This window comes from Mya arenaria, chromosome 4, assembly GCF_026914265.1.
Source record: "Mya arenaria isolate MELC-2E11 chromosome 4, ASM2691426v1".
Taxonomy (NCBI): Eukaryota; Metazoa; Mollusca; class Bivalvia; order Myida; family Myidae; genus Mya; species Mya arenaria.
The window spans coordinates 61,018,035-61,584,479 of record NC_069125.1 but is presented as its reverse complement, the minus strand read 5'-3'; the positions used below and the strand labels follow the sequence as shown (position 1 = coordinate 61,584,479).

The following is a 566,445-nucleotide window of genomic DNA, read 5'->3' as shown; positions in this document are numbered from 1 at the left end:
CCGCATTTTCACGACGCAAAATTTCCCAAAATGTCTAGGGTCTTTTTCCCAAAATGGGCAGAAAAAGCCCTGGCCATGATCTTGCACGGTTTAGACTGTGGAGCATGGGACAGGCTAATAAACAATTTTGCTGTGAAACCAAATCCAGAGCATTTGGTTGAAAAGGTGGTGATCATAAACGTAACATTTACTTCAATGGATACCCTGTGCACCTAGGCTATAATTATAGTGTACATTTCATCGAATGAATACAATATTTATAAATTGCCACAATATTTGATTTATTTGACAATTGTCATTACAACGCATCAAACTTCGTTATTTTTCTCTTTATTTTAATATATACAGCAAATACCAACAGCTTATATGATGCCAATCTGAAAGAAAAGAAACAGAAAAAAATGTACAAGTATGCATCATCAAGTTAACATTAAACAATTCCTATAATCTTCCACAATAACATTTTATCAGCTATTTTCCCTGGAGGTATTCTGTAAATTAATGCCTAATAAGTAAATTGGACAAGGCAACAACTATAGTCTCAGAGAAACATACAAGTTTTAAAAATTATATATGCTGAGATATCAGTTAGAGCTAATATATCACTAATAATTTTTTATTCTGATTACGCAAGATCATCATACATCATAGGCCGTTAGATGTGAAAGTGGATAAAATCAATTACAGAATGTATTATATGTAGATTAATTTTCAAGAGCTTACCTTGTTAGCAACATCAAGGGCATCATAGTCGGGAGCTAGTCGTACATACGCCTTTTTCTCACCGTCTGGCCTTTATTGAGATAGAAAGAACTAATCAATAGGATTATCCATATCAACACAAATCATACATTCAGATCTTTAAAAGAAACTGTAACAAAACCTATATTTGAAAGTCTAGACTACATGCATTATGCAATGAGAACATGAAAACTAATTTAGTACATTTCTTGGTATCAGACCTAAGTAACGACCTTAACGTCAATATCGTCCTGGTCAAGAAGTATGTACTTCAGACTAAAACATTTGTAACGAGAACTACAATAAATGTCCTGCTAGTGTTGATAGTATTGATAAGTGACTTCAGTTAGAAGTAATACATTTATTCAACACTAAATTCAGTGTAGGTAAGGTTTAATCATGTCACAAATCTGAACTACAATAAATGTTCTGCTAGTTCAGAAATGATTTATCAAGTGACTTCAGTTAGAAGTAATACATTTATTCAACACTAAATTCAGTGTAGGTAAGGTATAATCATCATGTGTCACTGGTACTCAAATTCTTTATCCGAGTTATTTTGTTATTGTGTTACTCAAAGTCAAATTTGTTATGCTACACTTCATGAAACATGACTTTTAATCATTTAAAGAACTTAACAATGAAAATACCAGTGTGCACTGTATACTATGTCCATGTTTTTTTATTTGTACCACCTTTACCACTTCAAAGATTATCTCTGATTATAGTCATCAGCATATTCTAGCAGTTTTGAGCAACTTTTGTTTCATGTGTTCCAACAACTGACATGGTTGTTCTATCAATTAAATGGATGAGCATTTGCACTCAGTTTGATATCAAAAGTCTTAAAACTTTACTAACTGGATTTGAGAAGAGATAACGCAGATACCATTTAATGCTTTAAAAATATTGTACATGTATGAAAAATAACTAATACTGAACAGTTTCACTTTGGAAATGATTCATCAGTGACTTCAGTTAGAATTAATTCACTTCTTCAACACTGTTAACATCAGTGTAGGTAAGGTATAATCATCATGTGTCACTGATACACAACATCTTTACATTACTGTAAAATGTCAATCTGACTCACAAACTAGCAGAGTTAAATCTAGACCATTGATACAGTGCCTCAAAACCTTGAAACATCAGGGCCTTTCTGTTTATTAAAAAGCATCATTTTGAAATCAACTGAGAATTAGAATTTTGCCTAAAAATGAATAAGAATGATTTTAAAAAAAACAGACAGGAAAGAAGAAAGTGTGATTTATGTTGTTAAGAATGCAATAACTTTTCCATACAAAATGGTTTGGGGATTATTTAAAAATTATATAAAAAAAAAATGTGAATCTTGTTTTTACATTTTAAATAAAGGTTGATGTATATGGACTGATTCATTCAAGAGTGTATTTTCAATGACTGACAAAGTACAGAGAAGTACTTGTGCTGGTTTGAAAATGACTGATCAGTGCCTTCAGAGCTCATACATTTCTTCAACACTGTTAAGTCAGTGTAGGTAAGGTACAATCATCATGTGTCACTGATACTTTTTTCTTAATCTAACTGGACATTTGGCCTAATTCAGACAGCCTACCTGTTGAGAGTGTTGACCTTTGCAACATCAATGTCGTACAGCTGTTTGACCGCTGAACATATCTGGGGCTTGTTTGCTCTCTTGTCAACAATGAACACCAGTGTGTTGTTGTCTTCAATCTTCTTCATGGCAGACTCAGTTGTCAGGGGGAACTTCACAATACGGAACTGATCAAGTCTGAAAATAGTATGCTTTAAGTATACTAAATGCCTTGTACCTTTTGAATGACATGTTAACATGAAAAGTAATGGCAATGCTAAACATCAATGGTTATTATTAGTAGTTTATTTTTACTTGTTCTAAATTGTATGACTATTTAAACTAATTCAGTGGTATCACTGTTATAAGATAATGTTTGAACTAAACCGTTTCCAAATGAAAGAGTCATGGATGAATGACAAAAGACGAGTGTTCATTTAAAACATTAAAATCAAGTGTCTGTGTTCACCATTTTTCACTTACTTTGGTGCTCTGGGAACACTTTTCCTTGGGTATCTAGGAGCTCTGGGCAGTTTCAAGGTCTTGGGCCTCTTGAAGTGAACCGATGTGCGAACCTTCCTGCTTCTCTTCTGGTGGATACCACGGAGAACAGCCTTTTTAGCCTTAGTTGCCTTAGCAACAACCTTAGGTTGGTCCCCACCGGGTGCAGCCTTTGCTGCTCCCTTACCAGGCTTCTTAGCCGACTCTATAATAAATAAATAAATGTCTTAAAGACTTGCACCAGGCACTCTTCTCCATGTGTAATTTAAGTGGTGTCTGGATTATGCATAAATGGTTAATATTAAACTGTTTACTAATTACCATTTTAGGGGAGGAGTGTATTGTACGAAAGTTAGAAGCAGCATCTTGTTTTTCAGAGGTAAAGTGTTTGAGACACACAACTTTTCCAAACATGTTTAGTTCAAACAGTGAATCAAACTGAATATAATGCAACTCCGACGAGTCACGACGATTAATATTATATTGTTGAAACGCGTTCGTTTTGTGCCCTTTCCGCTAATGACATTTTACAAGATTTCAACACAGAACAGTTCAATAAGGCTTAATTCATAACATGGTTAATTCACATTGTATTTGAAATTAAACGGCCTTACTGTCAGTTGACTTCTTTTTCGGTGCCATGTTATTTTCAAAAGGAAGTTGAAAGGGGCTTACACGTGCTAAGCAAAGGAGAAAAGTTTGACTGGTTTATTTATATTTTGAATTTTGTTGCGTTCTTCTGGGCAAAAATCTAAACCATTCAAGCACAAACTTTAGCCCGAAAGAAACTCGGGAACCACGAATACCAATGTAAACATTCATCATATCAAACAAATGTAATTACCAGGAGATTTTCATCATATGCAATAATATAGTTGTGCCTTTTGATTAAACCCATCTTAACGATATGTAACAACCAATATTTTTTTTAGAAAGAATCTCATCAGGTATCGTGAAAAGTTGGTAATTGCAAACTTGTATAATATCCGGAATGAAATTGGTTCGGATCGTGTCATTTCTGTGACCGCTAGATCATTATGCAATAAATGGACACTTATAGATGTTTTGAAAGTTTTTTGATAATGTTACACCGGAATACCCTAGTCCACCTGAATGGCCGTCAACGAGTCTTGACGATTTTTTTTTTACTATGGCACACTCGTGACGTCCACCATCCCAACAAAAAGTAGCGAACGGTCCTTGTGCAGAGAATCCGCGCGTCCACAATTTTGAAATTATCTCCGTTATAAAATTCAAATTTCTACGAAAATATTATTGCCTACTATTAAAAACATATTGATTTATGTCATTATGCCAAAAAACATGTTTAGATATCACAAAACACTCACATGTGTCGATCGTTTATCAAGTATCCCGATATCTGTAAATCTGGGACAAATCTGACAGGTTGTGTATATGTATAACGGTATTCTTGACCCAGAATATATTTTTGTGAAAATAACGACTCAAATGACAAATTCAATCCAGTTTTAAATCACTGTCTGGTATATATTTAACAACTTTGTCATTATTATTCAAAATTGATGCATAATAATACTTTTTTTTTTCGCCCAGTGTTGAATGGTAGAGAGTTGTAGCGTTACAGGGATACATAAGAAATGTCAAAATAATAAAAAGTATCCCTGATCGCTCAGTATTGTAGCTACGGAATACCAGTGTATAAAAATGGATTAAATAAGAAAAGAGGGCCAATTAGAAATTTCCAACAAAAAAGATTCGAGATTCAATGGAAATGTTAACATTATAACTTGGAAATATATACAATTATACATAATTATTTACTAACATTGTAGTAATGTAGCTTATAGCAGAAATATAAAACAGCTGAATAAAAGCGCTGAACAGAAATTGCAATTTATATTCCTCATTTACAAGATACAATACTCTTTATATAAATGCAGGTATGTGATAACAAGAAACATTGGCCCAATGAGCTATTTTCTAACATGATTTACAAACATACATAGCATAACTTAAATAGAACTGGTGACCCGGAAATAAAAGCATATAGTTTTAAAAACTGTGACCATGCCTGTAAGTCTATTTCATCATTGACACCTGGGGCATATGTAATATATATCAGGTTGGAAGAGCATGATTAATAAATAGAGCATGATCAAAAAATTAATGCTAATTTGTTACAGGCACGTAGGAGCAATGGGGCCGCGAATATTTGTGAATGATTTTCTTATTATCGTATTTTAAATAAAGCTACGCGCATAATAGATAAATGCCAGTCTGACACGATATTGAATAAACAGGTCACCATGTCATAATTAAACCTGTGAACATCTAGCATATTGGTGTGTGAATGGCGTGAAAACAGGCGGCAGATTATTAAAGACGGGTAGGTGGAAGAAGGGGCAATAAGACAATAATTATTTGTATCGTTTTTGATGTTTCTGCAGTTGATTATGATAATTGCAATTACTTGTTAAAATAGATTTGTCATTAAAAAGCCAGCAATTGTGTTTGTTCAAACGCGTCACATTAAAGTTTAAAATGGACGTTCCAAATCCGCCCAAGGTTTTAAATTTCCAAAAAGATCTTTTGGCACTAAAACACTGAACACGGTGCATTCAACTCGCAATAGTTCCAAAGTCATTCATGGCTTCACCATGAGGAGGTAAACTGTGCTAATTTGTTATTAACATACATTGTGAGACTGCGCAAATATGAGTATTTAAAAGTAAATGATGCTGGCATTTAAAATAATTTAAGATTGCGCAATAATTAAAATGTCGCTGTTGCTCATAATGTTATTTTAACCGAAAAAAGGTTTAGATAAAACATGAAAATAAAACCTGAACTCACTGGAAATCGAGTCTTTCAATGCTTACAGGGATGTGATTTGTCTGCGGATTCGCGGAATTCCGCGGATCTTATGCCCCCCCCCCCCCCAAAAAAAACAAAAAAAAAACGCAATTATTTATTTTTTACCTGGAAAAAATTATTTGGTTGCTTTCAGTTGTTTAAGTTAATATTCCAGTTTGCTTCAAATCTAAAGTCCCTCAAAAGAGCTTCTAAAAAGCCATTTTTTCTTATTCAGCAGTGCGCTTTTGACCCAAAGAGCGCCCCATAAACCCATGGCCGAAAATGTTTCAGCCCTCCGGCTGCCAGGTCAATCACATCCCTGGCTTAAAATTGAGCAAAATTATCTTAAAATTTATCTGCTCCCCAGCCCACCCCTTCTGCGGCCCCAGTGTCAATTTCCTTCCTACATGTCTGTGTTAATATTTAATACCAATAAGAAATAACATTATGATGTTTTAACAATACCCCCTTCATACATGCCATAATTCTGGAGACCCTGCCAGGGGATTTTGACATTTTTGTTCTGAATTCCTTGGGATTTGACGTAAGACATTCTGATCAATCAACACAGTGCTACCATGCAAGAATCTTTTGTACATGCAGAATAATTCTATATAATTCATCATACAGTGATTTCATATGTAAATACTGTATTCTATAAAGCACAGTTGCATAACAAAATATGTCATCGGAAAAAATATATATATATGAGACAATTTAATTGGCTTATCTTCCTCCAAAGTCAATATAATAATCTGCCTTTTCACAAATTGTTAATATGTAGGTGCTGCTTATTTACTACATATGCTTAAACTCTTGATAGTATGTTTCACTACCAAACTGATCTATTGCACATGGTCTATTAAACCTTTTTAAATAAACTGTATTAGAAAATACCATCATAACTACCGGTAGTTTGACCTGATTCAGTACCATTACCAAATGAATACTCTGAAAACCAATTTTGTAAGAGAATTTCTTTATTCCACAAAAATATTTAAATAACATTTTGTCAGCAAGGGGATGCACAATATGTTACACATGCTTATAACCAAATTGAATCTTTATCTAAATTGTATGGTTTTGATGTAATAAATGATAGGAATAACAAATAACGGTTGAACAACGCAAAACAACACGTTCGGTTATACAAGGTTCTCAATACAAATACACTTACATAAACAGTAAGAAACCCAATAACGTTTTATTAAGTAGTGTAAGTATGTTAAGCATCAACAAAATGCGACTGAATTTTAAGACTCCGGATTGCCAACCTAAACACTGTAGAAGTCAAGGGCTAAACTTAGGAGTATTGTACTCCCTGACTCCCTATAGTGTCCAACCCTTATTTCTTCTTAAAACACCTTCATCAATCTTCCACATGTTTGAAAAAAATGTCTTATTTTCAGATTGATTTTCTGGAAAATGCTTCCTCCTAGAGCCCTTTACATGTACTGAATAAAAAGAAATTACTTGGTATGTCAGCAACAAGAAAAATGATGGCTCAAAATGTTCCTAGCAACAGGGTTATTGCAACATTTCCATCTGTAAGTATAAGCCAATTGGCAGACCTTTTTTATAGTCTAATGGACATTTTATGAAAGTTTTAATCATATTTGGACATTTTCTAGAATGCTCCCCTATGACTTTGACCCCCTCACTAATCCTACTCTTTAGTTTGTTAAAATTATTTTAAATAGATATCTGATTCCTATCCAAATATTTGTCAAGATTTTTTATTGGCACAGGTTAATTACTCTGGAGTACATGTAATAATTAGTCTTTCTTTTCTGCAGGCTTACAATGTTGAGACCTCACCTTACAAAAAGAACAATTTTCACCCGAAAGTGAAAACTGCCTGCTCAGAAAATAGGACAGGATGTGTTGGGTATTTGTTTTCCTTTTCTTCTACCTTAATTTTTGGTGATCATTTTAAACAATATAAATTGTTAAAGCAATCATTATCTGTTTTGTTTCCAATGACAGATTATCTGATCCACTGTAACATGTCAAAAACATTATAAGAGTTTTTGTGTTGCCTGCAAATCATGGCTGATACATTGGGGATTATTTTGTCAAATGTTCGTTTTAAATCAATAACTGTTGAACAACTTGGACTAGAGTCGTCAATCTTTGTATGCACATTGGCCATGGTCAGAAGATGACCCATATTGATTTTCTCATCAAAGGTCATTGTAACCTTTACTATAAAAAAACATGACTGGTAATGCATTAGATTTGCAGAATTATAGTTTTAACAAAAACTTAATTGTATATTTTAATCTGTTTTAAATATCTCGGTGTTGCTATAATCCCAACTCAATGATCAAACTTTATTTCAAGTACCCAAGATATACTTAGGTGACTTTATGAGATGGTTATTATTACAGGTTAAAGATCTGTAAGGCAGTTTTAGTTGGAGATGTGGCTGTCGGGAAAACATCCCTTGTCAACAGGTATCACAAGTTTTTGTCTGTGTTTTCCATAACTGCTGGGGTTTTTTGTGAAGTGAGTGTTCTGAGCTCAGACAAACTGAGTGGACTCAAGGGTAAAACTTAATGATTTGTTTGTAGAATAGAACTTTGAACACATACATGAATACAGATAATCTCTTTATGATCTGGACTTTTTACACAAACATTTTTGAGAACAGATTGTATATTTGCTCTTAAAATGAAGTGTATTAATTTACATGTACCATAGTGTCACTTTCACAAAGTTACTGATTGTTTTGTTATGAAGATTATGAATGCAAACCTGACAGAAGATGTGGAATTGACTGTGACAAAACACTGTCAATTCCACATATTCTGTCAGGTTTGCATTGTCCAAAAATCAACATGGAAAACATTTATAGATGTGTGTGTTGTATCTGCTATTACAGGTTTTGTCATGATGTATTTGACAAAGATTACAAGGCGACAATTGGAGTGGACTTTGAAGTGGAAAAGTTCAGCATTCTCAACACACCCTTCACCCTTCAGATGTATGTAATGTAATGGGCTTATGCCACATAAATGCCATTTCTGATTGCCATTTAAGATATTGTTGGCTAGTCCTCAATAATGTTTATGTAAAATATAAGGTATCTGTGATAGGATTCTTTTACTAATAAATAAACTGACGCAAGGTTTGCCTTATATCCACAATAAGAAATGAGAACTTAAGCAATATCTATTACCGTACCTCTTCTCTTAAGCTTAACTATTGGACACATATGAAGCAAATGCAAAATTTCATAAATGCATATAGACAAAAAAGCGTTTCAAACATGTATGTGACCTAGAAGCTGGCAAATATATATAATAAATACATGTACATGACATTGAACCTGCAGTATATCAATATATATAATGTAATATTAACACTAGACCTAAATACATGTACATAACCTAGAAACTGCTGTGCATGTTGACCATTGACCTTTATACATGAATATGACCTAAAACTGTTTTTTTGCATACATGTTTTGACCTTTACCTTTTTAAATTTACATGACATAGAAGCTGTTGTATACTTGTTCATGCTTGTAAATCCATGACCTTAATACATGCAAAGCTGTAACCTTGCATAAATGGAAACCTTTGAACTTTATACATGGTGACCTATGCAATCTATTGATTTGAACCATGACCATCATCATGATAACCGTTCACCTTTATTCTTATTTAACAGTGACCTTTTAACATGTTAACCCATTATTTGTATACATGTTCACCTGTGACCGCTATACATGTTAATCCATGACCTCAATACATTCAATCCCATGATCTGTATCCTTGTTAACCCATGTCCTTTATAGAATTTAATCAATGACCTTTATACATATACAGATGGGATACAGCTGGGCAGGAACGTTTTAAGAGTATTGCCTCATCATACTACAGGGGAGCCCATGGTGAGTTGTCAATATATCTTGGGTACTTGAAATAAAGTTTGAATCTTTGGACCAAAAGCAAACAAATAGTTATAATATTTGAATCTTCATAAAAATTACAGGTAGTACATGGTATTGAAATAGGTTAAGTAAATTTAGTGTCATGCATTCTAGGATATGAAGTATTTTAGTCTTACTTAAATGGTGAAAATTTTGTGCATATTTCAGTTGTAATAGTTGTGTTTGACATGTCGGACGAGGGCTCCATTGCCAGTATTTCCCGCTGGATGGAAGATGCTACAGCCAGTTCAAACAATCCACTCAAGTTTGTGGTTGGAGCCAAGAAAGACCTTGTGGTATAGCAATAAAGCTTTTACAGCAATTTTAATTGGATTCCCCTTTATTTAAACTGGAATAAATAAAAGTATTGCATTTATTTTTTACTTAAGTTAAAATATATCTTTCTTTGTGAGAGAAGATCGTTGGTTCCTACAAGAAATAGATTGAATGCAAGTCTTAAATTATGACTTATTTTTGACCAATCAAAATTGATTACACAAAATGGTCATGTTTTGTTCAAAGGTATTTTAATGAAATTACATGATACTGAACTGTTAACCTTTTGTGTTTTCAAATACTCAGTTAAATGAATAAACTAATTATCCAGATAAGCCATCTCTACCTTCTAAATATTTTTTTTACATCTTATCTCCTCTACACATTGTAAACGTAATGTTTTTGTTTTTGCTTTTAAAGGTCCTGTTTTTGTTTAATGAAATTTTATAACTAACATATACAAAAAATAATTGTACCTCACATTAACACTCAGTTGCTATGGTTTCAGTCGCAGGCGGCATGCAGGGCCGTGGAGGAGAGAGTGTTAGATATTGCTCAAAGTCTTGGGGCTGAATACTGGTCAGTCTCTGCTAAAACTGGTAATTACACTAGTTTTCATTTTAGAGTGACAAAATTATTATGAAAAGTACATGTGTAAGACTTTTTCCTTGTAATGTTTTGAACAGTTAAGTTTTAATATAAAGTTTGAGTCATTACTTTCAAAGTTGTGCACTGTACACCCATCAATGTTTTAATTCAAGGGCTAAATTAAGGCATGCACATGATTTGAGTTGCCTAATCCTTCCTCTGGATGAGAAGTTCTGTCCAATTACCTTAGGTTATTCAAGGCTCATACAGGAATTTCCTGTCAAAATTGCCTATTTCTGAATGGCAATCCCACTAGTATATACTAGTACCATCCTTGGATGGTTAAAACATAACTGGGTGTTTGTATTTAGGGAGAACTTACAATTGGTCCTTTATTTGTCTTTGTCACAAGTTCTTAATTTTCATCCTACAGGTGAGAATGTCCAGTCATTTTCATTTCGCTGTGTGTCTCTAACATTTGATGCGGCAGTGTTAAGAGAGGTTGAGTCATCCGGAAATGCTTCTCAGAAACAGATTGGAGCAATCAGTGAGTGCATTTATGTTATTCTCAACATTTTTTACAGTATAGACCAGCAGATTTTTTAAATAAATTTCTAAGTTTCAGTGAAGGTATGATAAAAAGCTTGCAAGTTTAGGTTGAATTTCATAGTAAAAACTACTTTTGCAATTATTTACCAGGTTTCAACATAGTGAAACCTGGTTATAAACATAAAGTATATTATTGTTTGGGAGGGCGGATGGGTGGGCAGCGTCAAACTCACCTATTAAACTAGATAACTTTTAGTTAAGGTTGACATATATATTGTGACCAAACTTGGTATAAAGGAAGAGTTAATGGAAACCTTTCTTGGGATTGCGTTTGAGGCAACTTAGGTCAAGGTCACTATGAACAGGGCCATTTTACCAGTTATGGGGAATACAATCTAGCGCTTTTTGTGAGGGGAAAAAGTGTTTGTTTTTTTAGTTTTGGGTAATTCTCATAGCGACTTTTCAAACAATTTGGACGATTTAGTTTTACAAATAGAGTAGAGTATCAAGGACACAGTCCATATATATTACTCAAAAAAAAAACTTACCAGTATGAATCATGAGATTTTATAAAATTATGTTTTTGAAAATGGGAAATTTCAGGGGCTATTTTCATGGAAAAAAAAACAGGGTCTGGCCTTTTGGAAAGAAGCTGAGTACCTGCTAGGATAATGAAGGGTACAGAGGCTTGGCTGAAAATAGATGCACAGTTGAAACTTTATAACCTGAGCTAGGATTGACATATTATGACCAAACTCAGTGCTCCTAGGGTCGCTGTTGCTTAAAAATAGAAAAAAGGTTGAAACTGAATATTATTAGTTATGGTTGACATATTGTGACCAAACTTGGTATATACAAATGTAGGAAGAGTTTATGGAGAACTTTCATGGGAATGCATTTGGGGCCCCTAGAGTAAAGGTCAACTTCACTGTTACTAAAAATGAAAATAACAAAAAGAAAGAAAGTTGAAACTGAAGCAGCCTTTCTTGTTTGTAAACATTATACTCTATCAATTATAATATTTATAATATAAATCTATGAATTACAGAAATGGACAGAACAGATTTATATGATTCAAAGTCCAGTAAGAGGAAGCTGAAGGCCGACTGCTGTAAAGCCTAGAACTGGACCCCAGCTGGACGGACTGGGTATTGGACATTAATCAGTGGTCAAGACAGACTGGTCACTTGTCATTCCCCTGTGGTGTTCAAAGCGCTGCCATGTGATAAACTGCGGTTGTGATAAGCAACATTATGTGCATCCAATGGTGTTTATATTCATGTACTTTTACTGTAGTATTTGTTTTAATCAGTTTATGGTTTGGTGTGTGTGACAGTCAGTCATTATTTTTCAAGTCTCATCAGTATATTTGACTAATGAATTAATTAATATGTGTTCTTTAATTGATTTTCTCCCTAATGGATACATGTACCTCAAATTTATATTTGCGACAACCCCATCATTGTTGGATATATATCATTCAGATTCCAGACATATCCAAACCAAATGACTCATTCAAGTTCAACCACATTGCTAGTGCAAGTATATTAAAGATTTGACTTGCCATGGTCAGCCTGTCTCAAGTTCAACATTATCACTAGTACAAGTTTTTAACAGATTTCATTAGCCATGGTCAGTCTGTCTCATGTTCAACCACATTGCTAGTACAAGTTTTAAACGGCTTTCATTAGCCATGGTCAGTCTGTCTCAAATTCAACCACATTGCTAGTACAAGTTTTAAACAGCTTTCATTAGCCATGGTCGGTCAGTCTCGAGTTCAACCATGTTACAAGTACATGTATTCAATAGGTTCAATGAATGGCCTTTCTCCCATTCAAACATATCACTGTTAACAACTTCTTTTTTAATAAATCACATTTTTAACCTCGCCTGAGCACAGTGTGAGCTATTGTGATAAGGTGATTGTCTGTCATCCGTCATCAACATTCTCCATCAAACAACTTCTCCACGTACAACACAGAGACAATTTCAACAAAACTTGGCAGGAGTGTTCCTTGAGTGGTCTTTTCCAAATTCTTCCATGCAGAACTCTTGAAAATCTTTCTCTCCGGAAACCGCTGGCTTGATTTAAAAATAATCCACAAGAATGTTCCTTAGGTGACCCTGTATCAAATTCCTTCACCCCATGTTGCTTCATATAAAAACATAGCCACAAGGGGGCGGGGCTAATTTTATAATATGTCTATAATTAAATACTCTCTTTAAAAACTATCTGCAAAATAATAAATTTTCAAAATAAATTAACAGAAATGTTTCTAAGGTGACCTTCTGTCAAATTCCTTCAACCCATGTTGATTCATAAAAACATGGCTCCCAGGGGTGGGCCTAGTTACCTTTTTTCGTTTATATGGAAAACTTTGAAAATCTTATCTCCGGAAACTATTGACCCAATCTCAAAATAATTCCACAGAAATGTTCCTTAGGTGATCAATATCAAATTCCTTCACCCCATTTTGATTCATAAAAAACCCAAAGCCGCCAGGAGTTGTTGCCCAAGAATTGCCCTTCTATTATAGAAATGTCTAGAGCACCTTTCAAGTTTTACTCATGCGAGCGATATAAGGCCATCATGGCCCTCTTGTTTTTTTTCACATGTATGTTATTAATCCCATTTTAATGAATTTTATGCTTTAGAATGAAAAATTGTCTGTTTATATGCATTTGAGATTAAGCATATTATTTACTTTTGATATTGTGCTTTTTAATATGCATATTTTGTTTTTGTTGTGACAGTCTCCAGGGGAATCAATTAATCCTGCAAGTATTTGATGGGGTTTTGCGGAACATTTATTCCATAGAACTTTAAATGCAGTCTGATATGATAACTATTTAAACATTCCAGTGTGCTGTTTGAAGCACTGTATAGCAAACATTTTGTAGATTATTCATAAGTGATTGATTAATTACTATGCATTTATGGCTCATTGTGAGTGTAATTATTGGTCACCCAGTCAGACTAGATGGTTTCCTTTGTCAACTCAAATTGTGGTCTGGTATTGTGGGGTATACCCCCACAAAAAAAAAGAAAATGCATTGCTTTTATCATTATAATGCATATATGGAATTGGACTGTCAAAATTCCATATTTTAGACAGGGTGCTTCATGCAGGGGTGTGCTTTTGCATTTACGGATGATGTTTTTTAGAGGTATGTTTTCGCATTTATGGATATTCTTTTCCAACAATAACAAGTGTAGAACTTTATTAATAAAAACTTGTTTTTTATGTTTGTGTGCAATGTCTGTTTTTTTGTATTTCATATCATGCTTAATTTAGCTATATAGCTTTATACATTTAGAATTACATTAATTTTTTAAGCCAAAAGTCCTTCTGATTTTATTTAGAGATGTTGCCAGGGGATATAAAATTGCTTATGATCTATATAAGTATAGACTATAGATAAGGATGCTTCTGTATAGATACTTAAATTGTACTTATATGTTATATTTTTCATTGCAAAAAGATCTTTGAAGTGTAATATGTGAGTGTAAAACTTATGAATGTAATACAAATGTTTGTTAATGGAAATTGAGCAGTAAAATTCTTCCAAGCATTGTTACAAGTGGTCTGAAAATGATCTTCCTATTGCTTTTTTCCGCAAGTGCTTTCATGAACAATTATTAATGAGGCCTTTTACAATTTTCAAGCCGTCCATATTTACTGTAAATTTACAAATACATGTTCGTGTATGTATTGTAATGGTACTAAATAAATGTAAAACTATATAATTTCTTTGTTTTATTTTATTGTTATTGTCAACAACAATTTTTAACCAATAATGTGTAAACTGTATGCATACATGTGCATTACCAAGAAAACATGAATCCAAAATTATTTAATATATTATCAAACCACATAAAAACTGAGGAATTCAAAATCTCGAACAAACTAAAAGGAAAACACTAAATATATGTTTAAGTGTTTCTTTGTAGCATTGAAGAAGTGTCACTTTGTAGCATCGAAGAAAGTAACTGTTTGGTTCCCAACAACCTTGGCATTATGCACGGTATTCTTGGGTACCTCGATCATCTCACCAGGCTGCATGACAATTGTCTTCCCATACATGCTGAACTGAAACTGACCAGTTACAATGGAGTCTTTCTTTGATATTTCATGAGTATGGTCTGGGAAGGTAGTTCCAGGTGAAAATTCATACATTGTGCAACTGAAACCTTGCTTTCTTAATTTCTTTTCCATGTTCTCAACGCACAGCTGACCATCTTCCTGCTCGTTCCATTTCTCAACTTTAATTTTACGTTCCATGATAAGTCATTTACTATAGTAGTTCAGAAGTCAAAATGTTTATTTTTAAACCTAAAATGAAAATAAAAGAGTGTATTAAAGGGTAAAATATCATTCACATTTTCATTTTAGTTTAGATAATTACGAAGAACATACAGGCTACTAAATCAGTTTTGATTTAGGTCATAAAACCAGTCTTATTTTTTGCTTGTCAGATTACACATAAAAAATACAGCTGAAGATGAAAAACCTATGGGAAAAAATAAACAAAGTTAATTTAAAATTCCATCCTTGAAAGAGTATTTTCTCTTGATGTTTCAAATATTAAAATTAAAGACAATTTACTGTTACTGTTCTGACACTTGAAGATAAAATAAGTGTTCTGTTGTAAATTCAGGAAGTTAATGAATTTGAAGAGTGGAATTGCTTCAATCTTTGATTACAAAATAATTAAACTATGCAGTTTTTTCTAGCTGCAATTAACCGTCTTCTATAGGCTATTTCCTTTCTAATTTTTTTTTCTCAATATGGAAGGCATGGACATTGGAATCTTTCATGCAAAAATCACAACTTTATGTGATGTTAGCCTGATTCCTCCTTTGAAGAATATAGATCATGCCTTGTCTGCACAATAACTGGCACACATTAGGACCAAGACACTTGTGGTAGATTGAACTTGACCAGTATGACCTCTGTTTTGGTCAAATGTCAAGGTCACAGTCAACCAAGTTATGAAACATTTGTCTTGAGATTCAGAACAGGTTGACTATGAAACTTTAGTGGAAAGTTGATGAGTAGGTCAAAGGTCACCATCAACAATGTTACTTCCATGGAAAAAGAGTCTGGAAAATAAGTCAAGATCAGATTGACATATGCTTTTATAATATTCACCATAAAGCTTTAGTGGTTGGGGTGAGTGTTATTTTGGGGGTCAAAGGTCTGTCACATTGAATGATATAGTGCTATTGGAATCTTTATCAAGAACAGTTGAACCTATAGAACCATGACACTTCAGTGATAGGTTGTACTTGATAAATATTAGACCCCTATTGTTTTGTGGGTCAAAGGTCAGTATGATTGCTAAAAATGATTCATTTCTTTGGAAACACCATAATGCTGTCTTATAAGCACTGCTCATTAAGGGGCACAATGTTCTACAAATACCTCTTGTCAATAAGCAATTGTGGATGAGAGTTGACTAGTGGTGTAGGAGAATGCCTCTCACATAGGAGGTAATTGATTCGATCCCCACAAAAGGTACTATCTCATGGCCTTACAAAAAGGACACCAGTACTGATTTCTACTCTATTTCTTTACTTGAGTGGCCAACTTATGTATATCATGTCAAGGTAATATCATGAACTATATAAAAATCATTTAATGGACACATACCTATAAATCATAGGTTTGTGATGTCTATCAGTAAGTGACGTTGATGAATAATGAATTTCATTGGAACTGCCAAATCAGACAAAACTAGCTAAAGAACTTCAGCGAACATGTTACATATTACCTTTTGGGACGTGTTAATGTGTAGTAAACATAAAAAAAATAATATCAACATTAAACTTTAAAAATCGGTCAATAGCTATTCATAGCTAATGTTTTTCTCTGTTATGTCATACCGACTGAAAATAAAATTTGATTTGATTTGATTGAAAGTTATATGGAAGCCAGAACTAAGACAAAACATGAACAAGGGGAACCATGCATTTACAGGGCCGCAGTAATCTGTTTCAGCTCAACATTCTGTGAACCTTCTTTAAGAGTTAAAAATAACATGACTAAATTTCATTTTATTTTGAATCAGCCAGGCATAGGATTTTTTTATACATTCAAGTGCAATAACTCTGTATTTCCAAATTGATAAAATACACCAGTTACTTCCCTTCTTGAAAACATCGTACTCAATTTAATAAGAGGAGCTCATAAAGAATGTTTTTTGAGCCGAGCAATACTATTTTCTAAACATTCTGTAATTAATTGAACCCCTGATGTCACCGTCTTTAGAAAATAAACTACGGAACCTATGAACATTTTTCAATACCTTTTATGGTGTCCCACTTCCCGACTACTGGTGCCCAGCGTTTTTTTAATAGATATGCAAGAAGGGAACCAACTGTGAGTAATCAACGGCGCATGTGCAATCTTTGTACTGTTCCTGCTTGAAACTTCATAAGAAAAGGAGGGCGTTTTAACTGTTTTACCCTTCCCGACCCTTTCTTTCCTCGGGAGCATAACAAATTATCAAAAGGTAATCTACTGAATTGTTTCCGGTGCGATTTCTTTTCTTGTATTGTCACCAGATCCACAATTTGTATTATTCAATTTTGTTGACATTTCGTCGTTCGCTTCCGCAAACTTCTTTTTCTGAACAGAAATGTAATTTGTGAAAGAGAAGACGTCATTAATGTTTGATTTTAAACTGATATATTTCAAACTTTTTATCGAACTCCTATCAATGCATCAAACACTAATTGTATGGGTATGTATACACTGCCAATGAGGTGTCAGTGATGAGTGTGTCCTAGTCCAAATAATTGTACGTTTACAGATTTTTTACTTTTTTTGATATGGCAAATCCTTCACGTACAAATTGTTTAGTATCAAAAGTGGGTAGTTATTCCGATCGGGATTCCGGTTTAAAGCATTTAACATCTAAAAAATATCATAAAAACAAGAAATATTACCAGATTATGTTATGTTATATCAGTTGTTCCATCCATAAAAATGTCATATCCTACGAAGAATTATGAGTTTGACATTTTTTTTTCATTTCTTGCTGTCAAAACATAGCGATATACACATGAAGGGCACCTGCAAGGCTTCAGGGCACAATTTTTAAACAATTGGAATATTTCGGCCATGGCCGAGTTGTTACGATTGTATTTACGAGGTCTATCTTGAAGCTTGTCGGAGATGGCCGAGTTATTACGATTGGGTCCGCTTGGCATAATTGTTGTCTGTGTCAGTCAACTTTCGTTTTATTGGAAAGGTAAATAATGTGTTTTAATGCATTAAATGCTTGTTTTGTGAAAAATAACTTTTTACTTACATGGGAAAATATGTATATATAAACCTTTATGATCAATTTAAACCATAAAATACTTCACTAAATACAATTTCAATATTTTTCAAAACACCCCCGGTTTTTGCACAAACACGTTTAGACGTTAGGGATTGGAAGAATCCTGTATAACACGCCTATAATTTTAGACTAAGTGTGTCTCAGCTGTGGGATTGAACACATGACATTTAGTTTGGCTGGCTGACACAGCAGCAGCATGGGTTAACTTCTATCCAAACAACAAGGCTTTTAAGCAAATGGCACTCGCCAACATAAGATCACACAAACTCCTTAAACGAGACTGTTATAGCCTATCCAGGTTTCTAGAACTGTACCATTGGGTGTTATCAAATTTCTCATCACACCATTAAAGTGAGGTTGAAAGTCTTTCTGAGGACAGATTATTGATTCTTGTAACTCTTGTTCCATAGGTGGACAGTGTTATTAAAAAGCTAGCCGAACAGCAACCATGTTCAAGGCAGACATGACAATTTCATGATATACCTAAATAGGGTTCAGCTGTAAAGGACGTCCTAAATTTTAGCCCAGTTTCCAGCTTTTAGGGCTTGGGAAGATATAAACCTCCCATTTCATGCAAAGAGAAGAAATAGTAATCAATGCTATTTTTAATACATTTGCTATCTTTCCTCAACTTTGCTCTCGTTTTTGCCGCTTTGTATAAATATATATTTATCATTTCCTGTCCCAGACTCCTTGTTTATGTGGCAATTTAAAAAAAAGTGTATATAAGTCTGATGGATTCCTGTGCAAAAAGACCTGGTATGGGCAACATAAATGGCTAGATTGTGTAGCAGATATTTAAGTTATCATTGCTGTTGTGTGTTGAGGCGTAGTCACAACTCACAGGTCATCAGTCTGATACCTATTACATGTACCTACTTGAAGTAGATTATTTAAATGCATTGGTGCTGACAATCTTTAAAATTGTTTAAACTCTTAAAATCCAATTAAGGAAGAGACTAAGATTCAAACGGAATATGAATCAGATATGATAGCGAGGAGGTGAAAAGTTAGTCCAACTGTTTTCCATTGGCATTATGTTCATATTCCATTACAATTTACCGTAAATGAATTACCAAATATGTAACATGCACTGTCTGTATTTTGTTTGCAGATGGCGTTTAAAATGAGACAGAGTAAATTTCGGCATGTGTTTGGTCAGCCATTGAAAAGGGACCAATGCTTTGACAATATAAGGATTTCAAAAAGCTCCATAGAGTCCCTGTTCTGTGCAGTGAATCCTAAATATGTTGGTATAGTAACAGAAGCTGCAGGAGGAGGAGCATTTCTTGTGCTTCCAATAGAGAGGGTGAGTTAATTTACAGTTGAATAACTTAATAAATTAACACAAGGTTCGTTGTTTGATAATTAATTTATCTTCATAGCTCTTCTTTTTCTTTTCTCAAAGAGTTAGATAATTGTCACTATAATCATGATGCTTGGTATCCTCATCAGCTGACTGGTGGGCAGAATGGTGTAAAAACAACATTAAGGTATTAACAGATAGAAACCTGGTACCCATGCTAAAAATTAACGAAAACAATTGGCATGTATGCATTGTAAGTCTTAAAATCTTACAAAAATAAGGAAATAGGAACTTTTTTGGGGAACTACCATATTCAACTCAGTTGATATTGACAAGTCTAAGGAATGCCTGAAGGGGTCAAAAAATATTGTACTGGAATTCTTTGGACTGGACATATATGATGGTAACTGTTTCATGTATCGAATAATAAATATCCATCAATACCATGTCTGTTTAATATCTTTTGCATTCATGTACTACAGTTCATTTGAATTTCATTCATCAAACAATAGCAAGTCCCACAGTTATTTCTTTTAACTTCCCCTTTGATTTCTAAAGTCCAAACTAAAGTGATTATATCAGCCATAACTATAATTTCCCCTTAAATGTAAATCCTGGTCTTATTTCCTCTAATTTTCGAGATGATGAAGGAGATAAAAGTTATCTGATATACCAGTTAAATAATCTCAGTTTAAGTGTAGTTTACTCAAGTAAATAACAGTGATAATAATTTTTATCAGTAAACAAAACACTCATTTTATTTATATGAATTAGTGGATTAAGTTGTGCATGTTTCAGTTTTTATTTCTGTTTTAAAAAACTGATTTCTTCTGATCATAATAGTACTTCATTCTCTTAATATGGTACATGTACCGGTATACTTGTAGTTACATTGTAAAGTATCTGACCTTTGACTTTTCTCATTAATACAATGAAACAACCCTTTATAAGTGTTGTCGTTTTTCTGTCTTAGATGTTTAGAGTCACTTAAGACCACTTGAAATAGGTTATTACAAACTAACTACAGTTATTGAAAAGTTAAACATAATAGAAGTCAGTCTTACACACTTATATATATTTCATGATGAGGTGTATTAAGATTTTTTAAGGATGCAGGTCTTTTCAAAATGTTTAAGCTGTGTATTGTGATTTTCATAAGGAGTTTTAAAGGTTTTTTAGGGCATAAAAAATGTACAAGTATGCCATGCCATGTTTTGAATTATTTCCAGTCTCTATATATTTCAATGCATTGACATTTGTGGTATTATGTATGTTTGTTATGATATCTGCAAAAATGAAATTCATAATGCAAAATCACAAGACCTCAGAAGGGTTGGTGATTATTGTGTTATGATCATGAATTATGTATATTTCCTAATGCTGCCTATCTGTGCAAGAATGGTACAGTCAGAAATGGAAATTATTAGCAGATTATTTCTGAGGCTAAACTTGACATTTATTGTACATTTAATTCTCAAATAGAACAAAATATTCTCCACATTGGATATAATAGGCTTGGTCAAAATATAAAATATGCATACATGTGCCAGGTATTTAATGCAGTTCAATTTTTTTATGATAACAGACAGGTCGTGTAGAGCGCGACCACCCAATGGTCGTTGGCCACAAGGGGCCAGTTCTAGACATTAAGTGGTGCCCACACAATGATGATGTAATTGCCAGCGCCTCAGATGATGCCACAATCAAGGTGTGGCAGATTCCAGATGAAGGAGTCCTTGAAAACCTGACAGAGCCTATTGTTGACCTGGAGGCCCATATACGCAGAGTGACGAGGATAGAGTGGCACCCAACTGCGCTCAACCTCCTCCTCTCGGCTGGTAAGTTCAGGGATTGAAACTACTCAATTAAACAATAAAAATTTAGTTCAAATTTGCACAAGTTTGCAATGAAGGCACTGGTAAATTTTTACAGGGCTTGTTAAAGTATAGTTTTTGGCCTGTTGCAATTTTTAAAGCCAAACATTAGGGATACACTCACAGGCTTGTAGTTTAAATTTCATTGTCTGATGACTGGTTCTGACCCCTGAATAATTGTAGGTAATAACCATGTTCACATCCGTCAAAATGACAAAAATCCATCTTGTAATCCAGCAGCCGCTTATTTTTATCGTTTTAAATTGAACTCCTTTACTAAATCTGATACAAAATAACCCCTGATTTGAGATCCTCTATACCATGAGTGAGAGTTATTTCTTTCATGCTTTACGATGAAATATGGGGGTTTAACAGTGAAATAACAACAGTGAAAATATCAATTTGATATTTTCACTGCAAAATAATGAGTGAAAATATCAATTTTCAGAACTACTTTTAAAATCCTTTGTTATTACATGTACTTGCCTTGGTCAAAACAGAACACTGGACTTCAGTAAATTATGTCAAAAAATGTTAAAAAAATAAAGAAATATTTTATAAATTTAAATAAATATATAATTGGAAACTAACAACTTACCGTTTATTACCTGTTATCCCGTTTATCAAACATTTTACTGATCTTTGAAGCTGAATGTTCGAACATTTGCTTTCATTCCAACCAAATTACAGACAAAAGCAACTGTTCGAACATAAATAAAATTTTATAGCATCGTTCAAATGTATTTTGAACTGTTAACCGTTGTAGTACGTAAAATGAGCTTCCTGGAGAATTCACACAACAATATACAGATAGATCCGATATTTTTTACCCCACCCACATCTCAAAATGTGTCAACAAACTAGTGTGGCATTTACTCTTGTGGAAAACAAACATTTTAAAGCGAAACAGACTGGTCTGTAAGATGACTGAATATTAACTTACTATAAAAACACGCGTATATGCAGTCTTAAACTAAGAAGAATAGTTAAAATCCAATGAGTATCCACATTTGTTTTGCTAACATATTTGACCTTCCAAATTTTCATTCCATAAATAGCGGCGTAGTAATTTGGTTAAAATAAAGTGTTTTCATTATTTTTTGGAACATTTGTGCACTAATAATACTTCATTTTTTTACTGTTCATAAAGCTTTGCAATAAAAAACGAGCGAATATTAAGCTATAAGAATGAATAGCAGAGAACTATTTCTCAGCAAACCGAAAGTAGAAAAGTTGACAGCTATAATTATGCATGAGGGGCGCCCCACGGGTAGCGGCATAAAGCCCACCCTTTTCAAAAAGGGGGTAATTCAGAAATAAATAAAACTCCGAAAATAAGCATAAAAGAAACAGAAAATTTGTTTATTTCAGTGTAAGATCGTATTTAATTTCACTCGTGAAAATATGTTTTTCTATGACACTCGTGAAATAAAATACGATCTTACACTGAAATAAACAAATATCCTCTATATCTTTCTAGAAAACATCCTTCTTGGAATTTAGTGTACCGTATGCACTTAATTGTAGACCTATGAGAATTGAGGATTATTTAATTTTTCACACGTTTATATCCTTAAGAAGGCTTCGTTGATGACTTGTTTTTGTAAAACAAATTGATTGATAAAGTTTGATTGATAAAGTTTCAGTTTTATCTCTCTCTTTTTACATTAAATGTAATTGAAATGAAATGTTCTCTGTAATCAGGAAGCCAGACTTACCGGGTAGCTATTAGGAATCAAAAAATCTATTATTGAAAATTATCTTTCTGAGTTGTTGGCCCAGAAGCATGCATTGACACAGACATTTGAATAAAATTTCAAACTTAATGGTCCACATTTAATTGCATCCAATAAACATGATAGTATATAGTTAAAACTACAGAAAATTAAAGGTCTCGTTTGGACTGTGTCCTCACTTCAGAAACTTTCATTTTTCTGTTGCATGTGGAGAATATACACTATTATATACATACATGTATGTTTGATCATGTGATCTCACCTTGAATAACAACAGGTGCTGACAACAAGATGTTCCTGTGGAACTGTGGGACAGGAGAAGCGATTCTGGAGATTGAGACTCCGGACGTTGTCCTCAGTATGTCCTTTAACTATGATGGCACTCGGTTTGCTACCACCTGTAAGGACAAAATGTTGCGAGTATTTGAGACCAGGAGTGGAGACACCATTGTGGTTAGTGAAACATTTTCAACTATTATTTAATTTTAGACAATATTGATTTGTTTGTACTATATAACACATCATATGGAAGTTACAATTTCTAGTCTTAGTATATATTACTACTATTCTGCTGAAATAATTTGAAATACCACACCTCAATACAGATGTCTGGGATAAGATGGTTTGTGAAACTGTGAACATTGCAGGAGCACAAAGTTCATGATGGGTCGAAGCCTGCACAGTGTGCATACCTTAAGGATGAGAAAATCTTCACAACTGGCTTCTCTAGGATGAGTGAGAGACAGTATGCCTGCTGGGATGTCGTAAGTACTCAATCAGACACATCCTGTTTTCCCACAGGAGTTTATCAAACCACTCACTGTTTTGAAGGCGGAGTTATAATCAAGAAGTTAATTTTGAGGATAAGTTCTTATTCATACAGAAAAAAACCCATATTTAATCAAATTTCTTTAAGTAATACTTAAAAATTAGATATAGATTTGACACTGACAAAAAGGTTACCTTATTGATGTAAAATAGTATTCATTACCGTTAATACAGTCTGATTATGCATAATTCCATAAACTAAGTGTTGCACTAAATGTTTTTATACTGCTTCATGTAGAACAACATGTCCTCTCCGATGACGATAGAGATGATAGACAACAGTAACGGGGTTATATTCCCTTTCTATGATTCAGACACAGGGATGGTCTTCCTCTGTGGAAAGGTATGCTTGCAAAGGTTGCCTCCCTTTAACTGTTATTTAAGCTAACTGCTTTTTATATGTCTTAATAGAACAGTTTTAGCAAAACGATTCTTAATACCAACACTGGTTACTGATTTGGATTCTATGATAGCTATAGGTCGGATTGTTAAGAACTTTGTTTCAGTTTACAGTGTGATTACAACTTTTTTGTAACTTTTAAATGTGAAATATTTGAGATTGATGTTTTCACATGTCATATTAAATATGGTACAGCCAAAACAGTTGTCTCAAATATTGGTAAAACTACAGCAGATCACAAGTGTATCCTCTAAACGCCAAGATCAGTTAAGATTAACAATGGCCTATGTTCTGAACAGTTGGCCCATTAATTGATAAAAATTACAGAGATGCGTGGATGGTATCTGGATGAATTTTATAATGGTAATTTATTGTATCTTTAATTGATTGAAAGGCAATGACTCATTATTTTGTTAGCATTTGATTACATAGCAATAGCCTATATGAATAAATACAACATTCTTTACATGGTTGCTAGGGAGACAGTATAATCCGTTACTATGAGGTGACGGATGAGGCCCCATTCGTCCACTACTTGAACCTGTTCCAGTCAAAGGATGCCCAGAGAGGCATTGGCTACATGCCCAAGCGTGGCCTCAATGTCAACAGCTGTGAAATTGCCAGGTAGGTTCACTGTCATCATTTATCAACTTTGGACTTTGAGCCTGAATCTTGAAACATATTCAGGTTCTGAACAAGCAGCAATCCTGGTCAGTCCGCTCCCATAGTTGTGCATAATGTTCATATACATTCATATACCTATAGTAATGTATCAGTTGTTTAAAGTTTGTTCATTTGTTTGGTGTAATTTTATGTAATAAAACAAGGGATATCATGATAGTGAGATGTATTAAACAATATTGGACCAATATATAATGGTATGTTCCCGGTATTAGCCATAATTGCAAAGTTAAAAAATTGAATTTCAATGTGTAAAAGACCCAATATCTAGACACCATATTGAAGCATCAATACACATTATGTCTTAATGTTATAATTGATAATGCTGATTTCACCTCTTTCAGATTTTACAAGTTGTTAAACAATGGTGTGTGTGAAGTCATTCCAATGACAGTGCCAAGAAAGGTAACCTTTTTTTCCCATTCAGCATTCTACATTCTAGTAGTAGAAATGAAGTGCAAGTTTTTAGGTTAACCTGATTTGAAAGAATGTTTCAGCTAAAAAAAACTTTTCAAAAAGTGGAATTAATGAACTAAAATTCCAGAATTTATTGCTAATAGTAAGAACAAGGTCATTGTTCACTTATCAGTACAATAATGTTGTCTAGCAATAATCGTTGTTGCCGATGTGTTTAGCGCAAAAAAATGTTAAAAGATGCTTAAAGGATGTTAAGAATAGTAAGTAGAACTGATTGATAAATCGCTAATTACAATATCATGTCTTTGTCATTTGTCAATGAATGCTGACTTTCAGCCTAACAAGAACATACAGACTGTACACATTAACACTGTGAACTCATTTCTTTTTTGTGGAGTTTCTATACTTCCCTTGTTTCATTTCCTAGTGAATGACTAGTTTTTTACCAAAGCTAAGCAAAAGGTTAGGAAAATATTTATTATTAACAATTCTGGTATTCAGCAAATAGCCAGTCTTAAGCTCACCTGGGCATGAAGTGCTCAAGGTGAGCTATGTTGATCAGTCTATGTCCGGTGTCCAGCGTCGACAATGTTCCTAGGGTGGTACCCTTTTAATTTGTTCAAAGAAATTAATTTCATGCAGAACTCAGGTTGTCATGGCAACCAAAAGGAAAAACTTAGCAAATACTGTGTGGCCTAGAGCTTAAATACATGATTTGTTAAATTGTCTAGTGGTCACCTATCAAGTAAGTTCAAATTATGCCCCTTGGGTAAAAACTGGTCCGGCCCCATGAATCACAAGTTTCAAATAACATACCTATATATAGGGAAATCATGTTTTTCAATTACCTTGAATGTTGTAATTTATAGATGTTAGATAAAAATAATATACATGGAAACCCCTGCTAATTTTTTTAATCAATGTTTATTTCCACTAAGACTACTCTTCTCACTTAAAATTATTTGAATCTTCAACTATAGCTGTATGTTCAAGCCGTGTCAATTGGTAAAATCAAAATATAATAACAACACAGCCACTACAGCATTTGACAATACTTATTCATTATTGATAGTTTAATCCAAAATTGCATTGCCATAAACAAACCATCAAACTCATTCTTTGTCATAAAAAAACAGTTTTAAAAATTTCACTCAGGTGAGCCATTTAGGGTCATCAAGGCCCTCTTGTTAAGTTTTCCCCCATTTATGTGATCAGCAAAAATGTATGCATATGAAATTAGTGGTCTTAATAAGCACAGGCCTGCAATCCCTGCATTTGTAAAATGCTTTCCCTGCATACTCAAATTCTCAATTTTATAAAGCACGGTGTGATGATTTTTCTTTTTATGGCACGCACTTTGAAATGAATCAGACTTGTTTATCCAAAAGACTTATTTTGTGGAGTGGAAAAGACATTGTAAGTGAGCATGTGTTTTTCAGTCTGACTTGTTCCAAGACGACCTGTACCCAGACACACCATCAGACACTGCAACTCTCACTTGTGAAGAGTTCATGGAGGGAAATAAGGATTCCAGTCCCTTACTGGTATGCATATATAACACTTATACATCCTGTCACCTTAACACGCTCACTTCTCATCAGCGTGTTCATTTATGTATTGTTTGCATTTTTATTCATTTTGAAATATTTTGTCTGATTTCCTGCTAAACTAGAGAAATTAATGTATAACTCCTTCAGTTTTGTGCTGTTTACTTATATTTCAGATTTCATTGAGGTCAGGTTACATTTCTTCTAAAAAGGAAAAGATTTTAGTGAAAAAGAATGTATTGGATCCCAATGTTCCAAAAGCCAAACCTAAACTGGGCGGCAAAGCAGCTCCGCAATCCCAGCCTGCAAAACCTGCACCGTCAGTCGCGGCAAACGGAGCTGTTGAGACGCCCAAGGCAACTGCCCCTGCCCATGTCCCCGCTGCTGCCTCGGCACCGGCACCAGCACCAGTACAGCAGCCAGCCACACCCCCACAGCCAGCAGGCCCCACCCTCCCAGCGGTATGTTTACATGAATGGTCTTTGTTTAATTGAAAGATTTAAGTTGTAACTTAATAAATCATTTTCCTTAATCTGGGCATCTAGAAAAGGTCTTTACAAAATTGTTTTCTAAATTTTATTTAAATTTACTTAAGTTTAAACTCCTTTACAGTGCATGGATATGTATACATTTTTACCTATAGCTAACAGAAAATATACCTTGTGGTTTTTGTTCTTAAAACAATATCAAATAAATGAATTTATAAGTTATTTGAAAGTAAGATTTTTTTAAGTTGCAGCTTAAATCAATAAATCGGAACAGTCCAATGAAATACATGTAGCTGTGAAACTCATTAGTATAGTTTGTTGATAAAATGTGTTCTGGTTTTATCTGTAATCTTTTTCAATAATCCATAGATCTTAATGTAAATATGTATTTATTTCTCAGTATTTCTTTTATTCTCAATATAAATTTAGTGAAAGCTCATTAATGTCAGTTCTGTGGTTATTATTTTATTGTGTAAAAACATATATTCTCAAAATGTGGTTTCTAGTGTAACATTAAATGTATATGTCTGATAATAGCATCGTTGGATACCCTTAATACACACTACGCTATGCTTCATTGTGTACCGTGGGCAATTTGGCTAGGAAAATCTTGTAATCATGAATAATTAGTGAGGCAGTTTCATTGGTTCCGCAAAGTACCAGATGCTTTATGGTTAAAAAATGTTGTGGCGAATTCCACAGTTGAACCGGGTTCCCCATCTCAGTACAATATTTGGTCGTAGTCAAAACCACACGCCCACGGAGGCTACGACGCAGTACAGTAATCGAACAATATTTGAGTGTAACATGCGAATTCATTGGAAGAAGAGTTGTCTCTCCTGCCTCATGTATATTCATTAAAACGAGATTTTGTCAGTCAATTGTCCCATTGTATGTATGAAGTGTAACGGAAGAAAGTACCTTGGTTGCCAATGATGGATATTAGTAACTGTTTAACAATATTATAAACAATGATGTACACAACACCGTCACAATTTTCTAAATTGATCCTAATAGTACTTCAAAAATACTTATTTACTAGTGTTTTTTTTTTTTTTTTTTTTTAAATTAAAAGTTTACTATATAACATGTAAACCACAGTAAGGAGTTGTGTGTATTATTCTGTTGAATGTTAATCTCTAAAAGGCTGGTTTAACAAACGGTTTCTGTTCAGTGTGAATAATCATTATTTTCTGTTTTTGATTTTGTTCTGTAAAGATGTGCATTTGTTCAACAATAATTTGGTTCTCCCGTGTATTCTCCAAGTCAGTATCACACTAGCTTTCAATGTGTTTATTTGTAGCTCAGGTGTTTTAATAAAAAATCTACATATTGTCATAATTTTGGTGTCTAGTATGTCCTGATGTAAGTGGCAATAATTTAAAAGTTGATTTAAAAATGAACATGAAACTTTGAACATATGTTCACTATGACAAAACTTCCAATTTATAACTCTTCCTCATTGTTTTTCATTTATTTACTTTTTACCAGTAATGACTTTGAATAACCAACAAGCTTTGCATCCATTTGCTATAGGATTTTTTTATTCAGTTGCGAAAGCGAAGTCACGTTGTTGTTTAACAATGAAGGCATCATAAGTCCATGAACAGTAAAGCATTCCTGCTCTATCGCTAAACCAATGTTTGTTAACCTATGTTTTATGGAATGCAATGCATCTCATGCTATCAAGTTGAACCAGCCTTTTGAATGCATATATCTCCAAGTACTATAGCCATGTACTGCCAAACTGTTCAACCCACTGAAACACTCAACCTCCTGTGTTTTCTATGTAGGATTTTGATGCTCAGGCTCTGCAGGATGATATTCGAAAGCTGAAGCTTATAGTGAAAGCTCATGAGCGCCGTATCAAAACTTTAGAGGATAAAGTTGCCGGGTTTGAGGCAAATACGTCTGAGGAGGAAGACGGAGAAGCAGCCTAAAATGTATTACACACCTCCCACCTTTGTAGTTTTGGTGGCGTTTTTGTTATTTTGTTTTGGTTTCCTAACCCACTCTTTTGAGAAGTTTCTAAATATTTGTCTATAAATCTAGGGAATCTGCTTTTTATTTTCTAATAATTAATATCTTATCCATTGCTTTAGTTTCTGTTCCATGTTTAGAAACTTCTTGTAGATGTTCAAAGAATCAGCTTCTTGCATAGTTTGCTACTTACACGGGGTTACTTTAGTATCACTGTAGATTGGCTCTTGCTTGAAAGAGTTTAGTGATATCTTAATAAAGTTCATTCATAATGATGTTATGATGTAATGGCTTATTATATTTACATGTAAGTATTTCCAGTTGAGACTTTCCTGGGTCTTATTTACAGTAAATCTTTCATTAATTTTTTAAAAAACCTAATTGTTCAATTAACCATAATCGATTGATTTCCATCAAGATTAAAAGATGATTGTTCCGAAGTATTATTTTCAGTGCGGCAGAATGTCTAGTATCCACCATGGAAGAATTTGAAACGCTTACTTGCAATAATTTTTAAGCACATCTTCATATAAGTTTTCTTTATGACAATCTGGATTGTAGCAAGGAACAGAGGATTAAGATCACTATTTCTTTTAAAGTACCAGATACCATACCGTATATACACCTGCTACTTTTTCAAAGGATTCCCATGTATAGATTAAAAAATGAAACAAATGATAAAAACAGGCATTTTGCTGAAGTTCAAAGGTATATAAAGGTGACCAAGAGCTTTGTTTGATTATTGCCATTAAACACTAATTGGTCTGGGATATTAGTTGAATTTTCTCTTTTTAATTCAGTTATTAAGTTATGTTTCAAATTTACACTGCTTTTTTTTACCTGCGTTTTTATTCTTTAATGTATACCCCATTGACATTACAGTAACTTCCAGGAAGGGCTGAAACTAATGTTGTTATCACTTGTAGCCCAACCCACTTGTTCTGTTGGTGTGATTTATTTGTAAGAGTATGTATAATTTATATGTTGTGATGTTAACTCATGACAACTTCTTTGTTATTTTATAGAAGTGTCACACTATGACTTTTATTTGAACTGCTGGTGTAGCTTCATGTTTGTGGTTGCATGCTTTCATTGTTAAAGTGGTGGTGCTGTCAACTAGTCACACAGTAGTGTCTGCGAGTATTATATACTAACAAAGGTTTTATCATGTTACTAACAGGGAGCTTTATACATTGACTAGCTTCTGATATTTCTGCAGTAGGTTCTTCATTAGACGTACAGTATATCTCCAGTACTTTAGTACTGTATCTTCCCAGTAATTTAATGCAGTATCTCTCAAGTACTTTAGTATGGTATCTCACCAGTACTTTAGTACAGTATCTCTTCAGTTATTCAATAGGGTATCTCTTAAGTAATTAAATACAATATCTCTCCAGTGCTTAAGTACAGTGTCTCTTCAGTAATTAAATACAGTATCTCTCCAGTACTTTAGTACTGTATCACTCTAGTAATTTGGTGTAGTTTCTCTCCAGTACTTATTTACTGTATTTAATCAGTACCTCAGTACAGTATATGGTATCTCCAGTATTTTAGTACTGTATCCATCTAGTTTGTAAGTACAGTATTTTGGTACAGTATCTCGAAGTACTTTATTGCATAATTTCTACAGTACTTTGGTATAGTATCTGTCCAGTTCTCCTGTACAGTATCTCTTCAGTACAGTATCTCTGTAGTATTTTTTTTTCCTTCTCAGCCCTAAGCTAAATGCAGGATGACAAAATAACAAAAGTACCGGTAGTCATTAAATTTACTTGAGAGGGGGTATTCTAATATAGTTAATTTGCAGTATATAATGTGTTTTTGAAACCGTTTCCATGGTGATAGTAGAGAACAAACGTATGGTGTGGTTATAAATTCATGTGTATAAAGAAATATGATTCTGATCACACATTCAGAGAAAAGAAATCTACAATAACCACAGGCGCTAGTCACATAATCAAATATTGTACAAAATCGGCCTGTATATTAAAATATGTGACAATAACGATACAATAGCTCCCATCTGATACCGTTCTGTATAGGTATTGCATTCATCAGTTAGTTGTAAGAAAAGTTTTCAGCAACAAAACATTCAGCATACGATTTGCTGTGCTTCATTTTTGTTTCTAATTTAACCACTAAAGCATGTTTGTTCAAATGTTGGCCTTTTGAAATAAGTTGGTTATAGAGTATAGATAGGCCCATCAATGATTGGTTAAATTGACAACAACTGCGCAATCATTTTACTAAGTATTTTGATTCATTTGTACTCTACAATAGTGGCAGAATACCAATATTATTCACAACTTTTTAATAACTATTTGTACTTTCTGATTACTTCAATAGATTGATCATGTCTCCAATATTGCTGATTCGAGTTCAATATTAATGTCAATATCCTATCTAGACAATATGTGTGTTAATCTTATTCATCTTGGATGGCCAGTCTTCAAGCAATTATTACACTTTGAATAGTCAAACAAACGCCTTATATATCAACAGAATTTAAATACCTTGTTCCTTTGTTGTTTGTTTCAGCGGTGATGTAGATACCTGCTAAGCACTTGATTTAACACCTTAGATAGTTAAATGATCAAAAATACAAGTTCAAAATATATTGTCACTGTTACAGAAGTTTGTAAATTGATTGATTAGAAACTAAGTTTAGGGCATGTTATCAATTTTACATCAGAGTTACAGTCATTTAGTAATCATAATTATATGCAAAACAGTGTATTATTAATATCCCGTAAATAGTAAACATCTAGCTCACTGCTTGTAATTTGCAGGATTTTGATGCCGCCAAGTTGATGCAGGATGTTGTTGCCCTGAAGAAAGTGATCAAACAGCAGGACAAGAAGATTGAGGCCCTGGAAGAGAGGCTGGTTCAGAGCGAGGCTGGGAAACACACACCTGGCAACAATGACACGCCCCTTGAGAACAACGAACAATCCCCTGATGAACAGGTCAACAACTAGGAGGACAAAGAAGCTTAAGTGGGGGCAACTCTGCTGCCTTGTCTTTTTAAACTCACTCATAAACAATTATAAACTAATGATAGCTATGAATGATTGAATTTTCCAGTGGTTTTTATTTTGTAAACACTTTCTTTGAGGTACTTACTGTTAGGTAAAGGTAAAATATTGTTTTACTATTTGTTAAGTGAGATTGTGAAATGTAGGCCATATACTACTTAAGAGTGTAAGAAATATTTGCATTTTATACTATTCTGACATTAATGGCACTTCATGATATGTTTTTGTTTGCTATAAGATGATGTTTACTCTGCTGATTAAGGGATTAACGTATTTCAATTAATTGCCTTTTATTTCATTGAAATGACCTTTATTTCGATTCACTGCCCTTTAATGATGAGTGCATTGGTGCATTTTGTGTGATGTTTAAATGAAGCATGATCACAGTAAGAGTAATAGTATATTTTTGATAGAAATTTGTTTTTGTAGATATTTCATTTCAGTTGCTGTATATGCTACAATTTGTAAGTAGGTATTGTTCTTACAATATTGGCTTTAATTCGAGACACGGTGTGATTCAACTTTTTTTAACAAAGTTTAATGTATATTAGGACAGAATATTATGTATATATAGGCGAGTTGAAACAAGAACATGTACATAATTCAAATAGTGTTGGGCATATTGTCCTTTAGGTTTTGTTTTGTGAAATATTTGATGAGAAATCAGAATGATTACATGAATCATCTTCGTGAATTTTACTGAATTTGGAATACTTGAAAGGTTAATCACATCAGTGTCATATTGATTATGGTAGTGCAAGTAGTAAGTTAATTGAACACACCAATGTTTCAGATGGGTACACTACATATCTCAAGATGCCATGTAAAGGGACCACGCTTGGAAATAAATGGCCCTTGGTTATTGCGTGTGCTCTATCAGGTCTTGCTTTTGTTCAGGAAATTTTGACATAGTGGAGATTTTATGCACGTATATTTTTTTTTAAAGAAAAATTGCATTACAATTGACTGGGTACTATACATATTTGCTTAGATTAAACTAGTACTGTTTGGAAACTTCTGATTGGTACACACAGCTAAAACGTTTTTAAGTACTTGTTTTTACCTTTGTAGTTATCTGTCATATTTGTAGTAGTTACATTACAAGCTTTCAATATTTGCTCCTAATTAATTTAAATTGCAAAGCCACCTTGTTGCCAAAATCCCCATTTTAACAGAAGAACCCTTCCTAGTGCTGCCTCGTCGTCTACTTATTGAAAAAAAATACTCCTTTTTTTGTTTGTACTGAAAATACTTTTCATCTTGGCATTCATTATATGTGTTCATTGCTGTTGGTTATTTTGAGAATGGTATTTACTCCTGTCTCACAGAATCAAAGCTGTATATTTGCAATTGTGTGCTTGCTTTTGCCTCCGTATATATGAACACAATGAGGACATTGTGCCAGTGTATTACCAGTGCTTGTTACTATACAGAATGTGTCATGTCTTCCCATTGGGCTCATCTTTGTTGTAATATATTTGTGTGTTTTTTTTGTTATTTCCGTTAAAACAAGTTTGGCTATGTTTAGATTTCTTTAGAAACTTAAGTAACTGATTGCAATTTGTTATCCTTGTAAATGAAAACAGAAATATCAGGTGGTTTTATTCTTTGAAAAAAATGTTAGAGTTTGATACTTTTGGCTAACAACACCAACTTTGAATCTTCATGTTCGTCTTCTTGCATCATTGGTTGCTCTCTGGGTTTCTAACTCACTGTTTAGATATAAGAAGGAGCCATATTTATTTTTTGATTATTAAGTGCTTATGCTAACTTTTTGAGAGTGAGAATTTTTGTATTGTGCTGTTAATTTTGGTATTTTTTTACTTTGTTTTGTTATATTTATTTCATAGATGCTATTTTTTTAATTTTAATGATAAAGAACTTGAGTGTGTTTGATTTTTGTATTACTTCTTAAGTGTACCAGTCAGTTTGATTCAGACACATTTGTGTACTTACATATTGTATTTTGTCAGTGGTACTTGTGGAATGTGGATGATATAGCTATGAGTTGCCTTAGAAATATGATTAGGAAAATAAAGTAAATAGAGCCTACTAATATAAGGATATTACATTTAAACATTACCACCCAAGGAAGGCATAATTCTCTAGGGGGAGGGGCCTGTTCTCTAGGGGCGGGCCAGTTCTATATGGGGAGGGGCCTGTTCCTTTTTTGATTCAAGTTTAAAAAAAAAATGCTCTTTATGGGAACAGTCTAATTTGAAAGAGTCTTCCTTGGGCTGGATGAATGATTAAATGGAATAGCCCTAAGCATGGTCTGATTATAGTGGAGGTATTATTATGTAACATTGTATACTGTCTTAATGAAATCAATCAAGTGTTTATGAACATTCCATTATGTTCAGAACAATGTGATACATTTGTATTTATATACATTTTTACTTCATTAATAATTTGCAAAGTTTTTTAGTTTGTAGTTTTTTAATTGGTACTTCACCAAAACTATGTTTTGTTCATTCGAATTATCACACCTTAATTTTGGAAATTACCAAAAAACAATGATGATTCAATACTATAAAAAGGAGCCTTGTGAGGTAATGTTGCAATATATGAGGGTATTACATTTTAACAACATTGCTTTGAAAACCAGTTTGAAATTGAACTCAGAGGATATTGTTTAACAATTAATCACTAAATACTAATGTTATATAGAAATTAATGTATTTTTGGTTTGGCCCATTCCTGTTAAAAAACTTTATGAGAAAAATGATGTTTCATTATGCCAGCCTACAAATCTATTGGTATCCAAAACTGATGAACAAAAATAATTTGGGGCGGCCTTTAAACTTGGCTTTTCCTTGTAAAAACTGTACTTTGTGTATGTGTTATGTGTGCTTGTGCAATGCAATGTCCATTTGTACTAACTTATAGCCAATGTTTTATTTTGCCTATTGATATTTAAGTTTGAGTTCATACTGCCTACTGCCGACGGCTGAATTAAATACATCTACATGAATCACCAAGCTACATTACTTGAAATCACGTTACATGTATACATGTATATCATCACGGTGGTGTATTCAACCTGCTCATGTTACCATGACTTCTACAGATTTGGGTTACATGTTACTGTGTAACATGCATATAACTGTTATGATCACTTTTAAGAAAGAACAGACTTAGACTTTAATATAGAATAATGTGTAGCAGATAATATTATTTTTCTTTAATTGTATATTCAACTTATCTTTTGATTACTTACATGAATGTACAATATCTATCATTATAAGTACTCATAGTTTATTGGTTTTCTTATTTTATATCAATATAATAATTATGCAAAAATATTTTCCTTGATTGTAATTCATCCTCACTTTGCAGCATACACTTGTACATGTATACACTGAATGAATGACACATTGGAACAGTAGCCTTCTGTAATTTAAAGTATTTTCCAGTCTATCATGCTATTGCAATAAATCATAAATAACTATCTGTTCTCAGTTGTTGTCAAGCACCAGTATTCGTTAATCACCAGGGTTGATTTATTAAATAGAGCCCTTAATGGAAAGTACTCTTGTCATTTAGCAGTTTTGCCTTTTCTCAGCCTTATACTGGCGAAGAACAATACCCTTATATCGGCATTCACCGCAAACAAGTGCAGATATGTTTAATACAGAGCACGAATCTGCCAATGATAGAACAGAACATAACAGATTTATTTCAGTTCAAAATTCAACTTGGTATAATAGACTAAAAAAGGGCATCCAATAGTGTGGGAACCAGCTTGTGTCCCATTTGTTCAGTATAAAGCGCTTATAGCCATGGGGAAAATGGTCAGTTTCCTAGTTCCAACAACCAATGATACCCGAAGGACGCCATCACTTTCCGTGAAAGTGGTATGAACATAGTCTGATATATTCAAACATCATTTATAGTAAATAAAGAATAGCAAAATGAAATTGAATTAAGAATTGTTTAAGATATATGCAAAATTTAACATTGAAATCTAATTAAATTTTGAATATATGTAATTTTTAAAACGGACTTTTGTATTGAACTCTATGAAACATGGCGACTCTATTGTTTCCGGGCGGATTTGAGAGAGTTTTTATGGAAGCCGCATTTGTTTGAATTGCCTAACCTTTTGTAATCGAAGCAAAGTGAACGTGAGACGTATCAGAATCATTCATGTATCATGGCGCGGCGATTGCCAATTCAACAGAGTTGAATACACTGTCACTATACAGTCTCAATGTCACTCCCTTTAATTACCGTGTTATATACCCGTTTCTTCATGTTTACTAACATAATGTTTACACTATAAAACTAACATGTGGCGAGTTCCAACGAATGTAAAATCATTTGTTTTGAAAGTGTTTCTTGGAAAGTTAATGTTCTGAAATAACTTTAAGTAGCGAAATAATGAGGTATTTTACATATTTGCCAAACGTTAAGAAGTACATGTACATGTATTTTGATATGTGAAATCATTGACGACACGAATGTTCCTTTTTTGGAGAGAAATGAAAGGGAAACGACAGCACAAATATGATATCCTCACCTCAAGGAATACCAATAGCCACACCTGTGGTGAAATTAGATTTCTATAAATCACCATTAGTTCTGTTTCCATGGGGATAGCATCACGTCTGTCGTTCTGCCACCTCAGTCTTTCATCTTGGAGCGCGATAAATAGATGGTCGGGCATTCCGTTAACTATTTTAACAAATAATTCTAACAATACCTTCAACACTGCGAGCATGGCACAATGTAAGTAATTATTACATTTATTTTTAATTCACTTATTTATTTATTTATTTCTAGTGGGTTTTTTTCGCCATTAAATTAACAACACAAAATATAGGGATGTTGAATGTACATATGGGTTTTATTTTACATCAGTTTTTATTTTATTTTTTATGTTCGTGTTTTTACCTTCACAGTTTTAGATTTGAGATGTCGGTAAAACAACAAGCATCATGGATTTGTACGAATGGATTAGACTGTTTATATTTCACGCACTCATTCTCCAACTAGCTAATCCTCAGAACGCACAGAACATATTAACAGAGACTTTAATAGAAGTTTTAACAGATAAATGCCCCGGGTATAACGTTTGTACATTTGAAAACGATGTCCGAACGAATGCCCCTTCTGATCGGAACAACAGCAGTGTCGCTGATGAGGGGACATCCTGCTGTCAACCCGGATGCCACTGTGACTCCGGAACCGGTGTCTGCATAGGAACGGGAAACTGCTGCCTCGAGTCGACTGAACCGGAAGAAGAACGCCTGGTCAGCGCCGACCAGATGCGCTGCGTGTCACCAAGTTTTAACCTAGACTATGAACACATATTGAAACGCCTTTCTACCGAGAGTTGGAGCGGATCGCAAGCGAGGCTTGGTGTTGTCATGGTGTCAAACTGTCCTGTCGAAACGAACGATACCCGCCGATGTAGCCAACCAAACCAACAAAATATATCTGAAAATCAACCCGTTACCTCTACCATTTCCAAAATATCGTACCGGAACAAATACTGTGCCTTCTGTCATGAAGTGAACGAGACGGAGGTTGTTCCCTGGAGGGCCTATGTTACCTGCTCGGCCGTGAATATACTCAAAGGCGACAGTCTTCTGTTTCCAAATTCCCCGGAGAAAATGTTTAGTTCAATTTTGGCTACGAAGAATGGCGAATGCGGGTTCGAATTCATTCCACCGAAGGAGAAAATAGATTCGCTCAATATAGAAACGTGTTTCATAAACAGAAGCATCGTCTATCAGTGTGCGGACGAAGATACAAATATAACAGAAGAAAACAAAAATGCGTGCAGCAGCTTGTACCTTCCATACACCTATTCAGATGAATACTCCACGACAGTTTACGCAAATTACTTTTGTTACCTTTGTAACTCCAATGCTACTAACACCAGCGTCACCGTTGACACAAGGGAAACAAACAGTTCGGGTCCTGGAGACCGTTGTTTGACAGAAGTCAGCCTGGGTCTGCACGTGCAACTGGACTTTGTTGTGGAGCTAAATACCATGCACATGAACGAGAGCAACTTCCTGCCGCACTGGGAACAGACGGACCTGACGCCCGCCAGATATGTGCCCGGAGGCGTCAAATGCAAAGGAACAACTACATATGACCTGTTTACGGTATAGCATTTTCATTCACGGATTTTAAGTTTTGAATGCACATGTATGATTTGTGTTTGCTACATTTTGTTTTCTTCATTTTTTTCGGGAAGCTGGCAAGAAACATACATGTGAACTAAAACATCTTACAATAGTTTTTGATTTTTACGAAATAAAACAAATCTGTTAATATAAACCCGAATACGTGGACATTACAGTGCTCATAAAGATGGATAAGACCCAATACTGGTGTTAATGTTTCAGGAGAAGTGTCGGGAATGGTTCTGCCCGAGTGGATGGTACTTATCACCGGAAGGGGCGTGTTTGCCGCTCTACCTGGACGCTGTAAAGGCTTCATTTAGCGTGACGTTGCAGTTTCGCACGGAGCACCACCATCGAGAAGCCCTGCGAGGGGCGGACATGATGGAGGTGACGACGGCCGTGCTGGACCGTATGTACGGGGATGGACCAGGCCTTCGGAAGGAAGTCGTCATCGTCGCCACCATGGACGACTACTCGTACCTATTCGTCTTCGCCGTCATTCACGTTACAAAAGACTCCATATATCAGCAGCGCATATATGATCCAAGTACTTACGGTAGCGAGATATCTATTGAGACTCATAATGCATCTGTACCTCTTCAAATTCAGTTTTCTGTAGGTGTTAAAATGGAACTCAATACTTATCCTTTAAATGATATTATTTTGGTAGATATGATTGAATATAAGGCATTGATGACACGTTACCGAGCTAACATAAGCGATATAGAAACTGCATTTATGTATACCTTCGTAACACCGTTGTCTTTTTGTACTCAGATTTCTTTAGATAGAACAGAAGTTAGGGATTACATAGACGTTGCGGATATTCGAATTTCTGACACGCGAATATATACGGGTGAATTTTCCCGAACATCGCGTTATGACACCATGCGCATATGCTTGTCCAGTTATTTGCGTAAAGCGGAGGAATATTACCAAGAGAAACTGAGGGCAAACATGTACACCCCTCAGGCCATTATATCCGTCGTCTGTAACATAATGTCTATGGCCGGCCTGCTGGTCACAATAATAACTTACATTATATTCGAGGAGCTTCGCACCATCCCGGGCAAAAACAACATGATGCTGGCCGTGCACCTGCTGATTGCCCAAAGTCTTTACCAGTTCGGGATGGACAAAACCGAATTCCACAACCTTTGCATCGTTTTCGGCATACTCATACATCTTTTCTGGCTGACGGCCATTTTCTGGATGAACGTTTGCACGCTGCACATGTTCCGCACGTTCGTGACGGGCCAAAGTTACCGGTCGGTGCGCGCCCTCGACCCCCAGGTTCTCTGTTATGGTGGCTACTGCTATGGGGTCGCTATGGCAATGGTGGCCGTCAACATTTCTGTATCCATGTACAAGTCAGACGGTGCTGAGGTCGGGTATGGGGGAAGGGTCTGCTACATTACTAATCCCGTCATGGTCGGATGGGTGTTCGCGTTACCCGTAGGTATAATCATTATATTAAACATGGGGTTCTTTTTCGCTGTCGTTTACCAGATATCAGCCTCAACAATGCGCCGTCGGGGCAAACAGACGGATAGGACAAACACCGTCATTTACATGAAACTTTCCTCTTTGACCGGCGTTACATGGATATTTGGCTACCTGTACCTTTGGACCAATTTCGAACCGCTCGAGTACATATTTATAGTATTAAATGCAGGACAAGGCGTTTTTATTTTTATTTCGTTTATCTGCACTAAGCGCATCTTGAAGCTTTACTGGAACATGTCACGTAACAACTGCCTCATGGTCCGTGCACGTTGCTGCTCATGCCTCTGTTTCACCCGATTTGATCCGGAGACGGCGGTTGAAATGAACACACAGAAGGTGTCGTTGACTGCGGGATCCACGTCTAAGGGGTTTCTGTCTCAGACGACCAGCGTGAAACGATTCTTTACCCACCGCTATGACAGTTCACGCTCGTTATCAGAAGTTGACAAATCGAAAAAGCAGGTATTTAATAACCCGAAGGGTGAAGAAAATTCCTCTGCGTTTGGAGCCGCTGACTTGATAAAGATCAAACGTGACGTAGAAGTGTCTGACGCAAACGGCTACATTACTTTCAGCGATCCAGCAAACGGTATGATGAAGAACACGGCTGTTGCCGCCATTGGTCGACACAATATCGACTTTATTTCCTCTGAAGGCAACAAGAAGCCACCTGAAACTGGGGACGAAAATGGTCACATGTAAATGCCATTTGTCTGGCATTCTGCTTTCCATTACCGCTGAAAAATGATGTTATTACGAGCTGTATTATTGTAATTACCAAGGGCGGTTCCAGCATTTCGCTTTAGAGTGGGCGTTACTTAAGGCACTTCTTGGACGTGTTGTCCCTCACACAAACAAACATAATTGGTTTAATTGTGGTAAGGTAGGTTTTGGGGTCCTGCCCCATAAACAATTTGGTTCCCTTTAGTCTGAAATGGTACAAATCGTACTTTCTGTTGCATTTAATGTAATTGATCCTTTTCCTCAATATTGACAAAATGAAGTTCATTCAGCCGATTTTAGGGTGGGGTAGAGGGCGCCCCATTAATCCGATGTTGATTGCTTAACGACATTTTTTTGTTGTGTTTTGCCGTAAGAGATTTTCTGAAAGCACCACATTATTCGCGACTCACGAAGAGAACTAGGATAAAAGCATTTATTTATTATATGTGTCTGTTCGATAAAATATCACAATAACTTCTTCAATACGTGCGATTTAAACATCAGTTGCGATCAGGAGTGAAAGTGTGTTCAGGCAAATGTGAGATTTTAATTAAAAAAAACTCCTTTCACTAGTATTTAAATTCGAAATTTTGATGCTCGGTTGTTTTGTATAAAGTTGATGCATTCGTCAATTTTATACACTGATGAAATTAATAATTGGATTTATGTTTGACAAAATGGAAATTCCCATAAGGTTATTTTCAACGTGTTAAAGTTGCTGACAGGCATTATTCACGGCTTTCTTAATTGTATGTTAGTGTCGAATGATTTTTCTGGTTCTGAATATGATTTATGTGGGTTATACATGACATCATTGAGTAATGGTTTGTTAACCTGCTGTTTGTGAGCAAATGCATAACAATTTTATATTCTTGTGAAAAGTGGTTTAATCAGTTCTTTCATTTTGATGAAACACATCATTTTTGACCTAAATAAAATTTAGATTTAAATTTTGCAGCTTATATCTCTTTTGTATCTCGTGATAATATAGTTATATATTTCTTCATTGTGTTTCAAAGTATTAACTTATTAATGACTATTATTATTAAACATAAGATCTGAATGTATACTTCAAAAATAAATAATTTATGTGTTATGTTTTGTTTTCGATATACATGAATGTCAATTGCAATATACATCCGTCTAAGGCTTTGTTAAGTTCAGCAACATTTGACACGATACAATGGACATGTTAGCTGTACGCTATTGAGATGGGAACTACTGACACAAGCCGACCAGCCAAACTCGTTGTCTTCTTTCTTATGGAACACGCAGGCAAACAGAAAACTAGCGGGAGACGCACAAGAGACATGCACAGTTTGCTTAGATACCACAAATATTGTGAAGAATAATGATTAAAAATAGAATTGATTTTGAAGTCAAGGTCAATACCAAATGCGTCTAATATTCGCCATTTGAATAAAAACACGCAGAAAAGAGTTTAACCTATTTTAATATGATAGCTTAATACCAATGTCATATTAATATATTCTTATCGTTATCTCCCGTGGTTATTATAAATTCATTCTTAACTCGCTCTTGTATTCTGAGGTAACAATAGGAGGATATGAGGCCGCAAGAGCATGCGAGTCACTCATTCTACGATTAATGGTCACGTTGAGATCTTCTATAGTCGTTATCTGTGTCGGTTCCTCACAGTCGGATGACGAGAGCTGAGTGTCCAGAGCCGATACGTCCGTTGGTAGCTCAGAGGACATGACGTATTTGCCGTTGCACCAACGGTAAAAGCGGTAGCCTAGGCAGTATAAAGCCAGCTCGACCATTAGAATAATACTATGAAGTTCTGGAAACACGAGATACCGGATATAGTCACTAGACTGAAACGACACAGCAATAATTGTCAGGCACAGTGCCATACTCTTGGCGCTTGTGGTAATCCCCATTGTTCGGCGTGTGTCTGCGGGCAGGCGCATCAGGAGCGAAAGTAAGTAGCCGGTGATGAAGGCGAGAGGGGCGAAGGCGGCGGCGATGAACCATGTCTTCCATGATGAGAGGTACATCTGTGGGTACATGTAGCTACTCAGCCCCACCGTCCCCACGATCATCACCGTCGCCGTGATGCTTCCCAGCTGAAATACAAGGGGAGTTTAATTATATAATATTTTACACAGTAATGCAACTGCTGGCTTGTTAATTAAACTTAAATTAATGTAGTCAGTCTCGAAAAATGAAACACTCCAATATGTTGCCTGCGGAGATGAATATTATTTCCTGGTCGATAAATTCAGCTGAGAAAAAGTTTCAAAAGAGTATTCTTACAAATTAACTTAAGATTTTTATGAATAGTCCAAGGTCAAAGTTAGATATATACAGGCAAGTCGAGATAGTATTGATTGAAGGAAAACAAACACCGGTTCAATAAAAAACGAAATTTATTAAAATGCCATAAATGTTTAAAAGTTACTAACAAGGTATTTTTGAAATGTTTTCCGAAAAAACATATCTTGGTGGACAAAACCGCGAAAGGGAACCGCCGCCCATGTACATGTATTTACTTCACGTACTTTACCTAAAAACTGCGTCCAACACAACAATATGACCACATAATTATTTTTTTAATTTTTAAGTATCAGTTTTAAAGAAAAAAAAGCTTCTTACTATGGACACCCACTTAGCAGCGCTCTGTGAGAACCTTAGCACGATCATGCCGGTGGCCACGGGGACCAGAATGGTTACCAGGGAGATGAATGTCTGGATGTAGGGGAGGACGGGGCCGCCATCCCACGCGCGCGAGAACAACCACATGTTGAGCGGCATGAAGGCCAGCCCAAGCACCGTGGACGCCGCCGTTACAATCACCCTGTATTAACCAAGCAGGGGATATTGTTTATAAATCATATAGTTAAAAGGTAACTAGTTTAAGTAAATTTCAGATAGATCTGTACATGACATGACGCCGAACCACCCTGATATAAATATTCATAACGGTTAAATCAGTGGAGAGAATTATTAGTCACAAAGGTGGAATTTGATTCGTACTCATCAAGGGTGGTTGTAATCAAATTTAAGCATCATATCATTTGTTATGTTTTTCTTCTACGTCTATTAGAATATCAATATATATTTGTGATTATCATATGGTTAGTTAAATGATTGTTTTGAAGAATCATGCCAAGAATAACAGAGGGAACCGTTGTGTTGCTATGCGTTTCTGTAACGGAAGCAGAAAAGAAAACGGCAAGCGAAAAGGAAACAGAAATGGTGGTATTATGAACAGAAGTACATTTAAAAAACTTATGTTTTATATCATCTAATTGTCATTACAGATGCAAGTAAATGTCAATCTAATCCAATTACCTATGCGCGATAACACCTATGGACGGCTGGTGCCAACACTCAAGTTTCATGATTCGATATATGTTAACGACTGAAAGAACTTTATGACTTGAACATATTATGTATGTATCATAGCCACTTTATTTGCTGAATATGTTTGCAGGTTATTTGCATCATCTGAACCTTGACATGAGTTCTTTTTTTGGTCAATGTGCACACATCCATTTCAATAAAACAATTTCGTTTGTGATCAGGGTGGGCACGTGATGTTTGGATAGATACTTACATTCTTATATTTCACAAATGCAATGACAATTATACGCTTTAGTTCTCCACAAAATACTAACGGGTTAAAATAAACAAAAGGTCAATGCAGGTAATTGCTTGATATGGACAATTCATTGTGCAGCAGAAGCTGACCGTCAAACATATTTTTGAGATGGGTGTATTATCACTTGAACTGGATGTTCTGAAACTGAATGGTAATAATATTTTTTGCATAAAAGCGAGCAATCGTTATGGTATTTTATTGCCTGAGTCTCAAGAAGAAATTGATAGTTAATTGAATATATAACATACAATTATAAATCATAAGACGTAGGACTTATAGATCTAAATTGATTTATGTTTAAGTTGTGATTGTATTTTACATTAGCATCATGGACAGACAGAGGTTGTCCATTAAAAGTAAAGCAAGATAAACATTTGGTTAAAAGAGGCAGTGTTGAAGAAGGAAGGACCGCAAAGTTTAACTAATCGACTCACCCGAGTGCCAGATCACCATCGGCGTAGTAGACGTAGAGATTAGAGACGCCACCGGCGGGGCAGGTGGCGAGGACGGTAAGACTCATCTCGTCGTAGCGATCCAACATCATCACCTGGTCCAGGGCGTAAAACATGTATGGCAGCACAATGAAGTGCAGAAGAACACCTAGGACCACACCGATGGGCCGGCTGAAGATTTCAATATTTCGAGATATATTTTACTCAAGTCGCACATGAGCATAATTAATATGAGATACATATTTAACGTCAAATGTAACACGGGCTCTTCATACTATAGGGACTTACGTAAACCGCTGATCAAGAAATTTGCATTCCGCTTCAATACCTGAAGTGATCCTTTATGTGTTTGATGTGCAGGGAGCAGCCGAACGACAACATGAGAAGCACGGTGAGCGTTATGAGGAGAGCGTCCATGATGACCTGCAGCTTTGTCATGGTAGAGTCAGCTAAAGGACCTTCGGCGTTGTTGGATGGATGTGGTGTGGTAGCTGTTGATGTTGCATTCATCCTGCTGGTATCCTCTAAAACTTATTTCAAGGAACACAACTGATAATATATACTCAAAGAGTACATGTAATATGTTCCGTTTTGTATTAAGACAACTCTTTCTTTTCACAAACTGACAGCAATGATTATGTTACATTCATATTTGGTATATTGCAACTATTTGACAAAAAAAGAACGGTACTTACTTACACTGCGACGAAAGTCATGTGAACTCATTTCGTTAGTGATGTAACTACTTCATCCAGCACACCTGTTCCGATTGAAGGTTTTGCAACCATCGGCAATTGATTTCAAGAATAAATAGGTTTAATTGCGGGCTTGATATTGCACGAGCATGACATTATGAATGATATACGCGGATTAAGCCTTTCCACAAAACTTGTACTTATTAACTCATATCACTTCCCATGATTAATATTAATTTCCAAATAATTATTTATAAGTAACGGAAACGCAACCATTTAACTGTTGTTTCTAGTCTGTCTAAGAATGTAAATGGGTGCATTTCGATGAGGGGAATACGTTTTGCTTTTATATTATGCAAATAGCACCTGGTTTCATTGCAGTTTATTCATTAAAACATGAGTCATCGTATATATGTTCTGAAATTCGTCACATATTTATATACTACTGACAATCTACGCTATCTTAATCTTGGTTTAATGGTATAGTATTAACTAGCAATATTTAAATCAGTTTTAAGTTTTAGTGGTGAATCCATTTAAGCATACTGTAAACCTTGTCTTTTAAAACCACCCTTCAGTTAAATGGATGTGTTTCAAAGAGTGTCCAATGAACAAGAGGCAAATTCTATACTATACAAATAGTGTGTCTCTTTTCACCTCGCAGTTTAATCTGATGTAAGATTATTGATACTTCGAGACACGAACATTTTCAACTTGCGCCGGACAACAAACAAACATCCACATACGCACACACATCAATATAGTAAGTTTATCATCTCAAAAACAGTTACCACTCGTTCGAGAGATCACACTTGTACGCGAACTCTTGACCATTCCGTAGAACCCATTGGTTGGCTATCCATTTATCCCCGTACAGAACAGGACAGGACGCATGCTTAGTAAAGTTATTGGATGTGCCGTTGCGAAACAGGTTAAAGAACATCAGAGCACTGCCCTTCTGTGGACGAACACGTAATCCTAAATCAGGAAACACGGTGGCCCCGCCGTTCTCGACGTCAGTAAGATATGTAACCATCGTGGTCAAGCGATTATTCGTTGTGTCTGTAAAGTTGTGTTTTACGCCCGGAAAAAGCAAGTCAAGATGAATGTTATAGCCGCCACCAAGGCCGTAGTTCCCGACTTGTATGCTCTCAAAGCTTCCTGAAGCAAGTTTAGTCACACCTACAAGGCGCTGACGGAAACGAGGAAAATATTTATTTACAATTGCATTTTTGACAAGCATTGTTTGGCTGATTTTGTTTGGACTCGGCACCTGACCTTTCTTTGTTGTCACTGTTGCTCTCTTCAAAAAGTCTAGTGCATGTAATCGAAGATCCGTGCGCTCCCTCCGGGACACAACATCATGCAAAATGGCCACTGTAGGTCGATTTTCATTCAGATACTCTATCTTCACAGGTTGAAGAATAATATAAGGATGGTTATTGTGGACATATTTGCAGACAAGATGTCTTTGTTGGGAAAGGTAGGGCGCCACAGCAGCGATTGGCTTAACCGCTTCATTCCGACACAGCTTGTAAAAGGTTTCAAAAATTCGATCCAATGCAAATTCCTCCCGATGATATTGGCAGCCGGGTGTACGCGTTAAAGAAATACAGTTTGTATTTGAAGGATCGTCTACTTTAGGGTCCAGCAGCATCAAACTTGAGAGTAAGTGCTTATATTCATGAGTACAGATACAGCCTCCAAAGGACAATATCTTTAATTGTAACGTTAAAATATCCACCATTTCTTTTTCTGTTAACTGTGTCCATGTTCTGTCTAAATAATATAACATATCTAGACCAAATTTAAGGATGTTTCCGCCTTTTACCTCTACGAAATTGATATATGTGTACTGTATCATATCTAAAATTTCTGGCAATGTCAACGGACGGGATGGTCGGTTTGCGATAACACCATTTGCGATATCAGAAACGTTTATTTTATAGGTAGCCTTCAATCTTGTGATCCCTAAAACAGAAATGAATCATGAAGGAACATACCAGCACCGACAACAGATACGGCGATTAAGACTGTTAATGTTTGCACTAATGGTGTAAATTTCATTTTAAACTTATTTTGATCAATAAAAACGTTCCCTACCTAAAGCAGTTCCGTTCAGATCCTCTTCCGTTGGTAGTTCGGCAACAAAATCACGCAGCTCTTTGGAATCGAACTGCATATTATTTCTTTCCTCGTCCAAGAACACATCTACCTTATTCTTAAGTCTGTGTATAACGTTCATGTCGTGGAAGTACCTGAATGCAACAGCGGGATGTTCCGGACTCAGGTCCTTCGATAAGAGCTGGTCAATGTTTTCAGCGACCTCCAGAATTTGGCTGAGATATTCAAGATACTGCTCCTGAGCTCTTATGTAGTTGTCGAAGAATTCCACTTTAACGTCATAGTCCTGAACAAGTTCCAGCACATCCTTTACTTTTGCCATGGACGAAAATATTTCAGAAGAAAGTGGCATAAAAAAGCTGAATAACAATAGTAGTTGAAACATTTTGCGTTGATTTTCTACTGAAACGCTACTATTAAAGGTGGTATATTATTATTTTATAATATGATCAACTCCTACTCGATGCATTTCTACAGTATATTGCCGATCATAAGACTATTATAGATCATTATTGTATCGATATGTGTAATTTAAAATAAAACAGATGTTACTTCAACCTCATTATCAGTTTTGTCACTGTAATTAACATAAGTAGTGTTTCTTATTCGTATTTAAAAAGTTAGCATCTAATAATAAAATTAAAACGCTACCTTTTGCTGTTATTTTTTTCTTATGTAATTTTAAAACTTCCGTGTACTTTTCTTTACAGGAAGGACCAAGACCAATCAAAACGCATCCTTTTGTCTATGCTTTTAGCTGGTTTATAGAGATATTTATCAGTGAAATAAAAATGATTTTTTTTTTACTGTTTAAAACAGAAAATAACCATTTGTTAAGTTCACTATCTTGAAATTTTAGCCAGATCTCATTTTAAAAACAAACGTCAGCGCGCACAGGGCTGAGACACATTTTTAACGACGATCTTTCCGAAATGATGTTCTGTTCGAATACAATTTTGCGCGTTCTATCCCTGAAAAACTACAGATAACTTTCATTTATATCCTTGTTCGGCATTCAATACACAATACCCCCAATTATCCTCTATATGCCACAAGGTTCGTACATTTGTGTAAATTAACCCTTTGACAATAAACGGACACGGTAAATCTAAAATTTAGTGAATTTATTTATATGAAATACAGCTCGAAAAAAATCCCCTGAACACAAGCGAACTCCTTGAGTGGATATCTGATTAGGCAGAGTAGATGGAATGGAAATCGAGTGTTGGTGAAATATTCCAACTGAAACATGCAATCCGTTAATGGACTCTTATAAGACTATATAATTTTAGATCTCACGTGACCAACTTTTTCAAGGGTCGAGACTTGCGGTCAAGTTTGAACACAATCTGAGCAATCCCTACCAATATATGGTCCCAGATAGAAAAAAGGACGGACCTCCATAGATCGGTTCTGCGGGGGATGATAAATGTAAATACAATTTAAATACCTGTAGAAAAGCTTATTCATGTTGATAATAGTCTTGACCACTGTACATGCATATGTTTTTGTTTCTATAAATTTAAAAAAAAAGAGACGTTCTTGGATGGACACAAAACTATTGTATTAATAGTATACTTCACTGTTCCATTTTATTTTGCACACATGGATAAGTGGATGTTGTGCAAATCACTCATTCAATATTTACTCAAATCTATCAAGGGTGCAAGGGTATCTGGTATAGTGATAACTTCTCCTGGCCCATTGGACAGCTATCCACTTGTTGCCATACACGACAGGACACGACGCATGTCTAGATAGAAAATTACCGGTTCCGTTTCTGAACAGACTGTAAAACATGACGGCTGTTCCCTTTCTTGGGTTCACTTTGATTCCAAGTTCCGGAAATACTGTGGCACCACCGTCTTCAACGTCATTCAGATATGTAACAACTGAAACCAGACGTTGATCAAACATGTCTGGGTCGAAATCTTTGTCGGAGGATGCCTCTGCGAACACGAAGTCAACATGCACGTCATATTGTCCGCCTACACCGTAGTTTGCTACATGCAAAGGTTCAAGCCCGTAACTGTTCAGTTGGGTCAAGGCTGCTATACGACGTTGGAAAGATGACAGTAGTTGTTTTACTTGTTTGTCTCGAATTTTCATTTGCTGGCTTATCTTGTTATCGGAAGGTACTAATCCTGCTCTAGTTGTGACAGTTGAACGTTGCACTTGTGTCCTGCTGAAATTTTTGAGACCTCTAATTTGTTTGTCACTAATGGCATCATGAATTAATGCTATTTGTGGTCGACTATCATGCAATATTTCCATTTTAACAGGTGCCAGCAATAGAATTGGGTCATTGTTGTGTAATAAAAAACAACCACACGTTCGCGAAGGTTTTGTATGTTTCTTTGTGTTGATATTTGTATATGTATTTTCGCTCCTACATAGCTTTCTGTAATTTTTGAGTAGGTCATACAGCTCTCCTTTTGGGTGCTTGCTAAGAATAGGACAAACATTATCAAGACCTTTCCACTGTTTCAATATATAGGAATAATGAGAAAGTTCATCAAGATTAGAATGCATTGAACTCAAACTCTTAATAATTTTCAAATATTGTTCTGTGTAATTACAAGGGAGGCTTTTGAGAAATCCTAAAGCCCTTTGAAGAAGTGCTTGTCTTTTCTGTTCGTCTATATCAAACTCCTCGTGCATGACTGATGTGATCCAGTTCCACGTAAGGTTGTAAACGTTTATACCCATCGTAGCGATGCTACGGTGTCGTATGTGTCTTACAAGGTACAGGGTCTCATCAAATGTAAGGGATCTGCTCATATGGCCTTTGATATCTCCGTGCAGAATGTCCGATGAAGAAAGGCCATACATCACATGTAGTCGTAGGATGCCTAAACAAACACAGATAATATTCACTATGTAAGTTGAAATGCTTAAATTGGTATCAAATAAAGACGCATGACCGATATAAAATCTCTAGTGACTGAGATTGGTTTTTGCATGTGTTAAGTAAAATCTCATACCTAATGCTGCGCCAACTGCGTCGGTTTCATTAGGCATTGCTTGGAGGAAACTTTCGAAATCTGATAAGTCCCATGCAGATGTTTCTTGTACAGTGTCCATTGACATTTCACTTTCTCGGTTCATCATTAAATTGAAATATCTCAGTAGTGTAGTGGCAAGATATCCAGAGTTGATATTATCTGTCACTAAATCCGCGGCTTGTTCCAAGCTGGAAACGATTTCACTTGCTTGTTTAATCAAATCATCTTCCTGGTTGATTGCTGGAAAGAGCATGTCGTTAATGATTGTTGACCTAGCGAGCTCCAGAGTGTCTTCCAGTCTTGCAACGGAAGAAAAGATATCGCATGATATTCTACAGAGGCAAAGTATTAATATGAAAACGCCAGCAAAATACGTAAGCTTATAGAGCATCATTTTATCATACAAACAACACAGCTAACTAACGTTTTATTCAATCAAATAATAACTTATCGTTCGCAATAAATGACAACTTCCGTCGCCTATTTCACTAGTTTTACCGATGACAGCTTTAGGCATTGATAAAATTGTTTTCCTGAGATGTTGCTGGTTAAATATGTAAAGGATATCATGATTAATATTATTATTAAAAAAGACGGGTTTAAAAGGAACAGAAAGAAACAAACGTGCCCGAGAAAAATGGAATATTGATTACATGACCATTTCATTATTTAACAGACTTGAGATAAAAGGCGCAGCCCTTGTTATCATAGGCAGGTTAATTAAAGTCGCATGTGCCTTTAAGATTAACGTTAAAAAATTATTCATTATTCATATCAATATATCTAGATCAGACTGATCTATAGATAGCTTCTTTTCTTTTGTAAAAGCTCTGCAGTGTATTTCGATATTTTCAAAAGAATATGTCGTCTTGAGAGAAAAGGATTGATTGGATCTAGGTATAGGATCGGTGTTCCACTTCCTTCTCTCTTTTTTGTCAAAATGACGGAAATCCCAAAAATTTATTTATGAATAACTATACCTCATCTCGGCTTCGACAAAGCATGAACTTTGCGTTTTGAAAGCTCTACCCAATAAAAAGGATATCGTTTGATAGGCTGGGAACCACGAACTATTATTTTGGTTATTAATCTGGTTTATTTACGTACAATTATTATCGGAATTGAGTATTTGTTGAATTAAGCTCTTTAATTTTAGTTACATCAATACTTTGAATTAGTATATTGTCCTGTGGAGTCCTGTGGAGTGTTTTCAGCAGAACAAAGTACAATGGGGAACACATTCTCTGAAAAGGTAAAATATTTGTTTAATGTATGAATTAGAGTGTGTTTATAAGCATTACTCTTTCATTTAAAAGGGATTCGTTCACAGAATTTATATTGGTAACATTTGATTTTTTTTTTTGTTGAAATTGAGGTATTTCACAAAATATAAAATAGAGCATCTTTTGCAATATATTCTAGAATTATTAAAACTAGAGCTGATTTGAACTAAGTACAAAAAATGTTTATCACTGCTACAAAAAATTATCACATTTCAAACGAAATAAAATTAAACGATGACTGACCCTACAAAACATGAATAGGTGCCTTTTACACTTCTGAAATGCCCTTAAGATATTGATAAACAATTCAGTCGTTGTAGCAGGGCGCATTTCAAAACGTGTATACACATATAGGAAGTTCTGAAGTTATTTCTTACACCATACACAATCAGTGTTTGGAATGTACTATTAAGCAGACCTACTTTTTATCATTTTATACTTAATACATTTTTTCATGCTACATGTATCTGGCAATAACTGTTCACGCATCGTGTCGTTTTACTTAGTCCTTTTGTACGACATGCGTTGAGTTCAGATATGTCAAGTCGAACATTTTGCATAATGTCGGAAAGCATTACAAAATGATAAACTGTGTCAACTTTCGCTATCAAATGTATTCTGCAACACATATTGTAATTCATCCATTCACCCGGAACATTGCTCGTGCATATGATCTTATAGTCTCTCTAGTTATTCCGCCAAATTACGGCGCAATGCGTGTTATTCGACATTTGCTCGTGTTGGTTCAACAAACATAAGAATGTACATAAGGTTAGCAGCCTAGCGTCGAGTCAGTGTGATATTGTTGGCCTGGTGGCGCAAAGATGGTGGACGAACGGTCTTGCGATTTAGCATCCTAGCGGCCTGGTGGTATAAAATTGGCGGTGTGGTAGCCTAGCGGCGTGAAGTTAGCGGTCTGGCGCCCAAGCGACATAATATTTTATTTCAGTTACTGTGGCAGAAACATTTACATTAATTTTGTACGTGAAGTTAGCGGCCTGGCAGCCGAGCGGCATAAAGTTAGCGGCCTAGCGGCATGGCGGCGTGAAGTTGGCGGCCTAGCGGCCTAACGAACTAAAACTGTTCTCTATTTCAAAGCAATTGTTCATGCAAAGTCGATCAAGCAATTCAGCGGAAAAGTTTGACATAAACAATTTTAGTCGGCGAGGCCGCCAGGCCGCTAACTTCACGCGCTAGGCCGCTGAACTACTTGATCGACTTTTTAAAAATTGTTGATAATGGCTGCAGGATGTTAATTTATAAATAAAAAAACATTGATTTATCATTGTTTCAAAGAAAACGCATGAACAAGTGCTTTGAAAAGGAGAACAATTTTAAGCCGCTGGGTCGCAAGGCCGCCAACTTCAGGCCGACAGGCCGCTTTCTTCACGCCGCTGTCGAAAACAAAATTGACTATCAGTGAGAGTGTATTATTTTCCACTTTGTTTAATTAGGCTGCCCGTTGGGCGATCAGGCCGATTAACTGAAGGCAGCGCTAAAAAGGTCATACAGACGTTCCCAATTATTTCGCTGTTGCAAAGTTTTTCGTTGTGCTCTTGGTTAGATTGTTACGGCAAGCAGGCAATTCCGGCGGCAGACCCGATTGGTGGGTAAACGTGCCAGTTTGGGTATCGTCTTACCGTCACATTTTCACCTCGTTTAGTTTTTCACATGACCCGTTCGGTAAAAAGACGTCGAAAATCATCATGTTGCTCTATATTCAATAAAACTATCAATATTATTGATACAATGTATGGAATCGTTTTTCGGCAATCAGGCCGCTAACTTCACACACAAACGCATTTTCTGAAAAAAATATTGTTCAACTTATTATGAAACTTGTTTTCCCTTCCCATTCTCAACATGAATTCTAGATCATTATCATGTTAACACGGTCGACTTGAGTATCTATGAAGGCAGACATTAAGCTATTGTCATCGGATTTATATACTCCAAAAAGACTCGCGAAGAGGAAGTATTAAATTACTTGAAATTACCATGGTTGAAATAGGATGTAATTTAACGAAACGTGAATAGAACTTGTGAAATATTTTGACATTTGACACGTGCTTTCAAAGATTCGTCATTTAGCGCATTTCAAGAACGCCGTTTTATTGAGAAACAATGTTTTGTGCCGCGGCCCATAAATAGGCGCTTTCTGCTTCATTTTAACCTTAGTCAATATAAAACAAACGAACGAACGAACGAACGAACAGACGAACCGACGGACGAACGGACGGACGGACGCACCGAAGGACGAACGAACGAACGAATTAAAAAACGAACGAATGAATGAACGCATGTGTGAAGTGAAGTGTGGACTAGACGCTCGTAGCCACCAGAGGGCATTCACTCACACATGCGTTCATTCATTCGTTCGTATTTTAATTCGTTCGTATCTTACTGTAAATGTCAAGCTAATCTCGCTATTTTGAAATGTCATAAACTGTGTGTGTTTTTATCGTCTTCACAGTAAAAGAAGTGGCTGGACGATGCGCATGACGCATCTGGCATGGGCGCCATACGGAATTTTCCAGCACTTCCAAATTCACTAGAAATGCCTGTCCGATGGGCCGGCACAATTTTTATATACTAGTATTGAAGTCTCTTCAACCCACGAATCATTTTTAGGTATCACAAGCCGCATAGCTGGAATAACATTGTGAGTGGTTTGATATTCGGTTACTAGTATATCTTTTTCTTTCAGAAAAGGGGCTTTCGTCTAGGCTCCAGACGAACCGCTTCATCGTTACCGGTAATAGCATAATCTTTCAATACTTACAATATATATAAGATTATAAGTAAATTTCATGGCCGAGAGTGTAACAAAAGTTTAGCCCAACCCGAGCCTAAGGTGTTTTACGGAAACGAGGTTTACACGAGCGGCCATGGTGGATGTTTTTTCTCCCACCTCATTCAACCAAACAATATAGTAAGACTGCTGTTCTTTTTTTACAAACGGGTACATTTTATATTTGCCCGTGGGCATTATAAGAATCTCAAGCATTGCGAAATATTTTGGTTTACTTATCTGGGGTGGGAGAAAAAACGATAGCAAGTCTTATCATACAGACCTACATCCATGATTTCTTTCCATTCAACACGTGGATAAAAGATTTACGTCGCACCTAAATCTGAGTATACAAATGTATTTGCTGTAAACATGTTGTTTCAAATTATGAGTCTTCTTTGATTGCATCTTCATTTTTTCGATTCAGACACCCTGTAGTAACAAAATTGCAACAACAGGCTCGTCCTCGCTGTCAACGCCAATCCCATGCATTTCCGAGCTCGAGGAGACTCCGAATGCCCCCAGAACATCGCGACAGGCATCAGTTCCCCGCATTTCGGCTCCGCAGAGTTCCGCCATATGTATTTCCGAAGTCGATGTAGGCGTATATCCCTCAACAGCAGCCCCGCTCCACGTAGGTTTTATAAGTTGTTCGCAAGACTCGCATTTGTGGCGTATGGTTCTAAACGTGTCCGATAAATCAATGTATGAGACAAATATTATTTTACTATTTTTATTCTGAATTTCAATAATTACTTGTAAAGATATTGACCCCTATCTTAAGTCGGATTTCCTTACTTAATTATTAAAAATAAAAATTGCAGGTGGATGCTGTGGACGGCGAGATCAGGGATGAAGACGAGGGTTATATCAACGTAAGTTTTTCACCTTATGAGTCTATTATTAAAATCTTTTCACAACCATTCATTATTATACATGTAATAATATCCGCCAGCGAATATATAATCTGAATTACTCTTTTAGATTCCTGTCTTTTCTAACGACGAGCAAAGGTCATTTCAAGAGGATCAAAGTTCCATCGAAGAAGAAACACCGATTGAAAGTCTACAGGTTTTGGTTTATTGCTGCAATTGCTTGAAGACCCTGATTTTATTTACGCTGATAAGCGCGAATATATTTGCATGTGGAGTTTAAAGACACAATTTACATAATATAAGCTCCAAAATGGGACATCAGCGTCAAAAACAATCAACAACACAGGGCAGACAGTATTAAATCAAACATATTAAAGTATGGCTAAGTCACAATCATTTTAATACCAGATAAAAATACTTTTTGTCGTTTTGCTGCCTGGCGCACAATGACCTCATTAATCTAATATTTTGAAATTTCATAGAGAGGTGAAACTGCTAGATCGAGCAAAACAAGTTCCTCTTCAAAGACTTCGGATTCGGGAAATTCGTCACAACCAAGCGATGACTATCTTACACTGTTGGATAGTAACGTGAGAAGGAAATGCCCTGTCCACTGTCTGCAACATAAGATTCGCAGAAAAATGAAGGATCCAAGCGATATCAAGTTTATGGTAGACGTGTACAAAGAGCTGATTGTGAAAACTGTGCAAGTTAAAGATGTCCTTGTATCCCTTCACCATGTTATAGGTAGGCTAAATGACACTGTATATAAGACCATTAGATCCACACATTTGATATTCAAAACAAAATCTTCCATGATTTAATTTTCATTTCCTCATTTTTTTTGAAAATTATTTTTGACAAATGTGATATGGGAATAATGATTCCCTGGTGATGGTTTACATGGTCGATAATACTATTTTGTACTTTTCATAAATATCGCATTTATCATGTAGACAATCAATTCAAATTTAGATATACACGTTTTGAATATTTTATCACTCAGATGATGCATGTTACTCGGAGATCGAAGAGTTGCAAGAAAAGAAGTCTAACAAGGAGTTGATGGAATCGCTTCTGAAATATATTGAAGATTCATCTGCGCCGGGAAAATGGCAATCATTTATTGACGCTCTGAACGAACATGGTAAGTGGGCTGTAGAATACATCCCTTTAAAATCAATAAATGATGCCACATTTCAATTACGACCAAGGCGATGCACATATTCCTGTCTTTTATGTCATTTTTTTTAAACAATTTTGTGAATCATTTGGCCTCAAATAAGTAGAAGTATTACTTTTTTTCAGAATATCTTTTCCTTGTACAACTACTGCTACACAAAACGGAAGATGATCACCACGAACACAGAGCATTGCTCAAGGTTTTATCACCAACCTTGCTTAAGAATATCTCAATCAACGAATGCCTAGATACATTGTATTCGAAAGGAATAATACCAGAAAACGAAAGAGATCGCATTGAGCGATTTGACAAAAACTTCGGCCCGATAGAAGCTACCAGAGAAATCATCAAGGTAGTGCCGCGCAGATCTCCACTTTGGATAAAAGAGTTTGCGGGCGTTTTGAAAGACAACTTTATGACAAATATTGCAGAATTGTTCTACATTCCAGAAGAAGAAATGGAAGGCGATTGTTCTAATGGTGAGTTACTCAGACGTATTGTTGTGAGGTTGGGTGTCCAAAAGCCTTCTTCAGGCTCCGGTGTTTTTGCTTAACCGGATACATGTTGGTATAAGAATGTGCCGGTTGTATGTTGTCTTAAGTAGTATTTAGGTTCTTATAGGGTACTATGTCGGAATATGTATTATTCTTTTTGCTTCAATAAACGTATGCTGCTGTTGAGAGTGAGTTCAAACATCAGAAACTTCTTTAACACCTTCACCATGAGCGAATCATTACGATTGGCGTTTAAATATTGCTTTCGTGTTTTCCTGTATAGGTCTTGTGGGTATTATCCTTTTCCTATAGTCACATCATCCAGGTAAAGAAATCAAGACCTTGGTAGTATTTAGCTACTGGGCTTGTACCTTTGGTTAAGTTGATAAGTTATGAACCAGTCAATTGTAACCACGGCCTCACGGTCCGTGGAAATAATAGGGACTTTGTCTTTCGGTAAAAACCCCGTTCTGTGGGAACATCCTAGGTAAGACCGATTTTCGGCGCGAAAACAAAACCATTGCTATCGCTTGGCACTGCGGGGCCACCTGGAAGGTAAAAACACGACCCATTTCCCCCGCTATCCCCCCAGACCTGGGGTAGGGAGGCCTGGGTACAATTGACTGGTGCATTATATGATTGTTTTCGTTAGCAATTTACCTTGTTATTCTCGATGCTTTAATGGATATAACCATGTTGTTTCTTATAGATTGTCAAGCTTATTTACCAACTGTGGACGTTCCCTCTGTGACGATTAAAAGTGAACTGCGTCCATGCTGGCAACCGGACGATACTTATAGTAGTCATGAAATCTTCGGCAATTCTTGCGGCAATGGCTATAACGAGATTAGGGAAAGTCTTCGAACGATCCAAAACCACATTGAAATACAAACCGAGATGATTAAAAGGATGGACTGTACTGTAGAAAGGCATTCTTTGGAAATCCATGAAATGCGCGATAGTCAGGCTAAATTGTCCCCGAATTCAAGATTAGATACCATTGAAAGTGAAATGAAAGATATCAAATCTACACAGACATATACAAAGAATAAAGTACACAATATGAAACGCTATGTGAAAGATATTCATCAGATAATGTTGCCAACTTCGAGCCTACCTCCAGTCTGCGGGCGGATGACCGGAAGTGACAGTGGAATTGTGTTTGACGGTTCAGGAAGTGGGGTCGCGTTAAGGCCACATTATCTCAGTGATAGAAACCTGAGTAGCACCCATCTCTGATACGATGAGTAACACAACCGGACTTACCCATCTCTGATACGATGGTTCATTCCAAATAAGTGACACATCGCAACATCTGGCTCTGGATGTACAATGTTTGATCATATCTCAGATGAAACTAGCATTTGAATCCTTGTTTGATATGACTACCTTGTCCAGTCTACAACAAAATCACATTTTGACATTTAGAAAGGTGTATAATTGCACGTAGTGTGTTTACGTTTGCTTAAGATACATATGAACGCGGTATGATACTATGGGACGTAAGTGGCAGGTCTGAATTGCAATGTAACACATATTACAAAGTACAGTGTTTATATTCGACTCTCTTATCGAATTTGTATAATGTATTCATATGTTTATAGCCTAAAGGCATTATGTACAAAACTCGTTTAACCGAAATCAGCGTTATGAAGCTTTATGTGTGACTATTAATACAACATGTTTAAAAATTATTTTAGTTTTTAATATTAAACATGTTTTGACAAATCACTGACATTGATTAAATTATCATTGTGTACCATTAAGAAGGAGAAACCCCCAAATATCAAATTTGTTTTCAAAAGCTATACCTTGAGGGCCATGTTTTAATAAGCCTTTCTTTATACAATTGTAATCGTTAAACTCAAATAATACAATATGTTATATCATCGTTCGGTGTTTTCAACTAATCATTAGATAATGACTATTATTGTATATCATAGCCCACTCTATCTGGGCACGAGGTGGTTCACTTCCATTCTACAGTTAACTAGTTTTGTATATTCACTATCATATATAGCCTCAAAACCTTTGTGTTGTTATCAACTGTCTCTTGACTATACTTGACTATATGACTTAAGATTCATCAATAGGTTATTACATGTCAGCCTCTACTTTTATATACGAATGTTAGTATAACAGTGAGAGTAAAACCATACTTAACCCCCGTTTATACATAAACCAGTAGTGTTGTCACTGTCCTCACACTTGCTGTAACCAATGTATAAAGTGTTTAAACCAATGCCCCTTTAAATTCTTGTTTATTTTGTATCATCATTTCAGGTTATATGGTCCTTGTAGTTCCAGTTCGTTTAAACTAATTACGGTCAGTTAGATTGTGGCGAATGCTTATAAAGTCTCTCACGCGTCCGTTTTCTGGGTTAGGAAATGGTATACTGGTGTCCTTTTTGAGAGGCCGTGATAAAGTACTCCTGGCGGGGATCGAACCAACAACCTTCTGGATGAGAGGCAAACACATACCACGAGATCAGTCCCTCCCTTTTGGGGATTGAACCAACAACCTCTTGGGTGGGAGGCAGACACATATAACACGAGATCACTTCCTCCCTTTTGGGGATCGAAGCAACAACCTCTTGGGTGAGAGCCAGACACATATACCACGAGATCACTTCCTCACTTTCGGGGATCAAACCAACAACCTCTTGGGTGAGAGGCGTACACATACCACGAGATCAGTCCCTCCCTTTTGGGGATTGAACCAACAACCTCTTGGGTGAGAGGCGTACACATATACCACGAGATCACTCCTCCCTTTTGGGGATCGATCCAACAACCTCTTGGGTGAGAGGCGTACACGTAAACCACTAAATCACTGTCATCCCTTCGAGTTCCAGAAAGTGGCTTGATATAGCATTGATACTACTGGGTTTATCCCTGTAGTTTTCATTATACAATTGATGCTTACTTGGATAACTAGATGCACGTTTATTTATAGCATGTTATATTTGTATAAGTAGAAAGTGTAATCTGTTAAACATTCGACAACATTGTATGTGTCTCCTTCGTTTGTATCCTGCATTGCCTTTCAGGCGTATGGAAACGGTTACACAATGACGTCAGAGATGCGCTGATGGTGGCGTAACGTAAGAAATCGAGAGTGCTAAATTTCAAGACCAGAACCAACCTCATAGCCCTTTTGGTACCGGAGATATCTCCGGATTTGTATTCCCGTACCGGGTATGGTTCGGGAACGTTGAAAAGTACGAAATGTCGTAAATTTGGTAATACTTTGACGCGTTTGAAACCGTTCACCAGATATCATCCCGGGCACACCGACAGGCGCATCTTGTAGGTTTGAGTATCCCCTAAATGAAAAAAAAATGGTCCCAGCCGCGGCAAGTGCAGGGATCCTGAGATATCTTGGACCTTGCCCACCCCAGTTTTAGGCATTTTTCGCTGCATTTTAGAGTGTAAATTAGCCTTGTAGGCGTATGGAAACGGTGACGCAATGACGTCAAAGATGCGCCGACGGTGGTGTAACGTAGGAAATCGAGAGTGCTAAATTTCAAGACCAGAACCAACTTCCTAGCCCTGTTGGTATCGGAGATATCTCCGGATTTGTATTCCCGTACCGGGTAGGGTTCGGGAACGTTGAAAAGTACGAAATGTCGCAAATTTGGTAATACTTTAACGCGTTGGAAACCAGTGACCAGATATCATCTCGGGCATCCCGATAGGCGCATCGTGTAGGTTAGAGCGTCCCCTTAATGGAAAAACTGGTCCCAGCCGCGGCAAGTGCAGGGATACTAAGTTATCTTGGACACCGCCCACCCCAGTTTTAGGCATTTTTCGCTGCATTTTAGAGTGTAAAATAGCCTTTAACTCTAACATCGACCGTTGTCCATATAATGGTCTGGCATAACATCATCCCATAAAATAAGTCATTGTTTAAGATCGTGTTTTTATCGATGCCATTTAAAGGAAAACATAATGATGGTAAGAAGTAAAGGAAAGGGAAATTTCACACTCTATTCAAATCCATACCCCTTAGGGATTTACCACCCTGTCACGGAAAACGACGGACGCTATCCGAGCTGAAAAGTCGTTCGTCCAATCAAATGCAGGCAGATAATCATGTAAAAAATGCCCAAAATATACCTATGACTCGAACCGACCGCTGCTAAATAAACTTAATTCGAGGTAGCCAAGCGAAGAACGTTTGCAGTTTGTCCCCATATTTGGCCTTACAAGTTGTTATCATTATCATTCGCGCTTTACATAGACACAGATACCGACAGATCAACATCGTGATGAAATGTATCGACCTTTGAAAGATGTTAACTTTGCTGAAAATGACAGCGAGTTTTAAAAACTCTTATTGACAGTTAAGTGAATGAAACAATCACATGATTTACAAGGTGTTCGGAAAAACCATTCCGCGCGTTTTTAATTTGGAAACCATTATACGCTATTTGAAAACGGGGAAACTCATCTAAGACAGCAACATAATTGCTGCGTTTATTCTTTTAATCACGTAAGCCTCTTACTATCTCGCATTGAAAATTATAGGCTTTTTTGGGGAAACACTATTTCCAGATTTTGGGAACATCTGGTGTGTAGTCCCTTTAACTAGCAGGTACTTTCCAAGCATTTGATTGGCAAACACAGTCATGTGATTATTCGCAGAAGTTTGACGGAACCATAAAGCAAGGGGCTATTTTTTTCTTAACCTCATAAAATGTAATTAATTCTCATAGCTCATAGTTTACCCGTATCACCTCATCGACCAAACTCGCTGACTCCACAAAGTCAGCCACTACAATGTTCATATCTCCGTGCCGGATGTTCTTGTTACGAATCCAGTTACATAAGGCCCGTGTGGCGGGCCGGGAAAGGGAATCCCTTAGCGTGCTGTGTATTTGGCCAGGTACTCGTTAGTAGTAGTCATGACGCCGTCCCAGGAGAAGAATACGTGCGGTGGGCGGCCATGTTGGTTGCTAGTTTTCAGGCGGTGTATGATGTCGCGCGTGGACTGGGCTTGCGGATGCAAATAGCCAATATACTCGTTTGGCCAAACGCAAGTGTGCTGTTAATCGCACTGAAAACACCGTATCTTAATATTTGAGCGTATAGTACATCACATCGTGCGCTGATCTTGACTACACGCAAACATACGCGTTGTCTTCTTATCCATTTCAGAACATATACATGCCAGGTAACCAACCTTAAACACGTACATTGCCATTTACGTATGTAGCCTCGATACGAACGTATACACTTGAATAGTAGCAATGTTAAGAGAAATATATAATGAGTGCACTAAAGGACAATTTAAAATAAAAATAAAGTACGTTACACAACACTGATATTGCATAGTACAAAAAGAACAATGTATGGTGTCGTCGAAACGTTTAAGTAAATATGAATTATTTTGCTTACAAGTTTTTGAAACCTTAGGAAATAAATGACGGTAAGGTGTGAAGGTAGTTGGTAGCTAGTAGGTAGTTGAATATTTATTTCCCAAACTACCAACTACCAACTTCTTTCCAACTTTACCGTCATCAAAAATAAACTATTCACACCTCCTTAGGGTAAACGACAATGATCTGCGCATTGAGCGCCCACATATCCCTGAGTGTGACGGCCTGCACGTCAACCGTGCACTCCAACAGGCGCCCTCGGAACACGCCGTCAGCCATGTTTGCCAGAAGGTACCGGTGGTGCGCCTGGCTCATCTTGTGAACTACCCTGGAAGCACATTGCTCATTTATTTACCATTTAACCAATTAGAGAAACACACGAGATATATGGGCGCAACGATTCTGTGTCGACCATTTTGACTCATCTGAGTAGTCTTGCTAACATGTGGTGTGGACGTCCCTTTAATGGTATTTTTAATACAGAATCATAGGGTCCTGTGGGAACTTTGGGCGCGGCGTTGACACATATGCACACAGGCGGAGTGGGATTAGTTTCTTTTACAGGCGGAAAGAGATTCCGTATACAGCAGTTTTCAAACACAAAAATAGTGTGCACTTTAGATTTACTTCCCAACATTTTGTTAGAAATAATAAAAAGAATACCTACATGTTCAAGGTACCCCATGTAAATTCCGGTTGCTTAAATAATCCAACGGAAGTCATAATTTCAAATGAAACAGTCGGGAAAAAGTCATAATTGTGGTAAACTATAATGAAATTAAAACACAAAAACACAACAACACAACAACAACACAACAATGTATCTCAGCAACCCCCTCTTATACTTTGATACCGGCATCTCACCGGGAATTGCGAGGGCAGTACAGTGGAACATCCCAAGAGCGCTCCGGAAGACCGGACATACAATCGGCACCAAGAACCACGCGGTCCCTGTATGCCCCTTCCACTTGCTTTCCGCCGCCCTTTCGCCGCCGCATCCGACCTTTTGACATAGAAACGATCAGTTACTTAAGCAGATATGTCTATGGATATGAACCTAACAGGAAATATAAAATATTTCATATTGTTAGTCATAATTTATATCTTAAACGCTAAAGAAAGTACGTACAGTGTAACAGTTAAATAAAGAAGTTAATCAAGTGTTTTACTGACTTGGGATTGAAAAGTATATCTAAAAAGACTGCGAATGTATATGCATTTGTATACATGTATATCCATATATTGTATTTTCAAACCGAATCTTTACCTGAAAATCAAGAAAGTAATTGTTGACGTATACCAGTAACTAGTAATCAGTTATAAAGCAAACACCAAGACGTGTTGGCAGTCGTTACAAAATAAATGTATGGATCAGATATCATTGAAACCGAAGTGGGTCTACAATCTTATTCTTATTCAAAGGAAAATGAGGATTCATTAGAAGTTCAATTGTTTCTTCATTATGGTGGAAGGAGGGTTGGGCTTAACGGAGTTACGTGACGCTCTACTCCCACACGAACGGATGTTCACGTCAGAAAAGGGGCAGAAATACAGTCTCTCTGACGACGTCAATTTCAAGTATGTTCATTGCATATTTTTTCAGCGACTCGGAAAAAAAGAGAAAGGCCATTTACTGCTTGGATTGTAAAATTGGACTTTGCCAGCAGTGCGCAACTGAACACGTAGAAAATTGAATATAAATCGTCACAGCTTGTCGCTCATAAGCATGACGTTCCAGGTGTCGCCTAACCAAGGGCCGTTCCCTGAACTCACGGAGATTGGTACTTAAAGTTTGACGTCGAGTGTTGTATACGATGGTCAACCTTCCTGCCCGATGGGGAACTAGTGCTCACGGACTTCACGAATTCGCGTTTAAAGCACGGATTACACGAGGAAGCAGGTCACAAGTCTGCTTTTTCCCAAACAGAACAAATGGGATGAGCAACGTCCTAAACCTATAGACATAACAGATTTAGGAAATAAAAGTGTTGTTTTTACTTCAAATAACGGATGTATCTATATTGCTAAGATAAGCTCTACCATGGTCATGAAGTTGGATAGAATGACATCTGTTATCAGCTTTGAATCAAATCACGGTGAGTGTCTTAGGCTGGCATTCAACGATGCTGACGAGGGTATGTACGACAGCTGTTCCTCAGACAAGAAGAGTGTATATTAAAATGTACGATCTGGATGAAAAGCTTGCGAATACATCATCGAAACGCCAAATTTTCTGGCATTTGGACTGAATAAATCGCGAGTTTATGTCGCCGACAAAGACAGCGCGACGGTTTACAACGTTCGTCAATTTAACGTTGCGGAGGAGTATACAGAGTTGCAGGGCCAGACGGAGGACATCGTGAAAGACAAGTTGGACTACCTGTACACTCTTGCCCTCGAGCGCTACCACTTTAAAACGCCAGGTTCCATCTACCGCCTCAGCCCGAACTCCGGGGTCACCAAGGTGATCTCGCTTTCTTAGGCCCCAACTTCGATAGCCTATGCCGTCACATTTCAAAGTCGCGCTACGTCTTCTTATTCAAGCTTAAGTTGAGGACGTTTCATAAACACTTTGGAAATGATTTGAAACCATATCGTTGACATATTATGCAAAGGCTTATTCGTAATGACTATCCCTGGCTTAAACCTACATACAACCGTTACGAGCACTGGGTGAGGCGGGTGGATGCCGCAAAATACGCGATTCTACACAAATATATGTTGATTTAAATATTAGAAACTCGAGAAAAGATTTTTTCGGCATTTTTAGCAAACGTTCCAATCGCACCAACATGATAATGTATAGGACACAGCCCGCTGGTGTAGGGGCGATTTCTTCATCGCGAAACCAGGAGATCTATTTCTTGGTTACATTCTCTGCGGACTTATGAGCGCCAACACATGGTGGGTGCTCCGTACGTGACTACAATGATGACGACAGGGTCAGGCTACTTAACGGTACGTGAACTCACGTACGAACGCCGCGACGTGGTGCACTTGATAAAATTCTGTGAGCTGAGCCCGTACTTACGTAACATCCGGGGCTCAAGGTGGCATCAAATGGACGTGAACGTACGTACGAACGCCGCGATATATAATTTTGCAGCTTATATCTGGTGATAATATAGTTATATATTTCTTCTTTGTGTTTCAGAGTATTAACTCATTAATGAATATTATTATTAAACATAAGATCTGAATGAATACTTCAAAAATAAATACTTTATATGTTATGTTTTGTTTTCTATATACATAAATGTCAATATACATCCGTCTAAGGCTTTGTTAAGTTCATCAACATTTTACACGATACAATGGACATGCTAGCTGTATGCTATTGAGATGGGAACTTCTCACACAAGCCCATCAGCCAAAATCGTTGTCTTCTTTCTTATGGAGCACGCAGGCATCCAGAAAACCACCGGGAGACGAACAAGAGACGTGCACAGTTTGTTTAGATATCCAAACTATTGTAAAGAATAATGATAAAAAATATAATTGATTTTGAAGTCAAGGTCAATATCTACCAAATGCGTCTAATATTCGCTATTTGAATAAAAAAAGAGTTTAACCTATTTTAATATGATAGCTTAAAGTGACACTCTTTTTCAAAATCAATACAAGCATACACATGTATAAGCCTAACAAATATATTTTGGGGGTATTAATTCTTTAACTTATAACTAAATAATGCATTAATGGAAAATATCAATTACTGATAGCAAGGTTGTAACCGTGTTTTAATAGCTGAAAACGCAAAAATATTAAATGATTGGTGAATGCTATAAGATTTACTGTGATCTGCTATAGTCTCATAAGGTAGAAATACTATGTTTTATACAAATTTCTTTCAAATTTATCTCGGTATCCTACATAAGAACCATTGTTTTGGACATGTATTTATCCTTTTTGGAAAATTGATACAAAAGTATTACTGGTGGTAAATGTTACTTGGGAGTAAGAGGTCACCTTTAATACCAATGTCATATTAATATATTCTTATCGTTATCTCCCGTGGTTATTAGAAACTCATTCTTAACTCGCTCTTGTATTCTGAGGTTACAAACCGCCAAAACGAATCGCCGCCAATGTACATGTATTTACTTCATAAACTGCGTCCAACACATCAATATGACCACATAAATATTTTTTAAAGATAAGTATCAGTTTAAAGAAAAAAAAGCTTCTTACTCTGGACACCCACTTAACAGCGCTCTGTTAGAACCTTAGCACGATCATGCCGGTGGCTACGGGGACCGGGATGGTTACCAGGAAGATAAATGTCAGGAGGTAGGGGAGGACGGGGCCGCCATCACACGCGCGCGAGAACAACCACATGTTGAGCGGCATGAAGGCCAGCCCCAGAACCGTGGACGCTGCCGTTAAAATTACCCTGTATTAACCAAGCAGGGGGTACTGTTTTATAAATCATATAGTAAAAAGGGTACTAGTTTTAGTATATTTCAGATAGATCTGTACATGACATTACGCCGAACCACCCTGATATAAATATTCATAACTGTTAAACCAGTGGAGAGAATTATTAGTCACAAACGAATTCGATTCGGTCTTACTCAAATTTAAGCATCATATCATTTGTTCTGTTTTTTTTCTACAACTATTTGAATATCAATATATATTTTTGATTATCATATGGTTAGTATAATGATTATTTTGAAGAATCATGACACGAATAACAGAGGGCGACGTTGTGTTGCTATGCGTTTCTGTAACAGAAGCGGCAAGCAAAAGGACACAAATGGTGATATTATGAACATAAGTACATTTAAAAACTTATCTTTAACATCATCTAATTGTCATTACAGAAGCAAGTAAATGCCAATTCGATCAAATTACCTATCCGCGACCACACCTATGGACAGCTGTGCCAACACTCAAGTTTCATGATTCGATATTTGTAAACGATTGAAAGAACTTTTTGACTTTAACATATTATGTATGTATGCACTTTAATTGCATAATATGTGTGCAGGTAATTTGCATCATGCTTCAACTCCTTGACATGAGTTCTGTTTTTTGTCAATGCTCACACATCCATTTCAATAAAACAAATTTGTTTGTGAACAGGTGATGTTTGAATACTTACATACTTATATACTTATATTTCACAAATGCAATGACAATACTACGCTTTAATTCTCCACAAAATACCAACGGGCTAAAAAAAACAAAAGGTCAATGCAGGTAATTGCTTGATATGGGCAAGTCATTGTGTAGCAAAAGCTGACCGTTAAACATATTTTTGAGATAGGTGCACTATCACTTGAACTAGATGTTCTCAAACTGAATGGTAATAAAAATATTTTGCATAAAAGCGAGCAATAGTTATGCTATTTTATTGCCTAAGTCTCATGAAGAAACTGATAGTTAATAAATAGCATACAATTATAAACTATAAGACGTAGGCCAAATAAATCCTAAATTTATTTATGTTTAAGGTGTGTTTGTATTTGACATTAGCATCATAGACAGACAGAGTGGCAAGTCCTTCCATAATAGTTTAATGTAAGTCACACAATTTTCTAAGCCAACGCAATATGCGGGCAAAACCTGTTGCAGCTTTTTCCTCGTCCCACCATCCTAATTGTTTTACATTCCGTTTTAAAGCTAATTACTAGTATACTATAGAATAATTACAATTTAAATCATAATAATATAGGTGAATTAACATCCTTTTCCATCCAGTACCCATTATGGTGTTTTGTTCCATTCATGAACTTCGAAGTCGAAAAGCGCAAATATAAAGGTGACTTGTATGCAGATCTGGAAAGTCTAAAGGTATATATGTCACAGTCATAAAGCCATCAAAAGACCATAAAAGTACTCGATGTAAAGGCGGCGAATAAAACTTGTTTTATAATGTGCAGATCTCCAGTGCAGACTAAACATAAACGTTTTGAGTACTTTCCAAAAAAGGACAGAGTATAATATAGCTTGTGGAAATGAAGTTTTGATATTCATATCAATACTTTCCTGACGGTTTTGTGAAAGTTTCACCAATCATGCAGAATACGTGGAGCCGCGAAAATAGCGTTTAGTGCACGCGGCTAAATTAAAAGAGTAATACACAGTCAGTTAAAATGACGTCACACGACATAACTCAATAAGTAGGCGACGAATTGAATTCACATTTTAGGGTTCGCATATGCCCTTCACAACAACATGTCCCTGAACACTTCGTATCACGGACTAATGGACAAAATCGACAAACCATAAGTATTTTCAGTCTAAAGACGGACGTACATACTTGTATAGACATCATATCTATGATAACAGAACGTTGGTTGTCCATTAAAAGTAAAACGAGATAAACATTTGGTTAAAACAGGCAGTGTTGGTGGAGGAAGGATCGCACAGTTTTACTTATCGATTCACCCGAGTGCCAGATCACCATCGGCATAGAAGACATAGAGATTAGAGACGCCACCGGCGGGGCAGGTGGCAAGGACGGTAAGACTCATCTCGTCGTAGCGATCCCACATCATCACCTGGTCTAGGGCGTAAAACAAGTATGGCAGCACGATCAAGTGCAGAAGAACTTCTAGGACCACACCGATGGGCCTGCTGAAGATTTCAATATTTCGGGATCTATTTCACTCAAGTCACACATGAGAATAATTAGGAGATAATAATTCAACGTTAAAAGTAACACTCATGAAACACGGGCTCTACATACAATAGGATTGTAAAACGCTGATCAAGCCGTTTGCATTCCATTTTATTACCTGAAGTAATCCTTTATGTGTTTCACGTGCATGGAGCAGCCGAACGACAACATGAGAAGCACGGTGGGCGTTATGAGGAGAGCGTCCATGATGACCTGCAACTTCGTCAGAGTGGAGTCTGCCGTGGGAGCTTCAGCGTTTTTGGACGGATATGGTGTGGAAGCCGTTGATGATGCGGTTATCCTGCTGGTATCCCCTGAAACTTATTTCAAGGAACACAACTAATTATATATACTAAAGAGAGTACATGTAATATGCTCCCATTTTTTTTTAAAGATAACTGTTTCTTTTCACAAACTGACAGCAATGATTATGTTACATTCATATTTGGCATATAGCCTTTATACATTTTTATATTAACTATTTGACAATAAAAGAAAGGTACTTACTTACACGAAAGTCATGTGAACTTATTTCGTTAGTGATGTAACTACTTCATCCAGCACACCTGTTCCGATTGAAGGTATTGCAACCATCGGCAATTGATTTCAGGAATAAATAGGTTTAATTGCGGGCTAGATATTGCACGAGCATGACATTATGAATGATATTCGCGGAATAAGACTTTACACAAAACTTGTACTTATTAACTCATAGCATTTCCAATGATTCATATTAATTTCCAAATAATTGCTAATAAGTAACGGAAACGGAACCATTTAACTGTTGATTCTAGTCTGTCTAAGAATGTAAATGGGTGCATTTCGATGAGGGGAGTAATATTTGCTTCTATATTATGCAAATACACCTGATTTTATTGCATTTTATTGATTAAAACATGATTCATCGTATAGATGTTCTGAGATTCGTCATTTATTGATATACTATCTACGCTATATCAATCTTGGTTTAATGGTAAAGTTATGTTTAAAATGTTAAAAAAAGTTTTAATTCTTAGTCGTGAATTCCTTAAGTTCATGTAAACCTAAGTGTCTTCTGAAACCGCCTTTCGGTAAAATGGACGTGATTTAAAGAGTGTCCAAATAACAAGACGCAATCAAATGCTATACAAAAAGTGTGTCTCTTTTCACCTCGCAGTTTAATCTGATGTAAGATTATTGATACTTCGAGACAAGAACATTCTCAACTTGCGCCGGACAATAAACATACATTCACATACGCAGACACACCAATACAGTAAGTTCATCATCTCTAAAACAGCTACCACTCGTTCGAGAGATCACACTTGTACGCGAACTCCTGACCATTCCGTAGAACCCATTGGTTGGCAATCCATTTTTCCCCGTACAGAACAGGACAGGACGCATGCTTAGTAAAGTTATTCGATGTGCCGTTACGAAACAGGTTAAAGAACATCAGAGCACTGCCCTTCTGTGGACGAACACGTAATCCTAAATCAGGAAACACGGTGGCTCCACCGTTCTCGACGTCAGTAAGATATGTAACCATCGTGGTCAAGCGGTTATTCGTTGTGTCTGTAAAGTTGTGTTTTACTGCCGGAAAAAGCAAGTCAAGATGAATGGTATAGCCGCCACCAAGACCGTAGTTGCTGACTTTTAAGCTCTCAAAGCTTCGTGAAGCAAGTTTTGTCACACCTAGAAGGCGCTGACGGAAACTAGGAAAATATTTATTTACAATTGCATTTTCGACAATCATTGTTTGGCTGATTTTGTTTGGACTCGGCACCCGACCTTTTATTGTTGTTACTGTTGATCTCTTCAAAAAGTCTAGTGCATGTAATCGAAGATCCGTGCGCTCCCTCCGTGACACAACATCATGCAAAATGGCCACTGTAGGTCGATCTTCATTCAGATACTCTATTTGTACAGGTTGAAGAATAATATATGGATGGTTATTGTGGACATATTTGCAGACAAGATGTCTTTGTTTGGAAAGGTAGGGCACCACAGCAGCGATTGGATTAACCGGTTCATTCCGACACAGCTTGTAAAATGTTTCCAAAATTCGATCTAATGCAAATTCTTCCCGATGATATTGACAGTCGGGTGAACGCGTAAAAGAAATACAGTGTGTATTTGAAGGAACAGATGCATTAGGGTCAAGCAGAATCAAACTTGAGAGTAAGTGCTTATATTCATGAGTACAGATACAGCCTCCAAAGGACAATATCTTTAATTGTAACGTTAAAATTTCAGCCACTTCTTTTTCTGTTAACTGTGTCCATGTTCTGTCTAAATAATATAATATATCTAGACCAAATTTAAGAATGTTTCCGCCTTTCACTTCTTCAAAATTGATATATGTGTACTGTATCATATCTAAAATTTCTGGCAATGTCAAAGGACGGGATGGTCGGTTTGCGATAACACCGTTTGCGATATCCGAAACGTTTAATTTATAGGAAGCCTTCAGTCTTGTGATCCCTAAAACAGAAATGAATCATGAAGGAATATACCAGCACCGACAACATATATGGCAATTAAGACATTAAATGTTTGTACTTATGATGTAAATGTCATTTAAATTTATTATTATCAATAAAAACGTTCCCTACCTAAAGCAGTTCCGTTCAGATCCTCTTCTGTTGGTAGTTCGGCAACAAAATCACGCAGCTCTTCGGAATCGAACTGCATATTATTTCTTTCCTCGTCCAAGAACACATCTACCTTATTCTTAAGTCTGTGTATAACGTTCAAGTCGTTGAAGTACCTGAATGCAATAGCGGGATGTTCCGGACTCAGGTCCTTTGATAAGAGCTGGTCAACGTTTTCAGCGACCTCCAGAATTTCGCTGAGATATTCAAGATACTGCTCCTGAGCTCTTATGTAGTTGTCGAAGAATTCCACTTTAACGTCATAGTCCTGAACAAGTTCCAACACATCCTTTATTTTTGCCATGGACGAAAATATTTCAGCAAAAAGTGGCATAAAAAAGCTGAATAACAATAGTAGTTGTAACATTTTGCGTTTATTCTCTACTGAAACGCTATTATTTAAGGTGTTATATTATTCTTTTATAATATAATCAACTCCTACTACTGCATTTTTACAGTATGTTGCCAATCATGAAATTATTATAGATTATTATTGTATCGATATGTGAAATGAAACAGATGTTACTTCAACCGCATGATCTTTTTTTGTCTCTAGAGATTACACAAGCAATGTTTCTTTTTTGTATTTGAAAAGGCAGCACCTAACAACAAAATTAAATCACTGCCTTTTGCTGTTATATTCCTGCTGTTTCTAAATTATCTAAAACATCTTTAACTTTAAATTTCCGTGTACTTTTCTTAACAGGACCAATCTATATGCATACTTTTGTCTATGCTTTCAGGAGGTTCATACAGAAAATAACCGTTTTGTCTGGGCTCCATGGCAGAAAAATGTGAAAAATTAGGAAATTTACTTCACCCCTCTTCTATACAAACATATTTTGTTATGTTCACTATCTTGAAATTTTGGCCACATCTCATTTTTAAAAACAAACGTCAGCGCGCACAGGGCTAAGACACATTTTGACGACGTTTTTATTCCGAAATGATGTTACGATGAAGATGAATGATGAAGATTGGACCCGAAATATAGACACTAGAGTGTTTTACAAGGTTTTTTTCAAAGAGCGTTTTAATGGTAAAGTTATGTTTAAAATGTGACCATGTTTTTGACCGCATGTGATCTAGTTTTATACTTATTCAAAATATCACCGTTTGCATCGTTGGCACTGGTATGTTCCCAAGATTTGACCTAATGACCTTGTTTTTGACCCCATGTGACAAACATAATATGCGATAAAAGTTCATCAACTGTACCACTGTACAAATTTATAAATAATGTAATCAATCTATATCATATAGTTCCAGACAAAAAAAATGGGACCGAGTGACCTAATTTTTAAACGCATGTATTCCCGTTTTAAGTTGTTCTAAGAAACAATCCAGGAGAACATTATGTTAGTTTGAGGTTAAATGGACCAAATATAGTGTCTTTAGTGTGTTTCAAAGATTGTTTAAATATTTGACCGAGTGACCTAATTTTGGACCTCACATGACCAACATTTAAGGGGATCGAGACTTGCGGTCAATGGATACATTCTGACCTAGTTTGAACAAAATCTGAGTAATCCCTATAAATATATCGTTTCAGATAGAAAAAAGGACGGACGGGCGAAACGACAGACGGGCGGACTACGGTTTATCGGTTCGACGGGGAATGATGAACGTAAATACAATTTAAATTTATGCAGAAACGCTTTTTCATGTTGACAATAGTCTTGATCAGTGTACATGCATATGGTTTTGCTTATTTATATTAAAAAATGAGACGTTCATCCATTGTATTTGTATGGACACAAATTTATTATATCATTGATATTTTATAATAGAATACTTTACTGTTCCATTTTATTTTGCACTCATGGATAAGTGGATGTTTGCAAATCACGCATTCAATATTAACTCGAGTCTATCAAAGGGTGCAAGGGTATCTGGTAAAGTGATAAAGTGAGTCCTGGCACATTGGACAGCTATCCACTTGTTGTCATACACGACAGGACACGATGCATGTCTAGATAGAAAATTACAGGTTCCGTTTCTGAACATATTGTAAAACATGACGGCTGCACTTAGATATGTAACAACTGAACCCAGACGTTGATCAAACATGTCTGGGTCGAAATCCTTGTCGGGGTATGCCTCTGCGAACACGAAGTCAACATGCACGTCATAATGTCCAACTACGCCGTAGTTGGCTACATGCAAAGGTTCAAGCCCTCATCTGTTGAGTTGGGTCAATGCTGCCATACGACGTTGGAAAGATGACAGTAGTTGTTCTACTTGTTTGTCTTGAATTTTCATTTGCTGGCTTATCTTGTTATCGGAAGGTACTAGTCCTGCACGAATTGTAACATTTGAACGTTGCACTTGTGTCCTGCTGAAATTTTTGAGACCTCTAATTTGTTTGTCACTAATGGCGTCATGAATAAATGCTATTTGTGGTCGACTATTATGCAATATTACCATTTTAACAGGTGCCAGCAGTAGGATTGGGTCATTGTTGTGTAATAAAAAACAACCACACGTTCGCGAAGGTCTTGTGTGTTTCTTAGTGTTGATATTTGTATATGTATATTCGCTTCTACATAGCCTCCTGCATTTTTTGAGTAGGTCATACAGCTCTCATTTTGCATGCATGCTAAGAATAGGACAAACCTTAGCAAGACATTTCCACTGTTTCAATATTTAGGAATGATGAGGAAGTTTATCAAGATTAGAATGCATTTTACTCAAACTCTTAATAATTTTCAAATATTGTTCTGTGTAATTACAAGGTAGGCTTTTGAGAAATCCTAAAGCCCCTTAAAAATGCTTGTCTTTTCTGTTCGTATATCAAACTCCTCGTGCATGACTGCTGTGATCCAGTTCCACGTAAGATTGTGAACGTTTATAGCCTTTGTAGCGATGCTGCGGTGTCGTATGTGTCTTACAAGGTAAAGGGTCTCATCATATGTAAGTTCTCTGCTCATATGGCCTTTGATATCTCCGTGCAGATTGTCCGATAAAGAAAGTCCATACATCACATGAAGTCGAAGGATGCCTAAACAAATAAAGATAATACTTTTAGTATGTAAGTTGAAATGCTGAAATTGGTATCAAATAAAGACGTTTGATCGTTATAAAATCACCAGGAATTAAAGTGACTGAGATTGGACTTAGTAGATGTGCCAACTGTGTCAATTTCTTTGGGCATTGCTTGGAGGAAACTTTCGAAATCTGATAAGTCCCATGCAGACGTTTCTTGTACAGTGTCCATTGTTACTAAATTCGCGGCTTGTTCCAAGCAGGAAACGATTTCACTTGCTTGTTCAAGCAAATCATGTTCCTGGTTCATTGCTGCAAACAGCATGTCGTCAATGATTGTCGATCTAGCGAGCTCTAGAGTGTCTTCCAGTCTTGTAACGGAGGAAAATATATCACATGATATTCTACAGAGGCAAAGTATAAATATGAAAAGCCAGCTAGATACGTAAGCCTATAGAGCATCATTTTATGTATACAAACGACACAGCTAACTAACGTTTTATTCAATCAAAAAATTACTTTTTTATCTTCTATCGCAATAAATGACAACTTCCGTCGCTTAGTTCACTAGTTTTACGGATAACAGCTTTAGGCATCGATAAAAATGTTCCTGAGTTGTTGCTGGTTAAATATGCAAATGATCTTATAATAAATATTATTTAATGAACGGGTTTCAAAGTAACAGAAAGAAACAGACGTGCCCGAGAAAATTGATTACATGACCATAGGATTATTTAACAGACATGAGATAAAAGGCGCAGCCCTTGTTTCCATAGTCAGGTTAATTAAGGTCGCTTTTGCCTTTAAGATTAACGTTAAAAATCAATCATTATTCATATCATGGGGAGAAGGCCATATAGTGCCTATACATAAGAAAGGAAATGTTAGCGAAGTAGGTAATTTTAGAGGAGTAACCTTATTATGTGTAATAGGAAAACTGTTCACCAAAATTATTAATAATCGCTTAACAAGATGGGCTGAGAATCATCCCAACCCGAGCGAACGAGGTTTACACGAGCGGCAATGGTGAATGTTTTTTCTCCCACCTCAGTCAACCAAAGAGTATAGTAAGACAGCTGTTCTCTTTTTTACAAACGGGTACCTTTTATATTTGCTCATGGACAATATAAGGATTTCAAGCATTGCGAATTATTTTTATCTACTTATCTGGGGTGGGAGAAAAAACAATAACAATTCATACAGACCTACATCCATGATTTCTTTCTATTCAACACGTGGACAATGGATTTACGTCGCATCCAAAAATGAGCATACAATTGTAATCGCTGTAAACATATTTTAAATTATGAGTCTGCTTTGACTGTATCTTCATTTCTTCGATTCAGACACCCTGTAGTAACAAAATTGCAACAACAGGCTCGTCCTCGCTATCAACGCCAATCCCATGCATTTCCGAGCTCGAAGAGACTTCGAATGCCCCCAGAACATCGCGGCAGGCACCAGTTCCCTGCATTTCGGCTCCGCAGAGTTTCGCCATATGTATTTCCGAAGTTGATGTAGGCGTATATCCCTCAACAGCAGCCCCGCTCCACATAGGTTTCCAAGTTGTTCGCAAGACAAGTATTTGTGGCGTATGGTTCTAAACGTGTACATTCGATCAATGTATGAGACAAATATTATTTTACTATTTTTATTCTGAATTTCACTTATTACTTGTAAAGAGAATGACCCCTATCTTTAGTCGGATTTCCTTACTTAATAATTACCAATTAAAATTGCACGTGGATGCTGTGGACGGCGAAATCATAGATGAAGACGAGGGTTATATCAACGTAAGTTTCTTCACCTTATGAGTCTATTATTAAAGCTTTAAACAACCATTCATTATTATACATGAAATAATATCCGCCAGCGGTATATTATCTGAATTACTCTTTTAGGTTCCTGTCTTTTCTAACGACGAGCAAAGGTCATTTCGAAAGGATCAAATGTCCATCGAAGATGAAACACCGATTGAAAGTCTACAGGTTTTGGTGTATTGCTTCAATTGCTTGAAGACCCTGATTTTATTTACGCTGATAAGCGCGAATATATTTGCATGTGGAGTTTAAAGACACATTTTAAATAATATAAACTCCAAAATGGGACATCCGCGTCAAAAACAAACAACAACACAGGGAACACAGTATTAAATTAAATATATTTAAACAAGTTCCTCTTTAAAGACTTCGGATTCGGGAAATTCGTCACAACCCAGCGATGATTATCTTACACTGTTGGATAGTAACGTGAAAAGGAAATGCCCTGTCCACTGTCTGCAACATAAGATTCGCAGAAAAATGAAGGATCCAAGCGATATCAAGTTTATGGTAGACGTGTACAAAGAGCTGATTGTGAAAACGGTGCAAGTTAAAGATGTCCTTGTATCTCTTCACCATGTCATAGGTAGGCTATATGACACTGTATATAAGACCATTAGATGCACACATTTGTTACTAAAAACAAAACCTTTCATGATTTAATTTTCATTTCCTCTTTTTTGAAAATCATTTTTGACAAAGGTGATGGGAATAATGATTTCCTGGTGATGTTTTACATCGTCGATAATATTATTTCCTACTTTTTCTAAATATCGCATTTATCAAAAACAATCAATTCAAATTTAATATCAATGATAATCAACTTTTGAATATTTTATCACTCAGATGATGCATGTTACTCGGAGATCGAAGAGTTGCAAGAACAAAAGTCTAACAAGGAGTTGATGGAATCGCTTCTGAAATATATTGAAGATTCATCTGCGCCGGGAAAATGGCAATCATTTATTGACGCTCTGAACGAACATGGTAAGTGGGCTATATATAATCCATCCCTTTAAAATCAATAAATGATGTCACATTTCAATTACGACCAAGGTGATCCACATATTCCTTCGCTTTACTAGTATGTCTTTTTTAAACAGTGTTGGCCTCAAATAAGAAGAAAGTATTTCTCTCTTTTTTTCAGAATATATTTGAGATGATCACCACCAACACAGAGCATTGCTCAAAGTCTTATCACCAACCTTGCTTAACAATATCTCAATCAACGAATGCCTAGATACATTGTATTCGAAAGGAATAATACCAGAAGATGAAAGAGACCGCGAATTGACAAAAACTTCGGCTCGATAGAAGCTACCAGAGAAATCATCAAGGTAGTGCCGCGCAGATCTCCAGTTTGGATAAAAGAGTTTTCGGGCGTTTTGAAGGACAACTTTATGACAAATATTGCAGAATTGTTCTACGTTCCAGAAGAAGAAATGAAAGGCGATTGTTCTAATGGTGAGTTACACAGACGTAATGTTGTGAGGTTGGGTGTCCAAAAGCCTTCTTTAGGCCCGTGTGTTTTTGCTGAATCGTAGGTAATCCCAATACATGTTGGTATAAGAATGTGCCGTTTGTATGTTGTCTTAAGTAGTATTTAGGTTCTTATAGGGTACTATGTCGCTATATGTATCATACTTTTTGCGTCAATAAACGGATGCTGCTGTTGAGAGTGAGTTCAGACATCAGAAAAACTTCTTTAACACCTTCACCATGAGCGAATCATTACGATTGGCGTTTTAATATTGCCGTCGTGTTGTCCTGTATAAGTCTTGTTTGTAGTATCCTTTTCCTATAATCACATCATCCAGGTGCAGAAATCAAGACCTTGATAGTATTCAGCAACTGGGCTTGTCCCTTTGGTTAAATTGATAAGTTATGCTTCAGTCAATTGTAACCACAGCTCCAAGGTCCGGGAAATAACTGGGACTTTGACTTTCGGTCCAGACAATCCCAGGTAAAAACCCCGTTCTGCGGGGACATCCTAGGTAAGACCCATTTTCGGTGCGAAAACATAACCATCGCTTTCGCTTAGCACTGCGGGGCCACTAAGAAGGTAAAAACACGACTCATTTCCCCGCTATCCCCCTGGACCTGGCGTAGGGAGGCGTGGTTACAACTGACTGGTGCATTATATGATTGTTTTCGTTGGCAATTCACCTTGTTATTCTAGATGCTTTAATTGCCCTAACCACGTTGTTTCTTATAGATTGTCAAGCTTATTTACCAACAGTGGACGTTCCCTCTGCGGCAATAAAAAGTGAGCATCCATGCTGGCAACCGGACGATACTTACAGTTGTCATGAAATCTTCGGCAATTCTTGCGGCAATGGCTATAATGAGATGAGGGAAAGTCTTCGAACGATCCAAACCCACAATGAAATACAAACCGAGATGATAAAAAAGGATGGACTGTACTGTAAAAAGGCATTCTTTGGAAATCCATGAAATGCGCGATAGTCAGGCGAAAATGTTCTCAGGTTCCAGATTAGATACCATTGAAAGTGAAATGAAACATATTAAATCTGCACATACATTTACAAAGAATGAAGTACACAATATGAAACGTTATGTAAAAGAAATTCATCAGATAATGTTGCCAACTTCGAGCCTACCTCCAGTCTGCGGACGGATGACCGGAAGTGACAGTGGAATTGTGTTTGACGGTTCAGGAAGTGGGGTCGCGTTAAGGCCACATTATCTCAGTGATAGAAACCTGAGTAGCACAACCGGAATTACCCATGTCTGATACGATGAGTAGCACAACCGGACATTTCTGATACCATGGCTCATTCCAAATAAGTGACACAAGAACATCGCAACATCTGGCTCAGAATGAACAATGTTTGGTCATATCTCAGATGAAACTAGCATTTGAATCCTATTCATATATTTATAGCCTAACGACATTATGTAAATAACTTGTTTTAAACGAAATCAGCGTTATGAAGCTTTATGTGTGACTATTAATACACCATTTTTAAAAATTATTTAAGTGTTTAAAAACATGTTTTGACAAATCACTGACATTGATTAAATTATCATTGTGTACCATTAAGAACGAGAAACGCCCAAATATCAAATTCATGTTCGAAAGCTATACCTTGAGGGCCATGTTTTAATAAGCCATTCTTTATACAATTGTAATCGTTAAACTCAAATAATACAATATGTTATATCATCGATCTGTGTTTTCAACTAATCATTAGATAATGACCATTATTGTATATCATAGCCTGCTCTATCTGGGCACGAGGTGGTTCACTTCCATTCTACAGTTAACTAGTTTTGTATATTCACTATCATATATAGCCTCAAAATCTTTGTGTTGTTATTTATTGTCTCGTGACTATACTTGATTATATGATTTGAAACTCATCAATAGAATATTACAGCCATCTCCTACGTTTATATACGAATGTTAATATAACAGTAAGAGTAAAACCGTACTTAACCCCCGTTGTTACATCGATCAGTAGTGTTGTCACTGTCCATACATTTGCTGTAACCAATGTATATTTTTTAACCAATGCCCCTTCAAATTCTTGTTTGTTTTGTACCAGCATCATTTCAGTATATATGGTCCTTGTAGTTCCAGTTCGTTTTAACTAATTACGGTCATTTAGATTGTGGCGAATGCTTATAAAATTTCTCTCGTGTCCGTTTTCTGGGTTAGGAACTGATATACTGGTGTCCTTTTTGAAAGGCCGTGATAAAGTACCCCACAACCTTCTGGATGAGAAGCAGACACATAAACCACGAGATCACTCACTCCCTTTTGGGGATTGAACCAACAACCTCTTGGGTGAGAGGCGTACACATATACCACTAAACCACTGTCATCACTTCGAGTTTCAGTAAGTGGCTTGATAATTGATGCTTACTTGGATAACTAGGTAAACGTTAACTATCATGTTACATTTGTATAATATAAAGTGGTATCTGTTCAACATTCGACAATATTGTATGTGTCTCCTGCGTATGTATCCTGCATTGCTGTGCTTTGTGTTTACATAAATTTTTAAATCCGAAAAGCAAATCCCAGCCCTCGAACGTACGCATGCACACTCACACATACAGCCTTTACGATGGCAACTATGTAGCAGTCAAAGCATTAACTCTTCCATCGACAGTTGTCCATATAATGGTCTGGCATAACGTCATCCAATAAAATAAGTCATGGTTTAGGATCGTGTTTTTTATCGATGTCATTTAAAGGAAAACATAATGATGGTAAGAAGGAAGTAAAAGAAAGGGAAATTCCACATTCATCTGATTATACATATATTTAGAAACATTGGAGGATTCCTATCCAAAGCCCCATAAGGTTTCGATATCAATAATTCGCCAATGTTCAAATATGGTATTTTGAAGAGAGTCTATTCAAATGCATTCCCCTTAGAGATTTACCAACCTGTCACGGAAAACGACGGACGCTATCCGAGCTGAAAAGTCGTCTGGCCAATCAAGTGCAGGCAGATAATCAAGAACAAAACGCCCAAAATATACCAATGACTCGAACCGACCGCTGCTTAATAAACTTAATTCAAGCGAGCCACGCGAAGAAAGTTTGCAGTTCGTCCCCATATTGGGCCTTACACATTGTTATTATTACGCTTTCGCGCTTTGCACATTTATTCATCGGAAATTTCTGCGGACGTGCGTTCAGTAACGTCGTGAATCTATATGTATTCATAAGTTCCTGATTTAAATAATGGCTTTGTCCAGCAGCTGCAACAGACATGTTTGTTAAAGGGACTAGACACCAGAGGATAAAATTCCATGAAAAAAGAAGGTTTCAAAAACTTTACATACAATTGATATCGTTGTGTACAACACATTGGACATGTTTTCAATTCCAAATGTACTCGGGTTGTCTACCGTTAAATCCAGTAAGTTTAAAAAGTGTGTCGGTATATTTATATGTACTCATTAACTTACTGTCACATGCTTAAATATACACTATTTGTGGCTCCCAGAAGAACGGATATAACAAGGAAGCGGGAAACTGCTGCTAAACAACATAGACAGATCAGCATAAATTGTATCGATGTAACCTTTGAAAGATGATAACTCTGCTGAAAACTCTTATTGACAGTTTAGTGAATGAAACAATCACATGATTTACAAGGTGTTCGGAAAAACCATTCCGCGCGTTTTCAACTTGCAAACCATTATACGCTATTTGAAACGGGGAAACTCATCTGAGACAGAAACATAATTGTTGCGTTTATTCTTTTAATCACGTAAGCTTTATACTACCTCGCACTGAAAATTCTAGGCTTTTTTGAGGAAACACTATTTCCCGATTATGGGAACACCTGGTGTCTAGTCCCTTTAACTAGCAGGTGCTTTCCAAGCATTAGATTGGCAAACACAGTCATGTGATTATTCGCAGAAGTTTGACGGAACCATAAAGCAAGGAGCTATTTTTTCTTAACCTCATAAAATATTACATACACCTCTCTCAAAGTCATACTTCCGTAATTCTCGTAGCTCATACTTAACCCGTATCACCTCATCGACAAAACTCGCAGTCTCAACAAAGTCAGCCTCTACAATGTTCATATCTCCGTGCCGGATGTCCTTGTTACGAGCCCGTGTGGCGGGCCGGGAAAGGAAATCCCTGTAAGCTATTGGCCGGGTACTCATTTGTGGTAGTCATGACGCCGTCCCAGGAGAGGAATACGTGCGGTGGGCGGCCATGTTGGTAGCGAGTATTTAGACGGTCTATCATGTCGCGCGTGGACTGGGCTTGCGGATGCAAATAGCCAATATACTCGTTTGGCCAAAGGCAAGTGTGCTGTTGCTCGCACTGAAACATCGTATTTTAATATTCGAACATAGAGTACATCACATCGAGCGCTGATCTTGACTACATGCAAACATACGCGTTGCCTTGTTATCCAACTCAGAACATATACATGCCAAGTAACCAACCTTAAACACATACATTGCCAAAACGGAAAAAAATACGAGAGAGCATATATTATGGGTGCACTAAACGACAATTTTAATCAAAAATTAAGTACGCCACGCAATACTTATATTGCATATATAGAGTACAAAAAGAACAATGTATGGTGTCGTCGAAACGTTTAAATAAATATTAATTATTTTACTAACAAATATTTGAAAATCTTCGAAAATAAATGACGGTAAAATGTGAAGATAGTTGGTAGCTAGTAGTTGGGGAATCCCCAACTGGCATCTAGTAGGTAGTTGAATATTCGATTCCCAAACTACCAACTACCAACTACCTTCTAACTTCACTGTCATCGAAAATAAACTATTAACACCTCCTTAGGGTAGAAGACAATGATCTGCGCATCGAGCGCCCACATATTCCTGAGTGTGGCGGCCTGCACGACACCCGTGCACTCCAACAGGCGCCCTCGGAACACTTCGTCAGTAATGTTTGCCAGCAAGTACCGGTGGTGCGCCTAGCTCATCATGTGAACTACCCTGGAAACACATTGCTCATTAATTTACCAATTTACCAATTAGAGAAACACCCGGGGGGCGCAACGATTCCCTGTCGACTCATCTGCGAATTCTTGCTAACATGCGGTGAAGACGTCCCTTTAATGGTATTTTTAATACAGAATCATAGGGTCCTGTGGGAACTTTGGGCGCGGCGTTGACACAGATGCACACAAGCGGACTGGGATTAGGTTCTTTTACAGGCGAAAAGAGATTCCGTATACAGCAAAACGACCGTCGCACGTTGGTGTATCGTGTTGCCTTCGATAGGTCATTAAAGAGGTTTACGCCTGTACAAAGACGGTACGCCGGCTCACACAGCTAGAACAACACTCACGTATCTTTATGCTGACAATGTGAACGTTATTGACATACCACTAAAACAGGTCTGAATATCATAGAAAAATATTTGGGATGAGATTAATCGTCGAGTGACGAAAAAGGGATACACGCCTCAAACTATAGGCCAGTTAAGAGCAAAGGTTATTGCTGAGTGGGTTAACCTTCCCAAGAGGTATGTGCAACGCTATGTTATGTCCATGCGACGACGCTGTCTTGCAATTATTAACAGCCAAGGCGGGCACATCCGTTACAAGAATATTTATGGTCTACGATATTAGCATTGACTATTATCTGCAACATCGCATTTTACGCATTTTTTACTCTTGATGATTCCTGTTGTTAAATATGTAATAGTATAAACGAAATTGTGTGAAATATCTTGCGAAATATCTAATATTTATGTCCTGAATATTTCAGCAAGATCGATCCAATATTAACCGGGATATGGCCATTTAAATATCAAAAATTAAGCGGGATATGGCCATTCATATATAAAGATGGACCCAATATTAACCGGAATATAGCCATCATATATAAAGATTGATCCAAAATTTACCGGGATATGGCCATTCATTGTAAAGATCGACCCAGTATTAACCGGAATATTGCCGTCATATATCATGATCAACACAAATTTAACCGGGATATGACCATTCATATATCAAGATCGACCCAATATGAACCGGGATTGGGCCATTCATATATCGAGATCGACCCAATATTAACTTGGATGTGGCCATTCGTATAGCAAGATCGAACCAATATTAACCGGGATATGGCCATTCATATAACAAGATCGACCCAATATTAACCCGAATATAGCCATCATATATCAAGATCTACCCAAAATTAGCAGGAATATGGCCATTCGTATATCAAAATCGACTCAATATTAACCAGAATATGGCAATTCGTATATCAAGATCGATCCAATATTAACTGGGATATGGCTATTCATATAGCAAGATCGACACAATATTAACCGGAATATAGCCATCATATATCAAAATCGACCCAATATTAACCGGAATATAGCCATCATATATCAAGATCAACCCAAAATTAACCGGGATATGGCCATTCATATACATTTGTATCAAGATCGACCCAATATTAACCGGGATATGGCCATTCATATCCCAATATCGAGCTAATATAAATATGGATATGGTCATTCTTATAGCAAGATCGACCCAATATTAACCGGGATATGGCAATTCATATAGCAAGGTCGACCCAATATTAACCAGAATATAGCCATCATATATCAAGATCAACCCAAAAATAACCGGGATGTGGCCATTCATATATCAAGATCGACCCAATATTAACCGGAATATAGCCATCATATATCAAGATCAACCCAAAATTAACCGGGATAGGACCTTTCATATATTAAGATCGACCCAATATTAACCGAGATATGACATTTATATAGCAATATCGACCCAATATTAACCGGGATATGGCCATTCGTATATCTGCTTAGTTATTAATTTGTCTAAGTGCCCATGATTAACCTGAAATCGAGAAGAATCACTTCCTTCGGGTAAAGGTCCATCCATCGGCGGATCTCTTTGAGGATGATGATGAATGTCCAGATAACGAACACCGGCATCCAACCGCTCCGTTATAGACAGAGATTGTGTCCATCTGGTGCAAGGTTTGTCCAAATGTTAAAGGATTGAATATAACCGTTTACACATGAGTAAAGGAGTATAGAAATAAATTATACATAAATATAACAGCACCATATCCTGAGTTCAACTAACCCTAGCGGGACTATTACTAATATTTCAAGTTATAAGTTATCTTAGGTTTAGTTGCGGATTCAGATATTCCTAATTGGGGGTGGGGTGGGGGAGGGGGCACATTTGGCATATCCGCTCAATACCTTTATTATACTAAGGTATTAAATTGACACGCATACAATCTTTCATGCATTTCAACCCTTCATCCAATAATGTTTTAAAACATTTTATTAAGTGAACCTACGAGCGGGATATTCAGTCATTTCAACCCATATTCCTTTTGACATGTCTATACACTTTAGTTGTGTTGGGATACACGGCGTGGTCAAATCATAATTCAGCCAGTGGGCGCGGACGGCAGATCTATATAAACTCTAAAACAACAACAACATATAGTACTAGTATATGTTTCGCTTTTCAACGAAAATTATGTTTAGGTTTTAGGGACACGGCTAACAGTGACGTAGATTAACAGGTGAGGTAGCGCAAGAACCAAAATGGGGCACCGCTGGTTACATGACTTACAATACAATTTAATTCGCGGTAAGCATTTTACAGCATCAAGTGCATTATCAATATACATGTATGACGATACCTGTGTGAGATCTTGTTAGCAAGCTCCCCCATGTGGTCCACATATTGTCGGTATATGGGGTCGCTACGCTGGTCAACGTTAGACTCCTCGTCCCGGTACACGCTGCACGAGTTGCGACTTCCTGTACGGAATAATTATACATGATAATTTGCCCTGTTCGTTAAATAAATAACGCAATCTGATACATCACTACTCCTTGGTTAAAATCTTTTGGTTTTTAAACACATAAATGATTGCACTTTATATTTACTTTTCAACATTTTGAAATAATAAAATAATACATACATGTGCAAGCAATCCCAATTTTCATTCCGGCCCGGTTGCTTAAATAATCCAACGGAAGTCATCATTTCAAATGAAACAATCGGTGAAAAGTTATAGTTGTGGAAAAACTATAATGAAATTAAAACAACAACAACAACAACAACAACAACAACAATATATCTCAGCAACCCCCTTTCCTACTCTGATACCGGCAACTCGCCGGGAATTGCAAGGCAGTACAGTAGAACATCCCGATAGCGCTCCGGAAGACCGGACTTCCAATCGGCACCAAGAACCACGCGGTCCCTCAATCGTAATAACTCGGCCATCTCCGGCAAGCTTTGAGATAGACCTCGTAAATAGTAGTAAGGATATACGAAAGTGCGATGCGGCCGCCGGCGATTAACACCGTTTTCAATCCGCGTAAAGAAGGCCCATAGTAACAACAAGAAAATGGATTGTGTTAAATTAAATGTGCTTGTTTAAGAGAAAATATTTATTGTTACATCAAAGAATGCTCGTTTTTGAATATTTAGATGTTTTCTTATACCTGGAGCACTCTGTTTCCTCTAGAAAAATCGTGAGCATACAGAAAATGTACTTGACAGTAATTGAAATGATCATACGGTTCATGGCATGCATAAATCATTACATCGGATTAAATGCATGCATGGACTAAATGTCAGCAATTTCTCAGTCGTACGATTACCCTATGAAATGTAAATTTTAAGTCATACTTTGCTTGAGTTATTATTCACACATAATTCAGCTTTCCTTGCCATTAAAACAACATTACTATTCTGTAAAATCATTGATTGCATCGTGCAGAGTTTTGTTGGTTGTGGTAGGGTGGGTGTGAGCTTTTAAATATTTGAATATAGCTTGGCACCCAGTCAGCTTTATCAGTTGATAGCCATGCATGGCTTTACTTCAGCATTATTGGGTTTGAGCTGCAAACTGAATGTTTAGTTAGCTAAGTTGGCAGAACTTGTCTTCAAATAGGATTTGTTCACGGCAGATCATGCTTCACTTTTCCTCCTAGGCTGTGAATAAACCCACTCATTAAAAGTTTCCATACACATTATAGTTGTCTTAATCAATAATTATTAGTCTTAATATCATTGAGTAAATTGTCATTTTTATTGAAAACAACACCAAAACAGTAACTGATAAGATACTCAATTGAACAATTTCTTTTGTAAAGAAAGGCCTAAAACAAAATATTTAGCCAGGTTACTAAGCTTTTCAGCAATGTATACCAGAACATTTTTCAATAATACTTAACGAGAGACCTATTTTGAATAATAAGCCTTTTCATCACTGTTCACACATAATGACTCTTTTAATGTCTGACTCCATAAAATGCAAACAAGTATAATTCCAGTCACCTTCAGTTTTGATCAACATGTCCCTTAATTTTATATTAAATATTTGTCCAGCAATAACAGAGGCATCTGTATGCAATGCAATGTTATATTGAGTATAATTTAGGTTTTGCTCCCATTTTTAAATTTCACTTTTGTGCTAAGCCCTTCTAAGTGGATTGAGTATTTTGGGAGACTTCACAATCTTTCTGTTTTTTCCCCCTTATTCATGGCTTTAAGTTGTCAATACAAAATGAAACCTTCATTATAGAAAATACTGAATGTCTCAGTCTTAACCAGAAACTCACAATAAGAGAACTTAAGCATAACTATGCGTCAGAGTTATAGATCTTTCTATGCATTTTATTTGTCTAAAAAATTACCAGTCTCTATGGCAAAACCTTGTGCCTCTTGAGTGCTTGGCTGGACCTTATGTTTTTATTACATTGTTTGAATGTTTTTTATTTGCACACAACAAGGATGATGACACTATGCTATGCCAAAACCTCAAAACATTTTCTTCAAACAAAAACAATGAAATTCAAAATAACTTTTATTACATCTTTTCAGAAAATACACCCAAACAATCAATGAAATTTTAATGTATCTGTAAAATCGCAATTCATGTTATGTATTTATTAAATTCAACTTAATAAATAAAATAAATATTAGTTACACATATTTTATCACTGTATATATATATATATGCATTTCCGTTGTTAAAAAAGTTCCACAGTGATAAAATATGTGTCCAGATATTTTAAAAAGTTGACTGCAAGAGGGTTACCACTGAGTAGCACTACCAAGCATTATTAAGGAGTCTGGCTCTATCTAGGTTGTAAAGTAAATGTCCAGCTTCGGATTGTATTGCTTCAGGCATTCAAGGTTTAATGTTACTTTTTGTATTTAATAATCACGGGCCAACAGTTGACTATTATCTGCAACTTCACATCTGTATGTAAGTCATCAACTATTTGAGATGAACAGTTGTTCCTCTGAACAGTTAACACGTTGTTCCACGTTGTTTCCATTTTGCACTTATTTTCCCTTCCAGGTTGGCTTTGCAGTTGTGTTACATGTTTTCCATGTATTGCAGGTCAATCCTCAGTACAATGGCATTTTTGATTACACTCCAGTGCCTGAAATAAAAAAACATAAAATACAACAGAAATAATAGGAATGAGATTTTCAAATAAATTCTTTTAAAAGCATGTACAACACATAGAAAAGTATTCACAAAATATTTAGTGCCACACCAGTTTAAAGCTGCATCCTCACAGATTTACTGTTCCGACACCTTTTTCATTTTTGTCTTTTAATGAGTCAAAAGGCAATTATAGTGCAAATGTCTAGAAACCAGTGATACTGACATAATATCAGATCACAGTCTTTTATATTTAAGTTCGAAAATTTGGTATAAATCCCTCAATTTAGTAATATAAGGTCATGCATAATAGAACAGATTTCAATTGTTCGGAAAACTGACGAAAAACTGACGCTATTGCTTTAAGCCATATATTTGTGTACATTTAATTTAAATAATCACCTCCCTAACTCCTTTGATATCAACTAGGAGTAAGATTACATTATTGGTCCCAGATATCAATTGAAAAGCTTTTTAAAAATGACCAAGAAGAACTGTCAATCTGTGAGAGAGCAGCTTTAAGCTTTGGAACAAATTTAAGAATTGATGAAAAATGAAATTGTTACCATGTTGAAATTCCACTACAATGTTAATTTTTTTTAATAATGTCATTTGTTGTTGATAAATTGTTCAAACATGCAGGTACATTTTGGCTGAAACCAGTAGGGTAATTGATTATTGAATTATTGTCCAAAATTTTGAAAATAGCACAACCATTACCTCATCTGCCATTTTTAATTAGAACAAGCCAGGAAGTTAGAGCCAGTACTGCCCTCTGAAAATATCAATAAGATTACTATTTCAAATGTCTGCAATTCATGGACACAGCAAAAATGTCAGCATTGTTCAATGTTTCTGCATCACCACCATCGGTTGATATTATAGAATCAAACCTTGAAAGAAATGTGTGCTGGTTTATGTGTTCAAACCCATTTTGCTAGACCACTAGCATGAAGATCTAATTTATTTAGAGAGCTATATTAGTGAACAGGCATCCAATAGTGCCATTACATTGAGCTGTTTGTTACCATCACTCACATATATTTATTGATGAATAAATATATTTAAATATGTCACTGACAGTCAAAGATTATATTTGGAGAAGAGGTATGTTTTAGCACGGACATATAAACCAAACGTCCTTAGTTAAACTTAAAGAAATGTAAATTTTAGCTATAAAAAGAAGTTGGTAAATACACTGAGTTAAGAAAGTCTAACCTTTTATCAATCTAAGTAAAGTCAGATTCAGACTTATTTGTATTTCAAAGAAATCAAATAAAGTATTTGTGTTCTTAATTTTTGCCACTGATCACAGTTACTAGTTACAGTCACAGTTACTATCTCAGCAGACTTAACCCCACCCACTAAAAATAAATGACATTTCCACTTAGTTTCTCATTAGGGGACTCTTTACACCATCTTTATATTTTAATAAAATATATCATGTATAAAAATAACACTTACACACAAATAAGTGGTAATAGTTCGACCCTCATTATGTCTTTGGTCTAACATATTGCTTGGTTGTTTGAACATCTCCTTGGTCGGCCATGATGGACTATTTTCTTATAACCCGTATTGTTTCCGAGGCCATATCTGTTTGATACTAGCCGAGGATTTCCGATTGGCGGTCCCTGTGTGCCTCTTCCACATGCTTTCCACCGCCGCCCTTCCGCCGCCGTATCCGACCTTTTGACATAGGAGCGATCAGTCCCTTTAGCAAACCGAAAACGCAGATATGTCTATGAAAATGAACCTGACAGGAAATATAAAATATTTCATATTGTATGTCATAATTTATTTCTTAAACGCATGAAAGAACGTAGAGTGTAACAGTTAATCAAGCATTTTATTGACTTGGGATTCAAAAGTATATCTAAAAAAACTGCGAATGGATATTCTAAAATATTTTCTTTTGGGTGCATTTATAATTTTGTATACATGTATATCCATATATTCATATATTCGTTACTATTTTCGAACAGATTCTTTACCTGAAAATCAAGAAAGTAACTAGTCACCAGTTATACAGCAAACACCAAGATATGGGCGTGTTGGCAACCGTTACGAAATAAATTGATGGATCAGATATCATTGAAATCGAATCTCAATCACATTCTAATTCAAAATGAGGACTCATTAGAAGTCCAATTGTTTCTTCATTATGGCGGAAGGAGGGTTAGACTTAACGGAGTTACGTGACGCTCTACTCCCACACGAACTGATGCTGACGTCAGTAAAGGGGCAATATACGGTCTCTCTGACGTTTTCACTTTTAAGGATGTTCATTGCAAATTTTGTCAGCGGCTCGGAAAAAAGAGAACGGCCATTTACCACTGCCAGGATTGTAAAATTGGACTTTGCGAGCAGTGCGCAACTGAACACGTAGACAAAGTGAAGACATACCGTCACAGCGTGTCGCTCATAAGCAAGACGTTCCAGGTGTCTGAAACGTCAGATTCGTGTCTGTTTTTATCACAAATATATACACATCGAACAAATTATCAAATGCGTATTTTTAAAACAAAATGAGATACTAGAAGCTATCGCCGAATAGAGTTTTGTAAACGGAAATTTACTAAGTATAGTGTTTCATAATTTCCTACTTTCACTTCTTTATAAGATAGTTTAAAATTGGTGCATTTAGATAGCTGTTCATGTCAATCGGTCGTAAAAAAGCTTCTCAGCATTGATTAACACTTGTTTATTCTGGTATATACATATATACCCTCGACCCCCTGCAAAACTCTGCAGAATAATTCTCTTTCGGACACTTATCTATACATTTATTCCAGATTCAGGCACTAACAGGTGATCTAGTTAATATGACCTGCGAATTCCACTTAGTAAGTAACATACTACCTGGTTAGTTTTAATAACTAGATAAGATTCTTTTTACCATAAACCTTTACTAGTCAACCAGTTATTATGTTACTTATAAAGTAGAATTCGCAAACCAAAACTTGATAACCTGTTGTACGAGCTAAAAATGTAACAGAGGCTGGTGCGTGACAGTTCTGGGCACTTTCAAGTCTGCTTTTAGTTTTATGCGATTTATGTTACCGAAAAAGTTTCCCGAATATTTACTAGATAGCTAGGTAATATGTCGCCAATATTTCGAAACAGTTCGCACCTTAACAATGCATGGTTGGTCATGTGATCAAGTTGGTCAATGTCATGGTGAGAACGTTATTATAAAATATTTGTTTTCTTTAAGTTTCTTGGTTTCCCGCTCCATTGGTTCAATCCGGGTAGTCATTACGGGCAAATCAATAGCGACGTGATGTGCTGTTCAAACATTTAACACATTTTGAGAAAATTTAATAATTATCATGGGAGGGAACTCTTTCTCAGCGCCGAATGTTAAATTTTCCGCCCTTCTTTATTTTGGCGCCTTTCTCACTTGTTCTCTAGTTTTAATCCGGTTCGGACGTGTGGTTTCAGAAAGCAAGCACGATCATATGTAAAAATCTACATAAAACCGTTGAAAATAAGCTTTAAATAGAAGAATTCGCCGTTATGCATTGCGTCCGTCACAGTGCAACAGTAACGTGTTCCAAATAGACATTGACGAGGCATGACCTATCGCCACAGGAAGTGTTGTTGTATATTTTGTCTAATACTTATTACAACTATCGCTGTAATATTCAGCGTATTTTTTGTCAACACATTGCGGCTGTGGGTGGTGGAATCAATGTGTCATACACAGGAGGACACAGGTGTAAATTTCACAAAAGTTGAATTTCCAAGGCGAATTCACCAGTGTTTCTTTGGCGCTGATTCGCTACAAATGACGGAACGCTTTGAGTGTGCAAAACGTGTTTGGAGCAAAGAATATTCTGTGAAATTTGGTTACAATTACACTCTTTGGAATGCCAGTATGGTCGAACAGCTTATTCGTAATGACTATCCCTGGCTTGAGCCCACATCCAGCCGTTTCGGGCACTGGGTGAGGCGGGTAGATGCCGCCAAATACGCGATTCTACAAACATCAATATTTACAGCAGCTAGTTACACCAACCTGTCTTAATATACGTTATATCAAATTTCAAACGATTAAATTTAAACCATATGCATTAGGACAACAACTAGTGGTTGCAGATGGATCACATAAAGCTTACTATGAACCATCAATGTTTCAAACGAATTATAATAATATAAACTATTATTATTGCTTAATATTATGAAACGTCTCTATAAAAAGAATTTCCACTTATTTTCAATTTGATGAAACACATCATTTTTACCTAAATAAATATAATTTTGCAGCTGATATCTCTTTTGTATCTTGTGATAATATAGTTATATATTTTTTCATTGTGTTTCAAAGTATGAACTCATTAATGAATATTATTATTAAACATAAAATCTGAATGTATACTTAAAAAATAAATACTTTATATGCTATGTTTTGTTTTCTATATACATGAATGTCAATATACAACCGTCCATGGCTTAGTTAAGTTCAGCAACATTTGACACAATACAATGGACATGTTAGCTGTACGCTATTGAGATGGGAACTACTGACACAAGCCTATCAGTCAAACTCGTGTCTTCTTTCTTATGGAACACGCAGGCAAACAGAAAACCACCGGGAGACGCACAAGAGACATGCACAGTTTGTTTAGATATGACAAATATTGTGAAGAATAATGATAAAAAATAGAATCGATTTTGAAGTCAAGGTCAATATCCACCAAATGCGTCTAATAATCGCCATTTGAATAAAAAAAACGCAGAAAAGACTTTAACCTATTTTAATATGATAGCTTAATACCAATGTCATATTAATATATCGTTATCGTTATCTCCCGTAGTTATAAGAAACTCATTCTTAACTCGCTCTTGTATTCTGAGGTAACAATAGGAGGATATGAGGCCGCAAGAGAATGCGAGTCACTCATTCTACGATTAATGGTCACGTTGAGATCTTCTATAGTCGTTATCTGTGTCGGTCCCTCACAGTCGGATGACGAGAGCTGAGTGTCCAGAGACGGTACGTCAGAGGACATCACGTATTAGAATTATACTATGAAGTTCTGGAAACACGAGATACCGGATATAGTCACTAGACTGAAACGACACAGCAATAATTGTCAGACACAGCGCCATACTCTTGGCGCTTGTGGTAATCCCCATTGTTCGGCGGGTGTCTGCGGGCAGGCGCATCAGGAGCGAAAGTAAGTAGCCGGTGATGAAGGCAGGATGGGCGAAGGTGGCGGCGATGAACCATGTCTTCCATGATGAGAGGTACATCTGTGGGTACATGTAGCTACTCAGCCCCACCGTCCCCACGATCATCAGCGTCGCCGTGATGCTTTTCAGATAGATATGTACATGACATGACACCGAACCACCCTGATATAAATATTCATAACTGTTAAACCAGTGGAGAGAATTATTAGTCACAAAGGTGGAATTTGATTCGTACTCATCAAGGGTGGTTGTAATCAAATTTAAGCATCATATCATTTGTTATGTTTTTCTTCTACGTCTATTAGAATATCAATATATATTTTTGATTATCATATGGTTACTTAAATGATTGTTTTGAAGAATCATGACAAGAATAACAGAGGCAACCGTTGTGTTGCTATGCGTTACTGTAACGGAAGCAGAAAAGGAAACAGAAAGCAAAAGGAAACAGAAAGCAAAAGCAAACAGAAATGGTGGTATTATGAACGGAAGTACATTTAAAAACCTATCTTTAATATGATCTAATTGTCATTACAGATGTAAGTAAATGCCAATCCGATCAAATTACCTATCCGCGATCACACCTATGGACAGCTGTGCCAACACTCAAGTTTCATGATTCGATATTTGTTAACGATTGAAAGATCTTTATGACTTGAACATATCATGTGTGTATGCACTTTAATTGCTGAATATCTTTGCAGGTTATTTGCATAATCTGAACCTTGACATGAGTTCTGTTTTTGGTCAATGTTAACACATCCATTTGAATAAAACAATTTTGTTTGTGAACACGGGATGTTTGGATAAATACTTACATACTTATATTTCACAAATGCAATGACTATAATACGCTTTTATTCTCCACAAAATACTAACGGGCTAAAATAAACAAAAGGTCAATGCAGGTAATTGCTTGATATGGACAATTCATTGTGTAGCAAAAGCTGACCGTTAAACATATTTTTGAGATAGGTGCACTATCACTTGAACTAGATGTTCTCAAACTGAATGGTAATAAAATTATTTTGCATAAAAGCGAACAATAGTTATGCTATTTTATTGCCTGAGTCTCGTGAAGAAACTGATAGTTATTTGAATAAATAGCATGCAATTATAAACCATAAGACGTAGGACATATAGATCTAAATTGATTTATGTTTAAGGTGTGACTGTATTTTACATTAGCATCATGGACAGACAGAGGGGCAAGTCCTTCCATAATAGTTTAATGTAACCTCGTCCCACCATCCTAAATGTTTTACATTCTGTTTTAAAGCTAATTACTAGTATACTATTGAATGATTACAGTTTAAATCATATTAATATAATCAACATAAATAAACATCCTTTTCCATCCAGTACCGATAATGGTGTTTTTGTTTCATTCATGAACTTAGAAGTCGAACAGCGCAAATATAAAGGAGACTTGTATGCAGTTCTGGAAAGTAAAAGTGTTTATACATAAATATTTTTCTGGATTTAACAAAGTTTTAAAATGTGTCACATCGTGTTGAGTATCCCACATTTTCGAACCAGTTTTGTCTTTTACAATCAACTAACCTTTGTTAAAATGATATTAAAAAATCGCCAACATTTCCAACTTCCTGACTTAGCCAAACAAAACCAAAACCATATTTGAATAATAATTCTTTACAGATGTAACCCAATTTTTTCTTCCAATACCATCATGTCGTTTAAGCATTATATAGCAGTTTCTTGGATAACGTTCATTGGACATGTATAACAGTTTGCACCAGTACTTAATACATTTTACATGATGATCATTACATAGAGGAAACCTCCCGCCTTCCCCCAATGCAACACAATCGTTAACATAATTATTTACCCCAAGGAATTCCTTACAATATTGAATTTGTACCCGTTCAAGAATATCAGATATTTCCGTACCATATATTTCAGCACCGTAAATAATTATAGGCTTAACCATTGAATCAAATATTTTAAAGTATTCAGTGTGAGAAAAGTTTCCAAAAGCCCTCTGGTAGGCCTTTATAGCATAAATTGACTTCCGGGCTTGCGCAGCTAATTTTGATTTTGCCTTTGTTCAGGATAATTTTGGCGTGAATATGAGTCCCATGTACTTGTATACCGATGTAACATTTCCCGGGGTGCGATTAAAATACCAATGCTCGTATGACCGCAGAGGCCCGCCATTTCTAAACACGATTATTTCTGTTTTCCTCTGATTAATAGTCATACCAGTATTTTCTCAGAAATTCGAAATTGAATTTAGTTGTAATTGTAATTCAATGGCAGTGTCAGCGCAGTTCGCAACGTCATCTGCAAAAATTATGCATATTATATCCGCGATTTGCTCAGTAATAAAAATACCAGTATGTCCCTTTGATCGTAGGAAGGAAGACAACTCATTAATATACAGATTAAAATTATTGTACTGGTTACGTCCCCTTGTCGCGTGCCAACGTTACAAATGAAGGGTTGCGTAACTGTGCCGCCGCCAACTCGTACACAACCGCGTAGATTTGAATACATAGACGTTAATATACGGAAGAGCTTTCCCTGAACTACTATTTTATGCAAACTGGTGAAAAAGTTACAGTGTATCAATCCATCAAACGCCTTTTTAAAATCGACGTATAATACATAGAATCTCCCCCCGGCTTACTGGTATATTTCTGAACCATACTTTGCAAAGTAAATATATTATCTGTTGTCGAATAACCAGTCTGAAATCCAGCTTGTGCCTCATCAATTTTGTTAAACTGTTCCGACCATGTACATAATCTGTCATGTATTATATTTGAAAATATTTTATACATAACGTTTATAAGAGAAATACCCCTGTAATTTGATGGGTCTTCTTTAGAGCCCGACTTGTGCACTGGGACAATAATACTATCTCTCCAAATATCCGGAAATACACCCGTATTTAAAACCCTATTAAATAATTGACGCAACACTGGAGTTATGGTTTGTTTTGTACTTTGGTAAAATTCAGCCCCAAATCCATCAGGTCCCTGAGATTTCCCCTATTTCAATTTTGAAATGCTTGCAATAACCTTCCCGTTAGTTATATCACAATTTAAAATGGAATCATATTCTTCATTAAATCTATTCGTGTCAAAAGCTATATCGTTCAGGTTTGGTTGATCTTCATTAAACAATAATCCTCGAAATAGTTCCGCCATGTAACAGGGTCTAAGCGCAGAAGCTCTTGTTTTCTATTACGTTGGGATATTTTTAACAATTTCCAAAAGGATTTTGGATTACAACTAGATAACACTAGCTCATTCCTTTTAGCTTGCTGGTACAATTGCCTTTTAGTGAAACACGTAATTTTGAAATGTCTACGCAGTGAAATATAGTTCTGAAAATCTAACAACCCACTTGTCCATCTAAATGTTTGTAATGCAACGTACTTTAATTGTTTAGCTAAAACACAGTCTCTATCCCACCAGGGTTGATTATTTGAAATTACATCGCGATTTGTTGGATCACGGTTATTTACGCGCATCATATAAGCAGAATCCCGATAAAGTCCAAGTATTTTCTCAACCGCGTCATTTATATTTATCTTAATTTCAAGTGCGATTTGAGCGACGAGCGTATTACATTTATTTGCAAATAACGTTAAAAATTCATCTTTACATGCGAATTTCCATTTAAACTTTTCTACACGTACAAAACCATCGCCGTTTGGTGGTCCCGCTAAGTTTTCATCGGTATGCTCTATTCTATCTAGGAAGAATGACAATTTAGAACAAACTGGTAAATGATCCGACTCATCACGCATTGTGACACTGAAAGAACTTATATGAGAAAAAAGCTCAGTAGACATAATATGATAATCAACAACACTTGCACCATTATATGTTATACATGTAAAATTGCCAACAATGTTGTCATAAATACGTCCATTTAAAATATGTATGTTATGAGTACAACATAGCTCAATAAGAGATTTCCCAAAGTTATTATATCCTATTTTATCTTTGTTATTGCGTGTTAACTCAAAACTGTCTGAATTATATTCAACATCAGTATTAAAAATGTTTTGCAGATTATCATCTGGAATGTAATCTAACATTTCTTTCGTGCGGGCATTAAAGTCCCCAGCTTGATAAAAATATGAACCGGGATACTTATTTCGTAAAATTGATTCATCGTATAGATGTTCTGAGATTCGTCACATATTTATATACTACTGACAATCTACGCTATATTAATATTGGTTTAATGGTAAAGTAATGTTTAAAATGTTTAAAAAAGTTTTCTTAATGGTGAATCCCTAAAGTTCATGTAAACCTAAATGTCTTTTGAAACCGCCTTTCGGTTAAATGAGAGTGTTTTAAAGAGTTTCCAAAGAACAAGAGAACATACACCAACATACGCATCCTCACCAATATAGAAAGTTTATCATTTCAAAAACAGCTACCACTCGTTCGAGAGATCACACTTGTACGCGAACTCCTGACCATTCCGTAGAACCCATTGGTTGGCAATCCATTTTTCACCGTACAGAACAGGACAGGACGCATGCTTAGTAAAGTTATTCGATGTGCCGTTACGAAACAGGTTAAAGAACATCAGAGCACTGCCCTTCTGTGGACGAACACGTAATCCTAAATCAGGAAACACGGTGGCCCCGCCGTTCTCGACGTCAGTAAGATATGTAACCATCGTGGTCAAGCGGTTATTCGTTGTGTCTGTAAAGTTGTGTTTTACTGCCGGAAAAAGCAAGTCAAGATGAATGGTATAGCCGCCACCAAGGCCGTAGTTTCCGACTTGTAAGCTCTCAAAGCTTCGTGAAGCAAGTTTAGTCACACCTAGAAGGCGCTGACGGAAACTAGGAAAATATTTATTTACAACTGCATTTTTGACAATCATTGTTTGGCTGATTTTGCTTGGACTCGGCACCTGACCTTTCTTTGTTGTCACTGTTGCTCTCTTCAAAAAGTCTAGTGCATGTAATCGAAGAACCCTGCGCTCCCTCCGGGACACAACATCATGCAAAATGGCCACTGTAGGTCGATTTTCATTCAGGTACTCTATCTTCACAGGTTGAAGAATAATATAAGGATGGTTATTGTGGACATATTTGCAGACAAGATGTCTTTGTTGGGAAAGGTAGGGCACCACAGCAGCGATTGGATTAACCGGTTCATTCCGACACAGCTTGTAAAAGGTTTCATGAATTCGATCCAATGCAAATTCCTCCCGATGATATTGACAGTCGGGTGAACGCGTAAAAGAAATACAGTGTGCATTTGAAGGAACGTCTGCATTAGGGTCCAACAGCATCAAACTTGAGAGTAAGTGTTTATATTCATGAGTACAGATACAGCCTCCAAAGGACAATATCTTTAATTGTAACGTTAAAATATCCGCCATTTCTTTTTCTGTTAACTGTGTCCATCTTCTGTCTAAATAATATATCATATCTAGACCAAATTTAAGGATGTTTCCGCCTTTCACTTCTACGAAATTGATATATGTGTACTGTATCATATCTAAAATTTCTGGCAATGTCAACGGACGGGATGGTCGGTTTGCGATAACACCATTTGCGATATCAGAAACGTTTAATTTATAGGTAGCCTTCAGTCTTGTGATCCCTAAAACAGAAATGAATCATGAAGGAACATACCAGCACCGACAACAGATACGGCAATTAAGACTGTTAATGTTTGCACTTATGATGTAAATGTCATTTAAATTTATTTTTATCAATAACAACGTCCCTACCTAAAGCAGTTCCGTTCAGATCCTCTTCTGTTGGTAGTTCGGCAACAAAATCACGCAGATCTTCGGAATCGAACTGCATATTATTTCTTTCCTCGTCCAAGAACACATCTACCTTATTCTTAAGTCTGTGTATAACGTTCGTGTCGTGGAAGTACCTGAATACAACAGCGGGATGTTCCGGACTCAGGTCCTTCGATAAGAGCTGGTCAGCGTTTTCAGCGACCTCCAAAATTTGGCTGAGATATTCAAGATATTGCTCCTGAGCTCTTATGTAGTTGTCGAAGAATTCCACTTTAACATCATAGTCCTGAACAAGTTCCAACACATCCTTTACTTTTGCCATGGACGAAAATATTTCAGAAGAAAGTGGCATAAAAAAGCTGAATAACAATAGTAGTTGAAACATTTTGCGTTGATTTTCTACTGAAACGCTACTATTAAAGGCGGTATATTATTCTTTTATAATATGATCAACTCCTACTACTGCATTTTTACAGCATGTTGCCAATCATAAGATCATCATAGATAATTATTGTATCGATATGTGAAATGCAAAATGAAACAGATGTTACTTCAACCTCATGATCAGTTTTGTCACTAGGATTAACATAAGTTTTGTTTCAATTTCGTATTTGAAAAGGCAGAACCTAATAATAAAATTAAATCACTGCCTTTTTCTGTCATGTTCCTGATGTTTTTCAATATAAATATAAATGTAAAACATCTTTAATTTTAAAACTTCCGTGTACTTTTCTTAACAGGACGGACCAAAACCAATCAAAAGGCATACTTTTGTCTATGCTTTCAGGTGGTACATAGAGATTTAACAGTGAAATAAAAATGATTTTTACTGTTTAAAACAGGAAATGACCGTTTGTTATGAGTATCTTGAAATTTTGGCCACCTCTCATTTTTAAAAACAAACGTCAGCGCGCACAGCGCTGAGACACATTTTAACGACGTCCTCCGAAATGATGTTACAATGAAGCTGAATGATGATGGACCCGAAATATCGACACTCAAGCGTTTAACAAGGTTTTTTCAAAAACCGTTTTAATCTAGTGACCCTGTTTTTGACCCAATGTGACCTAGTTTTATACTTATTTAAAATATCACCGTTTGCATCATTAGCACTGGTATGAAGAAGAAGAAGAAGAAGAAGAAGAAGAAGAAGAAGAAGAAGAAGAAGAAGATTTTATTAACTATAAGCTTACAGCCCATCAGTTACATATAATATAAACATGTACAGTATATAAACATTTCCGATAGAACAACTTTCAAAATCAATCATAATGTATAAACAAAGTAAAGTTATATCACATTTGCTTTAAATACTGAAAAATAGTTAGTGGAGAAAAGTGTCTAATGTCTAAACTGACGCATTTCAAAGCCCTTATAGACAAAACAACATAGTTTTCTAATAGTACATTTTCGCTCGAAATCAGTTCGATCAATTTAGGAATATTTGGATTGCGCCAATAATATCGCTTAATGTATAAGATTCTTAATTCATGATATAAAGGACATTCTAAGAGAAAATGGAATTCATCTTCAAGTGTATTACAAAGTTGGCATTTTCGTTCATTTCGTGGAATTATTTTCGGCTTGTGCCATCTGCCCATTTCTATTTCTAATCTGTGTGATGCTACTCTTAGTCGTGTTAAAGCTGTTCTGAATTTATTGTTTTGTATGGTGTCTAAATATGACTGATAATTAAATTTAATTAATTTGCAAATAGTATGTATGTTGACGCTCTTGATGACTCTCGTAATTCTTCATTCCATTTTTGCATGAAACAGTCTCTAGCCCTCATCTTAAAGGTGTGTATAAAATATTTTGTATTTACAACCCCTTGGTTAAGCCAAATTCAGCGAATCCCATAGATTCTAACAGATTTTTAACTTTAATTGCCCAATTTATTTCCGTTGCGTTGTTTTGTATATCAGTTAACATCGAGTTATATGTAAGTCGGATGAATTTTTCTTTCATCCGTCATTGTTATTTTCAACCAAAAGCGGATGATTGATGTCAATCTATGGACATACAATGGGACTCTACCTAATTCTCCATATATAAAGTTGTTTTGCGTTGAAAGTTTAACGCCTAATAGTGTTTTTAAAAAATGGAGGTGGATTTTTTCAAGTCCATCTGCTTTCGAAAAACCCCATACTTCTGAACCATAATTAAGTATTGGAGTTATTAATTTATCGAATAATGATAAGACGTGGCTTACTTTCAAATTTGTAAATGTTGATAAGTATTTTTTAAGTTTAAATATGGCTTTGAGTGCTTGACCTCCAAGGGCTTCAAACGTTTTATTAAATGAGCCCCCAGTGGAAAAAGTTATTCCAAGGTATGTAAACTGATTTACTATTTCTATTTCTTTATTATCATAAAAGAATTTTAAATTATTTCTTAATCTGCCCCCTTTCCGAAACACCATAATCTTTGTTTTTTCAATATTATCAACTAATTTCCATTTCTGACAATAATTTTGTAAAATATTCAAGCCATTTTGTAGGTCTTCCTCTGAATTGGAAAATATAACGATATCATCGGCATACAATAATAACAGTAGTTTTAGTGTGTTAACATTAAGACCTTGGAACCCTTTTAGTAAGAATTCTTCTTCTAAGTCATTAATATACATAGAAAATATAAATGGAGACAAGCAGTCCCCCTGACGTGTCCCTATTGAACATTTAAATGTCTCACTTAGCTCATTTTGAAATTTTATGCTTGATTTTACATTGCAATATAACGACTGTATAGTATTCATCATGTTGCCACGTATGCCGTATTTAATTAGTTTGTAAAATATATTACCCCTTAATAATAAATCAAATGCTTTGGTAAAGTCAACAAAACATACATACAGTTTGTTGTTTTGTTTAAGAATACTTTCAATGATATTACTAAAGACATATATATTGTCAATCGTACCCATATTTTTTCTGAAACCGGCTTGTGACTCGGTGTAAACATAGTAATTTTCTGCCCATGTATTCAATCTATTATTAATTATACGGGTAAATAATTTGCCTAATGTGCTTAGAAGAGTTATACCCCTATAGTTTTCAGGCAGATTTGGGTCCCCCTTTTTAAATAATGGTACAATATAGCCCTCTGTCCATTGCGATGGGAAATAACCAAGTTTTAGGACACTATTAAATAAAGCATTAAAATATCCCGATAAATGAGGAAATCCATGTTTAAGAATTTCGTTTAAGATAAGATCAGGCCAACCAGAGCGACCGCTGGTTAGTTTGGAGCGTGCTGTCTTTATTTCTTTAGTTGAGATATCGATGTCTAGTTCTGAGAACATGACTTGTAGTTCCCCATTTAAGAATCTGTTGTTAAAAAATTCGGTTTCTTCATCTTCCTGATAGAAAACCGAATCTGGATTATTGATGGATTTAAAATATTGCTCAAACTGCGAGATTGAGTATGTTCCCAATATTTGACCTAATGACCTTCTTTTGACCCCCATATAACAAACTTAAAATGCGGTGAAAGTTCATCAAGGGTACCACTGTACAAGTTTAAAATAATATATCCAATCTATACTATATAGTTCAAGACCAAAAACTTAAATGTGACCGAGTGACCTAATTTTTGAACACATGTATTCCCGTTTTAAATTGTTCTAAGAAGTCATCAGGGAGAACATTATGTGAGTTTGAAGAAAAGTGGACCAAATATATTGTCTCTAGTGTGTTCCAAAGATTGTTTAAATATTTGACTTAGTGACCTAATTTTGGACCTCACGTAACCAACTTTTTTAGGGGGTCGAGACTTGCGGTCAATTGATACATTCTGACCAAGTCTGATTACAATCTGAGCAATCCCTACCAACATATCGTTCCAGATAGAAACAAGGACGGATGGGCGAAACGACGGACGGACTACGCCAAAAATATATTTCCCACCCGAGACTATCGGTTCGACGGGGGAGGATAAACATAAATATAATTCTAAATACATGTAGAAAAGCTTATTCATGTTGATAATAGTCTTGATCAGTGTACATGCATATGTTTTTGCTTATTTAATTTAAAAATGAGACGTTTATCCATTGTAATTGTATGGAAATTTATTATATCATTCATATTTATAATAGAATACTTCACTGTTTCATTTTATTTTGCACACATGGATAAGTGGATGTTTTGCAAATCACTCATTTAATATTTACTCGAGTCTATCAAGGGTGCAAGGGTATCTGGTATAGTGATAACTTCTCCTTGCCCATTGGACAGCTATCCACTTGTTGCCATACACGACAGGACACGACGCATGTCTAGATAGAAAATTACCGGTTCCGTTTCTGAACAAACTGTAAAACATGACGGCTGTTCCCGTTCTTGGCTTCACTTTGATTCCAAGTTCCGGAAATACTGTGGCACCACCGTCTTCAACGTCATTCAGATATGTAACAACTGAAAACAGGTCGAAATCCTTGTCGGGGGATGCCTCTGCGAACACGTCAACATCCACGTCATATTGTCCACCTACACCGTAGTTGGCTACGTGTAAATGTTCAAGCCCGTAACTGTTGAGTTGGGTCAAGGCTGATATACGACTTGGAAAGATGACAGTAGTTGTTCTACTTGTTTGTCTCGAGTTTTCATTTGCTGGCTTATCTTGTTATCGGAAGGTACTAGTCCTGCTCGAGTTGTAACAGTTGAACGTTGCACTTGTGTCCTGTTGAAATTTGTTGAGACCTCTAATTTGTTCGTCACTAATGGCGTCATGAATTAATGGTATTTGTGGTCGACTATTATGCAATATTTCCATTTTAAAGTCATAAAATTAGCGGCCTAGCGGCATAGTTTCGTGAAGTTGGCCGCCTAGCGGCCTAACGGACTAAAACTGTTCTTTATTTCAAAGCAATTGTTCAGCGGAAAAGTTTGAAATAGAAAACAATTTTAGGCGGCTAGGCCGCCAGGCCGCTAAATTCATTCCGCTAGGCCGCTGAACTACTTGATCGACTTTTTAAATATTGTTGATAATAGCTTCAGGGTGTTAATTTATAAATAAAAAACATTAATTTATCATTGTTTCCAAGAAAACGCATGAACAATTGCTTTGAAATAAAGAACAATTTTAGGCTGCTGTGCCACCAGGCCGCCAACTTCTGGCCGACAGGCCGCTTACTTCACGCCGCTGGCGAAAACAAAGTTGACTATGAGTGAGAGTGTACTATTTCCACTGTGTTGAATAACGCGGCCCGTTGGGCGATCAGGCCGATTAACTGAAGGCAGCGCTAAAAAGGTCATAAAGACGCACCCAATTATGTCGCTTTTGCAAAGTTTCCCGTTGTGATCTTGGTTGGATGCTGTGGACGGCGAGATCAGGGATGAACAGAACAGAACAGAACAGAACAGAACAGAATGTTTATTTAACTTAAGCATATACAGCTCATCGTTATAAACACAAAAAATAAATATACCTAATCAATTCAATATTCACGAGGGTTATTTCAACGAAAGTTTCTAAAGCGAATATATAATCTTAATTACTCTTTTACTCTTTTATATTCCAGTCTTTTCTAACGACAAGCGAAGGTCATTTCAAGAGGATCAAAGTTCCATCGAAGAAGAAACACCGATTGAAAGTCTACAGGTTTTGGTTTATTGCTGCAATTGCTTGAAGACCCTGATTTTATTTACGCTAATAAGCGCGAATATATTTGCATGTGGAGTTTAAAGACACAATTTACATAATCTAAGCTCCAAAATGGGACATCAGGGTCAAACACAAACAACTACACAGAGTAGACAGTATCAAATCAAGCATATTAAAGTATGGCTTAGTCACAATCATTTTATTACAGATCAAAATACTCGTTTTGGTGCTTGGCGCGCAATTACCTCATTGACCTCATATTTTGATATTTCATAGAGAGGTGAAACTGCTAGATCGAGCAAAACAAGCTCCTCTTCAAAGACTTCGGATTCGGGAAATTCGTCACATCCCAGCGATGATTATCTTACACTGTTGGATAGTAACGTGAAAAGGAAATGCCCTGTCCACTCTCTGCAATATAAAATCAGCAGAAAAAATGAAGGATCCAAGCGATATCAAGTTGATGGTAGACGTGAACAAAGAGCTGATTGTGAAAACGGTGCAAGTTAAGGAAGTTCTTGTATCTCTTCACCATGTCATAGGTAGGCTATATGTCACTGTATATAAGACCATTAGATTCACACCTTTGGTATTCTAAACAAAATCTTACATGACTTATTTTTCATTCATTTCCTCTTTTATGAGAATCATTTTTGACAAAGGTGATGGGAATAATGATTTCCTGGTGATGGTTTACATCGTCGATAACACTATTTTCTACTTCTTCTAAATATCGCATGTATCATGTAGACAATCAATTCAAATTTAGATATACAAGTTTTATCACTCAGATGATGCATGTTACTCGGAGATCGAAGAGTTGCAAGAAAAGAAGTCTAAAAAGGAGTTGATGGAATCGCTTCTGATATATATTGAAGGTTCATCTGCGCCGGGAAAATGGCAATCATTTATTGACGCTCTGAACGAACATGGTAAGTGGGCTATAGAATCCATCCCTTTAAAACTGACAAAAACTTCGGCCCGATAGAAGCTACCAGAGTAATGATCAAGTTAGTACCGCGCAGATCTCCATTTTGGATAAAAGAGTTTTCGGGCGTTTTGAAAGACAACTTTATGACAAATATTGTAGAATTGTTCTACATTCCAGAAGAAGAAATGGAAGGCAATTGTGCTAATCGTGAGTTACTCAGACGTATTGTTGTGAGGTTGGGTGTCCAAAAGCCTTCTTCAGGCCCCGATGTTTTTGCTGAACCGGCGGTAATCCCGATACATGTTGGTATAAGAATGTGCCGGTTGTATGCTGTCGTAAGTAGTATTAAAGTTCTAAAAGGTTACTATGTCACCTGATGTATCATATTTACTGCTTCTATAAACGGATGACTGAGTTCAGACATCAGAAACTTGTTTAACACATTCCCACGAGCGAATCATTACGATTGGCGTTTAAATATTGCTGTCGTGTTGTCCTGTATAAGTCTTGTTTGTATTTTCCTTTTCCTATAATCACATCCACCAGGTGCCGAATTAAGACCTATGTAGTATTTAGCTACTTGGCTGGTACCTTTGGTTAAGTTGATAAGTTATGCACCAGTCAATTGTAACCACGGCACCTAGGTCCGGGGAATAACTGGGACTATGGTTTTCGGTTCAGCCATCCCCAGGTAAAAAAAACCGTTCTGCGGGGACATCCAAGGTAAGACCCATTTTCGGCGCGAAAACAAAACCATTGCTTTCGCTTGGCACTGCGGCACCACCTGGAAGGTAAAAACACGACCTATTTCCCCCGATATCCCCCCGGACGTGGGGGTAGGGAAGCGTGGTGACAATTGGCTGGTGCATTATATGATTGTTTTCGTTGGCAATTTACCTTGTTATTCCCGATGCTTTAATGTCTCTAACCATGTTGTTTCTTATGGATTGTCAAGCTTATTTACCGACAGTGGACGTTTCCTCTGTAACATTAAAAAGTGAACTGCGCCCAAGCCGGCAACTGGACGATACTTAAAATAGTCATGAAATCTTCGGCAATTCTTGCGGCAATGGCTATAACGAGATGAGGGAAAGTCTTCAAACGATCCACATTGAAATACAAACCGAGATGATTAAAAGGTTGGACTGTACTGTAGAAAGGCATTCTTTGGAAATCCATGAAATGCGCGGTAGTTCAGGCGAAATTGTCCCCGAATTCTAGATTAGATACCATTGAAAGTGAAATGAAATATATTAATTCTGTACAGACATTTACAAAGAATAAAGTACAAAATATGAAACGCTATGTGAAAGAAATTCATCAGATAATGTTGCCAACTTCGAGCCTACCTCCAGTCTGCGGGCGGATGACCGGAAGCGACAGTGGAATTGTGTTTGACGGTTCAGGAAGTGGGATCGCATTTAGGCCACATTATCTCAGTGATAGAAACCTGAGTAGCACAACCGGACTTACCATTCTCTGATGGGATAGCTCATTCCAAACAATTGACACAAAAACATCGCAACATCTGGCTCAGAATGTACAATGTTTATTCATATCTCAGATGAAGCTAGCATTTTAATCCCTGTTTGATTTGACTTCATTGTCCTGTCTACAACGAAATCACATTTTGACATTTAGAAAGGTGTATAATTGCACGTAGTGTGTTGACGTTTGCTTGAGATACATATGAACGCGGTATGATACTATGGGACGTAAGTGGCAGGTCTGATTGCAATGTAACACATATTACAAAGTATAGTGTTTATATTCGGCTCTCTTGTCGAATTTGTATAGTATATTCATATATGTCTAGCCTAATGACATATGTGCATAACTCGATTTGACCGAAATCAGCTATATTAAGCTCCATGTGTGACTATTAATACAACCTTTTTACAAAGAGTTTAATAACATGTTTTAAAAATCATTGACATTAAATTATCATAATGTACCATTAAGAACGAAAACTCCCCAAAGATCAAGTTTGTTTTCAAATGCTTCAACCTGACGGCCATGTTTAAACATGTCTTCATTATATTATATTTTTCGTTAATCTCAAATAATACAATATGTTTTATCATCGTTCTATGTTTTCAACCAATCATTACATAATGACCATTCCTGTATATTATAGCCTCCTTTCTCTCTGGGCATGAGGGATTTCAGTTCCATTCTACAGTCAGCTAGTTTTGCATATAAAATAACATATATAACCTCAAAACCTGTGTGCAGTTATTAATTGCCTCTTGACTATACTTGACTGTATGACTTCAGACTCATCAATAGGTTATTACAATCAATTCCTACTTTTACGAATGTTAGTATAACAGTGAGAGTAAAACCGTACTTATACCCCGTGATTACATAGATCAGTATTGTTGTCACTGTCCATACCCTTGCTGTAACCAATGTATAAATGTTTTTAACCAATGCCCCTTTAAATTCTTGTTTGTTTTGTATCATCATCATTTCAGGTTATATGGTCCTTGTAGTTCCAGTTCTTTTAAACTAATTAAGGTCAGTTAGATTGTTGCGAATGCTTATAAAATCTCTCTCGTGTCCGTTTTCTGGGTTAGGAACTGGTATACTGGTGTCCTTTTTGAGAGGCCGTGATAAAGTACTCCTGTTGGGGATCAAACCCACAACCTTCTGGATGAGAAGCAGACACATAAACCACGAGATCACTCCCTCCCTTTTGGGGATCGATCCAACAACCTCTTGGGTGAGAGGCGTACACATATACCACTAAACCACTGTCATCCCTTCGAGTTTCAGTAAGTGGCTTGATATAGCATTGATACTACTGGGTTTATCCCTGTAGTTTTCATTATATAATTGATGCTTACTTGGATAACTAGGTTAACGTTAACTATCATGTTACATTTGTATAAATATGGTGGTATCTGTTAAACATTCGACAACATTGTATGTGTCTCCTGCGTATGTAACCTGCATTGCTGTGCTTTGTGTTTACAAAAAATACAGTTAACAAATTTGGACAAACTCTAAATCCGAAAAAGCAAATTCCAGCGCTCTTACATACGCATGCAAACACACACATACAGCCTTTACGATGACAACTTTGTAGCAGTTAAAGCATTAACTCTTCCATCGACAGTTGTCCATATAATGGTCTGGCATAACGTCCTCCAATAAAATAAGTCATGGTATAAGATCGTGTTTTTTATCGATGCCATTTAAAGGAAAACATAATGATGGTAAGAAGTAAAAGAAAGGGAAATTCCACATTCATCTGATTATACATATATTTAGGAACATTGGAGTATTCCTATCCAAAGCCCCATAAGGTTTCTAGATCAATAGTTCTCGCCAATGTTCAATTATGGTATCACGGAAAACGACGGACACTATCCGAGCTGAAAAGTCGTCTGGCCAATCAAATGCCCAAAATATACCTACGACTCGAATTGAACATTGTTAAATGAACTTAATTCGAGCGAGCCAGGCAAAGAGCGTTTGCAGTTCGTCCCCATATTGGGCCTTACATGTTGTTATTATTACGTATTCGCGCTTTGCAAATTTATTCATCGGAAATCTTTGCGGACGTGCAGTCAGTAACTTCGTGAATCATAATATATTCATAATTTCCTAATTTAAATGATGGCTTTGTCTAGCAGCTGCAACAGACATGTTTGTTAAAGGCACAAGCCACCAGACGAAAAAATTGCGTACAACACATTGAACGTATCACATCGCTTATGCACATGCATCTTTCGCAGTTTTTGCACATTTTTTTCAATTCAAAATTTACTCGGGTTGTCTACCGCGTAAAATCCAGAAAGTTTAAAAATGTGTGTCGGTATATTTATTTGTACTCGTTATGTGACTGTCACATGCTAAATATACACTATTTGTGGCTCCCAGAAGAACTGATATAACAAGGAAGCGTGAAACTGCTGCTAAACAACATAGACACAGAGCCCGACAGATCAGCATCCGTGATGAAATGTATCGATGTAACCTTTGAAAGATGTTATATCTGCTGAAAATAACAGCCAGTTTTAAAAACTCTTATTGACAGTTAAGTGAATGAAACAATCACATGATTTACAAGGTGTTCGGAAAAACCATTCCGCGCTTTTTTAAACTTGAAAACATTATACGCTATTTGAAAACGGGGAAACTCATCTGAGACAGCAACATAAAAGTTGCGTTTATTCTTTTAATCAAGTAAGCCTCATACTATCTCGCATTGAAAATTCTAGGCTTTTTTGAGGAAACAATATTTCCCGATTTTGGGAACATCTGGTGTCTATTCTCTTTAACTAGCAGGTACTTTCCAAGCATTTGATTGGCAAACACAGTCATGTGATTATTCGCAGAAGTTTTACGGAACCATAAAGCAAGGGGCTATCTTTTCTTAACTTCATAAAATGTTACATACACAACTCTCAAAGTCATACTTCCGTAATTCTCGTAGCTCATAGTTAACCCGTATCACCTCATCGACAAAACTCGAGGTCTCCACAAAGTCAGCCACTACAATATTCATATCTCCGTGCCGGATGTCCTTGTTACGAACCCAGTTACATAAGGCCCGTGTGGCGGGCCGGGAAAGGGAATCCCTTAGTGTGCTGTGTAAGTTATTGGCCAGGTACTCGTTAGTGGTAGTCAAGACGCCGTCCCAGGAGAAGAATACGTGCGGTGGGCGGCCATGTTGGTAGCGAGTATTTAGACGGTCTATCATGTCGCGCGTGGACTGGGCTTGCGGATGCAAATAGCCAATATACTCGTTTGGCCAAACGCAAGTGTGCTGTTGCTCGCACTGAAAACATCGTATTTTAATATTTGAGCACAGAGAAAATCACATCATGCGCTGATCTTGACTACATGCAAACATACACGTTGTCTTGTTATCCATTTCAGAACATATGCATGCCAGGTAACTAACCTTAAACACGTACATTGCCATTTAAGTGTATAGTCTCGATACGAACGTATACACTTAAATAGTAGCAATGTTAAGAGAATACAAGATAAAACGGGGAAAAAAGATACAAGAGAGCATATATTATGGGTGCACTAAACGACAATTTTAATCAAAAATTAAGTACGTTACGCAATACTTATATTGCATATATAGAGTACAAAAAGAACAATGTATGGCGTCGTCGAAACGTTTAAGTAAATATTAATGATTATGCTAACAAATATTGGAAAATAAATGACAGTAAAGTGTGAAGGTAGTTGGTAGCAAGTAGTTGGGGAATCAACAATTGGCAACTTGTAGGTAGTTGAATATTCGATTCCCAAATACCAACTACATGTACCAACTACCTTCCAACATTACCGTCATCGAAACTTAACTATTCACACCTCCTTAGGGTAGAAGACAATGATCTGCGCATCGATCGCCGACATATTCCTGAGTGTGACGGCCTGGACGACACCCGTGCACTCCAACAGGCGCCCTCGGAACACGTCGTCAGTCATGTTTGCCAGCAAATACCGGTGGTGCGCCTGGCTCATCTTGTGAACTACCCTGGAAACACAATGCTCTTAAATTACCAATTTACCAATCAGAGAAACACGCGGGATATATGGGCGCAACAATTCTATGTCGACCATTTTGACTGTTCGAGAACTCTTGATAGCATGCGGTGTTGACGTCCCTTTTATGGTACTTATAATACAGAATCTTAGGGTCCTATGGGAACTTTGGGCGTGGCCTCGACACAGATGCACACAAGCGGACTGTGATTAGGTTCTTTTACAGGCGAAAAGAGATTCCGTATACAGAAAAACGACCGTCGCACGTGGGTGTATCGTGAGCGCGGGGAAAGCTGGACGGTCAGTTATAATCAGGGTGGGTGCTTCATTACACCATTAGACGAACGTTATTTCTGTTGATGGTAATTTCAATGCCGCGCGTAGTCAACACGATGTTCTTCAAACCGAGGTATTGCATTCGCGATATGACATAAAAGAAGTTTACGCTTGTTCCAAGACGGTACACCGGCTCACACAGCTAGAACTACTACATAACGTATATTTATGTTGTTAATGTGACCGTGTAGCATTAAAACAGGTCTGAATATCATAGAAAAATATTTGGGATGAGATTAATCTTCGAGTGACGAAAAAGGGATACAAGCCTCAAACTATAGGCCAGATAAGAGCAAAGGTTATTGCTGGGTGGGTTAACCTACCCAAGAGGTATTTGCCACGCTATGTTATGTCGATGCGACGACGCTGTCTTGCCATTATTAACAGCCATGGCGGGCACGTCCGTTATAAGACTATTTATGGTCTACCATATTAACATTGACTATTATCTGCAACATCGCATTTTTACGCATTTTTACTCTAGACTTGATGATTTTGTTTGTTAAATATGTCATTGTATGAACGAAATTATTTGAAATATCTTGCGAAATATCTAATATTTATGTCTTGAATATTTCAGCAAGATCGACCAAATATTAACCAGGATATGGCCATTCATAAATAAAAAATTAAGCGGGATATGGCCATTCATGTATAAAGATCAACCCAATATTAACCGTAATATAGCCATTATAGATAAAGATCGATTCAAAATTAACCGGGATATGGCCATTCATTGTAAAGATCGACCCAATATTAACCGGAATATAGCCATTAAATATCAAGTCCAACCCCAAATTAACCGGGATATGGCCATTCATATATCAAGATCGACCCAATATTAACCGGGATATGGCCATTCATATAGCAAGGTCGACCCAATATTAACCGAAATATAGCCATCATATATCAAGATCAACCCAATATTAACCGAGATATGCCCATTCATATATCAAGATCGACCCAATATTAACCGGGATATGACATTCATATAGCAATATCGACCCAATATAAACCGGGATATGGCCATTCATATAGCAATGTCGACCCAATATCAACCGGAATATGGCCATTCGTATATAGAGATCGACCAAATATTAAACAGGATATGTCCATTCATATATCTGCTTAGTTATTAATTTGTCTAAGTGTCCATGATTAACCTGAAATCGAGAAGAATCACTTCCTTCGGGTGAAGGTCCATCCACCGGCGGATCTCTTTGAGGATAATGATGATGTTTGGGCCGTTCCGGAAGTAGACGTTCAGGTCCTCCCGGTCTCCCTGCCGCGCAGTCACCCGAATGTCCAGATAACGCACACCGGCATCCAACTGCTCCGTTATAGACAGAGATTGTGTCACCGTCCATCTGGAGCAAGGTTTGTCCAAATGTTAAAACATTGAATATAACCGTTTACACGTGAGTATTAAAGGGAGTAAAGAAATAAATTATACATAAACATACCAGCACCATATCCAGAGTTCAATTAACCCTTAGGGTTAATTGAACTCTGGATATGGTGCTGGTATGTTTATGTATAATTTATTTCTATTACTAAAATTTCAAATTTTATCTTAAGTTTAGTGGCGGATTCAGGTATTCCTAATTGGAGGTGGGGGGGGGGGGGGGCACAGCTGGCATATCCGCTCAATACCTTTATTTTACTAAGGTATGAAATTGACACGCATACACTCGTTCATGCATTTCAACCCTTCATCCAATTATATTTTAAAACATTTTATTAAGTGGACTTTCAGTCATTTCAACCCATGTTCCTTTTGACATGTCTATACACTTTAGTTGCGATTGTATACACGGACTTGTGAAATCATAATTCAGCCAGTGGGCGCGGATTTCAGACCTAAATAAACTCTCAAACAACAACAAAATATAGTATATGTTTCGCTTTTCAACGAGAATTATGTTTAGATTTTAAGGACACGGCTAACAGTGACGTAGATTAACAGGTGAAGTAGCGCAAGAACCAAAATGGGACACCGCTGGTTACATGACTTACACTACAATTTAATCCACGGTAAGCATTTTACAGCATCAAGTGTATTATCAATATACATGTATGACGATACCTGTGTGAGATCTTGTTAGCAAGCTCCCCCATGTGGTCCACATATTGTCGGTATATGGGGTCGCTACGCTGGTCAACGTTAGACTCCTCGTCCCGGTACACGCTGCACGAGTTGTGACTTCCTGTACGGAATAATTATACATGATGGTTTGCCCTCTTCGTTAAATCAATAACGCAATCTGATACATCACTACTCCTTGGTTAAAATCTTTCAGCGGTTTTCAAACACATAAATAGATTGCACTTTACATTTTGGTAGAAATAATAAAATAATACATACATTTGGAAGGAATCCCAATTTTCATTCCGTTTGCTTAAATAATCCAACGGAAGTCATCATTTCAAATGAAACAATCGGGGAAAAGTTATAGTTGTGGAAAAACTGTAATGAAATTAAAAACACCACCACCACCACCAACAACAACAACAACAACAACAACAACAATATATCTCAGCAACACCCTCTCCTTCTCTGATGCCGGCAACTCACCGGGAATTGCGAGGCAGCACAGTGGAACATCCCGATAGCGCTCTGGAAGACCGGTCATCCAATCGGCACCAAGAACCACGCGGTCCCTGTGTGCATCTTCCACTTGCTTTCCACCGCCGCCCTTCCGCCGCCTTATCCGACCTTTTGACATAGAAGTGATCAGTGACTTTAGCAAACCGAAAACGCAGATGTGTCTATGAATATGAACCTGACAGGAAATATAAAATATTTCATATTGTATGTCATAATTTATTTCTTAAACGCTAAAGAAAGTACGTAGAGTGTAACAGTTAAACAAAGAAGTTAATCAAGCATTTTATTGACTTGGGATTGAAAGTTTATCTAAAAAGACTGCGAATGGATATTCTAAAATATTTTCTTTTGGGTGCATTTGTATACATGTTTATCCATAATTATATTGATATATTTGTTACTTTTTTCGAACAGATTCTTTACCTGAAAATCAAGAAAGTGACTAGTAACTAGTTATACAGCAAACACCAAGATATTGGCGTGTTGGCAGTCGTTACGAAATACATTTATGGATCAGATATCATTGAAACCGAATCTCAATCTCATTCTAATTCAATGTAAAATGAGGACTCATTAGAAGTCCAATTGTTTCTTCATTATGGCGGAAGGAGGGATAAACTTAACGGAATTACGTGACGCTCTACTCCCACACGAACGGATGCTGACGTCAGAAAAGGGGCAGAAATACGGTCTTTCTGACGACGTCACTTTTAAGGATGTTCATTGCATATTTTGTCAGCGACTCGGAAAAAAGAGAAAGGCCATTTACTACTGCCAGGATTGTAAAATTGGACTGTGCCAGCAGTGCGCAACTGAACACGTAGACAAAGTTAAGATAAACCGTCACAGCGTGTCGCTTATAAGCAAGACGTTTCGGGTGTCGCCTAACCAAGGGCCGTTCCCTGAACTCACGGAGATTGGTACTATAAAGTTTGACGTCGAGTGTTGTATACGAGGGTCAACCTTCCTGCCCGATGGGGAACTCGTGCTCACGGACTTCACGAACTCCCGGATTCGCGTTTATAGCGCGGATTACACGAGGAAGCAGGTAACAAGTCTGCGTATTCCCAAACAGAACAAATGGGACGAGCAACGTCCTAAACCTATAGACATAACAGATGTAGGAAATAAAAGTGTCGCCTTTACTACGAACAACGGATGTATCTATATTGCTAAGATAGGCTCTACCATGGTCATGAAGTTGGAAAGAGTGATACCTGTTATCAGCTTTGAATCAAATCACGGTGAGTGTCTTGGGCTAGCGTTCAATGACGCTGACGAGGGTCTGTACGTCGGCTGTTCCTCAGACAAGGAGGGAGTCTATATTAAAATCTACGACCTGGATGGAACGCTGCGGCGAATAGCTCGCGAACACATCACCGAAACGCCAAATTTTCTTGCATTTGGCTTGAATAAATCGCGCGTTTATGCCGCCGACAAAGACAGCGTGACGGTTTACAACGTGCGTCAGTTTGACGTTGCGGAGGAGTATACAGAGTTGCAGGGCCAGACGGAGGACATCGTGGTAGACAAGTGGGGCTACCTGTATACGCTCGCCCTCGAGCGCCGCCTCTTTAAAACGCCTGGTTCCATCTACCGCCTCAGCCCAAACTCCGGGGTCACCAAGGTGATCTCTCTTTCAGAGGCCCCAACTTCGATAGCCTACAGCATGAAAACGGACGACGTTGCCGTCACATTTGCAAAGTCGCGTTACGTCTTCTTATTCAAGCTTAAGTTGAGGACGTTTCAGAAACACTTTGGAAATGAATTGAAACCATACCGCTGACATATTCTACAAAATATTATATACTTATTATTTCTTATCGAATGTGTTCGATATCGGTATCACTGATGTATAATAAACAACGTTTATAAAAAGCAAAATCACTAGTTTACCCATAATGTTTTTTTTTCATTAAATGTACATCATATATTTCCGCCCATCGAATTGGAGATAGAGAAGTTCAACTTAAACGAGTGTTTGGTTTATTTACATTTATTTAAGCTCGATTGTGACGAAAGCTGATAGCTTATAAGAGCACACTCGAGTCCGTTTCCAGGACAGAAACCAGTACTGTGTCCTTTTTGAGAAGCTATGAGAAAGTACCCGTGGTGGGGATCGAACCCACAACCTCTTGGTTGAGAGGCGGATACCTATACCACTAGATCACTCTACCCCCTAGCGGTTGTTTACAGGTCATTCATATGTTTTGGTTAAAAGCATAAGAATGAAAACCACTATTGCACCAACGATACATGCTCAAATAATACCATAGACTCATGTTCAAGTACGAACGAAATATCGCGCGTGACAGCCCGTCAGATAAGAGTTAACAGATTGAAGAACACTGCTGCTATTTTCATGATTTTTCAGCAGTTGCGTCGCTTCTCTGTGGATATGAGTACATTGGGATGCCTGTTACTTAAATTGATAACGTGATATACAACAAAATATGTATATCGACTAAATCACATAAGATAAGATAAGATTCGTGTTACCACTTACGTATGAATATCCTTGGACAATACATAAATATATTACTACAACTGGTTATCTACTTAATATGACTAGGTAAACATGAATCTTATCCAGTCGTATCCATATTATAACCAGTTATTATGTTACTTATTAAGTTGAATTCGCAAACCATATAAACTAGATAACTTGTTACTGTTCTACAGCTTAAAAGGAAATAGGTGGCAGTTGCGGGCACTTTCAAACCAGTTTTTTGTCTTATGATATTCATCTTACTAAAACTGAAGTAACGCGAATATCAGTAACTAAATAGCTAGATAATTATCGCGAAAATTAAGTGGTTAACACTAGGGATAAAACGATGATCGAGTATTGTCGAAAGTCGATTATTTGTGTTCGAGGTCGGCGATAATCGATTTCATTATTCCATAATCGATTATCGCTAATGTACGGCAAAGGGAAGTAACCGTGTTGTGTATGTACTGATTTTCTTTAAAACGGGAAACGGTACGGACTTATACGGGGTTATACGGCAATTTATTCTCAACTATTTTAGAATTAAATTATCTCTTAAAAACATTTTACTAAATTATCAATTGTAACCTGGAATGTATAACAAAACAGCATATAAAACATAACTGATTGTAATATGTTTATTCATTTAAAGACATGTATGTACAAACCAATATAGTTTGGGATATATTTGTAATATATTCACTTGTTCGTTTCGATTATATAATCGATAATTGATCGAAATGGCTCGTCCGATTATTTTCGATGATCGATTATGACTTTGGTCCGATTTTCAATCCCTAGTTAACACGAAACAATTCGCAAACGTTAACAGGTCATATTACGGCAGTTATATGGCACCACAATAATCTGTTTACCTGCAGTAATTTATTTTGACATCCCATAATTGTTATTCAAATTATAAGCATTTAAACACGACACTCTTCATTAAATCATGTTATATATATATATATATATATATATATATATATATATATATTTATATGTATATACATGTATGTACTTTTTGCTATTTTTATGCGCTTTTTAACGTTCTGTTTTCCTTTATGACTAAACAATCATTGCCTTTAGGCCACACCAAATTTATGTTTCGTTCCTCGGATTTTTGCCAAAACAAATTAGGGCGAGCGAGCGAAAAAAATTTTTTTGTCAGTTTTCATAAAAACCGAAGCGAGCGAAGTACGAAAAAAAATATTTTTCCTTATAATATTCAATATAAATAAGAATGATTGTTCAATATAATTGCCCTTAAACCCATTTTAATGCCATCTTGAACTGAACCTTTTATGGACATTGGGAAAATGTCGGAATACATACTATTTATTCATCTGTGCTTAGTACAAACATCATATGGATAAATCTAATTTCTTATATAATTAAAACGTACTTTAATATGATGATCATTCATAATAAGAAATAACCCTGCTTTTAGTAAAGGGTGAAACGACTGATATAAATCTACCTGAATCATTTTAACATCATATGCAACTGTATTTAGACATACTTTTGATTGATTTTGGATTTGTAAAAAATGATCACTTACACAGGCATCATCAAACATCAGACTCCAAATAACATAGACTAAATTTTGTTTTTATTATCACAGGAAATGCAATGACATATGCTTATTAAAACAAAAAGAACAAGGGTAATTTTCAGAGTACTTTTTTTGGTTATTTAGATGTTTTTATGCACCAGCCAATTGTATATGCCCCCCCCCCCCCAAGTCCGGAATAGCGGGGACTTTGACTTCCGGTCTCTCAAAACCCGGGTAAAATACCCGACCTGCAGGGACACACTGCTGGTAAAATCGCCGCCAAATGGCCCCACAAACCCGGATACCTATGTGAGGCCCATTACCGACTATTTTCAATATGAAGACAAAACCACATTCACTAGGCATTGCGGGGCCACCTGAAAGGTAAAAACACAGCCCGTTGCCTCCGCTGTCCCCGATATACCCCTGGAACGAGGGTGAGGGGTGGGCGGGGCAGTGGTTACAATTGACAAGTGCATTAGTATGATTACAATCCCGGATTATGCTCCAAATAAAAACAAAATATAAGATGATAAACTTAGGCTTACTTATGTTGAGGTATATCCAGACCAGTGTTGATATCGGTATTTGTGAAAAGATATTTGTTCAAAACTGTTGTTTTGTCAGAATTTGATCAAAAATGAGCTTGATACATCATTTGGACCAAACAATGACTCATGTTCCAGTTATGTTGACCTGTCATCTCAGCATCGTCGTAACGAGGTAAAATGTTGGTCCCTTGTATTATGACTTGAATAAAATAGTACTAAGTTGATCATTCCGATTTCCATTCAAAACGAGTCACTAATTACGCAATATAATCGCTACCAATCTCAGATACACATGCTTTATTGCATAATGATTGCTTTAATTAATGATCCTTTAGTGCATAAGACGATCAACAATGACTTCAAGCATGCTTAAAACATATTTATTGTCAAAAATAAGATTTAATTCGGTTAGTTTCGGTTTCCCATAATCCTTTGCGAGCGCATGACTTCCGGTAAATGTCTACCCTAGATATCGATAATGTATGTGTGTGATGTTGACCAGTGAAAAGGAGAGCATAAGTGGCAAAATAGATTGATAGGTGAGTAAAACATGTTAGGAACATCAGTTTGTATATTTTTCTATAAATTTCAACCGTGTTTTGTAAATGTCAATGAAGTTTTCGACGTTTATACCCAACTTCAGTACACATTTAAGTGGGTGGGGTAAAATAACAAATATAATGGTAAATACTTTCATAGCGGTTCTTAAAGGTTCAAATACATATTGATTGTTATGCATAAAATTGTGGTTTGTTGGGTTTGTTATTAAATTAAATGAATAATATTTTGCAATTAGTGTGAAATTGAAGATATGCAGGTTTAAAGCAGTCAAGTAAATGAAGCTTAAAGCATAATGTGATTATGAAGGGCATTTAAATGTTGCCTGCTGTGCTGATATAAACAATAAACAGGTCTTAGAATAACAGCTGATAAATAATGTACTAGTAAATTGTAACTATTTAAATATCTGAATGATTTTAAAGCTGCACTCTCACAGATTAAACATTTTGACAACTGTTTTATTTTTTGTCTTCGAACGAGCCATTTATGCAAACGTGCAATAAAACCAGTGATATAAGGCTGCTGACAAAAAAGATCGGATCACAGATGTTCATATTTAAGTAAAAAAAAATATTTAAAAACATTTTTCTTTAAGCTGCACTCTCACAGAAATACCATTTTTACAACTTTTTTTTATTTTTGTCTTGGAAATAGCAAGACAACAAATAAAAAAAGTTGTCAAAATGGTAAATCTGTGAGAGTGCAGATTTAACAGCCTCTTTAGAGTCTTTTATATCTTATTTTTCTGGTTCACTTGGATGATGATATAACTATTTTATTTAATTTCAGAGATGTTCATTGTGGATGTTTGAGTCTGCCAAGTTGATGCTGAACAGGAGTAGGCAGTTAATACCATTGATCTGATAGCAGCTATATCAGTGGTTTTACAAGATATTTTTGTGCAAAACACAAGAGACTGAATTCGGTTCAAGAGCGGAGATAAAATAAATGAAGTGTGTCAATATGAATGAAAACTTTCCTTGACTGCAAGGACTAAAGAAAAAGATAACAGCCGAACAAGCTAGAGATTTTTCAGAAAGAAGCAAGATGGGGGTTTTTAACCCTTGGCAAATGAACCTTTAAAGGGATTATTTCATACCAAGGACAATTTTTACTGTTATTTAATTATATAATGGTATTATTAAATTGTAAAAAATGCTGTTGTTATCAATATGATTGTCTATGTTCTTTTTATTTCAATGACTGTTTAACTCCCATGGTAAATATTAAAGACATAAAATCGAGTTAACGTTTGTGGGCAATAACTAGCCAACCGGTTCACTTAGTTTGTAGGAGTGCTGTGCTAGTATACCGGCAGCCCTTGGTTCGAGCTTTTTCCTATCATGTTACTTTAGTATTGTTATAGTCAATAAGCCTAGGTGTCGTTAGCGTACTGTAGGCCGAATATTTTCTTGGCCCAAATTCAAACAGCCTTGAGATTTAAATTAAACTTGGTACACGTGCAAATTTCCGTAAACAATATGCTCATGTCCAGCAAGATTCTACATAATATTTAAAGACTTGAATGATTAAATACATCTGCTGCTGCTGTATTAAAATTTTCATAACTAAGATTGTTCATCATTGTAAATACAGTGCTCAAGTTTAAAGCTGCATTCTCACAGACTGACTGTTTTGACAAAAAAAAATGTCTGAAAACCAGTGATATTAGATTGCTGATAGAAAATCAGGGAACATTTTTACATATCTTGACCGTTTTGACTGTAAAGTCTGTAAACCAGTGATGTAAGATAGCTGATAAATCAGTTAATCTGTGAGATTGCAGTTTTAAAGGTGCAGGTCCCTTAAGGTCAGTTGGTAGGAGATCTCATCAAATTCAACGAAGAATCATACATTCAATAATGCAATTCAACTTATTCATTTTCATTAGAATCCGCATATAATGAACACCATGAGCTCTGTTTGTTTTTTGGTTTTTTTGTTGTTGTTGTTTTGTTTTTTTTTGGGGGGGGGGGAGGATTATGACAAATTTATTATTTCTGTAGAAAATGTCTGATACTTTCATACAAATTATAGCAAAACAAAAACAAATGGTTGTATAGAATTAAAATATTAATATTTATTTAATTATCTATATAATAAAACATTATAATGCACATTGTAAAACGTAAATGTTAAACGTAAATAAAGTACAAGGACATAAAAATATTTAATTATATATATATTTATATGATTATTAAATAATAATATCTCTTATGATAATAATAATAATAATAAACATAAAAAAGGTGTTGAATACTTAGCACATAACATATTATATATGTATGAATATCAATAATAACAGTCAAAAAACAGTTCAACCAACAAAAGAGATCCAACAAGTACTAGCATCCAACAAGTACTAGCAATGGGAATCCAACCAATATGACCTGACAACCTACAATAGCGGTTCAATCATCACTTCGTTGCAGTCAATTCAGGCTCAACTAGATATTCATCCATTAAATGCAGTCCAACCAACACTTGTGGTCAAACCAACACTTCTTGTCCATCCATTGAAAGTTGTTCAACCAAAACTTGTAAATCAACTGATTATAGCTGTCTGATAAACAATAGCTGTCTATCCAACAGTGATTCAAACAACACTAGTTGTCATCACACATTCTGTCAAACAAGCAGTCCAACCAACGATGATGGTCCAACCAACACTTCCGGTCCAACCATTTATAATTGTTCAGCCAACACGTATGGTCCATCCAATATAGCGATCCAGTAAGCAACAGATGTCCAACCAACAATAGTGTTTCAACAGGCACTAGCTGTCCATCACGTTGCTACCAATCTAGCAGCCCAACCAATTGTAGTGATGTTCTTCATTAAAAGTAATGATCTCAGAAGATATCATCAGCACATTTGAATCATATCTGTAAAGAAAGGAATGAAACATAAAAAGTATATTTTTTATAAAAAAGGTAAGTTACTCACAGACTTATTTATGGATGGGTTTTAAGACAATCTGGACCCCGATTTAATTCCAGGCCTGGGTGTATGCGACTAGCCCGGTGGCCATCATAATATTTAAACATAACTAACTAGTTATAAATCATTCAGAAGACTACACAGGTGACAGGATAACTTTTATATAAATATTCAATTTCATTTACGTACATTCACAACTCGACATATACGAAATCTGCTCTGCAAATTTACTCCACCCACTTAATAAATCTAGAGTGTGATCGGGTACAATGGGTTAAATCTTTGATATCTTCTACAAATATGAACTATTTATATACATTTTATTCTCACCATATCGAAAGGCGGTACTTTGATTGGATTAACTGCATCTCTGCTGTTGTATTTCTTCAAATTTGCTAGCGTCTTCCTTATTTACATTTTACCGGAAGTCATGCGCGCGCAAGGGATTATGGGAAACCGTAAAGTCGCGAATTTCCAAACTTCGAGCCATATGGTTTATACCGGAAGCCGCCATTTTGATTGAATTTATTGAAACCCATGCTAAACCGATCGATATACAGTATAAAACACAACGCATCGGTAACTTCCCTTTACAAAACACGAAAACTAGCGTAGAAAAATTATACTTGATTATTTTTAGCCTTTTAATAAATTATAACCTGAAAAAAAATCTGCTTTGCGATCAAAATGGAGGTGCGGGCGCACAAAAAAAATAAAAAAATTTTTTTTTACATTTTCAAATAAATAGGAGCGGTAAATCCGCGGAACGAAATATCAATTTGGTGTGGCCTTAATTGCTTTCAAGTTTTCACATGAAAGTTCAATATCTGGGCTTATGTCTTCTCAAAACCGTTCTGAATGCATTGTCTTTATTCCACTTATAGATCATTTTGCTATTCAATTCATCGAACTGTACCGTTAATAACTTAATACTTTATTATCAGAGAACAGTTTTAAATCAAGACTTTGGGCGTTTTGACAATCAAAATTCGAATTTTTAGTTGCTAGATAATCTACCACGCGTTCTCCTTTGGGCGTGGAATATATTACGTTACTCACGTCGGCGTCGTTTCCAAGACGTCCGTTACAAACACGTAAGCCATCTCAACGTTCGCGACATTCACTAAAATAAAGACATTGCCTTCTTGGTAAAGATTTCAAAACAATGCATTTGTATGTAGAAACCTGGGTAACAGCCGAACTTCCTGAAGGCGGGCGTTGAATGCCTTCAATATTGTACTGGTATTAAAGGAAGTTTTTAACATGGCCTACGTCACCTGCATTTGATGAAATAATTATTTTCATATAGTATACCTTACATAAATGTGTCCCTTCTTTGTATATATATAGTCGATCGGTCCGTATATCACTGTAATTTGATACAAATCCAGTTTTATGACGTCAGCGGTCCATATTATACTTTTGGCCGGTCCGGACCTCGCCAAAAATGTAATATGGACCGCTGCCGTCATACAAATGGTAAGTGCGGCTTGCTATTTTCACAACGGCGAACATTTGTCGCAAGTAAACATTATTATCTAAATATACCTTTTCTAGTCAACCAGTTATAATGTTACTCATAAACTGGAATTCGCAAACCAAAACTTGATAACCTGTTGTACGAGCTAAAAACTGTAATGGTCAGGCTGGTGCATGACAGTTCTGGGCACTTTCAAGTCTGTTTTCAGTTTTATTTTATTTATGTTTCCGAAAAAGTTTCCGAAAAAGTTTCCCGAATATTTACTAATATGTCGCCAATATTTCGAAACATTTCGCAACTTAACAATGCATGGTTGGTCATGTGTGATAAAGGTCATGGTGAGATCCTCATTAAATATTTCTTTTCTTAAACTAGCACGGTGTCTCGCTTCATTAATTCACTTGGGGTAGTCATCACAGGCGAATCAATAGAGATGTGATGTGTTGTTCAAACTTTTCATTGAGTGATAGATATACAATAATTACAGTTCCAATCGTATTAAAGTCAGAAACCATGGACGATCAAATGTGATAATCTACATAATACCGTTGAAATTAAGCTTTAAAATTAAATAGCAGGATTCGCCTTTATGCATTGCGTCCGTCACAGTGCAACAGTAACGTGTTCCAAATAGACATTGACAAAGCATGACCTATCGCCACCGGAAGTGTTGTTGTATATTTTGTCTAGTACTTGTTACTAGTATTGCTGTCATACTCAGCGTATGTTTTGTCAACATATGGCGGCTGTGGGTGGGGGAATCAAAGTGTCATACACAGACTGACACAGGTGTAAATTTCACAAAAGTTGAATTTCCAAGGAGAATTCACCAGTGTTTCTTTGGAGCTGATTCGCTACAAATGCCGGAACGCTTTGAGCGTGCAAAACGTGTTTGGAGCAAGGAATATTCTCTGAAATTTGGTTACAACTACACTCTTTGGAATGCCAGTATGGTCGAACAGCTTATTCGTAATGACTATCCCTGGCTTGAGCCCACATACAGCCGTTACGGGCACTGGGTGAGGCGGGTAGATGCCGCCAAATACGCGATTCTACATAAATATGGAGGCATATATGTTGATTTGGATATCAGAACTTCGGGAAAGGATTTGTACAGCATTTTTAGCAAACTCTCTAATCGAACCAACATGATAATGTATAGGACACAGCCCGTTGGTGTAGGGGGCGATTTCTTCATCGCGAAACCAGGAGATCCATTTCTTGGATACATTCTCTGCGGACTTATGAGTGCCAACACATGGTGGCTGCTCCCTTACGTGACTACAATGATGACGACGGGGCCAGGCTACTTAACGGTACGTGAACGCACTTACCAACGACGCGACATGGTGCACTTAATAGAATTCCGTGAGTTAAGCCCATACTTACGTCACATCCGGGGCTCAACGTGGCATCAAATGGACGGACAGCTGATCTGGTGGACCTTTCTTCATATTGACATCGTTATACGTTATACATCTTTCGGATTTATGCTTTTAATATGTTTATTTATTTTGAGACTGCTTTTAAAATACAGTCGAAAACATCACTATTTACAGCAGCTAGTTACACAAACGTGTCTTAATATACGTTATATCAAATTGCAAACGATTAAATTGAAACCATATGCATTAGGACAACAACTAGTGGTGGCAGATGGATCACATAAGGCTAACTATGAACCATAAATGTACTTAATGAATTATAATAATAGATATTATTTTTTTATAATTACTATGAAATGCTCTACAAAAAAGAATTGTCACTTTAATATAATTATAAATACAGTGCTCAACCAATACTCGTTGTCAATATATGAGGTGGTCGGTACAGGAAAGGCGGTGAACTAGTTTAAAATAAAAATATGGTTGAAATATTTCCGTTCGTTATGAATTTATAAACGACTTTTTTAATTTAATCATTTGAGTGGTGTTTTGTCAATCTTAATGAATATGCATTTTAGAAGAAAGTTGTCACAAAATATATTACACAAAAACAAATAGAAAAGATAAAGATTGACAAATCTTTGATTGGCGTTCAATGTTATGCTTTTATTTAATACAACACAAAACAAAATATTTTAAAAATAGCCCTTCACAGGGTCATAATCCGGAACTATTTCCTCTAGGGAATGTCGACATGGCAGGTATACGTGACAATTACACCATATTGACAGAATTCTTTAATGGTTTTCACTTTGCACAATAAACATGATATAACTAGATAATCTATAGAATAAATAAATAGATAAACCCATTTGCAATGAATGAATGGATTAGTCCCGCATTCACGATCACTTTTGTAATGTGTTAAAACTGTGTAGGTATAAAATACATGTATGTCAAAACATGTTTGTGACATCATCCATTGTTCTTTCCGTACTCTATTGTTTATTGGACTGCGTTCTGTACGTTTAATACCAGACAGACAGACAGACAGAAATGTTTATTGTTGTTTATTGTCGTAAACATGTTATGTAACAGTTTCTTGACAAAATATAGAAAATATAAACACACATATAAATATTCAGTATGGTCACAACGATTAATGGCCTAAATACAAAGAAAAGAGAATACTAGTGAGTTAAATTAAAGAGCAAACAAAAATAATATAAAATAAGGTATCAAAAAAGGGAAACAATATACATATCAAAATCAAACTGTGGGGTATATATTAAATACAGTGATGAAGTATTATGGGAGGCTATTCACAAATGTCATAATACTTGAAAGATCTAAACGGTGTTATTAATTAAGGAATTTCTTAACATAAATGCTTGATTTATAAATTTATTTAAGCTACTTAGTATGCTTACGTTTTTTGATAACATTAGTTCGATAAACTTGTACATACTTGAGTTTCTAATATAATATCTTTTAATCAATTTTTTTCAGAAGTCATTATATACCGGACATATTATGATGAAATGATATTCATCTTCTAAATCATTAGAGTTACACACAGTACAATAACGTTGGGCTCTATCTGTTCTATTTCGGCCATATCGGCCGGTTTCTATATGCAGTTTATGAGATGACTTTTGAACAACAATTTGGCCTCTCGGCACGCTTGGTCGAACCACCCGGACTGTTAAAAATGACTATTTCGTGGACGATTTGAGTTATCAACACGGCTATTTTTACGAAATAACGGGTCGGCAACGCCCCTTATTAAACATGTAAAATCATGGACACTATTTTCAATACTTTCGGCACTGTGTAGATCAATATTTTGTAGCACGTTATTAAAGTCAGTCAGCTTGCCAAATAACCCCCGGCGAAAATCATTTTTAAGTGCGTCATCCCAATGAACTCTAATTCGCTCGGATGGAGGCTCTACAAAACATACATCACTATTTGTTTTGATAGCAAATGACAGTAAGCAATGATCAGACCACTCACTAAACTCTTCGACCTTAAATATGTCAATACAATGAAAATCTTCATCTTTTAATAGCAGATAATCTATTACGCTAGAGCCCACGTGACTCATGAACGTGAATGGCCCAGTGTTATGACCTATTCTACCGTTGACTATTCGTAAAGAACTTGATTTACACACGTCAATCAATTTTTGACCGTACTGATTATTAACTTTGTCATCAGTCAATCTAGGTGATGTCAAATCGGGTATATAGTCTTCATGGTCAATGAAATTAATGGTGTTATCGCACACTATAGTGTCGCGTTTATTTCCTACTCGGGCATTCATATCCCCTGTTATTAAAACTTTTCCCTGAGACTGGAAATTATCAATATCTTGCTGTAAAATATCAAAAAGATCGACATTGACATTATTATAAGCAGGAGAATTTTCTGGCCAAATATACAGTCCCGCTACAAAAATATCAGATTCTAACTTAAAAAATAGTTTATCAAGTTTCATCCACAAAATAGTATCATGTCTATTTAGAACAACAGATGCGCCTTTATGAATTGAATCTCTAATATATAATACAATTCCGCCACTACAGCGTTTGGCACGCCTATGTTGAAACTTTCTAAACAAATTTAAACATTTATATCCTTCCACATCATAATTGGAATCTAAGTTACCCCATGATTCATACAAAAATATAATATCATATTTAAACAGCATATTTAAAAAGTCTTGGTCCATAAACTTATCCCGTGTAAGTCCATTAATGTTCCATGACAGGACATTTACTCCGGCCTCCCTGAACCGCTACTCGGTTCCGTTCCTGTTATGATCGACACTTCCGTTGCTCCTCGCTTCGTGTCCCCCTCGTTCCCCACGCCCATTACTCCCGATGCTCCGGTCGCCTGTTCCGACGCGCCCCTGGTTAGGGTCCCCGTTGACGTCTCGTCCCGCTCCGACGCTCCCACTGCGGACGTTCCCGTTTTCACTCCTTCCCGCTCCGCCGCGACCCCTGTTAACGTCCCCATGGCTCTCCATTCTCAATCCAGCACCGTCACGTATTGGGACACCGTCGACGTATAAGGTATCATAGCTGATCCAAGCTCGCTTTCCATTGTCAATAGAAGCCCTTAGTTTGGGCATCAGTGATTTCCGGCGGTCAACAACATCCTTGGGAAATTGTTCATTCACGAAGAACGAGGAACCTTTAAGGGCATCACGTGATCTCCGCACACACTCCCGATCTTTGAAAAAAGAAAACTTAGCCACAATATTTCGCTTACCGCCCCTGTTCGGTTGTCCAGTTCTATGAACGCGTTCGAATTTAAAATTTTGGACTGTTTCGCTGCTGATATCCATTTCCTGCCTCATAAATCCGCGTAAGATGTCCTCAGTCTGAAAAGGTTTCTCGTTATGCCCCTCAGCGATATTACTAAATACCAGATTGTTCCTCATAGATTGGGAGGTGATATAGTTCATAGAATCTTTTAGCTGATCATTCTGTTTTTGTAGCTGGTCAATTTCTGAGCTTGCCTTTCCGAGCGACATTTCAACAGTTCCAATGCGATCATTTGCGCTATTTATTTTCCGTTCACTTGTTTTGGCACTATCTTGTACAAATAACCACAGCTTTGTCATTTCGCCTTCAAAATGCGATACCTTCTGCTCAAGCTTATCAAGAGTTTTTAGCTTATTGTCCATTTGCATTATTTTAGTGTTCATGTTTTTAAGATAATCCAAGATATCAGAATTCGATGGATTGCTACCTGCACTATTTCCAGCGCCAGCCTCTATGCCACCCCCTTCACTGGCGTCGCCCCTGGTAGTTGTTGGCCTTGCTTCCTGTGTGTTATTGACTGAGTTCCCCGTGACCCCCGTGTCATTGGCCGCATCCATCTGGCTATTTTGCAGGTCGAGAGTACTATGCTCGAACACAGAATTGTCTAGAGTATCCACTTCCGGAACTGTATCACTAAACAGTACAAGGTTAGCACCCCTTATTTCGTCGCTGACACTGTCATTTACGCTACTGTCACTTACTCCACTAGATCCACTAGAACTTCACAGGTTACCGGAACCCCTCGAATTTGCCTTGGTTCGTGTTTTCCTTTTCCTCCTGCCTTTACCCCCGTTGCCACTATGCTTCCGTTTGCCCATTTACTAATCCAATAATCTAGTCCAAAAAGACATGTAGTCACATTTAGCAAGAGTGAGGATAACACTAAACTTGCATGGTCCGTAATCAGGTGTTATAATGTCAAAGCTAACATATCTGTTTTAATACCAACTGTCCAATATACAAACAATGGACAGTATTTGGTCAAACAATGGACATCCAGTAGAAATAGAAGTATGGTGTCATTAACATACTGTGCATCAGGACGTGTGTTGACAGACTTGTTTTTTCTTGTAAATGTTATCAAAATTGTGTAAAACTACTTCTTATTTTAAAAAGTTAACTGTAAAAAATTGTTTTCATTTAGGTTTAATAGATGATTGTACTGTTTGTGGTGTTTTAAAAAAAAATCCGATTTTTACGGTGTATCAATTGAATGCCCAATTAAGATGTAACTGAGGATAGGGAAAAGGAAAATGCTTATTTGTTGTAAGTTCCTTAAAGAGTAGAAAAAAGTTAACAAAACTTTCCGTATTATAAAGCGAATAATGCACAATTATAACACATTTTGTCGTAGAAGTTGATTTTTAAAGATGATCATTTTAAATAAGAAGCGAAATAATTACAATGTATTTACAAATTATATGTATATACGCGCAATAATAGTTTGATTTGCCTTAGAGATTCACATGATTAGTATCTTTACAATTGGTGAGACAGTGTCCAATCAGTTGACAATAGAGCCATGAAATTCCATCATCGGACCCCCGAAACACACAACGCTATACATGTAGTATATATGAAGTGTAAAGAGAGTACCGTGGTCGCCGAAGATGTTAAATCCATGATTTAGACCACGTTGTTTACATGTTTTAAGTCACGAAGTGAAACGCGGCATTGATTGTTTATTTATTTTTCTACATATATTTAGAAATGTGTATTTATTATTGTTTGTTATTATCATTCCTCATACACGTTGACAAATTGTATCATATAATACATGTGATGTGACGGTGTACTATGTGCAAGACAATAAATTGTTTGTCATACTGATAATAGTGCTTGTTGTTTGTTGGAAAAGGTTACACACTACATAAATATACTTCTTCATTTTATTTTATTCTTACTCCATACAATATGTGTAATTTTATTCACCACTTGTATATACTAGATGCGAAATGACACATTTTTTATTTATTTTTATTTTTCGGATTGAGGTGGAACGCGACTATGATTTTTTTTTCGAGTTACTGTCTGAAAATTGGTATACGAATAGAAGAACATATGCCCAATTAGGGACTGTTTTTACATTTTCAATATTCGGAACAGTTTTGAAACTATGACTCCTCAAAATATACCACTGACGTCAAAAAAGTAAAAACAGTCCCTAACTGGGCATATGCTCTAACTTCTATTCGTATACCAATTTTCAGACAGTAACTCGAAAAAAAAAATCATAGTCGCGTTCCTGCTTAGTCCGATTAATTAGTCGGTCTGACTGTCAGATTAATCGATAATGAAAATCTAGCCGATTACCCATCACTAGTCTTTCTACTAACTATATAATCACCACGCATCATCCAGTACAACTCAAGCTTTTCCTTTCTATTCAATGTACTGTAAGTTTAATACATATATGTACATACCAACATTTTTGGTTTGAAGTTGGCTGGACATACGATGTTATACATTTTAGCCATATGTATAAACGACATTCGTAAGATTAGACTGTACATAATGCTCTGAGCAGCATGAACGACATTTGCAGCATTCGCTAAATTCACAATATTTTCTCTACGCGGCATTCATGACACTCGCAACATTCACGACTATCGTGACATTCAATCGTCACGCGACATTCATTACGATCGCGACATTCAATCATCACGCGACATTCACTACTATGTTGACATTTAATCGCCATGCAAAATTCACTACATTTAAGACTATCGCGACATTCAATCGCCACGCGAAATTCACTACATTCAAATTTATTGCGACATTCAATCGCCACGCGACATTCACAACTATCGCGACATTCAATCGCCATGCGAAATTCACTACATTCACGACTATCGCGACATTCAATCGCCACGCGACATTCACTACATTCACGAGATTCGCGACATTCAATCGCCACGCGAAATTCACTACATTCACGACTATCGCGACATTCAATCGCCACGCGAAAGTCACTACATTCACGACTATCGCGACATTCAATCGCCACGCGAAATTCACTACATTCACGACTACCGCGACATTCAATCGCCACGCGACATTCACGACTATCGCGACATTCAATCGCCACGCGATATTCACTACATTCACGAATATCGCGAAATTCAATCGCCACGCGACATTCACGACTATCGCGACATTCAATCGCTACGCAAAATTCACTACATTCACTACTATCGCGACATTCAATCGCCAAACGACATTCACGACTATCGCGACATTCAATCGCCACGCAAAATTCACTACATTCAAGACTATCGCGACATTTAATCGCCACGCGACATTCACGACTATCGTAACATTCAATCGCCACGCGATATTCACGACTATCGTAACATTCAATCGCCACGCGAAATTCACTACATTCAAATTTATCGCGACATTCCATCGCCACGCGACATTCACAACTATCGCGACATTCAATCGACATGCGACATTCACTACATTCACGACTATCGCGACATTCAATCGCCATGCGAAATTCACTACATTCACGACTATCGCGACATTCAATCGCCACGCGAAATTCACTACATTCACGACTATCGCGACATTCAATCGCCACGCGACATTCACTACATTCACGACTATCGCGACATTCAATCGCCACGCAAAATTCACTACATTCAAGACTATCGCGACATTTAATCGCCACGCGACATTCACGACTATCGTAACATTCATTCGCCACGCGATATTCACGACTATCGTAACATTCAATCGCCACGCGAAATTCACTACATTCAAATTTATCGCGACATTCCATCGCCACGCGACATTCACAACTATCGCGACATTCAATCGCCATGCGAAATTCACTACATTCACGACTATCGCGACATTCAATCCCCACGCGAAATTCACTACATTCACGACTATCGCGACATTCAATCGCCACGCGACATTCACTACATTCACGACTATCGCGACATTAAATCGCCACGCGACATTCACTATATTCACGACTATCGCGACATTCAATCGCCACGCAGTATTCACTACATTCACGACTATCGCGACATTCAATCGCCAAACGACATTCACGACTATCACGACATTCAATCGCCACGCGAAATTCACTACATTCACGACTATCGCGACATTCAATCGCCACGCGATATTCACTACATTCACTACTATCGCGACATTCAATCGCCACGCGACATCCACGACTATCGTAACATTCAATCGCCACGCGACATTCACGACTATCGCGACATTCTATCGACACGCGACATTCACTACATTCACGACTATCGCGACATTCAATCGCCATGCGACATTCACGACTATCGCGACATTCAATCGCCACGCGAAATTCACTACATTCACGACTATCGCGACATTCAATCGCCACGCGATATTCACTACATTCACTACTATCGCGACATTCAATCGCCACGCGACATCCACGACTATCGTAACATTCAATCGCCACGCGACATTCACGACTATCGCGACATTCAATCGACACGCGACATTCACTACATTCACGACTATCGCGACATTCAATCGCCATGCGACATTCACGACTATCGCGACATTCAATCGCCACGCGACATTCACTACATTCACGAGATTCGCGACATTCAATCGCCAAACGACATTCATTACATACGCGAGATTTGCGACATTCAATCGCCACGCGACTTTCACTACAATCACGACTATCGCGACATTCAATCGCCACGCGAAAGTCACTACATTCACGACTATCGCGACAATCAATCGCCACGCGACATTCACTACATTCACGAGATTCGCGACATTCAATCGCCACGCGGTCTTCACTACATTCACGACTTTCGCGACATTCAATCGCCACGCGATATTCACTACATTCACGACTATCGCGACATTCAATCGCCACGCGATATTCACTACATTCACGACTATTGCGACATTCAATCGCCACGCGACATTCACTACATTCACGAGATTCGCGATATTCAATCGCCACGCGATATTCACTACATTCACGACTATCGCGACATTCAATCGCCACGCGATATTCACTACATTCACGACTATCGCGACATTCAATCGCCACGCGATATTCACTACATTCACGTGATTCGCGACATTCAATCGCCACGCGGTATTCACTACATTCACGACTATCGCGACATTCAATCGCCACGCGGTATTCACTACATTCACGAGATTCGCGACATTCAATCGCCACGCGACATTCACTACATTCACGAGATTCGCGACATTCAATCGCCACGCGATATTCACTACATTCACGACTATCGCGACATTCAATCGCCACGCGATATTCACTACATTCACGACTATCGCGACATTCAATCGCCACGCGATATTCACTACATTCACGTGATTCGCGACATTCAATCGCCACGCGGTATTCACTACATTCACGACTATCGCGACATTCAATCGCCACGCGGTATTCACTACATTCACGACTATCGCGACATTCAATCGCCACGCGGTATTCACTACATTCACGACTATCGCGACATTCAATCGCCACGCGGTATTCACTACATTCACGAGATTCGCGACATTCAATCGCCACGCGGTATTCACTACATTCACGACTATCGCGACATTCAATCGCCACGCGATATTCACTACATTCACGACTATCGCGACATTCAATCGCCACGCGACATTCACTACATTCACGAGATTCGCGACATTCAATCGCCAAACGACATTCATTACATTCACGAGATTCGCGACATTCAATCGCCACGCGACATTCACTACATTCACGACTATCGCGACATTCAATCGCCATGCGACATTCACTACATTCACGAGATTCGCAACATTCGAAACATTCACAATTAATGAGAATCTCACCAACATCATGACATTCACGTGACATTGACTTTTGAATATTACAATCAAAAGGGTTAATCAACTTACCATGACCAAACTTCTTGCGAAATTTGAGGAGTCTTGGGTAACAATTGGTCGAAAACATATGATTCTAAGGTCACCTTGACCTTTGACTCTTTTATATCAATACCAATACGGTAATCTTCGTGTCCTGACCAATCTTCTTGTAGAATTTGTGGAGCCACCAGCGCCACAATTTTAAAATAAAACGCCCCGTTCTGGGGAACGACATGTTCAAAATCTTAATTTGTATTGAAATCAGTTACAAATGTATAGGAGTCGCATCGCTCCGATTTCAGAGCTTCGCATAATGTTTTTGCGTAGTTTGAAATAAATTGCATGATTCTTTTTTTCCAAATATATAGGCCTATATTTTTATCCAATTACAAATTGCATCCAAAACGATTGTAAAGAGCCTTAAATGTATCTCTTAAAATATTTTTTCATAATGTGAACATTATTTTTCCTTGCTGTTACTTGATTCGGAAATGGTAATACAATCAAAGGGCATTAACTCAGTCAGAAAGGTACACACGGTTATAATAACTAATCCATACTCTTAATAATAACATTTCCAGGGAAGAAATTGGCCAAACAAGCCGACCAAACTGCAGGCAAGTAATGAATGTCTGATCTTGTCTTAATTGACGTATTCTATGGTGGCTAATTTCCGCCGTGTCGTAATTTGCCGCTGAATTTCGATTAGACGAATGCCTACCAGAAATCGAAAATTCACCAAGTGGAGGGGCGAACATAAGTCATGTAGCGGTGTAAAAATACGATTGGTTTCCTCCCGCCTTATGACGTATAGTTGTGCGTATTTTCGCCCTAACTTTTGGACAACTCATACCGCTGCATTTTCAGACAAGTTTCCTTGTATTGATCTTTCCTTCATCTAGGGTTTACTCATTGAAACTTGCGCATGCACCATGTGGTGGGACGCAAACCCCCGAAAAACAGCCATGTGGTGGAGCGAAAGAAACGAAAACACGGCATGTTGTGAGGCGAAAATACGAGTAATGGCGTGGCGAAAATACACCGAATTTTATGCTCGTATTTTCCGTACACAATGTGGCGTATTTTCGACCCATCATTTGGCGTATGCTCGTTTTGTCGTTTTTTCGCCCCGACACTTGTATTTTCGTTATGTCGAATTTTGAATTATCGCGGCGAAAAAAAGGAAATGGCAGAAATCAGCCACCATAATATTGGTATCAACTGTAACACAGGTTTTACAAGGACTACATCACATGTATTTGGTGCAGGGATACACTAACACTACGCATTTAAAAAGGTGTATATTATTTCAGTTCCGCGTAACAATAACAATGGAAGACTAGCTAGTTTAAAATGTAATGAACAATGTCAGCTCATTCCCTGCGCGATCGTTGTTGTAGCTGGCTTCTTCTAGTTGATGCATCGGACGGCTAGAAAATTACAGCGATGCGAATCTAGCGACAAGGAACATCGGTAGAAAAGGCGTATATAGTGGGTAGGCGAGGCGTATCCGGTAGCTAGGAGAATCGGAAGAAGAGGCGTATCCGGAAGCTAGGAGAATCAGTAGGAGAGGCGTATCCGGAAGCCAGGAGAATCGGAAGGGGAGGCGTATCGGAAGCTAGGAGAATCGGCAAAAGAGGCGTTTCTGGTAGCTAGGAGAATCGGTAAGAGAGGCGTATCCGGAAGCTAAGAGAATCGGTAGGTGATGCGTACCCGGTAGCTAAAAGAATCGGTAGGTGAGGCGTATCCGGAAGCTAGGATAATCGGTAGGAGAGGCGTAGTCGGTAGCAGGAGAATCAGCTGGACCGGAGTTATAGCTGAACGGCTATGATGGGTAAGGTCAGCTAGTGGCTAGGAAAAGCGGTATGTAAAATTAGATCCTTGCATCCGGCGACGAAACTCGGCGTCAAACATTTCGCTCTGTGCCACCGTGAACCAGTTTTTCCAGTCCCCGACCTGCCCTGTAATATCCATATATACGGAACTCAGACATAGCTTGTATTATGGTGTTATAAACATTGTATGATGTTTGTATAATTCTGTATTTTACCACAGATAAGTACTAGTTACTTAAAATAACCGAAATATTCGAGACCCAATATTTTTTCCATCCAATGTTTATATAGAACAAATCCAACAACTAAGCCATTTTGCACGTGTTCACGATGGCCTCTGTGGATTATACTAAATGCTTCTACTGTCCCTCTCCCGCCCTTATCACCTATGGAGAAGGGAGCAATAAACGACATGCTAGTAAATCAGGCCACACACGTCATGACATGCGGTATTGTAGCAATGGGGTTGATGCCGAAACAGTGTAAGTATTGGAATATGATGTCATCAAAAATGACTTGTACGTTTTTTTCTAATTTGACAAATACACGCTTATTATTACAAATTCGATAAAAGTTAAAACTATTTTACAGCTGATCGACTATTTCCTGTTCACTGTACTGCCACTGTCAGTATTTGATAATTTATACTCCATCGGTGGCTATGACAGTGATTGTTCATGGGTTGAATGTTCAAGATAGATCGACCATACCTTTCCTGTACATGCCAGGCTGGCCACCCTTCCAGTCGGCCGTGTTTTCCAGTGGGTCTTTCTCCCGCTTCATCGACTGGAAGTCACACTTCTCTGCTATCTCTGCTGCTAACGCTTTAGATGTCTTCAGTCCCAGGAACCCGCTAAGCTTTTCAATCTCTTTAACGGGGTCCTACAAACATGAATATGACGAAGGTTTGTATGCAAGTCATGTATTTCATTCCATAATCTCTAGTGTGAAGTTCAGTTTAAAAACTACTGGAGTGAAATGCTAGTGAAAATTTAGTAAAGATTAGATGTAGCAAAAACTATGAATTTTTGTTTACGTTTGTAGAATCAGTGTAAACAATATCACTAGGGATTCTTCCACTGCCTGTTCGAAACATAGAATGGCTATAAAGTATATACATGTTCAAATATAGAAGGAATTTCTCCACCTTCGCCATTTGAAATAATGATACATTTATTGCTATAAGTATACTGTTCTAAAAATGATGACACCAGGCGAGCAACTAGGCTTGACTTACGGCCTTCATGTCCTCATACGCTAGGACGTAGAACGGGTGGTCTGGATTGTCCAAGATCACTTTCTCCCAGCCCAGAGTGTAGTCGAACCACGAACCGTAGTCAACTGCAGGTGGAAATATTGATCAAAAAGTAATGTGCATGAAAATACGCCCCTGAAGCACAGCCCCAGTTGGATTGCACTTAATTAGAACTAACTTTTTCTAATATCTTACTCATGCTGCTGCTGCTGCTGCTGCTGCTGCTGCTGCTGCTGATGGTGGTGGTTGTGGTGCTGATGATGATGACGACGACGACTACGACGATGCTACTGCTGCTGCTGTGATGATGATGATGATGATGATGATGATGATGATGATGATGATGGATGATGATGATGATGATGATGATGATGATGATGATGATGATGGAGGAGGAGGAGGAGGAGGAGGGGGATGAGAACGACATTTTTTTTGAGTGATTTTATGGTGTATGAATTTAACTTAATATAATCCACCAGGCTTCCGTGGGAAAGGGCTTTCATAAGTGCTTGGATATTGTATATACAAATATATGTACTTGTAAACTTGTTTAAACCAATCAACCAGGCTTTATTAATCGAACAGTTTCGCCTTATTTAAAACGAGAACGAATGGAGATATCATAATTAAAACTTACCTAATCCGTTTAGAAATCTATTCACGTAATTTTCAAACTTCCCGTTGTATTCATATTCGACAAGTTTACTATGGTGGTTATAGAATGACACACAGATGTCTTTCGGGTTTCTTTGCACAAATATAATCCTGGTCCTATTTTTTAGTGTGTCCATCGGCATGAGGTTGAGGGGAATGTGGGTGTTAAGAACCCGTGGGGAGAGAATGCCGGAGAAACTCTCTCCTGTGAGCGCCTCCAGCATGGACGTCTCTTTGATGAGCTTCATGCGGTCCGCGGACTGGTTCACAAGCATTGACGTCACCTCCCATAGCCAGTGCGTCCCTGAAACCAGTCAAGAAAATATATTCATATTGTCTCTTGGTGCTTCAGTTTAGCGGATCTCACCCATATGATGCATGTTTGTTTCAGTTTAAAATCGTAATTATTTCACCGAGTGAGCACAAAACGTTATTTTTCACGAATGGCGTTGCCACGGGTAAAATCTTTACTTTTGTTGTTCACAAGGTGAAATATATTACCATCTTACCGTGAAACAAACATTTCTTTTATTATCATGCCTAAAAGTTTATAGTAGTTTTATAACATTTAATTGCAGTTATTAGAATTTAAAAACATTTTTAAACAAATAGGGATATTTATTTCAATGCAAATAATAAACAATTATAATCCGTTTTGTGTCATAATGTTTGCCTATTTTTAAACCTCATTATTGCTATATTTATGTTAATAAATATATATTCCTTATTCGTGTTTTATCTCACACTACTTTGGTCATTTAAGAACGCAATAAGTATCAAAGGTCAAAATAATTCACATAAATGTTCATCATATGTACAATGATGAACTGGGAAACAGTCTCGATTGAGGATGTTGCCAGCGGTTGAAAATATCAGTATAAGGTCATGTAATGATACATGAGCTATTTACCGGCTTTTGGGTAGGCACAGATTAAAATGTCGTCTGGTTTGAGTGGCCAGTTTGGAATGCTTCGGAAGTCTTCTTCTTGATTCTGCAACACCTATGTACATTTACAAGTTGTATATTTGACGGTACAAAGAAAGAAATAATAATGTTTCACACTGTACTACATAATAATAGAGCTAGATTTTATATTAATGTATCAAGTTTTAGACTTCAGCCAAACCTCAAAATATTAAATGTTACAGAGTTCCGTAAGTCTATGTCTAAATTGCGGCTATCCTCACACAGATTAAGCTTTGAAACAGGTAGATGGAAAAGACCGCAATCAAAACCATTAAAAGGACGTATATGTTCCATTTGTAATTTATTAGAAGACGAGTATTATTTTGTTTTACAGCGCATATTGTATACTGAACTCAGAGTTAGATATCTACCTAGGTATTATAGACAACGTTTAATATCGAAAATGAAGCTATTTTGAAAAAGGTGTGTGAATTTTTAAAGCATTTGAATTAAGAAATACTACGTTATATTCCATGTAATGTGTATAAGTTTGTTGTAATTGTCGTCTATTTGTTTGTTAAGAAGTACACAGTGTTAGTGCACCACTCTATACCTGCATAATTAAGTATTTATTATTATGATTTATTTATATCAATTATTTTTCATAAATTGTTTTTATTGTGTTATTGCTGATTCTTGGAAATAAATGTTCTGTTCTGTTCCGTTCCGTTCTGTTCATAATTACTAAAGATACTTAGCGGTGTCTTAATTAAATCGATGTACCCCGTGAACCATGTATGGCCTGCATAAAATGGCAATAAGCCAACTGTCACCGACTTCTTTTAGGATATGCAATAAGCTTGAAATGTAAAAGGGAGCTCTTGGTTGTGACATATAATTCACATGTGCCACTGTAGTAAAACTATATATACATCGGGTGTGACACATCGTCCACATGTTGCAACATTTATTTGTGACATATCGTCCACATGTGCCACTGTACTAACGCAATGTATTGGTTGTGACATATCACCCACACGTGCCACTGTAGTAACGCTATGTCTTGGTTGTGACATATCGCCCACACGTGCCACTGTTGTAACGCTATGTATTGGTTGTGACATATCACCCACACGTGCCACTGTTGTAAAGCTTTATCCTGGTTGTGACATATCGTCCACACGTGCCACTGTTGTAACGCTATGTCCTGGTTGTGACATATCGCCAACACGTGCTACTGTAGTAACGCTATGTCCTGGTTGTGACATATCGTCCTCACGTGTCACTGTTGTAACGCTATGTATTTGTTGTGACATATCGCCCACACGTGCTACTGTAGTAACGCTATGTATTGGTTTTGACATACCGCCCACTTGTGCCAATGCTGTATCGCTATGTCTTAGTTGTTTCATATCGCCCACACGTGCCACTGTAGTAACGCTATGTATTGGTTGTGACATACCGCCCACATGTGCCAACGATGTAACGCTATGTATTGGTTGTGACATATCGCCCACATGTGCCAACGAAGTATCGCTATGTATTGGTTGTGACAAACCGCCCACATGTGCCACTGTAGTAACGCTATGTATTGGTTGTGACATACCGCCCACATGTGCCAACGAAGTATCGCTATGTCTTGGTTGTGACATACCGCCCACATGTGCCACTGTAGTAACGCTATGTATTGGTTGTGACATACCGCCCACATGTGCCAACGAAGTATCGCTATGTATTGGTTGTGACATACCGCCCACATGTGCAACTGTAGTAACGCTATGTATTGGTTGTGACATATCGCCCACATGTGCCAACGAAGTAACGCTATGTATTGGTTGTGACATATCGCCCACATGTGCCAACGATGTAGCGCTATGTATTGGTTGTGACATATCGCCCATATGTGCCACTGTAGTAACGATATGTCTTGGTTGTGACATATCGCCCACACGTGCCAATGTTGTAACGCTATGTCTTGGTTGTGACATACCGCCCACATGTGCCACTGTTGTAACGATATGTATTGGTTGTGACATACCGCCCACATGTGCCACTGTTGTAACGCTATGTATTGGTTGTGACATATCGCCCACACGTGCCACTGTTGTAACGATATGTATTGGTTGTGACATACCGCCCACATGTGCCACTGTAGTAACGATATGTCTTGGTTGTGACATATCGCCCACACGTGCCAATGTTGTAACGCTATGTCTTGGTTGTGACATACCGCCCACATGTGCCACTGTTGTAACGATATGTATTGGTTGTGACATATCGCCCACATGTGCCACTGTTGTAACGCTATGTATTGGTTGTGACATACCGCCCACATGTGCCAATGTTGTAACGATATGTCTTGGTTGTGACATATCGCCCACACGTGCCAATGTTGTAACGCTATGTCTTGGTTGTGACATACCGCCCACACCTGCCAATGTTGTAACGCTATGTATTGGTTGTGACATACCGCCCACACGTGCCACTGTAGTAACGCTATGTATTGGTTGTGACATACCGCCCACACGTGCCACTGTTGTAACGCTATGTATTGGTTGTGACATATCGCCCACACGTGCCAATGTTGTAACGATATGTATTGGTTGTGACATATCGCCAACACGTGCCACTGTAGTAACGCTATGTATTGGTTGTGACATACCGCCCACACGTGCCACTGTTGTAACGCTATGTATTGGTTGTGACATACCGCCCACACGTGCCAATGTTGTAACGCTTTGTATTGGTTGTGACATACCGCCCACATGTGCCACTGTTGTAAATCTGTGTGCGTACATAGTTAAACAAAGCTACATTTTGAACGAAAGTTATGAGCAATTATTTAAATGTCTACAATAACCGGAGTTTATACCTCTAAATGAGTAACCTTGACAATTTAGCAAATTGCAATGGGGCAATGGGTAATGTTTTATTCCCTAGATTGGCCTTGATGTGCAAATTCATTTTCAACTTGCACATAAAGCATAAAAACTGACGTGCGTCACTATAAGGAAACGAGGGCGTAACGCTAATATTTTGTCATCAACTGACCCTGTATATGCGCTAACAATTCTATGATATGCCATTGCGTGCGACACAAAACTATTAAAAAGAATAATACAATAAAGTAAAAGGCCTACCATATCGAAGGTCGGGGCGTAGTATCCGTCCACCTCAAGGACTCGGACGGTCTCCCCGGTCCCGTCGTCCAGCTTCTTCACCGGCATCCTGTCGTCACACAGATCTCAGTAGACAGCCTGATAGCGGTTCCGGATTTCCCCTCTTGTTCAACCCTCTGCTTGTTTTCTGTCAACTCTTCACGGGGTAGAAGTTTATGAGGACATACTCAAGGAAATCATTCCAGGTGGATCATGGTCGGAAATAATGATCTCATTTACCGGAGTGATGTTTTTTTCTGTCTTTCAGGATTAATTTGAAATCTACTCATGCATATAAGTTAAAAATATTTACGAGTTTTTATCTCAGAGGTGATTTTTTTTTCTTTTTATAGTTGTATATGCATCGTGTTTTAAGTCTTAAAACAATTGCTCCAAATAATCTACGAATATTTAAGCTATCCAAACACTTGTGTGCTAACTCTGACAAAGGTCTATAACAGTTAATTTTCTAAAGATAATCTGAGAGTGTCCGTCAAGAAAATTGATATTTCCTGAACGAACCAGACATTTTTTCTCAATAATCTGAGAAACCTCTAATCTCCTGGGGAATCATAGCCGGAGAAAATGAACCGACGATAATATGGTGGAATTCAATTTGTATCTGCGTCATATGTGAGAAACTAAGACTGGCTTTAAAATGTTAGAAACAAAATCGTGTCCGAGTGTAACAACCCGACATTATTTATATAGCCTACTTAGGTACCCTACATGTAGATGACGGTTTACGCTGTTTATATACAGGCTTACTCTGTATACAATGCTTAAACCATACTATATTTGCATTCAATTAGTTGATCAAGATGATACATGTCCGTACAAGAGGTAAAGCGTTTAATGCTTTTTAAAACATATATTTGCTAAAATTATGAAATGAAGCGCAAAAAATAACTAAAATAAGTACCTGTACAAATATCCGACATTCACTTAATGTGTGGAAATACTTAACCTGATATATTGAGATAAATATTTATATGCTACAGTGTAAGCTACACGTACAGTAGCCAGTGTGTTAGTAGCTGTTCATGATAAGATACAGTATAAATCTCTATATGATAAAATGCTGAACTTTCACACAAGGCATTGGAGACGTAAAAAATACTGATTTATCTTCTCTCTTTATTAATTCATCATACTTCATCAAATATATTAGGGCTGTTCGTAAAGTTTGTGCACACTGGCTTTGTATTTCTACATATCAATCAAATCATTTATTGTTGATCTAACTGTTCAGAGATTCACCTGTTTCGGTTGTGTGTATATGACCATATCAAATTCTAATAGATGATGATATTTATGACCTGAATACGGAGCAAAAAATCCCTGTCGTGAAATGTTCATTCTCGTTCACCAGAGTGATGATGCTATGCGTTAGATTTATCATTATCAAACCTCTGATGAGAGAGAATGAAAATGTTATGCGGTTTATTGAGAACATTTACCTCTTGGTCCTAAACATTTTTGGCATACTAGAAAACCCGTGCTGGGCTGCCAATTTAGGCTGTAGGCCGCAGACGAAAATCGGGTATCACCAGACGCAATCAGGTATCGTCATATCGACTTTATGATGATGACATGTTAAAATAATTGATACGCCGGGGATACAAAATGAGTTAAATGCGTCCACAAGATTGCAACGTTAATGTGAATTTGAAAGCAAGCCGAAGAATCATAAATAAATATTTGTGAGAAACCAAGGGGAATATATAATTATAGATAATTACGCAGAAAACGGAAATGTGTTGACTTAAGACCCCGGCTTTTTTTACCCTCTTCGTCAAAATGTCCTCAGTCAACATCGGGTTTTATTAAATTAACTTTACAATAGCAAAACACTCAGTGCGAGATGAGAGCAATGTTCCGATGATAAATCCTAGTACATATAGGTTTATCAATTACTGTTATGAAAGTAGCTCATTATATTTAAAATTCATCGATGTACAGGCACTTATCGGTGACAGTTTGGGGCCACTCAAAATATGTTTTGGATTTGATTTAATTGCCTGTGTACAGAATTGTACAAATAGTAAAATGACGCTTGTCGCCCCTACAGCCTTTCAACGCTTGGATCATGCTTCATTTGATAGGAATGTGCATGTTTTCCAAGATTACAAATGTAGGTATGTATAAATTTTATAAAATTCTGGCTTAAAACGTAAGATTATGGACCTTGAAATTGTTTTTAAATGTGTCTTTGAGGGATTTTAGGAGCATTGCGCAACCACAATTAAACACACATAATATTTGTTTGTTTTTAAAAAAAAATTCGGAGGTCTAAATTACAATCAATTGTTCCGTTAACTTTCATGATAAAAAAAATAAAGAAAACAAACACTACGATAAAGAATAGCATTTTTTTTTCAGTTCAAAGTCTTTGAAATAAATTGCATTTTTACTTCACGACGCTATGACTTTCTAAGTGCTCGGCTATGCGGAAACGGGTGGTTTGTTAATCACTGCACAAAGAATATGGTTCCAATCAATACTTCAAAATAATTATATTGAATGACATGTTATTTGGTTAAATTGATAACTTGCTTCTGATCACAAACGTTAAGAAACAAACCTCGTACTATTTAATACCTCGTATGTGATTCCAGCCCTCATATGTTGCATCTTACCCTCGTATGTTGTTTCCAACCCTTGTATGTTGTTTCCAACCCTCGTATATTGTTTCCAACCCTCGTATGCTGCATCTAAACCTCGTATGTTGTTTCCAACCCTTGTATGTTGTTTCCAACCCTCGTATATTGTTTCCAACCCTCGTATGCTGCATCTAAACCTCGTATGTTGTTTCCAACCCTTGTATGTTGTTTCCAACCCTCGTATATTGTTTCCATCCCTCGTATGCTGCATCTAAACCTCGTATGTTGTTTCCAACCCTCGTATATTGTTTCCATCCCTCGTATGCTGCATCTAAACCTCGTATGTTGTTTCCAACCCTCGTATGTTGTTTCCAACCCTCGTATGTTAACAACCCTCGTATGTTGTTTCCAACCCTCGTATGTTGTGTCCAACCCTCGTATACTGTTTCCAACCCTCGTATGTTGTTTTCAACCCTCGTATGTTGTTTCCAACCCTCGTATACTGTTTCCAACCTTCGTATGTTGTTTCCAACCCTTGTATGTTGTTTCCAACCCTCGTATGCTGTTTCCAACCCTCGTATGTTGTTTCCAACCCTCGTATGTTGTTTCTAGCCCTCGTATGTTGATTCCAACCCTCGTATATTGTTTCCAACCCCTGTATGCTCATTCCAGCCCTCGTATGTTGTTTCCAACCCCTGTATGTTGATTCCAGCCCTCGTATGTTGCATCTAACCCTCGTATGTTGTTTCAAACCCTCGTAATAACTATGTTGTTTCCAACCCTCGTATGTTGCATCTAAAACTCGTTTGTTGTTTCCAACCCTCGTATGTTGATTCCAACCCTCGTATGTTGATTCCAGCCCTTGTATGTTGCATCTTTTCCTCGTATGTTGATTCCAGCCCTTGTATGTTGCATCTTTCCCTCGTATGTTGATTCCAACCCTCGTATGATATTTTAATGTTGTTTCCAGCCCTCGCATGGTGCATCTAACTTTCGTATGTTGCATTTAACTCTCGTATGTTATTTCTAACACCGTATGTTGTTTCCAACCCCCGTATGTTATTTCTAAACCTCGAATGTTGTTTCCAACCCCCGTATGTCTATTCCAACCCTCGTATGTTGCTTCTAGCCCTCGTTTGTTTCCAACCCTCGTATGTTGTTTCAAGCCCTCGTATGTTGATTCCAACCCCCATGTTTTTTTAAGCCCTAGTATGTTGTTTCCGACCCCTGTATGTTGTTTCCAACCCTCGTATGCTGCATCTAAACCCCGTATGTTGTTTCCAACCCTTGTGTGTTGTGTCCAACCTTCGTATGTTGTTTCCAACCTTCGTATGTTGTTTCCAACCCTCGTATGTTGATTCCAACCCTTGTATGTTGTTTCCACCCCCTGTATGTTGTTTCCAGCCCTCGTATATTGTTTCCAACCCTTGTATGTTGTTTCCAACCCTCGTATGTTGTTTCCAACCCTTGTATGTTGTTTCCAACCCTCGTATGTTGATTCCAACCATTGTAGGTTGTTTCAAACCCTCGTAACTATGTTGTTCACAGCCTTTAATGTTTCCAACCATCGTATGTTGTTTACGTATTTTGTTTCCAACACTTATATGTTCTCAACCCTCGTCCGATGTTTCTAACCCTCGTCATCGAGTATTATTTGCAACCATCGTATGTTGCTTCCAACCCTTGTATGGGCACGGCAATACTTTTATTAAAGCCCAAGATATGGACCATGCTACAGTCTACATATGTGGTTATTGTTGCTGAGAACATGTGTATGAAGAATCATTTCATTTTTTTAACAATGTAAGTTTTTGAAAGCTGACCAGAACGCGACAAGGGCTTTCACGAAAACCAGATGAGCTATTAACTGTTACTGTTTAGAAAATCATACCAAGAATGACACATGGTTGAGTTATAGAACTTGTTCAGTTATTCTTTATTTTCAATCTTCTTTTACCAGTTACCTTTGAAAACTAGTTTCCTACCTTTTAATACCTAGTGTTATTTAACTATACATCATATTTTCATTTGTGAGATTTAAAGAATCATTCAGACCATAATTGATTTTCCAGTAAGTCTCAGTAAAACCTGAGACTATTTCCTAGTGCAATATAGCTTGTACAGCAATTAGGACCAATATTTGTGCTACTTCTAGAACATTGAAGAAATGCCTCAATTGTGCAATATTTATTTTTAATTTCTAAATCAACAACAACAACAATCAAAACCTCAGCCATTGGGAAAGGAATGTATACATACAAATTATTTTCCCTGATGCAATCCAGAGTTTTATAGATAAGCCATGCTAAAAACGTACAGCTTAAAGTCAACCAAAATATTAATATCATATAATCAGATCATCATTTCAAAAACCGTTGTAGGTTTATTTTTTGAATGCTTGGACAAGAGTATGTATTGTTAGACTTTAGCATGTTTATATGCTTTGTGAAGCAAAAAGATAAACACAGCAACCACAAAATATTATTTTCATTAGGAGAGTGAATAAAAATTATGTGGAAATGGTCTTAAACAATCAGGTTCATGAAAATAAGTATACTAGTACCGGTAATACATGTACTGCTATCAGACACATACCTGGTTTTGAATACATGCAAGAAAAATCTATAAAGAAAAACACATCATCGGCAGCCACCATTGATTATTCTGTTACACTTTATAAAAACCATAGCACAATTGACTGACATAATCTTGTTAATGAATATGCATGAGGTAGGGGAGATAACTCTTAATCCAATTAATTTGCATGTAACAATTAAATACTCTTCAAATATCTGTATTATCAATAGTTTCATGGGCGATTGGTCTAGACTGCTTGTGGACGGGGTTCAATTCTAGCTTTTACCAGAATACTTTTTCTACGGGAAAACATTAGAATGAGTGTCCGTGCATACGTCTGCATTTGGTACTTTGGGGAACCACTGAAACTGCCTCATTATTTTTTTATGACAATATAATTTTCTTGTCAAATCCCCAGGTTACCCAACAAAGCAAAGCGTTGTAGTGTATAATGGGTGTCTGATGATGAGAATAATCTAGCTAGTGGTGAAACAGGCCACAGAGCTATAAGTGACCATGGTGACAAGCATTTCTGCATGTCCTGCTTAAACAGCACAAACACAAATACCTGCCAGATGGATATTCATATTGTATTCTTTAAGGGACTTATTCACGTTTTATAGGGTGGCACCTTAATAACCCTTAGAAGTTTAAACAAGATCTTAATTGTTAATAACTATTTAAAAATGTGACAAAAAGAGCTCTAATTTGTGTCAGTAATGCTATTATAAATATGAACTATTTTAGTAAAGATTTACAAAAACAAAATTCAAAATTGAGTATATGCCAGTTGCTGTTAGAAATTCGTAAAATAACTCGGCTTCAACGAGTTTAACAAAATCTAGCAAACAAGACATGAACAAATCCCTTTAAAACGATTTTATGGCGTTTAACACATAATTATTATTACAGATAGATATAGTGAGAAAATCTGGTAACTATAAAGTATTTGGACTTCAAGATCCTTCATGTACATTATTGCTAGTTAATTGTCCCGAGTTAAAAAATTCTGAATAATTGTTTTATGTGGTGACTGAAGTGATGTTTATATTGTAAGAATTTTTTTTAGGCATCATTGATGATAGTATAATACAGCACTTTTGAGCAATCGCTAACACAAGAAAACATCTGACAATGGAAGCAAGGGAAATCAACATGACAGGGTCAAGACCAGACTACATAATGTTCTTGACCTTTCTCACATCTAATGTAGTTAACAAAATTTAATTAAAAATGGCACCTCTGTGTACAGTAAATTTACTTTTAAAGAACATAACCTAGCAGTCATTATGGGTAGTGTTTAAGTCTTGTTGTACATGTTCTAACAATATGCCATTTTATAAAACAATAATATAACATACACCAATAACACTGATGTGGCAAAACAGTTACACTTACAAAGCAATAAATACTGCTGATATGTATAATATTAAACAATCTTGGACGGATATTATATTGAGACTGCATAGCAACACTGCGTCAGCTGTTATCCACATTTGACGTAATTGTATCACAATTATGCTGGTCAGTTTGACTTTTTCTCCTCACGAACGACATAAATGAAGTTCTGGCTGCCAATGGCGACCTTGGGGTGGTGTCCCTTGTGGTCATTGTCCAGGCAGTACACACTCTGCTGTAGGTCAAGTAACTGACCAGTCGTCTGAAATACAGAAATAATAGTCAACATTATGGATATAAACTAATGAAAGATTTATATCGGTGGTAATTTGCAATATTGACTACCTACAGTAAATCAAAGCTTGGTTTCAGTTCATAGTCCTGCATGTTTGGTTATGGTCACCCTGCCAATAAAGCTGATAATGCTTTATCTACGTTATATCTCTGTAGTTACTTCTAGTTGCACAATCATTAATATGTGCAGTCCTGGCATCAATAAACAATTTTGAAATAGGATTGATGAGTACTATAAAATATGAAGAACTTTACTCAATGAATCATTTCAGAATATGCTTCATCCAAACATACATTGAGTGTTCCCCTGTCTATAACACGAGCCATGTTGTGGTTGTGTCCGCCACAGATGATGCTGTCATTGCCGAGCCACTGACAGCAGTACACCATGGTGTTGTTCAGGGGCTCCGGGGGAACATCCTTGATCTTTTGCGCTGTGTTAAAATCCCAGATCTGAAAGCAGGAAATGAAGCATATAATGTTAACCCAGGATGTTAATGTCAACCGAGGCATTAGGGAGGGTAACATTAATAATATCACCCAGTGAAAAGCATTAAGTCAGGGTAACAGTACAGTTTGGCTTATGTGGTGTATATGAGAATATAACATAAACTGGTCATGTGAGGTATAATAAAAAGCAACTTTTACCGTCCTCTATAAACTCTATGAACTGTGCTATTTCTTTAATGTGAAAAGTAGAATGACAAACCAATTAACACAATGCTCTCTATTCCTTCTTTCTTGCTGGTAAAAAAAATGTAAAACCTCATAAAAAAGTAACAGTTTAAATCATTTAGTTCCCAACAAGAGCACGAGTGAATGCCAACTATCATCAGTTTTACAGCTGAACAAGGGGCTTAACTCAACAAATGTTACATCCAGAGTTATGGGGCATGATTCAGATGTACATATTCTCACTATCAACAAGTGCTTAAAATTTCATGAGGCTATCTTGAACATTTATCAGCCAAGTAAAAGTTTTTGTGTGATTGTTAAGGCTATATAGTAGCCCAACTGAACAACTATAATTGCCAGGGTTAGAGGCCTTCATACCCATATGGGTATGGTCACAGATAAATGTGTACAAAGTTTCATGGTAATATTTTGACTGTTTTATGAGTTATGAGTCATGAGTCCAAGGTTAAAGTTTTGGCACACTGATAGTGTTGCCAAAACCATACAATAATAATTGACAGACAGTAAAACAAGAGCTGTCAGTAGACAGCACGCTCGACTTTTCTCAGTGATTGACAATATAAAATAATATTCATCCTGGAGGATATTGTTAAAGTGTTGTTAATAACAGGAACTTGTAAATAGAAAAGAGTGAAAATAAAAAAGGCTTGTTGAATGGCCAATAGTAAGAACATTATAACCAGCCAGATGTCAATGGACTTTGAAAATATTTGAGGTGGTACGCAAACTTTAACGTAAATTCTAAGGCCAAAAAGCGGCATAATTCTGTCAAAATGCTTGATACAGTGACCTCCTCCCGTGTACAGGTTGGGGGCATGATGGTGAACAAGTGTGCAAAGTTTCAAAGCCAGATGTCAATCTTTGAAAATATTTGAGGTGGTAAGCAAACTTTAACGTAAATTTTAAGTAAAAAAAGGGCATAATTTTGTCAAAATGCTAAATAGAGTTACCTCCTCCTGTGTACAGGTTGGGGGCATGATGGTGAACAAGTGTGCAAAGTTTCAAAGCCATATGTCAATGGGCTTTGAAAATATTTGAGGTGGTTACGCCGACGCTCGGGTGACTAGGATAGCTCTCCTTAGTCTTCGAATAGACAAGCTAAAAACAAAAACCATCACTGAGACAGGGCACTCGACTCTTTTACAGCTTTTAACCACAAGTGCTTCATCGAATAATAAAGTGCCGTTTTTTGCGTTACATGAATAATTATCTGTCTTGATAAGTTAAGTAGGTTGGATGCTTTGGAGCCCTTGTATTAAGTCTCAATGCAATACATCTAATAGTTGCTGAGATATTAACTGATGAAGGCTTTAATGCAAAACCATAACCAGAATTTCTAAATCAAATAATAATGGGTCATAATTTGCATAATATGCAAGATAGTGTTATCTTTCTTGATTATTTAAGTAGGTCGGATGGTTGAGTTCTGTTGTTTCAAGTTTTAATGCAATAAATGAAGTAGTAGCCAAGATATTTACCTATGTGTGCTTCATGCAAAACCCTAACATGGAACGACAAAGAGATTATTAAAAGCATATTATATGCAAAATAGATCGATCTTAATTGATTTATTATGTAGATTGGATGGTTGAGTACTTGGTTATGAAGCTGGATAGTTGGGACCAAATGTCTGATGTTTCAATGCAATACATGATGTACTTGCTGAGATAATGCCTTAAAGGTGCTTACATGCAAAACCTTAACCAGTGTGTGACACCTACACCATTGCTAATTTTAGGGTGAGTAGTATAGCTCTCCCTATCGTGCAAATAGAGGAGCTAAAGAATTGGAAACGTTTTTGAATGCAGAGAGAGGTACTGGTCCAGTACTGTACTTGTTTTAAAGAGTACCTGAAGCGTGACACCAGTGCACCAGGATCCAGTCAGGATGTGGTTGTGTCGAGGGTCTATGTCCAGGGCATCCCCGCAGATGTGTGGTCCACTGATGTGTCTGAAACATGAACACACACGTTTTGGACTTAGTAGGGGGTATGGGGTATAAATCATAAATTTTCTTTGCCTACATTATATTTTATATTTTTAAATAAATGAAACTCTATGAATCTCTTTTAAACTTGGAGTTTTATTCTCCATCAGTTTGTTGTGCTTTTAAAACTAATGAACCTATATAAGAGATTTGATAATGTGGAATTTGTGACGTGCAAATGTACTTGCTTCAGAAAAAAAAGGAGCTGTAGTGTTTTGGAAATTGTATCTATTCAACAGCAAACATGTAGGATATAAACATTATCATAACCATCAGTATTTTTTCCAAGGTGTTGTTAAGCTTTGCCTTACAATTGATGGGATACAAAAATCACATGTGTACAGTAAGTAAGAATCTTGAAAATAATTAATTGATTTAATGAACACAATTTATAATATGATTTGATCAAGTGACTTCATTCGATCTTTCACTATTCTCACATCCAAATCAAATGTCACCGCACAATGCCAAGGACATCAATTCACATAAAATTTGGCGCATTCATCTGAAAAACTATCATTTTCACTCAAGAGTATGCTTATCATGACATGACACTTTGTGTTAAATATATTGCGACCTTACATTGAAACAAACAATTATCCTCTATCACTGTAACAAACATGAAAGTATTTTAGTGAAGATTTTATGATATTAAACTTTGAATTTAACATGTAACAGGACTGATATATGATCATGAAAGAACTGCTCTTTCCTATTGACTCAGTAAACAGTTATGTATACAGGAAATCATACTAATATCTTGAATGGTGTGAAGATATAGTCAATGTTTTAGCTTAAACACCAAATGGACGACAACATGTCACAGACAATGCCAAGGCATTCACATGTTGTTGTTTTTTGTTAAAAACAGCCCAACTACAAATAAATTCATGGTAGCTAAACACAATTTTTAGGAAGCTTTGGTCATGATATATGAAAACTCAATAAAGTAATAGCTGAATGATGATGTGCTGAGCGGCATAACCAATTCTAGCATACAACACTACCTTGCTGCTTTGGTTCAAACAAGAACACATCACAATCAGAGCTAAAGCACAGTGCAAGCCTCACTTACTTATGTGCATGCCTTTTTCGATCATCCCAGAACTAAAATGTAACATACAAGGAGTACAATACAACAGCATAGGATAGAAAAGCAGTAGTTATCACCCCACTGGTTGTCCAGGAACAAGTCTTCAACAACCAACTGTTTGTGACTTGGAACAACTGGTATCAATTCACTGGGCGAAGAAATGTTCCTGAACAAAAAGGATGGGACTAACAATTTATAAAGATAACTTACTTTTGTGAATGTTTCATTCTGTCATCCCAGTACTGCAAGAGAGAGCACTCAGTGAAAACAATACAGTTTATATACAGGTTTATTCCCTTGAATCAGTAGTATTAACAGTGGGACGTTGACAACATTAGCAATAGGAACTCACTCACCTACTATCCAAAGAATTGCCGATTTTATGGATAATGCCTGAGTGTGTTCAGATTGCTAATGTTGTAACGTAACATTTCGCTTTGCCTCAGATGACACATCCCTGGTTTAACTATCAAAATGACAACACCATCCCACCACTGACAAGAATGTAAGGTATTGATAATATAAACAAACACAATAATTCTTAAAGAACTATCAACATGATCATTGCATCAATTTTAAGTGTGAACTATCATTGGTACTTAAGTCCAAATTTTAAATCAGAGTAAACTTGATATGTTACGTTTTTTAAAGTTTCATTTTCATCCACATTGACATATATATAACAACATAATACATATAAAACATGTAAAACACTCTTTTAAGAAGTTTAAGAGACTGTTACTGACCATGTGATAATTATAATCAGACAATGTTCTTGTAACTGTATATGCATGAACTGAAACAAATCTATATAATCCTTGTTCACTTTTATTGTTGGAAATACTGCCCATTCCCATAATGGAAATATTTACTTTTAAAAGATAAAAAAAGAAAATAATCACATCATGATGTAAACTTGCTATTAATTTTATTTTATTTTGACCCAAAGGAAACAACAACTAAATGATTCAAAATACTGGCACACTGTAAACTAGCCACTACATGATTGTATATGGATATCATTTATGTGTTTAATGCTGACCTTACATATTCTTAAAGAATTAATTATTTGAAAAACATAAAGAGATATCTTCTTTAAATTTTTAAAGTAGCACAACATAGGTATTTTATTTTTCATTTTAATGCATTATTATGTTTAACATGGTTATAGGTAGCCAAAAAAACACATAAAAAATTAAAAACTTATTCATTGATTTCACCCTACTTTCCTATAATCTTAGAACAACCTGTCTCAATAATTAGTTCATTGATTTAAAATTCCCCTTTTGTGTTATTGTTGTTTATATACCTGCACAGTATCGTCCCATCCCCCGGATATAAATACATGAGGTATGGTGGGGTGGTACATGAGGGCAAACACCCGACACTTGTGACCGTCCATTATGTCACGTCCATCACTAAAACACAAACATCACACATTAAAATACATTCAAACTTCATAGCATCACCAATAATCACAGTAACTACACATTGTGTAAAACAACACTTCAGTTGCTAACACGAATATCAACTTCATCCCGATCATTGTATTCTTTTTTCTGTTGATGTAAAAACATATACATAAACTTGAAAACAGAAAATGCTCAATATTCGGGATAATAAAAAAAGAAGATGTTTTGTATGTTAAATCTAAACAAATATATTAGAATATTGCTGCACATGTATGTTATCTTAGACCACTGTTGAAAGGAAACATAAAGAAGTTCACGAATTTTAAAAAAAGGAATTGTTCCGTAGTCTGTACACATTTCAAGATCATCCATTTCTATCTTTCCCATTTTATACTTCAGCTTGTTCTTAGCATTTTATTGTTAAAACAACAAACCAAAAATACCAAATATGTATTTAGTATATTTTCTTCCATTTTCTTTACTTTCTCTCCAAATATTGTGAAAAGATATAATTTTTTTATAAGTATTCGAAAAATCTACATATAATTTTGATAGCACTTGCATATCTTCTGTAGAACCACGTACATTTTTCATGCCAAAATACAAACTGAGACTGAATTATTAATATGTGCTCAAAATATATCCATAAACTTGCATTTACCACACTATTGTGAAAAAGTCAAACAATAGATCTTGATTTTGTATATCACATCTATAATTTGTTAATGAAATGACATTACCTGGGTTCTAGCGTAGAGACCTTTTTCTGTGTTTCAAGGTCATACAAGTGTACCCTGGGGTCATCACCAGTCGTACATAACAGTGTGTTTTCTGGGTTGACAGCGAGAGTTAGCATCTGACTGTGGTCTGGGTCGTTGATGGTGTGCAAACACTTACCCGATGTATAGTGCCAAAACTTTATCATTCCGGAGGCATCTAGAACATAAGAAATATCACTGTAAATATCTAAATTTAGCAAGGAAAAAAAAACAATCAACAGGGAAAACAAGTCAAACTACAACAGTGTATCCAAATTTAAAACTAGAAATGTGCTCATAGGTCACGGATACCCCCAATATGCTGTGTTTGTCACAAAAGCAAGGGCCATTATTTTCTCTATTCTCCATTGATGTGCATCAAAATTATGAGTTCCACAAACTAAAAGCAGTGGGAAACAAAATCGCAGGTGCAAAACGACATTACCTAAATAGCATTCTGCCAACGTTTCTTGACTATTGGTGTAAAAGTTTTGGAGTTTTTAGCGACACAAGTCCAGATTATTTTTTTTTGCTAAATTAAGGGCCATAACAAGTGCAGCAGGAAATAAAACCCCAGGTGCACAACTTCATCACTCAATTAACATTGCCCCAAGGTTTCATGACCCTAGGTAATATAGTTTTGGAATTTTGAGCGACACAAACCCAGAAATGCCAATTTTTACTAATTCAAGGGTCATCGCTCTGCTTTTACTAAATGCAGCGGAAAATCGAAACCCTAGGTGCACAACTGCATCACCACATAAACATTGCCCTAGGGTTTCATGATTCCAAGTAATACATTTTTGGAATTTTGAATGACACAAGTGCAGAAATGCCAATTTTTGCTATTTCAAGGGCCATAACTTTGGTTTTATTAAGAGCAGCATGAAACAAAACTCCAGTTGCACAGCTACATCACCCCATTAAGATTCCCCCAAGGTTTCATGACTCTAGGTCAAATTGTTCAGGAGTTTTAAGCAACGTTTACCCAATTATTACAGACAGAATCGTGTAAGATGTACACATACAGACAGATGGATGCACACACCAACAGTAGGACAATGGCACATCTATATGCCCCCCCATTTTTGTGGAAGCATAAAAACATTTTCACTTACATGAAGCTATGACTATACGTTTGTGTTCTGGCTTGTCAGCTGCTTCAAAATGCTTGAACCTGATCTGTGTGACTGGTAGCTTGGCTTTAATTGTCTCCTCATCCTGCAGACTGTGTAGGCAGTGACACGTCAATGGCTCCATCTCGAATATCTGGAAATATAAGATCATTTTTATGGCTATATAATTATAGATTGGTCATAATCATTATCGATTGGTCATAAAATGATAAAATGTGAGGTTGGCTTGTCCTTAATTAATTCACGTTATCTATAATTATAGTTCCCTGGTCTTTTCTTAGCCAGTAATAGTTGTAGAAATTGACAATCATTATTGACATATCTAAGAAATATTACACACAACTGAGGGTCAGGCCATCCTTAAAAAATTGAATGTTTGCTGTAACGCGACCGACTCACGAAATTACCGCGACTCAACTTTTTTTTAGGCCCTCCAGGACGAAAATTTTTTTTCGCATCTCCGAGCGTACGGAAAATAATCTTTCCGCTCATTATTTTCCTTCGGCTCATTTATATTACGTCATGCGGTTGACTTTTGTTTTTATCGACAAAATGGCCGACGAAGGCGAGCGTGTAACCTTTGCGGTTACAGTTATCGAGAAAAAGGGGCCTGAAACCATATTCCATGCTCGAAACTCCATTAGAAAAATCAGCACAAACGAGTCCTGGTTTGATGTCTTTTCCGCTTTAACTGAAAATGTCGCAATTGACCCTGAAATAGATGAACATTTTGAGAAAATTGCGTCGGTGCAGGTGTCCTCGAATCTGGAAAATACTACACAATTCAGTCCAGATACTTACGATAAAATAAGTGTCTTATATGACTTTGACAAGACTCTGAAGTATGTCACGATCACAATTAAAACTACACCACAACAGGACTAATCATGAGCAATCAAAATGATGTAAGCTTTACTTTAACATGGTATATCATAGGTCAGCCCAAAATCCAGGTTTACAACACATTCATGGGTCATGATTTGTACATGATTTCTACAGCATTTTGGTCCCTCTTGCTGTTCTCAGTTACTGATAGGAGTATGGGAACTTTATAGAACTGGTAAACAACTCAGGATGACTGAGATTGCCCAGGAACATTGTGAGTAGGTTTCTAAAAATGTTACTCAAACAAAGCCAATAAACAAAAATGATGCAATGCATTAGACTTTATTAACAGGAAACTTATTTTGGATGTTCATTATAAATACCAAATTGATTATTATAATGTTCTGTAACTATTTATATTGTAATCCTAAGAGTTTGTTGTACAACTATGTAGACACACTGATGAAGTATCTAAGTCTGTGTCCATGGGATCTGTCCAAATGAGGATGATGGAATGAGACATGTCTGATGATAGTCATCACACTGTACTACATGATAATGGATTAATGGATGAGGTCTGTCCAAAATGAAGTGTCAAGCAATCTGAAATGATAAGAAACTTATTTACTGAGTAATTTCAGGCACACAATGGGAAAAAAAAAAATCCCTACCTACCTACTCACTGTAAAAATGATGGGTAGCGTTACAGCAAACATACAATTTTTTAAGGATGGCCTCATATGACATTATAAGGACTGGCCAGTCAGCCCCTGAAAGTGAACAATTTTTTACCACTTAAGATTTAAAGCGCCTTTGATGTGTTATATTGAACTTGCAAAAAAAAATGTCATTGTGATAAAAGCAAGCAGCAACCACCAGTTTTATGACGTCAGCGATCCATATCATGCGACGTCAGCTGTCCATATTATATTTCTGGCGAGGGTCGTAATGGACAAAAACATGATATGGACTGGGTTTTTATCAAAATACATTGATGTACAGACTGATCAACTTTATACACACAAAGAAGTGACACGATTAGGCCAGAGTTTTTTATCTTTAGATTTACGGGAGATTTTTCAAAAAGTTGGGTAAGGAGGAGGAAATAAAAATAAAAATAGAATGCATAAAATGTCCCAAAGGAGAAATAAATAAAAATAAAACGGATTTTTCTCCGATTTTTTTTATTTTTTAAATCTTCTTATATCATGAAGACAAAACACACCTTACTTGTGTCAGCTATTTCATAGGCTGAAAAAAGGTTGATAGATCACCATTAAGTTTCAAAAGCATAATTAAAAGATCCTTTTATTGACTGAAAATATTGACCTCAACACTGAGTTCAAACGCTCATTGAAATTAATTGTATATATTTGTTCGAATGCATCTATGCATATGAGGTGCATATATTATCAATCCATGGATTTTATGAAACACGTCAGTGTAAAAAAGAAGTTTAAATGGCCAATTCTAACCTTTTGCCCACAATATAAGCATATCCTTTCCATTGTGAAGTAATCAAACATTGAACACAGTTTCAGACACGGTATAATAAGGAGGTCAAATGTGTGGGATCAAGACAAATCGGCCCCTTACCAAATCGGCCTACTACCAAATCGGCCCCTAAGACGTTTCGGCCCTGCCATTTCGTCCCCTTAATTAAAATGACTCGAGACGTTTCGGCCCCTTAGTGATTTTCAACAGAGACATTTCGGCCCCTTAATTTTATTTTATTTTTTATCTTGAGTATAAAGTAAAACATTGTAGGTCGTCTTATAAATGTAGATGAGATCTGTAAATAAGTTGTAAATAAAATCTTTAAATTTACAAATAGACAAATATGCATGAAAAACATTGATAGGACTGATATAAAAATATAATTAAAATCTAAATAACTATTAACCCTGATTTTAATATTAAATGTTAGAAAATCTAAGAACGTTTATATGTTATAAATGTTAATTATTAATTGATCATTAAAGACTTCAAAGAAAATGTATGGCTATGTTTACCGCCGAGTACTCCCATAACTCATATAATTTAGATTAAAATGCACGTGGCGCCAAAGGTATATCAAAGCATTGACACTGGACTGGCATTCGTGGTTTTTATTTTGCTATCATTCCTGATTACACGCGTGTCTGACTTGTGATTCCCTAGTATAAAATGTTTGCTATGTTTCTTTGTTATGTTTATTGTATCATAAACGGTAGTGTTTAAACATAATTCTGTTGATCCTTAGAACATACGCGATGTACATATTCTTGTTCGTTTAGTGTTGTATGTACCACGCAGCATGAACCTTGCGGTATATATAACACCGAAATCATTACCTTTTTATATTAAACCTTAATATCGATAACATTCTCACAATATTTTTTTATCAAACTTATGATACAATAGAACTTATGCTATTGCCACATGCCATACGTACATATATGCGTTTTATGCTTAAGCAAGGTTTTTTTTAAAATGCCTTTATGTTTCAACCATTAGTTTGTTATCTGTGTGGCATACTATTGCTCCAGAATAATTATTAATTATTACTTTTAACAATTAGTGTTTTATCTATACATAATTAGGAAATAATGTTTGTTTTATATAGATATGACTTGCAAACAAGTGACAACTTGATAGTTCTACAGATATTATACAATAAATAAGCATTTTAAAAAGAGTAAAACAATATACTATCCGTAATAAAAAAGTGAAATAATATTCTGTTTGATGTGCGAAGAGATAATTGGTATTAATCTTTAAGTGTGAGAATTAGCGGTTGGGAAAGTCGGAACAAACCTTGTAGACGTATTTATAAGTTTGTAAACACAAAGTGTCATAATTCCAACGCCTGATACCTCTGTGGAATGTGACAATTCGCCATAAGACCATCTGTCTAAAAACACCGTTTAAGCCAGTATGGATTTGCATACGTATTAAATATAAGATAAATAATACAAATAGTTTTTTCATCCTTACCTGATTTGAATATAAATAACTGAATTTCATAAAATGTATAACTTATGTCGAGAGCGTTACAGAGACATCAACGCCAGAATCATGGATGAGTGGGACTCACACGATTCGCATAAGGTCACCTGCGAGGAATTCCTGAAAAATGTTGGTGCCCTCTACGGCGGGCGATAGGTGTTTGGTCAAGACTGATGTTAGACAATGGACTTGTCATTATACATAATATTAGCAACATAGTTATGTATAATAATAATAAGATTATTTGAAAAAAAATGAAGTTTAAACATTTCTTCTTCAACTATATTTCGTTTTATAAAAACATCTCGTGAATAAATCTTTACATGTTTTCAAGTGAACAGATATTTTCATTAAATCTATTTTATCTATACAGTACCTTTGTATACATGTATATAGCTTTGTCTATTAAAATAAAAAAAAATGAAATTACATGTTTTTTACTTATATTTAGAAATAAAAAAAAAAAAAAAAAATAAGGGCCGAAACGTCTCGGTAATCAGGGGCCGAAACGTCTACGGGATGGGGACGATTTGGTAAGGGGCCGAAAAGGTAACCGTTTGAGCTAGGGGCCGATTTGGTAAGGGGCCGATTTGTCTGGTAGCCAAATGTGTTTTTCTGTCTTTAACGAAATAGCACCGTGACAATTTACCGTGATGTAGTTTTTATAAAGAAAATATAACCAAAAAAAGTAGAAGCCCTGATGGAAATTCCTCTTCACTTGAAAGTTTGACAGGGCTTACGGATACACAGACAGTCAAAATCTACATTTATGTACTTCACCAAAGAAAATTCGGGAGCATTAAGATAAATTTTAGTGTTATATGTTTCAAAAAACCAGGTCTAAGAACTGATTTTAGAATCAGTCCTGAAAAATATCCTTCTAATTCCAGCTATGCCCGTTGGCAATAAGCAACGGATAAGTTTGACTTTTTGCACTGACTGCCAGATATCTTATGTTCAGATTTTTTCTGTTTTATCGGAAACACACACTATGTTATTATTACATCATTTTCAGTATTCTATAACGATTTAAATTCTAAATCATTATTAAACTAATTAACAACTACGAATATCACGATACCTTGTGTTTTTCTCTTCAAATATGTGATCGTGAAGCAGTGTGTTCAATGCTCCCCAGAGTCATTTAGACAAAAATATCCATTTTGACTATGATGAACACGATATCATTTTGCAGTTTGTATTTGTCAGAAGCTATACATTTTTTGCGCTGTAATCCAATTCATCCTTGTTAATATACGACGTGCGCCAAAGACTTTTAATAGACAATACAACCCACGAATTTCTGTCTCCTTATTTTGCGGTCCCTTATTTTGACCGGAAGTTTCGCAATCATTCCACGAAACGCGAACAACATACTGAATCTACAAAAAAATCACAATAAACACGCTCTAAGTTCACCACGGTTTGATTTAAATAATGAAACATAAACATCGGAACGTTTTTGTAGTAAAACATTTCTATATAGCTGCAGAAATTGTGAGAAATAAGAGGTATGACAAAAAGTACTTTCACTTTTGACAGGACGTTGTTATGTTAACGGGTACCTGTTCTGTTTCCCCGCGTATTTCCGACTGGTTTACGTGGTTTGTGCAGTAAAAAGACCGATAATAAATGACAATTGGTACACCAGTTGGTTCTGAGATATGGGTTATAGAACACTAATTTTATTTTTTTCTTAACCTTGGAGCAACGTTCGTCGGAAAAAATAAAAATAAAACTACGAAAATGAATTTTATTTTTATTTGGGTTTTGCAATATTTAGGTACGGCGCTCCCGTAAATCTAAAGATATAAAAACTCTGGCCTTATGTGAGGTATAATATTTAGAAATCAAAGATAAAGGGATCCAATGAATTGCATAAAATTTTGATTTTTACAAAGAAAACTAGGACATTGAATCACAATTTTAAGGGATATTGTAGTCCGAACTTAATATGTTTAAGTCTAACATACAAAGCTTAACATTAATTGTAAACATAAACATTTATGAGTTACTACCCATGCAGCTCATGGTCTTCTCACAATGCTTGGTATTAAATAAAAGTGCAAAACTTAAAATACTGGTATATCATTTCAGGTTAAGCTACTCAGAAATTAAACACACCTGTTTAATCCCTTGTTTTTACATGAAACCTGAAAGCTTTTGGTCAGAGTTTTCATTAATAAGATATATGTTTTCTTTTATATGAGAGCATTATTTTGGCGCACAGAAATTTAAGTGAGCTTTCTGGCTTGTTTGGTAACTTAATATATTTAAAGGTTTAAATATTGAGTTGTTCTTAATCATATTTACTTTATTCTTAAGTATCATATATGGTTATAATCTACATAACAGTCAACAAAATAACATTACACTCAAAGTTAATGCAGCATGAGGACAGTTACTGATGGGTAGGATGTTGCATTCCACATTACAGTGAAATACCCACTCAGCTCCAAAAAGCCATTTGTTTCATCAAAATCATTGATTGCCACCAGGTTCCAATCAATGGTAACCTTTAGAATGTCTGTGGAATCGGCCACTGGACGAAGATTGATGTAATCCATTACTTCCAGTAGATCCTCATTGGCATCTTTCATATCTGACCAGGCAATACCCTTGACCAACAACATCTCAACATGAAACACAAAACAACAAATCCAAATAAATGATGTCTGTGCCATGTTTTCCCTGTACCTTTACCAAGACAAATATTCTTAGATGTTCATTAGAGTAATGAACAAAATTACGAAATGAGTATTTGTAGACATTAAACTCAAAGTTAATGAAGCGTAAACAGCTACCAATCACGATTCTTTATATTAGACAAAGGAGAAATCATGTCTTTCAAACAACAATAGAAATGTGCAATACCTTGGGATTGTATTTCAGAAATGTAATCATTATGATTATACTGCCATTACCAATATGAATATAACCACAATACCTGGTAAACACAGCCAAAAGACATGAGAAATCATCATGGAGCTAGACGTCTTGGCTTGTGCCATCTAGCAGTGGAATTGCAAGTTATGTTCTAGGCCGGGCAGCAGCGCAAACAAGACCATTTATTTTTATTCCTGTGTTCTCGTTTAGCAAAAAAATCATAATACTACAGCACTGAGGAACTCATTCTGTTCCATCTCAACAGCGGCTTTGGATGATCAGTTTCAACTCTTCAAAGCATGTTCTAAACTTTTGAGCATACTTTAAAGCTACAATTTATTGGCCAATTTCAGAGAAACCAATTGCAAACCATGAATAGATGCTTTCCAGCGAAGTGAGCCTGCGTATTCAGTAGTAAGTTCCATGTGTTACATAAAAGAATACCGCAAGTCATCAACGGCTGAGCAGGCAGTTTTTTATGTGTAAAGTCGATAGATGTTGCACTCCATTTGAAAATTACATGTGGTGGTTTCGGGCATAAATGCCTTAATCATGCAATACTTCGTACCCATGAAAGTTTATTTGAAAACAGTAGTATCTAAAGAAGTTTGGACTTTGAAATATTTATTCAGTCAGTCTTTAAGACCATATTAAATGATTTACAACTTTTTGGCTATGACTAAACTCATTAAAGGTATGCATTTAGATTTAATTACCAGTGGTTAGAGCCACTTTCAATCAAATTTATTCTGCCAATGTCACAAAGTCAATCTTATTGAAAGTCAATATTATAATCATGTAATTTATTCTAAAAGGTCACTCATGTTTCACATCTATAGACATAAGTATGCAAATAAACTCATAAAACTAATGATATGAGACTTTTCACTCTTCATCATAGCAATTTAGTCCAGGACTGCATTCAACAGTCTGAAGTATTACATTGGATTTGTAAATATTTAATATTTGCTTTTTACCAAAGTCAAGTATTACCATTCCCGTGCTAAAACATTTCTCAAGTACAGCTGATAACAATCAGATTAAGAATTCTAAAGGGTTATCATAGTAAGACACAATATCTTACAGATATTCTTACAGATTTTTTTCCCCCCAAATTAATTACAAGCTATGTGGAATTGTTCTGTAGTTTAATGTTATGCTCAATTTACAACTCAAACTGAAAAAGATCCCCCAAAAGGTGAACATGATGAGATGCATGTGTATCTACGTGAGGGTAATGTCAATTACGACTTTATTAACTAGAACTCTCGCGAGTCGGATGTGTCGCCTGACGAATTATTTACTGTCGACATTATAGCTGTGAGATTGGCATTTTATTCATTTATAGACAATGATGTTGCCATTTAACTTTCAAGTGTAGGTGGCATTTGAACCCTCAATCAGATATACCTACGGAATAAGTTTCAGGTTGAAACCTCCTATAGTTTACGAGATATGCCACGGACAAAATCTAAGCAAGAAAATTAACAAAGAGCAATAACTCTAAAAATATGGCAGCAAGAGTAACGGTTCTTGTGCACTGCACTTGCCCTCAATGAGATCTATCTAGCTATGAAGTTTCAAGTTGATACCTCTTATATTCTTCAAGATATGCCCCGGACAAAACTTTAAGCATGAAAATTAACAAAGGGCAATAACTCTAAAAATATGGCAGCAAGAGTAACGGTTCTTGTGCACTGCACTTGCCCTCAATGAGATCTATCTAGCTATGAAGTTTCAAGTTGATACCTCTTATATTCTGCAAGATATGCCCCGGACAAAACTTTAAGCATGAAAATTAACAAAGGGCAATAACTTTAAAACTAAGAAAGCAAGAGTTACTGTTATTGTGCACTGCACTTGCCCTCAATGAGATATATCTAGCTATGAAGTTTCAAGTTGATACCTCTTATATTCTTCAAGATATGCCCCGGACAAAACTTTAAGCATGAAAATTAACAAAGGGCAATAACTTTAAAACTAAGAAAGTAAGAGTTACTGTTATTGTGCACTGCACTTGCCCTCCATGAGATCTATCTACATATGAAGTTTCAAGTTGATAACTCTTATATTCTACAAGATATGCCCTGGACAAAACTTTAAGCATGAAAAATAACAAAGGGCAATAACTCTAAAAATATGGAAGCAAGAGTAACAGTTCTTGTGCACTGCACTTGCCCTCAATTAGATCTATGTACACATGAAGTTTCAAGTTGATACCACTAATAGTTTAGGAGATATACCCTGGACAAGCGAAAATGGGACGCGGACGCCGCCGCCGCCGCCACCGCCGCCGCCGACAAAAGTAACCCCTATATGTCGTCTTTTCAGGCGACACAAAAACCAAGAAGTTATTAATCAAATAGGCAAAAAAAGCTACTGGGTGCAAAAAGGAGTCAGATAACACATATTTATTTTATTTGGCAATACAAAAAGTCTCAACAACACAACTGATTTGTCACAAAGGAGATAATCCTTATCTAATTACTGATTAATTAGACCATCTGACTTCTGAGCCAGAATATATCTGGTTATTTAATCTCACATAGGTAGAATGACATGTAAAAAATACAATGATAGTATGGCCTTTAATAGTTTATCAGATTTGAAAAAAACATTTGTCATGAAAACTATGTCTTTGCCTTCTAGGTCATAAACAATGACAGGACTGCCATTATAATTAGTTTCAGGAAGAAAACTTCTATAACTATAATAAAATTTACTCCATTCATTATTTAAACAAATCAATGTTCTCCCAAATGGCTCCCAAAATTGGCAAATAAAATTTGGCTGAAATTTTTTGTCTTGGGGTCTGCAGTGCCTGTCAGTAACCAACAACTACCCCCTGTCAACAATTTCAGACAGAGGAGGCAATATTCCCAAATACTTTAGCTGATTATGACCAATGGAGAAAAAATAATTTTGCTATGAAAACTATAATAAAATTTACTCAATTCATTATTTAAACAAATCAATGTTCCCCCAAAATGGCTCAGATAAAATTGGCAGATAAAATTTGGCTGAAAAAAATTGTGTCTTGGGGTCTGCAGTGCCTGTCAGTAACCATTAACTAACCGCTGTCAACAGTTCCAGGCAGAGGAGGCAATATTCCCAAATATTTTGGCTGATTATGACCAATGGGGAAAAAATTATTATAAATTTTGCTATGAAAACCTCTAAATTTTACAAAATTTTACTTTTCCAAAGCATTCTTTTTGAAAAAAGAACCCTGAGTTAAGGCTTAGATTTTCAAATTACATTTGATGTGATCCCTGAAAATGTGTTAAAATATATTTTAAGCAACATGATTTAAAAACAAATCTGTGCAACCAGAATGAGGTCATCTCTTGGACAGACCCCTGTCTCCACAAGACGAAATAACTTCCGGCGCCTCTACATATGTCCCCAAGATGCCCACCCTTGGCAAATTGTATAAAATGTTCTTCTGCTTTCATTAATAAAAAGAAAACACCGATTTCATGAGATTTTACTGCAAAAGTTTCTTGTAGGAACCATCACTTGTAGGAACCATCACTGACACATAATGTATTTATCATTGACTACGAAGTATTTTTGTATGTGTCAATTATTTGGAACATGCACTCAATAGTTCAGAAATATAGGCACAAGGTAAGAAATGGAATAGAAACACTGTCCTCCAAGGAATATAAAGAAGAAGAACCAATCCAGAAAGTTGGCAAATGTCTCCCAGCTCACATTGTTGATCTCATCATCGTCTACTTCGGAGCTGGTTTCAGACCTGATTTCAATGGTTGAGTTATTGCCGTTTTTCAGCTGGCTCACTTTTGTTGTTGTTGGTGATTCCACAAGTTTCTTGCACCACTTGAATGTGAAGAAATTATAGAGAGCTAACTGAAGCCTGGGGAGTTTCTTGCCTTTCCTCTTACCCTGTTTGTGGTAGATGCTGATTGTCAAGATGGTGCTTAGCACCGCTGCCCCACTGAAAACCATCATGACAAAGGTGTAGTAGCTGAGATAGGACATAGGTGTGGCGGAGGTCGGCAAGAATTCCATGACCATGTTCAGGAGGATCATAAAGGACAGGAAACATGTGACTGAGTAACCAATTCTCTCTCCGGAAGCTGAGGGCAGCAGGAAGACGAATGAGTTAAGGACTCCCATTAGAAGCACTGGCGAAACCAGGTTGATAATGTAGTACAGAGGACGCCGACTCAAATTCACTGTGAATATCATCATGGACACATCATCCATTTCAGAAGATGCAACAGATGTTGAATCTAATTCCCACTCTCCATTTTCATCAAAGTGGTTAAATGTCCATTCATTGTTGCTAGCTGTGAGGCTTACCTCGCTTTTGTCATATCCCCACAGGGATACTATTACCTTACATGTCTGTTTGTCATAGGGGTAATATTTCACATTGGGAGAACAAGCACTGCGAGTGATCACCCAAGGCTGCCAGACACATTCCTTTGTCTTAAAGTTATATTTTATACGAGCTTTGGCCTCTCTGCCAACTTCCTGGAAGTAACTTAGTGAGTTCAATATCATGAGCGGTGGAGTCCAAATCTTGTCATATAAAAATGTATCTGCCATGAGGACAGTTACTGATGGGTAGGATGTTGCATTCCACAGTACAGTGAAATACCCACTCAGCTCCAAAAAGCCATTTGTTTCATCAAAATCATTGATTGCCACCAGGTTCCAATCAATGGTAACCTTTAGAATGTCTGCGGAATCGGCCACTGGACGAAGATTAGTGTAATTCATTACTTCCAGTAGATCCTCATTGGCATCTTTCATATCTGACCAGGCAATACCCTTGACCAACAACATCTCAACATGAAACACAAAACAACAAATCCAAATAAATGATGTCTGTGCCATGTTTTCCCTGTACCTTTACCAAGACAAATATTCTTAGATGTTCATTAGAGTAATGAACAAAATTACGAAATGAGTATTTGTAGACATTAAACTCAAAGTTAATGAAGCGTGAACAGCTACCAATCACGATTCTTTATATTAGACAAAGGAGAAATCATGTCTTTCAAACGACAATAGAAATGTGCAATACCTTGGGATTGTATTTCAGAAATGTAATCATTATGATTATACTGCCATTACCAATATGAATATAACCACAATACCTGGTAAACACAGCCAAAAGACATGAGAAATCACCATGGAGCTAGACGTCTTGGCTTGTGCCATCTAGCAGTGGAATTGCAAGTTATGTTCTAGGCCGGGCAGCAGCGCAAACAAGACCATTTATTTTTATTCCTGTGTTCTCATTGTAGCAAAAAAATCATAATATTACAGCACTGAGGAACTCATTCTGTTCCATCTCAACAGCGGCTTTGGATGATCAGTTTCAACTCTTCAAAGCATTTTCTAAACTTTTGAGCATACTTAAAGCTACAATTTATTGGCCAATTTCAGAGAAACCAATTGCAAACCATGAATAGATGCTTTCCAGCGAAGTGAGCCTGCGTATTCAGTAGTAAGTTCCATGTGTTACATAAAAGAATACCGCAAGTCATCAACGGCTGAGCAGGCAGTTTTTTATGTGTGAAGTCGATAGATGTTGCACTTCATTTGAAAATTACATGTGGTGGTTTCGGGCATAAATGCCTTAATCATGCAAAACTTCGATACCATGAAAGTTTATTTGAAAACAGTAGTATCTAAAGAAGTTTGGACTTTGAAATATTTATTCAGTCAGTCTTTAAGACCATATTAAATGATTTACAACTTTTTGGCTATGACTAAACTCATTAAAGGTATGCATTTAGATTTAATTACCAGTGGTTAGAGCCACTTTCAATCAAATTTATTCTGCCAATGTCACAAAGTCAATCTTATTGAAAGTCAATATTATAATCATGTAATTTATTCTGAAAGGTCACTCATGTTTCACATCTATAGACATAAGTATGCAAATAAACTCATAAAACTAATGATATGAGACTTTTCACTCTTTATCATAGAAATTTAGTCCAGGACTGCATTCAACAGTCTGAAGTATTACATTGGATTTGTAAATATTTAATATTTGCTTTTTACCAAAGTCAAGCATTACCATTCCCGTGCTAAAACATTTCTCAAGTACAGCTGATAACAATCAGATTAAGAATTCTAAAGGGTTATCATAGCAGACACAATATCTTACAGATATTCTTACAGATTTTTTTCCCCAAATTACTTACAAGCTATGTGGAATTGTTCTGTAGTTTAATGATATGCCCAATTTACAACTCAAACTGAAAAAGATCCCCCAAAAGGTGAACATGATGAGATGCATGTGTATCTACGTGAGGGTAATGTCAATTACGACTTTATTAAAAACCATAAAGTTATTAATCAAATAAGCAAAAAAAGCTACTGGGTGCAAAAAGGAGTCAGATAACACATATTTATTTTATTTGGCAATACAAAAAGTCTCAACAACACAACTGATCTGTCACAAAGGAGATAATCCTTATCTAATTACTGATTAATAAGATCATCTGACTTCTGAGCCAGAATATATCTGGTTATTGAATCTCACATAGGTAGAATGACATGTAAAAATACAATGATAGTATGGCTTTTAATAGTTTATCAGATTTGAAAAAAACATTTGTCATGAAAACTATGTCTCTGCCTTCTAGGTCATAAACAATGACAGGACTGCCATTATAATTAGTTTCAGGAAGAAAATTTCTATAACTATAATAAAATTTACTCCATTCATTATTTAAACAAATCAATGTTCTCCCAAATGGCTCCCAAAATTGGCAGATAAAATTTGGCTGAAATTTTTTGTCTTGGGGTCTGCAGTGCCTGTCAGTAACCAACAACTACCCCCTGTCAACAATTTCAGACAGAGGAGGCAATATTCCCAAATACTTTAGCTGATTATGACCAATGGAGAAAAATTAATTTTGCTATGAAAACTTCGAAATTTTAATTTACCAAAGCATTCTTTTTGAAAAAAGAGCCCCGAGTTAAGACTTGGTGGTTCAAATTATATTTGATGTGTCATCCCTGAAAATGTTTTAAAATGCATTTTAAGCAACATGATTTAAAAAAAACAACAGAAGGGGGTCATCTCCTCTTGGACCGACCCCAACCTCCACAAGACGAAATAACTTCCGGCGCCTCTACATATGTCCCAAAGATGCCCACCCACAGCAAATTGCATAAAATTTTATTCTGCTTTCATTTATAAAAAAGAGTACACCGAATTCATGAGATATTACTGCAAAAGTTCCTTGTAAGAACCATCACTGACACATAATGTATTTATCATCAACTACGATGTATTTTGTTTGTGTCAAATATTTGGCACATGCACTCAATAGTTCAGAAATATAGGCACAAGGTAAGAAATGGAATAGAAACACTGTCCTCCAAGGAATACAAAGAAGAAGAACCAATCCAGAAAGTTGGCAAAGGTCTCCCAGCTCACATTGTTGTCCTCATCATCATCCACTTCGGAGCTGGTTTCAGACCAGATTTCATCGGTCGAGTTATTGGTTATTTTCCTCTGGCTCACTTTTGTTGTTGTTGGTGATTCCACAAGTTTCTTGCACCACTTAAATGTGAAGAAAATATAGAAACCTAACAAAAGCCTGGGTAGTTTCTTGCCCTTCTTCTCACCCTGTTTGTGGTAGATGCTGATTGTCAAGTTGGTGATTAGCACCGCTGCCCCACTGAAAATCATCATGACAAACGTGTAGTAGCTGAGATAGGACAATGGTGTGGCGGAGGTCGGCAAGAATTCCATGATCATGTTCAGGAGGATCATAAAGGACAGGAAACATGTGACTGAGTAACCAATTCTCTCTCCGGAAGCTGAGGGCAGCAGGAAGACGAATGAGTTAAGGACTCCCATTAGAAGCACTGGCGAAACCAGGTTGATAATGTAGTACAGAGGACGCCGACTCAAATTCACTGTGAATATCATCATGGACACATCATCCATTTCAGAAGATGCAACAGATGTTGAATCTAATTCCCACTCTCCATTTTCATCAAAGTGGTTAAATGTCCATTCATTGTTGCTAGCTGTGAGGCTTACCTCGCTTTTGTCATATCCCCACAGGGATACTATTACCTTACATATCTGTTTGTCATAGGGGTAATATTTCACATTGGGAGAACAAGCAATGCGAGTGATCACCCAAGGCTGCCAGACACATTCCTTTGTCTTAAAGTTATATTTTATACGAGCTTTGGCCTCTCTGCCAACTTCCTGGAAGTAACTTAATGAGTTCAATATCATGAGCGGTGGAGTCCAAATCTTGTCATATAAAAATGTATCTGCCATGAGGACAGTTACTGATGGGTAGGATGATGCATTCCACATTACAGTGAAATACCCACTCAGATCCAAAAAGCCATTTGTTTCATCAAAATCATTGATTGCCACCAGGTTCCAATCAATGGTAACCTTTAGAATGTCTGTGGAATCGGCCACTGGACGAAGATTAGTGTGATCCATTACTTCCAGTAGGTCCCCATTTGCATCTTTCATATCTGACCAGGCAATACCCTTGACCAACAACATCTCAACATGAAACACAAACACTAAACAACAAATCCAAATAAATGATGTCTGTGCCATATTTTCCCTGTACCTTTACCAAGACAAATATTCTTAAATGTTCATTAGAGTAATGAACAAAATTACGAAATGAGTATTTTTAGACAATTATAAAAGATAGGTTTTATTGATATTAAGTATTGTTATCAATTGTCTTCTTTCATGTTTTGGAAGGGATCATTAAAACAGGTTATCTGGGTTAAACCACTTAATATGAAATGATATTGGCAGATTCACAATTTGATATGACGACTATCATCAGACTCCCACAATGGACATTAGTTCAATCATTAAGATATGGGGTGATTTTAATGGGATATTGATTTTCATCAATATAGTTAACTTTAATATATTTAAATAACAAAACATATCTTGCATGGGCTATAACTGATATTGTACAATTCTTTAATAATTGGAAAATACAACCTAGATTTACCCCCCACCCCCAAAAAAAGAAAATAAATAAATAACAACAACAACAAAAAACTATTGGCGCAACAATCAGTATCTAGTATTAGGCTTTTTCTTTAAAAAAAATCAGTAATCCAATCCTTACAAATATGAGAGTCAAAAGGCAATACATCATGTTTTGGTATTATCCACCAACTGTTGATGGTTGATTGATGTAAATAAGTCAAGACATTATAAGATTATAACATTCATTTACAGCCAATCAGCCTGTTTACAGCCTGTTGGACTCTTACAAAAGAAGACAAATTCTTATTTAAGTCGGTTAAACCTACTGTGTAAGATCTTAATGGTTGAGAAGGGGGAAGCAAGAGCTAATGCTCAAACTATTTCTAAGTCAACTTAAAATAAGTATTTTCACTAAGACGGGCTCATAATTACTCTGTTGTTTCCTCAAGTCTCCTTTTAAATGTTAATATTTTGATTTTAGAACATAGACGTATGTTCTAACTACCGGTACATGTATGTAGCACAAACTAAGAGTTAGGCCAACATTGACAACTATTCCAACACACGTATATATTATGCAAATCACTGTAAGTGCCTGTACATGTATTTCACTCTGTTTGCCCAATAAGTACCACTTTTAATCACTAAGAATTGCAATGATGGAACTGAACAGATATGACACCATAATTTGGTTCCAAACCTGATGGGCTGATCATACACTGTGAATCAAGGGAATTGACATGAAATATTTCATAAATATTTTGAAATAGTTGTTTTAATTGACTTCAAAGATGTTGACTTATAAACAATAAAAAAATATAATTATTTTCTTTTTTGTAACTTGGTTTTATCAGGATGTTTGGCTTGGGTTTGTTTTACTGTTGTACAATTGTTTTGCTAATTTTTTTTTAAATGGTTTTAAAAGGTTCACTCAATACATACATAGAAATTCAGTATAATAAACATCATCAAAATGCGAGCTTCATTATTAATACTTTTTCTTTAAAAGTGATCTATTTTGTCATGCAAGTTAAGTTTTTGATACTCAAAATTCTGTGCAAATGATATCTGCTAGTTGCTGTTTGGTATTTGTTTATAAAAGTATTATTAGTTACATATCTCAATTTCGATAAAGTTTGAAAAAATAGTTGCCAACATATAATCTGCGAGCGAATGCTTAAAGGGTTACATCTGGTAGTAACAATGCATAATGTATTTCACATTTAGCCTTTGGAAATGAAATGTTGTTAAAACTTAATTATTATCAATGAAAAATCAATGCACAAAAATGCACCAACTTCTCGGTAAACCAGACTGAACATCTTTCTAATAAATTCAAAGTCTTACTTTTATAGTTCCATTGATGAGTCCAACTGCAAGCAAGGTGCCATCACCACTAAACCGGTTACACATCACATCTGTTGGACATTCTCTACAAGATATGAATACACAATTCTTCTGTTACACTTGTAAATATACTGTTTAACAATTTGCAACGTCTGTGAAAAAATCAGCTGCATGCTACATGTACAAATACAACATTGTAATGGAATTTCAGGCCGTAAGTGTGGAATTGAAAGACAATGTACATATATGATTGTATAAAAATTATGCAACAGTCAACTTTGAGTAACGTAAAGTACTTAAGTTTGTAAAAACAAGCCACCCAGTTTGCTCAGTTTGCTCAGATTGACGGTAGAGTTTGTTACAGTGTTCTGATTTTAGTCCAGCACAAAGCACACTTTTCATCACAAGTTTACTTTTCTGGTGTCAGGACTTTAGGCAAAGTGCATGCATGGATTAGCTAAATAGATTAATGAGAAAGGAAAGTACTGTGCATTGGTAAAAAGCAGCAGCTGTCTGATAAGCTCAACAGGCTGAGTTTTGACCTCCCAGCACCTCTGGTGCACTTCCCATTCTAGATTTATCCTGGTGTCGTATGTTCAACCGTCTCATGTCTTTGACAGTTCTATGAATAACACTTTAAGTGACATTTCTCCGAAGATTTTGTTTCAGGAGGTAAACATTGGTGTAATGATGACCTAGTAATTGTTAACTAAATGGACATCAGGTATAGAATACTTATTTCAAATCAACTTTATGGCAAACTCACTAGTTTTGTTATTTTCTTTTTGCCTATGAAGTTGGGAAGGCCTGAACATCTATTTATTTACAGAAAAAAACTATTAACTTATGTGGATCTGCAAAAGAGCCTCTTTTTAATATATATATATATATATATATATATGTTCAACGCCATTGGTCAAAACAATTTATTATTACAAGGTTTACAATATGTTTCAAATAATTCATGTTGTTATAAGCATTATATCTTTTATCAAATGACGGAAGCCCTACTCCACGTCTAGTTATACACAAAAGACTTAAATAAACAATAGCTTAATATTATTAGGCATAGACTATTTCTTACAAGTTACATGTACAGACTGGATAAAGACAATTTTTACCTTCTGTAAATGCATGTCAACACTGCATGTTTACTGATTGTCTTATAGTCTTGAATGTATAGTACATTTTTCAGAGTTGTATGAAATTTGAAACTTGTTGAAATTGTAATTTCTAAAATATAATTATATTATAACACATTCAGCATATCAAATTGAAGCTTTGCACTGCAGGCACGCTGGAGCCTTAGCCACAACCCCAATATTTTGTGAAGTTGCCTTTTCAGTTCACATTTATTGTTACCATGATACTGTGTAACAATACATGTTATATTGCTTTGTGCCATCAACCAGCTTGCGTGTATCAGTGTTTTCTATATATATTATTATGATGTGCTATTTATATTGAACTGAATTCATTTTATGTTAAGTATGTGCTATTCATATTGAGCTTTATTTATGATGGTTCATACATTGTACTGGTAAAGGACCCCTTTTCGCCCAGAAAAAGAGGTTAATCTTGAATAACTTGAAAAATGCTGCAAACCTATAGGTCCGCGATGTGATGTTGCTTATACCACTTACAGAAAGAACAGTGAGTGTATACATATATATAGTAATAAAATAACACTGACTTACATGTGAATGAAAATGTCATAAATAAATGCACTTAAATACAAAATCCCTTAAAACTACAAAGTGCTGCATATTGTGTGTATAAGTGACAATTTTCCTCATTGTTATTCAAATTGTAGTTCAGGCTAAAGGAGGGTCACGGACATTAGATCATGGACATTACGGACCAGACATAATGGACCATATTTCGGGACATTACGGACCATGTTATATAATTTTGTTTTAACTTTATAACATACCATATATTTTGCAGACAATGATATATAATTGAACTCACAGTTTGTTTTTACTTTATAATGTACCATATTTTGGGACATTACGAACCATGAACTATACATTACTCACAGTTTGTTTCTTTTATCTGTTTGAACCGCCAATCTTTTAAATTTCGTTCATTATTCATGTAATTATTTTACATATTATTGTATTAAAAATAAATCTACCATAGATTTATTTACTTTGGGTACATTGGTCTTTAACAACCTATTGGAATTTCACAAGAATTTACATTCTAACCATTGATCTATTCTATTTGAATTTCACAGGATTTTTCACAGTTAAATGGAAGACAATTGACATGTGTCATATCATACTGAGCACTCATATACAAGTATTAATTAAAGAATGAAAGATGATGGAGTGAATAAATGAAAAAAAAAATGTTAATAACATTATAAATCCATTATGTCCCCTAATCTGGTTTGTTATGTCTGGTCCGTAATGTCCGTGGTCTGTAGTGTCCGTAATTCCAAAAAGATATGCACTGAGCAAAAAAGCAGACATTAGTGATAAAAAAACAAAATTCTGAATTGAACTACATGTATACTCAATGTTTCATCTATCGGTGTATACCGTCTATCGATGTAATCCGAAACATGCCGAATATCGATCACGTGAACGGGTACCTGCACTTCATATTGTTTATATTCATTCGAGAGAACTGTCAGCTACAAACATTTAAAGATCATGTCGTTTCTAAGCGTAAGTATTCCCCCAAAATAAAAAAAATATACGTAATTACATTTTTTCTATATTCTAATTCAACTTTCTAAATGTAAGCCATTGCTATTGCTAGAATCTCGCAAATCCCAGATCGGATTTTCCCGATTTCATCTATTTATATATGCTGATGACGTCACTGACAGGTGCTTCTTAACAATGTGCATATTCGCGGTCACGTTACCTCCATGTTTGGTATTGTTATCTACTGAAAATGTCATATACACCGGTTGATTGTACATACGTCACAAAATAAAATGGCTATGTCAACAAATAGGTCAGGTGTCGGACATATACTATAGAAATACTTTTATGGCCACATAATTTTAAAGGTAATTAAATCCTCAACATATATGTATTAAAAATTATACATTTATATCAACTTCGATTTTACAATAAGCAAAGGAAGTCTTAGTACACCGATAGATGAAACACACAGGCTATACATCATTGTTAGTGTCGATCAAAATGAGAATTTGACATAACTGTTATGTGGTACATTTACATACATGGTAGCTAGCAGTTTCATGTTGCCTTCTAAATATGGTCCTGCATGATTTGCATGTCTGCCAGTTCCTAGTTCCGCTGTAAAATCGCTCAGATTGGATGACGACTGTGAAGAGATGCTTCCGCGCCCGACAACCTCTAAATCATGACCCCCGGGCATCATGCTGTGCTGTTTAGTGTGCTGCAACACATACATGTTGATTTATTATCTAATTTACTTGTTTACAATTGAGTTTGTTGTAAAAATGTTAAAGAGTTGTCAGCAAACCGAATCTCCTATGTAAATATAACAGGAACGCACTGAATACATTGGTAGATAATAATCGGATAAAAATCATTGTTTATCAATACTAAAAAGTATCAACATGAAAAGTATATAATTGAAACAGAAAATGTATCTAAACCCGTGCAAAGTTTAAAGGTATGGTATTTCATTTTCCTTTATTTTAATTATTATCTGCTGAAGTCTGTCATGTCTGCGCCCATGAAATACTTTGAAAAATAAAATACTTTTAAAGGAAGTAGAAGTTTTATTTCACTCCTACGTAAGTTTCGATCCAACTATTTTCTGCGGTTAAGTTGTCTTTTTCTGTCAAGAAGAAGAAAAAGCTTGTGTTCCGGGCTAAGTTTAGATCGCACTAAAAGAGGTTCGTGTCGACTAAAATCCCCCCCCCCCATTAACAACTGTCAACTGGGAAGGTTACAGACAACTATTTTTGCATGTGAAATAGCCCTGCTTTCAAGTGTTTAACAACCTCCAAGAACATATATGGAAGAAAGTTCTGCTTGTGTACATAACATTAAAAAACTTTCAGGCCTTTTTCTGCCCATCTCACTGGTCAGAAAGATTTAAGACCCATTACCTATGCCAAATATGTACAATTTCCTCCCAATTTTAAGAAAGAAATTCCAAAGGAGATGAAAATCACTGTCATGAAAATGTTGATTAAAATCATTTTGGGTACATATAATGAGGTAAACAACACATTTGAAGATATTTAGTGCATTTGATATACAAGAAAGAAACAAGGTATGCAACTCAAACTTACTGGATTTCACGGTAGAGTCCAGTTTTATTCAAATTTCTTAATCAACATTTAAACAATCCATTTTTTATAAATTGTAATAAGTGACATGAAAAGATTAGTCAATAACCTTTAAAATGGTATGCAATATGTTGGTATAATTATATTGTCTTTAGACAAACAAGCATAATTCAATGTCCCATTCTTGTCTTTTTCGGAAACTGTACAGCAAATTCCAATCTTCAATGTGTTCTTAGTCAATCTTAAATAGGCGTAAATTGAATTAACTGTTATTCTATATTTTGTAATGTTGCAACATATTTGTCTGCATTTAGCTTTTAGTCAATATTTAAAATGAACACAGGAAACATAAACATCAACATGATGCCATTTTTGACATTTATACTGAATTTAGATTATTGATGTAACCACTAAGATCTTTTAATTAAAAAGGCCCCAGTTTTGTTTGTCAAAGGTAAATAAGATCAAACTTTCAACGGTCTTTGTTCAAAATCCCTAGATTTTGGGTCTTCGCTTAATTTGAACTTAATTTTATCATTTTCCCCTAACTCCAATACCAAAAAGTATATGCTTTAATTCACAAAATTAGGCTCAAAATAAAACCTAACTTGTTTGTTTCTTTTCTTTCTTTTTTAACTCTGAACAAGATATCCCTAAATTCAGTCTGAATCTCTCACATTCTTCAAATCCAAGATCTAAAAAGCTGCTTTGTACTCTTTTTTTTAAATTTAGTATACTGTGAAATCATTTATATTCGTTGGCATGAAATTTCGTGGTTTTCCGAAAAATAACAATTTCGTGGGTACTTGAATTCGTGGTTTTTCATTTTTGAAAAAAACACTAAAAGAAACTGCGATCATTCTAGATCGTCTGCATTATCTCCACGCGCTGGCCCGTGATTTCCGTCTCCTACGTCACTCGGTTTATGACACTCGCTAAAGTGCAGTACGACATGCCAATTTGTGCATATACCCATGTAAATTATCGATTTAAATGGAAATCAAGGTCATAAAAGAAGATGTACCCTGATCATAAATACAGATAGGCGAAGCCATTGAATGCCAATTAAGAATTTTGCAAACTGTGAAAACACCGAGAAGGTCAGTAATTTTGAGTAGACAATCCCTATAAAGATTGCTGATGTTTACAATTTCAATCACTTTTGAATATCATCTCATTTCAATATTTATTCACATGTTTTTGTTTAAGTATATTGAACGCGTTGTTTTGTACATTGTCACGTAAGGTGCTCAGTAACCTCCAATGTAATCGATTCATTATTTCATTAAAGAAAAACATCGAGAACCGACACTCATCACTCACATCTTTTAAACTTGGAGATTTTCATGGACATCACATGTTTAGGCACGTGCTTCAGTCATTTGGTTCATAAAAACACATTAAAATGATTTGGTTTATTATTTGTTAAAGGCTGATATAATATATTTACGAAACAATATGATAGTAAGATATACAATGAGACGGATATTTAAGCTGTATACTGTGGCTCCTGTAACGAATAAACTAGACTATGTACATAACAAGGCAAATGAAAAAGTGAATAAAGGGTTTATATTTCGTGGGATTTTGAAATCGTGGATAACCCAACCCACGAAAACCACGAACATTAATGCCCCACGAACATTAATGATTTCACAGTAGTAAATTCACAGTTTTAGGCATTTTGTTGCTATTTTTACATTTCCAAAGGCCCTGGCCTCATTCACAAAATGGTTAAAAATATTGCTTGATAGGAAAGCATATAAACTTCATCTGTATTCTTATCAATCACTTATTTCATTCATCCAAACTTTCTCTTGCACAAATGTTGAAAACCTGGTTTTGTTTGCATTGCAGCATATCTGTTATTATAAAATTCATGTTTAGGGGTTGAGAGTTTATTACACTGAGTGTGTGTTAGGAATGCAATTAGGGAAGTATGCTATCATTTTATTATTTTTGTGGAAAAAAACATGCGGTTGGTACATGAATTACAACAGAAATAGTGCAAATTTCTTTTTAACCATCCAGATTTTTTTTATCCTGACTGCAATAAATCAAGAAGTATGCAAGCTCAGTATATGAACTTTGGGTACTAGTGGTTAGAAGCCAATGAGGAAATTAGGCAGAACCAGTAGAGGACTATTGTATTACTAGCATTACTCAATGATTTGTTAATACTGGTTTGTTATCATACCATACCATTTCTGCCTAGGTGAAACAAAATGCTATTTTTTTTTATTTTTTAAAGAAAATATGTTTTTCTTCAGATTGATTTTACTATTTTTTTGTGTTAAAGGGCTAAGTTGGATAAAGTGTCATGACGGGGGAGGTTGGAAGACGTGTAGTGGTGACGGGAATGGGGCTGGTCACATGCCTTGGGGTTGGAGTGAGGCACGTCTGGAGGAGGATACTTGATGGACATTGTGGCATCAGTGGTCTCCATGCTACAGGTACTTGTTCATGAACAATGCAGGTGGGAGTTTTATTGAAATGCATTCTCAGTCCAATTACATACATGTACGAGGTAGGTTCAGAAACTTTTGAGACTGTGTTTATAAGTGAAAAGGCACTCATACAAAGTACAGAAGGAAGAATTAATTGTACAATATTCCTGAAAGTTTAAGACTGATAGTACAAAAAAAACCCCAGGTTTATGAGGAGCAATATTATAAGTTACCAGGTTAGAAGGTGACCCGATATGGGAAATAAGGGCAAGGGAAACCATGTCGGGTGAGAGCGAAGCTCAAGAGTTGGAGTCCACATTGGGTCACCTACTAACCCTGTAACATATATATCACGTCGACAACCTGTTTACATGTTCTAATGTTTCATTTATTCATCAGAATATTAATCTGAATCTGGAAAAGATGTCATTTTGGTACGATATAAATTTGGTGACCCAATATATGGGAAAATAGTCACCATGTGACCAGTACAGGACCAATGGCGTTGCCCTATTTATGTTGGAGGCGTGATATATTATCACAATTTACCAGTTCATGGCACAGTTTGTTTGAAATCTATTATGTTGCTCACATTTGTCAAAATATTCCCCACTTGTGCATGTGATTCAAATATGTACTTTTTACATATATATCAAACATCATAATTAAGCTTATGATATTAAGAGCTTGTGCTTTTAAATTGCTTCAAAGCACAATTTATTGGTTAATAAAATTCCAGAATTATGGTATGATGTCGAATAGTATTCTAAAAGTTATTCTGTTTTTTATCATTCCCTGTTTTATCCTGAGTCTTACGAGAATACAGAGAGCTTTTATACTATTGGTACTCTCTCTGTGTAACGTATTGCATGTAAGCACATTTAAGTCAATATCTTAACAAATACTTCATGTATTGCAAGGTTTCAAACTATCCAACATACTTAATAAATCAAGTTGCTTATCTCTATTATGCATATAAAATGCAAAAAATCATTGCTGTTAATCATTCAACTTAAAATTCTGGTTTAGGTTTTTATGTAACTACATTTAAGTCAATATTTCATCAACTATGTGATGTATTGCAGACTTAATACAATGGTACTTAACCATATTACATACTTAATTAATCAAGTAAGATAACTCGATAACTCTATTTTGCATATAATGCAAATATTGGCCCTTGTAATTTGACTTAGAAATTCTGGTTAAGGTTTTGCATGTAACAACATTTTAGTCTGAGCACATAATGTACTGCAATGTGGTCCAATGTATCCATCCTACTTAATTAATCAATAGTTCAGATAACTCTGTTTTGAATATAATGCAAATTATGGCCCTTTATTGTTAAACATATTGCAAGCGTGCATATGTCAATCTCAGCAACTACTTTATGCCTTGCATTGGAACTTTATACAAGGGTTCTCAACCATCAAACCTACTTATCTAATCAAGTCAGATAATTATCTTGCATGTACTCTAGTGTTATAATGTAATTAATAGAATTAAAAGATTTTCTTTTGAAAGGCATATTTGTATATTCTTAACCACATTTTCATAATGGGAAAACAGGTTATTTGAATGACTTGTGTCATAATGTTGGGGCGGGCTGGTGGGAAGGCAGCATCAAAGTCACCTTACATATCTAATAATTTTAGTTAGGTTTGACATTAAGACACCAAACTTGGTAATATTACATCGTTATTGTATTTACTTCTAAGTCAAAGCGGCGTAGTCGAGCGCGCTGTCTTACAACAGCTCTTCTTTTATATTACTGGACATGAAATTGATTAAAAAATCAGCAATATAATTTGGGAATGATGTCTTTACAAAAGTACACATTCAGTCTCAAAACTATTGGTAAAACCCTTGCATGAATACATCCAGAATTAATATATTGTGAAATACAGTCCAGACTCGCTATGTCGACGTCGGATATGTAGACTTTCCGGTTGTGTCAACTTTTTCTTTCGGTCCCGAATTTATTCCTTCTTAATCTATATAAAATAAATCTGTTTGTGTCGATTTTTTTATCTCGACTTTTTCGCTATGTCAACCTCGTTTTTCAGTCCCTGTGGTCGAATTTCACACATTTCCTATGTTCTTTATGTCGAACTGTAGATCGAATCGTAGGCGTGAAAATATTCATGACGGTTTGCAGCATGTCGCAAAATACTGTGCGTGTCAATATAACAAACTGTCATAATTGGAGGATACAAAAATGTAATTGGTAAGTGCGAATAATTAAAGTTGTTTGTTTATGTTTTTGATTAAAGAGACATTTATTGCTCAAGCTCTTTTTGGTATTGTATAATACATGAAAATTTTATTGATTTGATAACAATCCCGAATGGGCACGGAAAGAATAACTTCAAAATGTCAAATGTTAGTTCCACTGCTCTGGTCGACCAATTCAGAGAAGGACCCGGTATAAAATCCGGGGGCATATCTGGATCGGCCAATGGGAGTAAGGGTTCTAAAAGAAAATTATCATCGAAATCTTATAACGAGAAGTACCAAGCCATCATCGAAGTCGAGAAGGGTATCAAGACAAAGAAGCAGATAGCGGCAGAATACGGCGTCCCCTCAAACACACTATCAACCTATAAACAAATGAATCCTGTATCTTATTCTATGGATAATAGTGCTTGAATGCTTTTTGAGAATGTGCTATATTGCTGTGTATAAACGAAACACGAATGTGATATTTTATAAAAGTTGGTGTCATATGTGCTATACCGTTTTCTTACAATGTACAAGTTAATGCGATTGTTGTTTTATATGTGTTTTGTGTGCTCTATAAACGTAAAAGAAATATATTTGACACAAATGATTCTTCTTTTGTTTCACTTTATTTTTCAATAATAAGTTTGATGTTTTCACGACGGAAATATGTAACAAGACCTTTCAATTCTGGATGTAAACATCGGACATCAATCTAACTCAAACGTGTTGGGATTGGTGATATTTTTTGTAATTCGGATGAGTCGACTTTTCGTTATCTCGACTTTTTTCACTAGGTCCCGAAAAAGTCGACATAACGAGTTTCGACTGTATGTATATATGTATCAATGTTTGATCTAACTGTAACAAGTGGTAGAATAGAAATACCATGAAATGGCCACCTCCATGCAGGCAGATTTGATTCAAAGGTTTCAATTGACACAAACTAAATTGTGCCTCAGTCAGTATGACTTTCAACCAATGAATATCAGCTCTCTAGTCATTCATTGTTTGATTATATGACAAGGCAATTTTCATATCCAATTGCATCATGACCACAAGAGAACAAGCATAAATATTTACTATTAGTATTTAAGACGTAGCTTAACAGCATGCCAATAATGGTCATCTTTAAATGCCGTTTTACCTGATTTATGTCATTTTTGATGTTATATGTTATATACTGGAAATTGGCATCACTGGATTCATCCCAGCTATGTCCATGCTGACATATTTTTGTAACTGAGAAAATGGGTATGAATTGGGCGATATTGAGTATTAATTTAAGTAAGGAAAAAACCCAAACTCATGATATAGGAGATATATTTTAAGTTTTTGATCATGCTCTGGACGAAATTGCCAATTTATATGTCATATATTAAAATAAAAGAACAAGGTCATGTATGGTTCCAAAGATATTTTTATGAGCTACACAATAACACAAACATGCATCGCAGCATGTGCACTGGAGCATAATCATTTTGCTTTTGAAATATTTTGCAACATTAATTTTTTTTTATTTTATGAAATGCGTGGTCGTGATAATTAATTGTAAATTGCATTATTTGGAGTGATTTTATTGTCAACCATTTAAGAATGCCAAAACCTTTATTTACTTACATCTTCTGTCCTTAAGCTCCTCTTTATATTTCAGAGTTCAAAGAGATTCCTTGTCGAGTGGCTGGTTATGTGCCAAGAGGAACTAGTCCAGGGGAGTTAAATCTTGACAGTCATATCCCACCAGCAGACCAGAGAGTGATGTCCCTTGCCAGTGCCTATGCCCTAGTAGCAGCGGAAGAGGCTTTAGTAGACTCAGGCTGGAAACCTCGCACTGAAGATGACAGGCACAGAGCTGGTTTGTTCAATGTGATTGATGTGTCACTGTTACTGTGTTACAAGGAATATAATTAAAGTAACAGTTTTGGTGGGTCCTTTTATCAATCAAATAAGACAAAATTGTCAAATTTCTTAATTTCCATAAATTCAGACAGATTCAATGTAAAAATGACACATATTTGATGGAAAAGTAAATTTCAAATGAACTTTGCCTTAACTGATGAGTGAAACTGACCAGTCAAACATTAAACAATTACTATCAACAATAATAAACTAAAGAAAAATGGTTGTACCATGGCCTCTAAATGGGGATTTTGTGCAAATGAATATCTTCTGTATAGATTTGGTTGAAAAGATAGCCAAGTAATCTCCCTCTTATGATTTACTAGGAATTTGCAGATGTTCAATGTGCATGTTCAATGTAATTATCTCTTTCTTACTCAAACAGTTTAAATCTTTCAGATCAGAATGAATTGAAAAATTTAATCATTTAATATGAAACATACATGTAGGTATTTTTTTTTATCAAACATTCATGTTTATAAACTTAAGGACCTATTCTTACCCAGGATAAAATATACTAAATGGTGAGACTGTCAGAGACAGATGTTTATCGATTCTAAGTAGTGATGTTCCGATGATCGATAATAATCGAAAATCGATTGGTTGGGCCTGAAATTGGCGACAATTGATTGTATTAAGTTATAATCGATTATCGAAAAAAATAATATTAGTAAGTGTTTAGATGTTATCATTAAAGCTGCACTCTCACAGATTGAACATTTTTACAACTTTTTTATTTTTTGTCTTTGAACGAGCCAATTTTTTGTGAAAATCCATGGAAACCAATTATATAAGACTGCTGACAAAGATTAGATCGCAGATATTTTAAAGTTAAGTTCAAAAATTGATGTTTTATGCATTTTTATTAAACCGTTAGCCATAAAACATTAATTTTCGAAAGAAAATATGAAAATCTGTGATCTGATCTTTTGTCAGCAGTCTTATATTATTGGTTGCGGACATTAACGCAAAAATTTGCCCTTTCCAAGGGCTTTCAAAAGTTGTAAAAATGGTCAATCTGTGAGAGTGCAGCTTTAACAAAATGGCTGATGAAAGCTACAATGAGCAAGAAAATGAACTATTCTTTATACAACAACACTTAATAACTTCAATCATAGACATAAGGTATATGCATATAATGATTAAGAGTTTAATACTGTACATGAATAAAACTACAACTCAGGTACTATCTAGTATTTTAAAAACCTATTGTACTATCGATAATCGGTTACTTGAGTGGAACTGATCATCGATAGTAAAATTGCAACCGATTCCCAACACTAATTCTAAGCTAATGTCATAAATGGGAACTAATTTTGCCCCCAGATAGATATAGCTTGGGGCTTGATAGGAGTTGTGTCTTCTTGTGTTATATTTTAAAAATATTACACCTACACACATGAAGCTTCATGGGTAGGTAGGTCAGCAGGGGCTGTTTTAAAGCTGTCATTTCTGATACATTTCACTGGTCTGACAAAAGTTATGACCCTTGACCTAGTATAAATGGGGAAAAAGGTAATATTGCATAGATAACTGAAAATAATTTTCCAACTTCATGAAATTGCATTGTTATATTTTGTCATCATGGGCTGTTATGCAGCTGCCATTTTTGTCACATTTCACTAGGGCTAACAAGAGTAATAGCCCTTGACTAAGTAAAAACTGGTAATAAATATTTCTATGTAGCACCAAAAGTATTGTACATCCACTCATGAAACTTTATAGGTATGTTGGTCAGCATGTACCGTTGTACAACCTGCCATTTCTGTCACATTTCAATAAGGTTAATGAGAGTTATGGCCCTTAACTCAGTAAAAAATGGTGTGAAAAACATTGTGTTGCATTTAGCTTCACCTACACACATGAAATCTGATCTCTGTGATCTGATCTTTTGTCAGCAGTCTTTCATCACTGGTTAGCAGATATTTACGCAAAAAAATTCAAACTGAAAAAGTTGTCAAAACAGTAAATCTGTGAAAGTTTGCAGCTTTAATTCCACAACTGGACATATTAGCATTACTGTTTCAAGGTGATGTCTGGTTGCAATGTCTTTTAATACTATTCTTTGAAGTTACACTAAAATAAATGTTAATTTGATTAATGCTAAATTTTATTTTATTTTAATTTAATACTTACAATTAAATAATTAGAAAAAAGCATTTGGGGATTCTTATATAATTCAATCCTTTTGAAGGTTTTGGATAAAGGCAGTTGTATGGTTTGAAATAAATACTAATTGTATTATTCTAATAACAATAAGAGGGAATCAGGTTTCATTATAATTTGCAGTTGTTTTTAATTATTATAAAGTACATCTTCAAATAAAAAAAATGTGTTTCTCTTACCTGATATTTTTAGCCAAATACGTCTGTATAATAAACACAAATTATTGAATCAAATGTTTTCTTTACAGTTGTATTTAGATACTAACCAAAAGCCAGTATGATTCTATTCACTTTGTAGTTTTAATTCAATATTCACTAGTGAGTGCATTTGAATTGCTGAAATTTATCAATTCATGAAATTATGCTTATTACAACCTCTTAAGCACTTAAACTGATTGATTTTTTCCTCAAAATTGATAGTTTTTTTCCTTAAACTGATTGATTTTTTCTTTAAACTGATTGATTTTTTTCCTGTAATTTGAATGGAGGTCAATAGTAGATCTGATAAAGATAAATAGATTGCATGTCAAGATTATGGTCAGACTATAAAGCACTTAAACTATAAGATTGATAGTTAAGTGTAGACGCCTGCATCTATTGGTATGTCTACCAGGTTTATTTGCCTATGAAAGGCTCATCTCTTGTCTTCATGTTCGACATTCATTACATAGTTCAGTGTTTGCTTAAAGTTTAAGTGATATTTTGGTTGACACATTGATTGAAGTTCATTGTATAAATGAATTGTTTTTGTATGGCATAATAGATTTTATGTTTTATGTTGTTTGTATGGCATCTACACTATACAATGTAATTTACATGTTCAAATTTTATAAATCATCAAAACTGTCTTGTTACAAATGGTAACATGCAGTTGCAGAAGCAGAGATTTATTAATTTTTATATTGACACAAAATGTTATTTTTTATTGGCATAAGCTAGAATAATTTAAATAATATTTTTTGATTTTGAGGAATTAAAAGAGCATGCACACTTACTTACCTTAACAATTTCTGGAAATAATCTGGAAAGTATTTAGTCAAGTCTGTTATTTGTTAATATGATGACTCAAATAAAATGCTCACACACAATATATTAGAGGTTAAATGCACCTTTTGTTGATGGACATTTGAAGTAAAACAATACCCTTATCTATGAATAGGACCTATTTGTATTGTTTTAGTTTGAGACCATATTATTTATAGATTTGTGTACACAAGAAAGTGAAATCAAATATGGTATTTGAAACCATTGACATGCTTTAAGTTACTAATCTAAGGTCCAAGTGTTTGCCAAAGATAGTCGTTTAATCAAGTCAGTGATAGCTTTATGAACCTGCATTTCAATTCTTGCCAACAGTTTATTTGCAATAATGTTGTCTCCTCACTCACACGAAGGTGTGAATTCCTTTGTAGTTTACCTGGCTATTTGGGGGTTGAAGGTCAAAGATAGGTAACAGACTCATGAACCAAACTGCCTATGTTGAGGACCCAATAGAAGTTCAAGTCTATGGAAAAATGGAACAGACAATGTACCAAACTTTGAATGTACAATTTATATTGAAAAATAAGCATAGTCGTCAGAAAATTCTTTTTTAAGAAGAATGAATTGCCCAAACCTTTAAACACAATTTTAGTGTGGAAAGTAGCAATGAAACATTTAAAACAGAATGTAAAAGCCAGTGACATTTCTTCTTTTTTGTCCCCTCAAAGTAAAGGGTGTACCCATTTTCTTATATCTGTCGCATACATACATTTTCAAAGAGAATCCCTATTCCCACTAAAATCATGTCACTAAAGCTGTAAACACCTTTTAGATCTGTTTTATGGCTTTCATAAACATGTTCATTTTGAAAATATCTCTTGAATATTCATTTATGGTTGTTATTTGAAAGGAGAATCAAAAAACATTTATAGTTTGACTTTTATGTGACTTAATTTCATCTTTTAACTCTGAGATTGCTTTTATTGTCCTGTTAAATGCCTCATCTCTTTAAAATAAATTTGTATGTTGGTGATAAAATTGTTCATTCATAAAAGGTTACAGTTCATTGCTCAAATAAATAATATGAAATGACAGGGTTGTCCACATTCATAATGAATTGTTATTCATGTCCTTATTGAGGATTCAGAGCCTTCAATGAAATTTAAATTTAATTTATTTGCTGTATATAAGTTATGTTTGTTTTGAATGGGGCCTTTGCATTGGGAGAAGTTGATTTAAATAACACTCTACTCTGCTTGGGCATTAACCCCTTAAACTCCTGCTTTGGCATAAACCCCTTCTACTTCTGCTTGGGCATTAACCCCTTAAACTCCTGCTTGGGCATTATCTCCTTAAACTCCTGCTTGGGCATTAACCCCTTAAACTCCTGCTTGGGCATTAACCCCTTAAACTCCTGCTTGGGCGTTAACCCCTTAAACTCCTGCTTGCTCATTAACTCCTTAAACTCCTGCTTGGGCATTAACCCCTTAAACTACTGCTTGGGCGTTAATCCCTTCTACTCCTGCTTGGGCATTAACCCCTTAAACTCCTGCTTGGGCATTAACCCCTTAATCGCCTGCTTGGGCATTAACCCCTTAAACTCCTGCTTTGGCATTAACCCCTTCTACTCCTGCTTTGGCATTAACCCCTTAAACTCCTGCATGGGAATAAACCCCTTAAACGCCTGCTTGGGCATTAACCCCGTAAACTCCTGCTTGGGCATTAACCCCTTAAACTCCTGCTTGGGCGTTAAGCCCTCTTACTCCTGCTTGGGCATTCACCCCTTCTACTCCTGCTTGGGCATTAACTCCTTAAACTCCTGCTTGGGCGTTAATCCCTTAATCGCCTGCTTGGGCATTAACCCCTTAAACTCCTGCTTGGGCATTAACCCCTTCTACTCCTGCTTTGGCATTAACCCCTTAAACTCCTGCATGGGCATTAACCCCTTAAACTCCTGCTTGGGCATTAACCCCTTAAACTCCTGCTTGGGCATTAACCCCTTAAACTCCTGCTTGGGCATTAACCCCTTTAACTCCTGCTTGGGCATTTACCCCTTAAACTCCTGCTTGGGCGTTAACCTCTTAATCTTCTGCTTTGGCATTAACCCCTTAAACTCCTGCTTTGGCATTAACCCCTTAAACTCCTGCTTGGTAAGCCCTTAAACTCCTGCTTGGGCATTAAGCCCTTAAACTCCTGCTTGGGCATTAACCCCTTCTACTCCTGCTTGGGCATTAACCCCTTAAACTCCTGCTTGGGCATTAACCCCTTAAACTCCTGCTTGGGCATTAACCCCTTAAACTCCTGCTTGGGCATTAACCCCTTAAACTCCTGATTGGGCGTTAACCCCTTAAACTCCTGCTTGGGCATTAACCCCTTAAACTCCTGCTTGGGCATTAACCCCTTAAACTCCTGCTTGGGCATTAACCCCTTCTACTCCTGCTTGGGCATTCACCCCTTAAACTCCTGCTCGGGCGTTAACCCCTTCTACTCATGCTTGGGCATTAACCCCTTCTACTCCTGCTTGGACGTTAACCACTTACAGTCCTGATAGGACTTTAACCCCTGTAAAGTCCAGCTTGGGTGTGAGCCCCTTATAATCCTGCTTTAGCCTTTACATCTTGTCCTCTTGCTTGGGCTTAACCCTTTGGTGTTTACCCTTTGTAGTCCTGCTTGAATGTTAACCACTTAAAGTCCTGATTAGGTGTTAACCCATTTTAGTCCTGCTTGGGCATTAACCCCTTTTACTGTTGCTCTTGTGTGAACACTTTATACCCCTGCTTTGGCTTTGACCCCTTATACTCCTGCTTGGATGTAAAACCCTTGTAGTCCTGGTTTGGCGTTAACCCCTTATACTCCAGCTTTTGGGTAAACACCTCATACTCCTGTTTGGGCCTAAGCCCCTTATACTCCTGCTTGGATGTTAAACCCTTGTAGTCCTGGTTGGGCGTTAACCCCTTATACTCCAGCTTTTGGGTAAACACCTCATACTCCTGTTTGGGCCTAAGCCCCTTATGCTTCTGCTTTGGCTTTAACCCCTTATACTCCTGCTTTGGCTTTAACCCAATATACTCCTGCTTGTGTGTTAACACCGTATACTCCTGCTTGAAGTTAATGCCTTTTACTCCTAATCAGGATTATAGTCCTGCTTGGGAGTTAATGCCTTAAACTCCTGCTTGGAGTTAATGCCTTATACTCCTGGTTTGGAGAAAATGCCTTTTATTCCTGCTTGGAATTAGACTCCATCTTTGGTGTAAATGCCTAATACTCGATCCTGCTTGGGAGTTTATGCCTTATATTCCTGATTGGGGGTTACTGCCTTATACTCTTGCTTAGTTGTTGATCCCTTATACTCCTGCTTTCGCTCTGTTTTCTGAAGAAAAAGGTTGAGATTTAGTGTTAGCCTTGATATTATTGTCAGAGTCATTGTTATATCCTTGATGTTATTCACAGAGTCATTGTAATAGTCTTGATGGTATTCTCAGTCATTTTGATAGCCTTGATGGTATTGTGATAGCCTTGATGGTATTCTCAGTCATTGTGATAGCCATGCTGGTATTGTGGTAGTGTTGATGGTATTCTTCTCAGATTCATTGTAATAGTCTTGATGGTATTATCAGTCATTGTGATAGCCTTGATGGTATTCTCAGCCATTGTGATAGCCATGATTGTATTCTCAGTCAATGTGATATACTTGATTGTATTCTCAGTCATTGTGATAGCCATGATTGTATTCTCAGTCATTGTGATAGCCATAATGGTATTCCAAGTCATTGTGATAGCCATGATGGTATTCTCAGTCATTGTGATAGCCATGATTGTATTCTCAGTCATTGTGATAGCCATAATGGTATTCCAAGTCATTGTGATAGCCATGATGGTATTCCAAGTCATTGTGATAGCCATGATTGTATTCTCAGTCATTGTGATAGCCATACTGGTATTCCAAGTCATTGTGATAGCCATAATGGTATTCCAAGTCATTGTGATAGCCATGATGGTATTCTTAGTCATTGTGATATACCTGATGGTATTCTCAGACATTGTGATAGCCTAAATAGTATTCTCAGTCATTGTGATAGCCTTGATTGTATTCTCAGTCATTGTGAAAGCCATGATGGTATTCTTAGTCATTGTGATATACTTGATTGTATTCTCAGTCATTGAGAAAGCCATGATGGTATTCTCAGTCATTGTAATAGACTTGATTGTATTCCTAGTCATTGTGATAGTCATGATGGTATCCTCAGTCATTGTGATAGCCATGCTGGTATTGTGGTAGTCTTAATGGTATTCTCAGAGTCATTGTGATAGCCATGATGGTATCCTCAGTCATTGTGATAGCCATGATGGTATTCTCTGTCATTGTGATAGCCTTGATGGTATTCTCTGTCATTGTGATAGCCATGATGGTTTTTCCAGTCATTGTATTCTTAGTCATTGTGATAGTCATGATGGTATCCTCAGTCATTGTGATAGCCATGCAGGTATTGTGGTAGTCTTAATGGTATTCTCAGAGTCATTGTGATAGCCATGATGGTATCCTCAGTCATTGTGATAGCCATGATGGTATTCTCTGTCATTGTGATAGCCATGATGGTATTCTTTGTCATTGTGATAGCCATGATGGTATTCCAGTCAGCCATGATGGTATTCTATGTCATTGTGATAGCCTTCAGGATATTCTCAGTCATTGTAATAGCCTTTATGGTATTCCAGTCATTGTGATAACCATGATTGTATTCTCTGTCATTATGATAGCCATGATGGTATTCCAGTCATTGTGATAGCCATGATGGTATTCTCTGTCATTATGATAGCCATGATGGTATTCTCTGTCATTGTGATAGCCATGATGGTATTCTCTGTCATTGTGATAGCCATGATGGTATTCTCTGTCATTGTGATAGCCATGATGGTATTCTCTGTCATTGTGATAGCCATGATGGTATTCTCTGTCATTGTGATAGCCATGATGATATTGTCAGTCATTGTGATAGCCATGATGGTATTATCTGTCATTGTGATAGCCATAATTGTATTCTCTGTCATTGTGATAACCATGATGGTATTCTCTGTCATTGTGATAGCCATGATGGTATTCTCTGTCATTGTGATAGCCATGATGGTATTCTCTGTCATTGTGATAGCCATGATGGTATTTTCTGTCATTATGATAGCCATGATGGTATTCTCTGTCATTGTGATAGCCATGATGGTATTCTCAGTCATTGTGATAGCCTTGGTGATATTCTTAGTCATTGTAATAGCCTTTATGGTACTCTCAATCATTGTGATAGCCTTGATGGTATTCTCGGGCATTGTGATAGCGTTGATGGTATTCACAGTCATTGTGATAGGCTTGATTGTATTCTTAGAGTCATTGTGTCAAATGTAATTAAAAAGAGTTCAAGATATTAAATGAATCTTATTTTAAACTTTATTTAACATTTGACAACAGAAAAAACTAAGATGTGTTGTCTCGTTGGGCACATTAGTTGGACACTGATCATTGATCAGTGGATAAGTATTTAAGAAATTGTCGAGAGCACAGCTCTTGATGCTAAATGTTTTTAAGATAAAGCACATTTTTCTATAGAATTTAGGCTTATACTTTGATTAGAAAATTAATTCAGTAAAACCAAATATAGATGTAATTAAACAAAAAATACCAACTTGAAGGGGCTTAATCACTCTCTGAGAAGACAATTATATTTTCCAATTACCTCCCTTGACACAGAGGATAGGATTAAGGTCAACATCCTAAATAACACTTGTTTTGGCAAAATTTGAAATATATATGGAAAAGTGTAAATTCAACGACTGATTATATATTTAGATATATTGGAGTGTTTTGTTTAACCATGGCGATGTATCTTCTTTTCAGGAGTGGCTGTAGGTATGGGCCTGTGTTCTCTTCATCAGATCTCAGAGATGGGTCATGTGTTACGGGAGAAGGGATATCGCAGGGTGAGCCCGCATTTCATCCCTTCCATTCTCACAAACATGGCGGCGGGCCAAGTTAGTCTGAAGTTTGGTCTAAAGGTAATATTGTATTGCACTGCTGGTTATAGTGTATGTTTGGCTTTTCTTTAAACATACTTTGTTAAGCCAACTTTTTGCACATTAGGGAAACATAATACATTGGATTTTATAAAGTCTGTCATTTTTGTTAAAAATCGACATGCAATACATAGGAGCATCTATCATGCAATGAAACAAATCTGATAATGAAAGCATTATGTGTGCATATGACTGGATATTACTTTTCATTAAAGCCCAATATATTTTATGTTGGTTTAGGGCAAAGGCAAGAGTAGGGTCAAAGTTTCTTTTAGCCCAGTCAAAACAGCAAAGCAAGTCATGAATGCTTAAAAAGACATTTTTTGATATTGTGTATTAAATAATTATACAAACATAGATGGTCAACAACAACTAAACCTACCTCATTTCCATGTCTCCAATATTCATATATTGTGTCACCTATGAATCATGACAATCACAGTGATTGTGTAGCCCCACTGGTTGTGCCACTTTGGTTTCCTATCACTTGCTTCCAAACTATATCATATGCAATCTAAAAACTTGGTATTCACATAGGTCATGGTGAGTAGATATCCCGTTGTTTGGGTCAGTAGGTCAAAGGTGAAGGTCATGTTGAAGTTCAGAAAAATTACAGGTACTTTCATTTCTTTTTAACTTATTATAGAGTCTTCAAACTCGGTATTCACATTTGTCATGGTCAATTTTATGAGAGGTCATTACCATGAAGACATTAACTAAAAACAATATGGGCTCTTCCAACAGATAACACATTTGATTCACCAAATTCTAGTCATTTTTGATATAAAGTAAATGAAACAAAATAAAGCTGATTATGACAATGTGATTAAAGTAAATACAGTAAAACTAAGATCGCTGAAGGACACCATGGTCCAAGCTAAAACCTAGAGTGATCTGATGTTTGTAACAGATAATTGGCGCCTCTTGTCTATTTCACGGAACTGTTGAATCTTAAGAAGGAAGATTCCAAAGTTGGAATGTTATGTTAAGCGCTTTTTATTCAAATGTTAATAACTCATTTACATTCCTCACAAGCATCATTTACTTCTAACAATTATCTTCTTAAATACCCTTATCAAGTAATAGCGGTCATGCATAGACAGTAATAATCATTTTTCAAATTATCAAATCAAATTTCCTTAAATCTGTCATTGCAATTTTTACAATTGTGAAAATTATAACTGGCAATTATTTGTTTATTTTGGAACATGCTTTTGGAAAATGTGTGAAACTATGACTTCAAGGTAACCATAAGGTTTTGCGCATGTTTTGTGTGTTTGGGACCGACAATGGTGCTCGACTCTTGACTTACTAAGGTTTCAATCCAGCGTCAGTGATTTTTATATGAAAATAGTAGGAATAATGTTCGGGACTAAGCTTCAACCTTAACTGACCATAGATTCTCGAACTACAGCCTGATGAAACGAATGCAGTTTTACTGTCATAGTTTTTAGCTCTACTGGCCAAAGGCCAGAAGAGCTTATGCAATGGTTATGTGTACGTAGTATGTGCATCAGTGCATCCGTGCGTCTGTAAACAATTTCTTGTTAACACGATACAGTCTTCAGTTTTTAGCTCACCTGTCACATATTGACAAGGTGAGCTTTTGTGATCACAATTTGTCCGGCGTCCGTCCGTCGTCCGTCCGTCCGTAAACTTTTACTTTAAACGACATCTCCTCATAAACGGCTTAGCCAATTTCATCCAAACTTCACAGGAATGTTCCTTGGGTGGTCTCCTTTGAAAATTGTTCAAAGAATTGAATTCCATGCAGAACTCTGGTTGCCATGGTAACGGAAAGGACAAACTTTAAAAATCTTCTTCTCCAAAACCACAAGGCCTAGAGCCTTAATATTTGGTATATAGCATCATCTAGTGGTCCTCTACCAAAATTGTTAAAACTATCTCCCTGGGGTCAAAAATGGCCCCGCCTCGGGGGTCACTTGTTTTACATTGACTTATATAGGGAAAACTTTAAAAATCTTCTTCTCAAAAACCACAAGGCCTAGAACCTTGAAAATTGGTATGTGTCATCATGTAGTGGTCCTCTACAAAATTTGTTCAAATTATTCTCCTGGGGTCAAAATTGGCCCCGCCCCAGGGGTCACTAGTTTTATTACATAGTGTTATATAGTAAATCTTTAAAAATCTTCTTCTCCGAAACTGTAAGGCCCAGGGCTTAGATATTTGGTATACAGCATCATCTAGTGGACCTATACCAGATTTGTTCAAGTTATTGCCACAGGGTCAAAATTGACCCCGCTTAGGGGGTCCTTGTTTTTACGTAGTGCTATAGTAAATCTTTAAAAATATTCTTCTCCAGAACCGTAAGGCCAGGAGCTTAGATATTTGGTATACAACATCATCTTGTGAACCTCTATCAAAGTTGTTCAAATTATTGCCACAGGGTCAAAATTGGCCCCGCCCTGAAAGTTATTTGTTTTTATATAGTCTTATATAATAAAACTTTAAAAATCCTCTTCTCCAAAATATAAGACCTAGAGCTTTCATATTTGGTATATAGTGTTACCTAGTGGACCTACACCAAAGGTATTCAAATTATTGTCCCGGGGTCAAATTGGCCTTGCTCAGGGGTCATTTGTTTTTACATTGTCTTGTCACTTAAACATCTTTTCCTCTGAAAGTAAAGGTCAGAATGAATACTTGATATGTAGCATCCTTACATGGTCCTCTCTCAACTTTGTTCAAATGGTTTTGTTTGGCCCCTTTTAGGGGTCACCAGAGCAAAAAATAGAAAAACCTTTAAACAACTTGATCTTATTAACTGCTTGATGGATCTTCAAGTCTGAAGCATCCTAGCATGGGCCTCTGTCAGGTCTTTTCAAATAATTTTGTTTGGCCCCTGTTAAGGGCCACCAGAGCTAAAATTATTAAAAAAAACTTAAAAATTTTCTTCGCATGAACCCCTTGATAGATCTTCAGCAAATTTGGTTTGAAGTGTCCTTGCATGGACCTCTCTTAAATTTGTTCACATAATTTTGTTTGGCCCCTTTTAGCTAAAAAAAGAGTAAAAAACGATTATTCTTGTGAACCTCTTGATGGATATTTACCAAATTTGGTCTGAAGCACCCTTGCATAGACTTCTCTCAAATGTATTAAAATAATTTTGTTTGGTCTCTTTTATTTTCATGTTTCTTATAATATGCATGAATGTTCTCAAAATGTCAAGACTTAAATCATTGTTGTGTACGCTAAATTACTGAAATACGACGATAATTATCGAAATACACAAGACAGTTATCGAATTATGCCTTATATACAATTTTTTGTTTGATTTTTACTTCAATATATGTTGTAAATACTAGTGTTGGGAATCGGTTGCAATTTTACTATCGATGATCGGTTCCACTCAAGTAACCGATTATTAATAGTACAATCGGTTTTTAAAATACTAGATAGTACCTGAGTTGTAGTTTTATTCATGTAGAGTATTAAACTCTTAATCATTATATGCATATACCTTATGTCTATGATTGAAGTTATTAAGTGTTGTTGTATAAAAAATAGTTCATTTCCTTGCTCATTGTGGCTTTCATCAGCCATTTTGTTAAAGATAACATCTTAACACTTACTAAATTTTTTTTTTCGATAATCGATTATAACTAAATACTATCGATTGTCACCGATTTCAGACCCAACCATCGGAACATCACTAGTAAATACTTTACCAACCTCAATTTTTCGGCTCCGATTTTTACATTTTTCCGCTGCGTCCTATCTTATATATTAAGGGTTTTTACCCCGTTTTTTCAACTATTTTTTTGCCTGTGTCATATCTATGCTAGCGTCCTATACATGATATAATACGGTACCTTTCAGCCAAGTCAAAAAAAAGAAAACAACATATGCTGCAAATTTGTTTTTCCATCATTTCCATTCTTTGAATGAATAATCCAGGAATTTGTTCTTTACCAATCACTGATACTCTTTTTTTCATGTCTTGAATTTCACAATTTATTGTTAACACAATGCTCTAGTATCAAGAAGAACAACAAATTGTTCCTAAAATAATCTAATTACAGTGCTCCATCGAGCCCCTTTTTTGAGGACGGTTACCTCTTAGTTGAAGGTCACACTTAGTGTTTATTCACAATGGTATGCTGCATATAAGTACATGGAGGTTAGGCTGTCGTAACCGGGCTGTAACTTTCTCTTGAATGGACAGATTTTAAAATGACTAGCCACATATTTTCGACATACCAAGACGACATGTCGTGTGCAAGACCCATGTCCCTACCTCTAAGGTGAAATATACACTAAGTGTTTATTCACAATGGAATGCTGAATATGAGGACATAAGAGTGTAGGCTGTCAAGTATGGGTGGTATTTCAGAGGCAATTTATAATAACTTGCCATAACAATTTGACACGTAAAGGCAAGATCAACTTTTCATGTACTTGTTCATAGGTCAATGACACATTCGGGGGCATTCGTCTCATACTGTGACAGCTCTTGTTCAATATTCTTTGAGAAACGAGCTATATTGATAACAAAGGTTAAACTCTTTTACTCAGGTGAGCGATTTAGGGCCATCATGGCCCTCTTGTTATTGTATCTCGATGAAACTTGTACAGTATTTAGATATCAATTAGAGCTTGGTTCCTTTTTTATTTTTAGCCAGGTCTGCATGAGCAAATTCTATTTTTAGCAAAGTTTACATGTACATGTAAATTTAAGTCTAGAATTAAGGGAGACAATTTGCAAGTCTAGGATTAAGGGAGACAATTTGCAAGTCTAGGATTAAGGGAGACAATTTGCTTTTTGGTTCTGCAGTTGATTTTGTGAATTACTTTGCATTGTTTTTTTAAAACTCCAAAGGCCATTTTTTAGCTCTAAGTGTCTGTAGTTTGCGCAATCATCTTAACAAAATTGGTTGTGATTGTTTGTTCAAGTTATGCACCTGGGATCATTACTGGCCATGCCCAGGGTTCACAGGTTTGGTAAACTTAAATTGGAAAAGGTTTGAAAATCTTTTTGTGTGTTCGTGCATCCATCTCAGCACAATTGATTGTGAATGTTTGTTCAAATTTATCAATGTTGTCCTCGGATGCCCTTGACTTTGACCTTTTGACTAATCTGCTTACAATACTTTCTGGGCTCAGATGTTGAAAGTGCAACGTTTTCAGGTAACCCAAACACAAAACGTGAACTTTATGTCTGTTGCCTTTTACCCATACATACATGCTCTGGATTAATATGACCACAAAAGCCATGCCAGTAGAGCATAGGCCCTTTTGGGCCTCTTGTTGTTTCTTTATAATATTAAAAAAAGGATGTCATATAAAAAAAGTCACTCCTAATGATCAAGTTGTCATTATGCATTAAATGTGCACTATGTAATACTGTTGTTAAATATTTGTTACTGAGAACAAAATTATAAAAAGCATAACATGCAAATGTATAGTAAATTTCAGACTTCCAAATAATGGCGGCATTGAATCAAGAATCATTGGTGTTTGCTTTGATGTGAATTTGCACATTTGTTGTAGCACAAATATGCAAACATAAGTCCTCTGCGAAAATAAATGAGTTCACAGTATTCCACAAGTTATTTTATTGTTTTAAGTACCAGGTATTTCAAAATCTAATCTACATTTCTAGGGTCCAAACCATGCAGTGTCGACAGCCTGCACCACAGGGCTACACGCAATAGGTGATGCTGCCAGGTTTATCCAGTATGGGGACGCAGACCTGATGGTTGCGGGGGGCACAGAGGCCAACATTGACCCTCTCAGCATTGCAGGCTTTGCTCGCATGAGAGCCTTGAGTACCAGGTTCAATGACACCCCTGAACTGTCCTCTAGGCCTTTTGATAAGGACAGGGATGGGTTTGTGATGTCAGAAGGGTCAGGAGTTGTGATTCTTGAAGAGCTCTCTCATGCACAGAAGAGAGGAGCAAACATATATGGGGAAGTTTTAGGCTATGGACTGTCCGCAGATGCAAACCACATTACTGCCCCTGCGGAGGATGGCTCAGGAGCTTACAACTGTATGAAGTACGCTCTGAAATATGCAAACATAGACAAGAAGCATGTGGGCTATGTCAATGCTCATGCCACCTCAACTCCCTTGGGTGACAAATCTGAAAGCAGTGCTATACACAGATTATTCGGACCAAACTGTGATAACCTACTTGTCTCATCAACCAAAGGTGCCATTGGACACTTGCTCGGTGGGGCTGGCAGTGTGGAAGCCATTTTTACCATTCTTGCATGTCAGTCAGGCAAAGTTCCACCCACAGTGAATCTTAACCAATCAGATACTGACGTTGATTTGAACTATGTTAGTAAAACATCTTCTGATTGGTTGAACATTGTAAATGGTAAAAGATTTGGAATAAGTAACTCTTTTGGTTTTGGTGGTACTAATGCTAGTATCTGTTTTAGTAATTATTTTCCTGATTCTTGTTAATGATCATTTAAATCTGTTTTTTTTATAATCAAATAAGAACATCCATGTTAAACAATTCTTTGTATAAATGGCTCAACCAAAACTCTTTTTTTGGCCTGATTCTGTAGGGCACGAATCTTTATAAGCTTTTTAAAAAAAAAAATCATTGGCTCCTTTGTTTTATTTTCAGTTAAGTAGTTCTCCTAAGTGGAGACACTATTTGAAATTCATAAGACAACCAATAAATACAGTTGTTAGATGAGGAAGAATAAAATGATACTTATAAGCTTACAGCTTTTGATGAAAGTCTTAAGTAATTGCATTGAAATATTTATTGTCATTTAAACCTTTTCATTTTATGGCCTTTATGTAATAAGGGAGGTAACTGAAAGTATTCAATGTTCTAATAAACATGAAGTTTATGCCCTCAGCAAACATTTTCAGCCTATGGCCATCCACATAGTTATAATGGGCACAAGTATTGATCAGATCAATACTTTTTTCTGATGTGTAGATGTGTGTTTAAATTTGCGATTGAACTGTCATTCTATTGTTGGAAGAAACACATAAAATTGTCTGTACACAGTAGTTCATCTTGTTTATTCTGAGTGCATGTATTTGACTAACTGAGGGAAACAGTGGACATGGTTAAATGGCATGCTAACTTGTGGGCTATTGCCACTGGCCATTGTCCATTTTGTGATACCAACATTTTGCTTGTTAATACTCTAGCAGCCATGGTTTCAATATAGTCGTAATTAATCTAAGCCACCACAATATTTGTTTCTATGAAATTTGGTCAAGTTTGATTATTCAGTGATATCCAGTTAAAAAAGGTCAGAAGGTTAAATATTAGGATAAAACAAGTAGTTAACACTAGTTTACATTTTAACTTAATGTTCTTGATACTTTGTCAGACTGATTTTCTTCATGAAATTCAGGTCATGGCTAATTATAGGTCATGTAAGTTCAAAAAGTAGGTCACTGGGTCAAATTTTAAAACACCTTATAAATATTACTGGAAACTTCAAATATTTCTGACCAATCTTTTATTTCTTGGTCAAAATGTCTGTAATCAAAGCACCCTATGGCAAATTAGAATATTGGTCTTGTTTGGTCAAGATAGGTCACAAAGTGACTAGCTGAAATGTTAGAAAATCTGTAACTCTGTGATGGACTTTATGACTGTAATCTGAATGTTTGTTGCAATTTCGAAAAGAGACAAAGCTCGAAATAATATTCATTTTTCTATAGTACATGATTGCAGAAATAATACTAGAATAAAGAAAATGATCTGCTTCAAATGAAGAATTGTATGCCCAGCATCAATGATACATGTACACAGTGAGATCACACTAACAAAGGCTGATTCATAAAAAGTATAAGAAAGAGAAAAATCAAATGTAAACCGAATAAATGTTCCACTACCTTCATCATATCCCAGGCTGACCACATGTACATTTAAAAAAAAATGTTCTTTCAGGGCCAGTAAATAACCATTTGAAATATACAGATATGTTTATAGGGGAAGTTAGTATTTCTTTTTAAATGTTATGATATTTCCTATAACTTAAATGTACACATGTATTAAAAGTGAATGTGCCTTTTCCAAGAACATGTGGTATCTTTAGCACCACAAAGCATCAATTATTTGTTATAGATCTGTACACTGATAAAGGAGAGCTCCACAAACAGGACGAGTTCAGCTATAGACTAGAGCAGGGCCCCAACTATCCCCTGACCAGTGTGGGAGAATCGGACCACCAACATCATGGTGAACTTGTCCACCGGACAAGCCCCGACCCCAGCGGCCATCGCCAGTTGTTCCCCCACACATCCACCTTGAACTTCTTCCCTAGGACATAATATAGCATGAGAACGCCCAGGATACCCAGCAGCGCCATGTTGGTGATGAGCATGATATGTGCAGGTGTTAGGCCTTGGAGGGTGACCTTGAGCGAACCCAGCATGTAGGAGAGGCCCTCCTCCAGACCTTGCTCATGACCAAACTCTATTAGAAAGGACCGGAACTTGTCTTGTAGGTCCGCAACGCGCTCTGGTGGAAGGAAACTTGAGGCAGCGCTTCCGGCTGATACGTACACCTGCAATAAATTAGGGAAGAGAAATTTGATGTAAAGCAAGGTGACACCGGAACAATAGGCTTACATTTTGCTTTGATGGTTGCATTATCTTGACTTCAGATTTCGTAATTTACTATCGTTTGAGAGGCATCTACTACTTTTCAGCTCTTCCAATGTCGCTTGGTTGTATTTAAGGTCATTTGATCAGTATGTCTTATTAAGAAAACATTACCTGATCAAATTGTTGGCAGTATACGACGATAACGTCATTTCCACACGTGCCTATCTTCCAGAGAGCCCTCAGCCCATCTGCAAACACTCGTAAAGTCTCGTCTATTTCCTCCTGGGATTGCTGTCTGCTGCTCACATTTAACGCCGGTTGAAGACGACCGCACTCGTTTGTGCAGCTGAAAAGCAATCTCTAATAGCTTAAATGTGTTCATTTCTCTTACATTATTTGATTCTTGATTGCAATCAAGTGTTGCCCTTGGTCCACTTGTATGCACAGTCATACACGATTCGTCTGATAACAAAACAAAAAGATTTAGATGTTGCACTTTCTTTTTTAAACAACAACAGAAAAGCCAAGTACAAATATACGGAGTTTGTTTGTTATTTCGCTAATATCATTATAAAAATCCATCAACTCTAAACTTTATTATTAAGAAAAGCTATACGGTACAGCTGTGGGCTGTTCAGTTCAGGGATGTACATCCGGTGCACGAGGGCCACGGCAACCCTGAACGTCTCCCGCACCCCAGCGGAGTCCCGGCACATAGTCGACGTCCGGTTCCGGATCTCCGTCAACTTATCCTCCAACTGGCTCGCTGAGTTAATAAATAAAGTATCTATCTGCATATAATTTGTTTATTTTGCATTTACTAGATGTGTTGTCTTAATACCACCGTTGAGTCAGGGCTAAAGGCGCATTCAGGTCGTACAACTAGACCACTCATTTACCATACTGTAGGTCCCTATTCTTTATACATGTCTGATAATTTATATTAATTAGGTTTTCAATTTCAAGTACATTTGTATTATAAAGTAAATCCGAACATACAATATCATGGTCTTCGTTATCAAATCCATGCTTTCTTACCAATGGTCTGGTTCCATATGAGGCGGTCTGGATCACACAGGAAGTACTGTCCGTCTATTTCCGTCCTTCCACAACGGGCGTGGTCGGCCCGGGGGTTTGGAAAGCTGCAATGGGACCATATCCTCTCGCTCGTTCCAGGTGCAAGCGTGTATGTGTACCCGTCGAACCGGAAGTCCGGACCCTTACATTGCGGGTAGGGTCGGGTCTGAGCGGCCAAAACAGGCGTCACAATGACCAGAAGGGTATTTACGACAGCAAGTAGCATATTAACGGAACAGCAGCAATTAATAAAATAATACATTCTGCCTAGGCAGGGCTACTGAAATATTACGCCTTTTTATTGTATTACAAGTGAATGCAACAAAAAAGTTACGCTGTAAACAGAACACAGAAGTGTCACAGCTCAGTCAAAATCGTCACATAGTCGAAACTTTCGCTTGCTTTTTTCCTAAAACATTAACAGTGTACAGAAAATAATTCCTTTTCTTGTCGCCTGTATACGTATATTATTCAAGTTACATTGGAGAGGCATTTGTAATTTGAAAAGTTCAATCAATTACGATAAATCCGCGTCTTATCTGCCCATTCATTTACAGCCATGTTTCTGCATCCACACTGTTGCACATTCTTGTCCGCTGCGTAAATTATCACATACAAAAGGTCATTAGTTCCTATTATCGTGTATTCATTATTCATGTAAAAGAACACTGTAGAAATGAACAAGTTTCCTCTTACAAGGGTTTTAAAAAGAAATATCCATTACTTCATTAAAGTGTCTATTTTCTGATAGTTTTTCTATTTTCACTGATCATTTGCCATCAGTAGGGTCGATGTCATCTTTGCATCCTGGTCAGGGTCATGACATCAAAAGTCGCTGATAATTGGAGGTGACATTATTTTTATGACTTTATTGTCCATTTCCATTAAGACTATAGTTTGCACTCCATGTACAAGAAGAACGATTTGATTTGACAGTATATAATAAGAGGATTTTCTAGTAGGGGCTCTAACGTTATTGTTGTATGTACATACACTATTTTTTCTTTATATTTTGAAACATGGCTTTCCGATATTAAAGTACTTATAGAAGCGATATATTTTCTTGGCCTTACTTTTCACGACCACTCACTGAACGGTTGGTTATCCTGATGTTTGTATTTCGATCCTGGTATCATTTAATCGATGGACATTCCGTTGGGTCTCAGATTTAAGAGGGAACCCCTTGACGGTTAATCCAGCAACTAGATCTGCGTTTTCCGTACAAGCATATATATATACTAGTAGGTTAGATAGTTCAATTATGCTAACTTGAAAACATATATTCAAATAGTAACTTTACTGAAATGGGGCTAGTTCAATTCAATGCAAATAAGTGTATTGACTCCTACTACAGATATACTTTCAAAAAATATGGACTTCCAACGATCTATAAAATAAATACATTGCATTAAAATGTGTGATTTATAAGCGCAAACCTGCACTTTCACTGAAGAGCATTTTGGCGAAAACCGTGTTTATTTTTTCAAATTTTATGTTTTTGAGAAATGCAACTTATTCTATTTGATCGTTTTAGCTAATGTTTTAATGAGTTCATCGGCTCCAATAATTGTGCAGTTGACTGCCTTCTAATTTGCAAAGATATTAAATGTAAATATAAAGAAACAAAGAGACACACGTCTGCTTGTGTACGTGTTACAAATGAAGAAAGAATTTTTCCTTTTTACCCTAAAAATACATTTGGTTCGGGTTATCCCACCCTACTTACGTACCAGGCGCCGATCATACCGTTTTTATTAGTCAGTTTGCAAAAACAACGGTTTTTAAGGTGTGTTTTTATATGTAGTTTTAAGCATTTAAAACACTTAATATAGAATCTAACTTTAACATCATTTTCCAATGATTAAAATTGCGTTCTTATAAAAAACCTTATAATATTATTTGTTTAATATCATACCTGTTTTGAAAAGGATGTAACTCTAGCCAAACCATTTTCTTTTGCCCTAAACATACTCCACATCGACTTGTAGAACTCTTCTTGTCTTGTTGATCATAAAGATTCTCGTTCAAAAACTTAATCTATAGCTCAAATTAAAGTTAAAAGCTTCACCCTCACAGATTGACCATTTTAATAACTTTTTTTTTTATTTTTTGTCTTTGAAAGGGCAATTTTTTGCGTGAATATCTGCAAACCAATGATATAAGATTGCTGACAAATAATCAGATCGTAGATTTTCATATTTCCGTTCGAAAATTAATGTATTATGGCTTAACCCGTTACTACGGTTTAAGGAAAAATAAATAAAACATCAATTTTTTAACTTAAAAAATCCGATCCGATTTTTTGTCAGCAGTCTTATATAAGTGGTTTCATTGGATTTTCACAAAAAATTGGCTCGTTCCAAGACAAAAATTAAAAAAGTTATCAAAACGTTCAATCTGTGAGAGTGCAGCTTTAAGATGTCTTTTAAAGTACAAACATTTTTCACATAATGTACATAATAATATCAATGTTGTGTTCATTATCTCTGACTGGTACTCAAATGACCTCAGGGATCTCATACGAGCCATCGCGACCCCGCCCCTCTCCTTTTTGAAAATGTACAGGACTCAAAAGCGATATTTGTTAACTTAAATGTCGCATCTGTTTTTTTTCAATTTCTTCAGTATTTATGGTCAAACCTCTTGGTAGGCAAAAAAGATGCGCCGATGCAACAATAAATATGGCTTTTTTCTCCAGACAGACTTATTAAAAAGATGCACCGAAGTAAATATATATATCGTATCTGTTTTTATCGAAAATGAAAAACGATAGTTATCAGATATAAAGTACTACACATTTGAAAAAAAAACGATGCGAAAAACAAATATCGCATTTTTTTGCACATTTTCAAAAGGTCTGACAAAAACTTCTATGACAAAATCACATGTCAGTTATGCATGATAACAGGCTAGTTGGACATAGATGTCACAACATAAGACAGTTGTGGCGTTCCATTGAACACTACATTCTTAACACTATTTATAGCCAGCTTCAGGCATCTTGAAAACTAATCAACATGCTTCATTTTCATATCGGCCAATCTTGTAACCACTACAACCTTTAACATTTCTCTTTGGCCTAGCTTTCTTCCAAATTGGCTGTTTTTCAAACTTTGTCTGAGTTAGGCGTGAACCCAACTTCGGAATTGAATACCAAAGTGCGACATCACCATTAAAGCAACGAACTATGGTAACATTTCACCAAAGTGCGTAGATAGTGCTCACTACCAACGCACTTTATTTCTGTTGAAAATTATCATACACTTTTAAAAATAAATAAATGATTTTATTGACGTATGTATAAGTGTTCGTAATCTCCACTGCGCTGACGAGAGTGTCATAACATTGCTCATTAAATCATCATTGCTTTCACAATTACAATCAGCAGTAGCGCTACCACCTTAGCGAAATTTGAATATTATTTCTATATAGGGAAATGTCCATTTGGTAACCTGCGATTACGTTTAAGAAGTCTAAGTGTCTCTTTTATTTCGTGACTACGAAACAATTATGGTGATGATGATGACGACGGCGAGGAGGACGACGACGATGGACGATGATGATGATGATGGATGACATTGATGAATGATGATGATGATAATGATGATGATGATGATGATGATAATGATTTAAATTATCAAAGATCAGGAGCGAATGTTCTATTAAAATATAAATCTTGTGCATTAAATCATGGTAATTTGAGGCAGTAATTCTACCGAAAGCGGACATCATTTCTGTTTCTAGGAATATCGGAAGATATCTAGGTAAACTGAATTGGTCGGAAGTCAGTGACTGATATTGTTTGTGTTATTCTGCAGATTTCTATACGATAATATGGTTAAGGATGTACATGCATGAATACAATAATGCTTATGACATATGATGACTTAAAGAGTTGCTGATAAATGAAGGATCTGAGGATCTTTTAGGTTCTTCATATGATGTGAGTATCTTTGATGCTTCTTAAATGATGCATCATAAATTATGTGAGTATCTTTGATCCTCCTTAAATGATTCTAGTATTTTTGATGTTTCATAAATGATGTGAGTATACTTTATGCTCCTTAAATAAATCGAGTATCTTTGGTGTTTCATAATAATGTGAGTATCTTTGATGTTCCTTAAATGATGTGAGTACCTTTAATGATCTTTAAATGATATGGGTATCGTCGATGTTTCTTAAATGATGTAAGTATCTTTAATGTACCTTAAATGATGTGAGTATTGATGTTTCTTAAATGAGGAGATTATCGTTGATGATCCTTGTATGATGTGAGTGTATTTGATGTTCCTTTTATAATGTGAGTATCTTTGATGTTCCTTATCGTACGTGGATAGTTTGATTTTCTTTATCGTATGAGAGTATCTTTGATACCCCTTTTAGTATGTAGTCATCTTTGATGATTATTATAGTGTGTTGGTATCTTTGATGTTCCTTTTCGTATGTGAGTATGATTGATCTTCATTATGATATATAAGTATCTTTGGTTTTCACTCTGGTATGCGGGTGTTCACTATAGTATATGGGTATTCACTATGGTATATGGGTATTCACTATGGTATATAGGTGTTCACTATGGAATATAGGTGTTCACTATGGTATATGGATATTCACTATGGTATATGGGTGTTCACTATGGAATATGGGTGTTCACTATGGTATATGGGTATTCACTATGATATATGGGTGTTCACTATGGTATTTGGGTATTTTCTATGGTATATGGACGTTCACTATGGTATATGGGTATTCACTATGGTATATAGGTATTCACTATGGTATATGGGTATTCACTATGGTATATGGGTATTCACTATGGTATATGGGTATTCACTATGGTACATGGGTGTTCACTATGGTATATAAGCATTTACTATGGTATATGGGTATTCATTAGGGTATTCACTATGGTATATGGGTATTCACTACGGTATATGGGTATTCAATATGGTATATGGGTATTGACTATGGTGTATGAGCATTCACTATGGTATATGGGTGTTCACTATGGTATATGGGTATTCACTATGGTATATGGGTATTCACTATGGTATTCACTTTGGTAAATGGGTATTCTCTATGGTATGAGGGTATTCACTATGGAATAAGGGTATTCAATTTGGTATATGGGTATTCACTATGGTATATGGGTATTCACTATGGTATACGGGTATTCACTATGGTATATGGGTATTCACTATGGTATTCACTTTGGTATATGGGTATTCTCAATGGTATAGAAGTATTCACTATGGTATATGGGTATTCACTATGGTATATGGGTATTTACTATGGTATATGAGTATTTACTATGGTATATGGTATTTACTTTGGTATATGGGTATTTACTATGGTATATGGGTATTCACTATGGTATATGAGTATTCACTATGGTATATGAGCATTCACTATGGTATATGGGTATTCTCAATGGTATACAAGTATTCACTATGGTATATAGGCGTTCATTATGGTATATGGGTATTCACTATGGTATATGGTATTCACTATGGTATATGGGTATTCACTATGGTATATGGGTATTCACTATGGTATATGGGTATTCACTATGGTACATGGGTGTTCACTATGGTATATAAGCATTTACTATGGTATATGGGTATTCATTAGGGTATTCACTATGGTATATGGGTATTCACTACGGTGTATGGGTATTCAATATGGTATATGGGTATTGACTATGGTGTATGAGCATTCACTATGGTATATGGGTGTTCACTATGGTATATGGGTATTCACTATGGTAGATGGGTATTCACTATGGTATTCACTTTGGTATATGGGTATTCTCTATGGTATAAGGGTATTCACTATGGAATAAGGGTATTCATTTTGGTATATGGGTATTCACTATGGTATATGGGTATTCACTATGGTATACGGGTATTCACTATGGTATATGGGTATTCACTATGGTATTCACTTTGGTATATGGGTATTCTCAATGGTATAGAAGTATTCACTATGGTATATGGGTATTCACTATGGTATATGGGTATTTACTATGGTATATGAGTATTTAGTATGGTATATGGTATTTACTTTGGTATATGGGTATTTACGATGGTATATGGGTATTCACTATGGTATATGAGTATTCACTATGGTATATGAGCATTCACTATGGTAAATGGGTATTCTCAATGGTATATAAGTATTCACTATGGTATATAGGCGTTCATTATGGTATATGGGTATTCACTATGGTATATGGTATTCACTATGGTATATGGGTATTCACTATGGTATATGCGTATTCACTATGGTATATGGGTATTAACTATGGTATACGAGTATTCACTATGGTATTCACTTTGGTATATGGGTATTCTCAATGGTATACAAGTATTCACTATGGTATATGGGTATTTACTATGGTATATGGGTATTTACTATGGTATATGAGTATTCACTATGGTATATGGGTGTTCACTATGGCATATGGGTATTCACTATGGTATATGGGTATTCACTATGGTATATGGGTATTCACTATGGTATATGCGTATTCACTATGGTATATGGGTATTCACTATGGTATACGAGTATTCACTATGGTATTCACTTTGGTATATGGGTATTCTCAATGGTATACAAGTATTCACTATGGTATATGGGTATTCACTATGGTATATGAGTATTCACTATGGTATATAGGTGTTTACTATGGTATATGGATATTCACTATGGTATATGGGTATTCACTATGGTATATGAGTATTCACTATGGTATATGAGCATTCACTATGGTATATGGGTATTCAGTATGGTATATGGGCGTTCACTATGGTATATGGGTATTCACTATGGTATATGGGTATTCACTATGGTATATGAGTATTCACTATGGTTTATGAGCATTCACTATGGTATACAAGTATTCACTATGGTATATGGGCGTTCACTATGGTATATGGGTATTCACTATGGTATATGGTATTCACTATGGTATATGGGTATTCACTATGGTATATGGGTATTCACTATGGTATATGGGTATTCACTATGGTATATTGGTATTTAAAAGTTCTGTTTGAGATACTCGAAAGAATCAGCGACTCCCGCAATCTTACTGGCTAGCTTCTTCACACTCAATGCCGAGCCCGAGTTTGAATCTGTAACTTCCTAGACATAGAAATCCACCCACTTGGTATTTGCAGATATCATAGACATCACTGGTTCTTTCGCAGACATATAATACCAATTTAACATGGCAGGAAACTGGGGGGGGGGGGGCAGTTGGTAGAATGGGGTTCGAATATTTAACTACATAGTAGTTAGATGTCGATGTTGATATTTAGCTACTTATCATTTCCAGATGGTTATTTGCGAGTATCCAACTAGTAAGGAATTTAGATTGTGTCTATGGCAGGGATATGGCCCTCGACTGAGCTAAATCTTTTTGGCATACGTTTCACTAAAAAATACTTTAGTAATTACGTTCCAAAACAAAATGTTTATCGACTGAAATTTGCACCGCATGGTTTTACACCCCTTGCATGTGACTATTGTGGTCAGTTATTTAGGTTGGAAAACGACCCGACAGAAGGGGTGATTTTCAATATTGGTCTTAATTTGATTGGTTTAGCCAATCGGAGTGCGTTCTATACGTAACCAACACATACAAAAATACTTTCCAGACCATAGGATTCACAAAGGTTGAAATTGAAAACAACCATTGATTGCTTTTCAACGAAGATCAACCATTCGAGCAAAAGAATGGTAATTGAACTTCGGTTGGGATCAGTTTTTAAAGATAAATAGTCTGTTAAAATATGATCCCTTTGATTATTTCGAACGGGGTTAAATTTAAATATTACACCGGCTGCTTTAGCGTTTAGAAAACCCAAACTAGCTCAAACATAGTACTGCCAATAAAATACGCTGGTGTATACTTAAGCTACTACAACATTCACCTTTCATAAGATCATTTAAAATGCCGTAACAAAACAATCTGTTGACGTACTCGATCACTTTATTCGAACAACATTCTCAATCTCCGATAATTATTGTACACCATATTTGACAAATATTAATTATATATTTATTATTTAAGTACTATACGATGGTCATATTCGGGTGCCCGGTTACTTCTGTGACTTCTATTTTCTGTAGAGCGTATTACTGTATACACATAACCTTTGCAAGGCGACCACGTGAACATGATGTTGAATGATATAATGTTATCTCGAATGCAGATAAAATATTTAGGGTCGACATTAAGAACAAATTCTACATAGCATGATGAAATAAACAGCATGATTTAGAAAGACAGTTTTATGTCACACTTTCAGATAAGCATGCTATTTAAGGTTTGGTTGGTTGAAATAGTTTGAGAAATACACTGCATTTTCATATGGTATAACATTTATCTATTCATTTCTTATATATTTACACAGATTATCAATATTAAACTGTATTAATTGTGTAGTTATATTAATATGTATATGTAAATTTAGCATTTTAGCTGAGATTGAGTCTATACATAATATTATCGTGCAGAGAAAGTCCTCGGTTTCCAAAAACAATACTACATGATTATTGTTTATTGACACTGGTATTTGCATAGTGTAACGGTCCGCTGTATGCGGCGGATGTGCGTTCATAGTCTCCACTTCTATGCACTTGCTAGGAAGCTCAGCTGTCCTGTGAGGCATAGTAAGTTGGAACTTCAACAATCTTTAAAGCTCTGCTTTCCTGATGGTTGAAGTGTAACGGTCCCCTGTAGGCGGCGGAGGTCTACAGCGGCGGAGGTATTTTCATAATAATATTCCGTATAAAACGGATGTACGTTCATACCGGATGTAAACTTGGTTTGTAATATGCAAATTAGCAAAGCCCGGGTTATATTAGAATAGAGAAGTTAGTGTATATAAAGACCAGTGGACCCCTTCAAGGTCGAGCATGCTTTTCCCTGAAGGGATCTGTTGGTGTTTGTTTCATTACGACCGAAAGCTCGGCCATCTGGTGTTTGTTTGATGGCGTCGCACGTTACAAATGGTGGCAGTGGTGGGATAATGACAACTGCCGGAACGGAGTTGCCTTACCCCCCAGTCTAAGACTCGGAACGGTACTTTCATAATAATATTCCGTATAAAACGGATGTACGTTCATACCGGATGTAAACTTGGTTGGTAATATGCAAATTAGCAAAGCCCGGGTTATGTGAGAATAGAGAAGTTAGTGTATATAAAGACCAGTGGACCCCTTCAAGGTCGAGCATGCTTTTCCCTGAAGGGATCTGTTGGTGTTTGTTTCGATTACACCAGAAAGCTCGGCTACTTGGTGTTTGTTTGATGTCGTCGCACGTTACAATAGTATCTTCCCTTTATATTGAAACTGATACTTAGGCATGTCATAGTTACTCCCCTTTGATGTAAAATGACCATTTGTAATTTAAAAGGAATCATTTAGGAAACACCAACTCTAACTTGTTTCTGGCATATTATTGTTGTAAGTTATCATCGATACTAAGTTCATTATGTTACCTATTGTATTCATTAATGTACTGTGCCAATTATTCTTTAGTATCGTTTCCAATGTTAATTATAGGGACAACATACTATTTGGTAAATATCTGAGGATGTCTCATTCATGTATTTTCAGACTGTGTTCATTGTTGATCTAAATAAAGATATACAAAAAGACTACGTTCTTATAAATACTTCATATATTTTTTTTTTTTTATAAAAATGACACTTTTTTCGGTATATCCTGTGTATCTTATTTTCGTGTGGTTAGTGTCGTAAGGTGCCACTTAATTACACCTTATTAATTATTTATTGCTCCTCATTACAAAGCCCAATTCATCAAATACCCAATAAATGTAAAACAAACAAAAGGTCTTTATCACGTTATACTTATTTGAAAAGATGGATTGGTGCTCATGCAGAAAAAGGTTAGACATTTTGATATTCGTAATCAAACAGACTAAACAAAAAGATAAAATCTTCAACCATAAAAGGAAAAAAGAAGCGTATAGAAACAACGAAAGTGTAGAAAGAAAAATCGTAAATGCAGACTACATTCCCAAAAAAAGATGTTCCATTGTCTCTTTATTAACAGAACAGAATTGACATAAGCTGAATTTGCGAGCTTGCATTGATATAGGTGTCTGTTTGTTGGTATAAGTCTATAAATGCATTTGTACAGAAAGGTTCTTATTGTAGTATCAATGGTACTGGTACATATTAAGGGCAATGTTCTTATTGCAGTATTAATGGTACATATTAATGGCAATGTTCATATTGTAGTATCAATGGTATATTTAATGGCAGTGTTCATATTGTAGTATTAATGGTACATATCAATGGCAATGTTCTTATTGCAGTATCAATGGTACATATTAATGGCAATGTTCATATTGTAGTATCAATGGTACATATTAATGGCAATGTTCTTATTGCAGTATTAATGGTACATATTAATGGCAATGTTCATATTGAAGTATCAATGGTACATATTAATGGCAATGTACATATTGTAGTATCAATGGTACATATTAATGGCAATGTTCATATTGCAGTATTAATGGTACATATTAATGGCAATGTTCTTATTGCAGTATCAATGGTACATATTAATGGCAATGTTTATATTGCAGTATCAATGGTACATATTAAGGGCAATGTTTATATTGTAGTATCAATGGTACATATTAAGGGCAATGTTTATATTGCAGTATCAATGGTACATATTAAGGGCAATGTTTATATTGCAGTATCAATGGTACATATTAATGGCAATGTTCATATTGTAGTATCAATGGTACATATTAATGGCAATGTTCATATTGTAGTATCAATGGTACATATTAATGGCAATGTTCATATTGCAGTATCAATGGTACATATTAATGGCAATGTTCATATTGTAGTATCAATGGTACATATTAATGGCAATGTTCATATTGTAGTATCAATGGTACATATTAATGGCAATGTTCATATTGTAGTATTAATGGTACATATTTAGTATCAATGGTACATATTAATGGCAATGTTCATATTGCAGTATCAATGGTACATATTAATGGCAATGTTCATATTGCAGTATCAATGGTACATATTAATGGCAATGTTCATATTGCAGTATCAATGGTACATATTAATGGCAATGTTCATATTGTAGTATCAATGGTACATATCAATGGCAATGTTCATATTGTAGTATCAATGGTACATATTAATGGCAATGTTCATATTGCAGTATCAATGGTACATATCAATGGCAATGTTCATATTGCAGTATCAATGGTACATATTAATGGCAATGTTCATATTGTAGTATCAATGGTACATATCAATGGCAATGTTCATATTGTAGTATCAATGGTACATATCAATGGCAATGTTCATATTGTAGTATCAATGGTACATATCAATGGCAATGTTCATATTGTAGAATCAATGGTACATATCAATGGCAGTGTTCATATTGTAGTATCAATGGTACATATCAATGGCAGTGTTCATATTGTAGTATCAATGGTACATATCAATGGCAATGTTCATATTGCAGTATCAATGGTACATATTAATGGCAGTGTTCATATTGTAGTATCAATGGTACATATCAATGGCAGTGTTCATATTGCAGTATCAATGGTACATATTAATGGCAGTGTTCATATTGTAGTATCAATGGTACATATCAATGGCAATGTTCATATTGTAGTATCAATGGTACATATCAATGGCAATGTTCATATTGCAGTATCAATGGTACATATCAATGGCAATGTTCATATTGCAGTATCAATGGTACATATCAATGGCAATGTTCATATTGCAGTATCAATGGTACATATCAATGGCAATGTTCATATTGTAGTATCAATGGTACATATCAATGGCAATGTTCATATTGTAGTATCAATGGTACATATCAATGGCAATGTTCATATTGCAGTATCAATGGTACATATCAATGGCAATGTTCATATTGTAGTATCAATGGTACATATCAATGGCAATGTTCATATTGTAGTATCAATGGTACATATCAATGGCAATGTTCATATTGTAGTATCAATGGTACATATTAATGGCAATGTTCATATTGTAGTATCAATGGTACATATCAATGGCAATGTTCATATTGTAGTATCAATGGTACATATCAATGGCAATGTTCATATTGTAGTATCAATGGTACATATTAATGGCAATGTTCATATTGCAGTATCAATGGTACATATTAATGGCAATGTTCATATTGCAGTATCAATGGTACATATTAATGGCAATGTTCATATTGCAGTATCAATGGTACATATCAATGGCAATGTTCATATTGTAGTATCAATGGTACATATTAATGGCAATGTTCATATTGTAGTATCAATGGTACATATTAATGGCAATGTTCATATTGTAGTATCAATGGTACATATTAATGGCAATGTTCATATTGTAGTATCAATGGTACATATTAATGGCAATGTTCATATTGTAGTATTAATGTAGTATTAATGGTATATTTAATGGCAATGTTCATATTGTAGTATCAATGGTACATATTAATGGCAATGTTCATATTGCAGTATCAATGGTACATATTAATGGCAATGTTCATATTGTAGTATTAATGGTACATATCAATGGCAATGTTCATATTGTAGTATCAATGGTACATATTAATGGCAATGTTTATATTGCAGTATCAATGGTACATATTAATGGCAATGTTCATATTGCAGTATCAATGGTACATATCAATGGCAATGTTCATATTGTAGTATCAATGGTACATATCAATGGCAATGTTCATATTGTAGTATCAATGGTACATATCAATGGCAATGTTCATATTGCAGTATCAATGGTACATATTAATGGCAATGTTCATATTGTAGTATCAATGGTACATATCAATGGCAATGTTCATATTGTAGTATCAATGGTACATATCAATGGCAATGTTCATATTGTAGTATCAATGGTACATATCAATGGCAATGTTCATATTGTAGTATCAATGGTACATATCAATGGCAATGTTCATATTGTAGTATCAATGGTACATATTAATGGCAATGTTCATATTGTAGTATCTATGGTACATATCAATGGCAGTGTTCATATTGTAGTATCAATGGTACATATCAATGGTAATGTTCATATTGTAGTATCAATGGTACATATCAATGGCAATGTTCATATTGCAGTATCAATGGTACATATTAATGGCAGTGTTCATATTGTAGTATCAATGGTACATATCAATGGCAATGTTCATATCGTAGTATCAATGGTACATATTAATGGCAATGTTCATATCGTAGTATCAATGGTACATATTAATGGCAATGTTCATATTGTAGTATCAATGGTACATATTAATGGCAATGTTCATATTGTAGTATCAATGGTACATATCAATGGCAATGTTCATATTGCAGTATCAATGGTACATATCAATGGCAATTGTCATATTGTAGTATCAATGGTACATATTAATGGCAATTGTCATATTGTAGTATCAATGGTACATATCAATGGCAATTGTCATATTGTAGTATCAATGGTACATATCAATGGCAATTGTCATATTGTAGTATCAATGGTACATATCAATGGCAATGTTCATATTGTAGTATCAATGGTACATATCAATGGCAATGTTCATATTGTAGTATCAATGGTACATATTAATGGCAATGTTCATATTGTAGTATCAATGGTACATATCAATGGCAATGTTCATATTGTAGTATCAATGGTACATATCAATGGCAATGTTCATATTGTAGTATCAATGGTACATATCAATGGCAATGTTCATATTGCAGTATCAATGGTACATATTAATGGCAATGTTCATATTGTAGTATCAATGGTACATATTAATGGCAATGTTCATATTGTAGTATCAATGGTACATATTAATGGCAATGTTCATATTGCAGTATCAATGGTACATATCAATGGCAATGTTCATATTGTAGTATCAATGGTACATATTAATGGCAATGTTCATATTGTAGTATCAATGGTACATATTAATGGCAATGTTCATATTGTAGTATCAATGGTACATATTAATGGCAATGTTCATATTGTAGTATCAATGGTACATATCAATGGCAATGTTCATATTGCAGTATCAATGGTACATATCAATGGCAATGTTCATATTGTAGTATCAATGGTACATATCAATGGCAATGTTCACATTGTAGTTCATATTGCAGTATCAATGGTACATATCAATGGCAATGTTCATATTGTAGTATCAATGGTACATATTAATGGCAATGTTCATATTGTAGTATCAATGGTACATATTAATGGCAATGTTCATATTGTAGTATCAATGGTACATATTAATGGCAATGTTCATATTGTAGTATTAATGGTACATATCAATGGCAATGTTCATATTGTAGTATCAATGGTACATATCAATGGCAATGTTCATATTGCAGTATCAATGGTACATATCAATGGCAATGTTCATATTGCAGTATCAATGGTACATATCAATGGCAATGTTCATATTGCAGTATCAATGGTACATATCAATGGCAATGTTCATATTGCAGTATCAATGGTACATATCAATGGCAATGTTCATATTGCAGTATCAATGGTACATATCAATGGCAATGTTCATATTGCAGTATCAATGGTACATATTAATGGCAATGTTCATATTGTAGTATCAATGGTACATATCAATGGCAATGTTCATATTGTAGTATCAATGGTACATATCAATGGCAATGTTCATATTGTAGTATCAATGGTACATATCAATGGCAATGTTCATATTGTAGTATCAATGGTACATATCAATGGCAATGTTCATATTGTAGTATCAATGGTACATATCAATGGCAATGTTCATATTGCAGTATCAATGGTACATATCAATGGCAATGTTCATATTGTAGTATCAATGGTACATATCAATGGCAATGTTCATATTGTAGTATCAATGGTACATATCAATGGCAATGTTCATATTGCAGTATCAATGGTACATATCAATGGCAATGTTCATATTGTAGTATCAATGGTACATATTAATGGCAATGTTTTTATTGCAGTATCAATGGTACATATCAATGGCAATGTTCATATTGTAGTATTAATGGTATATTTAATGGCAATGTTCATATTGTAGTATCAATGGTATATTTAATGGCAATGTTCATATTGTAGTATCAATGGTACATATTAATGGCAATGTTCTTATTGCAGTATTAATGGTACATATTAATGGCAATGTTCATATTGTAGTATCAATGGTACATATTAATGGCAATGTTCATATTGCAGTATCAGTGGTACATATTAATGGCAGTGTTCATATTGTAGTATCAATGGTACATATCAATGGCAATGTTCATATTGTAGTATCAATGATACATATCAATGGCAATGTTCATATTGTAGTATCAATGGTACATATCAATGGCAGTGTTCTTATTGCAGTATTAATGGTACATATTAATGGCAGTGTTCATATTGTAGTATCAATGGTACATATCAATGGCAATGTTCATATTGTAGTATCAATGGTACATATTAATGGCAATGTTCATATTGCAGTATCAATGGTACATATTAATGGCAATGTTCATATTGTAGTATCAATGGTACATATTAATGGCAGTGTTCATATTGTAGTATCAATGGTACATATTAATGGCAGTGTTCATATTGTAGTATCAATGGTACATATTAATGGCAGTGTTCATATTGTAGTATCAATGGTACATATTAATGGCAATGTTCATATTGCATTATTAATGGTACATATCAATGGCAGTGTTCATATTGTAGTATCAATGGTACATATCAATGGCAATGTTCATATTGTAGTATCAATGGTACATATCAATGGCAATGTTCATATTGCAGTATTAATGGTACATATTAATGGCAGTGTTCATATTGTAGTATCAATGGTACATATCAATGGCAATGCTCATATTGCAGTATCAATGGTACATATCAATGGCAATGTTCATATTGCAGTATCAATGGTACATATTAATGGCAATGTTCATATTGTAGTATCAATGGTACATATTAATGGCAATGTTCATATTGCAGTATCAATGGTACATATTAATGGCAATGTTCATATTGCAGTATCAATGGTACATATTAATGGCAATGTTCATATTGTAGTATCAATGGTACATATTAATGGCAATGTTCATATTGTAGTATCAATGGTACATATAAATGGCAGTGTTCATATTGTAGTACCAATGGTACATATTAATGGCAGTGTTCATATTGTAGTACCAATGGTACATATTAATGGCAGTGTTCATATTGTAGTATCAATGGTACATATTAATGGCAATGTTCATATTGTAGTATCAATGGTACATATTAATGGCAGTGTTCATATTGTAGTATCAATGGTACATATCAATGGCAATGTTCATATTGCAGTATCAATGGTACATATCAATGGCAATGTTCATATTGCAGTATCAATGGTACATATTAATGGCAATGTTCATATTGTAGTATCAATGGTACATATTAATGGCAATGTTCATATTGTAGTATCAATGGTACATATTAATGGCAGTGTTCATATTGTAGTACCAATGGTACATATTAATGGCAGTGTTCATATTGTAGTATCAATGGTACATATTAATGGCAGTGTTCATATTGTAGTATCAATGGTACATATTAATGGCAATGTTCATATTGTAGTATCAATGGTACATATCAATGGCAATGTTCATATTGCAGTATCAATGGTACATATTAATGGCAGTGTTCATATTGTAGTATTAATGGTACATATTAATGGCAGTGTTCATATTGTAGTATCAATGGTACATATCAATGGCAATGTTCATATTGTAGTATCAATGGTACATATTAATGGCAATGTTCATATTGTAGTATCAATGGTACATATTAATGGCAATGTTCATATTGTAGTATCAATGGTACATATTAATGGCAATGTTCATATTGTAGTATCAATGGTACATATCAATGGCAATGTTCATATTGTAGTATCAATGGTACATATCAATGGCAATGTTCATATTGTAGTATCAATGGTACATATCAATGGCAATGTTCATATTGTAGTATCAATGGTACATATCAATGGCAATGTTCATATTGCAGTATCAATGGTACATATTAATGGCAATGTTCTTATTGCAGTATCAATGGTACATATCAATGGCAATGTTCATATTGTAGTATTAATGGTATATTTAATGGCAATGTTCATATTGTAGTATCAATGGTATATTTAATGGCAATGTTCATATTGTAGTATCAATGGTATATTTAATGGCAATGTTCATATTGTAGTATCAATGGTACATATCAATGGCAATGTTCATATTGTAGTATCAATGGTACATATTAATGGCAATGTTTTTATTGCAGTATCAATGGTACATATCAATGGCAATGTTCATATTGTAGTATTAATGGTATATTTAATGGCAATGTTCATATTGTAGTATCAATGGTATATTTAATTGCAATGTTCATATTGTAGTATCAATGGTATATTTATTGGCAATGTTCATATTGTAGTATCAATGGTACATATTAATGGCAATGTTCTTATTGCAGTATTAATGGTATATTTAATGGCAATGTTCATATTGTAGTATCAATGGTACATATTAATGGCAATGTTCATATTGTAGTATCAATGGTACATATTAATGGCAGTGTTCATATTGCAGTATCAGTGGTACATATTAATGGCAGTGTTCATATTGTAGTATCAATGGTACATATCAATGGCAATGTTCATATTGTAGTATCAATGATACATATCAATGGCAATGTTCATATTGTAGTATCAATGGTACATATCAATGGCAGTGTTCTTATTGCAGTATTAATGGTACATATTAATGGCAGTGTTCATATTGTAGTATCAATGGTACATATCAATGGCAATGTTCATATTGTAGTATCAATGGTACATATTAATGGCAATGTTCATATTGCAGTATCAATGGTACATATTAATGGCAATGTTCATATTGTAGTATCAATGGTACATATTAATGGCAGTGTTCATATTGTAGTATCAATGGTACATATTAATGGCAGTGTTCATATTGTAGTATCAATGGTACATATTAATGGCAATGTTCATATTGCATTATTAATGGTACATATCAATGGCAGTGTTCATATTGTAGTATCAATGGTACATATCAATGGCAATGTTCATATTGTAGTATCAATGGTACATATCAATGGCAATGTTCATATTGCAGTATTAATGGTACATATTAATGGCAGTGTTCATATTGTAGTATCAATGGTACATATCAATGGCAATGTTCATATTGCAGTATCAATGGTACATATCAATGGCAATGTTCATATTGCAGTATCAATGGTACATATTAATGGCAATGTTCATATTGTAGTATCAATGGTACATATTAATGGCAATGTTCATATTGTAGTATCAATGGTACATATTAATGGCAATGTTCATATTGCAGTATCAATGGTACATATTAATGGCAATGTTCATATTGTAGTATCAATGGTACATATTAATGGCAATGTTCATATTGTAGTATCAATGGTACATATAAATGGCAGTGTTCATATTGTAGTACCAATGGTACATATTAATGGCAGTGTTCATATTGTAGTATCAATGGTACATATTAATGGCAATGTTCATATTGTAGTATCAATGGTACATATCAATGGCAATGTTCATATTGCAGTATCAATGGTACATATTAATGGCAGTGTTCATATTGTAGTATCAATGGTACATATTAATGGCAGTGTTCATATTGTAGTATCAATGGTACATATCAATGGCAATGTTCATATTGCAGTATCAATGGTACATATTAATGGCAATGTTCATATTGCAGTATCAATGGTACATATCAATGGCAATGTTCATATTGTAGTATCAATGGTACATATTAATGGCAATGTTCATATTGTAGTATCAATGGTACATATTAATGGCAATGTTCATATTGTAGTATCAATGGTACATATCAAATTGTAGTATTAATGGTACATATCAATGGCAATGTTCATATTGTAGTATCAATGGTACATATCAATGGCAATGTTCATATTGTAGTATCAATGGTACATATTAATGGCAATGTTCATATTGTAGTATCAATGGTACATATTAATGGCAATGTTCATATTGTAGTATTAATGGTACATATTAATGGCAATGTTCATATTGTAGTATCAATGGTACATATCAATGGCAATGTTCATATTGTAGTATCAATGGTACATATCAATGGCAATGTTCATATTGTAGTATCAATGGTACATATCAATGGCAATGTTCATATTGCAGTATTAATGGTACATATTAATGGCAGTGTTCATATTGTAGTATCAATGGTACATATCAATGGCAATGTTCATATTGTAGTATCAATGGTACATATCAATGGCAATGTTCATATTGCAGTATCAATGGTACATATTAATGGCAATGTTCATATTGTAGTATCAATGGTACATATTAATGGCAATGTTCATATTGCAGTATCAATGGTACATATTAATGGCAATGTTCATATTGTAGTATCAATGGTACATATTAATGGCAGTGTTCATATTGTAGTATCAATGGTACATATTAATGGCAATGTTCATATTGTAGTATCAATGGTACATATTAATGGCAGTGTTCATATTGTAGTATCAATGGTACATATTAATGGCAATGCTCATATTGTAGTATCAATGGTACATATCAATGGCAATGTTCATATTGCAGTATCAATGGTACATATTAATGGCAATGCTCATATTGTAGTATCAATGGTACATATTAATGGCAATGTTCATATTGCAGTATCAATGGTACATATTAATGGCAATGTTCATATTGTAGTATCAATGGTACATATTAATGGCAATGTTCATATTGCAGTATCAATGGTACATATTAATGGCAGTGTTCATATTGTAGTATCAATGGTACATATCAATGGCAATGTTCATATTGTAGTATCAATGGTACATATCAATGGCAATGTTCATATTGTAGTATTAATGGTATATTTAATGGCAATGTTCATATTGTAGTATCAATGGTACATATTAATGGCAATGTTCTTATTGCAGTATTAATGGTATATTTAATGGCAATGTTCATATTGTAGTATCAATGGTACATAATTATGGCAATGTTCATATTGCAGTATCAATGGTACATATTAATGGCAGTGTTCATATTGTAGTATCAATGGTACATATTAATGGCAATGTTCATATTGTAGTATCAATGGTACATATCAATGGCAATGTTCATATTGCAGTATCAATGGTACATATTAATGGCAATGTTCTTATTGCAGTATCAATGGTACATATCAATGGCAATGTTCATATTGTAGTATTAATGGTATATTTAATGGCAATGTTCATATTGTAGTATCAATGGTATATTTAATGGCAATGTTCATATTGTAGTATCAATGGTATATTTAATGGCAATGTTCATATTGTAGTATCAATGGTACATATCAATGGCAATGTTCATATTGTAGTATCAATGGTACATATTAATGGCAATGTTTTTATTGCAGTATCAATGGTACATATCAATGGCAATGTTCATATTGTAGTATTAATGGTATATTTAATGGCAATGTTCATATTGTAGTACCAATGGTATATTTAATGGCAATGTTCATATTGTAGTATCAATGGTACATATTAATGGCAATGTTCTTATTGCAGTATTAATGGTATATTTAATGGCAATGTTCATATTGTAGTATCAATGGTACATATTAATGGCAATGTTCATATTGTAGTATCAATGGTACATATTAATGGCAATGTTCATATTGCAGTATCAATGGTACATATCAATGGCAATGTTCATATTGTAGTATCAATGGTACATATTAATGGCAATGTTCATATTGTAGTATCAATAATACATATCAATGGCAATGTTCATATTGTAGTATCAATGGTACATATCAATGGCAGTGTTCTTATTGCAGTATTAATGGTACATATTAATGGCAGTGTTCATATTGTAGTATCAATGGTACATATCAATGGCAATGTTCATATTGTAGTATCAATGGTACATATCAATGGCAATGTTCATATTGCAGTATCAATGGTACATATCAATGGCAATGTTCATATTGTAGTATCAATGGTACATATTAATGGCAGTGTTCATATTGTAGTATCAATGGTACATATTAATGGCAGTGTTCATATTGTAGTATCAATGGTACATATCAATGGCAATGTTCATATTGCAGTATTAATGGTACATATTAATGGCAGTGTTCATATTGTAGTATCAATGGTACATATTAATGGCAATGTTCATATTGTAGTATCAATGGTACATATTAATGGCAATGTTCATATTGCAGTATTAATGGTACATATTAATGGCAGTGTTCATATTGTAGTATCAATGGTACATATCAATGGCAATGTTCATATTGCAGTATCAATGGTACATATCAATGGCAATGTTCATATTGCAGTATCAATGGTACATATTAATGGCAATGTTCATATTGTAGTATCAATGGTACATATTAATGGCAATGTTCATATTGCAGTATCAATGGTACATATTAATGGCAATGTTCATATTGTAGTATCAATGGTACATATTAATGGCAATGTTCATATTGTAGTATCAATGGTACATATTAATGGCAGTGTTCATATTGTAGTATCAATGGTACATATTAATGGCAGTGTTCATATTGTAGTATCAATGGTACATATTAATGGCAATGTTCATATTGTAGTATCAATGGTACATATCAATGGCAATGTTCATATTGCAGTATCAATGGTACATATTAATGGCAGTGTTCATATTGTAGTATTAATGGTACATATTAATGGCAGTGTTCATATTGTAGTATCAATGGTACATATCAATGGCAATGTTCATATTGCAGTATCAATGGTACATATCAATGGCAATGTTCATATTGCAGTATCAATGGTACATATCAATGGCAATGTTCATATTGCAGTATCAATGGTACATATTAATGGCAATGTTCATATTGTAGTATCAATGGTACATATTAATGGCAATGTTCATATTGTAGTATCAATGGTACATATCAATGGCAATGTTCATATTGTAGTATCAATGGTACATATCAATGGCAATGTTCATATTGCAGTATCAATGGTACATATCAATGGCAATGTTCTTATTGCAGTATCAATGGTACATATCAATGGCAATGTTCATATTGTAGTATTAATGGTATATTTAATGGCAATGTTCATATTGTAGTATCAATGGTATATTTAATGGCAATGTTCATATTGTAGTATCAATGGTATATTTAATGGCAATGTTCATATTGTAGTATCAATGGTACATATCAATGGCAATGTTCATATTGTAGTATCAATGGTACATATTAATGGCAATGTTCATATTGCAGTATCAATGGTACATATCAATGGCAATGTTCATATTGTAGTATTAATGGTATATTTAATGGCAATGTTCATATTGTAGTATCAATGGTATATTTAATGGCAATGTTCATATTGTAGTATCAATGGTATATTTAATGGCAATGTTCATATTGTAGTATCAATGGTACATATTAATGGCAATGTTCTTATTGCAGTATTAATGGTATATTTAATGGCAATGTTCATATTGTAGTATCAATGGTACATATTAATGGCAATGTTCATATTGTAGTATCAATGGTACATATTAATGGCAATGTTCATATTGCAGTATCAGTGGTACATATTAATGGCAGTGTTCATATTGTAGTATCAATGGTACATATCAATGGCAATGTTCATATTGTAGTATCAATGATACATATCAATGGCAATGTTCATATTGTAGTATCAATGGTACATATCAATGGCAGTGTTCTTATTGCAGTATTAATGGTACATATTAATGGCAGTGTTCATATTGTAGTATCAATGGTACATATTAATGGCAATGTTCATATTGTAGTATCAATGGTACATATTAATGGCAATGTTCATATTGCAGTATCAATGGTACATATTAATGGCAATGTTCATATTGTAGTATCAATGGTACATATTAATGGCAGTGTTCATATTGTAGTATCAATGGTACATATTAATGGCAGTGTTCATATTGTAGTATCAATGGTACATATTAATGGCAATGTTCATATTGCATTATTAATGGTACATATCAATGGCAGTGTTCATATTGTAGTATCAATGGTACATATCAATGGCAATGTTCATATTGTAGTATCAATGGTACATATCAATGGCAATGTTCATATTGCAGTATTAATGGTACATATTAATGGCAATGTTTATATTGTAGTATCAATGGTACATATCAATGGCAATGTTCATATTGCAGTATTAATGGTACATATTAATGGCAGTGTTTATATTGTAGTATCAATGGTACATATCAATGGCAATGTTCATATTGCAGTATCAATGGTACATATCAATGGCAATGTTCATATTGCAGTATCAATGGTACATATTAATGGCAATGTTCATATTGCAGTATCAATGGTACATATTAATGGCAATGTTCATATTGTAGTATCAATGGTACATATTAATGGCAGTGTTCATATTGTAGTATCAATGGTACATATTAATGGCAGTGTTCATATTGTAGTATCAATGGTACATATTAATGGCAATGTTCATATTGCATTATTAATGGTACATATCAATGGCAGTGTTCATATTGTAGTATCAATGGTACATATCAATGGCAATGTTCATATTGTAGTATCAATGGTACATATCAATGGCAATGTTCATATTGCAGTATTAATGGTACATATTAATGGCAGTGTTCATATTGTAGTATCAATGGTACATATCAATGGCAATGTTCATATTGCAGTATCAATGGTACATATCAATGGCAATGTTCATATTGCAGTATCAATGGTACATATTAATGGCAATGTTCATATTGTAGTATCAATGGTACATATTAATGGCAATGTTCATATTGTAGTATCAATGGTACATATTAATGGCAATGTTCATATTGCAGTATCAATGGTACATATTAATGGCAATGTTCATATTGTAGTATCAATGGTACATATTAATGGCAATGTTCATATTGTAGTATCAATGGTACATATAAATGGCAGTGTTCATATTGTAGTACCAATGGTACATATTAATGGCAGTGTTCATATTGTAGTATCAATGGTACATATTAATGGCAATGTTCATATTGTAGTATCAATGGTACATATTAATGGCAGTGTTCATATTGCAGTATCAATGGTACATATTAATGGCAGTGTTCATATTGTAGTATCAATGGTACATATTAATGGCAGTGTTCATATTGTAGTATCAATGGTACATATCAATGGCAATGTTCATATTGTAGTATCAATGGTACATATTAATGGCAATGTTCATATTGCAGTATCAATGGTACATATCAATGGCAATGTTCATATTGTAGTATCAATGGTACATATTAATGGCAATGTTCATATTGTAGTATCAATGGTACATATTAATGGCAATGTTCATATTGTAGTATCAATGGTACATATCAAATTGTAGTATTAATGGTACATATCAATGGCAATGTTCATATTGTAGTATCAATGGTACATATCAATGGCAATGTTCATATTGTAGTATCAATGGTACATATTAATGGCAATGTTCATATTGTAGTATCAATGGTACATATTAATGGCAATGTTCATATTGTAGTATCAATGGTACATATTAATGGCAATGTTCATATTGTAGTATCAATGGTACATATCAATGGCAATGTTCATATTGTAGTATCAATGGTACATATCAATGGCAATGTTCATATTGTAGTATCAATGGTACATATCAATGGCAATGTTCATATTGCAGTATTAATGGTACATATTAATGGCAGTGTTCATATTGTAGTATCAATGGTACATATCAATGGCAATGTTCATATTGCAGTATCAATGGTACATATCAATGGCAATGTTCATATTGCAGTATCAATGGTACATATTAATGGCAATGTTCATATTGTAGTATCAATGGTACATATTAATGGCAATGTTCATATTGCAGTATCAATGGTACATATTAATGGCAATGTTCATATTGTAGTATCAATGGTACATATTAATGGCAATGTTCATATTGTAGTATCAATGGTACATATTAATGGCAATGTTCATATTGTAGTATCAATGGTACATATTAATGGCAGTGTTCATATTGTAGTATCAATGGTACATATTAATGGCAATGTTCATATTGTAGTATCAATGGTACATATCAATGGCAATGTTCATATTGCAGTATCAATGGTACATATTAATGGCAATGCTCATATTGTAGTATCAATGGTACATATTAATGGCAATGTTCATATTGCAGTATCAATGGTACATATCAATGGCAATGTTCATATTGTAGTATCAATGGTACATATTAATGGCAATGTTCATATTGCAGTATCAATGGTACATATTAATGGCAGTGTTCATATTGTAGTATCAATGGTACATATCAATGGCAATGTTCATATTGTAGTATCAATGGTACATATTAATGGCAATGTTCATATTGCAGTATTAATGGTATATTTAATGGCAATGTTCATATTGTAGTATCAATGGTACATATTAATGGCAATGTTCTTATTGCAGTATTAATGGTATATTTAATGGCAATGTTCATATTGTAGTATCAATGGTACATATTAATGGCAATGTTCATATTGCAGTATCAATGGTACATATTAATGGCAGTGTTCTTATTGTAGTATCAATGGTACATATTAATGGCAATGTTCATATTGTAGTATCAATGGTACATATCAATGGCAATGTTCATATTGCAGTATCAATGGTACATATTAATGGCAATGTTCTTATTGCAGTATCAATGGTACATATCAATGGCAATGTTCATATTGTAGTATTAATGGTATATTTAATGGCAATGTTCATATTGTAGTATCAATGGTATATTTAATGGCAATGTTCATATTGTAGTATCAATGGTATATTTAATGGCAATGTTCATATTGTAGTATCAATGGTACATATCAATGGCAATGTTCATATTGTAGTATCAATGGTACATATTAATGGCAATGTTTTTATTGCAGTATCAATGGTACATATCAATGGCAATGTTCATATTGTAGTATTAATGGTATATTTAATGGCAATGTTCATATTGTAGTACCAATGGTATATTTAATGGCAATGTTCATATTGTAGTATCAATGGTACATATTAATGGCAATGTTCTTATTGCAGTATTAATGGTATATTTAATGGCAATGTTCATATTGTAGTATCAATGGTACATATTAATGGCAATGTTCATATTGTAGTATCAATGGTACATATTAATGGCAATGTTCATATTGCAGTATCAATGGTACATATTAATGGCAGTGTTCATATTGTAGTATCAATGGTACATATTAATGGCAATGTTCATATTGTAGTATCAATGGTACATATCAATGGCAATGTTCATATTGTAGTATCAATGGTACATATCAATGGCAGTGTTCTTATTGCAGTATTAATGGTACATATTAATGGCAGTGTTCATATTGTAGTATCAATGGTACATATCAATGGCAATGTTCATATTGTAGTATCAATGGTACATATTAATGGCAATGTTCATATTGCAGTATCAATGGTACATATTAATGGCAATGTTCATATTGTAGTATCAATGGTACATATTAATGGCAGTGTTCATATTGTAGTATCAATGGTACATATTAATGGCAGTGTTCATATTGTAGTATCAATGGTACATATTAATGGCTATGTTCATATTGCAGTATTAATGGTACATATTAATGGCAGTGTTCATATTGTAGTATCAATGGTACATATCAATGGCAATGTTCATATTGTAGTATCAATGGTACATATTAATGGCAATGTTCATATTGCAGTATTAATGGTACATATTAATGGCAGTGTTCATATTGTAGTATCAATGGTACATATCAATGGCAATGTTCATATTGCAGTATCAATGGTACATATCAATGGCAATGTTCATATTGCAGTATCAATGGTACATATTAATGGCAATGTTCATATTGTAGTATCAATGGTACATATTAATGGCAATGTTCATATTGCAGTATCAATGGTACATATTAATGGCAATGTTCATATTGTAGTATCAATGGTACATATTAATGGCAATGTTCATATTGTAGTATCAATGGTACATATTAATGGCAGTGTTCATATTGTAGTACCAATGGTACATATTAATGGCAGTGTTCATATTGTAGTATCAATGGTACATATTAATGGCAATGTTCATATTGTAGTATCAATGGTACATATCAATGGCAATGTTCATATTGCAGTATCAATGGTACATATTAATGGCAGTGTTCATATTGTAGTATTAATGGTACATATTAATGGCAGTGTTCATATTGTAGTATCAATGGTACATATCAATGGCAATGTTCATATTGCAGTATCAATGGTACATATTAATGGCAATGTTCATATTGCAGTATCAATGGTACATATCAATGGCAATGTTCATATTGTAGTATCAATGGTACATATTAATGGCAATGTTCATATTGTAGTATCAATGGTACATATTAATGGCAATGTTCATATTGTAGTATCAATGGTACATATCAATGGCAATGTTCATATTGTAGTATCAATGGTACATATCAATGGCAATGTTCATATTGTAGTATCAATGGTACATATTAATGGCAATGTTCTTATTGCAGTATCAATGGTACATATCAATGGCAATGTTCATATTGTAGTATTAATGGTATATTTAATGGCAATGTTCATATTGTAGTATCAATGGTATATTTAATGGCAATGTTCATATTGTAGTATCAATGGTATATTTAATGGCAATGTTCATATTGTAGTATCAATGGTACATATCAATGGCAATGTTCATATTGTAGTATCAATGGTACATATTAATGGCAATGTTTTTATTGCAGTATCAATGGTACATATCAATGGCAATGTTCATATTGTAGTATTAATGGTATATTTAATGGCAATGTTCATATTGTAGTATCAATGGTATATTTAATGGCAATGTTCATATTGTAGTATCAATGGTATATTTAATGGCAATGTTCATATTGTAGTATCAATGGTACATATTAATGGCAATGTTCTTATTGCAGTATTAATGGTATATTTAATGGCAATGTTCATATTGTAGTATCAATGGTACATATTAATGGCAATGTTCATATTGTAGTATCAATGGTACATATTAATGGCAATGTTCATATTGTAGTATCAATGGTACATATCAATGGCAGTGTTCATATTGTAGTATCAATGGTACATATCAATGGCAATGTTCATATTGTAGTATCAATGATACATATCAATGGCAATGTTCATATTGTAGTATCAATGGTACATATCAATGGCAGTGTTCTTATTGCAGTATTAATGGTACATATTAATGGCAGTGTTCATATTGTAGTATCAATGGTACATATCAATGGCAATGTTCATATTGTAGTATCAATGGTACATATTAATGGCAATGTTCATATTGCAGTATCAATGGTACATATTAATGGCAATGTTCATATTGTAGTATCAATGGTACATATTAATGGCAATGTTCATATTGTAGTATCAATGGTACATATTAATGGCAGTGTTCATATTGTAGTATCAATGGTACATATTAATGGCAATGTTCATATTGTAGTATTAATGGTACATATCAATGGCAGTGTTCATATTGCAGTATCAATGGTACATATCAATGGCAATGTTCATATTGTAGTATCAATGGTACATATCAATGGCAATGTTCATATTGCAGTATTAATGGTACATATTAATGGCAATGTTTATATTGTAGTATCAATGGTACATATCAATGGCAATGTTCATATTGCAGTATTAATGGTACATATTAATGGCAGTGTTTATATTGTAGTATCAATGGTACATATCAATGGCAATGTTCATATTGCAGTATCAATGGTACATATCAATGGCAATGTTCATATTGCAGTATCAATGGTACATATTAATGGCAATGTTCATATTGTAGTATCAATGGTACATATTAATGGCAATGTTCATATTGCAGTATCAATGGTACATATTAATGGCAATGTTCATATTGCAGTATCAATGGTACATATTAATGGCAATGTTCATATTGTAGTATCAATGGTACATATTAATGGCAATGTTCATATTGTAGTATCAATGGTACATATAAATGGCAGTGTTCATATTGTAGTACCAATGGTACATATTAATGGCAGTGTTCATATTGTAGTATCAATGGTACATATTAATGGCAATGTTCATATTGTAGTATCAATGGTACATATTAATGGCAGTGTTCATATTGTAGTATCAATGGTACATATCAATGGCAATGTTCATATTGCAGTATCAATGGTACATATCAATGGCAATGTTCATATTGCAGTATCAATGGTACATATTAATGGCAATGTTCATATTGTAGTATCAATGGTACATATTAATGGCAATGTTCATATTGCAGTATCAATGGTACATATTAATGGCAATGTTCATATTGTAGTATCAATGGTACATATTAATGGCAATGTTCATATTGTAGTATCAATGGTACATATTAATGGCAGTGTTCATATTGTAGTATCAATGGTACATATTAATGGCAGTGTTCATATTGTAGTATCAATGGTACATATTAATGGCAATGTTCATATTGTAGTATCAATGGTACATATCAATGGCAATGTTCATATTGCAGTATCAATGGTACATATTAATGGCAGTGTTCATATTGTAGTATTAATGGTACATATTAATGGCAGTGTTCATATTGTAGTATCAATGGTACATATCAATGGCAATGTTCATATTGTAGTATCAATGGTACATATCAATGGCAATGTTCATATTGCAGTATCAATGGTACATATTAATGGCAATGTTCTTATTGCAGTATCAATGGTACATATCAATGGCAATGTTCATATTGTAGTATTAATGGTATATTTAATGGCAATGTTCATATTGTAGTATCAATGGTATATTTAATGGCAATGTTCATATTGTAGTATCAATGGTATATTTAATGGCAATGTTCATATTGTAGTATCAATGGTACATATCAATGGCAATGTTCATATTGTAGTATCAATGGTACATATTAATGGCAATGTTTTTATTGCAGTATCAATGGTACATATCAATGGCAATGTTCATATTGTAGTATTAATGGTATATTTAATGGCAATGTTCATATTGTAGTATCAATGGTATATTTAATGGCAATGTTCATATTGTAGTATCAATGGTATATTTAATGGCAATGTTCATATTGTAGTATCAATGGTACATATTAATGGCAATGTTCTTATTGCAGTATTAATGGTATATTTAATGGCAATGTTCATATTGTAGTATCAATGGTACATATTAATGGCAATGTTCATATTGTAGTATCAATGGTACATATTAATGGCAATGTTCATATTGCAGTATCAGTGGTACATATTAATGGCAGTGTTCATATTGTAGTATCAATGGTACATATTAATGGCAATGTTCATATTGTAGTATCAATGGTACATATTAATGGCAATGTTCATATTGCAGTATCAGTGGTACATATTAATGGCAGTGTTCATATTGTAGTATCAATGGTACATATCAATGGCAATGTTCATATTGTAGTATCAATGATACATATCAATGGCAATGTTCATATTGTAGTATCAATGGTACATATCAATGGCAGTGTTCTTATTGCAGTATTAATGGTACATATTAATGGCAGTGTTCATATTGTAGTATCAATGGTACATATCAATGGCAATGTTCATATTGTAGTATCAATGGTACATATTAATGGCAATGTTCATATTGTAGTATCAATGGTACATATTAATGGCAATGTTCATATTGTAGTATCAATGGTACATATTAATGGCAGTGTTCATATTGTAGTATCAATGGTACATATTAATGGCAGTGTTCATATTGTAGTATCAATGGTACATATTAATGGCAATGTTCATATTGCATTATTAATGGTACATATCAATGGCAGTGTTCATATTGTAGTATCAATGGTACATATCAATGGCAATGTTCATATTGTAGTATCAATGGTACATATCAATGGCAATGTTCATATTGCAGTATTAATGGTACATATTAATGGCAGTGTTCATATTGTAGTATCAATGGTACATATCAATGGCAATGTTCATATTGCAGTATCAATGGTACATATCAATGGCAATGTTCATATTGCAGTATCAATGGTACATATTAATGGCAATGTTCATATTGTAGTATCAATGGTACATATTAATGGCAATGTTCATATTGCAGTATCAATGGTACATATTAATGGCAATGTTCATATTGCAGTATCAATGGTACATATTAATGGCAATGTTCATATTGTAGTATCAATGGTACATATTAATGGCAATGTTCATATTGTAGTATCAATGGTACATATAAATGGCAGTGTTCATATTGTAGTATCAATGGTACATATTAATGGCAGTGTTCATATTGTAGTATCAATGGTACATATTAATGGCAATGTTCATATTGTAGTATCAATGGTACATATCAATGGCAATGTTCATATTGCAGTATCAATGGTACATATTAATGGCAGTGTTCATATTGTAGTATCAATGGTACATATTAATGGCAGTGTTCATATTGTAGTATCAATGGTACATATCAATGGCAATGTTCATATTGTAGTATCAATGGTACATATTAATGGCAATGTTCATATTGCAGTATCAATGGTACATATCAATGGCAATGTTCATATTGTAGTATCAATGGTACATATTAATGGCAATGTTCATATTGTAGTATCAATGGTACATATTAATGGCAATGTTCATATTGTAGTATCAATGGTACATATCAAATTGTAGTATTAATGGTACATATCAATGGCAATGTTCATATTGTAGTATCAATGGTACATATCAATGGCAATGTTCATATTGTAGTATCAATGGTACATATTAATGGCAGTGTTCATATTGTAGTATCAATGGTACATATTAATGGCAGTGTTCATATTGTAGTATCAATGGTACATATTAATGGCAGTGTTCATATTGTAGTATCAATGGTACATATTAATGGCAATGTTCATATTGTAGTATTAATGGTACATATTAATGGCAATGTTCATATTGTAGTATCAATGGTACATATCAATGGCAATGTTCATATTGTAGTATCAATGGTACATATCAATGACAATGTTCATATTGTAGTATCAATGGTACATATCAATGGCAATGTTCATATTGCAGTATTAATGGTACATATGAATGGCAGTGTTCATATTGTAGTATCAATGGTACATATCAATGGCAATGTTCATATTGCAGTATCAATGGTACATATCAATGGCAATGTTCATATTGCAGTATCAATGGTACATATTAATGGCAATGTTCATATTGTAGTATCAATGGTACATATCAATGGCAATGTTCATATTGCAGTATCAATGGTACATATTAATGGCAATGTTCATATTGTAGTATCAATGGTACATATTAATGGCAGTGTTCATATTGTAGTATCAATGGTACATATTAATGGCAGTGTTCATATTGTAGTATCAATGGTACATATTAATGGCAGTGTTCATATTGTAGTATCAATGGTACATATTAATGGCAATGCTCATATTGTAGTATCAATGGTACATATCAATGGCAATGTTCATATTGCAGTATCAATGGTACATATTAATGGCAATGCTCATATTGCAGTATCAATGGTACATATCAATGGCAATGTTCATATTGCAGTATCAATGGTACATATCAATGGCAATGTTCATATTGTAGTATCAATGGTACATATTAATGGCAATGTTCATATTGCAGTATCAATGGTACATATCAATGGCAGTGTTCATATTGTAGTATCAATGGTACATATTAATGGCAATGTTCATATTGCAGTATCAATGGTACATATTAATGGCAGTGTTCATATTGTAGTATCAATGGTACATATCAATGGCAATGTTCATATTGTAGTATCAATGGTACATATTAATGGCAATGTTCATATTGCAGTATCAATGGTACATATTAATGGCAATGTTCATATTGCAGTATCAATGGTACATATCAATGGCAATGTTCATATTGTAGTATCAATGGTACATATTAATGGCAATGTTCATATTGCAGTATCAATGGTACATATTAATGGCAATGTTCATATTGCAGTATCAATGGTACATATTAATGGCAATGTTCATATTGTAGTATCAATGGTACATATCAATGGCAATGTTCATATTGTAGTATCAATGGTACATATTAATGGCAATGTTCATATTGTAGTATCAATGGTACATATCAATGGCAATGTTCATATTGTAGTATCAATGGTACATATTAATGGCAATGTTCATATTGTAGTATCAATGGTACATATCAATGGCAATGTTCATATTGTAGTATCAATGGTACATATCAATGGCAATGTTCATATTGCAGTATCAATGGTACATATTAATGGCAGTGTTCATATTGCAGTATCAATGGTACATATTAATGGCAGTGTTCATATTGTAGTATCAATGGTACATATTAATGGCAGTGTTCATATTGTAGTATCAATGGTACATATCAATGGCAGTGTTCATATTGCAGTATCAATGGTACATATTAATGGCAGTGTTCATATTGTAGTATCAATGGTACATATTAATGGCAATGTTCATATTGTAGTATCAATGGTACATATTAATGGCAATGTTCATATTGTAGTATTAATGGTACATATTAATGGCAATGTTCATATTGTAGTATTAATGGTACATATTAATGGCAATGTTCATATTGTAGTATCAATGGTACATATCAATGGCAATGTTCATATTGTAGTATTAATGGTACATATTAATGGCAATGTTCATATTGTAGTATCAATGGTACATATTAATGGCAATGTTCATATTGTAGTATCAATGGTACATATTAATGGCAATGTTCATATTGTAGTATTAATGGTACATATTAATGGCAATGTTCATATTGTAGTATCAATGGTACATATCAATGGCAATGTTCATATTGTAGTATCAATGGTACATATTAATGGCAATGTTCATATTGTAGTATCAATGGTACATATCAATGGCAATGTTCATATTGTAGTATCAATGGTACATATTAATGGCAATGTTCATATTGTAGTATCAATGGTACATATTAATGGCAATGTTCATATTGCAGTATCAATGGTACATATTAATGGCAGTGTTCATATTGTAGTATCAATGGTACATATCAATGGCAATGTTCATATTGCAGTATCAATGGTACATATTAATGGCAATGTTCATATTGTAGTATCAATGGTACATATTAATGGCAATGTTCTTATTGCAGTATTAATGGTACATATTAATGGCAATGTTTATATTGTAGTATCAATGGTACATATTAATGGCAGTGTTCATATTGTAGTATCAATGGTACATATTAATGGCAATGTTCTTATTGCAGTATTAATGGTACATATTAATGACAATGTTTATATTGTAGTATCAATGATACATATTATTGGCAATGTTCATATTGTTTTCCACATATTTATCTCGAAAGTTGTTCCTAGAATTTGGTTCCATTTATCTTCTCTACCATGGTTTGCTTTTAGGGTCTTTATTTGCATTATATACAGTATTCCATTGGATTTTCCTTACTATTTCCAGCCTTCTGAACAAATGAGACTATGTCATGATTTACAACTGATTCCACTTTCAATTTATGTTTATCATATTGGGTATACTTGCCGTTAGCTGGTAGTATTTGAGAAAATCAGAATTACTGGCATAGAGATGTTTTATCTCGTCAAATGTATAGAACTCTTGTGATCTGTAATCAAATATATGTTCCACAAATTTGATTTACCATTCTTTACCTTTTTCATACCATTTATTATATAAAACACTTCTTTCATTGACTTTTATGTCGGAGTTATTCCATGATATTGTTTTACTTGAACTATTATTTCTGATATATTTGCTCAATTTAGACCATGATTAGAGTATGTCTACTAAAACTCTATATTTATGTGCAATTATATTTATTGTTTCTTCGTTGTGATTACTTTCCAGAACCAACCTGCCTCCAATTTATGTAAAGCGTCATTATAAAAGGTTTTGTATTAATACCTACAATGTATTTGTTTCATCCAGTAACCTCTCCGCTTTGATCAATTAATTAACATATACATATTTGGAACTCTGAGGCCACAAGCTTTCAAATCGTTCATTTATATTTTTCATTTTATCTTGTTGTTGTTGTTTTTTTTAAAAATCCAAACGAAAAATTGACGTGGTAATGCTATCAATGAAATACTTAGGTCGAGAATGGCTGTGGTTTTGAAACTTACAACCATCTGAGTTTGCAATACATGATAAATCCCTACTATTACGATTGCAGTCTTTGATGAATTTAATTTTAGGCCTGATATTGTTCCATAGTTTTCTATTGTTTTTATCAAAGTTTCAAAAGAAGTTTTGGAGCCATCATTTATGTATGTAGCATCGTCTGCAAAAAGAGATTGTATTATATTATTTTTATTTAATTGTTACTAATCTGCCAAGTCAACAGATATGAAAAGACTTATAACAACTTTGACAGAGTATCAAAAGCACATTTGAAGCTCCTTAAAGACATGTCCTGTATTGCTAAGTTGCAGAAGCACATATGAAGTATCAGCTGATCTTTTAAACAAAAATATAAAGTGAGAGAAGTAGCATTGAAGTCTCTAGTACAAAATACTATCAAAATGAAGCACATTAGAAGCATTGGTGCTTCAAATGAAGCACACTGACACATATTCAGAAGCTCATTAGAAGTTGGCGGGGGCTTCACCTGCAGTTCAAATAAGTACACATGAAGTCCCTGGTACTTCATTTGGAGCATAGGTCTTGTTTTAAGAAATTCTATTTAAGTACAGAAGAAGCATATTAAAAGTGGGGGACTCCTATGAAGCAGGAGACTGCTTTTGTGGCTGGGTGAACTGTTCTTAAAATGTTCCATATATAAAACAATAAATATTTAAGAACTTTTCAAGGCACTATCAATTCTTGTACTGTGAGTATCCACTAACAAGTTCTTGAAATGTTCTTAATCCATTCATTATTGTTTGTTTAATAAACAATAAAGGAACCTTTCAAATTCTTGAAATGTTCTTAATGTGTTCACGGAACATTTTAAGAACAATTCAAGAACACTTAAGTTCTTGACATGTTCTTAATGTGTTCATGGACATTTTAAGAACAATTCAAGAACTTATTATGTTCTTGACTTGTTCTTAAATTGTTCATAAAATAGTTCAAGAACTGTTCAAGAACTTAATTTCTTGAATTCCTATTAAGATCTGTTCAAGCACAGTTCAAGAACTGTTCCCATCTGTTCAAGAACTGTCAAGAACTGTTCTTGAAAACAGGAACTGCTTTTCACAGGGGAAAACATGTCGATGGCACGCGTATTTTCATCCCACCACGTGTCAAAGGCCTCATTATGGGCTACAGTGAACCAATTCTTCCAATCCCCGACCTCGCCTGAAACGAAAATTAATGTCTTTCCTGAAGTGAAATTTTAAACGAAGCTGACAAGTTTTCATTATATCCCTTTGAAAATTGAAATATGAAATCAAATACATCTATGAAAGCAGATAATTGTACGTTTAGACAATCAAAGTTAATGACGTAAGTGACTCGCACTGGCCTGTCCTTGACCCTGTGATGTTCATTATAGTATGTGGGTATCTGTGATGTTCATTATAGTATGTGGGTATCTGTGATGTTCATTATAGTATGTGGGTATCTGTGATGTTCATTATAGTATGTGGGTATCTGTGATGTTCATTATAGTATGTGGGTATTTTTTGATGTTTATTATAGTATGTGGGTATCCTTGATGTTCATTATAGTATGTAGGTATCCTTGATGTTCATTATAGTATGTGGGTATCTTTGATGTTCTTTATAGTATGTGGGTATCCTTGATGTTCATTATAGTATGTGGGTATCCTTGATGTTCATTATAGTATGTGGGTATCTATGATGTTCTTTATAGTATGTAGGTATCCTTAATCCTCATTATAGTATGTGGTTATCCTTGATATTCATTATAGTATGTGGGTATCTATGATGTTCATTATAGTATGTCGGTATCCTTGATGTTCATTATAGTATGTGGGTATCTATGATGTTCATTATAGTATGTCGGTATCCTTGATGTTCATTATAGTATGTGGGTATCCTTGATGTTCATTATAGTATGTGGATATCTGTGATGTTCATTATAGTATGTGGGTATCTATGATGTTCTTTATAGTATGTGGGTATCCTTAATCTTCATTATAGTATGTGGTTATCCTTGATATTCATTATAGTATGTGGGTATCCTTGATGTTCATTATAGTATGTGGGTATCTTTGATGTTCATTATAGTATGTGGGTATCTATGATGTTCATTATAGTATGTAGGTATCTATGATGTTCTTTATAGTATGTGGGTTTCTTTGATGTTCATTATAGTACATGTATGTGGGTAACCTTGATGTTCATTGTATTATGTGGGTATCTATGAGGTTAATTATAGTATGTGGGTATCTATGATGTTCATTATAGTATGTAGGTATCTTTGATGTTCATTGTAGTATGTGGGTACACCTGATGTTTATTATAGTATGTGGGTTTTTTTGATGTTCATTATAGTATGTGGGTATTCTTGATGTTCATTATAGTATGTGGATATCTGTGATGTTCATTATAGTATGTGGGTATCCTTGATGTTCATTATAGTATGTGGATATCTGTGATGTTCATTATAGTATGTGGGTATCTATGATGTTCTTTATAGTATGTGGGTATCCTTAATCTTCATTATAGTATGTGGTTATCCTTGATATTCATTATAGTATGTGGGTATCTTTGATGTTCATTATAGTATGTGGGTATCTTTGATGTTCATTATAGTATGTGGGTATCTTTGATGTTCATTATAGTATGTGGGTATCTATGATGTTCATTATAGTATGTAGGTATCTATGATGTTCTTTATAGTATGTGGGTTTCTTTGATGTTCATTATAGTACATGTATGTGGGTAACCTTGATGTTCATTGTATTATGTGGGTATCTATGAGGTTAATTATAGTATGTGGGTATCTATGATGTTCATTATAGTATGTAGGTATCTTTGATGTTCATTGTAGTATGTGGGTACCCCTGATGTTTATTATAGTATGTGGGTATTTTTGATGTTCATTATAGTATGTGGGTATTCTTGATGTTCATTATAGTATGTGGGTATCCTTGATGTTCATTATAGTATGTGGGTATCTATGATGTTCATTATAGTATGTGAGTATCTTTGATGTTCATTGTAGTATGTGGGTACCCCTGATGTTTATTATAGTATGTGGGTATATTTGGTGTTCATAATAGAATGTGGGTATCCTTGATCTTTATTATAGTATGTGGGTATTTTTGATGTTCATTATAGTATGTGGGTATTCTTGATGTTCATTATAGTATGTGGGTATCCTTGATGTTCATTATAGTATGTGGGTATCTATGATATACATTATAGTATGTGGGTATCCTTGATATTCATTATAGTATGTGGGTATCTATGATGTTCATTATAGTATGTAGGTATTTATGATGTTCTTTATAGTATGTAGGTATCCTTAATCTTCATTATAGTATGTGGGTATCCTTGATGTTCATTGTAGTATGTGGGTATCCTTGATGTTCATTGTAGTATGTGGGTATCTATGAGGTTAATTATAGTATGTGGGTATCTATGATGTTCATTATAGTATGTAGGTATCTATGATGTTCTTTATAGTATGTGGGTTTCTTTGATGTTCATTATAGTACATGTATGTGGGTAACCTTGATGTTCATTGTATTATGTGGGTATCTATGAGGTTAATTATAGTATGTGGGTATCTATGATGTTCATTATAGTATGTAGGTATCGTTGATGTTCATTGTAGTATGTGGGTACCCCTGATGTTTATTATAGTATGTGGGTATTTTTGATGTTCATTATAGTATGTGGGTATTCTTGATGTTCATTATAGTATGTGGATATCTGTGATGTTCATTATAGTATGTGGGTATCCTTGATGTTCATTATAGTATGTGGATATCTGTGATGTTCATTATAGTATGTGGGTATCTATGATGTTCTTTATAGTATGTGGGTATCCTTAATCTTCATTATAGTATGTGGTTATCCTTGATATTCATTATAGTATGTGGGTATCTTTGATGTTCATTATAGTATGTGGGTATCTTTGATGTTCATTATAGTATGTGGGTATCTTTGATGTTCATTATAGTATGTGGGTATCTATGATGTTCATTATAGTATGTAGGTATCTATGATGTTCTTTATAGTATGTGGGTTTCTTGGATGTTCATTATAGTACATGTATGTGGGTAACCTTGATGTTCATTGTATTATGTGGGTATCTATGAGGTTAATGATAGTATGTGGGTATCTATGATGTTCATTATAGTATGTAGGTATCTTTGATGTTCATTGTAGTATGTGGGTACCCCTGATGTTTATTATAGTATGTGGGTATTTTTGATGTTCATTATAGTATGTGGGTATTCTTGATGTTCATTATAGTATGTGGGTATCCTTGATGTTCATTATAGTATGTGGGTATCTATGATGTTCATTATAGTATGTGAGTATCTTTGATGTTCATTGTAGTATGTGGGTACCCCTGATGTTTATTATAGTATGTGGGTATATTTGGTGTTCATAATAGAATGTGGGTATCCTTGATCTTTATTATAGTATGTGGGTATTTTTGATGTTCATTATAGTATGTGGGTATTCTTGATGTTCATTATAGTATGTGGGTATCCTTGATGTTCATTATAGTATGTGGGTATCTATGATATACATTATAGTTTGTGGGTATCCTTGATATTCATTATAGTATGTGGGTATCTATGATGTTCATTATAGTATGTAGGTATTTATGATGTTCTTTATAGTATGTAGGTATCCTTAATCTTCATTATAGTATGTGGGTATCCTTGATGTTCATTGTAGTATGTGGGTATCCTTGATGTTCATTGTAGTATGTGGGTATCTATGAGGTTAATTATAGTATGTGGGTATCTATGATGTTCATTATAGTATGTGGGTATCTATGATGTTCTTTATAGTATGTGGGTATCTATGATGTTCATTATAGTATGTAGGTATCTATGATGTTCTTTATAGTATGTGGGTTTCTTTGATGTTCATTATAGTACATGTATGTGGGTATCCTTGATGTTCATTGTATTATGTGGGTATCTATGAGGTTAATTATAGTATGTGGGTATCTATGATGTTCATTATAGTATGTAGGTATCTTTGATGTTCATTGTAGTATGTGGGTACCCCTGATGTTTATTATAGTATGTGGGTATTTTTGATGTTCATTATAGTATGTGGGTATTCTTGATGTTCATTATAGTATGTGGGTATCCTTGATGTTCATTATAGTATGTGGATATCTGTGATGTTCATTATAGTATGTGGGTATCTATGATGTTCTTTATAGTATGTGGGTATCCTTAATCTTCATTATAGTATGTGGGTATCCTTGATGTTCATTATAGTATGTGGGTATTTTTGATGTTCATTATAGTATGTGGGTATTCTTGATGTTCATTATAGTATGTGGGTATCCTTGATGTTCATTATAGTATGTGGGTATCTATGATGTACATTATAGTATGTGGGTATCCTTGATATTTATTATAGTATGTGGGTATCTATGATGTTCATTATAGTATGTAGGTATTTATGATGTTCTTTATAGTATGTAGGTATCCTTGATCTTCATTATAGTATGTGGGTATCCTTGATGTTCATTGTAGTATGTGGGTATCCTTGATCAAGTTGATGTTCATTGTAGTATGTGGGTATCTATGAGGTTAATTATAGTATGTGGGTATCTATGATGTTCATTATAGTATGTGGGTATCTATGATGTTCATTATAGTATGTGGGTATCTATGATGTTCATTATAGTATGTGGGTATCCTTGATGTTCATTATAGTATGTGGGAATCCTTGATGTTCATTATAGTATGTGGGTATCCTTGATATTCATTATAGTATGTGGGTATCTATGATGTTCATTATAGTATGTAGGTATCTATGATGTTCATTATAGTATGTGGGTATCTATGATGTTCATTATAGTATGTGGGTATCTATGATGTTCATTATAGTATGTGGGTATCTATGATGTTCATTATAGTATGTGGGTATCCTTGATATTCATTATAGTATGTGGGTATCTATGAGGTTAATTATAGTATGTGGGTATCTATGATGTTCATTATAGTATGTGGGTATCCTTGATGTTCAATATAGTATGTGGGTATCCTTGATATTCATTATAGTATGTGGGTATCTATGATGTTCATTATAGTATGTAGGTATCCTTGGTGTTCATTGTAGTGTGTGGGTATCTATGAGGTTAATTATAGTATGTGGGTATCCTTGATGTTCATTATAGTATGTGGGTATCTATGATGTTCATTATAGTATGTGGGTATCTTTGATGTTCATCATAGCATGCGGGTATCCTTCATCTTCATTGTATTATGTGGGTATCTATGAGGTTAATTATAGTATGTGGGTATCTATGATGTTTATTATAGTATGTGGGTATCCTTGATGTTCATTATAGTATGTGGGTATCCTTGATGTACATTATAGTATGTGGGTATCCTTGATGTTCATTATAGTATGTGGGTATCCTTGATGTTCATTATAGTATGTGGGTATCTATGATGTTCATTATAGTATGTGGGAATCTATGATGTTCATCATAGCATGTGGGTATCCTTTATCTTCATTGTATTATGTGGGTATCTATGAGGTTAATTATAGTATGTGGGTATCTATGATGTTCTTTATAGTATGTGGGTATCTATGATTTCATTATAGTATGTGGGTATCTATGATGTTCATTATAGTATGTGGGTATCCTTCATCTTCATTGTATTATGTGGGTATCTTTGAGGTTGATTATAGTATGTGGGTATCTATGATGTTCTTTATAGTATGTGGGTATCTATGATTTCATTATATTATGTGGGTATCTTTGATGTTCATCATAGCATGTGGGTATCCTTCATCTTCATTGTATTATGTGGGTATCTATGAGGTTAATGTGTGGTCATCTTTGATGTTCATTATAGTATGTGAGTATCTATGATGTTCATTATAGTATGTGGGTATCTTTGATTTTCATTATAGTATGTAAGTAACTCATATAGTATGTAAAATTGCACTTACACTCTTCTTATTCTATATAGTTCATACGTTCGCCAATAACCAGCTTGAAATGTTCGAATAACGAACTGGATTATGTGGAAAAAACACTGAAATAATATAGTGTGTGTAACGAAGAAACATACGTGCACATGGGTATAAAGACAAAATAGTATAGGTTTCCATCCCTACAAAATACGTGATTTATTTTACTTTTGTATTAAGAAAAAGGTTTGATCTGAATCAAGTTATCCAGAATCCAGTTATTCGCGAATCCGCGACTACCAACTGATATAATCAACAGAATTAATCAACTGAAAATGGTCAAATAACCAATTAGTGAATGTTTGAGAGCATTGATATGAGCGGGTGATGAAACGAGCAAGTTCCCAGATTTTTTCTTAATTCGTACCATTGATTCGCTACTGTACAAAAATGAAATAATAGCTACCCTAGCGTATTTACGAAGTATACCTGCTGAACAAATACAAGTATTTCAAAATATATACAAAACTTATTTGTTTTACATTGGCGAGTTTTGGAATCCATTTGCTCTGCGCGCTTGAGGGCGTGCGATTTCTAAAAATACCCTTCGAAATATCACACTAATTGAGTATTGATTCCATGTATGTATTTGGTTTCCTCTACAATGTACCAATTACTGCATTGTTATACCTACCTTGCATGTGACTTTTGTGGTCAGTTTTTAACGTTGGATTCACAAAGTTTGATATTGAAAACCACCCTTCATTACTTTTCAACGAATGTCAACTTTTCGAATGGTCATTGAACTACGATTGGGGTAAGTTTTGAAAGTTAAAAATAAACATGTAATCTCTTAAAATATGACACCTTGGGTCATTTCGAACAGGGTCAAATTTTAGTGGTACACTAGCTGCTAGGGCGTTTAGAAGATCAAAACTAGCTATAACAAAGTACTGCAAATATAATACGTTGGTATACTACAACATATATCTTGCATAAGGTAAATCAAAATGCCGTAACAAAACAAGGCCGTCGGCCACGATCACTATCTTTAAACAAAATTCTAAATCTCCTATAACTATTGTGCACCATGTTTGCATTCTCGTTCACCACAGTGTTCCACATTTAGATTTATCACGATCGAACCTCTGATGAACGAGAATGCATATTTGACAAATATTAATCATATATTGAAGAACTGTACGATGGTCATATTCGGCTGCCCGGTTACTTCTAGGGATTCTATTCTTTACTGAACGTATTATTATATACACATAACCTTTGCAAGGCGACCACGTGTACATGATGTTTAATATGATGTAATGTTATCTCGAATGCAGATAAAATATTTAGGGTCGACATTTAGAACAAATTCTACATAGCATGATGAAATAAACAGCATGATTTAGAAATACAGTTTTATGTGACACTTTCTGATAAGCATGCTATTTAAGGTTTGGTTGTTTGAGGAATAACCGCAAGAGTTTGTGAAATACACTGCATTTTCATCAGGTATTACATTTATATATTCATTTCTTATATATGTACACAGATCATCTATATTAAACTATAATTAATTTTGTAGTATTATTATAATAGTAACTATGGAAGTAAATTCTGCATTTTAATTGAGATGCAGATAACGTCTTTGCTTTCCTAAAACAATACGTCATATATAAAATTTAAACGATTTTTAGTTGAGTTGAGTTGGGTTTATCATATGTATCTTATTTTCATTGGGTTAGTGTCGTAAGGTGCCAGTAATACCTTTTTTATTATCAATTGCTCCACATTACGCAACCCAATTCATAATATACCCAGTAAATGTAAAACAAAGAAAGGGTCTCGTTATGCCTATTTGAGAAGATGGATTGGTGCTCATGTAGAAAAAGGTTAGACATTTTAATATTCGTGATCAAACAGATCAAACAAGACTAAAAAAAATAATCATGAACCATAGAAAGAAAAAATAAGTGTATATAAACTACGAAAATGTAGAAAGAAAAAATATTGTACTTATTAACTAAGACGGTGTTGCTTAAATGTCATTCTTCTTTTAATACATGCCATTTTTGCTCGTGGACTATTAATTTGTCCTTCATAAATGCAGTCTACTTTCCCCAAAAAGGTGTTCCATTGTCTCTTTATTATCAGAACAGAATTGGCATAAGCTGGAGTTTGCGAGCTTGCATTGATACAGGTGTCTGTTTGTTGGTATAAGCCTATAAATGTATTTGTACTGGAAGGTTCTTATTGTAGTTACAATGTTACATAATAATGCAATGTCAATATTTTATTCCACATATTTATTTTGAAAATTGTTCCCCGAATTTGATTCCATTTATCTTCTTTACCATGGATTGCTTTAAGGGTATTTATTTGCTTTGTGTACAGTATTCTATTCGATTTTTTCTTTCCTTTTCCAGCCTTTTGAACGAGACTATGTCATGATTAACAGCTCATTCCTCTTTCAAATTAATGTATTATCTTATTGGGTATACTTGCCGTTAGCTGGTAGTATATAATGGCATAGAGATGTTTTATCTCGTCAAATGTATAGAACTCTTGTGATCTGTAATCAAATATATGTTCCACAAATTTGATATACATTTTTTTACGTCTGATAGAAATATATGATTTATGTGCAATGATGTTTATGGTTTCTTCGCTAAGATTACCTCGAGAACCAACCTATCATAAAAATGTTGTGTAAAGCGTCATTTAAGAAGGTATTGATGCCTATTTGTTTCATACAGTAACCTCTTCACCCATGACGCTTTGATCGATTTATTTAACATATATATTTGGACTTCTGAGGCCACCATCTTTAAAATCTTCCATTAATATTTTTATTTTTATCTTGCCGGGTTCATTATTCCAAATAAAGTTCACTATTGACGTCAATATCGTGAATGTGATCAAGGATATATTTAAGTGGAGAAGGTAGAACTGCCATAGGGTAGGGAAGTTTTGGAAGTGCATATGTTTTACTACGGTAACATTTCCCAAAAGCGTCAGTTTTCTGTGTTGCCAACTCTGAAGACACATCTTCATATTTTGTAGCTTTGGAGAAAACTATTTGGCTTCATGGCTGTCGTTTTGAAACTGATAGGCATATAAGCAAGCAATATATGATGATTTTGAACTTCCCTTCCCCTAAGACTGTAGATTTTGACGTATTAAATTTATAGGCCAGATATTGTTCTATAGTTTTCTATTGTTTTAATCAAAGTTTCGAAATATGTTTTGGAACCATCATTTATGTATGTAGCATCGTCTGCAAAAAGAGATCATGTATTATTTCATTGTTATTTAATTGTATTCCTTTAATTTGTTATTTTTTCTGTATTGAATTTGATAGCAGTTCAATACATATGATAAATTAGAAAGAAGACAGAGGACGGCCTTGTTTGACACCTCGCCCAATTCGAAAATCTTCAGAGAAAAACATAACACTATTGACATTATTATAGAAGAGCTCTACCAGTTTATTAAGCTATCACCAAATTTCAAAACCCCTAAACATTTTAGCATGAATTCGTGGTTTAAAATATCATAACCGTTTTCAAATTGGCAAAATATCAACCCAGGTCTTTGTGTTTATTAAAATAGTTAATACATTCATCTTTAATATTTATATGAAAAACTAAAGAAACACGCTCAGTAGCCATAAGGTTAAACATAAACCCAGTTAAATAGCACAGGGTAAACGACATAGTCCATTTCTATAAGACATTCAATATTGCAACATCTTCACTACATGTAAAATTGCCGCCAGTAATACATACTGTCAACGGAAGTTGACATCCGAATGTTTTGCATACAAACAACTGGCATTTACACCACTTCAGGTTATCCAGATTGAGTGCAAACCGCATCCAATGAGTCGACAAAAGTTCTATGACGTACCAGGCGGTGACACAATTCAATATGATCTCATCGACGAGGAAAGGAACCTCCGCCTGTGCACGTTTGGTAAAGCGACGTTCGAGGAGAATAAGGCGATAGCAGACAACATCCCAGACGTACCTGTCAGAGATGACGATATTTTCATCACATCCTACCCCAAAACAGGTAATTCGAAACGGTGGTTAAGGGTTGTTTTTACGAATAGTTCAATTTGCAATGATATGGACATTATTCCAAGTCTCAGTCTTTAGTTTTAAACTTTAAATTTACTATATAACATAAATTTTCCAAATAAGCCCCTTGACGCTTTCAACTTCGTGTATCTAAAAATGGAATAGAGAATGTTCTATTTGCCGAAAGCGTGGTTAGAAATGATATTGAAAATGGAATTATTTTAGACTTTGATTCATAAAATTCAATTCAAATGAGTAAATGCCAGTTCCAGTGATCGTTCAAGTAATAATGCAGTCACACCGTAACAAGACCAGTATCTTATGCCGACATATGTGAATTTGAATGTGAATGATGTACGTTGACATACGTTAGGGATAGGTTAGGTTTTTATACGTTAAAACACGCTGGTGTAAGCAGGCATACGTTGTTGTACGCAGATGCGAAGATGGCGATGTCCTCTTGAAAGGTTGGCATACGTAAGGCATACGTAAGGGATACTTTAGATATACGTAATACGTTAGAGGTAGGTTTCTCATACGACGAGATACGTTAGCATGACTGGAACGATGAATATTTATGGAAAACTTTCGCTTTCACGCACTCCTTAAACGAAATGGAACATTTTTTTTTATATTTTACTTGCTCGCGCCAAAATCCATAGAAAAAAATTGGAGTGGCCTTACCAGGGTTTAATTAACTCAATGTGAAGAGAAAAGATAAGCACCACTTTTCAAAACCACACTTTTGTAGATGCAAATGTTGTTGTTTGTGACCGCTTCTGTTTTCAAATGAAATGGACAATTGCGGTGTCATCGATAATTTTAGATAAGGGTTATAACTTATAACTTATAATTACGAGACTTTACTGAATAAAACATGTTTAATCAAGTTTGCTAGCTGAAAACTTATAAATGTTTTAAACTGTTAAACATGGTAATAGTATACAACTGAGTCCGACTAAGTAAGAATTGTTGTTTCATATGTGAACTGTTTTATATTATCTGTTTAATACCAGCACCATCCGACGATGCTATCATGCATGTGTAAGGTGTTACTGTTTCCTTGCAGGGACGAACTGGTTCTGGGAGCTGCTTACGATGATTATATCCGGCACCTCTGAGGTATCTGGAAATAACAAGGGCCCGGGGATGCTCGAGGCGTCCTCTGCAGCCGAAGTGGAGAAACAAGCCTCTCCAAGACTTCTCAATTCACACCTTCCAACCAGATATTTGCCCAAGGTGATACTATAAGGTGCTAGAACTGCCATGGTTGATTACTTTTCTGATACAATATAATTTGTATAAAGATTAAGTACATCATTCGGCGTATTTACCTGAACAACTATAAATAACATTCTGGAAGAACCGGTTACAAAAAAGGAAAAAAACAACACTTTCTTTCATCTTCTTAATATGTATAAGGTCTATCTTGATCCCACGCGTCATGCCCAGGTTTTGTAATATGTCTCAATGACCTAACCCGGATTTCCCAGGGGGTGTTGTCGCGGTGTAGGCCAGTGGTGATGATCGCCCGGAACCCCAAGGACGTGGCCGTCTCATTTTATAACCATACACGCGGCATTAAACTCTACGATTATCAGGGCAAGTTTGAAAACTACCTCCAGATGTTCATGAGAGGGGAAGGTATGCACATTGTTACAAACTCTGGAAATATTATATTTGAAACCGAATTAAATGAGCATAATTCGGGTATGTCCAAAGGCGCCGATGATTGTTTTTCCTATCGAGCAGGGTTTAATCCAACTAGGGCAAAACGTTTATCTTTTTTGTGATGTGAACTACAATGTTGGATAGGAATTATGTGGTGACCCCTGCGTGTTCCCTGTACAAGCTTTTTGTGTAATGTATTTAAATCTTCGTTTTTGCGAAGCAATTTGGTGACATGTCCGTTTTGGTTCTTTACACGTGTTTCAATATATTTAATGCGTAATTATTCTATTATCGCAATTTTTGATTCTGCATGTTAACCATAATTTGAATATGATTTTATCTTGACATCAGTTGACTATGGTTCGTACCCTGACTACCTGCGTGACTGGCAGACATTGATCAGAGATCACCCGGAGCTCCCTGTCCTTATACTCTACTACGAGGATCTCAAACAGGTAGGTTCATCACTGAAACCATCCGGAGTTACACTTTAATATACTCTACAATGATATTTCAAACAGGTACTATGATCAGAGACCAACCGGAGCTGCCCATCCATATATTCCACTATGAGAGTTCTAAACAAATTCCTTATAAGTTCGTCATCTTACATGATGTGCAAAAAAGCAGAATGACCGTACTACGTTTTAGCTTTTTGATAAGGGTATGACCCATCCTTCACAATTATCTAGAGAAAATCAAACCAATAATTTGAACAGAGCAGTTATATTTGTTTAGTCTTTATATTATTCTGTTCTGTCCGTCAGAACAACGTTCATGAGCTTCAGCGGGTGTGTGAATTCCTGGGCCTGGAGCGAACGAACGAACTGCTGGAAGCGGTAGTGGCGACCTGCGAGATCAACAAGATGAGAACCGGTAAAGTCGCCAAAATGGACTCCAATACCAGGGACCTTCAGAAGAGGTTCTTCCGGGAAGGCTTCTCGTTGCTCCGGAAAGGTGCGGATGTTATATAAGGGTCAAGGACAGGCCAGCGCGAGTCATTTACGTCATTAACTTTGATTGTCTAAACGTACAATTATCTGCTTTCATAGATATATTTGATTTCATATTTCAATTTTCAAAGGGATTTAATGAAACGTGTCTTCTTCATTTAGAATTTCACTTCAGGAAAGACATTAATTTTCGTTTCAGGCGAGGTCGGGGATTGGAAGAATTGGTTCACTGTAGCCCAGAATGAGGCCTTTGACACGTGGTGGGAGGAAAATACGCGTGACATCGACATGTTTTCATTCAGATACACGTGACAGTAAAACTCACTAAAGATAATTTCACATTTACTTTAAATGATCAAAACTGTTTTTATAAATAATTAGTAACATAGTATAATAAAGATTGAATTATTTGTCTTTGACAGAATATTATTTTACGCAATAAATCGATTTTAAAATCATCATGGCTTACTTTCCGACTTCCGATTATTGATTGCGTACATTTCGTAAATACATAATGTTCGCTGTTTAAACCATCACTTTGAAAACGACGTTTTTACTGTCTTTGAAACTGCATGTGTACGGAATTATACATGGAACTCGCTCGTTATGACATAGCATAGCATCCATAACACAAACATATTTTAAGACATAAAAATGATATGCGAAACTATTATTTTTCTGAATAGTAATTATATCGGGCAAACCTTATCAACATTCGGAACATCTCGGCTATTTTTCCTTAATGGCCTTCAATTTAGCAGTTAAACCTAATGACTTTACTTTTGGAAATCTTAATTAGTTATGTAATGATACACTTCACTGGCAATCATTTTAAACTTAGATATGCAAAGTAGACATTAAAACACCACAATTAATCAAAACTATTTCATTGAAGTATACGAACTACTTCTACTGCCGGTACAACCGAGGTGTACCGAATGCCTTTTCAATAGTGGTCGGGCACCTGTATAATTATGTAAACATGGGTACGTCGTAGATTGGTTATTACACACTGACCTTTGACTAATCATTCTCGTGCACCAGAGTGATGATGTTATGCGTACAACATATTAGATTTTACATTATCAAACAGACGAATTAGAAAGCGACTGATATGGCTAGTAAAACATTTAGCCTTAAATGAACATCTCTAGACGTGGGGTACGAGGAAGTCTAGAGAGTTTATAGCCGATCCGTGCCCTTTCTTCATGTCTAATTGTTAAGGCACAATCGTGGCAAACAGTTCTAGATCGTGGCTTATACATATATGAGAGTAAGTCATCCTTTTCGGTATATTTAAACAATTGTATTAATAATGGTCCATTTTATTTGGGAGTAATTTAGAGTGCATCTTTAAGACAATCTTTAACTGAATATTTTGATCTCACGACATTTGAACGTCCCCTACAGCAAGTCAAACCATCTCATTCCACTCCATACACATGTTCATTCATGTTCTGAAAAAGAGTTCAATTTTTTTTCGGTACGATACAGTTAAATCTATAACACACATTTTCACAAGACTGGACGCAAAGTGAATGATGCGATATGTATACACCTTCATATGGTGAATATGATTCATGAATGAATTATATATTTAATACATCTATTATGTTCATGAAAACAGTTTACACATAACGCTCTTTTCATATACATTTGTATCCGCAATCTTTATACATTCGTTCGTTTTATGCCCTGTCGTTGTCTCAAAGTTTGCAGTGTATGCACTTTTTTCACCGTTTACATTCCATAGAACGCTTGATCGTTCGCCTACATAGTTTGTAGTACGCGTTTTAGGTAATGCGATATTTAGAAGAATGGGTTTAAATGGTGATTATGGGCATTACGTTCTTTAAGCATATCAGACGCCTAGTCTTATTGTCTATGGCATTCTTTTCATAACAAAAAAACTGAAAATAAAAATCAACACACAGGACTTACAGGTCTGGTGTTGGGGATTTAATCAAACATAAAACATGGAAAACTAACCTTAGATACCGGGAACAACATTAAGTCTAAAGGGTAAATCACCCAAGAAATAAAACTCCGCTAGAATCTCTTGCAAAATGTGTTCAATTTATAATAATTAACTTTAGATTAGAAAGACGAGGACAGGCACACTCGCATAGGTTGACGTTCATGTCAGAGCTTCTCTCGGTTGTAAACTGCATTGAGGTGGCATTAAAGATTAGCAAGACGAAGACAGGTAAACTCGCATAGATTGCCGCTTATGTCTGACCTCCTCTCGGCTTTAACTTCATTAAGGTGGCATGGGAGATTAGTAAGACGAGAACAATCACGCTCTCATAGATTTACGCTTATGTCTGACCTCCTCTCGGCTTTAACTGCATTAAGGTGGCATAGAAAGACGAAAACAATCACACTCGCATAGATTGACCTTTATGTCAGAGCTTCTCTCGGTTTTGAACTGCATGGAAGTGGCATGGGAGATAAGCAAGACAAGGACAGGTAAACACACATACATGGACGCTTATGGCAGGTCTTGTCTCGGCTTTGGACTGCATTGAGGTGGCATGGGAGATGGGCAAGACGAGGACAGGCAAACACACATACATGGACGCTTATGGCAGGTCTTGTCTCGGCTTTGGACTGCATTGAGGTGGCATGGGAGATGGGCAAGACGAGGACAGGCAAACACACATACATGGACGCTTATGGCAGGTCTTGTCTCGGCTTTGGACTGCATTGAGGTAGCATGGGAGATGGGCAAGACAAGGACAGGCACACTCGCATGGAATGACGCTTATGCCACGGCTTTTATCGGCTTTGAAATGCATTGAGACGGCTTTGAACTTCTCTCGGTTTTGGAAAGTTACGGATATTATGATTATCAGAGTCAAGTATATTTAAATGAGTGTCAGAGAAGTAATAGCTCTAAACGTATCAAATAACTTACTGCGTTTTTGAAATTTTATTTGATTCATTTATATTGTTTGTTTATTTGAAATTCTATTTTATTAATTAATCGTGTGAAACTCAAAGTTTTATTAATTTCTTTTTGAAATTAATCCAGTATTACTCTAAAAAGTCGAAGTATGCCAACAATTCAAATATTGACGAAAGTTCGAACGAAGAAACCAGTCAAAGGTGAACTTGTTTGGATGAAGGGAAAGAACACACAGACATAGATTGAATGAAAATGGACATTTATTCAAAATGCCATAAACGTGTTATCAAACTATTATACACGTGCTATGTAATTTTAAACCGAGAAATCATATCTTGGTGGATAAAACAGCCAAACGGAGAATAATTTCATTTCATTATATATGATAAGGCACAAACTAATCAAAATGTTCAATGCCTGACCCAAACAACATAATTTTTGTTATGAAATTGACAGTACACGCGCAGCTGACAAAACATGCACAAGGCCTAGGAAAGCTTCGTTTCTAGTATATACATTTTTACAAGATATCGCCAATTTTAATTCTTCTTCATTCAAAAATACAAACGTTGGGTAAACGGTAGAAAATGTTTTCATATCTGCATGAGGTTTATTAAGAAAGTAGATTCTGAGTTCATGTTCTTCCGAAAGCTGATCTTTTATGTATATTCCAAACCCTCTCAAGCACTCTGTTATGTAGCCCGTTGTCGAAGAATTTCCTGATCCAAGAACACTCACAAATACAGCACAATTCTTCCGTCGTTTGCATTTGAACAAAAACTCTAGAAATGGCACAGTCCAGTGAGAGTTTTCAAAAGTAAGATTCGTGCTGATTCCTAATGGTTTGGTGATTCGTGTCCAACAAGTCTCTCTATATGTATGCTGTTGGTTCAATACTTGACTAAAATCGTTGTTAAATTCAAAGATGTTTACTACATTGATACTTATCAAAGTATTTTCAAGAATTTGTAAGCAATCTTGAATTTTCGTAAATTCTTTGTAGATAAAGAAAACAACGTGTTTGCAATAAATTTTCTCTTTGCACATTCGTAATCTGTATACATCCGTTCGTTTTATACCCTGTCTTGGCCTCAAAGTTCTTAGTGTGTGTATGACTGACTCAGACAGCACCATGGCGGCGTCCTTCTGATCAACAACAAGCAGCAGATCCCATGTGTAGCAACCAAGAGGAGCCATGTCACAGTTTTCTGGAGGCCTGGTGATGCAAAATATGGTATGAAAAAAATGCACATGTTCATAATATTAATCGGTCTCGAGCACTGTCAAAGTTTTGTAGAGGCATGGTTATAAATCACATACAAAAAGATGTGTTGTAAATAACGAAACAGCAAGTACATTCGACCTAACACAATTTATCAGAAGTGCATGTATTTATTCGCTTACTTTGGCTTATTTGTTTTCCACAATTTGTACAAGACTAAACCGCCAATGATTGTTGCAACTAAAGGTAATACAGAACCCAATACAATCGTGATCATGTCAATTCCGTGAGCTGGAAATATATGATCATGTTTGTAGATTATACATAAGTACAGAAGTAAACAACATATTTACAACTTATATTTTATAATTGAGTTCAGTAGAAACTGATATTGTTACATTTTAGGCTATTGGGATTGTCATTTTTGTTTCGACTATTTCATCATAAGAACTGAAAATTCATAGTTGAGGTTACAAAGCTCTGTATATACATCATAATTTAGACAATTACTGAATTAACAATTGAATATAATTAAAGTCCAATAACATACGACAGTCTGGTGCCAATATGGGAAAACTGTATTCTATGCCTGCAATGTCCAGGATTGTCTTTATAACGTCCCTCTTTTCAGTTTTGTATAACTCCAAGTGATGTTTTCTGCTCGATGACAACATTTGTAAAGCTAAAGAATTGCTATGGGCATTCGTTTCCAAGGTGAAGATCGTCACACCCTTTTCCTTCAACTTGTATGCCTCATCTAGCGATTCGTGAGTAGATTCACCTTAGAAGATACAATTACGGGTCTTATAAATGGAGAGTTTGAAAAACGCTACTTGTTATGGTACGTGGAAGTGTTGACTTCTTTTTTCTTTGCTGTCTTATCCAGGTATGTGTATTGTTTACTGGTTTAAAACCCATGGTCGATATATAGAAGACACGTGTGTCATTTGTCATCTACATGATACAATTTTGAGTATGCCCAGGCCAGGTCAACCGTAATGTAAATTACAAAATCACGATGAAAACGTTTCAGAAAAAGTTGCAGTGTCGACCGACAGATATACTTGTACAGGTTGCTACACTGTTATTGTTTCGCAACCTCTTTGCATATTTGTTTCCAATACATGTTGGTTGTCAATTTACAACAAAACTCCAATAAGTAATAATAATAATTTCGGCGATAAAGACGATACAAAATCCACTATGTCATTATTTGTAAGTAGTAATTGCTAGTGAAATGTATTTCCGAACATGAATACGTCACTTGTACTTGCACATGTAGCTACCAGGTGCAGTTTGTGTTAAACGTCGTTTAACGAACCTATCTTTCCGCGTGATTGGGTCGGCTGACCGACCTTCGCATAAACAGCTTTTCATCGTGCTTATGCAGATTGCCACCAACCGCAGGATTTTTCTACTACTAACGTAAATCACAATCAAAAGGGTAGATCACACGTACAATTAGCTTTTGCAACATCCCTATAGTTAGATATAACCTAAACATATTTCATATATGGTGAAAATAAAACCATTTTATTTAATTTTATTGACATCATATGCTTACCATCAGAGAGGACAATTATGTTTGTATGAACGTTTAATCGTTTACCACGGCACGGAGTAAGCATATCACTTTGGACATGAAGAAGAGCCGTTGTTAAGTTTTTGCTGCTAGAACAAGGAAACCTGCAAACAAGCATTATATTTATAAGGATACTACATTGAACTTAAGTCAATAATTAGATATTTTGACGCACACAGCAACTGTATAACTCAGATTTTTATAAAACAGTAACTTATAAATTTGTAGTAAACATACCGAAGAGATGCCATGTCATCAGATTTATAATCATTCATAGGGATTGTCTTTATGGTATTGTCAGTATAAATTACAACACCGATTTGATTGGAGTAAGGTCCTGTGGTAATCGAGCCAGCAAACGAACATATGAAATTCAACGACATTCGAAATCCCCCGTAGCCCATACTGGAAGAACCATCAATCAGGAACACAAAATCCTCTCCAGAAACTGGTACTGTGACAACATTAAAAACATACGCTGAACATCAATGTTTTACTACTTCCTTTTTAGCACATGCCCTAAACATTGGTGTTTTTTGTTTTTTCTTAACCTTGCAAACAATTTTCTTTTTTTGATAAATATCTATTTCATTGCTATGCTTCGTCATAGTGGATCTTTTTTCTGGACAAATTCATCAAAATAGAGGATTTATGAATTGTTTCTCTTCTCCAGTAACGTATATTGCTAAATCAATCATCTGTACAAGTTAATTTGTTTAAAATCAAAGATGTCCGTTTTAATTTTTAAAAAAGTTTAAGCAGCCTTTTATTTAAGGTAGCAGACAATTTGTTGGGATGAAGACTTTGACTGAAAACATAACTTATATTTATCGAATTCGAAATTCACCACTTCCCGACAAGTTGAAAATTGAAAATGAATATTTTAAAAAGTAAAAACAATTACATAATTAAAATGCATCCACTTACTACAGTTTGGCGCCGTTATGGGAATAGTGTATTCTATGTCTGCCATGTTCAGGATGGCCTTTATAACGTCAGTCGTATCGTTTTCGTACAACGAAAAGTGGTGTTCGCTGCTAGAGGCGTACGTTTGTGAATATGATGAGTCGCTTTGGCTTGTCACTTGGACACTGAATATCGTCACCCCTTTTGCCTTCAAAACATCTGCCTCATACGTTTCGTTAACAGATCCTCAAAGGAAAATGGAAAATGCCTCATATCAAAATTATGTTTTCAAATAAATGTAAAGGTTTTGCATGATCAAATTACAACAATGTTTTAATTATATAATTTTGAGAACGAAACAAAGACATTATAGTTTGTTTATTGGCCAAAAATTTACTCGTATCAACATATAACAGCATTAGATATTGACATATTCTTACCATCAGAAAGAACAATTATGTTTGCTTCTGTGAGTAAACGTTTCCCGCTGCAGAATGTTAATAAGTTGTTGTCAATGCACCTAAAGGTCGATTGAGAAGTTTTGGCGGAGTAAGCGTAACTTAACCTGCAAACAAATGAAAGCGTAACTTAACCTGCAAACAAATGAAGACTAAGTTCATTTAACTTGATGGCCGAAATCTTGACCGATAAACAACCATAATTTAATATTCTAGTACAGTAATATTGCAAAAAAATATTAATTTGTAGCTAACATACCGACGTGATGATAGTGCTGCAATCAACGTTTCTTCGGATGTATACTCGTTCAAAAGGAAGTAACCTCCGGTAATATTTGTGTACGCTATTAAACCAATTTGATTCGCGAGAGGTCCAATGCTAAGGTAGCCAGCAAACGAACATATAAAATTCCACGACCTTTCAAATCCTTCGTAACCCATACTACTCGAGCCATCCACGAGAAACACGATTTCTTCGCCAGAAACTGGATCCGTGTCTTTAAAACCAATTAGAAATTCATGATTATTCACTATTTTAACAAGAAGCATTACTATTAAAAGCACAAGATAAACTAAAAAAGTATTACTCATTAAATATCTGATTTTGAATCATTGTCAAAAATTAAAAAAAAACACATGATAGTATGTTGTCAACCAATCATTTACACATCGGTTATGAATGAAGAATGTACGAATGCAATCCTATTAAAGATTGTATAAAAATTGATTGTAACAAACGTTATAATGGTGCATAAAGGCTACCGCTAAGCTTTATATTTCTAGCGAAGACAATTTTTATAACAAAAGATCATATGAATTAAAAAATCTTGAAGCTAAGTATTAACATTTAAATTTGGCGTCATGCGGTGATGATTTGAGTTATGTTAACGCCGAATCTTGCAATGTCATTGTGTGTTGTGGCCCGAGCAAGATAATCTTTAGAATCAACGATTGACCTTGACATAAGACGCGTTAAAACATCGCATCACACACAATGGCGTTGACGTATGGAAATTTAAGTTACGTACAACAGTCCGGTTCCGTTACGGGAAGGCTGTATCCTATGCCTGCAATGGCCAGTATGTCCTTTATAACGTCAATATCCTGACGCCCGTACAATGAGAAGTGATGTTTGCTGCTCGATGCCAACGTTTGTAAGAATGAAAGGTTGCTATGAATATTCGTTCCTATCGTAAATATCGTCACACCCTTTTCCTTCAACGTATTTGCCTCAGGTGGCGAATCATAAGTAGATTCACCTAGGATAAGACAGAATCATATCAAACTATAGATGTTATCAAATTACAACAAAGCTGCAATGATTCTTACAGTATGGCTGTTTTAAGTATTTTTGATAATAAGAAGAATAAACTACACCTTTTAGTATTTTGGGCTTAATATTTTTCTACAAAATGAATAGAAATAAAAAATATTTACATACACTTACCATCAGATAGGACAATGATGTTTGTATCTGTATTAAATCGTTTACCATTGTTCAAAGCAAACATATCGTATATGATGAACTGAAATGCCATTTTGGAATTTTCAATGTTAGTGGAACCAAACCTGAAAAAAATGTTAATTAATATAGTCACTTAAATTATAAAGTGCGAGATTTCGTTTTCATTGAATACATCAAGAAAATACAATGGTGTACGACGGAATCGATATTAATAGTTTACATACCCACAGGGTGATATCAATGTATCTAAGTCGTCAGATGTGTACTTGTCCAAATAGAAGTAACCATCGGTAAAATTTGTGTAATATATTAGTCCAATTTGGTTCGACTGAGGACCAATAGAAAGGTAGTTAGCAAACCCACATATGAAATTCCACGAAATTTCAACTACTTCGTTGCTGGAGCCATCCACGAGAAACACGATATCTTCACCTGAAATTCGGTCTATAAATGTGAAAATAAGTTGTATTTCAATCATGCTATGTAGGCCCTTATTATTCCCAGATTATATTTTTCACAGGTCTTGGAACAATAGGTTCATATTCTTCACAGTTTTAAACTGTCACATATACGATAGTCCACCTAAATGGCCGTCAACGAGTCTTTTGACGACTTTGTTTACTCTGACTTGTTACAGGGATACATAAGAAATGTAAAAATAACAAAACTGTATTCCTGATCGCTCATTATTGAAGCTAACATATATGATTGACCAAAATGGAGGAAAACAACAGAATCATATTATTCACAGATTTTGTCGGAGACATTGCTGTTTGTAGTTTTATCCTTTATTTCATGTTTTTCCTCTATTGATTTAACATGAATTTAATTGCATTAAGGTAAACATTGAATTATTGACTTTAATTTGAGTCTTAAAAGTCGACATTCGTATTTTATTTTCCGCCTTAAGGATCGTTTTAATTTTACGAATCAGAAGTGACATGACTGTTCGGTGTGATGTTTTCAGCATCTGTCGTTGTTAGTATTCACAACTTAAAACGTGTTACATGTCTATATGATACGTACCTTGTTGTGTATTGGTTACACTAGCAGCGATGTTCCCGGCAATAACGCTCACTTCAACGGATCTCAGGTCGAAATTAGCCGAAAAAGAGGAAACCTTAAAGTTTCCGTTCCATACACCGTAAAAAATCACTCCTTTTTTACTCATATCGAGGACGTCTTCATTAATGTATTCCTCAATGCCACCTGTATTTGCCAAAACATTTACTTCATTGAAGACGATGTTTTAACATATGTTGATTTCAAGAACATTTTCTAAAAACAACAACGAAGAAACCTTTGCTTGATTTTATGTGGATGGCAATTATGTACTTAGGCTTATTGACCACTTTAAAAAAGAATACGAAATTATCCTTCATAAAATTCGCCAGGCGACTGAACAGTACAATAATTGTCGGGCATGACCATCATTTAAATGTGGCTATTCCTTCGTGCTTCGCATTCGGGTAAACACGTATTACGCGGGCGTCTGCAGATGTTTACGCTCAAGAAGGAAATGTTTTCTTTTCCCTATTATTTCATAAATATAAGAATGGCAAATACAGAGAATAATTCTTTGTTTCTGTTAAAGACCGCAATATATTGTACCGAGTGGACCCTAAAAGCTATATTTTATGGTTGGCGTAGCACCGAGAAAGGTACTTTTCTTTTGATGTTCTCAGGGTAACTATATTGCGACCTGACACTGAAGCAAACAATTGTTCTGGTCATAATGCACCAGTCAGTTGTAACCACGGTCCCCCAAGGTCCGGGGGTATACCGGGGATAGCCGGGGAAATGGGCCGTGTTTTTACCTTTCAGGTGGCCCCGCAGTGCCGGGTGAATGCGGTGGTTTTGTCTTCGCGCCAAATATATCGGGGAATGAGCCTTACCTAGGGTCCCTGGGATGCGGGGGCATTTGTCGGGGATTTAACCAGCAGTTCGTCCACGCAGGGCGGGGATTTTACCCGGGCTTGGCTGGACTGAAAGTCAAAGTCCCCGCTATTCCCCGGACCTGGAAGGGCCGTGGTTACAATTGACTGGTGTATAATATGCTCAAAAATTATAAACTGAAAGTTAATATTTGTTTTTAGAATTGCGCGCCAACTTTGTATGCGAACGCAACGCCATTTCGCAAACGACATCGCTTAAGTTGTCAAACTCCGCGCAGTGTTACTTCCCTTGCAGTACAGTAATCACTGCCTTCACAAATATCACGTGATGATAGAAACGGCACGTGATTGCAATTTACAAAATGGACGGAACACCTTTAAAAGAAATTCCAGCAACATGTTTCATTTGTTTAGAAAATAAACAATTTTATTCCATAAAAGGAAAAAATGCAAAACGTTCGATACATGTCTGAATAGCTAACAACACATCCATATTGATATTGTAATTTGTAAATCCTACTTTCAATTTGAAAAAAGACCGAACATTTCCGAATGTTTTTTTTTAATTGTTATTTTTTTATAAAACATATTATGCCTATCAACTGGCGTAAAGTAATTATTTAAGAAAGGATATAAGAATAAATATATATGATTAAGAAAATGCCATTAAAAGTTTTCATCCAATTTTGGATGAAAATCTTGTGGTGGCAGTGATTACTGTACTGCAAGGGAAGTAACACTGCGCGGAGTTTGTTAAGTTGTGTCCCAGCCCTGCGCGCACTGACTTTTGCTTTAGAACTATTTTTTCTCACAATTTATTAAAGGTAAAATATTCGTACTTAATCGGGGCCGAAATACGCATATTTTAATCACCTTACCGTTTTTGTGCAATATTTTAGAGTATCTGGAGCGAGCGTTAAACAGATTGTATGCAATAATATTGCAAAAATCCAGTTAAAACCTGTATAAACTGTATGATTTGATTTATATATTTGAGTTTCTTTTAACATTTTGGACGTCTGAATGATCTTGAAATCCTTAGGTGTACTTCTATCTTTTTCACCGACGCTTTTGCAATCATGATTTTACAATTATTCATATACATACTGCCGTCTGAAATGAAGATGATGTAAGACGAAACGTTGAACCTCTTCCCGCTATAAGCCCAGAACATTGACCATCTAATATACTCCAAAGCACGCCATACATGTTGTTCAGGTGCTGACGGATAACTGCAAGAACGGGAATTTTGAAAAATGAGCGTTCAACATACAATGCACTTTATGTTGATATCTTTACGTAAGTGTTTAAACAATCCACAAATTAAGTAGAATTTACCTTGTACATTGTATTAATATTATACAGAGTACATGCCGCTACTTTGACATAACTTATACAATTTATGTTGTACATGATACAAAGAAAATGAAGATATCTTTCATATTCCACCTGCGTAATAGAGCAATTTAACCATACATATCATAATACATATAATATACCCTTGACAAAACCGAACAATTCTGTAAGTAAGACAATTGTGCATGTTTCAACAACTGGTGAACATAAACGCAACACAACTGCTAAACGACTTCACAAATTGTTTCAGTCATATTAGTATGACGCATATATATATATATATATATATATATACAGAGTTGACGCCTGGTAAAAACTATGTTTTAATCGATAAACGAACTTAATTTAAGCCATAAGGAGTACGACTTTTTAACAATAAACTGTATGATGGAAGTGGAATGAAGTCAAATTATCAAACTGTGTCTTTTATTGATTTTCAAACGTTTAAATTTTCGGTCATTAAAAAGATGTTGTTTTCAAGGAATATATTAATTATGCTTATTAATTTCATTTCAAAATATTTACACTCTCTAGTACTTTTCTAGTACCCTTCTGCACACATGAAATTACGTTCAATTTCGCATGAATGCTCCCGACGAATAACCGGCGTAATAATTTCGGTGACCTACTTATGCGAATATAAGTTAAGCGCATGCGCATTACACACTGCATATTAACAATTTCAAACGTAACAATAAATTGTTGCGGATCCTTGGTCTAGTGGTAACATACTTGACTATCAATCCAGGGGTTGCAGGTTTGATTCCCCGACGCATCACTAAACAAATAATACTAAAGGGTCGACAGCGGGGCAAAAGTCGATTAAAGTACCAAAATTTTAAATGTTTAAAATGTTCCATTTCTTTTTAGTTTTGAGGTTCAATATATCTTCTGTTGTAAAATTTGTTTTATTCCTAACTAACCCAAAACATGTCACTCCAAAAAAAATATCATTCCTCAAAACTGAATAAAACATGTATTTTTTTAAACGTTTTAGTTTTTGACCTTCCCCACCCGCTGTTGAATCGCTCCCGGCTCTTAAATGGGGGTCCCTTGTGACATTGCTATACACTGGTGCACGTTTAAGAACCAGGTTAGCTCTGACCAGGGTTACATTCTGTCTGTGCACTTTGCTCCAACAACCTAATATAAGTAACAATCTTTACGGGCACTCGCCGAATAGGCAAGGCCCGAGTGCGAGTATAAATAAGCTTACACACCACTACGATAAAATTAGTGTGTACAAAGACAATTAACGCGCTTCACGGGATTTGCCATTTTGAGCGAGGCATTCAAAATCGCATAAATGCCCCCGAAATGATTTTCAATCCTTAAATAAATAAAGATAGTAACAAGCTATAAGTTCGATTGACAATACACTGTCGAAAGCAATTTACTTAAATTGAATGATAAAAATGATAAAATATTAGTGTACCTTATGTTGTTTAATTTTGCTATGACATCGTTACCCGAATTGTAAGTGTTCAAAACGAAATGAAAGAACTCGTTAATATATAGGCCCACTTGTACGTCGCTGGGTCCAATAGTGACAGACTTAACAAACTGTACAATAAGATCTTTCCCCTTGTTGAACATGTCTTCTCCCATGATTCCTGATCCATCTAGCACAAACACTACGTCTGAGCCTCTAGCACCTGAAGTAATGCGGTATTCTAATAGAACATTTTATCAGATAATTATTATGTGTATCCGAAAAGTAAACAATTTCAGAAATATCTAAAAAAAAATGTAATATTATACATATTTTACCTACCCATAATAAAAACATCCCTTACCGATAACATGGTAATAACACACCAAGAGTGTAGCTATAGTCCACATCGGCCTTTTATTCATTTTTGTTTTCAATGTGATCTGAAACGCCTGATCTAGTCACTACCTGCGATTAAAACACGTACATTTAAGTAAAATGCTCATGTAATATTCTGTTCCTAAACATTTACATACGTATCTGTTAACTTCAAGCATGTAAATGAAGAGTATTTATTGGTTTATTGACGTAAAAGGTTTTCTAAATAAGCTCGTATATCTCTTTGCCTCATAATCAATGTTAGAGCATTCTAGTTTTTATCATTGTCGGCAGATATGCCAGTTCATATAATCTTGATCTCTTGTTAAAGCGACACTCTTATTCAAAATCAATACATAAACATGTAGAACAAACATAAATGTTGAATGATAATACTTAAACTACTTCCTAATTAATGCATTTCTGGAAAATATTAATTACTGATAACAGGATTGTAACCGTGTTGTAACCGTAAATAGCTGAAAAGCGCAAAAATATTAAATGATTTTAGTGCTTAAAGAATAACAGCGATCTACTATCATCTCATAAGGTAGAAATACCGTGTTTTCTGCAGCTTTCTTTCAAATAAAAGTCGGTATCCTTCGACTTTTATTCATCCTTTTTGTATATTTAAACAATTGTGTTACTTGTGGTAAATCTTATTCGTGAGTAAGAGTACTAGTACATCTGTACTGGTTTCGGTTATATGGTTTATAACCAACGACTTCAAATTAGGTTTCCAGACGCTAAACTATGAATACTGTAGGAATCAAAACTGTTCGCGTTACGCCACACTTATGTATTAATTATATAAACTTCACACATCACAATATCTTATCGGTCAACTTATAAAATGCGACACTTATGAAAATGATAATGTCTCTATATGAAAATCATTAATCTTAGGTTTTAGCAGAAAAATGCACGGCTTTTTAAGGACAGCGGGTGACGGGGTCGTAACGTGACCATACATGTCATCTCTATCACGAATGTTCCCAAAGTCACGAATGTTAACAAAGTACACAACCGATCATACATATATTTAAACTAAGAATCACCGTCCGCAGCTGACTCTGGTAATCAGCGGAACTGGATTGCGTAAGGTGGTTTTCTAATTATGTACAGTATTTCGTCACATCGAAGCCACCTTATAAAGCCTGTAGGGATCCACCGCCGAAAAGGATCTTGGGCCGTAAATGGATTCCTGAACGCCCACCACAACAATTGGGCGGTCGATATGCCAAAAGAGGCCGTGCATTGAAATATATACATATAATAAGACCTAGCTTAAGTTTAGTGTATCCATAGATGAACTTGGTAATGTTTTAAATACTTCACACACTTAAAAGCAACCAGACGAGCCAAGATGTATGACTTCACACAGAGCAATATCATTTAAAAGCAATGCTGAGTCTAGATTGGTTAGACGGACGCCGTCCTTTAGCGTAAGATAAGTAACTGATCACCTTAGGTTCTGTGTGTTTTAAATAATGGCCATCAGATTCCAACGAAGATTTTGCAGCATAGCCATTCACCCTTTTACAGACGGACTCCATGGCTTTCACGTTATACGAAAACGCCAAAGTTTACGCGGTAGCATTAGAAAACCAACGGACTTAGTTCTGGGAAGCTGCTGTTTCTTGAATTACAACAGTTGATCAAACTCGAAAAGAAAATGGAAAGTTTTATCCCGACCTGAATCATATTTAGCTCCGCAATGTACGAGAAGGAATAGGGTCCCTTTCGTTTAGCCAAAAAGCCAATACATGCTTGATTTGTTTAAAGGACATTCCCCCGTATCCCTGCTAGACGATTTCACCGTTTTTGAAGCCTATATTAGAGCCGCCCTCCTTCAGCTTATTAATGATCGATGGACCGATACACCAGACTGAAGAGTTATAGAGTTAAAGAGAAGCCCTTAACAATAATGATAAAGTTGATTAAGTGGCGATTTCCATGAAACAATGACTTAAATATTGTTTATGTGGACTAGGTTAAAATGAGTATTACTTTGGTAAACATCGACCAGATCCTAAAAGTTCACTTTACTGTATTTATAACATATCGGGGAGGTTAACCAGATTGGGGCGAATGTATCTGCGGTCGTCCTGAGAACACCATCGACCGGCCCTCTGTAACTGCTCAGCAGAGTTGCCCTTAAGAGCGGCTGTGGTGGCCGCACAAATCCTAAAGCTATGAGAAGTGAACCGCGTATAGTCAAGACCTTCGACTCCTAATGCCTTTATGAGCACCGATTTGAAGTTATACCTTGTGATCGGGGAGACATCGAAATAGCAGAATAAGGGTTCCGCAACTCTTGTGTGCACGCGCAGAAACTGCACGAGTGAGCTAACGGGACAAACCGTGTGGTTAGAACTATTATGCTTATTGTTTCCGGAGAACCAAGCTGGTTTGTTTTTGAATGACGCAATGTAACTTTAAGCAGACCTTTCCAAACACGATGTCATAATTATATCGAAATAATGTTGTAAGCCGTATTGCCTTTGGACAGGATGAGCTCCCTTACACGGAAGCAGCGAACAAATGCAATGATATAGAAACAAGGGTGATTCCTATCTATTGGTTTAAACAATGGGTAACTTCAAAAGTGCAATTTTTAAAAAGGTGATGTGATAGGCAGTGCTGTGTCCTTCCCCGCTCGTTGACGGTGGAAGCCTTGCAGGAGTGTTTTTTATCCCTATAAACTTAGTTGACGGATCTGGTGCCCCCATCATTGTACACTTGTAACCGATTGCTGTAACATATTATCCTGCAGTGGCCGGGGCGCATGACTTAAGAGACATAAATGAGATGAAGAGATACATGTTATCGATGGGTGGGGGCTACGATTCTCCTAGGTTGCGAGTCTTACGAAACTAGGAAAACTTGGCGAGACCCTGGGCATACGAAGACATGGTGTTTAGGGCTATAGCCGAGTTTAAGAGTCTTTCAGCTTCGGCGAGGAAATGAGGATGAGGAATTCCCCCGGTAAAACCTCCGGAAATATGTCCGCATCTGGGGCCAACTGGCTTAACCTCTGCCACATCTTGCGTGAAATAGAATCACATTCTTTCTTAAATTGGTATTTAACACGCTAAACATGTCATGGGCAATGAAGCACAGAATTACGGGGCGGAGTAGATGCATCACGCGCTTTGATTTTGATGATTGTATTTCAACTAAGCAAATACTGTCAGACCACATGATCAACTTTATATCGGTGAGAGGATAGTGTATACGGCTATCAAAACTGGAACTAGCTCTCAAAATGCCATATCCTTGAATTTTAAGTATTCTACTAGGCCCTTATTGTCGGATCACATGATCAACCTTTTATCAACACTTGAACAAGCTCTAAAAGTGTCATATTCTTAAAAATCCCCAACTCGACCCCGTGTGCTGGGCATTGAAAGAAGGCCCAACACCGCTGCATGTAGCATGTCGCACCTAAACCGTCGACCTCGACGCTGTCCGTCCACCATTGTTAGATATCATTGGAAATCTACACAGACCTAGGATTGTGAACAATGCGGTTTAAAATTAACTTCATAACTCTTCCTTTAAAGATTGTGTCATGATGGCGTATATGGTTTGTCGATACCTATCATGTCATTGCATCAAACAATCGTCTGCTAAATGCCCCCCCCCCCCATCTCATAGCTTGACAGGCAAAGTTCAATTTACCGGCGAGTGATTGAAACTGCTGCAATCTGATATTGCGTCGATTTATGACGTTACTTATTGACCTTTGTATGTCTAAGACTTTTACCCCAGATACTCGAATTGTCATAGTTAACGTGTCGATCTTGTGACCAAGAACAGTTGTCGGACCGGCGATTATTAGGCTTGAGCTTTAGCTTAAGTCTTTTGTTATAGACTACATGTCAACTGAGTCCATGTGGAGTTCAGCATCATACTCGAAAGAACCAGATTTCGATGAAAATCAGATTGTGAAAAATACCTTGAATAATGTTGTTTTTTACAAAATAAGTTCATGTAAGAGTTTGAAAGATTAAATGTATACTAGCAGTTAAACACACAAATAAAACGCGGATATGAAAGGGAGAACTCCTATAAACTGGAAAATGTATTTGTATGTTATATGGAAGACCATGCACAACACATTTTTGCTGCAGGTAGAAAACAGCATGAGACGGCTACGGCTTGCAGAAGCAGAACTTGAAGACCAGAATAACATTTTAACTTCAGGTTACATAGACATAAATACACATACTCCTTCTCTTGTTGCAAATTTGTACACTCACACTTATAATGATTTCGACACAGAAACATTGCATTTTCACCAAACTTCTGCTTGCTCTTTAAGTGAAGCTGAGTTTGAACTATCTTGTCAGAAGCTTACAGATTGCCAACGCAATGCTTTGCATGCTGTAAAACAGCACTTTTCGGAGCAATCTCATGTACCATTAAGAATGTTTGTTACAGGTGGCGCTGGTGTAGGAAAATCCTTCCTCCTGAAGTTGATTGTTGCATTTCTGCAGCTGAGTACCCCTGTTACATGTGCTGTTTCACCTGTTAAATGTTGTTCACCAACTGGAACTGCTGCACGACTTATAAATGGTCAAACTATTCATTCTTTATTGAGAATTCCAGTTGACAAATATTTAAACTATGCAGGCTTAACTGCTTTCCAACTTCGCTCCATACAAAATCAATTTGTTGGTGTGCATACCATAGTCATTGATGAAGTCAGTATGGTGAGTGACAGAATGTTCACTTTCATAAGTAGACGTCTGTGTGAAATAACAGGCAATAGTTCTCCATTTGGTGGTATGAATATAATTTTATTTGGAGACTTCTTTCAAATCAAGCCTGTTTGTGGGTCATTTGTTTTCCATAACAAAGTCTTATGGGAATTATTTTCACCGGTTTTCTTGCGCCAAAATGTAAGACAAAGTCAAGACATTCAATACATTAACCTATTAAACCGAGCTAGAGTTGGAATGCTCAATAGAGATGATATTGTACTTTTGAAATCAAGGTTAGATATTGCTTTGTCTCATCCATCTAGTCTTTGCATATTTCCAACTCAGCAGTGTTTGCAAAGACTTGGGTTGAATGTGCACAGAGTAACAGCTGAACATTACTTTTCTACTGATGATAGCAATGCAGGAGAACCATGTGATAGTGTTTTCATACCTGAAGATGACAGAGATGCAGGTAACTTACCCCATCATTTGGACATATCTAATCAGTCTAGAGTAATGCTTTTACGAAATTTGGACATTTCTCGTGGGCTTGTCAATGGTGCAACAGGAATTGTACAAAACATTGATTTGGATTCTCTAGGACATGTGCAACAAATCAATGTCATTTTTGATGAACCTGCTAATAACATGGTAGCCATTGAGATGATGGAGCACAAATTTGTTTATGCTGGCAGATCAATTGTTCGAAGAAGTTTTCCTCTCAGTCTGTGTTGGGCATGCACAATACATAAAGTCCAAGGTCTCTCCACTTCCTCATGTTCATTGGATCTTGGGTCTTCTATATTCCAACCAGGCATGGCATATGTTGCTTTAAGTAGAGTTACTCATCTTTCTGGCTTACATTTGCTTTGTTTCAATCCTAATGTTGTAACAGCTAGTGAAACAGTGCTTGAAGAGTATAATAGATTGCGTGACCTTGCTTAAACAATGATATTGAAACTTTGCTTGCTTACGTTTTGACCAATTTCTCCTAACTCTTTACTTTCATAATACATTTTGCCATTAACATCACTGCCTCACTTCACTAGTTTGCTTTCCTACATTTCAATTCACCATTATATGCACTTATACATCTTCCCTATAAAAGTCACTTTTCCCATTTCTATATTTGTTACCAGCTTCATTCAAGTTCTCAAATTTGTATACTTTGGTTCATTCACATTGCTTGGCCTGACAAAATTAGCTCCTTTTGTACAAGTTCATCTCAATTCTTTCATAAATTCTCAGCCTTGCTTCACTTGTTTGCTTTCCTACATTTCAATCAGCCTCTATGCACTTACGTGTCTTTCAATACCATGTCACCTTTTTATTGCTATATTTGTTACTAGCTCCATTCTACCAATTTGTATACATGCACCTTGATTCATGCACTTTACTACTTTTTTTTAAAAATATCTCCCTTGTACACACCCTTTTAACATAACAATTATTTAATGCTGCTCATTGGTTGTTCAAAGCTCTCCTTGTTCTTTGTTTTACATTCACTTTTGTTATTACTCCGAACCGGCCCAAAAAGGATACAACTCTTTTTAGTGTAAGTAGTTTTTTTAGATATCTGTGTATTTTTTCCCTCTTATTATACAATACAGCCGTATTTTGCTTATTCATTCAGATTAAGAATATTCACATTTCCTTTGACAAAATCTCATTTTCCTATAGAAAAAATAAAAGATGGAAACTACAATAATAATTTCAAAAATACCATACAACATTCAACATATTGATTATTAATACCGGTAGATATAATAGTGACAATTCCATTACCATTATGACAACTTCGAGAGGAAATCCCACCTTTAGGTTTTGGAAAATTTATATAAAAATCTAAAAAAAAAACCTGCCACAGTCCATCCAACCTTAGACAAGATAAATACAACTGTACATGTACTCAAATCATGTTATATAAATATTCAAAAAAATAATTGATATGTCATTCACAACATTCCATCTATTTTTCCAGCCATGGATGTGCTGTCATTGGCAGAGGCTGTCGAGAAGCCAGCAGACACTGTTGTTTCTGTGGCTGTACATATCATTAACTTGAATGGACCACAAACCTACAAAACAAAAACAGATACTGAGCGTCGATTCTTTATCGCAACTGTAGCAGACACGACTGCTTCCTGTCAGTTAAGAATCTACAAGACAGTACCCTGCATCAAACCTAATGCCTCTGTCTTCATAAAGGATGCAATTCGTAAAACCGGTGACAATCAGCTGTGGGTTGTCAGCTCTACAAAAGTGTCGGCATGGGCACCTATTGAGTTCCACAAGACATCTTAGCTGCAGCTCTAAACAACAACACGACTAAACCAGATGGCCCAACAAAGCTTTCCAAAGCCATAAAGATGAATTCTTCATGTGACATCATTGCAAAAGTTGTGCAGGTTAGCATTTTCAGAAGTACTTATAAAATAACTTACAGGTAATTATTATTAAACATGTTCATATATTGTTTATTGTCCTGGGGTTCTATACATATGTATGCTGTATATATTGATTAGATATTTTCCAAGAACAAAACACATTACTTTGTTGATTAGGTTGGTTTGTCCTTAGTAACTTTCAGTTTAATATGAACACCTTGCAAACATCTGTCACTAATTCATGAAACTTATTTTACACATTATAAAAGCTTCTTAACATTCCTAAAACAAAAAGTAAAACCATTCAAAATATACCATCAAAACAACTATAATAACTATAAGCTCAATTCAAATTATCTTGCTATTAACCTAACACATATATATATAGTTTTGATTATCAAAATCATCTTATAATTCTTGAGCTCTTCATATGTTGCTTTTTCTAATAAATAATGTATTAATACTTACTCGAGTCTTGCATTCTAATGGCAAACAATGTCTATATTAGAAACTTATTGCAATTCTTTATTTGTCATGTTTCATTCCTTCCAGACTTCGCCTTTGAAATACAGACGAAATGGCGAGCTGCCAATAAAATTTTTGGCACTTCAAGACACACCGAATGAAGGGCCTGTGAAGATAGCATTGTTTGGGGAAGATGCCCAGCGAGACTTTAATGAAGGAGATGTTCTCAGCGTCACACAAACATACAGATGGAAGGATACTCAAACATTGTCCACCAAAAAATCTACCAAAATAGAAGTATGAATCTTTTTAAATGGTCTACAATTATTTTAACATCAACATTTATCCTACAAACTTAAGCATTAACATACTGTAACATAACATTCAGCAATTCAATTAATAGGCCAAACGATTGTTTCACAACTAGAAATTGTTCACGTTTACATTGTGCAAACAATTCATCTACATGGAAAGATCTGCTTCTAATATGATATGTTTCATGTACATTTAGTCTTACTTTAGGCTAACCCAATTCCAAATTGTATACATTTAATTGCAAACCTTTTTTCACAAAATCACTGCTAGATAACCATGACATTTGCGATTTATTCAATCATCTGTGTCAAGCAGAAAAGTAAATAAATTCGCATTTCAGTCTTTATCCTGCAAAAAAATTAGCTTCTACAAAAAAATTGCACAATATAAAAACCATAGCTTGTATATGTCCACCATTTTTAAGTCATATGTCATATCCTTGCTTAACCCACAGAGTCAACAAAACATGTATCTGCACATTTTATATTATTTCCTTACAATTCAGTTTGCATATTCATCATAACACACTGGCAATGCATATTGATAATATTTTGCATATCACTTGCTAATTGACAATTAAAACTGAATTCACCTCTCTAATCCCTTTCTTGTCATATATCTACCATACTCTGACAGTATTAAAACACAACACTAGTTATACCAATACTAGACAATCTGTCAATAATTGAACAATAAATGTGTTCATTCTCTATAAATCATGTGTGTTCATTTTAGTTTGATTTATAAGGACTGTAAACAATATCCTACCATTATATTTATTTCGCAACACATTTTCAAATGTTATCATTTCCCTCAGACTCTAAATTCAATTGAAAACATGCTTCTCACAGAAGCCATACTCACTGTCAGTTTTAACATTCCAGTACCTTCCACAAGACTCATTGATCCTTCAACAGACTGGCCCCTGCTTCAATGATGACGACTTCTCAGCAGACACCACAAACAGTTTGGGCTCTGAGCCGGAAGAGTTCCAAATAATGGGCATCACATCAGCCCACAAATACCAGTGCTGCCCAAACTCAGGTTTGTTTGTAATCTTAGGTCATTGATTACTGATTGCTTTAAAATTAAACAAATCAAATCTTCAGCTCAAGGCTGTCTTAGAGATGCTTTATGCAATTGCTAAACAATTCACAAGTGAAAATTATAATAAAAAAAGTGTCTCAAATCAAATGCAGTTTTAAAGTAACCTATCTTTATAAATACACATATAACATTATAAAACTCATATCACTTTTAATCAACTATAGACCATTCTTAAAACATTGTACACATAATGGTAAATGTTTGTTTAAAATTTTCAGAATGCCGCAACAAAAAGTTAGAAAATGACAGTTGTCCGACATGCAAAGGCAAGTCCTTAACTAGACAAACCTACTTCAGTGCTGCACAAGTAGTGCTAAGAAGAAGTGATGGATCGTATGAAATGAGAAAAATATTCCACACTGACCTAAAGCTGTTATGTGAAATGCCGGACTTAAACACAATGGAAGAAGATCCAGCCCTATACCAATTTTTAACAGGATTGCTACCAATCAATGCCCGTGGCCTCTTTCTCAATGGAAAAATAACCATCATGTCTACAAAACGCCAACACGATCGTTGAACAGATCTACTATACATGGAGCTTTAACCTTTACTAGTGTTCATAGGACAGTTTTTACAAGACAATCATTCTTAAGTCAACCAAGTCACTCTCAAAAACAAACATTTCATGCTTAGGAAATAACAAAACAGTCTCACACTAAATTACAGCTCATTTGTGAATTGCCTGACTTACAAGATAAAAACTCAAAAAACTTACATTTCTCAAATCATTCAGCAACAACCTTTTTCACAAACAATTTGTTTAACTTATGTTTACATTTTAATTACCTACATTTTCCATCAATTCTTTTCCATTTACAACAATTATACATTTAAAGCTTGCCCTTAGTGTTTACTACTCACTTCTTACTTACCTCATAGTTATCAAAACGTTGTTCAATTTCAATTCAATATACTACCATTGTCATTTTAACAGTTAGCTTCTTAATATTCACTCTGTGCTTGGAAACTGTAAATATGTTCAAACTATTATTTTCCTTCCATTTTACTTCTTCACTAAAGTAACCTTTATTTATTGGTGCTTTGCGCCAATCACACTGCGTTTGCATGTTACAACACATTTCTTGAGGTTCCTTTTTTATAGCTTTACATTCTATTACATACACTTTGTTTAGTAACTAGTGCTTAAATAGTTTGTTTTTTTAATCGTTAGTCTTTTATGACTCAGCTACCTGTACATATTTAAACTTACAAATTTTGTCATTTGATGTTTTCCAAAGTGAATACCATTTCTATTACATTGCAACATTATGTAATTACTCTGATAGCACTCAGAATTTTGCACTCTGCATACATATGTTATAAACAACCATTTCATATGTAATATTTTTCCTATATCATTTCAAACAAATCAAACAAAATAATTATATTAATTATCATCATAATCATAATATTTTAGGTTGTCTTTTATGTTTACATCTAAAATTTCATGCGCATTCAAACTCTGTGCTAAAAAGCTGTACATATGTTTAAACTGTTATTTTTCTTTTGTTTTACTTCTTTACTTAAGTACCTTTCATATATTGTTGTTTGCATTCGCATGTAACAACATATTTGTCAATGTTGTTCTTTCGTGTGTTCCTCATTATATTACATGCTCTTTGTTTGCCATTTTCAGTGCTTTAAATGCTTGTCTTTTGACTCATTGGTCTATTATGATTTAGCTGAATGTACATATTTAAACTTACTATATATATATATATCATGTCATTTGATTTTTCTTAGTATGAATATCATTTCTGTTCCATTTGTCATATTATGTACATACTCGTCACTCAAAATTTTGCGCTCTGTGTACATATGCTATAAAAACGTTGCATAAAAAATTGCGCAGCTCGAACAGTCAAAACATTTGACAAAATGACATTTTATAAATACACCATCATAATAACTCTCATAATGCTATAACAGCATTTCTTTACATTACAAAATACAATAACTACTTTGAATATTTCCATTTAAAATGAAAGTCAATAATAGTCAAGTATTTTCATCTCATTAAAATAATGGTAAATCTACTTTTAACTGTTTCAAATGAAGAACAATCTATTTTCAGTTCAATTTCACAATACTTTATAAACAGTCACATAATTAATTTATAACTCTACTTCTTGGTTTCATTTTAATAAGTTCCTTATAGCCTGCTACAATATTCAGCTATGCACTGTCTGCACTTATTTATCAACAATTTTAAACTTCTTTTCCTTCATGTTTAAACACATTCGTGTTCACAATCATTTTACCCCATTAATTCCCTGTATTACTACTTCAGATAATTTACACTCATATTCAAATTTATATTTGTTTTGTTGAAATCAATATTTATCCATTCAGTAGTATGCTTTCTCATTGTTCTTTATTCATCAGTGTGTTTTATTTCATGTCTACTTATGCAATTTGTTTTGTTTATCACAATTCAAACTCTATCAGATGATCATTTCACAATCAATGTTCCCAAAGTCATTACTCAGTGTCCACATACCTTCATGCCACACAAAAAATAAAGTCTTATTACTTATTGTGATCAGACTTCATTTCCTTAAGATAAAACATAAACATTTGTTACATTTTATATGAAATGTTTGCTTTATTTGTGGTCTACCTGTTGCAAAGACCAACACTTATTAATATGCTATGTACTTATTAATATGCTATGTTCTTTACTTTCAAACAATGACTTTGATACACTAGAATATCATCGTACACTTATTTTACAAAGGTAAAAGTTGTTCAAAAGATCTCAATCTCGTCTATTGTTCATTATCAATATGTCAGCAAAGTACTTGACCATAATAATGCAAATTATGCACAATGTTTAACTTTCATTTTGTTCATTTAACATGTCGCTAACCATATCTATCACTCAAAAATATATTAACCGCTATATTCATATTGTTTTATAAATGACGTTTCATACAGTTCAAAAATAAAGTTTCCTAATACAATTTTAGTATCTGTTTTATTTTGCATTCGAATGTACAGTCCACATGGCCAATTATCACTGTCTTTACAATGATTACTATACAGCATTTCATAACAAGAGTCCAATACTATGATCTTTTGAATACCGTCCAACATTACACTGACATATACAAATAATGTTTGACCTTAATTCATCAACTTCGTTCTGACCCTACATATAAACATGCATAACCACTAGATGGTCCGCGCTAACATCCAATTGCTGCATCTTGCAGCAACTTTTGTACTTGTTATCAATTAATTGATACCTCAGATTTTGCAAACTCGTATTGGCGTTCATTCTCCAACTTCTTGGGTAACTGGGTTATTTCCTCCGTATTGTTATGTATTTGCGCAGAAGTTAAAAATACCCACCCCTGCGTATGCAAGTCATAAGATCATGAACATTATAATGAGTCGTATTTCCATATAGTACTGTTACGGGTGATTGGTCTATGTATGTACATTTGTAAATAATTTCTTATACTCTCTTTGTTTAAGCTATGATTGGAATTGAGGGAGTATTTTGTATACCACAATTGTGCGAACATTCCCTTAAAATGTTGATGGGTACACTAAAATAACATACTATTATATAACTTTATTTTCTTGCTTTAATGTACGTTTTATTCTGCTCCTCATGGGTTAAACCGATTCGATATGGTGGGTTGGTTATTATTGTGAGTTGGTGATGAGTGATTGAGTGAGTGAGTCAGTGGGCGGGCGGACAGGTTGTGTCGTAGGTTGAATAAGTAGACGGGCAGGCTTGGGAGTGAGTAAGCGAGTGCCATTCTATTATTCATATGATCTTTGTTTTGAAATCACATAGATGGAACCATCGCTCAAGACATGCAACACTATCAGCGCTTTGATTTTCTCAGCCGATAGAAACTCCCAGACGATTACAAGTATACGTGGCCATCGATAAAATTACTACAAATATCTGAATCCCGGTCCCGCGAACATAAATCATCCAAATAATGATTCAGAGTTTTTAAGTTGCATGAATCCGCTACGAATAAGTGATTTAACGGAAACCACCGCTTGATTTTGGAACCACTCCGATAATGGAAGTTCTAAAAGTTGACATTGGAGGTATTTTAAAGGGGCTGTCCATACGTTACATATATATTTCTTTTTCAATTATGTCTGCGAATACTATGGGGTGTGACCCGGTGGACTTTAAGTTCGTTTCTAGACTGAATGGCGATACGCGGCCCGGCATATTTCAACTTGAAACCGTATGTAAATTCACTTAAAAGTAAACTGGCATCAGTAATATTTGGGTAACGTGACAAACTGTTTAAGGGCGGTTATAACGATTGGAAAATGTGATAGGTCCCAGATGTCGCCTGAATGACGATTGGGTGGGGTTGTGCAGGCGGGAGAACCGGGGAGAAGCGAACATGGTAGACAGCTCTGGGTACGAGGAAAAGACCTGGAAGGGTGAGGATTCTGACAGATCATGCATTCGTGTAAGTATTGACAGTGATCGCGTTTGCAATTGGTGTAGCTGTACGGGTAACAACACCTACGAGGATATTGGCCAGACTCGGGTAATGTTGTCGGCTCGGACGTGACAGATAGCAACCACAGTTCATAAACAATTTATGACCAGGATTTCAATGGCTCTTTTCCAATGGCTTAACATGGTCTTTGTTCTTGAATGGTTTCCCAAATGAGAATATAAGTATAAATCAGCAGGAATTTGACAAATGATTTAGTGCAATAATTTAGTGCAAATTTTAATTATACTATATATTATGAACCTTTTACATTTATAAATGTTCATGAGGTTCGAAATCCCAACGAGGCGTGGTGTGCACATTCAAAGGATTGCCGATGTCAGGCAACGAAAAATAAAAAAAAATAATGATAATTAGCGAACATAGCCTGAGTTTTTCCTGGGGAGTTCCGAAAGACCATTTTAGTGAATTTCAGATTGGAAAATGAAGTTACGTTATCATTTTTTTCGGTACATTATGCGTAGGTCGCACACAACTGTAATAGTCGACGTGAGATTAGTAAATAATGCAGCAATACAGGTTACTGAGGGCCGTAACCCTAATTATCGATTCTTGGTTGTGAACGTATGAAATCATTTTAACAAAGATGAAGGGATATCAATAGGAGTTTAACATTAACATAGTCCTTCAAATATATTGAAAACATCGTCAACTTATTGCAGTCCCACTATTCAGAAAAAAGGTAACACCACAATACAAATATACATATGTCAAAAGTCACAACACTACAAACGTTGTTTTGAACAGTTTTTTTTTTCATTTTAACTTTAATACCTTCGCCGAAAACAATATATTGAGAATTGCATAGAGCTGGTTTTCATAAGAGAATACATTTGTGAATGACGAAGAGTTTTTAAGCAACTCAACAGAGTCTTCACTGGTATTCAACAATACAAAACTCGCTTTGTTTCGTGTGTTCAAATCAGCATGTTCTACTGCTGATTCAAATGTTTCCTTTCTGTCCATCACAAACACTGTTATACTGTGTTGTTCTGTTTGCTGTTCTGTCACGTTTATTCCAAATCCTAAAACAGTTTCCTTTATAATTTGGACTACGATGCTAAAATCGCGACATTTAAATTGTTCGGCCTTCTGCATTTAAAGAAAATTGGAATGAGAAAAGTGTACCATCCAACGTCGACATCTCCAACTTCCAATCTTTCGTACGTCTGTTCAGATGTAAACTCATGTGAGCTCCATTGTCGATAGATATTATATTTCTTCATTAAAACTCTGAACTCCTTTCTGAACTCAAAAACGTGTGCAATAACATTGCCTCTTAGTGCTTTCTCGCAAGTTTTTATACAATGTGTAACTGTTGTTTCGCCTGATGATATTAGTATTATGACTTTTCTACATCTAACACGTCCGGTGCACAACATCAGTCTGTGGAAATTCGTTCGCTTAATGCCCGCGCCTGGGCGGACCTTCCGGAGGCCAACTAGGACGGGCTCCGTGATCCGCATGGCGGCATCTCTCTGCTCTGTCACTATCAGGACGTCCCAGTGGTAGCTTAGCAGCGAGGCAGTGTCACAGTTTTCCGGAACCCTATGGAAAGGAGGTATGTCAATGGTGTGATGAAACTATTTGAGAGTGGAAAATATTTAAGTTGTATTTGTCTTGGTCATTCATATCTACAAAGTTTCAGGCTAAAGTAGCAAAAATATCGTCGTACCTTTCACGGTTGCCAGCATATTTGTAGAAATATATGCCAAAAGAAGTCGATACGGTAAGGACAGCCAATGCCACTAGAGGCACGGCAATTACCAAAGCCAAGTTGATACCGCCGTTATCGAGTGCCTCTGCAAACAAGACAAGAAGTGGATCCAGTAGGACGAGACAAAAAATAGTTTTATTCAATATTGAATCAGAGAAAAGTTAACGTATTGCATCTTGACGTGTGACATAATTGATCTGTTATTTAGGATTGAGAAAAAACAAACTGTAAATTGTCTTTTCCAAATATAATTTATAGTTATAATATCAAATTTACCAATGCCAATCAATTGCAACAGCTGACACACGACGTCTTCGACATCGGCGTCAACCAGGCTAAGGTAATAGTCACGTGACGTCACAAGACACGCGAGTATTTCACTTCCGGTCGCCCTTGCCTGAATTCCTACGATGAAAACGCCACTGGATTTCAGAGATCCGGCTACCGCACTCGCCGTTTCTGCATTGTCACCTTCAAAAATAGAACAGAAGATATTGCAGTTGCAGACTTATACAACAGACATTTTCAGCCAATGAAATTGCAGATAGTCAATTATAAGGTATTAGACTTAATCATAAATTACGATGTCAATTTCCGCGGTTGTTTAAAGGTCATTAAGATTTACTACATGTCATCTTACTATAACATAAATCGCATGCCATTGAGTTTAGAGTATATCTTGTATAACGAAATATCTTAAAATTATGAGGTGTGAGCGACAATAGCCTATCATGATTTAAAATTGGATCTTAAAGATGGTGGCAGCCTGTTATGTTAAACCTTACCATCAGTTATAAAAACAACGGCAGTTTAAGCATTCATTCTCTTGGCATTTGAAAGCTTTAAAACTGTAGTGCCCACTAAGGTCAACGCACGAACATGGTCTGTACTGCCGCCTGGCAAGCTGAAACGAAGGCATCAGCAAGTTTTATCTTATGAATATACACTCATGTATGTCAAATACACTCATTTATGTAATAGGTATGTACATAACATGTACCTTATAGATGACACCGTCTGTTTAAATGTCTCCGAGTCAAAATTCCATGAGAACAGGAGGCACCGGATGATGTAGTCAGTGTATACGATCAGGGCTACTTGTGTGTTGGACGGTCCGACTTTAACCTTGTCGGCGAACGTGGACAAAAACTTCATCGACGCATGGAAACCGTCGGGCTCCATACTGTTGGACCCGTCCACTAGAAACACCACATCAGCTTCAGAGAAACTCTGACCTGAACACAAAAGCGTTAAACATGGGTTTTAAAAACTTGTGCTTTCGAAGTATCCTTTTTTCGAAATGAATTAAAACAAAGGGAACTGTTATCTATACCTTCAGAATAGACAAAAGACATTTCCTTCATTAAACACTGAATAGTTAGAGAGACGTGTTTCCCAAACATGACATGAACACGTGATGTTTCATATTGAGTTACCTGCTAGGACGGTGTTTGTGAGCGCCTGTGCAATGGCCTGTGCATCCTGTATGGCGGGCAGGTATATGTATGATCCGGGGTTCGCCACAGACGACCCAACCACAACCCATGTCACCGAAACACCCTTGTCCATAAACCAAGCTATATCGTTGGTGAATCTACCAGTGTCTTCTGCAAAAACAAATACAAAACAATGATAGCACCATGCATGTTAATTATTTTAATTAGTTAGTTAAATATTAATGTTAACACATATAAACTTGCTTTTAAAGTTGCTAATATAAAGGCAATGTACATGCACGCTGGACATTCATTTTGGTTGTGCTTTAATACATCATTTGTAACAAAAACCTGAAATTATTACATTTGTAAACAGTATTGCACATACTCTTTGTTAAAAGAAAAACATAAGTCGAGGCATCGAACCGCTTTCCCTGGGACAGCGTTAACATCCAGTCTATGGTATTCCGGAACGAATCTTGAGAACTGTATCTTCCAGCTGGGTAACTAACAAAACAAAAATAAGTGTAATATGACTTATAAACAACATATTCAAACAAACCCGATCGTTAAAAATAAAAGGTTAAACAGTCAACCTCTAATGTTTAATGTAAACTTTCACTGAAAGGTTGTTGTTGTTGTTGTTGTTGTTGTTGTTGTTGTTGTTTTTATTTTGAGACATGTCCTTAAAATTATATAAGAAAAAGTAATGCGTGTATTTTTGGTTCCGTGGAGAGTTATATAAAAGTACTTAAGTAGTGTATTTTAAAATCATTTTTCATACCTTAAACTGTTTAAAGCATCGTTAATACCAACGTCCTTTGAATACGTGAAAGGAATCGCAATAAAATTGCTCGAATATACGTAGACTCCTATTTGAACATCACTGCTACTCCCGGAAATAGTATCCGCGAATTTCCCGATCGAGTTTATTCCAAGGTAAAAATTTGAATATCCCATGTTTTCTGGTATATCCAGTACAAACACGACATCTGCCTTCGTGCAATCTGTAAAAGACACTCGCGGTATGTCTTCGTGTATATTTTTCAGCCTAAGTAAATACATTATTTGGGCCTAATTCAATAAGCAACTTAGATTGCACTTAAATTTAAGATTACAAACGTGAACGTAGAAAGTGTTTTGATTGGCCAGTATATTTAGCTGACCACTAGGCTGAATGGAATCACTGAGGCATTTCCAAGGATAAGGATATGATCAATATTGAATACTGGCCAAGACCATATTTTAATCACTTAATAGGCTGAAGGGGTCGGTAAATCTCGTGTTAAACAATGTTGTTATTTTTTTCTGAAAATTATGATAAATTATGATAAATTTGAACTATTTGAAATCATACACGTATTAATAATATATAAATGATAAAATTGATAAAGGAGACCTGTAACTACACCGACTTGTACAGAATACAAATCCTTTCATGAAACAGACACGATAAGCGAAACAAACGAGAATACAGATCAGAAACCACACAAGACAACATGGTAGTTCAATTCATATATACGAGTACAGTTATTCAAATCATCCATGAGAAAACATCAAGGTTAAATCAATGGACCATTCAGCAAGCTTCAATGGTAAAACTTTGCAAAATCGTTCAATTCAAACGGAATCGTCAATGAAGGACCCAGAAGGACAAGATATGAATTAAATTGTACAAAGTTATAACATTGCAAACTTGATTGAGAGAGAGTTTCTTAAAATGACAGATAACATTGCAAACTTGGTTGAGAGAGAGTTTCTTAAAATGACAGATAACATTGCAAACTTGGTTGAGACAGAGTTTCTTAAAATGACCGATAACATTGCAAACTTGATTGAGAGAGAGTTTCTTAAAATGACAGATAACATTGCAAACTTGATTGAGAGAGAGTTTCTTAAAATGACAGATAACATTGCAAACTTGGTTGAGACAGAGTTTCTTAAAATGACAGATAACATTGCAAACTTGATTGAGAGAAAGAGAGTTTCTTAAAATGACAGATAACATTGCAAACTTGATTGAGAGAGAGTTTCTTAAAATGACAGATAACATTGCAAACTTGGTTGAGACAGAGTTTCTTAAAATGATAGAAAACAATGCAAACTTTGTTGAGACTGAGTTTCTTAAAATGATAGAAAACATTTGCAAACTTGGTTGAGACAGAGTTTCTTAAAATTACAGATAAAATTGCAAACTTGGTTGAGACAGAGTCTCTTAAAATGACAGATAACAATTGCACACTTGGTTGAGACAGAGTCTCTTAAAATGACAGATAACTTTCTAAACTTGGTTGAGACAGAGTCTCTTAACATGACAGATAATATTGCAAACTTGGTTGAGACAGAGTTTCTTAAAATGACAGGTACCATCTGCAAACTTGGTTGAGACAGAGTCTCTTAAAATGACAGATAATATTGCAAACTTGGTTGAGACAGAGTTTCTTTTAATGACAGATAACATTTGCAAACTTTATGATGAATTTAAGAAACAAAATCTAATGAAAGATTTTATCTCTTTCAGCATATAAAGAGTGGCTTGTTGAGGCAAAAGCTCTGTTCATTGCTTGCTAACCATTCGCAGAAAAAAACATCAGGAAAGTAGAAAATACCAACAAATACAAAAACATTGGCATGAAAATACACTACAATATAAAAAACACAACCTAATAAAAAGGTCAAATAAAAATACTTGATTCAACATTGGTCTGCTATGAAACATATCACGTGAGGGCACAAAACGATATAAACTACCTAGATTACAAGTATGAAAACAAATGCAGTTAAACATATAAAGCCATTAAAGGCATCAAAGAAACAATCAATGTCCTCCAAGATAAAACTTCGGTTATCACTGAGTAACGAAAGTCAATAACTCTGTAATTAGCTAGAATAGAGTTGTGGTTGTGTACATGCATTTTCTCACACTGCGCTTCACCAATGCACGAAGTTTAATTTAATTAGATGCAGTAGTTTTCAAGTTATGCTCCGGACAAGAAAAGATTAACAAAGGGCAATAACTCTGTAATTATCTTCAACATACTTATGACTATGGTTCATTGCACTTTCTCTAACTGTCCTTTTAACATTATATAAAGTTTCAATAAATTCCATCCTTTTGTTTTTAAGTAATTTTCCGGACACAAGTTCGACAACAAAAAAATCAGTAGTTTCGTAGTAATGCTCCGGACATGAAAAAGGTCACAGACGGGCAATAAGTTTGTAATTAGCTTACAAGAGTTATGGTTTATGTACACTGCACTTCCTTTCAATATGTTATAACATTTTAATTGAATTCCATCAAGTAGTCTTCAAGTTATGCTCGGGACATGGAAAATTAGTTTGTAAAAATGAATTAAATAGTTATATTTCATAAGTATAGTTGTATGCATCAGTAGATCGGTAATTATAGAGTTATGGTATGTTGTATTTTGTTAAGGATTACTTTAATCATGATTCCTATTTAATTCTATAACATATATGAATCCATTTAATACCATTAGAACTATAATATGTACATCAAAGTTTAAACAATCATTTAGTTAAACGACGGGAAAATGATAACCATTTTATGATATATTGAAGTCTAATAAATACAAATAAAGAATGGGAAACATGTACTATATTGATCCACTGAGCTGTTGTCACTTTATTTGAACAGTCGGTGCATAACAACTCTTGTTACTGATTTAATTAAGTTTCTACATTATTTATATATTGTTATTTACATTATACATATTACATAACCCATGAATGAACATTAATTCCCTCTTATTCTACCTACCTCCATTGTTAATCAAGAAAAACTTCAAGAAAAGCATCATAACTAATAAAACATCCATGACGGCATTGTAGCATTTCTAACACAGTTCATAAACTAATGAAACTTTAATATTGATCATGGCGGTAAAACCTGGTTTAAAGGCGGAAGAACTGCTGTATCCAGTTCGTATCAACACACAATACGTTTAATGATTTTAAGTTCGATTTGGCGTTTACAAATACGTGTGTGATTTTGTCATAATGATTTAACTAATTGGAAATAATCGTACTTGGTCCTTTATCTATCCGTAAGTTTGATATTATGATTACTACATTGGATAGGTATTTAAAAAGTTATACAAAAGAACCAATACAACGTCTAGGTCAGCAGTTACGATCTTTCGACGAGTCAGTTACAGTCGCTGGCGTGGGCTCCTCCTTTATTTTAGTTCGAGGGGTGAAAGCGAAAAAGTTATATCTGCTTCTTCATTTAATGTCACTAAGAACCTTTTTGCATTCAGCCCTCGAGTTAAAAACCTCATTGTCCATGTTTCGCAATGTGCTCAAACAATGTCATACAAGAAGGGTATGTAAAAAATAACAGAATCCATCGAATAAAGAAACCGTAGAAAGTATTTAATATGAAGCTTAAAAAACAACAGTTTGACATTGGTTTATCTCTTGAGGATGTCGAACGTACAATCATATGATCTCTTCCACTCACACAGAAACACACGTGCATACATAATGAGACACGACCAAAACACTACTTACAAAAGAGTTTAACAGAAACGCACGAACAAACATAAGGACACGCAACCTAAACACTACTTACAAAAGAGTTATATTTTAATGCATAAATACAAGTAAGGTAACTCCTCCCCTGATGTTTTTCTTGCCTGTATATATTTGTCTTGCTTTTATTTTATATAGACATTTTTATATGATTTTGCCATATTTAGGTGCCTATTGCCATATTTGATCTTGAGTTTTACCATTTAGGAAAAATAATTACATTAGTAAGTGTATTTGAAACAGTATTGTCTTTCCTTTAATTGATAAGGAATCAGTCTAAATTTAGATATTCCAGCAGTGGCCCAGTCCAATTAGAGCTGCGATTAGGAATGACGTCACCATTACGTCATATGTTCTTCCGTTGTGTGGAAAATTCTCAATAAAAAAATGCTCTTATGATTGATAGACATGTTTTCACATGTTCAATACACTGTAAATCAAAACTATCATTATTCCTGAAACTTTTATACCTTAAGTATCTATTCTTGCTTGATTTATCATTTAGAGTAGAGATTAAAGCATAAACCGCTGCCCTATAATTGAAAGGTCATTTTGGAAGAACTGTCATGGCGAACGGTGCAATTTTTAGAGTTTGTTTTTCAAGTGGAGTGATTTTTCTTAGGAATTACTTGACCCCCCCCCCCTTTTATTGGCTTAAAGGGTAATTTAAAGCTTGTACTTTAAGAATATATGTGGTTATCATTGCCTGCATTCGCTCGAAATGCCTTTAAATGTTGTCTAAAAATTATAATTTTACATTGAATTATATAGGGAATAACAATGGTGGTGTGTAATCATTAGAATGGTTTGATCCTATAATTAGGGGCCATTGTTTGTTGTTTTTTCGTTAATTACTCTCCATTTCATAATGAGTGTTGTGTTTGCATTCATGGATGATATTTTCATAATTCAAATGATTGTAACACATATTGAGACTTAGGTGCTGTATATAATACTTTTTGATTATGAGTTGAAAGGGACCAAATACCCATTGGATGATTCCATTGAGGCCTTTGATTACATTCTAGTGTAAGGTCAGAGAAAAGGCTTTACTATTGAGTGAAATTGGACAAGTTGTTCATTTTGACTCCCATTCGGAGTTCATGTTATTAGCATTCAGTCATACATTCTTCAGGCTTGGCTTGCCCTTTATATTTTTGTTCTTCATCGTAATATTACACCCCCTTTTTGGGGTAAGTTTCGTTATCTGCATTGAGCACCCGCATGTTCATACATTTTGTATACCTTTATGATATTTAGGAAAGTTTGCAAAATAAAGTGACTATTTTTGCTGTTATTTCTAGTTTTCTATTTAGTATGACTCTGGCTGGTAATTTTTAAATTCAGTCAGCTTGGTTTAAGTAAACTCATACGGTACCTTTCCCATTAGGCAATACTTAATAACATAGTGAACCATCTAAAGTCTAAGTGCAGCGCTCGCAACAATTGTAAGTAAGATCCACGATAATTAATGTTAGAACTTAATACTGTAATATTTGTTCATCCTCTGATTTAGATAGATGATTTTTTTTTGTATTTATATGTACTTGTTAGTATTACATTGTTTGTTATTATGCATACACGTTGACATTGATAAGTATAAACATATGTGTTGACGGCGATGTACATTGTACAAGTCGAAATAAACTGTCTGTCTGTAATTGTTTAATCGTGTTGTGTATATTTGTTTGAAAACAAATATGCTAATCTCTTATTGATATCTCTTCGGTTAAATCAAGTTAAACCACTTTAATAAAATATAAATATAGATAAGATCGATACCTGCAGAAATGAAGAAATAGTATACGAGCTTCTATTGTAACATGGAAAATGTTATAATATCCCATTGATTCAAAACTGACCTAAATCGTGAGATGTCGTGGATCGAAGTGAAAATGTGCGAGTTACATAAAATAAGTACGGATTATTAAAACCAAACAGTTTGAAATACCGTTAAAATCGCAAACAGTTCAATGTAGTCGTGTTTTTAAACATTTTGTATTTTTAAATACAAAAATGAGTTTAGGGGGGCTTCGGACTCTGTGCAAACTCTTTGTGTGTTTCTACTGTTTTGCTGGTAAGGAATTTTACATTATTATGTATGTAATCAACTTGAAATAAAAGCATTAACTCATAAATCTATTTAAAAATATTAAAGACTTCGCTGCTTACTTGATATATGGCATCATAATATTTAAAAAAAAACTGGTGTCAGTTTGTAGAGGCTCAGACGTGGTGTTCGTTCTAGATGGTTCAGGAAGCATGGGAGAAGACATGTTCAACAAGGGGAAAGATCTTATTGTACAGTTTATAGATTCTGTCACTATTGGGCCCAGCTACGTACAAGTGGGGCTGTATATTGATTCAAGTGCTATTGGTTCCGGTGCCCAATTCCATTTGAAATCATATCACTCAGGGGAAGATCTCAAAGCAGCAGTGAACCACATAAGGTGCATTATTTATTATCATTTTAACAATTATATCATTATGTTCAGGCAAAACGTCACTAGAAAGGCATTTAATGTTTAGCCTTCTTCAAGTTGTCATCAGATTAAACGCTTCCATAACAAGTTAGTGAATAGATTATCTTAAGCAAATACTCGTCAATTACATTCACAGCACCCACCCCCCGTAAGTAGTTTTTGTTAAACAATTCCACATATACATATATATGATCGGTACAAGTTGTTGGCATGTAAAATGTAGCCAATTTAAGATTGTTTTGATAGTTTGCGCAAAAAATAAGTATTTACCCTTAAAGCCCGATTTTCATGGCAGCGTGTACTTCAGACTTGAACATTTCGTTCAAAGATCGAACGACCTGTACTAGAGGTAGAAGGGTCTTCAGATTTGATTTGAGGCCAAAATGATGTTAACTTTCTGGAGTTTTTATGCACTAATATACACAGACTCAAATCCAGCCACTCTACAATGATTCTATGTTTGATAGATCGTGAAATATACTCCTCAAAATAATTTAAGGACCACAAAATTAAAGGGCTTTAATTTCATCAATTTAATTATTACAAACATTTTTTTTACATTATATGAACTACATGATATCTGTAGTTAACAATTGTAAAAGTACGTAATAGCAATGGTAAACACATTTGAGATCAAAAGGTGTGGTCACTACTGAAATTTGAACGTTTGCATATCGGTGGGTGGGGCATGAAATTTTACAAACAGCAATATAACATGTTAAAAGCCACACGTCAAGTAAAGTTAATATCGCGTGTGACCACCTCTAGCGTCAATCACAGCCCTACAACTGGAATTGAAGCTGCGAATCAGTTTCCTGATTGCAGGACGAGCAATTCTTCCCACTCCCCAATGAACGCTTGTGCTAGGTCCTACAGGGTCTGTGGTTGAGCTGGCCGCGCACTGATCCCATACATGCTCTATTGGATTAAGATCAGGAGAGCGGGCAGGGCAGTCCATACTCTCTATTCCTTCGCGTTCCATTTAGTCATTGACAACACGAGCTCGGTGCGAACGGGCGTTATCGTCCATAAAGTCCTGGCCAACAACACCAGAATAAGGTCGCACAAATGCATCAAGGATCTCATCTCGATAGCGAACACCGATCAAAGAACCGTTTTGGATGACGTACAAGTCAGTAGAACCATCATAGGAGACCCCACCCCAAACAGGTACTGACGGGCCACTTTCCTGCCGCCACTCACGTATCCTGCCGTCATTGAAGGTAACACAAAACTTCGACTCATCAGTAAACAGGACTGACCGGTCTCTAGCTAGTGGAATGTTATGGTGGTCTTGAGAAAAAGCCAACCTTAACCTCCTGTGGCCGGGATTCAATGGAGGGCGGACAGTCTGTTTCTTACAGTTTGTTCACAGATTCGAATCCCAGATGCCACATGGAAGTTTGCATTCAACGTTTCAGCGGATTCGAACCACCCACGTTTAGCCATATTAGCAATATAACGGTCATCACGATCTGTTGTTTTCCTCGGACGATCTCTTCCCGCTCGTTCAACAACAGAGCCAGTATCCAGGTACCTCTGTCACACACGACCGACCACAGTATTGCTAACGTTAACCTGACGTCCAACGTGACATCATTCCAACCATTCGTTCCATATCACCAAGCGGTAAATGTCTCCTTAGAGGCATAATTGCCGTATAATTACTGTTCAAGTCTAAAACTATCCAAACTTTACACAAACATGCGTTTAATCAGTAACACTACAAAAACGACTGTTTTAAAGAATGGTAATAAGCACTCAACATCTCAGGGTGACCCTAACAAAAATCAAAATCCTCAATTTACCCGTGCAGTTACGCACGATTAACTGTGTTCTACATGTTCCCTATACACCCATGTTTACTTGTTCATCAATGGATAAATTACCAATACGTGTACTGTTTCAAAATAATGGTATGAAATAGTGGTACTTAAATTATTTTGAGGATTGAAGTACAGGCGACAATATAGAGACATAACCAAGATAGATTGTTTTTGAGAAATTCTAAAAGAAACGTTTGATTGGAGTTTCTGGTTTTCTTCTTTCTAACTTTTTTCTGATATGAATTATTGTTTCAGGTTTCAACACTTTCCTTTTATATTATAGTCGTATGCTCAAAAATTGATAGTCCAAACATTTCAAAAATATTATCATTTTTATAAAAAGTTCTATAGTTTAATGTGGTTCATTTAGCGCAGGTAATTTGATCACTTGAGCGTATTATTAAGTATCTTGCTTTCAGTTTTCCGACAGGATTCGAAACTCCTTCAGATGCTTTGCGGGAAATTAAATATTCAATGCTGACTGCCGATAACGGGGCTAGGTTCAGTGTATCGGCTTACGTCATCTTCATTTCAGACGGTAATTTGTAATCTGAGCTGGTATTCATAAAACGTCATTTCGTAACTTACGTCGATTTCCTTAAATGTTTATGGTAAAGTTAAGAAAAAAACTACAAGTTTTATAACAAAACAAATATGTGTATTACATAAAATTAATGAAAATAAAGTATTTCAGATATTATTAAGTTAAGATATCATATGACCGGTGAAAAACTTAACCTAAGAAAATGACTTAAGTTAGGTAGAATGTTTTATGAATACCAGCCCAGGTTCAAAGTAATGATTATGAAATTGTATACAAATGAGAAGACTTGTACGATCCCCAGGGTTGACTATAAATGAATACTGCCTATAGAAGTGGTGTACATGTACGTGTGAACCTCTTTTAACTGATATGTTATTCAGAAATCGAATTCATAAAGCATCAAAAGAAATTTAATTTTCATACTAACCGTATGTCTATATTAAGTTATGCATCATGTTAACAGACACTTAATGATACGCATGGAGTTGTACTAGATTGCTTATTTAATAAGACATTTTTAAATGAGATTCAACATAAGTAATAAGGTACCATTGAATCAGCTTAATTCGAAATCATTGTTAACTTTGAAATTTAATGATGAGAAAACGCTAAAATGAAGAATGAATTATGGTGGGCATCCTGTGCATGTGATACAAGATACAAGAATCTTTATTTAAAGTCGGGTATGTGTTAACAAGAAACATTAGCTCAATGAGCTATTTTCCGACATGAATAACAAACATACATAAACATATCAAATAACAATAACAATGTGTGTTGCACAGTCTCCTTTAATAACGGATTAAAGCGTTTGCAGCCTTGTGCAAACATTAAAATATCTAGTCTAACTAAAATGGATCGATATCTTTAAAATATTGGTAACAGATATTGGTCCAATATATCGTGAACATAGATATCGTGCGCGATGACCATCCGATATTGTATTGCCAATGCGATACAAGGCGGACCAATATCATTTCGTTCTATATCGAACATGCAAATCATTAGTAAATCCATCATTGGGCCGACATTGTATACAAGGTTTCAATGATTCATTTTTAGCACGGATAATGCCACATCAATTAAGTTTTAGTTTGTCGGATTCTGCAAAAAACACTGTAGCGAGCGGACATAATAAAGATACAATTGTACAAAAATACCAAATGTACCGCGAAAGCAAAGACATAAACGAACACTAAAATGGTGCGGCTTTATGTATCATATTTGAATGGAGAGTATTAGTTTATATCGATCAAACATCGGGCCATCCTAGGACCGATATGCCGACAATCTACAGTATCAAATATGGACTTACCATCTGAAATTTAGAGAAATCATTCCCAATATTTGTTTCCTCGTTCAGGGAAAATATATCTGTTATTTTTTGCTACCAATAGGTGGCGGGTTCGGAGGCAACATTCATGAAGACCTCCGTGATATGAGTGAAAAAGAAGTGATATTTTACGGGGTGTGGACCGGAAATTTACCGATGCAGAACTTCACGGTTAATTACGATCTGACATCTTTAGGAGAGAGTTTCGTTGCGGGAAGCATCGCCGCTCGTATGCTTACAGAACAAGGTACATGATGGTCAAATAATTTGTTATTAGAAAAATCAGGTAGATTTAAATACCTTAAGTGCTCATTGACACTCACTTGCATAATTACATTCGGATACCGGAAACAAATTGCTGAACATTTTCAGATTTTACAAATTGATAACCTCGTTTCATATCGCATTGCAGCATTTCTAGTTTTGTTATAAATCATTAGTCTAAAACAATGGTAAAATTTCTGAAAAACCAGTAGAAGAAAACATAATTCCTCCTCTAATGAAGTCACGAGGGCATCAAAACACGTCTCGATTTCTGTTTTTCTTGTGTCAAATTGACTTTTATTAGGAGATGACTAAGACGTCTTGTTTTGTTAATTATTTGAGTAAATATCGGTCCTGATTGTTTATATTGATATTATAACTATTTTTGAAAAAAAAAATGTTACTTTTATGAAGTGTGTACATAAATATTGAATTATCATTATTGTTTCTATTTCATTTCTATTTAAGCTAATCATAAAACATTTATTATCTTAACATTTAGTAAGTTAAATAAACAAATAAACACAGTGTATGTTTGCCAACTTGCAAGTAGGAAATGTTATCGACAGTAAAAGATCGGGTTCGTGTACAGCAGACAGTATCGTAACACTGAATGTGCCCGTGTTCAAGTTCCAAAAACAATAGCATATTCTTGAAACTAACATATTTTAGAAATTTAGAAACTTAATACAAGCGTATATGATAATCTTATGTCTGGAATGATATACCATATTGTTCTATGAATACTAGCCCAACTACAGACAAATTTGAAGTAGGAATTATACATGTATTGACTAATTAATGTATTCCCTACACCATAATATTTCTACATTATTCGCTCATATTATACGAACTCCATTTACGTTAATATCTAGGGTAAGAATTAATGCACGAGTAACAATAAACCATAAAGTGTACATTTTCGAAAATTACCAAACCGATCTCTTACTCAGAGTACGACTTCGCAAGTAGTTTATACACGCGAAAAGTGTCCAAGAGACTTCACATGTTCACCTTTTTCAATCCCTACACCATACCATTTTTCTACACTATTCGCACAAAGTGTACGAACTCCATTTCAGTTAATACACGGGTATTAATAACCATTAATTATTAAATTTCGAAATTACAATAATTTTCTCCCTCAGAGTACGACTTCGCAAGTATTTGATACAAGCGGGGAAGAAGCCTTCTACCTCAAAAAAGTGTTTCACTATCTATTGCCAGACTTAATTCCTGTTCAAATCAGAATAAGATTTTTTGGTGATAAATATCTTACTTTTTGCAAATGATACACAAAAAGGCTAAATTAATAAAATGTAAATCCCAACCCATTGTGTTAAACATAAGGAATGTTTTAATGTAGTCTTTTTAAGATAACATATATGGAATTCAAAAATCTCATTATTTTCTTTACAAATTTTCCTTTCATTATTAATCTAACGAAGTATATCTCAATGTTTTCTTTCACAGACGTGACGCCAGTGTCTGGCAGAGATATCGTGTTTCTCCTGGACGGCTCTGGTAGTATGGGTGACGCAGGATTTCAAAGATCGTTGAATTTTATATGTTCCTTTGCTGGTTCCATTGCCATTGGACCTCAATCGAATCAAATTGCCATAGGTGTTTACACAGACCATTTCGAGAGCCTGTTTTATTTGGACGCATTTACATCTGCTGACACCTTGAGAGCATCCATGGCTTCGATTGTGTATGTTTATCTAATAACACAGTGGAAACTATAGAGATAAATAAGCATTTCGAACGTTAACTATTGGCCTGTTTAAGGGCAAAACTATACAAGCCTTACAGAGGCCAACAAAATTACAAGACAACACATACAAATTAAAATAATTCTATATTATCATATCAATAACTTTGGGTTTTGAATAATTTCATTTGTTTATGTTTAAGGAATGAATTGCGGGGTTGATGTCATTATCGGGGTATGAACGCAATTGGTTGGTCTAAGTGTTAGCAGTCCGAAGGACTCCATGCGTACTTTGACTAGCCCAATTGCGTTCATATCCCCAATAATGACATCAACCCCGCAATTCATTCCTTATATTTACACCAATAGTTCATTATTTCATTCAAGAATTGATAAAAAAATTGATAAACGCAATTGCCGGTTCATTTTAGGAATGCAGTGCCAATAAACCGGGTTTATGTTTAAACTTTTTGCTACTGAGCTTGTTTCTGTAGCTTTTTGCATAAATATGGAAGTTGAGGTGTAAATATTATGATATGAAGTTATTGCCTTTGTATTAAGTTTTTTATACAAACATTAAGAAATTTGCAGGTTTTCTTCTGCTAGCACTGCGAACCTTGCAATGGCTCTTCAGGGTGTCCTAGACTATATGTTTACAATTGATCATGGTAAACGATATGGTACAGGTGCAAACTTAATTATCCTCTCTGATGGTAAGTGTCCTGATATGATTTTGATTTTGTTTATACCTCAATTTTTTATACTATATTTTCATAATTTGTTTTACATTATCGGTTTTATTTCCCATTTTGTTAACCAAATTGTATAATTATCATTTTAATAAGTTCATCTTAAACGAGGTTCTGGTTGGATACAGAATATTTAATATTTTTTTCGCAGGAGCGCCTGTGTACGAGTCGCAAGATGACGCACAAACTTTGAGAGATAAGGGGGCTACGATTTTTACTGTCGACGCCAGTAGTTATAGCAACACAGTGTCTTTACAGACGTTGGCATCGAGCAGCAAACATCACTTTGCGTTTTACGGAACCGATACTAGTGACATTATAACGGCAATCCTGAACATTGCAGGCATAGGCTACATCCTTCCAATAACGGCGTTAACCTGTGATAATGGTGCTATTTTTCATACTAAGGGTGGGTTGTTTAACCAAGATCTTTACGACCCATTTCAATGAATGTTACATGTCTTATATGTCTTACGGTACTAACATCTATATTTTGGAATTGATTTTTGTAGATGACAGTCCCGGCGGCACAAGTATTATTGTTGCGGCAACGGTGATACCAGTTATAATAATCAGCGGTGTAGTCGTGTACATCTTGTGGAAAAGACTTCAGAAAAAGTAAGTACATTGTTACGTTATCGTATGTAGAATCCACCATATGTAAAACGCTGTATTAGTTTTGACAAATATTTTTCTTCTTGAACATGGTCAGTTTGGTTAATATAGGGGCGATTCGGCACCCTTTATAAATATAAGATAAAAGCAATATAAAACACTATTATTAAGGTGAATCATCATTTTTTTACTGAGGTGCTTTCATACTCAAACAAAATTTCTATTTAGAAGTTTTATTATTTTATTGACGCAAACAGATGTCCTAGAAATGCACGAACGATTAGACAAACACTTCTGTGATAATGATGGAAATGGTGATGATGGTGATGCTGATGCTATGGCTTATTTTTTGCTTCAAGATTTCCACTTACCCGAGCGACCCTATAATTTCCCTTCCGACTGTACATTAATGTGCATTTTTTGAGTGAACGTGTTAAAATTTTATCATTTCATATTTTCAATAGTGATATACCCTGATCTAGTCGGTTTGGTTCAGAATCCCGGTTCTAAAAAATGTTATGCCTACCTACCTACCCTAAAAGTATTATTTCATGTAAAAACTTGCATCACCAGACCTCCAGACAACTGTGACACGGCTCCTCTTAGCTGCTACACGTGGGATCTACTGCTTGTTGCTGATCAGAAGGACGCCGCTATGATGCTCACTGAGTCAATCATGCAAACATTGCGAACTTCGAGACCAAGACATGGCATAAAACGAACGGATCTTTACAGATTACGAATATGCAAAGAAAGTGTTAGGTGCAAACAAGTTGTTTTCTTGATCTGCCATGAAAACACGAAAATTCAAGATTGCTTACAAATTTGTGAAAGTCCTTTGATAATCATCTTGAATAGTATGCACATATTTGAATTTAATCGCGATTTCAGACAAGTACTAAGCCAACGACATAACTATAACTGTTGTTGGACAAGGATCATCAAGCCGTTCAGAATCAGAACAAACGCTGCTGTTGAAAACTCCCCAAGTACTGTGCTATTTATAGAAGCATTATCCAGCTGTATTTGTGATTATTCATGGATCAGGAAGTTCTTCGACAACGCATAACAGAAAGGTTTTTTCTGAAAATGCCTGCCGTTCACCCACCGTTTGTATTTTCGAATGAATAATAATATAAATCATCAATTGCACTTAAGATGGGTAAGGTATTTCTCCCACCTCAGATAAGTAGATCCAATAATTTAACCATGCTAGAAATTCTTATCTTGCCCACGGGTGAAGATAAAATGCCCGTATGGAACTCCTTTTTAATGGTCACCACATTGTAATTACCTCCCGTGTTGAAGACTGTCGTCTGTAGCATCATTTAAACCTTGTCTTTTGGCATTATTTAGAACGCTAATTAATTATTTCTCGCTTCAAATGTCACCATAAAATAGTTTTTACGCACCTTTCAAGAAATAAGGCTTCACTCTCCTTAGAACTCTTTAAAGACCGGTTTGACTATTACCATATTCTGAATCACTGCACGCATATCCATGACATGCTTTCACATGAATTGTCGTATATCCAAACGCAATTATTTTCAATAAGCACAAAAAGAGTCCCAGCAAAAACTAAATTTTTACTTTATTTTGTTAAACTGAGGTGGGAGAAAAGCATCTTTCATGGCCGCTCGTGTAAGATAGGTTCATCCCGACCCTCGCGCAGGGTGTTTTGCGGAAACTCGGTGTGTAAACCTCGTTTCCGCAAAATACCCTACGCTCGGTTCGGAATGAACCAAACTTACACTCTCGGCCATGGAAGATACTAATATTCTTGGTCTTGCGCGTGTTTTGTCACCAGGACATATACCGTCCGTTTAAGGGTTTAAGGAAGAAAGAGTGTTACCAGAAAGGCTATTTCCTAAAGATCGCAATACACGGAGACAAACTTATGTACATGCAGTTGTACGTTCGTGAATGCTCACCGTCATCTCTCTTTGTAACTATTTTCACAACGTAAGTGCTGAAAATGATGCCTAAACTATGAATTGTCAAGGTCAAGTTTTATATCCTTAGTGTTGTTCAGTGTGTGTATACCACGTGATAAATTAGTTCATATATGCTACGTCGGAAGACAACATTTCGCTTAAAGCACTCTCACAGATATACCATTTTTACAACTTTTTTTCCGTTCGAAAACAATGTCTTATGGCGTTACTAACGGTTTAAGAAAAATGCACAAAACATCAATTTTTGAACTTAAATATCAAAATCTGCGATCTGATTTTTTTGTCAGCAGTCTTATATAACTTGTTTCCATGGATTTTCGCAAAAATTGGCTCGATCCAAGACAAAAAATAAAAAAAAGTTGCCAAAACGTTGAATCTATGAGAGTGCAGCTTGAAAATGAAGACTTTAAACAAAGATAACTTCACTATTTCTTCACCATTTTAAAAGAAAATTAGCGTAGTCTAAGTCGCTTTCGGAGCATCACATTCGGTCTTTCTTAAAACACTTCGACAAACCTCATCACTCTACGGCCGTCCGACGGATCTGAGTGTCAAAACATTATTTTGGAAACAGGTTTGTCAAAGTGTTTGATGAAACTAATCACCTTATCAAACTTCGGTAATAAAACGAAGGCGGAGCTCTTTAAGCGGCATAGACTAGACTGCAGTTTGTTTGATTTAAAATGGTGTAATAAAATAAAAGTTATCTTTGATTTAAGTCTCCATTTTAAGCAAAATGTTGCCTTCCGACGTAGCATATATGACGTAATTTATCACGTGGTATACACACACTGGTTGTTGAGAATGCTCTGTTTCCTCTCGAACATTAATCCCATAACTATCTTTATTAATAAATGTTTGGGTCCAATGCACCTTTGCGACTTGCTGTACAATGTTTTTATTTACTTGTTTGATTTTTTTCATTGTAAATTCCTTCGCGGCTATAATATTAAACATGTTGACAAAAAAGATTGTGATTTTTATAAATTTTCATCACTAGATTTGTTCCGTTTTCGATTGAATATCTGTATATCTGTTATGCTTTTCAGTGAAATATAGAGTTTATCAGTGATATAACTATAAAAGTGGTGTACATAAAAGTGGTGGTGTTTAACAACAGTGAAAATAATTGCTGCAAACTAAGGAGTGAAAATATCAACTCTAAGAACCACATTTAAAATCAATTGCCACAGTGTCCTATTCATAATTTTCATTCATAAACTATTGATCCGTTGGTTCTCGTGCTTATTATGTTACGATTCATCTTTTTTTCAAACATTGAGGCCATACAATTTCGGACAATTGTTGCGCTGTATGGAGTTTTAGCATTTGATTTGTTTCATGAATAAATCATCATATATGTCGGTTATAAAAGCTGTAGGATGTCATATCTGTTTTGTTGAATTAAAATAACCATGTCTTATTGTAAACTACTTATGCGCTATATAGTGCAGTCTATTGTTCCAAAGTATAACTATACATCATCTATATCAATAACGAAATGACTCCTGATAATAACACAAATATGTTTCTTTTTCATTTTCAATATATGTAACTCCTAAAATTTAATACTTATAAATAATTATAATTTAGCCTTAATAAAAGTAATTCTCACTATCCCCGTTGGGATTTTACAATACCTCATGTGTTTATGAAATGTAGTTAATAAGTTTATTTATGTCGCATCTGTGTATGTTTGTTTTGATACACTCGGATGATTATTCAAATCGTAGCAATCATTTGCTGTTGTGATATTTTGATCGTCTATGTAATAAAGGTTATTGGTGTTATTGTAGTTACTTCCCTTTGACCAAAACTCGGTACCTCGCGTTTAAACCAGTAAATTATGCCATATTTATTATTTGATATTAAAACAAGCTGTTTAAATTAATATTGTTTTGGAAATAAACACACCTTTACAAAAAGCGGCATGGATATTCATTTTTTCCATTTTTTAAGCTGAATGCTCGAGCATTTGCTTTTCGAAATTGGATGTTATATCATCTAATTAATATATATTTTCAATTGTCTATTTTCATTTATCTGACTTGGCAATAAGAACTTCCCCGAAAAACAACAATGCGTGGTATAGACTATATCTTGGAAAAGACCCATACACAAGCGAATCAGACTGATCTCTGCAGTGAGGATGATTCGTGAAACCGAATATCACGAAACAAACTCAGGCTTAAACTTGGTGTTGTGTATGGTCAGCTGAGATCAGTTGACTAGATGGGTTTAACTACTAAGCTATGGACATCGAATAAATATGATAGAGATGGTAAACTAGAGAGGCCCTGATAGGAGTATCATTTAAATTATATAAAGTATCAACATTAAATACATAACAATTTGGAAAAAAATAAACAAGAGTTTATTCAAATTTATTGATTTTACACTTTCGATCTTCAAATATATATTCATTTTGTAAATGCAGTGAATGGAACTTTTCAATTTGGTCAATGAATCCATGCAATGTTCAATTTAAAAAGAATTCATGTATTTATTCTTATTATACCGAACATTAATGCATAAGTTTATTGGTGAAAGTTTTTAAAATGTTTGCATTGAAACAAGAAAATAATAATATCTTTTTAAAAACAATATTGAAGAACAACTTATTCCCAAAACAGCCTTCGTGAACGGCGATTAAAACTGCGCGTGAGTGGTGAAACATAGCATTGAAACTTTACACACAGGCTCCCAACCATTTAACCTTCTTATTTAATCAAGTAAGATAACTCTATCTTTCATATTATATAATTGTTGCCCCTTTATTATGCGACTTAGAAATTCTGGTAAAGGTCTTGCATGTTAGCACACATAGGATAATATCTCAGCAACTACTTGATGTATTGCATTGAGACTTTATACAATGTTATTCAACCACCCAACCTAATTGAATAATCAAGTTAGATAACTGTGCTTTGCAAATAATTGCCCTTTATTATTACACTTAAAAATTCTGGTTAAAATTTTGCATGTAACGACATATATGTTAATATCTCCGCACATCATGTATTGCATTGAAATCTAATCTAACAGTGATACATGCATGTTTCGCCAAAACTTTTCAATCCTTACACTGAAAAGCGGCAGAATAGTCGAGCGCGCTGTCTCTGTGACAGCTCTTGTTTATTATGCACCCCTTCGAAGAAGAGGGGTATATTGCTTTGCACATGTCGGTCGGTACCGTCTACCGTCTGTAGACCAAAGCTTGTCCGAGTGATAACTCAACAATTCCTGGACGTATGGTCATCAAACTTGACATGAAGGTTGGGCCTGACCAGTAGATGATTTTAGGGCTCATCAGGTCAAAGGTCAAGGTCACAGTGACCTTGAATGGTAAATTAATTTTAAAGCTTGTCCGAGTGATAACTCAACAATGCCAAGACCTTTCGTCATCAAACTTGATATGGAAGTTGGGCCTCACCAGGAGTTGACCCCTATTGGTTTTGGAGATCATCGAGCCAAAGATCAAGGTCACAGTGACCTTGAATGGTAAAAGGTTGTCCAAGTGATAAAGCAACAATGCCTGCCCCCATGGCCCTAAAACTTGACTCGGAGGTCGGGCCTTACCAGTAGATGACCCCTATTTATTTTAGGGGTCAAAGGTCAAGGTCAAAGTGATCTTAAAAGCAAACTCGACACTTTCTGGACCAATCATGCCATTCAGTCTGAATGGTCATCAAACTTGACATAAAGGTTGGGCCTGACCAGTAGATGACCCCTCTTGACTTTGAGGGTCATCAAGCCAAGGTCAAGGTCACAATAACCTTTAATGCAAAAAAGATAACAAATCCTCTCTCAGGGATATCTCAACAATGCCTGAACCTATGATCATCAAACTTGACATGGAAGTTGGTCCTGACAAGGAGATGACGCTTATTGATTTTAGGAGTCAAGTTCACAGTGACCTTGAATGCGAAAATGTTTCGAGTGATATCTTGACAATGCCTGTACCCATGGCCCTCAAACCTGACTTGAAGTTGTGTCTGGCCTGTAGATGAGTCCCTTTCATTTTAGGGGTCATCGGGTCAAACGTCAAGGTCACAGTGATATTGATTGAAAAAAGCTTGTCTGTGTGATAACATGTCAATGCCTGAACCCATGTCCCTCAAACTTGACATTTAGATTTTTGTAGACCAGCTGATGACTCATATGGATTTTGAGGTCATAGAGTCAAAGGTCATGGTCATAACACACTCTATCCTCACGCTTTGAATGGTCATAATCTTAAAACTGCCTCAACGGCATCCAATGTCAGTGACTAATCAGCTGTCATTTCGGTCCATGCTTATTTCATTCAATTGTTCATATAATCCTGACAACATGGCGTTCAGGTGGGGGCATAATGTTTGACAAACATCTCTTGTTGATACTTGGCTCATTTCTTACATGTAGCTGTAACATTTTGGGCAACTTCTCAATTATTTTGTTTAAGACATTTTTCATCCAGCTCATCTAAGCCTAAGTTAGTGTTCATGTTAACTTTTATGACTGCCTGTTTATTGTACTTTTTATAAATTATTTTTAATGACTTTTTCTCAAGAACCATTTGGCTAAGTATGTCTCCTCCTGAAATAGACTAATTTTTTTGGCTCCAGTTGTCTGTCTGTCCGTCTGTAACAAATTGTGTCTGCTCCATGTCTCTTTAACCTTTTAAAGGAGTTGATATAACTTCCCACAAATGTACACCATATTGAGAGGAAGGGTTTATTATTATAACTGTTGAGCAGTTTCTGAACTTGACTGTATTATATCTTATATCTTATTAAAAATAATATTGAAGAACAACTTATTCCCAAAACAGCCTACGTGAACGGCGATTAAAACTGCGCGTGAGTGGCGACCTTGGTAACGGGTTAATATGGAACAAATTTGTATTCACTATGGGATGTATAGTATTCAATAAATGACATTAAATACCCGAAAGTAGGCATAAAATAAACAGATAATTTGTGATTTTAATACGAGAATAACTAAAATTCTTTATTTTGTATGTCACTCGTGGAATATCATTCCTTTTAAATCATTTATTGAGTGCTTCATTTCTCGGTTGAATGTTATTGCGTTGAATGTTATTCGGCTACACGTGAAGAACGTGACACCCGTCCTTATGATTTTACAACCATTGAGTGATCAGTATGTACAACACTTGGATGATATACTGTCCAATCAGCCCAAAATGGAGTATTGCATTATTTTCAACTGTAAATATAAGTGCGAGAAATATAAAGAATAAGACACCGTTTTAGGTTAGCCTCATATCATTTGGAACTTGAGAGAACTTTTATCAGAGAAGAACGTAAGTGGACACATTGTATACAATCAGACTGACTTAGCTTATATCAGTTATTTTTCTAATTTTGCTGTATTGTGAACATGTCAAGGCTATAAACGGTATTAGCATATTCATTATCGGTGCTATTAAGTCCAAAAAAAATAATCTCGACATCAGCTGCTTCCTATTTTTTGTGTACTTGCATTGATTATACAGAACATGGATTTTCAATTATATAATATGATTTGACAATGCTCATTATCATGTTTTAACTATATTCAAACTGAATGTAATTGTGTATCACAGGTGTATTATTGTGTATATACGTTGGTGTCATGGTAATCTTACTATTTATACCATTTGTAAATGGCCAAAGACAAGATACCGATTTGCCCATAAGACCTTTAACTTGTATTTTGCAACTAGTAGATTGAAATTTGTTTGTAATGTGGTCCAGCGAAAATTTTGACCTGGGCTATGGTATAATATTATATAAAATGGCACCCTTTACGATCTATAATTCCTTAACCAAGACAAAACTATAAATGCACTCCGTGCATAAAAGGTATTTGAAATTTAATTTTTGAAAGATATTCACTTACGTTACTCATTGATTTGATTGTATCAACCCTGAATTAAGTGGTTTTTGAAGAAAGAAATCAATGTGCACATTTAAGCTAACGACAACCTAGCGTATACACCTTAAACACAGCCCATGATATCATGCCAAAGACACTATACATATGTATATAATTACAGCGCACAATGATATATCACAGACAATCAGATCAATATGACAATGAATTGGAACAAACTTTTATTTTTGTGTACCTACAATTTGAAATCTAAGATTGATCAATACCTGAATATTAATGTGATCACATTGTTGATAACAACCACCGACAGACAAACAGTTGTTATGCAAGGTCTTGCAAAGAGAACACAATAAAACAAGACTTCTACACCCATCTGCAATACCTGGTGGATATATCATCATGGAAGAGGAAGAATTAAGAATGAACTAAAGCAGTTTTCAAGTTTATACAGTGCACGCGTTGTCGAAGATATTCCTCCAAGAAAAAAGGAACAACTTCTTCTTAAATATGAACAAGACAGTAAAAGAGACTTTGAGATCATGAAAATATGTTCTTTAAACTGCTTAAGTTTAATAAACCACACGATTGAAAATGGTGCTAAAGCGTATTCGTGCTGCGAAATGGTTCTGAAAGTCGATCCTACAAATATCACAGCTCTTTTAAACAAAGCCAACTTTCTTCTAGCGGATTCGCGCTTCTCCGAATGCCAGGAATGCTTGAAACAATTGAAGGCCTGTAGCGCCGACGCGATGAGTACAGTGAAGGCCAAAGCGGAGAAGGCGTATGTCTACTCTACATTGGGTATGACCATGTATCATTCGGCAAAACAAATGTATGAAGACGTATTAAAAGAGGTTAGCGGGATGGACAACGTTTCAGATAACGACCACTTAGTGATCTTCTGGAGATATAGACTTGCCGTTCTGAACAGAAGGCTGACCAATTTCAGCAACACTCTAAACATCCGGTCGTCTAGTCAAGAAGATTACAAGACCGTTTTACAACAATTGACGGATCTTATAGGATTACAAGAGACATCACCATTTATCAGCAGATACATACGAGCACAGAGTTATACTGAAATTGCCATGGTACTGAATGATATAAAGAAACAGAAAAAGCGATTCGAAAATGGTGTTTTGGATATTTTGCCAGACAACAAACTTTTGCAAAATGACATTGTGTACTTCATAGAAAAGGCACTAGAATTAGATGGAGATAATGAAGAAGTTTTGTCTCACTGTGGAGAATTATACAGATATAACATGAACGTCGAAAAGTCCATAGAACTACTCAAGAAAAGTATAGAGATAAAACCGACTTCGTTTGCACATCACCAGCTTGCACTATCATTGAAAAGCGCAGTAGAAATTAGGAACAAAGCCACTGCATATGCAGCACCTTACAAACACCAGGGTCCGAGTGTAAATGACAGTAAATACTCTTCAGGCACTGAGGAGAACTGTGGTGTATCAAAAGCTGAAACAGTTTATATGGAGAATGGCTCTAAAGTGGATAGAAAAGCTTCAAAATCTAATACAGTTATAGATCTGCAGAAGAATCTGCAATTGGATTCAAGTGAAGACAATTTGTTTTTGGTAAAAAGTCTAAGACTTCCTATGCTTTTGTCTGATATACAGGCACAAGAGCAGAATGACATTTTATTACATTTCGAGCAGTCAATAATTTTGTCCAACAACACAAATGCAAAATATGATCGAGGTATATTCTACAGACAGTTGCAAAAGGAGGATGAGGCTCTTGCACAATTCCGATTAATGATGAAGGACAAGGAAACATCTGCGTTACGATTAGCGGAGGTGTATGAACAAGCTGCTTTCTGTCTGATTCTTATGACTCAAGATGGTCGAGTTTCAAACAAAGATGCAGATATTCGCATATTTCTCCTTAAATCGATTGAACTGACAGACGAAGTTTCAAAAATATTTACGCATTTAAACGGTGCCTGGCAGGGGATACCTATATTAGCAGAACTTCTCTCTGATCAATATAATACAAAGCCTGGTTTAAAGAGTCTTGCGGATATATTCAAACTCCTCAAACATTTTGACAAATCGTCACAAGTCCTCAGATATCTACAGAATCAAGAAAGGGACCCATTAAAGAGGACAAACATGCAAATGGAAATAATAAACAACAGTGCAAAGACAGGCAATTACGAAGAGGCAATAATCGGGATTCAAATGTTACCTAAACAAAACCTTTCCACTCAGAACATGTCGAGCTGTATCGATATCATGGTGGACGCTGGAATGGTGGCCATGCGCAATTGTGAAGAAAAAACAGCCAGTTGTAGGTTCAAACAAGCTCTGAACTTTAAAGGATCGTGTTGTAACAAGAGCCAGCATGTCCATGGACACGAATTTGACGTTTATATCTTGTGTCACAGCTCGGAAGAACCTTCAGAGACAGTTTTAAACTTAAAAAAGTCATTGCAGCAGTTTGGCCTTGATGTGAACATGCGCAGCGATGTCGCACCAGGACACGACGAAATACGTGAAATACTTTTCAAAGTTAAAGAAAGCAAACACTTCATCATTGAAAACTATGACGAATCACAAGACGAGGATCAGAATGATTACTTTACTGGAACGATTATAATGGCTAAAGATTGTGGGAACGTTGTGGTTTTACATTCTGATGAAAGAATTACATTAAAATTGGAAACTTTTCGAAAATTCCACACCAATTGCTTTGCCATAACAGACGAGAAAAGACTACAAGGGAATTTGGTCAACCTTTTAAAGTTACTGGCAAAAGGTGAATAACAATATGGTTGTATAGCAAGAGGCTGATAATTATTGTGGCACATGTGTAATAGTGAAAATCCTACAGCATGTTGTACTAAACAGTATTATTGGTGAATGAACCATGTGCTCTCTGTATCTGGTTATTCGAGTATCTATTAGTAAGCATTAATTTTATCAAAATGTCATGTCCTTGCTTCGATACGGCAAATGTTTTTGAATTTGCATTTTTGTATAAATGCTTGGACAAGAGTGATGTTTGACCTTCTCTGTTAATGTTTTTTGTTCATAACGTATCACTGTTGCGTGTAATTTGTTAATTGTCTAGATGACTTTAGTTAAAACCTGTGTCATTAAAACAAGATAGTTGCTGGATTGTCAGTACTTCCATTTTCATTAACTCTTGAATTAGGACAGAAAGTTATGGAACATAAGTTTTACTATTGTACATAACTGGGGTACGGATTATATTCATCAACCCTGTTGCATTCTATGTTAATGTTAATTGCAATTAACATATAGTCGAGAAATAAAAGACTTATACTTAACAAATGAAAAATGTTTATTACATTTTTGGATAAATAACTACAACTGCTGATACCAACTACGACCTAACGGATTTGTTATTACAAGAGAGAACATAATCTCACTTTGCACCAGAGTAAAGCACAACTTAATCATTATCGATCAATCCTCAACTTACAAGAATGCTTGGAGCGCTTTGCTTCTCTAACTCGATCATCCATAACCATAACCTTCCTTCTTATATGACTATAAAACAACAGCACAAATAACTTGTCAGAATTTAACTTAGTTTTATTTACATTTAAGGCTCGGATTTAATGCCGAGGCTCCATGTTACTTAAACAAGCACGAAATCACAAGCATGAACAGCGAACGAAGCAATCTGGTCACCTGCCAACTTGGCGTATTACTGGCGACCGCCCCAAAGGGCCAAGCAGCAGATTTTAATAGCCCCCAATGGGCTTTACGAGTTTGATTATGAAATAAACTTAAGTTATGAACGTGAATTACGTTAAGGTGTACTATGGCCGGAACTCACAAGTTAGCATTTTAAATTTAAGTCTACTGTCTGTATTTATATACATGTAATTCAATTAGCTAAATAAAACATCATAATTTAAGTGCTGCCGAACGCTAATCACAACTCAGAGGGCATTACAATACCTAACAAACACTAAATGTCACGATTTTTGGACGGTGCCCGCTCAGGGCAGCGTTCATAGTAGGGGCAATCGGCTGAAAAGTTACAAACCGATTTACCGCCTGTCTCGGTCGAAGAAAGAGTGCGGTTTTTCAATGCTTAAAATACAAGTAATATTCAATAGCTTACAAGAACATTAATAATTATGCAATAAACCTATATTTCTAAAGCACAAAGGATATGTTTAAAATACATTACTTAAGAATGCATGATTTATTTTATCTTGATTTTTTCCTGCGCGAGCTGACCGTTACATTTAATGACATTGGACTTTTTTCCTTTTTTTGGCACCAACCAAATTACTTGCTAGAATAAATCCGGACTCCAAGCTTTACTAGAATAAGGGCCAGTTTTATTAAACTTCGTACGAAGTCTGTTTTGCTTACGAACTTTGTAAGATGTATCTCAGGCTGTTTAGCCGTTTTATTAAGAATTTCGTACGAACGAGCACCTGTTTCTTCGTAGATCTACGAACATTTCTACGAAAGCTCTTAGGGTGGCGTACGAACTTCGTAGACTAAAAAATGGCCGCCACAACAACAGAAATATTCTATATTGGCGATCTTTCATTTATTATGGCGTATTTTAACAAAACCAACTGCCAATTTCAAGACAGAAGACGACTCTGTGGAATCTGCAACCCGGTGAGTAAATTAACAAATCGTTAAGACGCCGTTTTGACTAAATTTTCAGGGGACGCAACCTCGCGCCAACTGTCAAAATGTTTTGAAAAACAAAATGCTCTTATTTCGATGCATTTCAAGAGTTTTGTTGTGATAAGAACACTGGAATATAGACTGAAATACTATCCAACCATTAGACTCATGGTATTTGAATTTTACGGTGTTTTAATTAAAACAAACAAGCTAAAAACGGACTGATTTTATGACAGTGTTTACACTGATCTGTCATTTCATCTGTCAAAGTTTTTATCATTTTTCAATAACTTGCTTTTACTTATATTTACAAGATTATCATGTCTCTAATAGTGTTCAGAAATTCTAAATCAACATTGAAGCTTATAAATTTAAAAAATTCCTGAGGGTGGGGATGCGGGTGGTGGGATGGGTCAAAAAGTATTTTTTTAAAATATCCAGAGCAGCCAGAAGGTAAGCATAAGCTCTATTGGTCACAGTTGGGAGACTTGTTTGTCCCAAACTACATTTTTTTTCAATTTTCTTGTGGTTCTGAAAACATTGCAGCTAGTAATGGGACTAGCTACAATAATGAGCGATCAGAGATACTTTTTTATTATTTTGACATTTCATGTGTATCCCTGTAACTAGTCTGCCATAGTCTAAAAATCGTCAAAAGACTGGTTGACGGCCATTTAGGTGGACTAGTAATGGGACTTGGACTGGGGACTCCTTGTTTGCATGTTTGTGCTCTATCAACTTGGATCACAGGCCCTTAAAACTTAAAATAACTTAAAGCTTGCAGTTGAATTGTTCAACCAGCTCGACAAACTGTTCCTGATAACTTAATTTGCAAACAATCTGACCTTTGTGGGTTAGTACTATTGTATTTATGTTACTTTCATGAAGTGAAAAAAGCTACTATTATAAATGTCATGAAACGTAAAAGTCTTAAGTTTCATGCCTTTTCAATTTCTAACAGCTAAACAAACATCTTTAACAGTGTGGCAAATGTGTGAAGTAATGCATTCAAATGGCGATAATTACTAGTTATTATCACCTTTCAGGCAGTGTGCCATCACACAATAGCCACTATATAATACATATGTGGTTCACTTGGTCCTGAAATGGTACACTTAGGAACTGGTTCACTTGTGAAATGGTTCACTTCGTCCTGCACCCGTACTGGGACACACTCATGAACGGTATAATATTAGTACGGTAAACCTGGGAGGAAAAGTGGGACAGGTTCAGATCTTGAACCCCACGACTGATGACTACTTGAGCTCAAGCAATGGCTTTATTAAAACAGAAACCACCTTGCATTTAAAGAAAAAGGTCAACCATATTTTAAGCTTCAGAAAGAAAACAGCCTGTTTATAAATAAATAGATTATTCATTTTTTATTTCAGATCTTGACATGGATCCAAGATGCTGGTAACTAGGCGGGACGGATTGTTACACAGAACTGCAGGTTTCTGGATGGGTAACTAAATTTCCGTATTTCCGGTTTACTTGTGTTATTTATAAGCAAGATAAAAGTAAATACACCGCAAGAGCGAATCAAATGGAAATCGTGCATTATGTATGTATTTACAGTCAGTTTGTAGCATTTTATTTTTACCAAATCTCAATTTAATACAAACTTTTAAGCTTATCATGCATATAGTTTGATGCACATTCTATAATTATAATATTAAAGATGTGCAGCATATATATGGAATGATCCACATCACTGGATACTGTATATATGTAACATTGCATGTGAAAATGCATAGCAACAAGTGATAAAAGACTGCTGAAAAAATCACATTGCAAGTTTTCATATTTATTTTCAAAAATTGATGTTTTATGCATTTTTCAAAAACATTAATTTGCGACAAAAATATGAAAAACCGGATAAAATCTTTTGTCAGCATTCTTGTATCGCTGGTTTTCAGATGTTTACACAAAATTTGCTCATTCCTGGACAAAAGATAAAATATTATTAAAACTGTTAATCTGTAAGAGTGCAGCCTTAAAGAAAACAAATGAAATAAAAAGGGTTTTTACTGATTTCTAGCAGATAAGTCTGTTGTCAAAGAACCAAAAATTCAAGGTATCATTATTTATAGCCGTCTGTCATGTCAGAGACAATACACTAATGTTATTGTATTATATTAGTATATGATGTATAGGTCCTAATTATTAGGTCTATAAATCCGGCTTTAAGAGATTTTGAGTTGTGCCCTTTATCTAACTGAGAAAACAACTGATGTTTTATTATACATATTTTACAAGTGGCTCTGTGAAATATTCTCTGACTGTTAAAAGGTGTAAATTTAAAATATTTTGTATATGTACTCAATTTTTTTTTATCATTGTTTTTTTGCTCTTAAATAATTTTTGTTTTTCGTTTCAGAGACTCAGCGCCATGTCACAAATACTTCAGAACCTAGAATGAAAGTTACTGAAAGAGCAATAGAATTTCCAATCTCTACAAAATTCATCTTAGCTGTTTTTCAAGGTGATACTTGAGACTACCAAAGACTTTTCAAGGACATAATTCACAAAACAGTTTATGCCACCATCTCATATCAAAGGATTGTGCTTGAGTTGAACAGCCTTCAAACAGAAACTGTTTCAACACCTTCAATGGATTCATTCTGATTCAGTTTACCCTTGCTGTGATCTGAGCAACTATTTACATCAATTCAACATTGTAAATTGTTTAAACTTGAAAATTCTGTCTTGGTGCAACTCACATGAATCTGTTGACTTTGATGTTGACTCTATACAGGAAGAAGAGACCATCTTTATACATGCTGGCATATCTTTTAAAAGGGAAACAAATATTATAACCAACATACTACACTGTTATGTCATCCAAGGACTCAGCCACTGACTCAATTTATAAATACTTCAAAGGAAAAATGTCTCTGTCAATATAATTACTGCTGTGCATAATAAGACATTTTCAGCTCTACTATTCGAAGAATAAGGAGAGCTATACTACTCACCCAAGTGTCGGCGGCGGCTTCACCCCTTGGTTAAGGTTTTGCGTGCAAGCACACATAGGTTAATATCTCAGCAACTACTTGAGGTATTGCATTCAGACTTTATACAATGGTACTCAACCATCCAACCTACATAATTAATCAAGTTTGATAACTCTACTTTGCATTTAATGCCAATAATAGACCTTTATTATTTGACTTAGAAATTCTGGTTAAGGTTTTGCGTGCAAGCACACATAGGTTAATATCTCAGCAACTGCTTGAGGTATTGCATTGAGACTTGATACAATGGTACTCAACCTTCCAACCTACTTAATTTACCAAGTGAGATAACTCTAGTTTGCAATTAATGCAAATAATTGCCCTTTATTATTCGACTCATAAATTCTGGTTAAGGTTTTGCATGTAAGCACACTTAGGTTAATATCTCAGCAACTACTTGAGGTATTGTATTGAGACTTTATAATATGGTACTCAATCATCCAATCTACTTAAATAACCAAGTAAGATAACTCCAGTTTGCATTAAATTCAAATAATGGCCCCTTTTTTATTCAACATAGAAATTCTGGTTAAGGTTTTGCATGTTACCACTTTTAAGTCAATGCTTCACCAAATACATCATGTATAGCATTGAAACTTTACACACAGGCTCCCAACCATTTAACCTTCTTATTTAATCAAGTAAGATAACTCTATCTTTCATATTATTTAATTGTTGCCCCTTTATTATGCGACTTAGAAATTCTGGTAAAGGTCTTGCATGTTAGCACACATAGGATAATATCTCAGCAACTACTTGATGTATTGCATTGAGACTTTATACAATGGTATTCAACCACCCAACCTAATTGAATAATCAAGTTAGATAACTGTGTTTTGCAAATAATTGCCCTTTATTATTACACTTAAAAATTCTGGTTAAAATTTTGCATGTAACCACATATATGTTAATATCTCCGCACGTCATGTATTGCATTGAAATCTAATCTAACAGTGATACATGCATGTTTCGCCAAAACTTTTCAATCCTTACACTGAAAAGCGGCAGAATAGTCGAGCGCGCTGTCTCTGTGACAGCTCTTGTTTATTATGCACCCCTTCGAAGAAGAGGGGTATATTGCTTTGCACATGTCGGTCGGTACCGTCTACCGTCTGTAGACCAAAGCTTGTCCGAGTGATAACTCAACAATTCCTGGACGTATGGTCATCAAACTTGACATGAAGGTTGGGCCTGACCAGTAGATGATTTTAGGGCTCATCAGGTCAAAGGTCAAGGTCACAGTGACCTTGAATGGTAAATTAATTTTAAAGCTTGTCCGAGTGATAACAATGCCAAGACCTTTCGTCATCAAACTTGATATGGAAGTTGGGCCTCACCAGGAGTTGACACCTATTGGTTTTGGAGATCATCGAGCCAAAGATCAAGGTCACAGTGACCTTGAATGGTAAAAGGTTGTCCAAGTGATAAATCAACAATGCCTGCCCCCATGGCCCTCAAACTGGACTCGGAGGTCGGGCCTTACCAGTAGATGACCCCTATTTATTTTAGGGGTCAAAGGTCAAGGTCAAAGTGATCTTGAAAGCAAACTCGACAATTCCGGGACCAATCATGCCATTCAGTCTGAATGGTCATCAAACTTGACATAAAGGTTGGGCCTGACCAGTAGATGACCCCTCTTGACTTTGAGGGTCATCAAGCCAAGGTCAAGGTCACAATAACCTTTAATGCAAAAAAGATAACAAATCCTCTCTCAGGGATATCTCAACAATGCCTGAACCTATGATCATCAAACTTGACATGGAAGTTGGTCCTGACAAGGAGATGATGCTTATTGATTTTAGGAGTCAAGTTCACAGTGACCTTGAATGCGAAAATGTTTCGAGTGATATCTTGACAATGCCTGTACCCATGGCCCTCAAACCTGACTTGAAGTTGTGTCTGGCCTGTAGATGAGTCCCTTTCATTTTAGGGGTCATCGTGTCAAACGTCAAGGTCACAGTGATATTGATTGAAAAAAGCTTGTCTGTGTGATAACATGTCAATTCCTGAACCCATGTCCCTCAAACTTGACATTTAGATTTTTGTAGACCAGCTGATGACTCATATGGATTTTGAGGTCATAGAGTCAAAGGTCATGGTCATAACACACTCTATCCTCACACTTTGAATGGTCATAATCTTAAAACTGCCTCAACGGCATCCAATGTCAGTGACCAATCAGCTGTCATTTCGGTCCATGCTTATTTCATTCAATTGTTCATATAATCCTGACAACATGGCGTTCAGGTGGGGGCATAATGTTTGACAAACATCTCTTGTTGATACTTGGCTCATTTCTTACATGTAGCTGTAACATTTTGGGCAACTTCTCAATTATTTTGTTTAAGACATTTTTCATCCAGCTCATCTAAGCCTAAGTTAGTGTTCATGTTAACTTTTATGACTGCCTGTTTATTGTACTTTTTATAAATCATTTTTAATGACTTTTTCTCAAGAACCATTTGGCTAAGTATGTCTCCTCCTGAAATAGACTAATTTTTTTAGCTCCAGTTGTCTGCCTGTCCGTCTGTAACAAATTGTGTCTGCTCCATGTCTCTTTAACCTTTTAAAGGAGTTGATATAACTTCCCACAAATGTACACCATATTGAGAGGAAGGGTTTATTATTATAACTGTTGAGCAGTTTCTGAACTTGACTGTATTATATCTTGCATTTACCTTAAGCTGTTAAGTGAACAATATAACATTGACCAATACAAGGAACTAAACCTTCTAGGTCACCATTTTGGAATAAAGTAATACTTAAAGCTCATATTTCCATAGAAATCTGCTCATATACAGTTTAAATAGCTTAAACAAGTATATCATTTCAACATAACATCAGATCCTCCACTGTTTTATGTTTGCAACATTTTTTTTTAAACTTTGATTTATATATCAAGACTTTTATGAACAAATACCAAACAGCAACTCACAGATCTATACTCATTTGGGCAGAATTTTGTTAATCCAAGCATTGTCATTTGATATTCAATGCATTTTTGCAAATTGGGGCATTTTCTGTCACATTAAAATCAATATTAAGTTATTAACATTAAAGCTCCAACTTCAATATTCTCATTTTTGTGCCCATTCTTTGCCAATTATTTGTTTGTCTGTTGGTATACATGTATGTTTATTCATACTGTTTTTCAAAATAACGAATTAATAAAATGTTTGAAATATTTTATTTGTTCATAACTTATTTAATATAACAAAAAGATGACTGCATTTTGTTTTATTTCACATCATGATCACTCATAGAGCAAGACTTGAAGAAGTATAGTGATATAGCCACAGGTGACTTTCTCCTACCCAAGAGGGCATGTGTTTGAATCCCAAGTTGGAAAACACAGTTCAAAGGTCAGTTGATGTATCCTGATTGCAGGCAAAGAGAAACACTCTATGATGGGCACCTGTAAAATAGAAGATACATAATCTTTACTATTATCCATAAAACGTGAAAGATGTTAGTAAAATAAAAAAAAGAAATGGTCTAACATTTTTTTCAAATACAATTCTTGATAATATTTCTTGTAAAAGTACACATTTATCTTAAGAGATAAAAAAAACACTACAGTACAAATTTGGTTTGTAAAAGCCATTTCTCAAATTCAAATGAAATGCCTGCCTTGACAGTGTTATTTTGTATTAAGATTACATATATTGGTAAAAAATCGGTAGTTTGCAAGAAGCAGAAGCAAGTATTTTCTTATTTCATACTATGTTATAACGGCAATTGCATCTGTTTTTGAAAGACTGGGTCTAATAACACTAAAAAATATAATAATAATCCTACTCCCCGATTACTGTTTGCATAGTTTTTGCAATAGTTGGTTTAATCATACACTGAGATATACAGTCATACCCAATGCTTTTCAGTGCTGCAACACTGCATCTCAGATGACTGAGCTTTTCTTTCAAAAGATTGCCTGCAATGAAAAACTTAATAAATCATATCAATAACAAACAAAGAGGATACTGTAATTGACAATAGGTCTACCTATTTGTAATGACAAATGTCATTTGTATACTGGTTAGTATATAGAATTGTATATTAAAACATATTTGAGTGTGTAAACTTACATACCTTAAGGAAACAGTTCAAATAATATTCGCTAACTAAACTCTTTCTTAAATTTGTACTTCCGCGGTTTTCAATCGAATAGAACAAAGAATTAACGAACGTAATAGTACATTTACCTTTTGGGATGTGATTATTTAACATGTTAACGCCATAACAATTATTATACACAATACAAGCGATAAGAAATGAATATAGTTGGTATCGAAATGTGTCATAACCTGAAAACATTGCAATGTGACACAGGAAACAGCTGTTTAAACGGGTCAAACCACGCCGTAGCAACCGTAGTCGACAAAACGTTACCACCCACTATATTTATTAAAATAATTAGTAAATGTCTATTTTGATTATGCGAAAAGCGAAGCAAATCAAATCACTATTTGCGAATGTTTTTTAGTATACTCACATCTACGGTTTGTTTACATTTTCGTCCGATCCTTCCCCATTTTGAAGAGTAATTACGTACGAAAGCGTTAATAAAACGGTCGCAGAAATCTTCGTATGCAACTTCGTACAAAGTGATCGCTTGCTTAACATGCATTCAAATTCATAAAAAGTAGTCATGCATGACGAAAGTTGGCTCTTGAAATAACCAAACTGTCAATAGTTGATAACAACGACACGATTTTGAAACCAGGCAGCTCTCCCTGTATATTGATTGTTCTGCACATACACCAGAGGCACCGTCCCTCAGCACTTTCAGTGCTTTGATTAATAGGAGCCACGCCGTTGGTAACTCCACGAGTTGTCCATTCGATGAAGGTTTTGGTCTCACGAGCGTGCACATGTGTTTGCGTAGTGGTCAGTGACTTTACAAGTTCGTCGTAGTGGCTTTAAACGACCATGGATGTTATAGCTCTGCTGAAAACAGATATGCAAAACGGGCGCAGACAAATGCAACATATGCCGCTATTCATGAACATAAATATAAACTAATTAAAGCTAAGAAGCAAAAGGCACGGCAGATGGGTTGGAGGGAGGGAATTTTTCTCAAATAGCAATCCTAGCCCTTAAAAACTGGCCTTTCTGTTCGACTGCCTGAACGAAAGTGAAACGGCGTGGTTGCGCGCTTGATTTAGCGCATGCGTTGAATTTGATTTTAAGTTTTAACCAATGCAACGGTTTAACGAAATGGCGGGCTCGGGAATCTTTTGATTACGTAATCTTGTAGGGCGTATTCAAGCGGGACTGTGTAGAATGATTAGATGTGTATTGCTAACGTAAACATTGAAAGGATGAAACGGGTTGACTATTCTCGATAACAACAGCTATTATATAGTTAATAGCTGGTATTATCGATAAATCATCAACTTACAAGAATGATTGAAGCGATTAGCTTCTCTAACTCGAAGATCAACCATAACCATAACCTTCCTTCTTATATGACTATAAAACAACAGCACAAATAACTTGTCAGAATTTTATTTAGTTTTATTTACATTTAAGGGTCGGATTTAATGGCGAGGCTCCAACGAAGCAATATAGTCACCTGCCAACATGGCGTATTACTGGCGACCGCCCCAAAGGGCCAAGCAGCAGCTTTAATAGCCCCCAATGGGCTTTACTGTCTGTATTTATATAATTCAAATAATAATAAATAATAAAACATCATAATTTAAGTGCTGCCGAACGCCAATGTGGGATTCTAGGTATTTGAAACGAACTCCCATTAATATAGGGATAGGGAAATAACAAGTGTTAACAACCCGAAACAGAACTGGGTTTCTTATCTTAAAAGTCACTTAAATAATTGCTTAATACTGTAAGGAAATTTTGGCTTGGCAGCAGAAAATAAACACAAACAAGGATCCTCGCATTTCTCAGCAGCAAACTTGCCATGAACGGTAAAGCATACCGTAAACGTATATAAGCATATATCATGAAAGTCACTTGACAAAAACTGATGATATTTATTTTCAATTGTTTACCAAACTGCGCACACAGGACTTTAAGTCGCGAAGGCGCATTGCCTTGTACGTTCAAATGAACACCATCTGACTTCAAATGTTCTGGCGTTATCGTATGGGGAATGAAAGAGCCCCAAACGCCTAATATGATTTTTTTTAATAAAGCCATTTAATCGGCGCCTAATATTTGCCATTGCACGCTTATTACTTGAATAGCGCCATGTTGTTCGAGGATTTATCTGCGATACTGCGAGATGGGTTGATGGGAACAATTCTTTGAGCGCTCTGATGGCCATTAGCACTTTGGTAGGGAGTTGGTTAATGTCATTCCCCCAATGTGGATGATCAAGACATGAGGGAGTCCATTATCATTAATAGATTTCAAAAACGTGACTTTCCTTACAAGTGCTTTGAGGCTCAGACCCCCATAACCATGCCACCAAAAGGCACTATTATGTATTCACAGGTTCGCGTCGTGCGATCGGGCGTAGCAAAATGCATGCCTTATAATCGAAGACCCGACAACCCACACGCGCGTCGTTCTTTCTAAATAAAGCAGAAAAATAATATGCAAAATGATGTGATTACAAAACCTAAAGAAAATTAGGAACCGAATGTATAATATCATGCCGGACGTAACATTTGTAGGCGTCTGACGTCCACCTACCAGCCTCTTTTATCTGTTACGTGGTGCATCCAACCATAGCGGCGGTTGTGTCTGCCCCAATGCGAAATGGGTGTGTGTTGTACTTTGCAAATTCTAGGTTCATTAAAGAAAGACATTTTTTAATAACGAGGAAAACTGTGTGCGTGTAAGAGGAGTACCATCCATATGGCACAGCAACGGGCCGTTAATCTTTGGCCAGCGTGCCAGAAAACATTTGGACTGTGTACAGGGCAAACACTTTTACCGATTTTATTAATCTGAATAATGTAACCCTTCGACTCTTGATCAGTCTTTGAATTGCAAAGTGTAAGCAATTAATTGCCGTCGCTCGCATATTTGACATCACTAAATGCTAACGTGTGATTTACAACAGACTGTCGTGTTACGGTTAATTTTTCTAAGCGGAAGAAGCCAAAGAAAGCCAAAGTGTATGCTGCTGTAAATAGGGCACTTTCGTTCATGTTTATACACATGGATGGGAGTTTTTCAATAATTAGGCATAATAATTGTGACTTAATTGGAAGTCGCGGTGTATGTGCGCGTGTATTCTTTCCCATGCCTGTTATAATTTAAGTGATTATATAGTTTTCTGTCGTATCCGTTAACCCTAAAAGCTTACATAAAAATGGCACCTATAGCACATTTATAGAGGCGAGCTGTATTGGCGGTTAAGCCGTCAATTTACAAAGATGAGAAAAACAATACCAAATTATCAACGGATGGGGGCCACAAGTTTGGCAGTTGATACGTAAGCCTAAACTTAGAGAACCGGTTCAACCCGAATTGATACGACTGTAATGTATTGCCGGACATGGAAGAGCCAATTAGTCGTCGAGCCTCATTTCGTAGATCATGCTCTGAAAACGTAATGGGATTGGTGCCCTTTCTGCCAAGTCGGGTACTAGCTGGCGAAGGCGCACCCACTGCTTTCGTGAAATAGAATCAGCGATATTATTAAATTTTGTTCGTATATGGACAGCCTTAAACAAAATATTGTGGCGCATGCATGTTAAAACAAAATGTCTGAGAAGGTGCATAACACGTTTGGATTTCGCAGACTGTTTATTGATTATTGCAACAAAAGCCTCGTTATCAGTTCGAAAAATTATCTTTTTGAGCTCGGGGCCCCACATATACAAGCTAAGCAACACGGAGACCATTTCTAGAAAAGTTATATCTTTCATGACTTCACGTTTGCTCCAGTCAAGAGGCCATTGAAAAAATGCCCAATTGCCATTTAAGTAACAGCCGCAGCCAAGGTCGGCTCCACCCGTTTTCCAACCAAGAATTTTGGGGAATGTAAAATACCCACTTGAAATTTGTTAAAAAACCCAGCCACATGCGAAGGTCCTCGCGTATTCCTTCTGTTATCCTTATTTTATGAAATTCATGTTTTATACCGACATTGCATCATAAAATCGCCGCACAAAAGCTCTGCTAGAATGAATTGCCTGGCCAAAAAAGCAAAATTTACCAGCGAGTGACTGAAGGTCTCGCATTGTTATTTTCTTCCTAGTTATATAGAGTAAAATGAGACTTCGATTTTGTGCTGGGGTATTTAAATAAGCATTTGTGAAGAATCAATTTCCAAACCAAGAAAAACTATTAAAGTGGAAGTTGCTAGTTCCATGTGCCCCGCAACATATGAAACCGTCCAGATAATGATCAAATAAGTCTTTGAAATGTCTTGCACCAGCCAGTGGATAAAAGTCGAAATAGCCCCGAAATAATATGGTGCGCAACTAGCGCCAAAGCGTAAATTTAAGTTGATATAAATTTTGCCGTCAAATTTAATGCCTAATAATTCTTTAGTCTTTAGGTGATATTGGAAAAGCCGGGATGCAGATTTTATATCACGCTTGGCCATTAACGTTGATCTTCCAAATTTAAATATCATGTCTGCCATAGCTGTTTTTCAAGGTGATACTTGAGACTACCAAAGACTTTTCAAGGACATAATTCACAAAACAGTTTATGCCACCATCTCATATCAAAGGATTGTGCTTGAGTTGAACAGCCTTCAAACAGAAACTGTTTCAACACCTTCAATGGATTCATTCTGATTCAGTTTACCCTTGCTGTGATCTGAGCAACTATTTACATCAATTCAACATTGTAAATTGTTTAAACTTGAAAATTCTGTCTTCGTGCAACTCACATGAATCTGTTGACTTTGATGTTGACTCTATACAGGAAGAAGAGACCATCTTTATACATGCTGGCATATCTTTTAAAAGGGAAACAAATATTATAACCAACATACTACACTGTTATGTCATCCAAGGACTCAGCCACTGACTCAATTTATAAATACTTCAAAGGAAAAATGTCTCTGTCAATATAATTACTGCTGTGCATAATAAGACATTTTCAGCTCTACTATTCGAAGAATAAGGAGAGCTATACTACTCACCCAAGTGTCGGCGGCGGCTTCACCCCTTGGTTAAGGTTTTGCGTGCAAGCACACATAGGTTAATATCTCAGCAACTACTTGAGGTATTGCGTTCAGACTTTATACAATGGTACTCAACCATCCAACCTACATAATTAATCAAGTTTGATAACTCTACTTTGCATTTAATGCCAATAATAGACCTTTATTATTTGACTTAGAAATTCTGGTTAAGGTTTTGCGTGCAAGCACACATAGGTTAATATCTCAGCAACTGCTTGAGGTATTGCATTGAGACTTGATACAATGGTACTCAACCTTCCAACCTACTTAATTTACCAAGTGAGATAACTCTAGTTTGCAATTAATGCAAATAATTGCCCTTTATTATTCGACTCATAAATTCTGGTTAAGGTTTTGCATGTAAGCACACTTAGGTTAATATCTCAGCAACTACTTGAGGTATTGTATTGAGACTTTATAATATGGTACTCAATCATCCAATCTACTTAAATAACCAAGTAAGATAACTCCAGTTTGCATTAAATTCAAATAATGGCCCCTTTTTTATTCAACATAGAAATTCTGGTTAAGGTTTTGCATGTTACCACTTTTAAGTCAATGCTTCACCAAATACATCATGTATAGCATTGAAACTTTACACACAGGCTCCCAACCATTTAACCTTCTTATTTAATCAAGTAAGATAACTCTATCTTTCATATTATTTAATTGTTGCCCCTTTATTATGCGACTTAGAAATTCTGGTAAAGGTCTTGCATGTTAGCACACATAGGATAATATCTCAGCAACTACTTGATGTATTGCATTGAGACTTTATACAATGGTATTCAACCACCCAACCTAATTGAATAATCAAGTTAGATAACTGTGTTTTGCAAATAATTGCCCTTTATTATTACACTTAAAAATTCTGGTTAAAATTTTGCATGTAACCACATATATGTTAATATCTCCGCACGTCATGTATTGCATTGAAATCTAATCTAACAGTGATACATGCATGTTTCGCCAAAACTTTTCAATCCTTACACTGAAAAGCGGCAGAATAGTCGAGCGCGCTGTCTCTGTGACAGCTCTTGTTTATTATGCACCCCTTCGAAGAAGAGGGGTATATTGCTTTGCACATGTCGGTCGGTACCGTCTACCGTCTGTAGACCAAAGCTTGTCCGAGTGATAACTCAACAATTCCTGGACGTATGGTCATCAAACTTGACATGAAGGTTGGGCCTGACCAGTAGATGATTTTAGGGCTCATCAGGTCAAAGGTCAAGGTCACAGTGACCTTGAATGGTAAATTAATTTTAAAGCTTGTCCGAGTGATAACAATGCCAAGACCTTTCGTCATCAAACTTGATATGGAAGTTGGGCCTCACCAGGAGTTGACACCTATTGGTTTTGGAGATCATCGAGCCAAAGATCAAGGTCACAGTGACCTTGAATGGTAAAAGGTTGTCCAAGTGATAAATCAACAATGCCTGCCCCCATGGCCCTCAAACTGGACTCGGAGGTCGGGCCTTACCAGTAGATGACCCCTATTTATTTTAGGGGTCAAAGGTCAAGGTCAAAGTGATCTTGAAAGCAAACTCGACAATTCCGGGACCAATCATGCCATTCAGTCTGAATGGTCATCAAACTTGACATAAAGGTTGGGCCTGACCAGTAGATGACCCCTCTTGACTTTGAGGGTCATCAAGCCAAGGTCAAGGTCACAATAACCTTTAATGCAAAAAAGATAACAAATCCTCTCTCAGGGATATCTCAACAATGCCTGAACCTATGATCATCAAACTTGACATGGAAGTTGGTCCTGACAAGGAGATGACGCTTATTGATTTTAGGAGTCAAGTTCACAGTGACCTTGAATGCGAAAATGTTTCGAGTGATATCTTGACAATGCCTGTACCCATGGCCCTCAAACCTGACTTGAAGTTGTGTCTGGCCTGTAGATGAGTCCCTTTCATTTTAGGGGTCATCGTGTCAAACGTCAAGGTCACAGTGATATTGATTGAAAAAAGCTTGTCTGTGTGATAACATGTCAATTCCTGAACCCATGTCCCTCAAACTTGACATTTAGATTTTTGTAGACCAGCTGATGACTCATATGGATTTTGAGGTCATAGAGTCAAAGGTCATGGTCATAACACACTCTATCCTCACACTTTGAATGGTCATAATCTTAAAACTGCCTCAACGGCATCCAATGTCAGTGACTAATCAGCTGTCATTTCGGTCCATGCTTATTTCATTCAATTGTTCATATAATCCTGACAACATGGCGTTCAGGTGGGGGCATAATGTTTGACAAACATCTCTTGTTGATACTTGGCTCATTTCTTACATGTAGCTGTAACATTTTGGGCAACTTCTCAATTATTTTGTTTAAGACATTTTTCATCCAGCTCATCTAAGCCTAAGTTAGTGTTCATGTTAACTTTTATGACTGCCTGTTTATTGTACTTTTTATAAATCATTTTTAATGACTTTTTCTCAAGAACCATTTGGCTAAGTATGTCTCCTCCTGAAATAGACTAATTTTTTTAGCTCCAGTTGTCTGCCTGTCCGTCTGTAACAAATTGTGTCTGCTCCATGTCTCTTTAACCTTTTAAAGGAGTTGATATAACTTCCCACAAATGTACACCATATTGAGAGGAAGGGTTTATTATTATAACTGTTGAGCAGTTTCTGAACTTGACTGTATTATATCTTGCATTTACCTTAAGCTGTTAAGTGAACAATATAACATTGACCAATACAAGGAACTAAACCTTCTAGGTCACCATTTTGGAATAAAGTAATACTTAAAGCTCATATTTCCATAAGAATCTGCTCATATACAGTTTAAATAGCTTAAACAAGTATATCATTTCAACATAACATCAGATCCTCCACTGTTTTATGTTTGCAACATTTTTTTTTAAACTTTGATTTATATATCAAGACTTTTATGAACAAATACCAAACAGCAACTCACAGATCTATACTCATTTGGGCAGAATTTTGTTAATCCAAGCATTGTCATTTGATATTCAATGCATTTTTGCAAATTGGGGCATTTTCTGTCACATTAAAATCAATATTAACATTAAAGCTCCAACTTCAATATTCTCATATTTTTGTGCCCATTCTTTGCCAATTATTTGTTTGTCTGTTGGTATACATGTATGTTTATTCATACTGTTTTTCAAAATAACGAATTAATAAAATGTTTGAAATATTTTATTTGTTCATAACTTATTTAATATAACAAAAAGATGACTGCATTTTGTTTTATTTCACATCATGATCACTCATAGAGCAAGACTTGAAGAAGTATAGTGATATAGCCACAGGTGACTTTCTCCTACCCAAGAGGGCATGTGTTTGAATCCCAAGTTGGAAAACACAGTTCAAAGGTCAGTTGATGTATCCTGATTGCAGGCAAAGAGAAACACTCTATGATGGGCACCTGTAAAATAGAAGATACATAATCTTTACTATTATCCATAAAACGTGAAAGATGTTAGTAAAATAAAAAAAAGAAATGGTCTAACATTTTTTTCAAATACAATTCTTGATAATATTTCTTGTAAAAGTACACATTTATCTTAAGAGATAAAAAAACACTACAGTACAAATTTGGTTTGTAAAAGCCATTTCTCAAATTCAAATGAAATGCCTGCCTTGACAGTGTTATTTTGTATTAAGATTACATATATTGGTAAAAAATCGGTAGTTTGCAAGAAGCAGAAGCAAGTATTTTCTTATTTCATACTATGTTATAACGGCAATTGCATCTGTTTTTGAAAGACTGGGTCTAATAACACTAAAAAATATAATAATAATCCTACTCCCCGATTACTGTTTGCATAGTTTTTGCAATAGTTGGTTTAATCATACACTGAGATATACAGTCATACCCAATGCTTTTCAGTGCTGCAACACTGCATCTCAGATGACTGAGCTTTTCTTTCAAAAGATTGCCTGCAATGAAAAACTTAATAAATCATATCAATAACAAACAAAGAGGATACTGTAATTGACAATAGGTCTACCTATTTGTAATGACAAATGTCATTTGTATACTGGTTAGTATATAGAATTGTATATTAAAACATATTTGAGTGTGTAAACTTACATACCTTAAGGAAACAGTTCAAATAATATTCGCTAACTAAACTCTTTCTTAAATTTGTACTTCCGCGGTTTTCAATCGAATAGAACAAAGAATTAACGAACGTAATAGTACATTTACCTTTTGGGATGTGATTATTTAACATGTTAACGCCATAACAATTATTATACACAATACAAGCGATAAGAAATGAATATAGTTGGTATCGAAATGTGTCATAACCTGAAAACATTGCAATGTGACACAGGAAACAGCTGTTTAAACGGGTCAAACCACGCCGTAGCAACCGTAGTCGACAAAACGTTACCACCCACTATATTTATTAAAATAATTAGTAAATGTCTATTTTGATTATGCGAAAAGCGAAGCAAATCAAATAACTATTTGCGAATGTTTTTTAGTATACTCACATCTACGGTTTGTTTACATTTTCGTCCGATCCTTCCCCATTTTGAAGAGTAATTACGTACGAAAGCGTTAATAAAACGGTCGCAGAAATCTTCGTATGCAACTTCGTACAAAGTGATCGCTTGCTTAACATGCATTCAAATTCATAAAAAGTAGTCATGCATGACGAAAGTTGGCTCTTGAAATAACCAAACTGTCAATAGTTGATAACAACGACACGATTTTGAAACCAGGCAGCTCTCCCTGTATATTGATTGTTCTGCACATACACCAGAGGCACCGTCCCTCAGCACTTTCAGTGCTTTGATTAATAGGAGCCACGCCGTTGGTAACTCCACGAGTTGTCCATTCGATGAAGGTTTTGGTCTCACGAGCGTGCACATGTGTTTGCGTAGTGGTCAGTGACTTTACAAGTTCGTCGTAGTGGCTTTAAACGACCATGGATGTTATGGCTCTGCTGAAAACAGATATGCAAAACGGGCGCAGACAAATGCAACATATGCCGCTATTCATGAACATAAATATAAACTAATTAAAGCTAAGAAGCAAAAGGCACGGCAGATGGGTTGGAGGGAGGGAATTTTTCTCAAATAGCAATCCTAGCCCTTAAAAACTGGCCTTTCTGTTCGACTGCCTGAACGAAAGTGAAACGGCGTGGTTGCGCGCTTGATTTAGCGCATGCGTTGAATTTGATTTTAAGTTTTAACCAATGCAACGGTTTAACGAAATGGCGGGCTCGGGAATCTTTTGATTACGTAATCTTGTAGGGCGTATTCAAGCGGGACTGTGTAGAATGATTAGATGTGTATTGCTAACGTAAACATTGAAAGGATGAAACGGGTTGACTATTCTCGATAACAACAGCTATTATATAGTTAATAGCTGGTATTATCGATAAATCATCAACTTACAAGAATGATTGAAGCGATTAGCTTCTCTAACTCGAAGATCAACCATAACCATAACCTTCCTTCTTATATGACTATAAAACAACAGCACAAATAACTTGTCAGAATTTTATTTAGTTTTATTTACATTTAAGGGTCGGATTTAATGGCGAGGCTCCAACGAAGCAATATAGTCACCTGCCAACATGGCGACCGCCCAAAGGGCCAAGCAGCAGCTTTAATAGCCCCCAATGGGCTTTACTGTCTGTATTTATATAATTCAAATAATAATAAATAATAAAACATCATAATTTAAGTGCTGCCGAACGCCAATGTGGGATTCTAGGTATTTGAAACGAACTCCCATTAATATAGGGATAGGGAAATAACAAGTGTTAACAACCCGAAACAGAACTGGGTTTCTTATCTTAAAAGTCACTTAAATAATTGCTTAATACTGTAAGGAAATTTTGGCTTGGCAGCAGAAAATAAACACAAACAAGGATCCTCGCATTTCTCAGCAGCAAACTTGCCATGAACGGTAAAGCATACCGTAAACGTATATAAGCATATATCATGAAAGTCACTTGACAAAAACTGATGATATTTATTTTCAATTGTTTACCAAACTGCGCACACAGGACTTTAAGTCGCGAAGGCGCATTGCCTTGTACGTTCAAATGAACACCATCTGACTTCAAATGTTCTGGCGTTATCGTATGGGGAATGAAAGAGCCCCAAACGCCTAATATGATTTTTTTTTAATAAAGCCATTTAATCGGCGCCTAACATTTGCCATTGCACGCTTATTACTTGAATAGCGCCATGTTGTTCGAGGATTTATCTGCGATACTGCGAGATGGGTTGATGGGAACAATTCTTTGAGCGCTCTGATGGCCATTAGCACTTTGGTAGGGAGTTGGCCAATGTCATTCCCCCAATGTGGATGATCAAGACATGAGGGAGTCCATTATCATTAATAGATTTCAAAAACGTGACTTTCCTTACAAGTGCTTTGAGGCTCAGACCCCCATAACCATGCCACCAAAAGGCACTATTATGTATTCACAGGTTCGCGTCGTGCAATCGGGCGTAGCAAAATGCATGCCTTATAATCGAAGACCCGACAACCCACACGCGCGTCGTTCTTTCTAAATAAAGCAGAAAAATAATATGCAAAATGATGTGATTACAAAACCTAAAGAAAATTAGGAACCGAATGTATAATATCATGCCGGACGTAACATTTGTAGGCGTCTGACGTCCACCTACCAGCTTCTTTTATCTGTTACGTGGTGCATCCAACCATAGCGGCGGTTGTGTCTGCCCCAATGCGAAATGGGTGTGTGTTGTACTTTGCAAATTCTAGGTTCATTAAAGAAAGACATTTTTTAATAACGAGGAAAACTGTGTGCGTGTAAGAGGAGTACCATCCATATGGCACAGCAACGGGCCGTTAATCTTTGGCCAGCGTGCCAGAAAACATTTGGACTGTGTACAGGGCAAACACTTTTACCGATTTTATTAATCTGAATAATGTAACCCTTCGACTCTTGATCAGTCTTTGAATTGCAAAGTGTAAGCAATTAATTGCCGTCGCTCGCATATTTGACATCACTAAATGCTAACGTGTGATTTACAACAGACTGTCGTGTTACGGTTAATTTTTCTAAGCGGAAGAAGCCAAAGAAAGCCAAAGTGTATGCTGCTGTAAATAGGGCACTTTCGTTCATGTTTATACACATGGATGGGAGTTTTTCAATAATTAGGCATAATAATTGTGACTTAATTGGAAGTCGGGGTGTATGTGCGCGTGTATTCTTTCCCATGCCTGTTATAATTAAAGTGATTATATAGTTTTCTGTCGTATCCGTTAACCCTAAAAGCTTACATAAAAATGGCACCTATAGCACATTTATAGAGGCGAGCTGTATTGGCGGTTAAGCCGTCAATTTACAAAGATGAGAAAAACAATACCAAATTATCAACGGATGGGGGCCACAAGTTTGGCAGTTGATACGTAAGCCTAAACTTAGAGAACCGGTTCAAACCGAATTGATACGACTGTAATGTATTGCCGGACATGGAAGAGCCAATTAGTCGTCGAGCCTCATTTCGTAGATCATGCTCTGAAAACGTAATGGGATTGGTGCCCTTTCTGCCAAGTCGGGTACTAGCTGGCGAAGGCGCACCCACTGCTTTCGTGAAATAGAATCAGCGATATTATTAAATTTTGTTCGTATATGGACAGCCTTAAACAAAATATTGTGGCGCATGCATGTTAAAACAAAATGTCTGAGAAGGTGCATAACACGTTTGGATTTCGCAGACTGTTTATTGATTATTGCAACAAAAGCCTCGTTATCAGTTCGAAAAATTATCTTTTTGAGCTCGGGGCCCCACATATACAAGCTAAGCAACACGGAGACCATTTCTAGAAAAGTTATATCTTTCATGACTTCACGTTTGCTCCAGTCAAGAGGCCATTGAAAAAATGCCCAATTGCCATTTAAGTAACAGCCGCAGCCAAGGTCGGCTCCACCCGTTTTCCAACCAAGAATTTTGGGGAATGTAAAATACCCACTTGAAATTTGTTAAAAAACCCAGCCACATGCGAAGGTCCTCGCGTATTCCTTCTGTTATCCTTATTTTATGAAATTCATGTTTTATACCGACATTGCATCATAAAATCGCCGCACAAAAGCTCTGCTAGAATGAATTGCCTGGCCAAAAAAGCAAAATTTACCAGCGAGTGACTGAAGGTCTCGCATTGTTATTTTCTTCCTAGTTATATAGAGTAAAATGAGACTTCGATTTTGTGCTGGGGTATTTAAATAAGCATTTGTGAAGAATCAATTTCCAAACCAAGAAAAACTATTAAAGTGGAAGTTGCTAGTTCCATGTGCCCCGCAACATATGAAACCGTCCAGATAATGATCAAATAAGTCTTTGAAATGTCTTGCACCAGCCAGTGGATAAAAGTCGAAATAGCCCCGAAATAATATGGTGCGCAACTAGCGCCAAAGCGTAAATTTAAGTTGATATAAATTTTGCCGTCAAATTTAATGCCTAATAATTCTTTAGTCTTTAGGTGATATTGGAAAAGCCGGGATGCAGATTTTATATCACGCTTGGCCATTAACGTTGATCTTCCAAATTTAAATATCATGTCTGCCATTGTGTCAAATTGTGTGTACGATACTGATTTTAATTGACTAACTATGCCATCATCAACACTGCCGCCAGCCCATGGATTGTTTATATGGGTGATAAGGCGCCAGCCGCGATCAGACTTCGGTACCAAGCATATGGGAGAAATTCGAAGATTTTTAAAAGGTGGACTAGAGAACGGCCCGGCCATTCGGCCCTCCAATCTTTCTTTTCCAATTTATCGAAAACTACGCTTGGTCGAAGTTTAGCCGATCGCAGATTTTTTGCATCGATGGGTTTACACGACCCTTCAAATCCTAAACTAAACCCAAATCGGAAACCGGTAAAAATGCGTCTAAATTTGGGACTGTAGCCGGGATACTTCAGACGACGGACGGAACACGAAACTTTGTTAGTCACGGTGGGAGAACTTGCGCCCAAAGTAAGGGCGCATAAAGGAACGGCCCTGGACGAGTGGGAACAGGTGAGCTGCGTCGCGGACAGGTCGGGGCCCGGGGCAGGGGACCCGACGTCTTTGACTAACGCAAGACCTACAAGGGTGATCAAGATTACAGAACATACAACTATGTCGGTAGGCACAGACTATTCGATTGCATTGTCTATAATTAAAATCAAAGCATTTCTTCTCGGCGAGTTTGCCAATAATGCTGACAACAGCCAAGGACGGATCGATGCAAAGGAGCCACAATTCGTAATCTATTTTTGCGAAAGACAGGCCAGTTGGGTAGGCGGCTAATCTAATACTGAACTGCTGGTCATAATTACGCCAGCCTATGCCGGCGTGCTTTTTGGAGGCTAGCCGTACATCACGGCCATATTTAACAGTTCCTGAGTCCTGTCCGGAAGAGCAGCCAAGAAAATGGACATATAGACTAGAAATGCATCAGTCCACGAACTTATATCGTTTACTCTTTGTTGTGCGGACTTGTTGTCAATAACTAGCCGACCGTTCTGGCCTATCATTAACGATTTGTTTGACTCCTCAACACATAATTTAGGATCAATCAAAGAATAGAATTCTACAAATGCACCAGACATGATTATAGTCTTAATTTGATGCGAGATGTTGCACCCTTCGTTTGAAAACACACTTGGCATCTGATTAATTGTGTTATCAAAAAACGTTAAAGGTAAATGATCAGAAAGGAAATGCTCCGTACCTGCACATAAGGCTTGTTCGCCGTTCATTGCCAATAGCTGCGGAATGCTGATGGGCCCATTCAGTGTCTGGAGGCCTGCCAGGTTAGCGGTTTGTAATCCGTTGAAAGCGAGGGATAGTGACGCGACCTAAGGTGTGGGTACCCTCCCCGTGGTAGCAAGGTCTATAGGCGCTATAGGCGCATCAATTGCAGGAGCGGCTGGGCCGGAAATAAGCACCAAAGATGCAACAGCTGTAGCCGCGGCTGGGCCGGAAGTCCCCGTCGGGGCTAGTGCGGGCACTGCTACGGTTGTGTTGGTTGTGAGCGTCTGAACCGTCTGTACCTGAAGGGTCCTCCTTACCCACTTAGCGCCCCGAGACTCTTCCACAATATCTCGAAGCGAAATGCCATCCGGAAAGAGAAAGGCAAAATCACTGTCCGTCCTCTGACGTATAACGTATTACAATATGCGTGTTTGTTAAGAACTCATTCCTCACCCATTGCAAAATTGATCGATTTCTTAATAAAAGAGACGATTTTAATACTAACAACTAATTTTGGGACTGCCTAAAATGATTAGATGTGTATTGCTAACGTCAAAATTGAAATGATGAAACGGGTTGATTATTCTCGATAACAATGGCTATTATATAGTTAATAGCTGGTAATACATTTAGTATATACGAGACCACCCGTCAAATGAAATGTCCCAATTATGAACACAAGATATTATCTATGGTATAAATTCCGACTAGAATTACAAAATAATTCATAGAACAACACCGTGACATTGAAAAATGAAATAACAACTCATTTCACACAGTACGATGCATATAGAATACAGAATGTAACCACGATTTTAGTTAAGTACTTAGCCAGCAACATAGATATAAGGTCAATTGTTGGACAGAATCAAGACGCCGTTCGGAATCAGAACAAACGCTGCTGTTAAAAACTCCGCATCTCTGATAATTCCAGCATTTCACTCGATGGCACATGTTTTGTCACTAGGGCATGCATCGTCACTTTAAGGGTCAAAGGGAAAAAGAGTGTTACCCGGGAGGCTATTTCCTAAAGATCGCAGTACCCGGAGACATACCTATGTAAATTATGTTGTGTATCGACGCCAAATTTTAATTTATCGGTGGGTGTTGGTAATGTTAACAAACAAATTTCCTTTCGGGTTTTGTGCACGTGACATTTGGTGGGGGAAAATATTCCTGGTCAGCATTCTTTGTGGAATGCAGTTCATGTTTAACATTATGCTACCATTTTAGAGAACAATGAATTGTCGACGTCAAATTTTATATCCCTAGGCTCGGTGGTGATGAAAATGCTCTGCTTCTTCTGGAACTTTTCATTGTAAATGCCTTCGCGGCTATAATAAATAACGTGTTGACTAAACGAACATATGGCGTCCACAAATGTAACGTCCAGGGGTGCGTTTCAGATAGATTTTACGATCTGCCATTATCGTAAATTTACGATCACAATAACGACCAACTTAACGATAATCATAAAGGCGTTTCAGAAACGTCTCGTAAACTCTCCGGTCGTACGTAAAAAATAACGATAAAGCACAGCGTTAAGCGAGTGACCCAGTCTGAAGTGAAATGACGTTACGTCATATTAACCTGATGAGCACTGTCTTTTTTATTAATGATAATAATAATAATAATAATAATAATAATAATAATAATAATAATAATAATAATAATAATAATACTGATAATCTCTTAAGGGAATCAATTAATGTAACTCTCCTTTTTTATAATGATTGACACAAATGATACAAACTCGTGGTCTCTATTCTGATTAACCATCTGCTATTTATGTTACAATTGTATCTTAAGTACATCATCATCCGTGATTTTTTGTGATGGAGGCAGTGGCGGGTTCAGATCGACGTTCCCTTAAAAAATTGTCTAATTATAATGAAAATTGGAGAACAACAAAATACGTTTTTTTTCAGGCTGGTGATTTTACTTTGATAAGTAAAATATTGTAGTATGCGTATTATGAATGTTCTGTAAAGTAAATGCAAACGTGCAGCATGGTGCTGATGATGATAGTCACGAAGATGCGACGACAACGGCAATGATGATTTAATAATAATAATGCGACAACGACACTATATTCATAATAATGGCGATGACGACGATAGTGATAATGCGGCGACGACGAAGACGAATATTATGATTATTATAATGATAATGCGACGACGACGACTAAGATGATGATGATAATAATAATAATGATGATGCGACGACGGCAATGATACTAATTATGATGTGACGATGACGACAATGACCATGACGAGATGATGATGCGTAGATGTTGCTGATGATTGATTTGGATGATGATGAAGGTGGTTAAGTTGGTGGTGGTGGTGGTGGTTGTGTATGTGTGGTGGATGATGATGATGATGATGATGATGATGATGATGATGATGATGATTACTGATTCCAATCATCAACAACCGGCCTTAGTTCAGATAACGAGTAAAGTTCATACGTTTATGCACCAAAACAGTGACTGAGACTTATTGTAATGGGAAACAGTTCGAAAATATAATTTTGACTGGTTGGATTTTTTGTATGAAGACAATTCATAAATCTATCTTTATTGTGTCAATCGTTGTAATAACAGTTAAATAAACAGTATTTCAGATCCATTCAAAATACATGATAAAATCTACTTTGCAGACATGCTTCTTCAAATACACAAAATGACTAAAAGAAATACAGCTATTTTACAAGCTGGTCTCATCAAAACACATTATTCAACAAAAACGCCAGCTCGTTAACGTTTTCTGACAATGATCTTCAGAATTGGGTGCCTAAATGTCTTCTGACAATGATCTACTGATTGAAACCCCAAACAATTAATTTTTAATTTTCAGACGATATAGTATCGGCAATGTGATGCGTAAGTATGATAAACGTTTGAAAAGCTATTTTTGTTATAAATGTATTCAGTGCTAACATTGTTCTATGTTACAAATATTCGTTCTGCATGTTCTGTTGCAATAAGGAAAATAACACAAACCATACAACGAACTGAACATAATGGAACATAAGACAGAGTTCGCATAACACAACTAACCTCTCGATTCTTTTATCCCTAATTTTTTGTAAGACAGTTTTTTTTCTTTTTTAAAGGCACTCACTCATATATTGTTTTACTGTTGAAATTTAGTCGTATTACTAACTTTTATGTACAACCACCAAACAGCAACTCGCAGATACCCGTTTGAGCAAAATATTCTAAATTCAAACATAAGACAATTCAATTTTAATAGGTTTAATAAGTTTAAAATAAATATATTTTCAGAGGTTATTAACATATTTTGGTCCAACATAACTTTTTTCTGTAACGTGATTCAATTAGTATTAACAGCAGAGCACTGTTTATCACGTTTGATACATTCGGAGCACCTCGGCCAATTTTCATCGAAAACAACCTCGGATGTATTTGGACGGTTTACGATGTCAAAAACCTTTACATTTTACTACGCTGCAAGTAGATCGCGTAGTAATTTTAATTTAGCAATTCAACTTTGTGACTTTACTCTTAGGAATCTCAATTATGTATGCAACAATACACATCACTGGCAAGCATTTCAAACTAGGATTTAAACTACTATAAATGATTAATACTATTATCTAAAAAAATACTAACTACTTCTACTGATGTACCGGCATGTAACCTAGGTTGTTTTCGATGGAAAATGACCGGGGTGTTCCGAATAATGTGTTATCATTGTAACAAACGTTTTATTTACATTTTAACAAAATGATTTGTTTCGATGCCTGACTCGACGAACATAAACGAGTTCCTTTAAACCAAAAGCTTGTCTGTCAGAACAAACAAGAAATAATGCTATTAAATGAATCATCCGATGACTTGGCTTATATTATATTACACAAAGCCAAACTAATGTGCATTTTATCAAACGAAATCTTTTTCGTCCATTGTTTTCACGTTATCACTCCTAGTCTTTTCAAGTGCTCACAAGGACAAGCAATACTGCCCTGAATTGGGATAGATTGAGGAAAAATGGAAAACCAGCACAGTGTAAGTGTTAAGTAAACAAACAAATTAGGTAAAAAAATAAGGAAAGGAGGAACGGGCGAGGCGAGCTAGTCGTACTAAGTTTCAAGATTTTACCCAACATGTTTAAAATATCTTATAGCTAAAAGGCGCGTAGCTGCCTATACGCGAGTACGCGGCTGAATACACATGATTCTGACAAAAAAACAGCCAAAATTGCAGTATGCGTACTTGACTACATGATTCTAAAACCGTCCATTTTCTAGTCCTAAGTAAAGCAACTCAGAACGCCCAGAATGCACAAGACTGCACCATGGTTTTCAAAATAATCCGAGGGGGCATGTCCCTGGACCCCCCCCCCCTTGCATAATTATATGAATCCACATGAATAAAGGGCTAGCTACGCCCCTGGTGTATAACCTGTTTCGCTTTCTCCGCCCAGCTTGATCTTTGAGATTGTATCTTATATGTTGTAAATGTCTTAGACCCAATTTGAGAAGGCGGGGAACCAAATTAAATGTCATTTCTGTAAAATTGTTAAACTACAAATCTTAATAACGACTAGTCTTTCAAAGACTGAAAATGTAGGTTATAATTCAACAATAATCTCTGCTGCCTACCAAATGTTCGCATTTTAAATGATTGAAAATGTTCATGTTCATTGTACCTGTATAGATTATGTTTGTATATTTTCTATATGTTCGAGAGGACCTAAATGCATTGTTAGAATAATCGGTAGTTGAGGAATGGCCACTTAAATAATTTATAATTAAAAACAATATGCAACCACAGATATGGCACTTGAGTTGCTTTTGCCAACCGAGGGAGACAAGAACTGGTCTCACCCCGCCCCCCAATTTGATTTATTACCCGTCTTTGGGAAACTTCCCCCAGGCAAATCTACCACCAATAATGACCCTCATTGCCCTCCCTCTAAGAGTGCGGACTCTGCAGACCCCACCGGCGGTGTGACTACATCATTCTCTGAATTAGGCACCTTAACCTTCATATTTGCCCCATTTTCAGTTAGAGATACCATGACAACGAATGGTTGAACCTGTACCAGGCGTGGATCAGACACAGAAACAGCCTGTTTGGCCAAACGTTACCTGGGAGAATTCTCTGAACTTTATTTTGGGCCTCGGCAAAAATGAAATCTCTACTCTTGTACGACAGATAAAGCACCCATCCCTTTTCCAAAAGGACGGACCCCCGAACGTGCCCCACCTCTCTCGAAGTTACTACCAGAGGAAGCATTTCTACCTCTCTGAGCTAACCATTTGACCGACAAATTGGCATTATTTGCACAAACAAACCTAGCTACCCGCCTCTCAGACTTCAAATACTTTCCAATTAGAGGACCATCAAACTTTACCCCCACGGTTTATCTAACTTGGGCCTTCCTAACTTTCGCCCCCGGGGCTGCATGATTCAGGTTCAACCATCTTGTCATTATGAACCACGTCAAATCTCCCCCTTCGTGCGTACTCTTACGAATTCCTATTAGGGCTTGGCCACCTCCAATTCCCTTGGTCGGCCTCCTGGTGTTACCAGAAAATCCGATAAGTTCAAGTTCAACCCAGCCGGTAGAGTCGTAGGAATATAAGTAATCCCCTAACATGTGTCTTAACCACTACCTACAGGTGTGAAACTCAGATATCTCCCCTCAGATTATATAAACCCATAGAACCATGCAATCACCCACAGGGGTCATATTCCCCCGCGTATTCTGCCCCATAGCTCGCGGTCCATTGTCGGAGTCAAGGTAAAAACCCTAAGTTAACACCCGATCCTGGACGTGGCGAACCAATAGCAACATTTTAATGCCCAATTCTCTGCACTGCTGACCCGATTCCCCTGATGCGGTACATGACACATTGCCCTAACCGGTACTTGGGATCTGTATGACTGAGATAGATCCCGAGGATAATTCAGGTATTCACAAAATGACTAAAAGAAATACAGCTATTTTACAAGCTGGTCTCATCAAAACACATTATTCAACAAAAAGTATCTTAACTGGTGCAGATTGCCATAGTGGTTAAGTATTCAGAGTTTCATGCAAATATTATCTATTATCTATTTCAATCATGTTATGATATACACTGGAGTATACACTTTATATAGCATTCTGTGTTTAAACATGAGCCAGTAAAAGTAAAAATAAATGTATTTAGAAATATCAAAAGATTCACATAATTTCTATAAAAGATAGTATAAAGGTTTACATGATCAACAATGGTAGTGTGTGTTTTATATTTTATCATAAATTTGAATAAATGTATCATTTCAATTTTCCTATATAATTCAAAAGTGTTTTAATCCTTAGAGGAAACATGTACAACTGGATATACATCACAGTTGAAACTGTATAAAAATACATATATTTTTGAAAAATCTAATGCTAATGGCTTTTAAATGCAAAATCAAACTTAAAAAAAGGAAAAAGAAATTTCAAATATTAAATGAAGATTACACACAAATGCCTCACTGCCTATTTAACCGTGTTTAAATATATCTGTAGTTATTATCTGTTGGGTCTGGTATCTCCAGTGTATGTAGGTATAATGTACTGTTCTGACAAAGTCTCCTAAATCACACTGGAACCTTTAAGGTGAGTATCTTGAAGACTGACTCTGGGCATATTCTAGATGTTTGAAACATTGTGATTTCTCAGTGTCCTGAAAAAGACAAAAAGTTATAAAATATTGTTTAATACAGCACAATATAATACATTTATGAAAACGCCTTTTAATGGTTAAACTACAAGTAACACATAATTTACATTCCCATTTTTCAACTGAAATAGTATGCATATTTTATGATAATTATTGTCTTTTGAAAAAAGAAATAAGTGGGGTATTTAAGAAAACATGTAAACACCATTCTGGTCACATTTTATTTCTTGTTTAATGTTCATATAAGTTAAATAACAATTATGTTATACCAGTTAACTGCTCAAAGTAAGATGCCCAACATCATCTTATTTTATTATTCATAAAATTTGTTTATATCCTATTGCATTTTATCATTTCCTACCTACTTTTACACTGCCCTCCATTGCCATCCTGAAGCATTCCTGGTAGTTTTTTTATCATAAGCCTGAAATAATTAACTAAAACAAATATTTAACAAGCAAAAAAACTAAATAAATGAAAACATATTATATCAATAAGCATTTGTACATAACCTGTACATTAACTGCAGATATATAATATGGTTTTGCAGTTCAGTTTCTACATTAGTCCTTATGTGTTCATATGTTGAATATACCTCTTATATTATTCATAAAACCAACATTAGAATTTAATTCCCTTTTCCATACCATTATTAAACAGAGGTCAATGAAGAGCACAGCATTTTCCACCGAGACCATGACACTTCTGCTGTCAATTTTCATTTCAGTTTTTATTGTACACTTGGCATCAAATGGTATGACTGAAAAGACAAGATTTAACCTTTGTCAGTTGAAAACTCACATATGTACTATACTACAGAGTTCTACATAAACCATAGGATACCTTACTAAAACAAGTTTCAATTACAAGTAAAGGTGAACTAAAATGATTACGTTGTCACCTAAAAGTGTTCATGGTATTAAAGTAGTCAATAATCAACTTATTTGTTGTGACAGTGTTGTTTACATTACTGTACAGTATATTTATATATATTTAGCATCAGTTTAAGATTAGTTCTGGCTTCCATAACTTTAATGTTGATATTTATTTTTTTGATGTTTACAACACATTAAAGTTATGGCGTAACCCCCATAGTAAAGTCAACCAGAATCAATTGAGTGTGATGATGCAATGCAGTCACATGACCATGATGACGTCGATGGATTCTATTTATAGCATCAGATTCACATTGTTCATTTAGTCGAATCCAATTGCAGTAAGGCTGAAAATACCTTTTGATAAGTAAAAACAATTTATTTATTCCAAATTTGTTATAAGTTATTTACTAATTATTCGAAATAGAAAAAATAACAGCAAAATAAACACTACATTTGTGAGGTCAAATGTAGGTCACATGGGTATTTTCTGAAAATCTTGGTGTCACGTGATTAAATTTGAACACAACTATGACCTAGATTTAAGGAATGCTTGTAATAGGATTTATTAAAATGCTAAATCAACTATCTTTAAAGCGTTTTTTGGTTTTGAAAATGTGTTTGTGAACTACATTTTACTTCATTTACCTGAGGATACAGTTATTTTGTCTGTACAATGCATACAAGTGAAATATCAGCGTGACATAAAAATGTCACGAATTCTGGTAGGGTTTGGATACGGCATTCTCTTCAGCGAACACGTCCAAAAAGGTAATATATAACGTGTTCGCTGAAGTTCTTTAGCTAGTTTAAGATGTGCAAAAATAAGAAAAATAATAATGTTATATCATGACATGATAAAATGGTAACACTGTTTAATAATTCACTGACTACATGCCACAAAGACCGGTAATATTATAACAAAATATGTACAGACATTTATTTATCCGAATTAAAAACCATCCGAAATAGAAGAATTTCAAGAAAATGTTTTACATAACATATAAAACAGCAATGGAACCAAATCAAATTCTACATCATATTCAATGTTTTAGATGTACACAATATCAGCACATTTACTAAATATAACAAAAAGCTTACATCTTCTACAGTTAAAATCCTTTTTTTGACAGAACGGCGAAAATAGAACATTGTCGTACTGTTTTCAGCTATTTTTAGACATAGTTTATAAATTCCACACCAGTGAACATGCTACACGCAATATTAAACTCTCAAATGTTGGTAAAAAGTAAAAGTATACTTTGATATGGCGAAAATCTTCATCCGCGATCTTGATCGTTAAGTTAACGAGTGCCTCTTACTGGTCGTAGGTTTACGAGCAAAATTAACGATAAAGCAGGTGCACGTTGCGTCTCTGAAACGGTGCCGATCGGTAATTTTGGTCGTACAGTACCAAAATCAGCTAACGATCGCCTTAACGATCGTCTCTGAAACGCGCCCCAGGTACGATACGTACAGCGAGAATTTGTCAACTTTTCACTTTTTTGTTGTGTTTCTTATAATTTTTCATCTCTAGATTTGTTCTGTTTTTGATTGAATATCTGCATATCGTTCATGCTTTTCTGCGAAATATGGAGTTTATCAGTGTTGTAACATCAGTGAAAATAGTCTCTGCCAACTTAGGATTGAAAATAATAACTTAAAGAACTAAATTTAAAATCAAATTTCACAGTGGCCCATTCATAATTTTCATTCATAGACTATTGATAGCAACCCGTGGTTCTCGTGCTTATTTTGTTAAGATTCCCTTTTCACAAACATTGAGGTAAAAAAAAAAATGGACAATTGTTATGCTGTATGGAGTTTATACATTTGATTTGTTTCATGAATAAATCATCATGTATGTCGGTTATAAAAGCTGTAGGATGCCATATCTGTTTTTTTAATTAAAATAACCATGTCTTATCGTAAAATTATGCCTTATACAATGCCGTCTATTGTTGCAATGTGTAACTATAAATTCCTTATTTATATCAATAACGAAACGACTCCTGACAATTACGCAACAATGTTACTGTTTTATTTTCAATATATGTAAAACGTAACTCCTGAAATTTGATACTATGAATAATTAGAATTTAACCTTAATTAAAGTAATTCTCACTGTCCCCGTTGGGATTTTACAATACCACGTGTTTATGAAATGTAGTTAATAAGTGTATTTATGTCGCATCTGTGTATGTTTGTTTTGATACCTTCATATGATTATTTAAATCGTAGCAATCATTTGCTGTTGTGATATTTTGATCGTCTATGTAATAAAGGTAATTGGTGTTATTGTAGTTACTTCCCTTTGACCAAAACTCGGTACCTCGCGTTTGAACCAGTAAATTATGCCCAAGTGATTATTTGATATTAGAACAAGCTGTTTAAAAAAAAAAAAAAAAAAAAAACATCTTTACAAACAGCGGGATGGATATTCAATTTTCAATTTTTTAAGCTGGATGCTCGAGCATTTCTTTTTGAAATTGGATGTTATATCATCTAATTAATATATATATATAATCAATTGTCAATTTTCAATTTTTTGACTTGGCAGTAAGAACTTCCCCGAAAAACAACACAACAATTAACTAGTAAATCGAAATACCTTTAGTATCACACAGCAAATCAAGACAATTGTTAACAACCATGCGTGGTATTGACTGTATCTTGAAAACGACCGGTCCACAAGCGAATCAGACTGATCTCTGCAGTGAGGATGATTCGTGAAACCGAATGTCACGAAACAAACTCTAAAACTGGGTGTTGTGTTTGGTCAGCTGAGACAAGGTAATACAATGGGTTCAACAACTAAGCTATGGCCATCGAATACATATGATAGAGATGGTAAACAAGAGAGGCCCTGTTAGGGATATCATTTAAATTATATGAAGTATCAACAATGAATACATAACAATTCGATTTTTCCTTATATCAGTGTAAATTCACATTTATTGATGTTACACTTTCGACCTCCAAATATAAATTCATTTCGTAAGTGCAGTGAATGGAACTTTTCAATTTGGTCAATGAATGCATTCAATGTTCAATTTAAAAAGAATGCATGCATTAATTCTTTTTATAACGAACATTGATGCATAAGTTTTTAAAATGTTTGCATTGAAACAATAAAAAAAATATCATTTTAAAAACAATATTGAAGAACAACTGATTTCCAAAACGGCTTACGTGAACGGTTATAAAAACTTCGCTTGAGGGGCTTTTTGGTAACATGTTAATATGGAACAAATTTGTATTCAATATGGGATGTATAGTATTTAATAAAATGGCAATACATACCCGAAAGTATGCATAAAATAAACAGGTAATTTGTGATTTCAATATAAGGATAACTAAAATGCTTTATTTTCTATGACACTCGTAGAATATCATTTATTGAGTGCTTTATTTCTCGAGTGCATGTTATTGCGTTGTGGTATTAGGTTCCATGTGAAGAACGTGACACCCGTCGTTATGATTTTACAACTATTGAGTGATCAGTATGTACAACAATTGGATGATATACTGTCTAATCAGCCCAAAATGGAGTCTCGCAGTATTTTCAAATGTAAATGAAGTATGAGAAATATCAAGATTGTCATTGATATAATAAAAGTAAGACACCGTTTCAGATTAACCTCATATCATTTGGTACACAGCGTATAAACATTGAAAACAGCACATGATATCACGCCATATAATATACATATACAACATAAGAAGCTAGATAACAGGCGATTAGAACAATATGACATTGAATTTGAACTGATTTTAATCTTTTGTACAAACAATTCCAAATCAAGATTGATAAACACCTGAATATTAATGTACTCAAACTGTTGATAACAACCACCGACAGACAAACAGTTGTTATGCAAGGTCTTGCAAAGAGAACACAAGAAAACAATACTTCTACGCCCATCTGCAATAGCTCTTTTAAACAAAGCCAACTTTCTTCTAGCTGATTCGCGCTTCTCCGAATGCCAGGAATGCTTGAAACAATTGAAAGCCTGTAGCGCCGACGCGATGAGCACAGTGAAGGCCAAAGCAGAGAAGGCGTATGTCTACTCTACATTGGGTATGTCAATGTATCTTTCGGCAAAACAAATTTATGAAGACGTATTAATAGAGGTTAGCGGGATGGACAACGTTTCAGATAACGACGACTTAGTGATCTTCTGGAGATATAGACTTGCCGTTCTGAACAGAAGGCTGACCAATTTCAGCAACACTCCAAACATTCGGTCGACTTCGTCTAGTCAAGATGATTACAAGACCGTTTTAGAACAATTGATTGATCTTATAAGAGTACAACACACATCACCATTTATCAGCAGATACATACGAGCACAGAGTTATACTGAAATTGCCATGGTACTGAATGATATAAAGAACCAGAAAAAGCGATTCCAAAATGGTGTTTTGGATATTTTGCCAGACAACGAAGTTTTGCAAAACGGCATTGCGTACTTTATGGAAAAGGCACTTGAATTAGATGGAGATAATGAAGAAGTTTTATCTCACTGTGGAAAATTATACATATATGAAAAGAAAGTCGAAAAGTCCATAGAACTGCTCAAGAAAAGTATAGAGATAAAACCGACTTCGTTTGCACATCACCATCTTGCACTATCATTGAATCGCGCAGTAGAAATTAGAAATGAAACCCCTCCATATATAGCCCCATACAAACACCAGGTTATGAGAAAAAATGTAAGTAAATACGCTTCAGGCACTGAAGAGAACTGTGGTGCGCCAAAAGCTGACACAGTTCCAAATATGGAGAATGGCACTGAAGACAGAGAAGCGTCAAAATCGAATACAGTTATAAATCTGCAGAATAAACTGCAATTGGATTCAAGTGAACGTTTTTGTTTAGAATATCAGTCACAAAAATCTAGAAATGGCAACAAGGTGACACATAATGACGTAGATAATGAATTGAGACAAACTGTTCACAATTTGTTTTTGGTAAAAAGTCCAAAACACCCTATGTTTTTGTCTGATATACAGGTTAAGGAGGAGGAAGACATTTTATTACATTTCGAGCAGTCAATACTCTTGTCCAACAACACAAATGCAATTTATGATCGAGGACTATTTTACAGACAGTTGCGAAGGGAGGATGAGGCTCTAGAACAATTCCGATTATTGATGAAGGACAAGGATACATCTGCGTTACGATTAGCAGCGGCGTATGAACAAGCTGCTTTCTGTCTGATTCTCATGGCGCATGATGGTCGAGTTTCAAACAAAGATGCAGATATTCGCATATTTCTCCTTAAATCGATTGAACTCACAGAAGAAGTTTCAAAAATATTTACGCAGTTAAGCGGTGCCTGGCAAGGGCTACCTACATTAGCAGAACTTCTCTCTGATCAATCCAATACAAAGCCTGGTTTGAAGAGTCTTGCGGATATATTCAAACTCCTCGAACAATTTGACAACTCGTCACAAGTCCTCAGATATCTACAGAACCAAGAAAAGGACCCGTTAAAATGGACAAACATACAAATGGAAATAATCAACAACAGTGCGAAGACAGGCAACTACGAAGAGGCAATAATAGGGATCCAAATGTTACCTAAACAAAACCTTTCCACACAGAACATGTCGCGCTGTATCGATATCATGGTGGACGGTGGAATGGAAGACACGCGTAAAGGTGAAGAAACAACCGCCAGTTGTAGGTTCAAACAAGCTCTGAACTTTAAAGGATCATGTTGTAACAAGAGCCATGACCATGAACACGAATTTGACGTTTATATCTTGTGTCACTGCTCGGAAGAACCATCAGAAGCAGTTTTAAACGTAAAAGAGTCATTGCAGCAGCTTGGTCTTGATGTGAACATGAGCAGCGATGTCGCACCAGGACACGACGAAAGACGTGAAATACTTTCCAAAGTTAAAGAAAGCAAACACTTTATCATTGAAAACTATGACGAATCACAAGACGAGGATCAGAATGATTACTTTACTGGAACAATTATAAAGGCTAAAGATTGTGGGAACGTTGTGGTTTTACATTCTGATGAAAGAATTACATTAAAATTAGACTTTTCCAAAATTCAACACCAATTGCTTTGCTAGACAAGACGAGAAAAGTCCACAAGGGCATTTGGTCAACCTTTTAAAGTTACTGGCAAAAGGTGAATAACAATATGGTTGTATAGATAGAGGCAAATAATTATTGTGGCACCGTCATTAATAGTGAAAATCCTACAGCATGTTGTACTAAACAGTATTATTGGTGACTGAAACATGTGCTGTCTGTATCTGGTCATTTGAGTATTTCTAAGTTAGCATTACAATTATCAAAATGGCATGCTCTTGCTTCTATAAAGCGAATGGTTTTGAATTTGCCTATTTGTATAAATGCTTGGACAAGTGTGATGTTTGACCTTCTCCGTTAATGCTTTTTGTTCATAACGTATTACTGTTGTGTATGTAATTTGTTGATTGTGTGGATGGCTTTGGTTGGTTAAGCAAGATCGTTGTTGGGATTGTCAGTACTTCCATTTTCATTAACTCTTGAATTAGTAGTGATGCAACATAAGTTTTTACTATACATATGAAGCACATAACTCGAAGTACGAATTATATTCAACAACCCTGTTGCATTCTGTGTTAATGTTAATTGCAATTAACATATAGTCTAGAATAAAAGACTTATACATAACAAATGAAAAATGTTTATTACACTTTTGGATTAATCGCTACAAATGCTGATATCAACTACGACTACAACTTGAATGTGCTATTACAAGAGAGAACATAATATCACTTTGCACCAGAGTAGAGCACAACTTAATCAATATGTTTAGCATAAACGAGACCACCCGTCAAATGAAATGTCTCAATTATGAACATAAGATATTATCTATGGTATAAATTCCGACTAGAATTACAAAATAACTCATTGAACAACACCGTGACATTGAAAAATGAAATTACAATTCAATTTACATCGCACGATGCATATCACAGAATAAATCTCCTTTCTATTATTCTTAACGTACTTGATCATAATTTATTATGTAGCCATTAACATTCAGTGTTTGACAGTTAATTAGAATATATTGGTGATAGTGATGATGTATGGGAGATGTGATCGTTATCGCCGCAATATGAACATTTATCTTCCTCTGTCAATATTTTAAACGTTATTTGGACTTTTTTACGCGAAACTAAGAGTGTTATTCAATATATGGTGTATTTGCTTGGTGAGAAAAATACTCTAATCGGTAATGGCGCCGTTACCCGACAACCCGTACCGGACATACATTGTCAGTGCATGTCAAAATTGCAAATTGAATGTTGGCGTAATAAATGATGGTTAAATTGCATACTTTAATGGCTTTAGTCCAACTCTATACTTCACAGGTGACGATTTTCAAGCTGGAAATCATTTCGCGGTGACCAGGGTCTTCTAGTTTTAAGGAAAATACCTACATTTCATTGAATAATCGATTTTCCTAAAATTGACATTCCACTTACAGAAGAAAAAACAATTTGATGATTTACAGCGTGAAATACATAAAACGTTACTGTATAGCGCGGCCATTTATAAAGTCATGAATATTAAGTCGAAAGTATTTCCATAATTTAGTAGCTATATAAAAATATATATGTTGATATTATTTCTTGATGGTGGCGTCATTTGCTATAAATGTGGTTTACAAAATATGATAAAATATGTTTGAACGTGAAGTCCTTCTATTCTCCTTCTCTTGCAGGTCGGTGTCACCATGATATACGTGGTGGGTACTGGGTATGTTAATTGCTACTTGCTATGAGATGACGGCAGGTGCGGCCAATATTCAAATATTACCTTCAGTGGGTGTTAACCAGTATTTTAATGCCTTTGTGTCATTTTTTTTCAAATATGTTTTACCACAAACTAGTACATTAGATGAGTATACTCATGCAGCGGGCGTATGCTTTATACTAAATTAATTCAATGAATCAACAAAAAAATTAATGTTTCGTATTTCTTAAAAAATAACACGACGTTTTTATGTACTTTTTATTTCACCAGAAAACTATAGTATTCTGAATGCAATTGAATCGAGTTGTAAGGTTTTAAACAAGTATTTTGTTGATGGAATTGTGAACACGCATCCAAAACTTTGTTGTAGTACGATGCCTCGCCAGTTCTCCTATATACATCAAGCAATAACTGGTACGGCCCTAGACGTTTTGGCACTAGGGCGTTACTGTGAATAAGTCTCTCAATAGCCTTGTCATACAGACCAAAATGGGATAACCAGTCCCCTTCGTATTCCAGAATAGTTGCATTCGTTCCCACTGGAATTCGGTTGGCAACTTCCGCCATTTTCTCTTCACTTTTCCTATCAAACGTGCGTCTCATAACTTTAGTATTCCCAACACGGAACACCTCCTCATAGCCGCCAGTGTTCTCAAATTCTCTGTTCACTTCTAACACAAGGTAGTTGTATTCAACCTTTTTGAGTAATTGCTTGTATAGGTACGGTGTGTTATACACTGATACAAAGTCTCTGATCTGTCCAAATGTATGAAATCGGTAATTAGCGAGTCCGTGTTGGGTTTCATCAAAAGTTTTTAAATATGCCATTTTCTCTTTATTAAATTCCATAAATTCGTACTTGTTCAAAGCAAATATTGGTACGTCTTTATTAAAGATGGAGTACCCGGCTGTAAGATGCAATGGCCTGTCCAGTAGAATTCCAGTTACGTCATTCTGACGACCAATGAAATGTAAGCCCGTATTCACCGCCCAGGAGTCTGTTCTTCCGGCATAACTCCATTTTGATTTTTCATTCGAAGACATATTTAAAAAACACAAACTTTGACTAGATACAAACAGGACAATAAATGTATATATGCATAACTTACAATACTGAGTGTTGTTTTGATTTTTACCCGACTGAGTAAACATTTTGTAAAAGAACATTATTGCACTTGCGAACGATACGTACATTATAACTATACAGTTGTGAAGAAACCTCAATTCTTTGTGACCATTACTCGAGTATAATATCAACAAAAACATGAACACAAGATGAGATTCACTGAAGTAAGTAATGGCATTGTATCCATCGTACCGGTTATAAATGGCTTTCATAATGAGCTCTACCACTATTACTACCACGAATATAATGAAGAATTGTTCTTTTTTCAGGAGCTCTGCTATATAATAATAAAATGGCGAGACACCGAATACAGTACCAGAACTTTTGCTTAAAGTGTTAAATTTTACCCACTGCCACGGAGAAATAAACCAACTATCATAATACAGATAATCATAAAATCCACCAAGGACTAATCCAACAAAAACGCCGGCGAAAAACCACTGATAATCCCTTACACACATGAAATATTTTTTTATTTTCGACCGACGTTTTATGAAGGCTAAAACCATTGCAAGACTAAGGGCGGTACTGTCAATTCTGATGTAAACACAAACTGCAATAATAAACCCGCTAGAAAGCTCGCGTCCCAATTGAATCCACCTTTTAAAATTATCAATCTTATTTGTAAAATATCCCGTCTTGCGTTTCAAATTGTTGTTATGTCGTTTTGGGAAATTTCCATTGACGTCACTTAGGTCCTCTCCAGACTGATCATGGCTTGTGTCTGGAAGATGATTGTATAAACTTAGCCTGCGCTTGGCAGCGACTTTAATGTCTGTCTGTTTTTCAACCCGTTGCAAAATATTTATAAATGTTCCAAGCGCTATGAAATCGAATGTTGCTGTGAAGCTGTTGATGAAAGTGTGCGTCCCCAGCACGTTCAGGACCAGAGACGAACTGACAAAAATGGCGGCCAGGTTGCCCGCATCAACTGACTTCTCCAAGGCAACGGTGAACCGAAACACGGCGAGGGGAAGGAAAGAGGTAATGACAACGTGCACAAGTTTACAAACCTGAAATGCAGAATGTATCAAAACATTACATTTGATATGTCAACTTGATCAAATACAATTTATCGTTACTACAACAAATGACAAGGTAATAATTGATATTGCAAGAGGGAAACGTTATTACATATTCTTAGATTAATTTAACCATTATACATAAAACAGTAATTAAATCAGTTATAAACACACAAATATACCATATTAAACAGATTGAAATCGCCACGAATGTACACATATTTTACTAACCATAAATGGGGTGTAACTTATTCCCGCCATCCTCGCCATCAGAATGGCAGCAGACAACAATTTTGGTAAGATAAAGGAGCGCAGGCTGTACATTCCCGTGGCAACCTCTCGTGCACGTGCTTGCGATATCGACACATTTACCATACTATCAGGTGGGGGAGGCAGGTACTCGTACGACCGGAAACCGAACTGGAACGCCTCGGTGTGGGCGACTGAGATATAAAAAATAGAAAGAATATCAAAAGGTAAGTAACGTTATATTCAAATGAAATGGAAACGGTCGATCCATTGTCTGAACTAAAAAAGAAAGATTTAAAATAAACATGAATGGCCAATTTAAGGTATTTGTTTATATAAGTAGGTGATTCCCCAGAAACTAACTCATCTCTGTCATCAACGATATCACAATGGAATAGCACACAAACATAAAAAACATGTGAATCATCAAGTTCTCACGTTCAAAATTTTCGACCTCAAATAAAACCTGTGAAATTGTTAATTTATCAGTTATCTTATCTTCATTAAATGATCGTACACTAAGGGAACTTTGTGTCATACTACTTCAAACCGTGTGAAATTATATATATAATTCAATTTTAGTGATATTTCACATTTTTCTAATTCCCTTGTATGCCATTGTTGCACCTATATTTATGATGCGTGAACGAGCATAAATCACTCTATAAAACTACAGATCTGCTTTGACGGATACATACATTTATTTCAATCAACCATATCATAAATACTATAAAGGTTTCAGAAAAAGGTAGCCTCGCATCGCTCAGTTCGATTAACTCTTGGTTCAGTTACAAAGAATACAATTACATCCTCATTATCTCAAAATGCATCTAGTAAGATAATGCGATTTTATTTCAAAATTATGAAATGTTTCAAATGTTTGTCACCTTTTCGTTAGATATAGGGTTAATCAACCAAGCAGTTGTATCGATGCAATCCATCGTAACGTTGTCTCGACGACACCGCAAACAGCGACTGTCACAGCATATAATGCAACACCCAACTAGAATACCAGCGGTTATGCTGTTAGATGGAAAACGTGTATCGACTCTTTCTAAAGTTTAAATAACCCCATTCTAATCCATCGAGGTTTGATGATGATATGTGCGCATAGCATCATCACTCGGGTGCACGAGAATGAGATAACCCAAGAATGTTTTATGAAAAAAGGGCACTTTCAAAATCTTTCTTAACATGTAGAATGTGCGATTTTGAAGTAAATAAAAGGTCAAGTATGTGTTCTTTATGCACCAGACAATTGTAACCACGTCCCCACAGGTCCGAGCAATAGCGGGGACTTTGACTTCCGGTCCAGCCAAGCCCGGATAAAATCACCGCCCTGCGAGGACGAACTGCTGATAAAATCCACGCCAAATGCCCCGCACCCCAGGGACCCTAGGTAAGGCCCATTCCCCGCTTTTTTTGACGCGAAGACAAAACCGCCACATGCACCCGGCACTGCGGGGCCACCTGGAAGGTAAAACCACGGCCCATTTCCCCGCCTATCCCCGGTATACCACCGGACCTGTGGGGGGGGGGGGCGGTTTGGGCGTGGTTGCAATTGACTGGTGCATTATACTATAATTTTATATAGGTCTCTTTACTTGTCATGGACCTATGTCAGAGAGCTGTTGGTTGTCCAGTATGAGCTCAATTAATTTTGGGTCCAAACCGAGGGATTTATCTTTTTAAAGATGAAATATATGGTTCAACAAACTCCACGGCAGCGAGGACAAGATAGATAGTTAATTATCCAGGCGGCATGCTGTTCTTTTCGAAAATGTCATTTCATACGGCGGTATTTTAAGAGCATTTAATGTCAAACAAAATGGTCATTCGTTTTACTAAAGCGTTTTTAATGATGCCTATAATCGTTATTGTGCCCATTAAAATGGTTCACAGCCTTAAAGAACATCGACTGTGAACTCATTTGGCGAAATATGTTTTCGTTTAGAACAAATGTAGTCCTATTTATCTTTCTTTATTAACTGGCCTTTGTACATATACTTTTAAAATATTCTTATAAACAAGCTATTCAGAAAGCTATTCACCAAGATATGAGACATTCTTTTCTTCCATACACATTGATCAATCAAACCGATTGTCTGATGTTGATTGATACATTTCAATAATAAATGGCATAGACTTCTTGATGATAAATAATGATAATATTTTAAAGAATTCGTTGAGATACAATAAATTAACGCGTTGTTGTCAATACGTTTTTTTTCTCAAATCAATACTACATTCTCGTTTAGATTTACATTTTAATTCAGTCTCCAATTGTAAAGAAATCATGTTTACTTTCATCATAGCAAAGTTGTAGTTGTTGATGTTGTTGTTGTTGTTGTTGTTGTTGTTGTTATGTTACATTGTTTTAAACGTCAATGTACAGATAAAAGAATATTCTAAGAGCTGACTTACCTTCTACCGTCTGAAAGACTTCGTCCGGATGTAGTATCCACCAGTTGGTCGGTTGCAACACGTGGTGCACACGGACGGACAGTGTTACCATGACGATCAGCCATGGCAACCATCGCGGGAAGATTGACGTTTCCGAATGACTAAATGGACTTCCGGCGTCTGTTTCGATGTCAGCGGTGACGTCATGGTTTTCAATGCCTATACTTGGCTGTTGAGATCTCGCCTTTTCATTTTCTTGCGTGTCCCTTGTTTCAGCTGCATGCGACACACGCGACTTAAGACGTTTCCTGTCCGCCTGACGACCGGTCCTACCGCTCCGTGTCATCTTTACTGTGAATTAGAAATTGAATCATCCTTATATCCGCCTTAATTAAAGTTTAAGGTAATTGAAATGCAATACTTGAGCTGCAAAAGCAATGACTAACCGCATAATTGAACCTCCTTGAATTAAGGCAGAATCCGATCAAACGAGCATCAGATGCATGTTTTTAATTTGCATACAAATTAGCCCTATGCTTTAAGTACTTTCAAATAATTCAGTTCTGCTTCATTTATTTTACAAACACTTTCACTCCCCAGTTTATTGACAAATTTTGCATAAATGATCCTGTTAATACATAATCCAAGCGCGTTAAACATTATAGTGCATGTGGGTTTAAGAATAAAAGAATACCAAGTCCGTATAATACAGTAATTGGATAAAGAATTCATTAATCAGTTGACTGACTCCCTGAAGTCACTGTCAGAAATGACAGAACTAGTAGTTGTGTTGCGCTAAACAGACCGGTGTTTAAGGCACAGACAATGGGCGTACATGAAACTTCCCCTTTCTTTAAAAGCACGAAATACTTGAGGATAAATTGAAAGCTCACATCCAGCTATTAAATTTTCTACCGAATAACTGAGAAAACTAAGCGATACAAGTGTTCGGGGTGAGACGTCTCTCTTACTTATGACAAAATGGTTTATATGATATTTTTGATATTTAATTGACCAAAAAACTTTATCATTCATGATGTCAGCTAAAATTTTAGTGAAAAGCACTTACCACAAAATTATTGCCTTTAACCAGAATCTAGTTAAATTTGAGGTCTTAGGCATGTAATTGAAGTTTCCGTTGTAAGAATGCATTAAAAACCATTGTATGTCTTGTTTTACGTCTCATAATAAATTGTTTCTTTCAATATTGTGAAACTTCATTAGCATTTGCACAATGTATACTGCACAACATCACCAGACAGTGAAATATTAATGATAACGTATCACAGTTGCACTTCACATACCATAATAGCTCCGATCATCAATTAAAGAACACTTAATAGCTCACATATTTGTAATCCTTGAGGCGCCATAGTTATACAATAAATGTTGATTAATTTACCATGAATATTTGTTTGTAATTTTGTTATTTCAGCACAGCGCAGTTACAGTCCTCGCCCATTTACAGCCAATGAGGCGGTTAAAAGTCTTTCTGCAGCCATCGCGGGACGCTGATGTCAAATCGACGGGGCTATAAACACCACTCATTTTGTGAGAAAACGTAAAACATTATTTTGAGTGTTTAAAACTACGTAGTTACACAAACGCTATATATACCTAATGTGTCATTGTAAAGATATTAATGTTGACAGAGATTGACTAAAAATGACATTGTGCAGCGTATTTTCCATTGTACACAGTTTTATAGATCACTAAAGTCTTAGAACATTGGAACATGTTCAAGCAAAACTAATAAACATATATATCATAGTACACGACCCCTCGAGATTTCTATTACTTCAGATATTTTGACATATCGATGATATCATGACCTTGTTACTTTCTCTGCAAGCATTAAAAATGACAATAAAACGTATTAAAAGGCACTAAAATGGTAGTATTTCCTTATAAAATAAATAAAATGTATAGAATGTTACACATCTAAAACAAGAGATGTTTGTCAAACATTATGCCCCCCCTGAGCCCCATGTTGTCAGGATTATATGGACAATTGAATGAAATATGCATGGACTGAAATGATAGCTGATTTGTCACTGACATTGGATGCCGTTGAGGCAGTTTTAAGATTATGACCATTCAAAGTTTGAGGATAGAGTGTGTTATGACCATGACCTTTGACCCTATGACCTCAAAATCCATAGGAGTCATCAGCTGGTCACCAAAAATCTAAATGTCAAGTTTGAGGGCCATGGGTGCAGGCATTGACAAGTTATCACACAGACAAGCTTTTTTCGTTCAAGGTCACTGTAACCTTGACCTTTGACCCGATGACCCCTAAAATCATAAGGGGTCATCTTAAGGTCAGACACAACACCAAGTCAAGTTTGAGGGCCATGGTTGCAGGCATTGTCGAATTATCACTTGAAACATTTTCGCATTCAAGGTCACTGTGAAATTGACCTTTGACCCAATGACTCCTAAAATCAATAAGTGTCATATCCTGGTCAGGCCCAACTTCCATGTCAAGTTTGATGATCATAGGTTCAGGCATTGTTGAGATATTACTGGGAGAATATTTAAAAAATTTGTGATAAAGGTTACTGTGACCTTGACCTTGGCCCGATGACACCCAAAGTCAAGAGAGGTCATCTGCTGGTCAGGCACAACCTTAATGTCAAGTTTGATGACAAAAGGTCCAGGAATTGTCCAGTTTGCTTTCAAGGTCACTGTGACCTTGACCCCTAAAATCAATAGGGGTCATCTACTGGTCAGGCCCAACCCCCAAGTCAAGTTTGAGGGCAATGGGTGCAGGCATTGTTGAGTTATCACTCGAACAACCTTTTACCATTCAAAGTCACTGTGACCTTGACCTTTGGCCCAATGACCCCTAAAATCAAAAGGGGCCATCTATTGGTCAGGCCCAACCTCGTAGTCAAGTTTGATGGCCATGGGTGCAGGCATTGTTGAGTTATTACTAAGACAACCTTTTACCATTCAAGGTCACTGTGACCTTGACCTTTGGCTTGATGACCCCCCCAAAAAAAACAATAGGGGTCATCTACTGGTCAGGCCCAACCTCCAAGCCAAGTTTGTGGGCCATGGGTGCAGGCATTGTCGAGTTATCACATGGACAACCTTTTACAATTTAGGGTCACTGTGACCTTGACCTTTGGCCTGATGACCCCCAAAAACAATAGGGGTCATCTTCTTGTCAGGCCCAACTTCCATATCAAGTTTGATGACCATAGGTCTAGGCATTGTTAAGTTATCACTCTGACAAGCTCTAAAATTATTTTACCATTAAAGGTCACTGTGACCTTGACCTTTGACCCGATGAGCCCTAAAATCAATAGGGGTCATCTACTGGTCAGGCCCAACCTTCATGTCAAGTTTGATGACCATACGTCCAGGATTTGTTGAGTTATCACTCGGACAAGCTTTGGTCTACCGACGGACCGACCGACCGACCGACCGACCGACATACCGACATGCCTGTGCAAAGCAATATACCCCTCTTCTTCGAAGGGGGGCATAATTAAACTTCTGTTCACGTTTACGGTACTTTTATAAGCAACAGCCGAAGCAATCATGTACGATATAAGTTGCTTGCACTGAAAACATATAGGAATAAAATTTGCTACATTTGTTTAATCTCTTCTATATATAATGCAAGAAAAATATGGTTTCATTTCTAATAATAACAATAGTAAGGAAAGTGCATACAATATACAATATTATATATTAGTGATGCATATATTGTTACAAATATAGCTGCGATCTTATATATATTTTTTCTTTCTCGATTACATGTTTTGATTTTTAATGCTGAAGTTTCATTATTTTTATCTTTATTTTGATTCAGTAATGCTGGCTGCTGTCTCTGTCTCTCCTTTTTCAATTTGTTTGCAACTGAAGTGTGGCCGAGGTTTATAGCCCCATCGATCTGTTCGCCTTTGCTCCATCAGCCGTGCCATCCCAGCACGGATAACATCGACCATCAGCCATCAATTGTCTTTCTCATTCATCATTAACATAAACATACACTGCTCTTCCATTTACGTCCGTTCTCTAAAGACTCAAGTCAACAGGTCGATATAACGCTCATTTATTATAAATATTACTTTAGTTGATTTCATCACACCATTGTATTCAGCCTAAACCTACAATATTTTATCGAAGTCAAGACATGTATGAGATAGTTTTCTACAAACATCCGTCAATGGCTTATTATTCTAAGTATTCATTACGTAAATTGTATTGAATTATATCATATGGGTATCAATTACTTTACATTCCATTATTTTAATACTCATATCCCGTGCATACGTAACTCCTTAAATTTCATCCAATTTTCCGCAAAGGATGGGAGTCGTGTTTGAATTTGAATATAAACATCATCCTATTCTTTGTTTAATTTTTCGCTTAACCAAGTTGACACGATCGTCACTAACATCGGATACCGCCGGTACACTTTCACGCTCTGCTTTATCGAGTAATGTAGAGTGAATGGAATAATGTACCGATGACGCCGACGACCTGATGTTGGTTTTAAGTTTGCGGAATGTTCAACCATCTAAATGGTAGTTTTACACAATGGTCCTAGGGATTTAAAGTCGTTGTTGATATTATCAATCTCAAATACCATAATTAGATCAATAAAAAGGCAATCATTCTTCTGTATAGTAGAGTTATATCCGAGGTCGTAACGTATAATTTATTACGAACAAACATGACATCTTTATGAGTTAGAGGCTTTAGAAGCCTTCTCAATAGTTCACATACTAAAGTTCGCACATTCTGATTTGTATTTTTTTATAAACGAAATCACGTATATAACCGGAGGGACTAGAAAAATAATGGTATACTTAGTACTACGCTGTTCATCTAGTTGCTGGAGTAAGAGTCATTTTCAATTTTCTACATTCTTTTGTAAAATTTTAAATCTTGATGCAGTATACAGAAGACGTAATTAAGCATTTCACTATATGGACAGAAAACGACCCAAATTGTATTTCACTCGATCGTAATTTTATATCAAATACTAGTATGTAATATATGATGAAGCAAAGCCTGTGTTCTTACCATACAATGTATTGACAGCGTCCTTTAGTCTAGTCGAAACCCTTGCATGTCGGTATATAGAGAAGCTTGCATGTCGGTATATAGAGAACCTAGCATGTTGGTATATAGAGAACCCTTCATGTCGGTATTTAGAGAACCCCGCATGTCGGTATATAGAAAATCCTGCATGTCGGTAAGTAGAGAACCCTGCAGGTCGGTATATAGAGAACCCCGCATGTCAGTATATAGAGAACATTGCATGTGGTATATAGAGAACCTTGTATGTCGGTATATAGAGAACATTTCATGTGGTATATAGAGAACCCTGCATCCCGGTTTATATAGAGAACCCTGCATCTCGGTATATAAAGAACTTTGCGTGTCGGTTTATAGAGAACCTTGCATGTCGGTATACAGAAAACCTTGCCTGTCGTTATATAGACAACCTTGCATGTCGGTATAAAGAGAATCCTGCATGTCGGTATATTAAGAACCTTGTATGTCGGTATATTAAGAACCTTGTATGTCGGTATATAGAGAACATTGCATTCCGGTATATAGAGAACCATGCATGGCGGTATAATATAGAGAACCCTGCATCTCGGTACATAGAGAATCCTGCATGTCGGTATATTAAGAACCTTGTATGTCGGTATATAGAGAACATTACATGTCGGTATATAGAGAACCTTGTATGTCGGTATATAGAGAACCTTGCATGTCGGTATATAAAAAACCATCCATGGCGGTATATAGAGAACATAGCATGTATATAGAGAACCCTGCATGGCGGTATATAGAGAACCTTGCATGCCGGTATATAGAGAACCCTGGATGGCGTTAAATAGAGAATGTATTTTTGGTATCCTAGACTCTCTTATAGAAAAGATTGACGAACTTACGCCATCTTCGTTGAAACAAGTTTTTTAAAGATGCAAGATGACCGCCTATGCGTGGGTTGTAAAGACCAATATTCGTAAAAGGGCATGGCCCTTAAAGTTTAATAGTTACCCATTGTATTTGTCCACAAATGAAGGAAATGTTGAATTTTAATTTTTATACAGATATTTTTTTTTCGAAAAGGCGTCCATGATATCTGCCAAATGAACCTAAAGGTTAAATTTATTATGAGACTTCTCCATAACCCTTGCTTTAACTTAATATACTTTTAAATATTCAAATAGCATTTTGAACAAGATAAACATCAAATTGACGTCCTAAATGGCCGCCAAAATAGGGAGCTTCTTTCAAACGTGTGGATTGGCTTTGATATTTGGTCATAAATCATCGCAGTATGTGTGGTATGACAGGCGTGTGTTCTATGATATACGAACTAATTTAGACTTCTATTTCGTAGGGTGATTCCGGAAATATATCACTTCTAGAATGTATGTAAATGAATAACTTATCTAAAAACATATCAAATATAAAAATTACATAGACTTTAAAAGCCATATAGCGTATAAGTTGCCCGTTATAAACCAATTAATTATTGTGGAAACGGTCATCATTCCCATTTATTGTTGAATTTGAAATAATGGTATCTTCACAGTATTTATAAGAAAAGAAAATAACATCCAACTATTTAATTAGATTATTCGGCCTTAGCAATGCTGCTAATACGACTGCCTTATCACAATAGTAACAGATCTGTCAATTTAAGTGCTTCTTATACATGATTTACCGTTTCCCCGAGAACGGAGAAAATAGAAAATATATAAAAATACATGTACAATCATACAGACGGTTTAAAATGGAATTATCTTATGAATTGAAATACAATTAAAATAATAAAAAAACAAGGTGCACACCAACCTCCCCGTTCATCAGCTCTGCTGGAATTTAGACATTAATCCTTTCACCTGCAGTTGTCACTGAACTTTAATGTTGTAAACATGTGCAATGCATGCGCTTAATGAGTTTGTTCCGTGGTTAGTGTATTCATACCAAAACATGTGCACGCACTATTATGGAACAATTCGGATTTACGGTCCAAATACTTAACATATTACTTCCATAATCTACACATATACACGACGTAAAGGTAGAACACATACCCTGACACAGGTTTGTTCAGTCTGAAAGCATGGGGTGTGTCATTGTCCGAACTACAATATGGATTGGCAGCAGTGCACAATACCGGTGCTGTAATCAGCATGAATCCCGTGAAATCAGATTAAAGTGCCGCTCATTTGTGACACAGGCTTTTATTGTGGACAGGCATTGACCCGGAAACCACAGTTCAAACATCGATGACAGCTGACACGAACCTAACCGTTTATGAATGTAAATAACGCTGAAAATGTGAATACAATTAGATGAAGCAATATCAATTATATGATGGAAACTTTTAAACAGTTGCAATATGTTTTACAAGGATATTTAACTTGTTCAAGACTGTTACAGACAATGATGTCGTTACTAAGCATGCTTTGGGGGCTTTCCCCCACCCCTAAGAATGCCAAACCATTTGAAAACCAACTTTAGACGATATTGATGTTGAGGTTGTAAACTATTGTATAAGCTGATTCCACAGCTAGAAGTGTATGGTATGTATACAACAGTTCAAGAGGAATATGTTATTGCCATTAACACCGATATAGCGTCACGCATCGTCTTTCCGCCTTCATTAAAAGCGCACACAATCCACGTTGTACCCACGTATCGCCTTCCCGCCTTCAAAAATAACGCACACAATACACGCTGTACCCACGTATCGCCTTCCCGCCTTCATAAATAACGCACACAATCCACGCTGTACCCACGTATCGCCTTCCCGCCTTCATAAATAACGCACACAATCCACGCTGTACCCACGTATCGCCTTCCCGTCTTCATAAATAACGCACACAATCCACGCTGTACCCACGTATCGCCTTCCCGCCTTCATAATAAGCGCACCAACCCACGTTGTAACCACGTATCGCCTTCCCGCCTTCATAAATAACGCACGCAATCCACATTGTACCCACGTATCGCCTTCCCGCCTTCATAAATAACGCACGCAATCCACATTGTACCCACGTATCGCCTTCCCGCCTTCATAAATAACGCACACAATCCACGTTGTGCCCACGTATCGCCTTCCCGCCTTCATAAATAACGCACGCAATCCACATTGTACCCACGTATCGCCTTCCCGCCTTCATAAATAACGCACACAATCCATTTTGTGCCCACGTATCGCCTTCCCGCCTTCATAAATAACGCACACAATCCACGTTGTACTCACGTACCGCCTTCCCGCTTCATAAAATGCGCACATAATCCTTCCCGCCTTCATAAATAACGCACACAATTCACGGTGTACCCACGTATCGCCTTCCCGCCTTCATAAATAACGCACACAATCCACGCTGTACCCACGTATCGCCTTCCCGCCTTCATAGATAACGCACACAATCCAACCTGTACCAACGTATCGCCTTCCCGCCTTCATAATTAGCGCACCAACCCACGTTGTACCCACGTATCGCCTTCCCGCTTTCATAATTAGCGCACCAACCCACGTTGTACCCACGTATCGCCTTCCAGCTTCAAAATTAGCGCACCAACCCACGTTGTACCCACGTATTGCCTTCCCGCTTCATAATTAGCGCACCAACCCACGTTGTGCCCACGTATCGCCTTCCCGCTTTCATAATTAGTGCACCAACCCACGTTGTGCCCACGTATCGCCTTCCCGCTTTCATAATTAGCGCACCAACCCACGTTGTGCCCACGTATCGCCTTCCCGCTTCATAATTAGCGTACCAATCCACGTTGTACCCACGTATCGCCTTCCCGCTTCATAATTAGCGACCAACCCACGTTGTACCCACATATCGCCTTCCCGCTTTTATAATTAGCGCACCAACTCACGTTGTACCCACGTATCGCCTTCCAGCTTTCATAATTAGCGCACCAACTCACGTTGTACCCACGTATCGCCTTCCAGCTTTTATAATGAGCGCACCAACCGACGTTGTGCCCACGTATCGCCTTCCCGCTTCATAATTAGCGCACCAACCCACGTTGTACCCACGTATCACCCTTGCGTAGGACAAATAGCGCATCCAACCGACGTTGTCGCAACGTATCGTCTTCCCGTCTTGGCGGTCGTTGTAAAGGTATCGCACCCAGCCCACGTTGTCATAACGTTTCGCCTTCCGGTCTTCATAATAAGAGCACACAATTCATGTTGTTGCAACGTCTCGCCTTCTTGTAGAGAGCAAGTTTTGCCTTCATAAGTAGCGAACCCAACCAGCGCTGTTAACGTTGTTTTTGTTGTTGTTGTTGTTGTTGGTGGTGGTGGTGGATGTTGTTCTGGTGGTGGTTGGTGGTGTTGTTGGTGGTGGTGGAAATGGTGATGGTGGTTGCACTGATGGTAGTGGTGGCGTTGGTGGTTGAAGTGGTGTAGAAAGTGAAGGTGGTGGTGGCGGCGGTGGTGGTGGGGGTGGTGCTATTGCTGCTGCTGCTGCTGCTGCTGCTTTTGGTGACGGTACAGATGTTACACTTGATTTAGCTGTATTTACTTGTTGTCAAAACAGATTTCTTTAATGTCCTATCATAGAAGTTTAGCGTGGAAATGAAAATCACTTTTGGAGCTATATTTCAATAGTTTGTAATTTAAAGTCAACAGTCAAACTATTTGTACAACTATTGAACCAACATCAAATTTGGTCAGCTTATTTAAGATAACACAGAGCAGCGATGTTTTAAAAGTATTTAAGATATTTTATTATAGATAATAAGAATGTTAATGGTAATTGTATTTATTAAGAGCCTATATTTGTTATATAATTATGAAGATGCTGAAGCACCTTGAATTGCTTCGCCTACCAGTCATGATTTGGCCTGATATCAAAATTCGTTCAGGCATGTATACAATGATCACTTATTTAATAATATACTACATATACCGTGAGTATTAAAGAGTATTCATTTACAGATTTTCTTGATATTCATCTTTATGAGAACAGATGACAAAAGCCCTAGAGTAGTTGATATAAAGATTTTCCACACGAGCACACACCAAAAATGGTGACTTAAACATTGGTTTCAGAACACTGGGCTCAGCGCCTTCCTGAAGTAGTCTGTATTTGCTTTCTTCGCCCACTACAGGACAGGGTGTTTGTTAGGGTGTTATCAAAGTGTTCTGTGTAAATTTGAACTATCAGTATAGTGCAAAGAGCTCTTTGAATGTCAACGATCTCGCAAACAAAGCCATTTGTGTCTACTGAGGCGGTGAAGGATTTCATATGTGAGATTTTGGCACTTGCGTATGCCAGTATTTAGCATGCTAATCTAATTGAAATGGAAAATACATTCTCCTCAATTAGGCTAATATGAAGTCAATCGCGTGGACTTACAAACATAATATAAAAGGCTTTTCCTCTTGGAGCACTGTTTTGATTTCACATATACATGATATAAAATATGGTTTACATTTATTAATCAATTAATCACGTAATTTTGGCACTAGCAAGTTTAAAACTTTAACATTTCGTCTTGTACGTGAACAGCGCGTTAGATAAATCCCGGAGTTTTATGGCCGTCATGTCAATCCCTGAAGAGGGTTAAAGATTCATATAATCGCGACAATCCCAGAGCAGAGACAGAGTTTCAAGTGAATAACGTCAATCCAAGAGCAGAGTTTCATGGGCGTCACGTTAATCCCAGAACAGAGTTTAATGTGCGTCACGTCAATCATATAGCAGAGTTTCATGTGCGTCACGTCAATCCTATAGCAGAGTTTCATGTGCGTCACGTCAATCCCATAGCAGAGTTTCATGTGCGTCACGTCAATCCCATAGCAGATTTCCATGTGCGTCACGTCAATCCCCTAGCAGAGTTCCATGTGCGTCATGTCAATCTCCTTGCAGAGTTTCATGTGCGTCACGTCAATCCCCTAGCAGAGTTCCGTGTGCGTCACATAAACCGAGCAGAGTTCCATGTGCGTCAGGTCAATCCAAGAGCAGAGTTTCATGTGCGTCACGTCAATCCCATTTTAGAGTTTAATGTGCGCCACGTCAATCCCCTTACAGAGTTTTATGTGCGCCACGGCAATCCCATAGCAGAGTTTAAAGTGAATAACGTCAATCCCATAGCAGAGTTCCATGTGCGTCACGTCAATCCCATAGCAGAGTTTCATGGGCGTCACGTCAATCCCAGAGCAGAATTTTAAGCGCGCCACGTCAATCCAATAGCAGAGTTTTATGTGCGTCACGTCAATCCCCTTGCAGAGTTAAATGTGCGTCACGTCAATCTCATAGCAGAGTTTCATGGGCGTCACGTCAATCCCAGAGCAGAGTTCCATGTGCGTCACGTCAATCCCATAGCAGAGTTTCATGTGCGTCACGTCAATCCAAGAGCAGAGTTTCATGTGCGTCACGTCAATCTTATTTCAGAAATTAATGTGCGCCACGTCAATCTCCTTACAGAGTTTCATGTGCGCCACGGCAATCCCATAGCAGAGTTTAAAGTGAATAACGTCAATCCCATAGCAGAGTTCCATGTGCGTCACGTCAATCCCATAGCAGAGTTTCATGGGCGTCACGTCAATCCCAGAGCAGAATTTTAAGCGCGCCACGTCAATCCAATAGCAGAGTTTTATGTGCGTCACGTCAATCCCCTTGCAGAGTTAAATGTGCGTCACGTCAATCTCATAGCAGAGTTTCATGGGCGTCACGTCAATCCCAGAGCAGAGTTCCATGTGCGTCACGTCAATCCCATAGCAGAGTTTCATGTGCGTCACGTCAATCCAAGAGCAGAGTTTCATGTGCGTCACGTCAATCCCATTTCAGAAATTAATGTGCGCCACGTCAATCTCCTTACAGAGTTTCATGTGCGCCACGGCAATCCCATAGCAGAGTTTAAAGTGAATAACGTCAATCCCATAGCAGAGTTTCATATGCGTCACGTCAATCCCATAGCAGAATTTCATGGGCGTCACGTCAATCCCAGAGCAGAGTTTTAAGCGCGTCACGTCAATCCAATGGTAGAGTTTTATCTGCGTCACGTCAATCGCCTTGCAGAGTTAAATGTGCGTCACGTCAATCCCCTAGCAGAGTTTAATGTGCGTCACGTCAATCCCATAGCACAGTTAAAAGTGCGCGACATAAATCCCATAGCAGAGTTTCATGTGCGTCACGTCAATCCCCTTGCAGAGTTTAATGTGCGTCACGTCAATCCCATAGCAGAGTTTCATGGGCGTCACGTCAATCCCATAGCAGAGTTTCATGGGCGTCACGTCAATCCCAGAGCAGAGTTGAAAGTGCGCCACATCAATCCCATAGCAGAGTTTAATGTGCGTCACGTCAATCCCATAGCAGAGTTTAATGTGCGTCACGTTAATCCCAGAGCAGAGTTAAATGTGCGTCACGGCAATGCCATAGCAGAGTTTAATGTGGGTTCCGTCGATCACAAAGCAGAGTTCCACGTGCGCCATGTCAATCCCAAAGCAGAGTTTCATGGGCGTCACGTCAATCCCAGAGCAGAGTTCCATATGCCTCACGTCAATCCAAGAGCAGAGTTTAATGTGCGCCACCTCAATCCAATTGCAGAGTTTAATGTGGATTACGTCAATCCCAGAGCAGAGTTTAATGTGGGTCACACCAATCCCATAGCAGAGTTATATGTGCGTCACTTCAATCTCAGAGCAAAGTTTAATGTGCGTCACGTTAATCCCAGAAGAGAGTTCCATGTGCGTCACGTCAATCCTATAGCAGAGTTTAATGTGCGCCACGTCAATCCAATTGCAGAGTTTAATGTGGGTCACGTCAATCCCATAGCAGAGTTTAATGTGCACCACGTCAATCCCAGAGCAGAGTTAAATGTGCGTTACGTCAATCCCAGAATAGAGTTCCATGCGCGCCACGTCAATCCCAGAGCAGAGCTTAATGTGCTTCACGTTAATCCGAGAGCAGAGTTTAATGTGCGCCACGTCAATCCCATAGCAGAGTTTAATGTGAGTCACGTCAATCCAAGAGCAGAGTTTCATGTGCGTCACGTCAATCCCATAACAGAGTTAAAAGTGCGCAACATTAATGCCATAGCAGAGTTTAATGTGCGTCACGTCAATCCCATAGCAGAGTTCCATCCAAGAGCAGAGTTTTATGTGCGTCACGTCAATCCCATAGCAGAGTTTAATGTGCGTCACGTCAATCCCATAGCAGAGTTAAAAGTGCGCCACATAAATCCCATAGCAGAGTTTAATGTGCGTCACGTCAATCCCATAGCAGAGTTAAAAGTGCGCCACATAAATCCCATAGCAGAGTTTCATGTGCGCCACGTCAATCACAGAGCAGAGTTGAAAGTGCGCCACATCAATCCCATAGCAGAGTTTAATGTGCGCCACGTCAATCACAGAGCAGAGTTTAATGTGCGTCACGTTAATCCCATAGCAGAGTTTAATGTGCGCCACGTCAATCCCAGAGCAGAGTTTAATGTGCGCCACGTCAATCCCATAGCAGAGTTTAATGTGCGCCACGTCAATCCCATAGCAGAGTTTAATGTGCGTCACGTTAATCCCATAGCAGAATTAAATGTGCGTCACGGCAATGCCATAGCAGAGTTTAATGTGGGTTCCGTCGATCACAGAGCAGAGTTCCACGTGCGCCATGTCAATCCCATAGCAGAGTTTCATGGGCGTCACGTCAATCCCAGAGCAGAGTTCTATATGCGTCAAGTCAATCCCAGAGCAGAGTTTAATGTGCGCCACCTCAATCCAATTCAAGAGTTTAATGTGCGTCACGTTAATCTCAGAGCAGAGTTCTATGTGCGTCACGTCAATCCGAGAACAGAGTTTCATGTGCGTCACGTCAATCCAATTGCAGAGTTTAATGTGGGTTACGTCAATCCCATAGCAAAGTATAATGTGCGTCATGTCAATCTCAGAGCAGAGTTTCATGGGCGTCACGTCAATCCCATAGCAGAGTTAAATGTGCGTCACGTCAATCTCCCAGCAGAGTTTCAAGTGCGCCACGTCAATCCAAGAGCAGAGTTTAATGTGCGCCACGTCAATCCCAGATCAGAGTTTAATGTGCGTCATGCCAATCCCATAGCAGAGTTTAATGTGCACCACGTTAATCCCATAGCAGAGTTAAATGTGCGTCACGTCAATCCCACAGCAGAGTTCCATGTGCATCACGTCAATCCCATAGCAGAGTTTAATGTGCTTCACGTCAATCCAGGAGAAGAGTTCCATCCAAGAGCAGAGTTTCATGTGCGTCACGTCAATCCCATAGCAGAGTTAAAAGTGCGCCACATTACCCCCATAGCAGAGTTCCATGTGCGTCACGTTAATCCCATAGCAGAGTTAAAAGTGCGCCACATTAATCTCATATCAAAGTTTAATGTGCGTCAATCCCATAGCAGAGTTAAAAGTGCACCACAGCAATCTTATCCCATAGCAGAGTTTAATGGGCGCCACGTCAATCTCAGAGCAGAGTTAAAAGTGCGCCATATCAATCCCATAGCAGAGTTAAAAGTGCGTCACGTCAATCCCGGATCAAAGTTTAATGTGCGTCATGCCAAACCCATAGCAGAGTTTAATGTTCACCACGTCAATTCCAGAGCAGAGTTCCATGTGCGCCACGTCAATTCCATAGCAGAGTTTAATGTGGATTCCGTCGATTACAGAGCAGAGTGTCATGTGCGTCACGTCAATCCCAGAGCAGAGTTTAATGTGCGTCACGTCAATCCCAGAGCAGAGAGTCATGTGCGTCACGTCAATCTCAGAGCAGAGTTTAATGTGCGTCACGTTAATACCAGAGCAGAGTGTCATGTGCGTCACGTCAATCCCAAAGCAGAGTTTAATGTGCGTCACGTTAATCCCCTAGCAGAGTTTCATGTGCGTTACGTCAACTCCCTAGCAGAGTTTCATGTGCTTCACGTTAATCCCATAGCAGAGTTTCATGTGCGTCACCTCAATCCAAGAGCAGAGTTGCATGTTCGTCACGTCAATCTCCTATCAGAGTTTCATGTGCGTCACCTCAATACCCTAGCAGATTTCCATGTGCGTCACGTCGATCCCCCAGCTTTTCCTCTCGGAGCACTTTTTTGATTTCACATATACATGATATAAAATATGGTTTACAATTATTAATCAATTAATCACGTAATTCTGGCGCTAGCAAGTTTAAAACATTAACATTTCGTCTTGTACGTGAACAGCGCGTTAGATAAATCCCGGAGTTTTATGTCCATCATTTCAATCCCTGAAGAGGGTTAGAGATTCATATAATCGCGACAATCCCAGAGCAGAGACAGAGTTTCAAGTGAATAACGTCAATCCAAGAGCAGAGTTCCTTGTGCGTCACGTCAATCCCAGAATAGAGTTTAATGTGCGTCACGTCAATCCCCTAGCAGAGTTCCATGTGCGTCACGTCAATCCCATTTTAGAGTTTAATGTGCGCCACGTCAATCCCCTTACAGAGTTTTATGTGCGCCACGGCAATCCCATAGCAGAGTTTAAAGTGAATAACGTCAATCCCCTAGCAGAGTTCCATGTGCGTCACGTCAATCCCCTAGCAGAGTTTCATGTGCGTCCCGTCAATCTCCTAGCAGAGTTTCATGTGCGTCACGTCAATCCCCTTGCAGAGTTTCATGTGCGTCACGTCAATTCCCTAGCAGAGTTTCATGTGTGTCCCGTCAATCCCCTAGCAGAATTTCATGTGTGTCCAGTCAATCCCCTAGCAGAGTTTCATGTGTGTCCAGTCAATCCCCTAGCAGTGTTTCATGTGCATCACGTCAATCCCCTTGCAGAGTTTCATGTGTGTCACGTCAATCCTCTAGCAGAGTTTCATGTGCGTCACGTCAATCCCCTAGCAGAGTTCCAGGTGCGTCACGTCAATCCCCTAGCAGAGTTCCATGTGCGTCACGTCAATCCCCTAGCAGAATTTCATGTGTGTCCAGTCAATCCCCTAGCAGAGTTCCATGTGCGTCACGTCAATCCCCTAGCAGAGTTCCATGTGCATCACGTCAATCTCCTAGCAGAGTTCCATGTGCGTCACGTCAATCTCCTAGCAGAATTTCATGTGTGTCCAGTCAATCCCCTAGCAGAGTTCCATGTGCGTCACGTCAATCCCCTAGCAGATTTTCATGTGCGTCACGTCAATCCCCTAGCAGAGTTTCATGTGCATCACGTCAATTCCCTAGCAAAGTTCCATGTGCGTCACGTCAATCCCCTAGCCGGGTTTCATGTTCGTCACGTCAAAGGGATTAAGCAAAACTCTATGGAACGCCTGCACTGTCCATATAATAAAGTATGGACATAATTATTTTTTGGACTACGAAAGACAGTGCCGGCGTTCCATAAAATTCACCTCTATTTTTTTTCTTTGGGTATCGTAAACTATAATTTTTATAAAAAAAAGTTTTGGACTGTAATTGCTACTTAGCTTTATTATAATTACGATAAACTATTTTTTATTTGATAAAATTAAGATTATGTAAGAAATTTGGCTAAATGAAATAAGCTTCTTAAGTTTGTTAGATTCATGTTTACAGTAATTGTAAGACAGCCAGTAAATGTAATGAAAGCGTTCTCAGCATGTACCCATTATGTGTACTGAGTCAATAAACGCTCAATTAGGACGTCATTTCTCTCGTTTTTAAAATAATATGGCGTTAAAAGAAAATAGCCCGTGGCTTCAGATCACTATCAGCCATGTTGACTTGACATTTATAGAGTAATCAAAAACTCATTAAACAAATAAATGGTATTTCCAATTGTACCTTTACACTGCTCTTGACGTACTTCAACAACACCTGTAAACTTACTAATGGAAACAAAAACAAATAGTAACAGTATTAATTCATTGGTCAGACTGAGAGGCGTTTAGTATAGATTCGATTGAAATTTATGATAAAAAAACCCAAAATGTTTTCAAACGCAGAAGAAACACTGATGCAATACTATCTGCGCCATATCCAAATAACTGGAGCAATACGTTTTGTGCTCAGTACAAACAACAGAAGCAATAAGTTTTGCGCTCAATACAAGCAATTGAAGAAATCAGTTTTGCACCCAATCCAAGCAATTGAAGCCATAAGTTTTGCGCTCAATACAAGCAACTGAATAAATACGTTTTTACGCTGAATCCAAACAACTGAAGCAATGCGTTTTGCGCTTAATCCAAGCAACTGAATCAATACAATTTAACGCTGAATCCAAGCAACTGAAGCAATGCGTTTTGCGCTTAATCCAAGCAACTGAAGCAATGCGTTTTGCGCTCAATCTAAGTAACTGAATCAATACAATTTAACGCTGAATCCAAGCAACTGAAGCAATGCGTTTTGCGCTTAATCCAAGCAACTGAAGCAATGCGTTTTGCGCTTAATCCAAGCAACTGACGCAAAACGTTTTGAGCTCAATCCAAGCAACTGAAGCAATACGTTTTGAGCTCAATCCAAGCAACTGAAGCAATACGTTGTGCGCTCAATCCAAGCAACTGAAGCAATACGTTGTGCGCTCAATCCAAGCAACTGAAGCAATACGTTGTGCGCTCAATCCAAGCAATTGAAGCAATACGTTGTGCGCTCAATCCAAGCAACTGAAGCAATACGTTGTGAGCTCAATCCAAGCAACTTAAGCAATACGTTGTGCGTTCAATCCAAGCAACTAAAGCAATACGTTGTGCGCTCGATCCAAACAACTGAAGCAATACGTTGTGCGCTCGATCCAAGCAACTAAAGCAATACGTTGTGCGCTCGATCCAAGCAACTAAAGCAATACGTTGTGCGCTCGATCCAAGCAACTGAAGCAATACGTTGTGCGCTCGATCCAAGCAACTAAAGCAATACGTTGTGCGCTCGATCCAAGCAACTAAAGCAATCCGTTGTGCGCTCATTCCAAGCAACTAAAGCAATACGTTGTGCGCTCGATCCAAGCAACTGAAGCAATACGTTGTGCGCTCGATCCAAGCAACTGAAGCAATACGTTGTGAGCTCAATCCAAGCAACTGAAGCAATACGTTGTGCGCTCAATCCAAGCAACTAAAGCAATACGTTGTGCGCTCGATGCAAGCAACTGAAGCAATACGTTGTGCGCTCAATCCAAGCAACTAAAGCAATACGTTGTGCGCTCGATCCAAACAACTGAAGCAATACGTTGTGCGCTCAATCCGAGCGTACGTTGTGCGCTCAATCCAAGCAACTAAAGCAATACATTGTGCGCTCGATCCAAGCAACTGAAGCAATACGTTGTGAGCTCAATCCAAGCAACTAAAGCAATACGTTGTGCGCTCAATCCAAGCAACTAAAACATTACGTTATGCGCTCAATCCAAGCAACTAAAGCAATCCGTTGTGGACTCTATCCAAGCAACTGAAGCAATCCGTTGTGCGCTCAATCCAAGCAACTGAAACAGTACGTTTTGCGCTCAATCCAAGCAACTAAAGCAATACGTTGTGCGCTCGATCCAAGCAATTGAAGCAATACGTTGTGCGCTCAATCCAAGCATCTAAAGTAATGCAATCTGCGCTTAATCCAAGCATCTCTAGCAATACGTTTTGCTCTCAATCAAAGCAACTGATTCAATATGTTTTGCGCTCAATCCAAGCAATTGAAGTAAAACTTTAAATGTCTTGTATTGTGACAACTGTCTCAATTGTCAAAGTAAAGATTTTATGTTGTTGATAAAACATTTGCAACCAACATCACAGCACATGTACGATGCACTAAAAGAACAAAAACTAATTAGTAACTTTTTGTCTCCCATTCACGTAAATGTATCTTTGAGAAGTGTCAGATTAAGTCTAAATATTTATATAATATGGTTACATAAAGCAATTTTTTATTAATATCACATACAATGCCTGATTTTTGTTCATATGATATTTTATCGTGGGATACCCCAAACCCTATGACACCCCCTGCTTTATGTCTAGGTTTTGTGCATATGATATTTCATCCAGGGTAATCCCAGCCCTCATACTACTCCCCGCTTTATGTATAGGTTGTGTGCATATGATATTTCATCCAGGGTAACCCCAGCCCTCATACTACTCCCCGCTTTATGTATAGGCTGTGTGCATATGATAGTTCATCCAGGGTAACCCCAGCCCTCATACTACTCCCCGCTTTATGTATAGGTTGTGTGCATATGATATTTCATCCAGGGTAACCCCAGCCCTCATACTACTCCCCGCTTTATGTATAGGTTGTGTGCATATGATATTTCATCCAGGGTAACCCCAGCCCTCATACTACTCCCCGCTTTATGTATAGGCTGTGTGCATATGATATTTCATCCAGGGTAACCCCAGCCCTCATACTACTCCCCGCTTTATGTATAGGTTGTGTGCATATGATATTTCATCCAGGGTAACCCCAGCCCTCATACTACTCCCCGCTTTATGTATAGGTTGTGTGCATATGATATTTCATCCAGGGTAACCCCAACCCTCATACTACTCCCCGCTTTATGTATAGGCTGTGTGCATATGATATTTCATCCAGGGTAACCCCAGCCCTCATACTACTCCCCGCTTTATGTATAGGTTGTGTGCATATGATATTTCATCCAGGGTAACCCCAACCCCGATACTACTTCCTGCTTCATTTAGTACAATTGGGCATTTCGCTTGAAAATTCTCGTAATGAGAACGTTTCATTGGTGCCGCATAGGAACCTCATCGGAATCTAAACCAATGAGTTTATGATTTTTCTGTTCTATGTTTAGTTACTAACCCACTTTATCACCGTAAACGAAATGTTGAAACTTTTAAGTTGAAGGGTATTACATTGTATAATACATACATTTTTCTTTGAAAGAAGAGAAATTTGAAATTCTAGCATCACGTTACTTAAAATATGTATTCAGTAATTAACAAGTTAACATAAGATGCTATATATTACCATTGACGGAAACCCCGGTACATTTTTTCTCGTTTACAATACATTACTACCTTTCTTTTAAGGTAGAACGACCCTGATAGGCATCATTTCAAACTATGATCAGCTTGATAATTTCTATATGTGATCCATTTCCTAGATTCAAAAACGTAATTTAAAAGATCTTTACCGTCAAAAAAATAAAAAGTTACCACAATGAAAAGAAAATCCTTTATTTCATTTATTTTTCAACATTTTTCAACATCTAATAATTTGATATCAGAGTAGCAAGTAATGTATTTGCTTTCAGAAATGATATATTACAGATCACACCATCAACAAACATAATCAAACTGTACTGAAACAGCCATATAGTAGATTTATAGTAGGACAATTTTAACATTATACTGCTTTGATCGCGTAAAAAGATGTACATAGACGTTTTAAAGCAAAATAAAAAAGTTCTAGAAATACTTATGACCTAGTCTTTTTTAGTAATTGACTTTAACTTTTTGGGAACATTTTGCCAAAAATCTAAATGTTTTACCGTCTCATTTAAAAAAATAATATAGTTTGAAATTCCAGACCATCTATTTCAGCCGGGCCTGAAAGTAATGAAATCATCAAAAAAGCTAATACAATAGTTATGTGTAGAAATGTATTTAATTACTTTTTAATGAAAAAAACACAACAACAATATAAACTTCTGTAAAAACTGTAAGCTAATGAAAACAAAGAAGGAAAAAAGAAAGAAAAATGTTTGTGCTTCTGGATGGACTCGAACCTGTACCATGAAACCCTCAAAAGATTTGTAGTCCTGTGCTTAACATAGGCTAAAGCATTAAAGCTGCACTCTTGCCGATTAAACGTTTAGAACTTTTTTTTATTTTTTGTCTTGGAACGAGCTAATTTTTGCAAAAATCCATGGAAACCAGTTATATAAGACTGCTGACAAAAAATCAGATTGCAGATTTTGATTTTTAAGTTCAAAAATTGATCTTTTATGCATTGTTCTTAAACCGTTAGTCATAAAAAATATTTTTCGAACGGAAATATGAAAATCTACAATCTGAATTTTACAGCAATCTTATATCATTGGTTTGCAGATATTTACGCAAAAATTTGCTCTTTCCAAGACAAAAAAAGTTGTTAAAATGGTAAATCTGTGAGAGTGCAGCTTTAAAATTGAAGAGTTTAAAGTGTAGTTTTTTCATTACGGATGTGCTACCTAAAGACAGAACATTTTTAATGTGACATGACTTTTGCTGTTAAGGTCTATTCTTACAAGAAAAATAGGATCGGTAGGAAAATAAAAGCCGTAGTCATATTTTGCATGAACAAAACTATTTGCCAAGTCTTGTTTACGTCACCCATTCCCTAAGGGAAAAGTCGTCTTGTATCGGGTTGATCTTGTTGTCAATATTAATCGACAAATTAATTAGTTTTCCCGAAATTATGTAATATCTCTGATGGTAAAAGATGTACCCATATATATATTATTTCATATATAGTTTCGTTAACATTCAAAGATCACAGAGAACCAGACTTTTAAAATGAACACACACGTTTCCATTTTCGTTTGGGGGATTTTACTTTTAGGTTATTCATTTCGATGTGAGTACTTTTGTTAGTTTTAGAAATTCGCAAGTATTACAATGCATCTTACGATTTTCCATGTACTGCTGGTCGGTCTACTTATCCCGAAATTACATTTTCTGCATCAAATCGTATAAATTTGATTTATTATATGGCGATAGTTGTCCATAAATGAAAATCACAGGTAAATATGTTTATTTATACTTACTGAATTTATTGTTGTAAATCGATAGTCATAAGCATCGTTTCAAGTTGACGATATCTTCGTATTTGACGGCTTTAGGTAAAACTATTAGTTATTATTAAATTAATAGTATACCTGTTGAGAACGTGTGTACATAGCGTATATCGGCCATTGTATTTCTTTCGTACGGATATATTGTCGGCAGTTGTATTACTCGTGTACAGAGCGTACAAAGGCTGTTGTTTTGCTAGTGTACAGAGCGTACATTCCCAGTCCTATATAACTATTGTACAGAGCGTACATTGGATATTCGTAGTACTAGTGTACAGAGCGTACATCGACTGTTTGTATTACTAGTGTACAGAGCGTACAATGGTTGTTGTATTACTAGTGTATGGAGCGTGCATTGGCTGTTGTATTACTAGTGTATGGAGCGTGCATTGGCTGTTGTATTACTAGTGTATGGAGCGTGCATTGGCTGTTCTATTACTAGTGTATGGAGCGTGCATTGGCTGTTGTATTACTAGTGTATGGAGCGTGCATTGGCTATTGTATTACTAGTGTATGGAGCGTGCATTGGCTGTTGTATTACTAGTATACAGAACGTATATAGGCTGTTGTGTTACTAGTGTATAGAGCGTACATTGGCTGTTGTATTATTAGTATAGAGAGCGTATATATGCTGTTGTGTTACTAGTGTAAAGAGCGTACATTGGTTGTTTGTATTACTTGTGTACAGAGCGCACATTGGCTGTTTGCATTACTAGTGTACAAAGCGTATATTGGCTGTTTGTATTACTAGTGTATAGAGCGCACATTGGCTGTTGTATTACTAGTGTACAGAGCGCACATTGGCTGTCGTAATACTCGTGTACAGAGCGTATATGGGCTGTTGTATTACTAGTGTATAGAGCGCACATTGGCTGTTTGTATTACTAGTGTACAGAGCGTATATTGGCTGTTGTATTACTAGTGTACAGAGCGTATATTGGCTGTTGTATTACTAGTGTACAGAGCGTATATTGGCTGTTTGTATTACTAGTGTATAGAGCGCACATTGGCTGTTGTATTACTAGATATTGTTTTACTCGTATACAAAACTCTTTTCGGTTCAATTGTAGGGGCAGAAAGCGTAACTAATCTTTGTTCCCAGCCCGGGTTCACAATCTCCGATGACCAAAACTGGTGTTTCGCCATGCCAGTTAATTTTGAATACTGGACACAGACATCCGTATGTATTACTGATTCACAACTTGTTCGTAAAACATGGAACTCATTTACATTATTCGAAGTTATTATACACATGAATCCAAAACTGCATAGTGACTCCAATTATTCACATAGTCTATTTACATCATATATGCATCAGCATCTTGTTTTTAATAAGCACATACGTCAAAGTATTTACAGGGGGAAATAACGCCAGACTATTTCTTTAACTAAGGTAATTCTCAGAACGTTCAAAAATTAATATTACTTCATTTAACAGAAAGAGGACTCCAAAACTTTGTCATAAACAGATACAATTAATATAGTTTCATATTTGGAAGGAATTACCAGTGGTCAAATAGTAGCCAGTGACCACGGCATTGTGTTGTCTTATGCATGGATCGGAGAATCAATCTACGTTTAACATATTTTTAAAGTTCAACACATTTCATATGACTAAAACTGACACCAAGTTAATAATTACAATGCTTTTCAGGTGCTGTGCCGAGCTTACGGTGCGCGGCTGGTAGTGATTGACAGTGCGGCGAAACACTCCTTAGTCCAGTCCTACCTGGCATCCAAGACCGGTGGTAAGGTCATCCCTTGTTTAACAAACTTTGTTTTGAATGAGCAAATTAATTTTGTTAATAATTGTATTCGTATTTATACACAATGGAATTATGACATAAAGGATAGGCGTTATAACACTGATGCTTTAAACGTGTACACTCACTGTGAACGAAAATAGAATGAATTCGTGTAGTATGAAAATTGTTTTAAGTCACTCAATGTAAACGTATTGAACAGTTACCTTTTCTTAACCTAAACCTATGGTCTGTTGGAAACATTTTTTAATTGAAAACAAAGCAAAGTTATTGTCATATCTTTGGAAGACTTTTAAAGATAATTTGCTGGATTAAATACTTATATTTTACAAACAAAAATGGGGTGAGAGTGGTCTAGTGGTACAGGTGTCCGCCTCTCATCCAAGAGGTTGTGGGTTCGATCCCCACTAGGGGTACTTTCTCATGGCCTCTCAAAAAGGACACAGTACTGGTTTCTGCCCAGGAAACGGACTCGAGAGTGATCTTATAAGCTATCAGCTTTCGTCTCAATCGAGCTAAAATAAATTAGTATAAACCAACCAACAAAAATGATGATGCCGAGACTTTTGCTAGAAATACGATTTTAACAATACATGCGGCTAAGTACCGTTATTGGATGCTGATATTGAAAAGAAACAAGACTAGCGGTCCAGGTAACTTGTTAACGGCTTATTTTGTCTTCATTTTTGTGACATGTTTAATGTTATTATTACCAGTGGATATTTCCCTGCGAACTGGACTAAGGGGATACTTATACCTCACGTAAAACGGGAGATGAAAAACGATTAACTATAGAGACATAACCCTAGTCAGCTGTATGTCAAAACTGTTCACATCTATGTGTTACGTCGGATGCGCAGTTTGGTTTCTGGAAGGGTACATCGACAATCAATGCGCAGTTTATTTTGCTAACTCTTATACAACAGCATGTAAATAATGGTAGATGTCTTTATTGTTTATTGGTAGATTTAAAAAAGGCATTTGATTGTGTGCATGCATTGAAAAGCGCTGTTGCTTAAAATGTACAGTGTCAATGAACAGATCTGTTATTCAGGGTAGAGTTTTAAGAATAGTAAATATATGTACGAAAACGTTGCATCGGCCTTTAAAGAGTGATATAATTACTCTGAGTACCAGCTAATTTTGAATGTGCTATTGGTTTAAAACAGGGGGAAGTTATGTTCCCTGCTTTGTTTTCTCTAGTTTGTGAGGAAATAGAAATTTTCTTACAAACTGATATAATTTCTGGACTGAATGAAAGGAAATTGAAAGAATCCTATGTAATATATGGACGATATTCATTGTTTGCATCACGGAATATTAGAATAAAAATGGTATAGAATTGCTGATACTGACAATACTGTACTTAAAGACAAATATGATCTTATAATCTTTAAGAATTCCTTCTGGTCGATATGCAGCTAACTAACAAGCTTCCAAGAAATGAACGTTACTTTATTTCTTTTTCACTTACGTGACTGAGAAATTAAATACCACTTTGTATTATTTTTCTCTTGTTATATTGCCATTAGAAAAACATATGCTTAAGACATCTTATTAAGTTAGGCCAAAATGTGGCCTGGTGGCGGATAAATGCGGTCCCTTTGTGTGGACACCGTCTAGTTGACAAGAATTCAACCAGTCTCGTCCATGCATTTGGCATCTTTAGGCGCAGTCCTAAAAAATGCAAACTTTAGTTTTAGATGACAACTTACCATAAAACTGTTGCATTTTAGTGCAGTCTGTTGTGTTTAAGAAATGTGTGTTTACATTTACGTACAACCCGAGATTCATACTTGAAGGCATTCCGATCTTTTTATAACAAGCCATGTTGTTGTTTTTCTCGTGCAGGCACGTCCACTCAGCAGGTGTGGATCGGAAAGACGAACACGTTCGGTGAGGGACTTGGTGATGGTGGCTGGATTGACGTCACTGTCGGCCCCACGCCCTACATCGAGTAAGTTCTTGTAGACTTAGCAAACAGCTCAGTCTATACCTAGTGTTCTGTGAAAAATACGAACACGACCCAATGTAAGCGATTTACTACACTCAACAATACAAACAACAGATTGTATGCGATTAGGATATGTACTACAAACCATACAGACACAGCCCAGTGTATGCGATGTGTACACCCACTGAGTGTAGGAGATGAGTACACAAAAAGACACAGCCCAATGTATGCGAATTTTACACTCAACAATGCAAACAGCCCAGTATTTGCGATAGCTGAACATTCAGCAATACAAACGGCCAAGATTATGCAATGTTCTGTCAATAACATTTTAAGCAGCAGTTAAAAAATAGGCAACCCGTTCAATGTGATCCATCCGATGAGTTTTTTTATTTGTGTTTCAACCACCGGCACCGGACTTTCAAACTCAATCATTTAAAAAAAAAAAAAAAAAAAAAAATTGTAATTCCTTACTAAAAATTATAATGCCGAATATGTGAAAAATATCGATTTTTTTTTTAAATATGCACTTTGTACTGTATAAAAACCGGATTTTCAAACTCAATCATTTTTTTTTAAAAATCAAAAAAAATAATCTTATAATTCCTTACTAAAATTTATAATACCGAATATGTGAAAAATATTGATTTTTTTTTTAAATATGCACTTTTTACAGTACTGTATAATATATTAAGGAATTATAAGATTTTTTTTATTTTTAAAAAAAATGATTGAGTTGGAAAATCCGATTCCAGTGGTTTCAACCACCAGACATAAGCTTGTTTGCATTACAACCGACATTACATTGATTTAATTAATTTTCCACATTCATGCATTCTCACGGTTCTTGGGATTTTGGATATCCGAATTGCCAAAACAATCGAATGACGGGGACTTTTTATGCTTTTGATTTCTTAAACATTGTTGTTTTACAAAAAGTAGTATATGTTGAATAATAACTATATTTTGTGCAAAATAAGGTATAGAACAGTTCATATTGGTATTACGTAGCGTGTTAGCGCATGTTTAATGTAATGAATGCTCAAAGTATTCGACTATAGTTCAACCTTGTTTCAAATCGCTGTTTTGAAAAAGAAAAAGTATGCTATTGTTTTGCTGAGGCATGCAAAGGTCTGTAGGTCTTACACAATATAAGAATATTAAAAAATGTAGCTACTTTAGTTTTCAATTCGAAAAATATTGAGTTTTAATATTGAAAGAAAAATTGAAATTGTGTAAGAAAAGTCCCGTGTTCCTGAATGCGCGATAACGTGTATGATATTATACTACATGACATATGATTGGAAATTAAAATGATCTAACAATCTATGGGCCATCTATAGGGTCATCTATGGGGCCATCTTTAGAGTCATCTATAGGGCTATCTATATGACCATCTATGGGGCCATCTTTAGGGTCATCTATGGGGCTATCTATAGGGCTATCCAGGTCAATCTAGGGCCATCTATAGGGCTATCCAGGTCCATATAGGGCCATCTATAGGGCCATCAGTGGCCATCCATAGGTATTCTATAGGATCACCAATGGGCTATCTATGGGGGCATCTAGGGCCATCATCTATAGGGCAATCTATTGGGCCATCTTTAGAGCCATTTACGGGGCCATCTATGGAGCCATCTATAGGGCCATCTATAGGGCCATCTTTGGCTATATATGGGGCCATCTAGGGCCATTTCGGGCCGTCTATTGGGCCACCTATAGGGCAATCTATTAAGGCATCTTTAGGGCCATATATGGGGCCATCCATATGGCCATCTATGGGTCCATCTATAGGGCCATCTATAGGGCCATCTATGGGGCCATCTATAGGGCCATCTATAGGGCCATCTATGGGTCCATCTATAGGGTCATCTATGGGGCCATCTCTATGGTCATCTATGGGGCAATCTCTATGGCCATCTATGGGTCCATCTATAGGGCCATCTATGGGGTCATCTCTATGGTCATCTATTGGGCCATCTATAGGGCCATCTCTATGGTCATCTATGGGGCCGGCCATCTATTAAGCCGTCTCATCAACGGATGTGTCGTACATACCATTTTTCGAACCGTCTTTCCTGCATCGCATTGTTAACTGTTTGGAATCAAATCGTAAGAATGGCAATTTAATATGTACGAGTTAACATCCTTATTCTATTTCTGTCACTTGCTTTGTATCCAACTTAATTTACTGATCTTACGGTATTTGGTCGTAAGACAGTTGAAGAGGTGGCCCAGGGACCTTCGATGTTATACTCAAATACATTCAAAACGTGTGTGGAACCATTTCCGAGGGCCCTTTTATTAGTAAGATATACATGTATATCCATTATACAACAAAATCTAGTCCATATAGCAAACTTTGAACATTAAAGAAAACAAACATTTGTAATGAGTTTCATAAAAACAATTATAAACCTATTGAATCGTTCTATTTGAAGTTGGGCGACAGGGTTTCCATTATCAACTGACAAGACGAACTGCATGTACATCACTAACGGTAGCCCCGACTACAAAATGAAGAACGACCAGTGCCTCAAAAGCTTCAAGGCCGTCTGCGAATACGCCTATGATGGGTATGTTAAAACATAAGTCAGACTAGAATGGACAACTATTTTATTACATCTCGTCGTATCACACTTAACGTTCTCCAATGTTGTTAAGTTTCGAAAAAGACATAAAACATGATTGTTTTGGGATGTAATGCATATGATATGAATCGCCAAGTCATTTTTACTATTTTAAAGGCATGATTGTACCAGCAGTTCTGTTATTTTCAGGACTGGGACTTTATAACGATACTCAAGAGATCAAGAAGGCAGAGGATACCATCTTGAATCAACTGTATGTAACAGCAGCAAAACATCCCGGTGGTACACGCCATTTCTTATGTTTCTTATGCTGTTGACAATCCAATAAACTCATTAACTACTAAAACTAAAAACTTGTGTTTTCCTTGTTCGTGTATGAGATAATTATTTCAAATGCGTGCACTCTTTAAAGTTACTGATATAAGAAGGTACGGCGTAGGCACAGACAAATGCAACTAGCTGCATGACTAGAAAAAGATACAAAATACAAGAGTATCTCATGAAAGATGTCTCTCTTAGCTAGTGCGTACCAATAATCTGCTTGAAGTGGTCTTCCGTTTATGATGCGTACTGAGGATCTCCTGCAAGTAGGCTCACGTAGCTAATGCGCACCAATCATCCCATGGAAGTGGTCTTCCGTTTATGATGCGAAGGTACCGAGCATCTCCTGAAAGTTGTCTTCCGTAAATAATGCGTACCAAGCATCTCCTGGAAGAAAACGTCCGTTTATACTGCGTACCAAGCACCTCTGGAAATAGTCGTCCGTTTATAATGCGTACCAAGCATCTCTGGAAATAGTCGTCCGTTTATAATGCGTACCAAGCACCTCTGGAAATAGTCGTCCGTTTATAATGCGTACCAAGCACCTCTGGAAATAGTCGTCCGTTTATAATGCGTACCAAGCACCTCTGGAAATAGTCGTCCGTTTATAATGCGTACCAAGCATCTCTGGAAATAGTCGTCCGTTTATAATGCGTACCAAGCATCTCTGGAAATAGTCGTCCGTTTATAATGCGTACCAAGCACCTCTGGAAATAGTCGTCCGTTTATAATGCGTACCGAGTATCTCTTTAAAGAACATGTGGAGCCTCCTGGTGATAATGAATAACAAGCATCACACATGTGACCTTAACTTTATAGTCGGTTGATTTGAAGGGCTTATGATTATCAGACTAAGAGATCGTGACACGCGATATTTCGGGCACCAGTAAACTTTATGCTGATGATGTTTATCAATCTCATTGAAACAGAAGTAGTTGCCCACAAACTGCCATATCTCCTTAATCTAAAATTCAAATTCAATGACACATAACCATTAAATGCTATATACCAACCATCAGTCACTTGGTAATAACCAACCTACAGACCAACATGGTGTCATTCAATTGATAACTAAGTCAACACGTTTATGTACCATCTATCAAGAGCATAATTCAACAAATAGTGTCAGTATGAAGATTCAATAGTGGCCATACGACCAAAGATGTTACAAGTGTGCGCATGATGACAACGCCAGTAAACTTTATAGCTCGGCTTTTCAGCTCTCCTCAGTAGAGTGATTGTCCGTCGTTGCCATGGCAACCGAAATTAAAACAACTTTGAAAGTGTTCTCCTCTGAATTCACAGGCTCAATTTTAAAACAATTTTACAGAAATGCTCCTTTGGTCTCTATCAAATTCCTTCATCCCATAGGGATTCATAAAAAACATGGCCACCAGAGGCAGGGTTATTTACCACGTTATGTCTTTGCGGAACATTTTGAAAGTCTTCTTTTCAGAAACCCTTGCCCCGATTTCTAAATAATTTAACAGAAATGGTGTTCAGGTGACCATATATTAAATTCCTTCATACCATAGTGATTCATAAAAAAACATGGCTGCCAGGGGCCGGGCCATTTTCTCTCTATATCTATATGGAAAACTTTGAAAATCGTTTCTTCAGAAACCATTGGCCCCATTTTATCATTGGAGATATCAACTTCAAATTTCATGCTCTTATTCACAGTAACAATGTGCTCTTTTGGGACAACTCTAACTTCAATATTGTAAGTATGGCCATTTGTAAATTTTCAAACAAGTACACATTTTTCATGTTTTATATGGGCGTTGTGGCGGGCGTTTGGGCAGGCGACGTCCAGTATAATATGTTGTCCAATCAAAAACTTTAAAACCCATTGCCCAATCAGGCGAGCAATATGTGGGGCCATCTTGGCCCTCTTGTTTTTTAAAGCTCGAGATAAGCTAAAAATGTAGAATTAATCCTACAACACAATCAATACATTCCCTACAGACAGAAACACTTCTGAATAATTACTCTAAGCATATCATAAATCACAAAAGCCAAATAATTTGTCAACATTTATTTTTAATGATTGCATTTAGTTATTAAATAATGTTAATGACATACACAATTTTACAAATGCTAACACAACATACATATATTCTACTGCAGGTTTTATGAAGGTGCTAGATACCAGAGAAGGGCACTCAGTTCATACATGTATCAGGATTCAGAATTCTCATGTGCATACATGTAAACAAATTTTGACAAAACTTTTCATTACAAGACCTCAAATGTTGTCATGGATATCGCTGTCATGAGCCATCAAATCATATATTCAGGCATTAACTAGTATGAACTTGGGATGACAAAGCTTCATAGAAATTAAAAAGTAATACCATAGAGTGAATGTTTATTCCCAACTCATGTTCACTTCCTCTAGGAAGAATCATGAATGGTGTTATTTATCAAAAAAATCTTCTTTTTTTCAAGTGACAATATATTTTTATAAGAGTATTGTTTAAAAAATAAAATACTGTCAATTCAGACATTCATATTTAAAATAAAGATGCCATTAATAATAAACACCATGAAGTAATATTAAAAGTACTCCTGCAAAATGTACAATATCATTGAAGAATAAAAAAATATCTACCAATACTAAGCTCCACCTTGTCAGGGAAAGAACTGTGATTATAAGTGGGAACTCACAGATCAAAGGTACATGGTACATACAGTTGGCCCATGATAGCATGGATTCACAAATCATACTGGTTTGCACCAGAATTCTAGACAATTGATGATGATATTTAGCATTTAAATGCAATGTGCATTAACATAATGCAATAAAACAAAAGCCTGTGCTTTGTAACCCATTACTAAACCGAGATTGTCCCAGAGCAAACACTTGTCAGGTTTTAATCCAACACGGGCCATAACTAAAAAGCCAAAATGATCGGTCTTTCCTTTTATATGCAAAATTTTTCTGGTATATTTCATTTGAATATCTTGATCGCTTTTTAATTATGGCAAAGGAAAATGTGGTGAAACCAAGGACACAGACACACAATCACTCAGCTTTCTTGACAGCTCAAAATGCCCTTTTCCCAAAGTGAGCTTGGATGGACTGTACATACACAAGTACCTTTTCCCAATGTTAGCTTGGACTGTACACATGGGGTAATGCTTTATGAACAAACATTATATGCAATGATAAACAAGGAGAACCCTTCTTATCAATGTTGTAGTATACACATTACTAGTAAGTACTCTAAATGCTGTAATAACTATCAAGGATTTTATGACTTTAATATCTATCAAAATAATTTGATTACTAGTATACAATGTGTCAATGTGAGAGAAATTCTGTATAATGTAAAGCATCCTTTTTAAAAGATAATGGTATGTAAAAATTGTTGAATTTACACAAACATTTTAAAACCTAGAAACCATGAAATGGAAACAAGGCGCCTGCAGTCATGATATACATGTATTCATTTCTAAACAATAAGCCAACTAACACTGTTATCAGTAGGGTCCAGGTTCAGAATACACTCCCAGGACACATCACTCTTTTATATACACATAAACACCTGGGCTCCTTGACTCCTATCATATTGCACTTCACCACCATAAAATGATATATTGCATAAACTTAAAACATTAACATAAAATTGTAATGCAATTACAAACATACATGTATATACACATTTGTTGGTTATATGTAAATAAATAATAGAGCTGAAATCCTATGCAATACAAAATCTTACAGTGTCATAGAAAGTAAAGGTTTTGCTCAAAATGCCACTTTGCATCATTCTTTAATATGGATTTGTTTTCCAATTTAAATCGTCAGAAATGTCATATTATGCAACAATTACTTATATAAATATCTTTCTCATGCCAATATGCATTACTGTCATGGTAAAAAAAGGCATTAAAATGGTCGCTTATAGCACTACCTTATGACAAACAAATCAACGGGCCAGTTTCACTGAGTCTGTCAATGCAGTGATTTGTATACATGCAATGTGGATTATAGACAGAACATACAAAACTTCAACTGATTAAGCTGTAACATGTCATTGCTGTCATGTATAACCCTAATCTCTGTGGAACTAAAGCCATGGACACTTGCAGCATTGAAAAACAGTTAATGGTGCTGGTAACAGTTCAAACATTAAAGACAGCTGACACCTATCTATAAACTATTTATGAATGAGAGTAGGAGTGGTCTAGGTGTTCGTCTCCCACCCATGAGATTGCGAGTCCGATTCCCACCAGGAGCACTTCTAATGACATTTCAAAATGGATGCAATCCTGGTTTCTGCCCACGAAACAGACAAGACAGTGAATTATATCAGCTTTCAGCTGTCTGCATAATCAAGCTAAAATAAACTAGTATAAGCCAAAGCGGTTGGCACAATCCTCAAGCAGCAAATGATGGGCATCTTCCATCATGCATGTGAACTGTGTGTTGCAGTAAAGCTCTTTCTTACACATGTGATACTGGTAATGCCAGTTTGATATTCCATGAGTCCTTCATGTCCAAAAATATACACATCATATGACTGATGGATCCTAAGCAAGCAACATCTTCCTTGAAGAAAACAATACACAAAAGAGCACAGAATTGCAAGCAGTCTGCTGCCTTCAAGCAGGAAGACACATTACGATAAAAACAGTAATCTCTAGTGAAGTCTATGTACAGAATTGGTTATCCTAGGTTGCTATTCCCACTACTGTATACACCCCTGTATTTTGTCAATCCACTCGTGTGCCACACGTGAATCTGAGGCCAGGAAATGGTACAGCCGCCGGGTGGTCTTCATCTGGTGAGAAAAAGAAAATTAGTTAATTCATTTTTTAATCTCTTATGATGCATGCAAAAAGCAATGAATAATGCGGTGTGCATTAAAGCAACGAATAATGTGGTGTGTGTTAAAGCAACGAATAATGTGGTGTGAGCAGAAGCAACGTGCGGGCAACAAAAAATGTGGTGTGGTGTGTAGAAGCAATGAATAATAATGTTGTGTGTAAGTGTGGTGAAATGAAACAACAAATAGTGCATGTGGTGAAAAGAAGCAACAAATAATGTGGTGTCAGTAGCAGCAACAAATAATGTGGTGTCTGTAGCAGCAACAAATAATGTGGTGTCTGTAGCAGCAACAAATAATGTGATGTGATGTGTAGAAGCAACAAATAATATGATGTGGTGTGTAGAAACAACAAATAATCTGGTGTGGTGTGTAGAAGCAACAAATGATCTGGTGTGGTGTGTAGAAGCAACAAATAATATGTTGTGGTGTGTAGAAGCAACAAATAATATGATGTGGTGTGTAGAAGCAACACATAATCTGGTGTGGTGTGTAGAAGCAACAAATAATATGATGTGGCGTGAAGAAGCAACAAATAATCTGGTGAGGTGTGTAGAAGCAACAAATAATCTGGTGTGGTGTGTAGAAGCAACAAATAATGTGATGTGGTGTGTAGAAGCAACAAATAATTAGGTGGTGTGTGAAGAAGCAAAAAATAATGCTGTGTTGTCTGTAGAAGCAACAAATAATGTGATGTGGTGTGTAGAAGCAACAAATTATCTGGTGTGGTGTGTAGAAGCAACAAGTTATTTGGTGTGGTGTGTAAAAGCAACAAATAATCTGGTATAGTGTGTAAAAGCAAGAAATAATCCGGTGTTGTGTGTAGAAGCAAGAAATAATCTGGTGTGGTGTGTAGAAGCAACAAATAATCTGGTGTTGTGTGTAAAAGCAAGAAATAATCTGGTGTTGTGTGTAGAAGCAAGAAATAATCTGGTGTTGTGTGTAGAAGCAAGAAATAATCTGGTGTTGTGTGTAAAAGCAAGAAATAATCTGGTGTTGTGTGTAAAAGCAAGAAATAATCTGGTGTTGTGTGTAGAAGCAAGAAATAATCTGGTGTTGTGTGTAAAAGCAAGAAATAATCTGGTGTTGTGTGTAAAAGCAAGAAATAATCTGGTGTTGTGTGTAGAAGCAAGAAATAATCTGGTGTTGTGTGTAAAAGCAAGAAATAATCTGGTGTTGTGTGTAAAAGCAAGAAATAATCTGGTGTTGTGTGTAGAAGCAAGAAATAATCTGGTGTTGTGTGTAAAAGCAAGAAATAATCTGGTGTTGTGTGTAAAAGCAAGAAATAATCTGGTGTTGTGTGTAGAAGCAAGAAATAATCTGGTGTGGTGTGTAAAAGCAAGAAATAATCCGGTGTTGTGTGTAGAAGCAAGAAATAATCTGGTGTGGTGTGTAAAAGCAACAAATAATCTGGTATAGTGTGTAAAAGCAAGAAATAATCCGGTGTTGTGTGTAGAAGCAAGAAATAATCTGGTGTGGTGTGTAAAAGCAAGAAATAATCTGGTGTGGTGTGTAAAAGCAAGAAATAATCTGGTGTTGTGTGTAAAAGCAAGAAATAATCTGGTGTTGTGTGTAAAAGCAAGAAATAATCTGGTGTTGTGTGTAAAAGCAAGAAATAATCTGGTGTTGTGTGTAGATGCAAGAAATAATCTGGTGTGGTGTGTAAAAGCAAGAAATAATCTGGTGTTGTGTGTTAAAGCAAGAAATAATCTGGTGTTGTGTGTAGAAGCAAGAAATAATCCGGTGTTGTGTGTAGAAGCAAGAAATAATCTGGTGTTGTGTGTAGAAGCAAGAAATAATCCGGTGTTGTGTGTAAAAGCAAGAAATAATCCGGTGTTGTGTGTAAAAGCAAGAAATAATCTGGTGTTGTGTGTAGAAGCAAGAAATAATCTGGTGTGGTGTGTAAAAGCAACAAATAATCTGGTGTGGTGTGTAGAAGCAACAAATAATGTGAAATGATGTGTAGATTTAACCAATAATGTGGTTTGTTTAGTAAAACTGGGGCAAATCCTATAGTGAGGACAAAATTAAAGCAAGATTCTTATTGATTTATTCAACAAAAAGTTATTTCCTACCCATGGGCTTGGGTCAACTAATGAAGAGCATTAATGAAGAACATTACTTTTTTAAGTATCATCATTTGTGAATTTTTTTTCTGAACAAAAAATATGAACATAAAAGGAGATCATTTTTGTATGAGAGTAACATTCACTAGCACATTACTATTAAAGACTCAAATGTACTCTAATAGATGTGTTAACAAATAAAAATTATCTTTTTTTCATCTAATACTGGTAAATTATAAACAAACAGTAAAATTGAAAAATACAGTAAGTGTTACCTCAAAGAAGCCACTTTCATCCGCCTTTTTAGGGGCCCCTTGTACATGTTTGCTGCCGACTGGACGAACCGATTCGACCTCAGAGAGATCGATAAAACCCTTGGCTGTCGAATCTTCCATACTGTCATACCATCGTAGCTGAAGCATATAGAAAAAATTAATATTTTCTGCCTTTTTCCACTAACAAGATAAAATAAATAACTAGAAGCGCCGCAATGCGACGAAACCAGGTTTTTGTTATGGGCAATCAGAAATTATAGCCAATTAATTTGTTGTATGAGCAAGTTCAATCTGCAGCTTCATATAAACTATATTCACACTTAGATTCATCACTATCCATCAATTCTAACTAAGTTGTTGGGCAGAAAAACATTTTTCTATTTTTAGGAACAGTGACCTTGACCCCACCTCCCAAGCTAGCTATTCACATAAGCTACCTTCGCTCTAAGTTTCATCAAAATCTATCAATGCTAACTAAAGTTATTGAGCAGAAACCATTTTTCTATTTTTAGTAACAGTGACCTTGACCCCACCCCCCTCAAAAGAAATTCCAAGCTTGCTCTTCACATAAGCTACTAGTACCTACACACAAAATTTAGTCAATATCTATCAATCCTAACTAAAGTTATTGGGCAGAAACCATTTTTCTATTTTTAGTAACAGTGACCTTGACCTTAGCTCCACCCCCCTCAAAAGCAATCCCAAGCTAGCTCTTTACATAAGCTACCAACACACCAAGTTTAATCAATATCTATCAATGCTATCAAAAGTTATTTGGCAAAAAACATTTTTCTATTTCAAGTAACAGTGACATTGACCGTAGCCCATCCCCACTCAATAGCAATCCCAAGCCAGCTCTTCACATAAGCAACTTACACACTAAGTTTTGTCAATATCTATCAATCCTAACTAAAGTTATTGGGCAGAAACCATTTTTCTATTTTTAGTAACAGTGACCTTGACCTTAGCCCCACCCCCCTCAAAAGCAATCCCAAGCTAGCTCTTCCCATAAGCTACCTACACACCAAGTTTCATCAATATCTATCAATGCTAACTTAAGTTATTCAACAGAAACCAATGTTTTCCGCCCGCCTGCCCGCCCAACGACAACCTCAATCTTATAACCCGGTTTTCGTTGAAAACCTGGTTAACAACCGTGTATCTTGAAAATATTTTAACATTAAACTATTCAAAACAAATAACAAACTTCAGATGGAAACTTTATCCATCATTCCATTGCAAAGTACCTTGTTTTTTCTCAAAGCAAAATATTAATGACAATACTTTCCTGATATCTGGCAATTCACACACTCATAACTTGGAGCTTTACAAAGTGTAGCCCTGAGATTGAACTTCCAAAACCAGCTTAGTGCAGTAAATTACAACTTTACACAGCCATTACTGACCTGATGTTTCATGGAGTCGAGGACAAACCAGCGCTGTTTCCACCCCTTGAGTAGTGCCCCTCTCTTGTACAGATAACCCTCATGTGTGCGGTGCTCTGTTGAGCTTGGGGTAAATTGTTCATAGATCTGGCTTGGTGTTATTGTCATTACTGGCATGGAGCAGAAATAAATATAAACATTGCTATTAGTACAAGATCACTGACATTTGGGTAAACTTAGTAACAGACAGATAATGACAGATAAATGCATAACTTTTTATGATTTGTTTGACCTAATAGATTCCAATAAATTGCTTGAGTCTTTCTATAACCTCCATAAAGTAGGCCAAATTATGTGATAAGTCTAACTTTACATCAATCTTAGCTTAAAAACAGCATTATTCTTTGTATGGTAAAGTATAGAATAGTTATCACAAACAAAATGTGTTTCCAAATCTAGTTAATGATATTTTAAGTGCACTTAGTCCAAACTGACCTCTATCCTGCTGTCCGTGAGTGGAGCTTGTCTCAGAGATACTAGGCCTCGAGATACTCGAGCTGCTTGTGGACACATCACTGATGGCCTTCAGCTTTGTGCAATTACGGGGAACATTGGACATGCACTTCTCGTGGCACTTGTATCCACAATCTACACAGTGCTGACCTGTAATATCACAGTCATAATGGGGTATGCAGCCAGATTTATAAATAAATATGCAGTCATAGTAAATTCAGAAAGAACATTTCTAGGAATAAATAAATAATTCCCCAAAAAATAATAAATAACATTCACACAGAGGCTTATCATCATTAATATCAAATTAGCAGTATCTCATTGGCTTTATAGAACAAGGGACTGTACATTTCAACTGCATTTAAATGTTCTTTTCATGAAATGCAGACTTAACAGTGTCACAGATAACAATCAAAGTGAAGTACCTGGTTTGACAGGACCCCAGAGGATCTCGCCACAGAGGTCACAGTTGACGGCAGTGGTGTATGTGAGCTCCTCGAATCTGTGTGGCTGGGCAAAGCTCCGTGCTGCCTCCCCTAGAATCTTTCCTTTCACTAAGATTTCGAGTGTGGACCGCTTGTGGATTGAGCGCCCATGGGAGCGAGCATGCATGTCTCGTGGAAGGGAGGACGGGTCCCGAGCGGGTGATTGCAGCCGATCCCAAAAGGTCTTCCACTTTCGCGGCAGATGACCGAGGTCTCGTTCTAGTTTTAGGATTTCCTAAACACATTCAAATTAATGATTTTGTTTAATATATTGGAATTACAACCTACAGGTTCTTGTCAGTTTTTTCTATGATTTGTTTATCACTTCATTAGAGATCATTTCACTACAATTCATTTACTACTTATTGATTTGAGCAGAATTTAAAGTAAAGAAAAAGTATAAAACAGCTGTATTAATGCAATCATTACAATATTTGAATCTGAATATTTTCATGGCAAGATAAAATATTCTTACAAGAACTATAAATTATGTTTTGTATGGCTGTATGTCAACAAAACCATAAATGATTTGCAAATTTTTACCTGAAACTGCCATTGGAAGTGATCAGGCTGTTGCAACATGATGTTGTCATAGCAGCCATTAATAATCTTCCTGACCATATGCCCGGGCATCTCCAGGCTGTCTGTATCCTCGTTCTGGGAGATTTCCCGCTGAGCCACCTCAATGTCATACGAGGGTCCGTGGGCAAGGTCCTCTGTTAGGTAGTAGTCCCAGATCTTCATATTGGACAAGTTGGAGTAAGGACGTAAAACCTTAAATGAAGATTATTACAACAACTTCTATAGACCTAGACAAAGAATATGTTATTCCCTGCATCAAATGATAAAATGTAGGTATATAATGTGACTATTTAGTGACCAAGTACTCTGCAATAATAAATTACTGTAAGCATTGAAAAGTGCAAAAACAATGTAATAAAGATCAGATCCGATATAAAACTGCTATTGCCCCCCTTTAACTTACCATTTCTTGATCAGCAGGACTAAACATGAAATTATGGAATAGCGGGGTTTTACGGTGGTGCTTGTCTATGTAGTCCCAGATTGGCGTTCCCAGCCCGCCCTGCTGTCCAAAGTGTTTCTGAGAAAACCCTGCCTCTTCATCCAGCTCATCCAATCGGTGAGGCTTTTTCTCCTCCAGCAGCCAACCAGCTTCCATTCTCTCCAGCTCGTTGTCAAGCATGAAGGTGCGGAACCGGTTTGACACATAGTGGTAGGCCAGGAACTTGAGGAAGTACTGGTTGAACTCAAATGATAGTGGGAACTGCTGATGTATCTGTAATAGGATAAAGGCGGAAATATAACATGCAATAGCTTATAACTATCTGACTACTATAACATTAACAATACAGATACTTATCTGATGAAAGAAGCACGGTTCAATAGAATAAAGAGAACATTTTCTTGAAAGTGACTGAATTTATCAGTGTTACTATTGAAAGTATTATGTTCAATGTAAAAGGGTATTAATCCATTGTTTGTTTCACAAAAAGACAGCCATCCAATTTTATCATTCATTCTTTAAACCCATACCTGATGGATAACATCCAAGAACTGTAGAAAGATTGGGGCAAAGCCGCTGGCCTGGTTTGCCTGTGTCTGGTTACTGCGGTGGGTGAAGCGATGCCCAAAGGAAAGCCACTCCTTTTCTATGAGGGCCCGAAAGCCATCCAGGGTGCGATAGTATGGGTCCAGAAGAACCTGGGCAGTAGCCACTACCTGGGTGGTGATGTCCCAGCCGTCCTCCAGACAGATAATCACCGAGGAGCCCTGCACATCCAGCAGGTCCACTGCTGCACCTGCCAGCTGCAGGATGTTCTGGAGCTGCAGTACACAGAGGCAACAGAGGTGTTACAGTGATAGATGATGGTACTTTACAGTCATTGAACAACATCAAATGTACTTATTTCCTTCTAATTACATGTACCTAATTCAGTTAATTAAGTGGAAGATATTATTTTATCATATGGAATTTGAAAGTCTGGAAATCTTAAACTGATTTTGTAAAAGGCAAATTCTTGCCCATGACATAAGCTCAATGTCACAAATCTAGCCAAAAACTTGTGCTAACTAAAGACTATTCTAGAGTGTACCTGTGGCAGCCATCCAGACTCCTCTATAGCCTTCAGGAAGGAAGCGTCCGGCCCATGTGGGGAGCTTGGTACACATGCCCTCATCAATTTCTTGAAACTTGCCTTCACATGACGAACCTCGTAAAAGTCTACTGGGATGAAGTCACACTTCGGAAATGACTCCAGTTTAACTCCCTATAACATACAAACAGAAAATTCGCTTTGAGAATAGATTTAAAAGTCTGGTTTGGAAATCTTTGTTTTCCTGAGGTTTTGTTAAAAAACAATTTGTCTGTTGCATCTTTGAAACAATTAAACATGGTTACAATATTCATTGGCATGTACATCTCAATACATTAACTCCCAACCCCCACCTCCCTCCCCGCAATTTTACTAACCTTCATTTGAGCCTTTTCCCCAAGCACATAAAGGGAGACTTTCTTGAGGCCCTGCATGGAGTTACTGATGAGGTCCCCTGCCCGCTCCACCTCCCCGTTGGGCTGGGAGAACCTCGCTGGGTTCAGTGTTGCTGTCCGCGGGGGCTCCTTAGTACTTCCTATACGGGTCAGTGCTGTAAACAGAGTTGAAATCTACTGATACATGAACAAACTAGTAGAATCATTTTTATTTACACAAAGGCTAGAGATCTAGAACAGACACACTCTACTTGTTAAACAAAGATGAAAAATACTGTAAAAAAAAAATCAGATAAATACTTTGTCAAGTATAATGGTACAGAAATTAAAATTTACTTAAGATAATAACAATACACATATAATATCACAAACCAAGGTTATTTGTCATTTTGCTGGCGTCACATTATTGATGTTAATAAACACTTATAAAGTAATCTTTACAGCAAAACATAAAAATTGCTTTTATTAAAACAACTGCAAAATGTTTAGCAACTAAACGAAATGGCACATAATGTTACATTATTAGTAATATGCTAAGCTCTTACAACAAAGTGAACTTCTATTCTAAACTATACTAATCTAATGTATTACATAATAGTTATTAATTTATTATACAAAAAATTATATCTTAAACATTATTTTTTGTATGAAATATTAAATTCCTTCACAAATCATTGAGCATCTTGTTGAAATAAATTAAAAAATGTTGTATCAGAATGACACTCATTAAAAAGATTTCATCCTTAGACATTTTACTGTCACCCCTCACAATTACACAAAACTCACATTGAAAAAGATAGGAGTGTACAATTCAATTGCTTCTACTGACAATAAATTATTACAAAACATCTCCTATCTTGTTGCATACTGAAACAGAACGGATATTTATTTATCACATGCTACCTTGTTTCCGGTTTAATTCATTCTTAAAGCATTCATCACTTTTTGTATTTGAACAGGAAATGATTTCATGAAATTACAAATTATAAAGTAATCTTACTGGGTGTGACATCACAATTTGCAGGAAAGCATAGTGTTGATGCTGTGATTCTTACTGGTATTATCTCTTTATTCATTCTACTTATAAGAATTAAAACAATCAAATATACATTTTGTTTTTAAGTCTTCCAGGTACAACATTTCTGCAATGCATGTAGTGCAGGAAATGGCAAGGCTATGTATTTTTGCAGTTAGCTCATCATCCGCAAGGGTGAACAAATCCGGTTGGTTGTTTGTTTTATTTTTAATACCAGAAAAAAAGCATGTGATAAAAATAAAGTGACGCTTGTCCTTGCATATAACACAATTTTCTTCAACTCATCCAGAAAATAGGTTAGTAAGCTTTGTTCACAAATGACCCTCACATATTTTACAAAGTTGTTGAATAAAATTGTGTATTTATTTATGTGACATCTTATGACAGACTCTATTAGTATCAAGCTAAGCACATTTACATTTAATACAGACACAAGCTATTAGGCAATTAGTGAATCACATATCAACACTGAAGGTTTTGAAGGACAGAGTAGAGCACTTGGATAGACAAACCTTTTGTAGTACCATTCAAAAGGCGACAAAGCATCAACAGAAGTTTGTTTCTTTACAAGATAGAGCCAAGAAGACAGCAACTGGATGTTGGGACATAGACGCGGGGAACAAGAGCAGACGTTGGTTCCAACACTTGGGGAAATAGCTTTGCTGGGTTATCCATACAACAGCCAAATACATATGGGCTTAATATGGCACATCCATGATCACATGACAACCATGTGCCCACATGCTCTAGGTTACATTTAACTCATTCTTAAAACTAAAATCCCAATTTACTTGAAAAATAATTTCTTCTTGGTCTCCTTGGCAGGGTTAAAACTGAAAAAATACAGTACTGAATGTACAACTGTGTCAACTGTGTTAACCGTGACAACTGTGGTAACCGTAACCACTGTGGTAACTGTGACAACTATGGAAACGGTAAACTAGTCTATCAAGGAATGTTCATTTACATAAAGGGAGGTAAATGATGAGTATAGATTACAAAATATCTAACATATTTTTCACATACACATCATATATGTAGTCTTAATAAGTGATATATGCCTAGATGTAAGATACAACTTGTATACTACAACAACAACATGCTCGAGAAACACATGCAAAACAATGTCATACATAAGGAAGGAGGTCTTGAGCAAAACAACCACATTTTTAATGTTTAAATATTTCCAAATTCAGAATTTCAATTTAAAAAGTGTATAAAGTTATAGAGGATAATTGTTTGTTACAGTGTAAGATCATTATGTATTTCACTGGTTGAGCACAAATAGGTATATTTCTCAAGTGGCATAGCGATATTTACTTTTGGTGTTCATGAGGAGAAATATATTGCTATCTTACACTGAAACCATTAATTTTTCTTTTAATTATATGCTTATTTCGGAAATGACGTTGTTTAATTTGTGTCCCAGCCCTGTTTGTGCTGAAATTTCAAAACAGTGAAAAATATCAAAAGGTTTGAAACAGTGAAATATAATTTTTATTTCACTTATAAATCTTTATGCAAGACCTGAAAGCATATAACAAAAGTGGATATTTCTTAGCAAAAGTACTTGTAGTAAAAATAGTCGTATCATAATTGTTCAATCCATTCATCGAACTTGAGACAATAACAGACTTTGGTGAATTAATTTTTCATAGAATTAAAAAATGTAATTAATGACACAGTTTTATCAAATTTAATAATGAGGTTGTACCAGCAATGAGGAACAGGTGATACATGACCTTGAGAGGTGAACATGAGAACTTAATTCGCTAAAGTGAGCAAGAAAGAGAGAGTGAAGATATTGGTCATTCCCAAATAAAAGAGGTACCATAAGAAAAACAGTCCATCTCCCAGTAACGAAACAATCTCAGATTTGGTCTGAGCAATAAATACAAAGTGTATGTTGCGTTAAGAAGCCATGAGTAATGAACGTGACAGATGTCTTGTCTTTCTACTGTAACTTGATCAATAATATAACAATCTTGATAACAAGTTATTTTTTACATTTAACAAGTTGCAAAAAAACAAATGTGGCAAAATTTGCCAAAAGATTTCTCTGAGAAAAAATCTTCTGTAGACAGCTGCCACGTTCTTGTGAATACATATACTATGATTAGGTGAGATACAGGTGAGATGTATCCATGCGGCAATATATGTACCCTCTAAACTCGCGTATAGCTTTTTCTTGCCCACTGAAAAATGAAGTTATATTGGTTGTTTGTTAGTTAGGTCGAGGCTGAATGCATGTGCAAGCTGACTTATACAATATGACAAGTTGCTAATATATGCTTATAAATGTTTTATACGCTTATAATTGTTTTGTATCTAATGGATGATTATATTGAAGTCAAAAACTGATCAATAAATATTCCTTTATAAGACATGATAGAATCTTTTACAATGAAATCGGTAAGGAAACACAATTTAAAAATAAGACAATTCAGCTTGGAACAACCATACTATATTGCTCAGATATGATGCTTATAAAGAGACTTGGTATATGAAACGTTGATGCATGAATAAAGTAGGGAAATTAATTCTAACAAAGAAATCATGACCTGCAGACTTTGCGTAACCACGAAGAATAATAGAAAAAGGATTGCTGTTGATAACAGTCATACATTTATAACTCATGACAATCTGTAAATAACATGAACATGAAAAGACCAGGGCTAGTATTCATAAAACATCTAAATAATTTCTTACTTTAAGATGAATTCCTATATTTTTCTTACTCAATTTTAAAGAAAAGAACAAGCTTTTTTACCAAATATATGTATACCCTGTATTACATAAAATTAATGAGAATAAAGTTTTTGAGATATTAACAAGCTATTATACAATACTACCCACGAGATACTTAAGACAATGACTTAAGTTAGGAAATGACTTAAGTTTTTTTAAGAATACTGGCCCAGCTATAACTACAATTGTACAAGTGAATCTGTATACACCAATGCATCTACAAGTCTAAGTCCACTACAATCAAGCTGGTAAATGCACAATATCAGGAATTGTTCTGTAAACAAGACTTACTCACTTACAACAAGGCCATTGAAAAACACTCAATAAAGTGTGTATTTTTTTAATAAATATACAACTAAAATAATATGAGTGTATTTAAGAGTGTTGCTTTTTAAAACCTTGTTATAATTGAAATCAACAAAGAATCAGTGTATAAATGCATCATTCCAACGGCAACTAATAGGTGAGAAACATGTCAGACAGATTTTGTGTTTTTTAACATTTCAAAGATTAAAGCAATTCTATTTGAAGACATGCAATTTATATTCAAACAAGAATCCACACTTTTCAGGAGATAATGCATAAAAAACACATGCCTTTTCGTAATTTGAGTGTCATTAAAATGAAAAGCATTTATACAGGACTTGCATTAATATTATACTGAATGTGAAGTGTTAACACAATACTGGCGAGCAAAGTGCATTACGGTTATGTCCCTTGCCCCCGCTGCTACGGAGGGTATTAACTGCCCGTGCGAACATACTGCGTCTCATGGTGTTGGGAGTTGCATCCCCTGAGAGGTGCAGGGCCACAAAATCTCCGTTCCCAGCTAGATCAATATCACACACAGAGTTAACAGTGCACAGAGTCTAAACTGTGGTACCGTACCTGGTACCTTCCTTAACTTTAAAGCACCATTTTTTTTCCTACACATTCTTTGATAGTTATATGTGTACAAAATTTAAACAAAAATGATATATTTTTGTACTTCAATTTTCCACCAATCAAAAATTGTCTATATTGACTACAAGACAGGTGAATAACAGCAGGTGTTGATGAATAAAGTTTTGTTAAACCTATACAGTTTTTATTTTATTGACTTCACAGTTTCTAGATATAAACAACAAGAGGTATCAACAAATAAGTAAGACAGTTTTTAGACTGGTCTAGGGTATGTGCAGTACTGGGTCTTGAATAGTATATGAAAATCACGATATCAGTCTACACACAGTGACCTGATTGTTCAGAACTTTGTTAAAGTTAACAACATTGTTAATATTATTGGTGTTAACTTTCAAATCTTTACTGCTCAGGAAGTTACATGGGTACACTTTTGAATTGCAGCATTTCTAATGAGATATGAGACAACTGTTTCAGCTGCACTTGTTGTATTAAAAAATATGAGCACTTTATCAACTATTTTACATTTAAAATTATAGCAACAATTTCAGTATGTTGTTAACTTTAACAAAATTCTGAACAATCGACACAACCTGTATCAAACTGATAGATGTACAAATGTGCATGCCATACAAAATGATCAAAACTAACAAACGCAAATATATTTAAAATTCAAAACTGAGAAGTGAACAGTTCAAAAAAATGATAAAATTGATATTCAAAAAGAAGACTGTACAATATTTTATAAAACAATGTGTAGTTTGTAAGGTAAAGTTCATAGACTTGATTCTTTGCTAAACTTTATAGAGTGGCATGCATATTTGTTGCCAAAGTGAGTAAACAGACAGACGGACAGACATTCTACACATGTACAGTATATATCTACCCATACTGAACGATCTGAGTGCATGAAATAGAACATCAAACTCTTACATATGCTTCAACAATGTGTCAAACAATTGCATATTCAAAACAGCAATGTGCACATACTGAAACAGTAAACTAAAATGTTATTGTAATTTCAATACAATTGAGCAATTTCTTCACATTATAGATCAGATCTACAATACATGTAAATTGGTCGGTTTAGAATTCGTAATACAAGATTCATATTGTAAACAAATATGTACAACATAAATTAAAATATACTTACATTGACCTTTTAGCTTTAAACTACTTCTGGATGACTTTCCACTGAAAATGTACATGGTTAAAATGGATTAACACGAGTATTGTGGAGTGAACTCTCGTCTGTTCTTGATGTGATTTGAGTCAAACAAGGAGTATAACTCAATAATATCCAAAGCCAGAGTGATTCCCCTTATAATGCATGTGTGCATGGTATCTGGCAACATGTTGATCAAGTTTCAGGTAAGTATGTTGAACATTGAATATCTTGTTAAGTTGAGTGAGTTACACAGATGCAGATTATAGTGGCAGTAACATATTTAACAAAACAAAATTCTTAAAAAAAAAACATTTTCATAATGAAAAACACTGGATGCATGTGTAACCACCTGTTAAAACAAAACAAAACAGCACAGTTTTTCTATCATAAACTAAATGTATAACAAACAATATGGCATTATAGGATTACCCTTTTAAGAAATTAACAACATTCATGCTGCCATGCCATCAATGTAAACTCCTACAATATGACTAGAATTGTCTTCATGACTGGCATTGTTATTTACTAAACCATGCATATACCGATATGTATCGGTACGATACAAATTCATAGTTTGAGATCAACAAAGCAGTGTTTATGGACAGGTCAGGTTTACAGCTTTCGGTTTGTTCAGGCATTACATATTGTTTGTGAGATCCTATCATTATATTAAATGCATTTCTCTCACTTGAATTGTTGTTGTCCTCTTTTTTATCAAAAAGTCAAAATATATACAGTTTAGATCAAACATGATGGTTATGCAATCCATCTTTATTTTAAAAATAATTTCCGTGCAACTTTGTAGGGTTTTGTATGTTACATGATCAGCAATGCATGTAGGAAGGTGAAGTTGGCCTCAAATGTTTAGTCATCTCTTGTCATTTTGTCAAAAGTACCGGGGTATGCTCAATTTTTTTCTGAATGATCGATTAAAAGGCTTGTCTATATTATTAGATAGGACGATTTCCTAATTTGTTTTGAAAATTGGTGTTCTCCAAAAACATTATTTGGACTTTTTCCTGGTGTGTTCAAAAATGTATTTAAAAAAAAAGAAAAAGAAAAAAAGATGAAATTCTCAAAAATTGGTGTGCTTAATCCAATGACCATTTTAGACATCAATTTGATGTGGACAAAATTATAAAATTATGCACAAGGCTGCGAATAAGGAATTGTTATTATAAAAATGTATTCTACAAAACATGGCAATCTAAAAGATAAATTAATAGAGATTCCCAATATTTATGTATTTACCACCTGTAAATGACTGAAGTCAATGCATTAGAGTCACAATACTTACTTATGTACTTACTAATCATCTCAACTTCTTTTGTGAGTGTTCAAACTCTCTCTTGTAATTAAAATCTGCCAACAAAACATGCTAAACTATTTCAGCATTGTTTGTTATAAAGGTAATTACAAATCTTTCAATCAATATCTTAAGTCCATGACATACGTTTTGGCAGGTCTGCGGAAGGTATCGGAGGACTCTGGGATAGCGAGAGACCCTCCAGTGGCACCGGACATGACAAGACTGTCGAGGGAGTCTAGAGAGTCACTGAACGATGTCTTGTAGGAGCCCGTCCGCGCACTGTTGGGGGTGGCCGCCACCAGTACTGAGAAATACTTCTCCTGTTCCAGGCTGGAGGTGGATTCCCCACTTGCAGAAGCTAGTAGGGAAGATGAAATACATTGCTATTCTATGAAGTAAACAATCATTTTATCTTTTTCCTCTTTTCAACCTCTGATATTGAAATTTTACATTATGGAGTTAAAACAAAATGAGTGAATTTAATCTTACACAGCAAGAATGGCCATCAAATTTAGACACAACTGATTACAAAAATGTAACAGATGTAATAAAGAGTATGGCAACAAACTTTTGATAGTGGAGACTTACTTGTTGATGTGTTATGTTTTAGCATGCCCATGAGGCCTCTACTGTGGAAGCTGCTTGCACGTAACAGCAGGGCCTTCGTGCGACTGTGACGCCATGTTATCACTGGGAATCTGAGGTATATTGTACATATGATCAATACAGAATCAGATAGTGACCATTCATTGTTCCATGTTGGTGCTATTCAACTTAAAAAAGTCTGTTTAAGCTTCTAATATTTTTGCTGTTGTTCAATTTGGTTATTCTTTACACGTGTTAGAGCTAATTAAAACCATTTTTATTTGCCAGTATGTCTACAATGTAGGCTGATGCTAAATAGATGAGCATACCTGCACTGCCTGTGTGTTCTGGCAAAGCGTCGAATGTTATCATCTGATACTGACTGGGGAACAACCAGCAAAGCCGGGTAGCTGGAATACAAGAAACATCCACACAGTCGGCCTTCGAGACAAGGGAGTTTGAGCCAACAGGGTTTGACAGTATATTAAATGGATTTCTCTCACCAAAAATGTAGTACAAAGAGAACTATTAGTTTGATATAATGCATGTATAAACTTGACTATGTTGTGACTATAAAAAAGGCAGCATAGCATTTATTGCAAATAATCACCTAACTAGTTATGAACTAGTTTGTTAATATAATAATTGCTGGAATACTGCTGTTTTTACTTCAACTCAAGTCATTTATTGTTTTCCTTCATTCCCAAATAATCTGAACAGCACTGACCTTCTACATACAGAGTAGTGAGCATTCACTGATGAAATTCTGAAAGGCTCGGACGCTGACCTATCCCTGGTAGCTGTGAGCGACAGACTGCCCAGCCCCAGGCGGATGTAGTCATGGTAACCAGGCTTCTCCAGTAACTTCTCCAGGTTCTTTGGGTCGGCAAACAGACTCGACTCAAACTCATTTTCATCCACAACTGTCAACACAAGAACACTGTTTGCTTTCCAAGGTGATATATTCATATCAAATGGTGTACGAATATAAATTGCATTCTAAAATTTCAAAAACTATGCAGATTGTATATTTGTATTTTGTTTTTAACTTTTAACAAACAATTAGGTAAAGATGCTACCATAACATTTGTCCAGTAAAATAAGGTCATATTACAGCAGTCCTTGTTAGAAAATTCTGGAAGAAACTTGACTTACTAGAGAGATCATCAAATATTTCACTGCCAGGTCTGCCACCCTCAGATTCACTATCAGATGACCTTGGGGTGAGGCTGCGTCCATACTGCTGGGTTGGCAGGACATACTTGGTCTTCTGCCGCGAACTCTGCTTTGTCTTTATTCCAGCCTTTTTGGCAGTCTTCAACAGAGTCTTCTTGGCATAGTGTCTGTATACCAAAGAATGCATTTACAAATGAAAAGTTGACAAAGCTTTAGGTCTCCAGTCCTTTTTAATCATTTTCAGTTATAAACTACTACAAGGAATACAAGACAAATGCTGCTACAAAGATAACATCCACAGATGAGTAGATACAACATACATCAGTCACATTTAACATTTTCTATGCATATGTAATGACCTGAGTGTTTTGTTCTTTTCCTTCTGTTTGTGCATGGTTGCAGGCTGGGCGATGGTGAGGCCAGTGAAAGCAAAGCTGTTGAAGATGGTGGCCGGATTGCGACACTTGTTCATAAGCTTACGGAACGTCTCCACATTGTCAGCAACAACCTCCTCATCAAATGCTATCTTTAGCAGCTGCAATAACAAATGTGACTGTTAAATGTTTTAAAAATTTATCAAGTAGCATCAATAACATGTACATTTTCATCAAATTGGTTATAGCAATTTTGCAGCATTAATAGCTATAAAACTATGAAAAAAGGGTAAATAGGGATACACTATTAAAAAAACAAGAAGGCCAGAAAAGATGGCCCTTTATGCTCACCTGAGTACAATAGTTAGCAGACAAACATCACTGTGCAATTATTTTCAAAAGGGACTAATAGTTTTCCATATCATAAAGGGAAATTTAACACCACCCCCTGACAGTCATTTTTTTTACAAACCAACATACTTTGAAGGATCCCCGAAGGAAAATTTCTATGAAATTATTCTAGCCAGTGATTTCTGAGAAAAAGATTTTGAAAGTTTTCCATATAGATATATATTGACAAATAGCTTCAAGCCCTGCCAGGAACTTTTTTTATGAACCAATATGGCTTGAAGGAATTTTATTAAAGCATAAAAGCATTATCTAGCTGCATGTAAATCATATATCAGGGAAAATGGTCCCAAATTACCTCAGTGATGTTAGATCATAGTTGTCACCCTTATTTGGATGAAGTAAGATTGTAGTTGCCCCCCTTTAATATGAAGATGTCAGATCATAGTTGTCCCCCTTACCTTGAAGATTTTGATTTAGGTGCCCCCCCTTACCTGGAAGTTGCTCCCCTTGCCTGGAAAATGTTAGATTGTAGTTGCTTTCCCTTGCCTGGAAGATTTTAGATTATAGATGCCCCAGTTACCTGGAAGATGTTAGATCGAAGTTGCAGCCCCTCCTGTAACCACTGGTTTAGGTGTGGTAAGTATTGCACATTCATTTTCTTCTCCTTTGTCAATGTGGAGACGGGAAAGGCTCGCATTATCACCTGCTCACAAGCTGGAAGTAACGTACAGGTAAAAATAGTAGGACTTGGATTGTTATATTGTTTACGTATATTCATAGCACTTTGAAGTGTAAAAGATTCATTTCACACTAATGGATAATAATGCGCATTACAATAACCCTACAACAGTTTAAATCTCAAGATCGCTTACCCAGTGGATCACAGGGTATGCCCTTGAAGATTATCCTGTATGTGGTGAGGAAAATAGCGCCCTCTGCAGGGAGCAGGGAGGGGCCACCCATGGTGACTCCTGTCCCCTCCTCTCGCCCGTCCGCCAGCAGGTACACGCGTAGCCCTTCCATCACTATCTCCTCGCCCGAAAACAGCGCAGGTGTCAGGATCTTAGGCTGGAACAGGTGTTAAAAGACAAGTTAGATACGGAACATAAATAAAATGTAAAATTTTACATATTTATATAAAAGAAGCAGTTTGATTAAAAATTTTGTATTCCTAACAATCAAATATACCTACTCATCTGCATCAGCAAATTATCTTTAAATCATAAGCCTTTTGAGTAAATGAAAGTAGAAAGGGAGTTTACAGTGTCAAAGCTTTTCATACTGGTGTTTCATTTTTTTTCAACTCCTGTTACCTTCTGTATGGGAGGTAGTCTCTTTGCTTCTCTGCTGACAGCTTCTAAAGTTTCTACGTGCATTGCTACAACACCTGAATAAAATAAAACATTTTTGTTCAATCTATAGTACATGCTATATGAGCAGACAAGTAACTACTCGACCATTGCTGTGAAACTAAACAGATATTGCAGTTTTTCTCTAAAACAAGTAAAATCATATTACTATTCAACAAAAGGGGAAACAAGTCTATTACCTGGTACCATCTGATGTAGAGACTTGATGTGGCCATCAGTGACGCAGCTGTCGCGACACACCTTGTCCACAAACCGAGTAACGAAGCGGATAACATCCGGCACAACATTGCCTCCTTCTTCCGTCTCATCAAAACCACTCTCTGCATCTACACTGTCACTCTCGGCCAGACTGAAATTAGGAACCACTTATAGAGTATATACATGTAAGCACCTGCAAGTATATACCAAACAACCTCCGCACTCTACTACATTCATGTCCCTTTGTTTCAAATCTAAATCTTAACAAATCTGTACATCAAAAACAAAATGGTTGGGTCGGCAAACCTCAAAAGTCAATTACCGGTAACAATAGAAATATTCTAACAAATCTAAATCAATATTATTAAGAACACTTGCTTAGGATAACAAACAATACATGGAAACACTTTAAAAGGCCCAATTTTTTCAATGATCTCACCTGGCAGTGATATTGCTATTGCTTTTTGTGTCATCATCCAGCCCAGTATTTTTCAATGACTTTGAGCAGTCAAGGGGTACCCGCATGTAGACTATGCGGTTGGCATAGTGTATGGCCTGACTGTACACTGTTGACTCTTCATTGTTTATCATCTCCTGCTGTTGTCCCTCAGACAATGTGCTCCAGATACGCAACTGGCAGAACACATACAAAGAAAGTTGCACTGACTATTGAAAATGTTGAACCTCTTGTCAATTACATGAAGACATTCAGCCCTGTAACAAAGCTGTATGGTCTCCACCACAGTATCATTAAAAATACTAAGTTAACCATTAATCATCAATCAATCAGTCAACAGCAACATTTTTTTTTAACTTGATAAGTTTATATGCAATTTAATCCAAAACCAATATTAGTTTCAGAAAAACTAGGAATCGTGCTTACCTGTTCTGCAGCGATCTCCAGTGCCCCTATCTCCTTCTGCTTGTATGGACTCACAGACCGCCGCTTCGACTCCGGGGTCTGTGTCTGCACTGCTGTTAGTTCCATACTCTAAGAGTTTAAAATGGTATGACTGTTAATACACAATGCAACTTGAAATATCATTATTAAAGACAATTTCAGAAGTTCAACACAACATTATGTTAACAAAATGAGCAGTTTTTAACAATATCAGCAGCCACAACATGTGTACACAGCCAGTAAAACCACACGTGAGTCACACTGCCTCAACACTCTTGTATCAACACAGGGGATGGAGGGAATAATGTATGGAGGCGACCCAAGACCATTGAAAGCAGAATCAGGTGGGCTTAAGAAAGTCTAGCAACCAAACTTCAAAACGCAAGAGGCAACCAAGGCAGTTACCGTGCTGTGCATAGTTCTGATCACAGAACAACCAGTCAACTTACATGAATGGTACACTATAAATTACATAGAGAACATATATTTAATTAGCAAAGAGTTACTAAGGTATAGCAAAATTCACCACAAAAAAGTCAATGCATAAGACATCCTCAGTTCACAAAAACACAAACATACACTGTTAAATTTCAAATGAAAACTCTCTATTATGGGAAATTAAACAAAAATACAATTCATCTCTAACAATGTTGATGCCAATATGCGTCATCTTGTTAAAATGGTGTTTACGGTACAATAAATAACACAGTAAAATGATTCCTTTAATCATTACATGGTATGATATTGAAAATTTGAACATTAAAATATGGACTACTGTATCTCTGATTTCAAATAAATTGATATGACACTTAAGTGGATTACAACTGCCCAAGATAATCAACTACTTTGTTTAACAAAGAATATATCGAATCCAGTCCACCAGTGCTTTTGTTTGTCTAGCGTTGTCATGTGACTAGCAAATCTCTCCATTGGTTAAACAATTATGAATATTCATATCAGGGTGGGTCAGTGTCATGTCAATTATTTTAGTATAAACTAGTATTTCGAACAAAAACAAGTTGGCTATAAAAAATATAAAAAGCTATCTACAAGTAAATGTGTATGTTAGTTAATTAAGTATGAAAACAAGAAAATATGAATGTCTAAGAGCTATGTTATGACATACATGTACATACTACCTATCTAAAGGTATTAGGCTCTAAACTAGAGCAAACATACAAAGCAACTATAATGAACAAAGGTAATGCATTTAAAAGTGAGGTTAAGTTTTAATTCATGAAACAAACAGCAAACAATGAGTATAATATTCTTACTTAAATAAGTGTCACTTCAGCAGAATGCATACAGAAATTAAAAATGAATAATTTTGCTGTAGCAATTTATCCATGACAATTTTAGGTGATAAGATGGATGCACTAAAAAGCTATAAAAAAGAAGAACCTAGGTAAAAATAGAACTTGAGTACATAACTATTCTGGCAGGGATAATCTAGATCTAGAAGTGCTCAAGCAAACAAAAGGGAGAAAACTAGAGTAATAATCCACAGTATGGTGGAGTGTGTGTTGTACACGCGTGTGTGTTGTACAGGCGTGTGGCTCACATGTCTGTGGCGGGAACCCTCGCGTCTCCAGCGTACCATGATGTGCTCCTCGTACTGGGGGGCGTACAGCTGGCGGATGTCCTTTTGCACATCCTGGTAAAAGGCTGCCTCCCAGAACTGCTGGTTCCCCCACACAGCATGGTCCTGCACCAGAGTGTATGCAAACTGGATCACACCAGTACACAGTTTCTGAAAAACAAACCAGATCATCTCAAACTAAACCATACATATGGCAGTAATGAATTCAGTTCATTAAAATTTTCTTTTTAATCTTCTGAAGAAGTCTATGTCAGGATTAATTAAAAGGTCAAATATTAAAGAAGTCACATTATTCTTTAACACTTTATATTGGCAATTACATTAAACATTCCGACCATACCCGACAAAATGAGGTAGCTAAAGGAAGTATACTGGCAGCAACACCATTCTCGTCCATGGAAGAGTCGTTCTGCAAATAACATTCAAATCACATACAACACTTATTTAAATGCAATTTACAGATGCAGAAAGTGCAAGACCATATTAAATCATTTCTATATTCAGCCTAAGCCTATCTTGATTTTTTTAGCTAGGATTACGCAGTATCCAAATCAAAACAAACTTACAGCTAACAATGTACCAGTAAAGTATGAATAACATTTTATTTGTTTCGGAACATTTTGCAGCCAAACTTAGCAATAAAACATACCGGTACAACACTGTAGGCCTACCTATACCCTTCAAGCTGAACTAAAATTCTTTAAACAAGTATAAAAACGGGTTGTTGAAAAACTCACTTTGAATAATACTACCAATAATTTTGATGCTTACTTGTCAAGCACACTTGCGGTGTCAGAGAGCCTGACCACAAAGTCAAACTGTTAATGTTCCAACAAGGAAAGGTTACTCAGTATGTGATATGAGCTACCTAGCAACATTAGAACATGGCACCCACCTGTAGAGCACAGTTTAGGAGCCTGACTACAAGGTCAAACTGCTGGTGTTCCAACATGGCACGATTACTCTGTATGTGATGACCCAGCTCTTGGGTCAGAGCGATACGCGCCACCTTACTCTTCAACGAGCGCACCACCGCAGGAAATATCTGGGGATTAGTAAGAATAGTAAATAGTGTCTATCAGTAAATTCAACCTGCAACAGACAATTTAAACACCTGCCATTTGTACTTTTAGAATTCAAAAAACAAAAATATTTCTGGTTTTTTTTGTTCAATTTTATTACAAAAAAAAAGCTATAAAGTGTTGTGATATAAATTAAACAACAAGTTGCCACACACACCTTCTAAGTTTAAGAAACAGTGGGTGTCATGTAAACTTACAATCCTGGCATCTGAGATCTTGTTGTCGAAGATGAAGTTGACACAATTCCTGAGAACCTCTAACCGCCGTGCATTGTTGTCCACTATCTTCTGTCGGTCCCCCACCGTCGATATAGCCGGACCCATCGGAACTATTCGTTTCTGGGAACGCCCATTCGTTACTCTGTTGGGAATTCAGATAAAACAAAGATCTTTGAGTGTTCAAGAAATGTGTTTGTATGTTAAATCCAGAAAGAACCCAACCACTATACAAACTAAAGCTACTTGGTACCTTATGGTTATAACCCGCATTAGTTTAAAAGTTAAACAGATTTGCTATACAGAAAGTTATTTTTTTTAGGGATCAAATTATTGTTTTTGCTAAAGCTTCAGCTTCTTAAAGTTAAACATGGGACACTTGTGAAACTAAAATGTAACCATTTACTTGTTATTTTTGGCTTGTTTTGAGATTCCATCCTCTATGATAGCGTTGACTTTATCCTCATCCAGGGTTGGGAAGGTGGGCTGGTGTATTCGGGCGTACGAGCCCTCCGTTGGCTTTGGCACCTTTTGAACATACGGCTGAGGATTCGGAACTTCCTATTGTCAGATGGCGAAGTAGAAATAATCAACGATAAAGACGTTGATATCAAAGAACATCTATAACTGTTAAAGTTTTCTTAAGACAGTCAGTAGAATATTTTATTTTGATGTGCAAACAACTGTATTCTAGAAAACAACATATTGTCAAAATGACAAAAACTAAACTTTTAATGATTGACTTATCCTATTATTTCATCTACAAATGACAAAACATGCTGTAGATGATGGAATCAGTGACTGAATTGATGCTTACATTATTATGCAGTTGTTGAGCAAGTTGTTTCACGTTGTGGATGGTTTTACTTGGGTCAGCCTTCTCTTCCCTTAGGTCATCTTGCATAGTCGCATACACCTGCATATATCATACACACTAGGTGAGTGGGCTAGAGTACAGTTATAACATGAAACAAAGGGTTACCATATCAAATCAAAGCAATACAAGTATAAGATGGGGATGTAACTCAAGAAAATAGCTACATTGCAAACATGTACATAGCAGTTTAGCAAAGAATTCTGAATTAAGCTGAAGTTCAAATCCCTGTTGTTGATAACGATAACATTTTTCAAAAAAACAAACAAAGTAAGGCCATCAAAGTACACTACTCAATGACCTTGCCTAAGGTAGCCTCTTCCTGGTCAGACGTACCTCATCAAATATATCACAGACTCTGTACGGCGGTCCCCTCTCGGAGACAAACGTGTTAAAACTCATGCCCGACAACACCTTGAGAATGAAGTCATCTTCTACCAACCCTTTGTGCCCTAGAAAACTGGCCTGAAACAACCATTATGTAGATGAACTGTAAACCCAACATCAGACTTGCAATTATGTCTAAATTTGAGATACAAGACTAGCTATTGTCCAACAACTGAAACATTTAAAGGAATACACAAGTTATGAAGCAAATTATTCCTATAATATACAAGTACTTTGGCATCGCATAGATGGTATTACAAAAGTGAAAGCAGAGTGTGACATCCACAACAGAACTGCATGACCAAAGGAAATTAAATTGAAGTTTAAATCAAAGTACCCTACTCAATGAAATGTGCTGACTACTCCAGGTTGACTTACTTTATGAAATGTGATGAATGGTTCTGGATGAATGCGGATGAGTGCGAGACAGGATCGGTAGCCAGTAAGTAGCTCGGCAAGCAGGCGGATGAACACAGCGCGGATTTCCTTGTCCTGAAGCACAGAAACAACAAGATGGTGTTACACATTAAAGGCATGATAAACCAATGAATTAAAGCAGGGCCTTTTATGCTTGGGGAATGTGACCCATGCCTGTTATATTGCGTATAGAAAAAGATTCCAAAAAAGTAAATAATTATTAAAGGAAGAGATGCAGCTGAATTTCCATACTAAATTTTTTAGTCGAGACAAGCAATTATTCTAAATGCAATATAAAAGATTTTCCCCATTTTTTCATGGAATTTGCTCTCATGCTCTACTGTGTTGAAAACAAGATAACAACAGTTGTTACTGGCCACCTTTTAATTTTAAGTTTCATTGGGAATTTTTACATTCAGATTATTTTTTTTATACATTTTGGCATGGAAATATACCCTAAGTCAGCTACAAAAAGCCTGGAAAAAATAACTTATTGCTGTTTATTTCCTATTCTGACTTATCAATGGCCAATGATGACAACACCAGGACTATCACAGTACCCTGATGTTTTATTCAAAAAATAGACAAGCTTATAATAGTAAGTTTATTTGGAGATTGCCAAATGTTCATCACTTTATTGTATGTTTATCTTTCAAGCATTCAATTCACTGTAATGTAAAATGATTTCCTTTTATAGACTTTTTGAGCCTCCACAAATAACTTTATATTTGAAATTTAACAAAAAAAGAGCCATATTTTAGTAAAAGAAAAGAGATAGTGTATGGCAATTCCAAATAGCCTTTATTTTTATAAAACATTAGTGCTCATATATAAGGAGAGACAGGTTTGATTCCTATTTTAAAAACATCAATGGACTATTTATAGACTAATTTACAGCATTTAGGCATACAGCAACTTGAGACTCTGTAAACAAACTTAAGAACTGTGACATAGATTTAAACAAATTTAAAACCACTTTAATGAACTGACTACATGTGGTACAGAGCACAATCATATTTAATCATAATCATAACAAAGCTTTATAACAAATTTGATTAAGTAAGAGAGTAATATTACAGATTATCGAGCTACAGTATACAGATCTAACAGCACATTCCAGATCAATTAAATTGTCTTTGAAATCCAGACAAATGATCGAAATCAGCCTCACTTTGAATAATCAATGCAGCATTAAAAGCCACAATGCTCTAGCAAGAGCATGTTTACCTTTTGTTCCGGTGGAACTGACTTCTTGGACGGGGAAGGGGGAAATGCATGATCTGCTATCAACAGATCTTGATGTAAAATCTGAAACATCAAACAGCATTAGGAAAGATGTAAGCAAGACTTAAACATTCATGCAGCTTATAAAATCTTGCAGGCACCTCCTACAGTAAATGAAGAAACAAACGAGTAATTCATTAATTTGTTTGTAACAGAAAATACCATGATTTACACTTATTGTAGTCTTATATGTAATCTTTAAACTAAATCAATCAAAATACACCTCTAATTTCAGCCATGCTCTAATTCATGTGGCTGTGCTTATGTGTTGTCAAGTCATACCATGTGAAGAGCCCTAATAGTCCTTGAGAGGACGGGCTCGGGTATGGAAGGTAGCACCACGCACTCGGGGATGTGAACACTGCCCCCATCAAGGTCGATGATAACCACATCCAGCTGTAATAAGCAAAGTTAGTCTAGGGTGATTGTTGTTAACAAGAAAGTAGTTCTGAAGATCCTTAATTGATTTAAAAGTCTATTTGGGAGACAATTGGTGAATCCTTATTACTCAAGGACGCTTGTATCTCATAACCAAATATTTATACAAATTTTAATACAGGTTGAATGGAAGTAAAAGTTATCCAATGGAAATCAAGACGGTAGTTCTCTTGCAGCAACCAATAAAAAATATTTTATCCAAAGTGTATGAAAGTATAACTGACATGTGGATTTTTAATTTCTAATTTTGTAATGTTCTTACCAGATCTCTGATCTCCTCTCTGTGTATTGAGTGTACGCCGGCGATGAACGGTGTTGGTGTATTGAGCACCTCAATAAGTGGTGACGGCAGTATGGGTATGTACACATACCTGAAAAACATAAAGCCAAATAGAACAGTGGATGTACAATACAGAAGCTGGATGCCAATATTCATCTATATGATGATCTCACTGACGTTGAAGATGGCAATGATTAGGTGATGTAAATAATAAAAAAAAAAGGTGATGTAAATAAAAAAAAAATTGTTGAACATTTCAGAAAACTTCCACTGATAATTGACAGTAGAGGGGTAAGATATCATTTGAATAAAGGCAATCATTTTCAAATCAGTAAATGTTTAATGTCTTATTTAACATGTGTATTTGACTATCAAATGATACCAAAGGTTCTACTGGCTATGCCCAGTCACATGATGATTTGATATTTAGACAAGACCAACAGCAAACTATAATATCTCAAAGAACATGTTGCCTTTATCAGCAGAGAAAGACCAACACACGGTTACGCCATTGCTTGGCCTTTTCTCTCTCTGTTAATCAAGGGGCATTACTTGACAATTACAGAATTGAGAGTTATAGACCTGATAACATGTATTGTAAGTTTACTATGAATATCTTTTACAGGTTTTTGAGTTATGGCAGAAACTTGCTGCCACTGCAGACATTGACATAGTAGCTATGGTACAACAATATCTTCACAATCTTTCTGCAGACAATATAATAACAGATTAATTCAGCACAAAAGAATCTAATCCAGTGCTTTGACAAATAAATCAGAGATGATCTCCACCCTCCGGCCCAATAAAGTACCGTTAGGAGGCAGGCAGATATTGTTTTGTGCTGGCTATTGATCAGACATCAGGGACAAGAACGTTCCGGTGATGTATTGGCATTTGGTCACAATCTACATAAACCAGCTTCCAGCAGACAATACAGATTTGGGCAATATCAAACATAACAGATTGGATGCAGTGAGCCAACCAATGTTACCAACTCGATCATTCCAGGAAAACACAACAATCTCTTAAATAAGTGATAAACTTTTTTCAGTCTCAGGAGTGAATTAGCAGTCTATCATTATCTGTTTATAATTTAGTTCATAATTTGGCATTCAAAATACTGAAACATACACAATATACCTGGCAAGAACAACCAGAGAAGTGCTCAACCAAACAACTCCACTGAAAACGAAATTCCATGCCAATAGATCTATCTCAGATGTACCAAATTTTAAGAGTCTGAAGAATAGTGGAAAGTGCCAGATTATAAAACCAGGTAGTTAAAGGTGCTCTGACAATGAGGGTGCCAGCAGGCTGAACATGCAGGATTCCTCAAATCCAACATAAATATTTACATGCTGGGGCTGATGGTATGAAAAAAAACAAAAACAATTATTCTAGCTTGAACAAGTAATGAGGTAGAATATTGTTATTTAAGCTGCACTCTCACAGTTTAAACATATTGACAACTTTTTTTATTTTTTGTCTTGGGACAAGCAGTTTTTTGCATGAAAGTCTGAAAAACAGTAATTAAAGACTAATGACAAAAGATCAGATCACAGATTTTCATATTTTCTCTATCAAATGGATGTTTTATACATTTTTCTTAAAACCGTTATTACACCATTAAAACATTAAATTTTGAATGGAAGTATGAAAATCTGTGATCTGAACTTTTGTCAACAGTCTTTCATCACTAGTTTGCAGATATTAACCCAAATATTTGCTAATTCCAAAACAAAAATTAAAAAGTTGGAAAAACGGTATATCTGTGAGTGTGCTGCTTGCTGTATTCATAAAGTCAATGGCCTTGATTTCCTAGTAAAGGGAATCATAATTCTAATATCAGATTAAGTTGAGACGTGAACCATGCATAATGGATATTTCATGGAATGGGAAAACATTAAATGCATGCAACAAAAACGACATATGACATTTCAGAACTAACAAATGAATAAAAGATTTCATGTTTGAAAGCTATTTAAAATATTTTCTGTTGTAATTCCTAATTTAAGCCCACCTACACATGTCCTCAAAGGAGTGTATGAGATTGATTGTATTCAGATGGTTTATACCCTTGGCAAATAATTCCGAGAAGCCACTGCCATTTATGTGAACAAGTGATGACTGGTTAACAAAAATAGGAAACTAAAGAGCATGTTAGCGTAATCAAACACAACCATAATGGTAATTAAAACAAAAAAAGTATATTCTACTCCTTTTCAAGATTGAAATAGAACAGTACAACCCGACTTTTTCCACTTGTTAAGCCCTCCAAACCAGACTTCTGTTTTAAATTAAAGAAGGAATTTCACATTCACAAATCTGAAGTAGACTGGAAATTGTTGAGAGGGTTTCAATCAGAGCCATTATTACATTTCCCATTTCACAGGTGTAGAGATGGAGGGGGCAGGTCAGGCATTGCCGCTTCACTCTCTAAACCAGTTGGGGCATTTCCTACAATGATTATGTCTTGTCCCACACCATAGCTCCACCCACCACCCCATAGCCCCACCCTATTGCAACATCCCAACTACCCACAGCCCCACCCTATAGCCCATCACCACCATCCAATAGCCCCACCACCACCACTAATCCAACACAACCACCCCATAGCCCCACCCTGCAACCCCAAACCATAGCCCCACCCCATTGACCCACATGATTTTTTTTCTTAATTGTAAGTACCTTTGTATTAATTAACATTTGTGGAGGAACTGAAACTGACTGACAGATGAATGGATGAGAACCATACTAAAAACCTGTCAGTGTGTTAAACCCTTAGTCTGGAAGACAAGACATCCCCCCATTGCTTAAGACAGCTGCCAGTTGGTAAGAATTTGAAGTTGCCCCTCCACTGGTTACGCCCTGTATATTCTCCTCCACAGGTTACTTGGATCCACAACAATTAGACCAAAACTTCAATGCAGAGATGAATTTTCTGATTGATAAAATATTTACCTAGATAACCCTGGAAACTATTTCAAGATGCTGATCAGGGCAGGCTATTTCCTTTGAATGTTTTGTTTTCCTGGGCAGAATATAGTAACTAGACTGAGTGGCATACAAATGTTTACAATCATGTGCCAAGACGGATTATACAGAGAGTGAGCAGAATTAACAATGTGATGTTATGAAGACAGTTAAGAGATTCCCTAGGTTAGGTCAAAGACAGTAGAGGAGAGCAGCTATCAAGCTCTCCATCTCCTCATTGATCATGCATTAAGGAAACTATCAGAATGTCATCATCCACTCTGTGGGCTTATATAAGTTCAGCTTAGGTTAGAGTATCAACATATCAGTGAGATAGGGCAACTACCTACAGTAACATGACCAGAAAATATCAATGACACTCAAATTAAGACATTGATCATATCAAGCAAAATAAGCTTCTATGAATACCGACATGACACATATCCCAGGACAATTGGCTCTCATCTATCGATTAAGTTCATAATGAGACTACTTCCTGTCATAATTATCATCAATATGTGACAAATAAGCTACATGTTGGATAAAAAATATACAATGCCAAGAAATTAAAAGTCAAATCACATCCATCCCTTTTAAATTATACCTGAAAACAGGAGAATTGTATTTCTAATGTTTTTACATGGAGGATTAGAGATCCTTTCACATTTCAGTGAAAGCAAAAGATGCAATCTCTGGATGATTGAAAAAGTAATTTCACAATGGCAAGCAAGATAGGGAGAAATGAAACAAGTTTCATGAAGATCAGATAAACACTGTTGTATTGTTTTTATGATATGGAAAAAAAAAACGCCAATCTATAACCCAGATGTTTTTTTATTATAAAAATCCAGCTAAAAAGAGGAAGATAAATTCCTCAATGATAAATGCATCATTATTTATTTATTCATGTAAATGTCAACAAGTTTAGAATAATAAAGCCAATGACTTGAAACATTGAAAAATTAGGCCAGATATTATCTACAGTATATTGTTTTTACAAAACAGTGTTTTGTATAGAACAATTACATGGCTCATTTGGTATTTGACATACATACAGAGGCGGTATTGTTGGAGTTAAGTGATGGTTCGTGAGTTAGGGATGCTCAGTTGCAGACCATTATCTAATAAAATAAATAACTATCCTTCCATCAATGGAGTTTTAGATAAATGATTGTTGCATGTAGATTTTGAAATAGAAGGCAGACATTCGAAATATAGCTAACAGATCCAACCTAGTAAAGCTCTTTTCATCATTAAGGTTAACAAAATGGATTTTTTACCAATGATTGGTGCAATGAGTAAGCGCTATTACACAACATCTGTAAGGAGAATCAATGACATTGCACCAAGCTGTTAACTGAAGCATACAGTGGTCGTTAATGCCTGAATTATGAATCAGTTACTTCACTTGTTCAGACAAAACACTGCATATTGAAATATCATAGCATGCTGCAGATTGGTCTCAATAAATTGTGAAACAAAAAAATAAAAACCAGAAAGCTTTATAAGGGAGAAAAAAATCTACTTAATTCAGGGACATTTCAGATATTTGCAAATGTTATTTGCAGATGGTGGCAAGTACATTGTCAATTATATGCCAAACCGGTTGGTTTATCATTCTATTTGAGTTTTTTACCAAATTTATACACTGAAATGAATCTGATTAACCTCAGTGATATTTTCTCTTCAAATGTGTGTACTTCAGTTTAAGACGTAATTCTTTGAAAACAGGTTTGTTCAAGCTCAATGAATATCATGAGGATTCCAAGATATCAACACAGTAATGTTAAACTATTGAAGACTTAGTTCTGTGCCTGTATTCACAAACATTAAGAGACTCCGAAAAGGAAGATCTAAATTCTGTGGTAAAAATGTTATTATGAGAGCAAAGATGGTAAAAATTGCTGTAACTGCCACACATAATCTGTTATTAAATCAGACACATATCCTTTGTCAAAATTAGTTAAATCATAGATATTTTGAAACATTTTTCTAAGCCTGAGTCTCAAAGTCAGACTTAACATGGTAGAGAATATGGAGCCAGTTCTTGAATACATTACCCTGTATTAAATGTATGAAGCAACAACCAGGCCAGGCTATTTAACAGCAGAAACAGTTCATTCTTAATGAAACCTGACCCTGGTCTGGGGTCCCTGGGGAATAATACAAAATATTGGATCACCAATACTTTAAATGTCAATTGTGTTGCTTTACTTTGGCTATTAGGCCATGTGAGAACTCACAAATAATTCATAGGGACATTACAGGGAACTTGTGAAAAGGACAGGCTCTACTATTCAAGTTGGAAGGCCTCCTTGGTTTTCAAATTCAACATTATTTTATTTTGCGGACACCAGTCGGTCTAGAGACATTATACACCAATAATTACATTAAACAAGCAGCTAATACCCAGATTAAACGGCCAAGTTACAATTGCTGTATAACATTACACAGAGAGAAGTAATGAAGTAATTAACACCATTATTTTCCCTTTAAAAGTTACATGTGAGAGTGAAAAGATCCCAATCAGTTCTCCAGTTTATTTAGGGAACTAAATCTGGAACTTGGAGTCTTATAATTAAACAAGAACAGAATGATTGACAAATCATTACCTACATTGTTGGAAACATACAGACAGAGATACATTATCTGTAAGTGCACTATCTGCTTCATCCAGAAAGCAAGGTACAATGTACATATCTCCCAACACACAACATCTGTGCATTGTAAAAAATGTATTACATGTACATGTATCTTACACAAAACAAATGAATTTATTAAATGTTTGCCCATTCTTAATGCGGTTACCAAGGATATTCCAGCCATAGGGACACCTACATTCGATTCTAGCGGAGATCTTTAATCTTAATTTTGAGTGTCATTGGTTTTCTTTAAAATAAATGATTATCAACACACACTCAAGAATACCTCCTACCCTGTTCCCTCTTCAATAACAGACTCAAGGGAAATCCATGATGATTTAATTACGAAGCTAAGAAACTGGCAATTAATCATCTATAATATGTCTTAATTTTCAGATATCCCTGCATGGAAAGTTGTATTCTCTCAACTAGATGGGCCTATCTCACTGGATCTAGCAATGAACGCCAAATAAATTCAAACATACTGTCAGGAAAAGATGAGTGAAACTTGGAAGAGAAACACAGCTGTTCCAGGCATTTTACTGCTGAAATATTTTTTCCTTGTTGGTATTCCTTTTATAAAATCAAATCAAATATGGTACTTGCTTTTGACATGCAATACAAACAGGAGCAGAGGTTGAACTAGCAATAGCCCACAAGCCCTGTACTGGTAAAATGCTCTCGGCTTATGTAAAATCTGCACTTTATATAGCTGGGATTGATAAAAAAAATTGATACCAAGCACGAGTTGAAGAATTTGGTTTGTTCACTCAAAAGTGTAGTTTCAATGTTAGAAAGTCAAAATGTGTTTTAAGATACAGATTGGTTAAGTTTCTTATGTGTTTTGTTTCCATCAATTCTAATAAAAGTTGTTGGGTGGTTACCATTTTTCTATTTTTAGAAACAGTGATCTTGACCTTGGTCACACTTACCCCACTCAAAAGCAATCCCAAGCCAGCCTTTCACATAAGATACCTAATTTCTAGGGTGGAAACCATTTTTCTATTTTTAGTAACAGTGACCTTGACATTGGCCCCAGCCCCCTCAAATTCAATCCCAAGCCAGCTTTTCACATTAGCTACCAGCTTTTATTACTATTTATCATTGACCCCTGCCTGAGTGAAAGCCCACCCACCCTTCCGCCCAATGACATCCCCATTGTAATAACCTGATTTTCGTTAAAGACTTGGTAAAAAATTGAAGCCTTCTTTCGGACAATTTCACAAATGAAACAATATACCTTTGGAAACATAAGCACCAATTGAAAAGTGTTGGTGGGAATGTTTTTTTTTAAATGATACTTCGGAAAGATATTTCAACAGATATGAACAAGTCACAAGATGGACATGCATTTAAATTCACGATTGGAGACCTAAAAAGGTAGAATTACGTACGTGTATTTGAGAGGGTACTGCAAAGAGACTAGAGCATGACTGGCCTCTGTTAGTCGGATGAAGCTCTGTGAGTGGAAGAGAATTTTGTGGTCCGTCAATGACAAGGCGTACACATTGATCACATTTTGTACACCTGAAAACAGCAATATAACAACTGATATCATTGTAAAACCAATTGAACTTGTTTTTGTGTTTTACTTTTTCACTTTAATGTTTTGTCTGCATTTATTTCAGTAATTTGTAGCAAGTAATCACTCAATCATTTTGTCATACACTGTTAAAAGAGTACAATCAACTTAAATCATTACAGTTTTTGTACGACAAACAACCTCAAAGTGAAAACCAATAAAAATGAAAAAGCTTGTTTTGTGCAGTAAAATTAAAATATATTGCAGTCAATGTACATATACCTGATGCATTGGTGTAAATGAAAGAATATAAAGTTTTACTTTTAATTTATATGAAGCAAACCATACATGTGCTAAAAATTTATTATTCTATTTCATACCCAGCTGGTCAAACAGCAGGGCTACAGCATCGTGTGTGGAGGGTATGGTGGAGCAGAGAGGGGGCTGAAGGGCCTGTCGGTCCCCAGCCCCGATTGAGAACCGGTACTGGGGGCCCCCAGGAGGCGGGCTATGTACACAGCCAAGGATGTTCCCCACCAGTGTCTCCATCTCCACTGGCAGGTGGTCCATGTATGCAGTGTAGATGATACCGAGACAATTCTGAAATAGTACAGAAATTGCTTCATGGATAAAAATACTTGGACTGACTGTAATCAGGAATATCATTAAATATAACAGCCATTTTTTCTTGCAGAAAGTTTTACATTAAACACTTTTAAGTTAGTTTTCTCTTCAATTTCGATATTTATTCTAGGTTTTTAGCCAGGTTTTAAAAAGGAAAGGATGCTGCAAAAAAGGGACAGGGTGCTGAGGGACAAAAGAGCATATTGTATCGGGCAGTGAATATTTAAAGCATCATGATTTCCATAGAAAATGTTAAAAAGTACATGCTTATTTGAAGTAATATTAGGTTCCAACTACTGAATATGTAATGTTTGTTTGAATTCATAATTATATTTCAAATTTTAAGCGAAACAAAAAAAATATTTGATTATCTTAAGCCATTAATTCTTTGAAGGCAAGAGGCACCAGATGCTGGTCTCCATTGGTGCTACCAAAAAAGGACAGGGTGTAGCATCCTTCCACAACCCTCTAGCTTAAACCCTAAATATTTACTCCTATCAATTATTCATAAAACAAAAAGCACAGCTTACTCTAAATGTGTCAAAATAAAAATGTCTGGTGATGAGTACAAGACTCTTGGGGGCGAACATCTGTGAGTGATGGGGAATGATCACGTCGGGGTCGTCAAGGTCTTCGTCATCAGGCTTTGTCGTCCTTGCAACGGGCTCGTAGAAAGTGAGACAGGCACTGTAGTGTCTGTCGGCGTCGATGTCTGTGAGGACGGACACGAAGAACGTGGGCTGTTGTCGCTGGCTGGAGAGCACCCATCCTGTCGGCTGGCAGAACTATAAAGGTAGAACAAATATACATTTATAGAACAAAAAAACTCATATCTGTTTAATACTCAACTGAACCATGTCAGTCTAAACAATTATATTATATGTCTTCTCTTGTACAAAAATGTAACAAACTCAAGTACTTGAAGCTTAAGCCAAAAAAAAAAATACCTGTGTTTCCAGTAACATGACGGAAAAAAATAGGGTCGGTAGGTCGGGATTTTTTTTTTTTACACTTTCCATATGATGCAAATTTCTGTTGCATCAGATCAATTATGTTATATCTACGCATTTCCTAATTTACAAAAAGTCTGATAAAACAGCATTGTTTTATGTCTGAAATCATTTCCTTACCTTCGACTACCGTATTTTCCCGCCAATTTTGCCCATGAAATCTAGTGTTTCTTTGTATACAATACTGTGTACAAGTCGTGATCGTTTTTTAGGAAAAATCCAGCTCTCTTAAATTTCAACAAATCTGTGATAATGTTCTAGCCAAACAGTCAATTATCAACTAAATTTTTAATTTGTTTGAGAAAAATCGCCGATTTTCTTGTCAACTGTGAGCTCCTTAAACTAGGCCTTTAAGTGGAGGTAGGTTAATAAAAGAACATGTAAACGCGGATATGGATTTATTTTATATATCTTATTTTCGTACAATACTACAATCAAAGTATCATTCATATTTATAGTGAATTCAAACATTTCGGTCATTGTTTTAAGATTCCCAAACGATAATTATTGATTATTATTTTTTCAATCGTATGGTATTTTCGTACCAGCCTAGGCGAAATCCTGGCAATCAAATGGGATCATACGGTATCTGACTGACCGAATTAGATACAAAAAATAGCCACGCGCCTTTGATCTTATCACCGCTCGTGCTGTGACCTCACAAATTGTACCATTTGATCTGCATCCGAGACATTCCAATAAATGTGTTATTATCTTTCGCATGTTTTTGTTTGGATTTCAGTTGATGGGACTTAAATTAGGCGAAATAAATAACCATTGATAAATTAATATAACGATTAATGAAATGTGTATTGGAACCTGGCAGTTAGCCTGCATGAATTCGCAAAGCCTAATCGTAAGAAGCCTGCATGATGTACGCAAAGCCTAATTGTAAAAAAGTAAGTGGACATGGATATGGATAAATAACACCGCAAACTATAATTAAAAATATTTTCATTAAAAAGACATCAAAATATGTCTCAGGGGATCAACCATGTGTTTTGACCGTAAACATGCGTTTGCCAATTTTAAGATATCGGACAGAGTTCGCTGCCCTCCGCCATTTTGTTTTCCCGTCTCGGTAATACATAATCTGGAATGAAAGTATATTCTCCGGGGACATTGAAAGACAAACAACGAAAATAATAACGATATATTTAAAGAAATATTAGGGTGGGCGAGGAAAAAATAGGATGGGTCGGGTTACCGGAAACACAGGTATTTTTTTTGGGGCCTTATATAGAGTTTCCATTGATATCCCTAATTTCAACACATGATTTCTAACATACGCATTACAATAGGATGCCAAGGCATGTCTTTTATGCAATCATTATTTTCCTAGCTATGTGCCTGGCTATACCTATTATGCATATTCACAATTATAACAAGTGTACAAGGTTTCAAGGTAATATCTTCAAAAGCCTTTGAGTTAGGGCAATACCTCAACCATCTCCACAAGTACAACTATCTAATAGTCAGATTATCTTCATAAAAAATAAGCAGGCACAAGACCCTCCATACCAGTTCTATTCCTGGAGTGAATGGGCAGTCGGGCCAGTCTGTTCTTGGGAACCTCTGCAGGATTTTACCGCAGCTGCTTCCACTTCCTAAAAACAGAAAACAGCCACCATGAAACATACTTGGGCAGCTGGACTAGTGTTCCATCTATGTTATGATATATTTCATGATTCCATGAACAAACGATCAAATGCTAGGGTAGATACATGTAAATTATGTTGTGTTTCACTAGAAATACCTTTACCATTTATTTAAGTATGCACTTTCCATTGCACACAACATCAAAAGAACAGTTGTACATTTATGTAACTTGAATTTCAGTGGACATAATTTGGTCCATACATCATACATGTACAATTTCAAATTGAACTTTTTGTCTATAAAATTTGAACAAATTTCAAAATCAAATATATTTACACCCCTTTTGCAATTCCTTAGATGAACCCATATCCTTTCAGTTGGATTCATATTCTGATGAACACAAAATCTTCAGACAACCTCTGATCTTACAAAAAAGACATTGGCGATTGGTCAAATGACATTTTACTGCGGGAAAATGCATGTGGCGTTGATGAAAAAAGTGACGTCATTGAAGCAAACCCTGTTCAAACAGCTAAAATTATACAACATTCATTGTCTTTCAAGCTCTATTTTATAACATTTTATTTGGATTATCACAAGAAAATTTGCAAATAATTAGTGTAGACATAAACTTTGACTATTTCATATTTGCAATTGGTGATCATTTGGTCAGTTCAGAGAAAGTCATGAAGGCCTCTGGACTTCACAAACCATGCACTGCCCAAATATGTTCATGCACAGCTGAACCCAAACACCTTCAATATTATACCCCTCCCCATACACATGTAGGCTTTCAAAGTGGCAAATCATCAGGGAAATAAAATATTCATGAGTTAGATTCCTATGACTATTTTGTGTTTCCTTCCATCACATTTTGTGATCAATTTAAGTAGCATGGGGTCAGGACAGATTCACAATCTCCTTTGTTATAACTGACCACATTCCAAACATGGTTCAAGGATGAGAGGTTAAATGCCAGTGATTTAAGAACCACAATCTAATGTTTGTTTACCAAACGGACTAGGTTCAAACTTGATTAAATGTTGCACTGTTGTATAGGGAAATAATGTCATCTCCCCACACATTACCACATAAAACAATGCACCAATATATACTAATTAAAGACAGCAGTATCTCAACTATCTTAAGTGTTACTACAATCAATAGGTTCACATTTAAAAACAGAAATACACATAAACTAACATTGCCATGACTGTCTAACTGTACACAGTCATGTTACTTTAGCTAAAATAAATTACAGTTTTTGGACATTTGAATAATTGTCACAGTTAGAACATAATAACCTCAAGATTTCTATGAAATTTAACATTGGTTCACAGATCCAAACAAATTTATTCTGGAATGTAAACAATGCATTTTTTAAGGACAAACTCACTTATGCCGTCATTACCATTCAGAGGCAGATAATTAACTAACTTCAGGATTCATGTAAATCAATGGACTTGTGGGTTTTTTTAATAAAGGAAACTTGTTTTGGACCATTGAGTCAATATTGTATAAGTGGCCTATGGGTAATGGCATACTCACTTTCAATGAGTTATCTGATTGACTGGCCTCGCAAAATTAAAGAAACAGATACAATAAACTTGATTATTGATGTATTCAGAATGATCTAATTGTTAACACCATTGTCTTTTGTCATGAAAATGGGCATTTCAATAATCAACAAAGCATAAAGGAGTATTAAAGCAACTGTGCACCAGATGATCAATTTGCAAGAAAAAAAGAAAATTGTCGAAAACTGTCATAAACTTGGTATTAATGTGTACAATGCATTGAAACTAATACTACATGTATCTGAAGTACCACATAGTTTACAATTTATTTAAGTTTAGCAGTTATTTAGTATTTTTCCATTAAAAAGATTACTGGGTATGTCTACCTAGTAGAATTCATTCCTTATGTGTGATTGGCTAGTCGGTGTTATCACGTGAAATTTCCAAGTTAGGTGTTAGTGTATAGCTTAATTATGTCACCCGATTATAGTACGCCTCCGTAGCTCAGTGGATACGTTGCTGGACTGCAATTTTGGCAACACGGGTTCGAACCTGGTCTCCAACACATTTTTTTTTTACATTTTGGTACTTTTTTTACAATTATGATATCAAAGCGTAACACATTCTATTAAATAATTGTTCTGAGATTCTTAACAGAAAAAAACTTTTTTGGTGCCAATTTGGTGTACAGTCCCTTTAAGCCCACAATTTGGCTGTGGTTATAATATTGTCCAGTGATAGGCTAAAGTACCCAACTACTGTCTTCACATGGTAGGATTATCATCAGTGGTCCAGTGTTAGACTACAGTACCCAACTACTGTCTTCACATGGCAGGATTATCATCAGTGGTCCAGTGTTAGGCTACAACACCCAACTACTGCCTTCACATGGCAGGATTATCATCAGTGGTCCAGTGTTAGGTTACAGTATCCAACTACTGCCTTCACATGGCAGGATTATTTATCATCAGGGGTCCGGTGTTAGGCTATAGTACCCAACTACTGTCTGCACATGGCAGGATTATCATCAGTGGTCCAGTGTTAGACTACAGCACCCAACTACTGCCTTCACATGGCAGGATTATCATCAGTGGTCAAGTGTTAGACTACAGCACCCAACTACTGTCTTCACATGGCAGGATTATCATCATGGTCCAGTGTTGGGCTACAGCACCCAACTACTGCCTTCACATGGCAGGATTATCATCAGTGGTCCAGTGTTAGACTACAGTACCCAACTACTGTCTTCACATGGCAGTATTATCATCAGTGGTCCAGTGTTAGGTTACAGTATCCAACTACTGCCTTCACATGGCAGGATTATCATCAGTGGTCCAGTGTTAGACTACAGTACCCAACTACTGTCTTCACATGGCAGTATTATCATCAGTGGTCCAGTGTAAGACTACAGTACCCAACTACTGTCTTCACATGGCAGTATTATCATCAGTGGTCCAGTGTTAGACTACAGTACCCAACTACTGTCTTCACATGGCAGTATTATCATCAGTGGTCCAGTGTTAGACTACAGTATCCAACTACTGCCTTCACATGGCAGGATTATCATCAGTGGTCCAGTGTAAGACTACAGTACCCAACTACTGCCTTCACATGGCAGGATTATCATCAGTGGTCAAGTGTTAGGTTACAGTATCCAACTACTGTCTTCACATGGCAGTATTATCATCAGTGGTCCAGTGTTAGACTACAGCACCCAACTACTGTCTTCACATGGCAGGATTATCATCAGTGGCCAAGTGTTAGGCTACAGCACCCAACTACTGCCTTCACATGGCAGGATTATCATCAGTGGTCCAGTGTTAGACTACAGCACCCAACTACTGTCTTCACATGGCAGGATTATCATCAGTGGTCCAGTGTTAGACTACAGCACCCAACTACTGTCTTCACATGGCAGGATTATCATCAGTGGTCCAGTGTTAGACTACAACACCCAACTACTGTCTTCACATGGCAGGATTATCATCAGTGGTCCAGTGTTAGGCTACAACACCCAACTACTGTCTTCACATGGCAGGATTATCATCAGTGGTCCAGTGTTAGACTACAGTACCCAACTGCTGTCTTCACATGACAGTATTATCATCAGTGGTCCAGTGTTAGGCTACAACACCCAACTACTGTCTGCCCATGGCAGGATTATCATCAGTGGTCCAGTGTAAGACTACAGTACCCAACTACTGTCTGCACATGGCAGGATTATCATCAGTGGTCCAGTGTTAGGCTACAACACCCAACTACTGTCTGCACATGGCAGGATTATCATCAGTGGTCCAGTGTTAGACTACAGTACCCAACTACTGTCTTCACATGGCAGGATTATCATCAGTGGTCCAGTGTTAGACTACAGTACCCAACTACTGTCTTCACATGGCAGGATTATCATCAGTGGTCCAGTGTTAGGCTACAACACCCAACTACTGTCTGCACATGGCAGGATTATCATCAGTGGTCCAGTGTTAGACTACAGTACCCAACTACTGTCTTCACATGGCAGGATTATCATCAGTGGTCCAGTGTTAGACTACAGTACCCAACTACTGTCTTCACATGGCAGGATTATCATCAGTGGTCCAGTGTTAGGCTACAACACACAACTACTGCCTTCACATGGCAGGATTATCATCAGTGGTCCAGTGTTAGGTTACAGTATCCAACTACTGCCTTCACATGGCAGGATTAATTATCATCAGGGGTCCAGTGTGAGGCTATAGTACCCAACTACTGTCTGCACATGGCAGGATTATCATCAGTGGTCCAGTGTAAGGCTACAGTACCCAACTACTGTCTGCACATGGCAGGATTATCATCAGTGGTCCAGTGTTAGACTACAGCACCCAACTACTGTCTGCACATGGCAGGATTATCATCAGTGGTCCAGTGTTAGACTACAGCACCTAACTACTGTCTTCACATGGCAGGATTATCATCATGGTCCAGTGTTAGACTACAGCACCCAACTACTGTCTTCACATGGCAGGATTATCATCATGGTCCAGTGTTAGGCTACAGTACCCAACTACTGTCTTCACATGGCAGGATTATCATCAGTGGTCCAGTGTTAGACTACAGTACCCAACTACTGTCTTCACATGGCAGGATTATCATCAGTGGTCCAGTGTTAGGCTACAACACCCAACTACTGCCTTCACATGGCAGGAATATCATTAGTGGTCCAGTGTTAGGTTACAGTATCCAACTACTGCCTTCACATGGCAGGATTAATTATCATCAGGGGTCCGGTGTTAGGCTATAGTACCCAACTACTGTCTGCACATGGCAGGATTATCATCAGTGGTCCAGTGTTAGACTACAGCACCCAACTACTGCCTTCACATGGCAGGATTATCATCAGTGGTCAAGTGTTAGACTACAGCACCCAAGTACTGTCTTCACATGGTAGGATTATCATCATGGTCCAGTGTTGGGCTACAGCACCCAACTACTGCCTTCACATGGCAGGATTATCATCAGTGGTCCAGTGTTAGACTACAGTACCCAACTACTGTCTTCACAAGGCAGGATTATCATCAGTGGTCCAGTGTTAGACTACAGTACCCAACTACTGTCTGCACATGGCAGGATTATCATCATGGTCCAGTGTTAGGCTACAACACCCAACTACTGTCTTCACATGGCAGGATTATCATCAGTGGTCCAGTGTTAGACTACAGCACCCAACTACTGCCTTCACATGGCAGGATTATCATCATGGTCCAGTGTTAGGCTACAACACCCAACTACTGTCTTCACATGGCAGGATTATCATCAGTGGTCCAGTGTTAGGCTACAACACCCAACTACTGCCTTCACATGGCAGGATTATCATCATGGTCCAGTGTTAGGCTACAGCACCGAACTACTGTCTTCACATGGCAGGATTATCATCAGTGGTCAAGTATTAGGTTACAGCACCCAACTACTGTCTGCCCATGGCAGGATTATCATCATGGTCCAGTGTTAGGCTACAACATCTAACTATAACTGATACACAGAAATTAGTAGTAACAGAATACTAAACTGTCAAAAAATGTCAAAAGACATTCATATACATGATATACCATACATGATATGCAGTATTTTCAATGCAAAATAAGATAGAAGGCTAATTCTCCTAATTTGTAAATTTGTTAGGTGCATCAATCATATAAAACATCCTTGAAACACCATCTAAAAACAATATGGTTATACTTCTACTGCAATCTGTCTTCATTACATGTACCTAATTGTCAAATGTTAATATAAATTTACAAAATTTCATAAATAATGTATTTGTTATTGTCAAAAGTAAATAATGCATGTAGAATTGTATAAGTTTAAAGTTATCTCAATATCAGTGCATTTCATTTTGGTCTGTTGCACACTGCTCCAAATTGATGGTGGGATGTTTCACAACCTAATATTGCAATTATTGAAACCTTTAAAACAGCAAAAATTGTCTTTCAAATTAAAATGCAATTGAATATTACAGAACCCTTTAAATGACAGTAATCACTGTATTCAGACTCCAGAAACAAACAAAATGTAAAGAGAGATTGTCTGTGAAGCCACCATGCTCCAGGTAAATTCTGGTATCAAAGATGCTGCACAGATAGAACCTGTTGTAACATGTGTTCCACTATCTCTTGTCTTACCTACTGGTACATTGTGGAATACACAATAAACTCAATCTGATGGGAATACTAGCTTGAAAGTGAATAATCAAGATGTTACATTAATTGTATCACTTTGTAGTGAAAGAGCTGAATCTAACAGAGGATCAATAAAATCATGATTGCATTTAAGTTGCACAGCGAATAGAGGCACTCCATCAAGCTTTCCAATTCTACATCTACATCAAACCCTACCATAACATAATTGTGACTATGTACATTTGTAATTGAAACTTTACAAATCAAATCTGATAAAGACAATAGCAAGATTGTTCATTATCTTAATTACATAAAACGGCAACAAAAGTATTTTATCATATGATCAGGTCATGAATATATATTGTACCAATCTTTTCAATCAAGATAAGGTCAATACATGAATAGTGTGCTACAAATCTGAAGAGGAAACCATGGTGAGCTGATTGAAACCAAAACAGACACTTCAATCCATTCAAAAAAGTAGAACTGCCAGAAGGGACTGAGCCACAAATGAGGCAGATCATTGCAGCAATAAATCCTCCCATTATCCCATACTGGATTATTCCACCATGGGCAATGATTCCACCAAATGTATGGAGTCATTAATAACTGGCCATGAAGTTGCTATGTATGAGGGAGGATTCCACACATCCATGGGATTTACTAGCCTTCAGACCAGACTCTTGCTAAACCAATATTGACTCTCTGACCCCTCTAAATCCACAGAAAATATTCATAAAATTGGTCTGACTCTTCCAGAGATTCTATATTAGTGGCATGAACTACCATTAACCAAATTAACACTTGGTTATAGACATTTTACTTCCCTCTGTCTGATAAATTGTCTCATTGGAATGTGATCAATAGAACCAGTACTCATGTAACAGATGTGGCTGCTGTAAAATATATGGGTTAATTTTTGTTTACTCTGTTGCATGTTTGCTTTCAACATGCATAACAATTAAAAGATAAAAAAATGTTGTAAACAGCAACATAATTACTATTTGAAAATTTTATCAAATGTACCCAAAATGACTTAAATACATGTAATATTATTATGCCCCAACCCTTGCTTACTCTGTCTTATAAGTAAAACAGAATGTGAATCTGTTCAACCAAATATGATAAGCCATTTATTATCTAATCATAGAAAACACAGCCCACCAAATGTAATGCCTTCCATAGTTTTAGCCAGAGTTTGTAGTTTAGGAAATACCTAACTACTAGACTGCATGTACCTAATAAATCAACAGGTGTATCTACTTAAACATTAAAAAAGTTTTAATACTTTAGGCTACCAAGAAAGTACAAGATACATGTACATTTTATTATGTGTACTTTTCATTGTAGAACAAATTACCAGTAATTGTTGTTCATAACACTCTATTTTCTAGATAAATTTATTTTCTAAAACCTAACAACACTAATAATATGGATTTTCAAAAAATTGTTCTGCAGACAAATATGCAAAGCACTCATGCTCAGGGTTGTTTTTCTAAACATGTCTTGACCTCAGTTCAGCCCCATTCCCTGCCCTCAGTATTTATTCTTCTACATACTGTGTCAAAGTTGCCCTTTAGGTTGTCCTTTATTATCAAGGAAAATTATCTAAGATATAAAAAAATTACTTGCAACATGCTGTCATTACAATTGAGTTATTACTAATGTTAATGCAATTGATTATATGAAAATGTAATTTACTTAGTTACTGCATCGGTGTCATTGAAAACTGGAAGGGTATCGAAGTGCTCTGGGCCAATTCCAAAAGCCCTAAAAGACAGCCCTGAATTGCTAGATGTCATTGTACTAAGTCATTACCTAGCCATGACTTTGACATTTGGAAAAAAATAGTTTAGGAAGTTCAATTCATATTATCAGTCAATGGGTGAGAGGGTGAGAACAGAGGTCTTGCAAAATATAGGTCATACAAAACTGTTCATTAAACCTATGAACTATAAGTTTTATGTTGACAAAGGCCAAGGGATTACAGGTGTTTGCTGTCCAAAATCAATAACCTTGAACCATATCAATTCAAGGCATTCTTTATAGTTTCGTAAAAGTTCATTTAAAATTAAATCCAACTGACTGCTTGTGTTTAAATATTTTCCTATTTCTGCATGAGTTTTCTTCCATTGCCGGACACAATAATTATGATATGAACTCCTAAAATGTACTGCATAAGTAAGTCTGGTGGTCTTTTGATTCCTGTGCAAAAGCTTAAGTGTTTAACACTGCATAATAAAACATGTAAATGAGTATAATATTTTGAGAGAATAACAAGTATTAAGGTGTTTGCACTTAATAGCACCTGACTTTTGCACTAAATACTACTTTAATATTACTTGAATAGTTTACTAAATCATACATGACAGAAATTGGTAGAGGGCCATCGTCCCAAATTTGAGAATTCTGTCATCTTCCCAAATTTGAGAGTTCTATCTACAGTTAAGAATTAACAAAATTGAGGCTCAATGATGCGACTTAAAATGGAAAAATACGCTGAAAGATGCACTGAGACGATCGCTCATGAACTTAGTTCAGAAAATTGTACAGAAGAAAGTAAATCTGAAATTGGCATGGTACGAATATCGATGAGTACGAAACTGACACCTGTCAAATATTGAAACAAGGTTTCTTCATGCAAACAATTGATTACGCTCTGAATCAAACTTACTTTCTTTTTCGTGATCATATCCAACAATTACAAAATAATCTGCCAGTCGCGACATCACAAATAAATCCAAAAATCCAACTTGCTAAGTGGTAGCCATTTTCGTTACTCGAATTACTCATGCGGAGTCGCAAAATAAAAACTAATTGTAATAATCGCAATGTAGAAGTTTTCGCGGAATTTATTTTCTGTTTATCTCATCAGGTTTCTTAATTCCTTTCGAATTTACAGGTAATGGTACACACTTTTCACGTATCACTTTGCAGTATTTTCACTGACACTGATGATTTTTAGATGATGTGATGAACATTATTTGCTCTACGTAAACACATTTTTTTATTGTTCTTGGAGTCTTTGGCTCAGGACTATACACAGCCAGGTAGTGAGGTATCACTCTACCAGTGGCTACTGTTCAGGTGAGATATTATTGCACACACCCTAGAAGTTGAAAGAAACAGAGCTGTGCCCCGAGCTGTGCCCCTTGGTCGTTGAAACCTAGACTGCCGAAACTATAAACCTGACTCTAGAAATTTTAGATGAAATTTATGTAATGTGTGTGGGATACAGACTCCGGGTGAGCTCAGTTGGTTAGAGCGCCATGCTTTTGTTCCGACTGTCCTGGGTTTGAGCCTAACACCAGGCACGCCTTGCCTCCTAGGTATGCCACAAAATTAAATTTCATCAGAAAAAAATGTATATTAAATGTACTGTTTTTTTAACAGGTGGTTTTGAACTGAAAACGGCAAATGGACCGAAAGAAATTCACTGGGAAAGGAAGCATGGCCACGAATAAGCCAAGTCAGGGTGGCCCACCACTGAAACGGGCTAAGTAAGTTTATAACATAAACTGGGAAATACATAAAATGTAAAAATAAAATGCAGCTGAAAACAAAAACATAAAAATTAAACAAACCAAGGATGGATTACATCTGCCAAGTCTGTGACATTTCCATTAGTTTACTTTGGGAAGTTGATTTTGGAAAAAATACAAACACTTATCCTTTTCCTAAATGTTCATAACATTCATGCAAAAAGCAGGAAATTCAAACAAGCATATTTATGTTCAAACACAGTTACACTATTGAACAGTATGTTGATTTCCTGAATCAGTGTTGCTGTATTAAACAATAGGAAGGTCACAATGTTACATGTATTTTATAATTGGTCACTTAAAAGTTTGAATGATGTACTTTAAATATTGAAACTAAAATCTCTTAATTTATTATTTAGAACGGAAGATGAGGACGAGGCAGACTTTGAGGCTGAGCTGGCGATGATGGACGACTTTGAAATGGAGGCACGAGTTCCAGGTCCTGACGAGAAGTTGACCAGCACAAAATGGGCCCGCCCACCTGTCACTGGCCTCGACTCAAGCAATGACACAATCACATTCCAGCAGATTGACCTTGACCATTATATAGGTACTTGTTCATTTTACAGTGTCATGAAATTGGGAATGAATATAATTAACATTTATTGGGATTTTATGATTTTACCAAGTTACACTTAAAATGTACAAGGTTTGTCTGGAAAGTTTAGAAATTTTAACTACAAGAGAACAAATGGGACAAAATCATATAAAACACATGTATATTTTTTAACATATTTAATTATTATTTATTTAATATGTACTGTCATTATATTTAGCTGTATCTTTCATCAAACAATTACAGGTTAAAGGTTGGCGAAGGGCGGGTTTTGGGTGTCATTAACAATTCTTCATTAACAAAGGTTTCTGTGTCATAATCTGATCTTTATGAAACATCCGCAAAATATTTGTCAGCACTAAGTCCAATGTGAATATGGGTTATTTCTGGTCAAAAACTAGATCACTTGGTCAAATATTAAGACTCAATTTTATGTTTTAAAAAGAGTTTCTTATCCTTTTATATATTCAACAGTGATGAGTGTTTATACAAGCATTACCTTCACAAAACTCAGTCAGAATATTACTTAGCAGGTTAACTATGACCAGTGTGAATATGGGTCATTTTGTGTAAAAAATAAGGTCAGACCAGTGTGAAATGGGTCAGTGGAAAGTACTTTTTACTGCTGCAAAATACAATTTGTTAAAAAGTAAATTCTGGCTTAAATGCAGCTCCCACATTAACCATTTGTTTGGGACTCGGCTTAAACTATTTGAATTTGTTATCGACAATCTAGTTGCGAAGAAAATGACAATACTATGAAGTAATTCGGAAGGGGGCACATTTGTTCGATCATAACTGTCATAACGGCAGAAAACAAACACTTCGGTCAAGCCAGTTACTTTAAAAAAAAGTATGAATCATAACGAAATGGTTGTCAATAGCCTACTTTCGTGTCAGAATCCAAGGAAATGGCCACAGCAATCTACTCATTTGTTTATTGCAAGGGTATGAAATCATTTCAAATCATCAGTGCCTAGTACATCTAGGCACTTTCAGAGTTAATCGTCAAAATGTCCAAGTAATAAATGGGCTTGCCAATGGCATGGTAAAAATTAGATTCAATTGTGACATTTTTTCAAAGGAAATTTACATTATTTTTTCCCTAGGTCAGCACATGCCAGGCATGCCTGGGTGCACCCGAGGTCCCACTCCTGTGATCCGCATGTTTGGGGTGACCATGGAGGGCCACAGTGTAGCAGCTCACATTCACGGCTTTCAGCCATACTTTTTTGTCCCTGCCTATCCAGGATTCAGTGATGACCTCTGTAAACCATTCCTGGTTTGTGTTACTTACTTGATCGTTCATGCATCTTATATGGTTGTAGATTTGGTGAGTGTCATTCATTTGATGCTATTCACCATTCATAGAAAGTAACAGCAATGGTATTATTATTATTTTGTGTTGAAACTACTGAGAAATTGATAAATAAATGGAATTGCACCTTGAAGATGTTCAAGTCTTAATTTTATTTGTTCTCTTCCAGATTGCATTAAATACAGCAGTCAAGGGAGATCTCAGATCGAATAAAGAGGGCATTGAACAAGCTATATTGGCTGTGGACTTGGTCTTAAAAGAAAGTAAGAGCTGTTTCTAGTACTCAAAATACCCTCAGAGAATAAACTTGCTTAATATTTGAGAGGTAATAAAAGACTTCTTGTACAGGTATGTAGTTGTGTACTAACTCATCCAGGCATGTCTGATGTGTGCATTTTACAAGCTTTGAATGGCATGTACATGTACTATAAATTGAAAAAGGAAAGCGATTTATTAGAAAATCAGGAAGCATTTTAGTACAATGTAAGGGGTTATCCGCAAGCAAAATAAATTGAAGGTATCTGAAATAGAACACATTGACCAAACTAATGTGGAAGGCAATTACAAATTATTTTTGAAATAGGACCAGTGCAATTGCATGTAGGCACATACCATAGCAAACTAAGATGAGGAATGTCCTAAAGTAGCATGCATTAACTGGCTGATAACCTCTTCCGTTCAAGTACAGGTTTGAAGTGAAATTTTGCAAAAACTTGTAGACCCAACTCCAACTTTTACATGTACGTGTACCTACCTGTAAAGTGCACATACCCATTTTATTTCACAACCTCAATTAAAGTACTTATACTTGTACACATGAAGTCTTTCTTACCACTTACAGATATTTGTGGTTACCATGGTAACAGAAAGATTCCATTCATCAAAATCACGGTGGCAATTCCCCGTCTGATCGCTCCGGCCAAGAGACTGCTGGAACAGGGATTTAATTGCCCAGGTCATGGCCAGCATGGATTTCAGGGATATGAGACAAACATTGACTTTGAAATCAGGTACCTTTTTATAGTAATCTTTATACTGTTTGCATTAATACTTAGTTTACTGATAAAGTATGTGTGTAAATAAATTGTAATATGAAAGGATAGATATTAAATAGTGATTCATATGCAATTCAAGAATCATAGTGTATTATCAGGTATCCTTTGTCCTCAGGTTTATGGTAGACAGCAATGTGGTGGGTTGTAACTGGATCGAGCTGCCAGCAGGCAAGTACCACATGCGCGAGAAGGAAAATGCAAACCCTGCAGAGCCACGGAATCCCCCGCTTAAGTCCCGCTGTCAGATCGAGGTGGACATCTCGTGGAAGGACTTCATTTCTCACATGCCAGAGGGGGAGTGGTCCAAGGTCGCACCCTTCAGGATCCTCAGCTATGATATTGAGTGTGCTGGCAGAAAAGGTAGGTACTAGGTGAAAAAAGGTGTGCTTCATGAATTTACACACATTTAAGCTCCTATATGTACAGTGGTAGTAAGAGAGTTTTGTTATGGTACAAGAGGCATTCAAATTGCTGCCCTTTACTAACTTCAGTAACTATGCTTGTTAACAATTTTTTTTACCAAAACTGACATTTTTATTTGTGAAAAAAATAACTGTACCTGCAATAATTTGAAATCACTGTTTTAATGATTTTTTTTCACCTGTATACATGTATGTCTTGTACACAGGTGTGTTCCCTGAGCCTGAAAAGGACCCAGTGATCCAGATTGCCAATATGGTGGTGAAACAGGGGGAACACGCCCCCTTCATACGTAACGTGTTCACTCTCAACACCTGCGCTCCTGTCATTGGCTCACAAGTTCTCTCATATATGACTGAAAAGGAACTGCTCTCTGTAAGTTCAATAACCACAAATATTGCATTTGGATAAAATATTTAAAAAGATACATTTACGGTGTAAAATGAATTTTTAATCTTCAGAAATGGGCAGCGTTTGTTCGAGAGGTGGATGCTGATATCATTACTGGGTACAACATCCAGAACTTTGACATGCCATACCTGATAAATCGAGCCAACCATCTTAAGGTGGAGAATTTCACCTACCTGGGCCGCATCAAAGATGTAAGGTCAATCATCAAGGAGTCTACCATACAGAGTAAACAGATGGGGAAACGAGAAAATAAGGTAAATGAAGCATTGTTTCCCCAGATAGATATATCTGATGGCTATATTGAATATATCTGATGGCTATATTGGATATATCTCATGGTTATATTGGATATATCTGATGGCTATATTGGATATATCTGATGGCTATATTGGATATATCTCATGGTTATATTGGATAGATCTGATGGCTATATTGGATATATCTGATGGCTATATTGGATATATCTGATGGCTATACTGGATATATCTCATGGTTATATTGGATATATCTGATGGCTATATTGGATATATCTGATGGCTATATTAGATATATCTCATGGTTATATTGGATATATCTGATGGCTATATTGGATATATCTGATGGCTATATTGGATATATCTGATGGCTATATTGGATATACCTGATGGCTATATTGGAGTTGCGTATGAACAATTGTGATCAGCTTGGAAAATAGTGCCCATGCAATTTCAGTCACATTTCATTGTATCTGTAATGAGAATGATGGGGCCCTTTAATTAAAATGAAAAATGATCTGAGATATTGTTCCTCATGTAGCTACTTAAGTATGTCACCCACATGGAACTTCATACCAATGATGATCACCTTTGAATTCTGTGGCATTCCTCTTTGTGTAACAATAGTGATGACCCTAATTAGAAAAATGGTCTGAAAACTCTCGGGGTTTCTCATGTATCTCAAATGGTATTGCAATTACATGTATGTAACTTCAAAGGATTGTTGGTCAACATGGGAAATGAAATCTGCAATTTGTTATTTCACTTCACTTTGTCTAACATGAGTTATGTCCCTTTAATTATTAAGAAAAACGATCAGAAAAATATAAGTAAAGCTGACGTAACATATGCAGAATGATGTTCATTTTTCCACATTGTATGCTCATGACATGTTGTAATTTCAAAACACATTATTTAACCCTTCTTCTGTCCAGGCGCCATATGAGGTATTCAGCTATTGCACACATAAAAAACATAATATTGTAAGATATTTGGTCCGATGTGAAGTCAATGGTGAAAACATTTTTACATCTTTATGTATAACAGGAGATGACTGAAGGCTAGTTCACTGTATACTTTTAAAATGTATTTTTGAAGGTAAAAATAAAATTAAAGTGCTTTTTAATGGAATGTTGCTAAGCAAACACAACCTGGCTTATGTTTTGACCATTCTTAATTCACACTCCTCATGTACACTACAGGTGATCAACATCGAGGGTCGCGTGCAGCTTGACCTTCTTCAGATTCTGTTCCGTGACTACAAGCTACGCTCATACTCCCTGAACGCAGTCTCCTTCCACTTCCTGCAGGAACAGAAGGAGGACGTGCACCACTCCATCATCACAGACCTACAGGTTGGACGGCATTGGCTTATTTCATGCATTAATATTGCAGCTGATGCTTATTTGTAACACATAACAGAACAGTAACGAATGTCCATTATAATTATAATACTTTTTTACTACAGCATGGTAATGATCAGACGAGGCGTAGACTGGCTGTGTATTGCTTGAAGGACGCAATCTTGCCGCTGCGACTGCTGGACAAGCTGATGTGTGTTATAAACTATATGGAGATGGCGCGTGTAACAGGAGTGCCTCTCACATACCTTCTCTCGCGCGGACAGCAGATCAAAGTCATATCACAGCTTCTCAGAAAGGTAGGTCAAGTGATGTTGTTTTCCTCTTTGATCTATTTGCATAACTTGTAAAATTGAACAAGTTAGAAAAAGACAAAATGTGCAGCTTTTAATTTATCTCCTGTTTTGTAAAGACAATTTATGCATATTAAAATCACACAGTTTTTCTGTCCGAGCATCTGGCTCAATTTCTTTCTCTTATATGGACAGATTTTAGATTTACTTGCCACGTGTGTTTGACATACCAAGACGACATGTTGCATGCAAGACCTGTATTCCTACCTCTAAGGTCAGGGTCAAACTTAATGTTTGTTCACAATGAAATGCTGCATATAAAGGATAGAGTTTAGATGGTCGTTTGGGCTGTAACTTTCTCTTTTAAACAGATTTTAAAATTACTTGCCACATGTGTTTGACATATCAAGACAATATGTTGTGTGTCCCTACCCCCAAAATGCGATGCCCATCCAATGCCACCAATATGCACGATGCTCACAGAAAAAGGATTTTACCAGTATTCTCACACACCAACCCATGTATTAGGTTCTTGTCTTGACCATAACATGTACCTCTCTGGTTTAGTTGGCATTAGACCAGCAACAACACTATTATATCTCAGTGACCATGCATGGGTCTCATGTGATATTTAAAAACATCAATAAGAGGTAATTAATGTTTTAATATATTCCACTTGTTCATAAATATTCCTTCTTTATCCACTCATTTCATTGCTCCTTTTTCCCCTTTCTAAATAACCTTTGCATCGCACTTGCATACCATAGCGGGGGCATTCATCAATTACAGTGACAACTATTGTTTGTTTCTGTATTGATAGTCATATCTTTTGGAAAAAAAAATCAGTATTGTGCAGATCATGAGGTCTTCTATGTGTCTTTGAAAGAATGGCATCAATGTCATTAAGAGATGTAGTGATCTTAAATTACATTTCAAATCTAACTTTGTCTCAATAGGCAAAGGAGCAGGACCTGTTGATCCCAGCTCAGAAGATAGACCCTGGTGATGAATATGAGGGAGCTACGGTGATTGAGCCCAACAAGGGCTACTACAACCTGCCGATCGCCACCCTCGACTTCTCCTCCCTGTACCCCTCCATTATGATGGCACATAACCTCTGCTACACCACACTTCTTACACAGGTGAGGGGTTAACATGTATCGGGCAGTCACTACAACAAATCATAGGCATAGATAAAAAAAAGTAAAGTACACTTTAAAATGTTGTCGAGAGGTAGAATTTAGAATTGAATATGGCCCAAATGTATAAAATGTGTACAAATTGGAGGAAAGAGGCCCCACTCTCTGTCATTAACTCATGTTAACAGAGTCTGCTATCTTCCTATCCATTTTGTCTATGATGTTGTACAGTGGTATGCCAGCAATGGTCTTGGGTTACCAAGAAAAATAGTTTCATCTGTAATTTTATTCACAGGCTGCTATTAACAATGAAAAACTGACACCAGACCAGTACATCAAGACTCCATCTAATAACCTGTTTGTCAAGGCTGATGTCAGAAAAGGTCTGCTACCGGAGATTTTAGAGAATCTTCTAGGAGCAAGAAAGAAAGCAAAGGCAGACTTGAAGAATGAGACTGATCCTTTCAAGCAGAAGGTGTTGGATGGCCGGCAGTTGGCGTTGAAAATCAGTGCTAACTCTGTGTATGGCTTTACCGGGGCACAGGTTGGCAAGTTGCCTTGCCTGGAGATCTCGCAAAGTGTAACCGCCTTTGGCAGAATGATGATTGAACAAACCAAGAACTATGTGGAGGAGACATACACAATAGAAAATGGATATAAACATGATGCTAAGGTATGGGACTTAATGTTGTTCTCTTTTTGTCATGATCCTGCTTCATCAGTCTTCACATAACAAGGCATTGATGGCAAAAGAAACACAAAGTTCTGGTCCAATTTAATATCAAAATCAATTTGTTTCTAATGCATTTCCAGGAAGATAAACAATGCTCATCACTCCAGCTTGTTTCATGTCACATAGGCAGTTGCCTGTTCCCCGAGGGTTAATAGCAGGCTCTGGCTCTGGTCAACTGGGCTCTGACATTCTAACACAAATATTGAACAAGAATGACGTTTTTAACCACCTTTAAAGCATTTGACTTGATATTAATTTACAATGGACCAATAATCTAGAACAATGGCAAACATAACCCTGTTTTCATACAGGTAATCTATGGAGACACCGACTCTGTGATGTGCAAGTTTGGCGTGGAGACAGTGGCAGATGCCATGAAGCTTGGAAAGGAGGCAGCTGATTTCATTTCTGACAAGTTTGTCAAACCAATTAAACTGGAATTTGAAAAGGTACAGGCTTAGCATGATAGTTGTCATAAGTTGAAAGCAAAATTAGTGCTAGTATTAAAAATACGCAAGAGTTAAAAGCAGCCCAATCTTTGGTCAATTTTTAGACATACAAAAAAGCTATAGGTACTGAATTTAAGTTTAATCCAAATCAAAGACAAAGTTTCATATCCATTTTATATACATGTGACTTTGTGTATATAGTTATAGTATTTAAGTGTTTCAATACAGATAATGAAATGATGTTACAATAGGATCATTAACTCTTCATATGGTTATATTATTGTTTCAGGTGTATTTTCCATACCTGCTGATCAACAAGAAGCGTTACGCCGGGCTGTACTGGACTAACCCCAATAAATATGACAAGATGGACTGTAAGGGTCTAGAGACTGTCCGCCGGGATAACTGTCCCCTTGTTTCCAACCTCATCAATCAGTGTCTGCAGCTTATCCTCATTGACAGGTATGTATCTACAGATTATCCTCATTGACAGGTATGTACCTACAGACTATCCTCTTTCACAGGTATGTATCTACAGACAATCCTCTTTCACAGGTATGTATCTACAGACTATCCTCTTTCACAGGTATGTATCTACAGATTATCCTCATTGACAGGTATGTATCTACAGATTATCCTCATTGACAGGTATGTATCTACAGATTATCCTCATTGACAGGTATGTATCTACAGATTATCCTCATTGACAGGTATGTATCTACAGATTATCCTCATTGACAGGTATGTATCTACAGACTATCCTCTTTCACAGGTATGTATCTACAGACTATCCTCTTTCACAGGTATGTATCTACAGATTATCCTCATTGACAGGTATGTATCTGCAGCTTATACTCAATGACAGGTATGTATCTACAGCTTATCCACATTGACAGGTTTGTATCTACAGATTATACTCATTGACACGATCTGTTGGACAATATATATTTGTGAACAGGTATGTTTTTACAATTTATACTCTTTGACAGACATGTATCAACAGCTTATACTCTTGACATGCCAATGTTTAATCATAAAACCTAAATCTTTATGTTGCTTGTTTCATACATGTAAGGCAGGAATATTAATTATCTTCTGTGTTTGTACTTGTAATTTGTTTGAAATATTCTTGTTTATTTCACAGGAACCCAGAAGGAGGAGTAGAATATGCCAAGAACATGATCTCAGACCTTCTGTGTAACCGTATAGACATCTCCAACCTCATCATCACGAAGGAACTCACCAAGACAGATGACCAGTATGCTGGAAAACAGGCCCATGTGGAGCTTGCTAACAGGTGGTCATTTGTGTGGATATAACAGTTACTGAAGGTCCATACTGTTTTGCATTGTATAATTTCTAGAGAAGTACAAGTCCATGGTGTCTATATCATTGGACTTTCTATTGGTTCAAAAGAGATTCTACCCGTCTCCAGCCTTTGAGCTGAGTCATTTCATTGTGGCTCAAAGGCAGTCAAGTTGTTTCCATTTAACCTGTAATATTGTTTGAAAAGAACTTCTTTAAGAAGGGTGATTTGAATGCAGTGTGTTTTGTTAAGACTATCAAATAACTCTCTAGGTGATATATTCCAGGATGAAGAAAAGAGACCCTGGTAGTGCCCCACAGCTGGGAGACAGAGTGCCCTACGTCATCATCGCTGCCGGCAAGAAAACTGCTGCTTATCTTAAATCTGAGGTTGGTTTGTTGTAGGAGAAATTCTTAATGTTACTGTATGATACATTATCCAATTCATCGTCATTTGAAGCTAATACATTGCGAGCTATTATCATCAGATTCATCGTAAGCTCTTGTTTGTTTAATTTGCAGGAAGTTCTTGCTAAAAATAAAGAGCTTTATGCACCCACAGACAAGGCTCTCGTTCTTTAAATATCATATAGCTTTGAAAGGCACATAGTAATTTTATATTTACCAAATATAAAAATATATATTTATAAACAAATAATTTGGTCAATTGTTTTAAAAATCGATGAAAGGATGAAAATGGGCCTTGAGACAGGAAATTTGTTGTTGTAAAGTTTTGTGATCACTTACACAAATATGTGAGTTTATTCATTATCTAATTGTACATGTTCCTCCCAGGACCCGATCTACGTGCTGGAGAACAACGTCCCTATTGACACTCAATACTACCTTGACAACCAGCTCTCCAAGCCCCTTATGAGGATATTCGAGCCAATCCTTGGGGAGAAGCGGGCAGAGTCTGTACTGCTCAGTAAGTACATGTGTACATGACAGTTTCTTGAACAGTGGTGGTGATATGATGAACAATTTCATACATTCTTTGGTCAGAGGATGTATAATTATTTTTTTACAACTGATACCCTTCATATTAGTAGATCTACTTTCTAAGATATTTTTCACTCAAGACAAAATGCATCTGTTTAGCTATTGTTATTGCCTGTCTTCGTCATCGTCTATCATGTCAGTAAGCAATGGCTTTAAGGCTATACTAATAAGATAGATTACCTGTATTGAAAGTAAATTTAGACTACTTTTTAATTAAAATGATTAAACTGACGTTTTGCATAAACTACTTCAATACTTAAATCACTTAAGTTTAAATGAAGTTTAAATGCCAACAAAGTGTCGAATTTAAGGAACGTTCTGGTGTAATTTTGTAAGACTCAAAAGTACATGTAGTTGAAATATCTCAGTTATCACTTTCAATGTCACTTGATCATTTTATTACAACTTATATGACCTCTTCTAGCTTGTCTAGTTTTGCCATACATTACTGTCTCTAATATAGTCATAGCATTTTCTGGAGTACCATTTTCAAATAAGTGTTGTTTTATGCACAGAGGGCGAGCACACGCGAACAAAGACACTGGTGGCCTCCAAGGTTGGGGGACTGATGTCATTCGCCAAGAAAAAAAGCTCCTGTATCGGCTGCAAGGTGCCGCTCGACGATGATAGTAAGTAAAGAAGAGTAAGAGTAAGAATGAAACTAATGGTGGGTATAATCATGAAAACAAATCTGAAAATAAATATAAACATAATATTTACATTTACAAACAATATAAAAGTGATAAATGTCAGTAGTTTAAAGAATTGGATGTTGATGAATTGTTTAATAAATTGTCTGCCTATAGAAAAATCAATAAAAGAATTGGATCTAAAAGTAATTTAGATGTCATACAAACCTATAGTATTGTTTCAAAACTTTGCATGGACATGAGATGATGATGCATGTTAAAGCCAACTCACATACCCCGCTATCCAGGTGCGGTGTGTAAACACTGTAAGACACGGGAGTCAGAGCTCTACCAGAAGGAGATATCAACATTCAACGCCCTGGAGGAGAAGTTTTCTCGCCTGTGGACACAGTGTCAGCGTTGTCAGGGCAGTCTACACGAGGACGTCCTCTGTACAAGGTATTGATTATTGAGCTTTCCAGAGAAATATAGGTATTTAGGTGGTTTTAGTGATGAATAGATGGCAACAGTAGGGATGTCATTTATAATGGCAGATGGGTTAACTAAATGTGTGCAAGCTTTAGTAAACGGGATCGATTTGATATTTTTTTCAAAGGGACATAAAAATAAAGTCACTTTACAATAACAATATGCATATCACTCTGGTTACAATACTCCAGCAGTTATGCCTCTTTGTTGGCTAATAATAAATAATAATTGACAATAAATTGACAGCTTATTAAAACAGACGAGTGTTGCACCTGCTTTGCCAGACTATTAGAAGGATTAAGGATATTTTTCATTACAGTCGAGACTGCCCAATCTTCTACATGCGTAAGAAGGTACAGAAGGACTTGGCCACCCAGGACAAGCTGATGGACAGGTTTGGCGCGTGGTGATGTATCCATGGTAACACAGGCATCATTGTCACCACGACTCACAGGCTAGATGTAGGGGGCAACAGGGGTACAGGAATTGGGGGATGGGGGACACAGAAGTCGTCAGATTAGATAGTTGATGTGGTGAATGTGTTTATATGACTTACATGTATATTAGTGCTATGTGAAACTGATAGAGACTATATGGATGTTAAAGGAAAAAGTCCATCTAGATGTTGATATATTTGTCACAATATTAAGACTGATGTTTTAGATTTGTGTATATTATTATATCTGGAAAACATGCACTATGCCACAAATGTGTTCAATGTATATAGTTTGTATTTGGTGTGACTGTATTTAATAGCAGCAAACAGTGCAGCCATTAGTTGTATGTGTTAGGTTAGAAGTGTTATAATGTAGTACATGTGTACGTCTGAATGACTGAACATTATTTGAATGATTACCGACATTTATAGTGTGTTTAGGAATGAAATTATATCATTCTAGATCAATTTACAATAAGTATCTCAATAAATATCTACAATTGGTTATTTTGCTTGTTTTTTGAGACTCTGGTGGAAAGTGATATTGTTGAAAGTATTGGAAATGAAAAGATTATGATTTATAAACTATTGTTTTAAAGCATGACTTGCTATTTGTAGTGTAATCAAAGCACTTAAGTATTCAGAAAATTATCTCGAAATACAAGATGTGCAATATCTGGTCTGGAGATCAGTTAAAATTCAGCTGAAATTTAAATAGGTAAAAAATGTTTGATTTACCAAATCTGTCACTTGAGTACCTGCAATATTCCATGAACCATTTGATGAACATGAAGAAGCTAGTATGGTTGCTTGTGTGCAATATTCCATGAACATAAAGAAGCCAGTATGGTTGCTTGTGTGAAATATTCCATAAACCATTGATGAACATGAAGAAGCTTGTATTGTTGCTTGTGTGAAGTATTCCATGAACCATTTGATGAACATGAAGTAGCTAGTATGGTTGATAATGATTTTGTGAATGTTCACCGTCTTCAGGCTATTTATGTGCACTAAGTTATTTCAATTGTATAAATCTTTATGAACATATACATGAATGCAATTACATCTGTCCGGGGGGGGGGGCTAAGGTCTTATAGACTTTATAATTAAAGATAGTAGGCCAGTGGACTACATATTTCAAACAGGCGCCTTGATTTCCAGTCAAAACTGAGGCAATATTTGCTTAACCATTAAATTTTAAAACGATTTCATAAAATAAAATGTGTGAAGGATACCAGGAGAATAAAGTCGGTGGTTCTTTTTCGCCGTGTGCTCATCAACGGGTCAACGACTCGCATTCAGCTCTGATGAGTATGGGAACCGACATTCCATTTAAATGATTTAAATAACCTTATCTCAACAAACAATCTTGAGGACTATCATGAAATACAATATTGATAACAGTCTTGCACATTCTGCGATATTCTTATCAGATGTATCGTTTTACTGATAGCCTCCCGGCTCAACAATGGGGCCTCTGTCCCGACAGTAACACAATAGGCATATCAGTTGCTTCGTATTGTGTCGCTGAATAGGTTACCTATATTTGTAATATTCTAAAACATGTAATTGTTTAGTAAATATGATTACTAAACAAAATCGGTATTCAGGTTTCACGTAGGATGCCGTAAAACCCAAGTCCAGGAGTTGGAGTTCGTTCATTATAGCACACCCTGTGCCATTACTTGAAAATTATTTTCAATTTATCCTATCTCCAACAAATACTGTGCCATCTCTCCTCATTTGTGCTCTGACATCGCCAATGTGTAGGACATGATGCGATGGAAAACTGGAATTGGTTAACTATGGTAAGTTTTGCGGTTCTTATTTTTCGTCAGCAAGTAATCGCATAATGTTTTTTAAGTATATGTTAGAGTTCAATTTTAGCGATCTACAGAAAATACAGAGAGCTCATCGAGGCCGCAGTCCGAGAAAGCTCGCACTATTTTCTGAAAATCGTCAAAATTGGACTCTAAATAAAAATAATGAACAAAATATTTGAAAAATCCTCGATTGTCATTGGCTCACAGAAAAATGCAAACAGCAACTGCTGTTATTGGTCCCAGTTCTTCATTTAGAGATGTAGAATTATATACATATTAAGAAGTAAAGGACTGGCTGAAATAATGAAACAATCACGTGCAGGCATTGCACATATGGCTGTTAACTGTCTTTGATTAACATAGCAAATAATTACCAGTCAGTGACAGCTGGGCGTAGGATTAATTATTGGTCCCAGATGGCAACAATTCCCATGAGGCCGTGGAATCGATTGACCGTCAATAAAACCTATACGAATGCCTTATTAATGATAGGTAAAGCCAACCAGTGGGCCATGTAAACGATACGGCATGGGAATTATAGGATTTGGATTTGATAGGGTCTTAACAACCTTACAATCGGCTTAAATTTCATTCACGGTGTTTAATTGTTATGAATTAGATCATTGAAGTTTGCTTTAAGCACCTACAGTAGTATATAAGAACAGTTGGAATCAGAGAATGTCTTAACTACTGCAGGATTTTCAACGAACGGTTTTGTTTTTGTTTGGGCTATTTTTCGCTCTAGATATTTATCACCAACCGTAAGTTCATTTTTATCACAAACTCAATTTATTTCTGTATTACCCAGTGAGTAATGATGATACAATATTAAATGCCACGCACCATGGTTATGTCAAAGCGGTTTCCGCGACATTTTTGTTCATCTCTTTTTATCATCATCATCATCATCATCATCATCATCATCATCATCATCATCATCATTATTATTATTATTATTATTATTATTATTATTATTATAATTATTTCAGTAGTTGTTGTTGTTTTATCTGCACTCACATGCATCTATTTATACAAATACATTATACTGCGATCGATACTTTCGGCTCGTCTCTATTCTATTTCTGTTCAACAAAAGTCGTGTAATGAAGTCTAACAAGGCCCATATTTAGATTTCTTTAAATCATTTATGACGGAGTGATTGCTGTCTTTAATACATAATGACTTCTTTAAATATGAAATGGAAATGATTCACCCAATCACCGTAGGAAAAGCATGTTCTTTATTCACGCTGTCGACATGTTCAATTACACTACGAATATAAAGAGTATGAATTTGGCTTAAAGGAAAATAGTTAATGTATAAAAAAAACTACTCTTACTGTCACTATGTTAACGCCTCCTCCCTCTTCCGGTTCAGGCGCGTGATGGACCGGCCTCGTTCGACGGTGAGCACGATGACGCACATGACGGAGCGGACGGAAAGAACGCATACGACGTCCAATGTGACGGCACGCGCCACCCCAGTAACCCCCGCACACAAGTCCTGGACCGCATACCAGGGACCAGTTCTTTACACAGGTAATTAAAACCCTTTTCAATAATTTCGACAGCGGTATTCTACACGCCGTCTGTGAGCTAGATATAAACAGTAGCATCAGTCAACTTATGTGTTTGTAAAGGATGGTTACACATATTTCTTCGGATTTTTTTTAAAAGTATGTTATAAGTAAACGTTCTACAATACATTTTGATTAATCTTATTAACACATATCCAGTTTATTGATTTCCAATTGTATTATATTCAATAGTAAGTATAAATATCAAATACCTTCTTGGAAATGAGTTTCAGTGATTACTTAACCAAACTCGAAATATGTTGTAATCTGAGTAAGAACATATTTCCGGCCAACCCTAAACTGACGAACATATGGACAGTGCCGAGATTGTCATTTATTTATTTATTTATTTATTTATTGGCTGTTTCTGTTTTAGATTGTAATATATGTACATGTACCTTTAAAATTCGTTAAAAGGCGTGTTGACTTCATAATTTTACCATGATATTATTTAGAACGTGATATATTTTCTTTCCTTTTTAATCAAGGATTTATTACATGAAGTATTGAAACGAGACACCACTTGGTAAGCTTAACGAACAAAGCAATTTAAAAACTTACTGCAAGCTCAAACGGGCAGAATCGAAATAAGCAATGCAAAATGTAACCTGCATTTCGTCGCGGTTGACTGTGATCGGAATACATGCTGGATTACTAGAATGATTATTATCGAACTAAAACTAAATCACAAACCACGGGAAGTCAACGATTACTTGCAGATCTATAAATAAGATATTAAAGCTTTTTCACGTATGTATAATTTAGTATTAAACCTCGATATAATATATGATCTAATTGTCGAAATAAAGAGCTACCCGGAACGCCCTTCACACTTCACTTTCTGATCATTGCCACAGCCTCATAGGGTTTTATATATGAACCTCGCCGTAAAAAGTCCGATGAAAATGTCTTCCATTTGACCCAGTCTCTATCAATATTGGTGTTGTCGTCGGCGATGCAGGTGCTGAAAGGATACATGCGAAATTCCCACCTATAACTGTACCGTAGGACTGCGAGTTCGAGTGTCGGGCATGGTTTGCGCTTGCGGAAGGTCAACTAATGCGTGTGATTACAGAATAGAAGTACTGATATGTGTAGTGGCAAAACATAGAACTACAAAGACCAGAACTGTAGTTCTGGTTGCCAATAACTAGTTATTATTAAAGAATAATAATGGCTGATATTACGTAAAAGTCCATGTTTTGTTTTGCATGTGCACCCTGTTAAAATCGAATTAGTTAAATATGTCTAGGTCTGTTCCGTGTATCGGCCAGATCCTCCGATCAGCGTCCTATCATTGTCCTCTAAAATCACGCAGAGAGTCATACGAAACTTACTTTTGGCGAGCTTCTACATATGCTGCCTAAGCCATCGCGATTTTATATGGTATCCGGTTTTTAACATGTGTTCTTTTTAAAAATCACAGTTTTTAGTAAACACTACTTTATCCTTGGTTTCAGGTCCGAGCGGCCTACGGGATCAGCGCGTGCGGACTGGGCACGAGTTTCTCGTGACGGGCGAGAACGAGGCGTCATCGGAGATCACGAGCCAGATGGGCTACCTGAACCGTGGCGCCCCGGGGCAGGCCTTCCCTAAAGCCAAGAACGGACAGGTCGGCGAGATCGGCTGGCTGTATGATACACTCAAGGTCGTCAAGGGAATTTAAACGTGTCCGCAATGTTTTATAACATTTTTGTGTATAAAGATCTTGTTTTATAATTGGATCTGAAAGTCAGTATTAATTGTATACAGTGTTGCTCAGGTACACATGTTGAATGTATGTTTGTATTTCGTGAACACTGCATTTATAAACAATCGTTTTGTCATGTGTTCGTGTGTGTGTGTGTGTGCATTCTATTATAAAAAAAAATGTAAGTGTATACTATAGATCTTTATACTGTTATATCTTTGTTCTGTATAGTATAATACTTTTGAAGTGAAAATGGCATTATATAGTTCTCACTATAAGTCTTTGACATACCTGTATATTTCTCTGTAGCATCGTGTGATGAATGAAATCATTATGCATCAAGATGCATAACATTGTCTAGTGAATATATGATAAGTATGTCAGCCATCAGGATATGCGTTTGTAGCAAAGAGTCATATTCAGCATTTATGTGCTGCGAGTTTCATAATCGCCTTATAGGCGGTGAGGGATTTTGATGTGACAGTAGAGTAGTTCTAGAGTAGTCAGTAGATAGTCGGTAGAAAGTCCCTAGCTAGTCATTAGTGTAGCTCAGTAGTTCTAAATATCGTGTGTCGTGATGTAGCTGTACATAGTTTGCCGTGCAAGTAGCTAGTCAAACAGTAGTTTTGTAATCAGTAGCTTAGTCAGTAGTAGTAGCCGTAGTTTAGTTGGTTTGCAGTGTTAGTAGAGTAGACCTGTGTGCTGTGGTGTGCTGGGTGCAGGGACTTACAGAAACCATATCACTCTTTGCTACAAATAATTTTTCCATGTAATATAATAATGGTATGAAATATGATATATAAAAATCATAAACAAACTGATATTTGACTTCCCTTAAAACACAGCTATTTTATACGGGAACCTCCAGCATGATTCACTTGATTATGACTCCTATGCTTTATATGACTGCCGAACTATTTCCATCCGCAAGTGTGTATATTAAGTTTGTCTTTGTTTTTAGTAAAGTTATTTAGTAAACATGCTTGTTTCCTTGTATAGATACTAATTGTTGTTAAATATTTATTTAGTCATGTAGTAAATATATATTAGTTACTTTTTATTGTTTTGTTTCACATAGATAGATTTTATTAATTGATATTATTAATAAAATATTGTTACAAAATACTAGATGATGTTCAGTGTGTTCTTACTTTTACAAAGGCTTGCTTTGTATTCCGTAGTCCAGGTTGCGCCTGCTGAATGAGAAATATTGTTTGAACTGTGTCAGTTATGCCCATATGATTTCTTACCAAAGCTGATGCTTAATGTTAGTCTAATTGTTCAAGGTAAATGTGGTCAAATGTTGATTCTAGCAGGTCAAGGACCATAACTCTAGAGTATAAAATCCATTCTGATAGTTTGTCAAACTTTGTCGAAATCATAAATAACCCATTTATAAACAGTGTTATTAATACCAAGTTTGGTAAAATGCTAGTGTGGAATAGACATCTGAAACGCATACACCAGACAAATATTGAAAGTCTAAGCCTCATAATTCTTGCGAGTATTTCTTTAAATGGCTGACGAGATATGTATGTATTTATAAACGCTTGTTATAAAAATAGTAATATTGGAAAAAAACAGTTTGTTGGCTAGGTCAATAATTGGTCAATATTTGATAATTCATGGGTTGTATCTCAGTGGATATTCTGATGTAACCTGGTTGGTTATCAAACATGTTTTAGACATAATGCATGCAAATGAATATTGTGACCAAGTTTGGTCAATATTTGGGGAAAGGTACAAATAGAACAACGCACTCGGTTAATTTTGTCAAATGGTCATAACCCGTGAGCCGTCATTCTCGTTCACCAGAGTGATGATGCTATGCGTACCGTGCGTAAGCTTTATCATTATCAAACCTCTGATGAATGAGAATGGTGTGCCGTATGAATTGACCATTTTCGAACGGTCGAGATATTATGCCGATAAATATTATAACAGAGTAAGGTTATCCATCGATGAGGAATTCTTACGTTATCTCTAGCGGCGATGAACATGTGACGATGCGTATGACGATGACCTACAACATGGTCTTAGACTATCTGTCATGCTACAAACGAATGTGGTGTCGGAGTATTGGACAAGTAGTTAAGAAACTTTATAGCAAATCACCCTTTTCTTTAATTAAGCCGGTCAGACGAGGTCAGGTATTATGTTCGGGTAGAACAAATGGTTTAATAGACTGTGATTTTATACATACTTTCCGTTGGCGTCCTATTCGTATTATTTTATTATTGATAATTGAACAGTAATCCGACTATGATTTATGTTAGTCACTCGAAATATTATACTGCAGTAATTTAAAATTTGATCAGCATAGAAAAGCTTGAGTATTCTGGACATACTGGATTTTATTCAGGCAGACCAAGCAGCTTGTAAAGGTGGGTGCCTTTTCTACATGCTAATTAACGAATGAAATGCCATTTAAATATCGACATAGCCCTTCGAGATCGGCTGCATTTGAGATATTGTGAAATTTCATAGATCACATTTGACAAAAGTTGGAAAATTGTGATTATATTTTTAAGAAGTGTGAAACTTATGAACAAGATATTTTCAAATAAAGCGGATTGAAGCACATTTATACAAATGTGGCATTGATGTTTTCTCAAATTTCATTTGCTTTCGCCAGTGATTGAGTTGAGTCTAGCCTCGTCCTCATTCTCCGGCCGCCCCGCCATGTCATTGAATCACTGGGACCGGATGCAGTATGGGCGTACCTCAACAGACCGACCGGACCCGCTACATGCGCTCCACGAGGCTGGCCGGAGGCCGCCTGAAGAGCCCGCTAAGCAAGTCCCGCCTCACCATGAATGGACGCCATACAAGGGTCCTCTCGTGTGGACAGGTAAGGGGATTGTCGCTAAGTGCATGAGAAGCGTAACAGTTCGCCGTCGCTCAGTGAAAATAAAATATTATCCTCACATTTTAACAAGTTAATAAACGTCAACTCGTTTCAGAATGCTCTTCGCGGTGTTAACAACAGTTAAACATGTGTGTATATTTATTAAATGGATGTTACAGGCCCAGATGGTAATCGTAACTACCGGCCGCACCAGTGCCGGGATTGGCAGTCGCTTGGGGTCGGGGAGTTGTCTCCGGAAAAGACACTAAGCGCCACGTACATCAGCCGCGCGCCGGACGACCAGCCATTCCCGTCCCCCCGGGCGGGCGCTATGGGGGAGATCGGTTGGTTTTACAAGGACTTCAGTCACTCCATCAGACCCTCTCGACCCGCGAACTTGAACAGATGATTTGTGTGATGTATTCGAGCATTATTCGTTCTTGCAATATCATATTTGTAATTGTTTATGTAACAAAAAATACTCTTGATATGTTTAATGTTCTTTTATTACACAGTTTAAAAAAGTTAAACAACAAGAAAAAACAAACATTATAAGTTAAACGACTATAAAGGCAGTCTCTCGATGGCTCTCACAAAACTATTTTTTTAAGTGTGAAAAGTTAACTACATGTTTGAGCCGTAAGCTTTCTAATTAATCCAGAAAACCGCATGAGTATACCAATTCTAGTACATTTGTTTTATGTTAATCAACATATGACGTTATATGTGAAGTGTCACTGATGACAAACGTGACATATTGTTTGTGCGTATCTAGAACAAGTTGTTTCCCCAATTTATGACCGACTTTATCTTGATGACATCACTATGTCCATATGACGATAACTCAACACATTCCAAAAAATAACAACAGACAAGTTCAAAATCTTTCGCATCATGTTTTCACTCGCAAATCGGGCGATTCCGACTCCCGGAGGTAGGCAAGGTCGTTTTCCTCCTCCTTCGAAGGGTAGCTGTTCAGGATGATGAACGCCCGCACGAGCAACACAAACGCAAAGGCGAACACCAGCGCACCAACGACACACGTGACAACGTACGGCATGTTGAAACCATCATACAGAGGCGGCTCTACAAAAATGTTTGTTGTCAATGATCTTATCGTTATTCATATAATAGTATGTCATTGCAAATAGCACAACCATTGAGCAGCGTTTCTCAGAAGTGACACCAGTTCAACACGGGGATACATGTTTTGAGGTCAAATAAATAAACTACGTATATATTTGACGTTTACGTACTTCTTCAGAGACGGTTATGACGCGTTACATTTCGTTGAGTGCAAAACACTTTCTGTTTTTGTACTTAAAGCGTATCTATGATAAACATTCACTTTGCTTCATGCGTAAATAAACACTCATAACTTTATCTTAACGGACATAGACTAGAGAAGTTAGAGAAGTTGACATACTGCTCCTGAGTGTGAAGCCGGAGAGATGGTTGGTCTCACAGACGAGAGTCTTGTTGAGGAGCTTGGTGATGACGCCCTCGGTGGAGAAGCGCTTGTTGAACTCGTCATAGAAGTAGCACTCTGGCCGTGGGCACGCCGTCTCCCCAATCGTGATCTCGATCACGCCAGCCAGGTCCTTCACCGGGATACGTGTGCCTGAAATACAAGTGGACGTTTTGCCAAGCGCCGGAGGCCCTGACAACTACGCCGATATTGCCACCGATCAGGATTCCTTCGAGAAAAAAGTCCGAACGACCAGCTACACAAATAATATGAAGAGTATATTCTTTAATAAAATGGTCTATATGTAAGACACATTCACATCAGGGACACACATTAATGCCAGCACGTTTACCCGTGAGTTGGTTGTACAGGTCCAGATATGTGTATATGGCACACTCGGTGTCGGAGCGGCGCACGAGGAGGTCAGGTGGTTCAGTTGGGTACTTCTCATACTTGATCCCAACACCGTGACATACTTGGTCAACACCGCAGTTCCATAGGTCGCGATACCTGATAAAACAAATTTAATGTCTCACATAAGCTATATTTGCTTAAATTGTAACCGAAACATTTAGTACATGAACATACAAGAACATCACTGTTGTCGGTCTCGTTCGCGGATACACGAGCATCACTGTTGTAGGTATCGTTCGCGGATACAAGAGCATCACTGTTGTAGGTATCGTTCGCGGATACAAGAGCATAATTGTTGTAGGTATCGTTCGCGGATACAAGAGCATCACTGTTGTCGGTTTCGTTCGCGGATACAAGAGCATCATTGTTGTAGGTATCGTTCGCGGATACAAGAGCATCACTGCTGTCGGTCTCGTCTGCGGATACAAGAGCATCGCGAATGTCGGTCTCGTCCGAGGACACTAGAGAATCGCGGATGTCGGTCCAGTCCGAGAATACAAGAGCATCGCGGATGTCAGTCTCGTCCGAGAATACAACAGCATCGCGGATGTCGGTCTCGTCCGAGGAAACAAGAGCATCGCGGATGTCGGCCTTGTCACAGGATAATAATAATAATAATAATATCTTTATTTTAAGAAGGTGACATATTAAGATCATGTACAAAACTACAGAATCTTATTTTCGATATGGCCCTCTGAAACAGAATGAAAATATGGCAAATAATCATAAGACAAACATGAAGACGATGCTAACAACGATGACGATGATGATGATGATTATAAGTATGCTGTTGATGCTGACGATAATGATGCATATGATGACATGATGATGATGTTGAATCAATATTAGACAGATACTCTCAGTTAAATATAATTATGAATAAAACATCACAATTTGTATAATCACAAGTTTCCTATGAGGTACTGTTTGACCTTTATTTTATACGTATTAAAGTTTTTTGATTCTCGTATTTCCAAAGGTAATTATTCCAAACAATTCTGCTGTAATATGTAAACGATGCTTTCATATAATTAGTACGAGGTCTAGTTTGTAAAACAATATCTTTGTGTGCCATTGATCTTAGCATATATACATTATTGTCTGAAACTGTTACTAATTCTGACATATATGATGGAGCCATGCTATTCAACGTCTTGTAAACTAATACTGCTGCGTGGTATTTACATCTATCCGAGAAGTTTAGCCATTTTAGTTCTTTAAATAGATTTGTTGATGAATCTCGTTTAGATTTACCAAGTATGATTTTTGCAATTCGTTTTGTAAGTTATTTATTTTATTCACATATGAATTGGTTCCCTTGCCCCAGACCAAGCAGCCGTAATCAAAATTTGGCAGAATATATGCATTGTAAAACATTCGTTTTGTATCAGGTGTGAGGAAATATATTATATTTTTTAGAAGTGCAATTTTCTTATTCAGATTTTTACAAACATAATCGATTTGCACATGCCAGTTTAGTGTATTATCTATATACAACCCTAATAACTTTTGCACAACAACATTAACTATTTGAACATCATTAATACAAAGTTCAAGATTCCCAGTGTTTTTTAATTTATTTGCAGACCCTATTAACATGCATTTAGTCTTGGAAGGATGCAATGACATATTATTTAGTTGACACCACTTATTAACATAATTTAAATGATGTTGTAATTTATTTTGAATATCCGTCAACTGATATCCAGATTCATAAAGTGTTGAGTCATCTGCATATAGATCTATATTTAATGTTGGATGCATAACTGCAATATCATTTATGTATAAAATAAAAAGCAAGGGTCCCAGTATGGAACCCTGGGGTACCCCAGATGTAACAGTGAGTTTTTGCGATTTAATTTTGCCAATCTTTACAATTTGGTTTCTATTTTCAAGATAAGATTTAAACAAATTCAATGCTATTTCAGAAAAATGATACAGTTTCAATTTATAAAGAAGAATTTCATGATCAACTAAATCGAAAGCTTTTCTCAAATCCAAAAATATCGCACCAACTAGTTTACCACTGTCAACATCTTTAAGCCAAGTATCTATAAGTCTTATTAGAGCAGTGTTACATGAATGGTGTTTTCTAAATCCAGATTGTGTTTTGTGTATGACATCGGTTTTCTCAAAGTACAACTGTACCTGTGTCGCTATATGCCTTTCAAAGATTTTTGATATAGTTGGGAGTATTGAAATGGGGCGGTAATTATTGGGGTCCTCTTTGTTGCCCGACTTGAAAATTGGTATTACTCGTGCTTCTTTCAGTTTATCAGGGAAAACTCCATGCGCTATACTACTATTGATAATTGATGCTATACAAGGTGTAATAGTATCACCACATTGCTTCAAAATTTTGGGGCCTACTCCATCTATGCCTGTAGCCTTTCCAACATTTAATTTATCAATAATAGTATGGACTTCATAAGGGGTAATATGTTTAATCTCAAACCTATTTGTACCTAGTTTTGTATCTAGAATATGTTTTAAGTTTCTAAAATTTGTATTCAAAAACTTTGTTTTATTTATAATGTTTGAAATGCTTACAAAATGACTGTTTAATTCGTTTACAATATTTGACGGATCTTCAACCGGAAGTTCATTAAATGTCATTTTATGAGGTAATGCTGTCACAGTTGATTGATTCAAATGTGAAATATCTTTTAGATTTTTCTATAAATATGTCGGATTTTTATTGTCTTTTATTGCATTGTTGAAAAAATTCTTTTTACTTTTCTTTATCATAGAAGTTACTTTATTTCTAAGTATTTTATACTGGTCTATGTTGCCAGTTTTTCGGCATTTATCCCTGTGATTTATTATAGATATAATTTCCTCAGTAAACCAATCAGGCTGATTCTCGCGTTTCACACGTTTATCTTTGACTGGGGCATGTTTAGATAAAATGCCATTTAGAATTTCATAAAATCTTTTCAGTGCATCATTGGAATTTGACAATGAGTCTATTTCATCCAGTCCTGAAAACATCAATTCTGCCTGAAAAGCTTCTTTTTCAAATTTCTTAAAAGATCTATATTGTATAACTGTATGGCTATTAGGGGCCAATTTTGGTAATTTGTCTGTAATAGAATGTGTGAAACAAACGGGAAAGTGGTCACTTAGTGATAAGTGAGACACACACCATTCAGTTACATGATTACTCATATTCGTATATAAATGATCTATTATAGTAGAGTTATTTTTTGAAATTCTTGTTGGTGATTTGATTAATTGTTCCAAGCCATACTTCGTGGTAAGATCTGCCCATTTAGTGTTGTTATATTTGCCACTTTCCGGCGAATAATTGATATTAAAATCTCCAATTAAATGAAACCCAATATTAGAACTAAATCTCCAATTAAATGAAACCCAATATTAGAACTATCAGCTATTTCTAACTGCTTATCATATAAGTCAATCCATTTTTGTTGGGAGTTCGGAGGTCGATAAATGAAATTGATTAAGAACGATTTGCAATATAGACCATTAATTTCAAGCCAAATCGATTCAATGTCATTTACCTCGAGATCTAGACGTCTACGGTACTGTATATTATTGTTCACGTAAACAAGAATACCCCCTCCCTTTTTATGTTCTCGGTCTTTCCTTTCAAACGTGTAATTCTTAACTTGCAGCATATTGTCATTGATATCTGCGTGTAAAAAAGTTTCACATAAACCTAATATATTTGGCGAATACGATTGACAAAGGTGGTATTTAATTTCCTCAAGTTTCGGAAGCAAATGACATACGTTTAAGTGTGCACACCGAACACCCTTCTTATCAAACATGAACACAGTGTCACCTTGAGAAGAGGCTGCTGGAGTATATGTGTTTCCATTTGTTTCCATATTTGTATTAATACACTGCGAATTATGACTACCGCCCAACACACTCGTGCAATTTAGTTGACAGCATTTTTGGCTTATTATGGTGCTTACGTTGTTATCGGTATCGGTAATAATTTTATCAGATTTAATATCGGTTCCTAGCGAGTTGACGTGACCGTATAACGCAACATTATTTTCGATACAAGTTGTGCTAGATCTATTCTCATTTTGCCAGACGTCGTATGTTAACTCAGAATGTATACTTTCGATGTTTTTACACGTTTCAATTTGGTCAACACACATAACTTGCCTAAAAAAACTGCATGAACATATTACCTCATTACATTCCTGGCATATATTAGCTAAATGATGATATCTATTGCAAGAACGAGTTAAATCAATAGAGTGTCTGTCATGCTTATCCTATTGGGAATATCTTCCATTTTTTACCATTCTGAAATGAAAGTTATTCCTAGATTGTCTGGGAAACGTGCCCCACGTCTGCGTTGGAGGTGTGTTAAAGTGTCTCTGTGTTCTGTGTGTCTTCTGGTTACCGTCTCTATCACGAATAATATGAACTCGACTGTTTACAGTCGCAACTAGTGTTCTCGATCCCTGCTCAGTGAGATGAATTCCGTCGCGGGTAAAGTATGGTATCACTGTATCTCCGTTTCCGTAGACGAACGCCTGGTAGCAGTCGATGAGATCGGCTCCTGTTTCCCGGCTTACTTGTCGCACCCTGCTGTTAAACTCCGAAACGTCGGCGTCTCTGCGTGGACAGACGGTACAGAGGTGGACTTTACAACGCTGCTCCTGTAGTTTCTGTGTGACGTTCAAAATTTCGCGGTAAGACGCGTCGGGCTGTTTTCCGTCACTGACGTCATTTCCGCCAACGTGTATGATGACGTCGTTATAGTGACGTGTGTCAATTTCATTCAGCCTCTGAGCCACGTCCCTAATTTTCGCGCCGCTGATCTTGACGAGTTCTACGTTTGTAGATAAACCAGGGGGCTGTATCCCTTTCACAATTGAGCTACCTATTAATAGAGTCTTTGTCCTTTCCGGTATTTTAGTAATTGAACTCTGAGTTGGTCGCTCTGTTGGAACTGTGTTAGGTGAAGTTGGTTTTCCGGCAGTAGAGAGATTTTTGACCGGCATAGTTTTAATCAAGTCTGTTATTAGTTAGGCTGTCGAAGTTTTTGACTACATTTTGTCTAATGTCATTTGCTGTGGTATTTACATCATCAATTTGTAACACGTTGTGCTTGTTTTCACAAATAATCTGCTTTTTCACACTTTGGATCTCATCCCGGATCTGGCCAAAATTTATATCCGTCATTTGTATATGGCTTTCAAGGCTATGGTGCAGATTTTTGACGGACTCGGCAATTGATTGGAGTAGGCCGATGTACTTGTCATAATTGGCGTCACAGTGATCGGGGCCATTTTCATTAGAGCTGCCTTCATCATTTTGTGAATCTAAACTGGAGTGATCGGACAGTAATATAACATTACTGGCTGCAGTTGCCGATGGGAGTGAATCACGCACTTGTATAGACAGGTCTTCTGTAGGGGTTTCGGGGACACTGATCGCTTTATACTGATGAAGGAGGGATTTCAATTGTGAGTTAACATCTTCTATAGACGAGTTGCTAACTTCTAAGCAGCTTTCTATTCCTTGAATCAGGTTTGGGAAGTCGGCATCTATGAACTGAGCCACCTGCTTACCGTTCACAAGGCAACTTGACTTCGTGTGGTACATATTTAAGGTATAGATATGAGACTTACCACTGCTAACTTTAAACTTCGTTTCCACAATGTTTCCTTTTTTATCTGTCACTGGAATCTTTTGAAACTGGAACGTGTCGTTTTCAGATGCGTAAAAATGTTCCGCCGACACTTTTAAAAGTTCGTACGCACCAGTATTCAGCATGATCTTTATTCCACCGCCCGTATTTATTATTTCCACATCATTCACTTCGGTCGCCTCCATTTTCTTCCTGATCGCCTTCTTCTTATTTAAATCATAACTCCTTGTTTCCGTTTTTGAAACATGACGGTTAGAGTCTACGTTGTGCGAAAGTTTATTTTTCGCTGTAACTTCCGCAATTTCCATCGTAGATTTATAAAAAGCACACGCATGCAATTGTTATAAAATTTCCTTCAAAATGGTATGCTTTTTCTATAAAATCGAACTTCTTTGACTTAATAATTAATCAATTTCATAAAATTTGTTCAGACGTCGAGAAAAACTTGTTTACACGGAAGTGACGTCATAACTTGTTACAAGAGTATCGCGAATGTCGGTCTCATCCAAGGATACAAGAGCGTCGCGAATGTCGGCTCCAACCTCGGATACAAGAGCATCGTGGATGTTGGTCTCGTCTGCGGCTACAAACGCATCGCGGATGTCGGTCTCGTTCGCGGCTACATACACATTGCGGATGTCGGTCTCGTCCGCGGAGACAAGAGCATCGCGGATGTCGGACTCGTCCGCGGCCACATAAGCATCGCGGATATAGGTCTCGTCCGCGGAGACAAGAGCATCGCGGATGTCGGACTCGTCCGCGGCCACATAAGCATCGCGTATATAGGTCACGCCTGCGGATACAAGAGCATCGCGGATGTCGGTCTTGTCTGCGGATACAAAACGTCGCGAATGTCGGGCTCGTCTACAAATACAAGATCATCGCGGATGTCGGCCTTGTCAGAGGATACAAGAGTATCGCGAATGTCGGTCTCATCCAAGGATACAAGAGCGTCGCGAATGTCGGCTCCAACCTCGGATACAAGAGCATCGTGGATGTTGGTCTCGTCCGCGGAAACAAGAGCATCGCGGATGTCAGTCTTGTCTACAGATACAAGAGAATCGCGAAGGTCGGTCTCGCCTACAGATACAAGAGCATCGCGGATGTCGGTCTCGTCCGTGGGTACAAGAGCATCGCGAATGTCGGTCTCGTCCGAGGAAACAAGATCATCACGGATATAGGTCACGTCTGCGGATACGACATCTCCGATGTCTGTCTTGTCAGCGGCTACAAGAGCATTTCGATTGTCGATCTCGCCCGCAGATATAATATCGTCCTAGATGTCATGTTTTGTCAATTAGGGACATGACTCAAACATTATTAGAGTCATACAGTTCTTTCTTCTTCACTTAGGTATTCATATGGAGTATTTTGCTTACTTAGTCTCCATCATTTCCTCCGGAAATTTAACATTCAGGAATTCGCCGACGTCATCTAGAGCGTTCACAAGGAAGCAATGTGAGGAGTCCGGCGTGTCGAAGCATGAGACGTCCTCGTTGCGCATGCGCCGAATGTTGATGCACGTGACGAGGTCATCCATCTTCCGGTAATCGGGGTTCTTTCCGCCTCTCAGGTGTGACATATCCTTGGCTGTCTGAAGTACTTTCTGCAAGATAAAACAAAGGTCACCTCGTCATAAATTTTAAAAAATGTTAGATTCAAATTCTTACGCTTCAAATAAGTTCACTAGATACACTGTATGTGAAAAGTTTGTGACTGGGCCGATGCCGAAAAGTTGTCGAGCCCTATGCTCTTGGTGTTGAACGAGTCGACCGTAAGGTGTCTGTGACTTTAAATTCTGTAATTTACCCAATTCATTGTGTCTGAAATAATATTTACAGCTATATATACTCTGGGCGTTGTAACTCTCGGTAGCTTCGCTTTAGCAACCCCTCATCGACTGCAATGTGCTAAGCCAAAGCTGTCGTCTTCAGCTTGTGTTCCAGCTGCAACTTCTGGTCGTTCTGTCGATGCCAATGCTTTGAGCGTATCGAACAGCTCAGCTTCCAGTAGAGGAAGCCTCCGGTCAATGTTCGGAGCGACTCTGAACCATGATGACGGGTATGCTAACTGTCTAAACTGAATGGCTTAACGAAACGCAATATCCAGCAATTGCTACACCGACGCTATGAGTTATTTTTCACAAATATAACAATCCTCTTAGAATTATCACCGCTCGTAGTAAGTCTGTCCGTAGCATTAGTATAAGGTGTTTGTTTATTATGAACATAACATATACAATTAAGAAGGAATGTCGCCTACAAATGAATCACAATTGGTAATACACCAAACAATGAGAACATATTTGTATTGGGCACAGCCCTGCCGTACCTGTACTTCCTGTTGTGTGAGCGAGGCGGCGGAAGAGTCGGTGGCGGTGGCGCAAAGTGACCGAAGGATCTCTAGCAGCTGCTCGTAAAGCTTCCCCTTCTCGTACTTTCGGATACTTCCCAGGTTCAGCCGCGACACCACATTCACAATAGCGCCTACGAGATAAACATTCGGCCTATCAAAGCTGCACAGTTTTTTTTATTTGTTTCTTAGACAAAATCATTCATCAAGATTGTTATTTATGGTTGGGTTTTTCATTTTTCGAAAAATAACAAATGCAATTTATGACTAAATCTAAAGCTTGTTCTAATTTTTTCTCTGTCTAAATAAATGAACATACGCATATCTTGCGGACTCGGGTCTTTAGTGAGGAGCCGTTCGATGTGACCAACGGCACGCGTCTGGAGGGAGTGTTGCAGGTCGCTCTCAGTCGGCGGGCTGGCAGCCATGATCTCAATCGCATTCAGTAGATCATCTAGCGTAATATGGTTAACAATGAATTAGCAGCATTTTTTGCGCTGACTTATATGCGAAAACATCCATTGCGGTCATGTCATTCGAGAGATTTGCGAGTTTCATTGTATTGATTAATCCTACATTATACATTCCTTGCATGAGCAGTTATAGTTATTTTATATGCACCACCAAAGGAAAGTGGATGATACTGTTGTTTTTTCTTGCAAAGCAAATTTGAATATTAATACTGAATTCCTTCAATCGGATGTTGCCTGGCATCATGGATGATTGCCCATCATCGTTGATACAATGACTATATATTATGAGATGCCAAAGCAATGCTATGAAACGCCGGCACTGTCTTTCGTAGTCCTTAAACTTTATTATTATGTTTGCAAACATATATATGTTATGTCAGTGTATCGTTCTATGTTGTGGTTTTGTCCTTAATCCTTATATTCTCACAACAGCACTTAAAACATAATTACGGTAAAAAACATCAACATAATAATTAGCTGCCCAGATGTGAAAATTTAACTTTAAACGGCATTCTAGAATAAATGGCCTTATTGCAATTCAAACACGTGCTGTTATTCTTTCCATACATAGTGAAATCAGCTTGGCCATTACACCGGAAACAATAGAACATGAACAACAACACCAACAACAACAGCAACAAAATAATAATAATAATAATAATAATAATAATAATAATAATAATAAAGTTTTAGGACTACGGAAGACAGTGCCGGCGTTCAATAGAATGCGGATATTTTTATGCTTGCATCTATTCCTCGCATATTTCGAGTTTAGCATGGGAAATCAAAAAGTTAAACATTTGAAATAGTTGGTAGGTCATTCGCGTGTACCAAACGTTGCTTCATCAGGGGACATAATCGAATTAGGTTCCTGCTTGTATGTCGTTGCAAGATGCGTTGTATGCCATAGTTGTACTCACCGCAGGACATACAGACAGGTACGACCGTCGTAGGGCAATACTGAATTTAAATTGGTATATTCAGTCAACTTTGACAATTTCATAAGCCATAACTCTAGACTAAACAATGCGATATGCGTGCTTAACAACGACAAATGAGATAATATCCATGTCAGCCAATTCACAAAGGATTGAACAATTAAAATTTGAGTATGAGAGGGCAGTTGAAGTGAACTTGTTAAGATTTTGACAATTTTAAGCTGCACTCTTACAGACCGTTTTGACAATTTCTTACTTTTTTGTCATGGAATGGACCAATATTTGCGTAAATAATAATATGAAAACCAGTGATATAAGACTGGGGACAAAATATCGCAGTTTTTAATATTAATGTTTGAAATTTGAAGGTATGTGGCTATAAGCGTTACTAAGGCTTCAAGAAAAATGGAAGTTGGGGTTGCATTGTACAACATAACCATCTGGCTCTGCAAAGGAGGCTCAGGGGCCTGATAAACACACCTTGCTGTTCAAGCTCCTCAACAATGTCCTGAGTATGCTGATTGACGTCGGCCTGCATATTGACGTTAACGGTGTTGCTCGTCACAGACAAAGAATGGCCAAGGCTGTCACGTATCTACAACTCACCCAGTTCAATAGATGCTATATAATCGAATATGAAAAAAGTTACATTCACGGTTTCAACATCTTAAATTTCATTGCAGGATACATCTACGTGTTGTTAAAGCTGCACCCTCACAGATTTACCGTTTTGACAACTTTTTTTATTTTATGTCTTGGAATGAGCAAATTTTTGCGTAAATATCTGCAAACCAGTGACAAAAGACTGTTGCCAAAAGATCAGATCGAAGATGTTCATATTTCCGTTCCAAAAGTAATGTTTTATGGCTTAAACCGTTGCTAACGGTTTAAGAAAGATGCATAAAACATCAATTTTTAAATTAAATATAAGAATCTGCAATCTAATGTTTTGTCAGCAGTCTTATATGATTAAATTGGCTCGTTCAAAGACAAAATATAAAGAAGTTGTCAAAACGTTAAATCTGTGAGAGTGCAGCTTTAATATAGTTACAAGATACAAATCATGTAGATCATTGTTTAAGAACTACCGTGCATTTGAAGTGTGTTGTCGCGGTGGATCTGTCTGAAAACACTGGCACTATAAAAGTAAGGTCACTCCTGGTCGGCACCGGCTTGCCGTCAACCGTACATATGGTGTCCAGCCACGTCACTTCCGGATCGTGAACGCAGTTACGCAATGATAGCGATGTCTGAAAAAAAACATGGGTTAAAACACTGTCGTGTTTCCCTGTTTCAGGTTTACTGCTTGAATTATATGTCGCTTAGTGAGCACCAAATGTTATATTTGACGAAATGCCTCGCAACCAGTGTAATACTAATTTAATAGTTCACGAGGTGAACATTAATGCAATCTTACATTAAAACAAACAATTGATCGATTAAGTTTATGATAGTTTATTGTAGTTTTTCCAAAAATCTTGACAGATTGTATCCAAATTGTGCCCCAGCCCTGTGCACACTGACGTTTAATTTGGACGTGAAAGCGCGCTAATCTTTCAAAACATTTAACATTATCAAATCGATATATTTTAATTGTTTAACATAGTGAAATATCATTTATGTAATTGACAATTTTCTATAATCTACATATATAAAAGGATAATCTCACGCTATTTACCAGGGTGCCAGAAAATACCTCTGTGAGCTCCGTGATGTCTCTTGCGCTGATGGTGCACCCACGTAACGTCTGATAAACGTTAACCACGTGCTCATGAGTGGTTTCGACCTTGTTCCCGGCATTGATTGCTTTCACCTCCATCTTATACTTACGCCCGGGGGTCAGGGCACCTAAAATATGTGAATTACTTATCAATTCATCATGTCATTGAAGTTGAATTAAACACAACGGAGAGGTTCATAAAAATGACAGATTGTTGTAGCTCTTATTGATCAGTAATGGTAATCTGCAATGTTTCTTATGCGTGCATAGTCTTGAGTCGCGGCAATGTTTCTTATGCGTGCATAGTCTTGAGTCGCGGCAATGTTTCTTATGCGTGCATAGTCTTAAGTCGCGGCAAGGTTTCTTATGCGTGCATAGTCTTGAGTTGTGGCAAGGTTTCTTATGCGTGCATAGTCTTGAGTTGCGGCAAGGTTTCTTATGCGTGCATAGTCTTGAGTTGCGGCAAGGTTTCTTATGCGTGCATAGTCTTGAGTCGCGGCAATGTATCTTATGCGTGCATAGTCTTGAGTCGCGGCAAGGTTTCTTATGCGTGCATAGTCTTGAGTCGCGGCAAGGTTTCTTATGCGTGCATAGTCTTGAGTCGCGGCAAGGTTTCTTATGCGTGCATAGTCTTGAGTCGCGGCAAGGTTTCTTATGCGTGCATAGTCTTGAGTCGCGGCAAGGTTTCTTATGCGTGCATAGTCTTGAGTCGCGGCAAGGTTTCTTATGCGTGCATAGTCTTGAGTCGCGGCAAGGTTTCTTATGCGTGCATAGTCTTGAGTCGCGGCAATGTTTCTTATGCGTGCATAGTCTTGAGTCGCGGCAATGTTTCTTATGCGTGCATAGTCTTAAGTCGCGGCAATGTTTCTTACGCGCACATAGTCTTGAGTTGCGGCAATGTTTCTTACGCGCGCATAGTCTTAAGTTGCGGCAATGTTTCTTATGCGTGCATAGTCTTAAGTTGCGGCAATGTTACTTATGCGTGAAAAGTCTTTAGTAAGCGATGTTTCTAATGCGTGCTTAGTCTTTAGTCGCGGTTTTGTTTCTTATGCGTGCACAGTCTTTAGTTAGCGATGTTTCTAATGCGTGCTTAGTCTTTAGTTGCGGTTTTGTTTCTTATGCGTGCATAGTCTTTAGTTGCGGCAATGTTACTTATGCGTGAAAAGTCTTTAGTCGCGGCAATGCTTCTTATGCGTGCATAGTTTAAAGTCGCCTCAATGTTTCTTATGCGTGCCTAGTCTTAAGTCGTGGCAATGTTTCTTAAGCGTGCATAGTTTTTAGTCGCGGCAATGTTTCTTATGCGTGCATAGTCTTATGTCGCGGCAATGTTTCTTATACATGCATAGTCTTTAGTCGCGGTATTGCTTCTTATGCGTGCATAGTATTAAGTTGCGGTGATGTTTCTTATGCGTGCATTGTCTTTAGTCGCGGCAATGTTTCTTATGCGTACATAGTCTTTTGTCGCGGCAATGTTTCTTATGCGTGCATAGTCTTGAGTCGCGGCAATGTTTCTTATGCGTGCATAGTCTTTAGTCGCGGTAATGCTTTTTATGCGTGCATAGTCTTTAGTTGCGGTGATATTTCTTATGCGTTTATAGTCTTCAGTGGTGGCAATGTTTCTTATGCGTGCATAGTTTTTAGTCGCGTTAATGTTTCTTATGCGTGCATAGTCTTCTGTTGCGGAAATGTTTCTTATGCTTAGTGTATAGTCGCGGCAATATTTTTTATGCGTGCATAGTCTTTAGTTGCAGTGATGTTTCTTATGCGTGCATAGTCCTAAGTCGCAGTTATACATTGTATCTTCATTGCTCGCGCATTATTTGGACTTTTAGGAGTGAGACAATTTCAAAACAACAAAACTGATAAACTGATATATGTGATCAAAGATCTACATTTATTTTTTCCCAATGTGAAGTAATTTCAATATAAATAACGCATAAACAGCCTACCTGGCTGGATAGTGTACCACGTAAACCAGTCTGCTGTCAGATTGCTGGCGCGGCCCACAGCCGGAAGGTCAGCGTCTAACCAGTCGTAGTCTTAACGAGAAAGGAAACCACGAAACATTTTTGTTCATCATATAATTCATACACACATAAATTTAGTTTACGGAATACAGAATTATGGTATAAAGATAAACTTAAACATTATTTAGAATACCAAAAGTTGCCGGGAGATAACATGGATGTTTTTGTCCATCAAGAGGCATCCACCATTATTACAGCCAAACATATGGGGTTTGCCGCCTTTGCTCATATTTTCAATGGTAACTAGTACCAAGTTTCATGTGAATATCCTGAAGGGTCATATAGATGTGGCTAAGCTTAAAGTGACACTCTTATTCAAAATCAATACATACCAATGTAAAACATAAATAGATTTCGACTTATAAACCTTTCACTACTTTGTATATAAAGCATTTATGGAAAATATTAATTACTGATAACAAGATTGTAACCGTGTATTGAATAGCTAAAAACGTAAAAAAAACACGATTGATGAATGGTAAAAGATTAACTGTGATCTACTATCGTCTCATAAGGTAGAAATACTGTGTTATCTGAACTTTTCTTCCAAATTAAACTTAGTATCCTTCATAAGAACCACTGTTTTGACATTTATTCATTTTTGGTATAAGTAAACAATTGTTTTAATTGTGGCAAAGCTTATCTGGGAGTAAGAATGCATCTTTATAATATCTGCTCCATTTAACCGAAGACGACACAACGACTATCACTATCGCTTTGAAAACAAGACGAGTTAACAGGGTTAATACATCACGTACCCCACAGGTTAGGGACGAAGCGCCAGGCGACCGCCACGTCCTTCGAAACCTCCGCCTTGGTCATGATGGGCCGGTCGTGGCGGAAGTTATGACGTATTGTCACCATGCGAATCTGGGTATAATAGAAATTATTGTTAGGTGTTTTGACTTATACGATACCCTTGACATGATCCAACACGTGAATGGAGACATGATGAACTGAGTTGTTTTGAATTAATACGGTCAAACATTTAAATATATATGACATAATGACGACTGGTTGTATTGCGCAATAATAGCTCAAAGTGTCTGTGGACGGAGACAAACTACCCTACCGTCGGTGCAGACGATCCGTGAACGATGTAGACCACAGACTTGCTGGCCGAGTAGTTTTTATCTTTCTTCTCAACGCTCACCATCAACGTAAATGTGTAAGTCACTCCGCCCTTCATATTTTTTGGATTAAACGCCAGTGTCGATGTGTTCGTGGCACCAACTATATCAATGTTGTTAATGCAGTTCTGCAAAAGACAGAGTGCAAGATACAATGTGTTGTGTTTGGTGTTTTATTTGTTGTTGTTTTCCGATATTTGTTTTCCCTAAGTATTTTCCTAGGTCCCGACGATTTCGACATAACGGGTTTCGACCTTGTTTATTTTCTTAATTCGAAAATAATACACAGACAATGACTGCTTAAACAAGCAATCCCGAAAGAAACGAATGACAAGTAAACAAGATAAACGATGAACGTATACTGGTTGTACCTGGCTCGTGTCGGTAAGGCACGACCACTGGTAGGAGAGAAGGCCGCCATCAGGGTCATACGAGAGACTCCCGTACAGCGTCAACGAGCTGCTAGAATCAGCTGATATCGCATTCGTCGACCCTCCTAAAACCCAAATATAAATAAATGATACGACAGTTGGTCATTCAGAACAGTTCATAATTATGGTTGAAATTAAAAGGTCACATGTTTTGGCAGGATCAAGTTACAATGGTTTTCAACAGTTGACATGAAAATGCAAAGTCTGGGTGAAATGCTGTTCAACAACTATGGACGGTCTTTATGCAATGGTGTCCAAAGGCCTATGTGTTATGGTGATGTCCAGAAGCAATGACGTTTAACAGTTTACGTGTTATGGTAAGGTCTATATGCAATGGCGTTTAGCAATTTACGTGTTATGGAAAGGTCTATATGTAATGGCGTTTAGCAATTTACGTGTTATGGAAAGGTCTATATGCAATGGCGTTTAGCAATTTACGTGTTATGGAAAGGTCTATATGCAATGGCGTTTAGCTATTTACGTGTTATGGTAAGGTCTATATGCAATGGCGTTTAACAATTTACGTGTTATGGTAAGGTCTATATGTAATGGCGTTTAGCAATTTACGTGTTATGGTTAGGTCTATATGCAATGGCGTTTAGCAATTTACGTGTTATGGTTAGGTCTATATGCAATGGTGTTTAGCAATTTACGTGTTATGGTAAGGTCTATATGCAATGGCGTTTAGCTATTTACGTGTTATGGTTAGGTCTATATGCAATGGCGTTTAGCTATTTACGTGTTATGGTAAGGTCTATATGCAATGGCGTTTAGCAATTTACGTGTTATGGTTAGGTCTATATGCAATGGCGTTTAGCAATTTACGTGTTATGGTAAGGTCTATATGCAATGGCGTTTAACAATTTACGTGTTATGGTAAGGTCTATATGCAATGGCGTTTAACAATTTACGTGTTATGGTAAGGTCTATATGCAATGGCGTTTAGCAATTTACGTGTCATGGTAAGGTCTATATGCAATGGCGTTTAACAATTTACGTGTTATGGTAAGGTCTATATGCAATGGCGTTTAGCAATTTACGTGTTATGGTAAGGTCTATATGCAATGGCGTTTAACAATTTACGTGTTATGGTAAGGTCTATATCCAATGGCGTTTAGCAATTTACGTGTTATGGTAAGGTTTATATGCAATGGCGTTTAGCAATTTACGTGTCATGGTAAGGTCTATATGCAATGGCGTTTAGCAATTTACGTGTCATGGTAAGGTCTATATGCAATGGCGTTTAACAATTTACGTGTTATGGTAAGGTCTATATGCAATGGTGTTTAACAATTTACGTGTTATGGTAAGGTCTATATGCAATGGCGTTTAACAATTTACGTGTTATGGTAAGGTCTATATGCAATGGCGTTAAACAATTTACGTGTTATGGTAAGGTCTATATGCAATGGCGTTAAACAATTTACGTGTTATGGTAAGGTCTATATGCAATGGCGTTTAGCAATTTACGTGTTATGGTAAGGTCTATATGCAATGGCGTTTAGCAATTTACGTGTTATGGTAAGGTCTATATGCAATGGCGTTTAGCAATTTACGTGTTATGGTTAGGTCTATATGCAATGGCGTTTAGCAATTTACGTGTTATGGTAAGGTCTATATGCAATGGCGTTTAACAATTTACGTGTTATGGGACGGTCTATATGCAATGGCGTTTAGCAATTTACGTGTCATGGTAAGGTCTATATGCAATGGCGTTTAGCAATTTACGTGTTATGGTAAGGTCTATATGCAATGGCGTTTAGCAATTTACGTGTTATGGAAAAGTCTATATGCAATGGTGATTAACAATTTACGTGTTATGGAAAGGTCTAGGTGTAATGGTGTTTAACAGTTAACATTTTATAGCAAGTTCTGGGTACACATTTAAAGTATTCAAGTAAGGTATTCGTGCTTTGATGTTTAACATACACACCTAAATATTTTTACGAACATCAATTTTGCAATTTATTTCTTAAGGCTTGCAGCTTTGATGTGTCAATGAATCATATTGAATACGATCGGAAGTGTGTTGACATTGCAAAGTGTAAAGCTGACCTGTAATTTAGGGAGCTTTGTTGCACATTCACAGTGTATACCCTTTTGGAAATGATTTTGACAGTGTAACGAGCTCAAAGTGTATAGGTTATCCGTAATGTTGGGGACAGGGTTCTGAGCTCACAGTCTATAACCAATCCGTAATGTTGGGGACAGGGTTCTGAGCTCACAGTGCATAACCTATCCGTAATGATGGGGACAGGGTTGTGAGTTCACAGTGTATAACCTATCCGTAATGATGGGGACAGGGTTGTGAGTTCACAGTGTATAGCCTATCCGTAATGATGGAGACAGGGATGTGAGTTCACAGTGTATAGACTATCCGTAATGATGGGGACAGGGTTGTGAGTTCACAGTGTATAGCCTATCAGTAATGATGGGGACAGGGTTGTGAGTTCACAGTGTATAGCCTATCCGTAACTATGGAGACAGGTTTGTGAGTTCACAGTGTGTAGCCTATCCGTAATGATGGGGACAGGATTGTGAGTTCACAGTGTATAGCCTATCCGTAATGATGGGGACAGGGTTGTGAGCTCACAGTGTATAGCCTATCCGTAATTATGGTGACAGGGTTGTGTGTTCACAGTGTATAGCCTATCCGTAATGATGGGGACATGGTTGTGAGCTCACAGTGTATAGCCTATCCGTAATGATGGTGACAGGGTTATGAGTTCACAGTGTATAGCCGATCCGTAATGATGGGGACAGGGTTGTGAGTTCACAGTGTATAGCCTTTCCGTAATTATGGGGATATGGTTGTGATTTCACAGTGCATTGCCTATCCGTAAAGTTGTGGACATTGTTGTGAGTTCACAGTGTATAGCCTATCTGTAATGATGGGGACAGGGTTGTGAGTTCACAGTGTTTAGCCTATTCGTAACTATGGGGACAGGGTTGTGAGCTCACAGTGTATAGCCTATCCGTAATGATGGGGACAGAGTTGTGAGTTCACAGTGTGTAGCCTATCCGTAACTATGGGGACAGGGTTGTGAGTTCACAGTGTATAGCCTATTCGTAACTATGGGGACAGGGTTGTGAGCTCACAGTGTATAGCCTATCCGTTATGATGGGGACAGAGTTGTGAGTTCACAGTGTTTAGCCTATTAGTAACTATGGGGACAGGGTTGTGAGCTCACAGTGTATAGCCTATCCGTAATGATGGTGACAGGGTTATGAGTTCACAGTGTATAGCCTATCCGTAATGATGGAGACAGGGATGTGAGCTCACAGTGTATAGCCTATCCGTAATGATGGGGACAGGGTTGTGAGTTCAAAGTGTATAGCCTATCCGTAATGATAGGGACAGGTTTATGAGTTCACAGTGTATAGACTATTCGTAACTATGGGGACAGGGTTGTGAGCTCACAGTGTATAGCCTATCCGTAATGATGGGGACAGAGTTGTGAGTTCACAGTGTGTAGCCTATCCGTAACTATGGGGACAGGGTTGTGAGTTCACAGTGTATAGCCTATTCGTAACTATGGGGACAGGGTTGTGAGCTCACAGTGTATAGCCTATCCGTAATGATGGGGACAGAGTTGTGAGTTCACAGTGTGTAGCCTATCCGTAACTATGGGGACAGAGTTGTGAGCTCACAGTGTATAGCCTATCCGTAACTATGGGGACAGGGTTGTGAGTTCAAAGTGTATAGCCTATCTGTAATGATGGGGACAGGGTTGTGAGTTCACAGTGTATAGCCTATTCGTAACTATGGGGACAGGGTTGTGAGCTCACAGTGTATAGCCTATCCGTAATGATGGGGACAGAGTTGTGAGTTCACAGTGTGTAGCCTATCCGTAACTATGGGGACAGGGTTGTGAGTTCACAGTGTATAGCCTATTCGTAACTATGGGGACAGGGTTGTGAGCTCACAGTGTATAGCCTATCCGTAATGATGGGGACAGAGTTGTGAGTTCACAGTGTTTAGCCTATCCGTAACTATGGGGACAGGTTTGGGAGTTCACAGTGCATTGCCTATCCGTAATGATGGGGACAGGGTTGTGAGTTCAAAGTGTATAGCCTATCCGTAATGATGGGGACAGGTTTATGAGTTCACAGTGTGTAGCCTATCCGTAATGATGGGGACAGGGTTGTGAGTTCACAGTGTGTAGCCTATCCGTAATGATGGAGACAGGTTTATGAGTTCACAGTGTATAGCCTATTCGAAATGATGGGGACAGGCTTATGAGTTCACAGTGTGTAGCCTATCCGTAATGATGGGGACAGGGTTGTGAGTTCACAGTGTATAGCCTATCCGTTATGATGGGGACAGGTTTATGAGTTCACAGTGTATAGCCTATCCGTAATAATGGGGCCAGGGTTGTGAGCTCACAGTGTGTAGTCTATCCGTAATGATGGGGAAAGGTTTATGAGTTCACAGTGTGTAGCCTATCCGTAATGATTGGGACAGGGTTGTGAGTTCACAGTGTATAGCCTATCCGTAATGATGGGGACAGGGTTGTGAGTTCACAGTGTATAGCCTATTCGTAACTATGGGGACAGGGTTGTGAGGTCACAGTGTATAGCCTATCCGTAATGATGGGGACAGAGTTGTGAGTTCACAGTGTGTAGCCTATCCGTAATGATGGGGACAGGATTGTGAGCTCACAGTGTATAGCCTATCTGTAATGTTGGGGACATGGATGTGAGTTTACTGTGTATAGCCTATCCGTAACTATGTGGACATTGTTGTGTGTTCACAGTGTATAGCCTATCCGTAATGATGGAGACAGGGGTGTAAGTTCACAGTGTATAGCCTATCCGTAATGATGGGGCAGGTTGTGAGTTCACAGTGTATAGCCTATCCGTAATGATGGGGCAGGTTGTGAGTTCACAGTGTATAGCCTATCCGTAATGATGGGGACAGTGTTGTGAGTTCACAGTGTATAACTTATACACGTAATGATGGGGACAGGGTTGTGAGTTCACAGTGTATAGCCTATCCGTAATGATGGGGACAGGGTTGTGAATTCACAGTGTATAGCCTATCCGTAATGATGGGGACAGGGTGTAAGTTCACAGTGTATAGCCTATCCGTAACTATGAGGACAGGGTTCTGAGCTCACAGTGTTTAGCCTATCCGTAACTATGGGGACAGGGTTCTGATCTCACAGTGTATAGCCTATCCGTAACTATGGGGACAGGGGTGTAAGTTCACAGTGTATACCCTTTCCGTAATGATAGTGACAGGGGTGTGAGTTCACAATGTGTAGCCATCCGTAATGATGGGGACAGAGATGTGAGTTCACAGTGTGTACCCTATCCGTAATGACGGGGACAGGGGTGTGAGTTCACAGTGTGTAGCCTATCCGTAATGATATGTGGACAGGTTTATGATTTCACAGTGTATAGCCTATCCGTAATGATATGGGGACAGGTTTATGAGTTCACAGTGTATAGCCTATCCGTAATGACAGGGACAGGGGTGTGAGTTCACAGTGTGTAGCCTATCCGTAATGATATGTGGACAGGTTTATGAGTTCACAGTGTATAGCCTATCCGTAATGATATGGGGACAGGTTTATGAGTTCACAGTGTATAGCCTATCCGTAATGATGGGGACAGAGATGTGAGTTCAAAGTGTACATCATAATCGCTATAATGAGGACATGGTTGCATGTTCACAGTTTATAGACTACACTTAATGATGTGTAATTTTGTTGCAAGTTCACAGTGTGTAGCCAATTCGTATTGATAGGGAAAGGGTTGCGAGTTTTCAGTGTGCAGCGTTCCTGTAATGATGGGGACAGGGTTGCTAGTAAACAGTGTATATTTGGCCTATCCGTTATGATGAGGACGGAGTATCGAGTTCACAGGTTGTGTTCTACCCGTAAAGTTGTGGACATTGTTGTGAGTTTACAGTGAATAGCCTACCTGTAATGATGAGAGCGGCAATCCGAGTACACAATGTATATCCTATCCAAATTGATGGGGACAGGGTTGCGAGCTCTCAGTGCGTAGCCTACCTGTTATGGTTGTGATGTGGGTGCGCGGTCACATTGTGTTGCGTACCTGTTATGATAGGGATGGGGTTTCGGCACCCGACGATGAAGGGGATCTCATATGCAACCTTTACGGAAGTATCCTCAATAAGTGCTACCTCTAGGGAGTACACCACCTCGTCACCACCTGAAATAAGCCAAAAGGTGAACTTCGGGACGGGTCGATGGCATACTTCATAGAACATTCAGATGGTGAGTTTGGTCTAGTGGTATAGTTTTCGCGCCTTATGCCAGTACTGGTTTTTAATCGCGACAGTTTGTTTAAACTGCTGATCCTATTAAACATTCAGGTATCGGTGACAAGCCTTAAGCTTATTAATGTCTCGATTATAGACAAATGCTCCAATTGTTGCAAAGTACGTCCGTCCTATTTTTAGGACACCAATTTTGGTGATAATTGGTGGTATGTTAGTCAAATTTAGAAAATGGACACTGTAATTACAGTTCTTGCAATTTCGAGGGCCATAACTCTAGATTGCTACCCTGATCGATATATTCTGCCAATAAACATATTGTCTAAATGTGTTGATGATCGGGCAAAGGCTTCTAAGTAATTGAACGGACGTAGCTGCTTCTCGGAGGTCATTTTTGGTCTCAATTTTAAAATTTAAATGGCATGTGAGCGTTCTTGCAGACTATCAGGAACTTTCACTTCTGTAATGGCGGACGGTTACGTGACAACAAAATGGCGGCGGTCTAATTTAAGACATATGAATCGTCTATACCGACTTTAGGTAATTTCTAAAATTAATGGGAGACAACTCACAAGTGACTCGAGTGATATAGCTGGTTATCGAACTTGTCGAAGATATTAAGCCAATATAAATTCTAACCAAATTGAATGACGATTGTAAGTTATTCCTATAATTAAACGGCAAGTGTCATGAGCGATATGGCTGGTAATCGAACTTGTCCATGATACTATGCCAATACATATTCTGATCAAATTTTTGGATTATTGCACGAAGGCGTTAAAATTATTGATCGACCAAGACGGATTATAGGTATTTATTATAATCAAAGGGCAATAACTCTCGAGGGTCTTGAGCGATATGACTAGTTATCAAACTTGTCCACGATGTTATGCCTATACGCATTCTGATCAAATTTTGGGATGATTGGACGAAGGATTTGAAGCTATTGGTCGGACAAGATTGATTTTAGGTAAATTCTATAATAAAAGGGCGATAGCTTTTTTGAGACTAAAGCGATATGCCTCCATATCGAACTAGTTCCAGATATTATGCCCATTCACATTTCGACCAAATTTGGTGTCGATTGGACAAATGTTTCTCAAGTTATTGGTAGGACAACCTACTGGACGCCCGAATGCCGCAGGTGAAACTACATACGGTCTTATGAACGAGTGTCCTTCATATATACATTCAATAGATTAAAGAATATTCCGATTGATATGCTATAGTATGTACTACATGAATAGTACTGATTTTCAAATTAGGCCTTATAAAAATCATAGCCAAATTAACATAAGTTCGGTAAAAACATTCTGATCATTAAATTGATATGCGTACGTACACATGTTGATGGTAATATCGGTTTTCTTGGCAATGTGCCTGTACTCCCCAGGCACGATGATGCCGTCTCTCCGCCACCGGAACCGAAAAGCATCGAGCCCTGAACCGTCCGTTGATGTGTACTCTATTCGCGTTCCGATACCGAACCTATTCAGAGACAGTTTTGTAAGGGCAAGAAAGCATTATCCTACCTTTTACATTTGTTCGTCTGTATTGCTATGTTTTGGTTGATTACCTCTGTTAACTGCTTTAGACCAACACACATTGGTATTGGGTATTATAACATTACAACTCAGGTCAGTTAAATATATGTAAACAAACTTTTCACTTATTAGAAAAGCTTTCGAAATAAAGTTATACAGCAGAAAGGGTGGCAATTGTGTTCAAAACATCACAAATTTTGCTTACAAAATATATATATATATATATTACACAGTATTAAGGTATATCTCCTAAACATTATTGGGGTATATATATTACACGGTATTGGGGTATATCTATTACACAGTATTGGGTATATCTATTACACGGTATTGGGGTATATATATTACACAGTATTGGGGTATATCTATTACACAGTATTGGGGTATATATATTACACGGTATTGGGGCATATCTATTACACAGTATTGGGGTATATTTATTACACAACATTGGAGTATATATATTACACAGTATTGGGCTATATCTATTACACAGTATTTGGGTATATCTATTACACGGTATTGGGGTATATATATTACACAGTATTGGGGTGTATATATATATTACACAGTATTGGGGTATATCTATTACACAGTATTGGGGTATATCTATTACACAGTATTGGGGTATATATATTACACGGTATTGGGGCATATCTATTACACAGTATTGGGGTATATTTATTACACAACATTGGAGCATATATATTACACAGTATTGGGGTATATCTATTACACAGTATTTGGGCATATCTATTACACAGTATTGGGGTATATCTATTACACGGTATTGGGGTATATATATTACACAGTATTGGGGTGTATATATATATTACACAGTATTGGGGTATATCTATTACACAGTATTGGGGTATATCTATTACACGGTATTTGGGTATATCTATTACACGATATTGTGGTATATATATATTACACAGTATTGGGGTATATCTATTACAAAGTATTGGGCTATATCTATAACACGGTATAGGGCTATATCTATCACACGGTATTGGGGTATATCTTTTGCACAGTATTGGGGTGTATCTATTATACCGTATTGGGGTATATCTCTAGTTCAGTATTGGGGCAAATCTTCTAAACAGTATTTGGGTATATACGTGATTTGGCTAAAAAAATCGTAATCATCAATGATTTATAAGGCAGTTTCATTGTTTTCACAAGGAAACTCTGGAAATCTGACTCTCACATATGCACATACACACATAATTATGTTTTTACTTAAAAGGGGTGTTTTGGCGAAAGTTCGAATTGAACCCGGTCACTACAAAAGTAAACCAACGGATACAACTGAAAGTATAGGGTTATTGAAGAGTATTTAATATTTACATGCGATTTCATTTAAAAAAGAGTTATCGTGCGTGCCTCATGAATATTTATATAAACGAGATTTGTCAGCAAATTTTCCCACGGTATGTATGATGTGCAACGGAAGAAAGTACCGTGGATCCCCACAAAGCTTAGTTTTAATATGGTCAGTGCAAAACACCGTTACACGGGATAAAACTGTCTTGGGTTCAACCAGTACTGAGTACACTTTTTACCCAGTACAACCCTTTTAAGACAGGCGCTAGGACAAGGGGGTTATTGTTATAATATTTAACCGGGGTTTGAAACCGTGACCTTCCAGACCGAAGCAAACGCTTTACCATTGAGCTATCATGGCGGTTAAACTTTTGAAGAATACTGGTAACCAGTTTAGTCAACATTGATCAATTATGTACATAGAGTTGTACAGTTATGTACACAACTTTTTATTCAATGTTACAACAGCATACAGTATTGTAACATGTTTACATTTAAACATTTCTGTTTAAGAAATGTTGTCATATATTGTACACGTATTTAAAGGAACATAGCAAAACGTGGCTATTTCAACATTGAAAAAAACTTGAAACAACGTCGAAATAATGACCGTTTTCAACGATGAAATATCGACCATTTTCTTAACTTTAACTTTATAACAACGCTGTGTACCTGCTCGGAAGACTCTCTATGCTTGACTAGGCAGAAACTTTTATTTACCAAGGTATCTTGCCAACGTGATTATTTCTTTGAGAGTATACTTACTATACTCGGGGTATATCTCTTAAAGAGTATTGGCTTATATCGGTTACAGAGTATTGGGTTATGTCGGTTACAGAGAATTGGGTTATATAGGTTACAGAGTATTGGGTTATATCGGTTACAGAGTATTGGGTTATATAGGTTACATAGTATTGGGTTATATCGGTTACAGAGTATTGGGTTATATAGGTTACAGAGTATTGGGTTATATAGGTTACAGAGTATTGGGCTACCTCTCTTACATAGTATTGGGTTATATCTCTTACACAAGTTTTGGGTATATCTCTGACATATTATTTGGTTATCGTTTACAGAGTATTTGGTTATATCTCTAACAATGTATTTGATTATATCTCTTACAAAGTTTGGGGTTATAACTCCTACAGAGTATTTAGTTATATCTCTTACAGAGTATTGGGTTATATCTCTTACAGAATATTTAGTTATATCTCTTACAGAGTACTGGGTTATATCTCTTACAGAGTATTTAGTTATATCTCTTACAAAGTATTGGGTTATATCTCTTACAGAGTACTGGGTTATATCTCTTACAGAGTACTGGGTTATATCTCTTACAGAGTACTGGGTTATATCTCTTACAGAGTATTGGGTTATATCTCTTACAGCGTACTGGGTTATATCTCTTACAGAGTAATGGGTTACTAGTATATCTCTTACAGAGTAATGGGTTATATCTCTTACAGAGTATTGGGTTATATCTCTTACAGAGTAATGGGTTATATCTCTTACAGAGTATTGGGTTATATCTCTTACAGAGTATTGGGTTATATCGGTTACAGAGTATTGGGTTATATCTCTTACAGAGTATTGGGTTATATCTCTTACAGAGTATTGGGTTATATCTCTAACAGAGTATTTAGTTATATCTCCTACAAAGTATTGGGTAATATCTCTTATAGAGTATTTAGTTATATCTCTTACAGAGTACTGGGTTATATCTCTTACAGAGTACTGGGTTATATATCTAACATAGAATTGGGTTATATCTCTTACAGGGTATTGGGTCATATCTCCTTCATAGTGTTGGGTTATATCTCTTACAGAGTACAGGGTTATATCACTTACAGAGTATTGGGTTATATTTCTTACATAGTTTTTCGTTATATCTCTTACAGGGTATTGGGTTATACCCTTTACATAGTAATAAATAAAATATTTTACAAAGTATTGGGTTATATCGCTTACGCAGTATTGGGGTATATCTGGATCCATCCAGAAGGGAGGAATAGAACACCCGCGGGCTTCAGGATTACGTTAGGCAGGGCGATGTCCACCTTCCAGATGGTGTGGTTAATGAACGCCGTGCCATTTAAAAAATCCTTGGCCGTTACAGTCACATTGAACTGGTTACCGGAAGTGATGTTCACCGTCATTTCCATCTCATCAGCAACAGCCTCTAAAAAGAGACCCCTTTTTACAAGGTGATTTTAAACTGTAGTAATAACTTATACCCTTATAAACAAACATAATTCAGTTAATCAAAAGTAAATAAGTTTGTTTTGACGTTCACATTTCCACATAGCATGCCCATTTATGGTTTTGTGGATACATATACCAACGCTTATACACAAATAAGTTTAAATATATAAGTGTCTCACCAACAACAGCGCCGTTAAGCGTCCAGACCACAGAAGTCGGCTGACGGTCGCCGGGCGCAAACACAATAACGATCTCCAAAGTGACGTTGCCCTGGGCCTCGAGGGTTAGAGTGGTGGGCCAGAAACCGCGCTTCGCAATCTGGATGGCGTTTGGCACGTCCTCTCCCAGCCTTGACACTAAGTTTAAGGTGATATTGGGCGTTGAACGCTTGAACTGGCCTGCCTCGGGCTGCAGTCCATCTTTAAGATCGATAGTCATACCTTAACACCAGCAAGAGAAGAGAACAGAATAAGGTACCACATCACACACCGTCGTATACTCTTGTCTGACTGCGACACTTTACTATTTCCGATAAAAGGAGTGTAACGGTAAGGTATGCCCAATAGGGACTCTTTCACAATTCAAGTCCAAAACTGGGCACCTGCAGCGATAAATAGCGTGTTTTACATGTTTAACACTGGTTATTCTTTTGGTTTGGTCTTAGTTATCCAAAAAGTGCATTGATTGGTCAATATTTATACAAGAATGAATAGTAACCAATGGACAAACTAGACAAAAGAATAACCTGTTGATACTACTTGTTAAGCTTGATATAATTGACTGCAGTCTTTAACGACCATTGTCACAATGGAGTTTAAGAAATAAGTATAGACGTAAGGACTGTGAGCGACCAATCACCAACATAGGTTTATACAATAGGATTTCCTGAAAGTGCTTATCAAACCCTACCTGATTCCGTTCTCTGCCCTTATGCGGTTGGGACTTTAATGAATAAGTGACTGTAGTGTTCGTTACCTATCTAGTATTGAATGCATCTATCTATTTTGAAAAACAGGAATGGGAATGTGCTGTGATGTTTTTTATACAGCCGATAATGAAATGAAAAAATGCTCCATTACATAACAGCGTCACTTCAAGCGATAACAATCATAAACAGTCTGAGAACTTTACGTAACCTTAACTTTTGTAAATTCAAATAAGCCGTTAGAGGTTCTTTATAATAGTGTACAATATATGTTCTAAAAGTATATCATTATTTGACAATTTTACCCACCCAGATATTGTATAACGGGAAACATAACTTACCACTTGTCAACCTATTCTTGTTGACATTGATTTGATTTTATGGCATTTTGAATAAATGCACATTATCAATCAACACAGTGTGTTTCTTGTATTTTTTCCATCATACATTACTAGTTTAACCGGCTTGCGGTCGCCTTTATAACCTTATCACTGTATATACAACATATAAATTTGATACGTTAACATCATTCGGAGCTCCTTGGCCATTTTTTTCAAAAACAACCTCGGATGTATGCCGGTACATCAGATGAAGTAGTTCGTAATTTTTTGAATAATATCATTAATTAAATGTAGTGCTTAAGAGTTTTATTTATTGATCTCAGTTTAAATTGATTGCCAGTGAAGTGTTTTAGTGCAAACATAATTAAGATTCCCAAGAGTTAAGTCAGAAAGTTTAACTGCTAAATAAGATTAGTACGCGATCTATTTGCAGCGGACTTAAACGTACAACTTTTTGAGTATGTAAAGCGTCCAAATACATCCGAGGTTGTTTTCGATAAAATGGCCGAGGAGTTCCGAATGACGTTAACATATTTCAAGCAGAACAAAGCATGTTTTATCTTCACTTTGGGTTACGTTGCAATGGTAACTTGATTGACTTTCTTGCCCATTGATGGAGATGGCCATTTTCAAAATTGGAAAGTATGGCGCGTTGTGTGCTTTGTAACCGCATCTGGATTTATTGGACACTTCAGGAACATTGGAGGGCCATAGCGAGACAATGTCGTGCATAGAATATGCATAGAATGAGTAAAGTTCAAGAAAAAGATGGTCAATTGGTGAAGCCGTAAAGGGCATAGTTGGACATTGTTTTTCTCTGAATGGGCAACATTCTAGTAATATACATGAAATCAGCTCTCGAGGACTTTTATTTGGCACTAATTGGGCGATATTTTAACTCTTATTGAATATATTGGTCACTGTGTGGTAGACTAAAGCCTTACTAAGGTTTGTTTAGTACACATGATATATTATATTGTAGCCACAATGGGGCTGGATTGATTCTTGTTATGCTTGAATAGAACCCTCACGTGGGTATACCTCTCCACGAGATGGCATTTATAACCATTTAAGACATGTCTGAAGCAGAAACCTCTACAATGTGAAATGGGCATTGGAAGGGCTGAAATGTGAGACATATTCAGATAGTGGGTTGATTATGTTGACCAGGGCCTCTCAAAGTTAGGGTTTCAAATGTCCACTTTATTGTTGCAAAATATAAAAAGTTATATAGTGTATATTAACTTAGTCCTTGTTTTGACCTGAAACGAAAGAAAGGTATTTGGAGAAAATCGGTTGAAAAGTAACTTAGAAACGAGCTTTACGAAAACACCACTTCCGTATGAAGGACACAGTAATTATATACTAGTATTTAGGGAAATCGTTCATGGATTGGTAAAATATTAATATTTTACGATAAAGTTTCGCCCTTATTTTTTGTTTACCAAAATATTATAAAAAAGCAAATCATTTGTGTGTGTGTGTGTGTGTGTGTGTGTGTGTGCGCGTGAGCGCGTGAGCGCGTGTGCGCGTGTGCGTGTGTGTGTTTGTGGGGAAATGGAGGGGAGCGTGGGCAAAAAGGAGGGTTGTCAGGGTTGGGGATAGTCGGTGCAAAGGGGGGCTGTTAACGAAGATTCCAATAATTTTCAAAAAAAGCGACATCAAATCTGACGTCGACGTTGGACTTTGGTCGGTATGTCGGCAATATATTAGAACACGAATAATCCGACGTCCTGTGACGAATGGATGTATCCAACGCACGTTTATCATTGGCAGTTCTTCATAAATAATAAGGTTGACACGTTCTCAGTTTAAAAAACTTACTGACCTGGCAGAATTGTAGATCCGTCGCCGAACTTGACGGTGAGCTCAGTCGCTTCAGCGTTGAAACGACACACGGCCGGTCCACCAAAAGCAGAAGTATCGTCGAAGTATGCATCACATCCGTCGGCGGGGCTATTTTCTACCCTCTTGTTAAACGCTATCTTCAGCGAGTCACCTGATTGGATTTGAATGGTGTATATAAATTAAAAAATACCCTTACCAAAAGTGTTTTTCTCGTGTCTATTGCCACTACGTGACGCTTTTTTGTATACATCCAACAGGATTTATTACTATTTATACTCTTTTATATGACTACAACAACATCTCGCATTGTTTACCCATGGCGCTGAAGATCGCCTCGTTGTCTATAACTGCCGGTGCCTGCTCATAGAAGTGGACGGCCTCACAGCCGATAGTATGGAGGCGGTCCAGCGTGGCACACACCCACATTGCCTTAGACTCCCCGGGGACCGTGATGGTGCAGTTCCATAGCCCCGTCTTATTCGAGTAGTCGTCTACTACCACTGTCTCCGTCGCCGCAGATATATCCGAGTTTGCAGTATCTGTGAACGGGCATGCATACAAATAACTAGTTTGTATTCGTATTAACTCAACTTAAGTCAACTTATAAATCGAACAGCTGTGGGAAAGTGTGACAGGCTACGGAGGAGGTGTGACAGGCTATGGTGGAGGTGCGACTGGGTGTGGTGCAGGTGTGACTGGCTGTGGTAGAAGTGTGACTGATTGTGGAGGAAGTGTGAGTGGCTGAGGAGGAGGTGTGACTGGCTTTGTTAGAGGTGTGACTAGCTGTGGAGGAAGTGTGACCGATTGTGGAGAAGGTGTGACTGCCTGGGGTTGAGGTGTGACTGGCTGTGGAGGAAGTGTGACTGGCTGTGGTGGAGATATGACTGGCTGTGGTGGAGGTGTGACTGGCTGTGGAGGAGGTGCGACTGGCTGTGGAGGAGGTGTGACTGGCTGTGGAGGAAGTGTGATTGGCTGTGGAGGAGTTGTGACTGGCTGGAGAGGAGGTGTGACAGGTTGTGGAGGTGTGACTGGTTGTGGAGGAGGTGTGACTGGCTGTGGGGGAGGTGTAACTGGCTGTGGAGGAGTTGTAACTGGCTTGGGCGAGGTGAGACTGGTTGTGGAGGTTTCTATACCTGCGGTGAAACAATACACTTTGGGGTCCACCACGTAAATGTCCTGGACGCTGATGGTCGTCGACTCGTCCACGATCGTCAAGCTGACCGAAAGTGATACCAAACCAATGTAGTTCAGATCTCTTGGGCTGATCCCGTCCGTGCTGAACACTGGAAACAACAACGTGCATTATCCTTTATACGTTGTTTGAAACAGTCACGTCAACTACAGAACTACTAGTATTTTTGCCACTAATATACAACTTCTTTCCCTACATGAATTACTTTAATTTATAACAAAAGCTTGATATTACATTACCGGTCTCAATGTTTTCAAGTCCTTACCGGAGGGGTCATATATCCGTATTTCCGGCCCCGTCACATCATTATAATCCTCTCCATCCGGCCCCACCCGCGCCCCTATCTCGTACCTGCCTGCAATACCAACAACATACTCGCATTTATGAACGTCTTGGGGGCTTTTATTTTTGCATACTTATTCCCATTTTGCAAATCTAAGACAATATCCCTAGCTGTCTGCGGCTCAGGTGTCGTTTCATTTAAGATCCATGTTAGTGGCGTGTGAAGTTGGCGCGTAGCTCGTTAATCGCACACCAACTAGTTTACCTGGATCGTAGATCGTAGATCAACCGTCTGACATAAACATTGAGATCGACCAATTTTCGTGTTATTTTAATTGGTCGAGCTACGATCTATAACCAAGGTCAACTCGTTTGTATGTCCGTTTATTGTCGATCTACCGTTTGCCAGCAGGTCGTGGTTTTGATTGGTCGACCTACGATTTACGATCCAGGTCAACCCATTCGTTTATTTTTGGGTTGATGTACGATCTACGAGTAACACGTGCTAGGGAAGAACAATAACTTTAAAGGGACTCGTTTATGTTTTGGGACGAACAATTAGATTTCCCGGTAATGCATCTGAAAACACTTATTGTATCATTATTTTATGTACATACAACAAATTATGTTGAGTTTTTGCTCTTTTTATAAATATATAGGCAAATTTCTATCTAAGGGTCAATATGGCTGTAACTATCGTTCCCTGTCCAATCATAAACGGTGTATTAAAAGATCATATAATAAAAGTCAGTGTTTATATATTGACATATGTTTAGTTATCTAACTTAGTTATTCTAGTGGAATGGATGTTTGATCGCCCTTGTTTAAAGTCTCAGAGCAAAACACCAAGTGATTTCTGAAATAGTAACTTAATTGTGGTTACATGCAAAACCTTAACCATAACTTATGATTCGAATAATTAAGGGTCATTACTTGCATTTTATGCAAAATAAAGTTATCTAACTTCAAGTAGAACCGATGGTTTAGTACCATTGTGTAATGTTTCATTACATATCAAGTAGTTGCTGATATATATCATCCTATGTGTGCTTACTTGCAACACCGTCACCAGAATCTCTAAGTCGAATAATAAAGGCCAATTATATGCATTATTATATGCCAGTTTGCATTATATGCAAGGTAAAGTTGCTGAGGCATTAACCTTTGTGTGCGTACATGCACAACCATATAAACTAGAACTTCCATGTCGAATGATAAAGACCGATTATACTCACAATTGTCCAAACGGTGCGAACAAACTTCATTAATAAAGTAGGTTTGATAGTTGGGAACACATATCTCAAGTTCCAATGCAATACATGATGTATTCGCCGACGCTAAGGTATATAGTATTATAGCTCTTCTTATTATTCGGATAGTCGTGCTAACAATGTATGAATGTTTGTATTATCCCCAATTTTGTACACTATTCAACCACATTGGATGTATGAAGTTGACAAAATGTTCGAACCTGGTCTGTTCACAGTTGTGTTTTTCATGAGAATATCGCGAACTTTTTTAAGTGATTACTAAGAGTAAAATTTGATCGCATGACGTGAGCTTAGCCTATCCCTAGCCATTTATTTCTTGAAAAAAACACCACTGGGGATGATTTACTTTCACACATGACCGACACTCCCTACCTGGCTCAAGCGGTGGAACTGTAATGGTCATATTGGTGGCATCCTCAATATGCACAATAGTCGCCTCTTTCTGGACAATTTTATTTTCAGCCCTCCGGCGTCTGTGTTTGGGAAGTGCGTCCGTACGGGTACCCATCCTTCTACTCTCGCCCGCACCCCTCTGTGACTGACCGGTAGCATCCCCCTGTGACTGACCGGTAGCATCCCCCTGTGACTGACCGGTAGCATCGCGCCTGCGCCTTTCAATAGGATTGCCAGAGTTACCACGGGTGACTTGAAGAATAACTATTTCAATGTTAAGCGTGTGAAACCCTTCTCCACCAATATCGAACGTCTGAAAACATTTTTGAATAATGAAGGTCATCACAATTCAGGCCATTAATAATAATAATAACAACAACAACAACTTTATTTAACGAAGGTTACATACTAAGTGTACAATCATTACAGACATGCTACTTATTTACAGCATGAAACAACAGTCTAATTGGGTATATTTATAAATATATTTATGTCATATCGGACTTGTATGGTATTCTTTGTAACTGGCTAGGATCAAACCTAGCATCGTTGTGATGTTTCAAAAGAAAATAATGCCGAAAGTCCATGCAGACATGTTACCAAATATTAAACTGCATAATTAGTGTCAATTGATTGATCTCCCTTGCGTACTAGATCATCGCTCGAGGCACCGAATGTGAGGCTGGAGGTCAACACTTCAGGATCGCACGTGACTTCGTCACCGTCACAGACGCCGCACTTGTCCAAGGTGGTCATCGTTTTGTCATCATCTATTTAAATGAGACAAATATTTAATGCAACGAGGAAACTTATCTTCGAGCACATTGAAATGTTGTCCCAGGGTTTGCGTCGGCGTCTTCTTGACCGCCTCTGTCACATTTATTTTCATTTCCGTTTCCAGAACCACGAACATACGACCAACATATCATTGTCTTATATTTAACATGTTTGTGTTCCTATAAAAATCTTTTAAATACATAACTTAAACAGCAACAGTTTCATTAGCAATTTCATTTGCAATAGGTTAACACACTTTCAATGGGTTGGATGAAACACAACACATTATCATTAGCAACCACAGTACGCACAAATCAGATACCATATACTAATCTATTTAACAAGCATGCCAATGTCGAGACACCATATAAATACGGCAACACATTATAATTCTATTCAATATATATTTCCTTTACATGAGTCAAAGCAGTTGCCGGCGCAGTCCTTATATCTGGATCCGCCGGGATACTGTGATGGGTTCTGGTCGCAGTTTCCACACGTGTCCGACTGCCAGGTGGAGTCGCAATTCCATTCTAGCCAGCAAAGCACGTCATCTGCGTCCAGGCGAGAACTGCCACCTACAACATACACGGAATTCATGGGTCACACGATTCCATTCAATGCCGTTTTTATACTGATCTGATGCAATCGGCGCCATTATACAAACAAAATAAGGCATTATACATATACACAAAGCACAAGGGTCAAGTTAGTTACACTTTGGCGAATTTTACACACAAAAGTACCAATCAAATTTAGAATACAACCTTCACTTTCAGCCAACACAACAACAAATAGGCCTAATCATTAAGAATCATTAAGAATGTTAACTTTCGCTGGGGTTTAAAGGTCTGACCGCTACAGCCACTCATCCGATACACACTCCCTGCGTCAGGTTTTCGTTGACAATGTGCCAGCCAATAAGGTTGTATTCTAAGTCAGTTCTACCACAGGGGCAAGGTGCTTTATTTTATCACAACCATTTGACCACGCCCCCCCCCCACCGTTTTTTTTTAAAATCCGAGGCTGATAAATTATGATGGGGGAACTGTTCCTAACCGTTATTTATCAGCCTTATTTTTTTAATTTTTAAAACGGGCGGGGGCTGGAGAGGCGAGGTCAAATGGTGTCAAAACAACGCACCCTGCTCCTGTGAGTTCTATAACCAGAAGTAGAATATTAATGATTAAAAAGGGCTCGTTCGAAACGCTCACTCCACCCATTCGTAATCATTAAGAATTTACTTCATGTCACATAACTATTTCATACAGGTGACAGGTGTTATCGTTCACACAACGGACACGGTGGTCAAATCGATATGTGCATTCATATGCACATTTTAAACAGTCCACTATAACACTTGAGGCTGAAAGGAAACGCTAGACTGAAGCAATTTAAAACTGCGTTTCAACAATATGACATCGTATTAGTGGTTTATTGAATACGGAATTTATTCAAAGAATTCTAACAGTATACGAGTCTGATAAATTCCGCATTGATTGAAAACGAATGTTATTTTCTAGTCAAGTCGTATTCCTTTGATGATAACATAAAACGTCACTATATGAAGCCTGCACATTTTCAGCGGTGTCGATTTATGACGTCACGTTAAAGGTTTTTACATTGTCTAGTCGTTTTTTGTCATGACGGCAATGCTGATATTAATATATAAATAATTCCCAACAGCATCCAAAAAACAAGTCAATCCATGGAAGCTATACAGATATTAAAGTATGATCGGTATATGTATGCACACATTAATACACTAAAGACTGCAGCACGTAGCGTGTGGATCAAAAGTAACAGAACATGAGTACACTTAAAGAAAGACGCACGAGAGTCCATAAAGATGTTGTACAAATATCTCTTATACATAACGATTGGTGCATTCACATATAATATTCCACTGTGGGAATCCCTAAGTCGTTCGGTCTGACCAAAACTGAGTGTGTGGTGTCGGAAATCGAATCGAATCATTATCATTCAGTCAAATCAATGGTTTCAATGATATGGATTGTTGAATTTTCAGAAAATGCTCATTTATTGAACATAGTGTAACCATATGATTTCGTTAGATTGATTAACATTCACAACTGCCCATCGTTAATGTTAAAGAAAAAAAACACTTGAAAGACACGTGATAAGCAATAGTGAAGTGTATTTAGGTGTAAATAGGTGAAAAATTCCCTATAAATGTTGTTAAAATTAGCATGCTTCGTAATCAATGCCGTCAGTACCGACTCTTTGCTGTCTTTATATTCGCGACTGTTGTCCAAAAATCAAAGCACTAAAAGTGTTTAGAGACTAGGGATAGAATTGTGGTCGTCAAGACTGATGACGAAAAGCAATGAAGAAGTGATTGCGAGATGCGTGTAATATAGCATATCGTCTGCATCATTACTCTGTTTTAGGGATATCATTATTGCAAGTTTGTATGAAGGGATAATGTTTAGAAAATTTCTAAGTCAATGGATTTTGAAACAACTTTCGCCATTTTATTGCTTTCATACCATGCGTCATCTACATCTTACTATTTGCAACATCTATTGACATAATCATAATTAATCAAACATATTGTTAGTGCATATCTTTAAACCGTCTCTACAGCATCTTCCGCAAGGATATAACAAAATGTCACAAATGTTTTTCATTAACACCACACTTGATTTTAACTTCATCGCACAATCACCTCTTCCATATTCTCGACACCCACTTTACTCATCCAGTCTATTAGCGCTTTCAGTGCGTTGATTATACATGCAGCCCAAAAGAACACAAACGACGAACAGGAGAGGAGCTCAAATCAAGTCTTATATAAAGAAAAGAACCAATTTGCATATATTAGGTAAACCTTTAATTGTGATTCAATAAACAATGCCGGATGCAATGAATATACACATGTGTTTGTATTCAACAGTTTATAAAACATAGTTTACTCGCATACTTTATTCCAATTTTATTCCAGCTGTAAAGTCACTAGTATATTTATAAGAAAGTGTTATCTTCCTCTGCTGTGCCAAATGTATAAGTATAAAGTTTATACTTATACATTTTTTTACATTTTGCCTGCCTTACTTTTAAAGATAATTGGGATAAAGTACGCGTGAAGTGTTGATGATGAATATTTTACTACTCGTCTTTCTGTTTTATCGTGCATGTAGTAAGTACTCATTGTTTCATGTTCACCAATGTTGGCGTTCACACTTTGATAACGAAATTCACTGCATACAAAATATATGTAAGACTTAAAAAAATGCAGCTTTTCACCATTGATTTATTCTAATTGACTCGTTCATATTTTGGCACCTAATACGAATAAATACTCAAATAACGTAATGTTTGTTTTCTATTAAAATATTGTTAAATTAAGAGACCAGAGGAGGAAACCCAAGCAAGCACCTGTTGAACGTAATATTTCAGGAACAAAGATTTTACGGAAAGGTGGGAAATAAGGATAATTTTACGAAATATTCAAATGATTCATTTTTATTACCAAATTATGTTGTTGTTTTTTGGTACGAGTATTGCCATATGGGAATGGATTCGTTTCAATGCGAAACACAAAAGTTTTAAATTGCTAATTTGCTCATTTCACACATTCTCCTAAATTCTGCTTCTTGTACCATCACGTACCCGAATATCCAGAAAGAATCACAAACGCTTGACTTCAAAGGCAAGATTTTAGCATATGTCAACTTTTCTCGAAGGTTGCAAGTTGTCAATATTATAAACTTAGTTTTAACACTTGAAACGATTAGCTATATTTTATTTTAGAAAAGAAAAATATTTTCCGAAAAACGGCATATTACTATATATGAGCTAGTTCATTCAAAAATTCGATCTACTAGTAGATATATAGCATATGCATGTAACATATTGGGCCGACCACTGGCAACCTAAAGAATATCATTATATACGTTGGAAATTCCAGCTCTAGAATGGTGTTTCTATATAAACAGAGCTTTTAAAAGCACACCGTATCGTTCACTATTGAAAGAACCAATTGCTCTGTTCAACAGACGGGCAGTGTCCTAACGGGTGGCTGAGGCATGTCGACTTCTGCTTCAGCCATGACCAAGAGTCATGCACAGGCGCTCAGGTACAATGCGGTCTTGTGTGTACATGATGTTATGTTTTACTATATACGATATGATACTCGTCCATTTGATTGATACACATAAAATTGGCCTAAGGAACATGGAATGTGCCAGATATGATACACACTGATTCGGCCTAACTATATATCATGAACTCTACCAGATATGATACACACTGATTCGGCCTAACTAACATGTACTCTGCCGTATATAATACACACTGATTCGGCCTAACTAACATATTCTGTACCGGAAATGATACACACTGATTCGGCCTTACTAACATGTTCTGTACCGGATATGATACACACTGATTCGGCCTAACTAACATGTACTGTACCGGATATATGCTATTAACACTGATTCGGCATAACTGACATGTACTTTACCGGATGTGGATGTTTGCGACCAATAACTAGTTGATTGTTTCGTATCTCTCAGTATCCAAAGTTTGTCTAGAATAAAATGTATTACCGCCGCTATCACAGAATTTACCCAATTTTAATAAAATGACCAAGGATCGTGAGTGCGCATGCTTCCTCTGGTAATGTGCCAGTGTACAAATGTACGGAACTTTGTTGAATTCCTCAGGTGATACGCATTGAGACACATCGGCCACATTGTGCCATATTTTTAAGTCAATGTACGTGCTGCGTATTTTGTTGATAGCGTTAGGCGATATGCCACGAAATGCATAATTTTCCAGGTCTATGTACGTGCTGCGTATTTTGTTGATTCCTTTAGGCGATATGCCACGAAATGGCGTAGGGAAGCACGCTGGTGGAGATTGAGACGTTGGCGGAGAACTCGTACCTCGCCCACGCCGCAGATATGCGCAAACGTTCGTAGATACTAACGTAGGACGACATCAACTCTATTGATGCCGTATACTTTGAATTTGTTGTGTGAAGGTGGTATCTGGCATATTTATACAAATATAACTTCAACTAAAATATGAATACCATGAAGAGATACATAATAAGTTTGGTACTTATTGAAGTTTCATTTTATCACACGACTCGGGGAAAGATTTAAGATAAGATAAGAGGAAGAGAGGAACAAGTACAACATAAGCTGGTCTGAGCTTTTTAACCGACTATGTTTTAACATACAGAATTTAGTTTAACAATTGTATAAGAGCTGCAATGGCAAAATTAGTGATTATAACAAATAATAATAACATTTTACTATAAACATAAGATTTCTACTTCTTTTTTACTATAAAAACTTCTAATGTTACAGTTCAATACCGAATAGGGTTGACGGACCTTGCAGAAGAGGGGATTTGGCTATGGAGCGGAAGTAAGGAGCACGCCACCTATTTTTCCTGGGGCCCCGGGGAGCCTAACGGTAGGAACTCCGCCGGCGACGAGGAAAACTGTGTCGTCATAGAAACAGCGGGCACCTGGCATGACGTCATCTGTCATGACTTCCGACATTACATCTGCGAGTTACGTTTAGAGTAAGAACCAGAAGTGCCATTTTTCAGTTTAAACATTGGTTTTATCCTTGTGTTATACTTCAGATGAGAGTGTGAATTTGCTATACCATGGGCATAACTTAATTAACACAAATGTTGTATTTTTCAGGAATGCCGTCGTTGTTGGGTAACTGGGAATTTATACACTTGCAATTCAATGTGGATTGAATACGTTGTTATCAAGCGTTTAAAAGTAATGCCGCTATTTTATATTTCCAATACTTAAAAAATAACGTATACTATGTTGTTTTTTTATTGTTTTATTTTTTATTTTTATTCAAACGGATAATCAACTGATTAAAATAGGTTTAATTAAGGATTGATCGCATTTGTTCGTGTGTTTATGCTATATGAACGCGATCAAACTCCACGAAGCGGGCACTTGCGTCCATTCAACGTGGGCATAAAATCCTTATATTAACACTTTAAATAGTTATTCAACATGATTGAAAGTTAGTAATATCTTCTGCAGCGAAGATATCCTTGTACATCACTTGCATACAAGTCGGTCCAATATCAAGGTGTCGTGTACATTTTGGTTTATAAGAATAGTCAGTTGGTCATATTTATTTACAGTCAGTTGGTCATGTGACCGAGAACGGACTCTTCTGTTCTGAAATGTCCGAGGGAAAGCACAAATAATGCCTCAGAATCTTATCAATAGTCCGCAAACAACCGACCGCAACAATCACTCGTCCAAAAAGTTCCATTATTTTGCATGATAATGCCACTTAGAAAGAAACTCGAACAGAAAATTTACATGAGCTCTTACCCCAACCGCAAATGTTGAAAACATGCAGAAATTCCATTCCTGTGTTGAATTAGTCTTTAATATCTACATGAATTAAATCCATTGGACGTGTGACATTATTTTGTTAACTCTCGTGATCTTGACCCATTACATTTGTAGTCTGTGACTTGCGCTAGAATTGTTAAATAACGCTTGGTGAAGGATCCACGTTTATGCTTTTATGTTTTGAATTGATATTGACGTATTAAAAGGCAATAACTTATTCATTTTTATCGTATTGTATAAAATTGATCAGTTATGAAAACTATCTTTGGGCACATTTGAACATGGATACCTTTTTGGCTCAACCGATAAATTCCCCCGCCAGGCCAGATTTCCTCCCTGCATGGCACTAACCTAGTATTCTCTATATACAAGAATCGATGATCATTGTAAAGTCGAATACCATTGGTTAAATGACGTCGCGCTTAACGAATCAGAGCGCAGTGTTGAATTTAACACTGATGCCAAAACCCCCTTTGCGTTACATACAATATAGGTTCCGTAAGTCACGTCAATAGACCGACGAGAGTTAACGATGGGTTAATTGTTCTCATATAATAATGTAAATATTACTGTATGTTAACTGTAAGGTAAGTCGTGGTGCGGCGTACATGCTTGCAGTGAACGACGCTTGTACTGAGCCAATAAGCCGACCGTGGTGCGGCGTACTTGCTTGCAGTGGACGACGCTTGTACTGAGTCCATAAGTACACCGTGGTGTGGCGTACTTGCTTGCAGTGGACGACTCTTGTACCGGTCCGATAAGCACACCGTAATGCGGCGTACATGCTTGCAGTGAACAACGCTTGTACTTGATCGATAAGCACACCGTGATGCGGCGTACATGCTTGCAGTGAACGTCGCTTGTACTGGGTCCATTAGCACACCGTGATGCGGCGTACATGCTTGCAGTGAACGATGCTTGTGCTGGGTCTATAAGCACACCGTGAAGCGGCGTACATGCTTGCAGAGAACGTCGCTTGTACTGGGTCCATAAGCACACCGTGATGCGGCGTACATGCTTGCAGTGAACGACTCTTGTACTGGGTCCATTAGCACACCGTGATGCGGCGTACATGCTTGCAGTGAACAACGCTTGTACTGGGTCCGAGAAGCACACCGTGATGCGGCGTATATGCTTGCAGTGAACGACTCTTGTACTGGTTCTATATGCACACCGTGATGCGGCGTACATGCTTGCAGTGAACGACGCTTTTACTGGGTCCATAAGCACACCGTGGTGCGGCGTACATGCTTGCAGTGAACGACTCTTGTACTGGGTACATAAGCACACCGTGATGCGGCGTACATGCTTGCAGTGAACAACGCTTGTACTGGGTCCATAAGCACACAGTGAAGCGGCGTACATGCTTGCAGTGAACGACGCTTTTACTGGGTCCATATGCATACCGTGAAGCGGCGTACATGCTTGCAGTGAACGGCTCTTGTACTGGGTCCTTAAGCACACCGTGATGCGGCGTACATGCTTGCAGTGAACGACTCTTGTACTGGGTCCATTAGCACACCGTGATGTGGCGTACATGCTTGCAGTGAAAGACTCTTGTACTGGGTCCATAAGCACACCGTGATGCGGCGTACATGCTTGCAGTGAACAACGCTTGTACTGGGTCCATAAGCACACCGTGAAGCGGCGTACATGCTTGCAGTGAACGACGCTTGTACTGGGTCCATAAGCACACCGTGATGCGGCGTACATGCTTGCAGTGAACGACTATTGTACTGGGTCCATAAGCACACCGTGAAGCGGCGTACATGCTTGCAGTGAACGACTATTGTACTGGGCCCATTAGCACACCGTGATGCGGCGTACATGCTTGCAGTGAACGACGCTTGTACTGGGTCCATAAGCACACCGTGATGCGGCGTACATGCTTGCAGTGAACGACTATTGTACTGGGTCCATAAGCACACCGTGATGCGGCGTACATGCTTGCAGTGAACGACGCTTGTACTGGGTCCATAAGCACACCGTGATGCGGCTTACATGCTTGCAGTGAACGACTATTGTACTGGGTCCATAAGCACACCGTGATGCGGCGTACATGCTTGCAGTGAACGACTATTGTACTGGGTCCATAAGCACACCGTGAAGCGGCGTACATGCTTGCAGTGAACGACTATTGTACTGGGTCCATTAGCACACCGTGATGCGGCGTACATGCTTGCAGTGAACGACGCTTGTACTGGGTCCATAAGCACACCGTGATGCGGCGTACATGCTTGCAGTGAACGAGTCTTGTACTGGGTACATTAGCACACCGTGATGCGGCGTACATGCTTGCAGTGAACAACGCTTGTACTGGGTCCATAAGCACACCGTGAAGCGGCGTACATGCTTGCAGTGAACGACGCTTGTACTGGGTCCATAAGCACACCGTGAAGCGGCGTACATGCTTGCAGTGAACGACGCTTGTACTGGGTCCATAAGCACACCGTGAAGCGGCGTACATGCTTGCAGTGAACGACTATTGTACTGGGTACATAAGCACAACGTGATGCGGCGTACATGCTTGCAGTGAACGACGCTTGTACTGGGTCCATAAGCACACCGTGAAGCGGCGTACATGCTTGCAGTGAACGACGCTTGTACTGGGTCCATAAGCACACCGTGATGCGGCGTACATGCTTGCAGTGAACGACTCTTGTACTGGGTCTATATGCACACCGTGATGCGGCGTACATGCTTGCAGTGAACGACTCTTGTATTGGGTACATAAGCACAACGTGATGCGGCGTACATACTTGCAGTGAACAACGCTTGTACTGGGTCCATAAGCACACCGTGAAGCGGCGTACATGCTTGCAGTGAACGACGCTTGTACTGGGTCCATATGCATACCGTGAAGCGGCGTACATGCTTGCAGTGAACGACTCTTGTACTGGGTCCATTAGCACACCGTGATGCGGCGTACATGCTTGCAGTGAACGACTCTTGTACTGGGTCCATTAGCACACCGTGATGCGGCGTACATGCTTGCAGTGAACAACGCTTGTACTGGGTCTATAAGCACACCGTGATGCGGCGTACATGCTTGCAGTGAACGACTCTTGTACTGGTCCGATAAGCACACCGTGATGTTGCGTATATGCTTGCAGTGAACGACTCTTGTACTGGGTCCATTAGCACACCGTGGTGCGGCGTACATGCTTGTAGTGAACAACGCTTGTACTGATTCGATAAGCACACCGTGGTGCGGCGTACATTCTTGCAGTGAATGATGCTTGTGTTCCGATATGGAAGAATGCAAAAAGTAAATAAAATAGGCACACTGCAAAGAAGCACATAGTTTGTGCCTGTATTGTTACTGATACAATCGATTATTTGTGCATGCATTATCATTGCGAAACCGGTGCATATTTATAATTTATACTCAGGGACATCGATAGCCTTTATAGAAATGCTACAACACCTCTCAACACTATTGTTTAATTATCTTCGTAATTATACATTTATTTACGTGTACACATGAGTTGTTTTTCACAAGCTGCATTTGTTCGCAGTTGAAATGAAAGTACGCATGGTATGACGAAATGGTTTTGCAAAATGTAAGAATATCAACAATATTCAATTTCGGCCACTAAACTGAATATGCGGAAAGTCCCTTCTACAAGATGTGTAACGACCAGTACCTTAATGATTTTAATAGTTGATATGTTCTCAACTTATTTTTGCCACGTCCACTAGGACCAGGAATGAAGGTCGCACATCCATTAATGGGCAACATCTGTGACATGGTCATAAATTCCTTAAGGGGCTTCATAACACCTTTAATTGAGATTATAGTAACTTGAAAGTGACAGTTAATTAAGGTTGTAATACCCTGATGACCATCATTCCAAACCGATGAGCAGGCTTGATAAATTTTGTGTACGATTTTCCGAATATAAAACCAAACAAAAAATATGTTTAATTTATTTATACCCCCAAATCTCAGAATTTTTAGATAATACATTATCAAGAACTAAAATCAAACTGTACTGAAATAGCAATATTGCACTACAAAAACAATGTTTCGACTGTTGACCTTTTTTAAAGGCAATGAAAGTTTTATAAATGTTCAAGTTGATGTTTTTATTGGCATTGTACAGGCAAAATAAGGAGAATGTTCCGTAAATCCTTCTTTGCATTCGTTTTCTTTTGCAATTATTCAAATCTGTTACTTAAAAAACAAAAGTATGTTCATAACTTTGTACATAATATATGTAAATTCGCTAATATGTAATATTAGAATAATGCAACAATTGCTCGGGGTAACCAGGCATCAAAATCTTATTTTACTGTAACATTGTTGATGTTCGGGATATTTTAGTATATCGAAAAACAGTAACCATCAAGTTCTTAGTAAATCAAGGCAACGAATTTGTAAATTTCATTCAATATTTTGGAGAAAAGTGTAACAAATTGGACTAACAAATCTTTAATTGTATTTCAATAACAATTTCTTAAGTTTCTTGCAAGAAAACAATGAAAAAGACAACACCTGGTTGACAAAAATGATAGGGGTTGAAAAGTCTTTGATACAAGGGTTGAAAAGTCTTAAACATGGCTATTAAAATATTTCAACTACGGGTTGAAAAGTCTTTGATTTAGGGGTTGACAAGTCTTTAAAATAGGGGTTGAAAAGTCTAAGGGTTGAAAAGTCTTTGTTTTGAGAAGGGGTTGAAAAGTCCTGCTCCCCCTTAATGGCTACCGCTGATAGCACTCACGCACTTAATTTCTTTTAAATCTTACTTGATACGTGATGTTTAAAAAAACACAACTAAACACGCGCGTTAATTATATGTCATTTGTTCTGTTAGTATAAAAGAAGATATTACTGTACAATTAATCTAAATAGCTTTTCGTTATCGGAGCTATATTTTATGTTTGTCTTTTCCTTTTAACGTATATATTGGCACATTATTATACCAGTATGCCACTACACGTAGTTCCAGCTGATTTGAGCACCCGTTTTAAAATTAAATCAATAGCACGACATCTTCTTTCGAGGGAGTCTGGCGAATAAAAAGTTGGAGTGTACACATGTGATCACGCAAATATCCTTGTTCTAATACAAACAAGTACAATCCATTTACATGTATAACAATTAAATAAAAAAAATCACCCTACCTGTCCGTGGAAAGTATTGTTGCAGCCCTAAATATTAACAGATTGGCTGCTCTCGTGTTGTCTTTCGTACTTCAGTATCACCTCGATCACCGTCTGGGCCTGTCTGTTACGTTACCGGAATAAATCCAGTCGTTTACTCCGGAATAAATCCAGTCGTTTACGTAACCAGAGTAAATCCAGTCGTTTACGTTACCGAGAGAAGGCGTTTGGAGTATGGAGACATGGACAAGGTAGCCCTCCATTGGAGTGGCTCTTCTTTTGCAAGTAATGGCGGGCCTTTCGGCATACATTTTAAGGACATGTTTAGCCTCTATAATCTCGGCATATTGTACTTATTTCATTTCCTGTTTCATACATTTAAAAGTGTTAAGAACCGCATAAAGAACGCATGCCATGACCGCGAAGTTGGCCGGCAGCCTTGTAGAGTTTTCGTTCATTTGTACGTTTTTATTCTATTATTATGCAAAGAGTCATGCAAACAATCATATAAGTGATACCATGTATATGACATATTTATTAACAAAAATGGAATGATTTATTTCTTGTATGATACTGCATGACCGGAATTCATAGCTTGTATGCTGTCATAGATAAATGCATTGTTGAATTTGGAAGTTTATAGCCTCGAAGGTGTCTTATATGTATTGATCACTGTGGAGTCCATAGCTTAGAATGTGTCCCAAAGATAGCAGTTTATATCCCTTGAATGTGTCTTGATTGGTTTCCAATAATAAGTAATAGGAAAAGTTTACACGGAAATTAGAACAATTTAGCAGCATATTGGAGGGAAATCTGTATTGCTGTTTAATACACATGTAAATCATTTGTGCACATTAAGTTAGACTGAAGACAGAGAGGTCAATCAAAATCCTACAGAGTTAAGTTTTATACCGAAACGGAACCCTCAGGGCCTCCCACTGTGCAACAATGGGCAGGGAAAACCAATAATCAAAATGTTTCAAAAGTTCAATCATGGTTTATTTAGTTTTGAAAACGATCTTTTTCGGGAGTCAAACAAACATTCATTGTGAATTCTTAGTTTTGATCGTTCAAAAAATTGTTGCACTGTGGAAGACCCTTAACCACATGGGGGATACATTACCGTAACATATCGAGGCCTCATCGCCATGTTTCGGTATACACGTCAACTCTATCGCATCATCTTTACATACACCTTGTACTCCGCCCATTGCAACTGTAGGAAGAGAACGAATACATCTGAATTTGGATTAAAACTAGTCGTAAACCAAAGAACAAAAAGAACTTCGATTTCAACCACAGTTTTTCTCGATAGTTGATTTCATCAAAAACAAAACATTAAAGTTTTTAAAAGTATTTTCAAAGACATTTAAATAGCCAAAAAGTGCCTCGAACCGCAGGCATACATGGGCAGTGTGTTTTGGACGTTGATTTGATGTTGTTGACCAAAAAGCTTGAATCATTGCAAAAGTTTGACAAATAGTACTCACACAATCTAATGACAATGGAAAGATAAATAACATAATTTAAATCCATTTCAAATCCTTTCTTATCTAATTCAACTCGTGTTTTATCACTTCAGTTCTCAATCATAACTTATGTACACGTCAAATATTACAGATTTAAGTTTCCATTAGGCAATAGATTGGTGGAATCAATATGATATAGGAATATTCAAAGGTATTAATTTCTGTTATAAATATTTCATTTACACTCATATTTCAGAAATTGTATTATACGGTTCGCTGTACAGCGTTCAGTTGAATGGAACTCCTACCGCTGATGGGAAAGTATATTACAGGTATGGTTGCCTGGCACTGATGGGATAGACTGTCGGTATTGTTGCCTGGCACTGTTTGGATAGCTTGTAGACATTGGCTGACACTGATGGGATACGCTACAGGTATGGATGCCTGGCGCTGTTGGGATATACTGTAGGGTTTGTTGCCTGGTACTGGTGGTATAGACTGTAGGCATTGTTGCCTTACACAAATGAGATAGACTATAGGTGTGGCTGCCTGGCACTACTGGGATAGACTACAGGTATGGTTACCTGGCAAAGTTGGGAAATACTGTAGGTTTTGTTGCCTGGTACTGATGGGAAAGACTACATGTATTGTAGGTATTGTTGCCTGGTACTAATGGGATAGACTACTGGTATGGTTGCTTGACACTGATTGTATAAACTGTAGAGGTAATGTTGCCTGGCACTATTGGGATAGATTGTAGGTATTGTTGCCTGGTACTAATGGGAAAGACTACATGTATTGTAGGTATTATTGCCTGGTACTTATGGGATAGACTACAGGTATTGTTGCCTGGCACTGATTGTATAAACTGTAGGTCATGTTGCCTGGCACTATTGGGATATACTGTAGGTATTGTTGCCTGGCAGACTTAGGATAAACTGTAGGTATTGTTGCCTGGCACTATTAGTATAGACTGTAGGTAATGTTGCCTGGCACTGATTGTATAAACTGTAGGTAATGTTGCCTGGCGCTATTGGGATGGACTGTAGGTATTGTTGTCTGGCACACTTGGGATAGACTGTAGGTAATATTGCCTGGCACTATTGGGATAGACTGTAGGTATTCTTGACTGGTAATAATGGGATAGACTACAGGTATTGTTGCCTGGCACTGATTGTATAAACTGTAGGTCATGTTGCCTGGCACTATTGGGATAGACTACAGGTATAGTTGCCTGGCACTGATGGGATAGACTACATGTATGGTTGCCTGGCACTAATGGAATAGACCACAGGTATGGTTGCCTGGTACTGATTGTACAAACTGTAGGTATTGTTGCCTGGCACAAATGGGATATACTACATGTATGATTGCCTGGCACTGATGTGACAGACTACAGATATGGTTGCCTGGCACTGATGGGATAGATTACAGGTGTGGTTGCCTGGCAGTGATGGGATTGATTCCAGGTATGGTAGCCTGACACTGATGGGATAGACTACAGGTATGGTTGTCTGGTACTGATGGGATAGACTACAGGTATGGTTGCCTGGCACTAATGGGATAAACTACATGTATGGTTGCCTGGTACTGATGGGATAGACTACAGGTATGGTTGCATGGTACTGATTGTATAAACTGTAGGTATTGTTGTCTGGCACAAATGGGATATACAACAGGTATGGTTGCCTGGCATCGATGGGATAGACTACAAGTATGATTGCCTGGCACTGATGGGATATAATACAAGTATGGTTGCCTGGCACAAATGGGATAGACTACATGTATGGTTGCGTGGTACTGATGGGATAGACTACAGGTATGGTTACTGGCACTGATGGGATACACTACAAGTAGTGTTGTCTGGTACTGATGAAATAGACCACAGGTGTGGTTGCCAGGCACCCTTGGTATAAAATACAGGTATGTTTGTCTGGCACTGATGGGATAGACTACAGGTATGGGTGCCTGGTACTGCTGGGAAAGAATACAGGTATGGTTGCCTGGCACTGATATGTATGATTGCTTGGTACTGTTGGGATAGACTACAGGTTGGTTGCTTGACACTGATGGGATGTATTACAGAGATTGTTGCTTTAGCTTGTAAAGGGAAGCTAATCTCGAAGATATCACCGGAAGCAAACATGCTTGGAGGTCGGGACTGGTCTTGAAATTTAGGTCTCTCGTTTTCCTACGTTACGTGACCATCGGCGCATCTCTAATGTCATTGTGTCACCGTTTCCATTCGCCTACAAGGCTCTCCTAAACGTTAAAATGCCTCTTAAATGCCTTAAAATGGGCGTAGTTAATGTCGAAAATATCTCAGCATTCTTGCACTTGCCAAGGCTTGGACCAGTTTTGCCATTTAGGGGACCCTATACACTACATAATACAGTCATCGGGAAGCCAAAGACGCAACTTGGTCACCGGTTCCAAACGCATTAAAGTATCCCTAAATTGGCGATTTTTCATACTATTAACGCGCTCCCATATAGCTTGTAAGGGGGAGCTAATCTCCAAGATATCTCCGGAACCAAAAAAGGTAGGAGGTCGATACTGGACTTGAAATGTAGTCTCACGATTCCCTACGTTACGCTACCGTCGGCGCATCTCTAACGCCATTGCGTCACCGTTTCCATTCGCCTACAAGGCTATTTTATACTCTAAAATGCCGCAAAAAGTGCCTTAAAATCGGGTAAGCAGTGTCGAAGATATCTCAGCATCTCTGCACCTGACGAGGCTGGGACCAGTTTTGCCATTTAGGGGACCCTACAAGACGCACAAGACGTCGGGGTGCCTAGGATGTTATTTGGTCACCGGTTGCTAACGCGTCAAAGTATCGCCAAATTCGCGACTTTTCGTACTTTTAACGCGCTCCCATATAACTTGTAAGGGGCAGCGTATCTCGAAGATATCTCCGCAACCAAAAAAGGTAGGAAGGTCGATACTGGTCTTGCAATTTAGGTATATCGATTTTCTACGTTACGCGACCGTCGGCGCATCTCTGACGTCATTGCGTCACAATTTCCATTCGCGTAAAGTCTCCTTTTCACGCTAAAATGCCTCCAAAAATGCCTCAGCATCCCTGCACGTGCCGAGCAGGGAAGTTTATCTCGAAGATATCTCCGGAACCAAAAATGCTAGGAGGTCGGTACTGTTTATGAAATTAAGGTCTCTGGTTTCTCTACGTTACGCGACCATCGTCTCATCTTTTGCTCATTGTGTCACTGTTTCCATTCGCGTATAAGGCTCCACTACACGCTAAAGAGCCGCCAAAAATGCCTTAAAAAGGGGTAGTTAATGTCACAGATATCTCAGCGTCCCTGAAAATGCCGAGGCTCGGACCAGATTTGCCATTTAGGGTCCCAATTCCCTATAGGATGCACTCGTCGGGGTGCCTGTGACGTTATTAGGTCACCGGTTTCTAACTCGTCAAAGTATCCCAAAATTCGCGAATTTCCGTACTTTTCAACGCGCTCAGACATAGCTTGTAAAGGGAATGATAGTGAGTCGGTACTGGTCTTGAAATAAGGGTCTCTCGATTCCTTACGCTACGCTACCTTCGTCGCGTCTCTGACGTCGTTGCGTCACCGTTTCCGTTAGACCACAGGTTTGGTTGCCTGGTACTGATGGGATAAACTGAAGGTATGGTTGCCTGGCACTGATGGGATACACTACAGTTATGGGTTCCTGGTACTGATGGGATAGGCTACAGGTATAATCGCCCGGTACTGATGGGATATACTGTAGGTATTGTTGCCTGGTACTGATGGGATAGACTACAGGTATGGTTGGCTGGCACCGATGGGATATACTACAGGTGTGGTTGCCTTTTACTGATGGGACAGACTTCAGGTATCGTTGTCTGGCACTGATGGGATATACTACAGGTATGGTTGCCTGGCACCGATTGGATAGACCACAGGTGTTGTTGCCTGGTACTGATCGGATAGACTTTTGGTATTGATGCCTGGCACTGATGGGATAGACTACATTATGGTTGCCTGGCACTGACTGGATAGGTTTTAGGAATGTTTGCGTGGCATGGGTGAGATATACTACAGGTATGGTTGTCAGTTGTCACCAAAAGGCATTATGGATGATATTCGGACAACACAACCGTTCGTACGTTTTTATTTTAGTTACTTTGAAATGTTTACCTGATGCATCGAATACATTTGATATTTGATATAAACTAATTAGAAAATGATTGCAAATAAAAGTTGGTGGTTTTTCTGGTGTTACTACCACCAAACACAGCGTAGAAAGGAACACCAGCCACAAACTATGAACAATGTTCAATACAATTTATTAATAGTTTTACAACAGTAATTTCAAATGAAAAATCTGACAATTTAAATTCCTGAAAAAAAAACCTATGATGTCAAAAATTTAGTATAAAGTATTATTAATCCTGGTATTTTTGAATGTGCACGGAATATAATCCACATGCATCATTGAACACACCATACGAGTACTAAATTACCCCGATAACACTGACATAATAACATAATTCCTATAAAAACTTCAAATGAAATCCTTCTTGAAAAATTCAAATAAATCCCAAGGTTTTAGGAAAGTTCTACAGATGTGTTTTTCTTTATTTTTACTATCAACCCCCGATCAGATACGTTTCTCCTAATATACAAAATGAAACTTGTCCTTACAATCATTTGCTGAAAGTATCAAAAGAAAAAAATATAAGAAAGGGAAAAGTTTATCAAAATGAAGGTGGTCATGCAAAACAACAACAAGATTATCAAAAATAAAGTACTGGCCTAACCAACATTAAATGCACCCTCAAGTACATAATAATAATTATACACCAGTGCTTACTTTTATTTTTTACTTCATCATTTTATGCCATACTTAACTGGATTAATTGAAACAAAAAAGACGTCCTCACTTATCAAAATGATATCCCCAGATATGTTTCCACATAGTCTCCTGGATCTTGCTACAAAGGTAAGTCTCCAAATAAGCGTGCTATTAAGGTACATCTTCAAATAAGTTTGCTACAAAGGTTCATCTTCAAATAACTCGCTACAAAGGTTCATCTTCAAATAACTCGCAACAAAGGTACATCTTCAAATAACTCGCTACAAAGGTTCATCTTTAAATAACTCTACAACGGTACATCTTCATATAACTTGCTACAAAGGTACACCTTCAAGTAACTTGCTACAAAGGTAAATCTTCAAATAACTCGCTACAAAGGTACATCATCAAATAACTCGCTACAAAGGTACATCTTCAAATAACTCGCAACAAAGGTACATCTTCAAATAACTTGCTACAAAGGTACATCTTCAAATAACTCTACAAAGGTTCATCTTCAAATAACTTGCTACAGAGGAACATCTTCAAATAACTCGCTACAAAGGTTCATCTTCAAATAACTCGCTACAAAGGTTCATCTTCAAATAACTCGCAACAAAGGTACATCTTAAAATAACTCGCAACAAAGGTACATCTTCAAATAACTCGCTACAAAGGTACATCTTCGAATTAGCTTGCTGCCAATGTACATCTTCGAATTAGCTTGCTTCAAAGGTACATCTTCAAATAAGCTTTCTACAAAGGAACATCTTCGAATTAGCCTGCTACAAATGTACATCTTCAAATAACTCGCTACAAAGGAACATCTTCGAATGAGCTTGCTACAAAGGTACATCTTCGAATAAACTTGCTACAAAGGTACATCTTCAAATTAGCTTTCTAAAAAGGTACATCTTCGAATAAGCTTGCTACAAAGGTTCATCTTCGAATTAGCTGGCTACAAGGGTACATCTTCGAATAAGCTTGCTACAAAGGTACATCTTCGAATAAACTTGCTGCCAAGGTACATCTTCGAATTAGCTTGCTACAAAGGTACATCTTCAAATAACTCGCAACAAAGGTACATCTTCAAATAACTTGCTACAAAGGTACATCTTCAAATAACTCTACAAAGGTTCATCTTCAAATAACTTGCTACAGAGGAACATCTTCAAATAACTCGCTACAAAGGTTCATCTTCAAATAACTCGCTACAAAGGTTCATCTTCAAATAACTCGCAACAAAGGTAAATCTTCAAATAACTCGCTACAAAGGTACATCATCAAATAACTCGCTACAAAGGTACATCTTCAAATAACTCGCAACAAAGGTACATCTTCAAATAACTTGCTACAAAGGTACATCTTCAAATAACTCTACAAAGGTTCATCTTCAAATAACTTGCTACAGAGGAACATCTTCAAATAACTCGCTACAAAGTTTCATCTTCAAATAACTCGCTACAAAGGTTCATCTTCAAATAACTCGCAACAAAGGTACATCTTAAAATAACTCGCAACAAAGGTACATCTTCAAATAACTCGCTACAAAGGTACATCTTCGAATAAGCTTGCTGCCAATGTACATCTTCGAATTAGCTTGCTTCAAAGGTACATCTTCAAATAAGCTTTCTACAAAGGAACATCTTCGAATTAGCCTGCTACAAATGTACATCTTCAAATAACTCGCTACAAAGGAACATCTTCGAATGAGCTTGCTACAAAGGTACATCTTCGAATAAACTTGCTACAAAGGTACATCTTCAAATTAGCTTTCTAAAAAGGTACATCTTCGAATAAGCTTGCTACAAAGGTTCATCTTCGAATTAGCTGGCTACAAGGGTACATCTTCGAATAAGCTTGCTACAAAGGTACATCTTCGAATAAACTTGCTGCCAAGGTACATCTTCGAATTAGCTTGCTACAAAGGTACATCTTCAAATAACTCGCAACAAAGGTACATCTTCAAATAACTTGCTACAAAGGTACATCTTCAAATAACTCTACAAAGGTTCATCTTCAAATAACTTGCTACAGAGGAACATCTTCAAATAACTCGCTACAAAGGTTCATCTTCAAATAACTCGCTACAAAGGTTCATCTTCAAATAACTCGCAACAAAGGTACATCTTAAAATAACTCGCAACAAAGGTACATCTTCAAATAACTCGCTACAAAGGTACATCTTCGAATTAGCTTGCTGCCAATGTACATCTTCGAATTAGCTTGCTTCAAAGGTACATCTTCAAATAAGCTTTCTACAAAGGAACATCTTCGAATTAGCCTGCTACAAATGTACATCTTCAAATAACTCGCTACAAAGGAACATCTTCGAATGAGCTTGCTACAAAGGTACATCTTCGAATAAACTTGCTACAAAGGTACATCTTCAAATTAGCTGGCTACAAGGGTACATCTTCGAATAAGCTTGCTACAAAGGTACATCTTCGAATAAGCTTGCTGCCAAGGTACATCTTCGAATTAGCTTGCTACAAAGGTTCATCTTCGAATTAGCTTGTTACAAAAGTAATACTTGCTATTTGGAATTCAAACAAAATACAAACATGCTTAAATTCTAGACCAAGGGTTGTTAATTTATTATCCATGTTTGTCGAACTTTTTCATGAAAATCGTATTCAATAATTTGTTATTATACGTATAATTTAATCAGTTTACATTTTATTGGGAGAAAGAAAACCTAGTAACATTTCGCTGATACTTTCAAAGAGCTCTATCATAGATTCTAATTCTATGTTCAGCTGTTAATATAATTATAAATCTTTAAACAACTTGATTGGGTTTTTTGTTCCTACCAGCAATGAAGTTTATTGTCTTATAAACGCTCAAAACAGACCCATCAAGGTATTGGAATTGATTGACAGAGCATTTGGAACTCCTCGGCCACTTTCCATCGAAAATAATCCCAGATGTATGCCGGGTACATCGGTAGAAGTAGGACGTAAAATTTTAAATAACAGTATTTATTAAATGTATTGTTTGAACGTGTATTTTGTATTGTTAAGTTTAAATTAATTGCAAGAGAAGTGTATGATTGCATAAAGATTACAGCTAAATTAAAATTACTTTTCGATCTACTTGCAGCGTAGATAATTATTGCATGAACACAATAAATACGTGTCCGTACTGAATTCTCGATGACGAGCTTGGTGCGACTCGGTTAAACATTGCAACGAAAGATTTTCAGAGATAACCGTTGCCAATACAGTATGATGTATTTTTGAGAAGGGCATAGCAGATGAACTTCGTGGTAAGTTGAGGGAGAAATATACGTTTTAGACGATAATAGTAGTTCGCTAATCTATTAAATTTAAGCCTGGGTACACTTAGCTCTTCAATCAAAAACACGTCTGATCTCTGTTGGTGCTCTCTGATAGATTGAATTGATGCTATAAGAACGCAGTTTGAACCCATTGACAAAATATGAAAGATAAAAAGCAATTACGCACTGAGATTTCAACAAGCATAATAAATTTGTAACCACATTTAAATGTATATTATATTGAATAAGCATTATTGTAGGTCTAAGACTAATTGGCATGTTTTTTTGTAAAAAATAAACAATCGTTAAAGTTATAAAAATGGGCCGTATTTATATTGCAAACCTATTGCCAATAGCAATATCTGCTCTGTGAGAGAAGCGATCTGGCTGGTTATCAATGTGCCACATTGTAGCTAGCGCAGACAATGTCGATTTCGGGAGTCGTGATGTTGGTGAAAGTGTTCTTGTTTCCGACTCACTCTAATTTGCTTCGGTAATAGGACAGAACTTAAAAAACCAAACACACAAACAATAAAATCAATTAGTATGTGTAACGAGTGTTTGGTATGTTCCAGTCCGATGCCAACATGCATGTGCCTTGAAAAAGTAATAAATGGGGTCGGTCATCCAATAAAATTTAAAGTAACACAATTTAAAGGAAAAAAAATAACCATTTTGTATTTATAACAAGTATTCGAGTCCAAATCTAACATGCATGAGTTTAAAAAAAATGAAGTCGGCCACACTTTAAAAATTTAAAGCAACACAATATACTTTTTGACATGACATAAATGTGCGCCGGGGTTACAGAATGAGACGTTTGGTGATAAGCGGTTTTAAATAGTGCGAATTCAAACACTACCGTATCATAAGCAACGCTAATGTGAATTTGAAAGCAGGCCAAAGGGTCTTAAATTCATCTTCGGGAGCCGAGGGGAATAGGTTATCAGAGATCATTACACAGAAAATGGAAATGTGTTGACCAATAAACTCTGACTTACTTTACTACTACAAATAGCCAAAACGTCCACAGCGAATATTGATTTCCATTTCATTAATTTCACACTAGTAAGGAACTTGCGAGATGAAAGCAGTACTCATATATCCTAGTACGTTTTGGTGTTATCAGTTACTGGCATGAAACAAGCTAATTGTATTATAAACTAATCAATTTACATAACCTAGGTAATGACAGGAACTTATCGGTTAAAACTTATGGCCTCTCAAAATAGTTTTAGGAATTGTATTGCCTGTGATCAGAGTTGTACAAAAAGTCAAATCAGGCAGGTCGCGCATACAGCCTGTCAACGCTTCCAGTGCTTTAATTACGTATATATAGCAAGTGTTCGGAATGTTCCAGTACAGTGCCAACATTCACGAGTCTTGAGCGATTGGGTCTGACACTCTGTTAAGCAAAAATGAGTCCATCTTGTTATCTTAACATAATCCAGTAATCCAAGACCCATAATAGTGATAACTTAATGTTTTTTAACCAGTATTATCAGCTTCGAGCAGAATAATTATACAAGAAAACTGTGAGTTTTGCTTGTTTTCTCCCCTCATTTTATCCGTTTTGCTGCTCGTACCACGTCATTATCTATTGGATAAAGTACCGACATTTTTTTACAGATTAACCTTAGATTATTTAGTGTGGAACCATTGACCTAAATAACCAATATTTTACAAAAAACGATGAAACAAGCAATATCCTAGTCACGCTTGTTAATCAAGATGAAATGGGTTATTATGCAACAAAAAATAGAAAGGGCTCATGCAGGCCAGGAACCAGTCGAACCTTGGTGGCTTTGGCGAGAACTACTGGATCTACCCTGTTTGTGAACATTTAGATATTAGCAGAATATCTGCTTTCAAAAGCCGGAAAACAATATTTTTATGTAGAGGAACTATAGTTATTACTGAATATCTAAGATTGCTTGTACGTGGTAATGATCATATAACTCATTCAATGAATGACATTGATGTTTGATCAACAACTCATCTAACATTTGAGATGTTCTGGTTGTGAATGCTATTGGTTATGTATTTTCCAGGGTATGTGATTAGTTTGTATAGTTTCATCACCTCAACAGTCTTGGGTCCGTTTGCATGCCTAACAGTGAGATTATTTTGTTGTACATCATCTTCAGTCAAGAGGAGAATCACAGGCGACCAAATATTTGTCTTTTTAATTCACTACGTACGGTGTGTTCATTTATAATACTTCATACTAAGTAATTCTACCGAATCACGAATAATATCCAGTGTAACAAATTTCGATGCGAGTTCATTACACATTCGCAATAGTTTATCAGAGTTATTTCGTTTCAACATCGGTGTAAACCTAAGTAATAAAAACATTCCAGTTGTCATTTCTGAAAGACATGATCAATCAAAGCAATCATTTCTTCACGTTCTTCAATACAGTGAATAATTCATTTGGTTAGCAGACACGGAGTCAGTTCAACGTGCAGAACATTGTTTTGTTCACACATCTGTAGTAAAACCGGTAAAGTAAATATCATATAAAGATTTCATGCGAAGCAAACTATTCATTTTTGTTTGGAATATATTAAATAAAGACATAAATAAAACAAAAAACATTTGTTACAGTATTCATACTTTTATTTCTAAGTTGAGAACGCCAATTTCTTCAATCCATCCAAAGCAAAAAGCTTAACCTTTATTTATTAAAGCTTGACGATGGTTCTTAAATCGTAAGAAAATGAACATTAATATCTTGATTCTTTTTTAAAAATGATCTTATATGTTAACGTTAAAACCATTATCTTAATGTAATCAGTTGCGTATGTATGCCACCTAAATGCCCCTCTACTCCAGCACCAGGAGCTGCAGACGGGAAATAAGGATTTGCTGGCAAGGGTGGATGTTTACGCCGTGGACTATAAATGCACACAGCTTGCAAATGGCCAATGGCGGTTGCGATTGATGTCGCAGGAACTGGAAGTCCTACATGCACGCGCCCATCCTGTTGCTAGGCAACAAAGCTGATCTATATCGCAGTAGCTCTGCGATGGCAGTCTTCCCATAACGTGCATAAATAATCATATATGTATATATACAAACTTTCCCACCAAGGCGAGTCCCGGCTTTGGCGCATGTGAGTCTGGTTAGTGGTCACCAAGCCGGACAAGTGGGCTTTCTCCGGGTATTCCGGTTTCCCTCACAATACAAAATCTCTCTCTCCAGCAACATCGTGCCAACGAGAGTGATTAATATCTGTTGCAATAGCTTGTTTCACAATCTTTAAATAAGCTCAAACTAATAAAACAAGCAATTTCATGGCATATTATTTCTTGAGCGGCATAAATTATAATTATGAGGTAACCTTTGCTGTTTAAAATGTAAAATATAATTCGACTAATGTACCTCTTGTGACATGATCGTATAAACACGGCATATATTTTTCCGTAGTGAATCCTAAATAATGAAGTGGTTGGAACTCGAATAAGAATTGTAACGGAAGATCAGATGAAATTGCAAAGATAATCCTTGCCATCACAGACTCATTATTTTTAAGAACGTTATGGTAGATGAACAGCGTGAATAGATGATGTAGGACTTTTAAGATTATAATATGTGTTCGCTAATCTCTTTAAGCCTGGGCACACTTAGCTCCTAAACTAAAACCACGTCTGCATGATAACTTTTGGTGTTATCGAGATTCATCGAAAATGAGACGTTAAAAATGCATTTTGAACACGTAGACATGATATGTAAGATGGATTTTCCTCGCTGCGAAGCCATCAGCATGGTATTTCAAACTGCTTGTTTTACAGATTGGAACTATTTTCACAATATTATTACAAGTTTCGTAAAACTCTTCCAGAAATCATATTAGATAGATACAAAGCAACTCAAAATTGGAAATGGTGGATTGAAGCATTAGAAGTGCTGTATTTGGTCAACAAGTCTTCAGCATGGGTATATATCCCTGAACTCGGATACTCATGATTGGGCAAAAATACACTTTCAATTTTAACTATACCTTAAGCTATATTACTGGGCTATTTTGATCTAAGTCTAGACCCAAGTGTTTTTGTAGGGGCCATACGTACTAATTTTTATTTCGAAAATTAGTTTTGACATGTTACTCATGGAAACAATTCAATTTATTTAGCGATTCATTTCTAAACATTTAATTGCGATGCAATTCCATTAATAAAAAACACCAAATTTAATATATCGTTCTGCTTTCTCCATACTGCTACTGCTACTAGTATACTACTACTTTCGGATGTAAATTATTTGTATACAATATATGCTTGCATTCGTCTTCAATTTCGTTTTGACATGTTTTTCTACGATCACGTTTGTTTCCCAACTCGCATATTGAATGATAACTGATAATGTAACACATTTTCATTTTGAACTATTTTGAAGTAGGCTCTTGAAGAGATAAAAGCAAGACAATCTGAAAAATATTCAACAATTATTATAAAATCATAACAAGCGATCAGTATGTTTCAGTTCAGCACAAACATGCATCAAGATGGAATGAATCCAGTGTGGCACTTAAATTATTCACCAATAATTACCCATCATTATTTTCACATAATCTACTAATTATATGCAGGAACAGTTATGTTTATAATTAAAAAGGGTTAAGGAAAAAACAAACAAACACTCACAATCCAAGCATCATGTATTATGACTGTTCGGTGTCTGTCTTGTACACTTGAATTACTCTGAAGTTTCACGTCCTGTAGAAATTAAAAGCAACACATTTCTAAAGAAAGTTAACCAATTATTATAAATGATAAGATTCGTTATGTTCCCGCCCAATGCCAACATTCATGAGTTTTGAACGAATGGGTCTGGCAACAAGTTAAGCAATAATGAGTCATTCTTGTTATTTTCACATAAGCTAATAACTATGTGCACGAACAGTTGTGTTGATGATAATAAAACGTTAAGGGACAAGCATGACGTCATTTAACAGTTCAAAGCCATGGTAAATCATGGCTGGAAAAAATATTCGTAAAATAGTTGTGTTTGCTTTTCTTATTAGCTGTTGATTAATACCTCAAAACGATAAAGAAACTGAAAAGTATCACAATTTCTTCAGTTGTTACTGAATTTGATGGAGCAACAATGTACAATTCTATGACCTATCAAACTGAGAACTGATTATTTATTATCCAGTACTGGCCCCAATTTCTCGAAACTTCTTAAGCTTAACAGGTTTAAGTTGCTTATTTCAATCAGCCAAAATACATACTTACAGTGAATTTTCATAAATGAAAAATGGTTTATTGTGATAATCGTAATGACAATTCCTATCTTAAGTATTAAATACATTTAAAGGAGTATATAAAACGCAAAATATTGAAAGACAAAAATAGTGGGTTTAGCTTAATCCTGTTATAAGAGACTTAAGAAGTTTCGAGAAATTGGGGCCAGTTAGCTTGAAGCAGAAAAAATATTCAAGTAAACTGTGATTTTTTATAACTGTTTTCCCCATTTTCATTCGTTTGCTACTGTATCTATTGGATCGAGTACCGACCCTTTTTACAAATTGATCTTGGAATCTTTTGTGACCAAAATAGCACCAAAAATATACCTGTAAGACGCTTAAAGATATTCACATATAATAAACAACCAAAGTTCGATTCACTTCATTTATGTCTTTGTATCGTACTTGAACTCTATAAAAATATATTTATTTTACAAATACGGTTGTGAAACAAGTCGTATATTTTATCACCTTTGTTGATAAAGATGTTACGGTCTTATTTAACCAAACCCACATGTGTCCATGCAGGCAATGAGTCGAACACATGCAACTTTGGGCGGGGTGGTAATTTAGTTTAATTTATAATCTGAATTCCAACCTATTTACTGCAGTCACAGGGTAAACGTAGTGGAATATTTCTTCCAATAGTGTGGGCAGAAAATAGTACTCATGAATATGACGCACATATTTATTAGTTCACCATTGAGGTGTTAATTGTAAATAATTATGAGCAAAATTTTCATATATCAGTGACAAGTATAGATGGGAATTTCGATTGCAGTCCGTTTCCTGAATGATCATTACTTAACAACACATGCGCACCCATCGGAAATGAGATTTGAATGGACAGTGGTAGTGGGCGGGAAACAGGTTCCTCTCAGACATACCAGGAAAGGAAGAACAACCGTTGTGAAATAACAAATACACATACATGTACTTTGGGGGCATTGGTAACATAGAATAAGAATTTTAATATTTAAATGTTATAGCAAAACAATATCCCATCCCGTTATATGTGGACGGATGCCATGTGGTTGTTAAGGTGCACATAACCACGTAGGCGGTGACCTTTGTCATAGTTATACGTGTTTCTATGCCAATTGCTCTTGTGCTTTTTTGATGTTAGTCTAGGCGCAAGTGTTTTTGTAGGCGTCTCACGTACGAAATTTAAAATTTCAATAAACTCAAACCAAAGCAACACATTTCTTAAGAAAATTAAACAACTATTATATATGATAAGTGTTGTTAATTTTACCATATACCTATCTATCATGTGTGTCCGGTACGGATAGAAAAATCCGTCCCGAGTGCACGCGCGTAAGCCGGTAATGATGTTTGCCGAGTTACCGGCCATGCAGCGTGACCGAAGGACGGATTTTTCGATCCGGGCCGAAAAAACATGATTGAATTTTTTTCTTGCATACCTAAATTTATGAATTTGTGGAAGAATTGAGGTAGAAAACGCACTTTTGTACATTTTACCAAAAAGCGCATGAAACGTTGTTTACTGACGTCATAAAGCGCAGTAATTTTAAATTACTATTGACGTCAAATAGTAACTATTTAAATCGCGTTTTTTACAATTATTTATTATCTATTTAAATTAATTGCATATTTATATAATTGATTGCGCTTTATTGAAATGAAATAATATACTTTTCATAAACCATACAATAAAAGAAATAAAAAGTAGCGCGTTGTTGCGCATAACTCATCTTACATAGTGGTATAAGATGCGTATTTCCAGCACTGGTCAAATGACCGGAAACACACGTGCGGTATGCAATAATACCTCTCTCATAGCCGGACCCACATGATAGATATACTTATAGTTATATGGTAAAATTAACAGCACCTAGCCATTTGTTTTCGAAATAGTTTCCAGTAAGGTTAAGGTAGTTCGCATAGAGTTTTGTTTCCGCAAGGTGTATGCCTAACCAGAATAATGTTCAATAAATGATAAACATAGCAACTGTTGTATTCATTCCAAAAGCGTTAACATTTTATATTACTTCAAGCGCAAAACATACTCGATAGCGCCACCACTAGGGCAACAGCGCCACCACTTTTATAATTATGTGCAATTTTCCTTTTTAAGATGTGCTTATCGGTTTTGTTGTGTTCCGGCATAGGTACTATACATAACAGTTATGTTTGCATGCGTGAGAATGTTCTTACGGGGTGTATAAGCGTCGAATTGTACTTGCTATGCAATCAGATCTCAAAATATGCACAAGTCAGATTCGGGAAAAAAGCTCCTGACGCTACAGTTTGCACAATATTGAAACGAAATAGTAACCAGCCTACAGTAGAAGTGTTCTTACACGCTACCACATTCTCCGATTTTCGAAATATGTCCGTTAAATGAAATTATCAAATAAAATATAAATCATACTCACGTTTGTTCATGTAAACATAGGGCACAGCTCCACCACGGAAGTGTCGACAGCTCTTTTTCTTTGCACCACCGTAAAGTGGTGGAGCTGGCGTTTAGAGGCCGTGATTATACGACGGTCGATACTTCGGCTCGTCTCTATTCCATTTCTGTTCAACAAAAGTCGTGTAATGAAGTCTAACAAGTCCCATATTTAGATTTTTTAAATCATTTATGACGGAGTGATTGCTGTCTGTAATACATAATGACTTCTTAAAATATGAAATGGAAATGATCCACCCAATTAAAATCACCTTAGGAAGAGCATGTTCTTTATTCACGCTGTCGACATGTTCAATTACACTGCGAATATAAAGAGTAACTTTGGAAAAAAGTTAATGTATAAACAAACTACTCTTACTGTCACTATGTTAACGCCTCCTCCTTCTTCCGGTTCCGTACAGGCGCGCGATGGACCGGCCTCGTTCGACGGTGAGCACGATGACGCACATGACGGAGCGGACGGGAAGAAGCATACGACGTCCAATGGGACGGCACGCGCCACCCCAGTAACCCCCGCACACAAGTCCTGGACGGCATTCCAGGGACCAGTTCTTTACACAGGTAATTAAAACCCTTTTCAATAATTTTGACAGCGGTATTCTACACGCCGTCTGTGAGGTAGATATAAACAGTAGCATCAGTCAACGTATGTGTTTGTAAAGGATGGTTACACATATTTCTTCGGAAAGAAATTTTAAACGTTTATAATAGACTGGAATGCGCATTGCCAGCTTACATCTCATTTTTCGTGTATAAGACTATCAATGGCCGGCGTTACAATAGAATAGGAATGTCAAAAGTGTCGTCAGTTTAGAAACAGTATATTGTAAGTCAATGTTCTACAACATATTTTGATTTATCTTATTAACATTATATCCAGTTTATTTATTTTCAATTGTATTATATTCAATAGTAAGTATAAATATCAAATACCTTCTTGGAAATGAGTTTCAGTGATTACTTAACCAAACTCGAAATATGTTTTAATCTGAATAAGAACATATTTCCGGCCAACCCTAAACTGATGAACATATGGACAATGGCGAGATTGTCCTTTATTTATTAATTTTACCATGATATAATTTAGAACGTGATCTATTTTCTTTCCTTTTTAATCAAGGATTTATTACATGAAGTATTGAAGCGAGACACCACTTGGTAAGCTTAACGAACAAAGCAATCTTAATACTTAACTGCAAGCTCAAACGGGCCGAATCGAAATAAGCAATGGAAAATGTAACCTGCATTCCGTCGCGGTTGACTGTGATCGGAGTACATGCTGGATTACTAGAATGATTATTAACGAAATAAAATTAAATCACAAAGCACGGGAAGTCAACGATTACTTGCAGATCTATAAATAAGATATTAAAGCTAATTCATGTATAATTTAGTTTTAAACCTCGATATAATAGATGAACTAATTGTCGAAATAAAGAGCTACCTGGAACGCCCTTCACACTACACTTTTTGATTATTGTCACAGCCTCATAGGGTTTTATATTTGAACCTCGCCGTAAAAAGTCCGATGAAAATGTCTTCCAGTTGACCCAGTCTCTATCAATATTGGTGTTGTCGTCGGCGATGCTGGTGCTGAAAGGATACATGCGAAATTCCCACCTATGACTTACCGTAGGACTGCGAGTTCGAAAGTGGTTTGTCGGGCATGGTTTGCGCTTGCGGAAGGTCAACTAATGCGTGTGATTATAGAATAGTTCTGATATGTGTAGTGGCAAAACATAGAACTACATCGACCAGAACTGTAGTTCTGGTTGCCAATAACTAGTTATTATTAAAGAATAATAATGGCTGGTATTACGTAAAAGTCCATGTTTTTTTTAATGTGCAACCTGTTAAAATCGAGTTAGTTAAATATATCTGGGTCTCGGTTTACTCCTCCGATCAGCGTCCTAATATTGTCCACTAAAATCACGCAGAGTCACACGAAACTTATTTTTGGCGACCTTCTACATATGTTGCCTAAACCATCGCGATTTTATATGGTATCCGGTTTTTAACATGTGTTGTTGTTTTTTTAAATCACAGTTTTAAGTAAACACTACTTTATCCTTGGTTTCAGGTCCGAGCGGCCTACGGGATCAGCGTGTGCGGACTGGGCACGAGTTTCTTGTGACGGGCGAGAACGAGGCGTCATCGGAGATCACGAGCCAGATGGGCTACCTGAACCGTGCCGCGCAGGGGCAGGCCTTCCCTAAAGCCAAGAACGGACAGGTCGGCGAGATCGGCTGGCTGTATGATACACTCAAGGTCGTCAAGGGAATTTAAACGTGTCCGCAATGTTTTATAACATTTTTGTGTATAAAGATCTTGTTTTATAATTGGATCTGAAAGTCAGTATTAATTGTATACAGTGTTGCTCAGGTACACATGTTGAATGTATGTTTGTATTTCGTGAACACTGCATTTATAAACAATCGTTTTGTCATGTGTTTGTGTGTGTGTGTGTCTGCATTCTATTATAAAAAAAACAAAACAAAATGTGTAAGTGTATACTATAGATCTTTATACTGTTATATCTTTGAAGTGAAAATATCATTATACAGTTCTCACTCTAAGTCTTTGACATACCTGTGTATTTCTCTGTAGCATCGCGTGATGAATGAAATCATTATGCATCAAGATGCATAACATTGTCTAGTAAATATATGATAAGTGTGTCAGCCATCAGGATATGCTTTTGCATCAAAGAGTCATATTCAGCATTTATGGGTGAGGGATTTTGAAGTGACAGTAGAGTAGTTCTAGAGTAGTCAGTAGATAGTCGGTAGAAAGTCCCTAGCTAGTCATTAGTGTAGCTCAGTAGTTCTAAATATCGTGTGTCGTGATGTAGCTGTACATAGTTTGCCGTGCAAGTAGCTAGTCAAACAGTAGTTTTGTAATCAGTAGCTTAGTCAGTAGTAGTAGCCGTAGTTTAGTTGGTTTGCAGTGTTAGTAGAGTAGACCTGTGTGCTGTGGTGTGCTGGGTGCAGGGACTTACAGAAACCATATCACTCTTTGCTACAAATAATTTTTCCATGAAATAAAATTATATATGATATATAGAAATATAAACAAACTGAGCTTTGACATCCCTTAAAAAACAGCAATTTTATACGGGACCCCGCAACATAATTCACTTGATTATGACTCCTATGTTGATATTACTGCCGAACTATTTCCATCCCCAAGTGTGTATATTAAGTTTGTTTTTAGTAAAGTTATTTAGTAAACATGCTTGTTTCCTTGTACAGTTACTAATTGTTGTTAAATATTTATTTAGTCATGTAGTAAATATATATTAGTTACTTTTTATTGTTCTGTTTCACATAGATAGATTTTATTAATATATATTATTAATAAAATATTGTTACAAAATACTAGATGATGTTCAGTGTGTTCTTATTTTTACGAAGGCTTGCTTTGTATTCAGTGGTCACAGGTTGTGCCTGCTGAATGCGAAATATTGTTTGAACTGTGTCAGTTATGCCCATATGCTTTCTTACCAAAGCTGATGCTTAATGTTACTCTAATTGGTCAAGGTAAATGTGGTCACATGTTGATTATAGCAGGTCAAGGACCATAACTCTAGAGTATAAAATCCATTCTGATAGTTTGTCAAACTTTGTCGAAATCATAAATAACCCATTTATAAACATTGTTATTAATACCAAGATTGGTAAACTGCTAGTGTTGAATATACATCTGAAACGCATACACCAGACAAATATTGAAAGTCTAAGCCTCATAATTCTTACGAGTATTACTTTAAATGGCTCACGAGATATGTATGTATTTATAAATGCTTGTTATAAAAATAGAAATATTGGGAAAAAAACCGTTTGTTGGCTAGGTCAATATTTGATAACTCATGGGTTGTATCTCAGTGGATATTCTGATGTAACCTGGTTGGTTATCAAACATGCTGTAGACACAATGCATGCAAATGAATATTGTGACCAAGTTTGGTCAATATTTGGGGAAAGGTACAAATAGAACAACGCACTGGGATATTTTTGTCAAATGGTCATTACCCGTGAGCCGTCATTCTCGTTCACCAGAGTGATGTTGCTATGCGTACCGTGCGTTAGATTTATCATTATCAAACCTCTGATAAATGAGAATGGTGAACCGTATGATCTGACCATTTTCGAGCGGTCGATATATTGTGCGGCTAAATATTATTACAGAGTAAGGTTATTATCCATAGATGAGGAATTCTTACATTATCTCTAGCGGCGAGGAACATGTGACGATGCGTACGACGATGACCGACAACATGGTCTTAGACTATCTGTCTGCCATTCTACACACAAACGATTGAGGTGTCGGAGTATTGTACAAGTAGTTAAGAAACTTAATAGCAAATCACCTTTTTCTTTAATTAAGCCGGTCAGACGAGGTCAGGTATTATGTTCGGGTAGAACAGATGGTTTAATAGACTTTGTGATTTTATACATATTTTCCGTTGGCGTCCTATTCGTATTGATGACAACAAGTGTTTTCTCAAATTTCAATTGCTTTCGCCAGTGATTGAGTTGAGTCTAGCCTCGTCCTCATTCTCCGGCCTCCCCGCCATGTCATTGAAACACTGGGACCGGATGCAGTATGGGCGTACCTTAACAGACCGACCGGACCCGCTACATGCGCTCCACGAGGCTGGCCGGAGGCTGCCTGAAGAGCCCGCTGAGCAGGTCCCGCCTCACCATGAATGGACGCCATACAAGGGTCCTCTCGTGTGGACAGGTAAGAGGATTGTCGCTAAGTGCATGAGAATCGTAACAGTTCGCCGTTGCGCAGTGAAAATAAAATATTACCCGCACATTTTAACAAGTTAATAAACAATAATTATGTAGTTTATATACGTTTTATGTCAATTCGTTTCAGAATGCTATTCGCGGTGTTAACAACAGTTGAACATGTGTGTATATTTATGCAATTGGTGTTACAGGCCCAGATAGTAATCGTAACTACCGGCCGCACCAGTGCCGGGATTGGCAGTCGCTTGGGGTCGGGGAGTTGTCTGCGGAAAAGACACTAAGCGCCACGTACATCCGCCGCGCGCCGGACGACCAGCCATTCCCGTCCACCCGGGCGGGTGCTATGGGGGAGATCGGTTGGTTTTACAAGGACTTCAGTCACTCCATCAGACCCTCTCGACCCGCGAACTTGAACAGATGATTTGTGTGATGTATTTGAGCATTATAAGTTCTTGCAATATCATATTTGTAACTGTAATTGTTTATTTAACAAAAAACTACTCTTGATATGTTTAATGTTCTTTTATTACACAGTTTAAAAAAGTTAAACAACAAGAAAAACACATTATAAGTTTAACGACTATAAAGGCAGTCTCTCGATGGCTATCGCAGAACTAAATCTTTAAGTGTGAAAAGTTATAATAAACTACATGTTTGAGCCAGTTTTCGGATGAGTTAACAAGATAAAAGTAAGCTTTGTAATTGATCTAGAGAACCGCATGAGTATACCAATGCTAGTCCATTTTTTACGTTAATCAAGACATATGACGTTATATGTGAAGTGTCACTGATGACAAACGTGACATATTGTTTGTGCATATCTATAATAAGTTGTTTCCCCAATTTATCACCGACTTAATCTTGATGACATCACTATGTCCATATGACGATAACTCAACACATTCCCTTGAAAAAAAGACAACAGACAAGTTCAAAATTCTTCGCATCATGTTTTCACTCGCAAATCGGGCGATTCCGACTCCCGGAAGTAGGCGAGGTCGTTTTCCTCCTCCTTCGAAGGGTAGCTGTTCAGGATTATGAACGCCCGCACGAGCAGCACAAACGCAAAGGCGAACACCAGCGCAACAACGACACACGTGACAACGTACGGCATGTTGAAACCATCATACAGAGGCGGCTCTACAAAATGTTTGTTGTCAATAATTTTATCGTTATTCATATAATAGTATGTTATTGCAAATAGCACAACCATTGAGCAGCGTTTCTCAGAAGAGATACCAGTTCAACACGGGGATACATGTTTTGAGGTCAAATAAATAAACTACGTATATATTTGACGTTTACGTACTTCTTCAGAGACGGTTATGACGCGTTACATTTCGTTGAGTGCAAAACACTTTCTGTTTTTGTACTTAAAGTGTATCTATGATAAACATTCACTTTGCTTCATGCGTAAATAAACACTCATAACTTTATCTTAACGGACATAGACTAGAGAAGTTAGAGAAGTTGACATACTGCTCCTGAGTGTGAAGCCGGTGAGATGGTTGGTCTCACAGACAAGAGTCTTGTTGATGAGCTTGGTGATGACGCCCTCGGTGGAGAAGCGCTTGTTGAACTCGTCATAGAAGTAGCACTCTGGCCGTGGGCACGCCGTCTCCCCAATCGTGATCTCAATCACGCCAGCCAGGTCCTTCACCGGGATACGTGTGCCTGAAATACAAGTGGACGTTTTGCAAAGCGCCGGAGGCCCTGACAACTACGCGGACAATGCCAGCGATAAGGATTCCTTCGAGAAAAAAGTCCAAACGACTAGCTACAAAAAGAATATGAACAGTCTATTCTTTAATAAAATGGTATACATGTATATGTAAGAAACATTCACAACAGGGACACACATCAATGCCAGCACGTTTACCCGTGAGTTGGTTGTACAGGTCCAGATATGTGTATGTGGCACACTCGGTGTCGGAGCGGCGCACGAGGAGGTCAGGTGGTTCAGTCGGGTACTTCTCATACTTGATCCCAACACCGTGACAAACTTGGTCAACACCGCAGTTCCATAGGTCACGATACCTGATAAAACAAATTTAATGTCTCACATAAGCTAATTTTTTTTCAATCGTAACCGAAACTTTAGTACATGTACATACAAGAACATCACTGTTGTCGGTACCGTTCGCGGATACAAGAGCATCACTGTTGTCGGTATCGTTCGCGGATACAAGAGCATCACTGTTGTAGGTACCGTTCGCGGATACAAGAACATCACTGTTGTCGGTATCGTTCGCGGATACAAGAGCATCACTGTTGTAGGTATCGTTCGCGGATACAAGAGCATCACTGTTGTAGGTATCGTTCGCGGATACAAGAGCATTACTGTTGTAGGTATCGTTCGAGGATACAAGAGCATTACTGTTGTAGGTATCGTTCGCGGATACAAGAGCATCACTGTTGTTGGTCTCGTCTGCGGATACAAGAGCATCGCGAATGTCGGTCTCGTCTGAGGATACAAGAGCATCACTGTTGTCGGTCTCGTCCGAGGACACTAGAGAATCGCGAATGTCGGTCCCGTCCGAGGATACAAGAGCATCGCGAATGTCGGTCTCGTCCGAGGACACAAGAGAATCGCGGATGTCGGTCCAGTCCGAGGATACAAGAGCATCGCGAATGTCGGTCTCGTCCGAGGAAACCAGAGCATCGCGGATCTCGGTCTCGTCCCAGGATACAACAGCATCGCGAATGTCGGTCTCGTCCTCGGATACAAGGGCATCGTGAATGTCGGTCTCGTCCGAGAATACAAGAGCATCGCGGATGTCGTATTCATCCGAGGAAACAAGAGAATCGCGGATGTCGATCTCGTCCGAGGAAACAATAGCATCGCGGATGTCGGTCTTGTCCAAGGATACAAGAGCATCACGAATGTTGGTATCATCCAAGGATACAAGAGCGTCGCGAATGTTGGCTCCAACCTCGGATACAAGAGCATCGCGGATGTCGGTCTCGTCCGAAGAAACAAGAGCATCGCGGATGCCGGTCTCGCCCACAGATACAGGAGCATAGCGAATGCCAGTCTCGTCCGAGGACACTAGAGCATCGAAAAGGTCGGGCTCGTCTGCAGACACAAGATCGTCGCGAATGAAGGTTGTCGTCTACAGATACAAGAGCATCGCGGATGTCGGTCTCCTCCGAGGATAAAAGAGCATCGCGGATGTCGTTGTCGTTTACAGACAGAAGAGCATCGCGAATGTTGGTCTCGTCTGCTGCTACAAAGTACAAACGCATCGCGGATGTTGGTCTCGATCGCGGCTACATAAACATCGCGGATATCGGTCTCGTCCGCGGTGACAAGAGCATCGTAGATGTCGGATTCGTCCGCGGCCACATAAGCATCGCGGATATAGGTCACGCCTGCGGATACAAGAGCATCGCGGATGTCGGTCTTGTCTGCGGATACAAGAGCGTCGCGAATGTCGGGCTCGTCTTCAAATACAAGAGCATCGCGGATGTCGGTCTCGTCCGAGGATACAAGAGTATCGCGAATATAGGTTTCATCCGCGGAAACAAGAGCATCGCGGATGTCTGTCTCGTTTACAGATACAAGAGAATCGCGGATGTCGGTCTCGTCCGAGGAAACAAGATCATCACGGATATAGGTCACGTCTGCGGATACGACATCTCCGATGTCTGTCTTGTCAGCGGCTACAAGAGCATTTCGATTGTCGATCTCGCCCGCAGTTTAATATCGTCCTAGATGTCATGTTTTGTCAATTAGGGACATGACTCAAACATTATTAGAGTCATACAGTTCTTTCTTCTTCACTTAGGTATTCATATGGAGTGTTTTGCTTACTTAGTCTCCATCATTTCCTCCGGAAATTTAACGTTCAGGAATTCGCCGACGTCATCTAGAGCGTTCACAAGGAAGCAATGTGAGGAGTCCGGCGTGTCGAAGCATGAGACGTCCTCGTTGCGCATGCGCCGAATGTTGATGCACGTGACGAGGTCATCCATCTTCCGGTAATCGGGGTTCTTTCCGCCTCTAAGGTGTGACATATCCTTGGCTGTCTGAAGTACTTTCTGCAAGATAAAACAAAGGTCACCTCGTCATTATTTTCAAAAATTGTTAGATTCAAATTCTTACGCTTCAAATAAGTTCACTAGATACACTGTATGTGAAGAGTTTGTGACTGGGCCGATGCCGAAAAACTGTCGAGCCCTATGCTCTTGGTGTTGAACGAGTCGGCCGTAATTAAGGTGTCTTCGACTTTAAATTCTGCAATTTACCCAATTCATTGTGTCTGAAGTAATATTTACAGCTAAATGTATATATACTCATATACTCTAGGAGTTGTAACTCTCGGTTGCTTCTCTTCAGCAACCCCTCATCGACCGCAATGTAATTAGCCAAAGCTACCGTCTTCAGCTTGTGTTCCAGCTGCAACTCCTGGTCGTTCTGTCGAAGCCAATGCTCGGAGCGTATCGAACAGCTCAGCTTCCAGTAGAGGAAGCCTCCGGTCAATGTTCGGAGCGACTCTGAACCATGATGACGGATATGCCAACTGTCTAAACTGAATGGCTTAACGAAACGCGATATCCAGCAATTGCCCTGCCGTACCTGTACTTCCTGTTGTGTAAGGGAGGCGGCGGAAGAGTCGGTGGCGGCGGCGCAAAGTGACCGAAGGATCTCTAGCAGTTGCTTGTAAAGCTTCCCCTGCTCGTACTTTCGGATACTTCCCAGGTTCAGCCGCGACACCACATTCACAATAGCGCCTACGAGATAAACATTCGGTCTATCAAAGCTGCACAGTTTTTTTTATTTGTTTCAAAATCATTCATCAATATTGTTATTTATGGTTGGGTTTTTCATTTTTCGAAAAATAACAAATGAAATTTATGACTAAATCTAAAGCTTGTTCTTATTTTTCTCTGTCTAAATAAATGAAACATACGCATATCCCCTGGACTCGGGTCTTTAGTGAGGAGCCGTTCGATGTGACCAACGGCACGCGTCTGGAGGGAGTGTTGCAGGTCGCTCTTGGTCGGCGGGCTGGCAGCCATGATCTCAATCGCATTCAGTAGATCATCTAGCGTTATATGGTTAACAATGAATGAGCAGAATGTTTTGCGCAGACTTATATGCGAAAACGTCCATTGCGGACATGTCATTCGAGAGATTTGCGAGTTTCATTGTATTGATTAATCCTATATTATACATTCCTTGCATAAGCAGTTATAGTTATTATATATGTACACCAAAGAAAAGTGGATGATACTGGGGTTTTCTTGCAAACCAACTTAGAAGATTAATACTGAATTCCTCCAATCGGATGTTGCCTGGCAACATGGATGCTTGCCTATCATCGTTGATACAATGATATTATGAGATGCCAAAGCAATGCTATGGAACACCGGCACTGTCTTTCGTAGTCCTAAAACTTTATTATTATTATATTTGCTAACATATTTATGTTCTGTCAGTGTATCGTTATATGTAGTGGTTTTGTACTTATATTCTCACAACATGTAAAGCACTTGGTACATAATGTAATAAACACATCAACATGATAATTAGCTGCCCAGATATGGAAATTTAACTTTAAACGGCATACTAGAATAAATCAACGCAGCTCTTATTTTAATTCAAGCACATGTTGTTATTCTGTCCATACAAAGTGAATCAGGTTATCCATTACACCGGAAACAATACATCAACAACAACAACAACAACAACAACAACAACAACATAATAATAATAATAATAATAATAATAATAATAATAATAATAATAATAATAATCATACTAATAAATAATAATAATAAAAAATGATCATTAATTAATTAATTAATAATAATAATAATAATAATAATAATAATAATAATAATAATAATAATAATAATAATAAAGTTTTAGGACTACGAAAGACAGTGCCGGCGTTCAATAGAATGTGGATATTTTTATGCTTGCATCTATTTCTCGCATATTTCGAGTTTAGCATGGGAAATCAAACTCAAGACTAAACAATGCGATATGCGTGCTTAACAACGACAAATGAGATAATATCCATGGCAGCCAATTCACAAAGGATTGAACAATTAAAATTTGAGTATGAGAGGGCAGTTAAAGTGAACTTGTTAAGATTTTGACAATTTTAAGCTGCACTCTTACAGACCGTTTTGACAATTTCTTATTTTTTTTGTCATGGAATGGACCAATATTTGCGTAAATAATAATATGGAAACCAGTGATATAAGACTGGTGACAAAATATCGCAATTTTTAATATTAATGTTTGAAATTTGAAGGTATGTGGCTATAAGCGTTACTAAGGCTTCAAGAAAAATGGAAGTTGGGGTTGCATTGTACAATATAACCATCTGCCTCTGCAAAGGAGGCTCAGGGGCCTGATAAACACACCTTGCTGTTCAAGCTCCTCAACAATGTCCTGTGTATGCTGATTGACGTCGGCCTGCATATTGACGTTAACGGTGTTGCTCGTCACAGACAAAGAATGGCCAAGGCTGTCACGTATCTACAAATCACCCAGTTCAATAGATGCTATATAATCGAATATGAAAAAGTTACACGGTTTTAACATCTTAAATTTCATTGCAGGATGCATTTACGTGTTGTTAAAGCTGCACTCTCACAGATTTACCGTTTTGACAACTTTTTTATGTGATGTCCTGGAATGAGCAATTTTTGCGTAAATATCTGCAAACCAGTGATAAAAGATTGTTGACAAAAGTTCAGATCGCAGATTTTCATATTTCCGTTAAAAAATTAATGTTTTATGGCTTAAACAGTTGCTAACGGTTTAAGTAAAATGTATAAAACATCAATTTTTAAATTAAGTATAAGAATCAGCAATCTAATGTTTTGTCAGCAGTATTATATGAGTGGTTTACATGAATGTTCGCATAAATTGGCTCGTTCAAAGATAAAATATAAAGAAGTTGTCAAAACGTTAAATCTGTGAGAGTGCAGCTTTAATATAGTTTAAAGATAGAAATCATGTAGATCATTGTTTAAGAACTACCGTGCATTTGAAGTGTGTTGTCGCGGTGGATCTGTCTGAAAACACTGGCACTATAAAAGTAAGGTCACTCCTGGTCGGCACCGGCTTGCTGCAAACCGTACATATGGTGTCCAGCCACGTCACTTCCGGATCGTGAACGCAGTTACGCAGTGATAGCGATGTCTGAAAAAAAACATGGGTTAAAACACTGTCGAGTTTCCCTGATTTCAGGTTTATTGCTTGATATATATGCTACCTAGTGAGCACCAAATGTTATATTTGACGAAATGCCTCGCCACCAGTGTAATACTAATTTAATAGTTCACGAGCGAGGTGAACATTAATGCGATCTTACATTAAAACAAGCATATAACAAAGGAAAATCTCATGATATTTATTACTATGCCAGAATATACCTCCGTGAGTTCTGTGATGTCTCTTGCGCTGATGGTGCACCCACGTAACGTCTGATAAACGTTAACCACGTGCTCATGAGTGGTTTCGACCTCGTCCCCGGCATTGATTGCTTTCACCTCCATCTTATACTTACGCCCGGGGGTCAGGGCACCTGAAATATGTCAATTACTTAACAATATATTATGTCGTTGAAGTTGAATAAAACAAAATGGAGATGTTCATAAACATGAAATATTGTTGTACCTCTAATGTATCAGTAATGGTAATCGGCAATTTTTATTATGCGTGCATAGTCTTTCGTCGAGCATTATTTGGACTTATAGCAGTCAGACGATTTCAAAACAACTAAACTGATATACCGTTATATGTGATCAAAGATCTACATGTATTTTTGCCAATGCGAAGTCATTTCAATATAAATACCGCCCACAGAGCCTACCTGGCTGGATAGTGTACCACGTGAACCAGTCTGTTGTCAGATTGCTGGCGCGGCCCACAGCCGGAAGGTCCGCGTTTAACCAGTCGTAGTCTGTTTGAGAAAGGATTCCACGGAAAATTCATATTTATCATATAATTCATACACACATAAATGTAATTTACGGAAAACGGAGTTACGGCATAAAGATATACACGTAAAGTTTAAACAGTATTTAGAATACCAAAAGTCGCCGTGAGCCCTAAACTCATGGATGATTTTGTCCATCAAGAGTTGATGCAACCCTTATTACAGTCATGTGGGGTTTGCCGCCTTTGCTCATGTTTTCAATGGTAACTAGTACCAAGTTTCATGTGAATATCCTGAACGGTCATATACTAGGATGTGGCTATTAAAGCTTTAAGTGACACTCTTATTCAAAATCAATTCATACCATTGTATAACAAAAATAGATTTTGACTGATAAACCTTTCACTCTACTTACTATATAAAGCATTTATGGAAAATATTAATTACTGATAACAAGATTGTAACCGTGTATTAAATAGCTAAAAACGCAAATTATTTTAAATAAAACGATTGATGACTGGTAAAAGATTTACTGTCATCTACTAAAGACTCATAAGGTAGAAATACTGTGTTATCTGAACCTTTCTTTCAATTTAAACTCAGTATCCTTCATAAGAACCATTGTTTTGACATTTATTCATCCTTTTTGGTATAATTAAACAATTGTATTAATTGTGGCAAAGCTTATTTGGGAGTAAGAATGCATCTTTATAATATCTGCTCCATTTAATCGAAGACGACACAACAACTATCACTATCGCTTTGAAAAGAAGACGAGTTAGTGGACAGGGTTAATACCGGACATCACGTACCCCACAGGTTAGGGACGAAGCGCCAGGCGACCGCCACGTCCTTCGACACCTCCGCCTTGATCATGATGGGCCGGTCGTGGCGGAAGTTGTGACGTATTGTCACCATGCGAATCTGGTTATAGTAAAACTGATTGTAAGGTCAAGAGACTTATAAAATAACCTTGACATGATCCAGCATCGAATGAATGGAGACATGATGAACTGAGTTGTTTTGAATTAATATGGTCAAACATTTAAATATACATCACATAATGACGACTGGTCGCATTGTGCAATAATAGCTCAAAGTGTCTGTGGACGGAGACAAACTACCCTACCGTCGGTGCAGACGATCCGTGAACGATGTAGACCACAGACTTGCTGGACGAATAGTTTTTATCTTTCTTCTCAACGCTCACCATCAACGTAAATGTGTAAGTCACTCCGCCCTTCATCTTTTTGGGATTAAACGCCAGTGTCGATGTGTTCGTGGCACCAACTATATCAATGTTGTTAATGCAGTTCTGCAAAAGACAGAGTGCAATATACAATGTGATGTGTTTGGTGTTTTATTTGTTGTTGTTTTCGGATATTTGTTTTCCCTAAGTGTTTTCCGAGGTCCCGACGATTTCGACATAACGGGTTTCGACCTTGTTTAGTTTCTTAATTCGAAAATAATACACAGGCAATGACTGCTTAAACAAGCAATCCCGAAAGAAACGAATGACAAGTAAACAAGATAAACGATGAACGTATACTGGTTGTACCTGGCTCGTGTCGGTAAGGCATGACCACTGGTAGGAGAGAAGGCCGCCATCAGGGTCATACGAGAGACTCCCGTACAGCGTCAACGAGCTGCTAGAATCAGCTGATATCGCATTCGTCGACCCTCCTAAAAACCCAAATATAAATAAATGATACGACAGTTGGTCATTCAGACCAGGTCATAACTATGGTTGAAATTAAAAGTTCACATGTTTTGGCAGGATTAAGTTACAATGGTTTTCAACAGTTGACATGAACATGCAAAGTCTTGGTGAAATGCTGTTCAACAATTAAAGAAGGTCTTTATGCAATGGTGTCCGAAGTTGTACGTGTTATGGTGATGTCCAGGAGCAATGACGTTTAACAGTTTACGTTTTATGGTAAGGTCTATATGATATGGTGTTTAACAGTTTACGTGTTATGGTAAGGTCTATATGCAATGGCGAATAGCAATTTACGTGTTATGGTAAGGTCTATATGCAATGGCGTTTAGCAATTTACGTGTAATGGTAAGGTCTATATGCAATGGCGTTAAACAATTTACGTGTTATGGTAAGGTCTATATGCAATGGCGTTTAGCAATTTACGTGTTATGGTAAGGTCTATATGCAATGGCGTTTAGCAATTTCCGTGTTATGGAAAGGTCTATATGCAATGGCGTTTAGCAATTTACGTGTTATGGAAAGGTCTATATGCAATGGCGTTTAGCAATTTACGTGTTATGGTTAGGTCTATATGCAATGGCGTTTAGCAATTTACGTGTTATGGTAAGGTCTATATGCAATGGCGTTTAACAATGTAAGTGTTATGGTAAGGTCTATATGCAATGGCGTTTAGCAATTAAAGTGTTATGGTACGGTTTATATGCAATGGCGTTTACCAATTTACGTGTTATGGTCATGTCTATATGCAATGGCGTTTAGCAATTTACGTGTTATGGTAAGGTCTATATGCAATGGCGTTTAACAATGTACGTGTCATGGTAAGGTCTATATGCAATGGCGTTTAGCAATTAAAGTGTTATGGTACGGTTTATATGCAATGGCGTTTAGCAATTAACGTGTTATGGTAAGGTCAATATGCAATGGCGTTTAACAATGTTCGTGTCATGGTAAGGTCTATATGCAATGGCGTTTAAGAATTTACATGTTATGGTAAGGTCTATTTGCAATGGCGTTTAACAATGTTCGTGTCATGGTAAGGTCTATAAGCAATGGCGTTTAGCAATTTTCGTGTTATGGTAAGGTCTATATGCAATGGCGTTTAGAAATTTACGTTTAATGGTAAGGTCAATATGCAATGGCGTTAATCAATTTACGTGTTATGGTAAGGTCTATATGCAATGGCGTTTAGCAATTTACGTGTTATGGTAAGGTCTATATGCAATGGCGTTTAGCAATTTACGTGTTATGTAAAAGTATATATAAAAATGGCGTTTAGCAATTTACGTGTAATGGTTATGTCTATATGCAATGGCGTTTAACAATTTACGTGTTATGGAAATGTCTATATGCAATGGCGTTTAACAATTTACGTGTTATGGAAAGGTCTATATGCAATGGCGTTTAGCAATTTACCTGTTATGGAAAGGTCTATATACAATGGCGTTTAGCAATTTACGTGTTATGGTAAGGTCTATATGCAATGGCATTTAGCAATTTATGTATTATGGTAAGGTCTATATGCAATGGCGTTTAGCAATTTACGTGTTATGGAAAGGTCTATATACAATGGCGTTTAACAATTTACGTGTCATGGTAAGGTCTATATGCAATGGCGTTTAGCAATTTACGTGTAATGGTAAGGTCTATATGCAATGGCGTTTAGCAATTTACGTGTTATGGTAAGGTCTATATGCAATGACGTTTAACAATTTACGTGTTATGGTAAGGTCTATATGCAATGGCGTTTAGCAATTTACGTGTTATGGTAAGGTCTATATGCAATGGCGTTTAACAATGTACGTGTTATGGTAAGGTCTATATGCAATGGCGTTTAGCAATTTACGTGTAATGGTTATGTCTATATGCAATGGCGTTTAACAATTTACGTGTTATGGAAATGTCTATATGCAATGGCGTTTAACAATTTACGTGTTATGGAAAGGTCTATATGCAATGGCGTTTAGCAATTTACGTGTTATGGAAAGGTCTATATACAATGGCGTTTAGCAATTTACGTGTTATGGTAAGGTCTATATGCAATGGCATTTAGCAATTTATGTATTATGGTAAGGTCTATATGCAATGGCGTTTAACAATGTAAGTGTTATGGTAAGAACTATATGCAATGGCGTTTAACAATGTACGTGTCATGGTAAGGTCTATATGCAATGGCGTTTAGCAATTAAACTGTTATGGTAAGGTCTATATGCAATGGCGTTTAGCAATTAACGTGTTATGGTTAGATCTATATGCAATGGCGAATAGCAATTTACGTGTTATTGTAAAGTCTATATGCAATGGCGTTTAACAATGTACGTGTCATGGTAAGGTCTATATGCAATGGCGTTTAGCAATTTACGTGTCATGGTACGGTCTATTTGCAATGGCGTTTAACAACTTACGGGTTATGGTAAGGTCTTTATGCAATTGCGTTTAGCAATTTACGTGTTATGGTAAGGTCTATATGCAATGGCGTTTAGCAATTTACGTGTTATGGTAAGGTCTATATGCAATGGCGTTTAACAATGTACTTGTCATGGTGCGGTCTATATGCAAAGGCATTTAGCAATTTACGTGTTATGGTACGGTCTATATGCAATGGCGTTTAACAATTTACGTGTCATGGTAAGGTCTATATGCAATGGCGTTTAGCAATTTACGTGTTATGGTAAGGTCTATATGCAATGGCGTTTAGCAATTTACGTGGTATGGTAAGGTATATATGCAATGGCGTTTAGCAATTTACGTGTTATGGTAAGGTCTATATGCAATGGCGTTTAGCAATTTACGTGTTATGGTAAGGTCTATATGCAATGGCGTTTAGCAATTTACGTGTTATGGTAAGGTCTATATGCAATGGCGTTTAGCAATTTACGTGTAATGGTTAGGTCTATATGCAATGGCGTTTATCAATTTACGTGTTATGTAAAGGTATATATGCAATGACGTTTAGTAATTTACGTGTTATGGAAAGGTATATATGCAATGGCGTTTAGCAATTTACGTGTTATGGTTAGGTCTATATGCAATGGCGTTTAGCAATTTACGTGTTATGGTAAGGTCTATATGCAATGGTGTTTAGCAATTTACGTGTTATGGTAAGGTCTGTATTTAATGGCGTTTAGCAATTTACGTGTTATGGCACGGTCTAAATGCAATGGCGTTTAGCAATTAACGTGTTATGGTAAGGTCTATATGCAATGGCGTTTAGCAATTTACGTGTTACGTAAAGGTCTATATGCAATGGCGTTTAGCAATTTACGTGTTATGGAAAGGTCTATATGCAATGGCGTTTAGCAATTTACGTGTTATGCTAAGGTCTATATGCAATGGCGTTTAACAATATACGTGTCATGGTAAGGTCTATATGCAATGGCGTTTGGCAATTAACGTGTTATGTAAAGGTATATATAAAAATGGCGTTTATCAATTTACGTGTTATGGTAATGTCTATATGCAATGGCGTTAAGCAATTTACGTGTTATGGTACGGTTTATATGCAATGGCGTTTAGCAATTAACGTATTATGGTAAGGTCTATATGCAATGGCGTTTAGCAATTAACGTGTTATGGTAAGGTCTATATGCAATGTCGTTTAGCAATTTACGTGTTATGTAAAGGTCTATATCCAATGGCGTTTAGCAATTTACGTGTTATGGAAAGGTCTATATGCAATGGCGTTTAGCAATTTACGTGTTATGCTAAGGTCTATATGCAATGGCGTTTAACAATATACGTGTCATGGTAATGTCTATATGCAATGGCGTTTAGCAATTAACGTGTAATGGTAAGGTCTATATGCAATGGCGTTAAGCAATTTACATGTTATGGTACGGTTTATATGCAATGGCGTTTAGCAATTAACGTGTTATGGTAAGGTCTATATGCAATGGCGTTTAGCAATTAACGTATTATGGTAAGGTCTATATGCAATGGCGTTTAGCAATTTACGTGTTATGGTAAGGTCTATATGCAATGGCGTTTAACAATTTACGTGTTATGTAAAAGTATATATAAAAATGGCGTTTAGCTATTTACGTATTATGGTAAGGTATATATAAAAATGGCGTTTAGCAATTTACGTGTTATGGTAAGGTCTGTATGCAATGGCGTTAAGCAATTTACGTGTTATGGTACGGTTTATATGCAATGGCGTTTAGCAATTAACGTATTATGGTTAGGTCTATATGCAATGGCGTTTAGCAATTTACGTGTTATGGTAAGGTCTATATGCAATGGCGTTTAACAATTTACGTGTTATGGTAAGGTCTATATGCAATGGCGTTTAGCAATTTACGTGTAATGGTAAGGTCTATATGCAATGGCGTTGAACAATTTACGTGTTATGTAAAGGTATATATGCAATGGCGTTTAACAATTTACGTGTTATGGAAAGGTCTATATGCAATGGCGTTTGGCAATTTACGTGTTATGGTTAAGTCGATATGCAATGGCGTTAACAATTAACGTGTTATGGTAAGGTCTATATGCAATGGCGTTTAACAATGTACGTGTCATGGTAAGGTCTATATGCAATGGCGTTTAGCAATTTACGTTTTATGGTAAGGTCTATATGCAATGGCGTTTAGCAATTTACGTGTTATGGAAAGGTCTATGTGCAATGGCGTTTAGCAATTAACGTGTTATGGTAAGGTCTATATGCAATGTCGTTTAGCAATTTACGCGTTATGCTAAGGTCTATATGCAATGGCGTTTAACAATTTACGTGTTATGATAAGGTCTATATGCAACGGCGTTTAGCAATTTACTTGTTATGGAAAGGTCTATATGCAATGGCGTTTAGCAATTTACGTGTTATGGTAAAGTCTATATGTAATGACGTTTAACAATTTACGTGTTATGGAAAGGTCTAAATACAATGGTGTTTAGCAATTTACGTGTTATGGAAAGGTCTATATGCAATGGCGTTTAGCAATTAACGTGTTATGGTAAGGTCTATATGCAATGGCGTTTAGCAATTTACGTGTTATGCTAAGGTCTATATGCAATGGCGTTTAACAATTAACGTGTTATGGAAAGGTCTATATGCAATGGCGTTTAGCAATTTACGTGTTATGGTTAGGTCTTTATGCAATGACGTTTAACAATTAACGTGTTATGGAAAGGTCTAGGTGTAATGGTGTTTAACAGTTTACATTTTATAGCAAGTTCTGGGTACACATTTAAAGTATTCAAGTAAGGTCTTCATGCTTTCATGTTTAACATACACACCTAAATATTTTTACGAAGATCTATTTTGCAATTTATTTCTTAAGGCTTACAGCTTTGATGTGTCAATGAATCATATTGAATACTTATCGGAAGTGTGTTGAAATTGCAAAGCGGAAAGCTGACCTATAATTTAGGAAGCTTTGTTGCACAATCACAGTGTATACCATTTTGGTAACGATTTGGACGGTGTAACGAGCTCAAGGTGTATAGCCTATCCGTAATGTTGGGGTCAGGATTCTGAGCTCACCATGTAAAACCTATCCGTAACGTTGGGGACAGGGTTGTGAGTTCACAGTGTATAACCAATCCGTAATGTTGGGGACAGGGTTGTGTGTCCACAGTGTATAACCTATACGTAATTTTGGGGACAGGGTTGTGAGCTCACAGTGTATAACCTATCCGTAATGATGGGGACAGGGTTGTGTGTTCACAGTGTATATCCTATCCGTAATGTTGGGGACAGGGTTGTGAACTCACAGTGTATAACCAATCCGTAATGTTGGGGACAGGGTTGTGAGCTCACAGTGTATAACCTATCCGTAATGTTGGGGACAGGGTTGTGATCTCACAGTGTATAGCCGATCCGTTATGTTGGGGACAGTGTTGTGAGCTGACAGAGTATAAACTATCCGTAATGTTGGGGACAGGTTTGTGAGCTCACAATGTATAACCTATCCGTAATGTGGGGGAGGGGGTTGTGAGCTCACAGTGTATAACCTATCCGTAATGTTGGGGACAGGGTAGTGAGCTCACAGTGTATAGCCGATCCGTAATGCTGGGGACAGGAGTGTGAGCTGACAGTGTATAACCTATCCGTAATGTTGCGGACAGGGTTGTGAGTTCAAAGTGTATAGCCTATCCGTAATGATAGTGACAGAATTATGAGCTCACAGTATATAGCCTGTCCGTAATGACGGTGAAAGAATTGTTCACAGTGTATAGCCTATCCGTAACTATGGGGGCAGGGTTGTGAGCTCACAATGTATAGCCTATTTGTAATGTTGGGGACAGGGATGTGAGTTTACTGTGTATAGCCTATCCGTAACTATGGGGACAGGGTTTTGTGTTCACAGTGTAAAACCGATCCGTAACTATGGGGACAAGATTGTGTGTTCACAGTGTAAAACCTATACGTTACTATGGGGACAAGGTTGTGATTTCACAGTCTATAGCCTATTCGCAATGACGGGGACAAAGTTTGTGAGTTCACAGTGTATAGCCTATCCGTAATGACGGGGAGAAGGTTGTGAGCTCACAGTGTATAGCCTATCCGTAATTTTGGGGACAGGGTTGAGAGCTCACAGTGTATAGCCTATCCTTAATGACGGGGACAGGGTTGTGAGCTCACAGTGTGTAACCTATCCGAAATGTTGGGGACACGCTTGTGAGTTCACAGTGTATAGCCTATACGTAACTATCGGGACAAGGTTGTGTGTTCACAGTGTAAAACCTTTCCGTTACTATGGGGACAAGGTTGTGAGTTCACAGTCTATAGCCTATTTGCAATGACTTGGACAAGGTTGTGAGCTCACAGTGTATAGCCTATCCGTAATGACGGGGACAAGGTTGTGAGTTCACAGTGTATAGCCTATCCTTAATGACGGGGAATGGGTTGTGAACTCACAGTGTATAACCTAACCTTAATGTTGGGGACAGGATTCTGAGCTCACCGTGTATAACCTATCCGTAATGTTGGGGACAGGGTTGTGAGCTCACCGTGTATAACCTACCCGTAATGTTGGGGACAGGATTCTGAGCTCACAGTGTATAACCTATCCGTGATGTTGGGGACATGGTTTGGGAGCTCACAGTGTATAGCATATCCTTAATGACGGGGACAGATATGTGAGTTCACAGTGTATAGTCTATCCGTAATATTGGGGACAAGGTTGTGAGTTCCCAGTGTATAGCCTATCCGTTATGTTGGGGACGGGGTTGGGAGCTCACAGTGTATAGCCTTTCCGTAATGTTCGGGACAGGGTTGTTGTTTCACAGTGTATAGCCTATTATAAATGATAGGGACAGGGTTGTGAGTTCATAGTGTATAGCCTATCCGTAATAATGGGGACAAAAATGTGAGTTCACAGTGTATAGCCTATCCGTAACTATGGTGACAGGGTTTTGAGCTCACAGTGTATAGCCTATTCGTAATGTTGGGGACAGGGTTGTGAGTTCACAGTGTATAGTCTATCCGTAATGACGGGGACTGGGTTGTGAGCTCACAGTGTATAGCCTATCCTTAATGTTGGGGACATGGTTGTGAGCTCACAGTCTATAGCCATTCGTAATGTTGGGGACAGGGTTGTGAGCTCAAAGTGTATAGCCTATCCTTATTGACGTGGACAGGGTTCTGAGCTAACAGTGAATAGCCTATCCGTAATGTTGGGGACAAGGTTGTGAGTTCACAGTGTATAGCCTATCCGTAATGTTGGAGACAGGGTTGTGAGCTCAAAGTGTATAGTCTATCCTTATTGTTGGGGACAGGGTTGTGAGCTTACCATGTATAACCTATAAGTAATGTTGGGGACAGGATTCTGAGCTCACCGTGTATAACCTATCCGTAATGTTTGGGACTGAGTTGTTAGCTCACAGTGTATAGCCTATCCTTAATGACGGGGACAGAGATGTGAGTTCACAGTGTGTAGTCTATCCGTAATGTTGGGGACAATGTTGTAAGCTCAAAGTGTATAGCCTATCCTTAATGACGGGGACAGGGTTCTGAGCTCAGAGTGTATAGCCTATCCGTAATGTTGGGGACAAGGTTTTAAGTTCACAGTGTCTAGCCTATCCGTAATGACGGGGACAGAGATGTGAGTTCACAGTGTATAGTCTATCCGTAATGTTGGGGACAATGTTGTAAGCTCAAAGTGTATAGCCTATCCTTAATGACGGGGACAGAGATGTGAGTTCACAGTGTATAGTCTATCCGTAATGTTGGGGACAATGTTGTAAGCTCAAAGTGTATAGCCTATCCTTAATGACGGGGACACGCTTGTGAGTTCACATTGTATAGCCTATACGTAACTATCGGGACAAGGTTGTGTGTTCACAGTGTAAAACCTTTCCGTTACTATGGGGACAAGGTTGTGAGTTCACAGTCTATAGCCTATTTGCAATGACGTGGACAAGGTTGTGAGTTCACAGTGTATAGCCTATCCTTAATGACGGGGAATGGGTTGTGAACTCACAGTGTATAACCTAACCTTAATGTTGGGGACAGGATTCTGAGCTCACCGTGTATAACCTATCCGTAATGTTGGGGACAGGGTTGTGAGCTCACCGTGTATAACCTACCCGTAATGTTGGGGACAGGATTCTGAGCTCACAGTGTATAACCTATACGTAATGTTGGGGACATGGTTGGGAGCTCACAGTGTATAGCCTATCCTTAATGACGGGGACAGAGATGTGAGTTCACAGTGTATAGTCTATCCGTAATGTTGGGGACAATGTTGTAAGCTCAAAGTGTATAGCCTATCCTTAATGACGGGGACAGGGTTCTGAGCTCAGAGTGTATAGCCTATCCGTAATGTTGGGGACAAGGTTTTAAGTTCACAGTGTCTAGCCTATCCGTAATGTTTGGGACGGGGTTTTGGGCTGAAAGTGTATAGCTTATATTTATTGTTCAGGACAGGGTTATGAGTTCACAGTGTATAGCCGATCCGTAATTACGGGGAGAGGGTTGTGTGTTCCATGTGTATAACCTATCCGTAATGATATGACCAGGTTTGGGAGTTCACAATGTATAGCCTATCCGTAATGATGGGGACAGGGTTGTGAGCTCACAGTGTATACCCTATCCGTATAGATGGGGTAAGTTTTGGGAGTTAAACAGTGTATAGCCTTTCCGTAATGACGGGGACAGGGATGTGAGCTCACAGTGTATAGCCTATACTTAATGACGGGGACAAGGTTGTGAGTTCACAGTGTATAGCCTATCTTTAATCACGGGGACAAGGTTGTGAGCTCACAGTGTATAGCCTATCCGTAATGTTGGGGACAAGGTTGTGAGTTCACAGTGTATAGCCTACCCGTAATGTTGGGGACGGTGTTGTGAGCTCACTGTGTTTAGCCTATCCTTAATGTTGGGGACAGAGCTGTGAGTTCACAGTGTATAAACTATCCGTAATAACGGTGACAGGGTTGTGTGTTCCATGTTTATAGCCTATCCGTAATGATGGGGACAGGTTTGGAACTTCACAGTGTAAAGCCTATTCGTAATGCTGGGGACAGGATTGTGAGTTCACAGTGTATAGCCCATCCGTAATTACGGGGACAGAATTGTGAGTTTACAGTGTATGTATGGCCTATCCGTTACTATGGGGATAGGGTTGTGTGTTCACAGTGTATAACCTATCCGTAATGTTGGGAACAGGGTTGTGAGTTCATACTGTATAGCCTATCCGTAACTATGGTGATAAGGTTGTGAGTTCACAGTGTATAGCTTATCAGTAACTATGGGGACAGGGTTGTGAGTTCACAGTGTATAGCCTATCCGTAACTATACTGACAGGGCTGTGAATTCACAATGTATATCCTATTCATAACTATGTGGACAGAGTTGTGTGCTCGCAGTGTGTAGCCTATACGTAATGACGGGGACAGGGTTGTGAGTTCACAGTGTATAGCCTATCCGTAATGTTGGGGTCTTGGATGTTAACTCACAGTGTATAGCCTATCCGTAATGTTGGGGACAGGGTTGTGAGCTCACATTGTAAAGCCGATCCGTAATTTTTGGGACAGGGTTGTGTGTTCCATGTGTGTAACCTATCCGTTATGATGGGGACAGGGTTGTGAGTTCACGGTCTATAGCCTATCCGTAATGATGGTGACAGTGTTGTGAGCTCACAGTGTATAACCTATCCGTAATGATGGGGACAGTGTTTTGATTTCACAGTGTATAGCCTATTCGCAATGATGTGGACAGGGTTGTGAGTACCCAGTGTATAGCCTATCCGTAATGATGGGGACAGGAGTGTGAGTTCACAGTGTGTAGCCTATCCATAATTATGGGGACAGGAGTGTAAGTTCACAGTGTATAGCCTATCCGTAATGTTTGGGACAGAGTTGTGAGCTCACAGTGCATAACCTATCCGTAATGATAGGGACAGGGTTGTTACTTCACAGTGTATAACCCATTCGCAATGCTGGGGACAGGGTTGTGAGTTCAAAGTATATAGCCTATTCGTAGTGACGGGGACAGATATGTCAGTTCACAGTGTATAGCCTATCCGCAATGACGGGAATATGGTTGTTTTTTCCGTGTGTGTAGCCTATCCGTAATGATGGGGACAGGGTTGTGAGTTCACAGTGTATAGCCTATCCGTAATGACGGGGACAGGGTTGTGAGTTCACAGAGTATAGCCTATCCGCAATAACGGGGACACGGTTGTGAGTTCGGAATGTATAACCTATCCATAACTATGATGACAAGGTTGTGAGTTGACAGTGTATAGCCTATCCGTAATGTTGGGGACAAGGTTGTGAGTTCACAGTGTATAGCCTATCCGTAACTATGGTGACAGGGTTGTGAGCTCACAGTGTAGTGACTATCCGTAATGATAGGGACAGGGTTGTGAGTTCATACTGTATAGCCTATCCGTAACTATGGGGACAGGGTTGTGAGCTCACAGTGTATAGCATATCCTTCATGACGGGGACAGGGTTGTGAGTTCACGGTGTATAGCCTATCCGTTATGACGGGAACATTGTTGTTTGTTCCATGTGTATAGCCTATCCGTAACTATGGGGACAGAGTTGTGGGCTCACAGTGTAGTGACTATCCGTAATGATGGGGACAGGGTAGTGAGTTCACAGTGTATAGCCTATCCGTATCTCACAGTGTATAGCATATCCTTAATGATGGAGACGGGGATGTGAGTTCACAGTGCATTGCCTATCAATAATGATGGGGACAGGGATGTGAGTTCAAAGTGTATTTCATATGCTATAATGGGGACAGGGTTACAAGTACACAGTGTATAGACTTCACTTAATGATGTGTAAATTTGTTGCAAGTTCACAGTGTGTAGTCTATTCGTATTGATAGGGAAAGGGTTGCGAGTTTTCAGTGTGCAGCGTTCCTGTAATAATTGGGATAGAGTTGCTAGTAAACAGTGTATATTTGGCCTATACGTTATGATGAGGACGTAGTTGCGAGTTCATAGCTTGTGGTCTAGCCGTAAAGTTGTGGACATTGTTGTGAGTTCACCGTGTATAGCCTACCTGTAGTGATGAGAGCGGCGATTCGGGTACACAATGTATATCCTATCTGAATTGATGGGGACAGGGTTGCGAGTTCTCAGTGCGTAGCCTACCTGTTATGGTTGTGATGTGGGTGCGCGGTCACATTGTGTTTCGTACCTTTTATGATAGGAATGGGGTTTCGGCACCCGACGATGAAGGGGATCTCATATGCAACCTTTACGGAAGTATCCTCAATAAGTGCTACCTCTAGGGAGTACACCACCTCGTCACCACCTGAAATAAGCCAAAAGGTGAACTTCGGGACGGGTCGATGGCATACTTCATAGATTATTCAGATGGTGAGTTTGGTCTAGTGGTATAGGTTATACTTATGCCAGTTCTGGTTTTTAATCACGACAGTTTGTTTAAACTACTGATCCTATTGAACATTCAGGTATCGGTGACAAGCCTTAAGCTCATTAATGTCTCGATTATAGACAAATGCTCCAATTGTTGCAAAGTACGTCCGTCCTACTTTTAGGACACCAATTTTGGTGACAATTGATGGTATGTTAGTCAAATTTAGAAAGTGGACACTGTAATTACAGTTCTTGCAATTTCGAGGGCCATAGCTCTAGATTGTTACCCTGATCGAAATATTTTGCCCAATAAACATATTGTCTAAATGTGTTGATGATCGGGCAAAGGCTTCTAACGTTGTTGAACGGACAATACCGACTTCAGGTCATTTCTATAATTAATGAGAGATAACTCACAAGTGACTCGAATGGTATAGCTGGTTATCGAACTTGTCGAAGATATTAAGCCAACATAAATTCTTACCAAATTGAATAACGATTGTAAGTTATTCCTATAATTAAACGGCAAGTGACTTGAGCGATACGGCTGGTAATCGAACTTGTCCATGATACTATGCCAATTCACATTCTGATCAAATGTTTGGATTATTGCATGAAGGCGTTAAAATTATTGATCGGACAAGACGGATTATTGGTAATTTCTATAATTAAAGGGCAATAACTCTCGAGAGTTTTGAGCGATATGACTAGTTATCAAACTTGTCCACGATGTTATGCTTATACGCATTCTGATCAAACTTTGGGATGATTGGACGAAGGATTTGAATCTATTGGTCGGACAAGATTGATTTTAGGTAAATTCTATAATAAAAGGGCGATAGCTTTTTTGAGACTAAAGCGATAGGCCTCCATATCGAACTTGTTCGAGATATTATGCCCATTCACATACCGACCAAATTTGGTGTCGATTGGACACATGTTTCTCAACTCATTGATAGGACAAACTACTGGACGCCCTATGCCGCAGGTGAAACTATTATACGTACCGTCTTATGAACGAGTGTAAACAATTGTGTCTTTCATATATACATTCAATAGACTTAAGAATATTCCGATTGATATGCTATAGTACGTATTACATGAATAATACTGATTTGTAAATTAGGCCTTATCAAAATCGTTGCAAAATTAACCTATGTTCGGTAAAAGCATACTGAATATCAAATTGATATGCGTACGTACACATGTTGATGGTAATATCGCTTTTCTTGGCAATGTGCCTGTACTCCCCAGGCACGATGATGCCGTCTCTCCGCCACCGGAACCGGAAAGCATCGAGCCCTGAACCGTCCGTTGATGTGTACTCTATTCGCGTTCCGATACCGAACCTATTCAGAGACAGTTTTTGAAGGGCAAGAAAGCATTATCCTACCTTTTACATTTGTTCGTCTGTATTGCTATGTTTTGGTTGATTACCTCTATTAACTGCTTTAGACCAACACACATTGGTATTGGGTATTAGAACATTACAACTCAGTTCAGTTAAATATATGTAAACAAACTTTTCACTTATAAAGTTATACAGCAGAATGGGTGGCAATTGTGTTCAAAACATCACAAATTGTGCTTACAAAATATAACATAGTGTTGGCGCAAATATCTTACACAGTGTGAGGTTTTATTCCTTATTAAGTCTTGGGGTATATTACTTAGACAGTATTTGGTTATATCTATAACACATTGTTGTGATTTATTTCCAACACAGTATTGGGGTTTATCTCCAACATAGTAATTGAGTTAATCTCAAACACGGTATTGGGGTATATCTATTCAACAGTATTGGGTTATATCGCCTACACAGTTAAGGGGGTATATATATTACACAGTATTGGGTTATATCTCCTACACAGTATTGGGGTATATCTATTACACAGTATTGGGGTAGACCTCCAACACAGTATTTTGGGTATATCTTCAACACAAAATTGGGGTATATGTATTACACAGTATTGTGTTTTATCTCCTTCACAGTATTGGGGTATATATATTTTACACAATATTGGGTTATATCTCCACCACAGTATTGGGTAATATCTCCAACGCAATATTGGGTTATATCTCCAACGCAGTGTTGGGTTATATCTCCAACACAATATAGGATTATATCTCCAACGCAGTATTGGGTAATATCTCCAACACAATATTGGGTAATATCTCCTACGCAGTATTGGGTAATATCTCCAACAGAATATTGGGTAATATCTCCTACACAGTATTGGGTATTATCTCCAACACAGTATTGGGTTATACCTCCTACACAGTATTCGGTAATATCTCCTACCGAGTATTGGGTTATATCTCCTACACAGTATTGGATTATATCTCCTACACAGTATTGGGTAATATCTCCTACACTGTATTGCGTAATATCTCCTACCCATTATTTGGTGATATCTCCTACACAGTATTGGGCGATATCTCCTACACAGTATTGGATTATATCTCCTACACAGTATTGGATTATATCTCCTACACAGTATTGGGTTATATCTCCTACGCTGTATTGGGTTACACCTCCTTCACAGTGTTGGGGTATATATATTACACAGTATTGGGTTATACCTCCTACCCAGTATTGGGTAATACCTCCTACACAGTGTTGGGTTACATCTCCTACACAGTATTGGGGTATATATATTACACAGTATTGGGTTATACCTCCTACACAGTATTGGGTAATACCTCCTACACAGTATTGGGTAATATCTATTACACAGTATTGAGTTATATCTCCTACACAGTTAAGGGGATATATATATATATTACACAGTATTGGGTTATATCTCCTACACAGTATTGGGGTATATCTATTACACAGTATTGGGGTATACCTCCAACACAGTATTTTGGGTATATCTCCAACACAAAACTGGGGTATATGTATTACACAGTATTGTGTTTTATCTCCTACACAGTATTGGGGTATATATATATTACACAATATTGGTTGATATCTCCAACACAATATTGGGGAATATCTCCTACACAGTATTGGTGTATATATATATTACACAGTGTTGGGTTATGTCTCCTACACAGTATTGGGGTATATTTATTACACAGTATTGGGTTATATCTCCTACACAGTATTGGGTAATATCTCAAACACAATATTGGGTTCTATCTCCTACACAATATTTGGGTTTATATATTACACAGTATTGGGCCATATCTCCTACACAGTATTGGGTTATATTTCCTACACAGTATTTGGTAATATCTCCCTCACAGTATTACGGTATATCTATTAGACAGTATTCGGGTATATATATTACACCGTATTGTGGTATATCTATTACACGGTATCTGGGTATACATATTACACAGTATTGGTGTTTATTTATTGCACGGTATTGGGGTATATATATTACACAGTATTGGGGTTTATCTATTACACAGTATTGGGGTATATCTCTAATACAGTATTGGGGCAAATCTTCTTAACAGTATTTGGGTATATACGTGATTTGTCTAAGAAAAAATCGTAATCATCAATAATTTATAAGGCAGTTTCATTGGTTTCACAAGGAAACTCTGGAAATCTGACTTTCACATATGCACAGACACACATAATTATGTTTTTACGTAAAAAGGGTATTCTGGCGAAAGTTCGAATTGAACCCGGTCACTACAAAATTTAAATCAACGGATACAGCTGAAAGTATAGGGTTATTGAAGAGTATTTAATATTTACATGCGATTACATTTTAAAAAGAGTTACCGTGCGTGCCTCATGAATATTCATATAAATGAGATTTTGTCAGCAAATCTTCCCATGGTATGTTTGATGTGCAACGGAAGAAAGTACCGTGGATGCCCACAAAGCTTAGTTTTTAATATGGTCAGTGCAAAGCACCGTTACACGAGATAAAACTTTCTTGGGTTCAACCAGTACTGAGTACACTTTTTTACCCAGTACAACCCTTTTAAGACCGGCGCTAGGACAAGGGGGTTATTGTTATAATATTTAACCGGGGTTTGAACCCGTGACCTTCCAGACCCGAAGCAAACGCTTTACCATTGAGCTATCATGGCGGTTAAACTTTTGAAGAATACTGGTAACCAGTATAGTCATCATTGATCAATTACGTACATAGAGTTGTACATATATGTACACAACTTTTTATTTAATGTTACAACAGCATACAGTATTGTAACATGTTTACATTTAAACAGTTTTTGTTAAAGAAATGTTGCAATATATTGTACACGTATTTAAAGGAACATACAAAATGTGGCTATTTCAACGTTGAAAAAAACCTTGAAACAACGTCGATATAATGACCGTTTTCAACGATGAAATATCGACCATTTTCTTAACTTTAACTTTATAACATCGCTGTGTACCTGCTCGGAAAGACTCTCTGTGCTTGACTAGGCAGAAACTTTTGTTTACCAAGGTATCTTGCCAACGTGATTATTTCTTTGAGAGTATACTTACTAAACATCGGGGTATATCTCTTGCAGAGTATTGATGTTGTAGGTTACAGAGTATTGGGCTACTTCTCTTACAGAGTATTGGGCTACTTCTCTTACAGAGTATTGGGCTACTTCTCTTACAGAGTATTCGGGTATATCTCTTACAGAGTATTGGGCTACTTCTCTTACAGAGTATTGGGCTACTTCTCTTACAGAGTATTGGGCTACTTCTCTTACATAGTATTGGGCTACTTCTCTTACAGAGTATTGGGTTATATCTCTTACATAGTTTGTGGTTATATCTCCTGCATAGTGTTGGGTTATATCTCTTACAAAGTATTGGGTTATATCTCTTGCAGAGTATTGGGTTACATCTCTTACAGAGTATTGGGTTATATCTCTTACATAGTATTTAGTTATATCTCTTTCAGAGTACTGGGTTATATCTCTTACATAGTATTTAGTTATATCTCTTACAGAGTACTGGGTTATATCTCTTACGGAGAATTGGGTTATATCTCTTACAGAGTATTGGGTTATATCTCCTCCATAGTTTTGGGTTATATCTCCTCAAAAGTGTTGGGTTATATCTCTTACAGAATATTGGGTTATATCTCTTACAGAGTATTGGGTTATATTTCTTACATAGTTTTTCGTTATATCCCCTCGTATCTCTTGCATAGTTTTGGGTTATACCTTTTACAGAGTAATGAATAAAATCGTTTACATAGTATTGGGTTATATCTCTTCCTATTGGGTTATATCGCTTACGCAGTATTTGGGTATATCTGGATCCCTCCAGAAGGGAGGAATAGAACACCCGCGGGCTTCAGGATTACGTTAGGCAGGGCGATGTCCACCTTCCGGATGGTGTGGCTAATGAACGCCGTGCCATTTAAAAAATCCTTGGCCGTCACAGTCACAAGGAACTCGTTACCGGAAGTGATGTTCACCGTCATCTCCATCTCATCCGCAACAGCTTCTAAAAAGAGACCCCTTTTTACAAGATGATTTTAAACTGTAGTAATAACCTATAACCCTTACACACAAACATAATTCAGTTAATCAAAAGTAAATAAGTTTGTTTGGACGTCCACATTTCCACATAGCATGCCCAGTTATGGTTTTGTGGATACATATACCAACGTTTATACACAAATAAGTTTGAATATATAAGTGTCTCACCAACAACAGCGCCGTTAAGCATCCAGACCACAGAAGCCGGCTGACGGTCGCCGGGCGCAAACACAATAACGATCTCCAAAGTGACGTTGCCCTGGGCCTCGAGGGTTAGAGTGGTGGGCCAGAAACCGCGCTTCGCAATCTGGATGGCGTTTGGCACGTCCTCCCCCTGCCTTGACACTAAGCTTAAGGTGATATTGGGCGTTGAACGCTTGAACTGGCCCTCCTCGGGCTGCAATCCATCTTTAAGATCGATAGTCATACCTGAACACCAGCAAGAGAAGAGAACAATGTTAAACAGAATAAGGTACCTCACCATACACCGTCGGATACTCTTGTCTAACTGCGACACTACTATTTCTGATAAAAGGAGTGTAACGGTAAGGTATGCCCAATAGGGACTCTTTCACAATTCAAGTCCAAAACTGGGCACCTGCAGCGATAAATAGCGTGTTTTACATGTTTAACACTGGTTATTCTTTTGGTTTGGTCTTAGTTATCCAAAATGTGCATTGATTGGTCAATATTTATACAAGAATGAATAGTAACCAATGGAAAAACTAGACAAAAGAATAACCTGTTGATACTACTTGTACAATATATAGATTTGATACATTAACATATTTCAAGCAGAACAAAACATGTTATATCTTCACCTTTGGTTACGTTGCAATGGTAACTTGATTGACTTTCTTGCCCATTGATGGAGATGGCCATTTTCAAAATTGGAAAGTATGGCGCGTTGTGTGCTTTGTAACCGCACCTGGATTTATTGGAAACTTCAGGAACATTGAAAGGCCATAGCGAGACAATGTCGTGCATAGAATATGCATAGAATGAGTAAAGTTCAAGAAAAAGATGGTCAATTGGTGAAGCCGTAAAGGGCATAGTTGGACATTGTTTTTCTCTGAATGATCAACATTCTAGTAATATACATGAAATCAGCTCTCAAGGACTTTTATTTGGCACTAATTGGGCGAAATTTTAACTCTTATTGAATATATTGGTCACTGTGTGGTAGACTAAAGCCTTACTAAGGTTTGTTTAGTACAGATGATGTATTTATTATATTGTAGCCACAATGGGGCTGGATTGATTCTTGTTATGCTTGAATAGAACCCTCACGTGGTGAGCATGTGTATTGTTATCAAATAAGCTTAAGATTGTTTACATACGAATATTCTTTTGCATCGTATTTGCTTAAAAGGCTTCTTCGTGAATAAATGCCTACTAATGTACCAACAAGAATGGGTATACCTCTCCACGAGATGGTATTTATAACCATTTAAGACATGTCTGAAGCAGAAACCTCTACACTGTGAAATGGGCATTGGAAGGGCTGAAATGTGAGACATATTCAGATAGTGGGTTGATTATGTTGACCGGGTGCGTCTCAAAGTTAGAGTTTCAAATGTCCACTTTATTGTTGCAAAATATAAGAAGTTATATATTGTATATTAACTTAATCCTTGTTTTGTTCTGAAACGAAAGAAAGTTATTTGGAGAAAATCGGTTGAAAAATAACGAGCTTTACGAAAAAAAAACACTTCCGTGTGAATGGCACAGTAATTATATACTAGTATTTAGGGAAATCGTTCATGGATTGGTAAAATATTCATATTTTGCGATAAAGTTTTGCCCTTAATTTTTGCTTACCAAAATATTATAAAAAAGCAAAGCATGTGTGTGCGTGTGTGTATGTGTGCGTGTGTGAGGAAAGGGAGGGGGCGTGGGCAAAAGGAAGGGTTGTCAGGGTTGGGGATAGTCGGTGCAAACGGGGGGTCGGGGCTGTTCACGTAGCTTCCAATAATTTTCAAAAAAGCGACATCAAATCTGACGTCGACGTTGGACTTTGGTCAGTATGTCGGATATATATTAGAACACGAAAAATCCGACGTCCTGTGACGAATGGATGTATCCAACGCACGTTTATCATTGGCAGTTCTTCATAAATAACAAGGTTGACACGTTCTCAGTTTAAAAAACTTACTGACCTGGCAGAATTGTAGATCCGTCGCCGAACATGACGGTGAGCTCAGTCGCTTCAGCGTTGAAACGACACACGGCCGGTCCACCAAAAGCAGAAGTATCGTCGAAGTATGCATCACATCCGTCGGCGGGGCTATTTTCTACCCTCTTGTTAAACGCTATCTTCAGCGAGTCACCTGATTGGATTTGAATGGTGTATATAAGGGAAAAATACCCTTACCAAAAGTGTTTTTCTCATGTCTATCGCTACTACGTGACGTTTTTTGTGTATACATGCAACAGGATTTTATAATATTTATACTCTTTTATATGACTACAAAACATCTCGCATTGTTTACCCATGGCGCTGAAGATTGCCTCGTTGTCTATAACTGCCGGTGCCTGCTCATAGAAGTGGACGGCCTCACAGCCGATAGTATGGAGGCGGTCCAGCGTGGCACACACCCACATTGCCTTAGACTCCCCGGGGACCGTGATGGTGCAGTTCCATAGCCCCGTCTTATTCGAGTAGTCGTCTACTACCACTGTCTCCGTCGCCGCAGATATATCCGAGTTTGCAGTATCTGTGAACGGGCATGCATACAAATAACTAGTTAGTATTTGTATTAACTCAACTTAAGTCAACTTATAAATCGAACAGCTGTGGAGGAGGTGTGACAGGCTGCGGAGGAGGTGTGACAAGCTGTGGTGGAGGTGCGACTGATTGTGGAGGAAGTGTGACTGGCGGTGGAGGAGGTGTGACTGGCTTTGGTGGAGATGTGACTAGCTGTGGAGGAGGTGTGACCTATGTGGAGGAGATGTGACTGCCTGGGGTGGAGGTGTGACTGGCTGTGGAGGAAGTGTGACTGGTTGTGGAGGAGATTTGACTGGCTGTGGTGGAGGTGCGACTGGCTGTGGTGGAGGTGTGACTGGCTGTGGTGGAGGTGTGACTGATTGTGGAGGAAGTGTGACTGGCGGTGGAGGAGGTGTGACTGGCTTTGGTGGAGGCGTGACTAGCTGTGGAGGAGGTGTGACCGATTGTGGAGGAGGTGTGACTGCCTGGGGTGGAGGTGTGACTGACTGTGGAGGAAGTGTGACTGGTTGTGGAGGAGGTGTGACTGGCTGTGGAGGAAGTGTGACTGGCTGTGGAGGAGTTGTGACTGGCTGGGGAGGAGATGTGACTGGTTGTGGAGGTGTGACTGGCTTCGGAGGAGGTGTGACTGGCTGTGGTGGAGTTGTGACTGGGTGTGGCGGAGGTGTGACTGGCTGTGGTGGAGGTGTGACTGGCTGTGTTGGAGGTGTGACTGGTTGAGGAGGAAGTGTGACTGGCTATGGTGGAGGTGTGACTGGTTGTGGAGGAAGTGTGACTGGCTGTGGAGGTGTGACTGGCTGTGAAGGAAGTGTAACTGGCTGTAGAGCAGGTGTGACTGGCTGTGATTGAGGTGCGACCGGCTGTGGAGGAGGTGTGACTGACTGTGGTGGAGGTGGGTCTGGCTTTGGTGGAGGTGTGACTGGCTGTGGAGGAAGTGTGACTGGCTGTGGAGGAGTTGTGACTGGCTGGGGAGGAGGTGTGACTGGCTGTGGAAGAGGTGTGACTGGCTGTGAGGGAGGTGTAACTGACTGTGGAGGAGTTGTGACGGGCTGGGGTGTGACTGGTTGTGGAGGTGTCTATACCTGCGGTGAAACAATACACTTTGGGGGCCACCACGTAAATGTCCTGGACGCTGATGGTCGTCGACTCGTCCACGATCGTCAAGCTGACCGAAAGTGATACCAAACCAATGTAGTTCAGATCTCTTGGGCTGATCCCGTCCGTGCTGAACACTGGAAACAACAACGTGCATTATCATTTAACGTTGTTTGAAACAGTCACGTCAACTACAGAACTACTAGTATTTTTGCCACTAATATACAACTTCTTTCGCTACATTTGCTTACGCCGATTTAAATGGATCAATGACATTACTTTAATTTATAACAAAAGCTTGATATTGCATTACCGGTCTCAATGTTTTCAAGTCCTTACCGGAGGGGTCATATATCCGTATTTCCGGCCCCGTCACATTATTATAATCCTCTCCATCCGGCCCCACCCGCGCCCCTATCTCGTACCTGCCTGCAATACCAACAACATACTCGCAATTATGAACGTCTTGGGAGCTTTTATTTTTGCATACTTATTCCTATTTTGCAAATCTAAGCCAATAACCCTAGCTGTCTGCGGCTCAGGGGTCGTTTCATTAAAGATCCATGTTAGTGGCGTGTGAAGTTGGCGCGTAGCTCGTTAATCGCACACCAACTAGTTTACCTGGATCGTAGATCGTAGATCAACCGTCTGACATAAACATTGAGATCGACCAATTTTCGTGTTATTTTCATTGGTCGAACTACGATCTATAACCAAGGTCAACTCGTTTGTATGTCCGTTTATAGTCGATCTACCGTATGCCAGCAGGTCGTGGTTTTGATTGGTCGACCTACGATTTACGATCCAGGTCAACCCATTATTTTATGTTTCGGTTGATGTACGATCTACGAGCTCAACGCGCCTCCATTTTAGTCGTAAATTTGAGTGTTCGTTACCTTGCTACACATTTTACAAGTTTTAAACTTTAGCCAAAATAAAAAATAAATAGTAAACAACATATTTTTTCATTATCTCATTATTGTTTTGCACTTATATGATATTTTTAAAAGTAACACGTGCTAGGGAAGAACCAAAACTTTAAAGGGACTCGTTTATGTTTTGGGACGAACAATTAGATTTCCCGGTAATGCATCTGAAAACACTTATTGTATCATTAAATATGTACATACAACAAATTATGTTGTGTTTTTGCTCTGTTTATAAATATATAGGCAATGTGTTTTAATATAATATTATACTTCTGAGTCCTGGAAATTTCTATCTATCTGGTTAAAGTCTCAGAGCAAAACACCAAGTAATTTCTGGAATATTGACTTAATTGTGGTTACATGCAAAACCTTAACCATAACTTATGATTCGAATAATTAAGGGTCATTACTTGCTTTTTATGCAAAATAAAGTTATCTAACTTCAAGTAGAACCGATGGTTTAGTACCATTGTGTAATGTTTCATTACATATCAAGTAGTTGCTGATATATATCATCCTATGTGTGCTTACTTGCAACACCGTCACCAGAATCTCGAATAATAAAGGCCAATTATATGCATTATTATATGCCAGTTTGCATTATATGCAAGGTAAAGTTATCTTACTTGATTATCAAGTATGTTGGATAGTTGGGAGTGTATAGGCAGTACAGGCAGGTAGTTGCTGAGGCATTAACCTTTGTGTGCGTACATGCACAACCATATAAACTAGAATTTCCATGTCGAATGATAAAGACCGATTATTCTCACAATTGTCCAAACGGTGTGAACAGACTTCATTAATAAAGTAGGTTTGATAGTTGGGAACACATATCTCAAGTTCCAATGCAATACATGATGTATTCGCCGACGCTAAGGTGAGTAGTATAGCTCTTCTTATTATTCGGATAGTCGTACTAACAATGTATGAATGTTTGTATTATCCCCAATTTTGTACACTATTCAACCACATTGGATGTATGATGTTGACAAAATGTTCGAACCGGGTCTGTTCACTTTTGTGTTTTTCATGAGAATATCGCGAACTTTTTAAAGTGATTACCAAGAGTAAAATTTGATTGCATGACGTGAGCTTAGCCTATCCCTAGACATTTTTTCTTGAAAAAAAAACACCACCGGGGATGATTTACTTTCACACATGACCGACACTCCCTACCTGGCTCAAGCGGCGGAACTGTAATGGTCATATTGGTGGCATCCTCAATATGCACGATAGTCGCCTCTTTCTGGACAATTTTATTTTCAGCCCTCCGGCGTCTGTGTTTGGGAAGTGCGTCCGTACTGGTACCAGTCCTTCTACTCTCGCCCGCACCCCCCGGTGACTGACCAGTAGCATCACGCCTGGGCCTTTCAATAGGATTGCCAGAGTTACCGCGGGTGACTTGAAGAATGACTATTTCAATGTTGAGCGTGCGAAACCCTACTCCACCAATATCGAACGTCTGAAAACATTTTTGAAAAATGAAGGTCATCACAATTCAGGCCATTAATAATAATAATAACAATAACTTTATTTAACGAAGGTTACATACTAAGTGTACAATCATTACAGGTATACTACTTATTTCCAGCATGAAACAACAGTCTAATTGGGTATATTTATAAATATATTTATGTCATATCGGACTTGTATGGTATTCTTTGAAACTGGCTAGGATCTAACCTAGCATCGTTGTGATGTTTCAAAAGAAAATAATGCCGAAAGTCCATGCAGACAAGTTACCAAATATTAAACTGCATAATTAGTGTCAATTGATTGATCTCCCTTGCGTACTAGATTATAGCTCGAGGCACCGAATGTGAGGCTGGAGGTCAACACTTCCGGATAGCATGTGCCTTCGTCACCGTCACAGACGCCGCACTTGTCCAAGGTCTTCATCGTTTTGTCATCATCTATTTAAATGAGACAAATATTTAATGCAACGAGGAAACTTATCTTTGAGCACATTGAATTGTTGTCCCAATGTTTGCGTCGGCATCCTCTTGACCGCCTCTGTCACATTTATTTTCATTTCCGTTTCCAGAACCACGAACATACGACCAACATATCGTTGTCTTATATTTAACATGTTTGTGCTACCATAAAATTCTTTTAAATACATAACTAAAACAGCAATAGTTTCATTAGACTTCATTTGCAATAGGTTAACACACTTTCTATTGGTTGGATGAAACACAACATTATCAACTAGTACGCACAAATCAGACACCATCTACTAACCTATTTAACAAGTATGCCAATGTCGAGACACCAAATAAATACAGCAACACATTATAATTCTATTCAATATATATTTCCTTTACATGAGTCAAAGCAGTTGCCGGCGCAGTCCTTATATCTGGATCCGCCGGGATACTGTGATGGGTTCTGGTCGCAGTTTCCACACGTGTCCGACTGCCAGGTGGAGTCGCAATTCCATTCTAGCCAGCAAAGCACGTCATCTGCGTCCATGCCAGAACTGCCACCTACAACATACACGGAATTCATGGGTCACACGATTGCACTCAATGCCGTTTTTATTCTGATCTGATGCAATCGGCGCCATTATACAAACAAAATAAGGCATTATACATATACACAAAGCACAAGGGTCAAGTTAGTTACACTTTGGCGAATTTTACACACAAAAGTACCAATCAAATTTAGAATACAACCTTCACTTTCAGCCAACACAACAACAAATAGGCCTAATCATTAAGAATCATTAAGAATGTTAACTTTCGCGGGTGTTTAAAGGTCTGACCGCCACAGCCACTCATCCGATACACACTCCCTGCGTCAGGTTTTCGTTGACAATGTGCCAGCCAATAAGGTTGTATTCTAAGTCAGTTCTACCATAAGGGCAATGTGCGTTATTTTACCACAACCATTTGACCACGCCCCTCCCCCACCATTTTTTTTTAATCCCAGGCTGATAAATTATGATGGGGGAACTGTTCCTAACCATTATTTATCAGCCTGATATTTTATTTTAAAACGGGCGGGGGGCTGGAGAGGCGTGTCAAAACAACGCACCCTGCTCCTGTGAGTTCTATAACCAGAAGTAGAATCTTAATGGTTAAAAAGGGCTCGTTCGAAACGCTCACTCCACCCATTCCTAATCATTAAGAATTTACTTCGTGTCACATAACTATTTCATACTGGTGACAGGTGTTATCGTTCACACAACGGACACGGTGGTCAAATCGATAGGTGCATTCATATACACATTTTAAGCAGTCCACTATAACACTTGAGGCTGAAAGGAAACGCTATACTGAAGCAATTGAAAACTGCGTTTCAACAATATGACATCGTATTAGTAGTTTATTGAATACGGAATTTATTCAAAGAATTCTAACAGTATACGAGTCTGATAAATTCCGCATTGATTGAAAACGAATGTTATTTTCTAGTCATGTCGTATTCCTTTGATGATAACATAAAACGTCACTATATGCAGCCTGCACGTTTTCAGCGGTGTCGATTTATGATGTCACGTTAAAGGTTTTTGCATTGTCTAGTCGTTTATCAAAACTATGTCATGACGTTTTTAGTCATGACGGCAATGCTGATATTAATATATAAATAATTCCCAACAGCATCCAAAAAACAAGTCAATCCATGGAAGCTATACAGATATTCAAGTATGATCGGTACATGTATGCACACATTAATACACAAAAGACTGCAGCACGTAGCATGTGGATCAAAAGTAACAGAACATGAGTACACTTAAAGAAAGACGCACGAGAGTCCATAAAGATGTTGTACAAATATCTCTTATACATAACGATTGGTGCATTCACATATAATATTCCACTGTGGGAATCCCTAAGTCGTTCGGTCTGACCAAAACTGAGTGTGTGGAGTCGAATCGAATCGAATCATTATCATTCAGTCAAATCAATGGTTTCAATAATATGGATTGTTGAATTTTCAGAAAATGCTCATTTATTGAACATATTGTAACCATATAATTTTCGTTAGATTGATTAACATTCGCAACTGCCCATCGTTAATGTTAAAGAAAAAAACAATTGAAAGACACGTGATAAGCAATAGTGAAGTGAATTTAGGTGTAAATAGGTGAAAAATCCCTTATAAATGTTGTTAAAATTAGCATGTTTCGTAATCAATGCCGTCAGTACCGACTTTTTGCTGTCTTTATATTCGCGACTGTTCTCCAAAAATCAAAGCACTAAAAGTGTTTAGAGACTGGGGGATAGAATTGTGGTCGTGAAGACTGATGACGAAAAGCAATGAAGAAGTGATTGCGAGATGCGTGTAATATAACATGTCGTCTGCATCATTACTCTGTTTTAGGGATAGCATCATTGCAAGTTTGTATGAAGGGATAATGTATAGATAATTTCTAAGTCAATGGATTTTGAAACAACTTTCGTTCTTTTATTGCTTTCATACCATGCGTCATCTACATCTTACTATTTGCAACATCTATTGACATAATCATAATTAATCAAACATATTGTTAGTGCATATCTTTAAACCGTCTCTACAGCATCTTCCGCAAGGATATAACAAACTGTCACACAGGTTTTTCATTAACACCACACTTCAATTGATTTTAACTTCATCGCAGAATCACCTCTTCCATGTTCTCGACACCCACTATACCATTCATCCAGTCTATTAGCGCTTTCAGTGCTTTGATTACATGCAGCCCAAAAGAAACCAAAAGACAAACAGGCGAGGAGCTCAAATCAAGTCTTTCATAAAGAGAAGAACCAATGTGCATATGTTAGGTAAACCTGTGATTCAATAAACAATGCCGGATGCAATGAATATACACATGTGTGTATTCAACAGTTTATACAACATAGTTCAAACTTGTACATTTGGCAACGCAGAGGAAGATAACACTCTGTGTAAATTCTTAATATACTAGTGACTTTAGAACTTTTGCCTGCCTTACTTTTAAAGATAATTGGGATAAAGTACGCGTGAAGTGTTGATGATGAATATTTTACTACTCGTCTTTCTGTTTTATCATGCATGTAGTAAGTACTCATTGTTTCGTGTTCTCCAATGTTGGCGTTTACGCTTTGATAACGAAATTCACTGCATATAAAATATATGTAAAACTTGCAGCTTTTCACCATTGATTAATTCTAATTGACTCATTCACATTTTGGCACCTAATACGAATAAATACTCTTCGAATAAAGTACTGTTTGTTTTCTGTTAAAATATTGTTATATTTAGAGACCAATAATACGATATCTAATCATATCCACTCAGAGAACGGAACCCAAGCAAGCACCTGTTGAACCTAATATTTCAGGAACAAAGATTTTACGATGATTTTAAATGAGGATAATTTAACGAAATATTCAAAAAATCATTTTTTTTACCATTTATGTTGTTGTTTTTTGGTACAAGTATTGCCACATGGGAATGGATTTGTTTCAATGCGAAACACAAAAGTTTTAAATTGCTAATTTAAGCACACCGTATCGTTCACTATTGAAAGAACCAGTTGCTCTGTTCAACAGACGGGCAGTGTCCTGACGGGTGGCTGAGGCATGTCGACTCCTGCTATCACTTCAGCCACGACCAAGAGTCATACACAGGCGCTCAGGTACAATGCGGACTTGTGTGTACATGATGTTATGTTTTACTATATACGATATGATACTCGTTCATTTGATTGATACACATATAATTGGCATAAGGAACATGGAATGTACCGGATATGATACACACTGATTCGGCCTAACTATATATCATGAACTCTACCGGATATGATACACACTGATTCGGCCTAACTAACATGTACTATACCGGAAATGATACATACTGCTTCGACCTAACTTACATGTACTGTACCGGATTAATGGCATTAAAATGATTCGGCCTAACTAACATGTTCTGTACCGGATATGATACCACTGAGTCGGCCTAACTAACATGTTCTGAAGCCGATATGATACCACTAATTCGGCCTAACTAACATGTACTGTACCGGATATGATACACACTGATTCGGCCTAACTAACATGAACTCTACCGGAAAGCATTCGGCCTAACTAACATGAACTCTACCGGATATGATATGCGCTGATTCGGCCTAACTTACATGTAATGAACCGGATATGATACACACTAATGCGGCCTTACTTACATGTTCTGTACCGGATTAACGACATTAAAATGATTCGGCCTAACTAACATGTTCTGTACCGGATATGATACCACTAATTCGGCCTAACTAACATGTACTGTACCGGATAAATTACACACTGATTCGGCCTAACTAACATGATCTGTACCGGATATGATACACGCTGATTCGGCCTAACTAACATGTACTCTACCGTATATATTACACACTGATTCGGTCTAACTAACATGTTCTGTACCGGATATGATACCACTGATTCGGCCTAACTAACATGATCTCTACCGGATATGATACCACTGATTCGGCCTAACTAACATGATCTCTACCTGATATGATACACGCTGATTCGGCCTAACTAACATGTACTCTACCGTATATAATACACACTGATTCGGTCTAATTAACATGTTCTGTACCGGAAATGATACACACTGATTCGGTCTGACTAGCATGTACTCTACCGGATATAATACACACTGATTCGGCCTAACTTACATGTACTGTACCGGATATGTGCTATTAACACTGATTCGGCATAACTGACATGTACTTTACCGGATGTGGATGTTTGCGACCAATAACTAGTTGATTGTTTCGTATCTCTCAGTATCCAAAGTTTGTCTAGAATAAAATGTATTACCGCCGCTATCACAGAATTTACCCAATTTCAATAAAATGACCAAGGATCGTGAGTGCGCATGCTTCCTCTGGTAATGTGCCAGTGTACAAGTGTACGGAACTTTGTTGAATTCCTCAGGTGATACGCATTGAGACACATCGGTCACATTGTGCCATATTTTTAAGTCAATGTACGTGCTGCGTATTTTGTTGATTCCTTTAGGCGATATGCCACGAAATGGCGGAGGGGAGCACGCTGGTGGAGATTGAGACATTGGCGGAGAACTCGTACCTCGCCCACGCCGCAGATATGCGCAAACGTTCGTAGATAATAACGTAGGACGACATCAACTCTGTTGATGCCGTATACTTTGACCTTGTTGTGTGAAGGTGGTATCTGGCATAATTATACAAATATAACTTCAACTAAAATATGAATACCATGAAGAGATACATAATAAGTTTAGTACTTATTGAAGTCTCATTTTATCACACGAATCGGGGAAAGATTTAAGATAAGATAAGAGCAAGAGAGGAACAAGTACAACATAAGCTGGTCTGAGCTTTTTAACCGACTATGTTTTAACATACAGAATTTAGTTAAACAATTGTATAAGAGCTGCAATGGCAAAATCAGTGATTATAACAAATAATAATAACATTTTACTATAAAATTAAACTTAAGATTTCTACTTCTTTTTTACTATAAACACTTGACTTCTAATGTTACAGTTCAGTACCGAATAGGGTTGACGGACCTTGCAGAAGAGGGGATTTGGCTATGGAGCGGAAGTAAGGAGCACGCCACCTATTTTTCCTGGGGACCCGGGGAGCCTAACGGTAGGAACTCCGCCGGCGACGAGGAAAACTGTGTCGTCATAGAAACAGCGGGCACCTGGCATGACGTCATCTGTCATGACTTCCGACATTACATCTGCGAGTTACGTTTGGAGTAAGAACCAGAAGTGCCATTTTTCAGTTCAATCATTGGTTTTATCCTTGTGTTATACTTCAGATGAGAGTGCGAATTTGCTATACCATGGACATAACTTGATTAACACAAATGTTGTATTTTTCAGGAATGCCGTCGTTGTTGGGTAACTGGGAATTTATACACTTGCAATTCAATGTGGATGGAATACGTTGTTATCAAGCGTTTAAAAGTCATGCCGCTATTTTATATTTCCAATACTTAAAAAATAACGTATTCTATGTTTATTGTTGTTTTTTTATTCAAACGCATAATCAACTGATTAAAATAGGTTTAATTAAGGATTGATCACATTTGTTCGTGTGTTTATGCTTTATGAACGCGATCAAACTCCACGAAGCGGGCACTTGCGTCCATTCAACGTGGGCATAAAATCCTTATATTACCATTTTAAATAGTTATTCAACATGATTGAAAGTTAGTAATATCTTCTGCAGCTGAGTAATTACTTTAGACGATACCCTAAACGACGATATCCTTGTACATCACTTGCATACGAGTCGGTCCAATATCAAGGTGTCGTGTACATTTTGGTTTATAAGAATAGTCAGTTGGTCATGTGACCGAGAACGGACTTTTCTGTTCTGAAATGTCCGAGGGAAAGCACAAATTATGCCTCAGAATCTTATCAATAGTCCGCAAACAACCGACCGCAACAATCACTCGTCCAAAAAGTTCTACAACGAAGCTTGTACTGAGTCCATAAGCACACCGTGGTGCGGCGCACATTCTTTCAGTGAATGGCGCTTGTAATGAGTCCATAAGCACACCGTGGTGCGGCGTACTTGCTTGCAGTGGACGACGCTTGTACTGAGTCAATAAGCACACCGTGGTGTGGCGTACTAGCTTGCAGTGGACGTCGCTTGTACTGGGTCCATAAGCACACCTTGATGCGGCGTACATGCTTGCAGTTGACGTTCCTTGTACTGATTCAATTAGCACACCGTGTTGTGGCGTACACCCTTGTAGTGAACAACGCTTGTACTGGGTCCAAAAGCAGACCGTGAAGCGGCGTACATGCTTGCAGTGAACGTCGCTTGTACTTGGTCCATAAGCACACCGTGATGCGGCGTACATGCTTGCAGTGGACGTCGCTTGTACTGGGTCCATAGGCACTACGTGGTGCGGCGTACATGCTTGCAGTGGATGACGCTTGTACTGGATCGATAAGCACACCGTGATGCGGCGTACATGATTGCAGTTAACATCGCTTGAACTGATTCGATAAGCACACCGTGATGCGGTGTACTGCTTGCAGTGGACGTCGCTTGTACTTGATCCATAAGCACACCATGATGCGGCGTACATGCTTGCAGTGAACGACTCTTGTACTGGGCCCATAAGCACACCGTGATGCGGCGTACATGCTTGCAGTGGACGACCCTTGTACTGGGCCCATAAGCACACCGTGATGCGGCGTACATGCCTGCAGTGAACGACCCTTGTATTGGGTCCATAAGCACGCCATGGTGCGGCGTACATGCTTGCAGTGAACGACTCTTGTACTGGGCCCATAAGCACACCGTGATGCGGTGTACATGCTTGCAGTGAACGACTCTTGTACTGGGCCCATAAGCACACCGTGATGCGGCGTACATGCTTGTAGTGAACGACTCTTGTACTGAGTTCATAAGCGCACCGTAATGCGGCGTACATGCTTGTAGTGAACGACTCTTGTACTGGGTCCATAAGCACACCGTGATGCGGCGTACATGCTGGTAGTGAACGACTCTTGTACTGAGTTCATAAGCGCACCGTGATGCGGCGTACATGCTTGTAGTGAACGACTCTAGTACTGGGTCCATAAGCACACCGTGATGCGGCGTACATGCTAGTAGTGAACGACTCTTTTACTGAATCCATAAGCACACCGTGTTGCGGCGTACATGCTTGCAGTGGATGACGCTTGTACTGGGTCGATAAGCAGATCGTGATGCGTCGTACATGATTGCAGTTAACAACGCTTGTACTGATTCGATAAGCACACCGTGATGCGGTGTACATGCTTGCAGTGGACGTCGCTTGTACTGGATCCATAAGCACACCATTATGCGGCGTACATGCTTGCAGTGAACGACTCTAGTACTGGATCCATAAGCACACCATGGTGCGGCGTACATGCTTGCAGTGAACGACTCATGTACTGGGCCAATAAGCACACCGTGATGCGGTGTTCATGCTTGCAGTGGACGTCGTTTGTACTGGGCCCTTAAGCACACCATGATGCGGCGTACATGCTTGCAGTGAACGACTCTTGTACTGGGCCCTTAAGCACACCGTGATGCGGCGTACATGCTTGCAGTGAACGACGCTTGTACTGAGTCCATAAGCACACCGTGATGCGGCGTACCTGCTTGCAGTGAACGACTCTTGTACTGGTCCGATAAGCACACCGTGATGCGGCGTACATGCTTGCAGTGAACGACTCTTGTACTGAGTCCATTAGCACACCGTGATGCGGCGTACATGCTTGTAGTGAACGACTCTTGTACTTGGCCCATAAGCACACCGTGATGCGGCGTACATGCTTGTAGTGAACGACTCTTGTACTGGGTCCATTAGCACACCGTGATGCGGCGTACATGCTTGCAGTGAACGACTCTTGTACTGGGCCCATAAGCACACCGTGATGCGGCGTACATGCTAGTAGTGAACGACTCTTGTACTGAGTTCATAAGCGCACCGTGATGCGGCGTACATGCTTGTAGTGAACGACTCTTGTACTGGTCCGATAAGCACACCGTGATGCGGCGTACATGCTTGCAGTGAACGACTCTTGTACTGGTCCGATAAGCACACCGTGATGCGGCGTACATGCTTGTAGTGAACGACGCTTGTACTGAGTCCTTAAGCCGACCGTGGTGCGGCGTACTTGCTTGCAGTGGACGACGCTTGTACTGAGTCCATAAGTACACCGTGATGTGGCGTACATGCTTGCAGTGAACGACTCTTGTACTGGGCCCTTAAGCACACCTTGATGCGGCGTACATGCTTGCAGTGAACGACTTTTGTACTGGGCCCTTAAGCACACCGTGATGTGGCTTACATGCTTGCAGTGAACGACTCTTGTACTGGGTTCATAAGCACACCGTAATGCGGCGTACATGCTTGCAGTGAACGACTCTTGTACTGAGTTCATAAGCACACCGTGATGCGGCGTACATGCTTGCAGTGAACGACTCTTGTACTGGGCCCATAAGCACACCGTGATGCGGCTTACATGCTTGCAGTGAACGACTCTTGTACTGGGCCCATAAGCACACCGTGATGCGGCTTACATGCTTGCAGTGAACGACTCTTGTACTGGGCCCATAAGCACACCGTGATGCGGCGTACATGCTTGCAGTGAACGACTCTTGTACTGGGTCCATAAGCACACCGTGATGCGGCGTACATGCTTGTAGTGAACGACTCTTGTACTGGGCCCATAAGCACACCGTGATGCGGTGTACATGCTTGTAGTGAACGACTCTTGTACTGAGTTCATAAGCACACCGTGATGCGGCGTACATGCTTGCAGTGAACGACTCTTGTACTGAGTCCATAAGCACCCGGTGATGCGGCGTACATGCTTGCAGTGAACGACTCTTGTACTGGGCCCATAAGCACACCATGCTGCGGCGTACATGCTTGCAGTGAACGACCCTTGTACTGGGCCCATAAGCACGCCATGGTGCGGCGTACATGCTTGCAGTGAACGACCCTTGTACTGGGCCCATAAGCACGCCATGGTGCGGCGTACATGCTTGTAGTGAACGACTCTTGTGTTCCGAGAATAGAAGAATGCAGAAAGTAAAATAGGCACACTGCAGAGAAACGCATAGTTCGTGCCTGTATTGTTACTGATACAATCGATCATTTGTGCATGCATTATCATTGCGAAACCGGTGTTTATTTATAATTTATACTCAGGGACCTCGAGACAGCCAATGGAGCCGCACGGAGTTAGTGTCTTGATCGACAACCACAGTCCACGGTCCACGCCTTTTTTCGAGTATTGTAATCGATAGCCTTTATAGAAATGCTAAAGCACCTCTAAACACTATTGTTTAATTATCTTCGTAATTATACATTTATTTACGCGTACACATGAGTTGTTTTTTACAAGCTGCATTTGGTCGCAGTCGAAATGAAAGTACGCGTTGTATGACAAAATGGTTTTGCAGAATGTAACAATATCAACAATATTCAATTTCGAATTACATTTAATGTGAGATTTGTTGAAAATTGGCTGCTCTCGTGCTGTCTTTCGTACTTCAGTATCACCTCGATCTCCGTCGGGGCCTGTCTGTTACGTTATCGGAATAAATCCAGTCGTTTACTCCGGAATAAATACAGTCGTTTACGTTACCAGAGTAAATCCAGTCGTTTACGTTACCGAGAGAAGGCGTTTGGACAAGGTAGCACTCCATTGGTGTGGCTCTTCTTTTGCAATTTATGACGAGCCTTTCGGAATACACTATAAGGACATGTTTAGCCCTTATAATCTCGGCATATTGTACTTATTTCATTTCCTGTTTCATACATTTAAAAGTGTTAAGAACCGCATAAAGAACGCATGCCATGACCGCGAAGTTGGCCGGCAGCCTTGTAGAGTTTTCGTTCATTTGTACGTTTTTATTCTATTATTATGCAAAGAGTCATGCAAACAATTATATAAGTGATACCATGTATATGGCATATTTATTCACAAAAATGGAATGATTTATTTCTTGTATGATACTGACCGGAATTCATAGCTTGTATGCTGTCATAGATCAATGCATTGTTGAATTTGGAAGTTCATAGCCTCGAAGGTGTCTTATATGTATTGATCACTGTGTATTGGTCATAGCTTAGAATGTGTCCCAAAGATAACAGTTTATATCCCTTATATGTGTCTTGGTTGGTTTCCGATGATAAGTAAAATGGACAAGTTTACACGGAAATTAGAACATTTTAGCAGCATATCGGAAGGAAATCTGTATTGCTCTATTGTAAAGAGGTCTGATCCAGAGGGAATATAGTGAAATGTTAATAAATAAATAAACAAATTAGTAACTAAATTGATTGTGAATGTACATGTATATTGATACACCAAAAGGAGTAGACACAGATCACAGTGGCACAATTGTTTTATCTGATCTGGGTCTGCACTGTTTGTTTTTGTCATCGATTAAATAGTTTAGTATGGTTAATCTGTTTATCGGTATAATATGTATGGTCAAAATATATTTATAAAGAAAAACAGTGGATATACAGATCACAGCGACGGAAATGTGTTCTCTGATCTGTGTCATCACTGTTGGTCATTTGCACATGTTACATGTTAAACATATATTTGATGCTTAGCTTAAAATTTGTTTAAGATGTATATCAACATATTGACGCACTAGAGTGTATGGATAAAGCAAAAGTGGAGATGCAGATCACAGCGACTCAAGTTAATCCTCTGATCTGGGTCTGCACCATTTGTTTTTGTCACAATATGTTATAACATATATTGTTACATGATAAATTAATGTATGGTAACATTGTTTATATGCATCATATGAATATTCAAAATATGTTTATAACGAAAACAGTTGATATACAGATCACGGCGACTGAAATGAGTTCCTTGATCTGTGTACTCACTGTTTATCTGTTTGCCTCTGTAACAGTTTAAACATATATTGTTGCGTAGCTTATCATTTATTTAAGATGTATATACATATATTGATGCACTAGAGTATATATGGATAAAGCAAAAGTGGAGATACAGATCATAGCGATTCGATTTCAAGAGTCCTCTGATCTGGGTCTGCACCGTTTGTTTTTGTCCAAATAGTTTATAACATAATTATGTTGTTACATAAGAAAGATTGTTTATATGTGTCATAAGTAATTTCAAAATAAATTCATAAAATTCGACTGAAGCGAGTTTTTTTTTATCTGTGTCCTCACTGTTTGTCTGTTTTACCCCAGTAACATGTATACATATGTTGGTGCATTACCTAACAATTGTTTAAGATGTTTATAAATTTATGTATGCATTAGAATATTATGGAAAAGGCAAACGTTAAGATACAGATCACAGCGACTCAATTGAGTACTCTGATCTGGATCTAAACTGTTTTCTTACATCATAACCTTCTCCGCAAATAATTCTAATAATATCTTCTGGAACAATTGTTTTATGATGTCAGTCATATCTTCATGATATATTAATTTTGTATACCATGTATGCATCCGTATGGGCCGCAGGCCTAATGGAAATTATAATTCATTAGACATGTATATTGTCTATATGTAATTTATTGTAAATATATTTATTGTAAATACATTGATTGTATATACATGTATATTTATTGTAAATTATTCTTTGTCCATTTGTAGTGATATTTAACCATAAACTCCATTAGATACGCTCTGTTACGCCTCTTTAATGGATGACTATTGAAAACATTGTAGGAAATGGAGCATTTGCTCATCATGAGAAAATGCTCCATTTTCCACAATGCTTTCAAATTTGCCATCCAAAATTGGTGTCTCCCTTTCTCCTAGATAATGTTCCTATTCATCATGTGCTTGTATTGTGAATGAGTCTAAAATAGCATATTAGGTAAAGGGTTAAACCCCTTCAACACTGAACACCAACAAAACTTACACTTTAAATAATATTGTAGAGCAAGACTGAGTTCAAGACAAGCAGGATTATCACATTCAAAAAATTTATTCTATGAGATAAACCCAGATGGTCAGTGACTCCCGGGCTGCAACCATGTCCAGCAGTATTGCCGTAGCATGTGCCTGGTAATGGCCCATCATTGAAATGAGATAAACATTCTGATAAAATAAGCATTAATGTCAGGGAACACCACACTACACTGTGAGCTAATTTATAGCCAAGTCGGCCCTTTAATACACATGTAAATCATTTGTGCACAGTAAGTTAGAATGAAGACAGAGAGGTCAATCAAATCCTACAGAGTTAAATTTTATACCGAAACGGAACCCTCAGGGCCTCCCACTGTGCAACAATGGGCAAGGAAAACCAATAATCAAAAGGTTTCAAAAGTTCAATCATGGTTTATTTAGTTTTGAAAACGATCTTTTTCGGGAGTCAAACAAACATACATTGTTACTTCATTAGTGTTGGTCGTTCAAAAAATTGTTGCACTGTGGAAGGCCCTTAACCGCATGGGGGATACATTACCGTAACATATCGAGACCTCGGGTTTCAGTGGACACTTGTACTCTTTCTCATCATCTTTACATACACCTTGTACTCCGCCCACTGCAACTGTAAGAAGATAACGAATACATCTGAATTTGGATTAAAACTAGTCTTAAACAAAAGAACAACGAATTTTAACTTCGATTTCCACCACAGTTTTTCTCGATAGTTGATTTCATAAAAAAAAACACACAAAAAAACGTTACAGTTTTTAAAAGTATTTTCAAAGACATTTAAATAGCAAGAAAGTGCTTCGCACCGCAGGCATACATGGACAGTGTGTTTTGGACGTTGATTTGATGTTGTGGACCATATCTATCCAAAAAGCTTGAATCATTGCAAAAGTTTGACAAGTAGTACTCACATAATCTAATGACAATAGAAAGATAAATAACATAATTTAAATCCATTTCAAATCCTTTCTTATCTAATTCAACTCGTGTTTTATCACTTCAGTTTTCAATCATATGTACACGTCAAATATTACAGATTTAAGTTTCCATTAGGCAATAGATCGGTGGAATCAATATGATATAGGAATTTTTCCAAGGTTTGAATTTCTGTTATAAATAATTTATTTCCACTCAAATTTCAGAAATTTGTATTATACGGTTCGCTGTACAGCGTCTCGTGTTCAGTAGAATGGAACTCCTATCGCTGATGGAAAAGTATATTACAGGTATGGTTGCCTGGCACTGATGGGATAGACTATCGGTATTGTTGCCTGGCACTGTTTGGATAGATTGTAGACATTGTTGCCTGGCACTAAGGCCACACCAAATTAATAACTTGTTAATCAGATTTCCCGCACCTATTTCTTCAGAAAAGCAAAAAAAATATTTTTGTTTTTTTATCACTTGCGCCCGCACCATCTAAAAAAAAATAGTTATTTTTTTTACGAGCGCTAATTTGTTTAGTAGAATGTAGCCTTTTCCCCCGGCGTTTTTCGATCGTAACACTTATCAAAGCATCGGCTCAATCATGCAGCCGCTCTAATCAGAGTCAATGAACGATATAGACCCGGATACAAGCGTCTAGATGATCGAGACTAAATTGGCAACAATGTAAAGGTTACACACCACCATTGTTATTCCCTATATAATGCAATGTAAAATTGTAATTTTTAGACAACATTTA

The 566,445-nt window shown here is 36.7% G+C and overlaps 31 protein-coding genes, 5 long non-coding RNA genes and 1 pseudogene across 73 annotated transcripts; 15 read left to right on the top strand and 22 right to left on the bottom strand.

The window, feature by feature from the left end:
• Window positions 1-314: 314 nt before the first annotated feature.
• LOC128231594 (60S ribosomal protein L23a-like) lies at window positions 315-3,531 on the bottom strand. Its single transcript, XM_052944616.1, has 5 exons — window positions 3,430-3,531; window positions 2,798-3,020; window positions 2,336-2,512; window positions 724-793; window positions 315-377 (listed from the first exon to the last, which is right to left on the bottom strand). The coding sequence occupies exons 1-5, from the start codon at window positions 3,455-3,457 to the stop codon at window positions 363-365; spliced, it is 513 nt and encodes a 170-aa protein (XP_052800576.1). The 5' UTR covers window positions 3,458-3,531; the 3' UTR covers window positions 315-362.
• Window positions 3,532-3,582: 51 nt separating this feature from the next.
• On the top strand, window positions 3,583-14,748 carry LOC128231593 (ras-related protein Rab-34-like). Of its 3 annotated transcripts, none has more exons than XM_052944612.1 (10): window positions 3,583-3,651; window positions 7,060-7,197; window positions 7,447-7,538; window positions 8,041-8,106; window positions 8,535-8,636; window positions 9,484-9,548; window positions 9,756-9,883; window positions 10,372-10,462; window positions 10,885-10,998; window positions 12,049-14,748. In XM_052944612.1, exons 2-10 carry the CDS (start codon window positions 7,129-7,131, stop codon window positions 12,120-12,122), a joined length of 801 nt encoding a protein of 266 aa, XP_052800572.1. In that variant the 5' UTR covers window positions 3,583-3,651; window positions 7,060-7,128; the 3' UTR covers window positions 12,123-14,748. The 3 variants fall into 3 exon arrangements, with proteins under 3 accessions (XP_052800572.1, XP_052800575.1, XP_052800574.1); XM_052944615.1 differs by having other exon boundaries at window positions 3,607-3,625; XM_052944614.1 differs by lacking the exon at window positions 3,583-3,651 and adding an exon at window positions 3,659-3,762.
• A 217-nt stretch (window positions 14,749-14,965) lies between these two features.
• LOC128230963 (uncharacterized) lies at window positions 14,966-15,283 on the bottom strand. Its single transcript, XM_052943389.1, has one exon. The coding sequence runs from the start codon at window positions 15,281-15,283 to the stop codon at window positions 14,966-14,968; it is 318 nt and encodes a 105-aa protein (XP_052799349.1).
• Window positions 15,284-17,372: 2,089 nt separating this feature from the next.
• Window positions 17,373-36,095, top strand: LOC128231591 (coronin-1C-A-like). 2 transcript variants are annotated; one of them, XM_052944610.1, is made up of 12 exons: window positions 17,373-17,516; window positions 19,465-19,659; window positions 21,242-21,494; window positions 23,544-23,719; window positions 23,914-24,030; window positions 24,333-24,437; window positions 24,973-25,118; window positions 25,520-25,580; window positions 27,032-27,136; window positions 27,316-27,600; window positions 29,421-29,570; window positions 32,397-32,536. In XM_052944610.1, exons 2-11 carry the CDS (start codon window positions 19,465-19,467, stop codon window positions 29,565-29,567), a joined length of 1,590 nt encoding a protein of 529 aa, XP_052800570.1. In that variant the 5' UTR covers window positions 17,373-17,516; the 3' UTR covers window positions 29,568-29,570; window positions 32,397-32,536. The 2 variants fall into 2 exon arrangements, with proteins under 2 accessions (XP_052800570.1, XP_052800569.1); XM_052944609.1 differs by lacking the exon at window positions 29,421-29,570 and having other exon boundaries at window positions 32,397-36,095.
• Window positions 36,096-37,582: 1,487 nt separating this feature from the next.
• LOC128230962 (uncharacterized) lies at window positions 37,583-40,990 on the top strand. The gene is made up of 2 exons (XM_052943387.1): window positions 37,583-38,761; window positions 39,005-40,990. The coding sequence occupies exons 1-2, from the start codon at window positions 37,583-37,585 to the stop codon at window positions 40,988-40,990; spliced, it is 3,165 nt and encodes a 1,054-aa protein (XP_052799347.1).
• A 1,466-nt stretch (window positions 40,991-42,456) lies between these two features.
• Window positions 42,457-46,083, bottom strand: LOC128232364 (ileal sodium/bile acid cotransporter-like). Its single transcript, XM_052945874.1, has 5 exons — window positions 45,787-46,083; window positions 45,420-45,621; window positions 45,074-45,262; window positions 43,631-43,832; window positions 42,457-43,101 (listed from the first exon to the last, which is right to left on the bottom strand). The coding sequence occupies exons 1-5, from the start codon at window positions 45,815-45,817 to the stop codon at window positions 42,526-42,528; spliced, it is 1,200 nt and encodes a 399-aa protein (XP_052801834.1). The 5' UTR covers window positions 45,818-46,083; the 3' UTR covers window positions 42,457-42,525.
• A 70-nt stretch (window positions 46,084-46,153) lies between these two features.
• On the bottom strand, window positions 46,154-48,398 carry LOC128232363 (prolyl 4-hydroxylase subunit alpha-2-like). The gene is made up of 2 exons (XM_052945873.1): window positions 47,890-48,398; window positions 46,154-47,757 (listed from the first exon to the last, which is right to left on the bottom strand). Exons 1-2 carry the CDS (start codon window positions 48,293-48,295, stop codon window positions 46,574-46,576), a joined length of 1,590 nt encoding a protein of 529 aa, XP_052801833.1. The 5' UTR covers window positions 48,296-48,398; the 3' UTR covers window positions 46,154-46,573.
• Window positions 48,399-48,458: 60 nt separating this feature from the next.
• On the bottom strand, window positions 48,459-51,292 carry LOC128230961 (uncharacterized). Its single transcript, XM_052943386.1, has 4 exons — window positions 50,895-51,292; window positions 50,490-50,762; window positions 49,680-49,913; window positions 48,459-48,487 (listed from the first exon to the last, which is right to left on the bottom strand). Exons 1-4 carry the CDS (start codon window positions 51,166-51,168, stop codon window positions 48,459-48,461), a joined length of 810 nt encoding a protein of 269 aa, XP_052799346.1. The 5' UTR covers window positions 51,169-51,292.
• A 594-nt stretch (window positions 51,293-51,886) lies between these two features.
• LOC128230202 (uncharacterized) lies at window positions 51,887-60,385 on the top strand. The gene is made up of 9 exons (XM_052942269.1): window positions 51,887-52,167; window positions 54,906-54,953; window positions 55,417-55,623; window positions 55,814-55,864; window positions 55,974-56,060; window positions 56,347-56,611; window positions 56,871-57,011; window positions 57,173-57,526; window positions 58,251-60,385. Exons 1-9 carry the CDS (start codon window positions 52,144-52,146, stop codon window positions 58,778-58,780), a joined length of 1,707 nt encoding a protein of 568 aa, XP_052798229.1. The 5' UTR covers window positions 51,887-52,143; the 3' UTR covers window positions 58,781-60,385.
• Window positions 60,386-68,405: 8,020 nt separating this feature from the next.
• Window positions 68,406-70,322, bottom strand: LOC128229738 (uncharacterized). 2 transcript variants are annotated; one of them, XR_008260121.1, is made up of 3 exons: window positions 70,058-70,322; window positions 69,669-69,870; window positions 68,406-69,507 (listed from the first exon to the last, which is right to left on the bottom strand). It is a non-coding gene; the product is annotated as an uncharacterized LOC128229738 (long non-coding RNA). The 2 variants fall into 2 exon arrangements; XR_008260122.1 differs by having other exon boundaries at window positions 70,062-70,322.
• Window positions 70,323-70,423: 101 nt separating this feature from the next.
• Window positions 70,424-72,632, bottom strand: LOC128232766 (prolyl 4-hydroxylase subunit alpha-2-like). Of its 2 annotated transcripts, none has more exons than XM_052946496.1 (2): window positions 72,145-72,632; window positions 70,424-72,013 (listed from the first exon to the last, which is right to left on the bottom strand). In XM_052946496.1, the coding sequence occupies exons 1-2, from the start codon at window positions 72,548-72,550 to the stop codon at window positions 70,830-70,832; spliced, it is 1,590 nt and encodes a 529-aa protein (XP_052802456.1). In that variant the 5' UTR covers window positions 72,551-72,632; the 3' UTR covers window positions 70,424-70,829. The 2 variants fall into 2 exon arrangements, with proteins under 2 accessions (XP_052802456.1, XP_052802457.1); XM_052946497.1 differs by having other exon boundaries at window positions 71,878-72,013; window positions 72,300-72,632.
• A 22,345-nt stretch (window positions 72,633-94,977) lies between these two features.
• LOC128230353 (prolyl 4-hydroxylase subunit alpha-2-like) lies at window positions 94,978-100,343 on the bottom strand. The gene is made up of 2 exons (XM_052942551.1): window positions 99,867-100,343; window positions 94,978-99,736 (listed from the first exon to the last, which is right to left on the bottom strand). The coding sequence occupies exons 1-2, from the start codon at window positions 100,270-100,272 to the stop codon at window positions 98,553-98,555; spliced, it is 1,590 nt and encodes a 529-aa protein (XP_052798511.1). The 5' UTR covers window positions 100,273-100,343; the 3' UTR covers window positions 94,978-98,552.
• Window positions 100,344-109,596: 9,253 nt separating this feature from the next.
• LOC128232386 (PI-PLC X domain-containing protein 3-like) lies at window positions 109,597-115,064 on the bottom strand. The gene is made up of 5 exons (XM_052945901.1): window positions 114,851-115,064; window positions 114,362-114,482; window positions 113,439-113,642; window positions 111,766-111,931; window positions 109,597-111,214 (listed from the first exon to the last, which is right to left on the bottom strand). The coding sequence occupies exons 1-5, from the start codon at window positions 114,999-115,001 to the stop codon at window positions 110,816-110,818; spliced, it is 1,041 nt and encodes a 346-aa protein (XP_052801861.1). The 5' UTR covers window positions 115,002-115,064; the 3' UTR covers window positions 109,597-110,815.
• Window positions 115,065-133,127: 18,063 nt separating this feature from the next.
• On the bottom strand, window positions 133,128-134,966 carry LOC128230960 (uncharacterized). The gene has a single exon (XM_052943385.1). The coding sequence runs from the start codon at window positions 134,964-134,966 to the stop codon at window positions 133,128-133,130; it is 1,839 nt and encodes a 612-aa protein (XP_052799345.1).
• A 1,387-nt stretch (window positions 134,967-136,353) lies between these two features.
• Window positions 136,354-143,945, bottom strand: LOC128230034 (sulfotransferase 1C2-like). Of its 2 annotated transcripts, none has more exons than XM_052942016.1 (7): window positions 143,799-143,945; window positions 142,859-143,033; window positions 139,722-139,803; window positions 138,795-139,115; window positions 138,140-138,243; window positions 137,613-137,784; window positions 136,354-137,028 (listed from the first exon to the last, which is right to left on the bottom strand). In XM_052942016.1, exons 2-7 carry the CDS (start codon window positions 142,943-142,945, stop codon window positions 136,919-136,921), a joined length of 876 nt encoding a protein of 291 aa, XP_052797976.1. In that variant the 5' UTR covers window positions 142,946-143,033; window positions 143,799-143,945; the 3' UTR covers window positions 136,354-136,918. The 2 variants fall into 2 exon arrangements, with proteins under 2 accessions (XP_052797976.1, XP_052797974.1); XM_052942014.1 differs by having other exon boundaries at window positions 139,722-139,812; window positions 143,799-143,944.
• A 3,708-nt stretch (window positions 143,946-147,653) lies between these two features.
• LOC128231142 (WD repeat-containing protein 5B-like) lies at window positions 147,654-184,534 on the bottom strand. Of its 4 annotated transcripts, none has more exons than XM_052943590.1 (10): window positions 184,398-184,534; window positions 177,067-177,245; window positions 173,865-173,949; window positions 156,812-156,962; window positions 155,676-155,871; window positions 154,833-154,941; window positions 153,734-153,765; window positions 152,295-152,394; window positions 150,043-150,201; window positions 147,654-149,716 (listed from the first exon to the last, which is right to left on the bottom strand). In XM_052943590.1, exons 2-10 carry the CDS (start codon window positions 177,225-177,227, stop codon window positions 149,582-149,584), a joined length of 1,128 nt encoding a protein of 375 aa, XP_052799550.1. In that variant the 5' UTR covers window positions 177,228-177,245; window positions 184,398-184,534; the 3' UTR covers window positions 147,654-149,581. The 4 variants fall into 4 exon arrangements, with proteins under 4 accessions (XP_052799550.1, XP_052799551.1, XP_052799548.1 ...); XM_052943591.1 differs by lacking the exon at window positions 184,398-184,534 and adding an exon at window positions 177,575-177,593; XM_052943588.1 differs by lacking the exon at window positions 184,398-184,534 and having other exon boundaries at window positions 177,067-177,343.
• On the top strand, window positions 177,428-200,879 carry LOC128231141 (3-oxoacyl-[acyl-carrier-protein] synthase, mitochondrial-like). Of its 6 annotated transcripts, none has more exons than XM_052943587.1 (5): window positions 177,428-177,485; window positions 180,410-180,563; window positions 184,432-184,632; window positions 193,707-193,864; window positions 199,506-200,879. In XM_052943587.1, exons 2-5 carry the CDS (start codon window positions 180,431-180,433, stop codon window positions 200,313-200,315), a joined length of 1,302 nt encoding a protein of 433 aa, XP_052799547.1. In that variant the 5' UTR covers window positions 177,428-177,485; window positions 180,410-180,430; the 3' UTR covers window positions 200,316-200,879. The 6 variants fall into 6 exon arrangements, with proteins under 6 accessions (XP_052799547.1, XP_052799542.1, XP_052799545.1 ...); XM_052943582.1 differs by lacking the exon at window positions 177,428-177,485 and adding an exon at window positions 177,532-177,609; XM_052943585.1 differs by lacking the exon at window positions 177,428-177,485 and adding an exon at window positions 177,599-177,711.
• Window positions 200,852-204,265, bottom strand: LOC128231143 (uncharacterized). Its single transcript, XM_052943592.1, has 4 exons — window positions 203,475-204,265; window positions 203,058-203,202; window positions 202,608-202,782; window positions 200,852-202,396 (listed from the first exon to the last, which is right to left on the bottom strand). Exons 1-4 carry the CDS (start codon window positions 203,773-203,775, stop codon window positions 202,064-202,066), a joined length of 954 nt encoding a protein of 317 aa, XP_052799552.1. The 5' UTR covers window positions 203,776-204,265; the 3' UTR covers window positions 200,852-202,063.
• A 3,065-nt stretch (window positions 204,266-207,330) lies between these two features.
• LOC128231854 (sulfotransferase 1A1-like) lies at window positions 207,331-253,048 on the top strand. 3 transcript variants are annotated; one of them, XM_052945083.1, is made up of 7 exons: window positions 207,331-207,456; window positions 249,736-249,958; window positions 251,036-251,205; window positions 251,460-251,610; window positions 251,989-252,092; window positions 252,405-252,594; window positions 252,790-253,048. In XM_052945083.1, the coding sequence occupies exons 2-7, from the start codon at window positions 249,766-249,768 to the stop codon at window positions 252,900-252,902; spliced, it is 921 nt and encodes a 306-aa protein (XP_052801043.1). In that variant the 5' UTR covers window positions 207,331-207,456; window positions 249,736-249,765; the 3' UTR covers window positions 252,903-253,048. The 3 variants fall into 3 exon arrangements, with proteins under 3 accessions (XP_052801043.1, XP_052801042.1, XP_052801041.1); XM_052945082.1 differs by lacking the exon at window positions 207,331-207,456 and adding an exon at window positions 212,905-212,988; XM_052945081.1 differs by lacking the exon at window positions 207,331-207,456 and adding an exon at window positions 247,266-247,396.
• Window positions 253,049-254,014: 966 nt separating this feature from the next.
• LOC128230957 (collagen alpha-3(VI) chain-like) lies at window positions 254,015-266,310 on the bottom strand. The gene is made up of 16 exons (XM_052943384.1): window positions 266,179-266,310; window positions 265,818-266,037; window positions 264,134-264,258; window positions 262,158-262,340; window positions 261,356-261,563; window positions 261,114-261,235; window positions 260,695-260,925; window positions 259,926-260,163; window positions 259,649-259,773; window positions 259,230-259,454; window positions 258,540-258,756; window positions 258,285-258,406; window positions 257,271-257,501; window positions 256,903-257,011; window positions 256,561-256,714; window positions 254,015-254,047 (listed from the first exon to the last, which is right to left on the bottom strand). Exons 1-16 carry the CDS (start codon window positions 266,237-266,239, stop codon window positions 254,015-254,017), a joined length of 2,604 nt encoding a protein of 867 aa, XP_052799344.1. The 5' UTR covers window positions 266,240-266,310.
• Window positions 266,311-273,026: 6,716 nt separating this feature from the next.
• LOC128230956 (uncharacterized) lies at window positions 273,027-275,695 on the top strand. Its single transcript, XM_052943383.1, has 4 exons — window positions 273,027-273,309; window positions 273,841-274,050; window positions 274,953-275,112; window positions 275,394-275,695. Exons 1-4 carry the CDS (start codon window positions 273,271-273,273, stop codon window positions 275,693-275,695), a joined length of 711 nt encoding a protein of 236 aa, XP_052799343.1. The 5' UTR covers window positions 273,027-273,270.
• A 5,772-nt stretch (window positions 275,696-281,467) lies between these two features.
• LOC128229606 (collagen alpha-4(VI) chain-like) lies at window positions 281,468-286,732 on the bottom strand. Its single transcript, XM_052941365.1, has 8 exons — window positions 286,618-286,732; window positions 283,621-283,843; window positions 283,225-283,343; window positions 282,837-283,007; window positions 282,401-282,635; window positions 282,186-282,304; window positions 281,677-281,871; window positions 281,468-281,485 (listed from the first exon to the last, which is right to left on the bottom strand). Exons 1-6 carry the CDS (start codon window positions 286,673-286,675, stop codon window positions 282,211-282,213), a joined length of 900 nt encoding a protein of 299 aa, XP_052797325.1. The 5' UTR covers window positions 286,676-286,732; the 3' UTR covers window positions 281,468-281,485; window positions 281,677-281,871; window positions 282,186-282,210.
• Window positions 286,733-289,273: 2,541 nt separating this feature from the next.
• LOC128232503 (collagen alpha-3(VI) chain-like) lies at window positions 289,274-300,651 on the top strand. Of its 3 annotated transcripts, none has more exons than XM_052946078.1 (9): window positions 289,274-289,467; window positions 289,606-289,840; window positions 292,119-292,237; window positions 293,641-293,823; window positions 295,314-295,551; window positions 296,143-296,264; window positions 296,452-296,709; window positions 296,813-296,918; window positions 297,489-300,651. In XM_052946078.1, exons 1-9 carry the CDS (start codon window positions 289,407-289,409, stop codon window positions 297,982-297,984), a joined length of 1,818 nt encoding a protein of 605 aa, XP_052802038.1. In that variant the 5' UTR covers window positions 289,274-289,406; the 3' UTR covers window positions 297,985-300,651. The 3 variants fall into 3 exon arrangements, with proteins under 3 accessions (XP_052802038.1, XP_052802040.1, XP_052802039.1); XM_052946079.1 differs by having other exon boundaries at window positions 289,380-289,467; window positions 289,698-289,840; XM_052946080.1 differs by lacking the exon at window positions 289,606-289,840 and having other exon boundaries at window positions 289,351-289,467.
• Window positions 300,652-305,069: 4,418 nt separating this feature from the next.
• LOC128232295 (uncharacterized) lies at window positions 305,070-308,053 on the top strand. Its single transcript, XM_052945774.1, has one exon. The coding sequence runs from the start codon at window positions 305,290-305,292 to the stop codon at window positions 307,537-307,539; it is 2,250 nt and encodes a 749-aa protein (XP_052801734.1). The 5' UTR covers window positions 305,070-305,289; the 3' UTR covers window positions 307,540-308,053.
• Window positions 308,054-309,253: 1,200 nt separating this feature from the next.
• Window positions 309,254-315,652, top strand: LOC128230069 (uncharacterized). The gene is made up of 3 exons (XR_008260156.1): window positions 309,254-309,570; window positions 310,791-310,864; window positions 311,780-315,652. It is a non-coding gene; the product is annotated as an uncharacterized LOC128230069 (long non-coding RNA).
• A 6-nt stretch (window positions 315,653-315,658) lies between these two features.
• LOC128230068 (uncharacterized) lies at window positions 315,659-318,718 on the bottom strand. Its single transcript, XR_008260155.1, has 3 exons — window positions 316,909-318,718; window positions 316,284-316,347; window positions 315,659-315,831 (listed from the first exon to the last, which is right to left on the bottom strand). It is a non-coding gene; the product is annotated as an uncharacterized LOC128230068 (long non-coding RNA).
• A 5,746-nt stretch (window positions 318,719-324,464) lies between these two features.
• LOC128229607 (uncharacterized) lies at window positions 324,465-331,921 on the bottom strand. Its single transcript, XR_008260106.1, has 4 exons — window positions 331,230-331,921; window positions 326,014-326,468; window positions 325,389-325,452; window positions 324,465-324,937 (listed from the first exon to the last, which is right to left on the bottom strand). It is a non-coding gene; the product is annotated as an uncharacterized LOC128229607 (long non-coding RNA).
• A 2,088-nt stretch (window positions 331,922-334,009) lies between these two features.
• Window positions 334,010-340,054, bottom strand: LOC128230463 (uncharacterized). The gene is made up of 4 exons (XR_008260224.1): window positions 339,916-340,054; window positions 338,587-338,699; window positions 338,305-338,363; window positions 334,010-337,942 (listed from the first exon to the last, which is right to left on the bottom strand). It is a non-coding gene; the product is annotated as an uncharacterized LOC128230463 (long non-coding RNA).
• A 6,788-nt stretch (window positions 340,055-346,842) lies between these two features.
• Window positions 346,843-358,486, bottom strand: LOC128229943 (uncharacterized). Of its 6 annotated transcripts, none has more exons than XM_052941864.1 (4): window positions 358,223-358,486; window positions 351,407-351,736; window positions 348,965-349,176; window positions 346,843-348,724 (listed from the first exon to the last, which is right to left on the bottom strand). In XM_052941864.1, exons 2-4 carry the CDS (start codon window positions 351,729-351,731, stop codon window positions 346,844-346,846), a joined length of 2,418 nt encoding a protein of 805 aa, XP_052797824.1. In that variant the 5' UTR covers window positions 351,732-351,736; window positions 358,223-358,486; the 3' UTR covers window position 346,843. The 6 variants fall into 6 exon arrangements, with proteins under 6 accessions (XP_052797824.1, XP_052797827.1, XP_052797826.1 ...); XM_052941867.1 differs by lacking the exon at window positions 358,223-358,486 and adding an exon at window positions 352,788-352,845; XM_052941866.1 differs by lacking the exon at window positions 358,223-358,486 and adding an exon at window positions 352,690-352,816.
• A 23,221-nt stretch (window positions 358,487-381,707) lies between these two features.
• Window positions 381,708-429,801, bottom strand: LOC128229840 (myotubularin-related protein 13-like). Of its 13 annotated transcripts, none has more exons than XM_052941671.1 (42): window positions 429,659-429,801; window positions 420,738-420,823; window positions 418,737-418,991; window positions 417,963-418,182; window positions 417,455-417,587; window positions 410,428-410,536; window positions 410,010-410,123; window positions 409,671-409,751; window positions 408,405-408,518; window positions 407,976-408,104; window positions 407,583-407,681; window positions 407,172-407,326; window positions 406,748-406,910; window positions 406,364-406,513; window positions 405,809-405,877; window positions 405,430-405,618; window positions 403,851-403,958; window positions 403,407-403,600; window positions 402,949-403,118; window positions 402,713-402,786; window positions 402,272-402,467; window positions 401,980-402,113; window positions 401,034-401,209; window positions 400,654-400,841; window positions 400,226-400,421; window positions 399,828-399,908; window positions 399,502-399,611; window positions 399,058-399,271; window positions 397,590-397,630; window positions 396,243-396,365; window positions 394,951-394,983; window positions 393,580-393,621; window positions 391,735-391,907; window positions 391,358-391,531; window positions 390,798-391,088; window positions 390,229-390,540; window positions 389,787-390,017; window positions 389,184-389,478; window positions 388,741-388,908; window positions 388,267-388,415; window positions 386,861-386,998; window positions 381,708-384,474 (listed from the first exon to the last, which is right to left on the bottom strand). In XM_052941671.1, exons 1-42 carry the CDS (start codon window positions 429,711-429,713, stop codon window positions 384,382-384,384), a joined length of 6,225 nt encoding a protein of 2,074 aa, XP_052797631.1. In that variant the 5' UTR covers window positions 429,714-429,801; the 3' UTR covers window positions 381,708-384,381. The 13 variants fall into 13 exon arrangements, with proteins under 13 accessions (XP_052797631.1, XP_052797632.1, XP_052797634.1 ...); XM_052941672.1 differs by having other exon boundaries at window positions 397,596-397,630; XM_052941674.1 differs by having other exon boundaries at window positions 405,466-405,618.
• On the top strand, window positions 429,773-442,881 carry LOC128229841 (DNA polymerase delta catalytic subunit-like). The gene is made up of 21 exons (XM_052941685.1): window positions 429,773-429,886; window positions 430,378-430,484; window positions 430,886-431,076; window positions 432,192-432,364; window positions 432,570-432,663; window positions 433,242-433,410; window positions 433,571-433,815; window positions 434,084-434,250; window positions 434,337-434,540; window positions 435,743-435,895; window positions 436,009-436,200; window positions 437,151-437,336; window positions 437,629-438,006; window positions 438,378-438,515; window positions 438,805-438,977; window positions 439,660-439,812; window positions 440,108-440,210; window positions 440,616-440,748; window positions 441,338-441,451; window positions 441,760-441,910; window positions 442,260-442,881. The coding sequence occupies exons 2-21, from the start codon at window positions 430,402-430,404 to the stop codon at window positions 442,348-442,350; spliced, it is 3,291 nt and encodes a 1,096-aa protein (XP_052797645.1). The 5' UTR covers window positions 429,773-429,886; window positions 430,378-430,401; the 3' UTR covers window positions 442,351-442,881.
• A 1,195-nt stretch (window positions 442,882-444,076) lies between these two features.
• On the top strand, window positions 444,077-448,581 carry LOC128232123 (uncharacterized). Of its 3 annotated transcripts, none has more exons than XM_052945501.1 (3): window positions 444,077-444,184; window positions 445,577-445,737; window positions 447,236-448,581. In XM_052945501.1, the coding sequence occupies exons 2-3, from the start codon at window positions 445,584-445,586 to the stop codon at window positions 447,439-447,441; spliced, it is 360 nt and encodes a 119-aa protein (XP_052801461.1). In that variant the 5' UTR covers window positions 444,077-444,184; window positions 445,577-445,583; the 3' UTR covers window positions 447,442-448,581. The 3 variants fall into 3 exon arrangements, with proteins under 3 accessions (XP_052801461.1, XP_052801460.1, XP_052801459.1); XM_052945500.1 differs by lacking the exon at window positions 444,077-444,184 and adding an exon at window positions 444,681-444,960; XM_052945499.1 differs by lacking the exon at window positions 444,077-444,184 and having other exon boundaries at window positions 445,358-445,737.
• Window positions 448,582-449,773: 1,192 nt separating this feature from the next.
• Window positions 449,774-451,365, top strand: LOC128230292 (uncharacterized). Its single transcript, XM_052942445.1, has 3 exons — window positions 449,774-449,849; window positions 450,101-450,316; window positions 450,493-451,365. The coding sequence occupies exons 2-3, from the start codon at window positions 450,148-450,150 to the stop codon at window positions 450,720-450,722; spliced, it is 399 nt and encodes a 132-aa protein (XP_052798405.1). The 5' UTR covers window positions 449,774-449,849; window positions 450,101-450,147; the 3' UTR covers window positions 450,723-451,365.
• On the bottom strand, window positions 451,206-498,364 carry LOC128230955 (uncharacterized). The gene is made up of 26 exons (XM_052943382.1): window positions 498,228-498,364; window positions 497,861-497,953; window positions 485,675-485,836; window positions 485,133-485,251; window positions 484,461-484,794; window positions 482,801-482,890; window positions 482,477-482,626; window positions 481,658-481,882; window positions 481,324-481,494; window positions 478,409-478,669; window positions 477,996-478,206; window positions 474,500-474,645; window positions 472,974-473,090; window positions 466,848-466,972; window positions 466,419-466,604; window positions 466,105-466,216; window positions 465,269-465,358; window positions 463,296-463,447; window positions 462,688-462,849; window positions 462,080-462,194; window positions 460,508-460,642; window positions 460,168-460,322; window positions 459,216-459,442; window positions 452,134-452,291; window positions 451,740-451,934; window positions 451,206-451,399 (listed from the first exon to the last, which is right to left on the bottom strand). Exons 1-26 carry the CDS (start codon window positions 498,271-498,273, stop codon window positions 451,206-451,208), a joined length of 4,131 nt encoding a protein of 1,376 aa, XP_052799342.1. The 5' UTR covers window positions 498,274-498,364.
• A 16,039-nt stretch (window positions 498,365-514,403) lies between these two features.
• On the top strand, window positions 514,404-516,456 carry LOC128230954 (uncharacterized; annotated as a pseudogene).
• Window positions 516,457-519,287: 2,831 nt separating this feature from the next.
• On the bottom strand, window positions 519,288-565,804 carry LOC128232391 (uncharacterized). Its single transcript, XM_052945908.1, has 26 exons — window positions 565,673-565,804; window positions 565,288-565,374; window positions 552,681-552,842; window positions 552,151-552,269; window positions 551,533-551,818; window positions 549,767-549,856; window positions 549,415-549,564; window positions 548,100-548,324; window positions 547,767-547,937; window positions 545,776-546,036; window positions 545,362-545,572; window positions 541,354-541,499; window positions 539,969-540,085; window positions 528,212-528,336; window positions 527,783-527,968; window positions 527,466-527,577; window positions 526,588-526,677; window positions 526,148-526,299; window positions 525,753-525,914; window positions 525,131-525,245; window positions 523,666-523,800; window positions 523,332-523,486; window positions 522,567-522,793; window positions 520,632-520,789; window positions 520,232-520,426; window positions 519,288-519,892 (listed from the first exon to the last, which is right to left on the bottom strand). The coding sequence occupies exons 1-26, from the start codon at window positions 565,716-565,718 to the stop codon at window positions 519,699-519,701; spliced, it is 4,077 nt and encodes a 1,358-aa protein (XP_052801868.1). The 5' UTR covers window positions 565,719-565,804; the 3' UTR covers window positions 519,288-519,698.
• Window positions 555,199-558,337, top strand: LOC128232392 (C-type lectin domain family 17, member A-like). Its single transcript, XM_052945909.1, has 5 exons — window positions 555,199-555,377; window positions 555,873-555,958; window positions 557,343-557,439; window positions 557,852-558,071; window positions 558,199-558,337. Exons 1-5 carry the CDS (start codon window positions 555,332-555,334, stop codon window positions 558,218-558,220), a joined length of 471 nt encoding a protein of 156 aa, XP_052801869.1. The 5' UTR covers window positions 555,199-555,331; the 3' UTR covers window positions 558,221-558,337.
• Window positions 565,805-566,445: the final 641 nt, after the last annotated feature.

Coding starts and splice junctions, on each gene's coding strand:
- LOC128229840 (XM_052941671.1), bottom strand. CDS start 429,713: ATGTCGCGACTGGCAGATTATTTTGTAATTGTTGGATATGATCACGAA. Junction 410,124..410,427: donor GAGAGGAGATCAGAGATCTG/GTAAGAACATTA, acceptor TGCTTATTACAG/CTGGATGTGGTTATCATCGA. Junction 405,619..405,808: donor TAGCTACCTCATTTTGTCGG/GTATGGTCGGAA, acceptor TTTGTTTTTCAG/AAACTGTGTACTGGTGTGAT.
- LOC128232392 (XM_052945909.1), top strand. CDS start 555,332: ATGATGAATATTTTACTACTCGTCTTTCTGTTTTATCATGCATGTA. Junction 557,440..557,851: donor CGCCGCAGATATGCGCAAAC/GTTCGTAGATAA, acceptor CTAATGTTACAG/TTCAGTACCGAATAGGGTTG. Junction 558,072..558,198: donor ATCTGCGAGTTACGTTTGGA/GTAAGAACCAGA, acceptor TGTATTTTTCAG/GAATGCCGTCGTTGTTGGGT.
- LOC128230960 (XM_052943385.1), bottom strand. CDS start 134,966: ATGGCGATTGAATGTCGCGATAGTCGTGAATGTAGTGAATGTCGCGTG.
- LOC128231143 (XM_052943592.1), bottom strand. CDS start 203,775: ATGTATTATTTTATTAATTGCTGCTGTTCCGTTAATATGCTACTTGCT. Junction 203,203..203,474: donor CATATGGAACCAGACCATTG/GTAAGAAAGCAT, acceptor TTATTAACTCAG/CGAGCCAGTTGGAGGATAAG. Junction 202,783..203,057: donor GAACTGAACAGCCCACAGCT/GTACCGTATAGC, acceptor ATTGCTTTTCAG/CTGCACAAACGAGTGCGGTC.
- LOC128231593 (XM_052944612.1), top strand. CDS start 7,129: ATGTCAGCAACAAGAAAAATGATGGCTCAAAATGTTCCTAGCAACAGG. Junction 9,884..10,371: donor GAGCCAAGAAAGACCTTGTG/GTATAGCAATAA, acceptor CTATGGTTTCAG/TCGCAGGCGGCATGCAGGGC. Junction 10,999..12,048: donor GAAACAGATTGGAGCAATCA/GTGAGTGCATTT, acceptor TATGAATTACAG/AAATGGACAGAACAGATTTA.
- LOC128232386 (XM_052945901.1), bottom strand. CDS start 115,001: ATGTCAAAAGGTCGGATAAGGCGGCGGAAGGGCGGCGGTGGAAAGCAA. Junction 113,643..114,361: donor GCTAACAAGATCTCACACAG/GTATCGTCATAC, acceptor ACCTTGCTCCAG/ATGGACGGTGACACAATCTC. Junction 111,932..113,438: donor GTGATTCTTCTCGATTTCAG/GTTAATCATGGA, acceptor TTGTGTTTCCAG/GGTAGTTCACAAGATGAGCC.
- LOC128230962 (XM_052943387.1), top strand. CDS start 37,583: ATGGATTTGTACGAATGGATTAGACTGTTTATATTTCACGCACTCATT. Junction 38,762..39,004: donor CTACATATGACCTGTTTACG/GTATAGCATTTT, acceptor TTAATGTTTCAG/GAGAAGTGTCGGGAATGGTT.
- LOC128232364 (XM_052945874.1), bottom strand. CDS start 45,817: ATGAGTTCACATGACTTTCGTCGCAGTGTAA. Junction 45,622..45,786: donor TGACTTTCGTCGCAGTGTAA/GTAAGTACCGTT, acceptor CCTTGAAATAAG/TTTTAGAGGATACCAGCAGG. Junction 43,102..43,630: donor CTGCTAAGTGGGTGTCCATA/GTAAGAAGCTTT, acceptor CTTGTATTTCAG/CTGGGAAGCATCACGGCGAC.
- LOC128232503 (XM_052946078.1), top strand. CDS start 289,407: ATGAGTTTAGGGGGGCTTCGGACTCTGTGCAAACTCTTTGTGTGTTTC. Junction 292,238..293,640: donor CGTCATCTTCATTTCAGACG/GTAATTTGTAAT, acceptor TGCTACCAATAG/GTGGCGGGTTCGGAGGCAAC. Junction 296,265..296,451: donor CTTAATTATCCTCTCTGATG/GTAAGTGTCCTG, acceptor TTTTTTTCGCAG/GAGCGCCTGTGTACGAGTCG.
- LOC128229841 (XM_052941685.1), top strand. CDS start 430,402: ATGGACCGAAAGAAATTCACTGGGAAAGGAAGCATGGCCACGAATAAG. Junction 433,816..434,083: donor TGAGTGTGCTGGCAGAAAAG/GTAGGTACTAGG, acceptor TCTTGTACACAG/GTGTGTTCCCTGAGCCTGAA. Junction 438,978..439,659: donor CAGCTTATCCTCATTGACAG/GTATGTATCTAC, acceptor TTTATTTCACAG/GAACCCAGAAGGAGGAGTAG.
- LOC128230034 (XM_052942014.1), bottom strand. CDS start 142,945: ATGCCGGTGAAGAAGCTGGACGACGGGACCGGGGAGACCGTCCGAGTC. Junction 139,813..142,858: donor ACGCCCCGACCTTCGATATG/GTAGGCCTTTTA, acceptor AAATGTACATAG/GTGTTGCAGAATCAAGAAGA. Junction 137,029..137,612: donor GCCTGGCATGTACAGGAAAG/GTATGGTCGATC, acceptor TGGATATTACAG/GGCAGGTCGGGGACTGGAAA.
- LOC128232391 (XM_052945908.1), bottom strand. CDS start 565,718: ATGGATTTAAATTATGTTATTTATCTTTCTATTGTCATTAGATTAT. Junction 552,843..565,287: donor CGAGGTCTCGATATGTTACG/GTAATGTATCCC, acceptor TGTATGTTGTAG/GTGGCAGTTCTGGCATGGAC. Junction 528,337..539,968: donor CCCCATTCCTATCATAAAAG/GTACGAAACACA, acceptor TTGGGTTTTTAG/GAGGGTCGACGAATGCGATA.
- LOC128232123 (XM_052945499.1), top strand. CDS start 445,515: ATGTATAAAAAAAACTACTCTTACTGTCACTATGTTAACGCCTCCTCC. Junction 445,738..447,235: donor GGGACCAGTTCTTTACACAG/GTAATTAAAACC, acceptor CCTTGGTTTCAG/GTCCGAGCGGCCTACGGGAT.
- LOC128230955 (XM_052943382.1), bottom strand. CDS start 498,273: ATGGATTTAAATTATGTTATTTATCTTTCCATTGTCATTAGATTGT. Junction 462,195..462,687: donor CAACACACTTCAAATGCACG/GTAGTTCTTAAA, acceptor GGTGAGTTGTAG/ATACGTGACAGCCTTGGCCA. Junction 452,292..459,215: donor GAGGAAATGATGGAGACTAA/GTAAGCAAAATA, acceptor TTGTTTTATCAG/GTATCGCGACCTATGGAACT.
- LOC128231591 (XM_052944609.1), top strand. CDS start 19,465: ATGGCGTTTAAAATGAGACAGAGTAAATTTCGGCATGTGTTTGGTCAG. Junction 24,438..24,972: donor TGGTCTTCCTCTGTGGAAAG/GTATGCTTGCAA, acceptor CATGGTTGCTAG/GGAGACAGTATAATCCGTTA. Junction 27,137..27,315: donor AGGATTCCAGTCCCTTACTG/GTATGCATATAT, acceptor CTTATATTTCAG/ATTTCATTGAGGTCAGGTTA.
- LOC128229606 (XM_052941365.1), bottom strand. CDS start 286,675: ATGGATGTTTTATTAGTTATGATGCTTTTCTTGAAGTTTTTCTTGATT. Junction 283,844..286,617: donor TTTCTTGATTAACAATGGAG/GTAGGTAGAATA, acceptor TGTCTTTTACAG/ATTGCACGAAGGCAGATGTC. Junction 282,636..282,836: donor CACAAACACCGTCCTAGCAG/GTAACTCAATAT, acceptor TTTTGTGTTCAG/GTCAGAGTTTCTCTGAAGCT.
- LOC128232295 (XM_052945774.1), top strand. CDS start 305,290: ATGAAAATATGTTCTTTAAACTGCTTAAGTTTAATAAACCACACGATT.
- LOC128231142 (XM_052943588.1), bottom strand. CDS start 177,260: ATGTATGTGTTGCAGCACACTAAACAGCACAGCATGATGCCCGGGGGT. Junction 152,395..153,733: donor AGAATGAAACATTCACAAAA/GTAAGTTATCTT, acceptor TTCATGTTTCAG/ACACATCAGTGGACCACACA. Junction 149,717..150,042: donor TAGACAGGGGAACACTCAAT/GTATGTTTGGAT, acceptor TCTGTATTTCAG/ACGACTGGTCAGTTACTTGA.
- LOC128230353 (XM_052942551.1), bottom strand. CDS start 100,272: ATGTTTCAACTACTATTGTTATTCAGCTTTTTTATGCCACTTTCTTCT. Junction 99,737..99,866: donor TCTGAACGGAACTGCTTTAG/GTAGGGACGTTG, acceptor TTTCTGTTTTAG/GGATCACAAGACTGAAGGCT.
- LOC128230961 (XM_052943386.1), bottom strand. CDS start 51,168: ATGCTCTTTCCAGCAATCAACCAGGAAGATGATTTGATTAAACAAGCA. Junction 50,763..50,894: donor CGCAGTTGGCGCAGCATTAG/GTATGAGATTTT, acceptor GTGTTTGTTTAG/GCATCCTACGACTACATGTG. Junction 48,488..49,679: donor TCTGTTCAGAAACGGAACCG/GTAATTTTCTAT, acceptor TGTTAATTACAG/TGACAAAACTGATAATGAGG.
- LOC128231854 (XM_052945083.1), top strand. CDS start 249,766: ATGAGTCGACAAAAGTTCTATGACGTACCAGGCGGTGACACAATTCAA. Junction 252,093..252,404: donor ACTACGAGGATCTCAAACAG/GTAGGTTCATCA, acceptor TCTGTCCGTCAG/AACAACGTTCATGAGCTTCA. Junction 252,595..252,789: donor CTTCTCGTTGCTCCGGAAAG/GTGCGGATGTTA, acceptor TTTTCGTTTCAG/GCGAGGTCGGGGATTGGAAG.
- LOC128232766 (XM_052946496.1), bottom strand. CDS start 72,550: ATGTTACAACTACTATTGTTATTCAGCTTTTTTATGCCACTTTTTGCT. Junction 72,014..72,144: donor TCTGAACGGAACTGCTTTAG/GTAGGGAACGTT, acceptor TTTCTGTTTTAG/GGATCACAAGACTGAAGGCT.
- LOC128230292 (XM_052942445.1), top strand. CDS start 450,148: ATGTCATTGAATCACTGGGACCGGATGCAGTATGGGCGTACCTCAACA. Junction 450,317..450,492: donor GGGTCCTCTCGTGTGGACAG/GTAAGGGGATTG, acceptor TGGATGTTACAG/GCCCAGATGGTAATCGTAAC.
- LOC128231141 (XM_052943587.1), top strand. CDS start 180,431: ATGACGGGGGAGGTTGGAAGACGTGTAGTGGTGACGGGAATGGGGCTG. Junction 184,633..193,706: donor AGATGACAGGCACAGAGCTG/GTTTGTTCAATG, acceptor TCTTCTTTTCAG/GAGTGGCTGTAGGTATGGGC. Junction 193,865..199,505: donor GTCTGAAGTTTGGTCTAAAG/GTAATATTGTAT, acceptor CTACATTTCTAG/GGTCCAAACCATGCAGTGTC.
- LOC128230963 (XM_052943389.1), bottom strand. CDS start 15,283: ATGGAACGTAAAATTAAAGTTGAGAAATGGAACGAGCAGGAAGATGGT.
- LOC128230956 (XM_052943383.1), top strand. CDS start 273,271: ATGAATTCTTCATGTGACATCATTGCAAAAGTTGTGCAG. Junction 273,310..273,840: donor TCATTGCAAAAGTTGTGCAG/GTTAGCATTTTC, acceptor CATTCCTTCCAG/ACTTCGCCTTTGAAATACAG. Junction 274,051..274,952: donor AAAAATCTACCAAAATAGAA/GTATGAATCTTT, acceptor TTAACATTCCAG/TACCTTCCACAAGACTCATT.
- LOC128229943 (XM_052941864.1), bottom strand. CDS start 351,731: ATGACACGGAGCGGTAGGACCGGTCGTCAGGCGGACAGGAAACGTCTT. Junction 349,177..351,406: donor AGTCTTTCAGACGGTAGAAG/GTAAGTCAGCTC, acceptor TTTATATCTCAG/TCGCCCACACCGAGGCGTTC. Junction 348,725..348,964: donor TAAGTTACACCCCATTTATG/GTTAGTAAAATA, acceptor TCTGCATTTCAG/GTTTGTAAACTTGTGCACGT.
- LOC128231594 (XM_052944616.1), bottom strand. CDS start 3,457: ATGGCACCGAAAAAGAAGTCAACTGACA. Junction 3,021..3,429: donor GAAAAAGAAGTCAACTGACA/GTAAGGCCGTTT, acceptor TATTTATTATAG/AGTCGGCTAAGAAGCCTGGT. Junction 794..2,335: donor AAGGTCAACACTCTCAACAG/GTAGGCTGTCTG, acceptor ATCTCAATAAAG/GCCAGACGGTGAGAAAAAGG.
- LOC128232363 (XM_052945873.1), bottom strand. CDS start 48,295: ATGTTTCAACTACTATTGTTATTCAGCTTTTTTATGCCACTTTCTTCT. Junction 47,758..47,889: donor TCTGAACGGAACTGCTTTAG/GTAGGGAACGTT, acceptor TTTCTGTTTTAG/GGATCACAAGATTGAAGGCT.
- LOC128230202 (XM_052942269.1), top strand. CDS start 52,144: ATGGGGAACACATTCTCTGAAAAG. Junction 55,865..55,973: donor AAGACGAGGGTTATATCAAC/GTAAGTTTTTCA, acceptor TTACTCTTTTAG/ATTCCTGTCTTTTCTAACGA. Junction 57,012..57,172: donor TGACGCTCTGAACGAACATG/GTAAGTGGGCTG, acceptor ACTTTTTTTCAG/AATATCTTTTCCTTGTACAA.
- LOC128230957 (XM_052943384.1), bottom strand. CDS start 266,239: ATGAATAAAAGGCCGATGTGGACTATAGCTACACTCTTGGTGTGTTAT. Junction 258,757..259,229: donor CATAACGGCGCCAAACTGTA/GTAAGTGGATGC, acceptor ATGTTGTCACAG/TACCAGTTTCTGGAGAGGAT. Junction 258,407..258,539: donor GATGACATGGCATCTCTTCG/GTATGTTTACTA, acceptor GCTTGTTTGCAG/GTTTCCTTGTTCTAGCAGCA.